Source organism: Rhinolophus sinicus, linkage group LG01, assembly GCF_036562045.2.
Source record: "Rhinolophus sinicus isolate RSC01 linkage group LG01, ASM3656204v1, whole genome shotgun sequence".
Classification (NCBI taxonomy): domain Eukaryota; kingdom Metazoa; phylum Chordata; class Mammalia; order Chiroptera; family Rhinolophidae; genus Rhinolophus; species Rhinolophus sinicus.
The window spans coordinates 192,332,742-192,846,296 of NC_133751.1; the positions used below are offsets into that span (position 1 = coordinate 192,332,742).

Consider the following 513,555-nt stretch of genomic DNA (forward strand, 5'->3'; position numbering starts at 1 on the left):
GGATGAAAAATAAGCACATGAAAAGAAGTTTAACATCATTAGTCATTAGGGAAGTGCAAATTAAAACCACAATGACATACCACTTGTTAAAGTGATTAAATAAGGAGTCCATTAGACGGAGGTAACTCTAGTGAATGGCGGCCTATGTAAGCACACAAAAATCTAAGCCTGTAAATGCATCAAGTTTACAACATTGAAACCTAAGGGCATCCAATCATGTATAGCCAACTAGCCTTTAAGCTACAGTCAATCAATAATTTCCTTACTTTGCTTCACCTTTTCTCTATAAAAGTCTGTCCCCAAGCTCCTGTAAGTGGAGCTCCTAACTGCTTCCACTTTGCTGCTGCCCGATTCAAATCAAGTTTTTCTCAAATAAACTCTTAAAATTTCTAATATGCCTCAGTATATCTTGTGAGATGTTCAACAACTATTAGAATGGCTAAAATTAAAAAGATCGACCATATCAAGTGTTGGTGAGAATATGAAGGAAATGTGATTTCCATAAGCTGCCAATGGTAGTTTCTTAAAAAAATAAATAAGTATACACCTACCATATGATCCAGCCATTCCACTCTTGGGCATTTACACAAGAGAAATAAAAATATATATCCATACAAAGACTTGCATATGAATTTTTTTGGCAGCCTAATTTGTAATAGCCAAAAACTTGAAACAATCCTTCAACAGGTAAATGGATAAAGTGTGGTATATCTATCCAATGGTACACTACTCAGCAACTACAAGGAACGAACCAGTGACATGACCTACAACACAGATGAATCCCAAAATAAGTCTGCTGGATGAAAGAAGCCTGACAAAAGAGTATACATAATGTATTATTCCATCCATATGAAGTTCTAGGAAATGCAAACTAACCCACAGAGATGCAAAGAAGATCAGCGATTGCATGGGGACAAGATCAAGAGAACGACTACAAAGGGCCACAAAGAAACTTTTGGGGATACGGACATGTTCGGACCTTGATGGTGGAGATGGTTTCACAGGTACAGACCTGTGTCAAAACTTGCAAAATTGCACATCTTAAATACATACAGTTTATTATATGTCAAGTATACCTCAATAAAGCTATTTCTAAAAACAGTGTCTGGCAGATAGTGGGCACTCAATAAATATTTGTTGAATTAAAAACAAAAGAAAAAGAAATGGTACAGGAGCAAAGGGTTTCTCACCTGGATATCCTGAGGAATACTGCTGGCCATAAGCCAGCCCCCCAGTGGTCCCAAGGGTCATTCTTTCCCTCTCCACATGCTTTCACAGGGAGCCAGTTGACAGGACTTTCACTCCAAGGCCATTTAATTAATATCCATGAGAAAATGAGAATGTATGTAAATTTCCACCAGTGACCAGAACTGCATCAACTCTTTATTTTGCATAACCCATATAAAAGTTTGCATTTTATTGAGGCATAATACCTTACTAGGCTAAAAATATAGGTTGTTATTCTTTACAATAGAAGCATAAATATAACATAGGCCAAATATGATGTGTGAGTGGGTTGTTTTTCTTAACTACCCTGTACCATGATCTTTCCAGTTTCTACTAATAACCTAATAATGATTTTCAATATATTTTTATTAAACTGCCTTTTCCATTGAGTAGAAGCCCTCAAATGACCACTTCACAGTCTAAATCATGATTCTGTAGCCAATGGCTACCTCATTTATGTTCATATATGTTTAAAGCATTTCCCACTCACGACATGTGTTTCTTATCTCACAAGGATTTTCACAGTACCCCTGTGGGAGTAAGTAGAGTGAACACATTATCCCCTCCTTACAGATGAGAAAACCCAGGCCCCAAACTCAGGAGATCTAGTCAGTATGACACAGCGAGTCCCCAGTTGGAGCTGCAGGCTAGTGGTTCACACGGCCGCCCACGGGGCTGACCAGCAAAGTGAGGGGAAGGAAGCATCGTCTCTAGGCAGTGCCTCACAGAGGCCATTACTTTCACCAGCTCTTTGGAGCCAGGGGTAGCTGTTCTGTGAGGTTGTCCATGGGGAGCCCCAAGACCCAAGCATCCCAAGCACTACCAGCCACAGAGACTGAACCCCCTCTGCCTTTACTCACTCATCAGCTGGGAGAGGATAAGAATCTGATGACAAAAGGGGCCAGAAGATTCCATGGATTTGGAAGCCAAAGTGGATGCCTTTTGTTCAACTTGGCTATGTCCCCAGGGCCAACAGACAGTTTAAATATTAGGTTGGTGCAAAAGTAATTGCGGTTTATAAGGTTTAAACTGAAAAAAACCATGATTACTTATGCACCAACCTAATAAATTTCAGACAGCAACTGTGCTGGGAACCCAAGATCACAGGAAAACACGTACCACCTACATTTCACTGCCTTCAGACCTGCTGCATAGAGCTTGGGGTCCCAGAGATGGGAGACAAAGAGGGGTTGGGCTTCTCCAAGGAGAAAATACAGAGAATGGAGGGTTGATCTCACAGCAAGAGCCCCGGGGATATAATTTCAGCATTACACGCTCTCTCCCCTACAGTAAGACCACAAGCCCAAGAGGTCAGTTAAAATGCCAAAGATAGGATATTGAGTGTCAGACCCCTTATCTCTAAACAGCTTTAAAATCAACCAGTCAGGCACCAGTAGGGATCTGCTGCTCCAGAATTCAAGATGGGAATTCAGGAAGCTGGTGGAGTGTGGCGGTAAAGATCACCAACCATGATGTTAGATAAACCTACTTTCGATCCAGCTCTTCAGCTTCCTAGCTGTGCAACCTCAGGCAAGTTACTTTGCCTCTCTGAGCCTCAGCTTACTCAGAGAATGAAGATAAGAATGCCTACCTCACTAGGTTGTCATGACAATTAAATGGGTTAAGACATACAAAGAACTTAGTAAAGTGAAGGGTACACAGTAAGTGCCCACTAAATAATAGGAACGGAAGAGTCTGGCTATTCGAGGTTTGCTGGACGGGTTCTCCTGGAGGAGGGGGTAGAATGAGGAATCAGGAGACCCGAGGCATGTGGATGCTAAAAGTGGACACAGGAAGCCACCAGATCCTCTATATATCCTTCTTCTGTTGTCTAATTATTGTTCTCATTTGACAGATAATGAAATTGGACTCAGCTGGCTGCATGGCAGGTAACCCCTGCCAAGAGCTCCAGTTTCATCATGGGCTCTGTTCCTGTAGTCTCTCCTCCACTCTTTGTTGAGACTGGGTCCCTTCCCATATGGAAAGCCACAGGGACAAGATGTGCCCTTCCACGAGCCTCTTTCAGCACAGCTCAGAAAACAGCTGACGTGCTAAGGATCACGCCTGGCCTCCCTGCCATAGCACCTGTGGGCAGGTGTTGGTGCTGCACCATGAGACCCTGATGAATGCCACCCTTCACAGGGAGAGCCCCACAAGCCCAGAAGCCCACCCGCCTCGCATTAGAAGCACAAGACACAGACCTTCTGGTCTTCTTTCTACCTATGTGTGTAGCAAGCTACAGCCAGCAGCTCAGTGCTAAATAAGTGCTTGGGATTGGAGTGCAGAAAGATCCACACAGATAAATCATTCAGGCCCTACTTACCCGGAGAACAAACACTGCCCAAGTCACAAGGTTGGCTGCAGCAAGTGTCTTAGAAGCTGAGGCACAGATCAAGTCTCTGGGAGTTCTGAGAAAGGAGTAGAGCCTTCCAGCTGGAAGGCAGGGAGCAGGCATTTGACCCAGGTGGTATTTCTGTGCCCCAGACAGCCAAATCCATGGGGATTTAGCTCCTGACTTTCCCTCATAAGATATGGGAACAGGTGATGAAGGCAGCTGGGAACACTTCTCTGAAGACCTTGAAGGGGAGCCAGAGCTGAAACGTGGGCCCCCCTCCTCAAACTCTGCTCCACCCTTAGGCTCTGAAGATTCCCATGTCACCCTCCCCAACACCTCCCCTTCCCCACACCTAAGAGCTCCTGAATGGCTGGATTTGTTTGCAGAAGGAGTCTCATGCAGAGAGACTCTATGGGAGCCAGCATGACTAGGAGAGAACTCTGAGATCTCATCCCCCTCTGCCCTCAACTCACCATGAGTCCTTGGGCCTGGAGGGAATCTCTCTCTTACCTTAGTCATTCAACTGCACCCCCTTGCTCCCAGCCCTGGGACAAGTGCTGGGGATTCATTTAAAATGTGGGAAGGGATAGAGTACACAAGACTGTATTAGAAGTTCAAACTTTACCCCTTCCTAAAGCCTCTCCTGAATGACTCCAGTTTTCTCAAATCTTCTTTCATTCATTCATTCATTCATTCATTCATTCATTCATTTAATAAATATTTATTATGTCCTAGCTCTCTGCTATACCTATGGTCTCTCTCTCCTTTCAAAGTTTACTGTCTTTACAGCAGTGCTTCTCAAATTGAGGTGGGTTGACCCTCTGCCATAGAAACATGAGTTGGTTGTAAGACAGGTATTTCCAAGTGTTGCTCTCACTCCCACCCCCTACTGCATCAGAATCTCACCAGTAAGTCTGGGACTCCAGACATAAGCAATGGTACACCCTATTCCAACTCCTGAGCAAGAGCATGGGGTCTCTGAGTTCAGAAGGGCCCCATGTTGGGTTTGATGCTCTACTTGTCACCAACTTGAAATTCTGAATAACTGCATGTTTGTGTTTTGTAAGTAAAGCCCAATGGGACACTGGGGTGTGCACCTGAGCATAGCACATATGGTCATTGCACTTGTCCACCATTCTTTGCTTCTCCATTTGCATATAACACTTTCCATTCCTATGAGGATAGAATTCCAGCCGATCCATGGCACATGGCAGTTCAGCAAAACTCAAACTGAGTTCCAGGTAAGCTTGTTGTGTCTATGACTAAGTAACGTGGCAGCTGACAGCTTCGACAAGCTACATTTTCCATTCAAACCCAAACTTACTTTGAACACAGAGAGAAGGAAATGGCTTCTGGGAAACATGAACAACCAAGGCAAGGGGAGGACTGAACAATTCATAAATCTCTTTCCTTTCAGTCTTTCCTTCCTCATCAGTAAGCTGAAGGTGAGGCAGCTGGTAGAATGTGTACACACCAAGAAGTGAAATAAAAAGAGTAGAGTTCATTTTGTGAGAGTTTCCACTATTCATGTGTGAGCTATGAAATACGATTGTGTTGAGGAGACCAAAGATGGCAGAGTAGATAAACACTTTGCCTGTTTCCTTCCATGAGAACATTAAAATTGCAACTAAATTATAGAACAGGCAACCTGGAGAACCATCTGAAGTCTGGCTGAACAGAAGTTTATAACTAAGGATACAAAGAAGAAGCCACATCGAGACTTATAGAAGGAGCAGAGACGTGAAACAGGCTAGTCCCAAACCTCCATGTGGTGGATGAAAATTGTAAGGGATACCTAGACCACATAGGTTATCCCCAGAAGAACAAAGGACCCCAGCCCCACTCCAGGTTTCTCAGCCTGGAGCACTGGTGCCAGAAAGAGTAGCCACCACAACATCTGACTGTGAAAATCAGTGGGGATTTTAGCCATCCAGGGGGGATAAAAGGCTGCGGGAAAACCAGATGTCACTTGAAAGGCCTGCACACAGATTTGCTCACTCACAGGCACTCACCTTGGGCCCTGGCAGAGGGACAGTGACTCGGAGGGTGTCCGAGGCATATGGGGAACAGACTGAGGTGTGTGGCTTTGAGGCCAGGGCTGGAGAACAGTCCTGTTTTCCCTGTGAGGGGTCCTTCTCCCATGCAGCTGGCAGATGGCTGCCATCTTTAATGTGTTGAGCCCTCCTCCTACACTTACAGCCAAATCTGAATCTGATTGGTGGAGTGCGCTCTGGGGCTCTACCCTGCTGACTCACTAGGACCCTGCCCCATACAACTCCCCCAATACCAAAAGCACTTTCTCCATGAGCAGCCAGCCCCACACTCATTGCACTCTTTCTTGGAAAACTATAGGAATAGGTAGACGATGACCGGCCTCGGTATTCTCTAAGATTTTTAGTGAGTCACTCCAGGCTCAGCACTGGCACCAAACCAGAGTCTACATTAACCTGATGACTACAATGCTTCCCACTGTAGTGACTTGCTGAGACGCTGCCTCAACCAACTTGCATACCGCATGAGGCTTTATCAGCAGCTGAACTTTAAGAGAGCTGGCAGGTGGCAGCAGGACTCAGGGTATCCTGGCTTTTTGCACAGCTATCCCAGGCCCACTACTGGTGTCAGCCTTCTAGGTTTGCAGTGTGGTCTCTCCTGTGTGCCTCCAGGTTTAGCACAGGCAGTGAATAACTGCAGACCACTTTGTAGACCCTACCAGGTTGTCCCCGGCTAGTCACAGGCAGTAGATGACCTGGGCCTGCACCAGAGCCCCTCCCAAGAGGCTCCAGAACCAATATACCTGAAGGTTGACTTCAGACCACAGCCGAGCACCACCCAATTAGCCCCACAAGCCACACACACAAAGGGTGGTCTCAACAGGCACAAGAGCCTGCTGGGTCAAATCCCACTCAGCGAGGTGAGCCCCTTGCACAGCAGCCCATTAGCTGTAGATGTGGCCAAACCCCACAGCCAGTCAGCCTGAGGGTCAATCCCACTCACTGATGTGCTAATAGCTACTAAGGCTCAACTATAACAGGAGGGCACACACAACCCACGCAAGGGACACTCCTGGTGCACCCAAAACAAGTGACCGGGGAGACTGTGCCAAGGCCCCACAGGGCACCTACTACATAAGGCTACCCAGCCAAGACTGGGAGACATGGCAGATCTACCTCATACATAGAAACAAACACAGGGAGACAGCCAAAATGAGGAAACAAAGAAATACATCCCAAATAAAAGAACAGGTGAAAACTCCAGAAAAAGAACTAAATGAAATGAAGACAAGCAACCTACCAGAGACAGAGTTCAAAACAATGGTTACAAACAATGGTCAGAAAAGTGAGTATCCTTCAAGAAAGTGAGTATCCTTAGTGAGAACTTCAAGAAAGAGATAGCAAGCATAAAAAAGAACGTAGAAACTATAAAAAAAGAACAAGTCAGAAGTGAAGACTATAATAACGGGAATGTAGAATGAACTAGAAGGAGTCACCAACAGACTAGATGGAGCAGAGGATCAAATCAGTGATTTGGAAGACCAGGTAGCATAAAACACCCAATCCGAACACCAAAAAGAAAAAAGATTGTCTAAAGAGACATTCTAAAAAGAAAAATAAATGTCTAACCACTATGCTGTACCCCTGAAATTAATATAAAATAATATTGAACGTCAACTGTAATTGAAAAAGTTAAAAGGGGAGGGGAAGGTGAAGAGCAATAAGTGGTCCAAATTTCCAGGTATAAAACAAGGAAGTCATAGGGATGTAACATACAGCATGGGGAGTATAGTCAATAATATTGTGATAGCCTAGTAGTGTCAGAGGGTTGCTGGACTTATCATGGTGATCACTTCTTTATATATAAATGTTGAACAACTATGGTGCACACCTTAAACTTATATAATATTGTATGTTAGCAATATTTTTAATAAATATCTTTTTCAAAAAAGAAAGAAAGAGAGAGAGAGAGAGAGAGAGAGAAAGAAAGAAAAATACGATTGTCATTTCAGTGGTTCAAGCGGGTAAATGCTTTAAATTTCATCCAAAATTGGCATTGTATAACATAACAGTAAAATTCATGCTAATAATTTAATTTTATATTGTCATTTCCTTAGAACTACATTATGTAGCAAATTAAAAAACACCTTGAGAGACCATGGGGGAAAGGAGAAAGTTTTATGTTTTAGTAGCTTTAATGACACTTGTTTCCTGCAGTTTGAACAAGGGGCCTGCATTTTCATTTTGCACTGGGGCCTGCAAATTTTGTAGCTAGCCCGGGGCACACCTGTACAGAAGCACAGCAGACGAGTGTTGGTTAACATTCAGCTGGACAACAGCAGTAGAACTTCCTGTGTGCCAGAGTTAGAAGCAGTGGTGTGTTGGGCTCACTCTTATGACCCATACCAGCTCTCATCAGTTGAATGGCATTTCTTCTCAAGTCTACATCTAACAACATAACATCATAGCTTGAAATCTGCCATGGTGGAAGTATTTACACCATGGAAAGGAGCAAATAGTACAGATCAAGGCTTCTTTTCCAGAGAGCTAGTGTTAAACTTTTACTAGCACACTGGCCAGAGGCCAACTAGCTCAACCTTCTCATGATATAGAAACCAAGAGGGACATGATTGTCCAAGGTTTCACAGCCCCTTATGAGGGGCCTGTCATGTTCTCTTCCTGAGGACCTAACATAGAAAAGAATGACCCTGGAGAGTACACTGGGAACTCAGGGCCAGAATCCTGGCAGATATGGAGGCTCTCCTGGGATACTGTAGGGGTTAACTGGGACTGACTGTGTCCTCCCCATGTTGTCCTGTCACCATGCAGGAAGGGTAACCTTTGCTTATAAATGCTGGGTCTCACTCCAGAACAAGCCTCCCAGCCCATAATTACTTTCAGAGCATGCTGTTTCCACTTAGGGAAACCTGAGCTTCCTTCCAAATGACACTGGGCATGACCTAAAATTACATGTTTGCCTTCCGAAATGGACACACAAGTCAAGCCCACTGCCCTGGAGTCACAGCAGACTGAGATGCAAGAGGCACTGGTGGGGAGCTGGCTGAAGCAGGAGAAGCCATGGCACTGGGTAAAACCCAACTGGAAGCAGGGCCTCCTGAGGGTTCAGCTTGCATGCGTCCCGTCTCCACCGATGCCTGGACCCACCCAGGGTATAGCTCTGCAGCTTGGGCCACTGGAGACTAATCAATGTCATACTCTGTCTAAAGCAGGGGTGTCCAAACTTTTTTCAACATTTTTCACCAAGGACCATATGCGGTAAAATACACAAACAGTCGGGCCACTCACTCGAGGTGAAATACGTATTGCCTCACCTGGTTTATTTAAGTAAACTAAATATATTTTTGGCATTTGCTGCAGGCCAATTAAAAATGGGTTGCAGGCCGCAGTTTGGACACCCCTGGCCTAAAGTATTCATTCATTAATGCAAAACACATCTGCCAATCGCCTAGCTGTGGCAGGCATTGGAGATACAATCCCGAATGAAATGTTTATCCTGTCCTTACTGGCTCACACTCTGGTGAGCGAAACAGATGTGAAAGCAAATAATCACAATGTAAAGGAGACTGTGATGTGATCCTTGAGAGAAAGAGGAAACACAGTGTGATTATTTCTGGCCCAGCAGGGAAGGGTGGGGTCCAGGGTGGTGTGACAGAGGAGATGATACTCCATCTTGATATCGAAGGACTGGTAGGATTGAATCCTTGATGGTTTCAAAGTCCTTGCATGAATATAAGCTAATTTGATTTTCATAACCATGCTATCACATATTATAAGAAAGATAGCATTAGCTGTACTTTTGAGAGGTGAAAATTAGGATTCAAGATGATTTGTCCATGACTATATAACTAGGGAAGGAGGGACACGGCTGAAAATAGAATGGGTGGGAAAGGAGGTTAGCCATTAGTTACTATCCAACAGGAAGAGAAACCCATTTCAGAAATCTGTGAGAGAAGGCTGATTCTCATTTCACCCGATCCTAATACAGGGGTGTTTACCATTTTATTCCCACTGGGAGTTATTTCCCCTGACCTCTCCCCTCTCTGGTTTCTCTCTTCTCCACAAATGCTCACCCAGCTTCTGGTCACCAGCAGCACCTGATTCCTGAGTCCCCCTCGGTCGCCACTGTCCCCCATGCCCCACCTTGTCTCCACAAGCCAGCACCAGCATGCATGACAGTGGGGTATGTGGAGCTGGGTCCTGGATAGAGAGTCTGGGGGCTCTTAGAACATAATCTCAGTAGTTTTGTTGGCTCTACCCATGGGTGCTCCCTGTTCCTCTGGGTGCACAGAACCACCTGGAGGATTTGTGAAATGCAGGGTCCCAGGGCCCATATCTGCTGATTCTGGTTTAGTAGTCTATGGTAGGGCTGGGAAATCTATATGATTTTTAAAGTTCCCAAGTTGAAAATGAGAGTGGTACAGGTGTTTCTAATTCTATCTGTTTAAGCAATACCTATAGGTACAAGGGTGTTCACTATAGCATTTTGTATCTTAATTAATATAAAAGGGGGATTTAAACAATTTGCAAAGCTCTCCAGGTAATCTGATGTACCCAGATTTGGGAATTAGTCTTCAAGGATCCTGGGAGTCATTTCATTGGTCATCTCTGTCTTTAAGTACAACTGCCTTTTAGTCAAACCTCAGAGACTGTGGTCCCCTTCCCATCCAGATCTCTGTGGAAGCAGTGGTGATGGCATTCTTTCTCCCAGTGGTCCCCATCATCTCACCTTCCTCCCTGACAGACGGGCCTTCCCAGTGGCTCACCTACCTTTCACCTACTGCACTTGCAATAGTTGTTAACCGACCCTTGACAACAACAAAGAGCTCTTTACCTTTTATACTCCAGGGGGATGTAGAAGCTTGCAGAGTTGAAGGCATACGAGTAACAATAAAGTTTTTAGATAAAAATAATATAGAACTTTGAACTGAGCTTGTTAAGGTGATATAGGAGTGGATGTGGAGGGGAAGAGAGGGAGGTGGGGGATTTCTAATCAAGATGGCAGAGTAGGTAACAACTGTGCTTCAATCCTCTCATGACCGTATCAAAATAACAACTAAACTGCAGAACAATCATCACAGAGAATCACCTTAAGTCTAGCTGAACTGAAGCCCTATAACTAAAGACATACAGAAGAAGCCACCTTAAAACTTATAAAAGGAGCAGAGACATGGAACAGACTGGTCCCACACCCATGTGTGACCATTAAAAGTCGGGAGGGATATCTCAGCTGCAGAGGACCCCCTGAGAAGCAAGGGGTGCCAGCCCATCCATCTCCCCAGACAAGGATTCAACTGTCAGGGAGAGAAGCCCCAATAATTTCTGGTTGTGAAAACCAGCAGAGATTGTGGCTGAGTGAGACAGGGGCAGCTGCAATCCCAGGCATTCCTCTTAAAGGGTCTGTACACGGACTTACTCACTGATGGACTCACTTGCTCTGAGCTCCAGTGCTGGAGCAGCAGCTCGAAAGGCACCCAGGGACATACTGGGAGGAACTGAGTTGTCTGGCTTCAGAGTGAGGGCTGGAGGGGCAGCTTTCTCCCAGCTGGAGGGGCAGCTTTCTCCCAGCTGGAGGAGCTGGAGGTAGCCATTGTTTCTTCGTTGAGCCCTCCCCTTCCTGATATGCAGGGGCTAGTAGCTACCATATTTGAGTCTCCATCAGTCTAGCTAACACCATTCATTCACCCTGATTCCCTGAGACCCCCATCCCACCCAACATTTGGGCACACCCAAGCTGATTCCAGTGGCTTTTCTGTATAAACAGCTTGTCTTGGCTCATGCTGCAGACTTCACTAAAATTTCTCAAAGGTTCACACAACCCAGAAATTCAGTATCTGGCTTTGGCATGTCCTATACATCTTGCTGAGCAGCCCCAAGCCTGGCACTAGTGGCAGCTGGCCTCAGTTCGTGGCTTGGCCTCTCGAGGCACCTCCAAGCCTAGCACAAGTAGCAGCAATCTGTGGATTGCTTTGTGGCTAATGAAAGGTGGCCACAGGGTTGACACACCCATGGCCAGCTTCAGACCAAGCCAGAGGATCACCCAACCGCCTCCAAGGACGACACACCCAAAGGGCAGACTGGGCAGGAACCAGAGCCCTGCTAAAGTGAATCCTGCTCTTTAGGGTCAGCCTCTGCACCACAGCTCCTCCATAGTAGTCACAGCCAATCTTCACAACCAATCAGCCTGAGGATCAATCCCTCCTACTGACATGCAAACAGCAACTAAGACTCAACTACAAAAGGAGGTCACACAAAACAAACCCAAGGGACACTCCTGGAGCACCCGGCTTGGTGACCAGGGAGACTGCACCACTTGGTTCCATTGGACACCTACTACATAAGACCATTCTACTAAGACCGGGAAATATAGTAGTCCTACCTAATACATAGGAATAAACACAGGGAGGCAGCAAAAATGGGGAGACAAAGAAACATGTCCCAAAAACAAGAGCAGAACAAAGCTCCAGAAAAAGAACTAAACAAAATGGAGACAAGCAATCTACCAGATGCAGAGTTCCAAACACTGGTTACATAGATGCTCAATGATCTCAGGGAGAACGTCAACAAAGAGATAAGAAACATAAAAAAAAAGAACATAGAAACCATAAGAAAGAACCAGTCTGAAGTGAAGAATATGATAACTGAAATGAAGAATACATTAGAGGGAATCAACAGTAGATTAGATGAAGCAGAGGATTGAATCATGATTTAGAAAATAAGGTAGCAGAAAACACCCAAACAGAACACCAAAAAGGAAAATTAATCCAAAAGAATGAAGATAGTTTAAGTGGCCTCTAGGACAACATCAAGCATACCAACATTTGCATCATAGGGGTACCAGAAGGAGAAGAGAGAGCGCAAGGGATTGAAAAGCTATTTGAAGAAATAATGATGGAAAACTTCCCTCACCTGGTGAAGGAAATAGACATGTAAGCCCAAGAAGTGCAGAGAGTCCCAAACAGGATGAACCCAAGGAGGCCCACACCTAGACACATTATAATTAAAATGCCAAAGGTTAAAGACAAAGAGAAAATCCTAAAAGCAGCAAGAGTAAAGCAGTTAGTTACCTAAAGGGAGATCCCATAAGATTGCCAGCTGTTTTCTCAACAGAAATTTTGCAGGCAAGAAGGGATTGGCATGAAATAATCAAAGTGGTGTAGAGTAAGACTTACAAAAAGATTACTCTACTCAGCAAAGCTATCATTTAGAATTGAAGGACAGATAAAAAGTTTCCCAGGCAAGAAAAAGCTAAAGGAGTTCATGACCACCAATCCAGTATTACAAGGAATCTTAGAGGGACTTCTTTAAGATGAAAAAAAAAAATCAAAATATGTATAATAAAATGATAACAACTACATATCTATCAACAATTACTTTAAATGCAAATGGATTAAATGCTCCAATCAAAAGATAGCTTGGCTGAATGGATAAGAAAAAAAGACCCTTATATATGCTGCTTATAAGAGACTCACTTCAGTTAGAGGCACACACAGACTGCAAATAAAAAGATGGGCAAAGACATGAAAATGGAAACAAACAAAAAAAGTTTGGGTAGCAATACTTATACCAGAGAAAATAGACTTTAAGCAAAGCTTATGACAACAAACAAAGAAGGACCTAGTCATCCCACTTCTGGGTATTTATCCAAAGAAACCCAAAGTGCTACTTTGAGGGAACATGTGCATCCATCCATAGGTTCATTGCTGTATTGTTTACAATGGTCAAGATGTGGAGGCTTGCCATCTGCTGTGGTATGGATGGACCTGTAGGGCATCGTGCTGAGTGGACTATGTCAAACAGAGAAAAACAGATGCAATGTGATTTTTCTTAAATGTGGAATCCAAAGGAAATAAACAAATAAACAAAACAGAAAAAAACTCATAGATACAAAGAACATATTGATGGTTGCTAGATGGGGAAAGGATTTGGGGGAGGGGGTGAAAAGGGGGAAGGGGTTAAGAAGTACAAATTGGTTGTTACAAAGTAGCCATGGGGATATAAAGTAAAACACTGGGAATATAGTCAATAATGGCAATAACTATGTATAGCATTAGGTGGGTACTAGACTAGTCAGGGGGCTCACCTCTTAAATTACATAAATGTCTAACCACTATGGTGTACACAAGAAATTAATATAAAATAATGTTGAATGTCAACTGTAATTGAAAAATTCAAAACGGAGGGGGAGGTGAAGGGAAATAAGAGGTTCAAGTTTCCAGGTATAAAACAGATAAGCCATGGGGATGTAATGTACAGCATAGGGAATATAGTCAGTGATATTGTGACAGCATGGTACGGTGTCAGATGGTTGCTGGACTTATCATGGTGATCACTTCTTTAGGTGTTAAATAACCATGGTGTACATATGAAACTAATATAATATTTTATGTTAGCTATATTTTAATAAAAATCTTCTTTAAAAAAGAGAGGGAGGAGTAAAAAGGAATAAGAATTCTCCTGACACCTCCACAGTGAGAAGAGACAGGAGGCCAAGTATATTAATTTGCTTGGGCTGAAGGCTAGAAGTCTAAATCCAAGGTGTTGGCAGGGTTGGTTCCTTCTGAGAGCCATGAGAGAAGCATCTATTCCAGGCCTCTCCCCTTCACTTGCAGGAGGCCATCTTCACATCATCTTCTCTCTATGTGTGTCTCTATATCCAAATTCCCCTTTTTATAAGGATAGCAGTCGTGTTGGATTAGGGCTCACCATAATGACCTCACTTTAATGTCATTACCTCTGTAAAGATCCTATTTCTTAATAAGGTCATATTCTGAGTTACTGGGGTTTAGGACTTCAACACATGAAATTGGCGGTGGGGCACACACCGAGCTAAAATCTCCTCTCTTCTCACAACACTCAATGACCCAGCCCGTCTGCCTGTTTCACAGACAGGCAAAACTGAGGCCGAGGCATGGCAGGCTGCCTGTCCACTGGAGCTACAGTGACTCATCAGCCAGAGCCAGAAGCTGACCCAGCAACCCGGACTCCCAACCCGGACTGGTCACCACAGGCTCCTGTAAAGCCAGAAAGCAGAGGCTTCAGAACTGGAATCTGAGTGCATCCAATACCATGTGGTTTGCTCAGAGAGCCTTTATTTACTTTAAAATATAGACGTATAGAGAGCTGCATGCCCTGTAACATATGTGAAACAACCTCGGTTCAGACGATCTGCAAAACCCCAAATTGTCCCCATTAGTTTCCCAGGAACCTCTTTGCTGAGTACAACGGGACCTCAAACCCCACTGCCTGGACAGCCTCCAGTTAGTCATTCCGGTCACTCCGGAGTCTGAAAATCCCTCACAGGAACCCCCTCCCTGCCCTCCCTTGCCACATCCTCAGAAGTCACAAAGTCCACACTCATTTCAAATTCAAAAACATTTCTTTTTCCTTTTTTCACGATCCTGAATTATCTTCTAGATCGCTGGGGGCAATCACATCCCAGGTCTCCCAAGGTGACCTGATGATCCAGGGAAAGGATTTAGACTGGACACTGGAGAAAACGTCCAGATGCAGCCAGCATAGCTCCCACAGCTCTGGTCAGCCTCCGAGCTGGAATTCAGTAGGCTCTTACTATAGCTGTGCTGGAAGGAGATTATTGGCTGGGGCAATTCTGAGCTTATACCTGGTCTTCTCTGTGGTTCCACTGAGTCCCTAAATAATGAACTCAACTTCCGGTGGATGCCCCATGTGGCCATAAAGGCATTAAGATATGTGTGGAGAGGATCAATTCATTCCTCACGGGAAGCCGGACTTCTCAGGGATGGCTGACATAATCGCTGGCGTCTCCAGTCCTTTGTGAGGAACTTTGGAGTATGACACAGTGCTCTACCACAGACAGGGATTCTCGGCTCTCTGGGGTTCACCGTCAAAAACAGACACAGTGGCATAATCTGACTCTTCGACACCAGTGTGTCGGTCATTTTCCTGTGTGCCCCGCTGCGCTCTGCTCTGCAATACAATGCGGAAAACTACAGTTCCCAGACTCCCTTGTCCCCTGACCTGGGAATAACTTTGACATAGAGGCTTGAAAGAAGGCTGAGGTAGAAGGAAGAGAGAGACCATGCTATCTCTGCCCTCTCTGCTCTGGGTAGCATCTCCAGAAATGGCAGCCTCCAACTGCCATCACAGGGGCTGCCCATGGTTTCAGCTTCTGCCAGGTGGCCCTGTTCTGGCTGCCAAGAATGCCACCCCTTTATCCCTCCAGCCCTAGAGGAACTTCCTCTCCCATCTCTGTGTAGCCAATTCCTTGTGTTCAATTCTCCCTATGCAAAATACTCAGAGTGGATTCCGTTTTCTCTCTGGACACTGACTGATAAAGCAAATGACAGAAATCCAATGAAAATCAACCAAGAAAGAGAAGGAATGCATTGCCTCACAGTAGGCGACGGGACAGCAGGCAGGGCAGGGATGCAGCTGGGTCTTAGGAGCAAATGGATCCAGAATTCTCTTATTGCTCATCTCTGCTTCTCCCTGCTGGCCAGCTAGGTTTCCTCCATGTGTCGGGAAAGGCCCCCAGTAGCTCTCAGACTCATATCACCAAGTTCAATGCCAGAGAGAACCATTGGTGCTACTTTTGTCCCAATCAAGATACCAGGTAAGGACTTTTACTGACCTAGCTGGGGACATGTGCCCACCCCATGGCCAAGGCTCTGGGAACTAGTTGCACCACATGTTTGGGGGCACCTGAGAAAATAAGGCCTGAGGTACACCTTGAGTGATCAGGCTTATTGGGAGGCACAGTCTCAAGGCAATAAGAGCAGAGGGAAAGGAAAGTGAGGCAGGGGAGGAAAGGAAGTGAGTTACCAAGTTGTCTGCAGCTTCACAAAAGGCCACGGCCAGCGTCCCATTTCACACAGGATGGCTGGACACAGCTAGGCATAATCATTTTACATAAGAACATCCCATCAGAGGGAGGAAGGGAGAAAACCGTCTTCTGGATCCCTCCTCTCTCCTGTTCTCCCAAGAATGGGGGTCAGATCAGGTCAGGTCCACCACAGCAGGAGTGATGGAGGCCATGGTGAAGCCCAGAACTCAATCCAGGCTTGGGGATGGCTGTCAGTAGCTGTAACTGTGGCTGCAGTATGTGAGGGTCTCTGTGAGCAAGACTTGTGGGCTTTGGAGAGAGGGAAGGCCAGCCAATCTGAGGCCATGCAGGCATTTTAAGGCAATAGGGAGGAGGGGACAGATCCCAAAAGAAGGAAGCACGGTTCCCAGAAGGAAGGGCCCTGCAGGGACAAAGCAATAGGAGTAGGAATAGGAGCTGCCAGGTTGAACAACAAAAGGATGAATCGACACCATTTCTGTTACATACACATAAGGCACAAATAAGAGAGGCATGGGAGGTGCAGAGGCAGGCTCAGAGAGAGGCTCGCTCTTACTCTTTCCACCTGCTCCGTGTCAGATACCATTGCAGGTGACAGATATCTGGTCGGTGCCCATACTTGCAGATCCTGAAGGCAAGCACTGAGCACCTCCTCCCCCTGACCGAGCCATCCTCATGTCCCCACGGGTCTCCTAACTCCTCCTAACTCCTCCCTGCTTTGCAATCTCTGCCTCACATCAGTCTCTTATTTACACAGCAGCCAGAGAGTCCTTTTAAAACCCAAATCAGATCATATTTGTCTTGTCGCCTTCTTCAAACCCCTCCAAAGGCTTTCCATCACACTTCAACCAAAAGCCCTATAGGATCTGGCCTCTAGTCCTACCTACCATTCTCCCCTTCGCTCACCCCCGTTTCAGCCGCATTGGCCATTTTGCTGTTCCTAGAGCCCGTCCAGCAAGTCCCACCTCAGGGCCTTTGCTCCTGCTAACAACCCCTTTCCATGAACCACTCTTCCCCCAGATATTATCTTGGCCTGTGCCCTCACTTCTTTCAGGTCTCTGCTCTGAGTCAGCTCCTCAGAAAGGCCTCTGAGATCACGTGCTTCACACTCTGTCCCCTTAACCTGCTTTACTATTCCTCATACACTTATCACACACTGACATCACAGTGTGTGTGTGTGTGTGTGTGTGTGTGCTTGCGTGCTATGCATTTCTCCTCCTTCTCCTCCCCATTGGAATGCAAGCTCCATGCAGTTGGAGGATTATTAAATTCCCTACTGTGCTAAAACAATGCCTGGCACTACCAGGCTCTCAGTAAATATTTGTGCCATGAATAGATCTGGTGGGGGAGAGATTGATCACCGTGGCATGACGCATGCTAAGACGGATGTAAGAACAAGTGGTCATCATCACGAAAGCCTTGGGTTTGGTTCTCCAGAGGGGTCTGGCGAGTCCCAGGGGCCAACGGCAGCTGGAACCCATCCCGCCTGTGGTTTCCAAAGCATTTCAAGGATGCTAGACGATGCAGATCGGACAGAGACGGCTGACAGAGAGAGGTCAGCCTACCTCTGGCGCAAGGCAGCACAAGGTGAGCACGGTGAAGTTGCTTAGGGCCTGTGCTTAAAACACCGTTTGCTGTCTATTTTAAAAGTGTTAGCCATAGAATGTCAGGGTTGAAGGGGAGATTGAGAATCACCTAGGTCAGTTCTCCCGCACTATAGTAAATGACTTTCTCCAAGTGACACAGTGAGTTGGTGGCCACGCCCGTTTGTCCAGATTTTTAGACACTGTCAGTCTCTCAGTTGCTTAAAGGATTTGGTAGTTGGGACAGTCCTCCTTTCAGACAGAGGTCTCTGAGAAATTGTCACACCAGTTATTGCTAAGGGAAAACAGGGCTCATAAAAAGAAGCTTCATTGTATTTAAATATAGAGCAACAGAGAGATTTGTGAGGAGATTGAAGATTTTCTTACTCTTTAAAAAAAAATAGGTTTTGGGGGTGGCCGCTTAGCTCAGTTGGTTAGAGTGTGGTGCTGGTAGCCCCGGGGTTGCCAGTTTGATCCCTGCATGGGCCACTGTGAGCTGCACCCTCCTTAAAAAAAAAAAAAGGTTTTGTAAACATCACAAGGGCCAGGACCACACTTGTCTGATTCACCATTGCAAATGCCAACCAGGTGCCTGGCAAAGGGGAGTCCTCAGTAACTACAGTTGACTTCATTGGTTTCGTAGACTGGAAAGCAATTCCTTCAGAGAAAAAGAGCCGAACACCAAGTTTGATATTCTCCCCATTTTGCGTTCTCATGGGGGGATGATGCGGAGGCTTAAAATTCAGACTGGCGATGAGCGTGTTAGAATGACAGGCCAAGGGATGTCCCTGATTCCAATAATTCAGTGATGGGTTAAAAAGCAACAAAGTTCACCATTCAGCACTCACGATGTTTTTCTCAATTTAGAGAGTAAGAAGGGTTGGTGTGAAAGTTGGAAGTTATTCGTACTCGGTAGAGTTGGACTTCGGTGAGTCTGTCCCAAGAAACATCCTACTGAAGCTCTAATTATGAAAGTATCGACATTCTCCACCTGTCATCAGAATTAGAGGACAGCTACCTCATCTTACTGAGGAATGGGTCCTTTGGTTAACTTGCTTTTTAAGACTCCAGTTTACTCATAAATGGTTTTAATAAAGAGTTCTGTTTGCTTTCAACATGTGGGAGCCGGTCATGTGTAACAAAGGGCCACCACTGCCATGTTTTCTAATAGCAGCTCACTTCTTTTCAGACAGGACCAAAACCCTTATAAGCTGAGTCAGCAAATCTAAATATATACCCGTCGGTGAGTAGCCCAGTAGAAGCTGGGGACAGTATCACCCTCAGAATCTGCAACACTCGCCCTGAACCATTCTTAATGGCCCTAATCTGCTTTTCCTCTGGCCTTGATGTTCTCCAGTAGACAAGGATGCAAGGGGCAAAGGGAACATGTCAGCCCCAAGCTCAGTGCTTCCTTCTGAACCCATTCTGGGTACCTGCGAGGGCCTCTGTCCGGACTTTCTCCCAAGAGTGGCCCAGACCACTCTGTCAGCACGCACACACCTACGCTTGAGGGGTGGCCAAGCTTGGCCTTGGGGGCCACTGCTTCAGGGCCCAAGCCTGCAAAGCAGGAGGTGGGATCCCAGAACAGCAGTCCCACTTCCACAGGATTCACCCCAGCGGAGGCTTCCACAAATGTGAGCTTCCACCTTCCGCTGACAGAAAAAAGGAATTTCCTGGGAAGCACAGTGAATGGCCGAGGTCACTGCCGTTCAGTCAGCCATTTCCAAAGCAGGAAGAGAAGGAGATGAAATCAAAGAACTTGTCTTTGTAAATCATACAAATGTCTGACCACTGTGCAGTACACCTGAAACTAACATAATACTGAATGTCAACTGTAATTGAAAAAAAGTTTTTTAATCTAAATTTTTTTTAATTAAAAAAATAATCAAGAATTTGTGCTGGGAGAGGGGAGGGGGACTACATAGTCTTTGAGAGAGCCTAAAGGCGTCACTCTCTTTGGTGTGTGGTCGTCTACAAGTCATGGAGGACTTTCAAGAGTTGGGGAAGAGAGTGAGAGAAGAGGGCAGAGGTGGTCCTGGTTTTCTGGAACCTTGGAGCTGGTGGTTGAAGGAGTGGGGTTTAGCTCCTTGTCAGGTGACAGCAGGGGCAGCTGGGCCCAGGGCAGTTCTCAGAGCCCTGGAGTCCCAGACAAGGCTGTCAGGGCCACCATCACTTACAGCAATGGGCCCACTTCTCCATTCAGCTCTGTGTCGAGGGCCCACACTTAGGAGGGGCCCTCAGAAATAGTTTTTAGTTTCTTTAAAAATCATAAGACAAAAATCAATATACAGTAGTACCTCGGTTTACGAACGCATAAATTTTATGGATCTATGGTATCATTAGATAATAAAATTTATGCTAAATTTGCAGTTTTAGGGGTTGATTTGAAAGGTCTGGAATGGATTTATCCATTTTGCATTACTTTCTATAGGGAAACCGTGCCTCGGTTTTTGAACGTTTCAGACTCAACCGGTATTCCGGAACGGATTATGTTTGAAAACTGAGGTTCTACTGTAATACAAATAAATATATAATCATGAATCCAGCTGAATTATATTTTTCTTTATACTAGTGTCGTCATAAAAAAAAAATCTTTCTATGTTTTATGGAGGAAGAGGCCCACGAGGGCAAAGTGCCTCAGGCCTGCACAAATCATACTGGGGCCCCGACGGCAAGAAGCCCTACAGAGTCTGCCGCCCCGTCAGGAGACACTGCTCGGATCTGAGGACGTACTCAGTGCAGGTCAAGTCCAACAAATCTGGGAGCTAGCTATGGCAGACTGAATGAGGGGTGCAGAGCACTTGGCAGTGGCCAGGCACACAGCAAGAAGCATCAGGAACCACTGGGGATTACGGGTAACTATCCACTGGCTCCAAGAAGTGGCTGAGCATGCGATTAGCATCATAGGCTTAGAATCAGACAAATCTAAATTCCAATCACTGCTTTGCATCGCACCAAAGGTGTGACTTTGGGCAAAAACCTCAGTTGCTCAAGCTGATATCCTCAGGGGGCAGATATACTAGCTGCCCAATTCACTGTGATGACCAGCGACGACCACTTCAGGGCCAGGTAAGAGGCAGGTGCCCACCAGGTAAATGAGTGCAGGGGCACCGCCCATCCCAAAATATCTCCCCTTGGTCGGTCCTTCATATCATCAAAGCTGCTATGCAAACTCTTGTTTGTGAAAAGGTAGATGAGAATCTCAAGGACGAAGGAAGACCGTGATCTTAGGGGGAAGTGGTGTAAGAATAGCAATGACACAGCTTCACAGTGCCCATCAGCTCAGCATACAAGGCATAGAAAGCACTGACGGGGTGGGGTGGGGGGGGTCTCTGGAATAATCCAAACAGATGCCCCATCCAGGACTGGAGAGAAAGACAAGAGAAGAAAAGCACGGAGACACCTCTGTCCCCCCACCCCCACACCCTGGGAGAGACAGCTTGTGAAGGCCTCCACTCCAGCAAGTTGGGGGGCCGTAATCTTGTGTAGTCAGCCAGGTAGATTGGTTCATCTCCTTGTTTGCATCAACATGCCCCCCAGAGGTTATTTCATTCATCCCTCTGCCTCCAGGCAGGACTGCTACGTAAGAACCCTCAGGGACACCAGGGGACATTCTTGCTTTTAAGTTCTTTAGAAAAGTGGGACTTTGCAGCCCTTTCCTCTTTCCCTGCACATTTTGGAAACTACAAGTATGTCTCAGAAATTATATCAAAGCCACAGCACTTTCTGGCGATCTGCAAACCCCACGCTGGCCTCTGCCTTCCTTTTCCTTTCCTGCCACTTCCCACTCATCTGACGTGCACCTTCGAGCTCCCACTTACAGAAGACCCTCCTAGCAGGAATTTAATTCACAGAGCCCATTTTTCAAACTTTTTTTTTATAATGACTTTTTTTTTTTTTACATTTTTATGTTAGGGTAAAACTAAAAATCAGCTAAATCAGACCAACAACCTGTCTTTCAAAAAAATTACTTTATTGGACTAAAATCAACCAAATGCTTTATTTTTAATTGCCCAAACCAAACAACATGCGTGGATTCAGGCTCTCAGTTTCGTACCCTTCTCCCAACCAGCTCACCCCTGACTCAGAACACAACGAAAACCAAACAAACAGGAGAGAAAGGGTGGGCAGAACGAGGCTCATTCCTTCTGGGCCAGCTGCCTGATTTCCATTAGACCAAGCCTGAGATGTCTGTGGTCCAGCCACATGGTTGATTATGATTTGGAGGCTGACAGGGCTGCACAGGCTTCCACAGAAGCTAGAACCTTCTCATGGCTGCCCACATGTGGAGGGAAACAGAACGCATTAAAAAAAAAAAAAAAATGTATCATGAGATTAAACCTTCGACCAGCCAGCAACGGGGCTGTGTGTAAAGAACCTTAGAAATGGTTTATTCAAAAGATCCAGCTTTAGAAATCAGTGCATAGGTTTGTAGAGATAAAGTACCTTGACCAGCAGGCAGCAGGGCAGGACTCATCTTAGCCAGGGCTGGAATCCAAGGGGTGCCACCCCCACACACACACCCTAGGCAGTTTCCATTACATCACTTTCTTCCATCACCCCAGCTGAGACCCTAAGCAGCCAAGGGGAAAGTTCTGGGTCTCAACCGGGCTTGCATTTGAAGTATCAAAAATAAGCAGAACCCAGATTGTCTACCCCACCCACCTTCTTCCACTCAACAATAGCTAAATGAGCTCAGCTGAAAGTTTCCAAAGAATTTCACTTTGGGGCCAAGCCCAGAGATGGAAACTTTTAGCCTGGGAAGGGAATTTAGCAGGAAGCAGAGCAAGTGAAAACAGAAGGGTGGAATTAGGAGGTAATGAAAGGGGCATCATAGCTTCCGCACATCCGGCCCGCAAGGTCCGGCACCGTGCCTGGTCCAACCTGCGATTTTCCCCAAGTGGGTCATCCAGCTGTTGATTGCAGGCATGTATATGGTGCCCTGGCAGGTCAGCACTGGCCTTCCTCTCCTAGGGCATGAGTAACAGGGTCTCCGGACTTCGTCCTGTGTCCCTGCCAGCTCACCATCACCCTGTACCCTTTCTTTCAGTCCTGTCACTGAGAGCTCTGAGCTGGGCTTCCTTGGGGGGCTTACCAGGCCTGACTTTAATGTGGGGGGCATTGAGGGCTGAGGAGAGGGTGCCAGGCGGTCTATAGGGCCTCCCAGCGGCCCCCAGGACAACGATCAAAGTCTTTCAGGCAAGAAGCCTGTTAGCATTGGAGTTGAGGAAGCAGGGACAATCTGTGGAGAGATGTCTGGCCCACCCAGGCTGAATTCTTGTGAGGCTTGAGAAGCTGAGGGGCCCAAAAGGGGGCTGGGGTGGGGGGGCTGGCCGAGAAGAGAAAGGGTATAATTCTGAGGCTGAGAGGACTCCTGGATGGGGAGCCCTCTTGGCAGCCTGGGTTTCTGCGGGTCCCACTCGCCTTGGGAACCACAAAGCCAAAATGTAAAGGAATCTATTTTCTAAGGAAAACACATACTTATACATTCTGAGTAATTTCCCGTGGAACTAGGAAAAAATAAACACAACACCCCAAATGGTTTTTCGCTTACAAATGGTTTCAAGCAAAGAGAAGTGGGAGAAGAAAATATAGGGTCGGGGGAAACTCTCCGCTGGTTCCAAACCTCAGAAACAGCCTGGAGGCTTGAGGGGGCTGGAGGGACGAGAGGGACGGGATGCAAGAGAGCCAGGAGTGAGGCCGAGGCGCCCAGACCCAGGGTCCTGCCAGCTCCTCGTCTAAGAACTCCTTGCCCACCCTCAGAGGACTGACGAGTCACATCTCACACATGGAAGGGGATTTGCCAGCTAGAAGGGGCGATCATGGAACCATGTCCCATAAGCTCCGGACTGGGTCCAAGGCCCAAGTACACTGTGGGAGTTAGCCATCCAGTGGATACAGGTGACAGCAGAGGTCACGTGGCCACAGACTGGCTGATGAGGGAAAACCAGGCTGGGAATGGCCCGGGGGCCAGGGAAGGACAGATACCTGCTGGGCTACAGATCCATATAAGCAGCATTCTGAAGAAACTATGAAAGAGGAAAGGAGTGAGTAGAGGACAGTGGAATCATGGACAAATCATTTCACTTTCCTGGGCTGGACAGCCTCTCCTGTAAAACAACGGGTACACGCTTTGATTGCTAACATCCCTTCCATATAATGCCACACTAGACAAGGAGACAATTAGGGGGGAGACTTATGGACTTGGGGGCAAGGGTTTGGGGACCTGGAGCATAGGTACTTGAGAGCCAAGAGAACCTGGAACAGCTAAGAGTCCATTTGCACTGCAAATCAGCCCCAGGGGGGTCACCCTGGTTGGCAGGGGTCCCGGGTTACTCAAAGTTTGGCAGCTCCAGCATTCTGAGCAGCTGGCCTGAATTTGCTCTAGCAGAAGATTCAGACCGTATGGGGGTTTCTAGAACTTTAGGTCCCCAAGGGCCCCATTCTGCCTGGGGACAGCCTGAGAGTTTGCATTCCCAGCAGTGTCCTACCTGCTCCATCCATACAGCACCTCATTGGTGACAAGCCCTCTGGCCTCCCCTACATCATTGGACCCTCACAGCAGCCTGGTGAGGAGGGATGAATCCTCATTATCACTTTACAGATGAGGAAACTGAGGCTCAGACCAGCCACAAGCCTAGCAGAGCCAGGAGTGAGCCCATGTCTCTTGCCTCCTTCCCAGAGGAAACACCATGAGGGTCCATGGATGGGTGTCAATGTCCCCAGTGTGTGACTGGTTGGGGCAAGGGGGCAGGGTACCAAGGGCAGGGACCTTATTTCATCCTCTGCATGTCTCCCAACTCTCTTCCCCAGGGCCCAGGGGAAGGTTCTGGAGGAAAGGAAGCTCAGTGGTAAGAACACTAGACTGGAGCCCAGAGACCTACGTCCAAGGCTACCTGCCCTTGGACAAATCACTTCACTTCCCTGAGCCTCAGTTTCCTCACCTATAAAATTAGGAATTGCACAAGATTAGTAGCCTGCAGTATGTTAGAATCAGATCCTTGCTTTTCCCCAAATGAATTTTACTCTAAACTCCAACCTAAAAACAGAGAAAGCCATTCCAAATGAACCAGACCATAGGCCTGGCAGGGCTAGATGCACAGCAAACCTCCATGCAACCCCAGAGGTCCCTCCGTAGGACTAAACACAACACAGAACACAATTTGAAACCTATTTCATCCTGCTCCACAGGGTCACGAAAGGACAGAGCTTCTCAAAGCCTGATCTGGGCCTCTTCTCTCTTCTTTTGTCTTCCTAAATGCTTGACCACCATTAAAATGCTGTCAACTCTCAAACTGTAATTCCGAGCCACAACAAATGCCTACCTAACACCTACTCTTGTCTGTCTGTATTAGTTGTCTATACATAAAAATTAGCTCAAGACTTAGCAGCTTAAACACAACAAACATTTATTATCTTACAGTTTCTGAGAGTCAGGAATCCAGGAGCAGCATAGCTGGGAGATTCTGGCCCAAGGTCTCTCCTGTGGTGGGAACCAAGATGTCGGCTGGGGTTGGGGTCATCTGAAGGCTCAACTGGGGCTGGTAGACCCAGTTGCAAGATGGTGCACTCACGTGGCTTGTTGGCTGGACACCTCGGTTCCTTGCCATGTAGACATCTCACAATATGACAGTGATTCCACCGTAGTGAGTGAGCCAGAAGAGAGGAACAAGGTGGAAGCCACCATGCTTGTTACAACCTAGTCTTGGAAGTCACACACCATCGTTGTCACCATATACTATTTATTACAAGTAAGTTACTAAATCCAGCCCACAATGAAGGGGAGGGGAATCAAATTTCACCTCTTAAGAAACTCAATATCAGAGAATTTTAAACTCTCTACACTGTCCAGGACTAGACTTACGAACTCCACCCCCAAACTGGTCACATTCAACTGTGCCTATTAGAGTAACTGGTACCCACTAAGTCCACTCTGGAAGCCGGGGACACCTCCGCTCTTATGCTAACACCCCTTCATATCTAATCGAGCACAAGTCTTCTCATGCTCCCCTCCTAACATCTGGCCTCCACAGAGCAGCCAAAGGAGCTTCGCAAAATACATTTTTGATCATGTTCAACACCCACCATCTACCATTACTGCTTCAAAAAGCATCCAGTGTCTTTCAGGATGAAGACAAAGCCTTACTCTGGCCAGCGTGGCCCTGCACAGCCTTGGCCTCTTCCTGCAGCTCCAGTCACCTCTCAGGCAAGGCTCCTCCCTCTGCGTTTTGGAGAGTCCTTGAACGTACGCATCTGCTCACCACAGGGTCTCTGCCATGTGTCCCTCATCGGGAAAACACGTCCTCTCTCACTGTCACCACTGTCACCCCCCTAGACAGAGTCTAACGGTCCTTCCCCTCTGAACTCAAGTGCCGTTTTCCAAGGAAACCCTCCCTGACCTCCGAATTTCCTTCTCACACAGCCCCAGTCTGTGATGACTTGATCAATCGCGCTCTCTCCCACGTGACACTGAAGTCCATGCGTACAGAGACCACACCTGTCTTTACTCACCACTGTTTACACAGCTCCTAAGCCAGTGCCTGGCACAGGGTCGGTTTTCAAAACGTGTTTGTGAAATGAATAACCGGAATGTTCTCTCAGGTATTTGCAGCGAGGGTTCCAAGACCCAGGGACAGGCCAACAGCAAAGGATCCGCCCTCCACAGCTTTCCTCATCCTTCATCACCCACCCTGAAGGCGATGACTCGTCAAGTCGCCCCCTTAGCTGGACCACCCCTCACACCCCGAAGCCTGTATAAGCATAAACAGATACTGGACCCCTCTGGGAGCACCAGAAGGGGGGTTTCCTGCCTCACTCTGAGGCTGGCTGGGGCTCTCCACACCTCTGAGAAATTGATGGATGGGCTTCTTCCATGCCTTTCTTGGATGTCTGGGAAAGGCTCATATTTGCCTGGCTTCCTCAAGGCTAGATTTCCTGGCAAGCCAAACGCCTGGCCTTCTCTTCAACTACCCTCCCTGAAACTGGGGTCAGGAATCATATTCGCTCTCCATTTAGTTTCCTTCTATGCTCAACTTCGGCCATATCCATCTTAAGGACACTTTCTCTCCCATAACTCTTCCACCCAGGTACTTTGACAGGCGGCATAGGATGGCAGAAAGATATTGTCTCATAGGTTTCTGACCAGTATGCTTGTGGTCTTTGGAAGGTCACTTTTTTAATCTGAGAAAATACTTGGACGCCTGCCTGCGTCCTTCCTCCCCATCTTCAGGGACTCCCCCTGCAAGTGCTCAACGTGTTTCTGCAAAGATCTCCAAGTAACTTTTCAGCTCTTTCCCCAGCCCTTCTATGATGCTAGTGACATGCTGTCACAGAGAAAGATCTGCTCATCCCTGGAAAAACTGTGCCATGGTTCCGAGCTGGGCACAGAAATCCGAATCTGGCCCACAAAGAGAAGAGTGCCACTTCTCATATGCCACACAAAGACTCTCAGTTTCTCCCATGACCTCCACAATTGCCCTCTTCAGCCTTTCTCATCCACATAGCTAACTTCTTTATTTTGAATTTCTCCACCCCCATGCCTGTTGCTGGTGTACCCCATATTAAGACCATGTCTGGTTCCTAATGTCTGAGGCTCTGGTGTGACATGACCCCATCTGCAGCACATCCTGTCCCAAGCCCCAGAATGAATCTTAACAGGAAACCAAGAGAGAAAGAGTTGGAGCCCCTCCCCTGAGGACACAGCTCCCTGTGCCCTAACAGCCATCAGCCCTGAGTCCCAGGCCCAGATCTGCCTGCTGGCTTCCCTCTTGCCTCGGACCCATCCTGAGTTTGTCTTCACATCCTGCTTTGAAACCTGCTCCATTGACCAGAATCCTTCTCTCACTCTTGTTCCTGCTCTTTCTCCAAGACCCTGCTGTCAGCTGGCAGACATCCCTGGATTACCGGAACTTCTGAAGGTCATCGGCTCCAGGGCCCCAGGATGTGGGCTGAGTCCACCTGGTGTGATACCTAACTGGCTCCCCTGCTCCTCTGTCCACTCACCTGGACCAACACCTTCTATCACTTGTCTTCCAGCCTGTACCACCTGCCAGCCCAGTCTACCTTCAGTTTCCTCTCTGCTTTCTTACCCCTTGGTTGGCCTCCCTCAGTTTGTTCCCTACAGTGGGATGACCCAAAAATATTCCCCAAAATACACCTCATCAAGCATTTCTAGGATCCCAGAGTAAACTTGGAAGGAACTTTTAGCTCTTGCCCTAAGATACAATGTTCCTTTTCTTATATCTCTATGCTCAAATTATTCATTCAATAAACGTTTTTTTGATTGAGGACCTAATCTGTGCCTGCCTTTATTTTATGCACTGGGGTTGAAGCAATGAACAAAAGAGACAGGAAACTGACCTCATGGGGGTTGCATTCTAGTGAAAGCCTAGCAGGGATGGACTCAAAGTCCAAAGAGAATTGCCTCTGCCCAATCCCAAGGCCTCTCCACTTACCAAGTGGAGTCAACCTTTCTCAGCTGCCATCTTGAATCCCAAAGCATCGAGCCCATTATTGTCTCCTTTCAAGCTCAACTCCTGTTCTAGATTTAGCTCCCCATGGTTTTCCCTTCAGGGGAAGGACAGTGGGGCCCCCTAGGCTTTGCCAATGGCTCCACTGATTGTTTTCTTCCCCTTTCCTGCCAACTCTTCCTCTTCCTGGGTCAGATTCACTTGTCGGTGCTTTCACTCCAGAGGAATGTCCCTCCATCCCCTCTCCAGTAACCTGTCCCCCTTTTGTTGTGTCCCATCAGCATGACTAGCCTGTGATGCCCTCCACAAAGATTCACTCCTCCCCAGACGCTGCTGCTGGACTCCTCAATGACAGGGGAGCCTCGCATTTCCCAGTCCATCGCCAGCCCTCAGCAAAGTTTGGCCTGAGGCCCATGCAAGCATCTCAGGAAACGAAAATCAACTTTCCTGGACCTAGCCCCTGGCTTTCCAGTGAGAGCCCACAGCCTCCTCAAGCCACTGGCATAGGTTCTGGAAAGGACATATGGGATGGTAAACAGGACTGGGTATATCCCAGAGCCTCCAGGTTCCACAGGGCAAAAGCCTAGCCCTTTCCATAGGGATGGACTTATACGTATACTCTCCTCCTGGTTCCCACATGAACATGGTACGTACCTGACCCGTGCCAAGGTATGTCCCTTTGGGACCCCTGACTCCTAGGGCAACTGAGGGCTCTGAGGTGGTAACAAAGGGTTGGGACCTGCAATGCCACATACCATGAGGCTAAGTTCCATTGGCTCTTTACTCCCACACCAGGACCTTTCCTGTATGTCCTGACCCCTCAGAAAGGGAATATCTCCCCCCTGACCCCCCTCCCCCCCCACACACACACACACTCAAAAGGAGAGTCGTCCACCTTCACAAGCCCTGCAACCAGACTGATGCCATCTACTTGGTAAGTGGACAGCTAGGGCCAGCCTTACCAGAGTCTGGACTTTCTTAGGCCCCCACATTATGCCCGGGACCCTCCAGACCCAGTTTTAGAGCATCACTAGCATCTAGCCACCCTCTGTCGGGGGCTGAGATCCCGCGTGGGTAGAGTGGACAGCCTGGGCAGGGGAGGATGGCTCTCCCAGTGAGTCACAAGACAAAGAAGGGCTGCTACAGAAATCGAAGTGGACCTCTGACACGGGTGGCAAACTTCAGCCCTGTGGAAGAAAGACTGTAGAAAGATCAGGTCTTTTCTCACAAAGTTTCTCCTTCCATGGTGAGAAGAGTTTTGAACAAAAGAGCATGGGTTAGTTTTGATGCAAACCAGCTCCAAGCCATAACTCAAGGTAACCCAGAAATAGAACCTAAGGAGAGAATAGTGGCTTTGGGAGACCCGCAGCACTGAGAGGAGAAAGGGAGCAATAAATTCATGACGATCCCACTGACCTTGGGAACCCAGTAAGACTCTCAGTCGAAGCTGCCAGGGCAGCAGGTAAAAGGATTCAGAAGTCACAACTGAAATGATTGTGGCTAGAGCACTGGAGGCACTTTTCAAAGAGGCAGAGAGGGATTTAAGAGAGGAGCGTGTGCAGGTGTCATCTTTCCTGGAGGTCAAAGCCAAAGAGATAATCATCCAAACCAAGGAGGGAGAGACCCCAGCTTCCAGATTCCAGACTGGAGTGGGGCAGGGATGGGACAGGAATCTGAGAGTACTGTCAGTTCTCCCCTCAGCAGAGAAAGTTCTACCACAGAAATTCTAGGAAGGAGTGAGGACCAGCTCAGGAGGAGAGAGGATCCAGCCAGTCACTTAGCTTTTGTCTGTACAGCTTAGGTCATAAGCCTCAGCTGCCCCACCTGCTAGCAAATAGGTCCAGCGATACCTCCCAGAATAGGAGCCATTACACAAAGTGTAGGCAAGTGGAAGGGATCTGGGGGCAGGCTCTAAATGACATCCTTTAACAGGGAGGGGTGGACCGAGACCAACATTCTTCATGCTTCCCCCATTTTTTTTTATCTAGTGGCGTTCCATTGTTAGCTTTCATTTAAAGAAAAGTTACATGGCTAATGCAAATCTCTGGACCCAACGATGCCCACTGACCCTTCCATCTCCGATGTGTGTCATCTCACCTCCTGCATCCCTAAGTCCTGGAAGTAAGAGCTGACCAGCTAAGCTCCTCCAGCGTCATCTCCCCCACCCTGGAGCTGGCTAGCCCTCCCCCTAATATCCTCTTTCGTTGGCTGTCATCACCCCATCTTTGAGTGTTGGTGTAACCTCACAGTCCTGTCAAGTTACTCCAGAGAGACACTGGCTGCTGAGGCTCCTGGGAGCACAAGATGCCCTTGGCACAATCCTGGGGCCGAGTTTAACCTGCTCCCCAGCTGGAGCAGACACCTCTCCTCCCCCATCATGAACCCCAGCAGGCTCTCAGTGTCTAGGGGAGAGGGCCACCCTTCACTTCAGCTGCAAAAATGAGGGGTTTGGATTAGGAATGTTTGCCAGAATATGATCTGAGGAACTCTACTTCCTTTAGATACTCCATGGAAATAGGTTTCTCTGGACAAATAACCCTGGGAAATACTGCCACTGCACCAACCCTCTTGGAGTTTTCAGTTACCCTTAGCATATCAAAGGCTTTGACGATCCTGCAGTGAAGAGGGGTGAAAATCAGCTTAATTTCAGGTGGCTTCCATGCAGGGGTTCTGTTCTAAATGCTTTACTTCAAATCCTTTGGGGAAGGCACTATCATTAACCCCATTTTATAGAAGAGGAAACTGAGGCATGGGTTTTTCAGATAGTAAGTGGCAGAGCTAGGATTTCCATCCGGGCAGTCTGGCTCCAAGTGGGAACTCCTAACCCCCACACACAACACTTAGGCTCTCGGGTGGTACAATTGTGAAGTGGGATAAATGTGGCCACCAGCACAATGCCACCTGGGTCTGCTCTCTTTTCCCCAAACTGGAGGGATTGGGCTTCAGGTCGAAAGTTCTTACAAGTTTCCAAATTCAAACATTCTCTGATCTATCTTATCCTAGTGGCCAGGCTCGGGGATGGGCTGTGTGGGAGGGAAGTTTAGGGACAGGTGGCCATTTCAGCACCTCTCAAATTAGATCTGAGCAGGTGACTGTTTCGTCCTCTTGCTTGTCATGTGGCTCTCACTAAGGCTGCATAGATATGGAGAAAAGACCCAAAAAAGCCCTTTGTAGACAAATGTCCTAGACAGGGAAGGGGATACGGATCCACAAAAGGAGAGAAAAGTTCCACATTTGGGGCTCCCATCAGCCTGCCCCAGTGCTGTCAGCCTCTGCAGCAGATAGTCTGGACTGGAGCCACGCTCCGGGGGTCACGGGAGTGGTTTGAAGAAACACTGGTTGAGGGGAGTGAGCATATTTACGGTAAGTCCAGTCTCCTAGGTGACCAGCCTGGGCTCCCTTCCCTCTTCCAGTTCTGGCCTAGTTCTCCCACCTTACCTAAGACTCAGAGTCCAGAAGTTTGTCCCCTCAGTGGGTGGCAGGGAAATTCCAGTCTCCTGCTTGGGTTTCCTCCTCACCCAAGCCAAGCTGCTCACACAAATCAAGAGGGAGATGAGGATTTAACTTTGTTTCCTCTATGAAGTTTCCTCTCTTACTAGGCAAGGGCATTGCCGTCCTCAACTTGTGGATGAAAACACACATTCAAAGGGGATTCCAGGCTGCCCCAGGCAGGTGTGAGAGCACTTGCTCATGTCACCTTCCTCTTCTCCTTGCAAAATACTACTTTGGTGACAAAATGTATCTCAGCTGAGTCTCCTTAGTAATGGTGGTTCTCGTTCTCTCTCTCTCTCTCTGTCTCTCTCTCTCTCTCGATGTCTCTCTTAATGTCTATGTGTATGTGTCTCTGTCTGTCTCTGTCTCTCTGTTTCTTTCTCTGCCTCTCTCTAATTTAATGGGTCTGTCTCACGGTAAGGCAAGCATCTAATTGTTTTCAGAGGTCCTCCTGGCCATGCTATCTAAAGCTGTGTTTTATAGTCTTAACAAGTGTTTCATGACAAGTGTCCCGGATTCAAACCCAACCTTTGGGAGGCTCTAGGCCAAATAGAGCTGAGCAGAGCCGTGCAGTGGTTACACATGTGGTCTCAGCAGACAGAGGCCTGTACATCCTGCGCGCCCCCCTTTCCTTCTCTGCACCTTTCTGTTCTTAATCTTATAAAATGAAAACGATAATCATGGTACCTGCCTTGTAAGTCTGCTGTGCACATTAAATAAGATACATGGGAAGTCACTGAGGACATGGCACTCAATATTAGCTCTTATCATCCTTTGGATATGAGGCAAAGGGAGGCCACTGGGATCCCCAGGAACATGACAGTACGATCAGCAGACACACCAGCCTTGATGGTCCGGCCTAAAGACTGTGAGGAATGGGGAGAAATTGGAGCAGATAAGAGAGACGTGTGGCCCCATTACCAGGCTGAGGGGACACTCTCTGGGGCAGATCCTCTACCATCCCATTTTGCAGATGAGAAAATTGAGACAAAAGAGCCCACACTGGGACCGTAGGCCCCAAGCCCAAGCCCAGCTTCAGCAAGCCCACTTGGAGTTCAGCAAAAGTCACCAGGGGGTGCTGGCGAGCAGTGACTGGAGAAGGAGGCAGGAGGAGTTGGGAAACAGCCCTCCTCCACCAACCCATTGGGGGAGGGGGTCTCTGCCTGGGTGCCAGGCCTCACCACTGACCAGTCCTGCAATTCCCCAGCTTTGGGTGTTTCCAAATTCTGCCTCTCCCTTTCTCCCTCCCCCTGGAAAGCCATCGCAGGCAGGCCTCTCTTAAGCCTCTGTTTATAAAATTATAAGCTTCCTTTGTCCCCAGCCTCTTCTGGTTACAATAATACTCCCCAGCTCTCTGGAGCTTTCAGGGGCATGGAAAATGTGACTTCAGTCTTCAAGGATTTTCTGATTTAACAAAATGGCATTGGAGAAAGAAAAAGAACATCTCTGTCCATCCTGGGTAGAAAAGGCAGCAGCACTCCTGACTCCCAGCCCAGAATCAGGACCAGAGGTCCCCAGAAGGTCCAGCAGAGACCAGCAAGTAGCCCTCGTTGTCCCCACACTTTGGGTGGACTTGAAGGGGAGCAGGGAGGAAAAGCATCACTGAACAGACGTGTCCAAGACAGGAAATGAACTCAGCCTGCCTTGCCATTCCCTGATTAGACTCATTTATTATTTCTGTGCTTAGTTATTTGCTCAATCAGTCAACTAACTTGCTCTAAGTTCTTTAAGGGAGAGGCTCTGGAGTCAGTCCACCTGGTTGACTACCCTGGCTCTGCCACTTGTAGCTTCTTTACTTTGGGTGGTGGGTGTCACCTCTCCAAGCCTCCATTTTCTCATCTGTGAAATGGAGACAGTACAATACCAACCTCACAAGGCTGTGGCAAGGTCGAATGAGATACACAAAGGGCTTCGAAGCTGGTAAGCACTCCATAAATGGTGGCTATTACTGTCATCCTTCATTCCAGCAAATCTTTGCCCAGTGGGGTACTGACCTCAGTGCCTGCAGTCTGGGAACCAGGCCTTGGAATCTCCTCTCCACGCCCATCGCATTAGGTCTTGAGCGATGGCAAGACGGTGACTGGCTTGTGGCCAAGAAGGAGAAGGGCTCAGGGAGCATTTGCTGTGGACAAGGCTCCATGGGGGAGCAATGGGAAATTCAGAAACAGCAACTACAAATGTGTCCATAATTTCAGGTGTGCGAGAAATGTCATTTCTAAAACTGTCTTTGAATCAAGATAAATCTGTCTCTGAGCCCCCGTCCCATCTGGAGGCAGGAAATTCAATCTCAGTCATTAATGAGACACCCGTCCAACATCTCTCATACAAGTACCATGGGAAGGGGAGCATACGTGGTTACCGGCCACTTGTCTCCCCTGGTTATAGCGGAGACAATGGGTCCAAGGTCACATGGTCCCCAGGAACCCAGGCACTCTGCTGCTTCCTGGCCAACTAATGCCAGAGAAGCCTGGTCCCAGACACATCAGACAGGCCTCCTGGAGGTCCTGCCTGCTCTGGGCACTGCCAGGGGAGAGGGTGCAGGCCCTCAGGGACCTCTCCCTCAAAGGACTTGCTTTTCAAAGAACTCAAGCTTCCAGAATAAAACAAAAGCCAAAAAAGACTGATATCTGTAAGCAATTCCTGCTCTTCATCCTGCAACAACAGCTTCCTGAAGCAGAGGCTCCCACAGAAGCAGCTGTCAACACGGGAGTTGGGGCAATGCAGGGAAAATACAGGAAGAACAACACTGAATCCTCCTTTCTCACAGAGGTGGATGACATGGCCCCACCTCCAAAGAGGTGACTTCCAGGGGACATGACAAGTCCATCCCTCCAAGCCTCTACCCACCCACTAGCAGAAGAGCAGCAAGCCAGTGGTGATATTTCAGGGGTGACAGAAAGGCCTCCAGGAAGCCGGTCAGTCCTCGCCTGGAGTCTTCCGACCGCCTACACGCTCACTGTCCCCTACACGCACATGTCCTGGAAAGGGATCCATTGACTTATCACCGTGACATCGTCAAAATCAGGGTCACAGGCAGAGTAAGTTTTGATCAGGAAGCAGCACTGGTCCAGGAAAGGAACTTGGAATTTTTCAGCACCTACTACATACCTGGTGGTTTCACAAACATCTTTCCTGTTCATCACAATGGCACAAAATGAACACTGTTACTCACTATTGATGGCAAGGAAAGGTCCAGCAAGGAGGAGGGTCAAGGTCACAGAGACATAGTCTGACAGAGCTGAGAGGAGAACACTCGACCAGTATTTAATAACAATAACAACACCACGACTTACGTCACTATTATTACTCCCATTGTACAGGTGAGACTCTGAGGCACAACAATTAATTAACCAGCGAGGATCGGGAAGGCTGACCCTGACGCCTGAGCTCTTCACCCCTTCATTCTTCTCCTCTGGGTGAGAGGCCCTTGATTGGAAAGTCCCAACAGTTCTGAGAATTAGTGGCCAGACCAGATTCCTGCGAATGAGTAGGGAAGCACCATTCCAGGGCACTAGTGCCTTTGTGTGGGACTTACGGACTCAGATTATTTTGAAATAAAATTTTTATTGAAATGAAAATATGAATTTTTTAAAAAATCGATTAAAGCAGTGTTTTGGGAAACAGAAGACAAAACCCCTCCGTTCCTCTTTCTCTCCTCCCCACCCCGGCTCCCGGCCTCATACCAATGGCCTGTAATACTTCATTCTTTGAAATAAACAGAGGGACTTCTAAAGAGATGACCCAATGGTGCTGAGCAGCAAAGGAACACAGACTGTCAGAATGGAAAGACGCCTTCGTTGGACCAGTCGGAAAACTGAGATCCAGGTAACAGGATTGACCTGCCCAATGTCAGACACCAAGGACACACACACGCCAGGCACGCTCTGGCCACGCACGCACTGGCTCTGGCCTGCACAGCCCAAACGTGCCCTCCTGCACGTACACATCACATCACCCTCTCCTGGAGCCCACCCCTCACCCTCCCTGGCAGCCCATTCTGTTCACACGTGGGGAAGGGCTGCCCCCTGGTGGGCATTAGAGCCATTTCAAGATCTGCAGGCCTAGCATCCTGAGGCTCGTATTCCGTCCACCTTCTGAAATAATCCCAAGTCCTGGGGCTAGCATGGAGACTGCTCTGGGAACTGGACTTCCACTGGTGTGGGTCAGGGATCTGAGGACCAGGGCAAGAAACAAAGTAGTGACTTGGTGTGGCAGGTCAGCTTCCCTGGGAGGCTGACTCCAAGGTGGAGATGAGCAAGCAAGAAATTTCATGGGGAGCACTTTAGGGATCATCACCTGTGCCCAGGGATCAGGTGGTGAGAGGGCTGTGGCACAGTCTGTGAAGGCCTCTGACCCGCTGCCCCTGAAGACCAGCTGACCCCGTGGAAGCACTACGCTAGAATGGCTCTTCAGGAACACTACCAGATTAAAGCAAATAAAAACATAGGATGCCCAGTTAAATTTAGATAAACGGTGAATGATTATTTAGTATAACTATGTCCCATGCAAGGTCAGGAGGGTGTCTGGGCCAGAGGGGTGGGAGTTGGGTGGCAGCAGGGAAAGATTTGATTACATAGGGAGAGATGGAACAAATAGGGAATATACTAAGGATAATGGGGACCCAATTGCTTCCAGAGATGGGAGTAGGAAATACGAAAAGACAGAAAACAAGAATAAACCCTGTGGAATTACAGATATTGGTGTGAACTCAGCTTTCAATATATAGAGATATATAAATTAATATGGATGTAACTGTGTATACATGTGTTTGACTATAGATGCAATGTTTGAATAGATGTATGATTGTATAAATGCATATACAGAAGGTGCCAAAAAACAGATTTTAAGAAAGGAAAAAAACTGTATTAAAATTACGTTGATGGCAACCACTTTGAGCACCTCTTGTAATTGCAGAAGTCAAACATGACTTGTATTCATCTTTTGTTGTCAGTATATATTGAGCATTACAATTTTAATACAATGTTTTCCTTTCTTAAAATGTGTATACATTTTTTTGGCACTCCCTGTATATGTACATATATTTTATTTGTTTGAATATTGAGAAAAGGTCAACTGAAGCACCTTAAAATTTTCAAGAGTTTATTTGAGCACACATCAATTCAAATTTGGTGGCAACAAACTGAAAATGGTGAGGAGCACCCCACCAACAGGAGGTGGGGAGAGGTTTTTATACAGCAGATGCAAACACAAAGCAAGGAAACTATTTTATTAGCTACAGTTGCCTTATCTGGGGAAGCCCAGTTGGCTATTTGTGACTGGCTGTTCTTCAGTTTCACTTTCTCAGATATGAGTGGCTAAGACCCTGGCTTAGGTTTTCGTTTGCTTTCATAGGCTACCAAGGCATTACAGCCTCCTCCATCTCATGGCCTCCTCATTTAATTACTCTAACAATGTGCCTCGAGAGAAGGATCCAAGATAGCAGAGTAGATAAATGCTGTGCCTGCCTCACCCTGTGAAAACATCACAATTACAACTAAATTATAGAACAATCATCTGGAGTCTGGCTGAACAGAGTTTTATAACCAAGGATATAAAGAAGATGCCGCACTGACACTGGTAGGAGGGGAGGAGATGCAAAACGGGGCCGGCCCCAAACCTCCGTGTGGTGGATGAAAATTGGGAGACATAGCTTGGCCATGGAGGTTCCCCACAGAAGAGCAAGAAACCTTAGCCTCACACCAGACTCCCCACCCAGGAGTACTGGTGCCAGGAAGAGAAGCCCCCACAACATCTGGCTGTGAAAAACAGTGGGGATTCTGACCATCTGAGTGAGACTGAAGGATGTGGGAAACCCAGCCTTCCTCTTAAAGGGCCCGCGCACAGATCCACTCGCTCTCCCGTACTCACCCTAGGCTCCAGCGGAGAGACAGTGACTTGGGGGCGTCAGAAACAAACGAGGCGCAGAGTGAGGTGTGTGGCCTCAAGGGGAGGCCTGGAGGACATTGGCATTTCCCTGTGTGGGCTCCTCCTCCCATACAGCTTGCAGGTGGGCGCCATCTTTAATGTATTGTGCCCGCCCCTTATGCTTATGGCCAATTCTGAATCTGATTGGTCTGGTGAGCTCCACAGCTCTGCCCTGCTGACTCACTGAGACCCCGGCACACCCAATTTTGTACTGCAGGAGGCTTTATCCGGGCTGAACCACACCAGCGCCAGCAAACTGCTGCAGGTGGCAGCAGGCCTCGGTGTGTCCTAACTTTTTGCAGAGTTACCCCAAAGCCAGTACTGGTAGCAGCCATCCTCAGTTAACAGTGTGGCCTCTTCCACATGTCTCCAGGTCCAACACAGGCAGCGACCAACCATAGATCGCTCCGTACCTCCTACCAGGTAGCTGGCACGTGGTAACAGGCAGTGGCTGACCTGTACATGCTCTGGAGCCCCTCCCAAGAGGCCCCAGAACCAACATACTTAGAGGTTGGCTTCAGACTACAGCAGTGCAGCACCCAATTAGCCCCACGAGTGGCACACACAAAGGGCAGTCTCAACAGGCACCAGAGCCCACTGGGGCAAATTGGGATTCATGTGGTATGAGCCCCAGCACAGCAGCTTATAAGCTGTGCATGGCCAAATGCCACAGCTAATCAGCCTGAGGGTCATTCCTACCCATTGATGTATCAATAGCAATCAGGCTCAAATATAACAGAAGGGCACACACACAAGGGACACTCCTGGAGCACCCAGAACAGGTGACCAGGGAGACTGTGCCAGGACCACACAGGGCACCTACTACATAAGTCCACCTGAGCAAGACTGGGAGACATAGCAGATCCTCCTAATACATAGAAACAGAGAGACAGCCAAAATGAGGGGAAAAGAAATACATCCCAAATGAAAGAACAGGATAAAACTCCAGAAAAATAACCAAACAAGATGGAGGCAAACAACCTACCTATAATTCAAAACATTGATTATAAGGGTGCTCAAGGAACTTAGTGAGAACTTCAACAAAAAGATAGCAAGCACAGAAGAAGACATAGAGGGACCAGCCCAGTGGCTCAGGTGGTTGGAGCACCGTGCTCCTAATGTCGAGGTTGCCGGTTCGATTCCCACATGGGCCAGTGAGCTGCACCCTCTGCAATTAGAATGAAGTCAATGAGCTGCTGCTCAGCTCCCAGATGGCTCAGTTGGTTGGAGTGCATCCTCTCAACCACAAGGTTGCCGGTCCGACTCCTTGACTCTCACAAGGGATGGTGGGCTGCACCCCCTGCAACTAAGATTGAAAGGACAACAACTTGACTTGGAAAAATCCCGGAAGAGCACACTGTTCCCCAATAAAGTCCTGTTCCCCTTCCCCAATTAAAAACAAGACATAGAAACCATAAAAAAATAACCAGTCAGAAGTGAAGAATACAATAACTGAAATGAAGAACGAACTAGAAGGAATCCCCAGCAGACTAGATAAAGCAGAGGGCTGAGTCAACGATTTGAAAGACAAGGTAGCAAAAAACACCCAATTGAAACTGCAAAAGGATAAAATAATTTTTTTTTAATGAGGGTAGTTTGAGACCTGTGGGACAACATCAAGTATAACAACATTCACATCATAGGGATACCAAAAGGGAAAGAGAAAAAGCAAGAGATTGAGAACCTGTTTGAAGAAATAATGACTGAAAACTTCCCTAACCTGACAAAGGAAATAGACATACAAGTCCAAGAAGTGCAGAGAGTCCCAAACAAAATGAACCCAAACTGGCCAAAACCAAGACACATTATAATTATAATGGCAAAGTTTACAGACAAAGAGAGAATCCTAAAAGAAGAGAAAGGCAACTAGTGACTTATAAAGGAACTTCCATAAGATTGTCAGCTGATTTCTCAACAGAAACTTTTCAGGCCAGAAGAGATTGGCAGGAATTATTCAACATGATGAAAACAAAGGATCTACAACCACGATTACTCTACCAAGCAAAGCTATCATTTAGAATCAAAGAACAGATAAAGAGTTTCCCAGACAAGAAAAAGCTAAGGGAGTTCCTCATCACCACGTCAGTATTACAAGGATTCTTAGAGGAACTTCTTAAGAAGGAAAAAACATCAAAAATATGAATAATAAAATTGCAGTCGTTACATATTTATCAACAATTACTTTCAATGTAAGAGGATTAAATGCTTTGATCAAAAATATAGGGTGGCTGAATAGATAAGAAAACAAAGCCCTTCCATATGCTGCCTACAAGTCTCACTTCAGATTGAAGGACACATGTAAACTAATAGTAAAGGGATGGTAAAAGATATTTCACGAAAATGTAAATGGAAAAATAAAAAAATAAAAAGCCTGGGTAGCAATAATTATACCAGACAAAATATACTTTAAAACAAAGACTATAACAAGAGACAAGGAAGGACCTAGTAATCCCACTTCTGGTTATTTTTCTGTAACCCAAAATGCTACTTCAAGGGGATGTGTGCATCCATATGTTTATTGCAGCATTATTTACAATGGCCAAGATGTGGAGGCAGCCTGGGTATCTGTCAATGGATGAATGGATAAAGAGAAGGTGGTACATATATACAATTGAATATTGCTAGGCCATGGAAGGAAATGATTTCTTGTCATCTGTCGTGGCATGGATAGACCTGGGGGATATTGCGCTGAGTTAAGTATGTCAGACAGATAAAAATAGATGCAATGGGATTTTACTTATATGCAGAACCTAAAGAACAAAATAAACAAACAAAACAGAAACACACTCATAGATACAAAGAACATTTTGATGGTTGCCAGATGGGAGGGCAGTTGGGGGTAGATGGAAAATGGGAGGGGATGAAGAAGTACAAATTGGCAGTTACAAAATAGTCATGGGGATGTAGGGTACAGCAGAAGGAATATAGTCAATAATATTATAATAACTATGTATGGTGTCAGATGGGTACTAGATTTATCAGGGTGATAGATGGGAGGGAGGATTGAGGAACAGGGTGAAAAAGGTGAATGGATGAAGAAGTACAAATGGGTAGTTACAAAATAATCATGGGGATGTAAAATAAAGCATAGAGAATATAGTCAATAATATGGTAATAGCTATGTATAGTGCCAGGTGGGTACTAGACTAGTCAGGGGGATCACTTCTGAAATTATACAAATGTTTAACCACTATGCTGTACACCTGAAATTAATACAAAATAATATTGAATGTTAACTGTAATTGGAAATTTTAAAAGGGGGGGAAATGGTGAAGGGGAATAAGAGGTTCAAATTTCCAGGTATGGAGCACATGAGTCATGGGGATGTAATGTACAGCATGGGGAATATTGTCAATAATATTGTGACAGCATAGTACGGTGTCAGATGGTTTCTGGACTTATGGTGATCACTTCTTTAGGTATATTAATGTTAAACAAGTATGGTGTATACCTGAAACTGATATAATATTGTATGTTAGCCATATTTTTTAATAATTAAACAAAAAACAATGTACATCCACTGAGAAGCCTTAGGGATAACAGCAACCCAATAACAATAGCACATACCACAGTTTCTAAATACCATCTGTACTAAAAGAGAAAAAAATCAGAGCTCCTTGCAGAAATGGCTGTTTCTAAGACCACAGCAGAAAAAGTACTGCCCATCACTGAGTGACAGGTTAAAACATCCAACTGCCGTGTAGTGCCTGACATTAAACTTTTGATTGTCAAAACATCCGTTTTAAAGATCCATCTCAAATAAACAGCTGTATGACATAGCTATTAGCTGTCAAAATTAGTTGACGTACAAAGAGCCAGAAAAATGTGACCCATTCTCAAGAGAAAAGACACTCAACTGGAAGTCAACCCTGAGAAGGACCAGATGCTGAAATTATCAGACAAGGACTTTAAAGCACTTATTATAACTTTGCTCAACTGGGTATGTGGACATCTGCTCAAAATAAATTTCAGCAGAGAAATAAAAATAATTAAATAAAGCAAAAAGAAATTTTATCTGAAAAATTCATTATCTAAAATAAAAAATTATTATCATCTGAAAATAGAAAATTCACTAGATGGGCTTGATTGCAGAATGGAGATGACAGAGAACAGAATCAGTGAACTTGAGGAAATCAACCAACTTGAAGAAGGAGGAGGGGCAAGATAGGGAACAAAAAACTGAGTCATGCCATGTGGGACAATTTCAAAAGGTCTAACATACAGGACTAGAATTCCCAAAGGAAAGGAGAGAGAGAATGGAGCAGAAAAACTATTTAAGGAAAAATGCCTGAAAACTCCCCAAATTTGGCGAAAGACATGCATATGTAGATTTAAGAAGCTTAGCAAACACCAAACAGGATAAATTCAAATAAAACCATTCCTCATTACATCATGGTCAACATGCTGAACCCAAGAAAAAGAGAAAATCTTGAAAGTAGCTAGAGAAAAATGAAATCTTACATTTTCATTTGGTTAACAATGTGATCACAGATGCTCAGATATCATAGAGGTCAGAAACTAGGAAATATCATTAAAATGCCAAGAAAATAAAAGCTATCAACCAAGAATTCTAGTTTCAGTGAAGAGAAATTTCAAAACTGAAAACAAAATACATTTTCAGATAAAAGCGAAAAGATTTTATTGACAAAAGACCTGCACCACAAGAAATGCTAAAGTCAATTCTTCTGGTTAAATGGATAACAAAAGAAATTTTGTATGTTTAAGAAAAATGAAGAGCATCACAAAATGTGAATACCTGAGTAAATATAAAGATCAAGTTTTCCTATTCACTTATTTCAAATATATATGAAAAATTCTGCAATCGCCTTGTGGGGCTTACAATGTATGTGGATATAATACATACAACTATAACATAAAGGTGGGTGAGGTTGTACACTGATCTATATAGTTGCAAGTTTTCTATATTTTATGTGAAGTGGTACAATTATAATCTTAAGTGACTGAGAAAAGTCAAGGATCTATTGTAATCCTTAGAGCAATGACAAAAAAAATCAAAAGAGGTATAGGTTAAAAAAATATATATATATATCAACAGATAAATTAAAATAAGTTCAAAAAATTCTTAAGCAATCCAAAAGAAAGCAGAAAAGGAGGAAGAGAGGAACAAAAACAAAGGCAAGATAAACATTAAAAAATACTATTTTATGGTAGACTTAAGTCCAAACATATCAATAATTATATGAAATACCAATGTCCTTCTCTGGTCTGAATATATGTGCCCTGCCTGCCAAAATGTATATGCTGAAATCCTAATGCCCCATGTGATGGTGACAGAAGGTAAGGCCTTTGGGAGGTGATCAGGTCATGCAGGTGGAGCCCTCTTGAATGGGATTCAGGCTCCTGTAAAAGAGACCCTACAGAGCTCCCTTGCCCCTTTCACCATGTGGGGACCCACAGGAAGACAATGGCTATGAACTGAGAAGAGGGACCTCACTGGAATGTGGCCATGTGGATGCCTTGCTCTTGGACTTCCCAGCGTCCAGAGCTGTGAGAAATAAACTTCTGTTGTTTATATGCTACTCAGTCTGTGGAATTTTGCTGTAGCAGCCCAAACAGACGAGGACATGGCCTAAACATTCACAAAGAAAGGCAGAGGTTATAAAAACTGGGTGTTTTTTTAAAAAAAATTTTTTAAACATCACCTAACACACCAGAAATATAAATATAGGGATAAGTTGAAATTAAATTAATGGAAAAGATACACATGCATAACCATAAGAAGGTTGGTGTAGTGATACGAATATCTGATAAAATAGACTTCAAAATAGATTATTACCAAAAATAAAGAAGGTTGTTTTACAATGACAGAAGGATCAATTCACAAAGAAAACACAAGACCATAAGTGAGTATGCACATATCAACAGAGCCTCAAAATACATGAAGCAAAAATTGACAGAATTAAAAGGAGAAATAGACAATTTCATAATTTTAACAGGATATTTTAACACTCCTTTCTCAGCAATTGATGGAATAACTAGACAAAAACATCAGTAGTACCTGTAAAAATAAAGATACTCAAGGATCTGAAAACAGTACGAGTATCAACCATGTTTCCCTGACAGTTACAGAACTCTATACCCAACAACAGCAGAACACACATTTATTTCAAGTGCACATTTATGTTCACCAAGATTGATCATATTCTGAGCATAAAAACAAGTCTCAATAAAATTAAAGAATTGAAATCATACCAAATATTTCTCTAACCACAACTAAATTAAATTAGAAATCAATACTAGTAAGATAACCAGGAAAGAAAAAAAAAAAAAGCACATAAGAAGATTCTTAACACACTCATCAGAATTTTTAAATTAAAAAGACTGACAATACTAAATATCAGCAAGGATGTGGAACAGCTGGAACCCTCATACACTGCTGACAGAAATGTTAAAGATACAGCCACTTCCAAAGATTGTTTGGCAGATTTTTTAAAAGTTACACATGCACCTGCCATATGACCCACCCAGCCCACTCCTAAGTAGTAGGTGGATGCAAAAGTAATTGCGGTTTTTGCAATTATTTTTAACCTTTTCAACCGCACTGACTTTTGCACCAACTTAATATTTACCCAAGAGAAGTGAAAACATACTCATATGTCCACAATAAGAGTTGGACATAAATATTTGCAGCAGCTTTATTCTGAATACCCAAAAAAGTGGAAACAGCCTAAATATATGTTATTTAAGTGAATGGATACACAAAAATCTGGTATATCCATACAAGGGACTATTATTCTCAACTTACAAAATGGAGACTCAAGATACATTTTTATAACTTAGGTAGCAAGAAAGAAAGATGCATTTTACATACAGTTCCAAAATAAACAAAAGAGGAACTAAAGGTAATTAAACTGGTAGAAAGTAGAAGGTGAAGGGAGGAAATTATATGAATTAGTTCTTATCTATAATGGCAGCAAGTGACGCATCGTCTCTAAAACTGATCATGGAGAAACAGGAATATCTCATTGCAGTGGGAATCACAACAAAACAAAACAAAACCACCTTAAAATCAGAACGTTCCTACTAATGGATAATGGGTTTGGGATAAGAAAGGGTGGAGCGAAGCATCAGGGCTGCTTTGCGGGCGTGTGAACTGTGCCGGTGCTCAGGTGCCTGCCCTCAAAAGGGCCCCACGGTTGTGTGAATGTCCTGCTTTCAATGTCATGAGATTCTTGATGAGTTTGTCTTTGAACTTGTGTTTTGTAAGTCAAGTCCAATGGGCCAGTGGAGCAGGCCCATGAGCAGAGACGATGCAGCAATTAGCTTGTCCACTATTCTTTGCTGCTTATACCCATGCAGCTGTTGGCAATGCCCCATGAGCACAGCATCCAGTGAGTACACGATACGTGAGAATTTGGAAGGATGAAAAGTAAGGACAAGGTAAGCATGTTATATCCGTGACTGGGTAGGTAGGGCACTGACAGCTCTGAGAAGCCATGCTTTCCATTGGAACCAGAACTTGCTTTGAACTCAGAAAAAGGCAGTAGTGTTCTAAGAAACACAAACAACCAAGGGACCTATCACATTCTTACCTGTTTGTGTTACTCTCCTGCATTAGCCAATCATTTATGCTGAAAATGATGGCATAGAAGGAAAGAGAGAGATGAAAGCTGAGGCTCTCAGAGGCATCCTTCTTTTCTATTACTGTGTTTTCTAGTTCTGGCTTTTCCATTTGATTTTTCCTAGTTTTCATCTCGATTTTAAAATTCCCATCTGCTCATCTGTGCAACAAGTCAGATGAATCCCAAAAACACATTGCTATATAAAAGTAGCTAAACTCAAAAGGCCACATATCCATTTACAGGGCCGTCTAGAAGAGGCCAAACTATAAAGACAGGAAACAGTTCAGTGGTTGCCAGGTACCAGCGGTGACAGGAGAGAACTTCGGGGTGATGGAAATATTATATATTTTTATTAAAAAGCTCTGGGTGGTGAACACACAATAGGATTTATAGATGATGTAGTACAGAATTGTACACCTGAAATCTATGTAATTTTACTAACAATTGTCACCCCAATAAATTTTTTAAAAATAAATAAAAAATTAATTAATTAAAAGCATATACATTGGTGAAAATTCATAGACCTATAGACCTAAAATGGTGAGTTTTACTATATGCAAATTATATACCAACAAACCCCATTAAAAAAGAAACATAGCAAAATGCCTGCTATTACACATACTCCAGAAGAGCTAAAATTTAAGTAACTGACGATATTAAGGGTGTAAAGATGGAGACCAATGGGTATTCTCTTACATATTGGGTAAAAGTGTAGATTTCTACAGGAATTTTGGAAAATTATGTGACAATATCAACCGAAGTTGAATATATGCATACCCCATGACCCTGCCAATTCATTACTAGGTTTATACCCAAAAATAAATATATAAGAATGAATACCAAGAGACGTACACAAAAAATGTTTGTGGAGCTTTATTCATAACAGCCAAAAACTGGAAACACCACTATATAACTGATAATTCATTGAACTCTGCATGTATGTATATTTATGTGTTGGGTACTTATCCAAATGTATTTTATGCATTTCTGCACTTTAGAAAAACATACTCCCTAGCAATGTTTGCAAGGCCCTTCGTGCTTGGCCCACATATTCATCCAGCTGCACCATGGCCTCTCACCCTCCCAGCCTCTGTACACTCCGTTCCCACTGCCTGCATACTCCTCCATGTGTCCTAGTTTGACACTCTTCATCTGCATGAAAATCTTCAACTTACACTTCAAAACCCAAATCAGAGGTTACCTTCCCTTCATAAGGCTGAATTAGGCACTTCTGTTTTAATTTCTTGTAACACCCTAAGCTTTCGGTCAGTGTTTGTCAACCTTGGCACTAATGACACTTTGGGTTGGATACTTGTTGTTAGGAGCTGTCTTGTATATTCTAGGATGTTTTTTAGCATCCCTGTCCTCTACCAACTAGATGCCAGGAGCATTTCCCCCCTCCCCCCCCGCTCCCCCTCCTCCCAGTTGTGACATTTGTCACTTAGGCAGGCAAAATCACCGCTGGTTGAGAACCACCACTCTAGGGCTTTGGATGGCCAATATATAACACCTTCTTCCCACAGCTGAGTTCAGTAACAGTTGAGAGATTGACCAAAAGTCAGGAAGATGAAAATTGAAACATTCGTAATAGAGCTGACTGGAGATTGTGACTATATACCTGTGGCCACAGGAACTTACTCCTATATCACTCGACGTGAGCCCCTCCGGTCCCAGAGACTAGCAGCGCTGAACAACCTCAGGCCCCTGGCTGCCTGGCATGGAGGAGACTGGAAGCAAACGTCCTGGCTCTCAGGGGGCAGAGAGCAAGCAGAAGGCACTGCACTGCTGACACCATTTCTCCTCCCAAACTCCCCAACCCAATCAACCCCTCCTGACATGAAAAAGACTGAGAGGGCTGAAGAGAAACTGATCCAAGAAGAAATGGCTGCGTCCCTAACATTGTGTTCCTCCAGCCTGGAAATGAACGCATCGTGTCTCCTGTATAGACCGTGGAGGGCGTGGCCCAAGTCCTGCTCAGCTCTGCATCCCGGGTGGCTAGCTCAGAGCTTGGCTCGTGCTAGGAACTCAGCACACATCCTTTTGTTCTTCGCGTCCCTGCCACACCACTGCCACTAACGGAGTGTGCCTGGGACCCCTAAAGCCCCGAGGTAACTCCGGAGCAAACCACACTCACAGCGTTGAACCTTGAAAGTCACTGCCCTGTCTCCCATGCACCCTGCTCCTGGGCATCACTCACAGAGGGAGCCTGACCATCGAAGGCGCTCAAAAGTGTTTCACCACCTGGGACGACATCTGGCTACACTGTACTTTCTCTGGTCCTCCAGTCTTAGCGTCTCAGTACCAACCCCATGGCCACAAGGGGGAGACATCCCCCTTCCAATGTCTCTGTAGCCTCCATCTGCAAAACCAACCCTTGTCCCAGGACCAGGGCAGAGGTAGGAAGGAGGCAGAATGCCGGCTTCCCTCGTCTAAAGGAGGGAGGGAATTCTGGACCAGGTGACTAACCTCACTGGCCACAGCTGAACGTCTGGCTGACTCAGACTCCAAACCGTGCCACTCTGGCTTCTTCCCTCCTTCCCAACATTCCCTGGAGGTTGGTTCTCTCCTACTGAGCCCAGGGGCATCCCCAGCCCCGCCGGAGTCAGGGGAGGTGACCCCACCCTTCAGTGGTGTTTCAGAGCTCTCCCAGCTCTGGGCTGGGCAGGAGGCCCCATATTGGCCCTCAGGCTTCTCCCCACACACTCTGTCTTTGAGAGTGACACTGCTGCCCTCTGTGGTCCTGCTTCCTGTGTCACCTGTGGCCAGGCCCTGGATTCTTCCCAAATGCACCCTGGAGACCATGTCCAGCCTTGTCAGCCCCTTGGTGACTATTCTAGAATTCTCTATCCCTGGATCTTTGGACCGTCCAGACTCTAAGAAGTCAAGTGACTTGTGGAAAGCTCCTTTCCCGCTCTGAGCTCAGCTGCCTTGCTTGCAAAGGGCATGGTGATACAAGATGGCCCCCTGATCTCAAGAGCCCCGAGTCTCCTCCTTAATGCCTGTCCCTGCAGCTTCCCTTCCTCTTGTCTTGCTTTCCTCTGATCTCACAAGGTCTCATGCTTTCTCAGGAGCCTACCCTCAGCAGGGCCTTGCCTCCACCCCAGCTATGCCTTTCTAGATAAGCCCACGGTCTTTAGAAGCAGGTAGACATGGTAGACATCCTTTTGCCAGCTGTTATGAATTGAATTGTCACTTTCTCTGAGCCTTGGTTTGCTTATCTGTGAAATGGGGGTGATAATGACCAACTTATTAGTTTATTGTAAATGAGGTCCTGTGCATATCACACAGGGTCTGGCACATCACATATAGTCAATAATTTTTACTTCCTCCTGTTAACACACACAAGCATCGTGCTAGACAGTCTACATACATAATCACTGATAGTCACATAACTTGGTCTGGTAGGCATTACTACCCCATTTTATAGACAAGGAAACTGAGGCACAGAGAGGCCAAACAACTGGCCTGGGATCATGAGTGGAAACTCAGGCCCAGATCAGAAGCTCTTGAGGCTATTCTGCCTCAATGTTTTACATGCAGGTGAAAGGAGAATTTTTTCTCATCTTTGTTTTCTAGTTGGTTTATCCGTGCTTTGGTCCTGCCTCTGCAGAGACGCCCACCATCACTTCTCTTCAGGGAAAAAAGGACTATTCATTTATTTTTTTTCATTTTCAATTAGATTCAGCTTCTATTTTATAAAAACTAGGGGTCAATTTGGTGAGATCAGAGGCTGGAGAGTCCTCGAGAGAAACATGAATGTTCATTCTCACTCTGTTCGTGGGGCTCATTGACTTGAAAAAAAAGAGGGGAATAAACTAACTAAGCCCGGTGAATACAGATGCCTGTATTCTTGGTCCTCAGACCCAGATCCCCAGGACAGGAACCACTGTTTCCCAACTCCACAGGGGCTGGAACCTTCAGAAATGTGCTCAAATCAGAGGGGAAGACATAATGGTTAGCAGAACAGAACTTCCAGAGGGCCGGGTCATTCTAAAGGGCAAGTGGAACCCTAGGTGAGACACTCACCTGCCCTGCCAGCGTCAGGAAGAGGAATTAACAGCAGGTCCGCTACAGGGGGATGGACAGGTTGGCACTGCAGACCCAGGAAGTAAGAACACAGGGTAGATTATGCCGGGCTGTGAGAAGGCATCCAGAGACTTCATCTGTTCCATAGGCCCACGCTAAAAAAGGGAACACATGGGGGTTTGAGAGGGGAATTCTCTTGACTAGTCCCTAGTGCGCCCGAATATCCTGGCTGCTTGTCCAGTGCCCCTTCCACTGAGCCACACCCTGGGGCCAGGATCTCAATGGCTCCTGCCACCACTGGCCACCTGCAGGTCACTAAGGAGCTCTGGACCAGCTCCAATCCACCAGGAGGAGCAATTGATGATGGGAACGTAGGCCACGGGGTCTCCATTCCGCCACTCCCCTGGAGCTTTTAATAAGCAGTCTGCCTCTAAGTGCCCAATTAACCGTGTCTCACAAGGCCTTGGAAGTTGGCTCAGCCTGCCGCCCACTAGAACCTCTTCCAGGAGGCACGAGTGCCTGCAGTACCCTTGGTGGCCACTGGAGGGAGCCTCAGGCCCGTTCCTGCACTGGGAAGCCTCCCTGGTGCCTACCTAAGACTGGAATGGAAAACTACAGATCACAGAAGCCCAGCCCTGTCTGGACTTCCCAAAGTTCTCCCTTAGATCTCCCCTCCCCAGCCTAGACCATGCCTGTTCTTCCCAGGTTCCCCTTGTCTCCATCCTCCACAAAGACCCACTGCCAGTGGCTGCAGACTGTAGTCTGGTGATTTCCCTGAGCTGGGACCAGGGAAGGCTGCCTGGGAGACAGAAAAAGAGCAGTGAGATGGGAAATGACAAGACAGCAAAAAGGGAAGGAAGAAGGACGAGCAACTGGTTACGGAAAAGTGGAGGAGCTAAACAGGGGGCATGGGGAATGCCTCCTCTGGGCTCCCCCCTGCAGGTCCTAAACACACATCCAGATGAGGCACTGACACCCTCTTCTGGCGTCTGCTCCCGGCCGCCTTGTTTACCAGCCTAACGTCCAATAATCCAGGATTTGGGTTATTAGAGCCTGGGCCACAAGCCCTTGGAGCAGGAAGTGGAGAAGAGGAAGTGGGTGCGATGCTGTAATGTAACACCAGGCACACACAAAGGCTAAGGCTGCAGCTCTCACCTGGTTTTCACCTCTCTTATCTCCACCTGGGATAGAGTTCGGCTGACTTTAGTCCTCTGAAGGAGTGTCATTCAGAGAAGGCTTCTCCCTCCCCAGCTGACACCTGCTGATACTGCCTCAGGAAAGATCCTGGGAGGTTCGGTGTCAGACAGCTTCTTCTGAGAGGCCACCCCAAGGGGGCCTCAGATTTCCAGGGCAAATCACCTTCTTTCCTGGTCTCTGCCCTCCCCATCCCAGTTTTCTGCAGGTGAAACCTAGGCCAATGTGACTACCTGAAAGCAGAGAGCAGAGCTCAGCAGCAGAGGTTGAGGTGGTTAGCAGTCTAGGTTTCTGAAAGAGCTTTCCACACTTGCTGTCTCTCTGCTTCCGGTTCACTCCTGGAACCACCAACTCTACAAACAGGGTACGAAGCCACTTCCTAAATGCTCTACCCTTACCACTCGACTGTCACTTTCTTCCCAAATGAAAAAGCAAGGGTGACCTGCTCATGGTCAAATTCAATGCCCTTCTCCCAGGACTCATTTGACTTGATTCTAAGGGGGTGGCCGGACTGTGGACCAGCCATTTTCTCCTTTTAGAAGCTCTCACTCCCCTTTCCCGCTAAGATACGGGTCCTTCCAGGTTCTCCTTCCTCTCTGAGACCTCCATCATCTTCACAGAACCCTCTTCCTCTACTCCTCTCCTCCCTACACAGCCGTGTTCCCCTGGTCTCATCCACGACCTTCCTCACTCTACAATTCCTTAAGATCAGGAGAAATCTCAACCACAAATGCACAACCATATTCCTGTGCCTCAACTTATTTTCTACGTCACACAACCCTCTCCACGGGTAGCAAAAGCTTTAAGTTGTGTCCAGTACCTGGAGCTTCAGTAGTGCAAAGGCACTGAGCAGCCCCATCTAGACCTCAAGTCTTCTGTCCCCGCAGGTCATTTAGTCTTTGTGGCCCTGTGAGGCTATTCTCTCTGCAGTTTCAGGGCCACACATGGGGCCCAGGGACCTCTGCTCTGCTGCCCCGTCTTTGTCCTCTGTGCTAACGCACAGGACCGTCCTTCTCCTGTGTTTTGTCACATCTATGTGGACCGTGTTGAGAAGCCCATGCAGCCAGCTACCCCAGACCCCAGACCCTTTCTTTTCTCCTTTCTCCAGTCCAGAGAAGAAACTGGACTGTCCCAACTGAAGCCAGATACTCGCCCCAGCCTCCCAAACTGGGAGGAAGTGGGCAGGGTACCCCAACACACAGACACGGCCACTGGGGGCCACCCTTAGTTGTCAGATCCTTACCATGAAAGAAAGTGACCACTGGGCTATGCAGCTACCCCACGTGGTATCTACTATAACTTCCGAATCTTTACCTCCAGCCTGGACCCTTCACTTCTCATTGCCAAGTGAACATTGCCACCTGGCAGTCCTACAGCCACTTTTCTCAACATGTCCCACTCCAACCAACCTTCTGCTCAAACCAACATTTCTCAACTCAGCGTGTTGTCAATGTATGAACAGTTCTCAACTCTTCTCCTTCCATCGCCCCTGTGGCCAGTCAGTGATTGAGCTTTTCCAATCCTGCTTAGCATCCTGAGTGTGGCCCCAGAAAGAAGCAGGGTGTAGACTCTCGCCTCCTTCCTCTGGAGCCACAGGGGACCTCTCCTTCTCCCTGGTGCTGGAGTATGAACCAGCAACTAGCAGTTGCTCCCAATACCCATTCTCTTCTTCCTTTCGTAATAAGTCCCCAGAAATCGGGCCTATCCATGACTGCACCACATAAACGTGACACTTCCCAGCAGCTTAATTGAGGCCATGTGGCCATTTTGGCCATTGCCATTTGAGCAAAACCAGTGTATACAATGTATTGTGTCCTGAAAAAGAAAGGCGTGCCCTTCTCGTCCTCTTTTCCTGCTTTCCACTGATTGGAATGCAGTTGTAATGGCAGGATCTGGTGCAATCACTATGGACCACATACTAAGGATGGCAGAGCAACAAAACTGAAGGACCCAGGCAGGGTTCCTGAACAAGTTTATAAGGACAGCTATAAGCTAGAGCCTTTACTGGAGAGAGAAATAATCTTCTATCACATTTAAGTGTTTGGTAATTTGGGATGTCTGTTGTAGAAGCTGAAGCAGTACCCTAAATGATACAGAACTAAAGAGATTTAAGTCCATTTCTGTTGCATTTTCCAGCTATGGGATCCTGGGGAAACTACTTAATCTTTCTAAGCTTTAGTTTCCTTAGCTGTATAACTATTTCCCAGCGTCATTTTATCAATAAATAAATGAGATGACATTTAATAAAACACCTAATATAACATCTAACACATAGTTGGAGTTCAGTAGATGTTGAAACAGACAGCTCATTCGTCTTTGCAACATGCCAACAAGGTTCTTGATTAAGAACCTTCAAAAACTTCCACTTCCCTTTACAGCAAACTCCAAACCCTTCACGTGAACAAAAAACCCTGCCTAACTCACCCACCCTCTAGCCCATCCTCCACCCCCCACCACAGGCTCCCTTTGGCTCCGCTGACCTTGCAGTTACCTCACTCCTTCCACATACAGTGACAGGAGGGTTCCCACATGCCAGACACTGTGCTGGGGCTTGAGATACAGACCCAGATCCTTGCTCTTGGGGACTTTATAGTCTAGTGAAGGAAGGAGAACATCAAATAAATAATAAATGTAGCCAACATTTATTAAGCACTTACTGTTTGCCAGGTGCAGCCCCAAGCCTTTTATATAGGTATATACTCTCAATTCCTGCAACAATCTCTGAGTTAGGTACCACTGTTACCATCCCACATTTATAGCTGTGGAAACAGAAGCAGAGCAAGGTCAAACAATGTTCTCAAGGTCACACAGCTAGTAAGATGGAGCCCGAATTTCAACCCAGGGAGTCTGATACCACAGCCTGTGCACTTAACCACTACTCTACCTGGCCTTCAAATAAATGTCAAATTACAACTTTACAAAATGCCACCCAAGGGAGATATGTGGGGTTCAGACACGCCCTTCCCCTCCTGCCCCTGGGCCTTGACACATGCTGTTTCCTCTGCCTGAAATACCCTTTCTCCCTTCTTTGCCCAATTCATTTCTGTTCATCCTTTGGACCCTAACATTTGGAAAGTGTCACTTCCTGAGGGACACCTTCTCTGCTCTCCCCAGACCTTCCAGATCCATGACGTATCTTGCTACATGACGTACCTTTCCTCCAGGGCACTTATCACATTGTAGTTACATATTTGCTGATTGAGTCTTCATGTTTCCCCCACTCTCCCTTCCCCACTGCCGTTAGACCTGAAATGATGCAAGAGGAACAAATACACCACTATTTGCTCAGTGCCTCGTACAGTGCCCTCACCTCGTAGGTACTCAATAAATATCTGTTGAATTCATTGATGAACTGATTGACTTACCTCAAGGTAGCCTCAAGGTCTCCACCAGCTCTAAGGCTCCCTGGCAGTGAGGTTTTCTTCATCTCTCCCTGGTGGTCCCCTGCCCTCCTCAAGGACCGCTGCCCCACGTGGCTCCCGCTCCTCATATCCCCAACCAGCCCAAGTCCCCGGAGGGAGGTACCATGGTGCTGCCAGGTCAGAATCTGCTCATGCAGGACGTGGGGCTGGGGGACCGTGGGGAGCTGGCGACCTTACAGACACCCCTAGTTTCCCAGGGCCAATTGGGGAGTCCAAGAATGGGGCAGAGGCTGGGAGGAGGGGCCCAGACCCCGGACATCCTGTCTTGATGACCAGAGATGATCTTTAAACCTCATAAAAGCTGGAGCCATGAAGGCGGCTGTACCACCATCTCCAAGCGCTGTGGTCTGAAGTCAGGAGCCAGCGAGATCAATATCATTCGTGAGGCTTTCAGCTCCAAGTCCTTTCTGCTGCCAAGTCTCCCCAGAGGCCTGAGGAAATAGTGTGGAGGAGGCAAGAGGCACAAGAAAAGGAAAAGAAGTATATGTTCCTTAAGGAACAGCAGTAGACCCAGGGCCATCCTTGGTGCTGCGTGTTGTCAATCCTCATACCAGCCCTCCAGGGTTGTCGGTATGATCCCATTTCACAGATGAAGAAACTGGAGCCCAGAGAGGGAAAAAGCTTTCTCGAGGTCCCGGCAAAGCCAGAACCAAACCCAGCTGTGCCTGGTTCTGAGGCTAGCGCTCTCCAAGGCAGGTCACACATGAGAAGCCTCATATCCCATTGGTCACAGGGCCCAGCCTCATGGAACTCTGGGCTCAGGCAGAAAGAGGGGCCTCTCCTAGGCTGTGCCTGCAGCCATGTCCAGGATGGAGACGAGGAAGGGCCTTCTGCAGGCCTTCTCGCCAACACCTGCAGTCAGGGAGCTCACGCCTCCCAGCATCCCTTTCTATTACCAGCAGCTCTCCATGCCTCTGACTTCCCTATAGCCCTCACCTGTGACAGTGTGCAGCCCAGACAGTGCTGACGCTCGTCCCCAAGAGGCCATGGGACATCGACAACCAGCTGAGCTCTCCCAGGTCCTTCAGGCTCCTTTAGCTCCATCTCACTGGCCCTTTTCCACTGACTCCAGCTTGGCCACGTCCCACGTCCGGCGTGCACCAGGTCCCAGTGGGTCTGGTCTGCAGAACTATTGGGGGTGCTTGCTCCCCTCCTCTGATGGTGGCACCCTGCTAATTAGTGCAGCCAGGAGTTGGCCCAGTGTGAGAGCAGCCCTGCCGTATTGCTGGCCTGATACCCGAGGACTGAGTCAGCCAGAATGTTTGGTGGGAAGGAGGTAGGAAACGAGAGGCCCTCAGGGAGACAGAGCACAGCCTTCAGAGCTGGGTCTCGTGTGTGTGTGTGTGTGTGTGTGTGTGTGTGTGTGTGGTCCTACACCAACTGTCAGTGTTTTTGAAACCAGCCGTATCCTTTCCATATTTTAAACTGCTTAGAAACTGCTGAGACTAATAAGTAGTCATTTTTACCAACTAGTGAGGAAAATCCAGTTCTTTAAAAGAAGAAGGCAAAATTTGATTTCATGCCCATGAGGAGAAACTTCCGAGGCCCTGGAGTTGGATTTTTCCAGGTCCTTCCCTTCCCACCATCGTCTATAGTTCCCAGGTGGCGTGTCCCTTAGAGACTGAGACAGCTCCTCCTTCCTAAAAGGGCTGTGCCGTTGTGATGGGTGGGGCTGAACCCACCTGGGTGCCGACATCTGGACTCTGCTCCTGAGGGGAGAAGACAGCATCCTCCCACCCTGACAGGAGGAACGTGGAGGTCTGGTTGTGAGGACACCCAAGCCAATGCAGAGGGGAGTTCTCCCCCGGCCGTCTCCACTGCATGTGGGCCCGTGGGCAGGTGCACACACAGCCATGGAGGATCCAATCTGAGGAAAGTTGTTCCACAGTCATTCCGAGTCCTGGCTGCGCACAGAAACGCCTGGGGAAAGATGAAAAATCCCAGTGCCTGGCTGGACCTCAGACAGATTCTCTTGGTACCTCGAGGTGGGACCCAGGCTTTGGTACTTTTCAGTCAATTTTGAGACGAAGTGACAGACTCCTTACTTTTAATGCCCAATCATACCCCTCGGTCCCTCCTGCCCTCACCTCAGCAGATATTCCTGTTTCTTCTGAGGTTGGTCTCTATTCATACCCCTTATACATGCTACAGCCAGTGTTCCTGCTTTCCAGGGCCAGGCCTCACCCCTACCTGGCCCCAGCCAACCCGGGGCTGCAGACTCTAGAATCCTGTCAGCAGGGAAGGTGGGCCACCAGATAAGGCCTAGGACCAGGAGTCTCCAGGAGACCCAGACCAAAGCACTCCCAGGCCTCATCTTTCAGGTGATACTGAGGCAAGCCCTGGGCTGAGCACCTCATGGGATACCCACCCGGGCTGCTCTGATTTCAGTGCTTGTGCAGCTTTCCTGGGGGTCTTGCTAACACGCAGGTTCTGATCTACAGATCTGGGGTGGGGAGAAGTGCAGAGGTTCTGCCTTTCTAATAAGCTCCAGGTTGATGCCAACACATACAAAATGAAAAGGTCCCTCGTGTCTTCTGTGTCATGACCGCTCACCTCCCTAACCCAAAGCCCTTTTGCTGCAGCCCCAGTCCATTTCCTACTCAGGGCGCTGGGAGCATAGCTGGCCCCCAGCCTGCCTCACTGTTTTGTCCCCTCAAAGCCAGGCTGGGTCAGCCCAGCTCCCAGGCCCTAGCCTGTCTCTGTCTCTCTGATCCCCTGCCCCAGGCCCAGCCGAGGTGTCCACATCATTCCACAGCTGGGTGGCATCAGAGGGTGACCTCCCCATCACACACCAAGAGCCCTGCTCCACTCCCTGGGAAGCCAGTCAGACTGCCCAGCCCCCAGCCCCGTCTGACCACGGCCATCAGCTTGTTCTCCTGCTTGCCCGTCACACATCAGAGCAAAGCCTGAGAGCAGAGGAAGAGGTGTGAGCTACGGAGGGCGTGGAGTGGAGGTCAGCTCACCTGTTTGTAGCCTGGCTCTGCCACGTCCTAGCTTTATGATTCTGAGCCACCTCTGAGCCTCTGTAAACCTCAGTTTCTGTCTCTAAAATGGGGACAAGGACAGCCCTTATCTCAATGTGTGTGTGTACATGAGAAAATACACATATGTGCTTGACGCAGGCTTGGCCCTTAGCAGGTCTGCCAAATGCCAGCTGTCACCAGTAGTAACGAGCACCAGCTCTGCCAGTTAGAAGCGATGTGACCTCTCACAGCCTCAGTTTCCTCATCTGTCACTCAGGTCTGACACCACCTACTTCATGGGTTTATTGGGAAGATGAGACGTGACAATGTCTAGCACATAGTAGGTGTGCAAGACATGTTCCCCCTCCACTGCAGTCAAGGTCTGTGTTTCCACGTCTTTGTGACCCTTACAGCAGCAGTTTTCAAAGTACAGGCTGGGGACCCTTGGGGGTCACAGAGACCTCTTCAGGGGCTGTGTGAAGTCATATTTTCTTAAAAATACTAAGCTGTTGTCTTTTTCACTCTCATTTTCTCACGAGTGTACAGTGGAGTTTTCCAGAGGTACTTGTGTGATATCCCACCAAAGTGGATGCAGAAGCAGACAGGAGAACCCAGCTGTCTTTTGTTAAGCAAGGCATGAGAGGGGCTTTTTTAAAGTACCAAACGGTGTTACTCTTCTCACCCAATTTTTTGTTTTAGAAAATGTCATTTTTCATTAACATGCTATTCACATGAACATGTAGTGAGTATACTATTGCTGTGGAAGTGAAGTGACAAACATTTTTTCAATGTTCTCAGTTTTAACTTATAAAATGGTAAATATGGAATGATAGAGCCCACACACACAAAAGCTCTTTGGGCTCTTCAGTGATTTTTACGAGTGCAAAGGAGTCAGTCCTGAGACCAAACAGTTTGAGGCCACCCGCGGTTCTCCCTGTGCTGGCAGAATAGAGGTCTCAGCACACGCGTGCTCACATCAGCCCTCCCAGTGGCACTGCAAGCTTGATGGGGAATTGGAGCCATGTCATGTATGTTAGATCTCCCAGGGCACCCTGCACTGTGCCAAGCATGCCTCAAGAGGTGCCACCCTAAACTTTGTCAATTGCAAAGAATTCACCCAGGAGCCCTGGGCCTGGGGACAGGTGGGCTGCACACGTGCCTGCAGATGGGCATCCAGAGATTTTGCCTGGCAGCCTCTATTCCCCTTTGCTCTGGATAAAACCTCACCCCTCCAGGGACTAATCACTGCCCCATTCTCAGTCTCCGTGGTTCAGAATGGGACCCACATCCAGAGAGAGTGGCTGGTTCTGAGTTGGTCACGTGACCCAAGCAGGGTCTGTCAGAGTCAATGAGCCTTCGTCCCAAGTTTCTGTTGAAAATGCTGAGAGAAAAGACCCCTCTTTCTACCGGGGCTGCCACACTTCAGGATGAAAGCCTGGAGCATCCGGTGGTGCCATCACTGACACAGACCTTGCCTGAGAATAAGCCATCGCAAAACCAAGTGATGGAGACAAGTTCCTGAATCGACCACTTGAGGCCCCGAGGCCAGCTGTGCCTGGACTTCTTGGTCATGTGTGCCTTATTAATAAAGTGCCAGTAAGTTCCTTTTTTCCCATAAGCCAATTTGAGCTGAGTTTCTATTCTAGCAGAAACAGTCCAGATGAAAACTCACAGTAATCAGAACCAAGACCCGGAAGGGGAGGGGGGGGTAAGCCACTGGGAGGATCTGGGATGACCATCCAGCAGAGGCAACCCTGCAGCCACATATCTGGAGCCTCTTTGCCCACCAGAGACCTGGCAGACCCCTTTCCAAACAGCACAGTTAGATAACAGCACAACTTTTTCTTTCACTTTATCATTTATAAAGCCATACAATGGATCACCAAGAAACAAAGCAGCTGTACAGGGGCGGGACGGCATCAGTGTACAATACATTCATATCCAGGAGGAGTAGCATACATCAGGGTTTATACAAGGTGGCAGAGGTTATAGGCAGGACGATACAAAATAGAAAGTATATTTCCATCTATATAAATACACAGCCAAGGAATGGGGCGAACGCTGGGTTATTCTGTTTTTCCTGCAAAGGGCCTGGGAGGCAGGGGTGGGGGTGGGGAGTGGTAAGAAATTTCTTACATTTGTTTTGAATGACATGTCAGAGGGAGGAGAGAAATGGGGAAACAGAGCACGCACACACACATGCGCTCCACACACACACACACACACACACACACACACACACCAAACATGGACTCAGGAGAGTCTCAAACTGCTTAACACTGATTCAAAAACAAACTTGGGACATCCCTCTAGAATTATCTTGCTGCTGGTTAGAGACCAGTGTAGGAAATAAACAAAGACCCTCCAACATTTCGGACATCTGAGGACAGAGGAGCCCCCGCACTTGTGGTTAATCCTTCCATCACCAATGGTGAGATTCCACTAGTCGGTGCCCTACAGACGTCGCCTTCTGATTCCTTTCACTGCTGGGTGATACTGAACTTGACGTCCTATTGTCCACCTACTGCAACCCAACCCCTAAGTTCCCTAGAGACACGAGCAAACTACGCACATACATACACCCACACTTGCCCGTGCACACACACATCCTGTGCTACCACTGGCTAGGGACTCCAGTCTCAGGTTTCTGGGGCCTGGCCCTGGATGAAGGGTGCTCCTGGGTGCTGTCTCTGACCTCTCCAAGGATCCCGACTGTGGGGAAATGTAGAGGCCAGAGCAGCCTTTGGACAGGACATTGGCCCACTTGATCTCCCCAGGTCCTGAAGCTGGGAAAAGCCAAAGAAGGGGAGAAGGCCCAGAGGCAGGGTGGTGGTGACCGTCGGAGCACAGGTGTGTTCCATACTCCCTGTATGGCATGACGAGCCTGCCCAGTCTCTACTCATGCCCACCAGAGTGGGACAGAAGAATGCCCAATTCACATCTGTCCTGGGGACCCCTTTACGGAAGGCTCACACTTGTCCAGTCGACTGGCTGAACGGTCACACCGCCGCCAGTCTCTGACGCACCCCGGGAATCCTGAAAACCCAGGGGAGAAGGTATCCTGGCAGTCCACAAGCTTTTGGAGCTGATGCAAGAGAGGCTCCAATGAGGACCAGGGTCAAAAGGCCCCAAACCTAGGCCCCGATATGTCTGTCCTTCAAACACCTGGCCAGGTAAGGGAGCCAGGTAAGGGGGCCAGGACACCATGATCACAGCATCCCAGTCACCCTGGAGGCTGATCGAACAGCTCACTTCCTCCCTATTTCCCCTGCAGGGTCACCTCTCCATCGTGCCCAGGCCCACTCCTCCCCTCTGGTTCCACCTGGGAACAGCCACATGGACCTCACTGGGCATCTCTCCCGGCGGAGTCAGAGGACCTGCCTCCGAGTCCTGGCTGGATGGCGAGGGGCAGGCTGAGCCTGCAGCGGGGGCCTGAGCTTGCCTGGGGCTGCTTCGCTGTGTCACAAGCTGACCATGCCTCTCCCGCTCTTTCTTGCCAACTTCTCCCAGACCCTTTCCCTCCCCGACTCCCCAGCCTATTTTCAAGACCAGACAGCACTCTCCCGCTAACAAACAGATTCAACAATAAACAGCAAAAATGTCCAGGGAAGGGGAGGAGAGAAAAGGACAAACATTTACACATTAATAACAATAATTATTAAAAGTGCTTTCTTTTAAAAGAAATCTTTGGCAAGAATATACTGCAGTGCTGTGGTGTGTGTGTGTGTGTGTATGTGTGTGTGAGAGAGAGAGAGAGAGAGAGCGCGCACGTGGGTGCACAGGCGTAACCCGTGAGACACAGGAGAGCTACAGTGTCTTCCTAACCAGTATCTGACCCAAAGGGGGGGCTACTGTAGAGACTGGGGTGCCCTCCACCATCATTCTTTTGGAAAGGTCCACCTCTAGGAAACTGACTCCTTTCAGAGTGACTCCAGCGAGTGAGTTGATCAGCTTCCCAGCACCTCGTAGGTCCCACTCACAGGGTCACACAGCTCAGGCCTGCGTGGGGTGGGCTGGCCATGCTTGGGAGGTGGGCTGTGGTGGGCAGTGGGAAAGCACGTGAGAAGGCTGACCCTGGGCCTGGGTCTGCCGAATGGTCTGACACTCTACCCGGCCTCCAGTGTGGACAGAACATCCAGACTGGGAGAGAGTCCCTGGGCTGTCCAGTGGGAGATTAGGATATTTACAAAGACAGGGGGTGGAACAGCTCCTATCGGGGAAGAGAGTTGGGGTAAATGGGGACGGTGGAAAGGGAAATCCAGGGCTGTGGCTTGAATACCTCAGAAGGAAGAGCACTTTGGAGGAACCTTGGTCACCAAGCACAAGGTTTCATTCTTTGGGAAGCAGGGCACTGCTCCCTGCTTCTTTAGACATTCTCCTTTCCAACTCCCTGAAACAGAATGTCCACACAGATACAGCTTCTTGGAGGAGAGAAAATACAAAAGACGTACACATTACCCACGTCTGCCACACTCACCCATATCCCCCACTGGCTCGCGGGAGCCGGGCTGAGTGGGCAGCTTCCTTCTCATGGGAGCTGATGGCTGAGCCCTGGGCTTGCCAGAAAATAAGAGGACCAAAGGGGATGGAACATGTGCGCCCCTCCCGCTGAGCCCCAGACAGAGTCTAGGGAAGGCCATGGCCAAGGCCAACATCAGGGCAAGGAGACCCCTGATTGCTCCAAGAATAAAGGCCTCTACATTTCAGCCTTCACTTCTACATATCAAGAGGGATGGGAATTGGTTAATGCCCAGGGAGGCAATAAAGCAATATGGGAAAACAATAAATACTTCTTGTCAATTTACCTATTCTTTTTTTAACCTTTTCTTATATTTTATTAGCTTACAGATTCTGTCAGTATGTCTCACATATATATTATATATATTTATATATCAGTACAACACCTCTCTCTAGGGGACCCCCAGAGGCATAAGTAGCCCCTCAAGAATGGAGTCCTAGTGAATTTTCCATTCCAGCTTAGAGTCCTTGGGTGGAGGTCGGGGTTTCCCAATTGCCCAAATGGACTCTCAGCCCTTTGGCCTGAATGTGTGCCTTCTGCCCTCTGCTCACAGGCAGCTTGGCTCTGCTGGGGAAACCAAGGCAGAAGGAGGAAGAGCAAGGCTTTGGTGTTGTAGGTAGGCCATGTGATGCACAGGTAGCAGCCCCCACAGCTTTGCTAAGCCACCCTGGACAGCCCAGCAAAAGTCAGACCCCACAACACTTGCAAAGGGGAGCGGAAGGACTACAGGTATCTCCCCTGGGCCTCGCTGAGCAGGTTCCCCAGGATGAGCCCACCATGGGGACCCCGCAGGACAGAACAGGGCAGGGCAGAGCACAAAGGCTCAATCCCCAGCACCCAAAAGGACATCATGCAGATAAGCAAGTCTGAGATAAGGCTAGTCTTGGTGCAAAACCCAAGAATGGGCTAAGGGTTGGGAGCTCGCAGGAGTGACCTGCCTACCTCGTGGCTGGGCCACACACCTTGGGGAAGATGCCTGGAGCTCAGCAGCCACCACTGCTGACAGACATCTTCCCCAAGGTGATGGATACCCATTTTTCCATCTCCTTAAATAAATGTCCCCGCCTCCTAGTGGAGGCAGAACAGAGGTGATGCTGCAGGGTGGCCCACCCCACGCTCGCTGGGGTCTTTGTCGAGGAGAAGGGGCTGGCGGCACCTAGGGCCGCTAGAGCGCAGGTGCAGAGACCAAGACAGAGTCTGTTACCCATATTCCTGGATGTTTCTGGGGAAGAGGCTGGTGTCCCCTTCCTGCTGCTGTGTCACCCCACCTCTAACCTTCTTTGGACAGTATGCATGTGTGTGCAAACACATGGGACACAGTCAGGGACACCTGTTTATAATTCTAGCTGAAAGGCAAATGCAGATCACCGAGGATACACACCTCACATACACACCCACACCAACTATACATCGGGGCAGAGTAGGTGCCTCGGGTCTGAGATATATTTAAAAGCAAAAGTTCTGCCACTTGATGTCCCATGCTGGCTCTTTTTGGTTTGGCAATTCACCCTAGAGATGGCCAGAAAAAGATTCTCTCAACTTGGTTTCTCCTTGCAAAGCAGTTGGGCTAGGGAGACAGAGCTTTCCATTTCCCCCCAAAATATGGATCCCCAAGGAGGTCAGTTCTGCCTCCTTTGAGGAATTCCATTCTCTGGGAGGGTGAGGGGGAGCTTAAGTGGACATGGTTGGTTTTGGAGGCTTTGGGGGTTGCACAGTATCCATCTACCCAAAGGAATCCAAGTTCTCCTCCTCTTTCTTTTCCTTTCTTTCTCTCCCTCTCTCCCCCTCCCCTCTGCAATTCACTTCCCTCTCCCCATGTTGCACTTTCTTCTCTCCTTCTCCACAATTGGCCCAAAGTCCTCCTTCTGGATTCAAAGGTGGTCAGGATTCATGGGTCCCTCCCCACAAACCCCATCCCCCCTGCCCTGGCCCTGGGCAAGGGGTGGGTTCATCTCTTCTGGCCGGCACTCAGCATGACCTTGGAGACAAAGTTGACAATGGCAGAGGCAGGCTGGTTGGGATCAAGCTCAGCGAAGAGGTGGCAGGCGTTGTCCGTGGTGCTGCCCTGCTTCCGGGCCACGAAGCCGAAGAGCCTGCAGGGGCAAGAGAGGGTGAGAGGGGTGAGAGGAGGGCAGGAGGGACCCCAGGCCCTGGAGAACTGTCCAGGTGAGCAAGCTTATCCTGAGGCCACCCTCTCTCCGTCTCTCCACATCTCCCTAAGCATGGGGATTGGAGGTGGACTAGAAGAGAGAATCCTGTGTCTCTTCCACTCAAGTCCTAGAGATGACAGGGTCACCTGTTTCAGGGTAGGCAAAAATTCCCCTTTGGGGGGGAGGGGCGGTTTCAGGAGGGGAGAGGAAGAGCTGTAGGCCAATGACAAGACTGGACAGTGAGAGGTGGGAATGAGACTAAAAATAAAATGGGGACATTCCTAGCCAAGCTTCTCTCAGTCTGTCTCAGCCCCACCCCTGCCCAACTGTTCTTACACACAACCCATAAGCAAATGAATAAAATGCTGTCTCCCTGTCAAAGGGCTCAACCACCTCAGACACCAGGAGAAGGTCAGGGAGACAAGAGGACAAGGGGTCACCACCCCCACCATTACATACACACATTTCTCTTGGGCTCCAAAGAATGGGAGGGGGATGGGACTCCACACCTGTTCCCCCAATCCCCACTCCCTGCACCAAGACTACAGTGAGCTGGCATTCACTCTGTGCAAAACAGAGTTAAAAATATGAGAGCAGAGAACAGAATGTAAGCTCGGGTCCCCTCCCAGCCAGTACGTTGCTAATTAGAGCGAGATGGGGAAATCAGGACAGCTGGAGATTCCGATGGAAACCCCTCTCCCTAGGACTGGACCACAACAGCTAAAATTAGCAAAGTTGGGTCCAGCTTTCACACGCATGTGTACACACACACACACACACACACTGGGCTTCCTACAGCTGTTTCAGGGTCTTGGGACAATTGAGCCAGAGGTCTAGGGTAATGGTCGGCCCAAGTAATGGGGAAGCCTGACTCTGTGGACCAACCCCAGAACCCCCTTTCCAGGCTTGCTGGGCTCCTTGGAGCAGTGGAGGGTGCTAAGGCCACAGTGAGGGAGTGGCTCTGAGCTGCCGGCATGATGGCATGCCAACCCTGGCTGCCCAGCTCTGCCAGGATGGAGAGTCTGCCAACCTCGTGGCCTAAACACCACCCACCTCCCTCCCTGATGTTTATTTCAGCTCCAAGCCTTCCAGGGCCAGTTCAACAATAGCCCAGTCCTTTCTCTGCTTAGGGAAGTAGATCCAAGCAAGAGACTTCAGCCCCCAAGGGCAGGGAGGAAGTACTTGCAAGAACATGAGTTAGAACCGCCCTAAATTTGGGGCCTGGGGCATCTCCTGTGCCTCTCCCTAGTCCCAGCCCTAGGCTGAGCTCTCCTGGGCCTCCGCAGGAAGCTCAGCACAAAGCCCACTCCTGAATGAGGAGAATGATTTTCAGGCCTGGGACCAGCCCACTTCTGTCCCTGACCCTTTTCCCCTCATAGGGCCCATGGTGAGTTAGCAGGAGCTTCTTCAAACACAAAGCTCTGGTCTCCTGGTTGGTGGCAGGGACACGGGGACAGGAGAAGGCTGAGGCAAGTGCGAGGCAACTTTGAGATGGCTGGACACCTGGGTCCACCTTTGAGCTGGGCTCTTCATGTGACCTCAGGCCAGGTGAGGTCACCTTCATCCTACATGACCCCTCTGGCCACTCCACTGTCTATCAATCATGCTAGCGACTGGTCAGCCCCATTCATTCTTGACCAAGGCGGCCTCACTGTGCTTCCCTTACTCTCCTCCTCTCTGCCTCAGCCTCTCATTTCTTCATTCAACAAATATTTACCAGCCCCACCCATGCAACAGACATAGTCCTGCCCTCAGGGAGCTTGCACTTTGGTGGCCATGCCTCCACATTCCCTGGAAATAGTCTCTCACCTACCCCCACACCCATTTCTACCTGTTCAAATTGTGTGTCTGTTAATACCCATGTTTAAATATAAGTTCTTTCCCCAAACTTTCCCAAATCTCTCCCCACCTAGATGTGCTCCCCTTTGTGACACCCACAGCCATGAGCTGTACCCCATTGGCATGTCTCATACAGCAGAGAGTTTGGTTTTTTTAACAGTGAAATTTTCTTTTTCTAAAGCAATCTTTAGTGGTTCGAATATATAAACATGACAGCAGTACTTATAGCTATAAGTGTATCGATTCAACGGCACAACACTTGCACATTATAAAGTCAACCAGTGAGAAAAATGAGCCTGTTTGGATGAGGCTGACAGAGTAAAATGTGGAGTTACAGGCCATAGTGGCCTATGTCAGCCTCAGGAGCCAAGTTATTCCTCTAGTTTGTTTTGGTTTCATGATACTGAGAAAAGCCCCAATTCATACTGATACATAACTGCACATCGTAACAGGGCTTTTCCTCCCCTCTTAAGATCCCACTTGCAACCTGAGGGTCCTAGGGCTCCTTGGAACACAGCTTGAAAACTACTGCAGCATGTTGGTGCTGTTTATACGTGTCTCCTATCCGCTGTGCCAATGTCAGGCCTCCCGGGGGCAGAGCCAGCCTCCTGGTCGGTCTGAATCCTCCCAGGGCTGAGTTCCACAGAGGAACTTAGGAAATGCTGAATGGATGGAAGCATCAACCAAAAGGTCCCCGGCCATCCCCAGAATTCAGACCTGAGCTTCCATGTTCTGATGAGGAGGTGTAACCCAGCCACAGTATTCACAGAAGCCCACCGAAAGAGCAAGAACAGGAATCAAGGAAGCCAGGATCGGGGCAGAAGAGATCATTTACACACCCCCTGTCCCACTGCCATTGCCTCCAATAAAACAGCTTTCTGTCCACTTCCTCAGATCCCTGCTGTTCTGGTCCTGGCAGCGGGATGGTGACAAAACTGGAGGCTGGCCGTTAGGTTAGAGGCAGAAGACAAAAGACCTGGCTGCCCACTCAAGCTTTTATCCAAAGCTGCCCTTTGCCTCCCCCTTGGCCCCCGATAACCCCCACCCCAAGGAGCACAGCCAGCTGGGGTGGGCGGAGAAGACACACTTACTTCGCAGGGGCACCTCCCTCTGTTTTTGTCCACCTGTGGAGAGAAAGAGGGCACAGTGTGAACCACTACACCTGTTCCCCAGAGCCCAGCTCCATGCTGGGGAAAGGCAGAGGAGCCCCATTCTGGGGAGGGGGGTGTCACGTAATGAGAACACTGCGGCATGCCTCCCAAGGCGCCTTCCCCAGTATGGAGAAGAGAAACAGATTTCAGGTGAGACACAGCAGAGGGGGTGGAAGGGAGCAGTTGAGCCCCTGGGAGGGTCTCCAAATTTGTTGTGGGAAAAACTCAAAAAGATACCCAACACAATTATTCACACTCACACAGACACAGGCAAGTTGAACCAAAAATACACACACACACACACACACACACACACACACACACACACACTCATGCACACACACCGACGTCAGTGTTCTAGAGCTGGCTGGATGGAAGGTGTCTACAAGAGACTTACTTCCTCTCCTGTGGATCCAGGTCGCAGAACGTGACAGTGCTGAGGGGGTAGTGTCGTCTGAAGAAGAGCCTGTGGCACAGACATCAAATAACCAGAATGAGTAATAAAATGACAGGTCAGGCCCCCTTCCCACCATCTATGGCTGTCACAGATCAACACAGCCTCTCTGTCATGAGCAAGACAGCCTGGGTTGCTCACCTTGGGGACATAAGCAATGCACAGGGGCAGACAGATGTGTCATAGAAACATCTCTCTAACGCGGGACATTAGGAAAAGAAGGAAGAAATTGATGTTGAGGAATGAGAAACAGGGGGACTCTGGAGGAGGAGGGAAGCAGGCTGGGGGAACATGTTAGAGAGAGCATAAGAGCAGGAGCTCTGCTCTAGAAAGCAGGTACTTTTATCAGGTGCATTTGCAGCTGTATACCTAATGCAGGCTTATTTGCAGAAAAATGGAAAATGGGTTGATGGGTAGATGGATGGAGACATGAACGGGAAAAGGGATAAATGGGTGTGGGAGGATAAATGAGGGATGAATGAATGGATGTAGGGAAGGATGGATCAACCGGTGATTGGGTGAGCAAGTGGATGGATGGATGGATGGATGGATGGATGGATGGATGGATGGATGGATGTGTTGATGGAGGATGAATTGGAGATGGATGGGTAGATAGATGCGTGCAAGGGATGAATCAATTGGTAAGTGGGTGTGTAAGTGACAGGATAGATGAGTCACAGGAGGAGAGCCCAATACAGAAGCAGGTAGAGAGGCTTACTTTCTCTGGTTGTCAGTCAGTGTAATTCCCTGGGCAGAAACTTTGAAGTGAACAATGGTGGCAGCTGGTGTGGGGTCAGCAGCCAGTGTCTCAGAAGTGGCTTTGGAGATGGCCTGTGGCCCAGTGAGTGACTCCATGTCCACAGAGTTGACGAAGAGAACGTTGCAGGCTGGAAGAAACCCACCCAAAGAGGCGTCATGGAGGCTGGAGTGGGTGGGGACGATCCCGAGGTCCCCTCTTCAGGGAGAAGGCAACAGATGAATTTCAGGCCAGCCTCAGGCTAAGGCATTTGCACACAGAAATGTGGTAGGCCCACCCAGAGACATGTGGGTCTGGGAGAGATGCCCACCGCCCTGCAGGAGGGAACAGGGCAGACAGGAAGAAAGGCCTGGGTGGGGGTGTGGTGTGCAGGGGCGACTCACCTGCCCCTTGCTTCAGCAAATCAGTGGTGGAGTTGGCAGGTCCCGAGCTATCTTTTGATTGATCTGTAGGGTCTGAGACAAAAATTTAATTCAGTTGGTAATTAAAACTCTAGAGCTGGAAAGAAGCACAAGTCTGGCTGGGCCTAAGGCGAGCTCTGCAAATACTTTGTGCAATGGATATGCTTTTCATATCAGGCCCTGGCAGTTGGCACGTGTGAGTCCTGTTGGAATGTTCACTAATTGCTCTAAGTATTCAGCACACTGGGTGAGAGTGCTGGAGTCCAACAGAGCTGGGTTCAGACCCTCAGCCCAGCAAGTGCCAAGGATCCATAAAACAGAGATGATGACGATAGAAGCCATTTCACTGGGTTTTTGAGATGGTCCATGTACAGTGTGAGCCCAGCACTTGGCAACAAGGAAGTCTTCAAGTGGCAACTGGTGTTGTTCTTGTTTTGCATTGATGTGTCTGTGAACACCAATAAATGCCCTCATGGACGCAACCGCGAATGCAGCATGACCGCAATTTCAATATTAATAAGAACTGAGTATTGTTTACACCAGTGTTTCTCTGTCTTCAGTGGGCAGGCTTGTTAAAACATGGATTGCTGCACCCCCAACCCAGTCTCTAGTTACTGGGACTCGAGAATATTTGCATTCTTAACAAGTTCCCAGGGGCGTTGATGCGGCTGGTCTAGGGAATAGACTTTGAGAACCACTGGTTTATAGAATGTAAATATCAAACAGTAATTGCTGAGTTGCTTTGATACAGTCAACAGAACTATAATTAGTGTCTAAAATTTGCACATAATAATGCTATTTAAGTTGTATTTGAACTTTTAAGGTCCTAAGGGTGGTCAATTATCATTAATAATTCAGTGAATTGAATTGGATACATGGAAATTGTCAAATAATATTGGAGTTTTTCTGTGTGAGCCCCAGGGGCTCTAAGAAAGACTTGGAAGAAAGTCTCAGAGGCACTTCTGCATAGCCTACTTTTGAACAGAGAGGGTAGGCAGAAGGCACCTCAGCTCCCAGTGCCTGGACCTCAAGTTCAGAGCCAAGCATAGTCCCTTCCGGTGGGCCCTGTCTCCTTGCGGGCTAGGGAATAGAAGCCTGGGCCGTGAAGCGTTCCGGGGGCCCATCTGGCATCCTCCAAGGCTGGGACACCCCTCTGAGAGAAGCTGAAAGCTCCTTCACTAGCCCGTGTCTCATTCAAATTCTCACCCTCTAGTCCTGAGGCGCTTGCGTTCCATTCTTATTTCCCATAATCAAAAGGGGGTCTGCTCTTCCCCATCAGCTCAGCGTCCCCTCAGTCAGGGAACACCATCTCAGCCACGTGCACTAGAAACTACAGGGACATCTTACCCTCCCCTCTGCTTCCCACGCCATGCAGAGCCCAGCCACCTCACCTCTAAGAGATCCCTTGAGTGTGTTCTGTTCTCTCCATTCAGACAAGCCTCCCAGTCGGGAGGCCCCCACCCCCATGACCTAAATCTGCCTTCCTCTCCTCCTCCCCTCGGCCCTGCCCACGGATGCCCATCCCATCCAGACACTGGTCCTCCCCAAGACCGTCTCCAACGTCCAGCGCCTCTTCCAAGACGAGGCTTATTCTGAGGATTCAGTCTGAATGTCTTTAAGCCTCCAGAGAATTTCCCAGAACGATCTGGCAAGTCGATTATGTATGTTCCCGGAGTTAAGCTTTTAATAAACTTTTCCTTCTTTTTTTAATAGAAAAAAAGGGAGGGGGAGTCGTTTTGAGTTTCCCCAGATTGGCAAAATAACCCGTGTCCTCCAACCCTGGCCAGTGCTCTGGAGCGGCTGGCAGGGCTGAGACACGCAGGAGGCCAGCTCAAGGGTGCACTTGGAAAGCAAGGGGTGTCGGGTTCCTACCTCGGTTTGGAATGACCAGCTTACAGGGCAGAGCCAATGGCGTGATGGAGTGCTGGTAGACCAGGGCAGACAGAGACCCTGCAGGGCGGGAGAGAGCACGTCAGAGGCAGCATTACTGGCAGCAGACCAAGGGCACCCAGGAAGCCCGCCCACCCCCACACCGCTCGCCACAGTCTTCAGCTTCTTTATTACTCACCCTCATCCCACCAACAAAGCTGAAAATCCACTCCTTCTAGGAGTCATAAGGTTCCCTAACAACTTTACTGTATAAAAAGTTACTCCCAGCATCTCCCTTAAGTCCCTCCAGCTGCCAGGGCCCCTCTCAGGATGGCGCAGCAGAAGACTCAAAGAATCAAGGAATCAAATCCCAGCTTGGATGCTTGTTAGCTTGGGCTAGTCTAACTCTCCTGTAAACCTCAGGTTCCTCATGTGTAAAATGGGATGATGGGACCTACCGTGCAGGACTGTCATGGGAGCAGAAGTGATATAAGGGAACTAGACAGTGACCCTCACATAATAAGTGGTCAATAAACGCAACTGTTGTTATAGTTGTTCAAATTATAACAAGTCTCAGTTGGGTAGGACAACTATAAAAAGGAATTTGGCAGAGTGAAGGAGCCACAGCACAGAGGAAGGGAAGCTCCTGTTCATTTTTTCTGCTGCATCTACAACCAGGGGGGACTGGCAGAAGCTGTGGCAAGGAAACCGGGGACAGGCCTGAGACGGCACAGGCAGACTGCACACAGAGGGGAGGGAGAGCTCACCAAAGTTTGGTTCATTGGGGCAGCCCTTGAGCTTGACTCCTCTGGGGCCGGTCTCTATCAGGAAATGTCTCACCAGCTCATGGGTCATGTCCCCTGGGATGAAGAGAAAGAAATGAGCGTTGGTCACTTTTCTTGGCGTCCTCCCACTGCTTCCCAACACCGCTTTGTAACTTGGCCAGTGAGCGGGAGGGGGAGAGAATGAGAGAAAGGGTCGTAGAGATCATATGGCCAGAACCCTGGAATGGAGAGACCACCACTCCATTCACACCCCTCAAGGAAACAATCACAGAGTCCCAACAACCTGGCGTCCTTATTCTCTGACCCCAACCATTACCAAGCTGAAGCCTGGCCCTGCTGAAGTGTCTAATTTAGCAGGGACCAGCTCCCATGAGAATGAGAGACCTGCCTCGCCCCCAGGTCCTTCCAGAACCTCAGGGTTTTCAGGGACCATACACATCACCGAGCAGACAGTGTCACCTTTTTTATTCTGCTGCATGATGGTTGGAGGTGGAGAAGACACCTTCATGGCCAGCCCGTAGGCTCCTCGGAAGGAGTGACTGTCACGGATGATGAAGGCCCCTGGCTCCTGGTCCTTCAAGAGCGCGATGGCTGAATTGGGAGATGAGGGCAGAAGAGGAAATAAGAAATTGACGGCTCTGTCTTTACTTTAGTCTTTACTTAAGGCTTTTCAAACCTCACTCTTTGCTGGATGAGAGGAGACCTTTTAAACTTAGAATTCAAAAACTCCAAAGGGTCCTCCTATACGAGAGTTGGCAAATGTTTTCTGTAAATGGCCAGGTGTAAATATTTCAGGCTTTACAAGCCAGGTAGTCTCTATTGCAACCCCTCGACTCTGCCATTGCTGCATAAAAGCAGCCTGGATTTAACTGTGGGTCACAGTCACCCATGACCTGTCCTACACCCACACAGACTTTCCTTGGGGACCTGAGGCAGCCCCCATCTTTATCCCCATAACCCAAACTGTTTTTTCTGTTAAATGTGCAAAAATCTCCCACATCATGCAAATAGAAAGCTAAGGTTTCTTATTATGTTGCGTGGGCTTTTAGTTTGCCCAGAAAACAAAGACTTTGCTGCTTTTAAGGATCCTTCAAAGAAGCGTCTACAACCACTGCTTCTGCTCCCCACACTTCACCACAGGGCTTGTTCTTCCTGTCTGACCTTGGTCCCAGCCCTGTCTTTGACCACCACCTACTACTACAAAGAGGAAGGAGTCTGTTTGAGTTCCTTGCCCAGGAAAGACCCAGTGGGCAGCAGCCAGCTGTGACCTCAGATGAACCCCAGTGCCCCCCAGCACTCACCCTGCTCTCTGGAGATCTCAGGCTTGTACCAATACTTGGAAGTGTCCTGGACAAATTTTACTTTAGCCCGGGTCTCAGGGCTGTTGTCTAAAGAAGGAGAAAAAAAAGAAAGTGTTATGGGTTGAATCGTGTCCCCCCAAAAAGATATGCTGGAGTCCTACCCCGTTACCTGTGATTGTGACCTTATTTGGAAGTAGGGTCTTAGCAGATGTAATCAAGGTAAGATGAGGTCATGCTGGATTAGAGTGGGCCCCAATCCAACATGACTGGTGTCCTTATAAGAGGAGAAAAAGAGACATAGAGACACAAGAGGAGAGAGCCATGTGAACATGGAGGCAGAGACTGGAGAGATGCGTCTCCAAGCCAAGGGACACCAAGGGTTTCCAGAAACTACGAGAAGCTAGGAGAAAGGCCTGGAATAGATTCTCCCTCCAAGCCTCCCAGAGGAGCCAACGCTGCCACCACCTTGATTTTAGACTTCTGGCTTCCACTACTGTGAGAGAATAACTTCTATTGTCTTAAGCCACCAAGTTTGTGGTACTTCGTTATGCTGTCCTAGGAAACTAACATACAGTTAGTCTCCTCAAACATTATCAGAGTATTGCCAGCAGGGACCTTGGGCAGCTTTCTCATCCTTCCCTTGTCTCCTGCCAACCATCGTGGGTCACGGAGCTGCTCTCCTGTTGAAGAGCCTGGTACGGCATTCTCACTGAGGCAATGAAAGCCCTACCCATCCCAACTTCCCCTTTCTCTAGAAGATTCAGACTAAACCCGTCTTGCAGTTTCTCCCCCACAGGCTAGGACACTCCACCTCTAGACCCTTTCTCCAGAGACTCAGTTTCCCAACTTTATCATGACAACCTTGAGGACAAGGGCAGAAAGATGCATTTCCATCCACCTCCCCCCCAATCCTCTCCCCATTCCCTACGTGGAAAGCTCGTGTTCTGCATCCTATAGGGAAAAAAAAAAGAATCATCCTGCCCTGGGACAAACAGGGGAAAGGTTGGCCTAGAATTTAGAAGCCGTCTACTGTGTGTCACATACCCCACTTTCTGGAAGATGCCCCCCATCCCAGACCCTTTGCAGACCAGACATGACTTCACAGGACATTAGGTACTTAGAAGGAGCTGAGAGCACCTAGCCCAACCGTTTCACTTTACAAATGAGGAAAGGGAGGTTCAGAGAAGGGGAGTGACCCACACAAGTCACACAGATGATAGTAGAAAGGCTGTTGTAAGACCTCCCCAGGTAAGAAGATGCAGGAGCCAGTTCGGTGCCGACGACACCACGTCCACCTGGCTAGGTTTTAGGACACGTGGCCCTCGCTCTCCAACCTCTTCCTTTATCTTTTGGCAACAAATAAAACAAAAGGGGGGATGGGCGAAAAGGATGAAAGGAACATTCCAATTCCACATGTTTCCTCACTTTACTTGAGAGAGAGGCAGGAGCAGAGGAAGCCTGAGCTAGCGCCGCTGTAAAGCTCAGAGCACAGACCAGACAGGGGTTGGGTTGTACGTCCAGCGCTTAGTCAATTTCAACTTGTCACTTAAACTCTGCTAGGCTTCTGGGATCTGTCCCTGGAGGACAGTGAGGGGGTCGGTCAGCTCCCTTTCCTGGCAGCTGTATGCTGAGGAGGGCCACTGGGCTAGGCAGCTGGACTGTGCAACTGTTGCAAGCTGCCTCTTTCTGCTCTGAAGCCCCAGGCCCCCGCTGGTGCTGGGCCTGTCTAATGAGCTGTCAGAGGCGGCTGCAGCCCCATGTGCCTTCCTGTGTTGATTCCAATGGCTATTTTAAGCGGGGGAGATGGTGGGAAACAGGAAATGTCCCAACTACTAGAAGTTTTGCATCCTCCAAGGAAAGAGGCTGGGAACCAGATGTCTCTGGTGGGCAGCAGGAAGCAAGGGCATGCAAGGTCACTGTAGGTGTCCTGGCTTGGCAGGCTCAGGATAGGACCTGGGAGTGACACACTGAGAATCTGGGCAGCTGGGGTCCAAACCAGGCTGCCTGAAACATTCTCAATCTTCTTCGAATGCCTCCAGGACCCAAAGGCCTCTCTGCACACAGGCAGGTTCCAGGTTAGCTGAGAAGCTGCAGATCGGCTGAGGCCTTGACCCTTGTGTTTGGATAATGAGCCCTCTAAGTGGAAGCAAAGAGACCCAGTTCTGGTGATGAGTGAAAAATTCAGTGTGCAACCTGCACGGGCTTCAAATGAAGCGAGGTCGGTAGAAACTAGACTCCAGTGAAATGCCCAACCCTTGGCCTTGTCCCCTGCTGCCAGATCGACTATTAGTGATATGTGCACATGGGGATCAAAAGGTGGGAACAAAAGGACTGGCCAGAGGTATCGAGGTCCAGGTTTGGAAAGCAGAGTGTCGAGGTTATGCTAAAGCACCACAACCCTCAAGACAGGCAACATGACAAAACTCCAATAAGGCTTTAAGAGCAGTAGTTTTGGGTAGTGTGGGCCTGGATTGGCAGACTGGCTCTGCCATTTATGAATCTAGACAAATGACTGAGCCCTCCAAGCCTCAGTTACAGAGGGCGCGGCTGTGAAGAATGGCATAGTATTTATCTCAGAGCCTGGCACACAGCCTGTGCTTAACACGTGGTAGCGGCTATGAAGGTGATGATACTTGTAACAGGAATGCTATTGGTATTAGTTTCAGCAGCAGCAGCCGCTGTGAGCAGCGTTCACATCCTCATCCCTGCCCCCAGAGCCACCACAACCATAGCACATTTACTTCAAGATGCTTCCAACTCCCATTATACAGATAAGGCAACTGAGGCCCACGGTGATCTGCCAGAGGATGAGAGTGGGCCAGACGGCCTAACGGGCAGATATAATCTGTTAGGAGGGGACACGGAGGTGGAAGGAGAGCCCACCTGGCATGGAGTACTTCGAGAAGTCAGGCAGAGTATGAGAGAAGGACACGGTGCTGCCCCCACTGGGACTGGACATGCCGCTGGCGACAGGCGAGGAGGACACCTTCCCGTTGACAGTGGCGTAGTTGGGGAGGCTGCCTGCTCGGTCTCCCATGGACATCCTCCGTTTCTCCGGCAAGGCCGGCGTTGGGCTCCCTTGCCGGAAGGCTGCTGAATCCGGCGACGGAGAGGTGGTGGGGCTGCTCAGGCCGGGGTAGTAGGCAGGAGACACAGGGAAGGAGGGCGTGGAGGGAGCCTGGTAGCCGGAGGCACTGCTCTGCCGGGACAGCGTGGGTCTCCGGTCCTCAGGGGTGGAGTAGCCGCCATAGGCCACGTGCCGGTCCAAGCTGGGGCTGCCAGGAACCACAGATCCAGACCCTCCCAGGTGACGGCCCAGGCTGGGGCTTCCAGGGCTGGCTATTGTGTTGCCATGGAGACTAGAGGCCAAGTTGCCCTGGGGGGCTCCAGGGTGACGGCCCAGGCTGGGGCTCCCTGGAGTGGTGACTACATTGCCATGGAGACCTGAGGCCTGGTGGGCCCCAGGGTGCTGGCCCCGGCTGGGGCTTCCTGGAGTGGTGGCCACACTGGTATGGAGGCCTGAGGGTTGGTGGGCCCCAGGGTGTCGGCCCAGGCTGGGGCTTCCCGGAGTGGTCGCTGCACTGCTCTGGGGGCTGGAGACCGCGTTACCATGCAAACCAGTTCCTGGTGGGCCCATCGCCTGGCGGTGGCTCAAACTGGGGCTGCCAGGGGCAGCCATGCCGGGGTTGACAGCTCGGCCACCAAAGCCAGGACTCGGGGGAGTGTTGGTGCCCACTGTCCTGTGGCGTGCCTGAGGGCTCCCTGGTACCATGTGGACACCGGCCACAGGGAACTGAGACCGAGCCTGACTTTCGGGGGAGCTGAACTGCTGAAGCGAGTAGTCAGGGCTGCTGTAGCTGCTGCCCACGGTTGGGAGAGGAGAACTCTGGTAGCTTCTCTGAGCCGAAGGGCTGGGCTGGCCCAGACTGCCAGAGCGGAAGCCAGAATCTAGCAAAGGCTGGGTGGGTGTCCGGGGGCCCTGGTCACTGCTCTCTCCTGATGGGAAACTCCCCATTGAAGTGCTGGAGAAAGAAAGGGCAGATTGAGATGTCAGCAAATGGCATTTAATGAAGGATAGGCTTTCGGTGAGTACTCAGACCTCCCTCCCACCACTAATAACAACAATAAGAGCTCCCTTCACACGCACAGGAATACCAGGGTTTTCACATCACCCTGTGGAATCATCAGAAAAGGAAACGAGGCTAGAGACGTTAAGCAATAATCTCAGGACCACACAGCTCATAAAAGACCAGGGTTTCAACCCAGCTGTGTCTGATTCCAAAGCCCCACTGCACTAGGCTGGCTCCTAAACCACAAGTCAGAGCAAGGAGCTCTCTTCTAGCGAAACTGAAGGTGGCTGTCTCTTGTCACCTCCAGTATCACAGAAACTGAACACTGGAGAGAGATCAAACCACCTGGATCCTGTCCCCACCCTAACTCAGTTTCCCCAGGTGTGCCATCATTATCTTTAAATGTTGAGAGTGTCAGAATTCAGCTTTCATTCCTGGGTAGCTCCAAAAAGCAAAGAAAAGTAAGTCTCATGGAAGGAGATTTCAGCTCAGTATAAGGTATACTTTCCAGCCATGGGATCTGGCCACTAATGGAGCAAGCTGCTTTGCATGGTAATGAGACTCCCATCACCAGGAGCATTTAAACAGGGGCTAACTAACCTCGTGACCTGAATGTTGTGGAGGGAATATCTACTGGGAGGTTAGATTAGATGAACTCAGAGGTCTCTTCCAAATCTAAGACTGATAAAATTCAGTTCAGAGGGGACTGTACCTGGGGGAATAGCCACAATCAAAGGTTCTCCTCTGAAGCATAAGTCCATAGGGAAGAACAACACAACGACCTGTGAGTTGGCAAACCTGGTTCTGCTGTTCAAGTTTTCCCATGTAAAAAATGAGGGGGCTGAGTTAGATGACTCTTGATTCTTTCCAGACAAACTTCTATCCCTCGATGACATGGTAGGAGAGACAAAGATTGGCAGAGACCTCACATAAGCAGCAGCTGCAGGGAGGTGGCAGGCTCTGCACCAAGAGCCACTGGGTGGGGTGGGGGTGGGGGGGTCCTCATATAAGACGATGGGCCAAAGCCTGGAGCTGCAGACTGGAAGGAGTCTCAAGGCTGGCCAGCCCCCTGATGGGCTGGGTTGGCTAATGTGAAGTGGGCGGGGGCAGGGTGGGTGGGGGAAGTGGTGGGCAAGAGCCAAGGAGAGGGAGAAGTCAGGGGCCAGGTCAGGACAAAGTCTACCTCACATCCCAGAAGGGGCCAGAGCAGAACAGCCACTTCCTGGTAAGAATAACCTGGTCTCTGAGGAATGGGAATACGTGTCAGGCTGAGCGGGTCAGGGTGGGTGGGGGACCCTGAAATGGACTTCTGAAAGATTAATCCCAGAGGAGAAATGCTAGCTTCCTGAGTCCTGAAAAGAGCCAACACTACAGCAGGAAGAATGTGAGTGAGAAACAGTGGAAAGTTCCTAACGTCAGGGCTCCCTGAGCACCAGCAACGGTGGCTGGGTAGGTGAAGGAGATTCCCCTTCCTTTAGAAGAAGATTGTAGCCTCTTCCCAGAGGCAGATCTCCTGAGAAATGGAGCCGTCTGCCAGTCAGGAGGCTGGGGAGGCGGCAAGGTGCCCTAGGGGCACATGCTCGGCTTGAGGTTTCAGAATTCTTAGAATCCGGACAATAACTGCCTGTGCTCATCCAGCCACCGCCCTGACCTGGGAGGAGCTGCACTGAACGGGCCAGTGTAGGGCACACAGCAAACCCAGCCCAGGCCGGGCCTATGCAAACGCGAAGAGGTGGCTGGGGTGTTTCCAGACCCCTAGGGTCCCAGGCTAGAGAGGGAGTGGACATGGGAGGGGGTGGTCAGCAACAGAGTCTCTCCTCCTGGGGGCGAGTTCCGGCTGGGGCAGGCTGGCCCGGTCTTCTTCCCAGGCCTGAGCTGATCTCAACCTCCCTGTCCTATGTCCTCGTCCCCTCTCACTGTCATTAAGCCCACCCTCTAACCAAAGATCTTCTCAGTGCAACCCAAACATGAAGGCCTTCCTCTTTAGAGCCCTTCCCTGCCCAGTTCTGGGCTTTCCTCTCTGTCTGACCCACTCAGAATGTCAGCCACACATCCAACAAGACCTCCTGCCTCACAGCCCTCAGCGATACTCCTCACCTGCTGCTGGGAGCCCTCAGCAGCACACCCCCAAACACATCCACACCCCCAGCCCTCTGTCCCGGCGCTGCTGTCCTTCAAGAATGCCATTTCCCTCCTGCCTGACCTTTCAACACCCTGCTCTTCCTTCTGGCCTCACCACAAAGACCTCCAGCCCCCAAGAATCTTCCCAGTACCTCGAGGCAGAAATCTCGACCCCTTGCTCTGAGCCCTGAGCACTTTACTTATGCATCTGCTTTGGGCACATCTGACTCATCCTGTGATGAGCACCTTAACCCAGGTCTGGGGGACAGGACAGAGACGTGGGCTCTGAATCAGATGCCTTCCATCTGAATCCTATTTCTGCTACTGTTTAGTTGCAGGACCGTTAGCAAGCTACTTTGCCTCTCTGTGCCTCAGTTTTCTCTTCTGAAAAGTGGGAATAATAATAGTACTTACCTCAGAGAACTGCTGCAAGAATTAAATAAAATAACCATATGAAGCCTTTGGCAAAGTGCCTGATGCATAAAAAGCACTCACTACATAGCGATTATTGCCGTCAGATTTTAAACTTGGTGGGAGGCACTACACCTGATTCACCACCTTCGTACCCCCCAGTCCTTCCAGCACAGTTCTGGATGTTGGAATTGAATTGGGCCTCGGGATTACGGCTCATGCATCCTTGTGCTCCCATGGGATTTGGCACTCAGGGGTACTCTTTCCAGGTGCCCTGGTGAGCTAGTTTTCCAGGGACAGCAATCTGGATGTTATTTCTGCCCATCCACACCCTGGGCAGATCCAAGAGGCCTCACTGACCCAGGCCTGGATTCTCACCCCCTGCCCCTCTGCTGCTCCTCCCCACTTACCTGTCAGCACTGAGGATGGGGCTGCTGGTAGAGAGGGGGCTGGGGGAGACAAAAGAGCCCCCCAGGGTCCCATTCCTCAGGGGTATCTCAGGGCCGTAGGCCTGGGCAGCTGGGGTGCTAAAGTTCTTGGGCTCAGGGTCCTGAGCACGGGGCCCAGCCACTGCTGTCCGCACCACCGACTCGACATAGCTCCGGGGCTCTGGAAGGGGCAAGGAGACAGTGACTGATTGATGGGGTACAGTTTGGACTTCATCCAACCTACCAGGGAACCCACCTCTCCAGAGTCCCAAAAGGCCAGCCAAGCACACAAAGCACATTTCTCCTGGGGCGCCTGCTTACCCATGCCCACCCCTCTTCCCAGCATCTTGGAGATGCTGTGGGAGCCCCCACAGAACCTTGACCCATGGCCTTACTCAGAGAAGCTTCCCAGAAAAGAACCCCAGCTCTGCCTGTGAACACGGACATCACAGAATCTTCCCTCCCAGAGCTAGGGTGCTTATCCATAGCTGGCATCCCCTTTACCTGCTTTGTTTCTTTGAAGACTTTGCCACCCAGCCCCTCAAGCCCTTCTAGGTGTCCCAGGCACCACTGGAGTCTGGGCTGTATAGGAACCCAGCCGGCCTGCGCCTTTCTCAAGACAGTACCTGGGTTCACATCGGCTCTACCGCACACCCAGGATCCAGAAGCAGCCCTGTGCTGGTGAGTCACGCCCAGCCCCTTCATGCCAAGACACACCCACCCCCTTGCCTGACACACTTAGCATTCCTCCCGAGACTGACGCCATTATCCCCACTTCGTGTTCAGAATATCCTAAGAGGAAGGGGGTGGGGGACAGGTGCCAGAAAGGCCATCTTACAGATGAGGACACTGAGGCCCAGAGACTGAAATGACAGGCAGCCCGGCCAGACCTCCTGACTCCCAGCCAGTGCTTGTCCAACTCCCGCACTGAGGCCGGCCCAAAACACTAACTCGATATTGAACAGGGAGAGGCAGCAGGGCGCCCTGGGCTTCTCCAGGGACACGATGAGAGATGGATGACGTTCCTGCCACCTCCAGACCTGGCACCGGTCCTATCTCCCTCGGGAGTGACATAACTGAGTACAGACCCACACTCTGCCTGTAATTAGGGCATCTGCTGAAACAAGCCTGAGAAACTGAAGAGCTGAAGAATCAGTGCAGAGCCTTTGTTGGCCAGGACTGTGCTGGGCCCCCTCCCCTCAGCTCAAAGAAAACCTTCCTTCCTTCGGAAGGCTCCTAATCAGCAGGGTGTCATGGGGCACAGCCTCTCGGGCGTGGTTTCTGAAGTGGCCTCACAACCTGACGTCCTGTACCCAGGCCCAGAGAACTATGGACACAGGGAGAGGATGGTCCTTCAGAATTGGGCCCTTTAGAGAGGTCTGGGGAGTGCGGGGCTAGGGAGAGAGAGGTCTGTGTACAATTCCAGCCAGAGGCTGCCAGTCTGTGTTTTAGTTTCCACACAGAGTTCCCTCCAACCAATAGCGGGAACAATGGATGGGGGTGGGGTAAAGTGTCTGCAAAGAAATAGCTCAGGGTAATACATTCCAGGTATGGGGTACAGGGTGACGTAGCACCAGCCACTTCAGCACCCAAAGCTGGAGCCCACACAGGCAGAGGCCAACAAGGCCTCCTCAAAAGCTCCCTCAGCCAGCCCAGGCCTCCCAGCCACCTCCCAGAAGCCCCAGGCCACTTCCATTCCAAAGGCACTGACTACACCGTGTGTGCCTGAGGGTGTTGGAGGCAGGAGCTACTACGGACATCCTCTGACCTGGGGCAGGCACGCTTTCTTGTAAAGGAGCTGATAGGAAATATATTAGGCTTGGTGGGCCACACAGCCTCTGTCATAACTACTCAATTCTGCGGTTGTAGTGTGAAAGCAGCTATAGACAACAGCATGTCAACAAATGAGCATGTCTGTGTTGCAATAAAACTCTTTGCAACAAATAGGTGGTGGGCCAGATTTGACCAAGTTTGCTGACCCCTGACCTAACCCATCTCCGCAGCCCAGAGAAGGGGAGTGATTTGCCCCAGAACACACAGCCCATCAGCAGTGATAGAGACTAGTCTCCTGATTCTCAATGCTGGCTCTGAGTGGCCTAGAAAGGGGCCACAGCCTCACAGGGGCACCCAGAGCTGACTGCTACCAGGAGGAACCCCAGGCCAGAAGCCAGACAAGAGCCAGCTCCATGGGCTATTAATGACAGAAATAGTAAATAATTATATGAGGACAGTAGGACCACATTACATTGGAGAATGTAAGTATCTTGCCTCAGTCACACAGTAGCAAGTGATGGAGTCGGTCCTGGAACCCAGGTGGTCTGGCCCAGAGCCTGCTCTCTGGCCCGCTGCATATATGGCCAGCTGAAAATCTGGGTACTAATAGTTTCAGTGTGTCTTTAGCCTTGGGAGGTTGGCTTCATGCCCTGAGGTAACCCAGTTTAGCAGAAGGGACCATCAGGTAGGGCCTCACACCCACAGAAATGGTAATGGAGACCCAAGGCCAGAGCCCACACTCCCCATCTATCCCTCAGCACCCAGGGTCACTCTCTCTGAAAACTCCTCTTGGGACCCCGTCTCCCACCCAGAGATGGCAGTGGGATCCCTCCACCCACTGGGCACCTCAGCTCCTTACTAATCTGTATTTAGGCATCTAGCGCAGTGCCTGGCACTTAGTAGGCCCTCGATATGTGTCTGTCCCACAAACTAGCAGATATATGACATTTACGCTCCTGCCCACCCAGACAGAGGTGTATCATTAACTAAGACCTAAGAGACACACACTCATTTTTACTCATTCCCTGGAGTTCCTGTTGACCCCAAAAGTTCAAGCTAAACTCTACATGGATGACCCCTGAAGTCTGAGCTCTTCCCCCATCCACCCAACCCTCCTGATCCAGGCAGAGATAAGTGAAGCCCCTTCACTCAATCTCCGCTCCTCACAAACCCAGAGTAGGAGGGCCCTTTGGCAAATTACTTGATTTTCTGAGTCCATCTCCAGATGTGTTCAAAACCAACCTTTTGGGCCAAAAAAATCCGTTTTCCCAAGTTTTCAGATTCAGATTTCCATATGGAAAATGACTCCTTTTCCTGTCTATTCCTTTCCTCTTTCCTCTCCTCACCGCTTCAGAACAACATACAACTCGTGGGCTCCCCTTCTTTCACTTACTGGAAGAGTAACCAGGGATAGGCTGCTGAATATTTCTGAGACTCAGTTTCCTCATCTATAAAATGGGAATTAGAATACCCACCTGCCCAGACAGGATCAAGTGATAGGGATGGGAAAGTTCCTTTTATTCTTTCTTGCTCATTCCAACTAGTTATTTATAAGCAGCCCCACTGTTGCTGGCCTAGGCCCCAGCCGAGCCTGCTCCTGCCTCTCTCCACCCCTGTCTCCTGCTGTTTTTCTCCTGTCCTCCAATCCTGGAGCAGCTGCACCCAGAGGCCATGAGGTTGGGAAGGGCAGGAGAGGTGGGGCCGGGGAGGGTACTTCATGTAGAACATTCCAGGAGCCGAAACCCATTCCAAGTGGCTGTTGGTGGATGAGAGCAGCTGGAGGCCCAAAAGTGAGCTGGCCCCACCAGGGCACTGTCAGCTTTTCATCCACACCCTGAAGTGCATTTTCTGCCTCCCAGAAGAGGCTCTTTGCCTGGAGAGAAGGGGCCGCCCACTCCAAGTAAATGAAAACATGAGGGGAGAGGTAGGAAGTAAAGAGACCCCCAGACCAGGAACTCAAAAGTTAAGAATTTCAGACCTTGTAGATCAGGCCACATGCCCCTCTCCTCTGAGCTCCCATTGCACCCTGTTCCTAACACACTCAACACTCTCTCTACCTTATGCTGAAATGTCTGTTGGTGTCTCTGTCCTCACTAGACTATCTCATGTGTCGTTATTAGCACAAGACAGGGCACATAGTGGGTGCTCAATAAATCTGCACCACACAGCACTGCTCTAACACAGGTGCTTTAACACACCCATCACCAAGGATCTCAGAGCAGGAAGAATCTCCGGGGAGTGGCATTTCTACTCCCATATCTTCCTTTATGCCAAATCAGTCCCATCTAATCGTCGGACAAACAGAACCTAACCTGAATGTCCCCTGTTCCTGTTCCTCTGGGCAAGAAGTTTCAGTCATTTCTTTCCCTGTGTCACCACTGGGAAGATATTCGTATGTTGACCCCCCCTATGCACTGCCACAGGCTTTCTTCTGCTCCTTCTCGAAGAAGGGTCCCAGTCCCCATAACCAGTGCAGTCACTGCAAAGGGGCGGCCTGCACATGCTGACCCAACGTCGGCTCTCAGCCATGCCCCTGACACGTCGTTTAACATCCCTAAACGTCCTCTCCTCATTGGTGACATGGGGCTCCTACCATCTTCTTCTCAGTGCTTCTGTGACTGTTAAGCAAGACAATGCGTCGCATCGGTGACCCCGCATGGTCCCACCCCTGCCTGCTGAACATCTCACTCTGTACCACACGCCCGCTTGAGCTCCCTCGGTCCAGCCTCCAGCTCCCCTTTGTTCTCAGCCTCACTGACTTTGCAGTTCCTAGAAAAAACATGCTGTTGGCTGCCATCCCAGGACCTTTGCACATGCCCTTGTCCTCGACATGGAAGCCTCTCCTCTCCTCCCAGTTTCACCACATTAATGTCACGCACCCTCACCTCTCACTGCTTCAGCCATCAGGTCTCATAAAACTGCATCCTTTCCCTTCAGAACACTTAGCTCAATAGTTATGTGCTTCTGAACAACCATTGAATTCTGGCTCCTGTTCACGCACATGCTCCGTGAGATTAGGAATCACGGGACCGCATCTCATTATATCCCCAGAGGCTGGCACAGTGCCTGGCACACAGTAGGCACACAAAATATTTATTGACTGCATGAATCAATAAATGACAGAATGAATATAAAGTACTTAGCACGGCGCCTTGAGCAGAGCAGACTCCCCTAAGGTCTCTTTTTCCCCTCACTGAGTAGTTCTGTCTCTGACCATTTTTCCTCACAGACATCTTTTTCTGAATTTCCCATCAAAGCGTTAGCAGGGAAGGCACGCAGAGCTTCAGACGGTCAGCAAAGAATGCGTGCTTTAGTCTGTCTGGGTAGGTGGTGCATGAGTCAGGAAAAATGGGAGCTGGCTGCCCACAGCCCCACTGCCTTCCCCTCACCGGCCACACTCCCCAGGCCAGGACAGCAATTCCTAACCCCCACGCTAGAATCCCAGGGCACAGTGCCCGGACACAGGAGGAGGGCTTTGAAACGGCCATGTGACTGGGAGACAGGAGACCAGTAAGTCCAGTTTTGGCCCTGCTGTCTCCTAACTGTGACCTTGGGCAGATGTCCCCACCCTTACCCCACAACACAACCCCAGCTCCACAGCTGTGAAAATGATGGGTGTGGCAGAGCTGATCCCTGAACCTTCCCCTCCTAACTCTGGGTCTCCAGGGCAGATGTAGGCAAGTCGGGGGCCTCGGGGCCTTGCAGGCTGTCACTCATGAGCGCAATGGGCAGGTCTCAGCTCAGTTCTGCAGATAACAGATACTCACTCCTCTGAAGTGTCACCCCAAAGTGGGAAACGTAACAGCCAGAGCCTGCCAGCCTGTGAGATAATCTAGCTCAGACCTTCCTAGTGGAAAGGCTTTGAGGTCCCACCAGTCTGTTGACGTCAGCAACCACAAGGAGAGTGGGTGGGCATCGGAAACACACAAAAGCTGGCTCCAGCCCCAGCTTCTCCTAGACTCCTGTGCCTGTTGGAAACCAGCAGCCAGGAGCACACGGCAGCTCACCCTGTGCTGGAATCGGTTGCTGGGGGCACCTTGTTTGCAACTCCCAGGCAGCATTATGTGGCTGCCCGAACTCTGGCTAGAAGTGGGCAAAGCCTTATGGAAGTTCTAGCCATCTTACCCGGAGGATGGCACATTCAGAGGGGCAGAGCCTATGCCCGCCTTGGGGTTAGAAAATCAAGGTGGTAAGTGTAAAGAAAAGCGGGAAGTGGGCTTAAGAAAACCAGATTGTTGGAGTCTTTAAAGAAACCAGGCAACATGGAATTAGGGCCCAGGTGACAAGTCAGAACATCTAACACGTCAGAGCGAGAAGGTGCTTCGGCACTCATCTCATCCAAGCCCTTCTGGTGGACATGGCTTGAACTTTACCCAGATGCCACCAAACCACACACAAGCCACACATGCCAGCACCCCTTCTTTTTACCTGATGCTGAGTCATCATTGGAATTCTGTTCCTAATAAGTTAAAGGCTTTCAACCAGATGACATAGCCCCTCTGCTTCATGGTGTACAATGTGGAGTTCATAAGCTGAGACACAGACCTGCTAACTCCTTCAAACTGTCAAAATTATTTGCATGGTGTCCAGATGCATAGGGGTAGGTCCATAGCTTTTCTGAAATCCCCGAAGGCATCTGAGATCCCAGAAAGACAGACTTCTACCACCTGGGCTGATAAGAAACCAGGCAAGGGCTTCAAGAGGTCAATTCATAGCTTTAAGACAGTGGCTCTAAAATAGGGGAGACTGTCCCCCCGGGGAAATTTGCAATGTTGGAGACACTTGGATTGTCATGACTGGGTGGGTGCTACTGGCATGTAGCAGGCAGAGGCCAGGGATGCTTCCAAACATCCTACCATGCACAGGCAGCCCCCACAGCTAAGCACTGTCTTGCCCTAAGTGTCAGTTGTATGGAGGTCTGAGCTCTGAGCTCTGCCTGTGGCGTACATCCAGGAAAAGGAATAATGAGTGCCCTCACCCTCTGAAGGGGCTTGCTGCGCCCCAGGCAGGCTGGTGGAAATGCCACTAGGGGTGGCAGCAGCAAGAGGGGCATTTTGTCAGCAAGGTGGCACCACTAGTGCCTCCACACTAGCTGCGCCTGAACCCACGCTGCGAGCTCCTCCGTCAGGACTCGGGCAGCCTCTGGGGTGACAGCTCCCACCCGGGGGTGGGGAGCAGGCGGCTACGTGCCCGGTCACTTGCGACCTGTCCCCCAGCCAGCCACATCAAGCTCTGTGTGAAAAGCCATTCCCAGAGCTGGACAGCGGGAAGCAACACACAGCAAACCTGCACTTACCTTCCGAAAGCTCTGTCACCTCCTTCCCCTCATCCTCCTCTGAGGGAAGATGAGAAGAGAGGTGGGGAGGAAGGAGAGGCAGGCAAGAGAGGCAGGTGATAAAGAAGAGAGCAAGAGCAAAAAGGAGAGAGAGAGAGGTCAATTAACAGAGATAATTTCTTGAGAGAGAAAATGTGCTGAGAAAAGGGAGGTGAGAAAGCTGGGGTGAGGCCAGGGCAGCGGTGACTCTCCACAAAGCACCCCAGGGTGAGGGATAAGCTCCACCCTGACAAGACCTCAGGCTGCAGGGCAAGGCAGCCCTCAGGGCTCAGTGTGGGGGCCTCACTGTCCGGAGCAGCAGGCTTTGGCCCCCACGGTTCTTTGCGTCCCGGTCACAGCCCCTGCCCCAGGGCTTTTGTGGGCTGTGCCTCAAGCAAGAGTGTGTTCACATGGTGAGGTGAGAGGCAGCTCCCACCCCCTTCTCCCTGGTGACTCAGTGTCCCTGGTCATGCAGACACCTCCTGAGTAGGAGGCTGTGCCCAGTCGTGTGTCCCGTGGGTCACACATGCACGCCATTACACTCCTACCTGGCAGGATCAGTCTTCTGGTGACTAAGGAAAAGAAGCCAAGTTGGCCACCAGAGCCCCAGCCCAGCCCTAAAACCAGAGTCTAGGGAGTAAGTTTTTGGACTCAGCCTGCTTAAAATGGCCACTAAGGGCCCAGGGCCCCCCACTTTCTCCTTCCCTCACAGGAAGGAGAGGAGCTGGGAAATGTGACGAGGACATAGGAGATGTAAACTTGGGGTTCGAGCGTGTGTGGGCATGTGTGCGTGTGTGTGCACGTGTGTGCACATGTGTGTACCTGTGTGTGTATGGAAGTGTCTGAACATAGGCATGGAGGAGCCAGGCTTCTGGCAGAGAGCAGACCAACTCCAAGGACTGAGGCCAGGGCCCTAACGCTCCAAGTCAGAGCACGCTGTGATGGCATTGACCCCACATGTCAACGGGCAGAAAAGCTGCAAAGGGACCTAGCCCCCTCACCCCCAACCTCAGCATGGGCACAAATCCAGGCTGCCACCTTGTTTCTGGGAGGGTCCAGAGAACCTACCACCTCTGGCTTTCTGATTAGGTCCTGAGGTTCCGCCCAGAACCAGGGGTCAGTCCCCTGACCGCCCCACGCCTCCCTCTGGCCTCCTCTACCACCTCCCGCCCAGCCAGAGTCACTCACCACCGGTGGGGTGCAACAGGATGTCCGCTGGGTTGTGGGGTTTCAGGCCCAGAGCAGACAGGGGTGTCTTGGCCAGACCTGGAGGGGAGCGCACTGTGCCAGAAAGAAGAGGGGAGACACAGGGAGTGAGCGTCGGGGTGGGGAGATGTGGGGTGATGAGGAGGGGCAGGATGGAGGGCCCCCAAAAGTGAGGGCATATTAGGGAGGGGTGGGCGCAGGACAGGGAGCCCCAGCCCTGGGGGTGCTGCTGTGGCTCCACTGCATTTTCTTTTCTCCGTGTTTCTCCACATTAGATTAAAGGGTAAAGGGAGACAGGATGTGGGGCCCTCGTCCTGTCTCTTCCCCTCGACCATGATAAATCCTTCCCTCCCCTAGGCCCTTAGTTTCTTTGCTAAGGTCCCCTAACGTGCCATGGTTTGCAACATACATGCAAGCTTCTTTGGCTAGCTATGACTTTCTGTTATTTTCTCTTCCTTCCTCCTCTCACTCCCGCCACACACATATAGTCTTTTGAAACCAGGCACTTAGATGGACTTAGAGGAGAACCAAAGAAAATGAAGCCCCCAGACAGTACCATCCTGTAAAGGGGAGATGGAGGAGAAAGAATCACCAGCAGAACCATGCCAACCCTGAGGCCCCAGGCCAGCCTGCAGCCAAAGATCTTTGACCCCCAGCAAAGTGTGTCCCTTGCAAACCCCAGAAAGATAGAATTTCTCAGTGGGGGGCTCTGTGCCCCCTAAACCTCAGTGTTCTAGAAAAGGGAGAAGCCGATCTCCACAATCCTCAGACTAGAGCACCAACTCCCTGTGCAAATCCCAGCTCCCTCCCAAACCACCCGTCTGGGTTAGAAGTGTCACATAACACACAAGGTCAGAAAGGGCTGTCAGGCTTTGTCCCACTGGCCAAGGACAAGGCTGGACTCTGAGCTGATCTGCAGAGGGGTTGTTATGCCCAGTCACGAGACGTCTCAGTGGCGGCTGCCACGTCTCCTAACACACCTCTGAGGGAAAGTAAAGAAATGAGCTCTGTTTCTCCTATCACAGCCATCTGAAGCCTGCAGAGGCCACAGGCCCTGAGGACATGCAGCCCCATCCCAGTCCGAGGCTGCCTGCCCCACACCAACAGCCTCAGCAGACGAGCTGTGGCCCTCAGCTGTCCAGGACCCTCCCTGGCCCTGCCTCCCTTTTCCAATAGGCAGTGAGACCTAGAGGAAATGAACAAAACACACTATCTCTCAATGCAAGTAATGTATGTAACTTATTCGTGTACATGCAGGTGTGTACATAGGTCCACGGGAATAGGTAGTTATTGTAGGGGTCCAGTGGGTGGTCCTGCACTCCAGCCGCACTCCGTCCTTAGATGCCCAACAGACAAATACAGCAGAGGGGACGACCAGGCATGGGGTAGGTCTAGGCCTGTGTGTCTCTGTCCCTTCCTCTCTCTTTACACATATGCACAGAGGTGTCTTGCCATAGACGCTTACCAAGCACTTATTCATGTTTGTCAGACAAATGAATTTGAACATAATTAACTATGAAAGAATGAGCCCAGCCTCAGAGGCCACTGTCCATGGAATGACCACGATGGCTCTCCAGCCCCCAAGTCCGGGAGGCTTCTCTTGGTTACCCTCGTGTACCTCCAGTTCCCTACTCACTCATGCCCCTAGTCCCCAGGGTCTGGCCCTTTTGCTGAGCAGACGAGGGGGTGGCCCCAAAGCCAGACAAGGCTTTTGCTTCCTGAGAGAATTCCTTACATTTCTCCGCCTCTGTCCTCTCTCTCAGCCCTGTGCATGGATGAAACCTCTGACTTATTCTCCCTGCTGGGGCACCCAGGGCTGGCCAAGGGGAGAGAAAGAAGAATAGAAGCAGAACAAGTGGCAAAACCCAACCCAAGCTCAGCCCACATGGCTTCTGTCCAAAACAGGGTAATGGCCAAGATCCTGGCGATTTGGACCAACAGGGAATCAGAGCAGGTATGAGGGTGAAGGGTAAGACCAGGGAGAGAGATTTCACAGAGTCATAAAAAGCCACAGAGCTGTCTCCTGAGCAGATTGCCGGGGCTTGCACTGTCCAGTATGGCAGCCGAGAGCCACACAGGGGCTTTCGAGCACCTGCAGTGTGGCCAGTCTGAACTGAGAGCTGGAACTGTAACACACTCACCAGATTTCAAAGATTTGGTGTGAAACAAGAACACAAAATATCTCAATATATCATTACATGGTGAAATGATAATATTTTAGAGCTTTGGGGTTAAATAAAACCTATTAAAATTAGTTCACCAGTTTCTTTTTACATTTTTTTAAAAGATTGAAACATAACTCATTACTATGTTTATATTGATTTACCTATTGAAATGATATTTAGGGTTAATAAAAAGAAATCACTAAATTTAATTTCTTCAGTTTCCTGTTAGGTTTTCAATGTGGCTATTAAAAAATTTAAACCACAAACGTGGCTTGTGTTATATTGGCCAGCACTGCTTTAAGGAGAACCCTGGCTTCTAGTCACAACTTCAGCCTCTTGCATGCCCAAGATGGCAGCCAACATGAGTTCTCCTGGTGCAAGGGTCAGGTACTGGTGCCACATTCCTCCTTCAGCAGGCCAGCCAGCCACCAGGGAATGCACGGCCAGCTCCAGCTACGCCGCCCTCACCCGCCTCCCCTCTCACCAGGGCAAATGCATAGCTTAGGCCGAGCCCAGCCAACCCAAACCCAGAGCAACACCAGCCTCTTCCATCTCTACTAACTCGGGCTTCTCAAGGGGAGTCTGAGTCCTTCATAGCCTGGTTCCATTACTGCTTTCCCACAAGGGCCTCCTGCAGCCCCTCTTCATGTCTCTTCTACCACAGAAAGGACCCCTGTCCCACTGCTGTGCTCATCTGGGTCTTTTCTCTGGGTGGAACTACCTCTGCCCTTTGGGGGTTTGCGTCTCCCATGAGCGTTTCAGGGGTGCAGACTAAATGCGCCTGCCTGGAGGCCGAGGACAGGTGAGATGGGGACTCGGTCAGCCCAAGCGTTCTGGGCCTGTGTTTCCTTGATAGAAACTAAAGGAGGTGCCTGGAAGCACACAGAGGGTCGGAAGCAAGAAGGTGAAGGGGTGTCTCTGAGACACACCAGCAAGTCACAAAGGCACACTTTAGGGTAGGGATGTTTTTGTGCGAAGGATGCAAAGACTCTCAACAACTAGGAAAATTCCATACGATGGGAGCCCAGGGGCCCCAGGGGCCCCAGGGGCAGTCAGCCAAGAATCCTAAGACTCGGGCTGCCGCATCCTTAGATGTGTGAGTGTGGACAACAGAAAAAAAGAGAAGTGGGGGAGGCAAAGTGAAGTGAAATGAGCCATTAGGGATGTGAAGGGGCAGATTCTGGCTCTGCCCAACTTGGCCAGCACCGTCCCCACCCCAAACCTGGGATACTTACACAGGCAGGGGTTAAGATAGGGGCCTGAGGGGATTCAGGAGAGCTGGGAGTGGAGCTCTTACCTCCACTGGGCAGTGGGCTGGTCGGGGAGGTTCCCTCCATCTCCTCGAAGGCTTCCTTGTAGCTGTGCAGATGGGGCTGCGGGAGAAGAACAAGGGGAAGAAAAAGTGGCTACACTGGTGGCCATGACTTTGAGAAGGAGGCATTTCCCAGTTAACTAGCCCACGAAGCCCCTCGCCAGCCTGACTACCCACCCCTCCCCAGGTAAAAAGAGGTCAAAGGGAGATCCTGCCCATTCAAGGCCCCAACAACTCCTTGTAGCTGAGAGAACAGAAAGTGGCTATTTTTAAGGCCATGGTCTAGCATGGATGGAAGTCAGTAGAACCTGCCTTGGAAATATTTCAGAATAGCGCCAAAGAGAAGGGACTGGGGGCAGGGAACTCAGGTCCTGGCAGAAGGCAGAAGAAAAAAGATGTCCAAAAGCCATTCATGCCCAGAATGACTCAGACTGGATTTTATCAGATACGGACTATTCGCATCACAATCTTCCAGGGTGCGTGTTTCAAATGCAGATTCCTGGGCCCCATCCCAGAGCTAACATGCTGGAATCTCTGGAGATGGATTTGGGAATCTACATGTTAACAAACTGCCTGGTGATTGTCAGGCATGCTGAAGTTTAAAACCTACTGACTGCCTCAAACCATGGAAATGTCTCAGCAAACATTTGGCATTGAAATTAGATCTGTGGAGAAACCCTATGTCTAGAAAGGGCTTAAAAACCTTTGTCAGTCTATGTGATCCGATTTGGAGTTTAGAGACTGTGGTTCCCAATGTCATACCCAAGATCCTTAACACCCTACTCAAGGGCGCTCTTTAGGAGTCAAGAGGGGATCTCAAGGTCAGTGTTAATGGAAGACATGGGCATAAAAACGATTTAGGGAAGGAAATGGGCTCCAGATTCCACATGCCAGAACCCTAGGGTGAGAACGCAAGGAGAAACAATTACCGGGTTTCCTGGAGTGTCAGTGCCACCCAATTGACCGTCAGGTTCCTGGTGAGTTCAAGTGGGCTCTGCCACCCTCTGTGTCCCCAGGATGCAGCCCAAGGACTCACCTCTTTGGGCCGCCCTCCAGGATTGAGAGCGATGGTGAGAGCCAGCTCTGGGGAGACGCACTGGACAGGGGAACGAACCCCGGGGCTCCGGGGGGATGAGGGTTCTGGAGACTGGTTCTCATACTGTCCATCACTGGCCGCCCGCCTCCGAAGAGGGGTTGGGGGCTCCGCAGGCTGCTTCTCCCGAGCCTTCACTCCTGGGAGGAATGGCAAGGCAGAGAAGGCAATGAGCATATTGTGCGAGAAAAGATCGATCGGGCCTAATTCCCCCCAGAGAAGACAGCGCAAGCTCAGGGGCCATGCTGGAACTGGGCCTGTCTCCCCTCTGCACCTCCCCCCAGCCTCCCTCTGTCCACACCGGGAGTTTCTCTGCAGGGTGGGGGACCTGCTGAGGCTGGGCTGGCCTTCACCAGGAATCTACCCCGCACAGGGTTGGGGCCCAGAGCACAAAGGACTGATACAAGAAACAGATGTCAACTCTTTCCAAGGCCTGGAGGCAGAGGGCCAGAGCTTCCAGGCAAATGAGGGAAGGTGGAGGGAGGAGAGACAGTCTCCAAGGCGACTGATCAACCAACAAGCAACACCAGGCCCATGGGAAGAACTTCTGGAAAGAGCGAATAGTGCATCATCTTACAAATGGTGCCCCCAAGAAGACACAAAGAAACGACTAAGTCTTCTTATAAAGTCCCTGGCCCCAACTGGCCCCTGGAATATTGCTGGCCTTCTCTGGGGTCCCCTACCTTCATCCAGTGTAACTGAGAAACCTTACCAACTTCCCTTATGCTGGCCCCTTAGCTACCACCCGCCCATTTTCTTGCCCCAAACATGGCCCTGGTTCCCTCCCAACAGAACAGCAGGCAAAGAGCTCGAGCTATGTGTTCCATCTGCTTTTCTGTACTTCCTTCCATTCCACAGGCCTGGGGATATTGCTAACCCCACCCTCCTTCCTTCCCACTCCCTCTTCCCACAGCTGGGCCAAGGCACAGAACCCACGGCCTCACTGAGCTGGCTCCAGAATCCTAGAAAAACTTACTCCCCTGGGCCCCAGAGGCCAAGACCCAGCCTGAGGGTGGGCTCCTAACCCTGATTATCTCGTGCCTGGAGATTCTCAGCGCTGCTTTCACCACCACCCAAGAGCGGGTGAGGTGAGAGGAAGTGCCGGGACTTACCAAAGGTCACATGGGACTGGGATCCTGACCTGACCAGCCTCATGCCAGCACACCTGGGAACACTGCCCCATGGCACACGTGCACACACACGCACACATGAACACATCACTGGCCCCTAGAAATGTGCCAGTGCAGCCAAGCAGAAATCGCCCTCATTCAGACTGAATCATCATCTATTATCCACAGTGGGGTCTGCACACCCCAGGAGGCCTCCCAGCTCCCCCCTGGCAAAGCCACTGAGGTTGCCATGAGAAGCACATGCTGGGAAGCCTTCTTAGTTGTCATGAATAGCAGCCACCGGCTGCCAAGTCTAGAGATGGATGGACACCACACACACACACGCACACACACGCACACACGCACACACACACACACACACACACACACACACACACACACACACTCCAAAACACACGCTCATACTCTCCCATAATTAGAGGCCCTGTCTGGAGAGCAGCCGGACTGGCACACATTTACAAATGCAGAAGGTACCCGGGGAGGGGGGTCGGGTGGGGGAGGTTCGAGTCTCCACTTTGGGCTCTTTATTATTCAGAGGCAGCCTGCCTGCCATCTCAACTGAGAAAAAGGAACCCAAATGGAGACCGTAATCTAGACTCACAAACTACTTAAAGCATCTGAGCCCCTCACCTGATAGTGCCCTGATTTTCAGAATAGAAAAAGGGAGGTTGCATAGTCCTAACTGGGGGCCAGATGAAAGATGGGGCACGGATCTGAAAGGGTTGAGCAGCGTGCGGACTCTACAGCAAACCCAGGTCCCCAGCTGTCAGAGAAGCAGCCTGCATCTCCCACTACACCTGTGGGCACCCCTGCCCTTGACCATGCTTCTCCTTCCCACACCGAGCCCCCTTCCCCTCAGGCCTCCTGGGTAGCTCGGTTCAGCATTACTGCCGGTTTTGTTCCTAGCAAAAACATTAGAGAGAAACAGACATAGCCATTGATTTTCTAACAATAATTGTGACAAAGGAGGCTCCTTCGGGAAAGGCTCTTGGGGTTTGCAACTAAGTTCATCCCCAAAGTTAACAGCAAGGCATTAGGGCTGGTCTCAGTTCTGGCTCACCCAGCCCACAGGCTCTGGCTGGCAGGTCCCTGCGCCTTGGCGAGAGTGGTCAGTTGCCCTGAGTGGGATCTGATGTCTGCCCTTGAAAAGTGGGTCTGTTTCCATTTGAGGCCCTGAATCTCCCAGAGGGACAGAAAACATTCTCCCCAGTGCGCCCAAAACACCTTCTATGTTCAGTGCTGCAGATGGTTTCAACACCCAGAGGGGAGTCTGGACAGCTGCTGGAGGGGCTTCCCAATTGTGGAGGATGGGAGTCCCTAGCACAAGGCAGCTGCACATCTGAGAACCATCTCAGCTCCTCAAGTCTCCTCTCCATGGCCACCAGATCGGCACATGGGAGCGTGTTCTGTCCAGAGGCAGGCAGATGGCCAGAATGACGCCCAAAGAGCTAGGGCACTGCTGAAGAGCCTCCCTCTGCAAAAGGGGAAAGACCCCGCATTCCAGTCCCACGGGACAGCCCCACCCACTCCAGAGCGCCCCACAGCACTAGTGACAAGCCAGGGCTTCTCACATTCTTTGAACACAGTGTCTCACTGTTGTCCCCCTTGGCAGGCCCAGATCTGCCCGTCAGTGCCTGGAGAGCCATGTCCCCTCTCTCTTGTCTTTCCCTACGGGAGGGGAGACAGAGCAGGGCGGAGGGGAGAGAAGAGAGCCCCATTGTTCCTCAGCCAAGCTGGGACGTCTGGACACAAGCTGACAGCCAGCGTCAGAGAGAGAACACCCCCCTCACATCCTAGAGACTGATAATAAAAATAGGCCTGCACCCCCACTACCCTCCTCCCTTCCACTACCCTGACCCCAGGCTTTCTCAGTCCTAGGCTCCATCCTCTCGCTCTCAGAGCCTGTGTCTCTGTGTGCTCCATGCTCTCCACACGCAGGCAAACATGCACATATACACATACACTCACTTGCGCACACACACAGCTTTCACCCGACAGCAATGGCGGGAGGGCCATCACCCTCAGAACCTCTACAGTCAGCCCCTTGCCCAGCAGGAGACCGCAGGGCCAGAGGAAACTCATAAAGAAAGGAGGAAAGGGGCATTGGCGGGACTCTGGAAGCTTTAGCTGGGAAGCCTCCAGCCCCAGGAGCATGAGGGGTGGGATGCCCCTAGCAAGGCAGCGCCTTTGGAATGATAATGAGCTAGATGCAGAAGCTCTTTGTCGTCCTGAGGACTGCCCACTCTCTGTGGGCACTGGGCCTGCCCCACAGCCTGCGGGACAGTGGTCACCGCAGCCCAGGGCCTCCACACAGGCTGCCAGACACGAAGAGAAGGGCTCCAGAACAGCCTCATTTTCCGGGGTTCCTCATTCCACCCCCCAGGACGGTGCTGTGTTTCATGGAGCAGTAGGCTCCAAGGCTCCCCAGAAGCAGGCCAGAGCTGAGGCACTGCATCGTCTTCACCACACACACACACACACACATACACACACACTGCAAATTCTGGGGGCTGTAAACCTAACACACATCAATGAACACACTCTGGCAGAGCACAGCCACCCACCACTCCTGGGTCCCCTGGACAAACACCCCTGTGACAGGCTTTCTCCCAGCCTGGCCACCTCCACCCCCACAGACCCAGCTCTTCTTTCCAGCCTTCCCATTTCCAGAAGACTGGATTCCTCAGATCCAGGAGGCAGGGCCGGGTGTCCAACAGCATGCCTGGGGCTCCGGAAGCGAGGCGATCCGGGAGGCCACCTGCTGGGCCAGGGCACCAGAAAGCCACACGGCGATCACACTAGCAGCCCCAGGGCAAGCCATGCCAGCTCCCCTCAGGACAGGCCCACCACCCCAGAACTGCCCCAAACCCAGGCCCAGCTGAACACTGCACTCCCCACCACTGGGCCGAGAAAAAGGTGGAGGGAGAGGACAGGAGGTGGACAGAGCCGTTCTGCTAAAGCCATCTCCCCATTGTCCATGGACGAGGAGAAGGAGGGTCCGGGAAAGCACCAGAGATTGCCATTGGAAGTCAACGGTTCCCACCACTCCTAAGCCTTTCCCCGGAACTGCTCAAGGTCATAGCGTGGGGCGAGCCGAAGCAGCCTCTTCTCCCTGACCTGGACCTCTGGGCTCCGAGGAGCAGGGAAAGGATGAGGTGATACCTTTCCCAGGCTAACAGCCTATGTATGGCCTGTATGTCCCAGAGACCGGGGCAGAGGTGGTAGGCGACATCACCCTCAAATAGAGCAACGTGACCCTTGATGAAGAGTCTGCCATGATGAAACACATCAAGGCACCATGCAAAATACACACAGCAGGGCTGTGATCCTCCATTTTTCACATGGGGAAACTGAGTTCTGGGTAATAACGAGACTTGCCCAGGTCACAGAGGTGGTCACAGGCAGAGTTAGGACCATACCCAGGACCTCTGACTCTGGGCCATGGGTCCTGGAATCAAAAATTAGGGATGAGGTCACAGGAGGTGCTCTGTCCCCGGGGAGTGCTGTACTCAAGTGTACACAGAGCAGCAGGAGCTGGGGCACCACTCTTTGTCTTATGCCCAGTGGCCCATGCAAAGCACAGCCTGGCTCCTGCTGAGGCCCTGGCCCAGCAGCCGTGATGGTCTGGCCAGGGTGGCCGGAGAGCTGGGCTGTCCCAAGCCCTCACTGAGCACTTTATTGCAAAGACCTACGTGTCCACGGGAAACCTGGAAGTTAGTCTAGTTACCTCAGATGCTGTTACCAGCAGGTAAGGCCAAGGCTAGAAGCACCAGTTTGTCCATGCAAAAGTGGGAGCACTAGCTCATGCAGAAGGGGGGGGGGGGAAAGAGGGCGAAGGGAGGAGGGGGCAAGGAGAGAGAAGGGATGCAGTGAGAAAAGGAATGGGGACGGGGCAAGAGAATATGAAAGGGGGAGAAAGAACAGAAGAGGAAGAAGGAGTGAGGAGGAAATGGAAAAATGAGAGGAAGAAAGTGGTCAAAAGTTTAGAAGGAATAGCACATGAAAAAGGAGAGGAAGAGAGAAAAACTGAGCTATAACTCAGGTGAGGGCCAAGGAGCTATAAAGGGGGAAGGGGGGGGAGAGGAACCAACCAGAGAGGGAAGAAGATCGGAGCCGGTGGAGAGGAGGGTGCCGGTAGCTGACACTTTGCCCAATGCCCTGCAGTCTGGCGTTGTACGCTGCCCACCCCACCCCAGGGGAGCCGGCAGGGAGGGGAGGCAAGCAGGAAGGGAAGGGATGACACCAGGCAAGGAAGGCACCACGCCCATGGCACACGTGACAGATGGACATAGGACACACGAAGAACGAAAGGGACGCGGCATTAAACAAGACGAAACAAAACAAAAACAAAGAGAAAAATCAAGATTAGTTGATGTTTGGAGTCTTGGATCTGGCCACACACTGGAGGGAGGTTGGGGAGGGTGTCAGGCAAGAAAAGAGGGCAGATCCAGGGTCTCGCTTCTCCCGAGCGCCAGTGGACCTGCTGCTGTCCGGCAGGACTCCACGTCCCTCTAATTTCTAACCCCAGCGTGGAACCAAGAAGGTGCCAGCCTGGGACTAGATTTCAATCCTGTTGGCCACACGTCATCAGCATGGCCCCACCAGGTCTTCTCTCCTCTCACGGTCACCTGCCTCTCCCTGGATTCAGCCATAACTGCCGGTCTGAGCCCAAGGGTCATGACTCCTTAGCATCCAAGCATCCTTCAGCCCTTTGTTCTTCCATCACACCTACCTTAGTAATCCTCTTCTGTGGGAGCCACTTAGGGTTTTCTACTCCTGCCAAAAGCTGCTGAGTACCACTGAAAAGTCCCTAAAACGAGCCTCCCCAGATGCATTAGAAGGACCTGCTATGTCATTCTTTTATTCACCCTTGCAGACTCCCACGTCACCTTCACACACAGGGGCCTCCCAGCAGCCAGTATCCCCCTGGCCTGGCTTCCAGGGAATGACGCTCTTTTAGCTTTCCTTTACTTTGCTACAGCTCCATATCAGTTTCTTTGCTGGTTCTTCCCGCGTCTGCAACCACTGAATGTGTTTGGATGACACTCCAGGACTCACTCCTGGGACCTTTCCTCTACCTGTGCTCCCCCCCAGGTGACAGCATGCAGTGGCATGCGTTACATGACATCCCCCTAGTGACACCTCCCACATTTCTAAGCTCTAACCTCTCCCCTGAAATTCCGGATTCATATATCCCACCATCTTGGATGTTTTATGTGCCTCTCAAATCTAACATGGCGAAAGTCACACTTCTGATATCCCCTCTAAGCCGGCTCTTCTCACATTTGCACATTTGTACCCATCTCCACAAATAGCAACTCCATCCTTTAGTTGCTCAGGTCAAACACCTTCACTTTTTCTTTCTCTCACATCCATGTCTAGTCTGTCTATAAATCTTGATGGTTCCACCTCCAAAACGTCTGCAATCTGAGCACTTCTCACTATCACCACACATACCGTCCTGGTCCATATCAGCAGCCTCCTAACTGGTCTTCCTCCTTCCATCCAGGCCACATTGATCCTTTTAGAACAAGTCAGATGAAGTCACTCCTCTGCCCAAATCCTTCCCAAGGCTACTCACACCACACCAAGTAAAAGACCAGGTAGATTGTTGCAATCACCTGTAAGGCCCATGTAAGCTGGCCCCCATTCCCATCACCTCTCTGACTTCGTGTCCCCCTATACTCCCCATGTCAGGTATACTCCTGCTTCAGGGCCTTTGCACGTGCTGTTCCACCTGGCACACTCTCTCACTACCCAGAGAAGCCTTCCCTGACCATCCTATGTAAAGTGCAACCATCCACCCACCCTCACTGGCACTTCACTGCTTTATTTTATCTCTATGGCACTTATCACCCATCTGACATGTTATGTATGTATTTGCTTGTTTGTTTATTGTCTATTTCCACCATGAAGGCAAAGATTTTTACCTCTTTGGTTGACCACTGTTTTTCCAGAGCCTAGACTAGCAGATAGCCCAGATTAAGGGCTCGAGCTGAATGATCAGATGGGCCTTGCTCTCATCTCCTATTTCCATGATAGAATGCAAAAACTGGGTTCTCAATTTAAGTTCCCAAAGCTTGACACCAGCATCTCCCTATATCTGTATCTATCCTTTATTATTTCATGAAGAGGTATCTCACTGTCCGGTTGAGCCTAAATTATCCACCTAGGCTCCTCAGCCTATCCCCACTTGCCTCCTTAGAGACTTCATTCTACCAATTTATTTCTCTCTCTCATATCTTTTTCTTCTCCCTCTGCTCTCCATATTCAACCTCTCTCCTTCCCCTAAAAACATCCTTATGGTTCCCATATTTACCAAAAAAAAAAAAAATTTTTTTTCTCAATATCTTGCTACCCTCTTTAGCTACCATCTTCTCTCCTTTTAGCACAAAACCACTCAAAAGAGTAGTTGACATGCCATCTGCACTCCCTCTCCACTCGCTCTTCAATCGCTCAGTCTGGCTTCTGTCACCATCACGCTACTGAAAATATGCCTTTGAGAATCACTGGGACCACCTAATTGGCAAGCCCAATGCATTTTTCTCAATCCTCATGGCCTCTCCACAGTGACGTTGCTAACCCCCCACCTTCCCCCTGGAAACCTTCTCCTATCCTGACTTCTGTGATGACCCACGGTCCTGAGCATTCATTCATAGTCCCCTGTACAGCCTCCATTCCCCTCCTGACTAACTGGCCTAAGTTCTTTTCTCCCCATGCCCTCTGACATAGAGAGCTCATCTATGCCCAAAGCTTTAAACTTCACCTTTGTGAGGATGACCCCAAAATCTATAGCTCCTTCTACTCTTTCAAGCTCCAATTCTGGGTGTTCAATTGCCTTCCATACATCTCCACCTGGAGGCTCCATCATCACCTCAAACTTGACATAGCTAACCCTGAGGTCTTCATCTTACACCAAACTTGCTCTTCCTCCCAATTCCCAGCTTGTTCATGGGACCATCATTCTGCTTCTCTGCATGGAGCCTCAGAACCATCTGTGATGTCCCGCCTCCCTCACCCACTACATCCAATCAGTTTGTAAACACCCACCACGTGCACAGCATCCTCGGCATCCCTCTCTTCTTTTTCATTTCCATGGTCAGCACCCTAATCCAGTCCACGTCACCTAGACTATCTAATAAGCTCCTACATCTCCGGCTCAAAGTCACTCCCATTTAGCATCCTTCCTGCCCACACCCACCAGGTAAATCTTCCTAAGCTACAGCTTGGCATACTCTCCTGACTAAAACACAGAAACGGCTTCCTGCATTGCTGCTAGGTAAGATTTAAGCTCCTTAGTCTGGCATTTAAGGCCAACCCGAGGCAGGTCACAGGCTACCTTTCTTGACTCTCTCACACACAATCTATATGCTCTCAGTCTACTCTATTCTTCAAACATTTGTATGCTTTCCTGTCTTCACGACGAACTCTCTCTGTCTCCAATGACCCCATTCACTTTCAAAATCCTACCCATTGTCCAAGGCTCTGGTTAAAACCTACACTCAATACAGAGCCCCTCTAATCTCTCTAGCTGATAGTAATATCTCCTTTTTCCTCGCAGGACTTTCTGCATACCTCCCTTATTATGAATGACTTCATTTTAAAGTTCCAGTTCTTTTTCCCCCCTTACTAAACTCTAGATTCCTTAAGGATAAGATCCAAATCTTATTTCTAACATGGATCAAAATTTCTCCCTCTAGAGATATCTGAGATCAGTCCAGTCACAGAATCAGGAGGGTAAGATAACTTGACTGGAATCACCAACTCTGACTCTTATTTCTTTTTCTTGTCTTATTGCACTGGCTAGGACATCCAATACAACGTTAAATGGGAGTGGTGATAGCAGGTATCGTTATTTTGTCCCTGGCTATAATAGGGATGTTTCTAATGTTTCACAAGAAAGTATGATGTGTGCTACAGGTTTCTGGTACCTACCCTTTATCAAGTTAAGAAAACTCCCCCTACATTCTCTGTGATCTAAGCTGAAATAAAATATAAGTGGGGGTTGAATCAAAGCGGAATGTACCAGGGAGATGGTACTGAGGTATGAAGGGCAGCCAAGGAGAAAAAGGCAGATCCAAGAGAGAAAAGCCAGGAGAAACGAGATCAAGTTGACAGCCATGAAGGGGCTCTCCCTCATGTTATAGCTTATGTTCCAGCTGCTTGCAGAAGCATGTAGAATGAGCAGAAAGAGGTGGTGCTGGAAGTCTATCCTCCCTGGCTCCTAGACTATTCTGCACATCGATCCTGCCTATATGCCTTTATCTCCATAAGCAATGCAGACACACTGAAGGGCTACTAAAGAAGCTGTGCGAGCAGAACCTGCTGACATAAGAAATACTGTTCATGACAGGACATGGACCAAAGAAGCCCCTTTGTAGCCCTGGAAACCAAATATATCTGTCCCCTCTATACATCTCATCCCTTCTCCTGACTGAGTCACTCGCAGTTGGTGGAGGAGATGGGAGCAGAGATGTGCCAACAATATCACCCCCTTCCTATGGGGAAAGTGACTTCTTGGCAGCCAAAGACTGAGCAGCTATAGGATATGGAGGTTGATAGTCAAGACCGTGGAAGCTAGTAGGAGAAAAAAGGCTGAGGGGAGATGCGCTACAAGATGGACATGCTTCCTGGACCATTCAGGTATGGCTTCCTCTTGAGTAAGCTCCAGGAGAGCTATACAAAAGGGTTTTAGTAAGGGGAGGAAATCCATCCTGCTCCCCAGAGAAAAGGTTCCTGGATCCTGCCTATCATTAGGCTAGAGGGTCACTATTCCTCAGGCCACCACCCAACTCTATAAAATATGAGAGGACCCCATTCCTCTGCCTTCAACAAAACCAAGAAAGAAAGCATCTCTTCTGACAAAGAAGTAGGGGAGCCCAGATGTGGGAGAAAGCAGAAGACAGTAGCCCCATTTGGACCACCCCATGGAGCCTTTCTTTCATGCCTAGGGTTCCTGTGTTTTGATCAAAGGTAAAAACAATGATGTGCTGCTACTCCAGCTCTCCAGGAGCGATTAAGCCCTGATTGCCAGTTTCCATGGTGGAAATACTTCCATTATGACCAATTTCAAGTTACCGATAGTTGGACTGGGGACTGTGCTCTGCTCTGAGGAACAGGAGCAGGACGTCCATGCCCCCAAACCCAGGTCCAGGGCCCAGTCCAACAGCCAGCTGGCCTACCCCCGCCACTTCTCCAAACCAACGTCCATTCTCAGGGAGGGAGTCTCCCTCCCTCCATGCAGCTGGCATGGTGACTCAGCTTCCCCTAAATTTAGGGAAAGGAGTGGAGGGAAAAGTCAGCTGCCCAGACTTTTCTTCTCCGCCCTGAGCTTCCACCACCCTGTTTGCTGAGGACCTTGGCACAACCCCCACCCCCAGCACCAGTCTCTGGGGCACCCCTGCCTGGGCTTTACCTCACAACAAAACAAAACCATAGAATTTCCTGCCCAGTTTGGCTGCCCCAGTGAAATGGTCATAGGCTTAGGCCAGTGGGAAGGAAGGGAACCCTTCCTGTCACTCCCAACATGGCCCTGCACACTCTGCCATTTCTTGCCTTTATTTCCCCATGAAGCTTTTCTGGTTGCTCCACAATATCTCCTCTCTCCAGAAAGACAAGCACATTCATGTTCTGATAGGAAATGAAGCTTCATTCTCAGTGACTGCTTCCCATACAAAGCTGGTCCTAAAGGAAGGACTAACAGGATAGCTGGACAAGAAGGGGGATCTTGGGCTCCCCAGAAACAGAGAAATATCCTCAAAGGACCCAGCAGGGTTGAACACTCAGATGGTTAAACACTCAGATGGAGCTCAAGGGCTTCAGGATACCCTCTGAGGCTTCATTACGCCCCTGGGAAAGCCCAAGAGGGAATTCAAGTCTATAGAGATCTCCTTCCAGCCTTCTCCATGCTTTCCCCCAAAAAACTAAAATCTGAGGACAGAGAGCAGAGCAGGCAGTTGCAGAGAGCATCTCCTCTCTGCCTAGAAAATCTATACTCTAGCCCCAAAGTCACCACCTCTAGGAAGTTTTCCCTGATTATCCCAGGTGGTAAGCCTTGATTTCCCCAGGCTCTGGGGCTTTGGTCCCCATCTCTATTGTATAATAACACACATTGCACTCTGTTGGAATTACGTCTGTGTACCTGTCCCCTCACTAGACTATAAGATCCTTGAGGACAGGAACTTAATGCCTACCTTAGAGCCTAACAGACAATGAATGCAGGAAGAGATGGCTAGTGGGTGGGTTCCTGACAGCCTCTTCTCTAGGCTAAAGCAGTGTCTGCTGAGGTGTGATGGCTGTGCCTACACCTCCCTCCATCAAAACCAACCAAGAACAAAGAGGGAAGATGCTGAGGGAGGGGATATCCAGCACTGATGGTCCCTGAGGTTCTTACCTGCTACCCGGTGGGCCACCAAGCCTTCCAGGTTCAAGGGCTCCTCCTCTGGAGTTCGGGATGGATCTGAAGTCACCTCCTTTGGTGGGAGCTGAGGCTGAGCAGTGAGACCAGGGAGAGAGGCTGGGGGCTGCTGAGGCCCTGGAGGGCTGTGGGGGGTTGGAAGGAAGGCGGGAGAGGAAGAAGAGGAGGCTGGGCTCTTTGGATGGTAACTCTGGTTGGGCCCAGCCAGACACAGCTGATAATCATAAGGTGAGTAAGGCCTGCCAGGAGGGACAGACTCCAGGCGGGCCCGTGGGGCTGCCTCAGGGGTTCCCAAGGAATGCCCCCTGGGGATGTAGCCAGATCGGGACTGGGTCAGTGGATGGGACTGGAAGGACGAGCCGGAGAGGGGCTGGGAGGAGAGTGGGGAAGCCCCTGGCCAGGCCCCTGGGACACTCTGGGATTTGTGCAGAGGGGTGGCGGCCGCAGCCGGCTCCAAATCCAGCATCAGCATGTTGAGCGTTTCGATGGACTGCTCGATCTCCTGCTGGGAGGCTGCCCTTGGGAACTCAGGGAGGCCAGGCAGGGGGGTCTCTGCCAACGGCTGGGGACTAGGCCTGCTGAGCCCGAGACCCTCCAAGTGGGCTCTTTCCTGCTGGCGAGGAGGAGGGCAAGGCTGCTGCTGTTGCTGCTGCTGCTGTTGCTGCTGCCAGGAATTGAGGCCCCTCTGCACAGCCTCCCGGCTGCTTCCCCCACGGGCTGGAGCTGGGGGCAACTGGGGCTCGGTTTCCGGAAAGGACTGAGAGCGGAACATACTGCTGGGGTCATGGCCATAGTGGGAGGCGGTCACTGGCTGTGGCCAGGCTGTGTGGGGGCCCTCCCTCGGGTAGCCAGCTAAAGCTTCCTGTGCGGAGCAGGAGGGCCGCATGGGGGCTGTGTGGCCAGCGTGGGCAGGCACTGCCCGGCTGGCAGACGCGTAAGGGTAGCCCCCGCCATTGACCATAGGTTCCACAGGGTAGGGCTTGTCCAGACCATTGGTCAGTGGGGACAGGGCCTCCGGGTAGCCGCCCTCACTGGTGTTGGTGATCCCGTCCAAGGAGGACAGCGTGCCCATGCTGCCCACACTGTGCCCGTCCTGGTTGGGCAGCTCATCGTCCAGGATGTCTGTCTCCCGCTCCGATGCCAAGGCACTGCCGTTGACGTGAACCTGGGCTGGGACAACATGGCGGCCCGAGGAGGGTGCAGCAGCGCCCCCTGCTGGGCGGGACCGGAGATGCTGGGTGTGGTACATGACTCCTGGCTTCTCTCGCTCTAAGCCGAAGCCACTGAGCAGGCGGTCCAGCTCCCGCTTCTCCTCAGGACTCAGGGCAGCAGGCGCACTGGCGGGCCCAGGGGCAGGCTCATCGGTCTTGTCTGTCTTGGTGGAGGCTGTGGAGTTGCCCGAGTCGCTGCTCACAGAGAGGGTGTGTTCCACATGGTTGGGGGTGGCCGACAGGGCAGGACGCGTGGCACTGACGGCCCCAGTGCTGCCATGCAGGGAGTCCTTCTTCTTCACCTTGGCATACAGGCTCCCGTCCAGTGGCCCCTGGGTATGTCCCACAACCTCTGCAAGGGAGAGAGCAACAGACAGCAGATGTCAGTGGGAAACAGGGACACATTTTATTTTCCTGAGGGAAGGAGTAAGAGCTTCCATTCCCTGGATCCTAAAACCTCCTCTCAGCACCCTGAGATAGAGCTGAGGTGGCAGAAAGGCAAAAAGACTAAAGGACCCCCTACCCCAGGCTTTTGGGCAGAACCCATCCCAACACCCAGCTTCAGAGCCAGGCAACAGAGCCTAAGATTGGGCAGGAGGTCCTGGGGGCCAAGATGTTCCAGTCCAAAGCCTGCCTCTGACATTTCACTAGGTCCTACGAGTGCTGGGCCAAGATGGGGTTCAGCAAAGCCAGCAGGGCCCATGTCAAACGGGACACACTTTTGCTCTGAATGCTGGAGCCCATGGGAACTTTGGAAAGGGGGTTCAGGGGCCGGGGGAAGCTTATTAGAGATCAAGAACAAAAAGCAGAGGTTTACATCAGGGACAGGTGTGCCCTGTGTCATTTTATCTACAGACAGCTCTGAGGGCCGCGTGAGCAATACTTTCTCTGAAAGGAAAAAGTGAGTGCTGGGTGGCTTGAGGCCAAAGGGCTGACTCAGGAACGAAGAACTTCCCCACCCAGAGGAACTCAGTGATTTCACACCCTGTACAGTCAGCAGCCCAGCCCCTAGCCCAACTCACACACACACACACACACACACACACACACACACACAAATCTTGACATAAAGAAGTCCAGAAATACACATGCCAATCAGTAATCCCCCAAATCAAACACCCAGAATTCACCCAAATCAAACGTCCTGGTGCACTCTTGGGGTACACCAGATAGGTGTCCCCAGTCAGAAAGTGTGGATATGAATATGTTAATACAATAATAATAATAATATAATAGTTAACATGCAGCGAGCACCTATTATGCACCAAACCCTTTGCTATGCACTTTACACATATATTATTTCTAATCCTGAGTTAGGGAGTATTATGCCTATTGTAAAGATGGAAAACCTGAAGTTCTGAGAGGTGAAACCATTTATTTGCCGATACATAGCACTTGGTTAAGCTGGGGTTTTAAATCAGAACTAATTTAAGACTTAATTAAAACTAGATTAAAATCAAAACTAATTTAAAATCGGAACTACTCAATCAGAACTTCAAAGAGCACACAATTGTTATTATTCTATGCTGACTCTAATAGCTCACACACATACACACACAATGGAATGAACACATAAAAGGCAGCAATGTCCCAAAATAAATACTTAAAATTTAAAGCCACAAACATTTCAGAAAATACAAGCTCCTACGAGGCCCAAGGATCAGCCCTCAGGCCAGAAGTGGCAGCCTCTAAAAATAAACACTCATACAGAAGCCCACGGCCAAAAACAAGTGATCAGACAACCACAAAACAGGAACATCCTGCTGGGCACACACACACACACAAACCACAGGCCAACCAAATGACATCACCATCGAGCCAGCGCGAGGAGAGATGCCCGACAGGGCACATCGTCCACCCACTCATACCCCGGGGGCTCTGCCCATTCGCTTAACTCTCCAGAACCATCTCTCTGCCCCCAGTTTTCCCTCGGGCTTTGGGACCTCAGCCAGCGGCAGAACCTAAGTGACATTGGGCCAGAATTTTGCCACAGTGGCCCAGAGTTCTCAGAAATGGGGCTGGTCTGAACGGGAAAGGTGCTTTGGCTGAGATAGGCCTGAATCTCCAATAGCCTGCGCCTTACGTCAGGACCCCTGAAGGCTGCTAAGAGGCAGCTGCAGGCATAGCTGCCTCTCCCCACTCACCTATGAGCATCCCTAAAGGGTCGACATTGGCAGATGACAAAGCCTGCCCCTCACACCTGTCCCTCCAAAGAACTAGATGCGTTGGGACACAAAAGAGAAGAGACACCAGCTGACTGTTTCCAGGGGGAAAAAGTATTAAGGACGGGAGCCTCTCATCCACTCAGATTTCTGAGGAGGGTTCTCAGGAGATGGGTCCCTCACACCAGTTAGTGGGAGTCTGAAGAGCTGTCTTTCCTTCTTACCGTGCCTGGAAAGCTGCTGGCCCTGGAGAAAGCAGGCCCATTCCCGGGTCCTGGCCCCACTCGGCAGCCCACATCACGAGATGCCAGAGTTCCTCCCAGGCCGGGGATCTCCTCCATACCCTGCACCCCTAATCTCCCAAGTCCATGCTCATATGGCCTGGGAAGTGGGGAGAGCAGCAAGCAAAGGGTGCAGTGTCCTACAGCCCCCCATTTACACTTACACAGAAGGCGATGAGAAGCACTGGGTGTAAATCTGAGAGTACGCTCTCCTTCTGGGAGAAAGCACCCACTCTGGCACCTCACTTGGGTTCATAAAAGAAAAGCTTTTGGCAAAAGAGCTAAGAAAGCATCCCCAAGGCCAAGAGGGAGAATTCACACTGATCCCCACCACCTGATATCCTAGCCCTTCATTGATTTTAAAAACGTCAATATTAAACTGGTTCTGCAGTGTAATTTAACCCCGCATGGGCAACAGTTAGCAGCAACAGCAGGAATGGTAACTGCCAGGCCACGAAGGATTAGTAAGAAAATCGAAGAAGTGTAAATTGTGTAATTAAATCCTGTTTGCTCAATACAAATGGAAATTCTATTTCTGTCCTCAAAAGAAGAACCCAGCTGCTCCTGACCGCCCAGTGCCGGCCACATGCTCCAGGCTGTTCTGCAACCTTCACTGCTTGGCTTCCTTGGCATATCAAGGGGAGAAAGAGGACACCCAGGCCCATCCCAGGTCTATGCAGCCTGCCTGAGGGTTCTGCTGAAACCCCAGCAAATTGCCAGAACCTGCGGGGCACTACCCCTGCTCCTCCTCTCAGAGTTGAAGGTAAGTGACCCCCTCTGTTAAGTCCCCCCCCCGTTATTCCCTCCCCCTACCTGCTGCCCCCACACCGGTGCACATTCCTTCTCCCCATCTACCACAGCCACATTAAGAGCTATTTACCGGGACCACAAAAAGCCGGAACACAAGGTCTGTTTCAATCTATTAAAGCAGGAAGGACAAAAGAGAGAGGCCGGTAGAGCAAGAAAGAGTGAGATAGAGTGCAGAAGGAAGAGGGGGGCTCAGAGGGGGTGAGGACTCTTGAACCCTGGGCCACCACTAGATCCATCCCGAAGTCCCAGCAGCCTCCAGGGGATGGCCAGTTCAGGTAAAACCATCTCAGGTGAGATGGAGCTGGACACCCAGTGGGAGAGGGGGCGGCGGGTAGACGGAGGAACCTGCCTGTTTGGGGCTGTGGGTACTGGCATGGATGACATTGGAATAGAAGGATAAACTGCAGGGGAAACACAAGTTACAGAGAGGCCAGGGTGGCGAGCTCCCAGGTCCCAAGCCTGGGCCGGCCTGGACGTCCTGTCTCATGGGCTGTCTCCCTGCCCCCTTCTCTAAGGAAGTTGAGAAGCCCACGGTCTCTTCAAGACCCCACTTGCTTTGTCTGCATATGTCTCCTCGCTCTTCCCAGCAGCTGCTCCAAGCCCTGGACTCCACCCTTGACACTGAGTTTGATTGCACCAAGGGGCCCTAATCCAGATGTGCGAGTCATGCTTTTGGAAAGCTCTGAGGAAAATCCCCAGCTGACTTGGAGGCGGACCTGGTCCCCAGGCTTCACAGCACAGACCAGGATGCAGGAAAGGAAAGCTGCATCCAGCCCACACACTTGAAAAAAAAAAAAAAAAGAAAAAGAAAGAAACATGGGATGCTAAGATAATTTCTGTTTAGGGCAGTTGTTTTCTAATTTTGATGGTCATAAGCATCTCCTCTGGGGATTGTTAAAAATGTAGATTCTGGGGTCCTATGTCCAAAGATTTTCACTCATAGGTCTGGGGTGAGGCCAAGAATCAGTACCTTAACTAACTCTCTGTGTTCTGGCGCATACCTAGGAGGGTAACACCTTGACAACCCTGATCCAGATGGCCAGCATGTTGAGCTCTGAGGTTAAGGACCCCCACTTCTGTTTATAACGTCAAGTGTGATGATTTCATTTAATTTAGAGGTCAGGACAGACAGCCCCGCCATGAAGAATAATGGTACAATTTGGTTGACTGCAAGAAAGAAGTCTCCTTTGGCGATGAGGCAACGAGGAGAGACCCCTCCCAGTCCCAACAGCAGGCCTGTTTTGAACAGTGACTGATTTATTAAGGTTTGCAGGATGGGGCCCTTCATGATTAAAAAGTCCTTTGAGTCCACGTCCAGCAGAATAACAATTCATTAAAATACATTACCCAGAGCAGTGATGACCAATCATCGTGGAGGAAAATCAATTCAGTGCCAATAGGAAGAGGCACCGTGCCCACTGCAACAGGCAGTTTGGAGGCAGACAGAGGCCCCGGCAGGGCAGGAGGGAATCCAACTCCTTAAATGTGGGAATAGGGCATCAAAGGCCATGGGTGTCTGCGAGGTAGGTGAACTTTGACAAGCACTGAGTCTTGGCCAAGAGGCAGCCAAGAGAGCAAGTTTTGGACATGCTAATCCTTTCACCACAGACTCTCCCCCAACAATGGAGGGAGCCAGGCTGGGGCTAGAGCTGGGGCTGGTGAGAGGCAACATGGGAGGCAGAGGACGGGGCTGGTTACCAGAGAGGCCACAGGGGTGTGCTTCTAGAGAGGAGACAGAGAGGAGGCGCTCCCTCCTTCCTCACCCCTAAGCCAGACACACCCATTACTCAGAAGGATGGTCTCCATCTTAATGGCCAACTCAGCTTGCATCAACCGCTTAACCACGCAGAGCCTGGACACACAGAGATTCGAATGCATACTTGCAGATTTGCTGAGTGATAGGATATAGGATTCAGGAGTGAAGTACCTTGAGCTAAGCCTGGAACATCCTCCTCTCTCCATTTCAACAGCTCTCATCACCCAGAGTAAAGCCTCATACCCTCCTGCTGGGCACTCCAGACCTTTTATCATCTGGCCCCTGCCTGCCTTTTGACGCTACACCTTCACTATCCTTAATACGCCAAATAACCCACACACACACATTCTACTCTTACTATTTGTATGCTCTTTCCTAATCTGTGCCTCACACATGCTGTTCCCTCTCCTGAAAGGCCCTTTCTCACCCTGCCCCCAGAACCCCTAATCTCCCTACCAAACTTCTTCCTCTTCCTTCAGGCTCACTTTGAACTTCTCTGGGAGGACTCCCTTGGCCTAACCCCTTTCCTACAATCCTCCAGACCGATAAACCTCTTCCGCGTCCCCACTGCCCCTTGTAGATGTAGATGTCTGATCACCCCCTGGACAGTCCCTGTTTCTCTTCCCCACTAAGCTAAGTGCTCCTTGAGCAAAGGTCTGTGTTTCTCTCCCCCCCCCCCCCAGTGCCCAGATGGTTCCATTTACAATGTGGTCTAAGTGAATAGTGCCCCTTGGAGTTCAATGCATAACCAGCCTGGCTATACAGAATGACCCTACAGAGCGCAGTGCCTGGCCCACATTAGGTGTTCCATAAATGCTTCTTGCATTACATTAAATAGCCCAGAAAGTTTCATAGTGTCTTGTCAGCTACTGAGATATTCTTCTTCTATTGCCACCCAGAGAAGTGAAAAATCAGAGGTTCAAGGTGGACCACAAGCTTCTCCCAAAGGGAAGAGAAAAGAGATGCACTGCAGCCAAAATATCATGGAGAAGGGTATTTTACAGAGTTAGTAGCACGGACTGGGCACAGTGAAAGTCCCTATAAACTGGCTGAGCCAGAGCCTACCCCATGGCAGTCCCTACAGATTCCCCAGCCACACGCCACTCCAGTGGACTTTAACTCTCTTATAGGCCAAGGACCCCTTGAGATAGCTGATGAAAGCCTAGATTAATTTCCTTTAAAAAATACACAAACACAAATTTTGCACATAATTTCAGGGGGTTGACGGACACCTCAAAGTCCTTAAATTAAGATGTACACATCTAATAATGCTTCTTCTGGAGAATCCCTCTCTGTCACCCAGGACTTCAGAAGAATGTCAGGATCCATCCAAGAGAAATGGGAGAACAGAAAGGAAAACCTTCCAGCTGGAAGAGCCTGAGAAGGGGCCCAGCCCAGAGCAACCCACTGGGTTTTAACCAGCCCAGGGGAGGTGTGGTGTGAAGGGGGAGTAAAGCTAGAGACAGCTATGGGGAACCTCAGCCCCATGACTCAAGCATGACCTGGGCTTCTCCTGAGACACCCTGGCAATGGCGGCAGGGACCTCCTGTGGCCCAATCTGTGACAGTCCTGGTCTCCACCCATGCGGACCTCCCAACCCACAGCCATGCAGGGACTGAGGCAACCCTTTGTTCCTGCAGCTTGCAGAGAGTTTTAGAACTTCTTTAAATGGGAATGGGCTTCCTGAGAGGCTCTGAAGATTACCAGAATTACGGGTGGAAGAGAAGTCCCAAGTCTCTGAAAAGGAACCACACAGAGGAGTCATGGCCTCTGAGGGGCAAAGAGGGCAGGAGACAGGTGCAGCCCAAGGCACTTGGTTCACAATGGGAAGTGCCCACCAATGCCACACTGACCAGTATGGGCCTCGGGCCCTGTGGGCAGGGACAGATGAGCCCAGGCTTGGCAAACACACCTGTCTTTCTTCCTGTTGAACAGCACTCAGAGGGAACCCACTGTGTTTTCAGAGCGTGGACAGAACAAGATTTTTCTCAGGGCTACTCTCAATCTTTTCACAGGTGGCTCTGTCCCCTGTAGAAGTGACATCGCCAGTGTCACCCACAACCCTGCCTCGGTGGGCCTAGGGAGGGTAAGCGGCAAGTGTCCTACCGCTGGCTACCTCTATCATTCTGCCAAGACCAAGAAACAAAGAGGGAGGCACGAGGACCAATGTCCAAATGGAACGCAGTCTGAATTTCAGCCTGTGGGCCTTGCAGATGGAGCAAGCCAGCACCACTGAAATGGAAATGAAAAACAGAACCCCTCCCACTGGCACCTCCGGGCCCTCTGGGCAACAGAACTAAGATCTGAGAGGGCCCGGGAAGTCAGCTGAGCCAAGAGTATTTTAAAAGCCATGGGATTTTTAAAGCTGAAGTATCTTAAGGGGTCAGTTCATCCACTGCCTACCCCTCATATTACAGGAGGACAGTGAAGATAAGGGGCCTCCCAACCAAGGTGACCCAGCACAGAGGTGCAAAGACTCATCTTCCTGCCTCCAAGTTCAGTGCTCTCCCCTCTTCAAGGTGAAGGTCACTGGAGGAGTCTGGGAGAGGGGGACTCTCCAACCACGGCTGCAAACCTCACAATATAATATACGGGACTTCAGCCAAGCAATGATGATGGATGTGTCCCAGGCCCTGCTCAGGAAGGACCCACAATACTTTACACAGATACCATCTTCTTTGAATTTCTCCAGAGAGCGGGACCTTTATTTCAGACCCAAGGGACCAGGGCCTGGAGGGTGAGTGACCTGCCCAAGTCACCCGACAGCCCACGACCTTGCAGGGCCAGCCTCCTGGCCGTCAGCTCCCATGCCGGGCACTCCAACCAGAGGCTGACACTCCCACTCCCCGCCTCGGCCTGTCCGGGCACCAGATATCACAGACACTCAGGACAGTAAAAATAGCTCTGAGCCCACAACAACTGAAGTCCTTCTCTGCCAGGCCAGGGCGCCCGCCTGGACACTCAGAAATCCCTGGCCAGGGGATGGCAGAGCCGCCAAGAGCCGCGCCAAAGTTGGGAGAAAGCCATGATTGGGAGCCCACAGGAGGCTGGCGGGGGAATGGTCAGTACAGGGGGTGCCACAAAGCTCAAACCACAGAAGTTGGCGGGGGAACGTCCTGAATAAACATCCCGCTAGGAATGTTACAGGGGTGTCCTTGCCTCCACCACGTTCCCTCTGCCCACCCCATTCTCATCCATCATGAACCATTACCCCAAAAGAATGAGGCTAACTGAGACACACTGCCCCCCACAAACTCAGTCACCCCTCAGACCTGAGTTGGCAGCGCTTACATGTCCCAGGGCAGCAAGTCCTGGCAGGAAGCAGCTATGTCCGCTGCGTCCACCTCCACAGGCAGTGCCTGTGGCCACAGCCCAGCACAGCAGCAAGCCCTTTCCCGGTCCACGGCAATCCAGGACACAGAAGCCTCCACCACGCTCTCCCTAGACCCAACAGACAGCCACACAAGGACACACACAGGCAAGAGACAGCTGCCCCGCAGACACTTACCCTCTGGACAGACAGGGAGAAATGGGAGGGGAAAGAACCACTCTGATTTGATCTCTGCTCCTTGTGCCTCAAGTTTCAAATCATTCCTACATGGCTGCAGCTCCCAGTGCTGTCTGTGTCCTACTTGGGCTCACTGGGCTGTCAGGGGTGGGAGGAGCAAGGGCCGCCCGCCTGCCCATGTACACATACCACTCCCTCGCTCTCCTCTCCTCTCTCCTCCTCTCCCCCGCCCCCCCCCCACTCTGCCTCACTCTGGCTTGTAGGAAGCCAGTGGGATAAAACTCTGTCTGTAATTTCAGCCAGCTGGGTCCCCAGGGCTTCACTTATCATCCTGTAGCTATGCAACTCTTGAATGACATCACAGTGGCTTCCCAAGCCCTCCACACGAGTGCGAGTGCGAATCGGCCGGCTCAGCTCCAGCCCCAGCTCCAGCTCCAGCCCCAGCCCCAGCCCCAGCTCCAGCTCCAGCCCCAGCCCCAGCTCCAGCTCCAGCCCCAGCCCCAGCTCCAGCTCCAGCCCCAGCCCAGTTGCAGCCCCAGCCCCAGTCCCAGCCCAGTTCCAGCCCCAGCCCAGCCCCAGCCCAGTTCCAGCCCCAGCCCAGTTCCAGCTCCAGCCCCAGCCCCAGCCCCAGTTCCAGCTCCAGCCCCAGCCCAGTTCCAGCCCCAGCCCAGCTCCAGCCCAGCTCCAACTCCAGCCTCAGCCTAGTTGCAGCCACAGCCACAGCCCAGTTCCAACCCCAGCCCCAGCCCCTGCCCCAGCTCCAGCCTCAGCCCAGCCCCAGCCCCAGCCTAGCTCCAGCCCCAGCCCAGTTCCAGCTCCAGCCCCAGCCCAGCTCCAGCTCCAGCCCCAGCCAAGTTGCAGCCCCAGCTCCAGCCCCAGCCCCAGCTCCAGCCCCAGCCCCAGCCCAGTTCCAGCTCCAGCCCCAGCCCAGCTCCAACTCCAGCCTCAGCCTAGTTGCAGCCCCAGCCCCAGCCCCAGCCCACTTCTAGCCTGCGCCCTAGTTCAGTTACAGCCCCAGCTCAATCCGAGCCCAGTAACTGCCCCAGCCCAGCACAGCCTCAGAAAAGTCCCAGTCCCAGAACAACCCCAAACTGGCCCCAGCTCAGCCCCAGTCCCAAATCCATGGAGGCTCCAGTACCCAGAAGAGAAGAGAGAACTTGGGAGCAAAACAGCAGGGATGCAAGGGAGAGAGAGGAAAGGGCGAGAGATCCTAGGAGGGTATTGAGATTTATTTCCCCAAATTTTTCCACATTTTTTTCCATTCTCAGCAAATGAAAGGCAGAACAGATGACAACAATTTTCCAGCTGCTGAACAATAAGGTGGAAATCTCTTTTTTCCCTCTCTCTCCCCCTCCTCCCCCTCCACAGGGCAGAGTCTAGGAGCCAGGACACTTCCTTGGCTTATAAAAGGCTGGCCTTGGGGGCAGGGGGAACCCCACATGGCCCTTTACTTCCCAGAGGTGGTGGCCATGAGGCCTAAACAGAGAGGCTGGGGTGTCACTCAGGAAGGCCTCGGGGAGAGGGACAGGCGCCCTAAAACGAGATTCTCAGTACAAAGCTTTGGATTCTGGCCCAACAACTTGGACAGTTTTTGAGGCCTGACTTTGGGAAGGGCCAGTGGGCTTCTGGCCCAGCATATTGATCTTCCAGGCCACCTGAGACACCTCCGATTGACCGGCTATTGGTATTTAGTTTGGTCCCATCTGAAAACCATAAATGACAGAGAGAAGAACTTTCAGAGTGCCAGCGATGTTTGCCTTCACCCCCAATCACCCAGGTCTAAAGCAGTCCACTCAGCCAAAACCCACACAAGCTACCCAAAGTCCCCCAGGATACTGGTATGCCCTGAAAAGGGCCAGAAGTCAGTTCCTAGCTGATAACAGGACACCAAATCCCAACTTTTATTTGCAATGTTGTTGGTGACTTATTTGCACATCAATTGAATGTCCCATCCTAACACCCTGAGTTGGTAGGAAAGGGCCTGGGGTTTTCAGCCAGGCCAGCGGGGAGCCTTCAGTGCCTGGTCTGTCTTTGTCAAGGCCCCAGTCAGTATACAATCCCACCCTGCTTCTGAAGCCACCCCACCCTGGTGTCCAGCTGAGCCCCGGGCCCCTTTCACACTGCCAGCACCACTCTCTAGATGCTTCTTTTGGGAAATAAAGAAGGAAAATAAAAGGAAGAACAAAAATGGTACCCAGTGCCCTAGAGGCTGGCTCCTGCACTATCTTAACTGCATCTTCACTGATGAGATGCAAAGGCCCCCACCCAGTGTCAAAAACTTCACAGAAACCGTAAGAATGGGCAGCAGAGAAAGGGGTTCCACGCCTCAGGCTTCACACTGGGGACAGGAGGACTTCCAACTTTCCAAGTGCAGGCTGCGTAGGAACACAGCTGGGACAAACCATTCCTATCATCTATTCAATCATTCTAAGCAGAAACACGAGGAGGAGAAAGGCCCGGGTATCCAGAGTGTCAAGGTTGTCAGATGGGAGAGGGCGGAACTCAGGTGGGGTGCGGGACTGTGTGGAGGATGGAAATGTCCACAGGATCTTCTCCCTTCCTCCCAGCCCAGTGGAAAGGGAAGAAGGCAGCCCAGGAACTCAGAGCTGTAGGGGCAGGGCAGGTGCTGGGCACGACTCACATGGCCCCAGCCTTCCAGGGTCTCCGCACTCCCTCCAGAAGGCAGTGGACACGGCCCAGCTCAGAAGTGTGTTTCCTGAAGGTAGGACAGGAGCCGGAGTGCCAGAGGATTCCTCAGGAAGGGAGCTGTCAGCTCCCAGGCAGATATCCATGTGACACAAGGTTTGGGGGTATATCCACTCACCTCCCTCTTGCCTCTCCCCACTCTTATTGCCTCCTGTGGCATGGATACCATCTTTAGCAGTCCTCACTTGGGAAGGATGGAGGGAGAATGGGGAAGGGGCCCGAGTTGGCTTGGGGAGCCAGGAAGAAGGAGAGAGTAACCAGAATGGGGAAGGCAGGTTAACTATGTGTCTGCACTTTAATGCACGTTCTCTCATTTGCTTCCACAAAGGCCTTTCATGCTAGGTATCATCGTGCCCATCTTCTTGATAAAGAGACTGAGGCTTAAAAGTTGCGGCTTGCTCAAGATCACGTTGGCAGCCTGATCTGAAACTCAAGTTCTTTCTACTTCCCATGGAGGAAGGAGGAACAAAGAAGGAGATGGAGAAGCAAAGGGTAAGAGTCTAGAGCAGGGCTGTCTAAACTTTTTTCAACGTTTTTTACCAAGGGCCATATGCAGTAAAATACACAAACAGCCGGGCCACTCACTCGAGGTGAAGTACGTATTGCCTCACCTGGTTTATTTAAGTAAACTAAATATATTTTTGGAATTTGCTGCGGGCCAATTAACAATAGATTGTGGGCCGCAGTTTTGACACCCTGGTCTAGAGGGTCAGACAGGAAGAAGGCAGTGGAGAGTGATGATAAAAATCCCAATGCTGGTTTGGAACAACTGGCCCAAAAACCGCCATTTTAGTGAGTGCTGTTCCCCATCACAGTGGTCCCCTGGGAATTGCGTGCATGTATCTCAATGATACTTCCAGGACTCATGGCATTTCTGGAAACTCACAGGGAATTGCTTCAGAACTGGTTCACAATTCACACAGTGAACCCATCTCTGCACTTAGGGTCAATCCCCATTCTTAACCCCAAACAGGCCCATTAAGTACCACACAGAAGTACTGGTTACCAAACTGGCCACGTAGTTTTATAATGACAGCTCCCATCACTGCTAGGAGGGGTGTCCTGGGGTGGAGGTCACATGTGGTTCTCTGCATAAGGGTGGGTGTACACAGAGCGCTCTGTGTGGTTCTATGCGTGAGTGGGCAGACGTGTCAGTGTGGGTGGGAGATGTGGGTGGGTCTCTGCTTCCTTTCCCAAGTGGGTCCATCCGTGTGCGTGAGTACAAGGAGGTTCATGGAAGCATCTCCATGGGGGTCTCCTAGGCAACCGTGTGCAAGCTCACACATGTGAGCAGGGTGGGCCTGAGTAGGAAGTCCCTACTGCAGAGGGACAAGCTGGAAGTGACTCTCCTGACCCACAGAAGCTACAACACCATGGGGTGCAGTGCTGGACAGGAGACAGGAGCTAGGGCACCACCCCCAGGCTTCTTTCTATCCTTGTGTCACATGAAGAGTGGCTGCCTGGTTCTTGAAGGTTCTCAAGCAGCATATTGACGGGGTGTGAGGGTGTTGGTGCGGGACTGGGGGAGGGGGAAAAGGAGGCAGGAAGGAAGAAGGAAAGATCTGAGAAGCTTTGAGCTTTCATATCAAAATCTGATCTCACCGCCCCTGGAGAAAGAGAACAAACATCAAAGAACACTTTGCTACTAACAGTTTTTTAAAGCAATCAAAGTAACAGAAGGCAAATGTCTCCAACAAGCACCAGGACATTGACTTGCTGCGAAGATGTAAAGATTGGGTCAGGGATGAGAAAGGCAGTCAGAACTCCTGGCCTCCACCTACCCACAGCTCTGCAGCCACTTCCCAGAACACGGAAGCCCCTGCCTGTGACCAGAACAAACCGCCGGGGGGTCAGAGAGCAGCCCAGCAGGTCTGCCAACTGGGGCACCCCATGTCCCTGCAGGGGAGTCTTGTGGGTGCAAATCATGCTTGGAAGGGGCAGACAAAGGGAGGGGCAGGAAAAAAGGAGTTTGGGGCCAGACACCTGAGTCCCCTTTGCACACAGAACCTGCCTTGTCAGAGCCTCTAGAAGCACCTTGTTCTCCCACGTCCATGTACCATGGTCACTTGCCTCATCTAGACTGATGTGTGGGGTAGAAGGAGCTTCCTCAACCTCAAGAAAATCCTGTAGAGCCACTAGTTCCCCTTTCTCATAGTCCTCAAAGGTGAGACAGTTCAGGACGTAAGACTGCACCCCTCCTGCTGCGGCTGAAACCCACTCTCTCCAACGCTGCTTACACATCCCTAACCTGCCACAGAACAGTGAATAGACCTAGAGAAAGAGTCGTCTGGCAGCGACAGCAGTAGACTGGGTGTCAAGAGGCCAGAGTACTAAGGAGTGACCTTGGATGGACCTCAGTTTACTCCTCTGTGCAATGGGAGAGTGCCACCGGATGACCCCTGACTTCCTGGCCAGCTCGATGCCCAGGGATCCAACTCAGAGAAGATGTTCGACCAGGCACCGTCTGGATCCCAGACGCCCTGAACTCTGCGGGCCCATTTCTCCTCTCCTGCTTGGTCCTGCCTCGGCGGCTCCAGGCTCCAAACATGCCTGAGGCTATTTCTGCAGCAGCCACAGAGCCCTGTGGGGGGGTGGGCCCTAGGACAGAAACGGTGACTTACAGGAAGTCTAGAAATACAATGCCAGGCTGCAGAGGTTCCGAGAGCCGTGCAGGGCAATAATGAGCCTGATTTGTTTTCATCAGTGAAATACCGAAACCCAATCCCTGGAGCAAGCTGACCCAGCAGACGGCGGAGAGCTCCCCACCCAGGGCAGAATGAGCTAGATCACAGCCTCCCAGGTCTCACCACTGGGGCAGGTGATGGGAGGGGACAGAAGGGGACGCCAGGTCTGGCCAGCTGGGCCAATGTGGACCCAGGCCCCTCAGGCTGGCCTCTTCCCACCCTGCCACTGGTTTGCCACGGTCTCCAGGATGCAGGCGCAGCAATGGGAAGCGCGAGGCAGGTGGGCTTTCCAGTGTAACTCAGCCCCTCATTCTCAGGGAACTTAAACTCCAGGCTGCCAGGTCCACATGCCCAGTAGCATGGGGCGGGGGGCAGGAGGGGCAGGGGGGCAGGGGGCAGGGGGCAGGGCTCCTCAGACTCCTGCCCTTGTGAGGCCATGGCCACAAATGGTGGCATCAGCATCCAAGCTCTGCATCTACCTGGCTGTGTAGACACTGGTAGGTTCCTTCACCTCTGTACCTGTTTCCTCCCCTGAGAAATAGGAGCTAGAATACTCAGCTCACAGGAGTCACGAGGAGTAAAGGAACTGATGGATACCTAACAGCAGCATCTCACTTCTGCAGGGTGTGTATAGAAGGGGAAGGTACATTTTCCTCCTGGTCCCAAACCAAATTGCTGTCTTGCAGGGTCCACTAATACAACCCTCATGGAGGCCAATTTGGCACTATCGAAATTATACACACATATATTCTTCCACTAGCAACTCCACTTACAGAAATCGTTCTACAGACAGACTTGCCCAAATGAAAATGTTGCATGTACAGGGCTATTTGGTGCAGCATTTTTGAAAACAGCAAAGACTGGAAACAACCTAAACGTTCGTGTTATTTAAATACAGTTACATAATATGCCATTAGATGAAAAAGCCCAGGGTACAAGCCAAATCCTTACAATCACGACCAGAACGTAAGTGATCTGGTCCCCATTACCTCGGACCTCATCTCCTATTACAACCTCCATGAAAGTCACGCTGGCCCCTTTGCTGCTTCCCAAACATCTCAGGTGGGCTCCTGCCGCAGTACTTTCGCACTGCTATTCCCTCTGCCTCGGATGCTCTGCCTCAGATATTGCTTGCCTGACTCCCTCACCTCCTTCAATGCTTTGCTCACATGTTCCCTCCTCAGTAAAGCCTAGGCTGACCAACATTTTTTTAAAATGTCAGCTCAGCACTCGACACCCCGCCCCACTCTGAATCATCCTTATTCTGCTATTTTTTCCCCAGAATATTTGTCACCTTCTAACATGCTTTCATTTACTTATTATATCTTTTTTTTTTAAATGTTGTCTGCTTACTTCCACTAGAACAGAACCATGATAATAGCAAGGATCTTTGCTTTGTTCACTGTTACATCCTCAGCCGCTAGATTAGTGACTGGCACACAGTAGGCACTCAGTCAATATTTGTTAAATAAATGAGTGACTATTACTGAGGACAGTCCATGTACCAAAGAGCACAGATGATGTGTTTTTTTCCTTTTTCTTCTTCTTCAATAGAGCGGATTCAAGGTTATACCTATAATCACGTCATTCTTACTCTCCTGCATTCTGAAACGTTTTCTCACATGGAAGAGAAAGAAGCAACTTTACCGCTGCTCCAGAAGTCACCATGTCCCACAACCCGGCCATCACAAATGACTGGAGCCAGGGAGGCAGGACCTGTGGAGTCAAGACGCTGGGAGCTGGCCTGGCTCTGCCCCTGTCTAGCTACACGTCCTCTCAAATCTCCCAACTCTGGGCAGAGAGAGTGGCTCATGGGAAAGGAGCCTGACACTCAGATGACGCCAGGGAAAAGGGTCACACATACACCTGGGTCTAAGTGACAGGAAGAAAAAAGGACTTGCGCCAGAGTCCCGGGTTCAAAGTCCAGCCCAACAACTGGGATGGTGAAAAGGTGAACTGACTGACCCTGACACTCAGGCAACATTGTATAAAGTACCACCCAAGGTCAGGTAGTGGCATCAGTAATAGCTAACATTAATTGATGACTCACTACCGTGTTTTCCCGAAAGTAAGACCTAACCAGAAAATAAGCACTAGCATGATTTTTCAGGATGCTCGTAATACAAAATAAGCCCTACCATATTTCCCTGAAAATAAGACCGGGTCTTATATTAACTTTTGCTCCAAAAGACGCAGTAGGGCTTATTTTATATTATAAGCGTCCTGAAAAATCATGCTAGGGCTTCTTTTCCTATTTTCGGGGAAACACAGTATGTAAGAGGCACAGAGCTAAGCACGCACAGATTACCTCACTTAAGTCTCAGCTCTGTGGGAGAGGTACTATCCTTGTCCCCACTTTACAGGTGAGAACACTGAGACGCAGAAAGCCTAAATGATTGCCCAAAGTCAACAGAAGGCAAGAGGAAGAGCTGGGGCTTCATTGAAGGCAGCCTGAGTCCCAAGCCCAGGCTCAATCAGGGGTGCCTCTACCATCTCCCAGGACGTCAGTTTTGTTGCTTCTGAAGTCACTCTAAGACACAGGCGGCCTGTTACTGAAGGTCCGTGAGCTCAGTGCCGCAGGAAGGATTTTAGAAGGTCTCTCGGCAGGGAGAGGGGCATAGAAAGAGATTTATAGGGGGATGAGTCATCCAAGAGTAGCTGGGGACATAGACAGAGAAGAAACATGAAAGGAAAAAGGACCGATCATTCTCCAGATCCCAGATTCATTAAAACCTCTTCCCATAAATGGCTCCAGAACAGTCCGGTGGACAGAAAGCAAGGCCTGGGAGAGTGGACCGAAAGGAAAGGGCTCTGCCACCTAAAAAGAAGTGTACCAGCTAGCAGGCAGAAGTGGGCAAGACACAGATAGGCTCCAGGGACACGATGCTGCCTCTCGAAGGCTAATACAGAGCGGGGCCTGAAAGCCAGGCAAGGACAATCAGTGAAGGGGCTAAACTTTGCCAAAGAGCAAAGCAGCCTCAGCTAGCACCTAGGAGCCAGGTCCAGAGAAACTGCCCTGGAGGGAGAAACAGGGCCAGGGCACAGACTCCAAGGCCAGGAGGAGTGCCTAGGGCCTGACCAGGTCCGCAAGGAATAATCCAGAATAACCCAGAAAGACAACCCTCAGCACTGATGGCTGGGTGCTGTAAGCAACACCCCCACACACATACCCTCTGCCCCCCCCCCAAAGCTGCAGCAGTGTCACCCTGCCCCACCTGGAGCTGCGGAGCTGAGTGGCAGGGTGGAGTCCACACAGACTGAGGTGAGGGAAAGCAACAGGCCGTGCACGTGTGCTCCCTGTGTGCCCAGCACTCAGCCACGTCCATCGGGCAACAAATCCGGGCTCCTTGGACTATCCCACTGCAGGATTTTGTGGCCATCTTTTCCCTTAATCTCCTGCTTCATTCTCCCCTCCTGGGCCCCGTGTCCATGGAGAACAGTCATGTACGGGAACCAGTCAGATTTGATGGCTTTGCTTTCCCACTACTTTCTAGACTTTGAGCAATGCTATTACGCCACTTTTTGATTTGAAAAACAATGCCGTCTTCAATGTCATCTGCCTCCCAGGCCCAGTACAAACGCAGCCCCTCTGCAAAGCCATCCACCTCTGATCATGGCCATTCCCAGAAGCGTCTCCTCTCCTGAGAAGTCCTGACCCTGGGCTGAGATCCTTCCCCATCTGGCTGTGGATGGGAGTGGAGGCTGTGCTCCCCTATCTTGCCGCCCCCCCGCCCCCACCCTTGTCTGCAGACAACTCCAGGGCATGACTTTCCATAGCACCAGGACTAGCACTGTGCCTGCCACCTAGTAGGTGATCTGTATTTGGGTAAAGAAAAGACAGAGAAAGGAATGGAAGGAGGGAGGGGACGATGGGTGAAAGGCAGATTTCACTGGGTAAGAAAAAATATTTGGTGAATGGAGGCTTGAATTTCTTTTCTTGGACATGGCTAGAGGTGGTATCTCGGGGTCTTCCCGGGTCCAGCTAACTTGCACTTGTCTACAGGTCTGGCAGGAAAGGAAGGAGGGAGGGTGTTGGAGGGGGAAAGAGCGAGCGCTTTACTCTTCCCCTGTTTCGAGCTTGATATTTGAGCATGAGGAGAGGGCAGACTGTGCCACTTGGGCCACTGGCCAAGAGCTCTGCGTCCGCTCTGAGTGTAGCTCCGGCCTTCCAACCTCCACCTGATGGCAGAGATTACGGAGGACCAAAGGCACATTCAATCAGGAGGGTATTGGTTTACTGAATGTTCCATGGGCAGACACTACTCCCCAAGCCTGCCAGCCGCCTCGCAGAGCAGGGCCAGCTAAGGGTCCCAGGGCATCAGGACAAACCTCGCCCTGCCTGATGAGGAACAGTGCTAAGCAGGTGGCGGGCAGATGCTGGGTCACTGCTGTCATCTTCTTCACCCACAAGGTCCGGCTGACCTTGCACTTGAATTCTCAGCACTCTGATTGTTCCAGGAGGTCAGGACAGGACTCCCCTCTGGCAGGAGGAGGAGGTACCCAGATCCTCCTCAAGAAGACATTCGATCCCCACCTCTGTCGCTATCTCTATGTAGACCATCCACACTGAGACCCCTCTCCCTTGTTACTCAACACCTCTGCCCCACGGGGCCAAGAAGACAAGGAGCCAACCTCCTTGCCACAGTTGATCCAGCCTCTTACAGTCGGGAAGTTCTATCAGGTTGCTAACTCACACTCCTGCTGTAGCCTAAGCCCTCTGTCCTAAATGACGTGATAGAACAGGGACAGAGCTTTTAGTAGCCGCTTTGAATTTCTCCCTCCCTGCCCTTTTCCCCACCACCCTGAAGTCACAGACCAGAAGGGCTGCCCTCTCTCCCACAGCCAAGTTAGGATTTCCCAACAAAAATCAGTTTGACGCTGAACTCCAGGCTCTCGGCACCGTGCTTAGAAAATCACCCTCTGCTCAGAGACAAGGGGAAGCTGTGTCACTCCAGCATCCTAGGATCCTTTGAGTGAATTACTTGGGCTCATCTGCAGTCTTGCGCTCCCCTCTCTTACTGGTTCCTCCCACATCTTACCCCAAAGTTCAGAAGGTAAAATTGTCAACCTTGTGAATGTATGTCAAGGGCAGGCATTCACCATGGTGCACGGGTGTTCTCCCAAGCCTCACTCCCAATCCAAAGGGTCTACAGTGCCGCTGCCCTCCCTCAGGCTGTCTGGCCCCTGGGGACATGAAGGGACACAGGCTGAGCAGATAGCTGAGGAAGCTGGAGGCAAAACTCCTGGGCTTTTGTGCTGCTCTGCCATCCAGGAAGTTGAAACCAGCCTCCCTTTTTGTGTGATGGGGTAGGTTTTCTACAAGTTCCAGGGCTGGAAAGAGGTCAGACCAAGTAGCCTAAAGCAGTTCAGGCGATAGATGCATAATCTCTGAGATGAAGATCTAGAAACATAGGAAGCAGTGTGGATCCCTGACCTAGCTCCTGGCCCACATGTGGGAGTCTCGCCTCCACTACTTACTCGGGATGTTATCTTGGACAAGGCCCCCAGCGTCTCTGTTATTGCCTCGGTTTGCTCACCTACAAAGTAAGAACTCTGGTTGTAACCAGCTGTTCATATGGAAGCATTCGGGTCTCTGTGTGACACAGGCCCCAAGACAATGAGTGCCACATTCCAAAAGTGGGCTTGCAGAATGAGATGACTGGCATCAAGAAAGTGAAAAGACAACCCACGGAATGGGAGAAAATATTTGCAAATCACATATCTGATAAGGGGACTATTTCCAGAATGTATAAAGAACTTATAACTCAGTCAAAAAAAAAAAAGACAAAAACCCCAATTTAAAAAAATGCAAAAGATGTGAACAGGCGTTTCTCTAAAGAAGATATATAATGACCACTTAACAAAGATTTCAACATCATTAATTCTCAGGGAAATGCAAATCAAAATCACAATCAAATACCACTTTACACCCACTAGAATGGCTAGAATACCAAAAGAAAATTACAAGTGTTGGTAAGGATGTGGAGAAATTGCAATCCTCATACATTGCCTGGGAGGAATGTAAAATGGTACAGCCACTTTGGAAAAGGAATTCGTCAAATAATTAAACACAGAATTACCATATGACCCAGCAATTCTTCTCCAAGATATCTACCCAACAAAAAATGAAAACATAAGTCCATGCAAAACGTTGGACATGCCTGTTCATAGGAGCATTCTTTAAGCATCCCAAAAGCGGACACCATGCAACTATTCATCAACTGATGTAGATATAAACAAAATGTGGTATGGCCATAAATGGGATATTATTCAGCAATAAAAATGAAGTACTGACACATGCTACAGCAGGGAGGAACCCTGAAAACATTACACTAAGTGAAAGGAGGGCCACAAAAAGCCACATACTATATAATTTCATTTACATAAAATATCCATAATAGAAGATCTATGGAAAGTAGATTAGGGCTGGGGTGGGTTGGGGACAGAAATGGGGAGTGACTGCTAATGGGTATGAGGTTTCTTTTGGGGTGGATGAAAATATTCTAGAATGAGCTTATGGTCATGATTGTATAACCCTAAATACACTAAAACCCATCAAATTGCACGCTTTAGACAGGTAAAGTTGTGGTATTAAATATATCAATGTAATATAATTGTATTATATATTAGCTGTTGATTTTGAAATGGCTGAAAACTGTTCTGTGGCTGTAAACTACCCCTACATATATCCATATCAAAGGAATAACAGGGTCAGCAAGTAGGAGTCTCAGAGGAATTTTGGGGACAGTGTTGTTTTGCTGCAAGTATCACCTGCGAGGGGCTTCCCATCATCTCAGGGAGCATCCGCCAGAGCACGGAGAACATGAGAGATAGAGCTGGGCTCAGGCCTGAAAGTCTGAAGGGTGAGAGGCAGGCCAGGGAACAGACAGGCGGCCTCAGCCACCTCAATCCCAGGCTTTGCTGAGGCTAAGAGTGCTTAAGGGCTCCTGTGGACCAAGGGGAGAGAGAGCTGGCTGGGGCTGCCTCACATCCTGTCCAAGAGGGCCACCTGGAGGGCCGAAAGGACTCCAGCAGGCGGAGGCTGGAGGGAGCAAGGGAGGCCTGAGCCGAGGAAGGGTCACGAGCATCTGACAGCTGCCATCACCCACTTGAAGGACATAGTGAGAAAAGACTTATGGGCAGTTGGAGGAAGTGTCTCCAAAACACTCACAAAAGTGCTGCAGGGGAGAAACAGCATTCGACGCCTCCAGAATCTTCCACTGGCAAAAAGCTCAGAAGTCATATCATCTGTGCCTCTGTCTCTACACAGAGTGTACCTGTGCGACCTCACAATAATCCCAGACAGGCAAGAATGTTCTGATCCCGTCCCTCATTTCCTCTCTTCCCGTAAGTCAGGAAAATAGAGAGAAAACCTACTGAAACACACAGGCACACGCACACACACAAACACACACACACACACACACACACACACACACACAGCTGGTAGCCCCGTAGGAGCTGACAAGGGGAAAGCCCTAACCCTGGATAAAGTACCAAGGTCACAGGTACTGGGTATATTTATTACTGACTAAAGGATCTTTTATTACCTGAAAGTGACCAGAAAAGGCAAGGGACTCACCCTAATGTGATTCAGGGGCAGAGGAAGCAGAGGACAGATTTAAAGGGCAGTGGTAGAGAAAATAAAGTGGCTTTATAATCACATCCTACAAGTTCTGCTTGTTCAGCCTAGTAGTTACACAACAGTAGCTACTAGCCATTGTCTTTGTAATCATTATTGTCATTGTTAGGATTTTAGAGCTAGAAGACCCTTTGGAAGCCATCCTCCTCGATTCACTGATAAGGAAACTGAGAACCAGAGAAGGGAAGTAACTTTTCCAAGGTCACACAGCAAATTGGCGCCAGAGGCAAGTCTCCCGACTCCTAAGAGTGGGGCTCCCAGAACAGCCATCTATAGATGGTTCCCAGAGAATAAATGAATCTAGGGGAATGTGAGCTTTTTCTTAAGAAGAGAGGGGCTGTATACATTCAAAATCACATTTCTACCTTCTCTCCTCCAGTACTTTAACAATAATAATGGACACAAATTATTGCCACCAGAGTACACACCAGGCACTCTACTTTTCACATTTCACATACATTACACCTCACTGAATCTTAACAACAATCCTATAAGTAAGTTATTGTTGTACTGACTTTACAGATATAGTATTTGGGCCTCATAGAGGCAAAGTGACTTAACCAAGGAACATAGTTATAAACAACAGAGCTTGGAACCAGATCTTCTGGTTCTAAATCCCAGTCTTACTCCCTATAGTAGAGATTAGTCTGTTCAACATTATTTCAGCTTTCCACTTTCCATGTACAACTTTCCTGCCCCCTTTGAAGTTAGGCATGGATGTGAGACTTGTTTTGAAAAATGACATGTAAACAGAAGGAAAGTGTGTCACATCCAGGCAGAAACAGCATGCAAGTCATAATGTCCTCTACCCACTGCTGTAGCAATGATGGAAGCATCTATGAGATAAAGCCATCACCAGCCTAGAGTAGCTGAGATGCACAGAGATCCCTGCCAACCTACACTAGAAAGGCGGTATAGGCAAGAAATATGCTTTTGCTGGGTTAAGCCACTGAGAATTTGGGGCTGTTTGTTACCCTGCAGAACCAAGCCGCTCCTGAGTGACATGACTACTGAGCTATGCTGCTTCCCACTCCACATTCATGAGTTGGGAAGGTCTGAGCGGGAAGCTCGGCAGGTCCATCTTAGCTTCTCACAAGTTATAAAAAGAAAGTAATTGAGCTCAAAGAAATGGAAAGAATCACTACTCCAATCCCCTCATTTTACAGGAAATAAAGGAGATTTAAAGAAAAAGAGTTACCACGGACACCCAGAATCTAAATATCCTGTCTCCCAGTCCAGGTCTGTCTGTCTCTCCACGTCTCTCACCTGTTTCTCTCTCCTTCTCACTTTCTGCGTGTTTGCTGTGTCTCCCTCCTTCCCTCCCTCTTTCCTCTCTCTCAAAAACATTACAGAGAATTCTTGGACAAGTCCAGCTCGTGAGAAGTCACCACAGACCGGGGACTCCTGGCTGCTGTCAGGAAGGCTGTTTCCCAGCGGAGGCACAAGAATTGGAGGAGGGGGTGAGCATCCTACAGAGCAGGATGTTATCCCCCAAGAAAGGGAAATGCCTCTCTTCATGGATCCCAAGTGTTGAGAAGCTTCGGCACAAAACCAAGCCCCCTTGTCATAGCTGCTGGCTCTAGTGGGTCTGCCCACAGAAACGAAAGAGGCTGACAGGCATCGCGCAGGAGCGGAAACCCAGAAGTGGGGTGGTTACCAGTCCCCCGTGCTATCTTCAGCCAAAACAGGAGACTTGTCCTTTTTTCCCTCCGTTCTTCCTTTTGGCCTTGAGCCAACCACTGCTTTTCCCAGCACTAGCCCCTACTCCCAAATCCTCTCCTGAGGTTGTGACAAACTCTACACAACTCAGTGTCCAAGGAGGTCAGGGAAGGGTGGGAGTGAATGGGTGGGCAGTGAGGCGATTCAAGCCTGGTCACCCTTTGGGCTTCTCGGAGCCGCAAGGCAACCCATAATCCCTTGGTGTGGGACTTGCTTCCGAGAAGGCTTGCCTAGAACACTCTGGAGGAATTTGGAGACAGCTCTGTGCAGCATAGGCAGAAACAGAGCCCCACTCCCACCCACGGGGAGGTAGGATCTGCGCATGGGGCTTCAGAACTCAGGCCAAACAGCTAATGGGGCTTCTGGAGGCTGCGAAACGTGGTGTCAGCCAGAGCACTGAGCTGGCAGGCACCAGACCAAACTGGAGAAAGACAAAGACAGCCCAAGAGGAGGAGGCTGGTGAGGACGAGACCACTCTCCTCTTCACCCACCCTGGGCCTTCTCTTCCTCCCCACTCAGGACCAGGCAACCGATTCTGGGCAACTCAGAAAACTCCTTCCCCGGTGTAATGGGCTGAATTGTGTTCCCCTCCCCCACACCCGGCCCCCCATCCAAAAAAAAAAAAAATTCATATGCTGAAGTCCTAGCCCCTAGTTCCTCAGAATAGGACTATATTTGGAGATAGGGGCTTTAAAGAGGTAAATAAGTTTAAAAAGAGGTCACATGGGGGGGCCCTAATCCAATCTGACTGGTGTCCTCATAAGAAGAGGTAATTAGGACACAGACATGTGCAGAGAGAAGACCAGTGAAGAGACGGGGACAGACTGCTGACGACAAGCCAGGGAGAAAAGCCTCAGAAGAAACCAACACTTTCAACAGCTTGGTCTCAGACTTCCAGCCTCCATAACTGTGATAAAATAAATGTCTGTTGTTTAAGCCACCCAGTCTACAGTACTTTGTGGCGGCAGCCCAAGCTGACTAAGACATCAGGCCGTTGGGTTGACCAGAAGGAATTACTCCCACAGTAAGGAGTCCCTGAGATGGCAGGCACTCCTCTGCCCCCAGCCACCTGTCCCAAGAAAGTTCTTGATAGTGACCTCCCATTTAATTCTTCCCCTTTTTATCACTTCTCCCTCCTTCTGTCCTAAGTGCAGGTGGGCCAAAATGGTCCCCAAGCACCCATGGTCACTGTAGCCTCAGGGCCCCATGCAGAAGCGCTCTCGACCTTTTCTCTCTATTTCTGGTTCTATTTCCTGGGCCTGTCCAAAGTGAAATGGGTTGTCCTTATATGGCATCTGGCTCCCTGTCATCTAAGGGTTTGAGGAGTTGGACAACCACCCTAATGGAGCCACTTAGGGGTGTGGGGGCGCTGAATAAGCTGAGCTCTAATGCAGAGAAAAGGGATATGATGTCAGACACCTAGATTCAAATATCAACTCATCTCACGGCACCGGGCCCCTGCCCACCCTACCACACTTCAGTGTGGTCTTTGGTACAGCAGGAGCTGAGATCATGCAAAAGTGGGTTTCGCACATGGGGACTGCCTCCCCCTTTGGCAGATCCCTTCCCCTCCTGAGCCTCAGTTTCCCCACTGTGGCAGGAGGGCATTAGATGTACATTATTATTGGGCTGGGCAACCCCCGCCTGCGAGATCAACCTACGGACAACAGAAGTCCCCATATGGATCGTTCTTCCTTTGTTTTGCTGCTGAGATTGATCGGGAATGTCCTGAGCACGTGGAAGAACATTCTAAGTGCCGCAATGCCACACACCAGAAACCGGAATTGGGAGTTGGGAGGGTGGGGACGCAGTCAGTGAGGAAGGGGTTAAACACAAAGCAATCATGACACCAAGGGTTAAGTCAGGGTCACCTGGAGGGCTTTCCCAGAGGAAGAGGAGCTGGCTACCCCTCATGCAGGGAGGGAGCAAGGTGGGACCCAGGCCGAAGGTGATTCGTCTTTCCTCTCAAGTGCCTGGCTCAGTGCCCCCACCGGCCCCTCTGAGTCACCTGGTAGGCTCCAGGCAGACCGGCCTGGCCTCTTCTATCCACTCCCCCAGTGAACCTAGAATAGGAGAGGGAGATTGCTTCCAGAAACGGCCTCATGTCACCTTGGACACACTACCCTCTCCCTATTTTGAGAGCCAGCCCCTAGCAGAAGCGTTCCTGAGTGAGCAGCCCCTCGCTCTCGGGATGCGGAGGGAGTCACATTAGGGATGCACTTCAGCTGCTCCCTGCACTGAGGCCCTGCTAGCACCTGCATCGGGCCAGCCCAATCCCTTACCGCTTCCTGGAGCTCCATACACCACCGTCTCTCACGAAGAGAGGCAGGACCAGAGTGATCCTGTCTGTCCAGGGATGACAGGTAGGGGTCAGAGCAGGCAGACACTCACCTAAGCTCAGCGGGGACCCAGGTATCGCCAGATGCCCAGAATAGGCCCCTGGGGACGTCACCAACCCAGAAGGGTTCAGGGGTTAGCACCAGGTTCCACACCCAGATCCTCTCTTAACTACTTAGGCAACCTTGGGCAGGTTACTTAACCGCTCTGTATCCCAGTTCCCCCATTCAGCCATAATAATGGTGCTCACTTCAGAGGGTACCTGCGAGCGTTAGACGGGATGGTGACTATCAAGTGCTTGGCACATGGCAAAGCCAGAGCTGGCGCCCAAGGCCATGGGCTTTCTCAGTAGCCCGTCTGTAGACCCCTGAGCTGCTCCCCCACGATGTGTCGGAGATCCATGGGCAAACACACAGGCAGCCCTGCCACAGCTGCTAATCCCTAAAGGGTGCTCAAAGTGATGTGTAGACTGAATCCCAGTTTTACAGCAGGGTAAACTGAGGCCCCCAAAGGACAGCAGCTTGTGAAAGGATTTGAACCCAGGTAGTTTGGCTCGAGCGGCCACATTCTTACCCTTTATAGGAAACTGCCTCTCATGAAAATTGCTACAGTAACCCAACGGCATGGGTACTATTATTGCCCCAAGTTTGTAGATGAGGAAACTAAGGCCACAGCAAGGCTAAATAATCTGACGAAGGGCATGCAGCCACAGAGGGGAGCGCTGGCATTTGGACCCAGGCAGGTAGGCCTGAAAGCACACGTGTGCACTCATTGCACTGTAGAGCTTTGTTCCAGGACCTCCCAGAGAACAGGCAAGCCACCTTGGGCACCACATACCCCCCAGGGCACCCCCAGCCCTGGGACCATGCCAGGAAACAGCCAAACTCCCTCCTGGGCTCCAGCTTGAGCCATCTTCTGAGCACCCTGGAGTCTTGGGGCTTAGGCGCTCTTACCCCAGCCAGTTTCCAACATGGGGAAACTGAGGCACAGAAATCTGTCCACAACTAGGGAGACAGACAAAGGCCTCCTGATTCCCTCTCTTGATCAAAGAATTAGCCAGAAGAAAATGCTTTTATCTTTGGGCCCCAGAATCTAGAACCTTCTAGAAGTGCCCCCAGCCAGGAGGAAAAGCAGGATGGGAGTAGTGCTCACTGCTCCCGCCCCAGGGCTGGTCCAGACTTGCTTTCCTGTCCCTGTGGGGGACGAAGTCCATTGGCAGCAGAGAGCACAGTGGGACAGGCAGGGTCTGCCCTGGTGAGCACCTCAGTCACACAACCCCCCACCCAGGCCAAGCCAGAGCGGAGAATGGCAGCTGCCTCCCCTGCCATCCCTGCCCACCCTTCAGGCATAGGGCCAGCTTTTCAGCCTGCAGACAGGAGCCCCTCTGTCCCTACAGGACAAGCTGACCTTTAACTGGCCAAAAGGTCCCACTGGCTCCATCCCCTGCCTGCGGGAGCAGATTGGAGGACAGAGGAAGGGGGCCAGAGCCTGCCCCCACCCCCTCCTTCCTCCCTTTCCCTGCCTCTCCCTGTTCTGTCCGCCCCCCTTCCTTCCTTCCCTCCCAGCCGACTGTGTCCCAAACCCTGTCCTTCCCACAGCCATTCCTGCTTCCCCCTTAATTATTTTACCTTTTATTTGCCTGCACTTTACAGTTTACCAAATGTTTTTACATTCATCATCGCATTGAATCCACACCAGGGAGAGATGGGGAGACATTTAAAATTCCTTCAAATTGCCAAGTGTTCTTGTTAAAACTGCAAACATCCCAGAAGATGAACAATTGGGCTGGCAGCCACTGGTACTCAGGACTAATTCATTTCATCCTCTACCTCCTCCTCAGTCACTCAGCACAAGCAGATGGGGTTGGGGTGAGGGGAGAGGTGCTTGGGGGGACAGCCTCTGCAGAGCGGGGAGAGTCCTGGAGGGGTATCTGCGCCCCTGGTGGGCAGGAAGGGCAGGGAACTGGGGCAGGTATGAGCACAAGCCTTCAACTTCGCCATGTTGCACATAAACAAACTGCTCTCAGCAAGCCCTAAATTCTAGCCCAACCACTGCCTTCACCCCACTCCCTCTGAAACCCATCGTTCATTCTGGTGTCTCCAGGGTCAGAGGGAGAATCTTTATGCAAGAAAAAGCCTAAAGGACATTTCAGGGCGGAGTCCACAAATCCAAAACCTTGGAGAGGGAGGCAGGAGGCAGTGTGAGGGAGCCTGGTTCCCCCTAACCCCACTTTGCCAGGGTTCCCTAGACAGCAAAGCCCCACCCCAGAATCAGCTTCATCTGGGAAGAGAAGCCCATAGGCTGGGCATTGGTGTCCTTGAAAGAACACATCCTGAGTCATGGAGGTAAATCAGGAAAGTCTTCTTCGAAGGGGTCTCAGTTATCCCACCTGAAAACTGATGGGGGATGGCCAGTGGTCATGAGAATCCTCCCAATTGCCACATTCTACTGTCCAAGGACCAAATCAGGAAAACAAGCCTGTGGCCAAACCGGAGACAGGGCGTCTGAAGAGTTCCTGGGCTCCAGGCAAGCTCACTTTCGGAAGCCCCGCCCATGTCCCCATCACACATATTCAAATGAACCACATAAATAAACATAACCTATATATAACTCTCAAGAGTTGAACTGAGTTGCAGTTGACCATCTGACATAATGTTAGGTTTTGGAGCTAAATTAAACATGTATTAATTTCAATTCTGTAGCTTTCTTTTCAAATTTTGGAGCCTATCTGTTTGTTTCCAGCTCTCAAATGTTTTCGTTGGCTGTCGATGAAAGCCTGTAGGCCCTAGATGTTGTATCTACATTCCCAGGGCTCTGACCCCAGAGAACTCAGGCAGCGAGCCTAGAGAAATGCAGCAGCGGGTTTAAAAGAAATCAAACAAATGCTGTGTTGGCTGTACAAGGGGGTACCTCAAGGTCCACTCAAGACCACCTCCTCCAAGTAGCCCTCCCAGGCTACTCCCGCCCTCAAGAATCCCTCCCATGCCAAACTCAGAGCACTTGTTGTCCATGGGACTCATGTGGCACCGATGGCACACCGTCCTCTGGCTGTTTAGCTGCATTTTTTAGCCCTGTCTTCATTACGTAACACATTCATGCGTGCCTTATCATCTCCCACTGAACTGTGGGAGCTCTCAGAGGTGCCCTGGACTTCTCCCTCCCCTTTGAACCCAGTACGGTGTCACAGCCAAACAAGACAGCAGAGGCGCTGTGTGCAGGGGCTGTGCAGTGTAGACAGGGGCTGGAAGCCACCGGCCCCACCTACCCTCCATGCCGTCATCTCGATGCCCATTGAAGTTGTCATAGGAATCCCAGCGGATGAGGGGGTCTGAGGTGTTGTAGTCCACTGACACACTCGGCCCGTTCTCCAGGTGTTCCATGCCTGAAAGAGTGGGAAAGGGTGGGAAAACAGTGAGGAGAAAGGAAAAAAAAGATCAACAGCTGGAAAAACAGAGGAAGCCAACAAGATCCCCCCAGCATGTTCCCTAAGGGACTTCTCATTTTCTTGACCCTGGTGGGGCGGAACCAGTGGCTTCAGTTGGACAGAGAAACCAGGGGTCTGGTTTCTTGCATTCTTGAAAAGGCTCATACTAGGTCATAGGGGTAAACCAGGACAGGGCACTGAAGAATGAAGACCTCCCTAAGAAAAAGCTGGGAGACCCTCTGGCTGGGCAACTGTCTCGTTCTCTTCTGTGTCCCAGGGGCCCCTGGGGCAGCGCCGAGAGATAAAAGAGTCTGCACCCAGAGTCAGGGGGAGTGTGGGAGAAACAGGGATCAGGCCTTGACATTGAGAGGACACAAGGTCATCCCAGCCACCCCCCTACTCCCCACTTAGCACGCCCTCCACTCCAGGCAGAAATCTGAGGGGAGAGGCAGACTCTCTCCTACACACCCAGAGAAAGCCCAGGATGAAGACAGCACAAACTGCAAGTCAGACCTACTGGGGTAAGTTGCCTTCCTGACCTGACACTCTTTCTTTAATCTATCCAGAGTCCCTCTGTCTGTAACCTAACTTCATCTCCTGCCATTCTGTTCTCAAATAAGATGGAGAACAACTGGTCTCCACATATAACCAGTCTAAAGGCTTAAAGGCTATTATTAAATTGGCCCTCTCCTCTTCAGGTTGAATCACCTCAGTTCTCAGAAATACTTATCATTTATCCAGCACCTCTGAGTGTCCTCTCAGCCACTCCTTCATCATCCATGGCCCTCAGTCTCTGAATATAATAAGATAATGACCTAATGGGACCAGAACAGTTTATCCAACCCAGCGCCTCTCTGTCTGCTTTTTTATTTTTATTATCCAGAGATTAAGCCAGTGGTTCATGTTTAGCTGGGGGTCCACTATGAAACCCAGATCCTTTACTGTTGGCCTGCCTTTCTATCACGGGTAACTTGACAAGTACAGAGCAGATCAGTGGGGAAATGGTGAAGGAAGGGTAGGGATAGGCCAGGAAAAAGGGTAGGGAGTGAATGATGCGTGGATTCTAACTTGACTTATACCTTGAATTTTCTCTGGTCCATAAGAGAATACAAATTCCACCTTGCCATATTCTGGAAATCGATCATCTGAAAAAGAATGGAAAACAAAAGTGGGCAATCAATTCCCAGAAAGGACTCCATAAAAAGTTTTCTTCTAGAAAAATTTAAAGTGATACACACACACACACACACACACACACACACACACACACACGTTGATAATATAGGAAGATGTATATATAATGAAATTAAGTCTCTGGCCCTCGCTAGCCCCAGTCCTACTTGCCTGAGGTAACCATTGAACCATTTCCATTTCTCGTTCTCCTAGTGGTTACCTCTAAGACTATAGATGATAGCCACAGTTTTTATGCCACTATTTCTAGCTACCTGTGAAGATGAATAATTTGGCTCATTTATACTCCTCTCACCTTCCTTCTTCTTAAATCTGGTATTATTATGATTATTATGATTATTACTGTCGTTCATTCTACTGATTACCTTTGAAACTTTAAATACTATAGTTCAGCCTCTATTTCTTGATCTGTCCACTTTTGATAGTATCCTCTCTGCAGGTAAGTGGAGGAATTTGTGCCTCCCCCTTTCTCCCATCTTTATTGTGTCAGCTATTCCTGTATTTTTCCTTGGTAAGATTGATAACATTTAGAAAATAAAAAATAAAATTAAAAAATGAGGAGAGTTTAAGAGACCCCTAGGACAACATCAAGTGTAACAACACCTGCCTCATAGGGGTACCAGAAGGAAAAGAGACAAAACAAGAGATTGAGAACTTATTTGAATAAATAATGACTGAAACTTTCCTAACCTGGCAAAGAAAATGACAGACAAGCCAAGGAAGTGCACAGAGTCCTAAATAAGATGAACCCAAACAGGCCCACACTAAGACACATTATAATTAAAATGGCAAAAGTTAAAGACAAAGAGGGAATCTTAAAAAGCAGCAAAAGAAAGGCAACTAGTTACTTATAAGGGGGGCTCCCATAAGATTATCAGCTGATTTCTCTACAGAGCCAGAAGGGAATGGCATAAAATATTCAAAGTGAGGCAAATCACGGACCTACAACCAAGATGACTCTGCCCAGCAAAGCTATAATTTAGAATCGAAGGACAGATAAAGAGCTTCCCAGACAAGGAAAAGCTAAAGGAGTTCATCACCACCAAACCAGTAAGTATTATGAGGAATATTAGAGGGACTTCTTTAAGAAGAAGAAAAAAGATAAAAGTTATGAATAATAAAATGCAATAAGTACATATCTATCAACAATTACTTTCAATGTAAATGGATTAAATGCTCCAACAATCAAAAGATACGGTGGCTGAATGGACAGGAAAATAAGACCCTTACATATATTGCCTTACAAGAAACTCACTTCAGGTTGAAATACACACACAGATGGAAAGTAAAGAGATGGAAAAAGATATTTCATGAAGATGGAAACAACAACAACAACAACAAAAAGCTGGTAGCAATAGTTATACCAGACAAAATAGACTTTAAAACAAAGGCTATAACAAGAGATAAAAAAGGATCCAGTAATTCCATTCTGGGTATTTATTTGAGGAAACCCAAAATGCTGCTTCAAGGGGACATGTGAATTCATGTGTTCATTGCAACATTGTTTACAATGGCAGAGATGTGGAGGCAGCCTGGGTGTCTGTCTATGGATGAATGGATAAAGAGGAGGTGGTACATGTATACAATGGAATATTGCTCAGCCATGGGAGGGAGTGGGTTCTTGCCATCTGTGGCGGCATGGATGGACCTGGAGGGTGTTGTGATGAGTGAAATATGTCAGACAGAGAAAGACAGATGCAATGTGATTTCACTTATATGTGGAACAAAATTAACACACAAAACAGAAACACACAGAGGACATTTTGATGGTTGTCAGGTGGGAGAGGAGTTGGGGGTGTAGGCGAAAAAAAGGGAACAGATTAAGTACAAATTGGTTGTTACAAAGTAGTCATGGGGATGTAGGGTGTAGCATAAAGAATATAGTCAATAATATTGTAATAACTATGTATGGTGTCAGATGGGTACTAGATTTATTGGGGTGATAGATGGGAGGGATGTTGGGGGCAGGGTGAAAAAGGTAAAGGGATTAAGAAGTACAAATTGGTTATTACAAAGTAGTCGTGGGGATGTAACATAAAGTATAAGGAATATAGTCAATAATATGGCAATAACTATGTATAGTGCCAGGTGGGTATTAGACTAGTCAGGGGATCACTTCTTAAATTATATAAATATCTAGCAACTACACTGAACACCTACAACTAATATAAAATAATACTAAATGTCAACTGTAATTGAAAAGGGCAGGGTGGGGAAGTGAAGGGGAATAAGAGGTCCAAATTTCCAGGTATAAAACAAATAAGTCATAAGGTGATGGAAGGAGAACTGACTCTGGGTGGTGAACACAGTGTAATATATAGATGACGTATTATAGGATTGTACACTTGAAACCTATAATTTTACTAACCATTGTCACCCAATAAATTTAATTTTTAAAAAAAGAAATTGGCTAACAACAGCAACAAAAAAGTCATGTGATGTACAACATAGGGAATACAGACACTAATATTGTGAGAGCACAGTACGGTGTCCGATGGTTGCTGGACATATGGGGATCACTTCTTTAGGTATATGAATGTTGAATAAGTATGGTGGACACCTAAAATTAATATAATACTGTATGTTAGCTGTATTTTTAATAAAAATATTTTTAAAACCAGATTGATAAAACCTTTATTCTGTTCTGTAATTATAATGGCATCTTCTGCTTTTGCCCTCCTGGCTCTAGTCAAGGGAAAGTACATCACAAGTGCGTCCTTCTCCTACACAAGCCAGACAACACTCCAGGGATCGCGTCCCTCCTTCTCCAAGTCTGAGCCCCATTCTCTGCTCTCTGCCTGAGCTCAGTCTGGACACAGATCGCCATCCACTACTTACAGCAAGTGAAGTTACAGCAGGGACAGTATCCACTCTCTGGGGCACCCATCACCCGTGTGTACGTGTGTCCATCACTGCAGGTGTCATTTCATAGTATCATGTTTGTGTGCCTCGTCCTTTCACAAGACTGGGAGCTCCCTGAGGGTAGGGACTCACCTCTTTCTCTTTGTATCCCCAAAGTTTAGCACATGCCTGGCATATGTAGACACACAAGTGATGCTTGGTGGATGGGTGGGTAAATGGATGGATGGGTGGATGGATGCATGTGGATATGTCCCAGTCCTGAATGTGATGTCGATAAAGCCTCAAATGGAGAGAGGGAAGAAACAAAGGGAGACACCTCCCTGACCACCTCCCCTTCCCTCAGAAAACCATTGCCCCTTCACTGCTGCCATGGCCCCGCCATTACTGCTCTTCTACCCTGTGATCCAATTATCCTTCGCTAGGTCTGCCTCTCCACTCGGTGAGCTCACCTTTGAAGGCATCATCAAGGTCCTCCTTCCCAAAGACAACCCCCAGGTCATGGATGGCGCAGGTGTGGAACTGCACACGGAAGATGACGTCTCGGGCTGGGCTCCGGAACTTCTTGTGGTAGCACTTCAGCTGGGTGGGAAAGTGAGCAGAAGTCATCAGGGACCCGAGGGTGCGAAATCAGATCCCAGGGTGTCTCTTTATCAGCTCTAAGACTGGACCTCCAAGGCTCCCCCAAAACCCAGTGAGGGAGAGGTCACCAACACCAAACAGGATCTCAGAGTTCTCTGGGGAAACTTCCAGAAGAGCAGAGAGTTGGAGGCCCACCTTCTCCTGTGGGGACAAAACTGCCTCCCCAAAATTTCCTGCCCACAGGTCAGAATGGAAAAAGTAGGAGTGGATTTAAATTGATGGAGGAAGGGCTGAAGTTAGAATTAAGGGGGTCAAGGGTCACCAACAGAAAGCCAGGAGGTGACAGCTCCCACTGACAGACATTTCCCTGGAGATGTTCCAGAACAAGAGGTAAGCCCACGGGAAAGGAGGTCCAACTCAAAGGCAGGAGAATGGACATGGAGAATGGAAGGGCTTGCAGGAGCCCTCAGATCCTATGGCCCCCAGGCTGGCAGCCCACCAGGAGTGAGGTCTTGTCTAGAGAGGCAGGACGGGAGCAGGAAGAGAGAAGAAGGATAGAAAAATTAACGGGGAGGAGGGGCTAGCAACAGAGGGGCGGCACTCACCAAGATGTCTCCCTTCAAGAGCAGCCCAGGCTCGATGGTGATGCAAATGCTTGTCTGGCTGTCTCCTTGGACGTTGCTGTGGGGGAGGGAGGGCAGAGGAGAGAAGGGCACTGAGGGGGCGGCAGCGTGCCTTCTCCCTGCTGCCCCTCTGCCAGCTGACTACTGGGAAACCTCACTGACTTCATCCTTCAGCCTCTCCTAGAAGAGGTTCTAGGCAGCCCCACCCCATGCCCCTGCCCCTGGTCCTCGGCCTTGGACTTCCAGCATCCGGGCCTCTCCTTCCCAGGGAATACTTACTAGATGCCAGACGTGTAAACAGGTTGCATGGCCTGGTAGATCCGGAGAAATGGCCGACACCCTGTAAGACAAGGGTGGTGTTGGCTAAGACAGCAGGAACAGTGGGAGGAGGAAAGGGGAGAGGGGAGAGTGAAGGAAGTGGGGGAGAAAGGAAGGAAGGGGAAGTAAAAAAGAGCCGGAGGAAAAGAGAAAGGAGAAATGAAAAGAGAAAGGGGAAGAAATACTAGCTTTTCATTTGAAAGTCGTTAAGTTTACAAGAACATTGCCACATCTAAGATGATCTTCCAGCAGGCACTGCGAGTGTCAAACCCATCTTACAAATGCGTAGACTGGGGCTAAAGAAAGCTCAGGAAGCAGTGCAGTGGAGACTCTAATCCCAGCCCACGTTTTTACCCACCAAGGCTGCTTCTTACGAGAAGGAGATGGAAGACGGGAAGGGGAGGGAAGCTGAGGGCGAGGGCCCGTACCTCCTTTGGACTCGAAGTTGGGGATGCCGTGCATGATCACGTGGTGCAGAAATAAGGGCTTGTTGTTCATCTTGATGGTGCCAGAGAGCAGGCCGCTGAAGTAATGCACGTACCTGGAACAGGGTCGGGGCGGCATCAACAGGGAGGCCTGCGCTGGCGCCATCCCATGTGCTTTTCCCCCAGAACATTGCCCTAGTTGCCCCGCCTAGGCCCCCACCACCACCCTCAGGCCTCAAGGTGGCTGGGGACTCCAGCCCAACACAGTTTTCCCTTGCTGCCTGGAGCCCCAGGTAGGGAGGGCCAGCGCGTCACTTCTAGACCTGGAGCTGGATCAAGCCAAAACTCCCACTTGGTGTTCTCTAGCGCCCCCTGGTGGTCAACATGTGCATCTCCTTCGTGCTTCACTCCAAGCCCAGGAATCTCCCGCTGGACCAAAATTCCTCCCACACATCCCTGATAGGCATCATTTAGCTCTTCACTACTACACTACACAAGGCAGGCTGATCAACTATCAAACATCTCTGACCTCCTTGCACCAAGCTCAAACCAAGCTGACATTTATACTTGCAGGCCTGCACAGCCCCACCAGCCACATGACGCTCCAGAAAATATTAAGAGCATAACTACAGTCCTTCCCTTTTTAATATCACACTGAAATGTACGAAAGTCTCTCTACGTCATTTCACTTGGTGTTGGAAGATAGCTAACTTCTACTAAGTATCTTATCTCAAGGGTCAACATTCCCCAATTCTTTTCAAAAAGATCTTGTTGGAAGAATGGAAGGATTAACCTAGCCCCACTCCTTCTACATGGAGCGGAAAAATTAGGTGCAGAAAGGGTCGTTAGCTTCCCAAAGATACACAGCAAGAACACACAAAGCTGGGAGTGGGTGGGGAGAGAAGGAAAAACGTTTGATTCCAAGGCATCTGCCAGAGCAAGAGGCCAATCCTTCTGACATTGGCTGGTGCTTCCTCCTTTTCTGACTGGCCAGAGGACACCAAGCTGGGTTAGCTGAGCCAATCAGAAAGCACCCGAGACTCTGAGGGAACCAATAGGGGCTCTTTGAGGTGTAAAACCACAACCCACATGACCATGATAATAGTTCCCTACTGTATATTAGCTCCTTGGCCTACCTCCAGGCCTGTGGGCCTCTGTCCCTTAGCTGGGGTGGGGACACCTCGGACAACCCACGCAAGATAATCTGATGGGCAACACCAGCTTCTATTCAGGCCCCTGCCCAGCCCCCAGCCCCATTACTCAAACCGGAAACCTGGAATGGCAGGTTCCTATCAGAACTCTTGATCATGCCAACAGGATGTGTCTGTGTGCTGGGGACAATGAGTCCGGGGGTGTGGTGACAATGAATGGAGGAGCTGCCGGCCAAGCCCCTCCCTCCCTCTCTCCCTGCCCTCTTCTCCTCCAACTGCCCCATTCCTCGCAAGCAACACTGACAAGAAGGCAGGAAAGAGTGGCCATAAATGTAAGGTACACCCAACGGTTGCACTTTCACATTTAGGCACAAACAGAATTACCCACCATAAGCAGAGAAGCGTGCAGATATGAGTTTCAAGGCAGACATAGATAGTGTACGTACACACACACACACACACACACACACACACACACACACCGAGCACTGTGGAATCCCTGAGTAATTCTATTCCTGAGAGGTCGCACTGATCCCCATTCTCAGGTTTTCAGCCTCAGAGAAGTGACTGCTCTGCCCACTCTCTCCAAGATACATTGTGCCATCATAACATCATGCTCCTCTATTTGTATCCCTTATCCTTCAAGGTCAAGGGCCAGACTCATGACCAAGGCCACCAACCATCCATGGAAGCCAGGGACTGAGGAGCAGGGAATTGAGTGATAGTTCTTCCCTCCCTGAGACTTCTTCCTAGGAAAGCTTTCCTTGATCCACAGCTGCTATGGCTGGCAGCCTAGCCAGAATTTTCTGCACATAAAGACATCCGGTTTCTGATCCAGCTGACCCAGCAGCTGGCTACCAGCTGTCTTGTGCTGAATGTAAGGCACTGGGTTACCTGAGGACTCACTCAATTGTACCAGGGCTTCCCGCTGCAATGGCGGAAACAGTCCCCAGTGCTGCCAGCACATTTCTAGCTAGACAAGAAAGGTAGGGTTAAGGGGGTGTGATTTGGGGACCACCCCCACGCCCCCAGTATAGAGTGCCTGGAAAGCCTCAGGACTTACAGCTAGGGGTCCTGCTTGCCTAGTGTCCCAAGGGGCTCAAAAATTCAATGGGACAGTGGCCTCCAAGCCTGTAAACTTGCTCTCCCCTTTGCCTAGACCCTCTACCCCAGACCTTCACTCAAATGCTTCCTCCTCCCTTCTCAGACCTCACCTCACACATGCCCTTCTCAGAAAGGTCAGTCCGTGTGAATCAGCCCCTCATGCCCACTCCCATCACTCTCTCACCCATCATCTTCTGTTTTGGTTTACCCCCTTCAAAGCACTTCTCACTATGTGAAATGACCTTGATGGCTTGTTTCCATGAGTGTCCTCCAGCAGAAGGTGAGCCCCGTGAGACCCTGCCTGAGAGATTCAGCACCATCGTCCCAGCGCATAGCCCAGTGTGACACATCACAGAAAGGTGTGGCAGGCCCACCGCTCTGGCCACACAAGCGGCTGGGCCCAAGTCCCACTCTCAAGTTCTCCACTCTGGGCCTGGATGTCGACCCTTCTGGCTTCCACTTATCTGCAGCCACCCAAGGCCCACCTGGTCCTGATACTACCTATGCCTTTCTGTGGGTCAGATCACTAAACAGCATGAAACCCACAGAGGCAAAACCAGGGGCAGCCCTCAGGACGGTGGATGACACAACCGGGGCACTGCCCTGGCCCAAGTTAAAGGCCCGTGAGTATATTCTAGCTCTGTCACTACTTGCCGTGGACCCTGGCCATGGGCCTGCCCTCCCTAGGCTCGGGCTTCTCTCCTGTACAATGAGGGCGCCCTGGATCGTCCTGTGGTAGCTCGTCATTATTCAGCTTTGGGCTCACATTCATCTCCTCTGAGACGTAGTCCCTGACCACGAGGATTAAAATAGCCCCACACCTCTCCCATCAGCTGTCATCTCCACAGCACGCTTCTTTCTTTCCTGACACTAATCACTATTTGAAATTGTTTTGTTTGTATATTTACTTGTGTCATGTCCATCCTTCTCGATAGAATATCAGCTCACTAAGGGCAAAGGACTTTGTCCTATTCAACTAGATAGCGCCAGTGCTTGGAACACAGCAGAATGCCTAAAAGTTGCCAAATGAATGAATGAGTGTGTCCGTGCCCTGCTTCCTGCCTGGGCTGCTGTGGATGCCAACGAGACCACGTGGTTGAGAGTCCTCAGTAAAATTTTTAATGCTCTCCCAGCAGAAGGTGACTTCTATTGAGAGCGTCTGTGATCGTCCAGGGCAGGCAGCAGTGACATCAGCCTCCTGTAGACTCATCCAAACACTGAAGCAGTCCTGCTGCCAGGACCAAGAATGGCACTGCCTTCTCCTACAAGCCACCTTCTTACACCCAAACCAATGTGTCCCTCACTGCTCTCCAGCACCAGTCTCAGGAGCCAACTGTACTGCCCACCTGTGGGCACATACAGCTACTCATGTGCTGATGTCCCTGAGCTCACACCCCTCCGGGCTGGCACCTGAGTATGCACACTTGGTACATCCCCCCCAGGCACGCTGTTCCATCCCACATGGGTACACAAGGCTAGTCCCCATGCACAGTGAGCACACACACCACATGTGCCCTGGGCTGTGAGCCCAGGAGACCCACCTTCTCTGCGATGGCTGGCCAATGGGCACAATCTTATCCTCATAGAACCGCTTCATGGCAAATCGGTCCAGGGCCTGGTCAGCACTGAGGAGAAGACAAGTGGTCAGAGGAGCCAACTCGCAAACCCAGAGCCCCTTCGCCACCCCAGCCCCCACCCCAGCTTCTCCAGACCTGCAGAGTCCTCCAGCCAACCTGTGCTGTGAAGCTCTCAAGAAAAGAGGGCCCCAGCATCTCTCCATCCTGTGTGCTGCAGTGCTCGGCACGGGAGCTTTGGAGCCAGCCCTAGTTTACCGCTTAGTTACTAGCCCTGCATCTTGGGGCAGCTTCCTTAATCTTTCTGAACCTGATTTTCCTTTTGTGAAAATGAGGGTGATAATTGCTTTCCTCGAAGTGTGTTCTGGCGATCAAGTGAGATAACATCTATAAAGAGCTTGACGCATGTAGGCACATAGTAGGTGCATCGCAAGTGCTCACCTTTAAGTAAAGATTAGGGAGGGTTGGGTTTCTTAAAGTCAAAAAAGTGCTGTCCTACTGACAAGCCCTCCACAGAACATTCTACCTATCTTCAAAGAGCACTCCGAGAAATCCTTTTAAAATGAAGAGAAAAATCACAGAGGTCCCCACTTCTTGACTCTGCAACAACTTCCCATCACTCTTAGAGTAAACCCCAAAGTAGTCCTTCTTACGGCCTCCAAGGCCCCCAGGCTCTGCCACCTTCCAGCTTCCCCTCCGACTGCTCGTCCCCACACTCAGCTCCAAACATGCCAGCCCCTCACACGGCCTTCCCACCCCAGGGCTTCATCCTTCTTCTTCACTATGCCTGGACAGTTCCTTCCCCAGACTTCATATGACTCCGCCTTTCCTGCCCCCCCGCCCACTTAACTGAGTCTCTGCTCAAATATGGCCTCCTCTGACCACATACCACCCCCTCCCACTGTCTTCCTCTAGTCTCCATTCTTTCACAGAACTTACCACCTGCCATTCCTGATGTACCTGTTTACTTAGTTAATGTCCATGAAGACAGGGACCTGGCTTTGCCCACTGCTCGTCCCAGCACCTAGAACAGCCCCTGGCACGGTAGCTATTCAATAACCATTGTCAAATGAATAAACCAATAAATGGATGAATTCCTCTGCCTCTGTGCAAAATGGGATCAGAATAGGACTCATCCACTGCTTGTTTCCTAGTCTTGCTCCAAAACACCTAAGCGGCAAGACAACCCGACTGGCCAGACACAGGGGAATGGATGAGAGAAGGTCTAGATGGTTCTGCTGGACCCAGATCTGATCCAACATTTCTTTCTGACTCCCTGCCTGCTCACCCAGGGAAGCAGAAGGCAGTTTAGCAAAGAAGAGTAGCCCCAAGAAGTTGGCTGTATGGGGTGTCTGTGGATGGGCCTGCTTCCCAAGGCTGTCCCACCCAGACGCTATAATGGGATGCACTCTCCTCTCTCCTGCCCTCTGCCACAGGCGCCTGCCTCTGAGATCTGGACAGGCACCTTCTTCTTTCTGTGGCTCCTTGACCCCACCTTGACCCCAGCACCTATTACCCACTATGTCTTTATCCTCCCGTCCCAAGGAAGGGAGAGGCAATGGGTGGGTCGGGACAGGGGGTTCCTACTGTCAATATTCAGAGGCTGGGAGGTTCAGGGGCCCTCTTACCTGGCCGAAATGTTGCTGTAGTGCATGTAAGCTGCGATGACCACACCTATCCTGCCTCGGTTTCCCTGAAAGAGCCCCAAAACACAAAAGCCTTTATTTCTAAGGCCAGCTTACTGCTCCAGGGCCCATCCAGAAGCCTTGGAGGAAAGGGGGACAGAGGTAGGAGAGAGGGGTATGATCCTAAGGGAGAACAGGATGAGGTAGGGGGATGCAGAAGATGGAAGAGGATGGGGGCTGAGTCTCAAAGAGAAAAAACACAGCTGGTCACCCACTATACTTTAGACACCCACAAGCTGGTAACCCCCACTTCTTGGGGGCACCCCCTGGGACAGAATCGGTCATCCCCCAGAAAAGAGAACACACACACACATAGACTTGCACACTCACACAATCCAATGATACAGGCAGGCGTATATACACTCATTTAGGATATACTCATGCAGACACACACACACAGACACACACACAGAGATACACACACACACACAGGCACACACACAGGCACACACAGACACACAAAGACACACACACACACACACACAAAGACACACACATAGACACCCACACAGAGACACAGACACAGACACACACAGACACACACACACAGACACATACACACACACACACAGACACACACACAGGCACACACGCAGACACACACACACACACACACACACACACACTCCCTGCTGCCCCTGCTCTGACCTTATTGTGCAGAACGACGACGTTGTGGGGGTCTGCGTTGAGCCAAGTGTCCATGGCCTTGCAGACACTGCAGATCTTCTCCAGGGCTGGGGTGTGGAGGTCGGGCCAGCCAAATTCCAGTACCTGCAGCCCAAGGCAAGAGTATGAAGTGGCAGAAGTCCAGACAGTCAGCCAGGGGCGGCAGAGTCAGCACACACCCCAGCGGCCGGACCTTAGCTCCTGCCCTGCCCATCAGCCCAGCTGGGAGGTGGGGTGTGGAGGCAAAGGACACTGACCAGGGCCAAAGACCCTGGGCCTGCGTCTTGGCTCTGCCACTGTCTCACTGTGGGCCTCAGGCCAGACGTGGCCCTTCTCCTAGTCTCATTTGTCATGCGTGCATAAAACAAAAGCTTGGAGATGATGACCCAAGGTCCCTTCCACATAACTCTGACCTCAGAACATGCTGGGGACCCCCACACTTCCCTCAAGCTCTCTTCCCACAGACACCCCCAAGGCCTGCTTGGGGTGCAAGAGGACAGAGCAAAGGGCTCCTGGTTGTTTGTGGCTCTTTTCCAGACCCTGGACACACACATCATTGCTTTTTCAGGCCAGCTCAGAGAAGCATGAAGGGGACAGAGGGCAGATCTGAACAGCAGTCTTTGGGTGCCTCAAAACTTTTCTAAACTCACAGAACTTTACAATAAAAGAGAACTGCTGCTTGGAAGGGCCCAGAGGGCACATCTAATCCAGCCGATCCACTTTCAGAGGCGCAAACTGAGCCCAGAGAAGTCTGTCGACTGCCCAGGGTCACACAGTGTCAGACACCAAAATCCAAAAGCAGGGAGCAGATATCTGTGCAAAGCCCCACACACAGCCACCAGGCAAGCAGGTGAAAGCTGGCACTAAGAAGGTCTACATCAGCTATTCTCTGCCAGTTGAAAGCCAAAATACCTTTCAATAAAAGTGAAAATCTCACAGATCCAGCCACCCCCCAGAGATTCTATGTTCTCCCCAGGGCAGGACGGACCTGGTTGGAAATGACTGTATCATCAAGCTTTGTTTTCTGTAATTTGTATTATGGAAACGATTAATACATTCTTTTCCATTTTCCAAATAGAAGATGGCACTGTAACTTTGAATAGGCTTTGCCAACTATCACAGCACTTTCCCCCAAGATTCTACCATGGGAACCGTGGGGAGAGGAAGCCTAGCTCTCTGTTCTCCTTCTCTCCCAGGCAGGTAGAAGCCCGCACCCCCACCGGACATAGGCTCACCTTAGCGTGGAGCTTCGTGATGTCAGGTCTCCGCTCAGAGAGGTTGAAAAGCTAGGAAGAGGAAAAGGAAGAGATCGTGAGAAGGCTCATGTGTTTCCTCTCTTCTCTGCTGGAAATTCCACCCACACGTGAGCATACGTGGGATCCCATCAAACACACGCACTGACCAACAGAAACTCAACTATTGGTTCTCAGGATAAAGAGGGGGAGAGAGGGAAGTATAGACACTCAGCCACTCCCCTCAGGGAGCAGACATCCTGAACTGAAGATGAGAAGAGAATGGAACCTGTCGCAGGTCCCACATGCCACCCCCAAGGTGGGCATCTCCCCACACTGAATGCAACCCGGTGATGTGAAATGTTAAGTATTTGGCCATCTCTGGTTTCCATTCCACATGCTGACTTTAGAACCTTACCCCATGAAGATGCAATGACTCTGGGATCGCACACCCTCCATCAGAGGGTACAAACAGTCCTGGGCGGGCTCACTCAGACCCTCAACACCCCTCTCCCAGTCGATGCACTCCAACACCTACTCACATCCCATGAGAATCGCCCAATCTCTGGACTTCCTGTCTCCATATCTACCTCACTACCCAGGAAACTCAAAGACTGCTGCATTGTCTCCTGGGGAGAAAAGAAGACCCCATGACCTGGAATGGGCAGGATGGAGGGAGGGTGTCATAGCACAGAGACCCGTGAAATCCTGGACCCCTGAAATCAGGAAGGACCTTAGGTGGCTTCTAGTCCACTCTTGAGCTGCATAATGCAACACAGTTTATTATGTTAACAACAGCTACCATTGGAGTGTCCACACCTGCCAGCCCGTGCTAAGGACTTTAGATCTACTAGCTGCCTTAATTGTCTCAACAATCACAAGAGATGGGTAGTGTTATTAGACCCATTTTACAGATGGGGAACCTAAGGCTTAGTGAGGCTAAGTGGCCAAGATCAGACAGTTAGTAAGAGCAGAGCCAACATTCGAACTCAGGACTTTCTGATGTTTAAAGCCAGTTTCTTAGCAACGCCCGACACAGCTGATGAATGGGCCTCTGTAGTGGGCTGAATAGTGTCCCACAAAAATTCACTTCCACCCGGAACTTCAGAATGTGACCTTATTTGGAATTAGGGCCTTTGCTGATGTAAGTAGTTAAAGATCTGGGGATGAGATCATCCTGGATTTAGGGTGGGTCCTAAATCCGACGACTGGTGTCCTTATAAGAAGATGAGAGGACACACAGATAGTCACAGGAAAGAAGGAAGGCCATGTGATGATGGAGGCAGACACTGGAGTGTGCAGTTATAAACCCAGGGTCACCAAGGATGCCGGGAGACACTGGAAGCTAGGAAGAGGCAAGGCGGGGTGCTCTTGTGTAAGATTCAGAGGAAGCACAGTCTTGCTGACACCTTGATTTGGACTTCTAGCCTCTAGAACTGTGAAAAAATAAATTGTTGCTTTAAGCCACCTAGTTTGTGGGAATTTGTTACAACAGCCCTAGGGACTGAATTTGGCCTCCCACGGCCACCTCTGCTCAAACACTCCAAGGCAGCCCCTCAAGGTTGCACCGTCTGATCCATGGGTCCAGCCCACATGCACCTCCCTATAAAGTGGGCCTGAGACCTCAGCTGGGGCCAGGAGCAGTCCAATCTCCAGGCCAGCTTTTCTGACATTAGAGGAGACCACCAGTGGCCACCTCATCCACATGTGTGAGGTGATTCTCCTGGGCCAGGTACGACCCCGGGACCGGCAACACAAGGTCCCTTAAGATGCACTCTGTCACAGCTCTGCCCCAACACTTCTCCAGGGTGCCGACGGTGCACCCGCTCTGCCACTTCCTCACACTGTGACCTTAGGCAAACACCCCACACCTCTCTGTGCTCTAACAAAACCTGCTTTCTAAGGCTGTCCTGAAGCTTAAATATGTGGAAAGCAGTTGCAACAGGGCCTGGCTTGTAGCAAGTGCTCAATAACATGGGCTCTTATTGTTCTTCTCGCCTCCTGGTCACACGCACACACACGCACACACACAACTTGGTTCCAGATGCTGCATTCTAGCTACAGATACTCCTTATAGCAGAGTCAGGCCGTGAGAGAGGCCAGGGCCAACGGCAGCTGAAGGCAGAGAGACGGGAGAGTTGGCCCAGGGTGAGTGGGCAGGGAGGCCAGCAGCGAGCAGGCAAACAGAAAGGGCAGAGGGGCCCTGGGCAAGCAGACCAGAGGCCAGTCCTCACCAGATAGTTGCCTCCATGTTTGGACTTGAGCATCTGGGCCACCTCGCGGAGGTTGTTTCGGAAGTTCTCCTCGTTAGCTGTGCTGGGGAAAGAGACGGCGATGATCCGCTCCGTGACATATACCAGGTCCAGCTCACAGCTGTCCTCCATGTTCCGGCTCACACTCATGCTTCTGGGGAGACAGGCAGAGAAGGGGGTCTGGATCAGAACCCAGCACCCGCAGGGCGAGGTCCAGATATCTGCACCCCCTGCACACTGTACATGGTCCTCATGGCCAACCCAGGGGGCTTGGCTGCTCCCTGACCCAGAGCGAAGCCTGTGCAGCCATCAAGGCCAGCCTGAAGAGAGCTGGGCAGGGGTTGGCAGGGATCTCGGGCCGCGTCAGAACCAAAGAGTGATGACACCAATCCTAGGTTCCCATCAATCCTGTTGGCACTGCCTTCACCCTCGATCCCAGAAGTCAGCGCCAGGGCGAGAACTAGCCAGGAATCCAGGATCTAGCTCTGCCTCCCCACACACTGTGGCCACCTGGTGTGGCAAAAGTCTCTCAAAGGATCCCGGGACGGCTCCGGAAGAGGAAGGAAAGCCTGGGCTGGGTGCTCTCCAGCATCCTGGAGCTGAGCCTTCTGCTGCCCTCCCCCTGCTCTTGAGCAGTGGAGTGGGCGGGGAGGCCTCTAGGGGGAAGGGGCAGCTCAGGTGACTCGCTCACCTGGACTCCAGGTAAACCAGACCACAGCGCACATTCCAGCCCTCCCCAGAGGCAGGCCGGAGGCAGGCCGACTCCTGCCCTTTGTTCCCTGGCTTTCTCCCCATCTCACAGCTCCCACTGCTGCCAGATCAGCTTTGTGGCAGTGGCCTCCCCTATTTCTAAGGGCCCAGGAAGCAGAGGGCGCAGAGCTTTTGATGCTGCTGCGGTGGCAGGTGGCCCCCAGACAACCCAGCGCCATCTGAGCTCCTCAGAGAGATGGGGAGCCCCCAGGACTGGGCACTGGATGAGAGGAGGTAGAGGCTCACGTATTGACACCTCCGCCCGATTCTCTCCCAGGGGGAGGGTCCAGGGTGCCCACTGGGATGTTGATGGGAAGGGCAAATGGATCTTGAGACAAGGAAATTCCATTCTGAAGCCCACCTGTAGCTTCTAGGGGACCTCACAAGCTCCCCACCCCCACACCCCCTTACCCCATCACCAGCTCACCCTCTCTATCCAAGGTGGGCAACACTCATATTTCATTTTGATAACCTTTCACTATAGCAGGATAAAATTGAGACTGAAGGAGCAGAGAGAGGAATACCACTGGGGTATTTCAAAGCAATAGAGCGGCACTGGGGAGGGGAGCCCAGGACCCCGAGAAGTGGGTCAGAATCCACATCCCCACCAGAGTTAATTCTGAGCCCAACGGTGCAGATGGGGTTTAAAGACAGGGATGCCAGGGGTGACATGAGGCTTCTCCATGGTGGTAATGACAGGACCATCCATGAGTTGCAGTAAGAGCACACACAAATTTGACCTCTGAGCCCCAGCCATTCCTCATCCCTAAGATAAGCTTCTCTCTGCAGCCTTTGGAGGTGGAGCTCCTACCTCAGGCCACTGCCTACCCCATGCAGAACAGCGCCACCACCCAGACAACCTCAGCACTGCACTCTGTACCCACCTATCCCAAGGTGGTTCTCGGCTATAGGGGGAGGAGAGGCTCTTCTAAAGGAACACTCAGATCTGTGGTCAGCTGGCAGCTGGGCCACAATCTGCCAGGGGCTTCATCCACACACCAGGCCTTCTCTGCCCGAGGCCCCATCTTCCTGGAGCCAGATGCTCACTCATCTCAGGAGCCTCAAGGGTGAAGGTGAGGCAGAGAGGGAAGGGCCGAGCCAGAGAACCAGGGAAGCTGGATGCAGGGAAAAGAGTGTCTGTATCACAAGGCACTGAGTCTCCTGTTGTGACCTTTAACAAGTCACCTCACCTCTCAGGCTCAGCTTCTTCATCTGCCAACTAGGAATCAAATACTTACCTTGCAGGGTTATTACAAAGAGTATATGAGAAAAGAATACAGATCAAGGCTGGCTTCAAGGTAGAACTCAAAACATCACCTTTTCCAAGGGGCATCTACTTGCACCCTCTCACTGTGGCTTTCCCGTCTGCCCATTCTCCCTACCACTTGCTTTATGATTTCGGTCTCAGACATCCAAAGGCATGACTTACTGGGCACACCCACAGTGAGCTCACTGCCAATGACCCTACCCCTTGCCCCCCATAGACCAGGCATACCTGATGGGCTTAGGATGGGACTGGACACTCGCGGTGACTCTGGTGGAGCCCTGGGAAAGAGAGAAGCGAAGCAGCATTATGGAGGAGACAAGCAGAGAGCTGTCCATGGGTACAGTCAGGCCCGTGGGCAAACACAGATTCTCTTCTCCCTTCTCTGCCAACATTCCAGCCCAGGCACCCTAACAGCCCAGCAACAAAGCAACCCAAAGCCAAAAGCAGTCGATGCCAACTCCACATGAGTGGGCCAGCATGCGTGCGAGCCCCCAAAGAGACAGACTTTCCTTCCCCCAGCAAGGAAGAAATCCCAAATGCTAAGAATTGCACCACGCCTGGGCTAGTGCCATCTGCACTGAGTACACACTCAATAAAACAGTTACTAAACTGACGGAAACCCATTTCATCTTGATTCACTGGCCGTCATCATAGTAACCCTGAGTGGAAAATATAGCCTGCAAGCATGGAAGAAGGAAAGGTGAGCGATGGCACCCTCTGTCTGACTCTAAACCTTTCTCCTCCTCTCCTTGAAAGCAGCAACACCAAGTCATTCAATCAAAAGTTTAGAGACGACAGCAGCCAGGCAAAACATGTACCAACCAAAAGCAGCGTGAGGCAGCAAATCGTGCTCCCAAGGACCCACCACCCATGGTCTGTTACCCTCTTGCCCACTCCCATTTCCAGGGTTGTCTACTTGCACAAAACTAGGCAAATGGACCCATGTTGTTGACCAAAACATCCCAGGGCACCTGATGGTACAGTGACCAAAGTGTAGGGTCAGAGTCCCACAGCCCCCTGTCGGGCAGCCCGCATTACTTAACGAGTCTGAGCCTCTGTAATGTCATGTGTAAAATGGGGCAATCCATATGGGGTTGGTAGAAGATATAAAGGAATTATGTATATAAGGCACTTACAATTAAAAGGGCAGTTAGAGATATAACCAAACCTCCTACTCTATAGAAAATCAAAACCCTACATCACCTCTACACCAGCTGCCACCCACCCTTTCAGCCCCCTCACACGATGCAGAATCAGATGCCCAACTTCTAGAATCCCGAGCCCAACAGGAGTCCTCTGAGCCCACTGGGCACCTTCCAAACATCCCTGGGCCTCCCGGAAACCAGCCTTTCCCAACCACCAAGTTGCAAGCACCTCTTAGAGGACGCAGGACGGCAATCTGCCAAGAAAAGGAGAAACTGAGGTAACAGTGACTCACCCCCAAGTCCTGATGACCAGCAGGATTCACCCTCAGACTTCGGGCTTGACCACTGGGGCCCCAAGAGGAGGAACCCTCTTCAGCCCTCTCCAGACCCTGCAGTGCCAACAAAGTAGGAGTGGGTGGGCTGGGAGGCCTGGCTCCCAGCTGAGCCCAAAGTCTGGGCAGCCCCGCGAAGAGGACTCTCCATCCAGCCGCCCGTGAGCAGGCTGTGCCCGGAGTCCCCTCAGCCTGGGCTCCCACCCAGCTCCGAACAGCCCAGCCTCGGCGGGCAGCAGGAGGAGGAAACAGCCAAATGGGGCTGTCGGGGCGGAAAAGTTTCTCTGTCTCCACAGCTCTCCTGGCCCTGAGGACTTGGGTTTGCATGAGTCAGGCATGGGGTGGGGGGGACAGGAAGGAGGGGTTGTGTTTGGTTTTCAAGCCCCAAACCAAGCTGTTCCAAAACTACCCACCCAGAGGAACGCAGAAACCCAACACTTCATCCATCTCCATTCCCCTGGTCCCTGACGAGGAGTCACTGAGCCTCCCCAGGCCGTAGGCCCTGCTCCAGGCCCCAGGGCCACCCTGCTATAAATAGCCCTTTGGTTTTCATCTGTTGCTGATCCACAGCCACTTTTGGAGGAGGCCACCACAGCTGCTTCAAACAACTGGAAGCCACAACTGTAGCCAAGGCTTGAGGTGTGGCCAGGACCACAGGTCCAGGCCCAGAGAGCCGCAGGGAGACAATGGGATATTGAGATGGGCCTGGCAAGGGGACTGGGGAGCTGAGGGGCACAGAGGGGACCCTGAAGTTGTCATAGTGCAGGGGTGAGAAGGATGAGCAGGACCGGAGAGCTGGCTCCCGTTTCACCACCCCCCTTCCCAGCGTTACAACACTCCACATTCCTCAGCCTCCCCACCCCAAAAAAGCCAGGGAAGATAAATAAAAACTTGGCCTCGATCGAGTCTGGCCATGCCGCCTCCAGAGGTGATAAGACAAAGTCCAAGCCCGCTCTGTTCCACCAGACCGGCCAGGGAAGGGGAGGCAGAGGAGGAAGCTGCCCTGGACAGTGACCCCACCACAGAGTATGGGGACGAACAGCTGGATGGTCATCCCATGATGAATCACTGGGCTGCCCTCTAACTGACGGGGCTTCCTGTTTTCCGCAAAGTTTGGGGGCATGTGACACTCGCTGGCAGAAAGCAGACATGCACGGGTGACACGTCTGAGTGTTGGTGGACACAGAGCCACAGGGAGAACCAGAAAACCGCAAATGGGCTGGGGGTGGGGTAGGGGTGAGCAAACACAACCGAATGCTCCAAAAAACACAGGTGACCTCACACACAAGGCTAAGCTGGAGACGGCGCCATCCAGCGTGCCTCATCATGCAGGCCTTTTTCAAGAGGGCTTGGAGTCAGTGAAGAGATGTGGTCATCCCTGCCACCCAGCATCGTGCTCATTCCCTCACGCAGTAAACCTTCACTGAGTGCCACCGGCTGCGTGCCTGGCAATGTTCTCGGCACCAGGGACCAGAGGAGGAGAAGTCCCTGACCTCAGAGAGCTTATATTCTATAAAGAAAGGTACTCATCAATGGAGCCCTGTGAGAAGAAGCCCCTTGGTCTCACTGACCCATCTGTAAAATGGGTCCAGCCCAGTCCCATGTGCTTTCACATGATTTACCTGCTCCACTTGGAACCCTTAGGGAAAACTACCAGAGGGCTATGCAAAGAGTACTACAAATGTTTTATTTGAAAAAGAAAAATAAGCTCTCTGTCTGCCTGTAATGTCATTCTTTTTCTCTCGGAGGCTCTCAAAGCCCTTTACCCACATGGTTTTGAACTTCTTTCCAGCCCCTCCCCAGCCGTAGATCAATAAGAAGACTTTTGATCCAACTCCCTGGGCACCAAGAAGAACTCCCCCCTATCATCGTCACAAAAATAGTCTTTCCTTTGCTGAAAGGACACCACAAAAGGAAACTCCACAGCCTCCTCCACACAGGGTCTTACTTCTCTTACTATCAGGAAGTTTCTCCTTGTATCTAACTCTTGCCCTTCCTACTGTAGATTCAGCTAACTCTTTTCGCCTGGTCCTCACTGCTGGTCACCACTCAGGCATTGCTGAGCGCTCAAGGACTATGGCCCTCGGCTCTGTTATCCGCCTTCTCCCCGCCGCTGTACAGCAAAGAGCGGGAAGGCCAGCACTTGGGTGGGGTTGGTTTAGAGCAATGACTGTGTGGGAAGAGTCCTGCCTTCCTTTGAGGCCCACAGACCAAACACAACAGCTCTAAACCAAAAGAAAAGCTGTTTCCTGAACCCCAGTCCCCAGGGGGCACAGTTGAGAGGAGGGTCTGTAAGCAACACCAGGGGGCCATGTCAGGCAGCCAGAGATTGGTGACCGACCTACGTCAGGGGCCCATCCCCATTCCTACACCTCCTCTGGGTCTATGGCCACCCCCTCCACCCCCACACCAGCCCCTCCAGCCACACCCCTTCCTCTCTCCTTCCTGCCCACCAGCCTGGATTTTTCCAAAACAAAGTGCGACACAGCACACCATCCACAAACTCCGCTACACACCAACCCGGCAGAGGAAAATGGCTATTCCTGCCCTGTGAGTCCTGGGCCGCAGGCCAGATACAGGAAAACAGCTCAACAAACAGGCACATTCTCACAACAGCAGGCCCAGGATTTCAATCATGCCGCCACGAAAATGGGTCCCCTCACCTGGGGCAGACTGCAGGAGAGCCTACCGGCTGGCAGGGGACTGACTCCATGACCCAGGATCACCCAACCTGGAATAGGTGTCTGGGAGCCTTAAAAATTGGGTTTCCTCTCTTTTGTAGTACATAGGCCATTCTGGAATCTGCTTAGCCCTTACCCATCCCTGACACACACATATTCATCCTAGATCAACACTTTCTCCTAAAAATAAACCTCCAGTCCCAACTAAATGGCCACCTTTTTCTTCCCCAGGACCAAGAGGACACACCCTCATGTCAAAAAGTTCTTCGTGATGTCTAACTTCACTCTCTCTTACTGCAGGTTTACCTTATAGGATCTGTCTGGCCCAGGCTGGGGTTATGGGAGCAGCAGCTCTAGGACTTGACTAATAAAGAGTGTCCAAACCATTGGCTAAAAGGCTTGGTTCACACAGCATCACCCTGTCCCCAGCCAAGGGTTAGGCATCCTGGGTAACACCAGATCCAAGCAGTGGTCCCAAAAAGAGGTAAAAAAAAAAAAAGGCGTTCATTGAGTCATTGAGCTCTGCCAAGCCTCTGTTTACACATCTACAAAATGGGGCCATAGCATCTGCCATAGGGGATGTCATGGGGATCAAAAAATACCCAGCCCAGCTCCTGGCCCTCAGTCAAAATAACAGTAATAAGAAAAGCTCACATTTACTGAGCATATAGTACATGCTTTGTGTGCATGGAGCCATTTAATCCTCAGCAGTAGGTACACGAAAGATTAATTTCTCCCCTGCACCCAGAAACATCACACGCTTGGAAAACGGCCCCTCCCCAGTGCGGTGCCCCACTCATACCTTGAACAGAGGCTTCCCCACTAGTTTGAGAGGCATGTCCCTGCCCCTCCTGGAGGACACCGTCGTGCAGGGCTGCCCCAGGGCAGTGTGGCAATGGCAGTGGCAGCGGGCTCGCCACAGAAGTGAGGCCGGCCGCCTGCAGGAGCTGCCTCCTGCTGCCCCAGCACCTCCCTCTGGGGCCCTCCCCACCATGGGTCAGGCAGCTGTCAGATGATAGGGCCTCATGCCATCAACAGCTCCCCCTGTGCCAACCGCCAAAACCACTCCCTGTTCCTCTGCAGATCAGAGCGGACAAGGATGGAGAGGCCAGCCGAGGGGCAAATTGTCAGAGAAGACTGGGGAAGAGAGAGCAGGGCCCAGCTCTGTCAGGTGTCTGCCCCGGGGGTGTAAGCGCAAGCCCAGACACACGCATTGCTCACAGCAGGGTTCTGGGAGAGCCCCTCTGCCCTCCTCTGGGATCCTTTCAGTAAAGGAATTTGCTCATTGACTTCCACCAAAAATTGGTGGGAGGAGGAGCACGGTGGGACAGCTTGTCCCACCTTTCAGCTTCCTCCTGAATCAATGGCTCTTAAGCCACACAGACGATTCTGCCATTTTCAAAGACCTCTCTCCAAAGGAGCGGAGCCTGCGGTTCCCCTAGTTCTGATGACTTTCCAAGGGCTCAGGGGTCCCTCTTCATCTCTCCTTAGTCCCTCTTGCTACAGGGTTGCCCATCCTCCTTGCCCTTACCTTGGTGACAAACTCACAGAGCAAAGCGATGGGCAAATGTGCTCTGGATCCAGCTGAGCTGGAGGTCAAGGCCAAGACTGCAGCTCAGTATGGAAGTAGCTGGGGGCTGCTCACCACTGCATCCCCTCCTCCCCTGCTCAGCAACAGAGCTGGGAAACCCCCACGTGCCCTTCTGCAGAGGAGGAAGGGACACCCCACCAACTAAGACAGGAGAGAGTTATCACCCACCCACCACCATTCCCTCTGGGCACCAGGTGCCCAGCCACATCCTTCTCTGCCCCCTTCAAACACTTACGTCTTCCTCAAGGCTTTTCCGTGTGTTTCCACCCCGGAAGGCTCCTTCTCCCTGGAGACAGAAACAAGGCAGTCAGAGAGGGGAGTCAAGGAAAGCAGTCAATAGGCACCAGGTGTTTCACCTGCTGAGTTTAGTAGGGGTGGGGGTGAGGGGGTTGGCAGAAGGGTCTGGAGGGACTTGGTTGTTTGCTTCACTTTTTTTTCCCCACTAAAGGTGCCTCAGAGCTAACCAAACCCTCTTCTGTGTCTCATAACCACTCTTATGGGAGATATTATTATTCCCATTTTGCAAATTAGAAAACTGAGGCACAGATAGGCCCTAGATTTGTCTACAGCCACCCAATTAGAAGTTTGGAGGAGTTAGGATTTCAACCCAAGGCCTCCATCTCCAAGCCCATTATTTCGTGTGGGCCATTGCCAGGAGACACCTCTCAGCTGCAAACCTCGGTTTCCCTACTGCAGGACCCACCCACTTTCTTCCCTTCCTCCTCCATGCAGCCTGGAGGAAATTGCCTCTGCTAAGTCAGAAAGATGTTTGGAAAGATCTGCCTGGCTTCCTCACTTTCTACATATTTAATAAAGAGGCCCACATTTAACCACTGACCTCCCCCTCTCCACTCCCACCCCTGCCTCTCCTGCTCCGTCTGCCTGCCTAGTTCCTCAGCAATCCATTTCTGAACAAAGACTGGTCAGCTGCCCTGCTTGCAAAGTCACCCATGTCCCCACCACTTCCCCCAAGTTCCCCAAATCTACTCCAGAAGGATGTCCCCAAACACAACTGTTCACTTTCCCCAAATGCATCTTCCTCTTTCCAGCCTCCCCAGATTGTTCCCCCCCACCCCCACCCCACTCCGCCTACTGTCACTCACCGTGTCCACTACATTCTTTGGTACACTCTCAGTGTTGATGGGCTGCGGAGAAAGGGAGAAAACAGTGTGAGGAGAAACATCCCTGGATTGGTTCTCTCCGGGGCTGGTGGCCGTGAGGGGCAGCATGCCTCCTGAGGCAGGACATGACGCCAACCCAAGACTCAGACGTCACCTGGTTGTCCCAAGCTTGGGAGACACAGTTTGGAAAATGAAAAACATCCTATAGGTACTAGAAACATCCAGCTTGACAAACCTAACCCAGGCCTCTGCCTCAGTCACCGACCCCTCAAAAAGGAACAAGGAGAAAGTAATAGTCACTCTTGTTCCTCCATGACTGGCATTTTCACTGACACCAGATCATTTATTCACAGGAACCCAGTGAAACAGGTACTTTTATCACTTTTGAGCCCCACTTTACAGATTAGCAAAAGTTAAATGAGTGGCCCAAAGTCGTGGACTGCTAATGGGGACAACATGATTTGAGCCTCACCTTGGGCTCTGCGTTTCTTGCTCTTTGTGTAAAATCGCAGCAGCCAGAGTGAGAGGCCTACCAGAGTCCTAAATCTTCAGTGGACTTTCAAAGCCCCCCACCATTGGCCCCGCCCCTTTGCAGACCTCAATTTTCATGCCCTAAAGCTCTGCTCCATCCAGATCACCCTAGACCCCCTTGCTTACTCCCACATCCAAGCATATGCTTGTGAAACCGTTTCCCCTCTTTTCCTACAAGCTTTCCTCCTCCATGAAGCCCTCCCTGAACACCACAGCAAGGAGAATTCTCTCTCCCACCTGAACTCCAATAAGCCTTGCTGTCTATGCCACTTATCTGGTCCTTAGCATATGAATAAGCTCATCATGGGATCATGTCTTATTCCCCAACTATTGTTTTATTTGTGATTCTTAGCCCACCTGCCTCCAAACCAGATTCAAAGCAACAGTTTTTCAACGCAGTTGCCATATTCCTCATGCCAGGGACTGTGATTTATGGATCGCAGGCCATCAATAAACACCTGTGGACTGATCCTTTCCCTCACCCTGCTGCCACCCTTCCCCTTCCCAGACCAGCAGAAGTGCTTCCTGCTAAAGGCATCCTGAAAAGTGGGCTCCTAGGGCTCCCCCAAAACAGGAGAGAAACCCCATTCTAGGCTACCTCCTGACCACAGACTCTAGGGTTCCGTTTCCAACTCGGCAAAGTGGGTGAAGGGGCCCTTGAGCCACACAGAAGGACACGAGTACGACAGGCAAGGTCATGAAGCAAGCCTTTGGCAAGATAAGCGTGGACCCGGTTAAGACAGAGTGTCTCAAAATAGGTAATGCCTGCCTCAATCCCATCCCCGGGGCCTGAGGAGTGAGCTGTCTGTGTCTGAAGACAGGGGGATGGACAGACTGACCTCTGAAAGGTTCTGGCCCCAGGGGGGACAACTGGGCAAAGACGGGCATGGAGGAAGAAAGTCGGCTAAGCTGAAGGCAATGGCGTTCTTTCTGGAAATGGCCCAGACTTTACCCCGACTGCCTAGAAGACCAGAGGCTGAGGCCAAAACTTCCTTGCAGGGGATGAAACCTCCTGAGTAGTTCAGGGCCAACTCAGTTTGGAATGGATGAAGGAGGACAGCATCCAGGATCGGGGTAGGAGGTGGGGAGGGGCATCAGCCACCCCCCAGCCCCCAGGTCGGCTCACCTGGAGTCTGAGGAGGGCTCTAGAGGAGTACAGATACCACATTTTTCCCCCTCCAAGCGCAGCCCTAATCCTCACCCAGACACTTCCCAGAGCCCCAGCTCCTGAGCTACATGCCACTGGGCAGGGGGCAAATAAGCCCACGAGGAAATGTGGCCCTCTGACCCCCGCCTGCCTCTTCTGGTCTGGGGCTCTGTAACACTCCCGTGGAGAGAGCCCGTGGGCTGGAGAACTGCCTCTTCTCTGGCCCCCGAGGGGAGGAGGAGCCCTCCTGAAGGGCAGATCACAGGGACCTTCCATGCGCACAGTCCACACCACAGAACTGAGATCTGAACCCAGCACCCCCAACTTCAAAGCCTTCACTCTTCACTCTGCTGAACCAGCCTCCCTGGACTGGGTGGGTCAGAAAGGATAGAACTGGGGTGAGATGGAGAAGTTGGGGAGGAAGTGCCTGTCCCAGGCCATTACAGGCCCTGAAGAGCCCTCGTCAGCCTTTTCGGAGGCCTCGAGTCTGACTCCCCACAGAGCAGAGTGTGAGCCAGGGGGCCTTGACCTTGAGTGCGCCTTGGAATCGACTGTGTTGACACACAAATGCTGGCCCTTCCCCAAAGGGTTGATCCAGTAGACCTCGGGCGAGACCCGAGAATGTGCATTTCTAACAGGTTTCCAGGTCAAGGGATAACACTTTGAGAAGCACTGGTCTCAGCAAACAGCATCCGTATCGCTGGGGTCACATCCTCGCTCGCTCTATTGCTAACTGTGTGACCTTAAGCAGGTCACACACGTCGTCCTTTCTGCTCCTCAACAGCACTGCATGGCACTGTGTTGTGAGAATCAAACACATGGCAGCACAAAGCACTTCGAACAGGACCTGGCACTCAGAAGGCTCTCAGTAAATGCTAGCAGTTATCTGTCGTCTCCACCCCATACTCCCCAGGCCCAGCCCCTCCCCAGGCCCACCCTGCCCCACCGTGACCCTCCTGCCCCACCCCTCCCAGGTCTGGCACGAAGCTGACCAGGGAGTCCGAGTCAATATTAGAAACCACAGGCCTCAGCAGTGCAAGAGAAACTTCTCTCCCTGCCAGCAATCATCTGAACACCGTCCCTTTGGCCCCCACCCCTTCCCCAGTGCCAGCTGGAGGCCGGCCACAGGAAGACACTTGCCAGCCATCAGATGCCTTCAACTTACTGGTCGAGATGCTTTCTGAGGAGCTAAAAATTTCCAAAAACCCCTCCTGACCTAAACACCCAGTGTTTTCCTGCAGTGTTTGCAAACACGGCCCAGTATGCATGCTGTGCTCCCCACCCCTCTCCTCTACCCTAGCCCTCCAGGGACTGAAGTCCTGCTTCTCTGTTTTCCCAGGCCCTGCCAGCTCTGGGACAAATGGGAATGAAAAAAGCAAGGGACTGGTAACATGAGGGTGGATCTCTCCTGAGGCCACCCTGCCCCAGGCCCCGCAGGGAGGTCTGGGTATGCTGTAGGAAAGCTCCCAGGCCACCAGAGCTGTGGTGGCAGCCCCAGAGCTGTAAGGGCCAGTAGAGCCCCACTAGGCCTCAGATGTCACCCTACCTTAAGCATGCAGACACACACACACTCACATATACACACACACATTCCCCACACCCATCCTTGTACACCATTCCTCAGAACATCAGCTCTGGGAGGGACTACAGATTCCATCTCCTCCCTCCCCATTTCACAGATGGGGAAACTGAAGCGCAGAGAGGTATGACTCGCCCAGCCTCTCAGAGTGAGGTTCATGGCAGGAGGTTGGCATCAGATCTTGTAGAGCTCACCGCTGAGCTCACCTCGCTGCCCCTCAGCCAGTCCCCAGCCAGCCTGTTGGCAAGGTCAGCTGGGCACTTCAGGGTCCCTGATGGGTCTTCTGTTCCTTCCCCCCTGAGATTCAGCTGCATAAGGACAGAGCAAATGGAGCCCACCCACTGCCCAGTCCCAGGACAAACCTGGATCTTAAGGACCCAGTCTCTCCAAAGCTGACAGCAGCTGACCACAGCCTCACCAGGGGTCTTCCAGAATGTCCTTGCCCCCAAGCAGGACAACTCGAATGCAGCTCAGGCACAGGTGGCAGAGTTTGGACCTGGCGGCACCGGACAGCCAAGCCTTGCTCTTCGTGGATCACTCTGCTCTAAGATCTGAACCCTGGAGTCTGGAGCAAGGCAGGGACTGGGATGAGACGCTACGGGCAGGAAACTCAAGGAAGCATTCATTCTCAATTTGCTGAAAGTGTGCCCACACAATCCTGAGAGCAATGTCTCCTCGTATCTTGCACCCTGGCTGCCTAGTGGCCTGCCTCTTCCTGGCCTTGGCCTAGAGATGCCTTTTCATAATGTTAATGCACTAACAACTCCCCATTAAGTGCTGATGCAGCCCTGGGCACAGCATTCGGCTCTTCACCTTCATGAGCATCTCTCCTCACAAGCACCCTCATAACCAATGTGCTCAACGTCAGCAGTACCCCATTTTACAGGTGAGGAGACTGAGGGTCCGTGAGATTAAATAACTTGCGCAGGATTACACAGCTCGTCGGCAGGTAGGAGAGCTGGTATTTGAACGCTGCTCTTTGCATGCCCTCACGCTCTGTCTCCTCTCCCTGGGGAAGATCTTCATTCAACTTAAATCAACTGCCCTCCTATCGGGAACAAGCTTTCTGTGACTTAAAGACTGACTGCCTCAGGTCCTGAGGAGAAAGAGATGTCTTCAATGCACTTCCATAGGAAGAGGAGGAAATGCACTGCAGTAGGAGAGACTGAGACCAGACATCAGAGAGAACTTCCTGAATGTGAGGGGTTGTAAACCACAGGATGGATAAGGGACGCTGTACATCCTTTTCTCAGTTTGTTTTTCCAAAAAAGGACATGCAACCCCTCCCCATGCCCACCGCCAACTGCGTGGGCCCCAGGAGGAGCCATTCTGCAGAGGTTGGGGTGGCTGGGACGACTGCCTGGAGTTTCACACAGTAGGACATGTTGGTGGCCTGCAGGGAGGGTGGGCTGGGAAAAAATGTATCTGTGGGCAGCTGTTTTGGAGGGAGGAAAAGGCAGAGGGCCATAGAGGATGGGGGGAGGTGCCCAAGCCAGGGGCTGGGGGGAGGGGGGCTGGCGCAGAATGTAGACTCAGCCTCCAGAGGAACATTCCGTCCAGAAATTCCTCACACCCTCCCCCTTTCCACCCCTCCAGCATTCCCCACTCTTGCCCCCTGGGAGGCCTGGAATCCAGGCAGTTTTTCATGCCAAAAAGACCCCGTGACATCACATCTACTGCCATGGCGACGAACTATGAGGTCACGGGCAGCACTGCCTATGAGGAAGGGAAGGGAGCTGGTGGGCAGGGCCATGGGGGCTGGGATGTCCTCAGCCCCAGGACCCAGAGCAAGTTATTCCAGGCTCGCTTGTTCCAAAAATAGAACCCTAAGCAGATGAAGGGAGGGGGCTGAAAGCAAAAAAGAAAGGCAGGGAAGTGCCATTTACTGGGCACTTAGAGGGGGTGTGGCAGGGATGGCACATTATACACCCCATAGCCTGCCTAGGGGGACTATCAACAGATAACAAAAATAACTACAGCAGTGGCAGCAGCAGCAGCAGGAGGAGCACTTTGAACCAAATGAGGAAACTGAGTTTCCGGGGTGGTTGGCTAGCTCCATACAAGCCCAGGTCTACACCGCAAAGCCTGTGTTCACCCCTCACCACATGCTATTTCCCACCATCCTGAGAAGGGGTTGCTGACGGGAGCATGAGAGTCAGGCGCAGGAGGGAGGGCGCAGAGCAGAGGGCTGGGCCTGGCCAGGGTGGGAGGGGAAACCGGCAGCCTGGGTCCCCTGAGTGTTTGGGTGAAGTTGCTGCAGGGGCCACATCCTCTCCCAGGCAGGCAGAGGCCACCAGAGAAAAAGAACAAGCTGGATGTGATTAAATGGAATGTGATGCCTGCTTTTCCCTGCACCCTCCCCCCCGCCCTCCCCCCCCCACACACACACACACACTGGGGAGGGGCCTGGGCAAGCCCACTCCTGTCCTCAGGCCTTCCTCAATTCACCCTGAGGGTCCCAGCATCCAACTCCCGGCGGAGGCTAGGCAACTTCGGACACCCCCACCCCCCAGCTCACACCCACTCACCAGTCTGGCCTCAGCCAGGCTGGGATATTTCTCGCCCCCTCCTGCCAGGCTCCCCACTGGGTCTGTTCTCCTCATCAGCCAGGTTACTGGGAGTCTGCTTCTGTTGTGCCTTCCTCCAGGCCCCTCTGGCTGCCCTTGCCCAAATCCTCTCCACCCCCCCCCCCACGCTGAGCACCTGCACCAGCCTTATTTGGTCTTCCTAGCCCTCCTCCTGGCAGCACCCGCACCAACGAGCCACATCCCACAGCTAACAGCCGACTCCCGGCTCTCAAACCCAGCTTTGGGTCACTTCCCCACTCAAGGACTCATGATGGCTCTCAGTGCTTGGCTCTTCAAGATCAAGTTCTCCAACTTGACTTTTGGACTCCTCTTTTATGTGGCCCCTTCCTCCTGGGGTGGACTCCACTGCGTTTCCCTTTCTCCTCTACCTGCAGCCTCTGCTCACACCTCCTCGCTGCCCACCATGCACGCCATACTCGTTCCCACCTCTGTTTCCACACTCTGGCTGCTCTCACCAGCAGCCCAACCAGAGCCACCAAAGTAAGACAACATTGCCTGCCCTCCCCCCCAACATTGCCTGACCCCCAGCAAGGGCACTGGATTTGGCCCAGCCCCCATTAGGCTTGCTAATTTGTACTAAGGCCCTCCCCCATCTCTGTTTCAGCCCTGCCACTTTCTGGAAGGCCCCTTCTCCTTCTTCCCTCCTCTCTTTCTCTTGCTCAAATTCTAAACTGGACTTGGAGGCAGACTTCCTCCACCATCACAGCACAACTGATTGCTTCCTTCCCTGCACCCTAAGGCTAACTCCGGTCAGAACCCCTGAGTCAGGCACTAATTACTTTCCACAGTATAGCTGTCTCTTTCCCACTGAGCATGGTCCCCTGAGGGCAAGGCTCTTCACGCAACTGGGACCTCTCCCAGTGAGGGGGATACAGGAGGTGGTCAGCACATTCATGGATGCCCTGACGTCCAGGGACCGTGCCCTTTCACAGCCCAGCCTGACAGCAGGACTTCAACGGGCCCTGAGGACGTCCACCCAAAGTCTCCCCAGGGAAGCAACTTTCCATCAGCACCCACTTACTCCTAACAGGGGTTGGCAAGTATGTGCTCCAGTGACGGACAGCAACTCCCCCAGACAGGCCTGTTGGGCCACTTTACGTGTTAGGGAGCTTTCCTTTACACCCAGGTCTCCTGCTCTCTGTAAGAACCTCCACCTACCAGGCTCTGCTTTGGGGAGCAACAGAAAATAAGCCCATTTGTCCTTCAACATGTTCTCACTCCCATTCTGCACCTGCCCCTTATTTTCCTTCTCCAGACTAAGCTGCTCTAGCTACTGCACAAACTGGGATTTCCAACCCCCTCACCACTCTGGGGGTCTTCTTTGGAAGGCAATGCCCAGAGTTGGCTCTCTCCTTTGAAAATCAAGGCTCTCTAGGGCTCTTGTCTCCTGGCATTGCTCCATTTCCCAGAAGCTCCCAAAGATGGCCACCCATGGCCCACCCTGTACTCTAGAATGAAATTCATCAGGGACTGGAGCTCAAACTAACTAAAGTGACCCCTAGCCATTTTCTATGATGGCAGTGCCAGGGTTGAGGGGTTAATTAACATCACAGCCTCTCTTCTTCCATGAGGCAGTATGGTGACTTCTCGCCCAAATCTGACACTAGGACACCTTGGGAAAGTCATTTGAAAACCTCATACCCATTAGGATACCTACTATCACCAACAAAAAAAGAAAGAAGGAAGGAAAGGAAAGGAAGGGAAGGGAGGGAGGGAGGGAGGGAGGAGGGAGGGAGGAGGGAGGGAGGAGGAAGAACGAAAGAAAGAAAGGGAGGAAGGGAGGAAGGGAGGAAGGGAGGAAGGAAAGAAAGAAAGAAAGAAAGAAAGAAAGAAAGAAAGAAAGAAAGAAAGAAAGAAAGAAAGAAAGAAAGAAAGAAAGAAAGAAAGAAGAAAGAAAGAATTTTAGCAAGGATCTAGAAAAATTAGGACCTTGTACACTATTCGTGGGAATATAAAATGATACAGCCACTGTGAGAAACAGTATGGCAGCTCCTCAAAAAAATCAGAAACAGAACTACCATATAATCCAGCATTTCCACTTCCGGGCATAAACTCAAAAGAATTGAAAGTAGAAACTCAAAGATGTAGTTACACACCCATGTTCATAGCAGTATTATTTGCAATAGTTAAATTGTGTAAGTAACCCAGTGACCACTAACAGGTGAACGGATAAGCAAACTGTTATATACACATCCAATGGAATATTACTCAGCCTTAAAAAGGAAGGAAATTCTGACACACGAAGCTTGAGGTTATTATGCTAAGTGAAATAGCCCAGTCACGAGTGACCAAATATTGTACTATCTCACTTATATGAGGTACTCAGAGTCATCAACTTCAGAGATAGAAAGTAGCATGGTGGTTGCCAGGGGGAGCGGGAGAGGAAGTTTAATCAGTACAGAGGTTTTTGTTTTTATAAGAGTTCTAGAGGTGGCGGTGGTGATGGTTGCACAGTGATATGACTGTACTTAATACCACTCACCGTATTCTCAAAAATGGTTAAGACAGTAAATTTATGTTATGCATATTTTACCACAGTAAAAAAATTAATTAGATTTTAAACATCTTGGGGCCTCAGTTTCCTCATCTGAAAAAGAGCAGGATTTGACTAGATAGCATCTAAAGTCCTCTCACTCCTGTGGCTCTAAGCCTGATCCATGCCCACCTGCCTTCTAGAAGGCCTGGCACTCTGGTAGGAAAGGGCCTTGCATGCAGCCCCATCATGAAAAGTGTCTGGCACCAGGTGGGTGCTCAGGAAATGTTTGTTAGTAGAATGGATGGCAGACAGAGGGATGGAGAGACCCTCCCCAAAATCCCAGGCCCACTGGCAAAGAGAACAGCTTGCTAGGTACACTTCTGGCTGGTGCTGTTTAGAAGAAATCCAGAAGACGTCCACCTGGCAACATCAGGTATTTACATTAGCAGCAAGCATAGAGGGTGCCTGGGAAGAAAGCAGAACCAGGATTCCAAAACCCCACTCCTGACCCAGTCCCGGCCCCAGCCATCGCCACATGACTGTGAACCAGTCACCTAGCCTTTCGGAGCCTGTTTGCTCTTCCACACAACGTGCTCCTCCCACCCACCCAGGATGGGTTCACACCTGCCCGGACTTCACACTTCACCACAAGTTACCATGGGCTCCATGGCCCAGTGTCAAGGGAAGGGCTTTGAAAAGTGAGAGTGACGTTTGTCATCATTTGTCATTATTCGTGGGAGGTGCCAGACAGCTGAGTCAAAATCCCAGGTTCCCACTGAGTATCTCTGCGGCCTTAGGCCTCCGGTCCCCTGTGATGCTGGATAATCACAGCAGCTGCCTCACTGCGCTGTTGTGAAGAATACGTGAGTTTTTTTGTGTAAAACTTTCAGAATGAAGGTGGGCAAATAGAAAGTTCCACACAAGGGCTAATTTTTCCTATTGCTCTGATTACTATTATAAGAGAAACCAAGCTGGCATTCCCATTCCCCAGGCACCTCTTCCTCCACAGGCTCCCACCCTGACTTTAGATTCACAAGGACATTTCAAGCCTTCTCCACGGGGCTGGCCTGTCTCTCCTGCCCAGGGCCCCTGGATGCCAGGCTGCATGTGCAGAAAGGTTCAACATCCGGCCGACCTCGGTGGTCACTCCATTTGGCTATCACCCTAGGGAAATTCCTTTTGACTCTTATTTTTCAGAAGTTGAGAAAAGCTGCTTCAGCTCTTTCCAAGAATCAGGAGTGTCCATAGCAAACAAGGCCTCTCCCCTCTCCATCCTGCCCCCACCAGTGGACCCTAGGACCCTTCCACCCAAGGTCTTGGGCTACATCTGTTAAGTAAGATGAAAACATGGGTTGAAGATTAAGCCACTTTGCCCTGGCTGGCCTGGCACAGGCAGGAAAATGTGTTTGGACACTAGGCCAAAATCCTGTGCCCAAGGATGATGGTCTTGATACCAGGGGGGTCGGATTTAAGCAAGATGGGTGAGCTGGGGACATAGAGAAAACATAACACAGACAGACACACACACACACAGTGTGAGGCAAGAGGGAGGGGGCAGGGAAGGCAGAGACCAGCCCCACAGAGGCTGAAGGGTAGGCAGAGAATGGAAAAGGAAGGAAAAATACAGCCCGCCCTTTCCTCCCTCTTGTGAACCTGCTCAGAGCACTTGCCTCACCCGCTGTGAGGAAACAGGTGCTCAGTGCTCTCTGGGGGGAGCCAAACTTTCTCCTGGTTTCCCCTGGGCCACTTTCCCATTCCCCAGGGACAACACAGAGCTCCCAGCTGGAGGCCCCGCCCTCTTAATAGACCCCCATCACCTATCAGCAAGGAATAAGAGCAACAGCAGAGCTGCCCTGTTTATTGAGCCCCTAATCTGCACCAGGCATCCAGCTGAATGCCTTTCTTCCAGACATTCAACGAACATGCATTGAGTACCTACTGTATGCCAGACAGTGGGGATATAGCAATGAACACAAGAGATAAAAATCCCTTGTCATTATGGAGTTTACATGCTGGTGTAAGGGGAGCCTCTTAAACAAGATAAGCAAGTAAGACCATACCATATCAGACAGTGATGCATTCAGGGGGGCCGGGGGGGGGGGGGCCGGAGGGGCGGGGCGGGCGCAAAGAAAAAAAGGAAGGGAGATAGAGTTGCTAAGGGAAGGGAAATGCTGACACTTGAGTAAGACCTGGGGGAGGGAAAGAGTCCTTCAGGTAACTGCTGGGCAGGGCGAGGAGGGAAGTATTCCAGGCAGAGGGAGCAGCAAATACAAAGGTCCTGAGGCAGCATCTTGCCTGGTAATGTTCAAAGACCAGCAAGAGGCCAGGTGGCTGGAGCAGAGTAAGTGAGGGAGAGATCTTCTCGAAGGAGATGAGGTCAGAGAGGAAACCTGTCCTGTAGGGTTGTGCAGTCCAGTGAAAGAACCTGGGGCTTTTATTCCAAGTGAGGTGGGCAGCCATTGGAGGGTTCCGAATCCAGATGAATTCAATGGGTTAATTTGCTCCTTTTAGTCTCTTCACCTTCCAAGGTAGGTCCTATTACTAACTCCCAATCTGCAGAGAGGAAAGTGAGGTCCAGAGATGTTAAGCAATGTGTCCAAGGTCACACGCCCAGGGACAGGAGAACGCGGACGCAGAGGGAGGTGGTCTAACTCCCAGGCGCTTGACCACTGCTGGGGATGGTTCTGAAAAAGCACAATCTGGTGTCACCTCCGTGAAGGACAGGATCCCTGCACAGGTGCGGCATGTCACAGAGATGGCAAGAGTCCATGAAGTCGCTCAGGCAGGAGCCCCTTCTGGTGCTGACTGCAATCCCACCAGCTGGAATGGCAACCTATTCACTTTGCCCCAGTCCCTGACCCTCCTCATGTAAACGAAGCTCATGAGGCTCCGGGCAGCCAGACAGCTGCCTTCTGCCTGGAGATCCCTAAACCCCAAACCCCCCGCGATCCTAGACCAGCCAAGGACATTGTGTTCTCAGGGGCGAAGTGGCACTTGGGTTGGAACGATGAGCTGTCCACTCACCCTGCCTCACCCCTCCTGCCAGCCTTCCAAGGGTGTCCTTCCGAAATCCCAGAGAGATTTGTCACTGGCAGCTCCTAGCCAGGCCTGCACTCCGGCCTCATCCCCGAAGCACCCGGCCCTCACCCCCACTGTTGTCAGATGACCTTCAACTGAGCTCTGTGCGAATAACACCCGACATCTGGAGCAGCACAGCTGGGCAGAGCTGCAGCCCAGAAGGGTTTGAGCCCAGTAAGACAAGGGAGGAAGGGCCCCTGCAAAGAAGGGAAACAGCTCGGCAGGGCCTAGACGGGAGGGCAGAGAGCAGTGGCACTGCTCTGGGTTCATGTGGCATCTAAAAGTCACAAGCACTAACACATTATTTTTTTCCATTAGCGACCCTGAATGGAGGGAATGCGTATCTGCACTGAAAAGACCTTTTGAGCAACTAGTTCAATCCCTGTCTTCGACAGAAAGGGAAACTGAGGCCCACAAAGAGGGCAAAACTGGCCCATTGCCACGTGGCAAATGTGTGTTGGAGGAGAGGAGATCAGGTGGCCTGAATGAGATTCCAGTATCCAGGCTGAGCAGGTCACCACACAGGTGTGAGGACACCTGCAACTGCCTGGGCCCCATGACATCCTTGCCCCCTCCCCCAGAACCCACCCACATGTGTCACCACCAGCCCCTCTGCACCAGCAGATCAGGTTGTGCCCACACGGGCCCTCCAAGATACACCTCCCCACATGCACACGTGCAAACGCACACACCTGCACACATTTCGACCCCTTCCCCTCCAGCCTCCAGGGCCCTGCCTTCCTCCAGTGGTGGGTAGAGAGCAGGAGGGACCTCTGAAGGGTAAGAAGGCAGTGAGAGGGCATGGAGGGAAAGCTCCCAAGATTCCAATTAGCGCAGCTGGGATCAGTCTGGAGCAGACCGCTCTCCACAGCCCACAACTCAAAGGAGCCCGGCCCCCGCCCATGCTTTCCTAGTAGCTAGACTGGGGCAGGAAGGGAAGAGTGGGGTCCTGGAGAGAGAGCAGGAAAGCAGAGTCAGCCAAAAAAACTTGGAAATGGAACAGACCACCTGAATGTGAGCAACTTCCCAGGTAGATGAATTCTGTGGGTCATGCCATCCATCCCCCTGCCTTCAGCGGAAGGGCATCTGACCCTGGACCAGGCGGATGGAAGGAGATGCCATCCCCTGGTCCTGTAAGCCCCAGGACAACAGGCACCTGGCCAGGCCTAAAGGCTGGCCGAGATGCCCTTTTATGGGTTTTTTCCAAGGACTTTAGTCTCCAGATTGAAATCGGAGGCCCTGCAACCCATCAGAAGGGACCTCATGACTCATTTCCCCCCAGTCCGGCTTCAGCTTCGGGATATGGCCCCCTCCTTCCCCTTACCTAATCGCCCAGCACCCTTGGGGGCTACCAGCATGCTTGGGTCTAAAGTAAGCTGCAGCTGGGAACAAAGGAAACAGGGGAGGAGGGGCTGGCAGGGTAGGGAACGGACTGTCACTCACCACTAGTTCATGGTTGGATGGAGGAATGCAGGGGGCAGCCACCTGTGGGAAGAACAGAGAAAGGGCAAGGTTAGCATCTTTCATCCCCACAGAAAACCAGGGCCTCCTGAGATCACTCCACAGCCGCCACCTCCATGCCAGACACCCCGTCCATCAGTTCACACACATTGACACGCTCCAGTTTGCGGGTTATTGGAAGACTATGTGGCGACATGGAAAAGTGCTTAGGCAACAATGCTTGGTGGGGAGGAGGAGCAGCAGGAGGCAAAAATGAAATGTACATCACAATTTTTAAATTCCATTAAAAAAAAAACTCAGACACTCAAAGACCAGCGGGTTAAAAGGTAATAAAAATACGGTGTGTTTTTTCTTTGCTCTATTTCCTAAATTTTCTGCAATCTGGTAAGATTTGTTTAAAACTTTTTAAAAACATGTTTAAGACCTCTAGAAAAGGAAGTCACCTCCTCTGTTCTCCCCAATGCCAAGGTGTCTCACCCAAAGGTCAGAGCTACAGACAGCTGGCAGTTTCCCAAAGCGTGTGGGAAACAGGTTGGTGAAGGGCCCCTGCCAGCTCTTCCAAAGAAAGCTGCCTGCGTCACTAATAAATGTGTAAGGCCTTGAGAGTTGCAAGTACCCTCTATGGGTGGTGAGCTATTATTTTATCATCATCCTCATCTTCCTCTCTAATGTGTGTGTGGGGGGGTGAGGTGGGGGGGCAATTGGGGCCTCCAGACAGACTGAGGGGAGAAGGAGGGAGGGCTGGATTGCTCCCTACCCTAAGATAACATCCCTCAGCCAAGCCGGGCAGCCAAACCTCTACCCTGACAATTAGCAGCAGCCTTTATCAGAGACTCAATGTGTTCCTTTTTTCTAGCTGGGACACGTTTTTCTTGGAGCTCATACCTCAATCTTGGCTCCAATTCCTGACCCGAGTACCAGGCAAGGGCCCACAGAGGGACAAAGGGGGAGGCTCTCCCTGGGGCATAAGGGTATCTGGGCACAAGCCATGGATGACCAAAGAGGGAGTGGCTGCCTCCCGGGACAGTGGGCAACCGTGCCCCAGCCACCACCCCAGTGGAGCAGTGATGGGACAGCCCATAGCCCTGGCTGGAGGTGGCCATTGCCAGAGGCCACCCACAGCCAGGCCCTCCTTTCCACCCGGCCCCTTCTGTCCTCTGACCAGCCCAAAGGACCCCCTGGCTTGACACACCAGCCCAGAAGGGACAACTCCCGCGTGACAATGTGCCCTAAGTTCTGGAAGGGGGAGAGGCTGGGAGTTAGAATGTCTGGCTCTTGACCCACTCATGCTACAGGCTCCCTGTCCGCCCACTCTCCAGCCAAGAGGCCTGAGTTGTCTCAATGTCTATTGCCCTGTACTCAACATGATTCCAGGACTGGTGGGATAATCACATACAAGGCCAAAAAGAAAATCAAGAATATCTAACACTTCCTGAATATGTACTATAGGACAGGCATTGGCATCAGTGCTTTACCCCTGGTAACAACCCAATAAGGTAGGTACTGTTATCCTCCAGCTGAGGTGCAAGGCACGCAGTGAGGTGAAACGACTTGCCCAAGCTCACACAGTGTATCAGTGACCAGGGGTAGGGTGCAGGGTGCCAGGAGAAGAGATGGGCAGGAAGGGAAGGTCCCAGCGGTGGCTGTGGCCTGCAGGGCTGCCTGCCTGCCTTGCCCACCAGACAAGGGCTCAGCCACAGGGGACATGGCTCTCCCCACCAGGCATCTCCAGGGCAGGAGTCCTTAATCTAACAGCGGCCTCTTCTCTCTCTCTTCTTAGCCCACGGCCCCAGACCTCACTCTGGAGCTTGTAGGTTTCAACGTCCTGGGGCCAGGCTCCCAATGTCTCTTCTCTCCACTCCTGCTATCACCCGTGGGCCCCACAGACTCTGAGTGGGAGCAGGCGCAATCCACAGGACAGTGCCCTGCTCTGCTCCTTTCTTCGTTACACAGGGTGGGTTTCCTCTCTCCATTTGGGACTAGGGTTGTGAAAGTTGGGGGGGGGGGTTACAAATACATTTGAGGCACAGGCAAAATGAACAGGTGTCCTCAGAGACTCAGAGACAGGCTCAGGAAGCCCTCTCTCCCAGCACCACCCTAAGGCAGTGGAAAGAATGGGGGCCCAGGCGTCCCGACCCCAGGTCCCTTCCCTAACCCCGAGACGGTGATACCCCATAAGGACTCAGATCTGAAGGACAGCTATGGACCCCCAGCCAGAGGACCTGATGCCAGGGTGCCCCCAGTGGCCTCCACTACCTGGCACCCACAGCTACGTATTCCAGGCCCACCAGCCAGCCAGCCCACTAACTTTGTTGTGTGTTTCCATGTTTCTTGTCTCTCTCTCTCTCTCTCTCTCTCTCTCTCTCTCTCTCTCTCTCTCTCTCTTCCACCACCCCCCAACTCTGCCCCGCCCCTCTCTCTTTTTAAGCAGAGAAATGTTTCCTTAAAAGGCTCTCTCCTTCCCTCCGGCACCCTGGCCCCTGGCCACCCTCTCAGGAGCCTGGAATGTGCCAGGGAGAGCCAGGGCCCCCTGCCACTTTGTGGCCCATGCCCTATGGCCCCACACTCCTGGTGTCAGCAGTGACCACTCCCACTGCCCTTTGGGGACCCAAGCTAGGGGGCAGACTCCAGAGTATCTGCAGGAGTCCTCGGTGCCAGTCCTCACATCCATTCCTGTCCCCAGGGCTGGCAGTACAGGACTACAGGGCTCATACCCAGGAACTCAGCCTCAGGTGACCCTCCTCCGCGAGTGTACCGCCAACGACCCATATACACACTGAGGGCCAATCAGGCATGATGCACTCCACTCCTCAGTTTATATTAACCTTTTTGCCTCAGTCGCCTCATCCACAAAATGGGCAGCTCAGGGTTGTTGGGAGAATTTCCACTCCAAAATAATCTAACAACAATGGGAAAAAAAAGGCAGCACAGAAAATACTCCCATCACACTTGCTATATGCCAGGCACTGTTCTTCAGTTCACACTTTGGGTAAATTAACTCTAATTCTCCCAACAACCCTGAGCCGCCCATTTTGTGGATGAGGCGACTGAGGCACAGAGAGGTTAATAAACTTAGGAGCCAGGATGCAAACCCAGCAGTCTGGCTCCAGACAGAAACATGTTCCTGCCCTCTATGCTGACTCTCCTGTAAGCACTAGTTTCCACAGAACTATGCGCAACAGGGACAGAAAGCTTATGGAGTGCAGGTATGCGTCTGTCATTGTCCAGAGCCCTTTCCTCGGACTCACGTGATCCTAATAAACAATGTAGGGAGTAGATACTGTTATTATTCCCGTTTCACAGATGAAGAAACTAAGGCACAGAAAGGGTAACGATTTGCCCGAGCCCACTGCAGCAGAGCAGTCTGTCTCCAGAGCCCGCGAGGTGAAGAGCTGGGGGGTGCAGCTGGGAGGTGAGTATTACCAGGCCCAGACGAGGGCCGATGCCTGGTATTCATCAGCCCCCACTCATTAGTATTTTCTGAACTTCAAAGGTCTCTGGGCACAATGCCAACAACAGGGCACACCCTTGGAGCTCATTCCCACCCCAGGACATGAGGATCTAAAATACCAGAATGCAGCCAGCCCAGGCAGAGAGCTCACTGCATGACCTGGCCCCTACCCTCCTCTCTACCGGCATTTTCTACCCACCCTCCTTTGTCCAGGACCCACAGCCACACAAAAGGGGTGGGCTCCTCTCAGTCCTTCAAACACCTAGCTTTGTTCTTCCTCAGGGCCTCTGCATACGCTGTTCCCTCTGCCTGAGATACTCTTAGCCCAGCTGTGAGCATAGCTGGGTCTTTCCCATCCTTCTGGCTTTGGCTTAAATGTCACTACCCCAGAGAGTCCCTCCCTGACTCTTAAATTACATACACACACACTCACACATACACACATGCACACTCACACAAATGTATTATTTTCTCTCCTATACCCACATCTTTTCCTTCACAGACCTAATTACAATTTGTAATTATAGATGTGTTTGGTTTTTTTGTCTATAATCTGTTCCCCCCTCTAGAAAACTAGTGCCACGAGGCAGGGAGCATCATACTAGTCCCAGCACACAGTAGGTGCACACTAAATATTTGTGGAAAGAATGAAAGTGACTCAAGGCCTGAGGATGGAAGACATCTGTAATAACCACTAGGGGTAAAAAATCACTGCCAGTTGTTCCGCACCTACTATCCTCCAGGCAGGGGGGATATTCCTGCCATATGCGTGATCTCTCTGAGACCCTCCAATCTGCAGGTTCAATAATATTGCTCCCATTTTACAGATGAAGAAACAGAGGCTCGAAGAGGTCATGACACTTGCCCCGGGTCAGTCAGCTGGGAAGAGGCGAGCTGCAGGTGAAATCTTGGTCTATGGTCTCCAGGCACTGCTCTTGGCAGAGCAAGAGAAAACCCAGGCACTCGCCCAGCACCCCTCCCATCAACTCACTGCCATGCAAGTGACAGGACCTGGTCCCCAGCTGGGTGAGACTCCCATCCTCAGGTCTCAGCCTTGGTTTCGTAAAACCCCAGACTCCTAGACTTGTCTGGCCCTCCCCACACCCGTGTCCTTCTGGCCGCTGGAGCTGGAGAGGACGGCCTTGCCCTCAGACAAAACTAGAACCACTTGAGTCTCCGAATCCAGCATTGCATACCATCCTGAGCAGAAAAGTTCTCTTTTTCCCCCTAATTCTTGCTAGTCCTTTTTTTTTTTAATGGTGGTAAGATATACATAATATAAAATTGACCATTTAAACCATTTCTGAGTGTACAATTCAGTGGCATTAAGGACATTCAGTGTTGTACAATCATCGCCACTATCCACATCCAGAATGTTTTCATCTTCCCAAACAGAAACCCCATGTCCATTAAACAATAACTCCCCATTCCCTTCTCCCCCAGCCCTTGGTCCCTCGAAGGTACTTTGTGTCGCTATGAATTTGACTACTCTATATACCTCATGTAAGAGGAATCATACAACATTTGCTTTTTTATGTCTGGCTTCTTTCACTTTGTGTTATGGGCTGAATTGTATCTCCCAAAATTCACACGTTGAAGTCCTAACCCCCAGCACCTCAGAATATGACTGTATTTAGAGACAGGGCCTTTAAAGAGGTAAACAAGTTTAAAAGGAGGTCACACAGGTGGGCCCTAATCCAATCTGACTGGTGTCCTCATAAAAGAGGTGAGGACCCACAGAGAGACACCAGGGAAGCAGACACAGAGGGACCGCCATGTGAGGACACAGCAAGGAGGCAGCCGTCTGCAAGCCAAGGAGAGAGGCCTCGGAGGAAACCAAACCTGTCAGCACCTTGGTCTGAGACCTCCAGGCTTCAGCTCTGTGAGAAAACACATTTCTGTTGTGGACGCCACCCAGTCTGTGGTACGTGATCATGGCCATCCTAGCAAACTAATCCTTAGCGTAATGTTTTCAAGATTCATTCATGTTATTGCATGTATCAGAGTCGCCTTCCTCTTTCAAACCGAATACAGTTCCACTGCATGCGCATACCACACTGTGTTTATCCATCCATCCGTCCGCCGACACTTGGGTTGTTTCCAGACTTCTTGTTGACATCCCTGCCCCAACAACTCCAAGCACCCACCTCGAACGCCACCAAAAGGTGCATGGAAGAGAAGGAAACTGGCATTTGGAGAGCACCTACTGTGCATCACTGAGCTGGGTGTTTTATCTACATTATTTTTTTTTTAATATTCTTGACAAGTTTTTGAGGTAAATAGGCTCAGAGAAGTTAAGCAACTTACCCAATGGCAAAAGGAGACGTGGCAGTTGCTAAAATGTTTTCAACACTCACTGTTGCCAGCACAGTATATATTATCCCTTCACTCTTCATGACCCCCCTGAGGTAGGTCATTTATCTCATCTTACAGGAGCTCAGGCAATGGTACCATTGAGACTGCCTGCCAGAGCCACGAGATGCCTAAGTAAGTAAACCCCAAGCCCAGGAGCCCAGGTTCATCCTGTGCGATTCGAGATGGCACAGCTACCAAGGGATAGTGCCAGGACTGCCACTTGGGTCTGCCTGACCCACTTTTCCCAGCATGCCACCTGCCTCCTCAGCTGGACGAGGCACACACTGGGGCAGATGTGCCAGGAGCTATGACAGCACAGAGAGCACTTGGGGGAACCCAGGAAGACTCCATGGAGGAGGGGGCACCTGAGTGAGGCCTCCAGGACGCATTGCTTTCGTTTATCTACTGTATGGCTCACCCGCTCCCCTTGTAAGCCCCGTGAGGGCGAGAAGCACATCAGTCATTTTCGTCGAGAACCCCTGACGCCTTGCTCAGAGCCTGGTGTAAGTAGGTATGAGGATAAGGCTTTGAAAGGTGGAGACTGAGAGGGCATTGCCAGTGGAGATAATCCCAGGCACAAGACATGGAGGTAGGAACGTTTCACGTGTCCAAAGAACCCCTTTTGGCTGTGGCACAGAGTGGGCTAAGGGAAGGAAGACAGAGCCCTAAAGGGCATCTTGAAGGAGATAAAGAAAGAAGCCGGGCCGCAAACTCTTTCCCAGATGGACCATGGGACACTGAATGCCCAGCAAAGGAATTCACTTTCCCTGCTGGCACTGAAGAACCACTGAAGGTGCCTGAGTAGGAGAGTGACTTGGGGGGAGGTGAAGGTGGGGCGCTTATAAGGCAAGAACATGTGCAGTAACACTCACAGTCATGAGGGGAAGGAGAAAGAGGGGAGGCAGAGCCCCAAAGCTCAGAGACAAGGGGCTGTCCAGCGCCCTGAAACCTAGGTGCTTTCATCTCCACCCCAACAAAACATACATCTGGGCAGACCCCCCCCCCCCAGCCTCTACGCTCCTGCCCCCACCCTGGGGCAGAGGAGGGTACCACTCCCCCACTCCCGGGGTGGGGAGTCCCGGACTTCGCTTCCTGCCCTTCACAGAGCGGTCCATGCTGCCCACAGCTCTGCCTGCTCACACTCTGGGCCACACTCAGGGAACTGTGACCAGGACACAGCCATCTTCTGAGCCCTGGTCATTGAGGTGACACCAGGGGTGTCAGGAATAATACAGACAATGACCCCAGAGGAATTCAGCCCGCACTGCCCCAGGACAGAGGAAAGAAACACCCGTCATCTGTGGACAATCCATCACCTCAGAGTTCACATTACGGGTCCACTGGGCCCCAGTGAAGAAAGCCCCAGCAGCCTCTGTGAGCTAGGCAAGTGCAGGGGGGGTGGGCCAGACAGGGGACCAGGGGTGGGCTTGGGAGCCAGGTGGGAGGCGAGTTTGCACCCTTCAGGACTGGAAGGCACTCAGCAGTCCGGCAGCTACAAAGGGGTATCATCCAGAGGGAGGCGGAGGGGGCAAGGCCAAAGCCAGGGGCCCACGGGGCAGAACCCCAGCCTGGCTCAAGACGCTGGCCTCCCAGGTGGTGTCAGGCTCTGGGCAGGGGGTCCTGGGAAGGAAGCCACCACTGTCCTGGCTCCACTTCCTCCCTCGGCCTGTGCCCTCCCTTCCAGGCTGCGTATTCACCGGAGCTCAGAGCTCGCTCTCCGCCTGCTTGGCTGTTTCCTTCCCTTATATAGAGTTCTATTCGGAATCAGGAAAGGAAGTGCATCGAGTTCCTGGAGGCAAGAAGGGGCCTGTTCCCAGGGACACCTCGAGCTGGGGAGGGGGGGGAGGGGCAGAAGCATGTCCCAGCCCAGAGTCCCCTCCAGAGCTAGGGACCCAGCTGGGGGCAGAAAGGGGGCCCAGCCCTTCCCCAAACCCAGCAAGGCTCCAACTCAGAACCAGGAGTAGATGAGACACAGAGGAGTCCCAGAGGACGAACTTGGGCACTGCACCCAGGACCCCAGCCCCTCCCCCTCCCTGAAATCCCCCCTGGGCCACAGGCCTCTTGGACCACTGACCCAATCAACCTGCTCCCCAAACTCCTGCAGCCCCCTTCTCCCCATTCCTCCCTCTTGTCTGGGACCCTCCTCTCAAGCCCCACTCACTGGCCGCTCCAGCCTACTGCCAGCCCCTAGATCCCGCGACACACTCAACACTAGGCTCTCCAGGCAGGAAGTTTCTCTGCAGGCAAACACCTCTGACTCTAGCCACACCCACACACAGCAGCCCTGACCCATGCAGCCCAACCCTACACAAGGGGAGAGCTGAGTGTACCCACCCCTCTTGAGCCAGGAGGAATGTGGTGTTTCAGAGCCACCTTCAGCCAGAAGGTCCTGGCAACAGCAGAGGGGGTGGGGTGGGCTTAGCAGAGCAGGCTACGGAATCAGTGGGCCACACCTACTGAAGATAGTCCCCTTCAGAGCCCTTCTGGCAGATGTCATTAGACAGCTCCCAGATCGGCCCACGCTGGAGGCCTAGCTGGTTATAAAACATCTCTGAAGATTTGCCTGCCCGCAAACACAAACTGAGATCCCAAGGGCCCAGCTCAGGAGTGACACCCACACACCCAGAATCAGTGAGGCCAGATCTGTTCCAGTGAAACCCTAGTGAGCAGGAGAATCAGAGAGGGGGAGTTCAGCAAGCTTGTACCAAATGCCAGGTCCTGGCATTTGTAAGTGAGGAGTCTGAGAGGGGCCCGGCAATAGCCACAAGACAAGGTTGGGGCTCATGAGGCCACAGGGAAGCACCAGCAGGGGCGAGAAGGCCCGGCTGGGACCAGGGCTTGACACGGGTCCACGTCCAGGAGTCACAGCCCCACCCCCACCATGCCGCCTCCTGGGTGCCCCCGGCTCAGCCTCTGACAACCACCCCACTCCCCCACCTCTGGCCACCCAAGGTTGTTAAGCTATTATAGAAACCAGAGTGTCCGCCTTGACTCCTCCTTCCCCCACCCCACAAAGCCTGGACAATGTCTCTGCCCAAATATCTCTCCCAGGCCCCCTCACCCCCGGTCCCCTTAATCATGGCAATTATTGCAATGCTTCCTAACATACGTCTCCTTGCCCTCAGCCCTGCCCCTCTAATCTAGTCTGCGCTCCGCAGCCAGGGAACTGTTTCTAAAATGCAAATCCAGTCATGTCACTCCTTTGCCTGAAGTCCTCCATGGCTCCTAGCTCCATAGGATAAAGTCCAGATGCCCTAATATGGTCCTCATGGCCCTGAGGGACCTGGCTGTGGCTCTCCTTTCAGTCCCATTCCTCACCTCTCTGTCTCAAAGCCCTTGCTCCAGCCAGAGAAAACCACAATCAAGTTCGCTTTCATTCCCTATTGTATACTCTGAGGTTGGGGCTATCAGCCCATTTTACAGATAAGGAGATGAGACCCAAGGTCACACAACTGGTAAGTAATGGAACAGGTTTCCACTCTGGTGGCACTGCCAGCCTCAGCTCTGCCCAGGGCCACATCAGCTTGCCAAATTGGGTGCTACAGAAAGAGTTTCATGAAGGGTATGGCCTCTGAGGTGGGTGGGTGGGAAGATGTCAAGGGTAAGAGAACAGAGAGGCCCAGGACGCACACAGCAAAATGGAGAAAGCGGGTCAGAAAGGCAATTTATGGCCATACTGTGCATGGCCTGGAGGCCCAGGCTGAGACAAACGCCCAGGGCCCGGGAGGAGCCCAGTGTCACCAGAGCCAGCGAGAGAAGGCTTGGGCGAGGAGCAGGCCTGGAAGCCAGGAGGCCAGCCTGGAGTAGTCAGCTACCACCAAAGAGAGACATGAAAAGGCTCTAAGCTGGGGCCAGGAGCAGAGACAAGAGGTTACTGAAAGAGCTTCAGGGAATACAAGAAGAAGGCAGAGAAGCCAGACAACACTGCGGGGTCCAGCCTGCAGAACTCAGAGGAAGCAGGGCCTTTGTCATACAAGTGGACAGGCAGTTCGACATGTAGACTTCAGAACTGCCTTCTCCTGAGATCCAAAGAACAGGGGAAACTCCAGCCCTTCTTCCTGCCTGGAGAAGGGCCATTGATTCTGAAGCTGGGGGCTGGGTGACATGACCTCCAGCACAGACAGCATAGCTTCTAGGAAGTTCCTAAAAGGATCTGGTCAAAGAAAGGACTGTGGTCTGTGGTGAAGGTTCTAGTGGGAGAAGGGGCAGGGGGAAGTGACCAGCATGGGAAAAGAGAGCATGCATTCACTCAACACCACCAAGTGTGGGGCCCTTGGTGCCAGGGTCCCAGCTAAGCAGCGACATGGATAAGAACAGCCTGGCCCAGGAGGGGCACGTGCAGCTCAGTGGAGGAGGTAGGCATATAAACAGAGAATTCTAAACGAGCTCAGTGACTGCTGTAATGGAGGTATGAAGAGGGCTAATATTTCACTGGGATTCAAGTCCATCTGTTTTTCCAAAACTTACACCCAGAGGGAGAACGCACACCACACCCTCCTCACTCCCCACTAGAATTTCTGTCCCTAGCTTAGAACCATAAGAGACAAAAGTCTTTGGCCCTAAGCTGTGCTATGACAGTAAAGCAAGAAGGATGCATAGGGGAAAAAAATCTAAGCGCCAGGAGGAAACCCACGAAGGCAAAGGGCTTGGAAGCTGCTGCAGGGGGGGGTGGGGGGTCAGGGGAAAATTGCTGAGCTAGGCCCCCAGATGGAGAATTCCAGGGCTGGGGGCCACATTCAACCCCACATGGATATAAGCGGGTCCCCTTGCCTTTTTAAAACGGTCCAGAGTCTGCGCACCAGCCAAAACAACGGCCTACAGGCCTCTCCCTTCCCACATGCTGTTGCTATGCAAACTGCAGGTGTTCACTGCCCTGTTTCCGGATCTCAAAAATGCCATTGCTGTCTGAGGCACCATCGATGGGCTAACAGCTTTTGAGGGTGAAAAAATGCTACCTGAAATGTACACTTCAATTTTAAGATGCATTCCAATTTCAGAAACATTAAAATGTGAAGAAAAAAAAAAAAAGACATCTCAGAGTTGAAGAAACATCTTAAATTTGTCTGTTCTTCAGGCTCCCCACACTGCCATCACTGCCCTATGCTGCTGACCATCAGAAGTCCTTCCCAATGTCTACCTACCTCCTTTTTAAAGATATAAGGTTGGCCAAAAGAGAGAACAGGGTGAAAAACAAACCCAACCTCATCTTACCCAGGAGAAAATTCCACATCCTCAAGCCGCATCTGTGGTCTTTATGTTCCCTGGACCCCTAAAGGTCATTTTGTCTCATCACTTGACTCCATACGTCTCTGAATCTAACCAAAACCAGGCAGCTGGGAGCAGGTTCAATCCTGAAAGCTCTTAACGCCTTCTGTTTGTAGAGCCTCACTTCCAAATTCCCAAACTCACCGAGAGGCCATGAGTTTCCAACCAAAGGGCGAAAGGCAAGATAGAAGAAGCACTGCACTGGGAGTCAGGCATGGGCTCAAATACCAGTTTGCCACAGACCAGCTATTGGGACCTTATTGAACCTGCCCAAGTCTCAGTTTTCTCATCTATAAAATGGGGGTAAGCAGACCTACTTTGAAGAGTGGTTGGAGGACTAAATCAAGTTGACTGAGAAGACACAGATCAAAACTCCTGGAGCATAGCACACGCTTAGTAAACATTCGTTCCCTTCTGTTTGAGCCGGATGTTCTCATTGCCCTTCCCTGTGCATCACTGTCCTCAGTAATAGAGTAGTAAATTGCATGGTACATACTAAGTGCCAGGCTCCGTTCTAAGCATTTCATGCATCTCAACTGATCTAATCCTCACTTCAACCCTATGAGGTAGGTTCTGTTCTTAGGCCCACTTGAAAGAAGAAGAAACTGAGGAACAATAACAGAATAAGTAGTTGATTTCTAAGGTCCCATCTACTGTTAAGTCAGAGCTTGGAACAGAATAATACAAAACAAAAGATTCCCATCAGAAAAAAATCCACCTTTTTTTCCCTGAGCTTTTTACAATGGCCTAAACTTCAGTTATCTGAAAATTCACTCATGTAGAAAACTCCTGGGCCCCAGATGGCAGCGACAGGAGGAGTGAGTGTAATCGTTCCACACAATTAGCACAAGTCAAGGGCCGGTGTTCTGGAAGCCCATCTGCTCTGATGGACTGTACCAGGAGCCCCGGAAGCAGGAGGTGCCCAGGGCAGAGCAGCCCAGATCCACGCTGCGCCTTTAACTCCATCTGTGGCCCTGTCGCAGGAAGTCCCCTCTCACTCCCAATTAGCCAGCAGCAGAGACTTGAAGCAAAGCCAGCACTGAGGGCCAGCGGAGGCCTGGCTGTCACCGGCATTGTTCAGCTCCAGCTGACGTATATCCACCCCACTGCAATGTTTCCTTGTTCCCCCAGAGGACCTCTGAGATGCATGCATCTGAAACCAGGTCTGCAGGAAAGGGGGGTGGAGGGAGGGGCAGTGGAAGACCTGGCTTTATCTGGCTCTGAAAACACAGGCAGATTTTAAACGGGAAGGAGAGAGCGCACATCAGCTGCAGACACAGTGACCCAGAGACACTGCCAAGGTGCACACACGCAGCTCAGACACCCCAAGGCACAGCAGCAGGGCCACTGCCAGGTCCAGATGCAAAGTCACTGCCTGGTGTTTCTGGCCCCACCCCAAGCAGAGCTACACTGGCAGAAATACAGCAGCACCGCCAACACACCCACTGGCGAGGGCAGTCTGCGTGGCTCTGAGCACAGCGGATTTCAGGAAGCCCCAGTTGGGGAGCAGACAGAGGGGTGCAGGGGGAGAGCATGAACCAGCAGAGGTGGGGGGGTGAGCCTGGAAGCTCCCCCAGATCTCCAAGGGTGTTCTTTCAAAGTGCCCACAGGAGCTTGCCCACCCACTGTAGCTGGCCAGCAAGGAACAAATTCCCCTTGGACTCGCCCTTCCCACCTGAGTCCTGCCCATCCTTCTGGAAGAGCAGGTGAGGGGTAAGGCATGTGAATAGAAGCTGGGTAGCAGGTGTCAGACACGGGAGGGCAAGTGTACAAACCACGGGGGGGATCTCATAGTGGATAAACATCCTGAAAACGATAGGACGCAGTCCTGGAACAGGAAGGTTAGGGGTGGAGGTGGTGCGAATGGTCAAACAGTGTAGAGCTTGTGGGACAACTGTAGTATTTGAATACCTACTATGTACTGTATCCTTCAGACACCGTGTCCCATATAATCCTTTCAACAATATGTGCAACAGACAATACTCCCTTTTTCCATGAGGCCACAGAAACTCAGCAAGAAACAGTAAGTTGTCCAAGATCACACAGCTATGAGCGGCTCAGCTAGGACTCACATCCAGGACAGCCAGACTGCAAACTCTACACTCCTTCAGGCAAGCAAGTCATCTGGGGGCTTAGAAGACGAGATAGGAAGCTACGGGACAAGGTGGCTGAGGAGGTACAGATGGTGGGAGAAGCTGATGCAGAGAGGCACAGAGAGGCAGAGGGGGCAGGGGGCGTGGGTGTGGGGCTGGACCCCCTGTTCCTAAGAAGGGCAGGGACCGTGCAGGAGCTCAGGCTGCCGTGACTCAGTGGCTGGGCCTCCGGGGAACATTTCCGGAGCCCCAGACAGCTCTGCTCAGTCTAGGAGCCACCTGCCCAGCAGAGACACGGAGCCATTACTCACAACTGTTACTCACGCTCCTCTGCACCCCCGCCGCCCAGCACATTGCTTGCTCCCACTCTGTTCCCTGAGGGTGGCCAAGGGGGAGCCAGCAGATGTGCCCGGTTTCCTCCCTCGCTTCGCTAACTCCAATCCTGCCAGCGCATCCCCACCTGAGTCATTGGGACAGAGACCCAGAGACTGGCCAACTCAACCCTGACAGCTGTTATCCCGAACTCTGTTGCAAGGAACGGAGCTGCCTAGAGGAGTGGTCACTGGGCAAAGAACCTTCGGATCCCAGAGCATTGCAGCTGGCTTCCCAGCAGATGCCTACAGGCCCTCCAGGGCCCCCACCTCCAGGCTGGATGGCTCCTCCAATGGTCCCAAGAGCAGGAACCTCTGTTCAGAAAGATCGTCTACGGACTTGCAGAAATTCAGCGCTAGTTCGAAAGACAGGACTCTCCCAACTCATGTCACCAATGAGGAAACTGAAACCCAGAAAGGAGAAGTGATTTGCCTAAGGTCACACAGTGCCAAAGCGGGACTAGAAACAGGCCGCCTGACTCTCCTGCCACCAATCTCTCCACTGCACTGCCTAGCCCCTGTCCCCTGCCCTGAATCAGGGCAGGCTCTGAAGTGTACCCTCACACCCTCCTGTTACAAAACAACTGCTAATCCCACAACACTAGAGACGGGAGATCTGAAGGCAATACGGAGAGGGTGGGAAGGGGGTGCAGCCAGACAGCGCTTAGTGCAGGCAATCACTTTCTAACAGTGAAAGGGCATCAGAAACAGTCTGCCCGGGAGGCAGGCACACGGACCACAGGCCTTCTGGAGGCCCTGGAGCTAAAAGGCCAGGTCCTCTGGCAAGAGATGTTGGGAGGGATTCCTGGCCTCCTCTCTGCTCACCTCTCCTGCCCCCAGCTGGCCCCTGCTCTCCCAGGGCTCCAGCCTGGAATCCAGGCCTGGCTGCTGCCTCTGCTCCCACGCTCAGCTCAGCTCAGCTCAGCTCAGCTGGCCACAGCAGAGGCAGCCCCATGTGTGCTGGTGGAGGCAGCTCAGAAGGCATCTCCAGAGGAGGCTCATCTATCTGTTGCGCCCCCCACCCCCTTCTAGCAGCTGCACTCATCCCTGCCATGAAGTCCCTGCCCCACTCTCTCCCCCTGCACCCACAATAGTAAGAACAATAACAGTAATAATAACCAAGGGTCACACGGCACACCCTGCATGCGGGACTCAGTCCTCCTGGTTTCCCACATTTTACCAAAGCAACTGAAGCACAGCCGGTTAGGTAAGTGGTCCACAGTCACACAGCCTGCGAGAGGTGGGTCAGGATTCACACCCACACAGTGTGGCTGCAGAGTCCATGATCTTGGCCGCCACGCCACAGTACCTCAGGACAGGACCTTGGGGCATGAAGTTAAAGCTCCTGAAATCCCCGCTTAGCTCCTGAAATCCCCGCTTCTCACCCACACAGTCACTGAGCGCCTGCAGCAGGCCAGGTACCCGGCTTTCGTGACATTCAGCATTCCTCTGGCCTCTGCACAGGCAGCCCTGCACAGATGCTCACCTTGTACAGTCAGGCGAGGCACCCACAGCCTCTGCGCAGGCAGGCTCCTGCACCCTGGCTAGGGGACACTCCTGTTCATTCATTCATTTAACCAATAGTGAGGGCTTACTGTATGCCAGGCAGATGGCAACGGATGGCCCCAAAAGGAGTCTTTTGCTTCCTTAGAAATACGAGCTGCCTGTGGTCTACCTACTCTCCCACCTGCTACAGTCTGTCTATTCCAGTCTTGTGGGAAGCCTTGCCAAGGAGGGCTCTTTTCTGGCCTGAAAGATCTCCTGGGAAGGAAATTTCAGTGCTTCCTCAGTCTCCTGATCCAGGAGGGGAGGACAGCATCTGCGAAGGAAGCCCAGAGAAGTGAGGTGACTCAGAGGAGGATTTCCCATCCCCAGGGGCTTAGGAATTCGAACATGGGACTCCAGGGGACTTGGCTTATGGCTTGTCCCCAGGTTTCCTTGGGGGCAGCACAGCCTTCACAGCTGCCTAAATCACCCTCCTAAATAACAAGCTCGTCAAGTTTCTCCTATGTTAAAGCTCTCTGCTGCTTCCCTCTTTAACTTAGCCTGGAAAATTCCCCATGGCCAGACCCCAAGCTATACCTCCAGGCTCTCTCCAAAGCCATCTTTTCCACCCACACCACTTCTTGTAAGCTTGCCCTCTGCCAGGTACTGAGCTGAACACGTCACAGAGTCTCATTTCATCCCCATCACCACTGAATGAGGTGGAATATTAAGCCCATTTTACAGATGCACACACCACGGTTCAGCCCAAGGTCACACCGTTAGCAAGCTTGGGAGGGAAACCCAAGCCTGTCTGACTGTAAGATCCATCCTTACATGTGTGCCACTGTGCCTTTGTACATACCTTCCCCTGTGCCTGAAGAGGTCTTTATCCCTTTTCCCTCCAGCAGAACTCCTTCTCAACCTTCAAAACCCTCCTCAAATGGCAACCTCCTCTCTGAAGCTTTCGCCACTCCACCAGCTTATGTGCACTGCTTTCTGCTTGACACCCCCTCTGCACTTACCCTCTGTCTCCCACTTCTCTCCCACTAGACCACGTCTCCCGGGCTTTTCCAACCCCATACTCCTAGTTCCTTGCCTGGCAGAGGGTCAATGTCTAAAAAGGCTTTTAAGTGAACAATCAGGGTATCCATGTGACCAGCCGGACTCAGCCACTGTCACACAGCCTCCACAGTAGGTGCACAGGCCACGGAGCTAACCCAGACAGCTCCTGGGTAGGGGCTTCGCCCATGCCCACCCCACTTCCTGGCCTGATGGCCCCTCTCTGCTTAACCAGCTGGGCTGTTTCTGGGAGTCTTAGCCGGTGATTAGGGCCCTAATCAGCAGGACTTCCTGCCAGCCACTGCCAGAGGTGGGGGCGGGGCGGGAGGAAAGCAAGGTCAATCCAAGGTGAAGTTCGGAGCCTGGGACCAGGGAAGCTCCTGCAGGGAGATGGACTCAACAGACTCTTCCAGCCCAGAACCTCTCCAGCCCTTTGTCTTACAGGTAATGACACCGAGGCCCAGAGAAAAAAGGGACTAATTCAGAGCCCAGGGACACAGAAGGAGCACTGCTCCCCCCTGCCCTGGGCCACAGGGACCCCAGGGCAGACACACTCTCTTACACTTCCCTTGAAGCCCTCTGCCCCCACCCCCACACCAAGCCCAGTGCTGAACCCACAGACTGACTGCTCCCAATAAAGGGTTATTGGGAGACCAGTGGATTGCTCGGGTCAGTCAAGGTCAGGGGTCAAAGGTGAGCCCCTCCTCTAGAAGAACAATTGCCTAGAAAGGGGGCAGAGGTGAGCAGGAGCTAAGGGAAAGCAACACAGGGCAGGGCTGAGTCCAGGAACCCTCTCCCCAGCTGTCATCATCATCAACCCAAGTCCATTCTTTGTCTGAGAAAAGGCGTAATGCCTTTTGCAGCTGCACCTGGGAGGGGGGTCCAGAAGTGGCGCTCACCCCAACCCAGAGCAAACCCAGGCTCCCCGGGTGGGAACCAGGCCTAGGTGGACTGTGGCGCTTAGCAGGCCTGGAGGGCCCATCCTTGTTCATGAGGCAAGTCAGGGGCACCAGAAAGCAGAAGCCGTCAGACAGAGCAGAGGCCTGAGGATGGAGAGGGAGTGTGGCCAGAACCCCTGCCTCATGGATTCAAAGCTCCCAGCGAAATGGCATGCAGGAAAAGTTGGGCGTGGTTCCCCACCCCCACCTCCTACCAATAAGGAGATGCAGAGTAGACTTCAGAGAGACCTAGAGAGTACTCAGAGCAGTTATCTGAGGAACCCGCTTTAAAATATAGATGCCACCCCTATGGGTGCAGCCCAAGGTCAAGAGCAGCCTGCCCAGATGCCAGGCGTGGTCCTTGCCAGGCCTGGGAGTCTCCTATCCAGTGACTCTCAGCAAGGGATGGGACAGGAGCCAAGAAGGGGAGCTCAGACTGGCTTATAATAATGCATCGTGTTTACAGTGATGGCAACTTTCTCAGAGTCCTCCATAAACATAGATTTGCATCAGCTCCCTGGACAGACAAGGCCTCTGGAGGTCCCCTTAGCTCCCTGCCTGCCCCCTGCAATCAGAGAGAGAGAGAGAGATCTATTCTGGACTCTGATTGCTAGGACCCCTTGAGGGAACACGATGCCACCATCTCCTCCATTCTCTGGTCCCATAATGCTCTTGTCTTACGGATGGAACAACCATGATAAGAGAGAAAAGGGCCAACCCAGAGTCAGGCTCCTGGAAGAACACCATCACCACCATCATCACCCATAATAATAATAATTACTAACATTTATTGAGCACTTACTATGTTCTAGGTACTGTTTAAAGTATTTTAAATAAACTGATTCATTGAGCCTCACAACCACACCATGAAGCAGGTACTCTCATTATCCCACTTTACAGCTGAGGAAACCAAGGCTCCGAGAGGTTCGGTCACTTGCCAAGGCCACACAGTTTGTCAATAGGGTCATCCTGAGTTGAACCCCAGCAGTCTGGTTCCAGAGTCACATTTTCTGCCTCACTCTAGATCTCTCATTGAACACAGCCCTGTTTCCAGTTCTAGCCAATCCTCCCCATGATTTGTCTGAAAGCCTCAGCCTTTGCCCCTCCGCAGCCAGTCCATTCTTGCTGAGCAGCCCTCTGCCAGGCCTAGCAAGGAGCTCCAGGGAGGCAAAAGGCACAGGCCTGCCCTCCAGGAGCTTGTAATCCAGCTAAACACAGGAAGCTTGCAAAGACCCGGAAAACTGAGGGGTCCCACATTCTCTGCTGGAGAAGGCCTAGGAAGGTTACTGGGGGACCCGGATGTAAAACTGGGACCCCCACCCATAGTGAAGAAAGAACAGGAGTGCACTCAGGCACTGCTGGAACCCCTCATTCCCCATTAGTTCCCCAGGACCCCGCCCTTCTGGACCAATCCCTCCTACCTCCCGGAACACGGCCTGAGCTACAGTCCTCCAGCCCTAAAAAGGCAGGGATTACAGAACCCAGACTAGCCCTAGAGGAGGCAGTGCCAAGGCCTGGCTCAAGCGCACCACCCCCACCCCACACAAGCTCCAACTCCAGGGAGACCAGCCACACTCCCTGAGGGAGACCAAGGTATGGCGTGGAGAAGTAGGAAGGTGGCCCAGGTCACCACACTGGATAGAGGCAGGCCATGGACCCAGCTGCACCTCCTGAGGCCTCCCCCCTCAGTGATGGGAAAACGCTTCAGGCGATTTGAGAGGAGGAAGGAGGGAAGGGCCGTGCCTGTGTGACCATGCATAATGGAGGAGGCACCCAGGGAGCTGGGCATGGCCCACAAGGCTGGCAGCCCTACTGCCTCCATTGCCCTGGTTCCAGCTCACTGGTGCCCACGACTCTGCATGCCTAACAGCTCTGACAGCTAAGAGCCCGGGCCTTGGGGGTACAGTGCTGGGGACAAAAGCCCTGGTTCCAGTCTCCCAAAACCACTCTCTCCGTCCACCAGGGCCATACACATTTCCAATTTGTTTTTCTCAGAGTCCAGTAACTGGGAGGGCTTTCCTGCCTGACTCATCTGCTTCTTCCAATACACATCCTTCAGCTGGGCCTCAGTTTCCTTTTCTGGGGCGAAAGAGACTTATGGCCCCAGAAATTCACCAAGAAGCCAGAACTGCCCGCAGCTGAGAATGTTGGCCAGCCACCCCAGCTCTGTCCCTGACTTCTCTGAGCTCCAGGGCACACTTAACATCGCGCAGTCCTGCCCCCACACCCAGCCCTCTCTCTTTGGGTCTCTGTCGGACTAGAAGGAAGAGCGTCCTAATTAAGCAGCCTCATCCAGTCGTTGGCTCAAGACAAGGGACTGAAGTTAGACACTGGAAAGGAATTCCTCCTCAGTAGAAGCCAGAAGAGCCAGCACTGTGCAAGGGGCTGCCCTGACTGGAGGCATGGAGTGGGCTGGGGTGACTTCAGACCCTACTTCTTCACTCTCTGTCACGGGGCATCAGCAGGGGAGGGGCTGGAGGGAGAGGCAGTCTGGGACAGGGAGCCCGTGTGGGCCCTGAGTCCACCCCAGACGTCCACCTTGGCTCTCCCATCATGGGGTGCCCAAGCCCCCCACGGTTTGGTGTTCAGAAATCTTTAATGGCACCCTCTCCTGCATCTCCTCTCACGGCTCACCCCAGAAAACAGGTCTGGGGGGCGGGTAGGGGAGTGAGGTGACCTGTGCCTCCCACTCTCCTCCTGAGAGGCCCTGGAGAACACAGCCGTGGCGCATACCCCCCACTGCTCGGTACACAGACCACTTCAAGCTACCCTGAAAACCCTGCATTATTTACAAATTTGGAAACTGAGGCTCAGATAAGAGTTGCCCCTGGGTTTTTCTGCATCTCAGATCTTGGCACTGCTCCTCTGCCGACCATCTCCAGGCCCCATTTTGGGGAGGGGCGAGACAAAAATTGAGGCAGAAACTGAAGGTCTACCAATGACCTGTTTAAAAACAAGACACTTTTGTATTAAAATTGCTTACAGTACCCAATATTTTGTACTTCCTGATTTTCTTCTCATCCATTATCTTATACGTAACATGTTACTCTGGGATATGATTGCATTTCAGGTAGTTCAATGCATTGTTTAAGTCAAAATGTCTTAATGGATAAATTATGAAGCTTATTAATAGATTTCTCTTCTTATTTAAAATGGGGCGGGAGAGGGTAGGGGCTCAAGCTGCCCAACCTAAAAGCAACCCTCCCTTCCTCCTTCTGGCACACTGGCCCCAGTTAGCCCCTCCAGGATCTAACTTCAGAGAAGGGGTGGGGGTGGAGGCCGTGTTGCTTCTGTCTCCTCTGGTCCCCACCGTGACACAGCCCACAGGTCTGCTCCAGACCTTGTGGGGTTAACCAGCAGGGCAAGGCATGGAACAGGCCCAAAGGAATAGGAAGAAAACTCAGAATCTTTTCAGGAAGCAGCTGGGGCAGACCCAGTGGGTGGCTGAGCAATGGGTGTGAGGGCAGAGGTCAGACTCTCTATTCCCCAAATATTGGCAGGGAAGAGGAGGCCCCTGCCCTTTGAGGTCCTCTTCTGTGCCCACGCCCAGGCCAGAGGCTACGGCCCTTCTGCTCCCCTATTCTGGGTGTCAGAGAATTTCCCAACTCCAAGAATCCCAGGACCTCAGCATCCCAAGAGACCTACAAGTTCATCTCTTCTAACCACATCCCAGCTCAGGAATCCTTCCGAGCTGTTGTCCAGCCTCTGTCTGAACTCTCCCCCACAAGACGGGAAGCTCACTACCTTACAAGGCAGCCCATTCTCTCAAACTGCCAGGCTTGTTAGAAAGCCCTTCCTTAAACTCAAGCCAAGCTTCCTTCGCCAAACACAAATCCATCCTGCCCCTGTGCTTCCTGCTCCTACCTCAGGAGAAACAGGGCACTGAGAGCTCCCAAACTCCACGGCTTCAGTCATCGTCCATCAGTGATGAGAAGATGGTCACCAAACAGTAACCTCATGTCTGAATTCAGCTGCACCCACCCTCCAGCTCCCCTCCATCTGAACACCGGTTCCCTGTGTTTAAAAATCTGGGCACCACAGCCTCCATGGGAGATTCTGAACTGGGACTTTGAGGGAAGCAAAGTATGAAAAAGTACGGGATGAGGGACTGGGAAGGAAAGCCAGAAGGGTTCAAAGCCAGCGGTTTGGAAGCAGAGGTTCCCAGGTTGCCTCCTCCACCACCCAAGAATTCTCTGCTCCAGATCAAAGTCCTGGGTCCCAGCTCCGCTGTCGTGTTAGACAAGCAGAGACCCTCCCAGGCCCCAGCCGTCCACAGGCAGCACAGTCAAGGCCAACCCCAAGTGGGATCCCAGCACTGGTGCCGTTTGAAGCTTCCCCCCAGAGGGGTCACGGGCAGCGGGTCGCTCAGCTGTAGCAAGCTCTGAGGTCCTGGGGGAGAACAAAGGTGGGGAGGGGGGAGACAGGAGCAGCCACCAGTTGGCAGAGGTAGGAACAACTTAAGGCCAAGTCAGAGCCACTGTGGTCCCCACCCCACCCATGCAGCTTCAGGAAGGGGCCAGGCAGAGACATGAGGAAAGAGAATGCTCCCTCCGCACCCTCCTGACCCTCCTGGCTTGGTTCTGCCACATGGAAGAGGCACTGGGGCTTCCAGAAGACGCCCCTATCCACAAAGACTCTGGAAACCTAGCTCTAGTTTCCCCTTCTGCCCTGCACTCTCCTGCCCAGCACCCACCCTGTCCTCTAACCCCAACCCACCCCTGTAGAGAGCACTGCTTGGGAACACAGCAGGCTTCTCCTGGTCACCCCTTGGTCACCCCCCTCCCAGTTTCCTCTTCTAGGACAGTGGCCAGCCTGAAAACATCTGGGCAGGCAGTTCTGGGCCTGGTCCTGAATTGGGGGTGGGGGTTGGGGGGACAGACACTGACATTATCTCTGCATGGATTCTCCAGCTTGGGAAGGGGTGGCAGGCAGGGCATCAGAGGGTCAGGGGTGGGGGGAGAGGAAAGACGGGGGTGGAAGGCAGCTGCGTGTGTCTGTTCATTAACCACCTGGATTAGCTATTTCTGCCCAGGGGGGTGAGGAAGGAGTAAGATGCTGGTTGGGGGAGGGCAGCAGGGGGCACTCATGCCAGGCTGTGCCCATGGGCAAGGGAGCACGGACACAAGCTGAGGGGAGTGCTTTTAACTCCAACCTTTCCAGGCCTGCCAGACCCTCCCTTGCAGCTGTGACCAACTCGTGGGAGGTAAGACACGGGAGCAAGGAGAACCCCAAGGAGGAGAAAGATGCTCAGTAATCGCTCCAGTGGGTAGCAGGGAAAGAAATAAAAAGGAAAAAGTGTCCACGCTTCTCATGGGCCTCTCCCCCAGGCATCCCTGTGACAGGCAGGCAGGTGGGCAAGAGAATGCTGGTGAATAAACGCTCCCAACATCCCCACTTCCTTGGGAGATGTGTCCCTCCCCACTCACCCCCACCGGCCTGGGTCTTGGACACTAGCAACTTCCCCAGCAAACAAAACTCCTCTCACTGGCATCTCTCACAGCGTGGACACAGCACCCTGGACATCTCTGCCCAAACCTCAGACACATCTGCGGGGAAGACGGACAGGATGGCCAGAGGGGCTAGCCTAGCCACAGACATGTGACCAGACAGGCTGGCTTCCTCCTCCCCTAATGAATGCCCTGATCGGTGGTCCTGACAGCATCAGGAGAGCAGCCCCACAGCACGTACACACCCCACACTCACCTTTCCGGCAGGGGAGCCCCTGGTTGGGATGGGTGTCTAGGCTCACGAGACAGGCGGTGGGCAGTGAGTGATAGGGCAGCAGCTGTGGCTGGCAAGAAGCTGGATGCCAAGAGGAGGGCGTGAGTGAGCCTTGTGTCCAGGTGGGGAGCGGGCGCAGGGAGCAGAGCTGGCCCCAGGGCCACTGCTGGGAGCAACTGAGCAAGGGCGCTGCTCGCCCGCCCGGTTCCCTCCCCCGGCGGCAGGCGGGCAAGTGCGCACCGCCTTCTTCCCGGAGCCGGAGCCGGCCAGCAGCGCCTGCCACCGCCTCCTTTAACCCCTGCGGCTCTCACGCCCAACTCCAGCCAGGCTGGCAGTGGCCGGGCACTGAACCTGGGGCGGGGCATGGCAACAAGTGTGGCCTCCCCTCTCTGTCAGCCACTGGTCCAGCAGCTTTCTTGGGGACCCTCAGGAAGGGGCCAGAGAGCTTGGGGGTGGGGGAGCACAGATAGTGAAGGGGGGCAGGACGCCATGGAAGAGACAGCTGCAGAGAAACGGCCGAAGGGCCCCTGGGTGGGGAATGATATTTGGTAAGTTGGTGATCATAATAATGAAAATAATAAACAGAACTCCCAACTTTTGTCTAGCACCCTGCGTTATGCTGTTTCCAACTCATTTGATGACTCCAGACCTAGAATCTCCCTTCTGAACCTGCTTTGTCCTTACCTGTCAAATACAAGATAACAATCTCAGCCTTTTTCTCTGGGCTGAGTTAGGGTATTTGTGACTGTGTATGCAAAAGTGATTGGAACTGAACTCTAGTTACTAAAATACATGCTTCAACCTTCTTTGAAATGCATCAAAAAATAAGATAAATTGATGGATGGAGAAACAGAAATGGGAGAAAGCAAATATGCCAAAGTGTTCAGTATGGAATTTAGGGCGTTTACCATAAAGCCTTTCAACTTTTCTACATGTACAAAATGGTTTTATAATGTAAAATATTAGAGGAAATGAGATTTGAAAAGTTTGGAGGGCCGTATAAACGATAAACGTGAAGCACACAGGATTATTTTGAGGGGAAGGGAAAAGTCATTTGCTGCACACCGATTACATGCCAGGATCTTAAAACATTTCCCTCTCACTGAATCTTGGAATCACCCTGTTATTTTAGCTGCAGAAAGTGACCTTGGTGCAGTCAGGTGACTTGTCCAAGACAACACAGGATGGTATAGAGCGGGAGCTGGGACCTGACAAACTGGTTCCCAAGCCAAGCTCCTCACCAGCCAGCCCTCCAGAGATTGAAAGGCCCTTCCATCCCCATCCCGGCCACCTTCATATGAGGTCCTGGGCCAGTGACCCCCATCTCTGGGCCTCGGTTTCCCCTGCTGGATCATGAGTTTGGAGCCAAAGGTCTTCAAGATCTCTTCCAGTTCTAATACCCACTAATTTTATTAATTAAACCCTCCCCCAAGTTTCCAAAGAACAAAGTGACAGGGGAGGCCCCAGAGGGACAAACAGCCTCAGGAAAGATTTGGGGGCATCTAGGATGAGTGTCACAGGACAGATAATCGGCACATCAGAGAGCCGCTCCTGAACTCATCAGCGACAGCGAAACCCTCAAGGATGGGTGGGAAAGGGGCACCTTCTCAGGACCTTCTGTGGGGAGGATGGACATAGAGCTGTCATTGCACCCACCCCCTGCCTCCAGAGCAAAATGACCTCCTCCCTTCCCAGGTGGGAACAGTCTGGGTTCCCAGAGTCCCAAATTCCAGCATCTCAGGACCCACCAGCCTTGACAGCAGCCTCAGTCTGTGAGTGGGTGGGTACTGCCAGAGATGGAAGAGACGAGGCCCCACAGAACTGCCTCCCAGGCTGTTGGACTAAGTAGGGAAACCTGACCCAGGCCCTCTCTGGCCCCAACTCAAGGGCAAAGGTGTCTCCTGACAGCTTAATCCTGCCTAACACACATGCCCTGCAGACCAAGGGCGCTGGTAGGCTTGGATCAGCCTTGTCAGGGGAGGGAAGCGAGAGGACTCCATGTCAGCAATCTAGGCTCTTCTAGAAGTGGGGGGGGTCCGCTATAAAAATGGAACACACCCCCTCAGGTCGCAGCACAAGTGCCATGCTCCCCATCCCTTCCTTCCAGCACGCACCCACTATCATCCTGCTTTACATCAAATAATCCTTGCCCCGCCCCCCGCCTCCCACCCCCACCCCTCCACCCCCGCACCTATCTTTACAGCAGAACATTCGAGGCCCTCTTGATACAGCCTTGCCTCTTCAACCTTCTCATCGCAGGTTTCCCTCTTCTCCCCATCAGCATTCAGGGCTCAATTCAAAAGCCACAGTCTCCACAGACGCTGCTCCAGCCACACCGTTTGGGAGGCACAGGCCCCTCCTCTGAACAGCCAAGGCTCTTGCTCCTACACTAATGCCAAGACGTACATTTGTTGGGTGCACTCCTGTATCTCCCATTAGTCGAACAAAGATTTATTCATCTTTTCCTTCCCCTTTCCTACTTTGTCAAGCGCCTATCACCAGGTCGACACACAGACTCTCAATAAAGGTGGAATGAATCAATGGATGATGAAGAGATGGATTGGATGGGTGATTGGTTCAAAACTGAATAAAAGGGCACTTAATGCTTAACTCTGAACAAGGCTATACCACGATAATTGTTGGCAGACTTTTATCTTCAAAACTATATGATCGCAGACAGAAAAACTGACTGTGCTACGACATGGGGACCATTAGACAGATCTAAGGTGTCCCGGGCACATCCCACCCTCCCCAGGTCTATGGCAGATCCAGGTAGATCTGAGAGACACCTCCTCCAGCTGCTCTCAAGGAGTCTTTGGTGGCGAAACACTCCACCCGCCCCCACCCCAACAACACCTGCTCTTTCCCCGCACCTGGGCAGAGAACCATGGATTCAGCAACTCTCTAGAAACCACACACACAGGAAGTCACGGAGCTAGAGGATTTCAAAGAGGAGCAGCCTTCCCCTTTATTTCCAAGAGCTGTCCCACAACCCACCATCCACCCCCGGCTTTCCCCAGTGTCAGTCCTATCTCAGTCACACACACACACACACACACACACACACACACACACACACACACACACACGGAGAACTGCTTTGTGCAGAAGCCTGCTCAGCCCCTTTTCTCTCCCCTCCCCACCCCTCCTCCTCCTCCTAGCCAATGAAGACTCAGAATTCCCAGGGTTTCCCATCTCCCATCCCCCCAGTCCCGTCCCCACCTCCAGAGCCAGCCCAAACCTCTTTCCCTCCTCCCTCCATCCCCCCCATCCCCATGTGCAGCACTGCACATCTGGTTCCAGTTGTGGTTGGTCCTTTCAGGGGTAGGCCTGGGGGTTTCTCATAAAACTCAATAACACCAGTGTTGCAGCCCAGCAGAGCTGGGGGATGGGAAGGCAGGAGGCCTACGGGGGCATAGGGAGAGACGCCGGCAGCAAAGAGGCAAGAAGACACACAGAACCCAGAAAGGAGCAGGGCCGTGCCTGGCCTCGAATGAGTGGTCAATGGATACTTGTTAGTGGATGACAGAAGCTGGAGAAACAGAGGGCAGGAACACCAGGAGGAGAGAGAGTGGGACAAAGAGGGAATCAGAAACAGAGACCCAGAAGGAGGAAAGACACAGAGCTGGGTGGGGGTGCTGGTGGCTGTGGAGCCACAGAGAGGCCATTGAGAAAAGCAAAGAAAATGAATTGTGTATGTTGGGGCCAGGTGCTGAGTTAGGCACTTCCATTGGGAGCAGAGGGGATAAGACAGAAAGACAGAGGGACACAGAGAGACAGAGAAGAAAGGACAAAGATAAAGTCAGGAGAAAGAGGGCAAAAGAGTGTTGAATCCAGATTTCCCTAGCCACTCAGCCCCACCAGGGAAGGGACTGGGAGCCAACCCAGAGCTGCTCTCATTTCTCCCTTCATTTTATTTTAGTCAATATTTAAGCGCCTACCCTGCACCAAACCTTTCCCCATGTGTGTTTCCTCACAGGCCCTAATTAAAACCTGGGACATGGCTATAAGGCTACGATTCTTATCCCAGTCTTAGAAATGGGCTCAGAACAGTAAGCGATTTACCCAAAATTACAGAGCAGCTGATAAAAAGGACAGAATTTGAATCCATGTCTTCCGACTCAAGGCTGTGTCACCACATAACACAATGGGGAATGCGGGGCCCCAGTGCTCCCTTTGGAGGGCATCATATCATGTGACACCCCCCCCAACTCTCTCTCTCTCAGCCAGATTCCCAGGTTCTTACAGCACTAAGGGGAAGCTCCTCTGAGCTGGGCTAAGAGCTGACCACAAACTCAGCATCCTCCTAGAATGCAGGAGGGGAGTGGTCTCCAGGGGAGCTGCAGGAGCTACCCCCTCTAGCGCCCTTGGCCTCCACTGTCTTCTTCCCTCCCCACCACAGAGAGGGCAAGGCCACATGCCCAGGTCCCAAGGGGAGAGACCCTGGGCTTCAGAATCCTGCTGAACCCCACACACAGATGGCTGGGAGCCAGGCCCTGGGGGTCACACTAGGCATTTGGTCAACGTCTGTGCATTTGGGTTGCACCCTCCCACTTCTGACCACTACCTCCCCTCCACCTCTGCAGCGATAGATGAGTTTGGGCTATGCCCCAGGGAGCTTTCATCTCAGGGTCACACTCTAGGACCCTGCCCTCACCAGGGCTCCCCCATAGCAGACTACAGAAGCTGTACTCCACCATGCTGCCCCACAAAGCCCCTCTCCCTCCCGTCCTTGCTGAGGCCCTACAGGTTCCACAGCCCAGGTCACTTTGCTTTCTGTTCATCATTCCTAACACTCAGGCCAGACTGGGGTTGGAGCAGGGGCATCTCCTCTTCCTCACCTGTGTCCCTACCTACATCTCATTTGCATACATTCCCATCATCTCTCAAAGTGCAGAAATCGGCACAGCCTCAGGCCCTTTGCCACACGCTCCCCCAGGGAGAGAGAAGTGCCAGCCTGCCACATTCCAGCTTCCTACTCTCAGATTTGCACCCTAGTCTGAGGGCAAAGGATCAGAGGACAGAGAAAGCATGGGGGAAATGGCCTGCCAAAAACTGTCCCCAAGACACCCATCAACAGCCGCTCCCTCCTCTGGGCCTGCCTCAGTTTCCAGGCAGAATTCCTCTCAGGTCAACCCCAGCAACGATCACTAGCTTCAGCCTGGATCTTTTCAGGGACCCCACAATGCTCTCTCACAGAGCTACATCCACCAGCCTAACCCCAATATTGAGGTTTCTGGACTGGACAGTTGGGGAATCCCCCAGACCTAGATTATCTAGAATTCAGGAAGGTGTTGGCAGGATCTGTGATGAAATGCTTGAAGACGAGATAGAAAGTCAAGTGGATTCCTCGCCAGCAAGCCCAGGGGTGTTGATTAATAGATCAATGTCAACTTTCTGACTTGCCAAAGGGCTCTGTCCTCTGCCCTGGCTTGTCCAGCATACTTATCAGTAACGTAGGTGAAGAGTTAGAACGGAAGCTTAGCAAGTACACAAATTTTTCAAAAAGCAGGAGGGAAAGCTAAGATGCTGAAGTGAATTAAATGCAAAACTGACTTTATAAACAGGCCAAAATTAGCAAGGGAACATTTCTCTTGGGATAAAGTCCTGAACTAAAGTTCAAAAGTCATTTTTAAAAAAAAAAAAGAATAAATAATAGTTCATGTAGGGAAAGCACTAAGATTTAGGGAAAACAGAAATTTATTCCAGCTACAGTAGGATATGGCTGCCCCCAAAAGGCAAATGCACTTTGGGTTTCATTAACGGAGATATAGAACCCAGACCAAAGGAGGTGAGAGTTCTATTTTACTCCATGCTGCTCAGACACCATCAAAAAAGTTGAGTTCTCCTGTATTCTATAAACCAAAGAGCATCTAGAAGAGGACAGCAGTAAACCGTCAATAAATATTTGTGGAATAAAAGCACAAGGAAGGTTAAAGAAATTGTGTCCAACTTTTATTTCAGATGATAAAGAAAGGAGACAATAGGCATCATCAAATACTTGAAAAACTTTTAGAGAAAGTGAGCTAGAGCAAACTCCACTGCCGCATACACCTCCCTGTCTCTTTGCCCCTTCATCTGTGAATTCCTTGAAACCTGGGACCATTTCCCGTTTACCTCTGAATGTCCAAGAGGCAGACACAGCCAGAGGGTGAGCACCTGCTAATGGTAGCACAGCATCCTGACAAGGCCAGGCCTGCAGCGCTGATCCGTCAGGAGCATGCTGACCCCGTACGAGAGCTGACCGTTAGGCTGCCAGGCAGGAAGAGGTAAGGAGCCAGGCTGGTGGCTAAACTTTTGGCTCGCACATACCATCCCAGGCTGACTGGTGTGCTGCTCAACTGGCCTCCCATCCCCCAAAACTCCCCCTTTGCCACTGCCCAGTAGCCCTGCGGGGACTGGCCCAAGACAGGCACCCTTGCCCAAAGTCCGGACTTCCCATGGGCCTGGCTCCTGCCAAAACTTGGGCTCCTCTCCATCCTCTCTCATCACCTGCACGGCCTTCTCGCAGCTCCTCACTCTTTAGTGCACCTCCTTCCTTTTCCCTCACCCGCTCAACCTACCCCTCAGCTCACCAGTCCTCCTTAACAACCAACTTCACTCTTCCTATGTTCCTCTTATGACTCTTTCTTCTTACCCTGTGCTCTGTGGCAATGGCTGCCGAAAATTTCACCCCCACCCTACTCTCACCCTCTCCCCATATATATTTTTTTTAATTCTTTAGCACTTTTAGGCTTGGAGAGAGCTGGAGACTTCCGTCCTGAAGACTTAGATTCCACCCCTAGAGATAGTCATAATAATCGTTTTGTTCCACCTCGAAATGAGTTGCCATCCCTCCCGGGGTATGAGGATCACAGAAACTTGGCCCCATCCTACCAAAGCCCAGGAGTGGAGAGGAGAGAGTCCAGGCTTTAGAGTTGCCTACCACGTCTAAAGCCTGAACACCCTATTCACTGGCTGTGTGACCTCAGGGAAGTTACTTAACCACTCTGAGCACTGAGTGCAGAGTCTGGCATAGAGCAGCCCTCCATGCTCCCCCCACATCCTCCTCCTTCACAGAAGCCATCACCATCCTAAACTCCGAGTCACGATTTCTCTCCTTCCTGTATACTCTTTGGCCCTGTTTAATAAACACTTGAGTTTACTGAGTGCTTCCCATGTACCAGGCACTGTTCTTAGAGCTTTGTGGGTATTAACTCACGTTAATCCTTCTAACAACCCTCTGGGTAGTAATCATTATTCATCCCATTTTGCAGATGAGAAAACTGAAGTTCAGAGATACCACCTATGACTGTCACTACTCTTCTAACTGAAGAGGCAGCATTGGGTCAGGGCCTTGCTACTCCACACCACGTACAATGCAGGGCTTCCTCGGGCCTGACAGACACTCCGCCAGCCCTGCTTGCACGCATCAGGCCCTCAGAGCTCCCGCCCACACCCAAGCAGCTCCCATCCCTAAACGGAAACTTGCTTCCTGTGGCTCCTGGTTTTGCCTCAAAAAGCAAATCCCTTCGACGCTGTATTCAGAAATCTCTCTCTCGCACACGTACAATCGCTCACAATCTCCCAGAGTAGTCCCTTCACAGGCTGGACAGTCCCAGCTCTTTCACAATTTCTGGATCTTTCCCCATTCCAGGTGCTTAGCTGTTTCTCTGGTTCTGATGCTTTTCCACTTGGCCCCTGTGTGTTCATTCATTCACCCATTCACTCAACAAATGCTGTTGGAACGCCTGCCGTGGGTCAGGCCCTATGCCCGGCCCAGGGGTGGAACACAAGCAAAGCCCAAGGGAGTGCCTGCCCTCAAGGAGCACTTGGTCCAGAAGAGGAGAGACACTGAACAAACAAAAGCACAAACACATCACACAAAGAGCACAAAGCGACATGAAGGGAAAGAACCAAATGCCAGAGCAAGGAAGCGCTGAGCTCCTAAGAGCTAATGAGCACTTCTCTCATGCCAGGCCCCGTCAGAAAGTCCGTACATGCATTCGCTCACTCACTCCTCGCTGCAGCACTGGGAGTAGCTGTTATTCTAACCCTGCTTTTGTACAGCGGAGGAAGCTCCCACATGAGAGGTGAAGTCACTTGCCCAAAGTCAATAATAAGACAGCAAAGCACTGGTGATAAGACTGAACCCCAGTCTGTATTCTCAACCGTTATGCTCTGTTATCTCTAAGAGGTTCAAAGAGAGTTCCTTCAACTCAGTTCCCAAATGAATGAGCCCCACACGCATGCCAGTGGCAGCCTGACCATGTAGACGGCAGTGGCCCACGCTGGCATGACCTGGACCCCATACTGTGCTTTTATCTGTGTCCCTAATGCTGTGTGGTCCTCATCAAGATGGCGGTCACCTTAACTCCAGGCTCCTTGGCTCGTTCACCCACTTGATGTCACCTTCAGACCTTTTAGCCTTTACCCTGGTTGGCTTCAGGGTAACTGGAAGGACTGTCAAAAGATGTGAATGGGGCCAGTGGCCAGCCACTCCTAGCAGGGCCTGTTTGAGACATGGCTCCATGATGGACCAGGAAGCGGGCAAGCGAGGCTCCAAACTCTGGGAAACAATCGCCCCAGGCTCTACCCAGGCCACCCAACTGGGACTCACAAAACGTTGACAAGAATTTAGACTTGACCGGCCAACTCCTCTCCTTGTAGCGTAGTGGAAACTAAAGACTAAGGAAGACAAGCAGAGCACCCCAATGTCATCACAGGGAGGAGCTCAGGGGCGTCAACCCTAGAACGTGTCCAGTTCCCAGCCAGCTCTCAGGCCTCTGCATCACACTAGCCCCCAGGAGAGCCAGTGCTGGTGTCACCCGTGTGGGGAGCGAAGCAGGAACTTGTCCACTCAACCACAAGGAGGGAAAGGGCATCTCCGGCGTTGGGTGATGAGGGACCCACAGGGCGGCTTGGGCTCCAAATGCAGCAGTTTTGCTCCTGAAAGACGATCAGCACAGAGGCTGGGATGGGCAGGGGCCACAGCTGGAGCCCCTCCCTCTGGGTGCTCCTCCCCAGGGACCCCAGGGTGACTATTTTCCTAGGAACATTGTGTTCAGGCGGTGAGTCTTGGCTCAAACACCCTACACTGGCAGAGCTCCAGCTGCCTGTTTAATAATGTACAGCCCATCGACCATTAACAGCAGATTCCAACAACAATAAAAAAAGTTTGGTGGTTGTTTTTGTTGTTGTTGTTGTTTTTCCTTCTTCCTGGTAGTTGGTGGTGGTTCTGAAAAACGAGTCCTCTCTGGCTGGCGTCCAAGGCAAACACAGCCTGCCCAGGATTATCCTGGCAGATCCCACCTGCCTCTGCCCACCCCCGCTCCACCATGCCCAGGCGCCAAAGAGCCCGCTCCCACCTCCACACTCCGGGCGATGCCCTGGGCCTGCTACCCCAGGAGCAGCAGCAGCCATGCTGGCACCTGGGAGTTCCAGGCAGGCCTAGAAGGATGTGGGATGTGCTGGCCCGGGCAGAGGGAGGGCAGGCGGGGGCCCAGCTCCAAATGGGCCGGATGCTTCCTAGGAATTCCACTCCTGTCTGGCTAGAGCTGGGAGCAGGTGAAGCTGGGGTAGCCCGAGCAGGCAAGAGGACGTAAGTCCCCAGCAGGATGGCCAGCAATCCTGGGCAGCACCGGGCAAGGCAGTGACAGGCTGAGCCCCACTCCATCGGAGAGTCAGGATTCAGGGAAGGATGGAGGAGCTCCAAAGCAGAAGTCTCATCGGAGGGGAGTTAAGACAAGGAGAAGAAACTCCTGGAAGAAGCTGCATGATGAACAGATAGGTCCTGGGCTGTCTGTGGCAGCGGGCCTAGGGGAGAAAGCCTGCCATACGCTCCTTACCTCTCCAGCCTGGCAAGGAACTGCCAGAAATATGAGCAAGGGAGTGCAGCATGGTGGCAAGAGCTGCCAGGAGCCAGGGGGTTGGGTCCTTATAGCTCCACCTGGCTCCCTGGTGACCCTGGACTCATCTTGTGCCCTCGCATCACCATGCCATGAGAGGAATTAGCTGGGGGTAACCCCATCCTGCCTGGGGATCCTGGCCAGAGAGGAACCGCCAAGGCCAGATGCAAGGCCGACAGAGGGGTCCATAATCATGATGACGACGCTGATGCATTATCATTTATCAAGTTCTTAGTATGTTCCAGGCACTGGATTTCTTTTCCTCCCAATTCTGCTAGGCAGGTACTGCAGTTAGCACCATCACACAGAGGAGGCAACTGAGGCTTGTAGAGGTTAAGTCACTTGCCCAAGGTCACAAGGCTAGTGAATGATGGAAGCAGGACTTAACCCCAGGGCTCTGAAACATGCTACCTTGGAGATTCCAGTCAAGGGGAGAGGTCCACACCCCAAAGGCTGAGACCCCAGCAGCCTTTCTTATCTGCCCTGCACATCTGCCTGCTGTCCCCTTCTCCCCCATCCAGCCTTCCAGCCTCTCGGCATGTCCTGGCAGGGTCATCAGCCTCCCATGGGTCCTTTATTTCCCTCCCACTCCCTAGGCCCCCTTGGAGCTTCCTGCTCCCCCCAGTCGGAGCACACACAGTCATGGGTACTAACACTTACTCATACACATTCATGCACACGTGCGTGCACAGGTACCCATGCACTATACACAAGCACGTGCACTTACACTCATGCACACACACGTACACACACACACATCTGCTCCCACAGGGATAGAAATATGTGTACAGATACACACGCACACTCTTTGCACATACACTCCCATGCTCCAAAGCCCCCGAAGATCTACACTAACACATACACTTATCCCCACACAGGCACATGGCCACACACATTTACACATGGATCCATGCACACTCACACACACACACTCCCATGCATGCACATGTGCGTGTGCACACACACATAGGAACACACGTGAGCTCCAGCCACAGGAGGTTTAATGCAGACAACCACGGGTGGTCTGGGCAGGCAGAGCTGGACAGGTGTCTGCCTTGCTACCCTGGTGGTTATTGCAAAGGCAAGAACGCTGCTGGCTAATAATACCGAAGTGCATTCCTGGTCTGAGATAAGCGGCCCCAAGCATCCTCGGCACGTTCCGGCCTCAGTGTCTCACCCCTGTGGATTCCACCCACCCGCAGCGCCATCCAGGAGGAGCCCCAGACACTGGCGCCGCCAGCACAGACACCTTGGCCAGGGGCCTGCCATGCTCCCCTCTATTCTGTCTCTCCTCTCCAGGAACCCAGGCCTGCTGTGAGCCTCAGTTTCCCCTCAGAGACATCCACACAGGAAAGACAGGAGTTCTATACTCATGCTGAGAAGTGGGCTAAAGTACAAGTTGTCCTGCCTGCATTCCAGTCCCTCCAGGCGGGGCAAACTCACATCACATGTAGCCTCTGGTACTAACACACCGCCAGTGCAGAGCCCGGAATGGGGAGAAGGGAAGCTAGGGGAGCCCTTCTACTACGGGGTGCTTCAGCACCTCATCTCACCCTCCTCTCCACAACCTAATGACATCATTGTTATGGCCGCTGTTTGGCAGGTGAGGGGACTGAGCAGCACTAAAGAAGGGCTAGGAAGTCCGAGACCCAGAGTCTGAACCCAGGTCTTCCGACTCCTAAGCAAGAGCTCTTTCCAGGACCTTGACTATCTCCCCTCCTGGCTGACTCTTAGAATCAACCTATTTTCAGTACCACCGGGTAGGTCAGGGACATCACAGATTGTTTTTCTCAGGGAAAAACTCATGCTCATTACAGGCTCAGGAACGGGGGCTCTGCATCACACACACACACACACACACACACACACACACACAGGCACAAAGGGGTCAGGCATTCGGGGGTTATCCTAGGGTACCTACAGTTGCCTCAAGGAGGGAGGGATGTCCTGGGAACAAAGGACAGAGAGCAAGAGCCCTTCAAACCCCCGAGTCCCAAAGAGTTTGGAGGACACTTGGGCTGTGAAGACAGAGAAAGGGGTGCCCTATCCATAGAGTCAAGAGGGAAGGGTCTTTTGATTGTAGGGCTGAGTGGTTGGGATGAAGGGCTGGGACTTGGGGAATGACACAGGACCCCAAGGATGACACACACATACAGAGTCCTGAGGGACACAGACGGGAGGGAGTAACACGGACACAGAAAGAAGTCAGACAGAAAAGAAAGCAAAGAGAGACACAATGGTAGAACCTGAGATACTAAAGGCAAAAGGCAGCAGGAAGAAATGTGGTCGCACACAGAGGCAAGGGGCTGGAAAGTTCTGCTGGATTTTGTGATCCCAGGCAGCCCTTATTTCAGTCTCTTCCGCACACTGTATGTAGCCCAACCAACGTTCTAGGGCCACAGTTCTAAAGTCTGTGTACACACACACACACACACGCACGCACGCACGCACGCACGCAGACACACACACGCACAGACACACACACACACCCCTAACTCTCAAGTGTCCCTAACGGCAACTCAGTGAATAAGGTCAAGAGCTGTTGCAGGCATTGCTCACATGAGAACAATGAGGCCCAGGGAAGGGCTGGGGCGTACCCAAACGTGCCCAGGAGCTCAGGGAGACAGCCAGAAAGAGGGCTCAAGTATCTCCTTCCCTTTGCTTGCCCAGGAGGCAACCCCACCAGCCAGCAGAGCTGAGGCATGAGACTTCAGAAGAAAGCAAGGGGAGGAGAGAAAGGACACAGGCCCTGGGGACTCTGGGGCATGACTTTCCCAGCCCCAAGGGGATAGGATCAGAGCAGGGTCCCACGCTGGAGGCCAGCAGCCGGGCTCAGAGAGGGCAGGACCTTGGCTGGCAATGAAAGCAGAAGGTACAGGGCCACAGTGGTGAGGATGGCTGCAAGAGGGGGTGTGTTTCCATGAAGGCTTGGCCACCCCAGCCAGCAGCCCAGTAAGGCAGTCCAGCCATGCTTCCCAGAGCCGCGCGTGACCCCTCAGCACTGCCCGCTGGCCCCCACTCTGAACAAGGCAGGCAGCCTTACATGGACGTCTCAGGGACACGGTATTCATTAGCTGAGACATCAAGAAAGACAGGCGCATAAGCTTCCCCCTCCCCTCCCAACGTCACCCCAAGTGCCCTTCTCTCCCCACTGTCTCTCCGTTCAGAGCTCCCCTCCTTCCTGGAGACAGCACAATGGTAATGGCAGGCCAAGGCCAGACAGGGGAAGCTGGGAAGGGAAGGCTACTGGGCTCCAGATTTCACATCTGGCTGGACAGAGACCCCAGCTGGGAGCCTGGAGGGAAACCTGTGCTGCAGGGAAAGATGAAAGGGAGCGGAGAGGGGTGGGACTACGAAAAACGCTATCCCATATCATCAGTTGATTGGTGAAAAGACAGAGACAGTGATATATGTAGACACGTGATTATAGTAGAACTAGAAAGGCTAGGGCATAGTTTCCAAATTCATCTGCTTGATTCAGACCAACCAACTAAAACAAGACATTTTTGAGAGAATCAAGGAAAATTGAACACAGACTAGGTATTAGCTGCTCGTAAGAAATTATTATTAATTATGTTGACTGTGATAACGGTATTACGGTAATGTTAAAGTTAAAAGTCCTTATCTATTAATGATACATACTGAAGTATTTACAGTGAAATGATATAATGTCTGGGATTGGCTTTAAAAACACACTGGCAAAAGAAAAAAAAAGGCTGGAGGGGGAGTGAGGGAGGACAGATGAATCAAAAACAGCAAAAAGTTGCTGGTTGTTGAAGTGGGGGGTGGGTGCAAAGGAGTGCAATATACTAGCTTTGCTACTTCTGTGTGTTTCAAATCTACCGTAATAAAGAATTGAGCAACAACAAAAAAAAGAGGAGAGGTTCAGCTGGTCCACGTTTCCTAAAGTGTGGTATATCAGAGGACTTTAGTTGGAAAACATGGCTCAAATTGTTTATTTTAATATTTTGGTATTTAGGAAGGAATTAAGAATATATAAGTGTAGACTAAGCCCATAAACTCTATCATTAGAATGAGTAAAAGGCTCAAAAAGCAAGTTATGTTTTTTTAAACTGAAGTCATAGCGTAGGATGGTGATGACTGATACAGTAAAATGAGAAAGAAGATGCCTGACAGCAATTGAGAAACCGACAGGCTGGCCCAACTCCGCCTGCATGGAAGCTGACACACTGTCCCACCAAGGGTGTCATTCACCCACTGCCCAAATCGTCATCTGCATCCTGAATATGCAGGTGTGCAGCCACCCTGACACATCAGCCAATGAGGATGGGCCGGGCTGTGACAGGTGGACAGCTGGGATGGCGAGGGATGCTGGTGAGGAGCAATGGTGGCTTGCTGCTGCTTCCCAAGGACAGCTCTGGCCCAGCTCTGTGCTTCCATTGTCTCCAATCCCCCACAGCCCTCCAAGGTAGACATTATCATGCCCATTCTACAGACAGGGAAACTGACTCAGAGAGGAAAGGTGACCTCTCAAGGTCCCAAGGCCGGTGGGTTACAGAGCCAGGATTTGAACCCACATCTCTCTGACAACCAAACCAGTTGCATCTCGAAGGCAGGCAGGTAACCAGCCCAGTAGGAGCATAAGGCCCAGAAGAGAGCTAAAGCATTGAAAGAGGTGGGAAGGAAGATAATATGATCTACGAGAAGGAGAGGAAGGAGAAGGCGGGGAGGGCCTAGGCTACACAACAGGTTTGGGGTGTCTGGACAGTTGTTACACAAACGTGGCAGAAAGAAAGGGAAAGACTGCAGCAAGGTGAATGGAGGTTAGATCACTAGGGCACCTGGAATGTAGAACTGCAAGGCTGTGGGCCTCGGTCAACATTGCAAAATATCACACTTCACGGGGCGGCCGGATGGCTCAGTTGGTTAGAGCGCGGTCTCTCAACAAAAAGGTTGCCGGTTCAATTCCCACATGGGATGGTGGGCTGTGCCCCCTGCAACTAAAGATTGAAAATAGCGACTGGACTTGGAGCTGAGCTGTGCCCTCCACAACTAGATTGAAGGATAATGACTGAAGCTGATGGGCCCTGGAGAAACACACTGTTCCTCAATATTCCCCAATAAAAATTTAAAAAGTCACACTTCTGAGCTTTGGGCTGGAATCATACCAACTCAGTATGGGAATGTTAAGTTAATGTAAGTTATTCCATGCCTCCTGAAAGTTCTATTTGGTAGTCAAATGTGTTTGATTAATACAAACAGGGAGATGAGTGTAATTTCTCAAAATGTGAGGTTCATGGGGGAAATATTAATAAAAGAATCCTTTTACTGTCCATCAGAGCCTGAAATAGGCCTGGAGAGGGAGGGGGTTAGTGCCCTGGAGAGGACTGTCTGTTTACCCAGGTTTCTGACTTCTAGGAAAGTGGGTGGGAAAATGATGAGAGACACAAACCTTCCTCTACCAAGCTCTCAGCATCCTGGAGATCCCCACCCATTTTCCTGGCAGCTGAGAGGCCCCAAGGAAGCCCAGGCCCTAAGCAGTCTTGCCTCCCATTCTTGCATCTTCTCTCAGGACCAGGGTCCCGTGTTGAAGACCAGGGTTAAGGGACCCTAATGCATTTGGGGAAAGGAGGGGTTTAGAAGGGGTGTTGGATGTTTAGCGGCACAGAAGTTCTGGCTCCACACATTTATTAGCTGTGTGAGGTTGGGCGAGCAGCTTGACCTCTCTGAGGCTCGGTTCCCCTCCTCACCACCTCCCCTCCCTGCCCATGCTAAAACTGGAATAATAATAATAGCAACTTCTTCACAAGGCTGTTTTGAGAATTCACTGACATGATCCATGTAATATACTTAGCATGGAAGCTGGTGCCTAATTGCTTAATAAATAGTAACCACCATTATCATCATCATCATTATTATTATTATTATCATTATTAACAATCTTATTTAAGATCCATAGTTGGGCTCTTTGGTATTCAAGGCTCTGATGAGACTGGATCAAGGAAGCTGCAGGGTGGGCAGCAGCCGGCAAGACAAAGGAGGCCAACAGGGGTGAGTGGCAGCAGCCCAATCGCATCCTCTCCAGGAATGCAGTGCCGGCGGCTGGGGGGTGGGGGGCGAGGGGAGATGCCTCGCTGCTGAGGTCAGGCCCTATTCAGAGCTGGCAGGGTATTTATCATCCTCACTAGTGAGGGGAGGTGGGGGAGGTGGGGGAGGTGGGGAAGGAGGGAGATGGGGAGGGGGAGAAGGAGAAGCAGCTGCAGAGGGCAGTGGGAGGGCTGCCCGTAGGGGAGGGACCCACTCCTGTGCTGGGGTCCTGGGAGACCCCCCCAGCCTTCCACTAAACCTCAGTGAGTAGGGGCAGGAGTGCCAGCTTTGCACGAAGGAGACCCCCACTCATTGCCCTAGCCAGGACCAGGACATTGTGCATCATTTCCAAAACTCTTCACAGCAGCCCAGCAAGCTAGATGTTATTTTCATTATCCCCGTCTTACAGATGAGGAAACCGAGGCTGGGGCTGGTCAAGCTCACTACCCAAGGATGCTCACGGACACCAGCACCATCTCCTGCGTCTTGTCACCGCACAGAGCCTGGGCTCACAGAGGTGGATGCAGGGGTGGCGTGAGAACAGATGTGGTCTTCAGGGGGCACAGTTGGCCAGTGCTGTTTCTCCCCAGGTCAGCGCAAGGCAGGCTGGGACTCCAGGATTCACCTGGCAGCGCAGCTCATCTTCCTGCCCCTAGAGACACACATACCACCAGTGCAGGAAGGCTCAGCCCTCTCCTTGCCACACACAGCCACTTCTATTCTTGAGATCAAAGGCTCCCAGCTGCTCCTTCCATCCCCTGGGGCCCCTTCCCTGGCTCCCTACTCCCAGAAGGCAGCCCCTCAGAACTGACCCAACTCCCTCCAGCTGTGTTTTCAACCTGTTCCCTCCTAGATTGTCCTCCACAAGAACGAGAAAATAATCTGGTTACCCTCGGTGATTATGTCTGGTACCCACTCGTCTACTGAAGGTAGAACCACCCTGGGCCTCAGTTTACCCACATGGAAAGGAGGAGGACAGGTGACACACAGGGAGGTAGGAGGAATGCCAAGGCCCCCTCAGCAGGAGAGACCTTTGGGGCTATAGCTGAGGTTTTCCTCTTGCATGACGGCCGCTTACTCCCTAGTTTCCACCTCTCCTTCTCCAATTCTGGAAAAGTAGGGCCTCTCACCTCCGTACCCCCAGCAGCCTAAAAACTTCAGGAACCCTGCCCAGTTAGAGAGCCTTGCTCAGCAGCTGTGACCCCCTGGCAGGGCTGTGGTGGGTGGATAACTGGGATGGAGGGTGAAAATGGTGAGTAAAACAATGGGATCTTTTGGCCCGTTTTATGCTCTGATGGAATTAAAAGGATAAAATCAGTCCCAAAGTGTCTCCCTGCATCTCCAATTATTCTCTACCTGTCCTCACAATATGTTTCTCTCTCTCTCTGTCTCTCTCTCTCTGTCTCTCTCTCTCTCTCTCTCTCTCTCTCTCTCTCTCTCACACACACACACACACACACACACACACACGCAGGCACATGCGCCCACAGCCACAATTCCTGCCTGGGCTCTGTGGTTAACCCACTCTGGTCTCTGATTACCCTCTTCCAAACTGATCAGATCAGAGAGAGGAACTGCCGCTGCGAACACCACCTTCTGGGAGGGGTACCCCAACTGTGTCCCCAGAGGTTGGCTACTAGCCCTGGTAGGTACCTGTAGGCAAGCCCTGTGGAGGGGGTGTTCCCACTCAGGCTTCCAAGGCAGGCATTTGAAATCCTTCTTCTGATTCCCCCTGACCTCCCCGGAACAATAATGATTCTCCCACTTTATAGGTGAAAGGAGCGATTTGCCCACGTTCTCAGAGAGGACAGGAATCAAAGGTCAAATCTGGAAATTAAAGAGGCCTGGCTCAGAATGGTTACTTCCATCCCAAACAAGCCGGATGGGACCCCTGCTTTCTCCATCCACCCACCCATGTTGACATGTGGAAAGCTAAATGACTTTCACGCTTCCGATAGAATGGGAGTGTGTAAGTGTTAGTTTTCTGTGTCAACTTGGCTAGAATACAGTGCCCACGACTTAATCAAACACTAATCTAGGTGTTGCGTGGAGGTATTTTGTAGATGTGGTTAATAGCTACAATCAGTTGACCTTAAAGTAAATTACTCTCCATAATGTCGGTGGGCCTTATCCAGTCAGTTGAAGAGCAAAAAGGTGAGGTTTCCTGGAGTAGAAATTCTGTCTCAAGACTGCAACACCAAGTCCTACCTGAGTTGCCAGCCTGCCAGCCTCCCCTACAGATTTCAGACTTTCCAGTCCCCTATTGGGTCTGCGTCTCTGGGGAACTCTAATAGGGAGCAAATAAAAGAGGTCAAAAACCATTGACCCAACCAACTTAAAGAAACTCCCTCTCAATGGCCATAGCTGAGTCAATCTGATCCAATAAAAAGAATGATGACATTGGATTATCACCAATAAAATAATGTACATATCCAGGTTCTACAGTGACATAAATAAAAAAGTGAATAAATAAATGAATGAGGAATAAGGGAAAATTCTGTACAGCAGAATTCCAATTAATAAATGTAGAAGGAATGATAGAAATAGAAAACCAAATAAACCCAAATTCAAAAGAACTGATCAGTACTCTTCAGAAGTGCCAAAGTCACAAGAGACCAAAAAAAAAAAAAAAAAGTGTTGCAATGGAAATGCCGGCCAAATTCTACTAAGATCTGTAGATTAGTTACTAGAATCAGATCAATGTTAATTTCCTGGTTTCGATAATTGCGCAATGGTTCTGTAAAGATGTCAACATTAGGGGAAACCGATCTAAGGGTACATGGAAATTCTTTGTGCCATTTTTGCATACTTTCTGTAAGTCTAAAATCATTTCAAAAAAAGAAAAATTAAGTGGGTCCCAAAGAAGACATAGATTATGGGGTCAGAATGAGAGCCAGAGGACAGGTCAGAATTAAATCCTTAGAAGGGAAAAGGGATTCAGCCTGGGAAGGTCCCTCTGGTGTATCAGGTAATCAGACCACACAAGGGCTACTCAGATGAAGAAGGCAGAAGAGGAAGAATGTAGACTTCTCAGAAGTATAAATAAACAGACCTGACCTAGGGACAAGGTGACACAGGTGGAATACATGGGTATTCCAGCTCTAGGACCATCACCTGGGGACAGCCAGATTCAGCATTCAATGATAATAATAACCATGATGCCACCACCACAGCCCCCGGTGTCACAAATCACCGGCTACCATGCACCAGGAGCTGGAAGCACTCTCCATGTCTAGCTAATTTAATGCTCACCACAACCCTGCAGGAAGGTCTTTGTGACCCCAGTTTATAGATGAGGAAATTGAGAATCGGGGCACTTCAGAAAATGGCCCCAGATTATTCAGCTGTAAGCAGGGGAAGCAGGAAACAAATCCAGTTCTGATTCCTGAGCTCCCAAATCTTAGAACAAAAGAAACGCTGACTGCCCCCAGTCCAACCTCCCCCGCCACAGTGCAAGATGGCTGCTGACAGCTCACCATCTCACAAACAGCCTGGTCCAGCGGGGACTGTTCTAATTGTCTTCCCTGGAGGTGCACGGGGGCTTAGTAATGCAGAACTTCCTCCACATAAGCCGACTGACTACAGCCTCAGTCCTGGGACCCCATTCGCAGGGGAACGAAGATAAAAATTGCTGGTATTTATCTATTGGTCTAAACACTTCATACGTATTCAGTCATTTAATTCTCACAATAACTTTATGAGGCAGGGACTCTTTATGACTCTTACAGATCAGAAACCCAAGTCACAAAAAGGCTGAGCACCTTGCCTGATTACAGAGAGAGTGAGTGTTGAAAAAGAAAAGTCAGACATGGATGGGGGCGGTCTATAACCACACCACCTCTGGTCCCACTCTCCCCTGGAGGCTCTCCCAGAATCTGAGTTCAATTCCCGGGTCCACCACCATCCCGGCTGTGTGAGCACAATGCTCAACCATCTCCGCCCTTTCCTCCTCTGTGCCCTACGGGATTATGTGAATGCCTATCTTTTAGTGTTATTGTAAGGGTTAGATTAAATGGGTCCTGTCTGTGCAAGGATAGAGGATCTTTGTAAACCAGGCACTAATGGTAACATTCAAGCCAGTGTGATTTTTCTGAGTGCAGGAGAGGGCACTGGAGTTTTCCTGCTGTTCCTCCAATCACGTATGACCCACGAGTGACCTTCCTCCTCTGCTTCCTGAACAGAACCCGGTTTGATCCCAGACACCTCTGGACACCCTCGCTTGGGTGCCCTGGCCCAGCAGATGGAAACTGGCCAGGGGGTTAATCTGTGACTTGCTCTGTGCTTCGCTATGCCCCAGGACACACACACCCTCTCCTCCTAATGGTCCCCCACTAACATCCCACCCCGCCTGCTGGCTGCAGGGGACAATGGGCCAAGTCACTCATCAGCCAGGGGCCAGAATGCGCAGAGAGAGGGAGGGTGGCCTCATAGGTCCTGGGCAGAGCAGAGAGGAGGATACAGGGGCCAGCAGGTGACCACAGGGGGCCAGCAAGGGACTTCAGTGGAAGAATCAATGTGGGGGACGGGGTTAAGGGAGTGTGGGCCACGGTCATTCTTGTGGAGCTGGCCAGGCCTGCTGGCTGATAGATTTCTGGGGCACTTAGCTGTCTGTTATCCTTGGGTTTCAGAATAATAGAATTAAGAGTTATCATCTATTGAGAAAGCCAGTCACACACAAGGATTCCACTTATATTTTCTCTAATTCTCACAGCAACCTTGCAAGGTTGGCTGTCATCAATGTCACCATTTTTATACCCATGAGGAAACCATATTTTGGAGGTTGAGTGACTTGTCTGATATAACACAGCTCAGGTAAATGGCAGAGTCAAGATCCACTTGAGCCCAAGGCCAGAGGGGTTCCACCTCTACCAGGCCCCATCTCAGGACATCTAGGGTCTGGAAACAGTTCTAAGTCAGTGGCTTGGAGGCTAAGACTGAGTTGTGGCCTCCAGGAGTGAATGCTGGGTTCTCAGGCAGCATCTCAGGGTCCCCCTCAGGACCAGCAGCTTCTCTCAGGCAAAGGCTGGTGCCTGTAGGGGCAGGGGGCTGCAAGTCCTAGCTGCCAGGCTCACCATGCCCCACGAGAGGGAAGCCCACCTCTCCTCACTCCTCCTGTTTAGTTGACTCCAGCGGGCGCTGCAAACTCCCAAGCTAAAAGCTAAAAGCAGTCAGGGAGGCTAGTGTGGGCCAGGGCTCCAGGAGTCACCGCCTCCCCTCCCAGGCCACTGACAGGGCTCCTGATCTACACTGGCTCTCTGCCCTCCTTGCACCCCAGACACTAGCCCTCACCAGATCCCTCACACTCAGTGGGAAACCACTGGCCTTTGTTCCCCTCCGCATATTTCACCACGTGTCCTCTTTCTACAGGATCCCTGGCTTTCCCTCTCCTTTCTCCCCCTCTGGCTCCATTTCTCCATCTCCCATGTGCCCTTCTCTCCCTGCTCGGGGTTCCCACCCTCCTCCTTACTAACTTGTCCAGTCTCTCAGATGAAGCAAACCACCCCTCCATGTGATGTTTACACAGCCCCAGAGTCAGAACCGCTGAAAAATATGAGACCTTTTGGGAGCTACATTCCAGGAAAATGAGAAGCCAGTCACAGCTCAGTGTCACTTTCTCCCCCAACCTTGCCCCCTTGCTGCAATAGGGAGCAGGGTGTGTGTGTGTGTGTGTGTGTGTGTGTGTGTGTGTGTGCTTATAACACACTCCAAGCCTACCTATTAACCCCTGAAGGTCCTACATTCTATTACCTCAGAGAGAACTTTAAGAAGATTGGGGGCAGGGGGAGTGGTTATTACAACTTCTTGCAAATTTTTATAGAGCAGAGAGAAAATGGCTTCCAACTCAAGACTGACCTCATCCTGGAGCCCCACCCCAGAAGAACCAGGAGAACAGAGGCCAGAGGAACCAGGGGCTTCTGGGCCCTGGACCCAGTGGAGTTGAGGAGGCAAACACATGCTACTCAAGTGCTGTCAGAAACCCCAGCATCAGAATCACTGGGAGTGTTAAATAATAATGCAAGTGACTGGGGCCAAGCCCAGATCCACTGAAGCAAAGTTGAGGGTGGCAGGGATATACTTACTGGGCTCACCAGGTGAGACTGAAGCCCACTGACAGGTGATGCAAAGGAATGATGATTCATGGCTCTTCCCCTTAGAAAGCAGAAAACGAGCCATAGCAGCAGAAAATAGAGCACCTAAAGTGGAAAAGGCAGGTCCTCTGCTATAGTGAGAACCCACTAGGCTTTACAGCCAAGCACTCAGATCTGAGCTGGAACCCCAGGTTCACTCCCTGCTAGCTGCAAGACTGGTGCAAGGCGTTTCATCTCGGTTTTCTCATTTGACAGTGCGGCCAATTACATCTGCTTTATGTGTGAGACGAGTATCAAGTAGTCACCATGAGGAGGACACTCAATAAACAGTGGCTATAAACAAAGCAATGACAATGGAAAATGCTGTAAGAGTAAGAGAGAAAGTAGGTTCTTTGAAAAGGTCAACAAAGTTGACAAACCTTTAGCTAGACTGAACGAGAAAAAAAGAGAGAAGACTCAGTTACTAGACTCAGAAATGAAAGAGCGGACATTACTACTGACCTTACAGAAATCAAAAGAATTTTGAAATAATACTACGGTATGAACAATTGTATGTCAATAAATTAGATAAGTCAGATGAAATGGACAAATCCATAAAAAGATACCAAGTACCAAAACTGACTCAAGAAGAAATAAAAAATCTGAATAGACCTATAACAAACACAGAGATTGAATTAGCAATCAAAAAAATACCCACAGGGCTGGCCCGGTGGCTCAGGCATTTGGAGCTCCATGCTCCTAACTCCAAAGGCTGCCAGTTCGATTCCCACATGGGCCACTGGGCTCTCAACCACAAGGTTGCCGATTCAACTCCTCGTGTCCCGCAAGGGATGGTGGGCTCCGCCCCCTGCAACTAAGATTGAACACGGCACCTTGAGCTGAGCTGCCACTGGACTCCCGGATGGCTCAGTTGGTTGGAGCAAGTCCTCTCAACCACAAGGTTGCCAGTTCAATTCCTCAACTCCCGCAAGAGATGGTGGGCTGTGCCCCCTGCAACTAGCAACGGCAACTGGACCTGGAGCTGAGCTGCGCCCTCCACAACTAAGATTGAAAGGACAACAACTTGAAGCTGAACGGCACCCTCCACAACTAAGATTGAAAGGACAACAACTTGACTTGGAAAAAAGTCCTGGAAGTACACACTGTTCCCCAATAAAGTACTGTTCCCTTTCCCCAATAAAATCTTTATAAAAAAAAGATCAGTTGTATTTCTATACACTGGCAATGAAGAATTTAAAATGAAATTAAGAAAAATATTCCATTTAAAATAGTATCAAAAACAAAATACTTATGAATAGATTGAACAAAAAAAATTCAAAACCTATCATACTCTGAAAGCTACAAAACAGTGTTAAAATTATAGAAGATCTAAATAAATGGAAAGACATCCTATACTCATGGGTCAGAGGACTCAACATTGTTAAAATGACAATACTCCCCAAACTGACCTACAGATTCAATTTAACCCCCATTAGAATCCCAGCTGGCTGCTCTGTAGAAATTGATAGGCTGATCCTAAAACTAATATGGAAACTCAAGGGGATGCAGAATAGCCAAGAAATCTTGAAAAAGAAAAACAAAGTTGGAAGATACGTTTCCCAATTTCAAAACTTACTACAAAGCAACAGTAATTAAAATAGTGTGGTATTGGTGTCAGGATAGACATATATATCAATGGAATAGAATTAAGAGTCTGGAAATAAACCCTCACATCTATGGTCAAGTGATTTTTGACAAGGTTGCCAGGATCATACAGTGGAGAAAGAATAGTCTTTTCAACAAATGGTTCTGGGACAATTGGATAGGCAAGTGCAAAAGGATGCAGTTGGGCCCTTACCTCCTACCATACATAAAAATTAACTCAAAAGTGGATGAAAGACGTAACTGTAAGAGCCAAAACTATAAAACTCTTAGAAGAAAGCATAGAGGTAAATCTTCGTGACCTTGGATTTGGAAATGGATTCTTAGATATGACACCAAAAGCAGAAGTCATAGAAGAAAAAACAGATAAATTTCACTTGATCAAAATTTTAAAACTTTCATGCTACAAAGTGAAAAGACAATCCACAGAATGGGAAAAAAAATACCTCAAATCATATATCTGACAAGGGACTTGTATCCTCAACATTTACAGAACTCTTAAAAACTCAGTAATAAAAAGGCAACCTAATTTTTTAAATGGGCAAAGAATCTGAATAGAAATTTCTCCAAAAGAGATACACAAGTGACCAGTAAGCACATGAAAAGATGCTCAACATCGTTAGCCATCAGGCAAATCAAATCAAAAACCACAATGAGATACCACTTCATATCCACTAGGATGGCTATAATCAAAAAGTCAGATAAGTGTTGAGGAGGATGTGGAGAAATGAGAACCTTCATACATTGCTGGTGAGAATGTAAAATGGTACGGCTTTGTTATGGGTTGTGTCGCCCAGAAAAGATATGTCAAAGTCTTGCTCTCCAGTACCTCAGAATGTGACCTTATTAGAAAGTTGAGGTGATCAAATTAAAATGAGGTCATGATGGTGGACCTTAATCCAATATGACTGGCATCCTTATAGAAATTTCGAGACACAAAGACAGACAGACACAGAGGGAAGATGATGTGAAGATACACAGGGAAAATACCATGTGAAGACAGAGAATTGGAGTGATCCATCTTTAACCCAAGAAACTCCAAGGATTTCCAGCAAACCACCAGAAGCTAGAAAGAGGCAAAGAAGGATTCCCCTACAGTTTTCAGAGAGCATGACCTGCCCATACCTTGATTTGGGATTTTTAGCCTCCGGAACTGTGAGATAATAAATTTCCGTTATTTTAAGTCACCCAGATTGTGGTACTTTGTTACAACAGACCTAGAAAACTAATATAAACTATGCTGAAAACAGTTTGGCATTTCCTCAAAAAGTTAAACATAGAGTTAGCATGTGACCCAGCAATTCCACTCATAGGTATATACCCAAAAGAAGTGAAAACGTATGTCCACACAAAACTTGTACATGCATATCCATGGCAGCATTATTCATATTAACCAAAAGATGGAAACAATTCAATTGTCCATCAACTGATGAATGGATAAACAAGACGTGGTGTACTCATGCAGTGGAATATTAGTCAGCCATAAAATGGATGTACCTTGAAAACATTATGCTAAGTGAAAGAGCCAGTCATAAAGACAATACATTTTATTATTCCATTTATATGAAATCTCCAGAATAGGGAAATATGCAGAGACAGAAGACAGATGAGTGGTTGCTTAGGGCCGTAGAAGGAGTCAGGGGATGGTTAGAGGGACTGAGGAGTGATAGCTACAGTGAACGGGGTTTCCTTTCAAGGTGATGACAATATTCTAATATTGATTGACAATGGTTGCACAACACTGAATGTACAAAAAAAAATCGTTGAATTGTACACTTTAAATGGGTGAGTTGTATGGTATGTAAATTATACCTCAACAAAGTTGTTACAAAAAAAAATAAAGAGTGAGAGCGGCCGTTGGCCCCAGAAAGCACCATGACGCACTTGGAACTGTGCTCGGTGCTGACCACGGCAGAAAGGACAGAGATGGGTCTTCAGAAGTGGTAGACCAGCATTTCTCAGATGTGGCTGCAGAGACTCATCTGAGAAGCTTTCATTTAAATCAACTTTATTGAGATATAATGTACATCCAATCCATGCATCCCTTTGAAGCACGTAGTCAAATGAGTTTGACAAATGTTAAAATGTGCATAACCGGGGTGGCCGGTTGGCTCTGTGGTTGGAGCGCAGTGCTCATAACACCAAGGTCGCCAGTTCGATTCCCACATGGGCCAGTGAGCTGCGCCCTCCTAGATTGAAAAAACGACCACTTGACATGGAGTTGATGGGTCCTGGAAAAACACACTGTTCCCCAATATTCCTCAATAAAAAATTTTTTTAAATATGCATAACTACCACCACAATCAAGATAAAAAACATTTCTCTCACCTAAAAAAAGTTCCCTCACATCCTTTTGCAGTCAGTCTTCCCACCACCCCCAGTTCCAGGAAACTCCTAGTCTGCATTTTGTCACGATAGTTTTGCCTTGTTGAGAATTTCATAAAAATGGAATCACCCGGTACATACATCTTCTTTTGCATCTGGCTTCTTTCGCTCAGCACAATGTTTCAGATATTCATCCAGATGCTATGCATAACAATAGTTCATTTCTTTTTATTGCTGAGTGGTATTCGACTGGACCATTATATCAGAATTTGTCCATCCACGTGTTATGGAATATTCCAGTTTCTCCAGTTTGGGCTACTGTGAATGAAGCTGTTATGACTATTTATGCACAAGTCTTTTTGTGGCCACGTTTCTATTTCTCTTAGGTAAATACCTAGAAGTGGAATTGCTGGGTCACCTGGCAAGGGTATGTATAACTTTTACAGAACGGTCAGACTGTTTTCTGGAACGGTTCTACCATTTGACACTCCCACCACTGGTTGCTACTTCTTAAAATCCCAATGCCTGGGTCAGGCCCCAAACCAATTAAATCAGAATCTCTGGGGACTAGGACCCAGACATAAGTATTTTTAAAGCACCCAGGTGATTCTAATGTACAGACCAGGTCTGACAGGCTGCTACAGATATCAGGAGCCCTGAGGCAAGCAAACAAGCAAAAGACACATTATATTCGCCTGCACAATTTCCTCACTCTTCCTTGATAATGGAGAGAGAGAAGAGAAGCAAAACATACGCAAGTCTCCAGCCTTGACACCAGTACCCTCAGCAAGCTTTGTTGGTCTCACAAATTCTCCCCACCTTTTATAAGTTAGGAGAAGGCAGGAGAAATACAAAATAATAAATATTAGCAACTTTTGACCACTTAATTTTGAGCTTGGTATTCTAGCTGGTTTGTCATTCTCAGTGCTCACAAGAATCCTACAAGATAAGTCCTACTATAATTACCCCATGTTACACATGCGGAAACTGGGGCTCAGAAAGGTGAAGTAACTTGCCCAAGGTCACACAGCCAGTTATTGACATAGTCAGGATTTAAACTCAACATTCTGTCTCCAAGGCCAAAGAGCTTCCACATGCCACTGGTCTCAGAGCAGTTGATGAGTCCCGGGGCCATGAACCTCCCCCAACACAGCTATTCTTAGTAGCAGGAGAATACAACAAGCCTCCAACACAACTGTGAAGGAAGGCTGCAGGTGTGTTTATGAGAGAGCAGGAAAGGTGATGTGTAATGTGACTGAAAGGTGGGGGTTAATTATGGGATTTCCTTTCCTTTCAAGCTTAAAGAATGGGATTTAAACCCCTTGGTACGGGGGAGACCAAGTTATCGCTGCAGCCTCCCCACTCCCTTCACCTGTTGCTTAGGACAGGGGGGTGCAGAGTCTGGGAAGAGGGTAGGTGAGAAATTGCTGCCCAGAGGCTGAGGGATGCCTGGTCAAAAATTCATGCCTGGTCCTTTCATTTAACTCTTACCTGACCGGGGATGGACAATCGGCATTTTGCTGGAAGGAGCTGCTCTTGTCAGCTGGGACTAGTCTTTCACAACAAGGGGGCAAATCAGGAGTTAAAAAAGCATTTCTCAAAAACGTATCTGGGGATTAGAGGAAACAGTGTGGGCTATGCAGGTACTCTGTATTACCTTTTGCAACTTCTCTGTAAATCGACTCTAAAATTAAAAATCTCCTTAAAATCATAAATACATGACTAAATAAACTGTACCGACTGGAGGTTGTGGAATCATAGTGGGTGAGCGAAGAGAAAAGTCAAAGAGAAGAAAATCTACTGTGTATATACACACTGTGCATAAAAGTGGAAGACAAATCCTGGACCATTCATTTTAAATCCCCAACAGGAGAGAAATAATTGGGGCCAGATAAGAACCCCTATGTGACATAAGGGTGGGAACTAAGGGAGGCTTAGAATTTGCTTCCTTCAGGAGATTTAGGAGGAGAGCGGGGGAGCAGGGTGCCTGAACCAGCCTCTTTTCTCTATTCATCCGTTTCTCTTGCTCGCTCACATTCTCTATTCCTTTCTCACCTGTTCCCCACCCATTTATCCCAGGACAGTGCCAGAATTGTGCAGAAGGCCACTGTGCCCAGATGCCCTCATCCAAGGTGGTTACCCTCCCTGTACCTCAATTTCGGATCTATAAAATGGGGTTACCATGAGCCTTGCCCACCTCACAGAACTGAGAAAGTCAGTGGAAACATTTTGTGTATTACCAAGTTCCGTGTAGACACAGGTGATTCAATATTCAGAGCAGGTCTATTCATAACAGCCCAAAACTGGAAATAGCCCAAATGGCAATCAACAGTGGAATGGATAAATAAATTGTGGTTGATTCAACACAGGGAATACAACATAGCAATAAAAAAGAATGAACCACTGCAACCCTCAAGAACACAGATGAGATGAGCCTCCCGGACCTAATGTTGAGTGAAATAAGCCAGACGCAAGAGTAAACATCCTGTACGATTCAAGTTATATGAAATTCAAAAGGAGGTAAAATGAATCTCTGACGGTACAAGTAAGAATAGCAATTACTTTGGGGGATGTTGACTTTGAGGGGAGTACATGGGCTGCTTCTGGAGTGCTGGAAAAGTTCTAGATTTTCATCTGGTTCATATATATGTACTAATTTATCAATTTGTGTTCTTGATAGTGTGTGAGTTAGACCCCAACTAGAAAATGTAAATGACTAGAATTACTATTTGGAGCATACCTGTGTCAGGAGATAAAGGGCTTTTGGGAGGGGAATTAAAAAATGGTTTCACTGTTCCTTCTTTCCTGCTCTCATTTGCTCCCTGCCCCAGCCTCTCCCTAAATAGGAAACTCATGTTTTTCAACATTCCTTTATACCTTTCCTTCACTCCTTCATTGGAACCCCTACAATGGGCCAGGCACTCTTAGAAGCTGAGGATGCACTACACCTATCTACCCTTATTTGTGCAATAAACATGTATTTAACATCTACTCCGAGCTGAGAACTGAGGCCTCTCCTCTACCAACACTGAGCATTTTCTCTCAAGCAGGCAAGTGGCAAGGAACTGGGCACAGAATACCTGGGCTCCTTTCCAGTCTTCGTTTGTGGTTCCAAAAAAGGAGAAAGGTGCCATATGCAAATTAGTGCCATAGGCCATATAGTGCCGATTGCACTATATGCCAATGTGCAATTAATCCTCTACAACCCAACTCACATAGCTGGAGGGCAGCAGAGGTAGAGTTTAAACCCAGGTATACCTGATTTCCAACTCTGTGGCCTCCCGGGAGCCAGGTCAGCATAGCTCTCTCTGGGCATCGATGGCCATCAGCCTCCAAGATGGTGCCCATTGATTCTTGCCTCAGGTATTTATGCCCTCATATAGGCCCCTCCCACACTCAGTGGGGATGACCTGTGTAACCAATAGAATATTGTAGAAATAACAGTGTTTGTCTTCCAAGGCTAGTATATAAAAGGGATTGTGGCTTTCGCCTTGCTCCTTCTTGAATCACCCACTCTGAGGAAGCCAGCTGCCATGTCAGGAGGACACTCAAGCAGCCCTATGGAGAAGTCCATGTGGCAAGAAACTGAGACCTCCTGACCACAGCCAGCCCCAACTTGCCTGCCGCACGAGTGAACCACTTTGGAAGCAGATCCTCTAGCCCCAGTCAAGCCTTCAGGTGACTGCAGCACAGCCGACATCTTGACGGCTACTCCTTGAGAGACTCCAGGCCAGAATCCCCAGCTAAGGCCCTCCCAAATTTCTGACCCACAGAAACTGTATGAGATAATAAATGTGTGTTGCTGCTTTAAGTTATTAAATTTGGGGGTACTTTGTTACATTGTATTGCTACGTATAAATATTACAGCCCCTCTCCGAGCCATGGGTTCATGCTGCAGGAATAGTCTGGAAGGTGGGAACTGAAGGCATCCAGAACCAGCCACTTACTGGAGGGGTGTCCAGAGTAGAATGAATTTTAAGAGGATAGGAGAGGAATCAACCTCCGCAAGAAATCCCCAGTGTGTGGGAGAACTGTGAAATAAGAGACCAAGCAAAGCAGAAATCCTGGCACCTCCTTCCTAGAAATTTCTCACACACTTCATCCATCTCAGTCCAGTAAATGGAACCACGTGCACCCCGTCACTCTGGCCAAGAACCTAGGAGTCATCCTTGAGCCCATTCTCTTTCTCACACCCAACATCCCATCCGTCAGCCAGGCTCTGGGCTCTACCCCAGAATGCATCCCAGACCTGGCCCTTTCTCACAACCTTTCCTGTAAGTGCCACAGACGAATCCACCAGCCTGTCTCACCTGGGCAACATCAGTGGCATCTTGGCCCATCTCCCAGTCCCTGCTCAAGGCCAGAGTGGCCTTCTCAGAGTAGAGATCAGATCGTGTCTTTCGTACTCAAAAACCCTCCAGGGCTCACAACTCTCCAGCATGCGGCCTTCTTTCAAGCCTGAAAAGCTCCTATCACCTCAGGGCCTTTGCATTTGCTCTTTTCATCTCTCAGATCATCATGTAACATCAGTTGGGTCTCATCTTACACAATACTTCCTCTGAGAAGTTTTCCTAGGCCACCAGGGCCTAATCCCTCTCTAACCCACTGCTCTAACTCATTTCCTTACGTGACATATTTGCCTATTTGTTGCCTGTCTCCCCTACTAGAATGTCAGCCCCATGAGGCCAAAGGCCTTGTGTGTGTTATGCACCTAGAACAGTGTCTGGCACATGGAAAATGCTCAGTAAACATTTGTTTAATGAGTCCTGTCTCAAGGTAGGGGGATGGTTGAGGGGACCTTCAAGTTGACCTGGTTATAAAACCCAGAGAACAGAGCTCTGCTGTGTGCTCTGGGGCTCACACTGCCCTTCCCAGCAAGAGGAAAAGGCAGAGCAAGAGTAAGAGTTGCTGTGGTTTATGGGAAGACTTGCCAGCTGGGTGGGGCTCACACCACCAATGGGTCCCATTTCCTATAGAGGAAAATGTTATAGCAAGCCCCATCTGTCTGCCCGGCCACTGCCCTGCCAGTCCACCACTCCCCTCCTGGTTGGCCTTGGCTGGGTACAGCATATTCCTGCAGCCTGGTGTATCCTGAGCCCCCAGCATATGCCAGAATTGCCAGGCAGTCACACCCCCAGAAGTCACCTTTAGCATCCCTGTTTCCAGAGAGGAGGCAGCTATACAAAGGCCACCTTCTGTCCCACCACTTGGGGTCTCTGGTTCCCCCCATTGGCCCTACTCAACCCTTCACTGCCAGAACGTTCACCCCTTTATTCCATCTAACTGTATCTACTACTGCAAGAAAGGAAGGCAAAGGGGCAGGGGCAGGTGAGGATCAAGAAATGTCAGCTGGTAGGCAAGGAGAGAGACTCAAAAGGAAGCACAAAGACCCAGGGACAGAAATAAGTGAGGAACTACACTGTGAGATCTTAGGAAAGTCATTCAAACTTTGGGTGCCTTGGCTTCCATATTTGTAAAACAACAGGATTTTTCAGCCCATTTTATGCTCTGATGGAATTAAAAGAATAAAATCAGATAATGTGCTGAAGTGCTTTCTAAGGCCTGGGGCACTGTACAAATGTTCGTTGTTATTAAGAGAAACAGGTGCAGGAAGGAAGGTTGGGAGGGGGTGGACTGGGGAGAAGCAAGAACACTGCAAGGTTCTGGGGTGAAGGATGGAAAAAGTCTGCTCTGGATGAAGAGAACAATGAGGGAGTTGGAGGGAAAAGCAGAAACTCATTCTCCACTTGGAGACAAAACAGCTGAGGGAGTCAGAAAAGTAGAAGACAACGCGAGGGCAGGCTGTACAGATGTGCCCACTGCGAGCCAGGCCCCTTCCCCCTGCACTAGGAAAGCACTCCAACCTGGAGTTTACAGGTGGGGAGATGCCCCCAGCAAGGCTGTGTACTTTGCTTGAGCAAGGTCACCCAGCAGGAAATGGATTCCCTTGTAGACCTGCCTGCTCCATCAGCACCCTTCGAGGTAACATTTGGCCCTTGGAACGACCAATTGATAACAATCAATTGCTATGTTTCTGAGCACCTACCATGCATCAGGCACTTCCCATACATTATCCCAACTCATCCTCATAATAATGTTTTCCTAGTCCCATATCCTTGAGGATGAGACGGAGGCTCAGAGAGGTTACATGACTTGCCCAAGGCCACCCAGCAAGTAGAGCATGAGATGCACCAGATCCAGGGGCTCAAAGGCTCAATGCTCCTTTTTGAAGCATCCTCCCTCCTCTTTGCATTCACTGAACTCCTTCCTGGAAAGATCAAGTGTTAACAGCAAAAGTAGGAGTGAGAGGGCAGGAGGGATAAAAGCAATAATAGGGACAGTGCAGAGATTGGCTGCATATGAAAGGTGAAAGCCAAGCATTTTCACCTCCAGAGAGTTAAGCCCATCTGACAGAATAATTTCCTTCCCAAATAATCCTTCATAATCCATCCCCCGCCCTTACTCCAAGAAGCCACCACCAGCTGATCCATCACTCCTCTGTCCTGGCCTGAAAAGATGCAGCATGGGTCCAGCCAGCCTGGCCAACCAGGACCCAACAATCCCTCTGGTCTTCTTGCCTCAGTTTTCCTCTCCCACCAAGACCAGCCAGGAAACACTGATGGGGAACCTGAGGACCAAAGTGGGACCTAGCCAATAAAGAGAGTAGGATGGCAGTTCAGGAGGTTCCCCGCGGAGCGTGACCTTGACTTTGGAATCTTTAGTCCCTAATCCACACTTGCCCTCCTATCCCCTCTGTGTCCTGGTCCTGTGGCTGTGGCCCCATCCCGACTTTTTCTAAACTGCACAAATCGGGCCAACCAGGGCTCTGTGCGGCCCGCAGGATAATTGAACTGCATCCCCCTCCCCCTCCTACCCCCACCCCTTGAAAACTAGGGGAAATACCTTCAAAGGCCCCTCTCTCGGAGATCGTCCCCGCCAGCCACCTCCAGAAGACATCGAAACTTTGAGCCGTGCTCCCCAGCCCATCCCCCGTTGCTCCCTCACCCTGCCCCCCGGCCCTCGCCTTCACCTTGACCTGAGGCCGATCTACGGCCGAAGCTTTGCATAAACAAAGAGAGGAGGAGGGGACGACCCGGGCACTGCCCCCGCCCCTCCGGCGCGCCCCCACACACACTCCAGTCCCACGACCCCAAGCCCGTCTCGTCCCCAAGCCCCCACCCCCCTCAAGGGCCAGCTGGCCCGCGGCCCCTTACCTTGGCCTGGCATTTCCGATGACAGGAGAAGCTGCAGACTGCAAGAGGGCGAGACACAGAAAGAAAGTTTAGCCGCGAGGTATGAAATGGAAACTCCGGCGAAATCTCCTCCCACCCCGCCCGCAATCGCGCTTGGGAGGGAAGGAGGGACGCAGAGAGGAGGGGGCGGAGGGGGCGGCTGCCGCAACTCCCCGGGGCCTGCGGGGCGGGAACGACGGGGATTGCGGACCCAGAGCCGGGCATGCACTGAGCCCCCATTGCCAGCGCCCCTCCAGCTGGCTGGGGACGGTGGGAGGAGCAGGGGAGAGAAGGGGACTGTGTCCCCACACTGGATCCTTGCCAGGGGCCGAGGTGGCCCGACCCAGGCCCCACTTCAGCCGCTCCAAGGAATAAGGGGGGCTTTCTCCCCTTACACACACAACAGGCAGGCAGCTGCCACCTGGGAGTCACCATCATACTCACTGTCCCCCAGAGAGAGACGCACAGACCCATTTCATAGTCCAGCAGAGAATCATGCACACACACACACACACATTTACACCCAGACACACACACAGACACTCACTCATAACCACTTACACTCATACACTCAGCCATACACACATATAGCCTCACACATGCACACCCATGCCCAAGGAGAAACCTCTGACGGGGGCACCAACACACACACAGTTTCATGGGAGACCCTTAGAGTGCAGCCTGACACAGACATGTGGACAGATGTTCATACAGATTCACAAACTGCACATGCATGGCTTGAAACACACACACACACACACACACACACACACTCACAGGACTTGCTACTCCCTCCCACTACCAGAAGCTGGAATCAAATTTCCTAAGGGGTCCCCACAGCCTGGAATGTCCTAGCCCTGCACGCCCCACCCTCAGGGCCCTCCACCTAAGGACTTGGTGGTCCCCTCCCACCCACCAGGTCCCATAGATGGGGTGAGGGGTGCTAGAGCTGAGTTCCTGCACGGAGTAGGCCTTGTTGGCTCCCCAGGGCCTGCAGAGGTGTGTGGGTTGGGAGCACTGGGAAAGGGGGACACTCTAAGGCTTCTGGTTTGTGGGAATGGGGGTTGGGGAGAAGCTGGGAGGCATACTGGGTGGAGTCTGGGATGTGACCTTGGCCACTGGCCCTAGCCTGGGACCTTGTTCTTCCAGAACCTAGTCCTGGCCCCAGCTCAGTCCTGTGACTCAGCTGGTGCTGAACAAGGCTTTCCTGACCCCACCAGCCAGCCAGCCAGCCAGCCAGCCCAGCTCAGGGACTTCTCCACCCCTGGCCACTCCACCCCCAGTTACCAGGACATACCCACCCCTGGCCACCCAAGTCAAATCATGCCCATCTGGCTAGGCTCTCTGTTTCTCTCTCTCCCCCACCCCCACTACCCCAGGTGGCAGCTCCCCTCCAGAAGGTGTTTCCACTCTGACAGCCGCAGCCTCCCCAGCCCCACCCCCATGCCTTCTTTTCTGGCCTTGGAATGTGGAATTCAGAAAGCCTCGGGCCATGTGGCCTGAGCTTGGAAGGCCCTTCCAGCCAGGCAGGTCCCCCACTAAGCCACTGCCTCCAGACAGAGGGACCATTCCCCTTCCTCTGCTAATCAAACCCCAGGCCTTCCAGAATAAGTCCTGGGCTCTCACTGTTCCCTAGCTTCTTGAAGAAGAAACGAAGGCTGTCTCTATCACCAGAGCGCACACTTTCCACCACAACTTTGGTTCCTACCGTTGTAGACTCCTTCAAGATCTCTCTCTCTCTCTCTCTCTCTCTCTCACGCACACACGCACGCGTGCACACACACACACTACATAGTGCCAGGTACACAGTAGAGGCTTAATAAATGTTGGCTGAGTTGGACATGACTGAAGATCTCTCTGGGAGTGTATGTGCACCCCCATTTAATCATGCCCACCACACTCTTTTTCGGAGCCACACCCTCCCCCCAGCATCTTATATCCAACCACAACAGCATCCCTGTGTCTGCTCCGGCCTCCCAACCCGTCTAGACACTAAAAGGACAATGGGAGCCAGGACTCCATCTCCCTCCAGCATCATACTTCATACTTCTGACAGTTCCCAATGCACTAAGCGCTTTCCTACGTCCAGGCGCTTGCACTTGCTGTTCTGGTTGCCTGGAAAGCTCTCCCTCCCCTCAGCTCTCCACTGTTCACTGAGTCAAATCTTTCCTCTACTTCCGGAATCCCCTGAAAGCCATCTCCTCAAAGAGGCTTTGCCTGACCATCCACATTACAGTAGGCTCCCCCATTATTCTTTCTCAGCAGCGCCCTGATAATTTCCTTCTTATCTGAAGTCATCTGGGGTAATTCTTGCTCACGTACGTATAGTATATCTCCTCACACCAGACTCATGAGGGCAGGGAGCATGCCTGTCTTACTGACACAATCTCCCTAGTAGCTAGAACAGTGTCTGCTCCAGGCCCACAGCACCAAACAGCATCTTTGTGCAAATGAGATAAAGTCCCACCCTCTGGGCAGACCAGCTCCATGGACACACAGCTGAGTACAGTGTCTTTGTGGGAACAGCAAGAAAGTTTCTCCAGGTGGACTCCACGTACCTGGGTACATGGCTTGGTGAGAAAAGCATGGGCTGATTCCAGAGCTCTCTTGAGGAGGCACCTTTGGCAGTGAAGGGCCTGCATGACCACACAGTGCAGCCCTGCCTGTCACACAGTGGGCAGGCACTCACTGGGCACTTGCAGGAGAATGAGGTGAGTGCTCCCTGCATGCTGGAATGCAGAGCTTGTCCTTGAAAGCTCTTCAGTGGGAATGAAGGAAGACCTCCTTCAGCCCCCAGCCCAGAAGACAGAAGCTCAGCAAACTGAACTCAAGTGGCAGACGCAGACAAGCCCAGGAGGATAGGTTTTTGCACCTTCAGAAGCACCTGGCCCCAGACCCCAATATGCCCTCTTGCCTTGGGTCCCCTCCAGGGAGGCTGCCTTTACTACCTTAGTCACCTTTCTCAGGTCTTCTCCCACAGGACAGTATTTCCTACTCTCTAATGTGAGTCTTCCTGCTGTAATTTGGAACGTGGCCACGCCATTCTGCTGGCTTCTTATTCCCCAGATCAGTGGCACATTCAAATGTGTTACAGAAAGGGAAATTGTAGCAGCCAGCCTCCAGGGTGGCCCTGGTATTTCTCACCTCCTGGTATACACACCCTTCTGTAGTCCCCTCCCATGGTGAATCAGGCTGGTTTATGTACCCAGTCAGATATTGTAGAAATGATGGTGTGTGATTTCTGAGGCTAAGTCATCAAAGGCATTGTGGCTTCAGCCTTGGTCTCTTGGATCACTCCCTCTGGAAGAAGCCAGTTACCATGTCATGAGGACACTCAAGCAGCCCTATGGGGAGGGCCATGTGGTGAACAGCTGAGGCATCCTGCCACCAGCCAGCACCAATTCAGCTGGCACATGACAAAGCCCCCTGGAAGTGGATGCCCCAGCTGCAGTCAGGACCTCAGATGACTGCAGCCCTGGCTGACATCTCGACTGCAACTTCATGGGCACCCAGCGTCCAGCCCCCCCACCCCAAGTCACTGATGAATCCCTGACATACAGAAACTAAGTGAAATAATAATTTTGTATTTACTTTAAACTGCTAAGTTTTGTGATAATTTGTTGTGCAGCTACAGATAACTAATACAAAACCAGGACACGGGATCCCTCAGAAAGCAAGAAGCCCAAAGGGAACTGAGACAGGAGCCCGTCTCCCGGGTCCTTCCTGGCTCCCTGGGTACATGCATGCTCCTCTCTGTAACTCCTTCTTTCCTTTCCTCACCCTACCAAGCAATTAGTCATCCATCATGGCCCAGAAAGTAACTCCAATGACACTGTTGAATCTCAACCTTCCTCCCCAGCCTGCCACCACTGCACCACTTCAGACCAAGGGTCCTTCCACCGGCCTCGGCCCCTTCAATCCACAGTCACAGACCATTCTCAAGGGCAAACTGCTCACATCACCCCCTGCTTAGAAAACTCTGTCCAGCTCCCCAGTCTACTTATAAGGCCCTGCATAGCCTGGTCTTGCCTCCACCTCCAGCTGCTACCCCAAAGATATCTATTCTTACCACACCAAACTCTCCAAACAGACTTTGAGTCTGCAAGGAGCAGGTCTAGAATGATGAACTCATAAACATCCTTCAAGGCCCAATTCAAAATGCCCCTCTCTGAATAATCAGGCATTCCAAAATGGTCCCTCCCTTCTCTGTGCTCCCAGACTCTTCAGGTCACACCCCTTGGAAAGTTCTTGTCCCCTGAGAGGACTTTATGATGTGTTCTCCCTCATATCCAACTGTTTCTCTAAGGCAGAAAGGGAGGTCCTGTCCAACTTTGCAGCTTTGTATCCTGCCCCTTCCCCTAGCTCAGGGTCTGACATACAGGTGGGGCTCAATAAATGTGCAATAAATTCAAACTGGAATGATTCTCCCTAGCCTAAACCCCTCGGACCAGGGCTGACATTCCGGGACAACAGAACACACAGCAGTGAGGGTGGATGAGCCCTCCTGTTCAGCCCCAGCCCTGCTGGGAGTGGGCAAGGAGCGCCCGTGGTCAGTGCTTCCTGACAGTTTCAGTACAAACACACTTATGCTCAAGCCTGGTGAGGGGTTGGGGAAACTGAGTTCATTGATTCTTCATCCACTCACCCATGGGTCCTGCTCTCCATCTACCCACTAACCTCCTGCATGAAGGCCCGCACTCACAGCTCGGATGCTGGTCGCGCACTGGCTCTGTGACCTGGGCAGGTTACTTAACCACTGTGAGCCTTCATTTCCTCATCCACACAATGGGGGGCATAATAGCATCTACCTCACTGGGTTGTGGTGAGAATTAAACGAGTTAATATACGCGGTTGGCTCAGTCTGCTCTCTGTACTGGTTTGCAACTAGCTGCAGGATCTTCAGCGTCTTCGTCATGTTGTTATTTCACGGAAGAGCCCCCATCTCCTCGGCAGGAGACCTGGGTTCCAGTCCTGGCTGCTGTCTCATAGCTGTGTGACATGAAGTAACTCACGCCCCCTCTCTGTGTCTCAGACTCCAGCTCAGCAAAGAAGGCAGTGCACTGGCACCTTCAGGGTGGCAGGGCTTGCATCTGTGTCTTTATTAGCTGTCTCAATGTTGAAAACACAAAGACTTATGTTCTTAGTTGGGAGGCCTTTCCAACTAAGAAAGAGCAGCTCTCTCCAGGTCGCTGGGGTTCCCACCACGCCCTGCTGTCTCTCACTCATTTGCCTGCATTTCCCCTGAAGGCCCTTGCGTTTCTGACCCCTGGAATAGATGCTCTCCACACCCTCTTCCAGCTGTGAGGGCCTGTGCTAACCCCAGCCAGTCTCTCCATCAGTCACCACCTCCTTCTTCCTCCCTGCAAGCAAGAAATGGGGAGAAACCCAGGTTCTACCCGGAAAACATCCAAAACGCTGTTGAGGAAACCCCAGCCCTTGGCTGACAGGGATGCCCACTGCACAAGGTACCACTTCTCATTGGGGGGAAGCAAAGGCAGGAATGTCCCAGCCTCCCTCTTCCTGGCGTCCCTCAGATGCCTGAGTCCTCCCAGACACACATCTCAGGATTAACCCCAGGTGAGCAGACCATGGCTTCCCTCAGCTCCCATGGAAGGCAGTGGCCTCTTAAGCCGATGACCCTGCAAAATAAAGCCCTCTTGGAGTGACCTTGTCAAACTTAGAGCCCCACCTCCACCCACAGGTGTCAACACTGCCTCCACACAGTGGGGTCCAGCCAGTGGCTTGAGAGGAGCAGACAGCCCCATAGTGGGGAGGGGTCCATATGTTACCTGCAGGTTGGAGAACTGCACCCCCACCGTCAGCCCTGATCTGGCTCCTGCCTCACTAGGCTCCGCATACTCAGTCCTGGAGTGGCTTCCTGCCTCTCGGGAACACAGGAAGCCAACATTGTTGAGATCTAAATGGCCTTTTCCTCCTGGCCTCGAGTCAGAAAATGAGCACAGAGCCTCGGCGTGCACCTGACCCCGGAGATAAAGGGCCACACGCCCAGCCGGCCTCAGCTCCTTCCCTGGCTGGCAGAGAGACTGGCACAGCCATCCACCTGCCCACCTGGCCTCATGGCCCTGTCCTGCCCTACTTATCTTCATAGCCTGGCCTGGAGGTATATGATGGTTTATATAGTGTCAATTTGGCTAGGCCATGGCACCCGAACATTTGTTCAACATTATTCTAGATGTTTCTGTGAAGGGTTTGTTTGTTTGTTTGTTTGTTTGTTTGTTTGTTTGTTTGTTTGGATAAAATTAACATTCAAATCAGTAGACACTAAATAAAGCCATTGCCTTCCATAATGTGGGTGGGCCTCATCCAATCAGTTGATGTCCTGAATAGAACAAAGCAAGAGGGAATCCTGCTAGCAGACTGATCTTGGACTTGAACTGCCACTCTTCCCAGGGTCTCCAGCCTGAAGGCCCACCCTGCAGATTTTGGATTTGCCAAACCTCCACAATCACATGAGCCAATTCCTTATAATAAATATCTCTCCATCCATACATCTTGTTGGTTCTGTTTCTCTGGAGAACGCTGACTATTACAAGGTGTCGTGGGGTGGTCAGGGGAGTGGGCATCGTGTGGCTTACAGTTGGAGCAAGAAGAAACCTTTAGATCATGCCATCCGGTAGTTTTCAAACTTTCATGTTCATAGCCACGCAGATGGATTCTTGTGTGGAATCTCAGTGATATTGGTTAATATTTATTGAATGCTTGCTATGTGCCAGGTTCTGTTCTGAGCACTTTATGTCTATTATCTCATTTAATCTCCACAGTAACCTGAGAAGGAGGTTTGCTGTATGTCCCACTTTAAAAGTGAAGTAACCAAGGCTCAGAGAGGTGACGCAATCTACCTAAGTTTGCATAGTAAGGGGCAGAGCTGGGATTTGAATCCAGGACATCTGAGCCACCATCATGCCTCTTCATATATTTAACTCCTAAAACCAGAACTGCTTTGATGGAAGGGGCAGGGGTTCAAGGTCTCAGCGCCTTAAGCCTTCCCTTGGATTTCCCCCTTTTTCCTACCTTCTTAGGCCCCTAAAGCACCTCCAAAGAACTTTACAACTCCTTTGGAACATGCTTTAGGACCTCTGATCTCGTCCAACCCCTCCTTTAGAGAAATGTGAAAGCCTGGCCCAGAGAGGCTGCGTCTCACCCAAGATCACCCAGTAAGGCAAGACTAGAACTCAGGGTCTTCCTACCTTACGAGGCTTTTGTGAGGACTCCAAGGAGGTCCTCAGACATGAGGGAGAAGCTGGGAATCCCAGGGAAGTAACACAGAAGAAATAGCTCCTGAAATAAGGTTTCTCCAAATCTAACTAGTAAGGGCTTCTGGGTAGGTTTGTCCCATGAAGGGCTAGATTGTCTTCCCAGGTGCATCTCATTCTAGGGAAACTACAAATAATTGTTCCCACCTTCCAGGCTGACCAGAGGCATCGAGAAGGGAAACAGTCTAAGTCTGGGCTCCAATCCAGGCCCAGATATCAGCCTTTGGGCTCTTGAGCTGGCATATTGGTCTCTTCCCTTGGGTTTCAGCCTAGCTGGAGGCTAGGATCCTTGGGCAAAGCACTAGACTCCCTACAGCAATGCCCCAGGGACATGTGGGAAACACTGAGGAACTCCTACCCATCCCTCAAAACCCAACCTCTCTATGCCTTCCCTCTGAAGCCTGACAGGAAAATATCCGCTACGTCAGAGACAGCTGTTCATACACACGTCTGTATCAGGTTTGCCACCGTGTTCTGTGATTGTCTGGTGGCATGTCTATCCTCCCAGGTCAGGGGCTAGCTCTGGGCCCCAGTACCCGGCATAGCATCCACCCCACAGGGGGCTCAGTTCATGACTATCAGATGGATGCTCATGTGCATACAGGAGATGCAGTGACAGCCTACATTGGGAGAGATCTCTAACCTTTACAGATGCCACCAAGGAAATTTTCCAGGCCCTCCCACTCTATGGGCCTCCGTGAGCATCCCCAATCCGGTCCCTTATCTAGAGATGAGGAAACTGAGGCCCGAGAGGTGAAGTGATTTGTCTGAGGTCACACAGCCTGGGAGCAGCAAGACCAAACAGAGGCTGGGCCACTGACAGAGGCCCTAGGTATCTCCTCTCATCCTTCGCTATCTCCCTCACAGGAAGCCTTAGCCCTTCACACAAGCACTCATTTACAGCCTCACAGAGAACCTCCATGTTCCTCACAATAACCGCCTGTGAGGCATAGGACAGGGTTTGTTATTAACCCCATGGTACACGGGAGGAAACAGGCTCCGTGAGGTGGAGGACCGGCCGTGTTCTCACGGTGACCTCTCGTCTGTATGCGTCACACGTATGCCCACGTATCCCGCCACCTCAGCTCGTGTCTGCTTTGTTTCTCTTGGAGTCCTCAGAACCAGGACTAGTCCTTAGGTTCTTTGACTCCCTTTCCTGCCCCCATCTTCCACCCCACCCCCCTTCAGCCATATTACATTAAACAGTGAAATGCAGGAGGGCGGGGAGTGGAAGAACCATGGAAGCTATAGAGCAGGGCAGCCAGAGGCAACGGGATGAATGCCTAAGTCTAGATCTACCCTGTTTCCCCGAAAATAAGACCTACCGGACAATCAGTTCTAATGCATCTTTTGGAGGAAAAATTAATATAAGACCCAGTATGATATGACGTGATATGATATGATATGATATGATATGATATGATATGATATGATATGATATGATATATTATATATATAAGACCTGGTCTTATATTACAGTAAAATAAGACCAGGTCTTATATTATTTTTTGTTCCAAAAGATGCATTAGAGCTGATTGTCTGGCTAGGTCTTATTTTGGTGGCAACATAGTAGGAAAGTGTCCACACTGCCCCCAGTCTGCAGCAGAAGTTCCCTCAGCATTGCATCCCGTGGAGACTGAATTCAGAGGCTTGACGTTCCATACACACCACACCACCCATCACCTCCAGCCACTAGTTCAGAGGGTTACTGGGTTGTAACCCAAGACTTGAAGACTGGAAGAAGAACCAGTGAAAACAGCAAACTCTTTGGGTTGAGCTTGGTGAATAAAACATGGCCTGGATTTTAGTCCACAATTGCCCCCTCAGCCAGGGCACAACCCGTACAACCATACCTGCATCTCTGGATGGATGGATGGATGGATGGATGGATGGATGGATGGATGGATGGATGGATGGATGGATGGATGGATGGATGGATGGATGGATGGATGGATAAGCGGGTCTATCCATCACATGCCATGACGATTTCCTGGTTCCTGGTTCTGTGTTTTCCTGGCCAAACACATAGTTGGCCCACACTTGCATCTCCCACAGTAAGCCCAGTGGCCCCAACCCTTCCCACAGGCCCGGTGACTCCAACCCTCTTACTGAGGATGCATATGTGGCCTGTGAAACTGTGGGCTTTCCTCTCTTGCTGGGCTGGCGCCTGGTTCTTCCATGGCCCAGTCCTGACACCTGGTGGTGCCTCTGGAGTGTGGCCCTGGCTTTCTTCCCTCTTCTCACTAACACCCAGAACTGCCAAACCAGCCTGGCAGCTCACTGGCCACCTGCCCTCCACTCTGGTTCACACCAGCAGAGCCAGGCTCCAAACCAGGTAAAACCAGGGTCATCCCTGCTCACCTTGGGAGCCTTCCATTCACATGGGGTCAAATCCCTCCTCAACCCAGGCCCTCAAGCCTCGTCAACTAGGGAGCATAGGACCACAGACTACCTCTGAACGTAAGGCCAGAGATGTGCCCAAGGTCACACAGTTAGTGTACTGGGACTTCCTTCTACCCCACCCCTTGCTGCCTCCTTTGAGAGCAGCAGTGGGGGTCACTGAGGTGAAGGGAAGTGACACTAGGGAAGGAAGGAAGGAACTGGGGGGAGGTTCAGTGGCTAACTTGAGCAGATTCTCTGGGCAGTGTGGGGTGGGGTGTGGCGATGCAAGCAAAATGCAAAGGCCTCAGCAATTCCTTCCGGACTTCTACCCTAAATCACCACCTGACCCAGCCAGACCTGTTAGGAGGAGGGTGACACCATGCGGCTGATTTCAGTATTGCAAAAGTTCCTGTTGGCCTCCTAAACTCAGCCCTTCAGTTAGGAACCGTAACCTTCTCCCTGCCCTTTGCTATAGCAGGCTTTGCCTGGAATACCTTCCACATGCACGTTCCATCCACCCATCCACCCTCCAACATCCAGCTGAAATGCCTCATCTAGAAGCCTTCCCTCCCAGAGAGAACACATACCTTGAAAACCCCACTCTAACCCAGCCAGCTGTGTGCCTTGGCAAGAGACTTACCTACTCTGAGCCTCAGTTTTCTCCTCTGGATGGAAAAACAGGATGACACCAGCCCTCCTGGCTGCCATGAGCATTACATGAAATCATGCATGCAAACGCTCTAATATTAAGTGCTTTAATAAGTGTTTACTAGGCTGTGCTGCCCAGCTTCCCAGCCCACCTAGGACTCTGGCACAGAGGGAAGGAAGAAGAGGAGAGTCCAGGTGGAATAAAGGCTCCAGGGCAGGAAGGAGGCCAGCCCCTTTGGCATACCTGACATAATTGGCATTTCGGGAGCTGTACAAGGTGCAGCTGGTTTGAGTATGGACTTGGGGGACAGAGGGGATTGAGGGGATAGATCAGAGAGCTGGCAAGGGGTGGGTCCCACCAGGCCTTGCAGCCGCGGGAAGGGGTCTCTGTTTTGTCTCCCGGTATTGGGGGTCCCAAGATTTTACTGGGGAACTGACATTACTAGATCTACATTGAGTCCTGCTGGAAGCGGGCATAGAGCGTGGATTGGTGAGTGTGGGTCAGGAAAAAAGAGGCAGAGGGGCTGCAGTCAGTCGTCCGGGTGACAGATGTGGCAGCCTGAATTGGCTGCAGAGAAGTTCAGTGACTCAAGTTGTATGGGGAACCCTAGCAATTGATGGGAGATAGGGATGACATCTGATGTGGCAAATGGGTGGGTAATAGTGTCAGTCACTGAGACGGGGTGCAGGGACCTCCTGCTCATCTCACTGTGTGATCTGGGACAAGACACTGACTTCTCTGGCAGCCAAACCCCAGGCCGTTCCAGGAGCATGAGAACAGTGATTGAAAAAGCCTAGCAGCCAACAGGCCCTCCCCAAGTCTGACGTGAGGCCTCTTAAACTCACCCGTAAGCTGCCATCAGGGGAGGACTGTGGCATGGCATCTTTGCAGTCCTGCCTGTGCCAGGCACATGCCACCCACACACCTGCCACACACCATTCACATGCCTCCACATACAATCCATACACCTTCCGCAGGCCATCTGTATGTTATCTACATATCTCCTTCATGCCATCTGCGTCATGCACACACAGGCTACATGGCATCTCCATGTCACCCCTCACTTGCCATGTGCCCCCCACACACACACACACCAGGCTTGCCATCTGCTGTGCTCAGCATCCCCTCTCAGATGAGCACCGAGCACCAGGTCAGGACCCCAAGAAAGACATTGGCAGAGCTGAGTCCTACCCTGACCTGGCCCCAGGTTATCTCATTCCCATGAAGACATGCTCCCACCCCCGTGCCCCGACCAGCTGCTCACCTTTGCAGGTGCAACCCTCCCGGGTAATGACCTGCCGGCAGATGCCACAGGGCTTCACCTTCTTGAAGGTCTTCACCTTAAAGTGGTGAGTCTTGGGGGCCTCCAGGTCCTCGGGCTGCGGAACAAGAGGCACAGTGATCAGGCCTGGGCAGAAGGCCGGGGTCCCAGGGAAGGAGTGGGGGGTCCTGGGGGAGACATAGGCAAGGACTAGGGAAGAGGAGAGGGGAGAGCCCCTTCAGGTGTGAAAAGTCGAGCCTATTTCTGGGAGGAGGTGCCCAGGGAAAGAGAAAGTTGTGGGTGCAACTCAGACTTCTAGCCTTAGGTTTGGTCAGCATACTGGGGATCACGGGCCTCTCCATGTTTTGTAATCAGATTTTTTCTTTGTATTTATTTTATTAGCAAAATGTACTCACTTTAAACGTATTGTTCGATACAATTTTACACACGCGTGCCCCATGTAACCACACCCCAGAAGACTCCCTCAGGGCCGTCCCAGTCAATTTTCTCTCGGTAAATACTACTGCGACTTCTACCACCAAAGATTCGTTTCGCCAGAGTTTTAAACTTCATAGGAATGGCACCGTACAGTGCGTACTCGTGCCTGGCTTCTTTCACTCAGCACTGTTCTGTGAGATTCATCCAAGTGGCCACACAGAGCAGCAGCTCCTTCCTCTTCACTGCTGGGTGGCGTTCCGTCGGCGGTTGGTAGTCCTCAATATTTTACCCATGTTCCCAGAACGCCACGTCTCTCAGTTCTCTCTCTCACCCTCACTACACACCTTGCACCAGCCAAGAAGCCTTCTTCCATCTTCATTTTTGTTTTCTGTTCTTTGCATTAGGAAAATATGGATATGTTAAATATCCTTTTTAAAACTACGCCACCACACACATGAGATGAGAGGCAGCCCAAGCCTTCTCTGTGTCTGACCTGCGGTGAGCTCCTAGGTCAGTCCCCACCCCACCGCTACCACGGGCCTCAGTTTCTCCCTTCAGACATCTCGAGGAGGGACACCACACCCCTTGAGCTCTAACAGTCTGTCCCTTGTCACCACGTATGGGAACACACGCTAGGCACAAAGCCCGGTACCCATGCTCCTTCAGATCACGCCCCTCCCACCTGCAGCCCCCAGCCCAGGCACAGGCGGGGGAGCGCCCCTATTCAGGGGACTTCCCAGAGAAGTCATCCCCTTGCCTGCAGGCACTATCCCTTTCCAAGGCGCCTCACCCTGGTGTCTAATCTGATTCATTTCCCTGCTGCAGCAGCAGGGGCCAGCAGAATACAGACACTGGCAGCTCCCTCTTTCCCCTTCTCCCAGACACAGAGTTTTCTGACACTGTCCGTACACACAAGGATACACACAGAGACAAGATCTCGCAGACCTACAGTTCTGGGGAGAGGGCTCTCCCCTTCCAAGTCCCCTTACTGCACCCTGCTTTAGAACCTCCCAGCTCTGGGGCAGCGGCGGGGCCGTGGACAGGGAGGGTAGACTTGTGTGTTCAGAGCAGGAAAAGTAACAGTGTCCCACAAACCCAGCATGTCCCGGACTCCTATCTGAAGACACTATATTTGTGAGTCCTGGAAAAAAAAGAGACTGAGCCATGAGAGACACAGAGAAAACAAAATACAGATAAAATGAGAGAGAGAGAGAAAGCCAGAGACAAAGAGGCAAAGAAATAGAGAGAGGCTGAGCCGAGAGGGGGAGGGGTCAGGGGTGGTGGGGAAGAGAGGGGAGAGAGGAAAGACAGAGACAAAACGAGCATGAACAGAGACAGAGAGACAGATGGAGAGAGTAGGCAGAGAAAGACAGAGAAAAGCCAAGCCACAGAAAGTCAGACAGAGAGGGGGAAAAGACCAAGATAAAGGCAGAAACAAAGAAAGACAGAGGCCAACAAGCTTACACAGAGAATGTGGGAGATTAGATAGAAATACACAGAGACTATAAAGGGAACCCGAGAATCAAAGGGGGACAGACAGACAAAAGGACACAGGAGCCAGCTTGAAGGGGCCCCCAAAGGCTCAATCTGGGAAGATCTGAGCATCAAAACACATAATGACAGGAATGGCTTAAATGAGCCCATTCTGATACGTGAAATAAGTGAATAAACTGAAATCTGAGGAACAGAATATTTACAAGCCTCAAAGCACCTCCCCACATCATACTTGTAAATCACCAAGGGGAAAAAAGTAATTTTTCCTGGCAGACTCCACGTTAATCAGGTGACCAAAGTTAACCAGTAATGGGATGAACGGAAATCGTGGGCCATGGAAGGGATACACTAAAAACAGAATATCACTCCTGCGACATTTTTGCCAGACAGACACAAGCTGCATCTAAGCATGAGGGAACATCAGACCAACCCAAATTGAAGGACAACCTACCAATTAAATGGCTTGGAATCTTCAAAAGTGACAAGGTCACACGAAAGTCAAGGAATGATGGAGGAGATTTCCAGACAGAAGGAGACTGAAGGGACATGACAGCCAAATGCAGTGGTTGATTCTGAACTGAATTCTTTCCATGCCCATCCATGCAGGACATCGTTGGCCATAAGGACGTAACTGGCCACATTTCAGTGGGGAAAGAGGATGAGATGGTAGTCACGTATCAGTGTCAATTTCCTGACTTGGATGGCTATGTTGGGTTAGGTAGGAGAAAGTTCTTGTAGGAAAATCAGGAAAGTATTTAGGAATGGTGGGTATCACGTCAGCAACTTACTCTCAAATAGCTCAGTGAAAAAGTTATTGGCACTGTATTTGCAACTTTTCAGAAGTTTGATATTGTCTCAAAACTCAAAGAGACAGGCAGACAGATAGAGATAGTGGGGAGGCAGGAGGGAGCAGAGACAAAGCAGAGGTGGAAGAGAGAGCAGAGGGTGATGGAGCCGGGAATGGGTGCCAGGAATAGGCGCCAGGAGCCCAGCAGTGCCCCCTGGTGGCTAGGCCAGGAAGCCCGGCCTGGGTTCTAATATTCCAGAGAGCTGGGTTTTAGGAGCAGTGCTTCCAGCTTCTTCTGGGGGTGACATGAGGGTGGGGTTAGGCCACTGCCCAGCTCTGAACCTCACTCAGTGTCCCCCATGCCACAATAAGGGGCAGGTCCCTTCCATTCTGAGGTCTCACCCTGCTGGTGATCCCATCTCAGCCCTTGGCTGGCAGCCTTCCGGATAATCTCGGTCACATATATTCCAGGAAGGGGGCCCAGCCCAATGTCAACTGCAGCAGCCCTGGCCTTGAGTGGGAGGAGGTGCCGGGAGGGGACTTGGGGTTCAATTTAAGGCCTGGCTGGAGAAGCAGGCAGGAAGCCCTACAGCACATTCATTCCAGTCCTGTTCTGGAACACCCAAGCCCACTTCTCCCTGTAAGTCAGGCAGAACTCCCTCTTCCAGCTTACACCCCAGACTTCTCTGCCTATACCCCAAAGCCAGCCCTTCCCCCAAAGCCTCCTCCCCAAAGCATATTTGGGGCAGGGGGATCTCACGAAAGGTCTTGGCTGCCCAGTGAACAGATGGGGAACAGGCGGAGCCTTCCAGACTGACAAGCAAACACCCAAGCTTTTCCCCTCAGCCCTGGGTTGCCTGCCCATAAAATCTGAGCTTATAAAATCTCTCCTTGCATGGGCTTGGAGAACAGAAACAGGGTTTAAGCTACACTCTCTGGCCTCGTTCACAGCCTCTCTAAGCACTGGGATGGGAGTCTAGAGACCTACCGTGCTTCCCCGCAAATAAGACCTAGCCGGACAATCAACTCTAATGCATCTTTTGGAGATAATTTAATATAAGACCCGGTCTTATTTTACTATAAGACTGGGTCTATATAATATAATATAATATAATATAATATAATACCAGATCTTATGTTAATTTTTGCTCCAAAACATGCATTAGAGCTGATGGTCCGGCTAGGTCTTATTTTTGGGGAAACATGGTAGTTTCTAGGCTGGCATCATTGAGAACATCAGTGACCTTCTCTAGGCCTCACAGTCCCCAAATGAAAAATGAGGGGTTTGGACAACACAGTCTGAGGGCAGACAGAGCAGGGGAAACAGGGGGCCAATTTGAGATGGAGGAATTGGGGGAGCTAGGGGTGGGACATGCTGATGGTTACAGAGAGCAGGATGCCCAATGAGACATCATCCCTCCAAGAGAGGCTGGGGAACACTGGTGGCAGTGAGGAGACCAGCTCAGCCACCCCCAGGCAAGAGGCCCAGGCTGTGACCTTGACCTCGCTGGCGTTGATTTCCCTGGCTATAGAAGGGGTATCTGATGATCTTGCTGAGTCGCCCACACATGTCTGAAGGGCTCCAGGATAATGGAGGAGAGTCTAAGCTGGGTGAGCCTCTTATCTTCGAATATCTGAAGGAGCTATCGTTGTAAGCAGAGACTGGACATAATCTATGAAGTTATTGGAGGCAAAACAAAGCCCAGTGTGCAGAAGCTACAAGGACACATGATTAGACTCAAGGAGGAAAAAGAACTTCCCAATAATCATGTTAAAATCAGAACGAAAACAGGGGTCTGGTACCTACTCTGCCCTCGCCCACGGCTACTCTGCAGGTACAGGTAGAGGGTGTGAATGAGCCCAGAAAGTGCAAAGCTCCCTTGTTACGACAATGACTATCATTTTCCTAACAAGTGGCAGATAGCTTCACAAAGCACTCCCCAGCCCCTTCCTCGCTGTATTGGCTCCTAACGGACCTGGGGGAACTCAGAGACAGAAGAGGCACTGCCACAGCCAGAGCTGCGTGATCTCTCCAATGCCCATCTCCCTCCAGAGCTAGAGCCCAGACCAGGGAAGTGGTCCCAGCTCAGAAGTCATCCTTCCCCACCCTCCAAGCCCAGAGCCCTGGCCCTGTGACAGGCCCACTCAGCATCAGAGGGCTTTCCTGGCCCTCAGGGGGATCCTCTCCCTCCCAGCCTCCACTCAGCCAAGCCTGCCTGCCAGATGCTCGTCCCAGCCAGAGGGGTGTGGCACATCTGGCTTGAACAGCCTTGGCGGGAGTCCTTGGCCCTGGGATGGAGAAGGCTGTTTGTTGGTTCCTCCCTGCCCCATGGGGGCGCACAGTTCGGTGGGGTTGGAGGAGGGGTTGGTGATGGAGGGGATGATAACCCGAGGGGTTCTTTAGCTCATGAGAAGTTCCTCCTCCCCCAAGGAACTTCCCGAGCCCTGCCCTAACTAGGCTCCCTGTGCCAATACCACCAGCCCTGGATGACGTGGCAAGAGGACAGGAGACTGTGAGTTAGTGAGCCTCGGGAAAGAGAGTCACCAAAACACAGGCCTAGGACAGAAGTGGAGTGCCAGCTCCACCCTCTCCCTGCCTCCTGGCCCTCCACCCTCTGTGTCTCCTTGTCTTGGGTTGAGACATCAGGACCTGGCTGGTATCAGCCATCGTTTCTATGGGAAAGACTTGCCTCCCAAAGGAGCTGCAGCCTGGCCTCTAGGGGTCCCTGGGGCGCCTCAAATGCAAGCTTCTCCCAACCCCACCTGACCTTCACATACACACCAAAGTTCCTTACCCCCCCACACACAATCCCCTAGCCAGCTAATATCCTGACCATGTTCTTAGTCACCCCGGGTGGAAAACTCTGAATCACTCTCAACTCCTCCCTGCCCTCCACCCTCCAAGCCAACCAGTTGCCAGACTCTGAATTTTGCTTCCTAAACATTCTCTCGGCCCTCTTGTGCCTTTTGATTCCATTGCCTATTGGAGGCCTTGTCACTTCTGCCTATGGCTATTGCAACAGACTCCAGGGTCCCCCCAACACTGGCCCCTCCTCCCCACACAGCCTCTAAGGAGCACAACTCTACGGGGTCACTGATATCCTTACTCACCCCAAAACGTTCCCATGCCTTCCAAGATAGAACCTGCATTCCCTAAAGCCAGCAAGGAAAGCAGCCTTGGTCCATACCCAGCCCACCCTGCCATCTCAATCCCCATGTCCCACTCCCCAGCTCCCTGCCCTTCACCCACCTCTGAGCCTCTGCTCTGCTGTTCCCTAATCGCAGAATGCCCTTCCTTCCCTCTCAGCTTGTCAAGTTTCTAGTCATTCTTGAAGGCCTCATTCAAACTTTATCCCCTCGGGAAGATCTTTCCAGATACACCACCACCACCACCACCTCTGTCAGAATCAGCCTCCCCACCGCTGCCTTCTTGTTTTGTTGTGATAAGTTAAAAGCTCTGGAAAAGATGAACTCTCATATGCCCTTTGCCTCATTCACCAGTTGTTAATGTTTTGCCACTTTTACCTGCTCTCTCTTTCTGTCTCATTCCCTGCCTAACCTCAATATTACCCTCACACTCGGGAAATTCACTGTTATCTAACATTCAGTTCACATTCTAATTTCCCCCTTTTGTCCCAATAGCATCCATTACACCTGGGTCTTTATTTTGGTTTTTATTTTGGACTCCAGATCCATTCAAGATCCTGTATTACATTTAGTTGCTGGGTTTCTTTCACCTGCTTTAATCCAGACAGAGCACGCCACCTTTGGACGTTTTTGAATAGTCAAGGCTGTTTTGCAGAATGTTCCTCGGTTTAGAGGGTGGTTTCCTCATGATTCAGGCTAAGTGCCCCCAGGTATCCCTGCCTTTCCTCACTTGTGCTTTCTTGGTGCCCTGTCACAGCACTCTGACTTGCCCCTGTTCCCCGACTTAGCTAAGTGACTCTGGGCAAGTTGCTAAAAAAACCCCGTCTGCCTCACTTTAGTAATCTATTAAATGGGCTAATAATAGTAACCCTCATAGGGTGTTGTGAGGATCAAAGAGATGATGCCTCAAAAGCAGTTGGAACAGCGCCTGACACACAGCAAATGCTCCCTAGCCGCGGCCTGTGTTTCGTGGGATCGTTCATTCCTTGCCCAGCAGGCGGCACATGTCTGCAATGCTCCATGTCTCCCGTGGCCCAGCCTAGCGTCATTCCCAAAACAAGTCTGAAGGAAAGAATCAAACGGAGCTTTTGCCACGTGTACCCTAGTGTAATTACACCCCGCTCCCACTGACCTGCCCTCAGGGGAGAGAACACTAGGTCACCCCTTGCTGGCATCACCTGGCTGAGGAGAAAGCTCTTTGACTAGGAGTAACCCTGGATTTCCACAGGAGGGCAGAGGACAAACAGCAGCATTCACCGAGGCCCTCCCCAGGTGACAAAGGAGCACACAGAGCCTTGGGGAGCCCAGGATTCCACCTGGTGACCCTCAGCCCCTGACTCAGTTCCTGAGCTGGATGACCTCTCCCCATCGGCCAGCTGTCTCTCTGCCCACCCCCCTTTGGCTCCTTCATAAACCATGTCCCAAACTTGCTGAGCATCAAGTCCCAAGTCCCTTTTTGTGCCCAAAAGTGAAATCATCTCCTGGAGTGGGAGGGCTCAGCGAGTGACTAGTCTGAGCTCCATCATGGGCCTGGCGCCATAGTGAGAGGCTGGCTCTGATCCCTCACTGACGCCTCACGATGTCCTCCCATGAGCCTGAGGAACTTGCTCTGGGACACACAGGCAGGGCAGGATGGAGCAAAGATTCCAATCCGCGTCTGTCAGAGGCAGGACACCAAGTCCCTAACCACGGAATGACGGCCACTTCCCACAGGTCAACAGTCGGAGTCTGGCCATCTCGAGACTTGACAGGCACAGTGTCAGTGTCCCCCTGTCCAAAGGCCATCTGGTGGCCAGCTCAGCCTGTCATTACGTCCTCATTTATTGTCACTCCCTACACTTGGGTTTCTAATTTCTCAGCTTCATCTTTGAATCCGGTTTCAAGTTCACCTCCCAAGAGGTCTTTACTGATACCTCTCCTCCCCCCAAATCCAGGTTCGGTCCTCCCTTAAATGCCCCCACAAGTCCCCTCTTGATAACACCCATCTATGCATAACCATCAGCTTGACTTCTGCAGGCTTCTTGAAGAAACTCCATAATCATTTGTGAGGTAACTGGACAGTCTATGGGTGGGTGCTTAGATGCCCAATGACTGCACGGTTTCTTTGTCACAGTGCTTCCCCAACAATCCCGTCCACCCCGAGTTCTGATGCCCCAGCCCATACCCTCCCTCTTTCCAGGAGCACTAAACCCAGCATCCATGTGGCCTTGAGCAGGCCACTTTCCTTCTGTGGGGCCCCTTCACCAGGGATGGAAACTGGAATGAGTGATCCCTGCCTTTCCTACCTCATAGAACTAGAATGAGGTGCAAATGAAATTGTGCAAGTCAGAGAAATATATGCAGGTAAGGTACACAGAGGCTAAATAATTTCCCCCAACCACACAGCTAGTAAGTGGCAGAGCCAGGATTTGTGCCCAGGCAGGCTCACTGCAGCCAGCACTCTGACTGCTGTGCATGCTGCCTTCAGCAGAAGGCCTCCTGACCCGGCCTTCACCTCAGTCTGACCACCCCATTCGCCCTGGCCGCATATGCTCTACTCTGTAGTATTCCCAGAATGGACAGCCCTGGATGGGGAGGCAGGAGACCAGGGTTCTAGTTCTGATGCTGACATACTGTGTAGCCTTAAACACATGCATCATATAATAAGAGCTATCATGTCTTGAGCTCTCACTGTGTGAGAGACACCATTCTAAATGTATACGTGCATTAGCTCACTTAAAACCTAACAACCTATAGGTAGGTGGGGAAAACGAAGCACAGAGATGTGAAGCTACTTGCCTAAGGTCACACAGCTACCAAATGGCGTGGCCAGGATGAAACCCAGGCACCGCACTCCCGGCCAGCATGCTACATTTCCTCTGAAACTGCAAAAAAACAGTTCAGTATTTCTCGCTGATTTTGTGCCTCAAAGTCATTTTGAAAAACTTTGCAAAAGTAGGTTTTGAAGTCAGATCCTGGTGAGTATCATGCAGCCCAGCCTAATGCCCACACCCACCATTAGGAGGCCCGTGTGGGCACAGCCCTCACAGATGAACAAAACTCCAGAGAGAGCAAGTTCAGGACCGAGGGCTCAGAGTGGGGTTGACATGCCACCCCAGTCATCTGAGGGCTCATAAGGACCCTTCTGACAGAAATGTGTGCTTAGCCCTGGAAGGACACCAGCTCAGGAAAGAGAACACTTCATTGTCTACAGCTGGAAGTGGCCGCAGAGAAAAATATCCAAGTTTCTGTGAGGTCCAGAAAAGTCCAGTGACGAGTCCGAGGCTACACATCTTGTTGAGTGCCGGGCCCGGGCTGTACTTAGGCCCAGTCCTGCCTGGTGGCTCTCTCACCCCCCACCCTAATAAGCCCCTTCAGAGTTCCGGGCAACAAACTTAGCCCCTCTGGACAGAAGAGGCTGCAGCTCTAACTCCATCAGCACATCAGAAAGTCTTGATAAACAGGCACGTAATTATTTTCTAAATAAGCCATTCTTAAATATGTAATAGCAAATAGGGGCATTTGCTGAGCAAATCAAGTTATGCATAATATATCGCTCTGCTCCTCAGCTAATAAAGTGATTTTTATTTCTAGAGCTTGTTAAAACTATGTACTGCAGATATATTACTTCTTGGATAAACTGTCTGTAGCTGTCCCTGTGCAGGGACATGTGCACACACAGGCACGTATGCACTCACACTAGGGCACGAGTCCTATCTCTTCCAGACTGTGCCTCAGTTTACCGCTCTGAGGCCACAGACCCACCTAGTTCTTAGCCAGAGAGCAACTGGGCAGAATCCCTGGGCAGTCAGGAGCTTCAGAGGTAGGACCCTGTCTCAGGGAGCCCCTCCCCCTACATAAGATCTGGGATACGGGAGATCTTGTGAGCCAAGCAGCAGATTTCAGAGTGGGGGAGGGACCAGCATTTACTGAGCACCTACTGTATGCCTGGGTATCTGGTCTTTTGACATACATTATCTCTGTCCTCACCCCAGCCATACAAGATGTGTACTATTCTCCCCACTTTACAGATCAGGAAACTGAGCCTTAAGAAAGTAACTGTTGCACACAAGTCTGCCCATCTGGTAAATGATGGAACTAGGATTTGAGCCTAGCCTTGTCTGGGGTCAAAGTCCACGGATTTCCTGCCACCAGGTTCCTCTGAAGGCAGAAGCAGCTCTCTTGCCAAGGTCTCCGGGGCCTCCATTCCCCCTTTCCATAGTTGGTGCCATCTACCCCTTCACTTCCTGCCACAAACATACAACCCAGCCCCACCAAGACCCACCCAGAAGGGAGGAAGTTTGCTGGTACAACTGTCTCGGGCAACCAGAGGGAGAGGACAAGAACCTTGACGGGGTCAGGTGTCCAGTCCACACTGCGCCCACTATTGAGTCCACATTCCCCCACACTCTGGCCCACCCTGGCAGTGGGCATCGAGGCGCCACTCCTCTGCCCGGCCCACTCCCACCAGTCTCTTCCCATTCCCACAGACAAGTGCCTGATCAGCTGTCCCACAGAGCTGGGGAGGGACAGGGGCTGGGACAGCACTAGGAGAGAGGGCAGGAAAAGGTGCGAGGGGAGGGCTTAGAGCGGCCCAAAGGGGTAGCACCCACACTTGCCCTTGGTCCCCAGCACCCTGTCTTACCCTTAGAGACGGCAGGACTATCACTATGGCACTCATGCCAACCTCCTGGCAACTCCCCTTCATTGTCCTCATTTCACCCCTGGGGAAACTGAGGCTCACCGAGGTGAAGTACTTCTCCCATGAGCCGTCAGCAGAAGGATGAAACCCAGGCACCGCACTCCCGGCCAGCACCCATAGCAGCACATCATCCCTGGAAGTCTAACTGCCATCCTTCCCACAGCAGGGCTCCCTCACTGCCCATGCTCGGCATAGGCCACAGGCCTTCCAGCGCCTGTTGGAGGGAGCCTGAAGGGCCTGGAGAGGTGCACTTGGTCCAGGCACCTCTATTACAGGTGGCGGCACCAGGCCAGCGAACCCCTGACGCGTCCTCTGTGCAGGATGCTCCAGGCATCTTCACGCTGCTATTCAGAACCATCCCCACACCCGAGTCCCACACGCCACCCAAACCCCCTCACTCCAGCCCCACCCCCACCTTTCCCTTCTCTGCCCAAACGACACCTGACTGCCCAAGTCTGATCTCCCACCGCTGTCGTCAGCCTGGGCTTGCCTGGGCAGAGAGAGGTCCCCCCAGGACTGGTGAGAACAGGGAAAGGGGCAGGAAAGGCCACATCTGGATCCCAGGCCTGAAGCCCGCTCCCCCCAGCCAGCCATCACTCTCTCGGAGACCAACACTAACCTCAGCCAGGGATGACTTCCTCGCCCTCCTGACCTCTGTGCATGCCTTTTCCCCCGACAGCCGCTCCAGCCCCAGCCCCCACCGTCCTGCAGCAGTCAGCTCTCTCTCAGCCCCTCTCTGTCCCTATTGGGCTCGAGACTTTTACCCCTCACCATGTGGCCCCCAGACCCTGCCTGCCCACCCCTCAGGCACCCTCACCCTAACACATACCTTCCTGAACCTGGGAACAAGAAGGGAGAAAGAGGAGGCCCTGGATGGGGCTTGGAGGAGAGGATGGCAGCGAGTGGAAGCTGAAAGTGGGTCTAGAAGGGATAAAAGTGATGGAGAAGAGCAGAATTCTCCCCCAGCACGGCTTTTTGCATTTTCTAGGTCAATATTCCCTGTTCCCCAGACCCCTACCACTGCCCTTCCCTTAACCTCTTGGTATGGGGGTGCGGGGTGGGAGCAGGAGAGGCTCCAAAAAGAAACAAACTTCCTGATGGCTACCTTCCACTTATAGCTTCTGGACTCAACCGGGGGCGGGAGTGAGAGGGGGGATGCACTAACGGGTAGAATCAGGGATTGGGCCCTGCTGATGGGGAGGGACACAGCCTGAGGGTCTTCTCAGGTCTGTCTGTCCGTCCACCCATCAGAGGAAGAGAGGCTCCCTGCCTTCACCACCAACGCTCCCCCAAGCACAGACTCTCAGCCTAAGGGGGTGGGGGTGGGGGAGTGTGCACCATCCTAGCTAAAGTAGCCAGACCTACCCAGAGCATGCAGGACAGACAGATCCATGTCATCTTTGGTGGGTCCTAAACTCAGGCCAGTCCGGGGCCTGCAAACGGCACTCCCGAGCTCACAGCCCTCACGAGCAAGCAGAAGAAAGCTCTGCGTCCCAGGCTGCTGCTCCTGCGTAGCCAGCATCTGCCGGGCCTCTGGCCCTGCCTGCCTCCAGCTCCCCCTCCTTCTCTTCCTCCTCCCCCACTCCACCCCCTTGTCCCAGCCTCCTGTCTCCTCCCTCCTTCCAGGCTCCACTGGTGACTTAGTGGGGCAGAAGCCCTGCTTTGCAGGGGGTATAAAGAGATAGGGCAGAGGGACAGCTACTAGAGACAGGGCCCCCCACCCTGCACCCCCAACCCCAGACACACAACCCCTGTGAGCCACTAAAGCTTCTCCTGCCTTCTGATCTGAGGTTGGCAGGCCTGGAGTCTGCTCTCCTCACTGTAGACCCCCGCCCCCAAACCACTGATGAATGGACCGACAAACGCAGGACAGCACAATCTGCATACCCTGGGGTTCCTTGGCCCCGTCCCATCTCCAAGTACACATGCAATCCCTCCAGCCTTTGGAACACAGTCCTTTGCACACACTCAGCGACAGGCCTTAATACAAGAGAAACCAGGCCTGAGACTGCCGGAGAATAGCCCAGCCCCCAGGCTATGCATTTCATTCCAACTTTTTTATACTTCTTCTTTCCCTTCTTTCTTTTCTCCAAACATCTGTCCCAGCCCTTCCTGCCCTTCCTAAAGGGAGCCCCGCTCCAGGCTCCCGCGAGAGTCTGTTTTTCTTGACTGTACCCTGGGCCAACATTTGGTTTGCATTTCCCCACTTCCTCCTCTGCCTCCCCCTCCCCCTCCCCGGGCCCAGTGTTCACCTCCCACCATTCTCAGCACTATGTCCCCCAGCCCACCAGCCCTCCCCTCCCTTTTCCCCTGCCTTAGCCCAGGGGCAATAGCCAGGGTCTAGAGGGTGGGAAGAATTGGGGTGCAGGATCCAAATGTCTTCCCAGGGAGCACTGCAGGGAAATCCAGCAAAATCTGCCCAGGGCCTCACTGTCTTTCTTGATCCCCTCCACACACATTTCTCCACAAAACTTCCCTCTTGGAGCTCTGGCCAGGCTGGACCAAGTGAGGGTGGGTGGAGCTGGTGAATCACCAGCTCTGCTTTTTGGAGCTTTCCAGGGGAAGGAAAGAGGATTCAGCCCCACCCCCTTCGGTAGACACACATTCAAGGACACGGTGCAACTCACATAAACACACACAATGCCCAGGACAGGGCCCCACCCAGGGTAGGCACTCTGAGACCATTTTCTTAGATTGAGTAACTTGGCAAGAAAGTCCTCTTGTTTGAGCTACTACGCACACACATGAGTGTTCTGTACGTGCCCTGGGACACATGTACAAAGGGTTACATATATCCTGCCTCTCCCCCACTCACCCAGGAGCATGCCCTCGTCACTCTCTGCCAGCACCACACACAGTGTAACCCCAGGGTTCAATCTCTACAACCTGCCTCTCCCCTCAGCTGGACCTGCCCAGCCAGGTGTGCTGGCTCCAAGCCCACAGTCCAGCCAAGATATCTACCTGGGAAGCCCCAGAGTGAGAGAAAAACATTCACACTTCATCTGGGAAAAGGCTGCAAACTGTGGTTAGTGCACCGAACAAGGGACGGACACTATTGCTGGGTGGCTGAGAAATCAGGAGGAACGGAAGCCAGGTGCCTCATTCTGGACCTTCCTGGAGCAGGTGCCTGAGAGAAGAGGCTTGGTTCTGATAAAGGAGATAGGGTGAGAAATCAGGGTATCTTCTCACACTTACATCTCTCCAAGTCCTTCTGCGGAGCTATGGGGCTAAACAGGTTCTGCCCTGCATCCCCCGCCAAAATCATAATGTCCCTCAGTATGCCCTCCCAAGTCTGCAGAGGCTCTACTGACCGTTTAGCCAACACTGAAATGGACCGATGTTCCCTGTGTAGCTGACCCTGCAGCCCCCACTGGGGATGTCCATAGGCAGACACTCTCACAAACCCTCCCTCCCTCCCCTGGCTGGAGCACAGGGCAAGCAAGGAGGAGCGATTTTCAGGAGGCCTCTCTAAGAGCCCCTGAGCCCACGTCCCCAGCCACCATCACCAGCCCTGCTAGCCTCCCAACAACTTTGAGGGCTCAGCCTGCCAAGCCCTGCCATCCCAGTGTCCACACCACCATCTCCCACGGCCTACCCCTCCAGCCTATTTCCGCTAGTGTCACTGGAAGATGTGTCTCCTGCAGCTATTTGGCAGTTCTGAGAAATCACCTTACAGCTTCCCAGAAATGATTGAAAACAAGACTGAAGACCAAGTCACAGTGACACCAACTTGTCTGGCCTTCCACGCAGCCCATGGGGGCCCTACAGCCCCAGGCCAGCTCACTCCCTCGTCCCCTCAGTTGGTACTGAAAATGGGAGTAGAGGACCCTAGTGTTTATTTCAGCCACGGGTGCCTCTCACTTATGTAATGACCCTGCTTCACACTAGTTACCCGTTATACATCCTCCCCCACCCACAGATGGGGAGAGTTCCTTGGCAAGGACATGCCCTGTGTTTCACATCCCCAGACCCTACCATTCACAGGTGCCAGATGTACTTGAAGAAGGAATGAATCAATCTATCAATCAATGGATCCTAACTTATTTTCCTACTCTTACCATCTATTCCCCTCCCAAACTTTCCACTCTGGTCCTCCTGAAAGGGCCTTGGGCATACCTGGCTTGCACACCTTTGCGCATGCCTGTAATATAACCCCATCTTCAGCACCACCTCTTCCTGCCACCCCCTTGCCTCTGAGGTCTCTCAGGCTGCAGACTCTTCAGAGGCCAGAATGGGATTGCTCATCCTGGGGTCCCCATCCTCTGCCTGCACCAGGGTCTCACACGCAGCAGACATCAGGTAGAGGCAGGGGGGCTGGCTGGGATTTCTGGGCTGGGATCCCAAAAGCCTCAGAACCTGCCACCATCCTGTGCCATGCTCTCCCACTGTCCTGGCCGTTTCTATAGCAGGTTTGTGTCTAATTCCGCTCTCCCCTCTGCATGCAGAGCCCTTCTTGCTCTCCACCCACCACCCTCCAACCCCCGGCTCAGCAGGCAGCTATAGAAATAGTCAGGACTGTGGGTTCTGAGGCCGGCACTTGACCTGGAGGCCGGTTGAGCTGAGGCAGAGGGAAATGTGAGTGAGGGCAGGAATGAAGCTGACAGGCCTTATAAGCCCCTCTCCTGGCCTCAGTTTCCTCACCTGCAAGATGATCAAGCTGCTGGGCTCTAAGGTCCCTTCCAGCTCCAACTTCTGGAACGCCACAGATTTCCCAGGCCAAGGCCCTAGCACCTGCCCGTCCATTCTTCCCATCCTGTGACACTTTCCCATCAAAACTTCTTCTTGTTGTCCAGCCCATTCCCTATTGTGGTACTGAGCCTTTCCTCTGCCACCCCTGGTCACAGAATCCAAAGGTCACAGAAAATCAGAGCTGGAAAGACTTTCAGGCTCAGATACAGGTCACCGTCAGGGTCCTGTCAGAGCCTTCAGCGGCCCCAAGGAAGTTAAATGAGAGGGGCAAGCAAGGGACCCATGGGGACCTGGAGAGGGCAGGCCCAGCTAAAGGGCAGCCACTGTGACGTCAGGGGGAAGAGCCCATGCCATCAGATCTTTTGATCTTCCAAGAGAAGCCCCAAATCTGTATTATCATATAAAATCTCTTATACAAAATAGGGGAAAAAATGCTAAGTTTTAAATGTTTGCTTTTTCATTTTTTAAACCATTCTGCCAGCCAAATGAAACACATCTGCCAGGAGAATTCGCCCGTTAGGGTACCGCTAACCTTATCCAGGCCCTTGTCTCACAGAGGATAAGACTGAAGTAGAGGGAGGGGTGTGACTTGCCTGAGGTCACAGAGCTGGTCAGGAGCAAAGTCCCAGGAAGGGGTCAGCTGCCCAGGCCCAGGTCTGGCTGGGGAGGGTGGGATGAAGCTTAGGGGAGAACACTCAGATGGACCCCAAAGTTAGCGCTGCCGCATGGATAAAGATGAGACCCACTGGCTCCTTTGTGGCTCTAGATTTTTTCCTAAGCACCTGCTGTCTAGTAGTGACTGGCCCAGCGTCATGCCCTCAGCTTTCTCCTTTCGACCCTGCAGCCCTGCCTTCCTCTCTGTGGCCACACACACCCAAGCCTTCCTCCCAGCTCATCCCAGGGGCCTCCCATCAAATACGGGCGTTTAGAGCTGGCTCTAGGAATCCTCTCCCAACAGCATGGGACACAGGAATCTGACACCAAAGTGCTCAGCAACTGGATCTCTACCCTTTTGTCCACCTCAGACTCTGCTGCTCTGCCCCCTGCCCCAGGAAAGATCAGTATTAACTAACCAGGCACTCGATTGTGGTATTGCATATCAGACTCCTACCAGCTCTCATTTCACAGATGCAGAAGCTGAGGCACAGAGAGGTTCAGCTACTTGCTCAGAGTCACACAGCTAGTATGTGCGAGAATGGAGTCCAGGGCATCTGATTCCACATCTCGCAAGGATCAAGAATTTTTCTGCTAGTGACTGTAACAATACAGCCAGCCAGGGACTAGGACTTATGGTCCCATATTGTGGCGATGTGTTAGCTATCCTCCCCACACCTTATCCAAGGACTGGCACTGCGGCTCCAGGAAGGAGTCAGCTGCCTGGGCCCTGGTCTGGCTTGAGTCAGGGGATGAGAGCAGGGGAGAAACATCCAGAGGGACACCAAGGACAGTGCTGCCACATGGGTCAGGATGAGACTGGCTCCCTAGTGACTCTAGAAAAGCCAACAAGAAGAGGAAAGCTGCAGTTCTGGCAAGATCTGGGGCCCAGGATTCGGGTGAGGACAGGGTCTGGCCCCCGCTGCTCATAGGGCCTCCTTTCAGGTCAGCCTAGTCACCTCACCCTGTTCTCCACCTCCATGCACACTCAGCCTTTGGGTCCCGGAGGCCTAGCAGAGCCTCCATGCACTGCTGCGCAGGAAGTTCACTGCACAAGGATCAGCCAAGAGGTGAGCGGACACTGAAGTCCCGTGCATACTCCACTCACCAAGTCTGGAATGAGGGGCACCCTAAAGTGCACCAAGGCACCCTATGTGTAGGGGAGGTCCTGCCCCTTATTCCCATGCCCACAACCCCTCCAGTAAGAGACTGAGGTGGTCCGCTTGCATTCCAGAAATCTGGATGCTCCCTGAGAGGGAAGGTGAGGCTCCAACCAGGCCCTGTCTGAGCCTCAGTTTCCCCAGCTGACACAGGAAGGAGCATCATTCCTATTTCGTTCCCCTACCTCCTCTCCACCAACACCCTGGCTGGGGACAGTGTCTGGGCCCAATCCCAACAATTTTTAATAAAATCCTTCCCAGAACCCAACTCAGTGATCTTGATCTCTTCCCCAGCTCTAATTTCCTGTCTGACTCAAGTCCCTTAAAGGCAGGAGGGAGGCAGCTGCAGCTGCTCATCCAGCCCCTCATCCCCAACCCCCAGCTCAAATCCTGGGCAAGGATGAGGTTAGCTCACCCTCTACCTCTGCAAATGAGGAGGGGGAATTGCTACGTGGCCGGGGGTCCCACTGACCTGGTCCTGGCTGGTCATTTCTTGCTGCTGGTTGCTTTTTCTCAACTCTGAAAGCCTGGACCCCGCAGAATCTGAACTCAGAGCCCATTGGGATGTGGATGGGGCTCCAGACCTGCGGTCCACAGCGGCAGCGCTGCCTCCCAGCCAATCCTGGGGGACGATGCATTTTGCTAGAAGATTTCCAAGCATACCTTGGGTGACTGGAGCCTGCTGGCACCTTTCCCCACTGCGGAGTGCCAGACAGGGAAACTGAGGCCCAGAGGCAGCACCTGGGAGGAGGAACTGAACATACAAGCTTCTATGGGGTAGAAGGATCCTTCCTATCCAAATGACGGGAAGAATGGATATTGGGAGAAATCCCTTCCTCCCCGTTACCCCAACTCTGGCTCCTGAAGATCCATCAGGAGGATGAGCCTCACTGGAAGACACAATAATAACAACGATAATATCTCTTATTTTTATTGAACACCGACCATGGAGTAGGCACTTTGGTAAACACTTTAAATATGTTTAATCCTCATAGCAACCCAATGCGGTAGGTAGGGTTTTCTTTGTTTTTTGGATTGTGTTTTTTTTAATCCCCATTCTACACCAGAGAAAACTAAGGTACTGGCAGATGAAGTAACTTGCCCAAGATCCACAGCTAGTTAAGTGATGGAGCCAAAACTCAAAGCCAGGCAGGCTCACTCTACCTCTGTCACTGTTAACCAGAGAGGAGTACTGAGTCCCCTCCCCCCTGTCACAGGGGCCCCTCTGGTTCCCCAATGGAATGGAGAGTGGATCAGAAAGCCAGGCTCCGATCACAGGACCCCCCAGTCCCTCACAGAGGCTTCTGGAGGTTTGAGGTCATGCTCCCATCAGGGGTTCTCCTTGTCCCTCAGGGGAGAATTTAAGGTTGCATGCAGTTTTTCCAGCACCCCACTCTTTGGGCCAGCTATGTGCGCACCTCTGCCCTTTCCCCACCCTTTCCTACATACACACCCTGAAGGCACCGCCAAGGATCTTCTCTCTGAGGCTCCCAGGGAGAAAGATGCTCACCGAGCAACCCCAACCCCAGCCCTGCAGATCCTACCAGACCCCTCCTCCCCCACTAACCCAGCCCCCATCTTCTCGGGATCCAGTTCCCTGGTCCGTCCATCCTCCTGAATGGATAGGAAATCCCTCCTGACGCGCACCAGCCCTTTAGGCCCCATTTCCATCGCAGTCTGTTACTACCCAGCCTTAACTCAGGGTCCCCCGAGCTCAGAGGGGAAAAAAGAGACATTTCCAGGAACTTGCCCTCCCTTCCCACAGAAACTTGGGAAGGATGCTTAAAACCCCCAGAAACGTTCTTCCTGTACAAAATCTCCGCCTTCCCACAGATTCTGGTACTATCCTTCAGACTTCTGACCCAAACCCGGGGTTGTGCGCTGGAAGGGCGGACACTCCCCCCTTGTGCATCCGTGCAGCATGGGCGGGGGCTCCCAGGAGTCCCCAAACTCTCATAAGAACCAGACTGATAACAGTCAGGATGGTGCGTCCCTGGGGGTAAGAAGGTGATAAATCAAAAGCTAAGAAGACTGAGGGAGGGAAATGCCCATTGGGCAGGGGTGGGGCAGGTGCCAGGTAAGGCTGACGGTGCTTACCTGGCTGCGGAGGCAGAAGCGCAGGGGCAGGAGGCAAGAGAAGAGGTACTTGCCCCATCGGATCACACAGGAGAAGCACCAGCTCAGCCGAGTCATGCTGACCCCCGGGGTGGGTGCCTCCAGCGCCGGGAGCTGGGGAAGACCAGCTGCTCTGGGCGCGGAGTTGGGATCGGGACTTGGGGTGAGGAGGAAGCCCAGAGCCCTGCCCCCGGGGGTGCCGGATTCTCAGCCCCGCAGGAGCGAACGTGTCCTGCCCCCTCTAGCGGGAGGACAGCGGCAGGGGCCCCGCGACAAGGCCCCGACGTGCCTCCATCTCTCCCGAAGCCGCTGCGGGAGGTGCTTCCACCCTCGGGGATTTCCTCTGCTGCTCCCACTATCCTCCCCTCCGCGTGACAGCCTCTGGGCTGCCAGCTTCCCAGGCGGGGTGGGGGGCAGGTGCAGGTACCCCGACAACTTCGGAGGCTCGGGGAGGCGCGCAGGAGAGGCGGGTCGGGACAGGGCAGAGGCGGTGCCAGGCGCCAGGCGTCCACCTGCGGGGACGCAGCAGCCGTGGGAGCCTGGACAGCGGTGGCGGCAGCATTGTGCTCTAAGCTGCAGTGAGTGTGTGAGCGTGCGTGTGTGGATTCCCTCCAGACCTCACTTCAATTCCCATATTGCTCTCCAGAGCATAATGTGATTAACTTAAAACGGAAGGCACCAGCTTCCAGGACTACAGCAGAAAGGACCATGGATGGACCCAGGCGTGCAGATGGGGACGCTGACTACAACCTGGCCAGCTGTCCCAACTCACCCCCAAGCCCTGACCCTAGCCACACCCCTACTCTTCTGCCTGAAGCTCTCTCCAGCCACCTCCAGGAGTGGGGGAACTTGGAGTATCCCCAATACCCCCACAGGTTGGAAGGAGCCCTGCCTCAGAGGCTGAACCAGTTCAGATGGCTGAGAGCTGGACAAGTCACCTCCAGCTACGTGTAGCCTCCCGCTCTGGTTCAAGGTGCTTCCCATCTTTACTTTCTGTCCTGCTCCATGTCAGCTAGGTGGCCCCGAACCCTTCTCTGCCTCCGATGTGCTCAGATGATGTGAACAGAGCATTGGGCCTCACAGGAATATTGTTTGGAGTCTCCATAGTGCAACCCTGGAACTAAGGAGAGGGAAAAAGAGAGAGGAGGGGAAGAGGTGCTGGATTCTGATGGGAAGGAGAGAGAAATAAAGACACAGAGACACAAAGGCAGAGAGACACAGGCAGGAGACCCACTGACAGAACACGGAGAGGTGGAGAGGCAGCCGTGAGCTTTACCCCTGGTTCTGTTGCTGCAGAGAAACTGGGAGGGCAGCCAGCCAGCCAAGCCCAGAGAGAAAAGGGGCGGGACAGCTAGCTGCCAGGGCCTCTTCCGCAGCAACAGGCCACAGAGCAGCCAGCCAGGAGCCCCTCCCCTACGCCCCCCACTGCCTGCACTCCTGGGCCTGGGCTTCCCTGGGCACCATGTCAGGGCCATTTTTCCTGGCAATGTGTCTCCCTGGCCCTTTCCTTGGGGGGGGATGGGGACACAGAGACAGCATGCATGTAGCCAGAGGACCTGGGAGTTTCTCAGCTAGCTGACCCCTGCCCCAGGCCCCCCGACCCCAGCAGATTTCCCAGGCCTTGGCCCAGCCCCACTTTAACTTCCCACCATGACACAAGGCCGTGGGATACAGCACTTTGGGGGGGATTAGTTAGGAACACCGTGAAGGAGAAGGAAGAGATCCCTGCTAGTGTGTAGCTAGAAGAAAGATAGATATTAGGGCCCTCACTCAGCCCCTAACAATCCCTAAACAAGGGGGACCACCAGACACACACACACACACACACACACACACACACACACACACACACCCCAGGAAGGCTCTTGGATGACACGGGGGTGGGGGGGGTCATCAAATAAGTAAATGGAGTAGAGTCTAGAATCTAGATCCTCGTTACTTAAACTTGTGGATTGTGGATTATTGAAGTGAGCCCATCCCCAAAGAGGAGGAAGGCCCCGTTTGCTGGCCTGGAAGTGAGCCCGTCGCTAGCCCTGCCTTTGTTCATGCCCATGATTGCCAACAAAGCACCTGGCACTACTGTTCCAGGCTGGCAAAGGGTCCTTCCTTCTCTTTGGGGGGCCCGCCATCTCCTCAGCCTCCCCACTCTGGCACCAGAGGAAATGGATAAGCTGTGAGACTGAGGAAATGGGATTTACTCTATGGCAAGTAGAACAGTTTAATGGAAAGGAATCACTTGTTGAATTTTTCAAATAGGAGGAAAGTTCTTCTGATAGAATTGGTTGAAGTGTGTCCACTGCCTAAACTAAGAGAACAGGACAAGATGATTTTCTTAAGAGGATTCTTAAAGCCTTCTCAGCACTTTGGGCACAAAAGGTACACATCAAACACAGAAGGGAGGAAGGGACAGTGGGAAGAAAGAGAAGGAAGGGATAGTTAGATCCAGCCCTTTCCAACAAGCAGCTGCTGATGAAAAGGGTTCAGAAGGGCAGAGAGTCCCTTATTTCTATCCACTGCCCAGCTGAAGGTGTCCGTAAGCCCTCCAGAGAAGAAGGGAAGAGTCAGCAGCTGACAGGGACATGACATCTGGAACTTCTCCCAGCCTCTGGCCCCACCGTGCCCCACATAGAGTCATGCTAGGTGTCTCAGCTCCTGAAGAGCAATGTAATCCTGCCCCACGTGCACAGCGCTGCCCAGGACACAGACGTGTGTCCTTGGGAGTTTGGTGTCCCAGGGGAAATCACAGGTCCTCTGTGAACCCTGAGGATCCCCACAATCTCCTGGGAGGTTGTAGCAAGGACCCCTTTGCTTCCTCTTTCACCCAAACTCCTATGTTTTGTGGGGGTTGGGAAGGGTCCAACCCCAAAAGATCACCTCTCACTCTCAATCCCTTTCTGGCTCAGAATGCTCAAAGCACCAGAAACTATATCCGGCCCTGGCACGTTCTCTAGAAGTCTCCCCTCCCTCCCATCTCTCCTTCGAGCCCCCAAGCCCAGGGACAGAGATCCAAGGCTCCATAAAATTAACCAGACTCGAATGCTCAGACACAGGGGACCACGTATTAGAGGACAAAGCCTGGAGCGAATGAGGGACCAGGACGAGCCAGGCAGGGTCTGGTCCATCAAATGGGTCTCATATCAGACCCCAGCCACTCGCCGGCTTGCATGTGGGTACCCGACAATAGCCCCCACCGCCTCATCTCTTCCTCCCCAGTGAAGCTTTAGAAAAGCTGGCCACCATTCTTGAAGGGTTAACTGATCCTCAGGGGACTCTTTGTCCTCCTGCCCTGTCTAGGCTCCCTCGGACCCCAGGACTGTCTCCCAGCTCTGCCACACCCTGAAAGCCAGCTCTTTCTCCCTCTGCCTCCTCTCCTCAGCCAAAGTCCAGACTGGAAATGGGCTGTGCTGTGGCTCTGGCCAGGGCTTAAAGGGGGAAGAATTTCTTCTCCACACTCCACTCTTGTTCAGGAAGCCCGGAGACCCAGATTCTGAGAGCAGGCCAGGAGGAGATTCCAGAGTATAGAGCCAGGTGGGATGGAGCCCACGCTCACAGAGAGGGGTCTGCTCTGGGCTTCTCCCCAAGTTTTCCCTGGGTCAGGGCCCGGAGGGCCCTCTTTTCCCCGGAGAAACAGGAGAAGAACAGGAAACTTCCCAGAGGCAGCCAGTGAAGGTGTCAGGAAAATAAGAGGGCAGGTCACAGCCGCCAGCCCCCAGGGGACAGGCCACAGGAGGACGGCCCACTCAACTCAGGGTAGGTACAGAGCCTCTTCTGTCCCAGGCCCCCAGGGCCACCATGCCCTCGGCTGGTTTTGTCTGCGGGGGGACAAAGGCAGCTCCTGTTAGGGGAGAATGGCTTGGGCATCTGATCAGAGGCTCCGGGTCTCGCTTTCACACCCAGAGAGAGATGCACAGAGGCCACTCCCCAGGGACCTCCCAGCCTTTCTCCTCCATCAGATGGAGACAGCTCCAGCAGACCAGCTTTCCAGGAGCTTTCTCACAACCGGAGTTAGTTTCACCACCTCCCAGCCACAGCGATTCCACCTGAGGCCCCCAGGGGGCTCTCACTTGGGTCTCACCCTCCAGGCTAGGTTCCCCAAGGCCTCAGCACCTCCATCAGGGACGGAATTGACCAGCGCACTCAGCGTTAAACTGCCTAACCATATACAAAGTCCAGAACTCACACACGGCCCCCAAGTTCTCTCTCCATGCAACAGAATAGGGGTCGCTGCAGAGCTGGAGTCCCATCTCATACGGGTTCCAATGTCACCTCCTAGGTTCCCACCTCTCTGACCCCGCCATTAAAATCCTGCCTTGACCTCCAGCCCCCAAACTCCGTGTGACCTCAGCATGCGCACTTCTTCATAGCACTTAACACTGTCTCTTGTTGATAGATTGCTCACCTTTTCACTGCCTCGCCACTCCCAGAGGACTTGGTCTGCCCTTCACTGTTTCACACCCCCGGCACTCAGCAGTGCTTGGCACGTGACTGATAAACATGAGTTACTTGGTAGATTGGCTGGTTGGTTATGTAAATAAAAGAGAGAGAGAGAGAGAGAGAGAGAGAGAGAGAGGGAGGGAGGGAGGAAGGAAGGAAGGAAGGAAGGAAGGAAGGAAGGAAGGAAGGAAGGCCATTCCTGCTTCCAAATCCACTGGGTCCCTCCCCCAGCCCTGGATTACAGACCAGTGAGAATGTCATTTTTGTCTCTATGCGTCTCTATTCCACCTGCCCCTGAGGAGGGGCTCCATTTCCCTATTCTGAAATAGCTCCCAGATATCCAGTATCGGTCCCAACTAGACTTGAAAGAGACCAAATGCTTTTCTCTGCCCCACACCCCAACACATACATAATTCACACCTGAGGATGCTGAGGCCAAGAGAGGTAAAGTAACTTGCCAGGGGTCACACAGCTAGAAAGTGGCAGTGCCAGCACTAGATCGAAGCCCCCCATTCCTGGTCCATTGCTTTTCCGTAGCATAACATTGCAGAGGGAGGAGGAGAGGAGGAATTGAAGAGAAGAAGCGGAGAAGAAGTGCAGGAAATGCTTCTCCTCTTACAGACGTCCCAAGGTCAGTCCGTAAGTTCTCTTTCTCTCCTTCACCACCACTAACCCAGGTCTCTGACCCTCGACAAGCAGGAAGTTCCTCTTGATACCTAGCCTCCATCCCCACTTTCAAATTCCAGACCATTTCCCCTTGTCTTGCCTGGGAAGGAGACCTTAGTCACTCTCTCCTGCACAATAAATGCCTTCAGACACTTGCAGCTCACTATTCAAGCCCCATCCCATTCCCACCCCCACCCCTCTCTATTCTGCAGTCTGAAAATCCCGGGTCCTCTGGGCCCCTTTCCAAATGATTTCCATCACCACCCAGCAGCTGACATGATAAACGGTGGGTGGGGGAGGGGGAGGGGGAGGGACAGACCCGGAATGATGGTGGGTATTGATCCACTGGGGAGCCTGAGGCCTGAGGCCTGGGCTCCCTCCCAGGGCAGGCCAAGCATCTGGGGATGGAAAAGTAAGAACAGGGGCCCTGAGGTCAGCCTGGCCATCTCTCTGCCCCTAGGGTATTTGCTGCAGGGCCCAGCATGGAGACTGCAGACCTGGGAGCTGGGCCGCTGGGTCTGAGCCCAGGCTCCTGCAATGAGATTAAAGCAGGGACTGTCTAATTGATTCTGATGGGACTGGGAGAGGGAGTGAGATGAATGGAGAGTAGAGAAGAGGAAGAAGGAGGGGAGGTGGCAGGGAGGAAAGGGGAGGTCCCAATATGGGAAGCCCAATTGCATCAGAACTAGCTAATGCAATTACAATTCCTCCCAGCCCCACCCATTCCCACACAGCCCCTTCCCCATCCTGGGAAACCCACTGACTGGTCTGCCCCAGAATTGGATCCAGAGGGTGGCTGGGTGCGGGAGGCACAGAAAGAGAGGAGCTGGGTTAAAGCCCCCAATCTTAGGAACCAAGATGACACAGAAAGGCAAAGATAGTGACAGCAACTGGCAGACAGCTAGAGACATCAGGAGACAGGGGCGAATGGAGGCAGATATAGACAGACAAGCAGATCCCTGCCTACCCCGATCCTCTACCTGACAACCTCCCTCCATCACACTCAGTGGCACCCCTCACCCCTCTCCAGCCAGGTCATCTCAATGGACTCCTTTCCTGGTCTCTGCAGAGTGAGGAAATGAGAGTCCGGGAAATGGAACCCCGGGACCCTCCAGCCCCCCACTCAGCCCAGGACCCTCCAAAGACTGGGGAAGTAAGAGAAAGCGGGTGTGAGTGGAGAGGAGGGAGTGAAAGAGAAGGGCAGGAGGTGAGAGGCAAGATAAAGAGACGGGGAAGAGGTGGAAGGCTCTGACCACCTAACAGAGAGCAGCAGTGACGGGCCAGCGTGGGCAAGGGGGGAGAGGAAAGGAATCAATGAAAGGAGGAAAAGCAGAGTGCTGCCAGCCAGCCAGGGAAACCAAGGCATGACACAAGGTGACATGGCCTCTTCCCAGGCTCCAGAAGCACGCAGAGCCTGGGGCTCCCGGGGGCTCCTACCAGGGCCCAGTTTCTGGCACTTCATATTCTCACACTGACTAGAAGCTTCAGGGCAAAGCAAGGCAGGCCCAGTCCCAGACAGACCAGAGAGAAGGAGGTTCCCGATGCAGCCTCCCTTGGGCAGCCCAGCCCCATCCCAGCCCAGAGGATGGATGAGCAGAGTCATGAAGCCATGGCGGGTAAGGAGTGAGACCCAAGGATAGGAGGCAACACCCCACTAAGCCTGGGGCATCGCCCTCTGGAAGCCCAAGTGTCATCTGGGAAATGGGTACTGCATTTGCCTTTCTTCCCTCCCAGTGCAGTTGAGAGCATGCCAGGAAAAAACATATGGGAAATGTCACCTCCTTTGTCCCCCCTCTCAGCTCCCAAAGAGAAGGAGCCAGATACAAAGCCAGCAGAGACCAGGGCCTGAATCCTGGCCCTGGTACTTAGGAGCTATGTGACCTTGAAGAGATCATTGCTGTCTTCTGAGCCTGTTTCCTCTTCTGTAAAATAGAGACGAGGATCCTAATCTCATGGGGTTGTTGTGAGGATTAAATTAAATGTGAAAATGCCTAGCACCAGACCTGCAACCCCTCCTGGGTCTGTTGGCTGCACACTGCCCACCCCACCTCCACCAGACACAGGCTGTCCGCCAGAACCCTCAGCAAGAGCACCCTGTCTGGAACACACAGTTCACACCGCCATCCGGGGAATGGACACCCAAGGAAGAGGAGCCAGAAGTCCCAGCAGGATGAAGCCAAAATAACATTGGTAGGAGATGTTGAAAGCAGGCCAGAGGAGAGGTAGAATAGGGGCATGAAAGCCAAGAAGAGGCTGTAATGCAAGAAGAGAGAGGAATTGAAGGATGCCTGTCAAGCACAGAAGACAGAAGAGGAAGCATAGCAGTGAGTTCCTGAATTCCCACCCCACACTGAAGACAAATATGAGGAAATGAGTCATGACTGAAGCAGGAAATACTCAAGTTAGACAAAGGCTGAACTTCCAGTGAGGCACCAGAGTGCCAGAGAGGCCCCTGTACTCACCCTGCCATTCCCCCACTCTTCTCTAAACCCTAAATGAGGTTTGAGTCCTCAACTTTCCGTGACTCAACATAAAACCTCAGTATTAGAAGCCCCTGCTCATCCTAGCAGGAAAATAGGCCAGCCCCGCTCTCCTCACGCAGCCCCCTCAGCCCAGCACCCTCTATACAGATTCTCTTGCAGAAACCAAAAGCCATTCCTACATCCATGGCCATCTTAGGTCCTGGGGTAGAGAAGCGCTTCCCATCCAGACATCCCTTCCTCTTCCTCCACCAGCCCTGGTTCTGTCCAGCCCCAGATTGTCCCCTTCCTTTCGGTTTCTGTCTCTGAGTGTGGGGGCGGGAAGGCAGAGTGAAGGGCGCACAGGCAGAGGACAGGGGTGCGGTGTGGTGGGAGTTGTGAAGCCGCTGAGGGAGGACAGGATGGAGCCCTCTTTTAAAAAGGCGGATGGAACGCCATTATTGTTACTGAAAGTTTGGAAGAAAGGACTGGCACTTGGTTAGAAAAGTGGCTCATTTTGTTTAAGGGGCCAAAGAAAGGAGGTAAAATTGGGTCTGGAAATAGAGGAATTGTATACAATATACACATACATACACACTCCTAACACACATGCCCCCACAGGACGAGGGGACTGTCGGGGAGGATACAGTCCAGGGCTGGGACCCTGTAGACGAGGCGTAGGGAACCAGGACAGGAAAGAATGGAAGGGGATAGAGCTGAGTACCCTCAGAAAGAGAAAAGGAGGTGCGAAAGAAACTTTGGCCATTTTGAACCTCAGCTGACATGCAAACCTGATACAAAAGAATATGCAAATGAGGGTTGACAGGGAATTCTTGGTCTATGTCATGCTTGACTGTAAGGACCAGTCAGTGTGGGGCTGCCCTGCAGGTAAGAATCACCCCCATCCTCCTCCTCAAGCCTGCGTCTCCCTGGAGGATACCCCCCTCTCCCTCCAGCTTCATGGAGCCTCTCCCCACCTTTGGTCTTTTTCTGGGCCCCCAGAGCTCCTCATATCTCTGCACCTCATGCCCCAAATTTCCTCCTCTGCAAGGGGGTCCCTTAGCCCCGCAGAAGGGGAACCCTGCCTCCCATAGAGAGCTTTCTGTTGATGAAAAGAGGAAAGGAGGCAGCAAAAGGGAGTTCAATGCATAATCATGGGGGCCGGTCAGGCGCCCTCTGCCTGGGTCACACAGGGTCCCTTCCAGCCTTAAAATTCTTCCAGGACGGAAAGGCTACAGCCTCCCAGATTATCCTGTTCTCTGGCTTCACAGCCCTGGCTGGCTGGTAAATGCTTCCTAATGTCTGACCTGTTGCTATTTTCAAGCTAGCTTCACACCTCACTGTCCCATCAATGTCACCAAGGCCATACCTAAGACAGCTGATCTAGGAGGAAGAGAGAGGAGTGGCCCTTGCATCTGGGCCCCAGAAATGGCTGCATCTTCCAGCTCTCCTCAGCAGCTGTAGTTTTCCTGCCTGTCAACCTTGCTCTTCTGCCGATGACGGAGGCCCAGGCCCAGAGAAGTGGATACTTCCGCTGACACCGGCCAACTGAACACACACGTTTACTTTTGCTCCTTCTTGAAACCCCTCTAAAACAACAGTAAAGGTTTTTTGTTTTTTTAAAGTGATAATCATCACAGCAGAACCACTGCAATGGTCGAACACTAAAATCCTTCTGGTCCAGTGGGTAAATAGCTATTGCACGCCCACCCTCCCAAAACTCTAGCCCCTCTCCTGGATCTCAAAGGGCTAATTCCTGGCCCAGAAGAGGCCTCAGGCCCCGCTCCAGCCTCCCAGTGCAGTCCCTAGGATCTCTTGTTAAATATTTTGATTATAACCCCTGACAACAGTATCAAAATTCTGGGAGCTGGAGAGCAGATAGCTGAGTGGGAACCGTGAGCCCAAGAAAGCTGAACCCTGAGCTGGCTGCAGGAAAAACCAAGAAGCCGCCAGTTTCTTCAGCACAGAACTCCCAAAGGCTCAAGATTGGTGGTGTCAGATACCTTTGGGGGTGGGGGATGAATGTGAACCTAAACCAGGAAGATGGATAGAGCAATAAAGAAGTGGTTAGATTTCTAGATTCTGACCCCAGCAGAAGACGAGCAGGTTTATTCCAGGAAAGGATAAAACAGCAGGCCCTGGCCTGGGGGCCACTGGGCACAGTTGAGGTTGAGCGTATTACTAGGGAAGAGGGGTTTAAGTGAGTGTTTACTGAGTATGAGGCAGCCAGGCTTGTCCCTCCCCCCGGGCAGTGGAGTAGAAACTTCTCTGGGATCTGACAAGCCCAAGAGGAGAGAGACCCAAAGACACTGACAGCAGAGTCCCCAATGCGGCAGCCTAGCCAGAATCCCTAGCGCCAGGCCCTCCATGGGTCCATTCCTAACATCTGAGCAAACAAAACTCCCTTTCGTGTCCACTTGAAATATAAGCCGAAAACCAAGCCTGCCAGGCATCTGAAGAAAGCCTAGCAGGGAAGCCATAGAGATGAAAAGCAACCTGGAAAAAGCAGGTAGGATGAAGGGAGAAAACTTCAAGATAAACAGGTATTAATATTTTCCGAGAGCGATCAGAGAAGAAAGTACACTCATGAAACAAGAACGTGAGGTAATTAAAAAGGAGCGAGAGAAGATTCAGCAAACACACACACAAAAAGCTCTTGGGAACTGTAAAGCATGGAGGCCAGCCTGACACCCGAGCTAAGCGCCCAGCCCACACGTGCCTCTTCACCCACTCTGCACACTCTGGCAGAAGACCAGGCTCTCTTCTCGTCACCTTAGCTCCCCAGAATCCATGCTGGGAGCAACATGGAGACCAGAGAGGAAATGGAGACCCAGGCACAGGGACGAATCCAATGGGCCAGGAAGAGACAGATGGTCCAGGGCTTGGGGCTGAAAAGGGACAGAGGGTGCCAGCTTAGTGAGCTTATGGACGGTCCCCCTGGAGTCCTGTCAACAACTGGCCCAGCAGAGAGGTGCCTAGCAGTAGCCCCAGAAACCAAAAGCCCCATCTTATAGGTAGGAAAGCTGATGCTCAAAGAGGTTGAGTCTAAAGCGAAAGAGGCACAGAGCTGGCAAAGAGAACTCCTGTGTTAACCCAACCTGCGTGCAGCAAAACCAGCTAAAACTGAAATGTCTGTGCCTCCAGTCTGAGAGGCTGGACTTGGGTTCAGTTCAAGACCATTGACACTTACCAACTAGGAATCCTGGGTTGATCCTAGCTAGATCCTCAGCTCACCTCTCTCTCTGCCCACGTGTCAGCCACCAGCACCAGTAAGTCCCTCCCAGGTGTCTCTGGGGTGCATGGCACTCCAACCAGACTTCTGGCTATGTCTGGGTGATGGGGAGGCCCCAGCGCCCAAGCAGAGTATGTCCCCCAAGCAGACCATAAGGGACCTCTGAGTTGGACCCTGCCTCTGCCCCAGTCTGCCCTGAAAGCACAGCAAGCATGGATCTATTTTTAGCCAGGCCCCAGCAGGCAGCCAGCCACCCAGTGTTATTCTAGACTGTGGGGTCATCAGACTTGCCAGGGTAAAGGGGAGCCATGGCTGAGGCTTAGGAAATAGCACCCCTGGGATACAACCCTCAAATAGCATCCTCATTGAGGGTTGGGCAGGAAAAGCAGGGCCCAGGGCAGGCAGTCAGGGCCCCAGAGGACTGAGGTCGGGGCAGAAGCCAAGAAAAGTCTAGAATACTAGCATGGCAGTGGGTGATGGGGCCTCCCTGGAACTGACATCAAGGGACAGGGAGGGGTGCCTCCCTGGTCTCCCATCAGTGAAAGCGGCAGTGCCAAGGAAGGCAGATGCCAGGGTAAGGATGAGGGATAGACACGGAGAGAGAGAAACAAAGACAGAATGATGGAAAGAATCAGAGAGAGAGAGAGGTGGTGAGGGGTGACAGCACCCACTCCTGGGGCCAGAAAGTCAATGACTTAGCCCCCTCCGCCATGCACTCAAAGGCACCCAGTCTCCTTTTTCTCACCAGGGCCTCTCAGCCTTGGTGTAACAGCCCCAAGATTGCTCTGCATCCCTGAATCCCTTCCAGATTCCTCCCTGCCCCCAAGTTACGTAGAAATGACACCAAGCTGGGACATGGACGCTCGCACACACACACACATATATACACATGCACACACACGGCCTCCTGGGAAGAGAAGTGACAATGGCGAGGGGCGCGGGGTGTCCCTTTGTCCTCTGCCCAGCCTTGGGAGCTCAAACCCACACAAAGAGCTTCACAGAGGGCTTCTGGCTCCCAGAGGGGGAGGTAAATGGGGGGAGGAGAGAAGGGGGAGAAGGGAGACCTCAGAGCAGGAATGCCCAGTTAGTGGGTCTGGGAAGCAAAATGGGGGCTGTTCTCACAGGCACAGAGGCTGCCAAAGACCTTAGAGGGAAGGGGAAGCAGGGGATGGGGGATGGGACTCAGGACTCAGGGGATAGGGAGAAAGGCAGGGCCAGAAGTGGCTTCCAGGAGGCAGTCAGAAATGCCAACTTGCTGAAGGCAATTTAGAGAGAGGTAGCTGGGTTTCCAGTGCCTGGCCCGAGCAAGGGGGCAGCAGGCCTAACCCCACGCGATCCCTAAAGAGGGTGGCTGCCACAGACCCCCCTACCCATTCCCCACACTGCCTCAGGTCTGACTTGGAGAAGAGTGGGTACCATCAGGGCTGAGGTCCAGGCCAGGATTGAGGAGGGGGTGGTCCCAGGAGAACTGACTGTCCAAGCAAGGCAATGATTTCCTATTCCCAAGGGACCATTGAGAACAAGAGGAACCCCTCTCTTTGAGGTATTGTTGGGAAGGGGGTATTGTCTTGCTCAGTGGAAGGAGAACAGGTAAGAGGCCAAGAGTAGTAAGCCAGGAATCCTAAGAGCTTGTTCACGTCCCACTCTGCACTAACAGTGGTGAGACTGTGGACAAGTCATCTCCCTGGGCCCCAACCTTCCCATCTGCAAAATAGGGTGACAACGGCTGCTCCCATTACATCATATCAGGGCTGTTGTGAGCATCCTGTGAGGCCCTTTTTAAGGGCACTATTGTCATTACTGCTAAGTGACCTCCCAGAGACCCCAAGCTCAGGGTTCTCTCCCATTCCTGCCCTCGCTTTCTGAGAGGGGCTCAGAGTTGAAGCCCTTGGCCAAGTCCTAAGTAAAGGGGTCAAACAGATGGCCTCAATGTCCCCTTCCTGGTGGAGAAGGACACTGATGCTTATTGGAAGCCTACTACGTGCCTTACATATGTTAGCCCACTTAATCCCCTCGCTAACTCTGCAAGGTAGGTGTTATCATTCCCACTTTTCAGATGAGTAAAATGAGGTTTGCAAAGTTAGTCAGTGCCAGAGCTGAGATCTGAGGCCAGACCCACCCAACCCCTGGGTCCACGCTTTTCCACCACAAATCTTCCCTCATTTTGTTGCCATGATGCTATAAGTTCATCTGTCCCCACCCCTCACCCCAATCCCTGAACCCCAGAGCAGGGCTCTCAGAATGGCCACCTTCCCCCACACTCATCTCCAGATGACCTCAGGATTCAGGGCTCCAGACTGCAAAGGGTGACAAAAGAGGGAAAAGAGATGCTAAGAAAATAGAGTGGACAGCTCAAACCGCACTGCCTGCCCACTGCCTCCCAGAGCTTGGCAGAGACTGTGAAGCTGGCTCTTCCTAACAGCCTGGGAGGTGGGCTCTATTCTCCCCATTTTACAGGTGAGGAAGCTGAGGCTCAGAGACACTATGTAGTTTGCCCAGGGCACCGAGCTAGGAAGCAGAGCAAGGACTCATCCAGTTGCGTATCCCCAAGTCACGGCTCCCTCCACTGCCAGTCTTCCTCTCTAAGCCGAAGCCTGGGGAGGAGCGGTGTTGAGTCACATAGGGAGCCCAGAGGTCTCGCAGCAGAATGTGGGAGACCGACAGAGAACCCCCCCCCCCCACACACACACACACACACAACACTACCTCCAACACACACCCCCTGCTGCTTTGCAGCAATTCCATTAAGAAACAAGGGAATAAATTAGCCCTGCTTAGCATATTGAGTGGCTGGAGTTCAAGAGGCCATGTGGATGGCTCTAACAACTCAATGCAGTCTGCCTGCCCTGCAGTGGCAGGGAGCTCATTGGGTCAATGGAGGGGGGACAGTCTGGCCAGGCTGGGCCCGGTCTGACCTCCCACAGATAGCCTCAGCTCGGTGCCCAGAAACACTCGCTTCTGCTCCAACTTCATTAGCCTAATGGTGTCGCATGCAGCTTGGCATCCGCTCTCTGCACCTCTGCCCCACACTCCAGCCAACCCCAGAGAACACCCAAGGTTAGTGTCAGGGGTAGCGTCAGGCTGCCCTTCCTCCCCCAGGATGAACTTTGAGGTGAATACTAATAGGTGTGGGGTGGGAAGCAGAGACCAGCACAAGGAAGTTTCCTGAATGCCTCTTCCCCAGATCCTCACTGGCCCAGTGCACCTGTGCCTCAGTTTCCCTCTCATTGCTGAGGCACCCCAAGCAGGAAGGAAAGATGGGGAGGGGAACAGAGAGCAGTGTCAGAAGCCAGGTGGAGTCAGCCCTCTGCGCCAAGCAGGACCACACCGTTATGACGACTAGGGCAGAGGATATGAATTCAACAGCCAGGAAGTAGCCTGAAGCCAGGCCCTGAGGGAGGAGGCCTGGCAGCCAGGCCAAGCAGGCCCAGGCCTGAAAGGGAGCATGACAGCCTGGGGCCCAGGCTGCTGTCTCCTGCCAGACCCTTGAATCACCCCCTCTGCCCCTCAACCCACCTCAGACCCCCAGGATGGAAAGCCCTGTCTTCGGTGTCCCAGGACCCTGTGGCAGCCAGGAGAATGTCCCTCTAAGACCTTCTGTTGCGGGGAGCAGGACTGACCGAGGCCCCACCTGTGCACTTTCCAATTCATTACTGTGCTTGCTGGGGCCATGCCTCCCAGAGCTGCTCCCCGCCTTTGGCAAAGGCAGACCCGGTCCTGGGAGACATTAGACTTGTCGGTCAACTTTGGTTCATGGATTCCCTTTGCCCAACTCTCCTTAGAGTGCACGGAGGTCTAGAACCCTTCTGTCCAATGCTCGCTCCCTCTGTCTCCTTCAGTCAGGGTCAGGTTTACATCGTTGTCTGAAGCCTCTCCCAGCCTTGCCCAGCTCCTTCCTTCCACTCAGGCATTCTCCCTAATAAAATCTTTACACATTTAATCCTATCTTGTTCCTCCGAGGACTCAGTCTAATACAATCACTCAATAACCATAACAATGGCAACAAGCGACCCTTTATTCAATGCTATCCATATGCCCCACACTGTTCTACAGGTTTTTAAGGGCAGCAGGTTTTTAAGACACAGAGACGATATGAAATATGTTCAGCAAAGCACAGCCCTGAGGTGGCAAAGCCTGAATTGAACTTAGTTTAACTCCGAAGGTCACTGGTATAACCACTAGTCCATCTTGCTTCCTCTATAAGAGAGATGCCATCCATCCCTGCCTCCTGCCTTTTGGGGGAAGAAAGAGGGTGGAAAGGGGACTTGAAACTCCTGAGGAATGGGCAAGACAGACTCACAGGAAGAAACAGAGATAGAGCATAGAGAGATTTAAAGAGAGAAAGAAGGCGGAAATGAGACATAGGAAACCAGGAGGAGAGCCAGCTCTGGCCCCCAAAGAATCCTGATCCTACAAGCAGGAGCGCCTCCCCTCCCCAGGGCAGGGAAGGGCTGAGCTATTGGACCAAAGGACGCAGAAGGGGAAGGAGAATGTGGCCCTTGAGCACTTTCCAACTCCACCCACGTCTTGCTGTCCTTGGCCAACCACCCCAAATTCGCCCCCCTCGGGCATGTGACGAGGGTGTGCCAGAGGTGCCAGCCAAGGAACTCCGTAGTCAGCCTCCTCGCAGCACCATGTCCCAGGAATCTCGCTCCCTACCCACCCCCTCCATTCCCCAACCTCCAACCCTTCCAGGGCAAGGCCAACAGATCTAGCCCGGGTCTCAGGGTCCCAACAAAGCCAGGCCTGTCCCCTGCCCAGCCTCCGTGGGAGTGACGTCTGGGCCAGGCAGCAGGTGAAACTGAGCCAAAGGGACATGGCAGAGAGCCAGCCGCACCTCCCCAGGTGAGTTCTCCGCTTAACTCCTAGCCTGCCAGGCCTGAGTTCCTGGGGCTGCTGTTTAGGGGATGAAGGGGTTGATGGCAGCGCAGTCAGGAACAAGGGAGCTCCCCGGGGGTCCCCTACACACAGGCACACGCACATCCCCATTTGGTCCAGTCATGTGAAGAAAACTTATCAGCTGGCTCCAGTCACCCCACACCCACCCGTCATCCATTCTCTACCCTGTGCCAAGGATAGTTTAAAATACAGACTCCCCCTGCTGATTGAGCCTTCCAGGAGCTCTCTATGGCCTGCTTAAGTCTAAAGTCCAAACTCTTTAGCTTAGCATTCAAGCCCCTTCCCATGGTGACTCACCTCTTTCCCAGCTTCTGATCCAGCCTCTTCCCTCCCACCCTATACTCCAGCTCCCTGAGGAGCACCACACACTTTCACACCCCTGGGCCTGACTAAAATGGCCTTGCCTCCCCCTCAGGGTCAGTGAACTCCTACTCACCTGCAGGACACAATTCAAAATGTCACTTCCTCCAGGAAAGCTTTCCAGATTGCCCCAGGCAGAACAGGCCACTCCTTGCTCTAGAATCAGGTGACAGCTTGTACAGGCCTTCCTGCACATTGTCTCGGGATGGTGTGTTTGGATGTCACAACAGAGGGTGAGAACTTACTCGGAAAAACCAAGTGTGTGTGCATGGCACTTGGCAGCGGGTGGGTGAGAGAGAGGGAAGGATGAAGAGTGGGTCAGTAAAAGAGAAGATGGTGGGTAGATGGAGGAACGGATGGGTGGAAAGGCAGATGGAATGAGAGGTGAGCAGACCAATGAGAATTGAGAAGCTTCCACTGGGTGCAGAACCACCACGTTACACGGGACATTTGGGTCCCTTTGCCAGAGGCTCTGAGGACTGGGTCTAACGCCCACCTGACCACTCTTGACAACTGTGGTTTCAGCCGTGGCAGGAGGAAGGGGGCAAAATGGGGTTGGATGGGGACACCCAGAAGTTCCTGAAAAGGCAGGAAGGTCAAGAAGAGCGGAGCAGAGGCGAAAGCTGGCGCTGAGGCCAGAAGACAACCCCGGCTGGCCTCCTTGTGACTGCCGCCCATGGCCAGCCCCAGCTGGCCACCAGGGTCTTATCTCCCTTCCCACTCTCTTCAAGCCTCGAAAAGACCTTCTGTCAGTGGGCCTCCTCCGACTTGGCAGACATTCTTATTTGACCTCCAACCATGCCTGAGCTTGACCCAGGTGGTCTCCTCCTAGCTCCCATCCCCACATCCTTGCCTCCCCACAACTCGTTGCCCAGAGAAGCTCGAGCCCAGGTGGAGTCCCAAGGTCAAGAAATCCTCCTCCTCTTATGCCGGGCCTCCACCTGGGTTCCCTCTCCTTCTCTGGGGTCTACCTGCCCCATTCTCACCATTCATCCAACATCCATTGGCAACCCTGATTGAGCATCTATATGCTGCATGCCCTTTACTAAGTTCCTGGGATACTAAGTTCACTAAAACTTGGCTCTGGCCTGAAAACACTGGATGACAGACTTTCTGCAGAGAAAGACTTGTGAACAGATATCACCAGAAACACCCCAATACTCTCTTTTCCTTCGCCGGAAAGGAAGCCTAAAGCTGAGGTCCTTCCATTTCTCGCTGGGGTGGGTTGGAGACCCAGTTTCATGCTCTGGACTCTATGGCTACTCAGGCGGGGAGAGGAAGGGGCTGGCCAGAAGCAGCAGGGCAGGGGTTTCTTAGGGGAAGGGAGTCAGCTCAGGCATCAGAGCTGGGACAATCAGCAAGGGGACCTCAAACCTCAGCATCACCTGGGTCCCCTTTGCTCCCCACCGCTCACCTTCTCTGCAAATGGCAGCCTCTGCTTCCCATTCACAGGACACTGCCCCTCCAGGGGCTGCCTTAGCTTGCCTGCCCTTGGCACCATGTTCTGTCCTAGCGCCAGGGGCCTTTGGCGAATTCATACATCAAACACAGGGAGGCAGTGGCTGGCTTCCTGCTCTTTGGGAAAGAGGGTAGGACCAGAGGGCGTGGCTCGATCCGCAGCCTGACACCCTCCTGACCCCAGAGAGTGGGTAAGGCTGAGAGAGGTGGGCAGCTGACCCCACCCACCCCTACTCCAACTCAGCCTCTATAACTTCTTCCTCCTTCCCCTCCTACACTTGAGCCCCGAATGGGGGGTGGGGGTGGGCAAAATGTGGAGAGTCACTACAAAAGGACATATTAGGGTATTAAAGATTCTTCTCCCTTTCCCCAGGATGTTTCTTGTCCCCCTTACCAAGATGACTGTATAGAATGATTCCTGATTCTTGAGATGCTTGGGCCTTCCAATGACACCCATCAAAATGGGGGATGAATCTACCCAACAGAAATTAGAACACAGGACCACCAAAGACATGCACGAAAATGTTCAGAGCAGCGCTATTTGCAATAGCCCCAAACTGGAAAGCACCCCAACGCCTGCCAGTGGCAGAATTGATAAATAAATTGTGTATCTTCACATGGTGGACCACTATCCAGCCATGAGAGGGAACGATTTACAACCGCACATGAGGAGATGAATGCAATTCACAACCACAATGTTGAGCAAAAGAAGTCAGGCACAAAATAACACACGTGACGTGATCCATTTATAAGACGTTCTACACTACAGGCAAATCTATGCTGGCAGAAGTTGGGATAGGGATAACCCTGACTGTAAGGGGACAGGAAGGAAGACTTCTGGGTGCAGGCAAGGTTCGATTTCTTGACTGAGTGCTGGGTACAAGGGTATGTCCAGTTTGTGCGCTTTTCTGTATTTATGAAATACTTCACTAAACCCAGATGGAGAGATGCGTGATGAAGCCTTATCAGCTACCACCTTTGTAAGGTGTCGGGAGTCGCTTTTGCCTCTCCCTCCAACTCCTCTCACACCCCCTCCCAGTCCTACCCCTTCTCCCCCTGAATAAGTCTTGGCTTCACCCCCCACGGAGCCCTCCCTATGGCCCACCACCTCTCTCACCCAAACCACCAGCATCACCTCCCCCAGGTCTCCTTGCTTTTCCTCTCACCCTCCCAGTCCATACACTGATCGCATGGCTGTCAGGGCTCATGGGGAGGAGGAGCAGCCAGAGAAAGCCTTTATAAAGCTCCCCACTCTTCTCCATCTCAGGACCTTCAAGTGTGCTTTTCCCACCACCTACAATGCTTGTCCTTGCACTTTGGAGCTTTGCTTGAAAGCCACTTCCTCTACCTCCCAATCTAAATCCGATCCCTCTGGTATTTCCCCTGACACCCTTCACTTCGCCTCCATAGCTCTGTTTCCAATAATGCCTGTATTTGTGCAATCACTCGTTTGCACTCTGTTCTGTCTCTCCCACTGGATTGCCACCTCCTCTGCAGGCAAGAACAGGGGGTGTCTGCTTTCCTGCTCCATCCCCAGCTCCTAACTCAGTGCCTGGCTTAAGGCAGGTGCTCAAAAAAGCTTGTTAACTGAGAGACTACATCTGAATTGTTCCCACCACAAAAAAGAAATGATAATGTGACATAACAAAAGTGTTAGCTAACACTACGGTAGTAATCATACTTCAATATATAAATGTACCCAATCAACATCTTGTACACCTTAAACTTATACGACGTTATGTGTCCATTATGTCTCTGTAAAAATAAAATTTTAAAAATATGTAAACTTACAATGAAATAAATTCTATTCAAAACTGAGATAATAAATGAAAACTGAAAACTCAAAAAAAAAAATCTTGTTGAATAAATAAATGGCCAGGCCCATCTGTCTTACAGGCAGCCTTTGCGGAAGAGAAAACTGGCCACTGGGAACAAAACTCCCACTTGTCTGGGGTCAGGACACCTGGGCTGTGGGCCTGGCTCTGCCACCCACTTCTTACGTGGCCTTAGGCAGTCATTTCCCTCCTTTGGACCTCAGTGTGCTCAACTGTGACATGCAGGGGTTTTAGGGATCAGGACCATGGGTGGGCTTGAGGGGTTATATGACGTGTGTGTTTATACAGTGGCTGCGTGTGTGTGTGCGTGTGCGTGTGCGGGCAGCCATAGCTTTCATCAGATCCTCAGAGGGATCCGTGACCTCACAAGGTTCAGAACCAGTAAGATCCTTTTCAGCTCTGGGAGGGTCTATGATTATATATAACTAGACTGAGAGAAAGAGGAAGTGATCCAACCATAGCAGAGGGCAATCGATTGAACCCCAGAACTCCCATGACAGATGTGGGACCCCACAACAGGCTGCAGGACCTGGCCTCTGCAGGACAGGGCTCTGGGCTATTGGGCAGAGGCCAGATGAATTGACTGAGGGACTGGCTTTCAGAAAGAGGAGGCAGAAGCAGCCTGGAGTCTCCACCCCTCTGCTCCCTCCACCATCTGACAAGCACCCACTCGTCTTGGGATACAGCAGAGAGTGAGGAGGCGAGCCTGGCACCTGGCGATGCCCTCCAGGCCCCTTGGCGCACAGGTCAGAGAAGGTTTGGCGGGAATGCTCAGGAGGGGTGCCAAGCCCCACCTTCCCTTCTCCCAAGTCTGGCAGGCTGGCATGTGGGGCCAAAGGAGGCTCAGTGTGTACAGCAATCATGAGACCCTGAGGATACCACCTGAGGGGTGCCAGGCCACAACTCCAGGCCCCAATGATCCAGAGCTGGGGTTCAGAGGCCTGGAAGCCAAGGTGGGCATCCCTTCTCAGAGAAAAGAGGAGGAGCGGGCCACAAATTCTGGCCAGGGGAGGAGAGTGGTGTGGGAAATGGAGCCTGAGGTGAGAAAGCAGGCCAGCAGAGAGAGGATGTCAGTGTGGTCTGTGCAGAGGACAGTCTGCTTAGAGGGACAAGTGGGGGCAGCATGCATGGGGGAAGAGGGCAGTATGGCCAGGTGGGGAGGGGGCTGCCCAGAGGGAGAGCAGGAGAGAGGTTAGGGGTGGGGACAGGTGACATGAGCACAGCCTGTGACCCAAGGAGAGGAGCTTGGCCTGCAGAATAGGGATGGGGGTAGGGGGAGGAGGGGAACAGTCTGTGGCAGGAGTGGTGGCATGTCCATGGCAGGGCTGACAGTGGGCGTGCCCTGGCTGGGAGCCCAGATACCAGAGTAGCTTCTAAGCCCTGACTCCTGAGGGGGGCTGACAGCCCAAGAGATGTTTATCCACCACAAGAACTTGGTAAAATGCCTCCGCTAGCGAGGTGATAGACAGCCTGGTTACTCTTTCCTGGGTCACTAAAGTCTCCTGAGACTTGCAAGATGAACAGGGAGTCTGGCGAAGGAGAGAGCAGCCAACAGCACCCCCGCTGGAGCCAGAGCCAGCGCACAGTGGGCACAGGCTGGGGCTGGCACTGAGTGTCGTCCTGCAGAAAAAGCAGGGAGTGAGTCATGGGTGAGTGCCAGGCTCTCTCCAGAGGCCGCTTAGAAACCAGCTCATCCGAATGCAGACAGACACTCGTCCCCATCCGTATCCCTGTGGCTGTCACACACCCACGCCCTGTCCCTTCCCCCTCCTTCTCCTCTCTCCTTGATTTCCCACCTTCAGTGACCCGCTCCTTCCTCCATCTCAGCTGACACTCTGGCCCTCAGGTGGCCCATGTGGCACCTACCCCACAGTTGGCTGCCTGGGGCGTGGAGAAGGTAGGGAGACAAGGAATCCAGGAGACTCCCCAACAGACAAAGTCAAGTCAAGAAGGGTCTGAGAGACAGCTAAGGGAGGCGACTGTGAACTCCCCCTGAAACCTTTGAGGACAGTTCATGAGGCTTGAAGGCAGGGGAGGAAACCAGATAACTTCTGGAGCGGCCATAGGTCTGGGGGTTTCTACCATGCCACCTTCCTGCTCTGGACTCTCTGCCCCTTTGCCAGGACTGAAAAGCAGCAATCTGGGAGGACCAACCAACACGCCCAGGCTTCACCCCACCCAGCTCCACCCTCCCACCCAGGGCCCTAAGCTAGGCTCAGGGCTTCATCAGAGTCCTACCTGGGCCACCAGCCACGGCAAGGGCTCAGTCAACAAGTACGCCCCAGACCCCAAGCTTGTCCCTCACCATGGTCTGTCACCGTGGTGATGACCTGGGCTAGAACTTAGGAAGGATGAAGAGTTTCATTTATAGTAAGTACAGCCTTATGCCTGGCACTGTGAAGTACACCCAAGAATATGCCATAATTCATGCCCTGAGGGACATTCAGTCAAGTGGGGCAGAGGGATCACTTCGGACACACACACACACACACACACACACACACACTCTCACAGACACACTCACACACACACACACTCACATACACACATACTCACACAAACACTTACACATACACACACACACTCACACACTTGGATTCACTGGCGCCCCCAGTGGAGAGGGAGAAAGCGTCAGGGATGGGGCCACAGGTACATTTTGAGGCTCCCTAACACTGTGTGCCCGGATGGACAGATACAAGACACCAGTATAATCCATACCCCACACAGCAAACAAATCTTAGCAGGCTGCAGCTTTCATAGCCCCCAACCAGGTAAGTAGGCTGGGATTCTGCTGGGAGCCTAGAACAAGGTTATGCAGCCCCGAGTGACCTCAAATATCTCCTGTTCCTCCTCCTGGGAGAAATCCAGTGCCCATATCTGTACCAGGCCTGGTGCTTTCTGGACAGACACCTCACCCAGAACAAACACCTGCCTCCCAGCATGGGCCTATCTCCACCCCTCTGGGTCAGTTTCCCACTTGCAAGGCTCCAAGACTTACCCAGAACAGAGAATGCAGGAGCAAGGATCCAACTGCCCCCACCATTCTCAGGTCAGTCCTTGCTCTGGTGGGGTCCCCCCGCCTCAGAAGACCCCCTCCCTCCCGGCTACAGAGCCCTAGTCAGGGACACAACAGCCACAGCTCTGGGAGGAGCACACAGTAAACTCTTGGACCAGCTCAGGGGAAATTAACACTTTCACTGCCTTTCCCAGCACTCCCAGTTCTGCCCCTCTTGGGTGGCTCCTAAACCTCACCTGAACTATTCGCCCATTTAAGGGTCAGGTCCTATATCAGTCTCCTCCCAACAGCACAAGAGAGGCAGGTGAGACCTCTCAGCCTAACTCTGTGCCTTCACCAGGTCCTAGTTCAACCTGCCCCCCTGGGGCAGCCTGCCCTTGCTGCCCACCTCCCAATCACTGACGGGTACTTTCCTGGAGTGGCTCCTTACCTGTCTCAGGTGAGCTGGGCTCTGCCTGCCACCCTCTCCCCACACCCATTCCCTCAGCGCCCTACCTGAAGCAGGAGCCGCTTGCTTTCGGCGCGGGCTGAAGCCCCGGGTTCCCAGCCCTGGGCCCACGCCGGGGACGGGGGACTCCCGGGGGGCTGGGGACTGCAGGGGGGCCCGGGTTCCAGCGCCTCGCAACACACCAAGCTCACCGTGCAGCCCATCCGGCCGGGCGCCCGGCGGGCCGGGACCGGGGCGAGGGGCGGGGACGCGGGCGCCCCGGGAGCTGGCCCGCCCCCAGCCCAGGGCGCCTGGGACGTCTGGAGGGGGGTGGCAATGCCCCCAGCCCGTCCCCTCCCGGAGCCTTCTCTGGCGGCACTGCCAGGAAGCAGGGGGAGTGAGGGCCCGGCAAGGGGCGGTGACAAGGGCGCCCTGACGCAGCCAGTGACAGCGGGAGACCCGAGGGCGGGGGGCGCGGGGAGGGGTGGCGGTGGGGTCCCGGGGACCGGGGCGGCGGACTGGCTGAGTCTGGGAGAGCGAGAAAGAGACCGACGGAGCGAGGGAAGAGACAGGAAGCAGATACGGGGAGATAATGAGGGAGAGACGGGGAGACGGGGACGCGGGGGACAGAGACGGGGGATGGAGTCTCTGCACCAGGGGAGACCAAGTCCGGGAGAGGGAGACAGGCTGGGAGTCGCGCGGGCGGGCAGAGCCCGGCGTGCCAGGGCTTCTGCACAGGCACTTCCTAGAGTTTGTGAAAACTGTAGTCCTTTGGGGTAACTGCTCCTCTGTTCTCTGCCCCCGGGACTAGCCCGTGGGGCTCCCGAGCCTAGAAAAAATGAGAAGCAGGTGATGGAAAGTCTCCAGCCTCAAGGAGGCAGAGCACAGCCAGGGTGGAAGGGCCACAGCCCACCTGAGCAACGCACCTGCAGGGCTCCTGGATACAGCAGCGGTCACTTCCCTCCTTTTCGGGGTGAGCATCAGGGATGAGGATGGCACTGGTGACCAGCCCTCATGGGGTAGTCTACCCGCAGAAGCCTGAGGTAGGCAGGGGGAGGGAGACCCGTGAGGGGACCCGTGTCCTCCCCTCCCCACCTTCATCACACACTAACCAAGAGACAGTAAAAACTGGCCGAGTATCAGATGGGGCAGCATCCCAGCCTCTTTGTGCCACCTGGTGGCAATAAGGAAGAAAGACAAGAGCAAGTGGCTGTGATGAGAAGGGAAGGAAACCTTCACAGCAGAGATTGCCGCTATCTGCTTCCTGCCCACGTGAAGCCGTGAGGCCTTATTTGGCCAACAAGTGAATCTACCCCATGTCACCCATTCTGCCCTGGTGCCCTTGACCTTCCCTCTGCCACTCCTCCCCTGCAGTCTTCTGTTCCTTCCCCTCTGAGCAGGGCTTCCCCCGCAGGGTGCTGGGCTGGGCCCGCCTGAGTCACCTTCCAGGCGGCAAACTCTGGGAAGGCTGTGCAGAGCTCATCGTCACAAGTGGTGGACTCTCAGGCGGCCGTGCCCGCTCTCCATGCCCCAACCAGCCAGGTCTTTCTAGGTGAGTAGAGGAAGACTCCAGGGTCTGGGGGAGGCTGGAGAAGGGAAGTGATGCCAGGAGCAAGGGGCCAAAGAATTTGGATGGATACGAGGGACAGGCAGAGATGCATATAGGTATTCATGGATTTCATAGACATTCTGGGCTGGAAGGGACTTCAGAGACCCTAAGTCTAAACGCTTCATCTACAGATGGGGAAACTGAAGCCCCAGAAAGATGAATGATGTGCCCAAGGTCACACGGTGAGTTGCAGGACCAGGATGGAGACCCAGGCCCCTTGAGTCCCAGTTCAGTGTTCCCTGAACGCCGTACCCCACCCACCCTCCCTTACTTACCCTCATTTCCCACTCCTGTCCCCTCTACTGTGCCCCACGGCTTCTTCATTCCTACCCACTCCCAAAACCACAGCCTGGGAGGCAGGACACATAGGTTTCTCACCCCAAACCCGGTCTTCACTCCAGGATCTCAGAATAAGCCCACTGGCCCTCAGGGAATCACAATATTCCTCTGAGCCCCAGGACCCATTGCAGGGAGAGCAAGCTGAGATTCAACTGGCAGAGAATGGCAGGATTCAAACCAGGTGCCCTGTTCCCCACACACACCAGCATTTGCGCTCAGTCCCAGCTCCAGGGCCTGCCTGGCTTCTGCCTCCCTCTCCCCAAAGGACACTCATTTTCCACTCAGCTGAGGCCTGGAAAGGATGAGAATGTGTATCTCAAGGCTGATGACTGCTCTGGCAAGGCTCCCCGTGGGGAAGAGGGTGATGTTCCCTCAGCCCAGTGTCCACATGGCATGAGCACTGACAGGGCCACTCACGCCAAGTCAGGGCCAAGAGCACAGGCACACAGACCTGAGTTCAAATTCTAGTTTCAGAACTTAGTGCTTTGTGACTTTGGATAAGAGACTTACCCTCTCTGAGCCCCTTTTCCACCTTGTATAAAAGGGAGTTAATAATCTCCTAAGGTTGTTGTGGGGACTGAATGAGACAAAGATGCCAGGCACCCAGGGACGGCTCCATAAGTGGGGGCCACAGCATCATCTTCCCACACTGGCCTGCAATGAAGAGCTGGGCTTTTTTTCCCACCAGTTAGCTCACTGTGACCCTAGAGACACTGCATTCTTTCTCTAGGCTCTGACTCTTCCTTCACATCAGGAAAGAATTGGGCAGCTGAACCCACAGGCTCCTTCTCCTAGGCTGACCTTCCAGAGCCACGAAAAATCACATCATTTTCAAATACTCATGGCAGAGGAGAGGGCTGCCCTCAAGGTCACCAGGGACCTGAAAAGTGAGTGTGCCCTCAGAGATTTTCTGGGACTGAACTGGGGGAGAAGTGAGGGGTCTTGGGAGCCTCTTCCTCAGAGCCCTCACTCCCTGATGTCTGATGTCCACCATCTTCCCCACAGCTGCTGTCTCTGCCATCCTCCAGGGCTACAGGGACGGGCAGTCAGTGACAGATGCCAGCGCTGAGCTGCACAGACTCTGTGGCTGCCTGGAACTGCTGCTACAAGTGGGGCCCTGCCCGCCTCTCCCCTTCCCACCTCTCCCGTCCCCTCTCTCCCTTTCCCTCTCTCCCCTCCCCTCTCTCCAGGCCCAGATAGCCAGGAGGGCTTTCCCAGATACTGAGGGAAAAGCCATGACCTCCCTTTGCTCCCATGCACTGCCTCAGGCCCCTCCACCCGCAAGTCCTCCCTGCCTTCTAACCTCACTCATGGAGGCTGCCATGGTAGCCTGGGAGGTGAGGGGAGGCAAGGCTGAGGTGGGGGGGCTGGAGGCAGCCACCCTGCTCGGAAGAGTAATGTTTCAGAGGCACAGATGTCCGAGAGCTGGCCCTCCTTGCTGCTGGTGAGAGCCCCGATCAGCTTTTACTGAGCACTTACTATGTGCCAGGCTAAGCCTTTATATGCCCACCCTATTTAATTCTCATTCTAACCCCCTGAGGTGTTTGATGACCTGCTCACCCCCCACATACATAAACACATCCTTCCTACTTCTCTGATTGTGTGTGTGTCCGTGTGTGGGTGTGAGGTTTATGTGTGCGTGGAATGTGTATGTGGTGTGCATATGTGAGTCTCCTGCCAGTCTGCCCTCCATCTGCTGCCCCCCGCCACACTGGCCTCCAGGAAGCACATCAGGAAAGCCCATACAGGTGCTTTGCACTTGTTATCCTCTCTGCCTGGAATGTTCATCCGCCAGATATTTGAATAGTAGACTTTCTCATTTCCTTCACATCCAGACTTGAATAGTACCTCCTCAGCGAGGCCTTCTCTAGCCACCCTAATCTAAATGTTTAAGACACACACATCACACATACCCCGCATATACACACTACACACACATCACACATGTGTGCACACACCATACTTTCTATTCCCTTTCTCTAGTTTATTTTTCTCCTTAGCAGTCAGCACTATCTCACGTAGTATATGTTTTACGTACTCAGTTTGTTCATTGCCTGTCAGCCCTACTAAGATGTAAGCCATGAGGTCAGTGTGTTCATTGCTGTAGCCCCAGGACTTAGAAATGGGCCTGGCACATAGTAAGTAAGTTCTCAGTAAGTATTTCTGAAATGAATGAGAACACTGAAGTCTCAGAGAGGCCAAGCAGCCGGTCCTGGTCACACAGCCAGCAAGGGCAGAGCGAGGCCCTGCAGCCAGGTCTGTCTGTACCAGCCCTTTCCCCTTCACCACATGCCCGCTCAGCATGCTGGAACACTGGGTGGGTACTAGGCGGAAGCATTTCTATGCTTTCTTTCCCATTTCTTGTTCCCAGTTTGAACAGAAAGAACAGAAGAGCTTCCTGGGGTCTCGGAAGGACTACTGGGACTTCCTCTGCTCTGCCCTGCGGCGGCAGCGGGGGAACACAGAGCCAGCTCGCTTCGTCCACTCGCAGGGCAAGGTACCCAGGCTGGTCTCAGCACAATCGGGCCCTGTCACCAGGACTTTGACAGGGGTGGCTTCGGGGCTGGGAGACACAGGCCTGCCCGAGGCCCCTTTCTCACCCATCCCAGCTCCACCTACCATAGACCCTCTTGCCAGGTCCTCATCTCCCAGTAGCCCTGTCCTCAGCACCCCTCCAGCCACCCCCTTTCCTCCCATAGCCCCAATCCCATGACACCCTTTGTCATCTACCAGCGGTTCCCGTCATCTCTCTCTCTGGGCTGGCCGAGTTCCCTCTGTTCTAACCCCCCCCCCAACTTTGCCCCCGTGCACTCTGCAGTTGAAGACCCCTCTGGGAAAAGGCCGAGCCTTCATCCGCTTCTGCCTAGCCCACGGACAGCTGGCCGAGTACCTACAGCTCTGCCTGCTGAACCCAGAGCTCACCAGGTGAGGCTGCTGGGACATGCTCCTACTCACACCATCGGAGCCTACTATCCCTTCTTCGTGAAAGATCCCTCTTTACCCCCAGAAGGATGGTTTAACATCAAGGATGACTAAAATGAGAGTCATGAATGGAAAGTCAAGGAAGAAAGGGCAGAAGGGAAGTTAGAACCCCAGTCTTGGTGCCATCATGATGCGTAGGCCTCCTGCTCTCCAAGGGCCACAACCTTGCCTGGGGAACCGTCCCATTATGGTGTCAGTGGAGGTGGATTCTCTGAAGTCAGGAATGGCAACAGCAGCAGGGCCAAAGGCCAAGGGTGCTGATCTGTTCACACAGGGAATGGTATGGCCCACGGAGCCCTCTGGTGTGCCCCGAACTCCGGGAAGACATCCTGGACTCTCTCTATGCTCTCAATGGGGTAGCCTTCGACTTGGACCTGCAGAGGCCAGACCTGGATGGGGCCTGGCCCATGTTCTCAGAGTGAGTGGGGGCAGCGTGGAGAGAAGCCTCTTCTCGTGCCTGCTGTCAGTGCCGCCACCCATCCCAAGCCAGCCCCAAGCTCTCAGCCTCCAGCCCCATCCATTTCTCCCACCTTTCTTGCTCTGTGAGCCCCTGATTCTCACCTCCTTAGCCTTCTGTTTTCCCAGCGTAACCTCATGATATCCCATGATGCTGCATAGAATGCATATTCACGAAAGAGTGGTTGGGTGGCTGGGGTTGAGGGTTAGAAGGATTAATGGATGGTGGGATGTTGGGATGGAATGGATGGATGAATGGAAGGGATGTATGGATGGATGGGGGGGGGATGAATGAGTGAGCGTGGGAGGGCGGGAAGGTGGCAAAGGAGGTAGGATGAAGAGGTGGTTGGAAAGACGGGATATCCTGCGTCTGAAGACCAAGACCACTGCTGGAGAGAGGCCCGGGGTCCCCATGACCCTTTCACTTTCAGGTCCCACTGCTCTAATCCCAGCCGGACCCCAGGAAGAAGACCCAGAAAGACCAAAGATTCCCCAAAGGAGGTGCTTCTGCCCCACCTTCCCTCTGAGTTGTCTCTTCTCCATCTCTGCTGGGACCCCCCAGGTTGAGCAGTAACTAAGCCCTAACCCAAATGGACTGAGTGAGAGGCCCGTGTGTGGACCTGGGGACTGGGTAGCCACAGAAGTGAAGGCTCATACCCCTAAGGTGGTGGGGATATCAGGGAGAGAAAAGGACAGCTGACGCCACCTGCAGGAGCCAGCGGGGCTCAGAGGAGCAGGAGGTGATGGGGAGGGTGACCTAAAGCTTGTAGGAAACAGACCAGGGAAACAACCTCTGCTGGACAATTTGCAAACTCAATTCAGTTCAGGGAGCCATTGAAGAGTGAGATCACCTGGTTCAAATCCCGGCTCCATCCCTTAAAAACCACTGTCCTTGGGCATGTTACTTGTCATGCCCCACAGGGAGGCTGTGAGGATGCATTGAGACAGACCATGTGTACCGCCACATGCTCAGTAAGCAGGAGCTTGCAGTACCATTATCCCACGCGCTCACTTTGCACCCCCACCAGCTTCCAGGCACCAAGTACAGATACTATGAGGACTCAGTCTCTGACCTAAAAGAGTTCCAGGTCTGTTCAGGGAGACAGACCCTAAAGGAACGCGTTGCAACATGGCATGTAAAGTGCAGTGACACAGACATGCAGAGAGGAACGCTTCTTGGCACAGGTGACCCTTAGCTGGCTGTCAGTCTATCAAAGCTTTTACCACAACCTGACAAGACAGATATTATTATTCCCATTTTACAGACAAGAAAACACAAAGAAGTCAAGTTCAGGGGGAAGGGAAGAACTGAGGGGAAACCAGATCCACGCAGAAGAGAGAAGTGAAGGAGTGAGAAAGTGAGGCTAGAAGTGAGGGAGGAGAGGGCACTGAGAAGCACTGCTGCTCCCCGACCAGATCAAAGTTGGGGCCTCGGATCAGATGACTTGAGGTGTTAACATTCAGATTCCTGGGCCTTACCCCAGATCTGCTGAATCAGTACTTCCAGCGGGAGGACCCAGGAATCCATATATTTAGCAAGCCCGTGTCGCATTAGGCCTGTGGCCTCTCCCATGCACCAGGTCGGTGAATTGGTACAGAGAGGGATGGTGATGGGCTTGGGGACTTCTCTGCAGATCTCAACAGTAGATGCGTACCCCAAAGGAGTCCAACCGGAGGAGCCGCACACCGGCCTGCGAGACGCACCAGGGGAGGAGGGATTGGCTGGACTCCGCAGGTCATGGCAACACAGGCATCTTCCTCCCTTTTTGGAAAAGAAGCGAGAAGATCCCAGGAGCCTCAGGACCCCCCAGAGCGTGTGGCAACCGGAGGGGGAAGAGCCGCAACAAGACAAGGAGATGGGCGCCCCAAGGATGGGGATCAGCCTGGAGAACTCAACAGCCAGCGTTGAGGGGCCGGGGGAGGGAGCCAGGTGTGCTCAGAGGAAGGTGGTCGGGACAGAGGGTGAGGGCAGAGGGTTTCTGCTGAGTGCAGAGGGTCAGAGAAAAACAAAGGGGAGTCACGAAGCGGAAGCAGAGTGGGGTCAGGTCCAGAGGCTGTGGGTCTCCAGCCCTAGAGAGACAGGCAGGTACAGAGAACAGACAGGTACAGAGACAATAGAGGATGCAATGTCAGGCAGCAGGTGGGAGAGGAAAGTGCCTAGCATTCCAGGGGAGCCCCAGGTCCTTCAGGGCCTGGGAACAAAGGAAGGTTCCATCACAGAGAAGCCACAAGAGCAAACAGGAATGACTGGTGTGACCAGGAGGGAGGAGGAAGCAGAGGTGGCCCTGCAGGATACGGTCAAGGTGAGAGCAGTTGAGTTCTGTACCTCTCTGTTCTCCCCTCTCTCAACTGGCCCACAGACAGGCATCTTCATGGTATCCTGGGGACCATTCCAACTCACAGATGAATATTTATTAGGCAGCACAGGATTATTATTTGGGGATATCTTTTGAAAGCTCTGCATTCCTCAGTGAACCACAGTCCCCACCTCTCCTTATTGCCTCACACCAGGCCCACGTTATTCATCAATACTACCTGCCGAGCCCTTGTATGCACTTGAGTTTGAGTTCCCTTCCCAATAGTTCTTCGGGGAAGTTACTCGTTCTCAGTTTCCATAGCCCTTGTTATTAGCAGGTTTCTCCCCAATATCTGAGTGCTGCTGTTGCAGACCCCACCTAGTTGTTCTGTTGTAGATGCTTCTCCTGGAGGTCACCCAGGATTGTTTTCAAGCCTTCTTCAGCCTCCTCCCTAGCCAGAGTCTTCATGTCCTTGAGCTTTGTAACTTCTATCCTTCAATAAAAGAAGAAATGGTGGATCCAGGCTCATGCAGGGGCAGAGCCAGGCATCACCTATCCCAGCACTGTCCCTGGTCCTGGCCTGAAGTCTCATGGGAATGTTTGCCAGGTCAGTCCCTGGACTGGGGTCTCTGCCCTCCTTCTTCAGCTTTCCTTTCCCTTCCTTCTCCCCTTTCCTCCCCCAGAGCCTCAGACATAAGCTCCAGAAGACCAAGGAGCAGGCCCAGCGCCAGGGGCAGCTGCTACAGGAGCAGGAGGGGGAGTTGAAGGCACTGCAGGAGCAGCTCCGCAGGTAACCTTGGCAACCATGAGCACACAGGGGCCTGAGAGCAGGGTGGCTGGAGGGGCCGGAAGCGCTCCCTGACTCCTGCTGGCATTCAAGGTCGGCAAGCGTCTTCTGAGCACCTCCTGTACACCAGGCCCTGAGCAGGGCACCCCTTGAGGATGCTGAGGCATGTCGGGCATTGTTCCTGCCCTCAAGGGCTCCCACCTTCCCCTCCCATCCCTTCCCTCCCCCTTGCCAGCCCCCTCCTTCATTGGCCTCTCCAGTAACCCCCAGGAGAGATCTGTGCCTTCTGTCCTTCCCTTCCCTCCCACACTCATCTCTGCCCCTTCCTGCTGCCTCTTCTGAGCTGCTCCGCTCTGTTTGCAGTCCACTCTCCCTGCCCCACCACACTCCTGCCCTGCTAACTCTTTCAGTTTCCGTCTGCTCCTCTGTCTGTCTCTCATTTTCCTGTTCCTGGTTGCACAACCTCTTTCACTCTCTTGATAATCATCATCATAGTTATCATTTACTGAGCACTTACAACATCCCTGGCACTGTTCTAGGTGCTTCCTTAGATAGGTTCTCCAAGAACCCCTATTTTATAGATGAGCAAACTAAGGCTCAAAGATGCTACACAATTCACCCAACATCTGAGTAGAAGAGCTGAGATCCAAACCCTCGCAGCTTACTCTGAAACCAGTGGGACGAAACATTACCCCTCAGGCAATATTTTGAGTGTCTGTATCTCAGTCTCTTTCTCTCTCCCCCTCAGCATCTCTCACCAGCATCTCTCCCCATCAGCATATTCATCTTCCCATCATCACTTTAACCTCAAGAGCACACTGTTTTGTCTACGTTTCCTCCCCAGTCTCTCAGTGCCTCAGTTTCTCTTTCATAATTTATTTTTAATATATCTCCACCATGCCAAGATGTTCTTTGGTTTGATTCAGTCTCATTGTGTCTCTGCCCCTTGGTGTCTGTGCAACTCAGTCTGCCCGTCTGCCTCTGTCTCTCCTACATGGCTGACCCCTGCCCCGGGGCCCGGAGGGCACCAGGCCAACCCCCAACAAAGCCTGGTTAGCTGTGATTCAGACTGAATCATAGGACAGTCTACTGACTGTCTGCTTAACAGACTGAGAGAGGCCAGGGGTCCAGAAACCAACCTTTAAAAGCCCCCGGGTCTCCTCCCCCTGGACACTCAGCTGACCCCAGCAGTGTGGTCAGCAAAGATTCCCATGATTCAGGCCCTAAGTGAGTGCAGGGACCTCGCCCCCACCCCCAAGGGCTTTCTCTAGGGATCAAGACAGCCTGGAGGGAGCAGCTGGGAGGCTCCAGGGAGATACCCAGTCCCAGCCTACTCCCTGCAGCTGGAGATCCCCGTCTCACAGATTGCCATCCTGCCACCTGTCATCCTGTCCATCATTCATTCATTCCACAAATACTCAGAGAGCCCACTCTGTGCTAGGGCTGTTCTATGTGCCAGAAATCATCTCCTGAGCAAAACACAAAACTCCCACCCTTGTGGAGAGTACATTCTAGTAGGGGAGACAGTCAATAATGTGATAAGCAAGTAAAATACATAGAATGTCAGATTGTGATAAGTTCTAAGCAGAAAAAGTAAAGCAGGGAAAGAGAACAAGAAGTGTCAGGGCGTGATATCATATAAGGTTGCATGGTCAGGGAAGACCCTGAAAAGGTGATGTTTGAGTAAAGACCTGGAGGAAGCGAGGCACGAGCCATTTGGAGATGTGGTAGAAGAATGCTCCGGGGGAGGGAACAGCAAGAGAAAGCCCTGAGGTGAGTAGGAATGGGCATGGCAGGTTCTAGGAACATCCGGGAGGCCATTATGTCCCCAGTGGAGTGAAGGAAGGAGAGGATGTAGAAAACATTTGTCAAGAGGGTAAAGGGAACCAGGTCCCAGAGACCCTAGTAGGTCATCAAAAGGACCTTGGCTTTAAGTCAGAGTGAGATGAGAACCATTGAGAGTTCTGAGCAGAGAAAAGGGACATGACGTGACTGTTTGTTTTAACGTTAAAAATGTTTGCTTTTTTAAACATTTCAATGGTTTTTAGTGGATTCACAAAGTTGTACATCGATCACCACAATCAATTCTAGAACATTGCATCACCCCAAAGAAAAACCCTGTACCTGTTAGCAGTTACTGCCCAATTCCTCCCAACTTCCCCAGCGTAGGAAGCCCCTAGTCTGCTTTCTGTCTCTAGATGTGCCTATCCTGGACTGACCTGTGTTTTCAAGGGCTCACGCCCGCTGCTCTGTAAAACTAGTCTGTGGGGAAGCAAAGGTGGAAGCAGGGAGACCAATGAAGTAGCCACCCCACCACGCAGGGGACGGGGACGGTCCCTCAGACCGCACTGGAGGCCATGGACGTGCAGAGAGGCTGATCCCTCTGGACCAACTGTGAGTTCGGGCTTCCTGAGAAATTGGACAAGGGGTCTGAGAGAAAGACAGAAGTCAAGAACGACCCCGAGTTTTCTGGCCTGGAAAGCTTGAGTCACCACTAACCCTCTGCTGTGGCAGAGCAGGTTTGTGGGAAATGCTCAGGAGTTGAGTTTTGAGCATGTTAAGTTTGAGACACCTGTTAGACACTCAAGAGGAGCCACTGGGCAGGCAGTTGAGTGTGGAGTTCAGGAGAGAGGCATGGGCTGGGGGGCCTACTGGGGAGTCACTGAAATGCTGATGGTGAGTAACAAGCTCTTAAGGCTGGGAGAGTATACTCCCAGCGTCAGGGAACTTAGGACCTGGCTCTTGCGTAAAGGGGTCATGGGCATCCAACTGGTGACAGGTACCTCACCACCAGCAAACAGAAGTGCCGCGGGGCCCATTTAGTCAGTCAACAATATTTGTTGTGCCTCTACTATGCCATGGGGGGCCAGGGGAGAGGGGGGATGGACAGCAGTGCACGGAACAGGCAATGTCTGCTTTCACAGATCTGGAAGATAGACAATAGATCAACAAATGGAAATATTGGTATCAGGTAGTCATAAGCCCTGGAGAAAAATCAATCCAGGAAAGGGGAGAGAGAGTGACACAGGAGAGTCTTCTAGATTTAGAATCAGGGAAGCCCTCTCTGAGGAGGTGACATTTGAGCAGAAACCCCAACCAGGCAGATATCTTTGAAGAGTGGTCCAGACAGAGAACCGACAGATGCAAAGGCCCAGGAGAAGTGCTCTTGAGGACCAGCCTGCCATGTGGCTGCAGCAAAGGGAGAGCAGTCTAAGCAGGAGCTCTCATGGTCTGACTCATGTTTTAAAAGATTACTCTGGTTGTGCTATGGAGAACAGACTGAGAGAGGGCAGGGGTACAGAGCCCCAGGCTGGATGCATAGGTAGGACACAGCAGACCATTCATTCCACAGGGCCCAGAGCAGATCAGCCCCGGCTGTGAAAATACGCTTGGAACTGAGCTTTGGGACTGCCAACACCCACTTGCCAGCTTTCTGGCTGTGGGGTTCTGGGAAAACAGCCTTCCCTCTCTGACCTGAGGGCCCTGATTTGCAAAAGGAGGTGGTTGGATCTCTAAAGTTCCTCCTTCCAACTCAGATGCTCTGTGAGACCTTCTTCCCATGCAGGTGGGTTTCCTCTGCCCTCTGGGTAATACGTCAGTACAAAAGGGATTAGGACAGGTACAGATGGAAGAGGTCCTCAGATGGGGAACTAGGGAGATGTCAGCCCCACCCCCTCCCTCCTTGGGTGGCAGCACTGAGCTCCTTTGAGGCACGCCGGGTGCTGTGAGGCTCCATTCCTTGCTCCCACCTACTGCCCTCTCAGCACTGGTGCCACAAACCACTGGTGGTCAGGACCCAGTATGGATGCAAGTGTGGGGAGGCAAAAAGAGATTACAGCTGTACAAACCTGCATCCGGGTCTCTGCTCCCTCCACGTGTCAAACGGTGTGACCCTGGGCAAGAGTTATTCCCTCCCTGAAGCTCCATTTTCTTTCCTATAAAATCATTATAGTTCCTGTCCCCATAAATTTGTGAAAATTAAATGAAACGAGACTATTAAAGCACTAAGCTAAGTGCCTGTCACATAGTAGGTGCTCAATAGACTTTAATTCCTTCCTTGTCCCCTCCTACACGAAGAGTGTCTGTCACCCCCTACTTGAAATACCTCATTGGCTTCCCCTTACTTGCACTGAGATTCAAGTCTACTTCTCCGGGGGCCACTGATCAGGCCCTGTCTACCTCCCGCCTCCTCTCCGGCCTCTCCCACCCCTGCCACTCATGGTATTCTAACTTCACTAGCTTTCTTTCAGTTCCTCGAATAAGCCAAGTTCTTTCCAACTTGCAGACCTTGGCAGGTGCCCTTCTCTGGCTGTACATGGCTGACTTCTCATCTTTTAGATCTGCTCCAACGCCACCTTGTCTAAGAAGCCTTCCTGAGTGCTCTCTCAAGTCTCTGTCTCAGCTCCTCATTTATCGCTGTCACATACTGAGCTTAATTATTTTATTGGTCTATCGCTACATTTTATTGTGGGGTTTTTTTTAATTCTTTTTTTTTTATTAGTTTCAGGTGCACAAGACAAAGTGCTACTTAGACATTTATCATTTATATCCCTCACACTGTGTGAACCCTCCTCCCCCCACCCACATTTTATTGTTTTGACCAGTGCCCCAAACATGCTATAAGCTCCACCAGGAGCCATAGGCATTGCTCCATTTCTTGCACACAGTAGGTGCTTAATAAATATTTCCTCCCACCACAAAGCATAGTGTTCACCTTAAGGCCTGTACTGGCCACACCAGAGGCCTTGGGATCACTGGGCAAGTAAACTGGCCCAGAAAAATGAAATCAGCAGCTGAGAAATGAGGAGGCTGAAGGCTAGAATGGTCATTAGAAGTCAAAACATGGCCCTGACCCAATGCCTCAGCACAAAAACACTCTTTCTTAAGGCTGGCCTTTTGGGAATTCCAGTGGCTATCTGTTGTTGGTTTGATGTCATGGCCCACGCAGTTTTCTTCCCTACAGCATGCTACATGGCAGCGTTTTAAAAATTAATAATTCCTCTCATTGTCAAGCCTCTCACAAGCTTCTTCCTTCCCCTAAACACACGCAAGCCCAGGATCCTGAGCACGCACGTGCACACACATCCAGAGGTCACGGGACGTGCATCACCATCGCAACACCCTCCCTTCGGAGCAAAGGTGTAAGAGGCTGGGACCTTTTCACTTCCAGTCCAGTAGACATCTTGGAGCCTTGTAGGAAGCCACTAAAGACCAAAGAAGGGGCAAGAATGGAGCTGAGGAGATTCCAAGGCCAAAACTGAAACAGCCATTTAAGAAAGCCATATGCTTATTATTACTGTTTTGTAATTGAAAAGACAATGTAACATAATTTTTCAAAATATTTTAAAGCCAAAAAATTAGCCCATATCCTACGCCATTTACCCACCTTCCCCAAGCACCACAGTGGTTTTCATGGGCACAGCCTGTCCAGCCTGGATTCCCAGACACCCACCTTCCCCCAGACAGCTGCCATGACTGTGAGCGTGCCTTTCAAGAAATTTATATTTTAAAATGGAAATATTTTTTAAAAGAAAACAAATGGAAATGTTGGGTCGTCTCCTCTAAAGGAATACACAAGACTAGGCCCTGTTTTCATTTCTCCGAACAGTTAGTGAGGGATCAGCCAATAGGTGTCGGTCAACACAGTGCTATTTTATGTGTGGTGTTGTGTGTATGTGTGTGGGGGGTGTTGCGTGTTGTGTTGAGAGTGTATGTGTTGTGTGTGGTGTGTGTGGTGTTTCGTCAGTATATGTGGTAGGTGGTATATGTGTTGGGTGATATGTAGTGTGTGGTGTATGTTGTGTTGTGTGTGTGGCATGTGTCTGATGTTTGTGTGGTATGTATGGTGTCTTGTGAGTGTGTGTGTGGCATGTGGTGTGTACGATGTGCTTTGAATGTGTGTGTGGTGTGTGTGCTGTATTGTGAGTGTATATGGTGTATGGCATGTGTGTATGTATAGTGTGGTATGTGTGGGCAGAGTGTGGTGTGTGTGTTGTATGTGTTGCGTTGTGAATGTGTATGTAGTGTGGCATGTGCGGTATGTTTGTGTGTGTGTGTGTATGTGTAGCTTGTGGTGTGTGTGTGTGTCTGTGTGTGTGTGTGTGTGTGTGTGTGTACGTATGTATTTCAGCTGCAGGGGGCACCATCAGCCTCCCACAAGGGCTCTTTGTCAGGCAGAAACCCAGCCTAGCTCAGTCAAATGCTGAGCCTTTTTTCCTCTCTTCTTTCTGTGCCCAGGTGTCAGGAAGAGAGGGCCCAGCTGCAGGCAGAGCTGGAGCAGAAGCAACAGGAGACTGAAAGGAGGGACGCCATGTATGAGAAGGAGCTTGGAGGGCAGCGGGACCTGGTCCATGCCATGAAGAGGAGGGTGCTGGAGCTGATTCAGTAAGGTTGGGGACAATAGGTGCAGAAGGGGGGATGGTGTGGGATGTGAGGCTGGGGAATGAACATTCTGCTCCACTAACAACTAGCACACAGGTTTCAGGACCTTTTAGACATATTAACTCTGTTTCTTCTTTTAGCCACCCCCTGCCATTATCCCCATTTGACAAACGAGGAAACTGAGGGTCAGAGAGGCTGACTTGGCCACCAAGTACACACAGCATATAAATTGCATAAAGCCCTCTGACTCTAAGGCATGCCCCCACCCAACCCACGCCCACATACATACACACTTACCAAGCTTAAGAGAAGGGAAAGGAGCTAATGCTTGAGAAGGAACTGGGAGAAGCGGGAGGTTAACCAAGAGGTAATCGCAAGAACTACACTTGCCTGCCTACTGGACTTCCTCAGACCAGGGGGTCTCTGGGCCCGTCTTGAGTCAGCTGTCCTAGGTTCCAGAGGCTGAGCTCACCAAGCTCACTGAGGGGTGGAGGAGATGTGAGAAGCCTGGTTTCTGTTCTTCAGTTTAGTGGGAACATAATTCACAGATATGTGTTATCCTTTACACAATTCAAGAAGTAAGAGACCACTGGACTCAGGTTCCATTATAATTGGAAGGTTGCTGTGGGATCATCTAAGAGTAAATCCTCTTGCACAAAATCCAAGTGATATTAAAGATGAGAAAAGAGAGAGATCAACCTGACAAGAACACACAAAAAATTTAAGGAATGATCTCCTCCAAGAAATTGTTAACTGGGAGGAACGGAGACATAAAAAAGTTAGCTATATATCTTACAAAAGAATTTAAGGTAGCTAACAATTATATATATATATATAATAATTATACACATATATATTTGTATATATAGAGAGAGACAGACAGACAGACAGAGAGACAGAGAGACAGAGAGATAATATATATAATGTATATATGATTATTAAAAAAATAGAAGATTTTATGGAAGACAAAAAATATATACCCTGAAGAGTTAGGATTAGGGTTAAAACTAAGCTCTGAGCATCGTGGCATCAGGGTCAAAAAGGAAAACACAGAAAGTTGCCTAAATTTCACTGTCCATTCAAAGGAAACATACCAGTTCATCAGGAGAGACAAATGTTTTTCTTAGAGCTAAAGAAATTCATTCCAAGGTCCCAAACTATATAACATAATATCCCTTGCAAAGCATATCGGAAGATATGGCCCTAAGCAAAAAATGAAAGAAAAATAATAGCCACAGAGGTTGATTTCTGCATCAAGTTGGTAGACTGACCACAAAGCATTTATTCTCCATTCTGAGATGTGACTAAAATGATTTTAAAAGAATAAAACTTACAACAGAGAGAAAGGTGGAGGAGCCAACCACAGATGAGAGATATCCGCTAATTTCCAGAAGCCAGAAAATGGATAGAGAAGTGGATACTGGATTGAGCCCAAGTGAGAACTTCAGGGCTCAGAGATGCCAGGAACAAAGATGGCAAATGTGAGATGAGGAGCAGAAATCACGAAAATCAACTGATGAAGTCAGTAGAAAATGCAGTGTACACCCCCAGCTTTCTGCTTGCTCCCCAACTGCAGAACATCCCACAGTGAGGGGCTTATCTCCCAGGCAAAGAATTAAAAGGTCCTCATGGAGAGATACATAGATGTTCCAAATAAAAGAGCAGTGCGTGCCAGCATTTGAGAGTCTGGTGTGGCAGATAGCTAGCTCCCTGCCTTATCACTCTTAAAGGGAAGCCACAAGTCAAACACCCTGTGCACTACTTGGAGCTCCAGCAGCTTTTATCACCTCTTTCTTAGACATGAAATGGCCACCAAGGATCCCCACACATTTGAGGAGAGTCTAGAACATGAAGGGGAGAGACAAAGATATATAAAAAAAAGGAAGATCCATCTCCCATGAAACAAAATGTTGTGAAAAGCAACGTCAAAAGATAAACATTATTGGAAATTAAAAATATTGCTGAAAAAATGTTAAATGAACTAGGATTGGTAAAGAATGATGAAGTAATCTCTCAGAAAGTAGAATAAAAAGCACAGCGAGATGGAAGGCATAATTAGAGATATAAAGAATCAATCCAGGAATCCCAGTATCTTCTTGAACTGACAGGAATTCCAAAAAAGGACAGAATAAAATGGAGAAGATTATCAGATAAAAACATGAGAAACTTTCCCAGCTCTGATGGACACAGTTCTTCAGATTTAAAGATTTCAGTGAATGACAAGCACAATAAGTGAAAAGGGGAAAAACCTCACATCTGAATACATCATTGTGAAATTTCTAGAACAAAGACAAGGGAACTATCCTAAATGGTCCTTTCAAAAGAAGTAGAACCCAACAAATGCTAAGAATCAATGATGTAATACTTTCAAGTTCTGGGGAAAGCTGAGTTTTGCCCTAGAATTCTATGGCCAGCCAAACTATGAAGCAAGTGGGGAAGGTGATGGAGGAAAGACATTTTTTCAGACGGACAGGTTACAGAAAATTTACCTCCCACACAGCCTTTCTTAAGAAGTTAATTAAGGATGTGTCCCAGAAAAACAAGGAAGTTAAGCCAAAAAAAAGGAGAAGATGTGGAATTCAGGAAACAGTAGCTCTAGCCCAAGGAAGACGTGGGAATTCCCAGGATGCCAAGTGGGAGGCAAGGCCAGGAAGCAGTGAGTTCAGGCTGTAACAGAAGTATTGAGGGCTCAGGAGAAACATCTCTGGGGAGAAAGAGAATCAATAAAACACCTGATATGATGAAGAATTGGGGTGGGGGGATAAGTAGGCTATGTTAAAGTCATGCAAGGAACAAAGGAAGGCAACTAGACAGTCTTACCAAAAAAAAAAATTTCCAAGAAGGGAAACACAGTTCTGCTTGAAGCAATATGCTTATATATTGTCTAATAATGTAAATACTATTCATTGATTTTTTTCAATGTTAGACTCAACCTAAAGACAAAGCACAGAAAACAATTACAATTAATGAACAAACATCAGTGCTACCACCTGAATAACACTAAGTATATAACACAGTCCAATAGAATTTTCTGTGAAGATGGAAATGTTCTATATTTGTCCTGTCCAATATGGTAGCTACTAGTCAGATGTAGCAATTGAGTACTTCAAATGTGACTGGTGCAACTGAGGGATGGAAGTTTTCACTTTACTTAACTTTAATTAAGTTACATACACATTGAAATAGCCACATATGGCTAGTGGCTACCCTATTGGGTGCTGCAGGAATCTATGACAAGGTAGGGGAAAGAGAAGAGGTGAAGAGAAGGGATGCTGGTGTCATCATATTACAGAATGGCAGACATAAGTCTCTACCTGTAGTTAATAGAATGAATGAGAAATAAATGTGTGAGTATATTCTGTAAAAGTCCAGTAGTTACCAATAGAGGAACCAAAAATAGGGATATAACTACATCAGGAGGAGGGAAAAAGACCTCGTGGAAATGGTCATAAATGACATAACTCCTTTGACATCAAGGCAAGGAGCGCCATAGAAGATGTTCTCTATTGATAAATCAAGGAGAGAATATGAGCATGTTACTTAAATATAGAGCATGTTACTTAAATATAGAAGTACTCTCAGGAGAAAAAGCGAAAACATGTAAGAAGTGATTTGCCACTGAGAATGGGAAGGAGTGGGAAGGGTATCTATTGCCTTCTGATATAGGTCCTTCTATACTGTTCGGTTTTTAAATCATGGGTATGTATCATTTCGATAAAAATTTAAAACAACCCACCTCCCTAAACATCCTTTAAAAAAACACAGTGAAGATAGTTGTGTAGGGGCATAAACACACATAACTCCAAGGCAGTTTGTACTGAGTGGCAAATGAGAGATAATAAGCATTGTAATAGGCGTCTGGAGCATGAAAACCCAGGGGGCCTCTCCCATCAGGGAGCACTCCTTAGAGTAGGTAAGAGATGAGCCTGTTCTTAAATAGTAGATCAAGATTATTTTGGGCAAGTGGGACCTGGGTGTCACCATCCATCTTCTCAGAAAGACTGGACACTCACTGATCTCTCTTATGTGTGTGTCTCTCTCACTGTCTCTTTCTCTCTCTCTCTCTCTCTCTCTCTCTCTCTCTCTCTCTCTCTCTCTCCCCTCCTCCCCTTCTCTCTCTGTGTGTGTGTGTGTGTGTGTGTGTGTGTGTGTGTGTGTGTGTGTTTCCACCTCCATGCTCCCATTAGAGAAAAGGATAACCTGTGGCAGAAGGTCCAGCATCTCTCTTCCGTGGCCCCTGGATGCTGTGTCAGCTGTAGCAAGCTCTTTGGCCGGCTGTCTCGGCGTTACCCATGCAGGTAATTGGTATGACACAGAATCCTTCCTCTGGGACAACCCAGTTTCCACCAGCCCATAGCCCTCTGCTCACTCCAGGAAAGGGAGGGACACAGAAACTGGGCATTTATGAAAGGCCACTTAAAGCTGGCCACTCATGTTACCCAGAGCTTAGCAGAGACATGAATAAGAGCAGTGAAGAGTGATCAGACAGGAATGGTGTCTGACGATGGGATGGTGTAACCCTTCTTAGAATAAACTGATTCATGGTCTTCTCATCTGGGAAGAGATTTCCTGTACAGAGGAAGATGCTCCCCTCATCTTCCTCTGGGAACATGGTGGCAGGACAAGCAGGAGGAGAGAGGAAAGTGGGCCATCAGGAGAACCTGCCATTTGGACTTAAGGACCCTGGAGGGCTGTGGCATCGGGACAACCTTTAGGAAAGTGAGGCCTCCTGACACAGACTCAGAGCCATTCTGCTGGGAGATGAGAAACAGACAGATGGAGCAGAGGTTCGAACCCCATGACCCTCTGTCCTGTACACACCCATGTGCACTCCCCACTCTTTCAACCTCTGCTCCCAGGTTCTGTGGAGGCTTGGTCTGCCATGCCTGCTCTGTGGATTATAAGAAGCGAGAGCGCTGCTGCCCACTCTGTGCCCAGAAAAGAGAAGCCCAGGGCATCTGACCAAGACCCACCCAAGACTGGCTAGCCCATCTCACCCTTCCCTCGGCCCTTCCCAGACCTCTGGTCTGACCAGGCCGACCTTCTAGAACTCGGTGACTTAAGGCGGACAGCACTTGTATGGCCAGACTGTGGTGCGGAGAGTCGAAGGGCCTAGGCTGGCAGTCAGGAGACAGGTGTGAGCCTTCATCTACAACTGATGAGCTGAGCGACTTTGGCAAAGCCCTCAGCTCCTCAGTCTTTTTCTGTAACATGAGGGAGTCGGGCGCCATCCACTCTAAAGTCCCTTCAGGCTCAGAAAGCCCTTGACCAAAAATAAGGTCCAGTGGTCCTGACATTTCTCCTCCATACTCCCTCCTCCCCCAGCCCCCACTTCAAGACACTGCACAGATAGCATCTTCCGGTGCTTTCTGCCTAGAGTCTGTTTCAGGGTCAGTTTTTGTTGTTTTTCAACAGCTTTCTTAAGGTACTATTAACATATAATACAATTCACATAAATTGTACAATGTGATGAGTTTTGACTTTAATTTACATCCATGAAACTATCACCATATTCCAAATAATGAACAAACACATCCATCAGCCCCAGAGTTTCCTCGTGCCCTTTGTAATCTCTCCCTCCCCCTCCCCTGTTCCCCCCTCCCCTGTCCTCATCCCCAGGCAATGACTTGCTTGCTTTCTGTCATTAGAGACAGGTTTGCATTTTCTAGAGTGTTATATAAATGGAATCATACCATCTGTACTCTTTATTGTCTGCCTGCTTTCATTCAGCATATTTATTAATATTTTGAGATTCATCCATGTTGTTGTATATATCCATAGTTCCTTTTCACTGTTGAGTAATATTCCACTGCATGGATATACCACAATTTGTTCCCACAATCACCTGTTGCCAGACATTTGGGTTGTTTCTAATTTGAGGCTATTACAACTAAGTTTGCTATAACCATCCGTGTACAAATCCTTGTGTAGACATATTCCTGTATTTCTCTTCGGTTAATACCTACAATGAAATAGCCAGGTCATGTGGCAGGTGTGTGTTTAAGAAACTGCCGAGTTATTTCCCACAGAGGCTATACATTGTACCCTCCTGCCAGCAGCGTGTGGGAGCCCCAGTTGCTCCCCAGCACATCGGGGTTTGGTGGGCAGGAGAGGAGGCACGGACATGGGACTTGGGCCTCTTCGTCCTTCCCTTCCAACCACTGTGGTGAATTGATCGTCCCAGGTGGTGAACACCTGGAGGGAGGGGCGGAGCCTAAGTGACTCTCTGTGTAGTGCTGACTCAGCTAGACTTTAATCAAGACAGTTGATATGGACTCACGGAGCTCCATGGTACAAGATTATATCTTCTGATGGCCCAAGAAGTCTTTTGCAAATTACATGTTACTGACTGGGCACTCAGCTGTGGTGTTTCTCAGAATACTGTTTCTGAAGGAGTGTGGGCCCCTCTCTATGACAAGGCAATTAGCCTACCTGGGCTCCAGGGCAGCCTACGGCCCAAGACAGGCATACACATCGTCCCCGGGCCTCACACAGATGACCAGAGTGTCTACAGAAGTTGAGCAACCCTGTGGCTCTGACCGGAGCCTGGAGACCGCCTGTTGGGGTCAGGGCCGCCCAGAGTTGCATCTCATTACCAGCACATGGAGCAAGAATTTTGCAACACCAGTTCCTGCCCTGGAGAGTCAGTGAGAACTTCTCCTTAGAAAAGTCAGCAACAAGGTTGGGGTGGGGGGCAGCAGGGAATGGAAGGAGGGGGTGCAGAGCTCGGGCTCCCAGCGCAATCAGGGCAAAAGAATCATCCCTACCCTAAAGGGCAGCAGTCCCTTCCTGGAGGTCAGACTTGCTCAGATGCCTTTATTAGGGCAGGGTTCTTACTATAGCAGAAAACATCTTATTCTAGTCGGAACTCCAGCGTGGAGTTAAGAACTCCTGATGCACTGATGGGGGAGAGGGGCCTAAGAAGTCTATTTTCAAAGCAGAAGCAAGATGCTCCTGGACAAGAACTCATAAGAAGGAAATCAGGGGCCAAGAATGGAAGAGCTTGGCCTTGTCCCCCTATTTGGGAGGGATGGAAGGGCATTGCTGGGGACCAGCCTCTAGCTCAATGCTACTCCCCAAAGTGCCCCTACCAAGTCCAATAGAGAGCATAAGACTTCCACAAAGACAATGGAACAGCTCCTTAGACCCAGGGACCCTCTAGCAGAAGGTTTCCCAAGGGTCACCATAGACTTCCCCAGAGTATTGCACTGCCAGAGTGCAGCAGTGACTCCAGGGCACATATCTAGCACAGCAGTATCCAGAGAAGTACATGAGAGATGCCCCCAAATTCCTGGGGAGCACTTCACAGGGAGATGAAGCACATGGGTCTGAGCCAGTGAAATCTGGGTTATTGCTATTGATGTGACTTCATTGAGCTTACAGGCTGGGGGTACCCTGGGAGATTTGGGCAACATAATTATTTCTTTAATTAGATGTCATTTGAATGCTCCAATGTCCATCAGTTTCCCCACTTTGTCAACTCATTCAGTGCTCAAAAAAATTATATTAAACACTTAGGATATACCAAACACCGATTGGTCTGGTGATACAGAGGTTACACACACACACACACACACACACACACACACACACGATGCCTGCTTTTATGAACTTCACAGTTAGGAGGAGGAAGCAGCCAAACAAGTCATGACAGAGTAAGGCCAGGGGTGCAGAGAGTACGGATGGCAGTCCCTGGAGCTGACCACTGGGCTGAATTTAAAAGGAAAGGGGGGAGTTGGCCAGACCCAGAGGGTAAGAAAGAGTGCACCAGGGGAAAGGGAAATGCATGTCAGGCCCTGAGGAGGAACCAGGACAGCTCCTTGGGGGAAGTACACATGGTTCCCTGTGGCTGAAGTTGAGGGTTCAAGGGGGTGTGGCCTGAAATGAGACAGGAGAAATACAGGGGGTGGGGGAGTCAGACACAGGGGCACCAGGTACATGAATTAGGATTTTGACTCTGCCTGAAGAGTAACGGGGTCCTTGCAAGAGGAAAAAAGTGTGATCATATTCACACGTTAAGGAGATTGTTCTGGTAGCAGAGTGGAGGATGAATTGAGGGGGAAAAGACTTGAGGCAGAGAGCCTCTAGGAGAACAGTGGTAGTCACAGCAGCAACAGCCAACAGTGCCAAGCACCATTCCAAGTGCTTCATACGAGGCCTGACAACTAAGTTCGCGAACTTGTTGCAACGCTGTTGCTAACTTTTCTTGATATCAGAGGGATTATTCATTATGAATTTGTAACAAATGGACAAACAGTTAACCAAGTTTACTATTTCGAAGTGCTGAAAAGGCTGCATGGAAAAGTTAGACGACCTGAACTTTTCGCCAACAATTCATGGCTCTGGCATCACGACAATGCACCAGCTCACACGGCTCTGTCTGTGAGGGAGTTTTTAGCCAGGAAACAAATAACTGTATTGGAACACCCTCCCTACTCACCTGATCTGGCTCCCAGTGACTTCTTTCTTTACCCGAAGATAATGGAAATGTTGAAAGGAAGACATTTGATGACATTCAGGACATCAAGGGTAATACGATGACAGCTCTGATGGCCATTACAGAAAAAGTTCCAAAATTGTTTTGAACGGTGGCCTAGGCACAGGTGTCGGTGCAAAGCTTCCCAGGCGGAGTACTTGGAAGGCGACCGTAGTGCTATTCAACAATGAGGTGGGTAGCACTTTTTCTAGGATAAGTTCACTAACTTAATTGTCCAACCTCGTATGTATAGACTTATTTAATCCACATGACAACCCTATGCAATAGGGGTCCTCATTGTCCTCATTTTAGAGATGATGAAAGTGAGATCCAGTGAGATTAAATAACTTGCCCAAGGTCTACAACCAGTAAGTGACATGGCGAGGACCCTAACTCAGACAGCCCAGCTCTGGAATCCACAGCTATCACCTGACGATTGCAGCAGCTCAGGCGAGAGACAGTGAAGTGTTGCCTAACACTGTCAAGAGCAATATTAATCTTAAAAAAAAAAAAAAGTAATATTAAGGAGAGAGCCTCTGTAGAGAGGAAGAGAGAGGGAAGTGTGAGGGGCGTGGCTGTCTTCAGCTTGAGCAGATGAAGAGATGAGAGGACTCTCAGGAGGAGAAGCATGTGTATCAGGGAATTCCGGGAGACCGGTTTTGTACACGTTGAGTTTGCAGCATCTGTGGAACCTCAGGGGAGAGTTCAGAAGGTAAGTGCATGTAAGAGTATGAGCTTAGGAGAGAACTTAGAAGTTGGAAACTATAGGTGTGAGAAACACTGGCGTATTGGATGGTAGCTGCAGCCAAGGAAGGAGCTGGGCCGGCCAGGGAGAGCAGGTAGAGGAGAGAACCAAGGCAGAACCCCTGCAAAATCTATATTTGAAGAATGAATTGAGAGCTAAAGCAACAAACGAGACCAAGAGAGGTTCAGGAGAAAGAGGAAAACGGGGTCAGTAGGATGAAGTGATGCAGAGATCCACTAAGATAAGACTTGAACAGTAACTATTTCACCATAAATAAAGTTTAAAAACAAGCAGCAGGCTGAGAAACAATAGTATGAGTAGAGAGGGTAACAGGTCCTTTTATAAATTATGATGGGAGAGTAAACTGGCACAGTCTTTTTGAAAGTCAATGTCGTCATCTTTATAAAAATTTAAACGTGCACAGATATGACCCAGGAAAATTATACTTAAGCTACAGAAACATTCATACAAATTCCCGAAGACCTCCATCCAAAGAAAGTCATAGCAAGAACCTAAATATTCATCTATAAGGTAATTATCAAATAAATCATGATACATACACACACTGTTGACCATTATGTCGTTATTGAAAAGAATGAGCTGGGCCTACATGTACTGACGTGGAATAGGTCCATGATACTTTATTAAGGTACACAAAATATACCTAGTTAAATATCTTTTACATTAAGGAAAGAAGGAAGGAAACATGTTTGTGCACACATTGGAAAAAGTCTAGGGAGAAAAAAACAAATGTGGGTGAACAGAGAGAGGCATGGAAGGGAATCTTTCAAGTTTTACTTTATGTTTTTGCATCACCAATATTCTCTACAATACACATCCGTGTTTTGTTTGTTTGTTTGTTTTTTTAAGGAGAGCGCAGCTCACAGTGGCTCATGTGGGGATCGAACCGGCAACCTTGGTGTTATGAGCACCACGCTCTAACCAACTGAGCTAACCGGGAACCCCTGCATGCTTTAGTTTTATAATATTAAGACAGTTTTCTTTAAGGAAAGGGTTGATTAGATTTAGTAACCCAGAGGTTACTGGTAACCCTGGCAAAAGCTGTCTCAGCAGAGTGATGGGAAGGAAGCTAGTTGCAGTGGGTTGAGCAGTGAACAAAAGGTGGCAAAGTGGAGACAGCTGCTTTTTCGAGAAGTTTGCTTATGAGCGAGAGGGCACTGTGGAGCAGTAGCTAAAGGGAAACCTAAAACAAAGGAAGGAAGAGAAAGCCGTAAGCAGGTTCAGGGGCTGAGGTAGAAGAAGGTGGTTGAAGGGCAAAAGGGTGGGGAGACAGGAATCTCAAGGCTATTAAGAGGCAGTGAGTCCCACAGCCAGGTGCAGGAATTCACCAGAAAGAGGAAGGACCCTTCTCACACTGACCCTACAAAGAAGGAAGAAAGTTCAGGCAAGTCTGTCAGATGGGGGTTGGGGTTGCCAGCATCTTCCTTTTAAAAATGCTCAGAGACAGAGATGGACTAGGAAAACCTCCACCTTCAGACTGGCAGGCGCCTCCATAAGCCATTAGACAAGGTGTGAAAATCTCCAGCGCTGACACAGAACCATCCGGTGGAGCGTTGGCCTGGAGTCAGAGTCCCAGGACAGGCCTTACTGTTCCTTTCTCTGTGTGAACACCTCCCCTGGTGGGCCTTTCAGATTTCCTCCTTGGCAACCCTGGGTCAGAAGTTTCCCCATAAAACCTGCTTCACTTTTTTCCTGTCCAACAGCCCTGACTGCTACCAAGCCCTGAGTCACGGAGTTATCAGAGGCCACTCCAATAACAACAGCAGCTGTAGCAGCAACAGCAGACAAGTGAGCTGTTCAGTCTTAGGATTGATGGGGACACATTTCTGATGGAAGGGACTTGGAAACTTCAGTCTGAGTCCCCTGAGAACTGAGACGACAAATTGCAGACCCTTAGAGCTAAAGATAACTAAATCTTCACCTAGACAGCACAATACCAAAGAACTTGCTGCAATAAGGGAAATATTCTATATATGCACTATCCAAAATGGCAGCCTCTAGTCACGTGTGGCTATTGAGCCCTTGAAGTGTAGCTGATATGACTTAGGAACTAAATTTTTTTTGTTTTAACTAATTTAAATGTAAGGAGCCACATGTGGCTAGTAGCTATCATACTGGACAGTACAGATCCAGAACAATCTTCTCATTTTCCAACGAACCACATCAAGGCTCAGAGACAAATGACTTGTTCAAGCTCACCCAAATTAACTTCAGAATCAGGATTGGAAGCTGGTTTTTTATTCACCCTGCCGTTGACATGCTCAGTGGAAAGGAAATCAACCTAGTGAAAATCAAGAAGCAGGCCAGTTGAGAAATGTCAAATCTGGGCTCTCCTTTCTACGCCTTTTGTACTCAGTAGTCTGGGACAAAGAGATCAGGTAAAAGAATGTCTTAAAAACTGCTTAAAACCCAGTTCATCTGCGTCACTCTAGGTAAATTGCTTAACTCCCAGAGTCTTAGTTTCCTCATTCAGAAAGTGTGTATTTCACAGGGGTTGTTGTGAAGCGTAAAGGACACAGATTTTGAAGAAGGTTTTTTCCCGGAAGCTAAACCTTGTAGGCACTCAGCAGTCCAGCCAGTGTGACTATCGCTATCTAGCTCAGAACGAATTAAGATGTACGTTGAAGTCAGCCTGGACAGCAGACCCACTGCTTTCCATTGCTTGGGGATGTCGTGGGAGAGACAGCGTGCTTGCTGTCAGCTGATAAACTATTTCAGTAATAATGCTCGTGACAATAAATGCTAACGTCGTGCTTCCTATGTGTCTTAAGGGCTTTGTGGGTAATCCCTCATTTCATCCTCAGCACAATCTGATGAGCTGGATTCTATCATGGGCCTCATTTTACAGATGAGTAAACTGAGACTCAGAAAGGAAAGGTCGCTTGCCCAGAGTTGCTCAGCTAACAAAGTTCTTAGCCGCTGCTCTCATCTACCTCTCTCCATGTGTAATGAGCCTCTGTCTGGTCTTAGCACCTGGCCAGGAGTCATTGCATTCTTTTCCAACAAGGGAAAGAGAGAGGGAACAAAGAATGTTTGCTAAACAGTGAGACTCAGAGGTTCTTCCCTTGGGGTAGTTAACTTAGGTGAATTTGTGACAAGCTTCGAGTGGTCAGTGGGAGGCATGGAGCGAGAGGCTAGGGTAAGGAGCGGTGGGAAGGATTGAGGTGAGGGCTTAGGAGGGAGTAGTGAATTTGTGTTCACTTCTCCGCTGTAAGTATCCTTTTGATTGCCATCAATAGCAAATGCGACAGAATATACTCGTAGTGTCACTCAACACTATTTTCAAAAATGTGTTTGGACTTGAGTGGGATTTTAACTTTTACCAAAAGGCTTTCTTTCCTAACTAGATGGTCTTGGTTCCAAATGTCGTAGCTATGGCAGACGCAATCCCAGGGTACAAGCCAAGAAAGAAGGGCAATGTCCTAAGGGGGGGCTCATGGTCAAAGCAGATGGATCCGGAGTGGGGCGAAAGACAAAGTGAGTTGGAATTGGGCTCCCATTTGGGGTGGACATGGAGAAGGAATCTGTGAGGCTTTAAGGATTCCCAGGGTGGATGGGGTAGAGACAAGAAGCATTAGATCGAGGGAAGAAAGCACCAGACTCTCCAGAAGCTTAACTGCCATCCGTGTTTGAGCTGTTCCCCTCTGAGACATCAAAGATATTGAAGAAAGGCAGTGCTGGGAAGGAGCCGCAGCGAAGCCCGGGGCAGCTGAAGTGTGGGGGGTCAGACAGGGGAACGAGCCTGGGGCCGCTGAGATGGAGGCAAAGTTAAGAGAAACCTGTGTGGTCCTGGGCAAACCACTTCCTTTCTGTGGGCCTCAGTTTCCTCATCTGTGAACCAGAAAGATTGGCTAGAAAACACCAAAGGTCCTTTCCCAGTATGAACCCTACCAGCCCATAAAATATCTAGTGATCAAAGAGCTGACCTGGGAATTAATTATTCTAGATATGGGGAGCATCCTGCACCCTCAAGGGCTCCACCCCAAAATTGAGTAATCTAATCCACTGCTCACTTCCTCTTGGGTTCTCACTACTGCCGCCCTTGCAGTCAGACACATCCGATCTCCTGAAGGTGTCCTACAGGTGAAAAGCCCAGAATCCAGGTAAGTCTTGGGATACCCACCCCTCCCACCATTCAGAATGTCTCTGTTCCCTGTTCCCCTTGACACTAGCCTCCATTTATTCCAGGCATCTATCCCCAACCTTGGTGGGCCTCACCCACACCCCTCAATCCCTTCATTTTCTCTCTTTAGAGCTCTCTATCCCCAAAGGGAGAGCTTCTGCCCCTCTTCCTTATATATCTCTTCAACAACCACTTAGGGCAATTCATTGCCCACCCATTTCCCTTCCAGACTCAGCCAGCTCTCCCTGCTTTGGCCAGGATTGGTCCTGAAGAAGTACCAGACACTATTGAGTCCCTCCTCCCATATATTAAATGCAAACGTGTATGGATGATACTTGTAGAGAGAAAAATATACTGGAATTATATTAAAATGACTGATTTCTCTGTTGTTACCGTGTTTCCCTGAAAATAAAACCGGGTCTTATATTAATTTTTGCTTCAAAAGACGCATTAGGGCTTATGTCCGGGGAATGTCATCCTAAAAAATCATGTTAGGGCTTATTTTCCGGTTAGGTCTTATTTTGGGGGAAACACGGTATTACAAAGATTGCCTTAAATATTTGGGATCCTGTAAACACCCTCGTTCTATAGCATTTTCATGAAATAAATTAGAATCGTGCCATCTATAGAGTTTCTGAACTACTACAGTATTAGTCATGAGGGGCTGGCAATTTCACTCGATGAGGGAATCTCCTGCGGGTCACTCAGAACATGGCTGGGTAGTCACTAGGGGTCAGCCAGTTCAAGGGCATTTGGTTTATCATTCTTGCAAGGGCTGTTTCTTTAATTCTGGGCTTAAGGAATAGCAAAGAAAGCAATGTACCGCACATCACACAATGGGAGTGAACTAAACTATATACACATTGACTTAACGATATCTCAAGAATTTAGTTTACAAAAATAATGAATGAGGTGTGATTCTTTCTTTTTTTTTTTTTTTTTGGTTGTCAAATAATCCTCATAGTTCTTAACTAGCTGGGCATTCCACCCCAATTCCACCCCAGCCCTGTTGATATCATCTATTATGGCATGAGGGTAGCAGCCATTAATGTGGCAGCTCAAGCCTGGGCAGTCCCCAGAATCTCTTTAATGGTTCCAGAGAGTTTTCCAGCTAAAGATCAGTACCACATCTGTCAGGCAATGTTGACGATCTCAGCAAAAGTGATATTTCCACCGTGCTTAATGTTTTTCTGTTTCCTTCTGTCTCTTGGCGGTTCCTCAAGGGCTTTGATGATCAGGGCAGAGGCAGAGGTACCACCTCAATCTGGGCCTGTCTCTTCTGAACGGTCAGTTTCACTGTGACCCTCAGACCCTTCCAATCATCTGTTGCCTTGGTGATGTCACCACCAAACTTTTTTGGAGACAGACCCAGGGGGCTGATCTTGGGGGCCGGGGCAGACGTGGCACGACTTCCCCACCAGTACACCTCTTGTACAGGAGACTTTGATCTCATTGGGGTAGAATTTAGGCTGCATGGTAGAGGTGGCTGGTGTCGAATGAAGCTGGATTTGGGATGAATGAAGAAAGTTGCACTTTGGCCTCCTCCAAGAAAGCTCAGAGTGTGATGTTTAAAGAAGCAAGTCTGTAGACTGAAACTAGCATGCAGAGCCATGCACACCTGGTTGGAATTTTGGCTGCAACACTTCTAGGCTCTGTTGACCAGAGGCTAGTTTCTGAGCCCTGCTGTGCCTGTCCTGTCACTAGTAAACAGGGGCTTAATCACATCTATTTGCAATGATTGAGAGAGAACATGTATGTACGAGGCACAAAGCAGCTCTCAGAGGTGTCGTGTCCTTCCCTTAGTTTTCACCTTTAACTGCTACAACATCCTCTTAGAGACTGGTTAAAAAACAAACAACAGAACATGCAGTGGCTGGAGGTTGTTGCTCTGACCTGCTTCTCTTTTCTGAGTTCTCTACTTCTGTCCTGACTTGCCGGGGAGGAGAGTTCACCCACACCACTGCAGCCTGGATTATCCAGAATGAGGGCTTATCTGTGAAACACACTTGCTTGCTTCCTGCTGCCTCTTATCAGAGGGTAGTTTCTGCGGCTGCCCCAGCCCTGCCTGAGCAGAAATGTGGGGTTCTCCTCTCTAGGGGCACAAGCTCTCTGCACCCATCAATGATTGCATCCTCTCTCAAAGGCGGGTCTTCTCTTAGGTCATTTGTTCCCTTAAGAGTATCTCTGATCATCTGCCCCCAGAAGTGACCCACCCTTGACCTCGTAACTTCATTGGAGAATAACCCTGGGCCTCTGAGCAAACTTGCTCTTGACCATGGAACTATAGAACCAATGATTTCTTGCAGCTCTTGCCAGCAACACGGGCCAAGCCAGCTGTGCTATCTGCCTCTCCCATTACCGCCCTATCACCCCGGCTGACAGAGCCCCATCCTCTTCATCACATCTTTCTAAGTTCACGGACTGATCCAATCTACTCTATCTGTGGTCTCCATGTGCTGAGAAGGCAACTTATCTGGCCCCATCACTCAGGGCAGAGAATAATACCTTCTCAGGAAAGTGAAGACTAATAATTTCATCACTCTAGGAAAAAGGGCATTAGTTTTCCAGTTCCTCTTAACCCCACTCAGCTTTCTTTGCTATATATGATTGACAGACTTTCTTCTGCTAAAGAGAAAAGCTTCCTAGGACCTTTGTTGTTGTTTCTGTTATGAATGTTGTTTTAGTATTTGTATTTGCTTTGCAAGCCTATACCCTTTGGTTAATCTTTTTTATTTTAATTGCGATATAATTCACACAACATAAAAGTCACCCATTTACAGTGTACAACTCAGTAATTTTTAGTATATGCACAAAGTTTTACAACCATCACCACTATCAAATTCCATCATCCCAAAAAGAAGCCCTGCACCCATTAACCTTCTGCCTGGCCCCCTAGCCCCTGGCAACCACTAATCTACTTTCTGTCTCTACCAATTTGCCTATTCTGGATGTTTCCCATACATGGAATCATACAGTATAAAGCCTTTTGTGTCTGGCTTTTTTCACTTAGAATAATGTTTTCAAGGTTTATCCATGTCATAGAGTGTATCAGTACTTCCTTCCTTTTTATGGTTGAATAACACTCCATAGTGTGTGTATACCACCACTTGTTTATCCATTTATCAGTTGATGAACAGTTGAATTGTGTCTAGTTTTTGGTTATTGTGCTACTATGAACACTCATGCACAAGTTTTTGCAAGGACATACGTTTTCAGTTCTTTTGAGTATGTATCTAGGAGTGGAATTGCTGGGTCATACGGTAACTCTACGTTTCACTTTTTGAACAACTGCCAAACTGTTTTCCACAGCGGCTATACTATTTAACACTCCCACCAGCAATGTATGAGGAGTTCAATTTCTCTAGCACCTCTTCAGCAGCGTCATTGTCCATCTTTGTTTATTATGATCGTCCTAGTGACTGGGAAGTAATTCCTGAGACTTTTACTTTGTGTTTTTCTCTTTAACACTGGGTTCCATTTGGAGGTGGGTGATAGACTTGCATATGGTCACAGGACGCTCATACCTTATCACAAAGAAATGGCATGATGGCCATATATTTTGTGGTTCAAAAGGAAGCGAATTCGGTAGCTGGTTTACTTTAGTCTATTTCCTCTTTGAAAACTGGGACAATCTTTCAGAGTGCCTGCAGCTTCTCTCCAGAAGCAGGTTCTCCACTAACCCCGTAACAAGGACAGAATCGACAGAGATGGGTTTACCTGGTGGTGCTGGCAAGGCAGGGATGGATGAAGGCATACACTGGTAGGACAGGAAGGGTCCCCACCAGGACTGGGAAGCCACCAGGCCAAGGGGAGTGTGCCTCCCCTGCCTTCTCTGCTTCTTGCTGCCCCTCCTCCTTAATCTGGGAGCAGCTTGGTTGTCTCTGCCCCACTACGTGGCACAATATGACTGTCTAGAGCTCCCAAGATAATCTGTTACATTCCCGCCCACTTGGGGAATCAGTCAGCCAACTCCCTGCTTATGCCTTTTAATGTGTTTTTTCAAACCACACAAATCCTCCAGAGCAGGCCTCCCGCATCCCAAAAGAACAACATGGGGCCATGCTAACTTAGTAAACTTTATTCTAGTTTGAGCTTTCTGAAACTCTATGCCACTATTGCTCAAACTATTTTTCCGGAACACTTCTTTTAAATAACTTACAGAAATTTGACAAAGGGATTCTTCTCTCAGCTTTATAGTTAAACCTTGATTTTTTATTTGGGGTCCAACCCAATTGGATTGCCTGTTTAATCCCCCAGATTGAGAAACTGAATGGCACCTCATGTGTCTGATATTAAAATCAGCCTCAGCAGTCAGGGTTGCTCACCATTGAGGCATCCAAGACAATGTGTTCTGTAAGGATTATCTGAAGGGAGTTTCCACAATGTTTGGGTGATGGCGACGTCATGAAAAGGGCTGAGAACCTCTCTCTGACTTTGAAGGGAACTGTGCTCTTTGTGTGAAATGCACAATTTATCATTAAACATGTCTCATAATGTTAGATCTCCTGCTATTTCCTGAAGTGACAATTACTTCCATCTAATATACAAGCCAATGCAAAGAATTGTATCCTAGGTTCATGGGCAGAGGGCCTGGAATCTGGGAGACTTTATTGAACAATAATGCTCATCTCCCTTTCTAGGCCACAAATATGGGTCACTTAAATATGGAAGACTTTGACTGGGATAATTACAACTGGGATGATCTCGACTTTAATTACAGTTCCATGACTGACTTGCCCCCTGCTCTATCAGACTCTGCCCCATGCCGTCCACAATCTCTGGATATCAACAGGTATGCTGTGGTCATCATCTATGCGCTGGTCTTCCTGCTGAGCCTGCTGGGAAACTCCCTGGTGATGCTGGTCATCTTGTACAGTCGGGTCAGCCGCTCGGTCACTGATGTCTACCTGCTGAACCTGGCCATGGCCGACCTGCTCTTCGCCCTGACCTTGCCTATCTGGGCTGCCTCCAAGGCAAAGGGCTGGGTCTTTGGCACAGCCCTGTGCAAGGTGGTCTCGCTCCTGAAGGAAGTCAATTTCTACAGTGGAATTCTACTCCTGGCCTGTATCAGTGTGGACCGCTACCTGGCCATTGTCCACGCCACACGCACACTGACGCAGAAGCGGCACTGGGTCAAGTTCATATGCATAGGCATCTGGGCCCTATCGTTGATCCTGTCCCTGCCCCTCTTTGTGTTTCGCAGGGCCTATCAACCACCTGATTCCAGCCCAGTCTGCTACGAGGACCTGGGCGCCAATACAACAAAATGGCGCATGGTGATGCGGGTCTTGCCGCAGACCTTTGGCTTCCTCCTGCCTCTGCTGATCATGCTGTTCTGCTATGGCTTCACACTGCGCACGCTGTTTCAGGCCCACATGGGGCAGAAGCACCGGGCCATGCGGGTCATCTTTGCTGTCGTGCTCGTCTTCCTGCTCTGCTGGCTGCCCCACAACCTGGTCCTGATGGCAGACACCCTCATGAGGTTGGGGGTGATCAAGGAGACCTGTGACCGCCGAAACGACATTGGCCACGCCCTGGAAGCCACCGAGATTCTGGGCTTCTTACACAGCTGCCTCAATCCCTTCATCTACGCCTTCATTGGCCAGAAATTTCGCCATGGACTCCTCAAGATCATGGCCATCCATGGCCTGGTCAGCAAGGAGTTCTTGGCCAAGGAAGCCAGGCCTTCTTTTGTTGGCTCTTCTTCAGGGAACACTTCTACTACCCTCTAAGACCCCTGCGCTTGTCGCAGCCCCTCAGGGATGCTCCCTTCTCATCAGCACCCAAGCCTCATGACACTGGCTATTCACAGTCTCTGAGCTGTGCCAAGGAGGCCCTCCATTGAGGTTACAGGAAGTTGCTGAGGCCACATCCTTACCAGGCCCTCGCTGTATGGTTTAGAAAGCCTGCCCTGGCGCCCCGCCCCTTACTGTAATACCATGTCAACTGCGAAAGCTCTGTCCATTCTTCCACGGAGCCCGTAGCATTCTGTCTTGTGAGACATTTCAAAGACAGCTTTTTAAGTAACTACAAATAGCTCCCACCATTGGGAGCCAACACCGTAGTTGCTTCCCCAACTCTCCCTTTGTCTGCTAGCAAAATCTACTTCCCTTGACAGAGGCTGAAAATGACATACTCACTTTCTAAGATTCCCTTAAGCTAGGAGTGGCCATATCATCCAGTTCTGACTAATGAGATTTACGGGCAAGAGTGTGCTGGTAAATACTCTCCTAGGGAATAAAGCCCTGATTTGTAGCATTCATCAAGTTCCATGGTATAAATAAATGCTCCCACCATGGCAATTTCAAGGGTGTTGGGGTTTAGCAACCAGCTCAAAAAATTCTACAATATGTAATAATCTGCCTTCACAAGCAGTTACAAGATGAATCTGCTGGCGCCAGAGGCCTTTGGGAAATATTCCTGGTTAAAAAGAGAGAGACACCCACCCACACATCTTTGGAGCTTGCCTTTGAGGATGGTTATAAGATAAGATATATGGTGGTGAGGCAGCAATTTTGTGACAATGAGGGGAAAAGCCTAACACCTTAGGCTGATGGAGCCAAAGGATAAAAAGAACCTAAGAGTAAAGAGACAAGAAATAAACCTAAGCATAAGTGGTCAAATGATTTTCAAGAAGGGTGCCAAGTCTATTCAGTGGAGAAAGTATGGTCTTTAGATAGCCACCTGCAAAAGAATGACATTGGTCCTTTACCTTACACTATAAACAAAAATTAACTCAAAATGGACTGAAGACCTGAATATAAGTAATAAAACTATAAAACTCTTAGAGAAAAACATAGGGGGAATGCTTCACGATATTGTATTTGGCAATGATTTCTTCGATATGACACCAAAAGCACAGGCAACAGAAGAAAACATAGATAAATTGGACTTCACTAAAGTTAAAACTTTTGTGCATCAAGGGACACTATCAACAGAGTAAAAAGGCAAACCACAGAATGGGAGAAAACATTTGCAAATCATATGTCTCATAAGAGGTTAATTCCAGAATATATAAAGAATTCCTACAACTCAAAAACAAAATAAAAGCTGTATTCAAAAATGGGCAAAGGATTTGGAGAATAGCCATTTCTCCAAAGAACATACAAATAGCCTATCACTAATAATTTGGAAAATGCAAATCAAAACCACAATGAAGTACCATGTCATACCCATCAGGATGACCATTATTAAAACAAAGAGCAAGTACTGGCGAGGATAGGAAGACACTGGAATCCTTAAGAAATGCTAGTGAGAATGCAAGATGGTGCAGCCTCTGTGGGAAGCACTATGGAGGTTCCTTAAAAAATTGAACATTGAATTACTATGTGATCCAGCCAATTCCACTGCTGAGTTAGAGCCAAAAGATCTAAAAGCAGGGACTCAGATAGATATTTGTATACTAATGTTCGTAGCAGCATTATTCACAATAGCCAAAAGGAAGAAACAACCCAAACGTCCATCAACAAATGAATGGATAAACCAAATGTGGTATATACATACAATGGAAGATTATTCAGTCTTAAAAAGGAATGAAATTCTGATATATGCTACAACATGGAGAAACCTTGAAAACATTATGCTAAGTGAAATAAGCCACATACAAGTACTATATGACACCACTAATAGGAGGTACCTAGAATAGTCAAATTGATGGAGATAGAAAGTAAAATAGTGGTCACTAGGAATGGGGTGGGGGAAATGGGGAGTTATTGTTTAAAGGGTACAGAATTCAGTTTGGGATGATGAAAAGATTCTGGAGATGGATAGTGGGGATACTTATACAACAATGTAAGTATACTTAATGCCATTAAACTGTACACTTTGGTAAAATGGTAAATTTCATGTTATGTATATTTTACCACAATTAAAAATAAACCCTACAGGAAAACTTTTAACAACTGAACCAACCCTGGAACCACCTATCTATAACGTCTTGTTAAGTGAGATAAATAAATATCTTTTTTTATACAAATCTCTTTTAGTTGGGTATTTCATTCCTCGCAACAAAAAGCATCTAAACCGCTACAGAGAGGCTAGGCAAGGTGAGCACAGGTCCCTGATGGGAGTCTTAAGAATAAACAAATCCCTTGGCTGTGTATTAGGTACATAGGAAGAAGGACTGAAAGAGAGATGGAGGCTAGCCTTCCTACCTCCTTCCTCCCAGCGCAAGCTTCCTGCTGCTAAACACATATTATGGAAGGAAATGCATCCCAGGACCATCTGGTTCTTCTGCTGTCCTCGAGTGAAACAGTAGCCAAGAGTGTCAAGGGTGGGACTTCGAAGGGTCTAATAAGTCCAGCCGATCACTTGGATGGGGTAAGAGGAAGGCAGAGAGCTCTCCTGGGCTCAACCAGCAAGTCCCACTTTGCATTTCCTTTTACTCTCTCCTGTCTCCCACCCAACATACGCATGCGCGCACGCTTGCATACACACACACGCACACACACACGCTCACACACACACACACACACACCCATCATTCAGGGTTTGACAAAAGGAATCCCCAGAATGGGGAAATGATTCCTAATATGTCACCCAGACAAAGCACTTACTCCTTCAACAGCATTTAATGACTGTTCCAGGGATATATCACAGCAGTCAAATCAGACAGAGCCTCACCTGGCGGAGCTCTTGGTCATAGGCCTTGCCTCTGAAGGGTCTTTGACAGGTCCTCTGGCTCTGAGCAGCCTGCTAAGGAAGGAAGGAAGCAAGTCACCAAACCCTCCCGTGGTAACAACTACCTGACTATTAGTCAAGGAGATGACAGCTATGGCTCTTAAAAGAGGCCTTTTGGGGCAGGTAGAGCAAACCTCTGAGCTGGAGATGCCCAGGGGACAGGTAACTACCGCTCCTAATTTATCAAAGCAATTTCCTTTTGCATTCAGCAAACAGGATTAATTCAGCAACAATAATCCCATGTTCTGAGCTCATTCTATGCCAGGTACTGTGCTAAGCTCAGGATCAAGTATGACGGGGTTGCTCTGGCTGAGCCTTCAGAAGAGCTTCTGATTCAGAGGGAGGGAAAGGCAGGGGAACGTGTATTTGCCAAACACCAAAGTTGCCAGAGGGACCAGTGTGTTCTGACTGAGCAAGGCCGACCAGCCAGTCGGCTCCCTAAGATGACTGTCAGCGGGAAGAGGCCAAACCAAGCTTCACTCTGGTTCAGCAACTCTGCCCTTTCCTCCTCCAACAAGGGCTAGAGGAAACATGGCTCTCCAAGGAAAATAAGAGGCTACAATAAGCCCAGAAACAATGAGGCAGAGACAGAGTTGCACTTACTCAAATATGAATGTTGTTAACCTATCTCTGTCTCTGTCTCTGTCTCTGTCTCTCTCTCTCTCTCTCTCTCTCTCTCTCACACACACACACACACACACACACACACACACTTGGCACAAATAATCTCCCAACCCAGCCAGCCCTAGGATAGGGCAAATCTAGAGCCTGCCTCCTTTGGTCATTGATTTCTTTCCTCCCTCCGATGTTTCCAGGCCTGAGTCCCTCTGTGTCAGGACCCAGCGCCTTTCTGCCTAGATCTGCCTGCTCAGTCTGAGCAGGGCCCTCTTGCTTCCAGAGATGTGTTCCTCTATTTACATTAACATCATCTTGTCTTTTTTCTCTGTCCCTTGAGTCTTCCTCCACCAAAATCCCTCCCCAGTCTCTGGAGGATGGGCTCCCTGTGTTCATGAAATCGGAACAGCCTCTGGTCTCTCTTGGTGATATGAAGAAGTATCCCAGTTTGCACATCACATTGAACTATGTGCAGACCCAAATGGAGAACCACACCAGATGTAATAGCAGAACCAGAGAGACCTAGAGATCCCCCGAGCCACCCCTTTCAATATAAAATGAGGAAACTAAGGCCTGAGCAAAGCAACTTTACCAAAATCTCGTGGCTGCATAGTAGTAGAGCTGGAATAAAAATTCCTAGTTCAGTTCATTTTTTGGATATTTTGCTTTTTTAACAGTGACATTTCAGGCACCTGACAAATAGATGGGAAAGTATATGCCATATAAACTTCTGGGAGCATTCCACTGACACAGGTGAGCCCAGCCTACTTCTTTGGTGCCAAGACTCCTCTGTGCCTGGTACTGGGGTTGCTGGGGGTCTCAATCATCTTAGAGAAGTAAAGGCCAGCTGAGGTTAGGGGCACAGACTTGCAGGTTCAGATGGGGTTACCTTCCTCTGAGCTGGCAAGCAGGACAGTTAAAGAGAAAATCAGAGCCCGACACAAAGTTCAAAGACAAGCAGAACTAAACCCTCGATTGAAGACACATGCTGTATCAGGCCAGGTTCAATGAGAAAACCAGGACCATGGAGAGAAGGGACTTGTTATAAGGATCTGACGGTATGCAATTGTGGGAGCTGGTTCAATAGTCTAGGTCAGACTGTCGTCTTGGCTTCTGGTGCTGGGACCTGAAAGTGGCCGACAGACAAACAAGAAGGAAAGATGCACAGGAAGTGGAAAGGGAAGAGCGAGGACAGGCTGAAACCTGCACACGGACTGAAACCTGCGTTGGTCCCTCGTGGCCTCCAAGTTCAACATGGGGATGGCCCGCTGGAGAAGTTGGTGCCCTGAATCATGAAGGTAGGCACACACCTGGCTCAGGAGTGGGAGGCGCTGCTGACCCAGCCGCTGCCCCTCACCAACAAGAGGAACCAGCAGAGAAGCAACAGAGCGGAGCAATGACTGGTGCCTTGCCCTGACCTTCCAGAGCATAAAAAGCAGGCAGCTGCGGCTCCACTTCCGCCTTCCAAATCTCACACAAATGTCTCTTCTGGCCAACACTAACCTGAAACTATGCAAGGAAAGGAGTTTGGGGACACATAGTTGTGGCTTAACTAAATTGACTGAGCCCAAGTCTTTCACACATAAATGTGGACTCTAAAGAAAAGGGATGGTTGCCATAAAAAATTGGATAATGTTCATTTAAGGTTTCAATCACCAGGGAGAAGCACATTGGGACTTTTGAGGATGCTGATAATATTCTCTTTCTTTACCTAGATCACAGATACCTGGAATTTGTTGTATCGTTACTTCTTTAAGTTATAAACATGAGTTTTCTACAATCTGTAGAATGTATATTATTCACAATAAAATGCTTTTTTAATCATTAAAATAAAGGAAAAAATATGAAGAAAGTTATTAGAAGAAAGAACAAAGGGATGATTCTGGTCATTTTGAGGAGCCCCTGGAGGAAGACTTCTTCATCCTATAGTTTGGGGGTCAGAGTTCACCAGATTCGAAGATGATCGTATCATCCACTACTGGCAAGACAGTAAATAAGTCCAACTTTCAGAGAAGACAATCTGATCGTCTCGGTTTTAGTACACCCACCCTCTGGTCCAGGAATCCATCAGTCATGCAGGGTCTCTAGTCCTGCTCCCCACACAAGAACACAGGATATGGTGAGGCCACGGACCCATAGATAGGGGAGTCATACCACTACAGTCTCACTGGCGGCTGGGTTGGAGACGCACGAAGCAAGAGCCACACAATCCGCAACCTGCCGTCTGCTTCTCTGCCAACCAATCCCCCTTGTTAACTGCAATCCATACTTTCTAGCGTAGCCACGGCAGTTATATTAGTGGCCAATGGCTAACTGGTTACAGCTGACGGCCAACTAGTTAAAGCTCATAGCCATCTATTACCCGAGCCAGCACCTTTCCACGTGAGGCCGAGAGCCTGGAAACTGCTCTCTGGGGCTCTGTCCCCACACCATCCTGTAGAAATACACATATAGGTGGACACATGTACAGGATATTCATGGCAGCATTATTTATAAAGCTCAAAGCTTAGAAACAACCTAAATGTTCATCAAATAGGTTAACTACGAAGGTGCCCTCACCCATGGAACACATGGAATGCAGTGGTGTAAACAAGGTTAAAACCTGATGCTACGTGGAGGAAGCAGAGCAGAAGACCACATATTGTATGATTCCATTGACAGAAAATGCCAAAATAAAAAAAAGGCAACTATACAGAGAAAGCAGCTGAGTGGTTACTTGGGGCTGGGAGTGACTGCAAAAAAGAATAAGGGAATCCAAGTAGAGCGAGCAGGCTGAGTTGTTGTGTGGGCACATCCGAGACCAGTAGCACATCCAGCGTGGCTGGCCAACTGCCTGAAGAGCAGATTGCAGAATGCAAAGAACCTTTTTCACTATTTGACAAGGATGGTGATGGAACTATAACAACAAAGGAATTGGGAAATGTAATGAGGTCTCTTGAGCAGAATTCCACAGAAGCCGAGTTGTAAGACATGATAAATGAAATGGATGCTGATGGTAACGGCCCAATTGACTTTCTGGAATTTCTGACAATGATGGCAAGAAAAATGAAAGACACGGACAGTGAAGAAGAAATCAGAGAAGCATTCCGTGTGTTTGACAAGGATGGCAATGGCTCTATTAGTGCAGCAGAGCTTCGCCACGTGATGACAAACCTTGGAGAGAAGTTAACAGTTGAAGACGTTCATGAAATGATCAGGGAAGCAGACCTTGATGGTGATGGGCAAGTAAACTATGAAAAGTTTGTACAAATGATGACAGCAAAGGGAAGACATTGTACAGAATGTGTGACATTTCTTGTACAAAATTGTTTATTTGCCTCTTCTTTGTTTGTAACTTATCTGTAAAAGGCTTTCCCCTACTGTCAAAAAAAATTGCATGTACAGTAATTAGGACTTCATTCCTCCATGTTTTCTTCCCTTATCTTACTGTCATTGTCTTGAAACCTTATTTTAGAAAACTGATGAAGTAACATGTTGCATGTGGCTTCCCCTGGCTATATCTAAGCCCTCCTGCACATCTAAGCTTAGATGGAGTCGGTCAAATGAGGGACCATCTGGGTTATGCCTTTCTTTATGTACTTTTCTTTAGGAACTGTCAGTATGTTGTTGTTGAAGTGTCGAGTTGCAACTCTGCGTGGACCATGGACAATCAACAATATGTACTTAAAAGTTGCACTATTACAAAACGGGTGTATTATCCAGGTACACTCATGCACTGTTTTTTTGTACTACTGGTCGTGTGCCAGAAACATTTTCTTTTACTGTTACTTGCTTTTCAAACTTTGTTTAGCTGCTTAAAATCTGCTTATGGCACAATTTGCCTCAAATCCATTCCAAGCTGTATATTTGTTTACCAATAAAAAAAATTTACCCAATTTTACCAAAAAAGAAAAAAAGGAGGAGGGTGTTTTTCAGGGGCCACAGAAATATTCTAAATTTGGATTGTGGTAATAATTGTACAACTCTGTAAATTTACTAAAAATCATTGGATCGTATACTTAAAACAGATGAATTTATAGTAGATATATTATACCCCCATAAAGCTGTTAAAAAAGAATCTTTTTTAAAAATGAGGTCATTATATGAATGTACATGGAAAACTCTTCAAGAAATAATCTTGAGTGAAAAGGGAAGTAGAACAGCATGTGTAGTAAATGGCATATCTATTTGTGTAAAGCACATTATAATATATATGGATTTATAAGTGTTCAGAAAAATTTCTGGGAGGATATACACCAATCAAGCTGTTAAAAGGAGCTGTTGTTAACAATTCTATTGTTAAAGAGAAAAATTGGAGGGTAGGGTAACATTCATGATTAATTCATACAGTTTTGCATGGTTTCAATTTATGTGGTTGGGGTGGGCTTCTTCTAAAAATGACGGCTCTGAAGCCTGGTATCTGTGGAGGGAACCTGCCAGGCCGGCACAGATATAGACTTCCTTCCAGAGAGGGAAGCTGGGCTTTGTGGGTACACCCGTTTCTATGCCTTTATATTTTCTCATGGAACAGAATTAGTGTTTTTTTAACCTCATTTCCTGGTAAAGTTGCTTTTGTAAAATATCACCTTAGACTCAAATGAGTGAAGAAGCAGTAAGCATTGAAGAGCTTGGAGCAGTATTTCTAAAAGTGCTCCACGTTCAAATGGGCTCCTTCCTTAAAATGCAGCTTTATAGACAACCCCTAAGTAGATCAGGGTCCCTGGGGGAACAGACGGCATTCTGGAGCTGGGCAAGGAGAGTTTCATCAAACTCATGAGAACTGGATAAAGGGACCTTTAACAAAAGTGTAGGAAAGCTATGGAGAAAGTAATGAGCAATGGTGCAGTACCCCAAGGCCAGGAACAGTTGGGATCTATGAGTCTCCCTAGGCCTAAGGAGTGAGATAACCATTATGGGAGCCCGGAGAGAAAGCTATATGATGAGGGCTGCCTGACAGGAGCCAACCTCAGCAACCATCAGGAGAAGAGCTGGAGAAATAAATGTCCTGATTTGAAGCTTCTGCCCAGCACCAACATCCTATCAGGGTTCCCATTGGCTGAGCTCAGGAACCAGAGGACAGGGGCGGTCCATAGCAGTCGGCATCCCAGGACATAGAGCAGAAAAACATAGAGAGTGGGTCTGAAAGAACTAATGGAAGGTCTCTAACTCACCACCCCAATTTAAGATTAAAGGGAGGGTCCCAGTTCTATTAAATCTGAATAGCTGAGAGTGTGTCCTGGGAATCTGGAGCCTCAGATGAGTCTGATCAAGACTCAAGTTTAAAACCCAGAATAAATGGTGGCAGAGCTGCCCAAACTGCAGCTGAGAAACGCCCTGTTAGAATTAAACTAACTGATTCCCTTACTGGTATCTATCCTACTTCCGCTCTCTCTCCATATACACATATGCTCCCTGTCTCTAAGGCCCCCCCAACTCCTGCTGATCCCTAGCCAACAGCAAGGTGGCCTTGCATTGGAGCCTCCTCCTGACCATTCCATATGCCCAAGGTAGAGCAGAAGTGGGGTGCGGAGGGGATGTGGGGAGGAGCAGCAATTACTGCCCCAACTCAAGGCCCCTCCCCAAGCAGCTTCAGAGACAGACACAAGGCACCTTCCCAGAGAAGACAGACATGCCACCGATTTCTTCACAGTGCCTTGCAAAGTCTAATGTCAGACATGGGGGACCATAAACAGCAGGGCCAGCTTCCTATCAAAGCTGGCTCTGCACCAAGCCAACCGAGAGGTGGAGTCAAACCCTTGATTCCCACAAGATGGTCTGCCCCGTGTTTTTCCTCTATTCCATTTCAGTAATAATATCAGCTAGCCTTTCTAGAGGACTTTTTAAGATGTCCACCCTTAAGCTGAGGGATCTACTGCACACTAGACTGCACGGCACTTTGGACACCTCGGCTGTGTACTGCCTAACTCCACTCCTGCTCAAGTGCATAAGCGTGACTCCCAGGGAGCATCTGAAATGCTCACGGGTCTCTGTATCATAGTAGCTCCCAGGGATCAGGGTCAGGGTTGCACAAAAACCCTCTGTTTATGAAAAGATTCTGCTAATTCAGCTGAGTACATGTACCTATGTGTGGTATTCACATTGTACTCTATGAAAATGGAACCCCGTGGGGCTGTGCAGTGTCACATCTGCCCACCTATGAGTGGAGGCCCTGAACTGTCTTACCTAAATCTGGACTGGGTGGAAGAGAGCTTCAAAGACCCACTTCTAGACTAACCTCCCCGTTTGACAGGTGAGCAACTTGAGGCTCAGAGCAGGTGGACATCTGCCAAAAGGTCTTGAACTACAAGTGACAGAAGCAGCGCCGGACACTGAGCTCCAGTTTCCCTATTCATTACTCTCTTCACTACATAAGGCAGCGTCTTCCCAAGTGGCTGGAGACTTACCCATATAAGACTAACATCAAGACTCATAAGATTGTGCCCATGACCTTTTTCTTCCAGTAACTGTAGATAAAGATGTAGGGGGAAAGAAAACCCAAAAATAGAGACCCAGAGGACAATACGAAAGTTATTCCCTCATTTATTCATTTATTTCCATCTATCACATTAAGTAGGCGAACACTTGGAACTGGTTTAGTGGGGAACACTGACATGAGGAGAACTTCTTGCAAGAAATTTTAATGCCAAGAAGCCTACAACCATACAGAAGTTTTGTTTATTTGTTTGTTTTACATGTTTAACAGCTTTATTGATGTGTAATTGACATACAAAAACCTGCAGGTGTGTAATATACACAATTTGATGAGTTTGGACATATGAACACACCCATGACACCATCACAATAATCAAGATAATAAACATATCCATCACCTCCAAAAGTTTCCTTGTGACCCTTTGTGTTTTTGTTTTATAGGTTTTTGCTTTTTGTAATAAGAACACTTAACATGGGATCTACTGTCTTCACAAATTTTTAAGTGCACAATACCCTATTCTTAATTATAGGCACTCTACTATTCTGCAGATCTCTACAACTTACTCATTTTTGAAATACATTTTTATATAGCCGGTGAGAAAAGGTTAATTTTTTTTTTCAAGGTAAGTTGTTGTCCTTTCAATCGTAATTGTGGAGGGTGCTGTTCAGCTTCAAGTTGTTGTCCTTTCAGTCTTAGTTGTGGAGGGCGCAGCTCAGCTCCAGGTCCAGTCGCCGTTTTCTAGTTGCAGGGGGCACAGCCCACCATCCCTCGCGGGACTCGAGGAGTTGAATCGGCAGCCTTGTGGTTGAGAGCCCACTGGCCCATGTGGGAATCAAACCGGCAGCCTTTGGAGTTAGGAGCACGGAGCTCCAACCGCCTGAGCCACCAAGCCGGCCCAAGGTTAAATTTTTTGACTGTACCAATATTACAGTGAGAAAATGGGGAAATTGAAATTCTAAATATGACTTTTGTAGGGCACAGAGAGATTTTTTACCTAAAAACATAAAGGATGTGCTAAAAGAAAAACTCTCCAAAAGCACTGTGAAACAGGCATAATTTAATAGCAACCATTAACACGTAAGTATTGGAAGAAAGGCACCAAACAGTACCTTGAGGTGGTTTAGTAGAGCGATGGAGGGTGTAGACCTTGGGGCCAGATCCCTGCATGCACACACCAATTCTGGTTAAAGTCTTGTGCCTCAGTTTCCTCCTCCTTAAAATGAGTTGGTTGTAGAACCACCTTCATAGGATAGGTTTAAGGATTAGAGGAGTTAGTTCATACACCTAAAGCACTTAGCCCAGTAATAGAGCATGGTAAGTTCTCAATAAATGTTAGCTATTAATATTTATTTAAATCTTTCATTTCATTCTAACTTCATGGATGTAGTGATTTGGGCTAAATTTATGCATAGCAATTTTGATATGAAGTTCAAATGAGTTCCTAGCTATAGTTTTAACACAAAATGTACACAACCACCATTAACTTGCCTGTCGTGTAAAGATGGTAATGTTTCTAAAACCTGATCTGTTCTGCTTATATTCATTGATTTATACCAGCTAATAAGTCGGAGTAGGCAGTTTCCATCTAGGAAGTCACAACCCTGTAAACTTGCAGAAAACTAATCTTAAAATACACAGCTACCTGAGAGTTGATACTCTTGGGACTCTGATGAACAGTGAGGAACGTGCTGCCATTAGAATAAACCAACTATGTTATTTTCTCTTTTCCTATTATATGCCTGAATCCTGTCCACAAAAAAACATACCTGTACGTGGTAGGTGGAGACTACTGGGCTGTTCCGTTTATTCATTTAAAAGTTGAATATATCCGCATTTTAGACCTGGCTATTCCCCTGACTCTAGAGAAAAAGAGGTGAACAGGTTCAATGTCTACCCTCAGGGTGTAATGGAGAGGCAGACAGGAAATCAATGGACAAAACCCACACATGATAAGCATGAGAGTCACGGTTATGCAACGGTTTTATGGGAACACATGGAGGGACTCATAACTCAGCCTGAGGAGGCTTTTAAGAAGGTATAATTCATGAGCTAATTCTTGGGGAATTAATAGAATTTAGCCGTATGGCAGCACAGGAAAGGCATCCAGTGAAAGGGAACAGTATGTGCGAAGGCTCAGCAATGAGGGTTTAGAGACTTCTGTGGGGGTATCACGCAAGCCTTAACTTCTCCAACCTACGTGTGTTCTACCTGAAGCTACCCTCCTTGCCAAAACTAGGCCAGCCAGAGTTTCTTTCCTGAAAATAGGAGAAGAGGATATTACCTGGGTTTTTCAATTGATTGGGTGATGTAAACTCATGGAGTAGCTGTGGGCAGAAAGAAGCTGAGAAAGCTGGTGTGGCCAGAAAAGGAAGTGAAATAGAGCTAGTAAATGAAGTCGAGGCGAAGAATCAATGGCCTCCAAAGAGAGAGCTCAAGAAAGAAGCCATCTGCTTCTCCTGGTTCTGGTCCCTCTTGGAATCTCATGACCCCTGGGGTCCATCAGATACCCCATGGATCCTTCTACTAAATTTCCTCTAGGCCTTGACCTCTTTAAAGCAGGTTTCTGTTACTTACAACTGAAGAAACCTAGACAACGGCAGATAGCATGATGCATTAGGGGAAATTCAAGGAATCCAGCTCGGCCAAAGCAAAGGCCATACCAGATGGGGGGGATGAGATTGACAGGCCTTGGCCAATAGGCAAGGCCAAACTTCAGAGGGCCCTGAATGTTTCGCTAAAAGGTTGGAACTTTACTAATGCCATCAGATTGCTTCCTGAGTGGTCCGTGAATGGACTTAAAGGGGTAGAGGCTCAAGGCAGGAGTCCAGTTAGGAGGTTATAGCAGAAATGGTGAGGGTCTTGGCAAAGTAATGACACAGGGGATAGAGATAAGGAGATGAGTTTAAGAGATCTTTAAGGGCAAACCAACAGGACTTGGCTATCAACTGGACAGGTCGGGGCAGTGAGGAAGAGGGAAAGAACCAAAAAGGATTTTTCAACCCATAGCTTGGACAAATGGCTTGAAGGAAGCAGGTTTTAGACAGAAGACATTGGCTTTAATTTTGGATTTAAAAATTAAAGGATACAAGCAGGCATGTCAATGTGTATTGGGAAATATAGCTCTGGAAGTCCAAGAAAAATGGCTAGCCTAGAAACACATTTTTAGAGATCATTCTCACCGAGATGGGCAATCATTAAAGCCACAACAGTAGTTAACGTCACCCAGGGAAAGTGGATACCGTGTTTCCCTGGAAATAAGACCTAGCCAGACAATCAGCTCTAATGCATCTTTTGGAGCAAAACGTAATATAAGACCCGGTCTTATATTATATTATAAGACTCAGTCTTACATTATAGTAAAATAAGACCAGGTCTTATAATAATTTTTGCTCCAAAGACGCATTAGAGCTGATTGTTTGGCTAGGTCTTATTTTCGGGGAAACACGGTAACAGGGTCAGAAAAGGTCAGAAAAGGGGGGAGAATAGCATTAAAAGGACTGAAAGAGGAATACAAGCCTTCCGAAGAGACTGAAAAGAAGGCAAAGATGCAGGAGGAAAGCAGGAGCCCAGGGAAACCAGATCTTTCAGAAGGAGGAAGTGTGGCGTGTGGGGAAATGTCTCCTTCACTCCTGGTGAGAGCAGAAATCTGACCACTTATTTCCTGGTTGAGCCTTGTCTTTGTTTACAACCTGTGCATGTACACCCAATGAGCAAGCTGGGGTTCAGCATCTCTGAGAACCTCTCTGGGACCCTCTACTGACCTGCCTTTTGGGGCCTCCTTGACAAGCTAGCCCTCACTCCCCTGTTGATTCCAGCCTGGCCACCTGGAACGAAACACGGCCAATTTCTCTGAGTATATTTCTTGCATTACTAGATCTCCCAGCTTTTTCATTTTTGCTCTCAGCCCCATCTCCTAATACTCAAGTAAGAGTCCACAGGCCAGAGCCCATGAGCCAGGCTGGTCTTAATCACAGTGCCCACTCCCCTTGCCCCCAACTCTAAGTCATTGCCTTCCACAAACCCGCGGGCTTTACTCTTTCCCATAGGTATGAGCTTGTTCCCTAAAGGACACTTGACCCTTTATTCTTTTCAGGTGTGCCCAGACTTATGCAAACCCTTAAGCGGGCCCAGGTCATGTTCCAATGGAAACTGCTAAATGTCACTCATCTCTCTCCCCTTGAGTAGTATGACTCAGACCTTAGCTGCAAAGTGAAGCAGAGAAATACTGTGTTTCCCCAAAAATAAGACTGGGTCTTATATTAAGGTTTGCTCTAAAAGATGCATTAGGGCTTATGTTCAGGGGATGTCCTCCTGAAAAATCATGCTAGGGCTTATTTTCCAGTGAGGTCTCATTTTCAGGGAAACACGGTAGGACCATAGTTGACAGGGATGTGGGCTCAAGGGAGGGTTATTATAAGATGAGAACTTGTATGCTAATGGGAACGATCCAGAAGAAGAGAGAAAAAATGGATAGTGCAGGAACAAGAATGAAGATCATTGATCCCCTTTCCATGCTGTGTTTTCATCTCAGAGCAGCCCCCATCCCTTTGAAAGTGATATCACAACTCTCCTATTAGCTCCCTGACCTTGTGACGTCATGCAGGATGCACTGCCATTAAAGTTAGAAGATTTGGGGTTATTTGCCAGTTCCTCAACTGACTCACCTTTCTGAGACTCTCTGCTATATAACATTGTCTCCCATTTATCAAGGCCCTCGTCTATTCTAACAGCCTGGCACACAGTACCTTGAACCTTGACAAGCTTCTAATGCTATCGTCTCTTCAAAGAGACAGGGGTTCTGAGAAATTAAGTTACTTCCTCAAGATCATACAAGTCATGGTGGACCAAGACCTAGCCTGACTCAAAGCCCCCATGGCTCTCACTCCCCCACAGTGCTACTCCATGTATCGTGAGCAGTTGAGAATTCACACTCTGAAAGCAGTTAGTCCTTGATGTAACTCCAATTTTGCCACATATCTGCTTCTGTGTGACCTTGGGCAAGGTACTGATCTCCTTGGCTTTATATTCGTCATCCGTAAAATGGGGATAATAATAATTCCTACCATAAGGTCTTGGTGAGCACGAAATGAAATCATTCATGCAAAAAGTGCTTTTCACAGTGCCTGGCACATACTAGGTCTTCAATTATCAGTAGATGCATCTGTGAGTGCAGAGTTAAGCCGATGTGTTGGATTGTGGCATCCAAGTTTGTTCATGACCTTGAAGGCTTAGAAAGAGAGGATCTTCTGTGCCAAAGAACAATTTCAGAAACCCATTCTCATTCTAGCCTTAGTGACTGAAAGAAAAGTATTCCCCTCACTTGGGGGTATTTATCCATTTTCCAAGGGCCCTGCTTACCCTCAAAGATATGAACTACTGACAGATGAAGTAGGAAGGTATTAGAGGGGGAAGGAGGAGAAAGGAAGAAGGAGAAGACGGGGGAAAGGAGGGAGACCTCTCAGGAACTCCTCATGTTAGATCTGATCAATAGCTGTCTGGAACACACCTAATTACTAATAATAATGATCTGGGCAAAGGCAGAACTTTCATATGAAGTTCACACAGAGCTATAGTCCTATTGGTACATCTTAGTAGATTGTTAGATTTAGAGCATCTTCTCTTACAACTGGAGCTTACTTAACCAAACCTCATTTCATGGAAGAGGAAACAGATTCTGAAGGTTTAAGTGAATATTTAAGGTCACACTGCTACCAAGTCTTTCTTTTCTTCCTCTTTTATTTAATCAGGAGCATTTTTCCAAATCTTCAGATTCAGCTTGTGGGGCACTAGGAACCCCAGATAGATCTCTTTGTTCTGGTCTCCCTAATGTTACAGGAAATTTCATAAACTCTTCACATACCTACAATCCATAAGTTCCTTTGTCCCCTAAGTTTCATTTCTATAATACCTGCTCTTGTTTTAAGGGTCTAGCACAAAATTAGGTGCATAGTAGGCATTTGATACATAATCAATTAACTGGCTATTTGAGTCTTATTAGCACATGTTTTCTAAAACGTCTTGGCGAAGGTGCACAGGGCATAGTCCATGCTGAGTATCAGCAGGATCCCGGCGAAGAGGAGTGCCCAGGGATGCTTGCCAAGTGGGGAAACCTGCACTGCATGGCATCTAAGCCTCACTTGTTTAGTCTCCCTCCATCCTCAACGTTTTCAAAGTTGGAGCAAAGCCAGCTCTTTCAGGAAGACAGCCTTGTTTACAATATGGGAACAAAGAGAGGTACGGATGTGGCCTCATAGGTTTCTGTTGGGCAATATGATTTCTTCCCATGTCGAGAAGTGACTAGATTTCTTCAGAGGTACCTCCCACTTACTTTCTATATCTTACTTCTCTTGCCACATTGATTTGAACTCGCTAAAATAAGGGGGTGCTAACAGTATAAAGGTTACTAGAGGGGAAGAGGAGTGGGGGAGGATGAAAAGGATAAAAGGGGTCAAATACCGGGGGTACCAAAAAAAGGTATACAAGTGGACACTTTGGTCAACATTGCTCAAGCAGTAGTTTAGCGTAATCATAAGAGTCTGGATGCTGATGGTAACCACTTTGAGCACCTCTTGTAATTGCAGAAGTAAAACGTGACTAGTATTCATCTTTTGAGTATTACAATTTTAATAGTTTTTTCTTTCCTTTCTTAAAATGTGTACACATTTTTTTGGCACCCTCAGTATATGGTGATGGAGGGAGACCAGATTTTAAGTGGAGAGTACACAAGGCAATATACAGATGATGTACGATAGACTTGTACAGTTGAGACTTATGCAAGGTCATTAATCAATGTTACCCCAATAAATTTAATTTAAAAAAGAAGGGGGTGCTAAGTCTAGGATGACGTGCAGTCACTCACCTCCAACACACACATACACACTGTGAGTTAACTAGAAATATGGTCAATGTATCCTCCAGGTTAACATTTAAAATTCACTGGGAGAAAGTTTTAACCGTGCTTATCTTTAAGGAAAGGAAATACAGAATGGAAAGGGAAATTGTTCTTTATCTTACATGCTATTTGAATTTTTATTGATATCCTGTCATGATGGTGGCCTGAAAAAGTATGGGAAGCAGCAACAACAATACACATACACACACACACACACACACACACACACACACACACACACCCTACAAAGAAATGTCAGATAACATATATTTTTAATTTTTAAACAAAAATATCTAAGATCAAAAACAGAGAGAGAGAGAGAGAGAGAGAGAGAGAGACAGACAGACAGACAGACAGACAGACAGACAGAGATATCTCTAAGGGCCATAAATGAAAAGGGAACTTAGAAATACATGGACTTCTCAGGGAGTAGGCGTTGAAGCCACAGGAACCCAGAAGGATACTAGAACCAGTCTAGGATGGGGATAGTAATATCAATGGGTCTACAGATCCCATGCACAGCAGATAACTAGAAGTGGATTTCCGGCAAAAAGCCAGGAACATGGAAGGAGCTGGCCCACCCTTGATTGAGGATAGAAAAACACTTTCCAGCTTTGAGACATAACACAAAGTGAGCTGCCTGCCCTAGACCATAAGAGAAAGAGGGCCACCTGAGCAGCAGTTCAAAATCCCAAGACTAAGTAGCAAATAGTAAAGTCCCAAATCCACCCTTTGGAATTGTGTGGAAACACAGGACCAATAAATAACAACAGTAACAAAAAAATGTTCTGAACCATGTGACTCAGTAGGGCCCAGCAAGGACATCCAGGACACTGCCTCGTGCAGACTTCTTCACAATCCAAGATACATGTAAGACCCCCATGAAAAATACTCTTCAATAGATGAGCTCACAGTCAAATACTACAAGCTACAAACACTACAATCAATAGCCAGCTGACATACAAATGGGAGAATTCACACTTGAGGAACTAAAAACAATAGAGCAATCTGAATGTGACTTTAAAATAAGTATGTTTTTTAAATCCAGAGGACTTTTGTATCAAAAATGGAAGATTGGAGGAATGTTTTTACCTCTTGTCCCTCTCAAAACCCATTGAAAATGACACTAAAGTTATTTTTAAGGCATAATCCCACAAGCTAGAAGAACAAAGAAACGTGAGAGAAAATAAAAGGTAAGAGATTTGTTTAATGAAAGTCAGAAAGTAAATGTAAAGCGGTAACTTAGTTATCAGACCAGAACAAAAGACACAAAAAAATTAAGGAAGCTAAAGAAATCTTCACAAAAATCGTATCGTCAGAAAGATGAGAGGAAATGCTGTATCCATGAGGCAAGAAAAAGGTGCTATAAAAGGGAACAATTGAAGAACAGAAAAAGAAAAAAAACAGCCTATGGGAAATTTAAAATAAAATAGCAGAAATTTTAAAGTTCAGTGTAAAGTCTGGGAGATAAAGTTGAGGGTTACTTCATGGATAGTGGGAAGATGAAGATATTGAAAACTAGGCAGAAAGTGATAAAAATACTACAGAATCAATCTTGGGAGTCAACACCCCAAAATAAAAAGAATCCTAGAAAAAGAGAATAGGGGAAATGAAGGATATAAACGTATCAAAGAAATAATACAAGAAAATTTCACAGAACCTGAGTTTCTAGGTTAAAAGAATTCACCAGGTGCCCAGCAAAATGAATGAGGGGGGAAAAAACCCACCAAGACACATCACTATGCATTCTAAAACTAAAAAGATAAAGAGAATGTCCTATAAAGGTTCTAAGAGAAAATTCAGTCACACACAATAGATCAAGAATTAGTATAACACCAGAAATCCAGCAAGCCTAAAAGCTAGAAGAAATTAAGAGCCCGCAAAATTCTGAAGGAAAATGAATTCCAACCTAGAATTCAGTACTCAGCCAAAATACCAGTCAAGTGTCAGAGTAGAATAAAGGCTTTGGAAATTCAAGTTCTCAAAGATGTTTTTTCTTATATGTACTTCCTCAGCAAAATCCAGTAATCCAGCAAAATAAGGGGGTAAACTAAAAGAATGATAGCTAACATTTATACAGTGTTGACTGTATGCTAGGCATTCTTCTCAATGTCGTGTGTGTGTGTGTGTGTGTGTGTGTGTGTGTGTGTGTGTATACTCACTTAATTTAATCCTCAGAGGAATTAGCAGAGCATTATTATTATTATCCACATTCTGCAAAGTGGTAAAGGGGGGTTAAGTAATCTGCCCTTTGATACAAAGCCTGGAAGCAATAGTCTGGCTCCAGAGCCCAGGCCTTTAAAGAAAGAGGAAGATTTAACACCCATTCATGGAAGGAACTTCCTCAATCTGATAAAGAACCTCTATGAAAAATCTTTAGCTTACATCATATTTAACAGAGAAAGATTGAGTGCTTTACCCCAAAACTGATAACAGGATAAGGATGCCTACTCTCGCCACTTCTATTAGGCATGGTACCGGAGGTTCTAGACAGTGAAATAAGACAAGAAAAATAAATAATAGGCATAAAGAAAAGGAAGAAATAAAACTGCCTTTGTTCTTAGATGGTGTGATTGTATACATATAAAATCCAAAAGAATCTTTAAAAATAAAACTACTAAAACTAATAACTGAATTTACTAAGATCCCAGAATACAAGGTCAATATATATAACTCAATTATATGTCTATATAAGAATAAGAAAAAAAGTGGAAAATAATTTTTTTCTAAATACCATTTTTAATAGCATCCAAATAACCATAAAATAAATACTTAGGGATAAATTTAACAAAATATGTACAAAATCTGTATACTAGAAACCAGGAAACATTTCTAAGATAAATTAAGAAATATCTAAATAATTGAAGAAAGATACCATGCTCATGAATTGGGAGACTCAATATCGTTGAGGTGTCAATTTTCTCCAAATTGCTCTATAGGGTCAACATAACGCAAAACAAGATTACAGTAGGCTATTTCGTAGAAATTGACAAGCCAATTTTAAAGTTTATCTGGAAATGTAGTTAAAGTAATTTAGAAAAAGGGAGCAGGCCTGGAGAGTAACCTGTCCAGATTGCCACAGGACAATGAAGGGCTCCAGGAGAGAGGTCTTCACAACCCGACACACATGAATGTATTAAGGAAAACATTTAGGACTGGTGCAATGAAAAACACATGGAAAAAATCCTATTGTTAAATCGAGAGAAAACAAAACTTGTACAAAGAAAAGAAATGTAGATTTTGTACCCAACTGTGAATGATTTTTTACATAATCATTATAACAAAAACACTGAATGTTGATTTAACCAAAAAGTGTGGTATCTGTGTCCTGGGAGAGTGAGGGCGTGGCAGTATTGTTTGCTGAACAAAGGTAAAAGCAGGAGTCTGGAGAGTGTTAAATCCTCAGAAGCCAAAATAGAAAGTCAATAGATGATTATCTAAAACTGGGGAGAAAACCAAAAGTCAGCAAAATAAGCATGATATTTAGAAATATGCAGACAATTATCAGATGAAACAGCTATGAGAATTGAAAGTTGTTGCTTTTTCCTGTAGCAAGCAGGTTAGAAGGGCTGCTGCTGCGTTTCATTGTAAGTTATATTTATAAAACTAAACAATTTACATGAAATACTTTTATTTAAAAAAATAATAATTTTTAGAAAGTCCGAGTTAACATATTCTGTTTATTTTTATTTATTTTTATTTTTTTATATAATTTTATTGGTTTCAGGTGCACCAGACAAAGCAATACTTAGACATTTATCATTTATATCCCTCACACTGTGTGAACCCCCCTCCCCCATCCACTACCCCTCTGACATCGCACACAGCCATTACATTTCCACTGTCTCTATTCCTAATGCTGTACTCCGCTTCCTGTAATATTTTTATTTTTTTAATGATTTAATTCATTGCTAACCTCAAGGTTGGAAGAAGGTTACTGAGTTTAAAAAAACAGAACACCAAAATGGACAAAAGCCATGGTGCCGAGAGCTCAGCTCTTAGCCACTTGTAGCTTTCTGGGTCAAACCCAGAGATCTTTGGCCCCTTCGACCTCTGTGTGGAGACAGCAAAAGGCTGTACTCCATCACGATTTCTTGGTTAGTGGGCATCTCTGGGAAGACCCATCTCTGGGAAGACCCTTAGACCAAAGAGGAGATGGTCATTTTATTTCATATGAACCCATGAGACTTTTCAGACTCTGGAAGGCCCTAATTAAAATGCAAGCTGCTGGGAAAGAGAAGATCTTAAATCCCTACCGGGTAAAATCCAGGTTATTAATTAATATTTTTGTTGGAACTAGTGAGAATGGGCCACTGGACAGAGAGCAAGGGACGCCGAGGGGGCTGTGGTTAGTCAGAAGGGAGCTAGTATACAGGAAAATAGTGTATTTCAACACAATTACTTGGAGGCTGCAACATTTTAACCAAGCCTACAAAACAAATTTTCAGTTTTTTAAATTAGCAAGCATTGTACAGAACATACATTCACATCCTAACTCCTGTCCTCAAACCTATCCTCGATGTTCACCCCACCTCTAACCCCAATCCTATCTGTCTGACAGTGGGGCAGAAGTGTAATGGCCACCATAATGAGAAGGTATCTTAAGACCAAAAAACAATGCAGGCAACGCCATAGAATTTATTATCGGGTAATTTACTTACAGGGATGTAGGGTCGGAGCAGACAGATGACCCAGCAATCTGCACAGATTATTCTCCACTGACAGACTCCTGTTACAGAATTTTTTTAATAGTATAACTCAGGTACTAATGATTGACAAGACAAAGGGACAAAGAATGCCGTACTCACCAGAGGTTATACCTCTTGGTGGTCTTGTGATACATGATTGTTTACTATCGATACTATCACCACTTTAATATTTATCTCAGGTGTCATGACATTCCGGCCCTCCTAACAAAAATATTTATAGCTACACAATGTAACTTTAAGGAACAAAGATAATAATGCTTGCTAAAGATGGTAAGGTCGGTTAAAGGTCACAGCATGAAAACTTAAAGATGGAAGACATCCAGGACACCGAGATGGAGATAGTTTTGTTCACATTGACATCTAGACACCGTCCCTAACTCTCTGCCACCTCTGAATACCCCCACATCCCACCCCCAGTCCTCTCCTAAGATCCCCAATCTCATCCTCACCCTGACATTGAGCTCCTCCCTGAGGTGAACCCTCTCCCTGACCTTGACTAGATATCTAAACCTTACCCTATTTAGTGATTGAAACACCAGTCTTTGATATTTTAATACACCATGTTGCTTCAGTACCAATATCCTGGCATTTTTACAGCTCCAAAATCGAAATCATTTATGTCTTTTACTATAACCAGAGAATTACACACTGTATTAAAATGTCTAATCAAACAGTGGTGCACTTTGTTTGATGAGAGGACTGACTCTATCCCTCTCCTGTTTAAAACACTTCCAAGTTATTTTATTGTTGTTTGATTCTCACTTCCCAGGTTACTAAGAAGGTCAAGCATCTTTTCAGCTGTATATTGGTCATTCATATTTCCCCAGACCCAATATGGATCCTTATTAACTTGCTGAAGCCACTAATGGGGTTGTCTTTGGGACAGCATAGGATGGAGGAAGATGGGCATTGAGGGATAAAATAGGGGAGGTGGGGAGGGGTCTTAGGGACAGGGGAAGAAAGTGATGTCCACAGGCCCAGTTCCCAGCCTTCTTCCCTGGGTTCTACATTCTTCTGTCTTCTCTCCCTAATCAGATACATCTCTTATGGCTTGAGCCCCTAACTCCTTCCTCACCAACCTCTTTGGAGAGTCTCAAGCTGCACAGACAGAGGCACCTCCATCCTGGCCCCTGGGAATCCATCTTAGACAAGGCTCCAGTGAGGGTGGTAGCCCTACCAGTAATGGCTTTTTGTTCCAGTCACTAACTGGACTAACTAGCAGTGGCTACTGTTATAGCCACTAACCTACCCCAGCCATTCATTCTATTTCTGGCACCCATCCCTGAGACTCACCACTCCCTCACATTCATCCCATTCCTAAGTTTCCCGGTACCCCGCCCCCGCTCCCGTATCTGGTCCTAACCCCATCTTGAACCTCCCCAAATCTCACTCACCCCATTGTCAGCCTCTCCCTCTTTCTAGATCTCTCCCTATTCCTGACAGTACTCCTTCTCTGACCCGCCACCGTATCCCAGGCTGCCATTCTGTCCCTGATTCCTGCTCCACCACATCTGACTCAACCTCAACCCCTGCTCCCAATCCCAAATGTGATCTACGTCCCATTCCTGAACCTCACTCCACTTCCAACCGCAAACCAAATGAAGCTTTTCCCTTATGTTTTCTTCTAAGAGTGTTATAGTTTTAGCTGTTATATTTAGGTCTTCAATCCATTCTGAGTTAATTTTTGTATATGGTATAAGGTAAGGGATCAATTTCATTTCTGTGCATGTGGATTTCTAGTTTTCTCAGCACCATTTGTTGAAAGACTAGCCTTTCCCCACTGAATAGTCTTAACACCCTTGTTGAAAATCATTTGACCACTTATGCTTAGGTTTATTTCTGGGCTCTTTATTCTTAGGTTCTTTTTATTCTTCGGCTCCACCAGTCTAAGCATACTAGGCTTTTTCCCCTCATTGCCACAAAATTGCTGTCTTAGCAACACTATCATATCCTATAACCATATTCAAAGGCAAGATCCAAACATGTGTGGGTTGGTGTCTCTCTTTTTTAACCAGGAATATTTCCCAGGAGTCCTCTGGCCCCAGCAGATTCCTCTTTTTTTTTTTCCGAAGATTTTATTGGGGGAAGGGGAACAGGATTTTATTGGGAGACAGTGTGTAATTCCAGGACTTTTTTCCAAATCAAGTTGTTGTCCTTTCAATCTTAGTTGTGGAGGGCGCAGCTCAGCACCAGGTCCAGTAGCCTACGTTAGTTGCAGGGGGCATAGCCTACCATCCCTTGCGGGAGTCAAGCCAGCAACCTTGTGGTTGAGAGGACGTGCTCCAACCAACTGAGCCATCTGGGAGCTCAGCGGCAGCTCAGCTCAAGGTACCGTGTTCTATCTTAGTTGCAGGGGGCGCAGCCCACCATCCCTTGCGGGAGTTGAGGAATCGAACTGGCAACCTTGTGGTTGAGAGTCCATTGGCCCATGTGGGAATCGAACCAGCAGCCTTTGGAGTTAGGAGCACGGAGCTCCAACCACTTGAGCTACCGGGCCAGCCCAGCAGATTCCTCTTAAGCAATGGTGTACTGAAGCCAAATCATACCAGCCTGTGAAAGTAGATTATTACATTTTCTAGAGTTTTGTAAGCTGGTTGCTAAACCCCATCACCCTTGAAATTGCAATAATGGGAGAATTTATACCATGAAAGTTGGTGAATGCTACAAATCAGGACTTTTTTCCATAGGAGAATGGTTTATCAGCACATTCTTGCCCGTAAATTTCATTAGTCAGAACTGGATGATATGGCCACTCCTAGCTTAAGGGAATCTTAGAAAGTGAGTATCTGTCATTTTCAGCCTCTGTCAAGGGAAGTAGATTTTGCTAGCAGACAAAGGGAGAGTTGGGGAAGCAACTATGGTGTTGGCTCCCAATGGTGGGAGCTATTTGTAGTTACTTAAAAAGCTGTCTTTGAAATGTCTCACAAGACAGAATGCTACGGGCTCCGTGGAAGAATGGACAGAGCTTTCGCAGTTGACATGGTATTACAGTAAGGGGCGGGGCGCCAGGGCAGGCTTTCTAAACCATACAGCGAGGGCCTGGTAAGGATGTGGCCTCAGCAACTTCCTGTAACCTCAATGGAGGGCCTCCTTGACACAGTTCAGAGACTGTGAACAGCCAGTGTCATGAGGCTTGGGTGCTGATGAGAAGGGAGCATCCCTGAGGGGCTGCGACAAGCACAGCGGTCTTAGAGGGTAGCAGAAGTGTTCCTTGAAGAAGAGCCAGCAAAGGAAGGCCTGGCTTCCTTGGCCAAGAACTCCTTGCTGACCAGGCCATGGATGGCCATGATCTTGAGGAGTCCATGGCGAAATTTCTGGCCAATGAAGGCGTAGATGAGCGGATTGAGGCAGCTGTGTAAGAAGCCCAGAATCTCGGTGGCTTCCAGGGCACGGCCAATGTCGTTTCGGCGGTCACAGGTCTCCTTGATCACCCCCAACCTCATGAGGGTGTCTGCCACCAGGACCAGGTTGTGGGGAAGCCAGCAGAGCAGGAAGACGAGCACGACAGCAAAGATGACCCGCATGGCCCGGTGCTTCTGCCCCATGTGGGCCTGAAACAGCGTGCGCAGTGTGAAGCCATAGCAGAACAGCATGATCAGCAGAGGCAGGAGGAAGCCAAAGGTCTGCGGCAAGATCCGCATCACCATGCGCCATTTTGTTGTATTGGCGCCCAGGTCCTCGTAGCAGACTGGGCTGGAACCAGGTGGTTGATGGGCCCTGCGAAACACAAAGAGGGGCAGGGACAGGATCAACGATAGGGCCCAGATGCCTATGCATATGAACTTGACCCAGTGCCGCTTCTGCGTCAGTGTGCGTGTGGCGTGGACAATGGCCAGGTAGCGGTCCACACTGATACAGGCCAGGAGTAGAATTCCACTGTAGAAATTGACTTCCTTCAGGAGCGAGACCACCTTGCACAGGGATGTGCCAAAGACCCAGCCCTTTGCCTTGGAGGCAGCCCAGATAGGCAAGGTCAGGGCGAAGAGCAGGTCGGCCATGGCCAGGTTCAGCAGGTAGACGTCAGTGACCGAGCGGCTGACCCGACTGTACAAGATGACCAGCATCACCAGGGAGTTTCCCAGCAGGCTCAGCAGGAAGACCAGGGCATAGATGATGATCACAGCATACTTGTTGATTGTATCAGTGTCCGTTCGACAGGGGCTATAATTGTTTTCTGTGGGTGGCAGGCCAGTGAAATTTTCAAACTCACTGCCATACATCATATAAAAATCAGTCTCATTCCATACATTTTCCACAAAGATAGTCATGGTTTGATCTAGTTGAAAGATTAGGATAGAAATGTGATTTAGTAACTCAGATTCAAGTCATTCTCATCCTGGATGTGAGAACAGTTACTGGGCTATCTGTTGCTTCTCTGTTGGTTTGGCAACTGGAGATCCCTTCCTTTACTTCCATCTTGGACTTTTTAGAGGCTGGCTTTATCTGGAAGTGTGTCAACCTTCCACAACTTCGAGGCCTGGCTTCAGCATGGGATAAAGTTAACTACAGGGGAAAGACCTTGGCCATTGGTTCGCCCTATAACTGCCTCAACTCTACCTACAAATTCACCTCTGTCCTCTCATTAGCCTTCTCCATCCTCAGCCATGTCTGTGCATTCAGATGGGAGGACCAGATGGGAGGACACTCAGATGGGAGGCCAATGTTAAGCAAAATGGAAGGAGGCAAACCTATTCCCAGATGTCCCCTTCTGTTTTATTTCTCCTCCTATGTCCTTTCTGATTCTGTTTAACCTTCTTAAAATCTACCAAGGGAAGGAAATGATAACAGTGAATTGCATTAAAGTGTATTTTAAGTCTTCTCTCTAAAGAAGCAATAAATGTTTTGGTCCACTGTCTAAAGAGAGTGCGAGCTTTTGAGAGAAGTCCCCATCTTGGCCCCTGAAATCACCTCCTAAATAGCCACAGAACCATTCAGTAGTTTTCAAATATCCTTTTAAATTGTGAAACACTTTGCTGAAGCAAAACCTTCCCAGGAGTCCAATACGTAAAACAGATAAAGCCTCATCTGCTGGGGAGGGAAGGTGCCCTTCTCCCTCTACCCAGACAGCTGCTAAGGAGGTTGCCCCCAAATGCTCAGGACTGGCCAGAGAACAATCTGAAAACCTTTGGAAAGTTACCAAGACTGGAAATACGGGTACCTTGTATCCAGTCCTTATTCTATCCTGATTCTATCATTAATAAGTTGTGTGACCTTGAGAGGGTCCTTTTACTGCTATATGTTTCAGTTTTCTCATCTGCAAATTGAGGGAGGCAGAGTAGATAACCCATGGATTGCTTTCAGGCCTGAGGTTCTATAATAAGTTCATTCAGATCCACACATTTTAATTATGTTCTCTCCGTGCCAGTATTGCATTTTCACAGAAGATAAACTCTTAGGGCAAAGCAGTAAACATGAAATTGGGGAGATATAGCCTCTTCCTTGCAAAAGGGAGAGGTGTAAAAGGCGGAGGTAAAAGGCCGTGGCCTCCTTGTCACCAACTACAGCCATCTATGAGGTCAGAATTGAACACCCGGTCACAAGAGAGGAGGCAGGAAGCCAACTGAGCAGAAATCTTCAGGTCCTAGAGATATGGATACATTTTCTAACATACAGTCAAACCAAGTTTCCCTACCCCAAAGGAAGGCCTAGCCAACAGAGGTGGTTTCCTACCTGAGGCACCAGCCAGGTGTGTCCAACTGTAAGAGCCGGGAGCTCAGAGAAGAGAATGACTTAACAGTGAGAAGGAACTTGATGAATAAAGAGAAGGAAGCCACGTCACAGCCTCCTCTTTGAGCCCTGCCCACGTCTACATTTCGAAACAGATGAAGTCAAGAGATCGCAGCCCTGTCACAGACTCTCAGGGTCCATATGTCCAAGCAGGGGTACCAGGCATGAAGATGGTGACTATTTTTATTCTCTTCCTTTTTTCGTATTTATTTTCATCGGTTTATCTCTTAAATTCCCTAGTAGACCACCTTTGCAAGCTCCCAACTTTCCTGACATGAATAAAGGGGAAAGGATTTGGCTTTTTACAGTAGAGATTTCAGAAGGAGTTCACTGGAAGAAGGCCTTGCTGGAGTCCCCCACTTAGGAGGAACTTGGGGGCAATCTGATGGGAAGGAGGTGGAAGACTGTACCTGAGCTATGTTAGGACAAAAAGCACCCAACTTTTACTTATATGAAAGGCTTCTTTGGGGTGGCCTGGGGCTGTTGGAGATATGGAGGGAGAATTAACCCCTCTCCACTGCCAGCTGCTCCTTTGCACAACCACTGCCAACAAGTGGTTGATGACAATGGCCCAGAGGCTGGGGGCATGGGCTGGACAGCAGGGAGACCATTGGAGCTGGAGCAATTAGTGAACAGAGAAGGTAGGACTCGTGTCATTCTTTTCCTCTCTCAGTATGGAAGGATGGATTCTCTGGGAACCTGCCTTGGCTCCCCCCAGCAGCTAATGTCTGCCCCTTGGCTTTAACCCTCTGGCACTTTAATCACTTCTTCATGATAACATGAACCCTACTGTACTGCAATGATGTGTTTACATCAGCCTTCCCCACTAGTCTGTGGACTGTTAGAGAGCAGGGACCCTGTCCGAATCATCTTTATCCTCTGCAGGGAATAGAGTAAGTGCTCAATTAATGGTTTTGCAGTAAATGACACTTAGACATATCTCCTACGATTCATGGATCGTGGATCACCACCATGATTCAGAGTGCCTGTGACGGCAGGCACACAGAGTGCCTGAAAGCTTCACTTCCATACAGCCAGGCTAGTTGGCTGGATGTTCTTTCCCAAACATCATCTATTGTTTAAAGTTAGCACCAATCTGTTCATTGTAAATTATGCCCCTTCCATAAATGCCAAATTTATCATGCTAATGGTACCTACAATTCTGCGCCTGGAAGCATATTTTTTAAGCTAAGTCATGCCTTCCTCTGGGTTCTCTTATCATTTATAAATAGTAGCAGGAAGTGTAGGAGACCACTGCCTGGGGCTCCCCATGCTTTGCTTGTACTGCTGTTGGACAATTGTGATCTGATGCTTAAACTAGAAAGGACTTGAAGATGGGGGAGTCCCTGAAGGGAGTGAACATGCCCCCTATTAATCATTTAGGAAAAGGTAGCTCCTGGGGCAGAAAATAGTGGGGACACAGGAGAAAACAGACTTTACGTGGCCTGGACTGCAAAACGCCTGTGCGTGCTCAAGTGCAAGATGAGACTACAGGGAAAGAGCGTGTTTGCCACAAGGGGGCAGCAGTCACTAGATGGGAAGTCCTTGCAAGGGACTAGGGCAAGAGCAGCCATATCTGGTATCTGTTTTTAAGCTCCTCTTACATATAATTCCCTTCTGCTCTTCCTAAGCCCTCAATCAAGTCATTCAGCACTCCAGTCTATTTAGACTAATGACTGACTTATTAGGGAAGGATATGGTCCAACTTCAAGCCTGAGGAGTAAATGGGGGAGCAGCCCTTATGGAGAACCATAGGGGTGGCAACTGTGGTAGTTTAGGTCTCCAGAGGGAAAATGATCTGGAGGTCAAGAGTTGAAAGAACCTTTCCCTTCATGGTAGGAAAGAGCATTTCACTGAGTGGGGGAAAGGCACGTATACATGAGCATGGAATAAAATTTTACCCATTTGAAAACATTCCAGCAAGTCTGCCCACCAACATATCTTCCATACTTCACTTCCCACTTGCAACTGCTCCCTCCTAATGTTCCTAATGGGAAAGCATTTTTTCATTCTGTGCAGAACATCCAGTGCCACAAAATATTGTTGTGACATGTGCAGCCTGAATGCCAATCTGCTGGCAAAATGCAGAGGCTTCTTCTTGCCACTCTGTTTTAAAAATGGCAACTTCTATGCAAGACCATGTGAACAGCACAATATGGCTGTTTAAGTATTTCTCTTTTGTCTCTGTGTCAACTTTGTGCCTCTGTGTCAACTCTGTGTCTGATGTCTGCATCAGCACCGCCTCACATGCCTGCAGAAGAATCCACTTAAACCTGGGGACCAAAGTGAAGGCAAAGGAAGGGAAGGAGAGGATTCACCTGTCTCCCCAGTGATCATCCCCATTGCCACAGTGACAGGTTCAAGGGCAAGTATGTGACCTAAGATGATCTACTCAGAGCCAAGTTCAGGATGGTTATTTGATGACAGTGGAAAAGCAACTATGTAGTCTTGTGGCTGCTGGACTCCATTTTGTTACCGTAAATGGCAAACCAATCCAAGGACAAAAACTAACACACAGAGGAAGCAGAGCTGAGAGAATCACAGAGAAATAGAGCCAGAGTCCTGAACAAATCATGCCCAGAGGTCATCTTCTCCCTGTACTTTTCAGTTGCATGAGTCAATAAATTCTCTTTATTGCTAAGATGTATTCAAATAGAGTTTTCTATTACCCACAACCAAAATTATGCCCAAGTAAGAGAGTTCTGGAAACCAAAAGTGATCTAGGATGAGGGAAGAGGGGAAGAATGTCAATGCATCACGAGGTCCAGGTTGTGACGGTCAGGATAATAGCTGGACTTAACAGGTATAACCTGGGCACGTGCAGACCTCCTAGCCCTGATTGCCAAGCTCTGGTGGAAGCCAGAAAGGAACCTTGAGAAGTGAGCACATAAGAACTCATCTCAGAACACTCTCCTGACTGAATTCAGAAATCCTCATGAAGGACCCAGAAATTTCTGCTTTGGAGTCAAACAGACCATGATGTAGACAGGGGCCCTCATTTACTAGTCTATGATCTTGGACAAGTTTGTTGTCCTAGCCATAGAAATGGGGATAATAAAACTTGCCTCGTGGAGCCGTCATAATGATGAAATGGGATAAGAGCACGGGTTTTAGAACCAAACCACCTCCATGCAAATCCCAGCTCTGTCCCTGGCCAGTTGTGTGCCCATGGGAAGCTTACTCTCCCTGGGCCTCAGTTTTCTCATCTGTAACATGAGAACAAAAGTAGCACCTAGCTCATAGGATTGGTGTGAGGATGAGTGAATTAACACGTGTAAAGTGTTTAGCACAGTGTCTCACAGATAATCAATGTTCTTAACTGCCTTTATACAAACCCATGAACCTGTTGGAGGAATGTGTACCAAACACATTAAACAATGCAGACCCTGACCCTGAAATTCCACTTAATGTGAGGGAAGGAAACAACATAGAAAGAAAGAAAGCAAGGAAGAACGAAGTTAATCACAGGATTGTTTATAATAATAAAATTAGGTAATAATTTCAGGGTCCTTCAAAAAACTTTTATACCAATTACAGTAGATCTAGAAAATGGAACACTATGCTTCTGTTTTGATCACTGTATCCCAAGTGCCTAGGAGGCATGTTAGCAATTAGGGTGCAATAAATAGTTGAAGAAAGGAAAGAAGGATGGATTATGTACCTAGAGATTGGGAGACCCACAAGTGACTTGCCTTCTGTTTATCTTGCCTCTGGTCTCTGAGAAATAACACTGGAGAGAAAGCTGACTCTACTATGACTGTAAGAAATAACTTAGTAAAACATAAGGCCCCTCGCTACCAGTATACACCTGAGATCAAGCCAAGGAAGACAATACAATCTACTCCTGGTGGCCAGGGGCTGTAGTTGTAAGATCAGTCCAGGAGAGGGCAGCGTTATCTTCAAATCAAACCAAACAACTGGAGAGGGGCAGTGAAATCATCAGGTGAAAATACCCTCTACCACATAGAAGTTGGGTTAGGCAGTCGATATTTAGCACCTAACACCACACTTTAAGGTTTGCAAACCTTTTCCATTCTCCACTTAAACTCCTTCCAGGTTAGAAGTTAGCAAGTACCAGGGTATGAGTGTAGGTTGAGACGAGCAGTTGATCACCCATGCATGTCACTCAACTAGTTACTGGCTTCAAGCACTTAATAGCCCTGTCCTCATGGTCATCCCCCTTTGCCAGCTCACAGACCCTTCCTCCAGACCAACGTGAACACACTGTCAAACAGCACATCTGGCTACTCTCAGCAAAGCAGTTAAAAGGTATATGTCAGCAATTGAAAATCTTTTCCATTTTCTTATAGCTCATTTTTTGGTCCTCCATCATTTAGTCAGCTTGGGCTGCCATCACAAAATACCACGGACTTGGTGACTTAAACAACAGATATTTATTTCTCACAGTTCTGGCGGCTGGAAGTCTGAGATCAGGGTACGGCCAAGCCCTGGTAGTGAGGGTTCTCTTCTGGTTGCAGACAACTGCCTTCTGTGCAACCGTGTCTTCACACGATGTAAAGTCACTAATATCATCATGGAGTCCCACCTTATGACTTCATCTTAACCAAATTGCCTCCCAAAGTTCCCACCTTTAAATACCACGACAGTGGGGGTTAGGGTTTCAACATATGAATTTTGAGGAGACACATTCAGTCAGTAAAAGCACCACATCACAATTTCAGTAGAATGAGTTCCTTCCTCTCTTACATATTCATGAGGCAAGGTTCTAGCAAGTTCTAACTAACTTCTGTTTTTAATGCAGGCTTGCTTATTTTCTCTTAACATACAGCCAAATGCACTGAGGTCTACTTTACGTGGCCCAACCAGCTACCAATATAACCAGCATTCTGTCTGACAGATATGGCTGCCAAAGTAGTATGCAGTAAAAATGGCTGCAGTAAAATAAACTGTACAAATGGTTCGCTGCGGGTGGACGGGTTGGAGATGGGAACTGGGCAGATGGGAGAAAGAAGACTTTTCATTAATAGCTTGTAATATTTTTTTATTTTTGAAACATGTGAAGTGATTCCCATTACAAATTTTAAGTGTAAAATATAATCTAAAAATGTTAAAAACTAATAACGTAAAGCCAGCGGTGGGAAGGTTGTGGTGCTGCCGAGCACCCTCCTTTAAGCTCTTTGCATCTGCATTTGTATGTCTTCTGGCTGCTCTGTCTCAACTTTCCCCCAGAGAGCCAAAGAGGCCTTCAGCCAATTCCAGGAAGCATCTTGTTAGGCCCGGGCTTAGAGACCTGTTATTTCTCTAGTTCCCTCCACTTCAGACCCTTGACTCCAAATCAGCTCACCCTGAACTCTCTTGATCTTTGTCTCTTTCTTGTCATTGGTCTGTCTAGCTGCCTACACTCTCAGCCCCTCCGCTACAATCCAGGATATCCTGGCTTCTCCTCACCTCCCACTTGGTCCTCTCTGCCTGTACTGTTTCCAGTTACAATTCAAGGTAGCTCCGTGGATGTGCTCCCCCACTCTCCTAAACACCAAAGAGAGCTCAGCCCTTGGTTTTATTCCTGCCCTGGCAGTGAATTATCATTGATTTGCATTGACTATCGAAACCTACCTACATGCCTTGGGAACATCTCCATTTTCTTTCATTTAAAATAAGGCCATTGATTTACATTGATATACACAGATCCAGCTTCATGCTGAAATTACTTCCAATGTCATAGAGGCAATTCGCCTTCAGGTGAATTTCTTTGGCCGCATAGGATTGGTTTCGTTGTTTGTTCATTTAAATTAGAATTGGTTCTCAACTTTTAAAAAATTAGACTTTTTCATATAAAAAAAATCAGGGTTTCTATGGCCAATTCTAAAATGTGCAAGACCTGGCAATACAGAGTCCATGGCAAAAATCAACTAAAGTTGGTACAGAGAAGAGATCCAAGAAATAGAGCCACATTCACACGATCATTCAATTTTCAACAGAAGGGCCAAAGCCATCAGAGGAGGAAAGGAAAGTTTTACCTCCAAAATGGTGCTGGAACAACTGGACATGGGAAAAATACAAACCTTGATCATATGCAAACATTATTTTGCGATGAATCATAGGCCTAAACGTAAAAGCTAAGACTGCAAAGCTTTTAAAGGAAAACATGAATATCTTCACAACTTAGGGGAAATCAAAAAGTTCCTTAGACAAATCAAAAAGTGCAATAACCATTGAAAAATTTTTTGATAAATTAGACTTCATTAAAATAAAAAATTTCTGATCTTCTGGTCAAGATGGCAGAGTAGATAAATGTTGTGCTTACCTTTCTCTCTCGACCACATCAAAATTACAAATAAACTACAAAATAACCATCATTGAGAATCGTCTGAAGTCTTGCTAAACCAAACTCTTACCTCTAAGGACATATAGAAGAATCCACTTTGAGACCAATAGGAGGGGTAGAGACACGGAACAGGCTGGTCCCACACCCGCATGCGGAGGTCTCCCCGGGAGGAGCAAGGGGTCCCAGTGCTGCACCAGGCTCCCCAGCCCAGAGTTCCGGTGCTGGGGAGAGAAGTCCCCATAATTTCTGGTTATGAAAACCAGCAGAGATGGTGGCTGAATGGGACAGAGGGCTGCTACAACCCGGGGCACTCCTCTTAGAGGGCCCGTGCATGGACTTACTTGCTGATGGACTCACTCACTCTGAGCTCCAGCGCTGGGCAGGAGCTCTAAAGGCGAAAGGGACATACAGGGAGAAACTGAGTTGTCTGACTCTAGGGTGAGGGTTGGAGGGGCAGCTTTCTCCCAGATGGAGGAGATGGTGGAAACCATTGTTTCTTTGTTGAGCCCTCCCCAGTCCCGGTGTGCAGACTCAGGCTACCGCTGTTATATCTAAGTCTTCATCAACATGACTAATGCCGTTCATTTGCCCAGCCCTGGTGATTCTGAGACCACACCCCACTCAACTTTCAGGCCCCCCCCAAACTGATTCCAGTGCTCCAAACTCCCTGCCTTGTCTTGTGCTGCAGACTTTCCTAAAGTCTCTCAAAGGTTCACAAAACCCAAACAAGAAGCACCTGACTTCAGCATGTCCTGTACCTCTGGGTGAGCAGCTCTAAGCCTGGTACTAGCAGCAGCCAGCCTTAATTCACATCTTGGCCTCTCAAGGCACCTCTTAGCACAGCACAGCGGCAGCCATCTGCAGATTGCAGGTGGTTCTGGGCAGGGCACAGGCTGCAGCTGAACTTGACCTACAGCAGGGCCCCTTCCAGGAGACCCCAGGGCTGGCACACCCAGTGACCAACTTCAAACCGAGCTGGAACATCACCCAGCCTCCTCCAAGGACGATACACACGAAGGGCAGACTGGGTAGGTACCAGAGCCCTGCTAAAGTGAATCCTGCTCTGTAGGGTCAGCCCATGCACAGCAGCTCCTCTACTATAGTCACAGCCAGTCCTCACAACCAACAAGCCCAGGGTCAATCCCTCCCATTGATATACAAACAGCAACCAAGATTCAACTATAACAGGAGGACACACAGAACCCACACAAGGGAAAAACCTGGAGCATCCAGCTCTAGTGACCAGGGAGACTGCACCACTGGGTCCCACAGGACACCTACTACATAAGGCCACTGTACTGAGACCGGGAGACATAGAAGCTCTACTTAATATATAGAAACAAACACAGGGAGGAAGCCAAAATGAGGAGACAAAGAAATATGTCCCAAATAAAAGAACAGAACAAAGTTCCAGAAAAAGAACTAAATAAAATGGAAATAAGCAACTTACTAGTTGCAGAGTTCAAAACACTGGTTATAAGGATGTTCAATGATCTCAGGGAGAACTACAACAGAGAGATAGGAAACATAAAAATGGAGATAGAAAACATAAAAAAGAACCAGTCAGAAATAAAGAATACAATAACTGAAATGAAGAATATATTAAAGGGAATCAATAGTAGATTAGATGAAGCAGAGGATCGAATCAGTGATATGATCAGGAGATAAGGTAGCAAAAAACACCCAAACAGAACAGCAAAAAACAAAACCAAAAATGAGGACAATTTAAGGGGCCTCTGGGACAATATCAAGCTAACCAACATTTGCATCATAAGGGTACCAGAAGAAGAAGAGAGAGTGCAAGAGATTGAAAACCTATTTGAAGAAATAATGATGGAAAACTTCCCTAAACCGGTGAAGGAAATGGATATTCAAGCCCAGGAAGTGCAGAGAGTCCCAAACAAGATGAACCCAAACAGGCCCATACCAAGACACATCATAATTAAAAAGCCAAAGGTTAAAGATAAAGAGCAAATTTTAAAAGCAGCAAGAGAAAAGCAGTTAGTTACCTATAAGGGAGCTCCCAAAAGACTGTCAGCTGATTTCTCAACAAAAACTTTGCAGGTCAGAAGGGATTGGCAGGAAATATTCCAAGTGATGAAAAGCGAAAATCTACAACCAAGATTACTCTACCCAGCAAAGCTATCATCTAGAATTGATAAAAAGCTTCCCAGACAAGAAAAACCTAGAGTTCATTACCACCAAACCAGTATTACAAGGCATCTTACAGGGACTTCTGTAAGATGAAAAATAAAAAAGATAAAAAATATGAATAATAAAATGGCAACTACACATCCATCACCAAATACTTTAAATGTAAATGGATTAAATGCACCAATCAAAAGACATGGGGTAACTGAATGAATAAGAAAACAATGCCCATACATATGCTGCCTACAAGACACACTCCAGATCAAGACACACACAGACTGAAAGTAAAGGGATATAAAAAGTTATTTCATAAAAATGAAAACAAACTAACAAAAAAGTTGGGGTAGCAATACTTATACCAGAAAAAAATAGACTTTAAAATAAAGGCTATAACAGGAGACAAAGAAGGATCCAGTAATCCCACTTCTGGGTGTTTATCCAAAGAAACCCAAAATGCTACTTTGAGGGGACGTGTTCATCTGTATGTTCATTGCAGCATTATTTACAATAGCCAAGATATGAAGGCAACCTGGGTGTCACTGAATGGATGAATGGATAAAGAAGAGGTGGTACATATATACAATGGAATATTCGTCAGCCATTAGAAAGCATGAAATTTTGCCATCTGTGATAACATGGATGGTCCTAGAGGGTATTGTGCTGAGCATAGTAAGTCAGACAGCAAAAGACAAATGTCATATGATTTCACTTACAAGAGGAATCTAAAGAACAAAATAAACAAACAAAACAGAAACAAATTCATAGATACAGAGAACATTTAATGTTTGCCAGATGGGAGGAGGGTTGGAGGTGAGTGTAAGAAGGGGAACGGATTAAAAAGTACAAACTGGTTGTTACACAGTAATCATGGGGATGTAGGGTATAATATAAGGAATATAGTCAATAATATTATAATAACTACATATGGTGTCAGATGGGTACTAGAATTATCAGGGTGACAGAGGGGAGAGGGGCTGGTGGCAGGGTGAAATAGGTGAAGGGATTAAAAAATACAAATTGGAAGTTACAAAATAGTCAACGGGATGTAAAGTAAAGCATAGGGAATGTAGTCAATAATATGGTAGTGTCTATGTATAGCACCAGGTGAGTACCAGACTAGTTAGGGGGATCACTTCTTAAATTATATAAATGTCTAACCACTATGCTGTACACCTGATGTAATGTACAGCATAGGGAATATAGTCAATAATATTGTGACAGTGTGGTACCATGTCAGGTGGTTGCTATACTTATCATGGTGATAAATTATTTAGGCATGTAAATGTTGAATAACTAAATGTTGAATAACTAAATGTTGAATAACTTGAAACTGATATTGTATGTTAGCTACATTTTTAATAAAAACATTTTTTAAAAAGACAAAGATCTATAAACAAATATTCATCTCTAGTTAATACTGTCCATACTGATGTATTTAGGGAGATGTCTGCTATTGTGCAATTTACTTTGAAACATGTCAAAAAAGCAAAATGGATTAATGGGTAACGTGATGTAAAATTCTTTCAACTTTGCTGTGTGTTTGAGATTTTTCATAATAAAATGTTGGGGAGGGAGATTAGCTGGCACTCAGTCTTGGCCAACTCCTTTAAACAGGGTATACACCCTCCAGTTTGCCACACACACACCCTTATTGCCTCATGCCCACACTGCTTCATTCATTTCCATTACCTACACCTCTCAGTACAGGGATCTTTTATCCTAGACACATATGGCATATCCAAATGGTTGTTCAATAAATCTCTGGAAGAGGCAGAATAGCATCGTAGCAGTCCTACCACTTACCAGTTTTGTGATCTTGGGCAAATTAATTCACCCGTGAGCCTCAGTTTCCTCATCTGTAAGACGAAGTAAAATGATGAATGCAGTTTTCTAGCACACAGTGGGCACCAGACAAATGTTGACTATTATTTCATAGTTTAATATATTGACTTTGTAAATGTAAACGAGTAAAGTGATGACTGATTTTCACAGTAAGAAACTCTCTAGAGTTTAGATTCACAGGGGGGAAAAGCGGGAACACTATTTTCCTGGAAATTGCCATATTTGCTTGCACTAAAGTTCCTCTCACACAAGAAAAGCTGTATTTATCTAACAGATATTTAACAAGCACCTACCACTACAAATACCACCTGTACTGTTGACTAATCACTGTCTCTGCCACAGAGAATTCAGTGGGGTAACTGAAATAATAAACATATGTTCAAGTTCCAGGGGTGGCAAGGAAAGCTTCAGGGAAGAAAGGACACTTGAGTTGGGTCTTGCAGGATGGAGGGGACTTTTCCAAGTAGATTTAGGGAAGGAGGGCTGTCCGGGCAGAAAGGACAGGATATGCAAAGGCACTGAACAATAAAAAAGCAACGGGATCCAGAAATTTGACAAATATTTTGTATTATTAGGGAAGACAAGAGATGAGACTGGAGAGGGAGATAGTGCCCAAATCATGCCGTTTGTCATGTTACAGAGTCCGGGTTTTATGCTACAGATAAAAAGCTAGTGACACATTTTAGGAAGATATTTCTACAGTAGATAGGGCTAAACTGACAGGAGAGAGACCTGATGCAGGGTGACCAGCTAGATACCAGTGTTGCCTGTTGCTTAGAAGAATTGCCTGGGACACTTGTTTAGCATACAGCTTCCAGGGCCCCACCCCAGGCCTACGGAATCAGAGTCTGGGATAGGGTCTGGGATTCTAGATGATTAACAAGCACCCCAAGTTTTCCAACCAACTGGTAAATCACCGAGTCCAGGAGATGGCGGCCACCATCTGAAAGGGAATGAAGGACTGAACAGAGGCATTCAGAGAAGGGGAGAGGGGGCATGTTACAGCGTGATTTAGAAGAAAGAATCTACATAATATGGCAAGGCGTTGCACATGTGGGTGATGACTTCCTGGCGTGACTATGTAGATAGCTGTATCATTTACCAATATAGGGAGTGCAGGACAAAGGTCAAATGTAGGGAAAGGAGATAATAACTTCTGCTTGACCGGGATGAATCAACGTCTGCAGAGCCAGCACTGTCTCAATGTTGGTAAGAGCCATGGCTGGCTGAGGTCACCCCAGGAGAGAACATGGCGTGAGAAGTGAGGAGGGCCATAACTCCCAAATGTACTGATTTTCTCCTCTGCTTCTCACACAAATCTGTAACTTGAATGTCTCACATCTTCCAACCATGTTAAATTGTAATCAAGACAATAAATTACATGCATAAAGTTTGGAAATAGACAAGCAGAAAACTAAACATTCCCTAGGTCTCTGAAACCCAGATGCACGACAGAGTCAAGCCGCCTCCTGACTTTTGACATAACCCAGGGACAGAGCTGATGGGTGACATTGACAGGCCCCAGAGGAAACTCCATCTCTCGTGTATTTATTCCTTTTGTCCTCTTGATGCTATTTAAGAAATAAACACTTCCTCTTTAAAGATGGTCCTCCTAAAAATACAGAGATGGCATAAAGAATGTCCTAGTTGTCAGAAAACCTGGGTTAGAGTCACATGAAGTTGGGTGACTTAACCACTTAGAACCTCTTTTTCCTCTTGTATAAAATAAGGGTAATAATTGCTATAAAGAACAAATGAAAAAACACATTTTAAAATGTGTCCAAAACTCTGCTCAGGTCTATAAAGAATAAAACCCCACCCCCACTAGCTCAAGTCAAAGGATAATTTATGGAAGTGATACAACAGGCAATCTCACCAGCTCGCAAGAACAGGAAATGAAGTACAGTTTGTCATTTAGAGATCAAAGCTGAAAGCCTGATATTACTCCCCTGCAATATTCTCTTTGGGGCCATATGTCCTGCCATCTTGGCTTCTCCCTGCTGGTCCACACGTTTCCACATGGCACACACTGCAATTGTCTCTTCACTACCCATTCCCCTTCCTTCCTCACTAAGAGGATCTCAGTTTGATGAGGCTGGTCTAAGCCAAGTGTGACAATCTGTTATCCACTCTTCCTGCCTCCCTTACACTGAGCAGTGGCCATGTATATGTTTCTGGCAAATGAGGCTTAAGAAGAAGAATTCTGCGAACTCTAGGAAAGCTCTTGCTTTACCTGACAAAAAGGAAAGATGCTTCTTGGGGGCACCTCTTCCATTTTCTTCTTTCAGTTGTGATAGCCAGAGCTGCAGCAGCCATCATGGGACCGTGATTTTCCTCATGGCCAAAAGAATCCCAATGAGGTCTCTCACTCTTGGATGTCATTGAGCCCTCTAGCCAACATTAGTGGATATCCTGCATAAAATAACAAAACCAGAAGAAGAAAAAAACCCTCACCCCTATGTTTTTAAGTCACTATGAGTTAGGTTTTTATTCCTTGAAGCTGCAATTACTCTTAACTGATAATATTATTATTTCATTTTACCAAATGTCAATCATCCTCAAACCATCAGTAGCATCTCTGCCATGGCTACTCAAGTAAAATGTTCTTCTTTAAACTGATTCACTTTCATTAATTTAAATACCTACCTTAGTCTTGTGGCTCCCATGTGTGAGTTTTTTCTAATACCCATAAAAACAAATACGTAACAATTAAAACAGATTTCCAAATTGGTGAACACATCCACCTGCCAGGAGGGTGGTCCATCCCAACTCCACAAAGAAGTCTCTAAGCTCAGGACCCTTCCAGGCTGTGTCTGTGCATCTGATTGTTCATTTGTACCTTCTATAATAACCTGATAAATGTATAAAAAAATAACAATTTTAATGTTCTAATAAAATGAAAGCAGATTTACCAGATATTAGCCCAAGTCATCTCAACGATGATGAAGGAGGAGGGTGGGGGGGAAGAAAGAGAAGAAGGTTAAATGGTCTCATTTCAAAACTAAGATTTCTGTGTACCTGGGGATAAAACCATAAGGGATTATTGGACAGTCCTTTCTGTCTGACCAGATCAAGCTGCATAGCCAGAGAAAAACCAGGAACCCCAGGCCAGCTGATATTACTGGTATAGCAGACGCTGGAAGCGCCTTCATATGCTCCTCAGCACTTTGCTATGTCCATCTCCCAACAATGTCAATCTAGTGTTCATTCAATTGTAAAGTAATATTTCAAGTCAGTAGGAGAAAAATGGGTTAGTCAACACATGCTTTTAGGAAAATTATTGGGAGGGAAATTATATCCCTAATTCACTACACACACACACACACACACACACACATACACACACACAATTCAGATGGATTGAAGGCTTAAATATAAAAGACTCAAGCCATAAATTATGGTACCTCATATAATAGACTGTCATGCATCAGTTAGAAAATGCCGAAGTCAATCTATAAGTACTAACAAGGAAATACTTAACCACTGTTCAGTGAAAAAGCAGGTTATAAATAACATACAGAATGATAACATTTATGTTAAATATGGTGTGTCTCCATATGAATATATGAGTGTAAATGCATTAAAGAGTCCAAAAGGAGTGACCTTAATCAGATAATAGTGATTACTTCTAAAGAAGTGACTAGAATGTAATCATATATTGCCGATCTAATTAAAAATAAGCAGAGAAGCTTATTAGGCAATGTTAATGGAAAAAGATTAAGCTACAAAGTAATAGAGAAAACATAGAAGAATTTTTAAATAATTTTGATAACAATCTGCTTTCTTAGTACTATGCCAATGACAAAAACCATAAAGGAAAAGATTGAGAAATTTGACATGAAAATGTAAAAACTCTAATATGGCAAAGCAAACCAACACCACAGCTAAGACAAGTCACAAAATAGAAAAACATGATAAAGAGTAATACTATTAAACGATGGATTATTTAGAAATAAATAAGAAAATTACAAGCCAAATAGAAAATGAGTAAAAGGCATAAAGAAGCACTCCATAAAAGAAGACATGCAAATGACCAAAATTCATATTCAAATGTTCAACCTCAGTAATAATTACAGATAAGCAAATTAAAATGAGATGTCATTTTTCCTTTAGATTGACAGGATTAGAAAGGTTTATAATAGCCAGTTGTTGGCAAGAGTGTGGGGAAACAAGCACCCTTACATACTGTTGATGGAAGCCTAAATTGGCACAGTCTTCTGTAGGGCAATTTGGAGATAGGTATCAAATTTTGCAATGTGCATATGTGTTGCCCTCCTCTTTGAATTTAAGAAAATAATGATGCAGGTGTGCAAAATTGTATGAATGAGAATGGTCATTGTATTCAAAAATTGGAAGAAATCTAAATGCTCATCAAAGGGTTTTTGTTCAATAAATGTATGGGACTCGGAGGTGTCATGGAGACCTGGCAGGTGTTACAACAGATAAGAAATCTTCACATATTGACACAAAGGATACAATATGAAAGTGGGAAAAACAGCTCATAATTCCATGTATAAGGTGATCCTCTTGTTAAATATGTAACCTACTGGCAAGGCTGAAGCTCACCATTAACAAGTCTTATCTCTTGTTAGAATTCCTTATAGAATTTCAAGGAAAATATTCTATATTCTTTCAATTTTTTACAAGCATCATGTGTTACTTGTATGGTAACTAAAGTCAATAAGCACTTCATTTTTTAAAATTAAGGAAGAAATGTATTATTTATGCTGTCCTTTAAAGAATTTCTGCACATATTCTTTCATGCAATAAATATTAACAGTTTATTATGTGGAAGGTGGTGTCTCAGGGATTGAGGTGGACACAAACGACAATCAGACCTGAGCCCAGGGAACCTCCCTCTACTTCCTGACACCGAACCAATACCATTGCTGGACCCACCCCGTACCTCCCACTTTTGCTCCTGCCCCAGTGGAGATGCTGCCCCTGGGCCACCCCAAAGCCAATCTTGTGCCCTAGAGTCCATCTCCCCCCTATTTTCTCAGAAGCCTCACGCTATTATCATCGTTGCTTTATCTTCAATTTCTCATCTCTTACAGCCCACGTGTGGGCAATGAAAATTGTTCAAGTCTCTTCCATCCTAATGAAAGGGAGGGAGGGAGGAAATTAGTTCTGGACAAAATTATTCTGGAGGAGGGAGAAGGAAGGGGACAGGAGGAGAGAAGGGCGAGGAAAGAGACGTCTTTAGCATATTCTCCATTCTTAACATTCTTAAAGAAATATGCTAGCTTGACTATAATAAAAACATAATAAAGACAGCAGTATAAAGGCAAGACCGTGAGAGGCAGAGAAGGTGCTCTCTCTCCCTTTGACCAAGAGGGCCGACCTAGTTCTGTGTACCTTTGCACCTGCTTTGGACTGCCCTCTCTTGATTTTAGAACCTGGATGATCTCGATGGTGAATGGATCATCTTTCCAGTTATCACTCGATTCCTCCTCCCCTACAGCCAGACTTCTAGAAAGAATTATCCGCTTGCCCTCCCTTTTCTCACCTCCTGTCTACTCAGCCCCTTGAGTTGGCCACTGAGCCCCACCACTCGACCAAAACCAGTTCTCCCCATGGACATCTCTCTGTCCTGTCTCAACTTCTCAGCAGCATTCAGCACCACACTCGTGTCTATCCTTCCATGGTATCCTTTGCCAGTGTTTCCTCTCCAGCCTGCCCTCAAGATGTTGGGGCTCCCAGCGCTCAGTCCTGAGACGCTTGCCCTCCTTTTTGTACCTGCTTTCCGAGACAGCCTCACCCAGGACAATGCATTAATCACTGTACAAACACCAATGACCTCCAGGAAATCTCTGCCTTATCACTATCTCCCCTTGGATGTCTCACAGATCTCATTCATTCATTCATTCTATCGAGCACCTACTATGTGTCAGGAACTACACTAGGTACAGGATAAAGAGCACAGAATAGGCATGTTTGATACTCTTGAGGAGCTTAACTTGTCTTGTCAACTGAGTTCAAGATATTCCCCCAACCAACATGCTCCTTCATGTTCTCTCAAGAAAGAGCACAATTACCACCCATTCTGTTCAAGCCAGAAATCTGAACCTTACGACTGACATTTTGCTTTCCCTTATCCTACCTGTGGTGGTCATACTCTAAAGTGATCCCCCGCCCCTGACTCCAGTGAGTCATGCCCTTGTACAATCCCTCCCCTTGAGGCAGAATCTGTGACTTGCTTCTAATCAGTAGCATATGGAGTCTGGTGACACCCTGAGCGGAGGACCCAGTCAAGCTGTACCTGAACTCCTGACCCACAGAAACCAAAAGATAATAAATGGGAGCTATTTTAGGTTGGTAAGCTTGTAGTAATCTGTTTCTCAGCTTAGAAAACTAATGCAGTACCTATCGAATCCATCACCAGAGGTTTTTGATTCTTCACTGAAATAATTTTCAAAAATATCCAATTCTCAGCATCTGCACTACTCCACCTCAAGCAAACTGTCACCATCTCCTACTCAGGCAAATAGACTAGCCTCCTGATCTGCTCTGTCACATTTGCCTCTCCTATCAGAACAGGGCCAAAACATGACAGTTTCCTTCGCAAGCAAACAATTTGGCATTCCTTCAACTCAACATTTATTCAGCAGAGATGTGGAGAAATTGTCTATTAATAAAAGTGGTGTGATTCTTTTTATGCCAAAATGAGAGGCTTAATACATGTAATCTTCCAAAGCAGACTAACTTTTGGGAGGCATATTAAACCACGTAAAATTTAAATAACAAAATAAATCACTAATTTCCTGTAAATAGCACAACCCATTACATTATTCATATTCAGACTTTCAGCTGACTACACTTAATGACAGTTCTTGGCTGATTCATCTCAGATTTGGAGATTCAGCTTATGCGTCTATCACAAGTTTTTAATCTGGGTGAAGGGCAGTTTATCTATTTTTCCTTTATTTGCTTGTGTTTTAGTGTCAAGTCTAAGAATTCATCGCCAAATCTGAGGTTATGAAAATTTCACTCATGTTTTCTTCTAACAGTTGTGTCATTTTAGCATTAATATTTAGGTGGTTGATTCAATTTAAATTATTTTTTGTACTGGAATGAGGTAAGGGTACAACTTCATTTTTTTGCATATGGTTTTCTAATTGTCCCAGCACAATTTGTTGAGAAGATATTCTTCTTTCTCCCATTGGGTGGTCTTGGCACTCTTGTCAAAAATCACTTGGCCATAGATATTGGGTTTATTGCTGGACTCTCAGTTCTATCCCACTGGTCTGTATATGTCTGTCTTTACACCAGTACCACACTTTTTATTGCTGCAGCTTTGTAATAACTTTTGAATTCAGAAAGTGTGAATCTTCCCATTTTGTTTGTCTTTTAAAATATCATTTTGACTATTTGGGGTCTCTTGCAGTTCTCTACAAACTTAAGGATCAGCTTTTCCATTTCTGCAACAACAACAAAAAGTCAGCCACTGGAATTTTGATAAGGATTGCATAGAATCTGTAGATTGCTTTGGGGAATATTGCGCCATCTTAACAAGATTCACATTTTCTATATGTCTTATATCTTTTTTGTTTTTTATCTCCTCCAATATTGCCTACTCTTGCATTTGATTGATTTTTCTAGTGTATAATTTTGATTCCTTACTCATTTCTTTTTCCAAACTTTTTTTTCAGTTATTATCTTAGTGGTTACCATTAGGATTAAAATTAACATCCTAAATTTATAAAAATCTAATTTGAATTTATACCAACTTACTTCAATAGCATACATTAACTCTGTTCCTAACCCTCTCCATCCACCTTTATGTTGTTATTGTCGCAAATGACATCTTTATATATTGTGTGCCCATTAACATACATTTATAATTATTGTTTTATGCATTTGGCTTGCAAATCATATAGAAAACAGAGGATTTACATTTAAAAATACAATAATACTAGCTTTTAAGTTTATGTATGTAGTTACATCTACCAGTGATCTTTATTTCTTCATAATACTTCATGTTACCATCTAGTGTCCTTTCATTTCAGCTTGAAGGACTCCTGTTAGCATTTCTTGTATGGTAGGTCTACTAGCAATGAACTCCATTAGTTTTTGTTTATCTGGGAACGTCTTAATTTCTGCTTCACTTTTGAACGATAGTTTTTCTGGATATAGAATTCTTAGTTGATAGAATTTATTTCCCTAGCACTTTAAAGATATCATCCCACTGCCTTCTGGCATCTATGGTTTCTGATGAGAAATCAACTGTTAATCTTATTAAGGATCCCTTGTAAATTATGAGCCACTTCTCTCTTGCTACTTTCAAGATTTTCTCTTTGTGTTTAGCTTTCAACAGTTTGATTATAATGTATCTCAGTATAGATCTTTGAGTTTATTCTGCTTTGAGTTATTTGAGCTTACTGGATGTGTATATTCATGTCTTTACATCAAATTTGGGGAGTTTATGACCATCATTTCTTCAAATATTTTTTCTACCCCTTTCTCTCTTTTCCTTTTTGGAGTCCCATAATGTGTGTGTTGATGTGCTTTATGCTGTTCTATATGTCCCTTAGGCTCTGTTCATTTTTCTTCATTCTTTTTTCTTTCTGTTCTTCAAACTAGGTAATTTTAATTTGCCTTATATCCAAGTTCATTGATTATTTCTTCTGTCTACTTGAATCTGCTGATGAACCCCTCTTATATTTCACAGGTCCAGAATTTCTATCTAGTTCTTACTTTTTTAAAAAAGATTCTTTTATTGGGGTAAGGGGAACAAGACTTTATTGGGGAACAGTGTGTACTTCCAGGATTTTTTCCAAGTCAAGTTGTTGTTCTTTCAAGTTGTAGTCATAGTTGTAATCGTAGTTGTGGAGAGCACAGCTCAGCTCCAGGTCCAGTTGCCATTGCTTGTTGCAGGGGGTGCAGCCCACCATCCCTTGCAGGAGTCGAGGAATTGAACCAGCAACCTTGTGGTTGAGAGCCCACTGGCCCATGTGCGAATCGAACCGGCAGCCTTCAGAGTTAGGAGCACGGAGCTCCAACCGCCTGAGCCACTGTGCCGGCCCTCTAGTTCCTACTTTCAATTTCTACATCTTTATTGCCATTCTATACTTGTTCATACATCATTCATACATGGTTATTTCTCTGTGGTTTCCTTCATCTCCTTGGGTATATTTAAGATAGTTTATTGAGTATTTTTCCAGTAAGTCCAATGTTTAGGTTTCTTTGGGGGTGTTTTCTATCAATTTCTTCCTTTAAAAAAAAAACAAAAAACTGTGAATGGGCCATACTTATCTGTCTCTTTGTATACATTATAGTTCCTAATGTGAATTGGGCAATTTGAATGTCCAAGTTTTAACCCTGGAAATCAGATCCTAAACACACACACACACACACACACAGAATATTGTTATTGTTTGATGAAAATGCCCATCGTTCATTTAATGTCTTTTCCAAACTATTTTTGCAAAGACTATATTCTTTGTTGTGTGTGGTCACTGATGTCTCATTTTGTTATATCTGTGGTCAGCCAGTAACCTGACAGAGATTTCATTAAATCGCTGTCCAAAAGGAAAGAAAAGAATGGAAAGGAAAGGAAAAATAAAAGGGGTGTTCTGTCCCTTTAAATTCCCTTAACTGACACCACTGGGTAAGCCACTTCAGTGCAGTCTATGGGGTTAAAACAATAGCCAGCCTCTGTGCCCGCCCATTAGCAAACTGCCAGGCAGATCAAAACAAACAACCCTGACTTTGGAGAACAATGTTCATATTGCCCACCGTTGCAAGCCACATCAGAGATGTGAACAGCCATCCGCATGACTGTCTACTGCACAGATAGGAGATGGTAGCTGCTACATGAAACACTGAGATTTACCAAAAGTCACCGGTATCTTTATTCATCAAGCACTTCCTGAATGCTGCAAGTGTTCAACTAGACTCCAGAGTTCCAAATAGTTGATTCTGATAGTTCTTGCAAGATCAACAGTTATTGCAGTTAAAATACTGATTCCTGGGGGCGGCCGGATGGCTCAGTTGGTTAGAGCACGAGCTCTGAACAACAGGGTTGCTGGTTCGATTCCCACATGGGCCAGTGAGCTCTGCCCTCCACAACTAGATTGAAGATTGCCAATTCAATTCCCGCATGGGATGGTGGGCTGTGCTCCCTGCAACTAAGATTGAAAACAGTGACTGGACTTGGAGCTGAGCTGCATGCTCCACAACTAGACTGAAGGACAACGACTTGGAGCTGATGGGCCCTGGAGAAGCACACTGTTCCCCAATTAAAAAAAAATTAAAAAGACAAATACTGATTCCTGGAGCTTCCTATTTCACTATCTTCCATGACATCAATCCCCCACACACCATGTTAGTCTTGATTCCACAGGAAACAAATGGGATGCTCAAGATAGGACAATTCGAAGAGGGTGTATTTACAAAGGACTACAGACATGTGCCACATACTAACGACGTTTCAGTCAACGATTGACCACATATAGTGCAGTGGTCATATAATGGAGTATATGTGGTCCATTATAATGACGTTGAAAAATTCCTATCACCTAGTAACATCATAGCTGTCATAACATAGCACAACATTACTCACGTGTTTGTGGCAATGCTGTTGCAAACAAACCTACTGCATTGCCCGTCATATAAAATGTACACATACAATTATGTAAAGTATATAATACTTGATAATAAACAATCATGTTACTGGTTTATGTATTTACTGTACTATATATTTTATCATTATTTTAGAGTATACTCTTTCTATTTCTGAAAAAAAAGTTTGCTGTAAAACAGCATGTTACACCAGCAGCACACTGATACATCGCATGCTTACCTTGTCTCTTGATTGCATTTTCTTCTCTTGTGCTTCATTTAATCTCATGTTATTTTACACAGTAAAATGCTATACAGGCTTGTAGCCCAGGGGCAACAGGCTATACCATATAGTCTAGATGTGTAGTAGGCTATACTATCTAGGTTTGTGTAAATGCACTCTATGATGTTTGCACAAAAAATGAAATTGCCAAATGCTGCATTTCTCAGAATGTATCCCTATTGCTAAGTGGCACGTGACTGTATTTACAAAAGTGTGGATGTAAGGGAACCACAAGAGAGAATGCGGTAATCCAGTACTAAGAGCAGCCATGCTGATACCACACCTAGGCCCTAAGAGTTGAAGGGAAGGGGTGGTTACCAGGACTTGGAATGAAGAAAAGAGTTTTGCTGAGGTGGCCACTTTGAGAGAAGCAGTGACATTTGGTTGAGGGACAGCCAGCCTGAGGTAGCAACCTCACAAGGAAGAGGAAGCAGGGGATTAATTACTCTGATCTGTGTGTGTGTGTGTGTGTGTGTGTGTCTTTCTCTTTCTGTCTCTCTCTCTCTCTCTCTCTCTGTTTCTCTCTCTTTCATCTATCTGTCTATCTATCTATCTATCTATCTATCTATCTATCCATCCCTCCTTCCCGCCTTCCCTCCCTCCCTCCCTCCTCCCCTTCCTCTTCCGGTTGGGACTTCTTATTAGCCGACCAAAGCCCAAGTGCAAGGGGCCCAACTGATGTGGGTATGGAGAGAGGTGAAGAGTAGATCCTGGGGACCAAATGGATGCTAGCCAGACATCCCCTCAATCCCAAGATGACTCCCAGCCTCTATCTTTAAAACTGAAAACAGAAAATTTCTCGCTGTTTGAGAACAGTTACTTTCCCTACTTTGGCCATCAAGGTTCAGCGGGATGAAGGTTCAGTCAGGAAGCTGTTTTCATTATTTTTAAAGGTCCAGGTTTTTGTACTCTGATGTTATCACACTTGAAACTAAACTACAAAACTATCCTGCTCAGTAACAGATACAAGTGTTGCACAGTGGTCAAGAGCATGGCATTTGGAGTCTGAATCCCAGCACAATAACCAGCCACATACACATTCTTCAGCCTCGCAGCACCTCACTTTCATCATCTACAAAATGAACTAATAGTAGTGCCTACTTCTCAGAGCTGTCACAGGGATTCAATGAGATGATACATGTAAAGCTATTAAAACAGCACTAGCACCGAATAAATACTAAACCTCAATAAATATTAGCTCGTAATGTCTCCAGCCAGCCATCTCTCAGCACTTCTCCCTTCCAGCTCTACCCACAATGTACTAATCTGCTTTCACTTTCTGCAAGATGTCATGTTATCTGGCCTCTGAGCCTTCATGCATGCCTCTCTATCTGCCTAATTCTTATTTTATAAACAATCAAATGTTTTTTAATATCAATTCATTTCAAAGGCTAACAATACCAAGTGCTAGCAAGGACAGTGAGCAATGAGAACCCTCATAAGTTGCTAGTGGACACATAAATTGGTACAACTAATTTGGAGACCAATTTGGCAACATTTAGCAAAGCTGAAGATGTCTATAGCCCACATCTCAGCAGTTACACTCCTAAAAACTTGCCTTATAGACCCTTCACACCTGTACACAGGAAATATGTATAAGAAAGTTCAAAGGAGAATTGCTTATAATAGCAAAAATACTAGAAAGAACTTTAATGTTCTTCAACAGGAGAATAAATGAACACTGAAAATCATAATGCATAATAATATGATGGAATGCTACGTCACAGTTAAAATAGCTACAAGTAATTACATGGGTGAATCTCAAAAATGTACTGTTGACTAAAAGAAACAAGTTTCAAAAGAGATTACAGTATGATACTATTACCAAAAAGCTTAAAATCGTGAAAAATATGCTATACATTGTTTACATATGGATACATGCATATGTAGTAAAAGTGTAAAAATATACTTGGGAAGGATAAACACCAAATGCATAGTGATAGCTACATTTGTGGGTGCAGGGAGGGAGATGAAGGAGAGAAGGAATGAAATTGGGTAGGGTTCACAGGAAGCTTCAACTATTTTTTTAAAGCTCTGAAGCAAGTTTAACATAAAATGTTAAGATTCAAGAAAGCTGGGGGTGAATACAAAAATATTTATTTATTCCATTTGTTATAAGTTTAAATAAACCAAATGCAAAATTTAAAAAAAAAATTGGTTGAAAATCTGTTCTAGGTCCTCAAGCAGTCAAGTGATTGTCCCCTTTCCCATCCAACCTATCCCACTTCCACCCTTTCCTTCATCTCCACCACCATTTCTATAGAAATCCATTTTCTATAGATTTTAGCCCAGTGGAAGGTAGTAGGGGTGGGGGGTACAGGGCTGATAATGGCATTAAGTGGAAGTCAGCTGTGACCCAAAGCATCTTCCCTGCTCCCATACACTCCAGGAATGTTTATAAGCTTGGCTAGGAACACTCACAGCCAAGCTTACAAACCCCAAACACAACTGGAAGATTCTTCTCTGGAGAAGAGACCTCCCAATATTGACATTCATGGGCCCCCAATGAAATCCAGCACCTCACTGGTGCATCTTACAGGGAAGTCCATTAATACAGTGCTCCTCACAACATAATGTGCATTGTGACCATGTTAAAACGCAGGAAATGGGCAAAACCAGATTGAAACAAGAGGAAGGAAGATCCTGGGATGAAGATTCCACAGAAAAAGTGGAACTTAAGTATTTGAGTATATGGAAAATATTGCTAGATTCTTTGACAGTCTTAGAGTACTTGTGGTGGTTGAGGGGCAGCCAACTGTGGATATATAGAAAATTGACAAGTGAGAGAAAAAAGGCAATTATTAACTCCAAGAAAAAATGAAGGGCTGTATAAGCTAGAAGGCATAGTTGTAGTACACTTCTTGGCTTATTGGTAAATAATATTCACCTATGTAATAATTTAAATGATGATTATTGGTTTAACCAACAATTGTTACATAACTATGTCAAGGGGTGAACAGAAGTGATAGAGCCACGTTCTTATCTATTACCGCAGGAAGTCAGCAGATAATCAAAATTAACAAATCAAGAATTAGTCATATAAACATTTATTTAGATATATGGATCTAATCAAATGAATATGTAGAAGGGTTGAGGATAAGTCAGTGAACTGACTTTTTTCATTACAAGCCTTTAGTATAGGTATATATTTTTTAAATACATATATGCATTATTTTAGTTCAATAAATGTTAGCATATAATTTGGGGGCATCTGCAATTTGTTGAAATTTATCCATGGCTGGTAAACAAGGAAATCTGTTTTAAAGGGCTGTCTGGGCCTTGATGACAGGGGCCAGTTTTTCGTTCATTTTGTTGTTCATATTGCTCCCCTCCCCACCTCCAAGACCACTTAGCAGAAAATATATCATTGCATGGAGAAGGGACTTAACTAAGTTTGTGAGATTCACCCTGGAGGAGGAAAAATACAAAACAAGGCACACACAGGCAGAAGGTGCAGATATAGCACAAAAATGAGTTCAGATTCTTGCTGATGAGTAAGAAGGTATATGTGGCAGAGGTACTGGAAGGTGAGGGTTTCAAAGACAAAGATAATCATGTTCCAGCACCCGGAGGCAGCCCCCAGGCACAGAAATGGAGGAATGACAGGAACCCAGGGAGGCCCATCCAAGTTGCCCTTTCACCTTGATGACTTCTCAGTCCTTTCCTTCACTGCCTTTTAAACAATTTGTAGTTATACCATTGAGAGTATATTTATTGTCTGTTTCCTTTACCAGACTCTAAGCCCCACTAGGGCAGGACCTAGTCTATTTCATTCACCACTGTATCCCCAGCACAGAACAGGAGCCCACTAAATATGCGTTGGAGAAGTGCGTGATGATGACGCTGGACAGTCATTAGTGTGGCATGAGGAAGGGGCACCTCCAACGAACAAGACGAGAGCAAAGAAGCCGGCTGGGAGATGAGAAGAGCAAGGTACTTGGGGGGTGGGGGAGGGGGTCTCTGAAATGACAAGACCGGAAGGGTGGAGCTTGACCTCTGGGACGAGCGAGCGGGAGGGAGGGGCTGGACAGTAAGGCAGGCCTTGGGAGACTACAACCGGCGGGGAGACATACTTGCAGAGACTGGATCCGAGTGGGTCTGTGAGAAACTGGAGGCGGGGTGGCGGTATTACGCGTGCGCAGACGCAGCCTCCGTCCCCCCCGGTGCGCGCGCCTGCGTGCGCGCGCACAAGGGATTGGAGCGGAAATGGAGTCGCGGGGCCGCGCGTCCGGGCGGCGAGCGGAAGTGGGTGTGAGAGCGGAAGTGGCCGGCTGGAGCCGGGGGCTGGGCGGGGACCGGGCTTGTCGGTGAGGCGGCAGCGGCGGCGGCGGCTTGGCAGGCGGGTTCAGGCTTCTGGGGCCAGGTGGGTCGGGTGGGTGGGTGTCTCCACAGTCGGTGCGTGCGCGGGCAGCGCGCGCGTCTCCCCCATCGCCGTATCCCGCTCCCTCCCCGCTTCTCCCCTAACCTCCTACCCCACCCAGCCCCCCTCCTCAGGGGGCAGCAGGACATCTCCCTCCGTCCTTCTCTCCCTTACCCACCCTCACCCGCCCTTGTTTCTCCTTCCCCTGCCCGGGGCAGCCGCCGCCATGATCCTGCTGGAGGTGAACAACCGCATCATCGAGGAGACGCTCGCACTCAAGTTCGAGAACGCGGCCGCCGGGTGAGCGCGCGCCCGGGGCCGGAGGGCGGCGGGGGAGGCAAAGTTGACCCCCGCTAATCCCAGTGTCGTTGAGCACCCCCCAGACGTGAGAGAGATGGGGAACCTGGCCGGGTGTGGGGACTGCCCCAGCGGAGTAGACGTGGGAGGCGATTGGGCGCGGTGGGGTGAGGGGCAGAGATGCGTGGGGAGAGGCTCAGAGGAGGGATGCGGAAGCAGTGAGTGGACTGGAGTGCGCGTGCTAAAGGGCAGGAGACCTGTGGGACGCGGGTGCAGCTTGGGCTGGGACTCTCGCAGGAGGATCCCACTGCCCTTTGGAGCGAGCAGGGGACCACTTCCCTTCGTATTCCCCGTCATTGTTCCGAACCCGAAGAGAGCCCGTTTGGATTGGGTTGGAAGGAGTTTTCCAGGAATTCCTAGGGCTGGAGGAGGGTAGAAGAAGCAGGCCCAGACCATCATCAGCCTTCTCGCTCCCTACCCCCAGCTCCTCATTTAAAGGAGCAGGAAGGAAGACTGAAAGTAGACCCACTCTTGCAGCCAGAAAAACGCGATGTCTGTAGTTTCTCTTCCCTGGATCCTACTGAGAGACACTGGCCATTTCGTTACACATTTCTCAAGCAAAGCTGATAGTCTCCCCATCCACACCCCTTCCTTATCTCTGTTCTGAGATACTCGTTCACTTTTCCCCACCCACTGGCCTTTATCTGGTTATCGTTTACATTCATATACCAGACCCCTGGTCAGATTTCTCCTTTGGTAATCCTGGCCCAGGTACACACTTGAAAGCCTTCAGAGTCTATAAAGGTCTCAGATAACCTTTTTTATCATTGGCCTTTTTAAAGGTGGGCTTAGGACAGATTTCAAGGCACCCTTTTCTATCAAAACACAAGAATCGGTAGAGGACAACCTCCTCCCTCAAAGCTGCTTTGCTTTTAAAACATGAGCCAAGGAGTTGCTTTTAGCTTCTTATTTTTGGTGCTTGGGGCCAGTCCCTGTGCCTCATTTCCCCATCTGTGATGATGGGGCTTCACATCTTGGTTGCACAGTTGAGGAAATAAGTGCAAACTGTTTCTGGTGAACTGGGAACTAGGCAGGAGAGGATTGGAGGAGGGGAACTGCTAAGTGGTCATATGAACTTGTGGCTTGGAGGCATTAAAATACTTCTAACCCATTGTTTAAATTGAATATATTGTGTTCCTCCTATCTCTTATAAATCCACAGATTTTATCTGTAAAACAAAGCACAACTTTCCTTGAAGTGAGCAGTAGCTATTGTTTCCTGCCAGGGGCTGCAGTAGCTTATATTTTAAGCTAACTTGCTTCTTGTATCCAGCCTCACTTACCAGTTCCTTTGCATTTTAAATGTTCAAGCGAATCAGCTCAGAGTCTTATTTTGGGTGATTACTGTGTACTTTTTTGAGCACTGCAGCACATAGGAGGAAGTTAAATTGACTTCTGCATTTTCACAGCTGATCTTAAGTGCATTCTCAAGTCCAGACTAGTAAAGAATGAGACCTGGGTGGTTATAAGCTGATCCACCAGATAAATGCCTGCATTTTCAAGTCGAAGCCTGCCTTATAGGAGTCCATTTACATCTATTTGTGTTAATAACTTGATTCCCAAATGTAACCTATTATTCAAAACTTCAGCTCTTTTCGTTTAAAAAATTACTGTTAAAAAGAGCTACTAACCATTTCAGTGGAATTAAAGTAGGCACTCAAGTCTGGAAGGCGTAAGTTAGAACTACTAGGCCATTTCTAACAAAGTATATTTTGTAGCAGTGTTGGGTATTGGGGCAGAGCAGCAAGTTCTGGCTCTTACTCTGGCCCATTTCCCATTCAGATATGACTTTAAATAAGTAGGCTCAAAACATATTCTGCTGAAAAGCACTTTGAATGTCTTTGAATAGAGACCATGATATCCTGCCTAAGAGGTAGGGCTTTCCTGGAACCTAGCAGAAGCCAGCTTCCAAACCCGAGTGTTAATTTTCAGGCATCCCAGTAAGATGAGGCGACCGTGACGTACATACGTATTTTTCAAGGTGCATGCCTGGGGCAGAACTTCCAGCAAAGGATGACTAGTGTGATCATCATAAACATTTATGAGATTCTACCAGTGCTTACCAGGCAGCAACAGAAAAGGGAGCCTTTCTGAGAGAGCCTGTTGGCCAGGTTACAGTGGAGCTAATGGGTGAGATGTGTGGGGGTAGAGATCAGAAAAAGATATTAAGGAAAGGGAGTAGCTTGGAGGAGAAACCATGGAGATTTGAAAGGCTTTGCCTGTGTGGAAACCTGCAGGGAGAGGTCAACTCCACCCTGCTTTACTGGTCTCATAGCAAACCAGTTGGGGAAATTACGGTTCAGAGCAGCCCTTTTCAGAGTGAATCTTCCAACTCTGATGTCCTATAGGATAGGACATGTAGCCAGTAGCTACATGTGGCCAGTTAAGTTTAAGAATTCATTAAAGTGAAATGAAAATTAAGTTCCTCAGTCAGTTTTAGTGCTTAGTTGCAACACGTGGCTAGTAGCTGTCGTGTTTGGCAAGCGCACATGTAGAACGTTTGTATTGCAGCAAGTTCTAATGGACTGCACTCTTCCGGCTACTGAAAATGTAAGCATGAGATAGTCTTAAAAACATTTCTGTGGTATATACTTCAGAGCACAGTTGTAGTACCTTTCCTTTCAAGGTTGATCTTTTCTTTCTTTAAATGCTGCCTCAGAGCATCCTGTTGGATCTTCGTGCCTGTGACATCCTACTAAACGTCTGAACTTCCTTTGGGTAGAGCAATTGTGTCATCTAACCTGTGTAAGGAAACATTTGGTCATGATAACCTTTTAACTTGGAGGCAGTTCTGACAAAGTCTAAGATTCATTCCAAACAAATTGCTTTTTATTTTTTCCCACCACACTCTTGGGAGAACAGCTTATTGGAATGATTCATACATAATGTCCTCACAAAATTGGTAATTATTGGTAAGTCGTCTTCCCAACAGCCTACACACGAAGAGAATGTGACTGATTTAAAAGCTCAACTTTTTTTTTTTTTTTTTGGCTCAGCTATACTCAACACTGCAAATAATCTCATGTGCAGATCTTGTCAACAGCTTTTCCTTTTCATGTAGGGAGTCTTACCTAGACCCCCAATTAAAGCAGAAGTAATCTGGCATATTAATTTAATTTTTTTGTTACTGTATATACACCAAGAACCTTTTCAGCCTCACAAGCTAAGCCTGTCACTTAGCTAGAGTCTGGAGTCCAAGATTGAGGAAATGCTGTCAGATGCAAATTGCTGCTGATTTTAAGTGTGTGTCGCTCCTTGCTACAGCTGTGCAAATTGTGGAGCGCTGTGGTTCTGTGAGGGGGAGTGAAGCTCAGAGAGCCAGCAGTGCCAGTTGGGGTGGGCGAGGACTGGGAGAGGCGAGATTTGAGAAAGGAATAAATTAAATCTTGCTGATACCTTGTTCTCATTCCCAAATATGCTACATATGTCCTCAGAGAGACAGACTGGTTTGAAGTGACTTGGAATTAGGACATTGTTTAAGCATTTAGAAGAACTGGAATGTAGTGGTTGATGTGCTAAGAGGATCTGGATGGTCTTTTTACAGGTCAGTATAGATACACACTGCTCCCTGGCCTCTGGCCTCTGTGGGACTGCTTTGGGAATGAAGCCCCAGAGCTACATTCCACAGAACTGATGGCTGCTTCGGGGCAGGGTCTATGATTTTAGTCATCTTTGTGTCCCAGCATCCTCACTGTGTGTGTGTGTGTGTAGGTAGGTAGGTAGGTAGATAGATATAGTACCTCCAAGTTAAAAGGTTATCATGACCAAATGTATTCTTGAACAGTTTACATGACAGAACTGCTCTACCCAAAGGAAGTTTAGACTATTTGTGTGTGTGTGTGTGTGTGTGTGTGTGTATTCAGCTCAGTAAATGTTTTCTTGAAGGATGAAGTCCGAATGGTTCTTAGTTTCTTGGAGCTTATCACTTTCCTGACATTGTGTGGACCGCCTTTTAGATCATCTTTACATATTTTGAGATATGCTTCAGCAGAGAGGAAGACCACATCTTAATGTGATCCATTTTTGTAGGCCTTGCTGGGAGCCTTATAGGGGACTTGAAGGAGCGTGATCAAACACCTTTATGGTGAGACAGTGAGCAGAATCCAGTAATTCCTCTAATTCAGCTCATGAAAAGGATAACTGAAGAAAGAACATAAATGCCCAAATGGGGAATTAGATGCAGTTGGGAGTAAAAGCTCCAAAATCCTTAATGAGAAAAGAAAATTGGGTAATACAGTTGCTGGGAGTTCTTTATTGACTGATTAGTGACATTCTAGAAGCTTCCTTAGGAAAAAAATGATAGAAGAAATTTTTTTCTGAAGGATTTTGAGAAAAACTCTTAAAACCCCTCTGAAAAATTTACTATGTTTCACTGTCCGGTGCTGTCCAGTCAGTAACGCTAAGAACTTACCCAGCTGGCTCCTTCTAGGATTCCAGACATTGCAACATAGTCTGGCTCTAATGGGGGTTCTGTTCCTCCTTGTACAGCTGACGGGCTGCTGATTCTGGGAATCACCACAATCCCAACCTCTCCCAACTATGGCTTCTAAGTCTGTTCTCCTCTGACATCACCTAGAAGAAAAACTAATTTATTGATCATTTATGAACTGGGCATTTTGTTAATAAGCTTTAACATGGCTTCATTTGATTTCAAATGTTCCCATGTGATATAGAGCAGTTCCCATTTACAGTTGAGAAAACTAGAGCTCTTGGGAGTTGTGGGAGAGGAGACATGTATTAAGCATTGTGCAGGCAGCCAGCACTGGTGACTCCTTACCTTATTTAAGATATGTCACACACAGAGCAAGATCATATTTGTACATTTGGGTAAATGGTCTGGCCTCAAGGTCCTGCCACCGGGCTGCTCTAGGCGCGGTGGGGTCGTTATCTCAGCATATCTGTAACTTAGTCAAAAGACACTGGTTGGGAAACTTTGCTGTACACATATCATCTCAGAGGGTCTAGAAAGGGAACCTGAGCCTCAGCGACATTTGAGTAACATTGCCTGTGGTTGCACTGCCAGTGACAGAACTTGAGTTGAACAGTCAACTCTGAAGGACTTGCTTTTTCTGTAATTAAACTCACCCCTACTCTCTGGAACGTTAGCAGATGGTAGAATAGAAAATAACCATTTATCTTTTGGGCCTGTTAAGTGGTATACTCTCCGCCAGACTAATCTTACTTACTCCCCTCTAGCTCCATGATTTTAAACCACAAAAATAAATAACACCTGGTTTGGGGATTGAGACAAGATCCTGCCATGGGATATTTCACACTCCATACAGTTTCCTTGTTGGAGTGCAGAGTTCTCGGACCTCTGACTCCCAGATGACTTCTCAAGAAGACTCCTTTGGCCTGATGCTCTCTCTGCAGCCCATCTCTGTCTTCTGCAACCTTTCGTGAAGCCATAAATAGTAAACTAAAATATTAATGGCAGTGATTTGACAAATATTCTCAAGTCAGGCAGCAAACCACTTAGTACAGATCTTAGCGACTTCTCCCACTGGGGATTTGTGCTCAGGGAACTTTATGGCCTACAGAAACTCAAAATTTCAGAGTCAGAATGTTTATAGCTTGGAACCCTAAGGTGATTTATTTATAGCTGATTTTTCTCAGTCTGTCGGTGAAGTGGGAGCGTAAGAAACTCATTCTTTCATTGGCTGCCTTAAAACCTAAAGGTTAAAAAAAAAAACCACCACCACCTACTAAGTGATGCAATGTGGACTTTTATAAACCTCTAGACTGACTCTTTGGCAGAGCCAGACTTACCCGGGAAAATACGCTTCATGCTTCCTCCCATTGTACACTTCTCAGTATCTCATTCAAATGGGCCATAGATTCATGTTCGCACTTCTTCCTTCTTTGCTCTTGTTTTCTAGAAGTGAGGAATGGTTGTTGGCCATTCATTGCCTTTGTTTCCTGGCTATGGTTTCAAATGAAAGATCAGAAGCAATTTAAATTTTCATCCAGTTTTCTTTTTTAATCATATTCTGAACTCAGCTTCTTCATAAAGCCACTAGATGCTTCCATTCTTACACCCAAAGTACTTTTCCTCAGTCACATACGGATGGCCTTGAAGAAGCAGGATGGAACTTTGTTTGTGATTTGTATGGGTTGATTTTTTTTCAACAGGGGTAATATGCTCAATAGAAGCCAATTTCCTTGAAAGGTATTGTTTAGCCTCTACCGCAGCTTTTTTTAATAGCCATAAAAAACGTCATATATTCTGTTATTTCCCAGCAACCCTGGAGGGCAGGTCAGTCTTGGTTTCTTGTGTAGGTGAGAGAACAGGTAGTGTAAAAGATACGTACTTGATTTTGAGGCTTGCATGAGTTAGGCAAGAATAAATGTGAAAATATGTCTATCTTGTCTGCTGGCCCACAAAACAAAGTGGAATCATTCGAGTTAGTAGCTAGCAGATTAAACAGTAGAATCATTTGTTTCCTACCATTGGGCTTTGAGAAGTGGAGAGAGCATGTAAAGTAGCTTTTCACTGGGGGTTGATTGACCATTATTGTTTATAGCTAGGATGTGTTATCATGCTTTCTAGGTAATAACTCAGCAGCATTTATCAAATACAAGTCCATGTACCAGGCTAAGCTGGCAATGGTACAGAAAGTATTAGGCTGTCATTGCCTTCCAGTATAGGTCCTTTTGGTCTGTTCTCTTATTTCATCTTGAGCAGTTCTACGAGGTAGGTACGACCATTTGTGTTCTCCAATTTATACATGAGGAGGTCAGAAAATCAAGGCGTATAGTTGTTAATTTGTCTGAAAACAGATCCTGATGCAAAAGCTAAAGTTGGAAAATAGGTGTCTTGACTGTTCTCAGTAGTTTCAATGTTCTGTGCTACACTTTCTGTTGAAGTACAGCCTGGAATTTCAAAACAAAATTAGGGTAGAACCAGACAAAGATGGCTTCATGAAGGACAGTGGTGAGTGCTTTGATGACATGAAGGGAAACGCGGAAAGATGTGTAGGAAGACTTACAGATTGTCTTTGAAATGGAATAGAACCTTCTGTTTTGTTTCATGACCTGAAATCATCCTGACTTGAATTAAAACCATCCTACATTCTGTTCAGCATTTTTCCTGCTGAATGTACTACCTCCAATACTACTGTCCTGTGGGGGAGACATCAACTAAAGGAGAGTATGTGGTGGTTCACGTATGCAAATGTGTATATCGTGGTCGTAAGGAATTCTGAGTTGGCGGTGAGCACCACCACAACAGCAGCTGGAAAACAAAAGCGCTATCTGTCCTGCTTCCTGTTTTTATCCTCTACCTTAAGTAAGTCCAAAGGTTCAGGTGCATGAAAAAACGAGTTGTGTGCTTGGGTATGCATGAGATTGATGCAGAGTGGTTTGATCTTAAATAAAGCTCAGGAGCCTTTGTAAGTTCCCTTGAAGGCAAGCAGCAATACAGTTAACTGAGGGACTTTTGTTTGTTTTTTGCAGAAATAAACCAGAAGCAGTAGAAGTAACATTTGCAGGTAAGTGTCTTTATCTCAGCCTTATAAGAGAAAGCACAATGTGAAAAATAGAAAACAAAACTGTTCCTAAAATAAGCTTTGACATTTGGAGTACTATCCCTTGATTGTCATGTCTTTTTGAGGTTTTTACAGTTAGATGATTATTTGAGGTCTTTATTTTAGATGGATTTAGTGAATTATGTAAAGTTAACCTGCTAACATCTTAGAATTTTGGGTTTAATTTTGTGGTACAAAATCACGTTTTTTTAATTTGGAAATCATGAGTTACTATCTTCAAGTAGCCACCATCTCTGTTTGCCTAGCACTAGACTGAGTGGGGAAACACGAAAATGCTAGAGACCTGTTCAGAGAGGCAGAGACAGATGTTACTGCTTCCTGTCCCCTGTAAAGAATTGGGTGTTCATAGTACTCACTTGCTGTATGAACTTTGAGTTGAGACAACCACCCTCTCTATAAGATGATCTTGGACGGAAGACTTTGCAGCTCCGAAGTGTTGTGACTTAGAGGCAGGCGCCGTCCCCATTTCCTCCCTAACTAGCAACGCCAGATCTCCCTGAAGTGGTGACACTCAGTACCTTGTTTCAGGAACTCACAGGGTAAGTGCTCTGTGTAGTGCAGCAAGGTACAAGCCAAAAACAGAGGAAGCCTATAGATTAGAAGAAACTTAAGAACAGAGAAACAAATGCACTGTGTAGGCCTTGTTTGGATCTGAATTCAAATAAGGCAACAGTATTTTTAAAAAAATTTTTTGAGACAGTATTTGAACACTTGAGTGGATATTTGATGTTGAGAAACTGTTAAAAAAAATTTAAGCATAACTGTGGTATTGCGGCTCCATATTTTTAAGAAGTCTTCTTTATCTTCTAGAGATACACTCTAAAATATTTATGGGTGAAATGGTGCGATGTCTGGGATTTGCTTCAGACTAAATCATGGAAGAAGTGTGTCTAAATGAAACAAGGCTGGCCATGTGTTGATAATTGTTGAAGCCACATAATGGGAATAGGAGTTCATTATACTGTTCTTTTTACTTTTATACATGTTTAAAATGCATCACAGTGAAAGTTTTTTTTTAAAGTTCTTTCAGCACCAAGCTGTGATAAGGTAAGAATAGCTGTGTAATTTGAGAAAAGAGCAAAGAGATAGGTACTCGACGGGCTTCCGCTGACTTCCCACATGGATTTAAAATAAAGGCTGTTTACTCGTATGCCTTCTTACAAGGGGGACTTCCTTGTGGCCTGCAACAGGTGGCCTGCAACAGGCAGGCAAGCACTTTAAATATTATTTCCTATGTCCAGGTTAAGCAGTCTTATTTGCTTTCCTTACAGATTTTGATGGGGTCCTCTATCATATTTCAAATCCTAATGGAGACAAAACAAAAGTGATGGTCAGTATTTCTTTGAAATTCTACAAGGAACTTCAGGCACATGGTGCTGATGAGGTAAGTTCTACGTCATTTTCCTTGAGACTGTTGTTTCCACTCAGAGCAGATCCATGGCATTGACTCACCCTCACTGGTACCAGCCACTGAATAGCTTGCTCACCTGACCAGGGGCTCCTGACTCCATTTCTCATGATGATGAAAAGAAGGGTATTTCCCAGAGAAGGTTTGGGCTCTTGCTTGTTTTTGACTCTCAAGAAATAAAGATATTCCCTAACCATTGAAAACAAAAACAGCTTTAGTTCTCAAAAAATGCAGCAAAGAATACTCTTCTTGACCAATACAAAAATAGCTGTCACAAGAATGAGATGGGTTCTGTTCTGTTTCTGTAACATTGTCAAGCAGGTGTATAAATTCTGGCCTGTTTAAAGTTTACAGTCTTAATTTCTCGTTCTGAAAATTAAAACAAATCTTCTTTTTCAATTTAATGTTCTTTACAGCTTGCTTCTTTACGTGTCCCTTCTTCCCAGGGGACGTCCATGCATTATGAAACTTGATGGCCATGCCTTATTCACTGACTTCTTTCAATAGCTAAAGTAGCAGGTTTGGTTCCTGTTGAACTGTATTTGCTCTGGGGAGAGCCATTTATGGAAGAAAGAAAATGCTGTTGTGCACCAGTGCACACACGTTGTGGTTGGGTCTCGGAGCAGGAAGTATGACTCAGTTCCTGAATCAGTTTTCAAATATCTTTTAGTTTTAACAAACTAGGTTCTCCTTAATCTGGTGAATGAAGATACAACTGCTGCTATCTCCTTTCCGATTAAGAGTCGTAGATTTTGATTATTGAAAATTTATGTAATGAAAAGGCTGCAAAAGAATATAATCAAAATCTCGATTGATTTTCTGGTTTAAAAACTAAAATTGTGTGTTAATCAAACAATACCAAGAGTCAGAGGTAGTCACTTCTCTTTGTTGTTCATATGCAATTGATTTACATCGTAAATTCAAGGGAAGAGTCAAAACCTTATCTGATTTTCCTCAAGTTCAAGGGAATAAGAAACACTTAGAGCATTTGTATTCAGGGTTATTTACCTGAAAAAGAAAAGCTTCAGGAGAAAGACCTAATCATATAAAGCATATGAAAGATTATAGTACGTAAAAAATAGTGACTAATTCTTTCTTCTCTTTACCAGATAAAGAGTAAGAAGAAACAAATGGCTATTAAGGTGGCCCTGCTTTAGATTAACTATAAAATAACTATCTGAAAAGAATTGTTAAACAATTATTCAATTGTTTAACAGTAAACAATAATTCAATTATTCAGCAGCCAAATTGTGTAATCATTCTCCTTAGGCAGTCCTCTCTCTTTAAAGATCTCGGTGCAGTAACAATAATCCTTGGAAGGGAAAGAAAGTGTTCGGCTAGATTTCTCCTTTCAAGTCTGCTTTCCTTACAATAGAACTCCAAAACACATTGCTATTCTTGCAGCTACCACAAGGGTCCAAGAACCAACCGCACCCACTCACGTGGGTGGAGTAAGTAACACTGACAGGGTTGGAGCAGAGTACACAGTAAATGGCTCCCTGCGTTGGTTAAACAGTGACCAGCCTGGGGTAACCACAGGAAGCTTGTTACTTTGTCGCAGGCCCTTTTTCAAGGCACAAAGCCTCTGCTGCTGGGGTAAAAAGGTCTGATGGCGTGATTGATAGGTTGCCTCCACGCATCTCCTAGTGTCAGGTTGGAAGAGTGGGCGCAAATGGAAAAATGAATCATGGTTAAAAGTGCAAGTGAAGTAAACCGAAGCATTGGCTGGTTTGGCCAAGGGGAGGAAGCAGAGGAGTTGAACGTGGTATAAATTTGGCTCTTAAGAACCTCTTAGATCTCAGAATATTAACTTAGTAAGCTTGGAATTAAACTAAATCTTAGGGGCTGTGGTTTCTCCCACATCTGCTTCCCTCTTCTTCCAAGCACCGATGGTGCACACAGTACAGAATTGTAGCTCAGAGGTAGAATGCCAGGTAAAGTTCTTATGGGATGTACCTGTTACTTTTTTTCCCCAAAACTCTTTAGGAGAAGTGGTACATGGGACACCTGAAGGTCACATCTCTCTGTGCCACCAACAAACTCCATGACCTTAAACCTCTCCCTTCAGTTCCTCACGGTGGCTAAGAGATACCTCACAGTGGCTATATGGTCACCAAATAGGAACTATATGTGGCATTATTTATCTTTTGCCTTCATACAAACAAATGTAATCGCTGCTTCATTCTTTGAAGTCCACTCTATTGCCCGAGTTTTGCAGATAATTTCTTCCAGCTAAAGGTTAAATAAATATGTGGAATATTAAAGAATACTTAAGAAGGTTAAATAAATATGTGGAATATTGAAGAATACTTAAGAATGGGGTGTGGAGAACCTCATCATGTGATAATTTTTTCAAATTATGCAGAAAATATAATATAATTGTTGATGGTCTTTTAAAAATAGAGAGTACATTGAAAATAAGATTGGAAGGAAGATGTTGATACTCATTGACATCTGTTGACTGAATGTCCCCGTATGTGGGTGTCTGGGCACTGGGCCCACAGCAGTGGACCAGGCAGACTGCCTGCTCGCGTGGGTCTCCACTCCCATGCTGCCTGTTCTCAGTGGTTTTCTCTGGCTAATGGGATTCTCTAAAACGTGGATATTTAACTCTGAACAATTAAAACAAAAGTTTTTGCTTTTGTTCACTTTTAATTTGGTCATAGATTAAGTACCCTTTTTTTTTGGTATCCCAGAAAATAGAAGAGGCTCATTAGTGTGTCTGTGGTGACATACTGTTAGAAATTGGATGCCTAGAGACAAAACTGTGTTATACTCCCAAGGTTGTTTAGTAGATTGGCCTCAGTTTTACCTTCTTATGGAATAGTGCTGACACCTTACAAGTTTGTAATGAGGGTTTTGCCTCTTAAACAAATACCAAAAAGCTTAGTAAATTCTAGTGGCTTTAATATTTTTTTCTGTCTCCAAATAGCTGCCTTTCTACTGCTTAATGTGTCCCATGTAACATTTAAGTCAGAAGTATTCCTATCAATATAAAAAGTTTGTTTCTTAAACCATGTCAGCCTAGGAGCAGTTTCCACCAGGTGCAGTCACACTAGCACAGAAAAAACATAGGAAAGTATAAAAAGGTTTTCTCATTTACTCCAAAAAGCTGGAAGGTAGCCAGCAATACGTATTGGGTATTGTGAAAAGGACATTGAGAGAGTATAATCTTCTGTGGACCCACCAGCATAAATAACTGGCTAAGATTTGGTCTTTTGCCTTTAAAAAGCTGGTGATGAGCAAAATAATTTTAAAGCATACAAAATAAGTAGGCTAACTGGAATCAGTTCCCAGCAATTCTGGTTTTATCTCTTCTTTCACCTGGGTTAGTGGTTTGGCCTGTACTTAGTTGATAATTGACGTCACATAGGATGATCTAGAAGGATTTGACATCCAGAAGCTCTCTTGAAAACACAGACGATTATGTGCAGTGTGTGATCTGGAGAACATGGAAAGGGTGTGACCTGAAAGAGTAAAGGATGAGTCTTGATTGAAAGACAGATGCTAGACTAACCTCTTGGGTGTAATCCTAGTTCTGTGAGTGACTTGCTTGGTAGCTCACATAAATCATCTTTCCCCCTCTGTATCCCATTTCCCATCCACCAAATGAAAGGAAGAATGCTGGCTTAGGAGAAGCTTGGCACACACCGTGCTTTAAAAATCATGAACTTGTCATGGCCTTTGGATTAACATACTTGTTTTTGTGTTTTCCAGTTATTAAAGAGAGTGTACGGGAGTTTCTTGGTAAATCCAGAATCAGGTATGTAGTGATGTGTGCGTCACTGTGGAATGAGACCTGTCCTGTTTGTACTCTGTTGTGGTGTTTTTTGTTCTGGTTTTTTGCCACAGGATTTTGTTTAAATATTATTCATTTTACAAATATTTCTGTATGAACCCAGTTCCCACTTTAACTCTCTCCATAAAAAAATTTAAAAAAAAACAAAACAACTTTTAAGGGGCTTTGCATTGCCCAGTAGTGGTACACAGTGTTGTGTACAGAATTGATGTGCGTTTTTAACATTTACTTAAAGGAGCCAATTGACGTTTCCCTAATCTTTCAGCTAAAGAGCCACCTTTGCTTGTGGTGATTGAAATGCCTTTTGAGAAGACTAAGCAAACATTGATTTCCACCTCTAGCTCCTAGTAACACCTTTTCCTGTACACTACACATTTGGAGAAGGAAAAGGAATATTCGCGGCTATTCTCATATCTTCAAGTAACAAACATTTTAACCTCTTCTTTAATGTATTCTTTTAATAAATCACTGCCTCCTTTGTGGCCAGAGGAATTAAAAAGCACCTTGGCCATCCTTGATTACAATAGCTATTGTATACTGCTTTAAAGGAAATTTAAAATGAAAAAACTGAACAATATTTTCATCCTTGTGGTTAAGCAATAGTCACAAATTCTGGAGCATTTAGCTGGACCCCATAGTCAGTAAGACTGTTTGGGCATCATATTTATTACTCAGATATTGTTGCTCTGGTACCTTGATTAGCACATTGTTTTAAGGAAGGTGTGTCTGTCACTTTCTTTTAACAGCCCCTACTTTTGCCAGCTTATTTCCTCACCTGACCTTGTTTTTCCTCGCATTTTTACTTGTCACTGCCTCACCACTCCCATTAGATATTAGGTTGGTGCAAAAGTAATTCTGGTTTAAAAGGTTAAAACTAATTGCAAAAACCGCAATTATTTTTGCACCAGCCTAATAGAATACCTTGTCTTCTGTATGCTGCTCTGGAATCAAAATATCAAATACAGAAAGGTGCCTTTGGAATATAACTTGCTACTAAGAGTATTTGTTAATCGGTGTTTTTTACTGCGACCCATACAGAGTACTGAAAAGTGTTAATCCCCAAATTGATGGTACCAGTGTATCACAGAAATAAAAACCAAAAGGTAAATAACACTATAGGCTTTAAGAAGAATCAAGGAATTTCAGAAAGGAACAGAACTAGAAGAGAAAAATCATATAGGAACTCTGGGACAAGCGTGTCACTGGTCAGACCCTAAAATCTAACAGAACAACCGGAGTATACCAGAGCGCTTATGTTTCTGTCCCTGGGCCTTCTCTTCCACTTCCTGCTAAAGCATAGACTGCAAGATTGCAGGCCTGTGTTCATACAAATACAAAACGTGTGAAAGTAGTCTCTCTTCTTTTTCTGTGGATATATGTAGGCAACTTTGGAAAAAACAGCAGGCCTTAGTAGGTTTTTACTTTTCTTCGTGCTCACTGTGTTCTTTTCGTTCTATCAGGAGTCTTACTTAAAGTCTGACTTTAGCTGTAGTTTTATGTAGTTTGTTTTATTTGGCTTCTTAAAACTAGCAAACCTCAACTTTAAATATTTCCCTTTTTAATCTAATCTTGTAGTCTACTTGCTTATCTGGTTTTCAGGTCCCCAAAATGGAATGATGGTTGATAGTTAATATTGGAGGGCCAAAAATGTGCTAAGTACTGTCTAGAACAGAGATTTAGATGTTTTAGCCCATGCTCTCAGTGAGAATAGATGCAACAAAAAACACAGACCTCAGGAAGCTCTTGGGAAAAAAATCTAATAGTAGCAAAGTACTGTATAAAGGTTTAAGATATTTGGCAATGTGAAATCCATACAGTTCTGGTAACAGAATTCCCATCAGTTGCCTAGACTATGAAATGATCCTTGGTGATACACAGATATTCTTGCAAAATCATCCATAGACTTTTGGCACATATTAATCGTTTCATTATATAACCAAGTATCCCGGCCTTGTTTGCTAGAATTTGTACTCAGTGTACTGTAAGGAGGCAGAACAGTGTAGTGGTCAGCAGACTTGGATTTGAGTCCTATTCTGCCCCATTTATTGATGACCCGCTGTGTTCCAGACACCTTTAAATACTGTACATTCTCTAATTCTCCTAATAGTCTCCTGACTCCTTTTTAACAGACTCAGGAATTGTAGAGGTTAGGTGATGTCCAGGGTCACAAAATGGCAAGGCCAGGATTTGGACCCAGTTCTGTTCAACTCTAAAGTAGAGTTGCCGCTACCTCTCTGTTTTGCTGCATTTGGCATGATATTTTGCTTTTTTGAACCTCTTTTTCCCTTTAAAATGAGAATAACTACATCTGACCTGTCTACTTCAAAGAATTCTTACGGAGATCAAATGAAGTAAAATATTTTCAAACACTTGGAAAATTTTACAGTGTATACAAATGAAAGCTACTGGGAGGGAGATATATAGATATATATGGATATACATCAGATATATATATATTTCATTCTAGATTTTTCCATAGCCTGCTTCCCTCCACAAAGTTTGCAGTGGCACAAAGGGGGTATATTTTAATATCAAAAAGCTACCCAGCTACTGACCATGTTGGCACTTGGTACATTAAACCATCAGAGAAAAATATATAACTCATAGCTTAATAGCATATACAGCCCCCTTCACAACTCTGTCTGGAACACTAAATTTCTAATCAAAGTTCTCAGGGTATGATGTAATTTCTTATTTATAATCAGTCATCTTCAATATTGATTCATATTTTTGCATAACATTTGTTAATTAGTTACATAGTATATTTATAGTGATGTTACAAGAATTAAGATTTCATTTCACCTCATTTGTCCTATGAGGTAGATGGAAATGGACAACTTCTACCAGGGTTAAGAGTATGATCACTGAGACAAAATAAAATGTCATTAGAACTTGAAAAGTTTTGTGTGTTTTTTTGTTTTGTTTTTTTTTTTAATGTAACTGCTGGATGTTTTTTCCCCTCCAGGATACAATGTGTCTTTGCTATACGACCTTGAAAATCTGCCGGCATCCAAGGATTCCATTGTGCATCAGGCTGGCATGTTGAAACGAAATTGTTTTGCCTCTGTCTTTGAGAAATACTTTCAGTTCCAAGAAGAGGGCAAGGAAGGAGAGAACAGGGCAGTTATCCATTATAGGGATGATGAGACCATGTGAGTATAGAATTTGGTCCTGAAGCCTGGGTTTGGCTGTCACATGCGCTTACATGCAGTGAGGTCGGACCTGAGACTCTATTGTGTGAACCCCCCGAAGTTGCTCATAAATTCTTTAATGGGTGGCGAAGGCCACTTCTCCTAGTCTCCAGATATTGAAAGTTGGCAAAAGATGAAAAGAGAATCCAGTGCTTTTCATTAAGGCACCACTCTTCTGAGTCCCCATCAGTAATATAGTCCAGACAATCGGGCGGCAGAGGGTGCCCGTAGGTTCTGTGTTGTGGCAACTCTTGGATCATCTCCACACTATGAATCTCATAGTATATAAAGAAATATAATTTTTGAAGTGAACTTCTGAGAATCTCTAACTCGATTTCATGTCATACCATACAGACAAAGTCAGTAACATCTACGTTGGATGGTTTCCATCTCCTGCCTCTCTTAGGTCATGCATTTATTAGACGGACTTCGTTGGCCAGAGCTACTGAGTCTCACTTGACACCCCTTGTTTTATAAATTAAGAGACTTATGACTTGCCCCTCCCACTTCACTTGTAGGTCAAGTTCTTAAGAAAACCCCATTCTGATTGTGCACTTACGCTCATGGGTTTTGTTCCCCTCAGGTATGTTGAGTCTAAAAAGGACAGAGTCACGGTAGTCTTCAGCACGGTGTTTAAGGATGACGACGATGTGGTCATTGGAAAGGTGTTCATGCAGGTATGGAGCAGACATCTTGGGGGGGAACCATGGTGTGGTGATTTCGACCTTGGCACCAAAACCCACCGTAGCATACAAAAGACCCGGCTGTTCTTTCGATGCTGGAACTCGTTGAAGATTTGATTGAACAGCCCCTACCAAACTCACTGAATGTTTTCTTTTTCTTTGTGGCTTTAGCCTCTTGCAGGACTGAACTAGAGGGTGATTTGAGTACTAAACATACTAACAGTATGACTGACTATTAAACCTCCTTCTCCATGGAGTCTTTGATTTAAAGCTTGGTCACATTTCCTACTCTTCTTGTGTTCCTCAGATTTCTAACAAGGTTTGTTCTTGATTTGGCTCAGTCCTAAAGTCTTTTCAGAATGGAGTCTATAGAAAATTCTTCAAGAGTAGATAACTGCATTAATGGGGTAGAGCTGTTGAACTGGTAGTGAAGACAGTGAATAGGCCTGGGTTTGACCAAGGTCGCCATGGACTCCCTCCCTCAGAAGAAGTTCATCTCTGAAGAGCAAAGCGATGGTGTAGCGGGACGTTCTGCAATCGGGTTTCGCTGCGGTTGGATTCAGGTTTGACATGGCACACTCATTGTAGCTTTGTCATGCTCTCTGCTAACCAATTGCTGGCTCCAGGACATGAGAGCTTGTTGGTAAAGTGGTATCCAGGCTGGTTTCTTCTGAGATGGCTCAGCATTTAAAATCTAATACAATGGTTAAATTTTCAAAAAACTTTTGTGCATTCATTCTGTTCCTTGGCAGGGTGATGAGGTGTAAGAATTCTGCAACAGAATCTTTTTTGCCAGTTAGAGTTGAAAGAGAGTTGTGCTTAATCTAGTGAGGATACTTTATGTGTAGGATTTCTAAGTGGCTAGGGAAATCTTCAGAAGTGGTCCTCAATTTGATCCCTTTCTCATGGCTTTCTGTGTTTAGGCTAATTAATCAGAAACTCAAATCATTTTGGAGTCCCTATGCAGAAAAATTGGAATACTGACACTTCCAGCATTTGAGAGTACTAAACTTGATGAAAGTGTGCGTGTGTGTATACATAGAGGTATAGATACATATCTCATATCTCGAGTCCTAAATGTAAGCCTCTAGACAGGCATTTCGTGTGTTTTTCTGCAGAATTGATGGGAATTAAATGCAGTAGCTCAGAAATTGGTATAAATCCAGACTGACGAACTAATTTTAAAAGCGATGAAGTATATATTTAGATTTGGCTGTTTTTTTCACCAATCTTGTTCCATTTTAGTCCACGTGACATCTTAGCTTATTTTTATACTTTAAACAGATCTTATCTTGGAGAGTGTACTGGAGATTTGTTTCCTAGGAGAATTTTGTATATTCTTTTTTTGCGTATGAATGTAAACTCCTCCCTCAAAGTCCATGTGGTAGGGGACTTGTCTAAAAGGGAAAACGAGGTTTCTAGATTTTTGCACTGACAGTATCTCCAGTTAGACTAGCCTGGCACGATGCAGGCACATACGGTGTCTGGGAATGTGAAAAGGCTGTGCTCAGAAAGCCATCTGCCCTGCCTGCCTCTCCAAATTCAGAAATGGGTAATTTATTTGAAATGACCATAGAAACCTGGACTTATTTTTGCTGGGGTTTTGCCCCAAAATAAATCATCTGAGCATTTTCCTGGGCCTAGTTATTTTCAATTTCTGGGAGAAAGGAGAACAGTGGGTGCCTTCCTCGCACAGAATGTTGTGCAACATTGTTTGAGGTCCCTTGTGGTCACTAGTCTGCTTGCTATGGGCCTTTGTGGGTTTTCCCATGCCAGCATGCACTTCCAGCCTGGTCAGAACACGATTCCTGCTTTTGTCATTTGGCAGACAGACTCTGAGGGATGCTTACTGCTTTAGAAAAAAGACAGGGAGTTTCTATTCCCCACTCACAGACGGCCTAGGGTTTCGCTTTGGTGTATTATCGTGGTAAGTACACAAGCTGAGCACTAGAGGAAGTCTGGTAGATGTCAGCATTTCAATGCTCATTCCATGAGAAGCAGTAAGAACAACACTTTTGGAGATTTGAGTATGGTAAACTAGAATTTTTCCATATTATTAGATCTTAAAATCAGTCCAGTAACTAAAAAAACTTCAGTGAAAACCACTGGTTTCTGCATGTTCGGGGTTAGTTTTTAAATGTTAAAGAGAGAAACAAGGACATGAGATTGGCTAAAGGAGAATCCCAAATTAGAAGTACTACATATTGTTAACCAAGTCTTAAATGTATTATTTTCCATATACAGAACTGATGAAGTGCTAGTAAGTCACCACAGGTGTACAAATACCCCCTCTGGTTGTCACTGCCACATGTACAAGACATGGGTACAGGATACAAGCAATCTGCCTCTTAGGCATTTGCAAAGATGTTATTTTGAAGACCGTTGCTACCTGTGTGCATATGCGGTTATAGCTACAGGATATTTTCCTGAATTGGGAACAGAGTCAGAGTAATTTTGGTAGAGATTGCCAAGCTCGCCTCCATAGAGGTGGTACCGTTTTCCCTCCCGCCAAGAATGTATGAGAGGGCCCATTTCCCCACAGTGTGTTGTCAAACTTGGATTTCTGCCAATCCAATAGGTTAAAAATGGTATCTGTGTTCTCTTATGAGTGGGGTCAAACATATTTTTCTATGTTGAAGGCTGTTTTTCTTTTCCTGTGAGATGTCTCTTTATGTCCTTTATCTGTTTTTCTACTGGATTATTGATCTTCTCATTTTCTTTATATACTAGGGAGATTAGCTGTCTGATAAAGAGTTGCAAGTTTTTTTCCAGTTTGTTGTTAGACTTTGTGGGATTCCCCCCCATGTAGAAGAAATTTATTTTCACATAGTTCATCTTTACTTTTATGGCTTCTAGATAGATTTTGAGTCATAGTTAAAAACTTTCCCTACTTCAAAGTTATAAAGAAATTTACCTGTATTATTTTCCTAGAATTTTTACAGTTTAATTTTACATATCTCTTTATTAACGGTTTGGAGTTTCTCCTGGTATATGGCATGAAAGATGGACCCATCCATCCATCCATGACTACCCCCTGGTCCTAGGAGCAGTTATTTAAAAGCCTGTGTTTATACTACTACTGATTTAAGATGCTACCTGTGTAGTATACTAAATTTCTGTAGGTATTTGGATTCATGCTGAACTTCTATGATAAATTATGCTTTGATGGAAGAGAGAAATTGTATTGTGATGCTCAGGACATTGAGAGGGAGAAAAAAGAGGCAGTGCTGCTGCTACATATGCAACAAAGACACATGAAGCTATTTGGGGGTTGAGGGGGGTTGGTTTCTAAGTGTTATTTAAGAGAGAGAAACAAAGACATGAGATTGGCGAAAGGACAGTCCCAAATTAGAAGTACTATATATTTTTAACCAAGTCATAAATTATTATTTTCCATATGTAGAACTGATGAAATGGTAGTAAGTCACCACAGGTTTACAAATACCCCGTCCGGTTGTGACTGCCACATGTATAAGTGAATTGGAGCCTTCAAGAAACAAACTGAAGACAAGAAAACGCTAACAGACAGTTATTATCTGTTCTGTTTTCTCCCCTGGGGCTGAAGCGGAAAATCAATAGAAGTTAGAAAACCTCCCAACCCCTTTGCAAAATGAAAGTTGTTTTCTAGAGATGGGCAATTTCATAAACTTTTCTTTAGGAATTTCCATTTTGAATGATTTTGCCTCCTTCCCTGCCTCCAAATATTTTTCCTTTGGCGAAGAAAACTCAAAAGGGGGTTAACCTAACCCAGCTGTGTTAATTCGTTTTCCACCAACCTTTAGAAGCCAGCTCAGGAGGCAGGGCAGTGGAGCCGGCAGGATCCCAGGCTGGGCATTCTTGGGTGTTATCCTTCCTTTGCCACTAATTAGCTGAGGGCTTGCTGATCAGTGTGTGCTCGTCCTACCTGCAAATAGAAACATAGTCCCTGCTCCTTCCTCTACAGTGTGATGACGCTAAGTCAGCGAGGGTAGAAGCGCTTGCTTTCATTCAGCAAGCCATGTGCTAGACAGCCTCTTTGACGGCCAGAGGAATAGCTGCAGAGACAAATAAAGCAGAATCCTTGGCTTGAGGAATTCAACCTGGTAGGGAAGCCAGCTGCATTAATAAATAGTGCAGTATCATAGGGGAGGTTTATAGAAAAGACATGAGAACGCCACCGAGAGAGCAGCCAGCTGGAGATGGCATCATAAAAGAGGTCGTGATGGAGCAGCAGTAGAAGAGCACTGTAGGCCAAGCGCTGTTGAAACATGCTTCTCGTGCTCATAAAACTCAGGCCTTGGAAAGCCCTTGGTTCCATCCCTCTGCCATCACTCAGTGAATTTGAATCATCTGGTCTTAGTGGCATTGCTGGAAAATCTAGTTCTGTTCTTGGAGATCTCGGTTGAGATGGTGATGCTTTGTATCACTTTATCTATTTGCACAGAAATGGATGGCTTGGAAAAGGTGAGGTTTGGAGATTTGAACAGAGAAGGAATGGCTGTTTTTCACATCCTCAGTCATTTTGCTGTAGTTTGATGAGGATGGGTACATTTTATGCAGAATGGTGGTTGTGTAGTCGAGGGCCATTCAAGAGCCAGAATTCAAATCAGACTTTCATGTCTCATGTCACGTGGTCCCCTTTTCTTAGTGAACAGTAAGACAACTCAGCTTCTTTACCTTTGTTGTCTTCTGCCCCCAAGAAGGGCTTACATTTGGTCTAAAGTTGTGATTGATGAGTTCTAAACAGTAACAGGATCTAAGATATTTCAGTGAAACAAGACTTGTGCAAGTGTCCAGAGCCCAGAGAAAGAGTGGTATTCATGAAACGAAGAAGTGGAGATGAGGGTGAGGGGAGTGATGAAAAATTGGTCGCTCGTCGGGGCTTCATATGCAAAGATAAAAGGAGTTAAGACTTCATCTGGAAGCCTTAACCAGGCTAAGGCTTGGGTTCCATTCACCCTGGAATTTTAAAGATTTCCTGACAAATACCACCTCTTCCACATTGAATCAAAAGAAACTGATAAGCTGTAGTCCTTATCCTAAATGTAATCTGTTGTTCCCAGAGCTTTGAAACCCGTTGTTTGTTTAGTCTCAGATGTAATTTTATCACCCATGAAATTCCAAAACAAGAGAAGAGGAAGAGGATTAACAGTGCTGTCATCACGTTTTGAATATCGGGTTTAAGTAATTTCTCCTTTGTGAATCTGAAGTGCATTAGGTGTAGTTGATTTTGAGCCATCTGAGAGTTAATGGACTACGAAGGTTACACCCCATAGCATAAGTCGCCATTCATCTTACACCAGATTCTCTCTGGTTGCTTTTTGTTTTATCGTGGCAGGAGTTCAAAGAAGGCCGCAGAGCCAGCCACACAGCCCCACAGGTCCTCTTCAGCCACAGGGAGCCTCCTCTGGAGCTGAAGGACACTGACGCTGCTGTGGGCGACAACATCGGCTACATTACCTTTGGTGAGCGCCTGGGGTTGCGCGTTCTCTGCGCTGTGCTGCGTTCACGCTGCAGACCGCCTAAGCCTGGATGGATCTGTGCGACAGTGTGTAGTGGGGCAGACGCGGGCAGACCAAATCATTCCTCCTGTCATTGCCGTGACAGTGGCAGGGCTGTCACAGACGCTCATTACAGCTCATGTGCTATTCTTGTACAGTAATCACCTCCCTGCTTTCCTGTTTTTCTTGAATCCTAAGGGAAAAGGGCAGCGTCTCATGCCAGATGTTGGGGATCAGGACCACATTAAGCATTGCTAAGCAGCTGGGTGGGAATTCTCTGTCATTTGGCGTTTCTTGGTTTTTTGCTTATTAAACGAGCTCCAGCCATGATTCACTTATTCCACTTTCCTACTGAAGAAATTCAAGTCTTCCCGTCTTACAGTTTCAGCCTAGTGAGCTGGCTCATCGCTAGAGCCGATAGTTTGGGATAACAGCGCCTTCACACTCTACCCGATGCCACTCAGACGTCTCCTTTTACGAAGTTTTATTTAATTCACCGCAATGCTAAAGGTGTGCGTACCGGTGTATTGGTACAGTGAGTTGATTCACCCTATTTCATTCGATCTAAGCTACATAATTTTTTTCCACATTACCATCTTTGAAGTTAGGATACAGCTTACAATGGTGGCATGTCACAGTTTAATTGGCAACATATCTCTTTATGGCACAAAAACTGATGGTAAACTTCCAGTTATTAGCGTCTTAGATTCTGTGCAATGTAGTTATCTCCTATCCTGGTGTTCACTTCTTTTCAGGGCAAATTGACACAGGGGTCCCACCCACCCTTTCATAGGAGGCATTTCTTCTCATTTTAGCAAAACTTCACACTTGGAGGATTTTGCTGATGGTGAGGCCACTGAGTAGAGTAGGTGCAGAAAATAGAGAGGATTCAAGAAGCCAAAGGGGAGGAGGTACAGGTCTGCCCAGGAGCAGAGGGCTGAGTGCCTGCACAGGTCTTCAGGGGGTCGGTGCTGCGGGAGGGGCTTTTCTCAGCCTCCAGCCAAAGCCTGTCCTGTTCTCATCAAGAGAGTTCAGGTCTTTATGCCTTAGTGTTTGGTTTTCACCACAGATTTACAGGGTCTTCTCTGGAATCTAGTTTTCTCTGAAGGCTTATTCTATGTTAGCACCGAGGGCCTAGGACAGGCAGGCTTTGTTTCCTAAACACGTTAGAAAACTAAAGTGTTTTCTCCAAAGTTACCCAGATAGCAGTGTCACCTTCCAAAGAGACTGCTGCCCTGCAGAGGCAGGAGCTAGTGGGCGTGTGGCAGGCAGGGAGTTGATTTCAGAATGCACAGCTGCAGAGTCCAGACCTGGGATGAATGCCCAGGACCGAGCCCTTTCCTTGGGGAGACTGGGGTTTCTACCATGAGCTCCCTTTTTCTCAGCCTGCTCCGTTTGCCTCACTAGTACCTGCCCTCGTTGTGGTATCTATCCCTTCATCGTCTGAAGGAGAAAACCCTGACATAGCCTGGGCGTAATGAATGGAGTGGATTATACTTAAGCGGGGAGATGGGAGCTGCGTGTGGGCTGCTGTTCTTTCCGCCCTGTGGCACTGGTGTGACGCTGACACCGTGTTTGTGCCCCCACCCTCAGTGCTGTTCCCTCGCCACACCAACGCCAGTGCTCGAGACAATACCATCAACCTGATCCACACGTTCCGGGACTACCTGCACTACCACATCAAGTGCTCCAAGGTGAGCGCGCGCCGCCGCGTCGCAGCCCTGGACTCCGGGCCGCCTCCTCCAGCGCTGCCCACGTGCACAGGAGTCCTGTAGTCCAGGCTTGCTGTGAACTCTGAGGACGTGGCTCTGGAGGTTTCGAGAAATGATCTCTCTCCACTTCACGACCACCACCCCCACCCCCACGCCCCACAGAGAGATGAATGTGTTTGTCTCCAGAAAGGGTCACCCTCCTGCTTCCCCTTGAGGCTCTGGGTCAGTCCCAGGGTGTATGTTCCCACACCTTCCCGACGACTTCTAGTGAAAGCAAAGCTGGCTTTCTAGAACGGGACTCTGCTTCAGTACTCATTGTGTTTGTCCCCAGGCCTATATTCACACACGTATGCGGGCAAAAACATCCGACTTCCTCAAGGTGCTGAACCGCGCACGCCCGGATGCCGAGAAGAAAGAAATGAAAACAATCACGTGAGTAGCGCAGGCGCATAGCAGGACCCCTTCCTCTCCTGAGCGCACTGAGTAGGAAATAGCAGGTGTTCGTGGCCTGGCCCTGCGGGTGTCTGCGCAGTAGCTGTATGTGAGGCAGCAGGGTCAGCCTGTACCTACCTGACAGACTAAAGGTGGAATGCACAGGTTTGCACTTCTGAGTGGGCGGGGCTGGGTTTCCTTGTTTCCCTGAGTGGCAGCTAGGAAAAAACAAAGGGACCTTTCTACCCAGATAAACTGTGTTCTCTCTGGGCCGAGTTGAGATGAGTCTTGTCCTTTTCAAGGTCTTCCTGGAGAGACAGTAATTTGCTTAACGACGTTTAGTTGAGTCAATAGGCCTGGAAACCCCCGCCCGTCCCCCAGTGTTATTTTTCCTGGTCTGCTGCTCAGCAGGAATTTTGCATGGAGGGAAAGTTGTCTCTGTCAGGGGTGGCAGTGATGAGTGTTGGTTCTGAGTGCCTAGCACCTCGGGATTTTGGGCTTTGTACAAGGTTCCAGATTGTGGTTTCCCTTCTGATTTAGTTTAGGTTGTCCTCTTCTCAAGGTAGTAGGTGCTTATTTGCTGTCTTTTGTGCCCGTTGAATAAAAGTCTTGATGTGAACTTAGCCCCACCCTCGCACCCCTTACAGCCAGTGTATTTGCCAACGCCTGGTCCTCTTGCAAGTAACGTTTGGCTGATGTGTGCATGAGGCTTTTAGCTCTCCCCTGGCACTGAGGGGCCTCTTCTCCTGCCACTTGACTGGATGAGAGAGAGGTCTGCCTCGTGCGTACCTGAGCATAGGATTTCCAATCTCCAAAGCATAAGACATTGATACAGATCAGTTCAAGTCACCCCTGACTCCTTTAGGCAAAAACTTTAGACGCTGCCCATCTCTCATTAGGAAATTGGTACCAGAGGCCTTTCTCTGTACTAGCTCTGTGCCTACTGCCCAGAGCCTAAGGAGTGGTATGCAGACTTTAGCTACCGTGTTTCCCTGAAAATAAGCCCCAGTTAAGATCGTCAGCCAGACGGATGCATTTAGTACGTTATGACAATGTTCCAGAAGAAGATGACATGACTGTATTTGAATAAATGGAGATTGTTGTACATGAAAAAAATAAGACATCCCCTGAAAATGAGCCCTACTGGAGCAAAAATTAATATAAGACCTGGTGTTATTTTCAGGGAAGCACGGTAGACTCTCTGCTTAGAGAGTTGTCCAGATGCCAGGCAACAAAAGTGGCAGCAACATTCCCTCTGCTCTGCAGCTTCGTGGCCTCTCCTAAAATGGGGGGGAAAACAATAACGGTGGGGAGGCAGGAGAGGGTATATGTGCTGAGACACACATGTTCTCGCCCTTCCAGAACCTTGCCTTCATCCTGGAGTTTACAAGTTCCTCTTTCCCTGCTTGCTTTCCACAGGAATGCTTTTCTCACCAGGTACCACCTTGGTGACAATGAGTGTGAGACAACCAATTTTGTGCCACTTTCAGGGCCCAGTGGAGAGAGGGCAGTTCAGTAGAGGCCTGGGAGGTAAACCAGCAGCGAGGGACAGCAAAAGGAAGCTTGACCTGGCCAGCCTGTCACACCAAACACTGGGCATCGTAAATAGATAGACATGGGGCTGCTTACATCACCATCAGTCCCGTAACTGCTTGTCCGTTCAGGAGATAAGCCCACCCGCCAGCCACTGCCCAGTGTCTCCCGTAGGCTTTCTCCCCCACTTTATTACACAGCCAACGGGTAGTCTTAGAGGTCACTGCAAAGCAAGTGCAGTTGTCTGCAGGGCGGGAGCAGCATCCTGTCCTGTTGGGGGAACTGGGAGAGGATGAGTCCTTGAAATGAATAAACTGGCTATAAACCTCCTTCCTGGGGCTTAAAAGAGCAGCTTTGCCTTTTCCTGTCCCGTAACCTCTCCTTGGGAGAAGTGGGCCCCAGAATGGAGGAGGAGGCAAACAACTGCATCCATCCTGAAAACCAGACCATGTTACTACCTGGGGCTAGGAGTTAACCGGCTCAGCTGGGTAGGAGAAGCCAGGACACCCCCACATACACACAGTCCCCGGTAGAACAGAGCAGGAGAGTCTGCAGAACTTTGAACAGCACACCATAGGTGTCGGGCCTGTTGTGAGAAGTGGCCCTGGATTAGAAGCCAATCATCAGTCGTACCCACAGTGCTCGGCCAGAACTGAACACTCAAGAAACGAGCTGTTTCTTGAGGATGGGGGGAATAAAATATGGTTTTACTTTGCAATGGGTGAGACATTCAGAGCAGGAAAAACTTAGCCCCCATATTTTTGCCCTAATTTCCCATAGTTCTCAGCTCTCACTTCCAGGCCGCCTTACCAAATACCCTCTGTCTTTGAGAACCATCCCAAAGCTGGCCTTTCTGGGGAAACACTGGGTGGTCCGGGATGCCATGACTCAGGAGCCTAAAGCCAGCAGGCGCTCGTTAACACAAAGCGTAGCTGAGGGATGCTTCTTTGAATATCCTGCCCCATGGTGAAAGATTTAAGGAATGGCTGTCTGCTAGCCCGAAAAGGTACAAGCTGTGTAGAAGTAGCCTGAACTCGACTAAGAAGAGGGTTGAGCCCAGTCCGAAATGCAGGTAGACCTAGGCCATCCAGAAATTGTGGGTACATGATTCTCCTGTCTATTTGGTACTTTTCACGTCTTCGTGGGCTTAGCATAGGTATCTTCTTGTACCCCAAAGTAGTCACTAGGAAAAAACAGCTGATGGAACCTTACTGTTCCATCAGTAAGCTGGGTCTTAGCCCGTGCCTAGAGTTCCTGCATACCTCTGCCTAAGGAACCTTTCCACCTCGTGTTCCGTGTCTCTTTGGGATCCCATTCCTAGTCCGGGAATATGGGATGGAAGGTAAGGTGAGCCCCAAACTAGCCTTCATACTTACTCTCTGCTTTTGAAGGGGGAAGACGTTTTCATCCCGCTAACTCTTGGGAACACGAAGAGGAAGCGGCTGACAACTGAAGGCTGGAACACTTGCTACTGGATAATCGTAGCTTTTAAGGTTGCACCTCTTCAGGTTCTTAAGGGATTCTCCATTTTGGTTCCATTTTGTACACGTTTGGAAAAGAATCTGCAGAAACGAGCTGTGCTTGCAAGGACTTCATAGTTCCCAAGAATTAAAGAAAAAAAATCCACTTGATCAACTTAATTCCTTTTCTTTATCTTCCCTCCCTCACTCCCCTTCCCTTCTACCCTCCTCCCAAGCTGTTTCGCTTTGCAATATGTTACTGGTAATGAGTTGCAGGATAATGCAATCTTAACTTGTTTTCTCCTAAGTATTTGAGTTCAAAACTCCTGTATCTAAAGAAATACGGTTGGGGTCATTAATAAAGAAAATCTTTCTATCTTACATGAGGATTTGCTGGGTTTCTGGACTGTGAGTCCAAGAGAGGAGGAGGGACATGGGTGAACCTGCAAACCTGGGCTGGAACCCTTGGGTTCAGGAGCCCCTCAGCCTTCCCTTAGAGGAGAGAATGGCTAGCTGGTGAGCTCTCGATTGGCATTTCTGAGTAAACTTGAACATGTTTATTGTAAAGCTTGGTTACTAAGTCTGTTACTAAGGCTGTGGGCAAGAAGCTCCCGGGACAGTAACAGGCACATTCAAGCATCTCTGGCTTACTCATTCCTAATGAATAATGGAGAGCATTCCCAGTGCGTTCCAGGCTGTGTGTGGCTCTGCAGGACATTGACAGGTATTTAGATGCGGCTCGGATGCAAACTAAGTGGCCAGTTTCTTTCTCACACAACAGCCTAAAAGACTAGCACACCACAAAATTCGCTTTGGGAGAGTCGAGCCTGGCAAAATAGGCTGTCCCCTGGCAGGACACGGATCTCTAAAATAAAATTAGTTCAGAAAGTTTGCTTGGTAAAGAATTACCAGGAGAACTTTAGGCACACCTGAAATGGTCTGAGGGCCATCTGAATGGTTTCTGCCTTTTGTTATTTGTCTTCATCTAGTGTCCACACTGGTTTGAGAGGCTCATTAATCGTGAAATCTCCTGACTGTATCACAACCAGTACTTTTATTTCCTTAACTGTTCTGAGATAATTATAGATTCACATAGAGTTGTAAGAAATAATACGAGAGATCCAGTATGACATTCACCCGTAGCCCTGATGGTAACATCTTACATGACTAGGATAACCAGGAAACTGACATTGTCACAGTCCTGGCCTGTCTCAGGTTTTACTAGTTTTACATGGACTCATTTGTGTGTGTATTATGTATTTCTATGCGTTTTTATCACGTGTAGCTTTGTCACCAGCAGTTTTAAAAAACAGTATCGTATAGACTAGGTCAGTCAGAGTGCATCATACCTATTAAAGTATTGACTTTCAAATATGTTTTAGTTACATACACACATCATGGCTGGATTATAAAAATGTCCCTTTCTTGTGGGTCACGATCAAGAAGTTTGAAAGTTGCAGGTCATTCAGTCATCCAGACTTCATTTAAACAAGCCCTTGAAAAGCCCAGGATGCAGTTACATGCTCATCCCCTCAACAAATGTGCCCTGGCGAGTGCTGTCCCCTTGGTGGGGCTGACTCTGGCCCCCAGTTGGAAAGAGTGTGCCATGCCGAGTCTGCCCAGTGTTTCCCTGCGACGTGGCCCTTTCTCACCTACTTGTGGCAGGCGGAAAACCTGGCTAAATTAGATACACTGAGAGATGGTGACATGCATGTATTTTGTACCCCATGAGCTATTAAAGGGGTTTTCAGGAGTAATTTTGAAGCATTTTTTGTTGTCCTCCTGACTTGAGAACATAACGCCTTAGTAAGCTGGAACTCACTGTACTCTTGCCAGTAGTGGGAATCACATTTCTGAGAAGTGCTGTGGATGGCAAGGACAGTGTTGCTTAGAAATGACGGAGTTAGGCGGAGAAAGAGGCATTGAATATTTTTTATAGCAATAAATCCTACAGAAGTGTCAATTCCAAGACTATACGAGGTCAGACAATTTAAGTTTGCGAACTCATCCTAGAAAAAGTGCTATACACCTCATTGCTGAATATCACTACGGTCACCTTCGAAGTACTCCCCTTGGGAAGCTATGCACCAACACCAGTGCCTAGTTCACCCCTCAAAGCAATTTTGGAACTTTCTGGAATGGCCATCAGAGCTGTCGTCATATTACCCTTGATGTCCTGAATGTCATCAAAATGTCTTCCTTTCAATATTTCCTTTATCTTTGGGTAAAGAAAGAAGTCATTGGGGGCCAGATCAGGTGAGTAGGGAGGGTGTTCCAATACAGTTTTTTGTTTACTGGCTAAAAACTCCCTCACAGACAGTGCCATGTGAGCTGGTACATTGTCGTGATGCAAGAGCCAGGAATTGGTGAAAAGTTCAGGTCGTTTTCATCTAACTTTTTCACGCAGCCTTTTCAGCACTTCCAAATAGTAGAATTGGTTAACTGTGCAGTTGGTACAAATTCATAATGAAGAATCCCTGTGATACCAACAAAGGTTGGCAACAAGTTCGCAAACTTCATTGTCAGACCTCAGTATGTTGGCATAAAAAATCCATGCTTTTGGAAAAACCCCTCTCCAGACTCGCTCCTTTGTTTTCACCTGTTTGCAGGACACACGTGTTAGCGTGGCTGTGGTCTCAAGACCCTCCCTCTTTTTGTGGACAAAGGCCCACTGTAATGTCAGCCAAGGCCCGCAGGCCTACGGGAGGAGGGAGGTCTCAGGATGAGGGTCAGCCCACGCCCCGGGAAAAAGGGAAGCTAGTCTCAGTCACTGCTCATCGGCTCACCTGCCTGAGGGTCCACATCTGGCAAGTGTAAGTGACCTTGGGTATAAGCTGTAGAGGTGGAAACGATGTCGTGAAGATAGACGTGGTTAGAATCCAAGTTGCACTGTACAATAGTGTGTGACTGAGCAACTTGCTTAATCCGCACCTTTGATGGCCTCACCTTCAGTTGGATAGAACACCGTCTATCTCGGCTTTATAAAAGGAAGAGAACCGATAAGTGCCTATCGCATCACAGGCATTTATAATGCCTATAATTATACTTGATAATGCTATCTAACAAGCCTCAGTTCCGTTCCTATTCACTTGAGGGGATCAGAAGTGGCAGGACTGTTAAGGAAGAGAGAGAAGTCCAATGTAAGCCAAGGTCACTCTGTCTTGGGGTTTTCCAGGTCCTCCCAAGAGAGTTGCACTTTTCCCTGCATGAGTCGCCGTTCAACTGCACTGGGGGTGAGGAGGGTGTTGGTGGGAATCTCCTTGCCTGGATCAAGTAGGACCTGAGCATGCTAAGAACTAGGAGCTTGGCAGGAAAGGAAATAAGATGGACAGGAAGTTGAAATCAGGAAAAGAAGGAATGCTGTCTGCTACATAGGCTCCCTTACGGGGAGGTGTTACTTAGCAGTTGCCGTATTCCCTTCAGTTTCATTTCAAGTTGGCCTGATGGACCTTCCTCCCAAAAGCTACAGGGGCCTGAGACCTAAGCTTGGCTCTACTCAGGGGGCTATTTCTAATTCAAGCATTTCTTCCCTCTTCTGGGTATTGCTAGAAGCACTGCAATTTCGGTGGCTCCTCGGGAGACCTGGAGAATCGGGCTATTGAACCCTAACAGGAGGACCAAGATTTCTTCTACCCTGTAGCTGACTTAGGGCTTCCTGAAGCCAGGATCCTGGCCAATCTCAGTCACAAGATTGTGTCCAGAACCCTTCAGAGGCGCCTAAGGACTCACGGCTCTTGCTTACAGGGAGTGAAGCGTAGAACAGCTCAAAGAGGCCGAGCAGGATCCAGGATGCCCCAGTGCCCCGTTGCCTCCACTCATCTAGTTGGTACCTCCAGCTTCCACATACCACCCGCAGACCCCAAGGGTCAGCAGAGAGAAATTCCTATCTCCAAGAGAATGGAATGGACGAAGGAATCCTGTAAGGGTTCCCAGCCAGAGTCCAGGCACCATGATACAGACAACGGGGCTAGGGTTGGGGCAGTAGGACCTGCAGTCACTGAATGGAGCATCTGCAAACAGCCTGCACCAGGGCCCTCCTGTGGGCGAAGGGGAAAAGGACGGGTGAGGCAGTCCCAGGGATTGATCGGGGAGCAGAGAGGAACTTGGTGATCCAGTAAGTAAGAAACAGCTGGGCAAGCAAGGGATGGAACCCAGGCTTCCCAGCTCCCGCCGCCTAAGTTGTCCCCCTTCACACGTCATCCCACACACAGTGTTTAGACAGAGCAGTGAAGAAGAAACACAGACATCCTGGATCCTGCAGGGAGGAGGCCCGGGCTGGGAACAGAAGGAGGTCTGTTTATTCCTGGCAGTCGGATATCTGAGGGGCCCCACACCAGACTCTGGGGTGAACTCTCCCAGAGCCTCTGACTTCTGCCCGACGGATAGCGTGGGGCTGAGGACCTCCTGCTGGAACCAGTGTCCTCTGCACACCAGCTCCCTTGAGGATAGGTTTGAGGCTGGATGCTTTCCTCTTCCCACTTTTTGTCCCAACAGAAGTCCTGCCTCTCCAGGACCCCTGACCGCTGTGCCTCCATCCAGCCCGTCAGCTCAGGCCTCCCCCAAAGAGCCCAGAAGTCCCCTTGCTCCGTCCACTTGTACTCAAACGAGGAAGTCTTCCCTAATATCTCACCCCCAGCTTTCTTGCTGCAGTTTTAGCCTTTTCCCTCCCGGTTCAGGTCTTCAGGGAGTGTAACTGGCTTTTCTCCCTCACCCCAAAGCCACTCTTTATATGGAAATGGGGGCACCACACCTCTTGCTTCTTAGCCCTGAAAGTGCCATTCCTCTCTACAGTTAGGCACTGCATGAAGACGTTTTGGTCAATGAAGGACTGCATATATAGGACAGTGGTCCCATAAGATCATCGTAGAACTGGAAAATTCCTATTGCCTAGTGATTTTGTAGTGCAATGCATTACACAAATAACCATTGTGTTACAATTGCCTGCAGTATTCAGTACAGTAACATGCTGTGCAGGTTGGTAACCTAGGAGCTGTAAGGGAACAGAATTTGTCACCCCAAAATATGTCTCTGGCATAAGGATTATTTTAGGCTGGTAAATTTTAAGAAACCGGCAGACTTTCAAGAAGCTCTGAAAACCAAGTAGTAGTTCTTACCCTTTGTAAAATACATGGTACATTTGTGAGGGTGTCTCCCTCACTGTACCAGGAAGACGGGGATGACCTTATCTCTAGAAACTTAATGCAGAAGACCACAACTTAAATCTGCATAACAACCTTTCCCTTGTTGGCTATACTTTCCCCCACACACACACCCCCAACATCTTTTGTCTTAGGCTGAAGATGGTATTTAGGTGATGACTTCAGCCATTTTGATGAGTTTCTACTCACTTTTCCTGGGTCTCTCCCAGGTATACATGTTATCAAACTTTTGTTTGTTGTTTGTTTTTCTATTCATTTGTATTATGACAGGGATGTCTCAGCCAAGAACCCAGAAGGGTAGAGGAAAAAATACTTTTCCACCCCTACAGAGCTTTAGGTTGTACCATATAGCCTAGGGTAGCTATACCATCTAGGTTAGTATAAGTACATTCTGTGATGTTCCCACAACAAAGAAATCGCCTAACGATGCATGTCTTAGAAGGCATCCCTGGTTAAGTGGCACATGACTGTATCTAGTTTCCTCAGTTTCCCTGTGGAGCAAGTGTCATTCCCCTCTTGCTTTTCATAGGCTCTCTATCTGCCTTTCTCAAGGGAATTCTTTCTCAGCGCAGACAGGTGGCTGGCGGGAAGGACCATGCAGAGAAGGGCAGAACTCCTATTCATGTGAATAACTGCTAACTTTGCATATGTGCCAAGCACTGAGCTCAGTCTTTGTCACACATTATTCATTTCATTTAGTCTCAAAATAGGTGAGTACAATGTGAGCCCCGTTTTACTGGATGAGGAAACTAAGGCAAGAGGACTTGAGTTATTTGCCCAAATTCACAAGCAAAAAAAATATTTTCCCAGCCAGGATTCTATAGAATTAATCCTGGCCAGGCTTTCTGATTCCCAAACTGGCTCATGCCTCTTCATCATGGAGGAGTCATTTGTTGAGCCCCTCTCCTCCCCATTAAGTGTCAGGCACTGGGATATATGCAGTTACAGATGTTATACTGTGATATTCCCCACACCCCTGAGAGTGATTTTCCTTGTTCCCATTTTACAAGTGGGAAAATTGAGGACCAGAGGTAGCTTGCCCAAGATGACACCTCCAGAGCCATTTGTACCTTGTAGCCCAGAATTTGACTCAGAATAATTGAGGAAAGTGGAATGACTCCCAATTCTGGAAGGCAAGTTTGGCTTTATAAGCTGGAAGTTCTATCAGGCAATAGGATGGGGGGCAGTGAAGATCCTCAGGCCCCAAACACCCCCACCACTGACACCCTCACACACACTCCTCTTTCACAGACGGGCAGAATTATAGAGCTGGATGTGCTATCAGCTGGCTGGCCACTCGGGTATGAGGCTCATAAAATGTAAATGTATTTGCTGGGGTAGGAAGTGGAGAAGGTAGTCAAAATCATTCATTAACTGGAATGCATTTCGCAGATAAGCTAGTCAGTAGCAGGCGAGAGGTCTCCAAGCTGGGAGGCCTGAAGTAGAGGCTCTTCACCTAAATGGCAAGTGCTAGCCGGTGGCTGGAAACGGGGAACACTAGTACAGCAGGAGAGGAAGGAAGGCCTCCCAGTTGCTACAGCGCAGGGTGTGCCACGTCCCACCCCCAGAGGCGGGGCCAGACTGAGCCCCACCAGCCTCAGCTCCATCCCTCCACAACCCAAGTCTGGGCAGAGCCGTGGCTGCCCAGAACCCAGGGCCCTGCTTGCTTCCGGAGTGGAGGCACCATGCTCCCCCCTCCCAGGACGTCGAATATCTCCAGAAGTCCTGCAGGGCTGGCTGCAGCAGCTCCCTGATGCTCAGAGGAAGACCCAGGCTGGGCAAGCAACACCTGTCTCTCTCCAGCAGCCATGTGAGTAGCTGCGCGCCCCCACTTCCCCCACCCCTTGCCTCAGCTGCACCTGGAGACCTCTGCCCCAGACCTGGAAGAAGCCACAGCACCTCACCCCAAGCCACCAGGGCCACAGGGGTGTGCAGTGTGTGGGTCCCACTGCCCACATACCCCTGGGAACTCACCCCTGGGGGCCTGGCCCTGCCCTTCTTGCTGCTCTGGTTGCAGTGGGGTGGCTTTGGTCCAGGGGAGGATTGGGGCTCCAGCCCAGGATCCAGAGGCCAGGTTGGAAGTAACGGACCCTGATATCTTTGGACGAAAGGGAACAGAAACCGGAGGGCTGCTGAGAAGGAAAGATGTCCTGAGTGGAGGTCACTAGGGGAGATTGAAGAGGAAGAACCAGGAGAGGGGGAGGGAGTGCAGCAGCTGGGAGGTCCCGCTTGGGCAGCCTGGGGAGAACTGAATAGAAGGGGCAGCTTCTCCTGAGCTCAGAGTGGCTGTGGGCCCTCCGATCCTCCCACCTGGGAGAGGGGGCAGGTAGAAATCTTCCCTTTATTGACTTTAATCCTAGCAACAGAAGCTGCTCCCCTGTTGACAGAAGCAGGAGTTAAGGCAGGGCCCAGGACCACTCCTGGTTCCCTGATGTGGCAGTGGGGCCAGAGCGCTGGAGGACTGGGGACAGGGAGTCAAGGGAAGGAAAGGACAGGGACAGATCAGAGCCACAGAGTGGCCCGGCCCTGTCCAGCAGCTCCTCTTCCCTCTCCTCAGGTCAGCGTCAGCCCGGGCAGCAGGTAGTGGGGGGCGGGCAGCATCTTCCTTGCCGATGGCATCTCCACATGCACAGCCAATCTTCCCCCCTCCCCCTCCCAGCAACTCCTCTCCCTCCTCCAGGTCCCCCGAAGGGCCCTGTTGCTAGTGTGATGCGGATGAGTCAAGCATATGGGCTGGAAGTCCTACCGGAGGCTGCTCACCGAGCAGTAACCAACTGGCTACAAGGGCAATGGGGGGAGGGGGTCCAAGGGACAGGGCACCCCGCTTGCTGCCATTGCCCTGGCCTCCTCACTCACGTGAGTGCTCAGCGAGCCCCGCTTCTTCCTCACTCCTGCCCACACCCCCAATCCTTAATGCTCTGGTGCCAACCAAGCTGTGAGCATCTGAAGACAGGGACCCCTCTCCCTCTTAGCACCCACTCCTAGCACCTGGTCCCAACCCTGGCCCAAAGGAGGCTCTCAGCTTTGGAGGCCTCACCAGGGGAAACAGGGATGGACAAGATGCTTTGGGGCTGGGTGGATCCGCCTTTTAGTCTGAACAGATGCATAAACACAGCTGCCCAGAGGGGACCAGGCAGATAACAAAAATGGGCAAAGTGGCCTGGTGGGGACCTGTCCGAAGGCGGCCACTGCTCTGCTGCAGCTGGTTGCTGCCATGCAGGACATACATGTGGCCGCACCTGATTTCTTAAGCCAAAAATAGGTACTTTTAAAAAAACGTTAATTGCTATTAATTGAAAAAACATTGTATATCAGCAGACAGGACATGGCCTACAGGACTTTGGTCTGCAGCCTCTGGATTAATGTGCAGCCCCACCCTAACTGGTCTCCCCGTCTTGCGTCCAGGCATGCCGGCCGTTGCTTCAGGCCTCCCCTGTGCCCAGGCCCAAGATGACACCCAACAGCACCAGGGATGTGCCCAGTGCCGTTCCCGTGGGGGCCTTAGGGCTCTCCCTGGTCCTGGCAAGCCTCATCGTCATGGCCAACCTGCTCCTGGCCCTGGGCATCGCCGGGGACCGCCACCTGCGCAGCCCGCCTGCTGGCTGCTTCTTCCTGAGCCTGCTGCTGGCGGGGCTGCTCACCGGGCTGGCCCTGCCTGCGCTGCCAGGCCTCTGGAGCCAGAGCCACCGAGGCTACTGGTCCTGTCTCTTCCTCTACTTGGCTCCCAACTTCTCCTTCCTCTCCCTGCTCGCCAACCTGTTGCTGGTGCACGCGGAGCGCTACATGGCGGTGCTGCGGCCCCTCCGCGCCCGTGGGAGCACTCGGCTGGCCCTGCTCCTCACCTGGGCTGGCCCCCTGCTCTTTGCCAGCCTGCCCGCCCTGGGGTGGAACCACTGGGCCCCTGGTGCCAACTGCAGCTCCCAGGCTGTCTTTCCAGCCCCTTACCTCTACCTCGAAGTCTACGGGCTGCTGCTGCCTGCCGTGGGTGCTGCCGCCCTTCTCTCTGCCCGCGTGTTGGTCACCGCCCACCGCCAGCTGCAGGACATCCGCCGGCTGGAGCGGGCAGTGTGCCGAGGGGCACCCTCGGCTCTGGCCCGGACCCTCACCTGGAGGCAAGCGCGGGCACAGGCTGGAGCCACATTGCTCTTTGGGTTGTGCTGGGGGCCCTACGTGGCCACGCTGCTCCTCTCGGTCCTGGCCTACGAGCAGCGCCCACCCCTGGGGGCTGGAACTCTGTTGGCCCTCATCTCCCTGGGCAGTGCCAGTGCCGCGGCCGTGCCTGTGGCCATGGGGCTGGGTGATCAGCGTTACACGGCTCCCTGGAGGGCAGCTGCGCGAAGGTGGCTCCGCGCACTGCGGGGAAGAGCCCCCCAGGCCGGTCCTGGCCCCAGCACTGCCTACTGCACCAGCACCCAAAGCAGCGTGGACCTGGACTTGAACTAGGGCCAGGGCCTCCGCACACTCCTGCGAGAAGCGGCCACTGTCACAGCCAACAAGCCCGTCTCCACTTGTCCCCACACCTCTGTATCAAAGACCCTGCCTCTCTTTTACCCCAGCCTAGCCGAATAAAGCCCTTCGGGGCCAGGTTATTGGTGTCTCATTCCGTGTCACAGAGAGGCAGAGACAGGTGAACAGCTGTGGAAAGAACCTAAAGCCAGATGGGTTATCAAGGGAGATTCCAACCCTGGACAGGACGGTCATTGTAGGTGGGGACGTACCACCCGCAGAGAGGGTGAGCTGAGAGCTGGAAATCCAGCAGATGGGGGGCGACGGGGGGATCACCCTCACATGCCCGTTTCCTCCTCAGGTCCAGCCACCACAAAATCCACACAGACACTGTCTCTGGGAAGTATATTTTATTTACATTTTTAAAATCTGTAACTAATCTCTCTTCCTCCTTTCCACCCCCAGAGACTTGGGAAGGGAAAGAACGGGCACTTCAAAGACCTACTCCCCACATACAAGTATGCACCCCATGACTCACACCAGCAAAGGAAAGTGAAAGAGAAAGGTCTGAACCTCCCTCTCAGGGATGGGCCAGGTCTGGGTGAGGGGGGAGGGGCCGAGGGGTGGGTCTCTTAAGAGAAGAAAGGGACAGAAGGGGCAAGTCAGTGTGAAGGGGTTGGAAAGTAGCCTGAGGCCCCTCCCCTCCTCTTGTACCCTCCTGCCTCTGCTAGTGAGGGGTCTCCCTTCATCCCAACACCAGACGCAAAGCAGAGGCTGCAGCCACTAGCGGTCAGGTCTCTGGACACAAAATACTTTTGCTTTGTGGTCTCCTGATGTGGTCACCACCAGGGAGGCGTCTCTGTAGACAGAAAGCATGGGTCAAAGGAAATGGTCAAAGCCCATCACCAGGGGCCCCCCCAGGCGCCTCCTCCTGCATATCAAGTCTAGACAGCTAGTGCCTGGCACTAAGCTGACACACCCATGTCGAGTAAACACACTTGAAGCCAGCAACCAGCGAGGGGCTGAGAGGAGAGCCACAGCTTGAGGGGAGTCCTTCCAGCCCCTCAGCCCCAGGACTGACCCGGGAGACCAGGGTAGGTCATTGTGAACCGGAAGCCACGACTCGCTCAGGCTTCCCAGCACCCCTGCCTCACCGGCTGCGACCAAGCCGTGGGTCCTAGCTTCCCTCGGGAATGCCCTCCCATACCCCCAGGTCCCCGTGTCCCCCCACGTGCTATTCCCACCTTCTAAATACAGAGACCCCAGCCCTTGCCCACTTCACTTACTTGCTGAGGGCGAAGTCCAAAATCTCGGCTGTGTGGCCCCTGTAGTCAGTCAGCAGGCGGCCGGTCCGAGCGTCCCAGAGGCGCACGATGCCATCCAGGCTGCACGTGTAAACCACGGCAGTGCCTGCCTCCCACAGCAGCTGCACGATGCCCGACTGCACCAGGATGCAACAGGCAGAGCAGAGGTCAGGGGCAGGAGAGCTGAGGCATCTACTCCCAACTATCATGGAGGGAAGGAGGGGGAGAAGGGAGGGGAGGGGAGGGAGGGGAGGGGAGGAGAGGGGAGAAAGGGGTGGGGAGGGGAGGGGAGGGGAGGACGGGCCATCGAGAAGGACCAAACAGAAGCCAGGTCTAGGGCAGATGCTCCTAGAGGTTGGGGCTTCCGCACAGTCATGGCCGTGGCTTGAGACTGCCTGTACCTGGTGCTGACACTGGTGCCTGAGGGTCTGCGTAGACAGGTCATAGATGGCCAAGGTCCCATCCAGGTAGCCAACAGCTGCCAGAGGCATCCTGGGTAGAAAAGAGCACCACAAAGATCACGGAGGGACCTGGGCTCACATGCCCTCATTCCTTCCTGCTCCCCCAAGCCCCCTTCACCCCGTCCTTCCTGTCTCCAGGCTGAGGCCTGGGCTCACACTCACACGCTGCAGAAACCCAAGGACTCCACTGAGTTGGACTCGCTCTCCTCCCCTTCTCCCAGGCTGGGCTGGGAGGCCACAGTCTCAGGCCTGAAGACACCTACCACCTGGGAGCCAGAGGAAATGGTCAGAGAAGGGCCTGGAAACTTGGTCCTCTAATACAGAAAGAAGGCAGTGGGGCAGGGAGGTCGAGTGAAGAAAGAAGACAAGGGAAGGAGAGGAAGCAGAAAGCGGAGGGCTCCACAGCTCAGCTCCAGGTCTCACTCACCTTGCCGGTAGTGGCACTGACCAACTTGGCCTGGCAATCCACGGAGCCAGTTAGGACCAGGCTGCCATCCTGGTTGGTGGCAACACAGGTCAGAGGGCCCTGGTGACCCTCCGTCCCTAGGATGGAGCAGGGGGATAAGTGACACTTCATCCTGCCCCTGATCTCAGCCCCTTCCTTACAAAGGCCCAGGGTAACACTCGCCCCCGTTACCTTTTAGTACATGGATAGGGTTTCCCTGCTTCAGGTCCCAAATCCTGATGGTGCCATCTTCATAGCCAACCACAGCTCTCTTCCCTAAAGGGCCAGAAGCACAGATGAAGAGAGGACAGATAGCACACTCAGACACACCCAGCGAGGGAATGGAGAGGGCAAGAAAGTGAGGGGACACTGCCCCAAGGACCAGCTGAGGAGACCACTTCAGGGTGGGAAAGGGGGAGCTGTCTGCTCGGGGACCTAGGATGTCAGTGCTGAGAGCAGGCTCGGAGATTTCCAGCTGTGGCCCTGGAGGGAGCCTAAGAGACATGGCACGCCGCATCCAACCTCTGCACTCGAGAAAGCACTCAGGGATGCTCACGGGAGCTGCTCTCACCATCAGGGAGGACTCGGCCACAGGTGGCTGGGCAGCTGGGGCCCTGGAAGGTCTTGCAGTCACCATTCGGGACCTTCCACATCCAGGTGTTGCCATCGGCGGTGCCCGCAAGTAGGACAGGTGCCCGAGGGTGCCACTCCATCCACTGAACAGAGAGGAAAGGTCAGCAGGGAGGCCCGTCACCCCATCTCACCTAGGAACCTGCCTCATGAGCCCTACCAAGCTTTCCTTGCTTTTGAATCAGTGGGGACACTCTAGGTGACAGGCACAGATATTGGTGCTACACCTTGAGAGTGCACTGGCTCAGAGGTAGCTGGTCTGATAAAGATGGGACTAGACCCCCAAGCACTCACCCCGGACCCAAGACCCCTCCAGAATTGAATTCCACTCTGATGATCTCACCTCCAGATCTCCTGCTTCAAAGGACCAGACCTCCTCCTTGGTGTCTACCTGCCACACTTTCAAGAGGCCACTCATGTCCCCTGTGGCCACTAGGGTAGAGTCATGGCTGAAACCAGCACAAGTCACAGAGTCCTTATGGCCTTCAAGGAAAAGTGGGCAGAAAAAGAACATCAGGGCCCCTAGTGAGGGGGACACATGACCCAGGTTATTTGGCCCCTAAAAAGACCAGCTGGGAAAAAAAGGGCAGGCCCTAGCTGAACAGGTAACCAAACTCACTGCCGCTGCAGGAACTCACACACCCAGGTCTTCCCAGGGGAGACAGTGCTGCCCCCAACTCAACCACACGTAGCTCTGGCCTATGTCTTCCCCTTCTGTCCACTCCACACCTCTGCCTGGAATACCCACATGCTTCCCTCTTCCCAAATACCCCGACGCCAGCCTGTGTCGCCGCCTCAGGCCTTTCCCACACTCCCTTCCCAATTAGTGCCTCACTCCCCTACGTCCATGACAGACGATATTATTCTGTTTTGGGGTCCTCAGGCCCAGCACAGAGCTGGCAACACAGGGATCGATACATGGCTGTTGGCTGCACACCCGCTGCAGGCCAGCCCTGAGGACTTCCAAAGGGACACGACCTCACCTGGCCCCCTCACCTGCGCACTCAAAGAGCAGCTCCCCATCGCTGAGCCTCCACACGAACGCTTTGTCATCTTCACCCCCTGTCACTGCCAAGGTGTTGGTCTTGGGGTCCAGGCTCACACAAAACACAGATGCTGTCCCAAGAGATATTCCATGAGTAAGGAGATGGGGCTCCCACCTAGGTTTCAGTCCTTTGGGACCTGCAGGAAGCCCACCCCCTTGCACCCAAGGCAACATGTCTTTCCTCCTGGGAAAGAAGGGTGCATTCAAGTTCTTCTAAGTTTCAAGCATCAGGTTGTTGGAGAAGTCCCTCCCCAAGCCTGCCAAGCTCCAAGTCCTTCTCGGGGCAGATCTCCCTACAGTGCTGCGCCCTTCACCAGCCCGCACTAATGCTGTGGACAGGAGGAGGGTGCGTGTGCAGCGCTACCGCTCTCAGCCGGGGATGCCACCAGGCTGGGTACAAACAGGGAGGGGAGCAGCATGGTACTGGTTTCTTATGAAGAGCTAACTTTTGAGGATTATAGCAAATACGCTCCAAAGGGTACTGTTACATCTCATTTACACCAAGGTAACGTTTTAAAAGAAAACTAATTACAATTGTCACCCCAGTAAACTTTAACTAAAAAAAGAAAACTAAGGTCCAGAGAAGTTGATAAAAATCATAAATTGGTAAGTAGCAGTGATAGGATTTGAACCTATGTTTTTCAACGGACTCGAGGAGCCAAGCTCTGCTCCATTCCATCATACCGCCCCCTACCTGCGAGCTCCTCCAGGGCAAGGCCAGCATTTTCCCATCTCTGGGTCCCTCCTAACGCTGTGTACACAGCGGATGTGCGATGCTCAAACCTGGCTTCATGATGGGTCTCCTCAGAGACCTACCTGAGTGCAAGGCAAAGGTGACCTCGCTATCATCTGGGCCCTCCATGCTGCCGACCACCCCTTCCTGGGGTTCCAGAACCCAGCCCTCCTCGTTGCCCTCTTCCTCTTCTTCCTCTTCCTCAAAGTCGACGTCTTCCATCTCTTGGGCTAGATCATCTGCTTTGGGGAGAGGGATAAAAGATGGGGCTCAGCAGGCGGTAAGAGGGATGGAGAGAAGTGTGGGGAGGCCTGGCGCTGGGGTGGGTCAAGTGGCAAGAGAGTAGGTGAGGTCAAATTAGACGAAGCGGGGGCATAGGAGGGGTCTGAGAAACTGAGGGTGACCAGAGACTGTGGAAAAGGAGGACCGAGGGGATGATGGGAAGGGGGTGTGTGAGGGGACGGGCCAAAGGAGGCGTCAGGGGAACCCCCACCCCGGCCAGGCCTGAGAACTAAGTGTGGGGGTGGGGGTGAGGGGCAGGGCGAAGGAGGTCGGTAGGAATGACCGGTGGGGTGTGCAGGGGAGGGGGGAGAAGCAGGGGTCAGAGGCCAGGGGTGAACGCCTCCTGTCCCATGGCCTGAGGACCAGCAATGCTCACCCGGGTCCGGCGGACCGGGATCCAGTTCTACCACCTCGATAATCTCTTCATCACCATGGAAGCTTAGGGTCTCCAGTGGGGGGGTGTCAGCAGCAGCCCCGCTTTCCGATTCGGACTCCATGCGGCGCAAGCGGCCGATCCACTTCTCTGGGCCCAAACGCCTCCCAGAGTCAGCTCTGCGCGACGACGCGGAACTCGAGCCCCTCCTCCCGGGAAGGAAGTAGGCGTAGGCGACTCCCCCAGCAAGAAGAGCGACGGCCGCTCGGCCAGTAGGGAAAAGGGATGGCTAGGTTAACCACCAATCATAGGGCAGAGTTGGGAGACAGGGACAAGGCGTGGCGGGAAGAACCCAAACTCCGCCCGACCTGACTCCGCCCCCGACAGGAGAGAAACAAGCGAGCGTGCGCGCCTCCGGATCTCCTGAGTAGTTCTCGCCGGTTCCCTCCGCGGGCTTCTGGAAGATGTAGTTTCTGGTCTGTAGGCGGGACGGAAGGAGCGGGGGAGGCCCCTTACGCAAACTACAATTCCCGACGGGGAGCGCGGTAAAGGGGGGTGGGATCTGAACATGGCGGCGGTGGTAGCTGCTACGGCGCTGAAGGGCCGGGGGGCGAGAAATGCCCGCGTCCTCCGGGGTAAGGAGAGGGGCCCCGGGGGAGGTCAGTACTTTAGGGGATCCCTTTTTGTTCAGCATCCCGCCCGGCGATAGCAGGAGGTTAGGGCTGTCGAGTGCTGCTCGCACCTCTCTACAGGATCTTAAAGAATCTGGGGGCTAAAAGATGGTCTCTAGAGGTCACCCAGTCCATCCCTCTGCCTTCGGGTTACACAGCACCTCTGGGGTCTTGCTGCGAGAGGGAGCCCCAAGGAAGCCTTTTAGACTCCCGCGCTCCAGGTGTTTTCACACTCACCGCAGTGCAGAGGGAAGAGCCCTGAGCTTTTGGAGGCTTGGGTTCTAGCCCCGGATAATTAGCAGTTTGACCTTGGGAGAAGCAGTTCGTCTTTCCGGGCTTCAGTTTCCTTTTCTATAAAACGAGGGGACGGAGTAGACCACCTTTAAGCTCCCTCCCCGTGTTAACTTCTGCGTTTGAAAACATTTTCTCGGGTTTCCTTAATACGTCTCATGTGAGTCCCACTGCAGTCCTTCCCATCCTGTCTTCCGAGGAGATAAAGAACAGCGAGGCTTGCTCTCCTGGCACCAGGATTATGAGCCCACAATGACGTAGAAGTGGCTTCCAAAAGTGTCACCTCGATGGCGATTTTCCAAACGTTTCCCTTTGAAATCTCCCTGGCACTTGTTACACCAAACTGCAGTCACTTCCCTTCCTCAGATCTCAGCCACTCCTCCCCAGGCTTTCTTCTCATTGCCTTACTGACCTTCGTTATCTCCATCCACAGGGATTCTCTCTGGAGCCACAGCTAACAAAGCTTCTCAGAACAGAACTCGGGCACTGCAAAGCCACAGCTCCCCGGAGTGCAAGGAAGAGCCTGAGCCCCTGTCTCCTGAACTGGAATACATTCCCAGAAAGAGGGGCAAGAATCCCATGAAAGCAGTGGGACTAGCCTGGTGAGTTTTAAAGTAACCCTTTGCCCACCGATGAGGAGTGGGGCCAGGGGAGGGCAGGACCCAGAAACTTCTCTAAGTTTCAGGTGGTGAACTGAATCCAAGGTTGTGGGGACAGAATTGCTGGGTGCAAGGACTGGACTCTCAGAGGAATGGGGCAGGGGAGGTGGGAAAGTGTGTGCAATTGGAGAGACAGTGGGTTTTCTGTGGAGGTAAGCTGAGCTAATTGGATTTAAATTTGGGTCCCTGGCGTCATCCTCTCCTGGGAGCTTGACGTGAGACCCAATTGAGGTCTCACATAAAAGGTGTTCAGTATATCATCATTTGGATCCAACTCTGACTTTAATACATATTACTGATCAATATTAAAGGTAAAGGAGGGGGAATTAACCTTTTTCTTCAGCACCTTAGGTGTGCCAGGACTTTACAGTGTAATGTTTTAGTCTTTCTGATAAATATCACATCCCCATTTCACAGATGAGAGAACTGAGGCTCAGAGCTGGGATTCTCACCAGGTCTTGTGACTCCATGCCCTTTTCCCCACACTAAGGTGCCTCCTAAGTAGCGGTTACTCAGATTAAGAAGGGGAGTCTGGGAGAGAGATTGGGGCAGTTTAGGCAGAGGGAACTTTTGCCAAGAATTGGAGAGGGAGAGGATGGGCCGTCTGGAGAATCATGCACAGGCTGTGCAGCAGAATTGCAGGGCTCATGTTGAAAGGTGTCAGGCTACAGGTGAAAGGAATGAAGAAGTGGGCAGAGACCCAACCACACTGGGCCTTTTGTGCCATGCCTAGGAGTTTGGACTTGTCCAGGAAGTGATGGAGAGCTGTTACGGAGTTTTAAGCAGGGCAGCCGCAGGATCTGAATTTCATGGGGCCCTCCAGCCGCCAGCGCGAACGCTGATAGACACAAGAGGTATTGCAGTGTTCATGAGCTCAATGAAGTTGGAATGAGATTCCCCGCAGCTCTTCTGGCTCAGGCGTGGCCCCTCCCCAAACCCCGTGCACATCTCCCCACCCCTAGGGCCATCGGCTTCCCCTGTGGTATCCTTCTCTTCATCCTCACCAAGCGGGAAGTGGACAAGAACCGTTTGAAGCAGATGAAGGCTCGGCAGAACATGCGGGCATCCAACACGGGCGAGTATGAGAGCCAGAGGTTCAGGGCCTCCTCCCATCATGCCCCGTCTCCTGAAGCTGGGTCCGGGGTGCAGACCTGAGGAACACTGCAGCCCTCCCCTAGACTGTATTGACTGGCCTCCAGGCTGTGAAGTCCTTTGGGTTTGGCTGCAATTCTGGTCCTTGCCTCTGAGGTCCACCAGGGGGCGCATGAAGCCCAGGCTGCTGCCAGCCCTCATCCTTCCCCTACCCTCCCCTCCAGCCTGAGAAACCAGCCAAAGGCAAATAAAGTTATTGAGTGTTTGAGTGGAAAGGCACCCGGACTGGGTTTGTCAGTCCCTTGGGACGGGAGCGGCAGAGGGCGGGGTTGGTTACTCCCGTGTGCTGCCTTTCATTGACGCATTCAGTGTACTGGGCTTGATGGTTGAGGAAACCACAGAGACTTAAGCAACAAGCCTAGGCTCAGACCCTGGGGACCAAGCCTCAGAGTTGCTGGCCAGGAGGGTGGGGTGTCTCTCAGCTTTGAACAAATAATAAGAATCAAAGAGGGCATTGAGGGTGTGGAAGAAAAAAAACACTACTCATGGCTGAGTCCAAATAGACTCAACCTCTCTGGGCCTCAGTTTACTTGTTTGTAAGAGGTTTTGGACTAGTGATTTCTAAGGCAAGGGGTTTTAAGCATGAACCTGCAGTCCATCTCTCCCACCCCAACTGTGAAAGGGTGTGTACACATACAGCTGTGTGGGGAGGAGGTTTTGTAAAGTGTCCATGATGCAGAGAGGTCACGTGCTGCTGCTCTAAGCAGTCCCTGCCAGACCCAGTGATGCAGGTGGAGCTTTCACCAGCCTGTTGCATCGTCACCAGGAAGCACTGCGGCATAGTATTTAGTTATCTTAGAAAAGGTGGAAGATAGCAAGCCAGAATGCAAAGGTTGGAAGTGGACGCTGTGGGGAGAGCCAAACTGGTACTCCCTGAGCTGACACCTTAAAGTGAAGCAAACCAGAGCCAAACAGGGTTTTAACTTCTAAACATAAAACTTTATTACATTTCTAGTTACATCCTTTTGTGTGATATACTCAGGACTGAGGACTTACTAGGGAGTCCTAATTATACCCTTGGGCTGACTTGGTTTCCTCCCCACCCGATAGAGCGACCCCTCTCCCTCTTCCCCCTTCCAGCTTAAGGCACTTAGAGCCACAAGAAAGCAGTAGCTGGCTGGAGAAATGGGGTTCCAGTATAAAATTCACCAGTAAGTGTTAAGAACAAACAGAGAGGAAGTCTCCTTCCTCTCAGGGCCCTCCCCAAGGTTAGCAGAAGAACACCAAAGCTTCCATGGGTTCCATAGTAGGCTTCCATCTCTCAGACCACGCAGGGGACCTCAAGGCATTTTCCCTGCCTCTAGCCCAATCTCTTCATCCTGGTTACTTCCTGGATCTAACCACCCCGTCTCCTGACCTGTGCCCCTCACTTTCTGCTTTGAGCAGCCTGAGCACAGGAAGCAAGAGATCCCTCTGACCAGTGATCCCAGAAGCCCCCAGGAGGCCCTAGGCAGTTTTGGAGAATGGGGCCCAGATAGCCGTGGACCTGCTGTCTCTGCTGCTGCCACCACCAGAGGAAGCCCAGGGTAGATGCAGCTCAGTATTGGCCTGTGCTTGACTTTGCTTGCTCTTCTCCCCACCCCCCCACCCGGATAAACAGTATATACGTGCCATCAAAAGAAGAGGGGTTGAATCTAGGGGTACCCATGGGCACAGATCTCTTCAATCTTCCTGAGCCAGGAAGCGCCAAGGTTTGCCAAAGGAATACAGGGTAATGGCTTAGGAGTCCCGGAGGCTGGGGACAGAGCTCTCCAGCTCTGGTGGAGGAAATGGCTCCGGCTCCCTAGCCCAGAGTCTACGGCAGAGGTGGGAGGGAAAACCTCATCACCTTGAGGTCGCTTCTGCCTCCTTCCCTTTTAGCTGTAGACTAGGCTCTTTTCATCCCTGCCCCCGCTGGCCCCAGCTGTTAAGAATTTGGAGCCACATAGCGGGTGGAGGTAGAAGGCACATCTTCGGCCTAGTACCTGCTAAGTCCACCATAGGCAAGAGTTAGTCCCCAGTTCCTCCAGCCTCACCAGGTGGCACTTGCACATCCATAGCCAGAGGCCACCCACGCCAGGACAGAAAGGAAACTGAGGGGAAGGATAGGGGTCTGGGGCCCAGACCCTGATCACAGGGCCCAGCCCTCAGGGTGGAGCAGAACTGGGGGTGCTCCTTAATCGCGACTCCCCACCAGCTGCAGCACGAAGGTGAAGATGTAGACGATGTCTGTATATATCTGCAGGGCGCCCGTGATGTAGTCCTCCGGGCTGATGGTGTGCTTCCGGTTCCCCAGGACCAGCTGCGTGTCATAGGCCAGGAACTGCAGGGGCGGGAAGGCCGAGTGAGGACCGCGGGCACAGGGCCCAAGCTCATTTCCCATCAGCAGATCTGTCCCCAGAGCCTGTGCCATGCAGTGTGCTTAGGGGACACGACACGTGGTCTCTACCCTCAAGAAGTTCACAGGCCAGAAAGGGAGAGACACACCCCGTCTACAGTATAGCCTGCTGAGTGTTCTGGAGCAGGTGGCGTGAGCAAGAGAAGGCGGAAATGCCCAGATAAGCAGAGGACCCTCTTGACAGTGGGGCGATGGAAGGGTAGTTGTGACCGCACTCCCTGCCCCCCAAGCAGCCTAAATTCATGCTCCATCCATTCAGCTCCTCTTCTCCACCCTCAGCTCCCCTTCCCAGAGGGAGTAGGGCCTTACTCACCAAGGTGAAGCAAATGGCCCCCAGAGCAGCATAGACCATATGGACCCAATAAATCTGGGGAGAGGGAACAGGGATGGTGTTAGAAATCTTAGCAAAGCATGCACCAAGGCAGGCCCTCAGGACCAGCTTCCCCCAGGATTCTGGCATCCAAGTGGGGAGATCCAGGAAGCTACCTGCATGAAAGGACTAGCTCTGCCTTCCAGATCCTGGAGAATGGTAACATACTGGGCAGAGAAAACAGGCCATCCTCCAATGGCCACAGAAAAATAATTTCCAAAGTGAGTTAAGCTACAGAGGTGTCTACTATACTTCTGGAACAAAGAAGGTGGTGGAATTACAGCTCTGGGCAGGGCGGACCCCGGCATGTACTGGTTGAAGAGCCCATCACCTTTCCCCCCAGCCATGGTCCACCTTCAGGAGAGTGGATCTTGCAGCCCAGCCTGGGAGGGACAGATTAAAGAAGAGGGCTAGGACGGAACACCAGCCACTCTGATGAAATCAGAATCAGACGGCACCCCAAGGGCATCCCTGCTGTCCAGAGGGCACGGCCAGCCCTTCTGTTCATATGCTTCCGCTTCCAGCACTGTTCTCCCCTCCCCGCCATGAGGCTCTGCTCAGCCTAAGGCCTCATGCTCTCCCCAGCCAACTAGGATGAAAGAGGAGTTGGATGTGATTCCTAAGGTCCCTTCCACCCAGCCGTCTGCCTCCTGGCTCCTAGTCTCAGTGGTGAGAGCTCACCTCCTACTTTCACAGGAATTCTGTGACACTGTCCAAGGTCTCAGGCTCCTAGGGCCTTCTGTCGCTAAAGAGGGTACTATCCGCTAATCCAAAGGTGGGGCCTCGGCACTGGTGCCTTTGCTGGCCAGTCGAGAGGTTCTGGAAGTCAGAGCCTGCCCGGAGGCGTGTGGGCCTGCTACATTCGTTATACAGAAGGTCTCTGAGCACTGGGTTCACTGAACCCTGCTCTCCTGGGACACTTACATATTTGAAGGCCAGCACAATGGCACTGACAATCCCAGTCACCATCATCACAATTCCCAGGACACAGAAGAGGCCTGTGCATGAGGTGAAGTCCACCTGCCAGGAAGGAGAAAGGTGGCACCTGTCAGATGAATGCCACAACTAGCCCCACCAGACCGGCCCTGCCTCCCCAAACCAGGGAGCCCCAGTGCTGCCCCCTGGGGGACACGGAGTGATCGTGACATTCTAAGGGCAGACACAGGAAGCAGTCTTGGTGTAGCTATGAAGGGAAGGGGATTAGAGTATCGAAGGGAAAGCCCATGTAGAGGTCTGGCCCTCCCAGGCCCACTCAAGTGCCGAGCCTTAAGGGCCAGGTCTGTACAAGAGAGGGGGGTGGGATGGCCTCACCTTGGTCTGGAAGCAGAAGATGGTGACGGAAATGGACACCACAGCAGTGATGATCATTGCAATGATGACGGCTTTGGTTCCATAAAAGCTGAGGGAAGGGGTTAAGAGAGGCCAAGGCATAAGCCACGTCTGACTGACTTTGAAACCACCACTTCTGGAAGCATCCCGCCCAGAATCCCCCCTGCAGGTGACTGCCCGCCCAGGGCTGCCCTACTGCCCCGTAACACACACTTCCCAAGGTCATGGGAGTTTGTCCCTGAATGTACCTGGAAATGGCGCCAGTCATATAGCCCATGGCAAGCGTCTAAGGGAAGGAGAGACAAGAGTGAAACACTTAAGAGGGGAATGGCCATGGTGGGGCGCTACAACTGGGGGTGAATGTGACTGAGGAGGAAAGAGGCAGCCCCTGAGACCGAGGCAGGGGTCAGGATTAGGTGGGCGAGAGAGCCAGAGGCAGCTTCTACAGCAGCGTTCCCTTCCCTTCCCTGAGACCACCCTCCCTCACACCCTCTCCACTACCCCCTCCACCCTTCTAGACTTACAAAGACGGTCAGCAGGATGATGTTCCATGGGAAACGGCGTCTGAAGGGAAAGAAACCACGAGTAAGGGACGTGGGGCCAGCCAGGTATCAGACTCCTCTAGCAGAAGGAAGTTCTTGGCTTGTGTGCCTAGAGATTAGGCCTTGACGTGGGGGAGGGGAGGCTGGCTTGGCCTTTGGTACCTGCTCAGGTGTTCTATGCAGGGACAACATGGGGCAATAGGACAGACCGGGGCTATGGAGCCACAAAGACCTGGATTCGTTTGCAGCTCTCACCCTATCTGTGTGACTGTGAGAAAGTTACTCAGCCTCTCTGAGCCTTGGGTTCTTCCTATTTTTTAAATGGTTAAAATGCTACATATCTTGCAGGGTTGCTTTAGGAATAATAACTACCGATTAACTAGATCCCACACAGGCTGAAAATGCTGTCATCTCATTACTGCTTATAAGTGTCCATTCAGCTGCGCTAAGCAATCCCCTTTCTTTCGAAACTATTTGACCCCACTCCTGCCCCCTGCCATCCCTTCTCCCTGTCTAAGATTCTGGGACTCACCTGGGGCCCTCGCAGCAGGCAAGGGTCAAGTAGGTAGCCAGGAAGACAGCACTGGGGAGAAAGAGACAGGAAATAGTCCGCAGGCCCAATGTGCTTCTTGGCCCCCTGGCCCGGCCTGGCAGCACTCACGGGCCCACAGAGCTGTCTGCAAGTCTAAGGGGCAGCTACCCAGCAGGACAAGACCACCTCAGCCAAGGGCACTGAGAACCTCTGTAACGGGATTTGGCCAGGAAGAGGGTGAGGTGACTGCAGCAGATAGGCTAACAGAACGTGGGGACCATTTAGCTGTCTGCGTGCTGCCACCAGTTCCCCACCCGTACTCTTAGGGCTCTGTGCTGCTGTTACTCCTCACTGGGTGGCACACACCCACACTTCCCAAATCGGGTGGCAACCTGGAGGGCCCCTCTCAGAAAGCCTGTGATCCCTGCCCGTCCTCTCGGCGCCCAGCAGGGAAGGTGCGGACACTCACTAGGAAGCGTAGTAGACAGCCTGGTTTCTCCTCACAAACTCCCCGACGGGCTGCCTGTGGAGCAGGGGGGACAAGGGAGGAGTCACAGCCATCCCCCCCACTCCCCCACACACCCAACTCTGCTTGCCCTCCCCACCCCAGCCCTGGCAGGTGCCCCAGCCGCGGGCCCAGGACCCCAGAGCGGGTGACGGGCAGGGAGGCTGAGAGACTCACACAAAGGTGAAGATGGCGATGATGGCCACTGTGATGAGCAGCTGGATGGAGATGATGGTGTAAACCTGAAACACAGCCGCGTCACCACCACCCCTGGCCCTTCCCCAGGCAGCAGCCAGCCCCCCCACCCACCCCCTCATCACCCTGCTCCTCCCACCCCTGGCCCCTCCCCAGGCAGCAGCCAGCCCCAAGACCATGAGGCCCCAAAGGTCCTACACCGTCACCCTTCTCCTGTCACCTTCTCCTCCGCTGTCTGTCAATGGTCAGGAGGGGCTCCTTCTCCATTTGGAAGAACCTACTCTTTGTTTCCACTGAGAGGCCAGGCCCAGCGCGGAGCCTGGCTCAGTACTATAACCTTACGGCTGACCCACCCGCCTCCCTGTCTGACATCCAGCCTCAGTTTACTGCTTACTTCCCCTGCCTCACGGAACGGCCACGTGTGGCCTCCACATTTGTAGCAGTTCAGGCTGCCATCTGCCAGGTATCTACACTGAGCAGGGCACTGTGCAGACATGAGCTGAGGGGTGGGGGGGCTACAAACTAGCGTGATCATTTCTGGCTTTGAGTTGTTTACAGTCGAACACAAGAAAGAAGTTTGGGGAGGGCAGAATACTTTGCGGAGCCTGCTGAGATTTTCCAGGATTGAATCTGTCCCCTACCCCAAACCAGGTCATGGAAAGAGGAGCAAAAGGTTAGGGAACGGGAGTCAGAACAGCACGGGGCTAGGGAGCGAGAACCTGGAAGGCAGCAGCACATTCCTATGGGAATGAGTACCCTGGGGCTGATAGGGCCCCTCACACCCCCGTTCCCACAGCCCGAGGGGCCCAGGCACCCCACCCCCCAGCCTGGGTCTCACCTTTCGGATGAAGCTGTGTCGGACTTTCACGTCATCCCACTCTCCATGCCCGAAGTTGTCACTCACTGCTCTCTCCTCCCCGTCATAGCCTGGGCCTGGGGACAGATCACATATGACCAACTGGGAACCTGGAACATGGGGCCTCAATCCCAAAGCCTCTGGGACGTTATCGCAAAGTCTCAGGTATCTTCAGCCAAAAGACAAGTGTTATAACTTTAACTCCTTGCCCAAGCCAGGTCCTCTCGATGCCCGAAGTGAGGCAGAGCTGGCCTGGGCAACACACGGAGTCATGTGCCCCGTCACAAAGGAGCTTCGGTTAAAGCCATCCCATCAGCATGCACGCACTGAGGGTAGGGGTGCCCAGCCCACACCCGGGGGCTCTGGGGCCTCCGCCAGCAGGGCTCAGTCCGGTGAGGAAGCCAGGCAGGTGCAGAGCTTGGAGCATCAGCCAGAGGAGCTGGGCTGAGGTCGGAGCAGGGGACTCAGGGATGGAAGGAGGAAAAGGCAGAAACACAGCATGTGTGTGGAGGGCGGAGAAGATGTACAGACCATGATGTACGCCAGGCCAACATGAGGACTCAGGGAAAACAGACATGTTGGGTACATGGTCAGAGGACGAGGCCGGACCTGAGCTTAGAGCAGAGCAGATGAGCGTGGCCGCGCTCCAGGGCTCCAGGCTGCAGGGCCTCAAGACATTCCTTGAATGCCTCCTTGGGAACTGCTTTCTCATCTCATCTCATTTCTGACCAAACAGAGCGTGTACTTGCCGTGGCGTTCACCAAACATCCAAATGACTTGTGGATGTTTGTAAAAAGCAGATGTTACCTTAAAGGATGAGGATTTGTCAGCCCCGAGTTAAAAGGAAAAAAAGGGGTTTAGGTTCCAAAGGCAGAGAGCGTCGGAGTGGCTGGCAGCTGCCTGCGTAGCAAGGGCCTCTAAGGTAACCACTGCGAAGTAACGAATTACTCCATTCAGCCACTTTCTCCTGTGACGTGTAAGTTCTGGGGTGTGTTATGGACTCAGTCTCCCTGCGGAATAAAGGCGCCAGCAGGTGGTCCAGGGGGGCTAGGTGCTGAGGGGAGAAGTGGGGGGTAACAGGAAATGGAGAGATGAAAAAAGGAAGGAAAGGAGGTGGCCTCAGGTACTGCAAGTGTTCCTCTCTCCCCTCCCCCCCCAGGCCACCCCCCATCCCACCCCCCACCAGCCACCCTTCAGGGACTCACCGTAGTTCATGGGCATTGGATGGACGGGGGGCATAGGCTGTGGGTAGCCACCAGGATGACCGAAGCCAGGCTGTGGGTAGGCAGGGTAGGCAGGGTACCCACCAGGCAGGACAGACGGCTGCCCATAGCCCCCCTGGGGAGGAGGGCCAGGGTACAGGGGGTTGCGGTCCTCATATGGAGGTGGGGCGCTGGGGTTGGACATGGCCACTCAAGGGCTGAGGGGAGACCCCAGTTGCCGGGACCTGAAATGGGAGATAAGACAAGCAGTCATGAGTGCCCACGCCCAGCTTACTCAGTCTGAGTCCAGGCTGCCTCCGTGGAAGGGGACCCTCTATTTTCTCTCAATCATGGTGTGTCCTTCTCTGCCCACAGCCATCCTCCCCATCCCCACTGCGCCCCCTGCCCCTCGCCTTCACACCAGCTTTCGGTCCAAAGCTCTCCTCACCCACCATCGGAAAGGGGGGCATGATGCAGTGCAGGAGCCCAGAGGGGTCACGGCATCAGTGGGTGAGAGACCAGGCGCAGGGGCCTGGGAACGCCCCTGCGCTCATTTAAGAAAGACTTCTAGTGACCAGGGAAGAAGCCTGATGGCCCAGCAAAGCCTGGTGAGTCCCCGAGCCAGCTGGGACCAGCCCCCATGGCAGCCCGCAGGAGCGGCAGGCCTGGGAGGAGCCAAGGCCCAGAGTTGGGGGTAGGGGAGGCGGCGAGGACAAGCTCTCCCTGGAGCTGGAGGCACCAGGCCCGGAGGGGGAGGGCTGAAGGACCTGGCAAGCTGAGTCAGAGGACGCCTGAATCCTAGGGGAGTGGGTGCGCGGGGCTGGCCGCCAGGGCTGGGAGGCCACACAAAACGCTGCCTGAGACGGGACTTTCTGGTTCCTTTAAATAACAGCCTAGGAGTGTCACACCTATTGCTGCCACTGCTCTCTTCATGGCCTTGCAGGGAGTGGGTCGTGCTCGCAGGGCCCTAACGCCCCCTGGGAGGGCACACGTGTTTTGAACCCCGGGTTATCTGGTATCTGTGACTCCTGCCCGGTCCCCCCAGGGGCAGTGGCTCGCAGGGAAGACAGAGCACTGAGGATTCAGGCCATGAGGTCCAGTCAGTACCTTTCCTGCGGTAGGAAGAGCCCCACAGCAGGGACATCTGGGGGACAAGGAAGAGGACAGGAAAGCTAGAAGGGACCTCCAGGTTTTACGGCCCCCAAATGCTCAATTCAGATGAGGGAACCAAGGCCCAGAACAGTGAAGCGATTCCCCAGGATCACAGAACTAGAAGCAGAATCAAGGCCTTCAGCGTCCTGGGTAAGTGTGCCCTGTATTGTGCGGGTTCTGTGTGCCCCTCATGCCGTGCAAGTGTCCTCTGGGCCTGGTGTTCCTCTCTGAGGTGGCGGAGATGGGGGCTTAGGGAGAGCTAAGGAGATCCTCGGAAGGCCCCTATTAGGGACAAGCCCTGACAGAGTCTGGGCCCCTTGACAGGGCCACCGGCTCTCCCTAGAGCATCTCCCAAGGGGCAGACCTTTAGGGTCCCACGGGGAGGAAGCACCCCCAAATCCAGGTCAGCAGACAGCCTCAGAGCCTCTGCTGGAAAAAAGGAAGAACCCGCTTGTCTTTAGGACACACTGCACAGTTCAGGGATCAGATAAAGGATTGTCTTATCTCTTCCCTCTTACACAACTGGGATAATTCAGAGGGGAAGGTGGCAGGGAGGGGCGGGGAGGAGGGATTGAATAACAGGCCAGGTCTCTAAATGGGTTATTCTGAGGAAAGCTGTTCTCCATCTTCCCAGAGCAAACGGACCAGAACAGCAAGAACGTGTCAGGTCAGAAATAAGAAAATCGGCCCTGACAGTGAGGGTGTAACACAGCAAACGAGGGGTCGTGGTGAAGGCTGCAGTGACCTAAGGAAACGGGGTAAAGAGGACCCGGGAAAACTGAAAACTGAGTGTTGTGAGTTTAAGAAACAGACATTTTTTCTGAAAATGTTTCAGGTTTATGGAAGGGTAGGAAAATATTCATAAGTAGTTACAATATGTAAATCTCCTTAACAGACTTTTAAAAAAGGAAGAAAGAATAAAAAATAGTCTCTTTCTCTGAGGCAAGAGGGTCCTTCTCCCCGTACCCCTCTAGCCACCCCCTCCAAAAAACCCCTTTTAACTCCACCAAGAGAAGGGTGGCCTGTTTGCAGGAAGAGGGATGTGCAGGTGACCTCTGGAGTCAGGTTACCTGTCATTATTACCATCATCTCAGCACCCCAGACCCATTTGACGGCCACCGTCCAGTTGGTGGTGGTTAACACTGGTTAACAGGCTGAACACGGCCCAAGAAAGTCCCTGTGGTCAGAAGCTCCAGCTGAGTCACTAAACAGTGTCACCAGGGCCCGGTCCTATTGCCTCCATGGGATGCGCCTCTGAAATGGGCTGAGTGGACCAGGTGATCTCTGAGCTCATTTCCAGCTCTTAACAGACTGGGATCCTGGGACTTATGCCTGCCTCTTGCCTGGCCAGCCAGCTGCCCCTCCTTCCCTCCTTCCTCGAAGCCAAGCCAGAAAAACAGGTCCCTCCTCCCTCCCCAGACCCAAGAGGAAATCAGGGAGAGCAACCCCAGCCTTAGATGGGCCACTGGGACTCCAGGGTTCCGGTCTAGTGCAGCAGGCTGCTGACTCACAAGGACTCCCTCTTCCCCCCCCCCCCCCCACCGTTGCCTCTTTTGGTTTCAGAGGGATTCACCAGTAGATCTGGCAACACAGAAGGTCACAGCCCAGTTCTCTGGTGCCTCAGCGACCAAGCCATGCTCACCAGAGACTGGCACTGACCATTTCACTTCACTATACCTCAGTTTCTCCACCTGGAAAATGGGTTTCACACTATAATAGTGCCCTCCAGAGTGGTAAAAATTAAATGAGAAAATACACAGAGAGCACTTACAACCGTGTCTGACCCTTGATAAACAGTTGACTACTTTTAGTTATTCTTTCATTAAATACGCACAATAGCCCAACAAAGTACATAATGTTGCTATTCCTATTTACAAATGCAGAAACAGTGACTTAGAAGAATGCAATCACTTGCCCACGGTTACTTAGCTAGAGTGCGAGGAAGGCAAGCAAGACGTGAGCGCCAAGACTGACCCCAAAGCCCCTGCTCTTAAACCCCGCTCAGATCCCTCTTTCGGAACCCTGTCATCGCTTCTCACGGCTTCCCGTCTAAGACACTGTAATGACAAGGCGAGGCTTACACAGCAAGCGGATGCTGAACCATTCAGCCCCCTCCATGACACACCCCACCCCCACCCCCCCACCCCGTTCCCAAACTCTGTGCTACCGCCAGAACAGGGCTGCCAGAGAGAGATTCTTAAATGTAAGAGCTGAAAGGAAACTTGATCAGTTAAGGCCAGTCAACCCCCGGCTTTACCAACCAGAGAGCCACAGTGCAGGGAGGCAGAGTGACCTGTCGTTGGTCACAAAGCTGGGCCTGGGCCGGGACTACATCCCAGATCTCTGGTGTAAAGGCCTGGGCACAGGAGACGGAGAGTGTCCAGGCAGTCAGGGGAGTGGCTGAGCTCGGCCACACTCACCTCTGAGCAATGCCAGACGGGCCGGAGCCTCGGGCCCAGGGCTGCCAGCGTTGGCAGCTTCTACGCCTGCTCCCTGGCTGCTGCCCGACCTACGTGACGGCCACGGCCACTTCCTCCTCCTCAAGGCCTCGGCTAGGAATGAGATTTGGGGATGGCCTCTGCCTAGGTTGTAGGGAAAGGGGGAAGTGGTCAGTGTTTACTTTCGGCTGTGACTAAAGGTGGGAGCTGGAGAAGAATGAAGAGTCAAAAGGGGAGGAGGAGAAAGGAGGGAAAGGATCCAGAGGATGATTCATGACCAAAGACCAGAAACCAGGAATCAGGTCATCTAGGCTCGGCTGGTAGCTACTGGGGGGGCTCACAGTCTCTAGGGGCTGAAAAGGACCTTTAAGGTTCCCCACTGGAAGCTGGAATTTTCCTAAAACACAGTGGGCATTCAGCTTCTACTGGACACACTCCAGTGACAGGGAGCAAGGCAGCTGAATCACTAGCACTTTCTTCTTCACAAGGCCTGCTGTGAAGACATGCAGGCCTGCCCGTCCCTGCCACATTACAGATCCAAGTTTGCTTCTGTGTCTCACGGCCTCGGTCCCTCATCAGGAAGGAGCCAGAACCTCTCCTTTCTCCGGCAGGACCCCCAGACACAGCCATCACAGGAGCAGAAGTGGGTGTGCTCCAATGCAAGGCTGGCTGTCCATCAAGGTTTTCAGATGCAGCCGTGAGGAAGCATCTCCTTCCCCTGGGAGGGCGGCCAGCGTGCTCCCAGCTCCCAGCGGCTGGGGTCCCGGCTCAGGCTCCCCTGGGTGCGTCTGAAGGGTTAAGACTCTGGAATCTGCAGAAAGTCCTGAGCTTCTGGGGTTACAGCAAGAGGGTGTGTGTATTGGCGGGAGGGGCGGAAAGAAGCAGCTGACTGGGCCAGGCAGCATGCCCTCCTCCCTGCCAGGAATGGATGCCCAGAGTCAGAATGGAAAGAATAGCTCAGCGTGTGCATCTCAGGAAACTCCACCCAGCAGGCATAGGAGTGCAGCCCCTGGCCCTCTGTGACGGGGTCTCTGACGACAGTCTCTTTACCTCCCTCTTCCTTTACCTTCCCCAACTCCCCCCGTTGTCCCCTCCCCACCAAGAAAACATTTCACCCTCCTACCCCAGACATAGCCACCAGGGCAGAGGATTAAAAAGATATACCCAGGTGTGTCTGGGCAAGTCACCAGGCCTGACACACATGGACCGAGGGGCCCAGAATCAACATACCCTTCTGTCCACCTGGCCCCTGGGATTAATAGGATGACACTGAGCAGATCTAAAAATTGAAACGTCAGAGCTGGAATGGACTCTAGAAATCATCCAGTCACGTGACAGACAAGGAAACCCCAGAGCCAAGCAAGTTCCTGCCCCAGCCCATGACAAGCCCTCTGGGTCATGGGTTTGGAACTTCATTCCCAGCCCTGCCCACTGTCTGAGAACTCCAAGAAACAGAAGCAAGCACACACACCACCGAGGCGGAGCCAGAACACACCACCCATTCCTCCCGTTCTCTGTGCCCTCCTGCTCAGAAACAGATAAGACTGCCAGCCCGTGACTTCCCGCCCAGTCCCCGGTCACTGGCCAGGGCGGCCTGTCTCCAACCAAACACTGACAGGGATGGCTCCCGTGTCCAAGGAAGGGGAGGCCGCCCTGGAGAGCAGGGAGGACCCAGGCAGCCACAGCTCCTGCACCCCCCTCTTGGGGGCAGAACTGGACCTCAATGTGTGTCATCCAGAGACCCAGGCCAGTCGGTAGTCAGAGTGGCCTGGGACTGCAGATAAGGAAAAAGGGAGCCACTAAGCAGGCAGGGAAGGAAGAGAGCCACTTACCAGGGACTAAGGCACACAGGAGCGTCTCAATGGCCTTGTGAGATTATGAGATACATGTTCTCATCCCCGTTCTAGATGACAAAACTGAAACTCAGGGAAAAACCGATCTAAGGGACCACAGCAGGAGAACAGCAGAGATGGGTTTGAACCCAGGTCTCATGTCTGATTTTAAAGTTCACATCCTTTGCTTTTACACCTCCCTGGAGCAGAAGCCCCTGAGACACCCCCACCCGTGTGGACTAGGCCAGCACTCAGGGTGACCGAGGTAGAAAGACCTTTGCTGTTGCTAATCGGTCCCTTTCCCTGGTGGAACGTCAGTCTAGGCCGGGGCCCTGGGTTAGGGGGCAGGGAGCTTGTTCTTGTCCTGGCCCTGGTCCCAGCGCCACTGTATGAGTCAGGGAGGCCACTTCACCTCCCTGGACTCAGTTTCCTCAGCCATAAATGAGTCCACGGAACCAAAAGATCAAGTCCATGCCAACTCCACAGGAGGCTTCAGGGCAGAATGACCTACTTCCTAAGGAATCTACATTGAAGTCACGTTTACAGGGCTGGAGGACCGTCCACAGAGGCAGAGGCCTGTGGCATGCTCTGGGCATGGGAGTGGCCATAACTCCCTCTCCTCCCAAACTGCCCCCCTCTTGTCCTCTGGACCCTGTGGCCAGCATCTCCGAGGGGCTCACTCACCCCAGACCCTCCAGAGAAACAGTAGCACTAGAAAAGAAAATGAGGCGCCGCCTCCCCTTCCACTGGGTTCAAGTTCTAACTGTACCACCAACTAGTTGTGAGAATCCAGGCAGATGACCTCCCTTGGTCTCCTTTTCCCCCAAATCAGCCCACATGGGGGAGAGGGGGAAGGGTCCGTCACCGGAACCAGAGAGCAGAGAGCTAGAATCACCAAGCCAGACATTTCCTGACCGCTCGAAAGCCCACTGCCCCCAGGAGATGGGAATGGATGAGCTCTGAAAACAGATCAGTCTGAAAAATAATCCATATCCCCTTTTGGAAATTCACAAGGCACGATGGCATATGAGGCCTCTGAGAAGGCCTGCAGTGAGCAATCCTGCTCAACTTTAACCCAGCGTCCTTTCAAACTTCCTTAAGCCTGAAACATTTTATCAAAGCACACCCAATTAATCTCTTGTGGGCTACTAACCAGGCCACCTTTTTTTAAACATAGACCCAACCCTAAAGATGATTCATGCCCTAACTTCTCAAATCTTTATTTTTAATTGAGGATAACTGAAATATAACATTATATTAGTTTCAGGTGTACCACATAATGATTCGCGATATTTGTATACACTGCAAAATGATCGCCACACTTAAGTCTAGTTACCATCCGTCACCATACAAAGTTACAAATTATTTTTCTTGTGACAAGAACTTTTAAGATTTACTGTCTTAGCAACTTTCAAGTATGCTCTATCTTATTATTGACTATTATCTTATTATTGACCAACCTCTCATGTCTTAAAAGCCCCTGTCCTTACACCCAGCCCCTCAGAGTAGTCACATTACATACCAGTTATGCCCCCTCACTGCCAGGAGAGTCAGCTCAATGCCAGGATCTGCTCCAAGGGTCCTTCCTCTTCTCCCCCTCCCCTGCAGCTGCTGTTATAATCTCCTTACTGCCAAGGGCTGGGTGACATCTCCAGCTAGCACTGAACCAGGAAGCTGGCACCCTCTGACATTAGCTTCATGTGATAGGAGGAAACACAAATCATTACAAAAATAAGGACTCATTCTTATCTTTCTACCTGACCGTACGGTACGTTGAGTACTTCTGGATATCATTTCTACTTCAAACCAGACCTAGGTTTTGGCCTAGAATTCCAGAATCTTAGGGTTGGAAGATTGTATCAAGTCCATCCCTCCATGGCGTTTCCAACAGACTACGCCAGAATGCCTACTTCAGGGCTTTATGGTTACGTAGCAGAGGCCTTCTTCCCAGAGAGCTGTATCAGCTTCCACTCTCTGGCCCTCCCAGGGCAGCCCTCTAAAAACACACAAGTGTGTGTCCCTTCTCTGAGGTTTCAGCTCTTTCTGAAGGGCCCTGGGTAAGAAGTTTGGGGGACGGAAGTGCTCTGAGGTGGGTGTATTCCCATGGGAGGAGGCTGAGCTGAGGTGGCTATTACCTCAGCTCATGACAGGAGGTTCTCCCCGTATTTAAGGTATAACCCCATCATTACCTCTCTGATGTGCCCATTTTTACAAGTGAGGCCCTGAGATGGTGCCACAAGAAGACAGAGGAAGCCAGGGCCCTCGACACTGTGTGGTCCCACCCCTTTTTTCCTGAGTTACAAATTGGGTCTCTGGGTCCTCATGACTGTAGAGACTGGGAGAGCAGACCAGTGAGAAGGAAGCATGGCTTCCCCTTGTCCTAGCAAAGCAGCCCCAGGGAAGCACCTGGCTCCCCATGCCAGCACTGGCCAGACCAAAGGCGCCAGCTTTGAAACCAAAGCTCACCAGCGAGATGAATATTTCAGAGCCCCAGAGAACTGGACACCTGAGGGACCTTCCATGACATGTGGATCTGACCCCGGCTCCCAGGCCTACCATCACTTGTCCCATGGAGGCCACAGTGGGCCCAGGGAGGACAGACACCCCCTTACCACCCACCCCACCCACCGCCCCGCCCAGACGACAAGAAGTGATGGCGCACACACAAGATCAGGGCTAAGCCTCCCAGCATTCTTCCTCTGCTTGCTCCCCCACTGTCCCCTGGCTGCTCCCCCCGTCTCCACTGGTGTACCCCTTTTCCTTTCCCCATTCTCCAGGCCCAAGGAGGCCAGGAGGAGGACGGTACTTCCCCTGTAGCTTTCGGAACCCAGACTGAGGGCGGACGCAGGAAGCAGGCAAGCTGAGGCAAAGTCACAGCGACAGAGGCGGCTACTTTCCTACGCGGGGGGAGTGGAGGAAGGCTGCTCGCTGCTTCTGCCCTGCCCCGACCTAGGGCTCCGTATTCCCCTCCGCACTCGAATATTCCTTCACCTGTCTACACCAGGCTGGCACCCGGGAGTGCAGGGCCGACCAGAGGAGGGGGCTGGGCCCTCCCTCCCACCCGCTGAGGGCCCATGAGAGCCCTCACTCTACGCACAGCTGGCCACCCCGGGACTGGCCCTGTGGACACGCCCTGCGACAGACACGCGCCAGAAAGAGGGGCACATGACACCCTCAGACCCTGGCACCCTCGCCCGGTGCCCACAACCAGCCGCTCGACTCCCAAGGATAAAGAGGCGACACTCGTCCGCCCCGGGGGCACAGGGCAAGCGAAACTCCAACCGAGAGGGCGATGGATCCCCGTTCTAGCACCAGCTCCCGGGCCGGCAGCGGGCCCGGCCCGCCGCACACTCCGAGAAAGTTTTGGACCCCGCCCCAGCGCCGCCCCAGCCCCAGCTTGGTCCCCGCCGACCCCGGCCCCAGGCCCCTGGCTTGCCTGGCCGTTGTAGAAGGTGCGCTCCCGGCCTCCAGGCGTCGCGAGTCCGGAACCGTGCGCAGGCCTGGGCTGGGGCTGGGGCTCCGCGCCCCGCCCCGTCGCGCCGTTCCTGTGGGGCGGGGCCTCGGGGCGCCGCCAGGGGGCGCTGGGGTCCGCCCAGGTCCCAGCCGCGTCTGCCCTGAGGCCCCAACGAATTACTACTAGTATTTTCGGATTTAAAGGGCATATGTGACCATTGATGAAAACAGAAAACACACAAATACAGGAAGAAAAGCACTTCTTTCCACCCCCTCCTGACTCCCAGCGGGAAGCGCTTGCTTTTGGTGCTTCTTTGCCTTTACGTATCTTGTTTTTCTAAAGTGGAGTCATTGTATGATAAGTTTTATTGCTTTTCCTTAATATATTATCATGAACATTTTCTTGTCACTAAATATTATTCAAAAGCACAATTTTAATGCCTCGAGGTATTCATCCCATTGCTATGCTGATTTAATAAATCAATTTCCTACTGGATGATTTTCAAATTGTTTCCCATTTTTTCATTATTAGGCATAAGTCCAAGATGAACATCCTTCACAATTCTATGCTTTTAAGCTAAATGCCTTTTTTAAGTTTCAAATTTCAAACATCCAAACGTAGAGGTGAAACTTAGAATTGCTGTCCTGGGGGCTAGGACATTTCCTGCTTGAAGCTGCTTCAATCGGGAAAGCAGCTATAAATCAGAAGCCCTGAAACGAGGTGTGGATTACTACTATCAGTGCACAACTTGCGCTGGGGGCTTTGAACCCATCGTCTCAACTGTCACAGCCGCAAACGGAAGAAGGCAATAGCAGTTCCAGCTTAGAGATGAGGAAATGGGTTCTGGGAAGTTTTGAAACATTGCCCAGTTTGTATAGTGCCAAAGTCCATGTTTTTTCCATTACACCAAGGCTGCTGCTGGTAGATGAACAGCTTTATTTAAGGTGCTTATCTCGTGCTAATAGCTACAGGTCAACACTACTACTAAATGTCTTTCACAGCCTGTTGATGCTTTTCCATTTTGAATGGACAAGGATTCTCTTGACTAAACAACATTAGAAATGAACACAGCTAGACACCCAAGACAACCTGAGCACTTCCTGACTCCAAACCCATCACTAAGCGCTTTTCCTGACGTTATCTCCTGTGGCCCGTCCAGCTCTTTATGAGAGTAAGACTTAGGAAGGAGGAGTCCTTGGATTTACTGGAAGATCATTTGCATACTAAGTATAAGTGAAAGCAATGTGCTTACTAGTAAGCATAGTAAGCAAGTAAGCAAAGTTGCCACTTAGGTTGTGTATTTCAGAGCAATCAAAACAAATGTTTTTAAAATTGCCTCCCCCCACCACTCACACACACACACACACACTGACACACTGTATGTTTATTCATATAGATAGATATAATGTAAGTCCACCATGATGGTGGACATCATGGCAGGCTAACTGCCTCAGCCACCCCAACACTTCAATGTAAGTTCAGTTCCTAGGGGCAGAAGGCCTCATGTTAGGAAGTCCCCTTCCAAAGCGTGAGACCACAGCAAGAACTTGAGGGGCAAGTACAGCTCTGCTCAATTTCAGTCTCCCCCTTGATCACGGAATAGAGTCCAGGGTGAATTTCCAAGCCTTGCAGAATCTGGCCAGGTCTCCTGATGTCTCTTAATGCTCTCTACACTTGAGCCCCTTCTCCAGAAAGTGCTTTCCCCTTTCTAGAACTGCAAGAGTGGCCTCCAAAGAGATTCGTTTTCCAGCCAGCAATCACATCTGCCCCCTGGGAAAGTGGAATGTGGGGACACACACAGACAAGCCCCACACAAGCCTTGCTGCACGAGCTTTCTCCTGAGCCCATTTTTCTGATCATGGAATCAAGATTATAATCCTAAAAAGAATCTAAAACACCGACCCAGAGTGACAGTTTACAATAGGCATTCGATAAATGCGTCTCCTTCTCTTGACCTCTTTTTATCACTGTGTTGATGTAAGAAACGTCCAAACTTGTAGAGAATTTTTATGAGTTTATTTGAGCTAAACTGACGACAATTGCTGGGAGGCAAAATCTCAATGGATTGAGAAAATGCTCCAGATAATGCTGGGTTTGCAGCTTATTTTATACATTAGAATAAAAGGAGAAGACATAGGAAGGTTACCTGAAATCTATTGGTGATAGATTAAGGGAGTGGGAGAAAGCAAAGCGGGGGACTCTCTGGGATTGGATAAAAAGTAAAACGGAGAGACACTTCTTTTACAATAGTCAGTGTAGGATAGTTAACATTTACAGCCCAGGTAGATGCTATGGGGGGAGAACAAGATAACAATGAAGGGTTCTGTGGTCTGTGCTGTGGTGGTGGTTGTGCCCTGAGGGGTCTGGAAAAGGAGATTACTCTAAATTTTAAAGGTATGTTATCTTAGATGCAAAAAGGCAATAGACAGTCTCACTTAAGGGAAAGATTGACTTCTGTCAAAGAAGCTACAGCCCTAGGACGTGACTACCCACCATGACCCACTTTCAGTTAGGAATTTTTATGTTCCGACCATCCTATGTGGTTATTTTCGGTCTCTGAGTTTGTAAGGCCCACCGTGCCTGCCTCCCCTGAGCTTGTCAGGTTTGGTATGTGGTCCTTTTTTCGTCCACAACTGAATAAAAGGAACAAGGGCCTTATCTGTAAGAGTCTTAGCAGATTGTTAACTAAGCTTCTCCTGTGTGCCAAGCAGCAGGAATTTCTGGTTCTAAAGGTGACAACACTGAAAGCCACAGACCCTGTCCTCAAGAAACTCGCCTAAGGGTAACAGACCAGATAATTACAATGTTGTCGGTTTGACAAGTGCTGGGGTCAAGAAGTGTTCATTTGGTTCTGTGGGATCTCAGAGGACCAAGCTCCTAACCCAGCATGGGGTGGGTGTGTTTTATGAAAGGATCTTCAGGGGCAGTAACCTGATTCGAGTGTTCTTCGGTGTTTAGGAATCAACCTCACCACTGGAGGGACAGGGAAGTTTCTCCAGGTAGAGGGAGCAGCATCTGAAGCAAAGGGCTTAGGGCCTGTTGTCCCAGCAATCTAGGATTGGGCGGGTGGACTGGGGTGGGAGTGGTAAGAAATGGGACTGGGCAAAGAGGCAGGGGCCAGGAATTGAGACTTTTACCCCAAGAGCAATGGGGAGACAATATGAGACTGTCAACAGGCCATCTAGCGGGAGGCTGGGAGGATAAGGTGAGGCTTGGCAGGGATGCTGGCACACGCTTGCCAGCTTCAGCAAATAAAGATGCAGGACAATCATGTCAACATAAGAAATGTTCAAACCTGTAGAGAAGTTCTATAAGAGTTTACTCGAGCCAAATTGGCAACAAATGCCAGGGAACAAGATCTCAAATGCTATGGAGAACAGTTTGCAGCTTCTTCTATGCATTTGAAATTAAGGAGGGGACATAAGAAAGGTTGGAGAAACCAAGGCAGGAATTGGATTACAGGATAGTGAACAAGATTACGTGCTCTCTTGAGGGTTAATACCCCCTTCAAGGGGTATTACCTCTGGTATTGCAAAATTGTGTTAACCTACATGGACAGCAATAATGGACAGAGCTGGCTTAAAACCTCCCACTAAAGAAGTGACATACCTGGGGTGTGACTCCCCACCATGACCTGCCCCGTTTGGAATTTATAATCAGGAGGGAATACTTATACTATAAAAGTATTTGTTGCTTATCTGAAGTTTAGATGTAACTGGGTGTCTTGTATTTTTCTGGCAACCCTGCCCTGGGAGGAAAGTGGGGGTAATGAAAGGGATCCGGCTGATGTTTATTCTAGGGATGAAGTAGCCAAAATTCAGTGATTGATGAGAGAAGATGGATGGAGATTGGAAGGGTGGGTCCCTGGAGTGGTTCCCCTGAGCCCAGGTGAAAGAGGGAGTAGGTGGGAAAACGTAACTGAATTGGTGGACCCAGACAACTTTCTCTGCTGCCAGGCTGACGGCAGCCCTAGGGCCCCACTAATCACCCTACAAATTCCTCCTGCAGTGTGCCCGATTACTGAGCGCTCAGAATTACCCCGCCCAAGAGAGGTCTTTTGTTTATCACTAACTTTCTCTAAGAAGTTGTCTTTTTTCAGAGCACTTTGTATTGACTGAATTGCAGCCTTTAACCCAGCCTGGGGTAAACATGGCTCTTTCTCCTCCCACTAGAGAGCAAGGACAAAGTCTCATTCATCCCTAGGCCCCAGCACAGCCCTGCCCCGGCTGTTGAATTGAGAGAACTCTGATGTTCTAAATTGCAACCAGCACAAGGCTCTCAGGCACTAGTGACAGATATTGGGGGTGAAGGGGAGTTAGAGCTTTTTCCCCCTAAAAATTAGCCTTATTATCCATACACATTAGTTTACGGATAATAAACTTTCATCAACAAATAGAGAGTAGAAAGAATCATGTATTTGGATGTCCCAGGCGTGAGGATTCATCCTAGCTTTGCCACTGAATGGCCATGAGCCCGAGGCCCATCTCTTTATCTGTAGTCACGTGCCACATAAAGATGTTTTGATGTTTTGGTTAAGGATGGACCGTGTATGCTGTGGTCCCATAAGATTAGAATGGAGCTGGAAAGTCCTACTGCCTAGTGACGTACTTTCCTAACGTCGTGCAATGCATGACTCACATGTTTGTGGTGATGCCAGTGTAAACAAACCTACTGCTGCCTGTCGTATAAAGTAGAGCACAGACACGTCTGTGCTATATAACACTTGACAATGATAGTGGATAACTATGCTACTGGTTTACGTATTTACTACGTGTGGGGACAGAGCCAGGAGCGCAGTTTCCAGGCTCTTGGCCTCATGTGGAAAGGTGCTGGCTCAGGTAGTAAATGGCCATCAACTGTGATTGGATGGCCATCAGCTGTGGCTAGTTGGCCGTCAGCTGTAACCAGTGAGCCATTGGCCACTAATATAACTGTTGTGGCTATGCTAGCAGAAAATGGGGGCTAGCAAGAAGATGGTGGCTGAGCCTGCAAGCAGCGCAGTGAGGGTTGCGAACAGTGTGGCTCCTGCCTCCTGTGTCTCCAACCCAGCTGCCAGTGAGACTATAGTGGTATGACTCCCCTATCTATGACTCTGTGAGTGTTCCTTTTTGGCCTCACCCTATCCTGCGTTCTTATGTGGGGAGCAGGACAGGAGACCCCGCATGACACCCTGCATGACACTATGCTATTCTTTTTATCACTATTTTAGAGTAGATTGTAAAACAGTATGTGGTGCTAGGCTGGCAGCCGGCTCATCCATCTCGTGCTTGCCGAGTGTCTTGAATGCATCATTTTCTCTTGTCCTTGATTTATCTCGTGTTTTCTTGTACAGTGACATGCTGCATAGGCTTGTAGCCTAGGAGCAGTAGGCAGGCTATACCATCTATATTTATGTAAGCGCGCTCTGTGATGTTCACACCATGATGGAATCACTGACACAGTTTCTCAGATCGTATCCCAGTCATTAAGCGGTGCATGACTGCTAATGGGTCCAATCGTACTGCTCTTCCCTCTACGTCCTATGACTTTTGAATCCTCAGATGAAATCATCTATGTGCAAAACACTGAAAATGGCATGAGGGGATTTCGTTCATGACTCTACCCAGCTAGATAGAACTGGAAGTGGGTTGGACAAGAGCTCCTCCTTCCTGCAAGAAAGTGCTGCCCTTTGGGGAAGGCTGGGCCAGGAACCGGCTTTACAGCTACAGAGCTGCAACTGGGGTGCAGAGAGATGCTTTCTGGTCTCCCCTGACCATCAGAATCACCTGAAGGGCGTTTGAAAACTTGGAGATTCTCGCAGGGATACTTCTTTCTAGACCCCTGAGTCAGAATCTTCAGAGGAGACTAAAACAAATGCCCCCAAGTGAATCTGATTATCAGCCAGCTTTGGTGCTAGATAGACAGGGGTTCTGTTGAAATCACTTTAGTGGCTGTGTGACGTTGGGTACATTACTTAACTTCTCTGAGCCTTGGTATCCTTTTCAAATGGGAGGTAATATAGTGTGGTAGAGATTTAAAATAGCAGTTTTCAAAAGCTTGGGACATAGTAAAAACTGTCAATTATTATTGTTGGTGGTGAGCTAGAAGCCTAGCGATTGAGTGATGAACACAACCTCAGTTTGGTCCGCGGTGTGGTTGCATGTGGAAGGCTGAACAGGACCTGGATGGATGCATTTGCTGTCGCTCAGGAGGCCCAGGTCCCAGCTGTGTGCCCTCATACCTGGCCTTCTGCTGCCATGGACTTGGCCTCCTAGTCCTCCCGACCTGTTAGGGGAGTCCCAGCGTGTGCAGCTACCTCCTGGACAAGAAGCCCTTTGTCCTATTTCACTTGCATTTGTCTAACAACTCCATTAAAAAAAAAACAACGAGCCAGCACCCATTTCTTCTTACCTTATTCCCAGCCCAAGATAATGGCTGCGTTAGAACCTCTCACTACCAATAACTGTACCCGCTCCATTGTCTCAATTTCAAGCACCCCTCACTCTCACCACCATCTGCCTCTCCAGCCCAACAACCCTGATTCCAACAACTCCATGTTGATCCACACCAGGGTTGACAATCTATGCATCTTACGCCCTTTTCTTTGTCCCTCTCAGCCTCCTTTCCCTCCTTAACCAGCTTAGGCCCCTCATTAGAATCACTCCTCACTCTTTGCCCCTCTCTGCCTACGGTACTCAGGAGGCAAAACCCCAGCTCTGCACCCACATAACTAAAAGGGAGGAGAAAAACATCTAAGGTGCTGACTGATCTCACTTTCAGCTCAGGAAGACTTAGGTTTTCCTGGTCCATTCCTATTAACATTCCCATCCTAGATAATGACTCTGCACTTTCTCCAATCTTTGCAAAACTCTAACACCTTCTTCACAGCCTTACTCTCAACCTTGACCTTTGTTCCTAAGTCACTGAGCAAAGAAAAGCAATCAGAGAACTGCCACCCGTATCTCCACTTGGCTATCTAATTGGCAACTGCTTCTCAAACTTTAATGTGCAAATAAGTCACATGAGGATCTTGTTAAAACGCAGATTCTGATTTAGTGGGGTAGGGGTAGGCCTGAGATTCTGCATTGCTAATGAGCTCCAGGTAAGGCTGCTGCTGTGTAGACCACACTCTGACTGGCAAGGTCAAAGGCATCTCTACCTTAATATGTCCAACGCTTAACTCCTAATCTACATCCCCATCCCCACCGCAGCCTGAATGAGGATTCTAGCAGCTTCTTCCATCTCCATCAAGGATGCAAGACATACAGGAGGAGCTGGAAGGAGGAATATCAGAAGGGTCTCCAGCTTTGCAAGTGCTGTCCGATAGAAATATGATGTGAGCCACATAAGTCATTTAAATTTTCCAGAAGCCACATTTAAAAAAGTAAAAAGAAACAGGTGAAAATAATTTTAACAATATATTTAACCCAATACAGTTAAAATATTATTTAATCAGCATAAAAATTAGTGGGATTTTGTTTTTCATGCTAGGCTCTTTGAAATATGGTATGTAGTTTACACTCACAGTACATCTGGATTTGGATGTTAACTTTTCATCAGAAATAGTGGATATTTATTTGGATTTTATAAAAAGTACAGTTGAAAAAGTAAATTCACATACCTGGGTTGTATATGGGAATCAAACATATTTGAGTATTTTCCAGTAACTGAAACAGTATACATTTGATTTTTATATTTAAATTTTAATGAATTAAAATTAAGTAAATTTAAAATTCAATTTCTCAGCTATACGACCTACATTTCAAGTACTATTCAATAGCCACACATGGGTGGTGGATACCATATTGGACAGCTCAGACCTCTAGCAGTTATGCTATGGTCATCAATGGGGGAAAACTATAACGGTCTGTGCCACAATTCATCGCGGACCCCACCGCCCAGAGGCCTGACCTAGGTAGGGCCTGCACTCAGTACTTTTTACTGAAATGAATTTATTCCCAAATCAAAACTCACTTCTACAAAAAATCAGTTCCCAAACATGAACACTAGGGGGCAGGATCTGGCTATCATCACTTGGCAAGAAAATGGGAACTAACAATTTTCGAGACGGGTGGAAGATCATTCAGCGCAGTGTTTTTCATACTGCTGGACCCATAAGTAAAATCAATTAAGTGGATCACAGAAACATTTTTAAAAATAGATTAGAAAAAAATGAGAATGTAAGCACTACAGTCGCCCTCCGTAGCCTTAGTCCTCAGGTGCTGCGTTTGGGGACTCAACCACTGCAGATTGAAAACATTCAGAAAAAAATGTTACGTTGTTGCTGTCCTGTCGTGTGTAGGTAGGCCTACGTTGGTTGCGTCTGTACTGAACATGTACAGACCTTTTTTTCTTATTCCCTCAACAATACAGTGTAACACCTATTTACATAGCATTTACATTGTATTAGGTATTATAAGCAATCTAGAGATGATTTAGAGTATGCAGGGGGATGTGTGTGTTATACGTATGGGAATACTACGCGGTTTAATGTAAGGGACTTGAGCATCCAGACTTTGGTATGGGGGGTGTGTCCTGGAACCAATCCCCCGTGGGTACCAAGGGAATGACTGTATTACTGTTTTGTGTAACTTTGTTTTAGTTTTCTTTGTATATGTATTGCATATGGGTCTTGATGAAAATATCTTTCTTTTCGTGAGTCATGGTCAAAAAAGTTTGAAAATCACTCTCATCTCCCTTACCTGCCATTAAAGAAACCAAACCCATAAGGTGATAGCGTTGAAGCTAGGAAACAGATACATGAAAGCTCGTTATCCTGTTTTCTCCTCTTTGTTTAGATGTTTTCAATTCTCCATAATAAAAAAATAATTTAAAGATAAACTGAGCTCAGAGCAGTAAAATGGCAACTCACAGGCTCACAGGAGAGGCAGAGCCAGGACTCAAACCCAATCCTTTAATATTAATTCAGCAAGTATTTCTGAGGGGCTGACTATGCGCTGGGCAGTGCTAAGCAGTGCGGAGACAGGAGTGGATAAAACAAGTACAGCTGCTGCCGTCTTGGAGCTCGCCGTCCAGTGGGGGAAGCAGACATTAGCAACTAACCTCACAAGTAAATATATCATTACAAGTGGTGATACCTTCACTGAAGGAACACAGACTCGGTGCCATAAGAGAGCAGCACATGGGGACCTCGTTTAGGTGGAGAGGCCGAGGCAGCTGCTCTGAAAAGGTGACATCCAAGAGTAGCCTGAGTCAGAAAGGCAATGCGTGTGTGTATATGGGATGTGTGTGCATGAGTGTGTGTGTGCATGAGTGTGTGTGTGTGTGTATGTGTGCACACACGTGCAGTGGCAGCCATGCTATGACCATTCTCCACTGAAGGAACAAGCTGCATGAAGGTGGTGGAGACGACGTGAAAGCTGAAAGAGCTTGGGTTGTTCTGGAAACTCCCAGGAGACCAGTGTGGCTGGGAAGTGACCACTGGGGTGTGGCCTAAGAGGAGACTGGGGAGATGGGCAGGGGCCAGGTCTGTGGGACTTCTGGGGCTTCATTAAGGATTTTGGATTTTATCCTCTAGGGAAGCCATTAAATGATTATGAGCAGGAGAAGAACGTGATTTGGGACGCATTTTAAGAAAATCCCCTGGCTCTGAGTGGAGGATGGGTTGGGGGAGGCCATTTTGGAGCTGTCGCACTCATCAGGTGAAATGTGGTGGCTAGCCTCCACCTCTGGAGTCAGTCCGCTCCCCACCCACAGCCACCCCAAACCCACATATCTTCTTGAGCCTTGTTGGGCTGACTATCTTCCATTTGCCTCCCCATATCCATCCACCCTTCTCCACCGTGCTCAGAGCTGGCCAGTGTGGGCACATTGAGGGGCTCTTGGTCCTCCAGCTTCAGCTGGGTTTGGCCAATGGCGAGCTCCACAGGAGAGGAGTAAAGGAGCCAGTGGGGTTGGCATATTTGATCTTCTCCCTTCCTGAAGGGTCACCAAGGACTGGCTCATCCCTCAACCGAAGGTGACAGCTCTAGTCGGGTGGCCCTATCCGCACAGCTCTGTCCCCCAAGTTTCATAACCGTTCCCTCCCCTCACCTGTCGGACCTAGAGGTGGTTGACAGAGAAGCACTGTCAGTAGCCCTGGGGAACCGCACTGCCCCTCGTGTTTCCTATACCTTGCCCGTGGCCGGGTAGCGTAGTCCTGTCATAAAGCTGTCCTCTAGCTACCAGTTCGAGTGTGTCCTCTGTTTCCTGGCAGACTTCCTACCCTGCCTGGCAACACAGTATCAGCGGAAAGAGCCTAGACTTTGGGGTCAGGTAAAACCAGGACTGAATTCTGGCTCTGTCACTTATGAGCTCTATGCTGGAGTATATCAGTTAGCCCCCCCCAAGCCTCAGTTGTTCATCTCTAACACGGGGCACCATTACCTTCCTTACAGAGTTAAGACAAGGAAATAACAGATGCAAAGGCTTGGTGCAGGCCTAGCGCACAGTAGACCGTCATACGTGCTTGTTCCGTTCTTCCTTCCCCCGCAACTGAGCAAACACTTATTATTCTACATGGGTCAAGCAGAGTCTAGGCACAGGGGTGAGGAAAGACCAAGGCGTACAGGGCACCGCGTCTACCTGCAGAGAAGTCACAGTACTGTAAAGGAGACACGGTGTCTCCTCCTGCCCCATTCCCCCATCATGCAAAGCAGAAAGGAGTGAGGGTTACTTTTCAAACCGTCTTTTTTTTTTTTCACTTCTATTTGGCAGGCATTTTTCCAAGGTCTGCAGATGGAGTAGTGACCAGCATTGTAAAGAGCTGTGGTGATCAGAAAGGGGTTGAAAGAGGAGGTGGAATTTAATTTTCGCTTTAAAGGATGAAAAGGTCTGGCATATCAGTCTCCCTGGGGACTGAACTCACCTCCTCCCTTCCTCGGAAAGCTTGCAGAACTCCCCAGACTGGGAGCAGCCGGGCCTCAGTGAGTTACTCCTGGGAGGGATTTAGATCACCTCAGGTGCGCTGGGGCAGAAGGTGGCTTGAGAAGTATGCCCTGAAGGATTTCCCCAGATATGGTGGGGCAGGGGTTGGAGGGGAGCAAAAATCCCAGGATAGTGACCAGTACAGGCCGACTGGAAGGGGGGCACGTGAGGGCACTGGGAGCATAAAACACTAGAAAACTGGGTTTAGACTGCATTGTTAAATCAACCAAATGTAAATTTAATTGTGTAGACACTGGCTTTGAACAGGGGGCAGACGTAATTCGGTCCTGAGCTTCCAAAGGCTTTGTCTAATAACTATGTAAGATGGCTGGGGGCTGGAGCTGCCTGCAATGGACCAGGTGTTAGGACTCAAAGCCCTAAATTTGGGTGACAGCAATAGGAGGGTAAAGATCACGCCCTCAGCATTTACCCATAAAATATCTATTGGAGTACCTACAAGGAGCAGACATTGATGTTGCAAGAATAGTACAAGATACAATAACATCCATGAGCATTTAATGAGTAACAGTAATGAATGGGGCACTGCGTCTTTTACTTGGCTAATCATAGTTAATCCTCAGAATAGCTTCATGCAGGTTATCAGTCCCTTTTGCAGAGAGACTGAGACTCCCTATTTCTGCCCCACCACTGGAAATGACAGGGATGAAGGTGGGCATTTAGACTTAGAACTCAAGAGGAAGGCAACGTTAGACACTTCTCATTGGGAGTAATGAGTTATATATCAAGTGATAGCTGAAGTCAGGGGAAGCAGTGAATGTAATGTGGGAAGAGGAAAGGGCCCTGTAATGAACTCTGCGGAGTCTGGACATGTGAGTGACAGCAGCAGCAGGGGCAGCTTGTAAGGGACGTGAGAGGAGAACCAGAAGAGACCGTGACAGGGAAGGTGAAGAAAGAAGAAGCCTCTGCCCAGAGGTTGAGTGACAAGGACTGACAGTGACAAATGGGTTTGCGGTGCAAGGGGTCAGAACCAAGTTAGGATGGAAGGGTGTGTGGGCAGGAGCTCAGCTGAGTGGCCTGAGACTGGGTGGGAAATGAGCGGTAGAGGCAGCAAAGAGGACGACTTTCTTTGTTTTAATAAAATAACATTTTTGATTAAAATAGTAATATATTTTCATTATAGAAGTTCAGAAAATATTTGTAAGTAGATTTTTTAAAAAGTGATACTCTAGGTGGCTGGTTAGCTCAGTTGGTGAGAGCGTGGTACTTATAATGCCAAAGTTGCCGGTTCAATCCCCGCTTGGGCCACTGTGAGCTGTGCCCTCCTTAAAATAATTTTTTTTTTTTTTTTAAAGTGATACTCTATGAGCCCATCAAAGATCATTGCTGATGGCATTTCAGGTTTTTTCTATGAATTTTTGTTTACAGCAACCATGTCAATTATACAAAATGTATACAGTTTCGTATCCTATTTTTCCCCCCGCTTTACAATTAAAATGTAAAATTTACCCACAATACTAGTTTGAGTGCTTTTGGCTGTGGGTATCAAAAAACGTAACCAGAAGTGGCTTAAGCAATAAGGACAATTTTGATGTTATATAATGAGAAGTTCAAGGGCAGGGTCATCTAGACTGTTTAATTCAGGGGCTCGGTTATGTCTTCAAGGACACTGGTTCCATCTCACTTGCTCTGCCATCTTCAGTGCATTGGAATATCTTCTTGAGGTGTTCCCTCATAGTCATAAAATGGCTGCTGTAGTTCCAGGCATCACAGGCAGATGACAACATCCTGGAGCAAGAAAAGAACATGGTTCTAATGTGTTCCTTTTCAACAACTAGGGGGCCTCCAGCCTTCCTATCTCATAGCTGTGCAACCTGGAGCGATGGCTTGATCTCTAAGTGCCTCAATGTTCTTATCTGTACAATGGGAATTATAACCATAGTTGATTCATAGGACTCTTGTGAGAGATGAGAGTTAATTTGTGTAAAGCATTTACAACAGTGCTTGGCACATGATTTATGCTATATAAATATTTGCTATTATTATCTCATGGGAAGAATTATGTCATATTTCTGGGTCAAACCAATCACTTGGCTGGGCAATGAATGCCCTAGTTAGCTTGGACCAATCGAGACCCACCCACCAGTGCTGGGGAGGGTCTCACTTAGAAGCTATGGCAGTCCATAGGAAAGCCGACAAAATAGGGGTTAACAAGGATAAAAAGAAGAGTAGAGATTAATAAACCAACAAGATCTGCCTCATTTGGTTTTTTTTAAACCTTTATCAACATATGAACACAATTCTATTTGTGTGTATTCTGTTTTGTTTTGTTTTTTTACTTTTTATTTTGAAGGTATTTGACTTGCAAAATATTTGCAAAAAAGTACAAGGAGGTCCCCTACACCTGCCACCTAGCTTCTCCAAATTCACATCTTACTTACCATGTTTACCCAAAAATAAAACTGGGTCTTATGTTAAGTTTTGCTCCAAAAGACGCATTAGGACTTTTGTTCAGGGGATGTCCTCCTGAAAAATCATGCTAGGGCTTATTTTCCGGTTAGGTCTTATTTTCAGGGAAACACGGTAGCTACAGTATCGTATCAAAAACAGGACATTAACATTGCTTCAATTCTGATAACCTCTCCACAGTCTTTATTCAAATTTTGCCAATTGTCCCCCTAGCATCCTTTTCTGGTCCAGGTTCTAATCCAGGATCGCACATTGCCTTGGGTTCTAATTATAAACATTTAAAAACCGCATAGATGTTCACAGAACCTAATTCTTCGTTTATTTCCGGACCCTTCAGCTGTTTACACAGTCTCACCATTGTGTACATTTCAAATGATAGCTTTTGGGGGTGGATCTTTTAGGGAGATCTCTAAAACAGAATTACTGAGTCAAAAGATATGAACACTTTTAAAGCCTTGATGCATATTGGGAATTGTTGTCTAGAAAATTGTACCAATGATACCACCACAAACAAAATACCCATCTTCCCATATGTTTAAAAACCTCCAGGATTTTATTAGTGTTTAATCTTTGCTATTTTGATAGATGAAAATCATCTCATTGTTTAGCTTGCATTTTCTTGATTTTTTTTTTTAAGGTTTAACATTTTTTTCACAAAAATTAGCCATTTATCCCTTTACTATTTGGGGTCTTTGCGTTTTCTGTTATTTTAGTATATGTGCTGCCGAAGCGAGCACCGTTTTCTGTTATTTAAGAAGGTCTTTATATGTTAAGTAGATTGACTCTTTGGCAAATTTGAGGTAAACATTTTCCACAATTTTTTGGCTTTTCCTTTTGTTCATGTTCTTTTTTTTTTAACATATAGAAGATTTAAAAATTTTGAAGTAGCCAAAAGAGTAATTCTGTCCCTTGTTCGGTCATCAGTTGCCTTTTGTCTGAGTTTAAGAGTAATAGGTACCTATTAAAGAAAATTAGGAAAACATTTTTACTGCTTTTAGCCTGAGAAAGTCTTCCACTATCAGAGATTGGACATGTATTTAATTTCCTTCTAATATTGTAAGGTTTAATTTTATGTCCTTAACACTTTAATTCACGTGGACTTTATTTTGGCGTACTCTGGGAAGCACAGGTCTAGATTGCTCTTTCCCAAATAGCTAATCAGTTATCCAAGCACCATGTCTTTCCCACACCATTAATAACTAATCTTTCTACTTCCCACTGTCTCCGTCAGCTATTGTTGCAATAATGCTGTGTAACAAGCAAATCCAACACTAAAAAGCATACAACAACAAGCATGTCTTTCTCTCTCATGCATCTGTGGGCAGGCTGAGTTTCAGCTGATCTAGGCTGGGCTCTGCTGGGCGAGGCTGGCTTCCAGGTGGGGTCAAGTCAGCTCCATGTGTCTTTCATCCTTAGACCAGCAACTAACTAAGGGGTGTTCTCGTGGTGAAAGGTACAGGCACAGAGACCAACTTCAACTACAATAGCACATTTAAGGCCTCTGCTTGTATCATGTCTGCTAACATTCCATTGGCCAAAGTAATCACAAACCCAAGGCCAACCTCAACGGCATGGGGAAATACATTTCACCTCCATGGAAATGGTGCATGAGCATATGGTAAAGGGTTTGTTTACAGGGAGAGACCAAGAATTGAGAACCAAAATGCAATCTACCACACCCACAGAGGCAGACTTTCAGGAAACTAGGCTATGTTAAGATAAAGGCAAGACAGAAGACAGAATCTACAAAGGGACCCAAGTTCAAGGGAAGTTTTTAAGGCAGGGAGATACTCAAGTTACTTATTGGGTGAAGAAAAGTGGTGGCCAGGAGAAACACTGCTTGAAGGTATGAGCAAGAGGGGCTATAGCACTTCCTCTAAAAATTCATATGTAAGTAGCAAAATTGTAGAGGGGTGGGTGGGCACAGAACTTATTTCCTCTAAGAAGGATATCAACTGAAAGCAGAGGAATAGGAGCTGGGCCTAAGGTTTCCAAAAAAAACAACTGTGGATAATGAGAGGAGACCTCAGCCAAGTAAAAGTACTGCCAAGCACTGATGTCGGGGGTCCCAGTAAGGCCTGAACTGTAGCAGCCCTGACTCAAGTGGGACAGTTGTGGATTGTCAGGTTGGTATAGGCAGGTCTGGAGGTTAGCAGGCAAAGGTTGGAGGGACAAGGAAATGTGGAAGCTGAGAGCTGGTGCGTGGTTCAAGGGACTGAACTTGAGTTCTCACAAGGAGGGAAGCCATGTGTCATGCAGGGAGTCAGGCAGGGTCTCTGCTCCCGCTCCCCGCATAAGACCACAGGACATGGTGAGGCCAAAAAGGAAAACCCACGGAGCTATAGATAGGGGAGTCATACCACTATATTTTCGCTGGCGGCTGGGTTGGAGACACGAAGGAGCCACAGAACCGCAATCCACACTCCACTGCACTCCACGCTTGCTACCTGCAATCCGCCGTGCTAACCGCAATCCGCTCTTGCTAACTCAGCCACCGTCTTCTTACTAGCCCCCATTTTCTGCTAGCTTAGCCACGGCAGTTATATTAGTGTCCAATGGCTCACTGGTTACAGCTGACAGCCAACTGGCCACAGCTGATGGCCATCCAGTCACAGTTGATTGCCATTTACTACTCGAGTGAGCACCTTTCCACGTGAGGCAGAGAGCCTGGAAACTGCACTCCTGGCTCTGTCCCCACACCAGGTTATCATAGCCACTTCTGCAGTTGGCTAACTTTTCAAAACGGAACTAACTTCTCCACCCTGGTCCAACAAGATGTGTCTTTTTTCCAACATTCAAACGGTTCCAACCATCTCAGTTTTTTCATGATTGTGTTATTGTCATCATCGTCATCGTCATCGTCGTCATCATCACTATGGTTCCCTGAATGCCAGCCAAGCACCAGGCATCAAGCTTGAGCTATGATGCAAAGATGAAGGCAGGCTCTCAATCCTAAGGGGAGCTCCCAGGCCATTTGGGAAGGCAGGATTCAGACACCAGGGACACACAGGCTGCAATGGCAAGTGGATAAGGAGCAGACTCAAGAATCACCCCCCCGCCCCCTGGAAACCTGGAAGGAGGCTTGCTCTTTGTGAAGCTCGAAAACCACCACGTCACAGGCCAGAACTGCACGATAACCAGTCACCTGACCAAGGTTATTAATGGGCCTCTCCCTAAGAGAGTCGCAGAGGCAAACCTTAGTCTTGGTAATATCCCCGCAAGCTACTCAGAGCAGGAGGTTGTGGACAGACCCCGAGTGTATGGACCCTCAGACTTGGCTCTCCTGCAGCCTTCCGTAGTGCTATGAAATATAGGCAGCCACCAGGCTTGTTCTGACTCCCTGTTCATGAGCGGCCCTCCTGAGTCAAAGAACTGAGGAAAGATAGTTCCAAGTGGAGAGAGCATGAGCAAAGTCCTGAGGAGGGGATGAGCTTGGCACATTTGAGGAATAGTGTGGCTGGTTCATGGTGACAAGGAGCAAAAATGGCATCTGATGAGGTGGAAGACAGGCTTGGTCCCACCAAGCAGCGGCCCAGCTTGGAGTGAGACATTCCAAAGAATAGTTGTGACTATTTAGAATGTGTCAGACACTGGTGATTCAAAGATGAAAAAATTAAATCACAGTCCTTACTCTAAAGGAAGACAATAATTCCAGACTCTGGACTCTCAGGTAGACATGAAAACAAGAAAAATATAGCATGGTGGGGGTGTTGCATTGAATGATCAAAGTGTTGTACTGTATGTACAAGACCTAGAATTGCCCAAGGGGGGGACATACTTGGGCCCATGCTGGGATGGAAATGTTTAAGAAAAGCTTTCTCAAAGAGAGCACATCTGATCTGAGTCTTTGGGGGAACAGAGGGTGAATGGCACTGCAGAAGGCACAGCATGTGCAAAGTCATGAGGGTGTGAAACACTGTCACAGGTTCAAAGGAAATACAAGTCATTCGGTATTATAAGGTACAAAGTGCAGAAGGGGGTGAATAATGAGGCATCAGTCTGGCGGGCACAGAAGATTCTCTGGGGACAGAGGTGAAACTAAAGCAGATTTGGAGCAGATGTTGGAAGTCTTCCAGAACAGTGCAGGGGAGGGAGGATGGCTTCCTGAGCCTGCATGAGTCCCCTAAGACACCCATCCTCACTTCTTATCCCCAGCTCTGGCTTGGCTCCAAGTATTTCATAAAATGCATCTTAGATTCGTATCTATAAACTCATCAATGTGTGTGTGGCTTGAGATTAGAATTCAGCCATCTCCGTATTCTCTGCTGGCTCATGTCTGAGCCTGTGATTCCTGTTTCAGATGACACAGACTGTTTTAATTTCTCAGTACAATGCCTGGCACAGTCTTCCCTGCAGAAAGGTGTGTTCACAATGACTTTTGATGAGGCATAATTCTTCCCTTTGCATATATAGACAGAGACTTAGAGACATATGAACTCCCTTGGCCTACAAGGACCTTCTGCAAATTAGTTTGTCTGTCTTCTTCCCCCCACCCCCCATGCCTCCTCTGTAGCACACACAGGTGGGAAACTAATGGCAGGCATTTAATTCCGTTCTGACACTTTTTTTTTATTAGTTTCAGGTATACAAAGCAACATACTAGTAAGATATTTACACCGCTCACAAAGTGATACCTCCCTGCCATCTACTACCCCTCTTACACCTTACGTAACTGTTGCAATTGATATTTATTGAGAGACTTTTATGTGCCAGGCACCTAGAAGAAGCTGAATTGTGGGAGAGGAGACAAGGAGGGAGCAGGCCATAGGCTCTGGCTCTCAAGATGTATCCACATAAGAGAAACTTCATGTCTGGGTTTCTGAATGAAACCCAGGATTAGGTGTTGGGATTACAATTCAGTTTGGGGATAATTTAATGCATCTGTTGGGTTTTTGGGGGATGGGGATGGGGTGGGGAATGAGGCACAAGGATCCTATACTTCCATACTCTCCACTCTGGGGATTTAGATCCACCTATCTAATCAGAGTACATCAGAGGCAGAGAGAAAATGTGTGATTTCGGGGCCAGGTTCTTTCAGGTCAGAGCACAGGTCACCGGGAAGAAGACGAGCACCACCTCACCTGTTTCCTTCAAACCATCTCCCAGTGGGAGAGAGAGCTAGCTTGACTGCTTGCAGCATTTGCTTCTCTTTCTGTGCTGGGTCAGGACTAGAGTTGGAGCCAGGAGCTCCGCCCTAGCTCCCCTTTGCCCAAACTTGTAGATGTCACCACACCTGTCCTTACATCTATTTCCCTCCCACCAACCTTGACAACTTCTGGAAGCCATCTGGAAGGCAGAAGCAGGGATTGGATGGTGGGTAGTGATGTGGAAATCCCACTACGCTTGGGAGTCAAACGTTTTGGTCCTAATTCTGTCTCTGCCACCCATTGCTGCATAACCTTGGTAGTCACTTCCTCAGAGCCTCGGTGGCCTCTTATCCTTCAGGGTGTGGCTTACATGTCACCTGCTCAAGGAACTCTTCCCCCATCTAAATTGGTCCTCTGCCCTCTATATCATTGCCCCCGATCACACATATATGTATGTATGCATATATAACATGTACATATGTGTGTATAAATATACATACACAATTATGTTTATTTGCTTATTTGGTTGGTTTCTCTGCTGGATTCTAGATTGTAGGCTCCAAGAATGCTGAGACGTGTCTTTGACGCTTGCATCTTCAGAGCCCATTACAGAGCCTAGCACATAGGAGGACACTGAAAAGTGATACAGTGAATGAATAAATGAATGAATGGCCGCTGACTCACACGATCTCTCAGGTTCCTTCCAGCTGAAAAAGTTTGTCTAAGGTTTCCCGCCAAGAGGACCATTCCAGGGCCTCTCCCAGAGACCCCTAGAGGGGAAAGGTGGGAGGGTTTGGGGGTTGGACACAAGTCTTGGTCGCCCTGCAGAACGCGGGAGATTGTAGACAGGGATTAGCGCAGGTCGATGGCCCGCTGGGTCCCCGCCTCCTGGCCCAGCGAGGGCGGGGCCAGGCCTCCTCTCCGGTGGCATTCGTGGAGTGAGCAGGGCCGCGGGAGGCGAGGGGGCGGATTCGAACGCGAGTCAATGGCAGGGCGGGGCCATAACGCCCCCAACAGCCCCCAGCCTGCGGGCGCAGGGGGCGGTGCCCCAAACTCGGTTTTCCAGCGTGGGGGCCTGGGCCGTGCCATTGCCTAGCAACGCCCCGCCCCGCCCCCCCACGGGCCGCTGCGGGCGCCTGCCCCCAGCATGGCCTGGCAAAGCTGGCCGGCGGCGTTCCTGTGGGTCGCCAGCTGCGGGCTGCTGCTCCTTGTGCTCGCCTTGCTCCTGAGCCCCCGCAGCTGCCGAGCGCGGCGGACCCTCCGCGGCCTATTCATGGCGCGCAGCAAGCGGCTGCTGTTCCGAATCGGGTTAGTGCCGGGCTCCGACGCGATGCGGGGCTTGGAAGGCGGGCACGCTGGGAAAGGGGACTGAGAGGCGGCGGTGGGGGAGGTTTGGGGGTCAGCACCGGGTAAGGACTGGAGTATCCAGGTCCAGAGAAGAGCGGTCGGAGAGGCGGGCCGGAGAAACCACTGACGGGGGGAAGAGAAGGGGCTGGGGTGGGGGTGTTGGAAAATTGGTGGGCTGGGAAAGGAGGATTGGAGGGGCAGGCGAGGGTCGCCAGAAATGGGACGGGAGAAGATATCTGGAGAAAAGAGCTGGATGAGGGACCGGAGACAAGGGAGCTGGGAAAGGAGGCTAGCTGCAGTGTCCCGGTGGAGAAGGTCCCGGAGGGCAGGTGCAGGAGAGACGGAATGCTGCAGACCGTCTAAGTGTCATTTGAAGCTGCCACCTCCTTCCACGTGTCCCCGTTCCTCTCCCCATCGCCCACCTCCCCACTACACCATGGAAGCTCCTCTGTCCCAAGTGAGAGTCCCAACCCTGGTGACCAGTCTGTCCCCTTCCTATCTCGGCTTGCGTGTGAAGCTATGAAATCTGACCCTACTCACGCTGCTTGACTTATTGAGGTTCACTGACCTCCAAGGACTTTTTCCTGTCCAGCCCCCCTTCCCTCCAATCCGCATTCTTCCCTCCCCCCTTCTTCTGCCCCGTCCTGGGCCCGGCAAGGGCAGGTCACTAGCTCTGTTCTACACGGAGACACTGAGAGGCAGGGAAGGAGCCCCAAGAAGGCTCCCTAGGGCCCCTGTCCCCTTCCCATTCCCAGCAGAGCCGGGAGGCAGGACCTCAAGCCCCAATTGAAGGACAGTGGTGTTGGGCATGGGAACTGTGGGGGCCCTGGCCACAGGCCAGGTTCGGGGGAGGACCTCAGCTTGGGAATTTCCTGAGCTTCTGAGAAGACATTGTACAATTCACCCCTCCTCCCCAGACCTCCCCAGATATTCCAGAAGCTTCAGCCCTAGGATTTACTTCACATACAGTCTAAGAAGTAGAGAGATATAAGGGCCTAGAGGGGGAAAAGTGGAAAAACATGGGGGGGGAGCGAGTCTTGTGTATGTGCCTTTTGGGGCAGTCACATCTCTAAAAGACCAAACATTGGTCACGTTTTAGATAATGTTCCAACCAACTCACCACTGCTCTGCAAGTAGCATTAAAATAATGAGATTTATAAGCGTTTAAAATACCTTCATATTTGTGATTAAAAAAACCATTTCTCCTCACTAAATTTCTGGGAATTTTACTTCTCTGTGTGGGGGAGGATTTTAAAACCGACTTCTAGCTTTCAAAATTGGTAACGTTGAAGTCATATAAACGGCCTGAAGAAGTAGGAAATAGAAGTTTCCACAAGGAACTAGAATCAGAAGTCCCGAGATCAGAATTCCCAAGTTCACCATCTCAGAATCCTGAGGGTTTGGGCATTCCTAGAACATGGGATCTGGGAGTTTCCCAATCCCCAAACTTGGAATTCTCAGAGCGCTTCTTTGGAATTCAGTATTCCTGTGGGCTTTCCTGTGTCTGCATTTCAAGTTTGCCTTGGAATCCACTCCCCAAATTTGTAGAACAGAAGGGTGTGCCTGGAGTCAGAGTTCCAGAACCTGCCCCTCCATGGTCTGGGAAACAATCAGTCCAGTCCCTTGGGGGAGGTACAGGGGGTGTCAGCAGGAAACAGGCTAGGGGAAATAGGCAGGTGTTGATGCTGTGGGGGTGCCTCCAGGAAGGATGGAGAGGGAGGGAGTGGGATGGGACAGGACATGATGGGGAGGGGCAGAGGGCATGGGCACACCGCACCCTAAACGTGTGCCTGCGAAGACCACAAATAGAGGAATCTATTGGGGGCTAGACAGCAGACAGTGGAAATAGTAACGCCTGAGAGCAGAGCGATGGTTAATGTTATCATTAATGACAATAATCACTGGTGTTTGACGATTTTATAAAAGGCTTTCCTCAAACATAACCACAGTTGTCTTGGGATGGGGAAAACTGAGCACAGTGGAGGGTGGATCTGGGCTAACCTGAGGTAGACACATGTATTTGGGACTCTGCCGGGCCTGGGAGACAGTGTGTGTAGTAGTTAAGCACATAACTTGAGGGGTCAGATAAATCTGCTTTTGAATCCTATTAATAGCTTTATTGCTTAATAGCCATGTAACCTTAGACAAATAACTCAGCCTCTCTGTGCCTCAGTTATTTGCATCTGTAAAATGGGCATAGTGATAGTGCCTACCTCCTAGGGCTCCTGTGAGGATAAAATTAAATTGTGCATCTACATGCACAAGGTCGGGCTCATAGTAAGTGCTCAACAGATGTTAGCAAATGCTCATTCTGTATCATGGGGATGGGTGGGGGAGGTACTTGGCACCTGCAGGTTCTTTCTGGAGCTTCCTTACATACTTGTACTGTCTTCCAAGCCCATCTTGCCCACCCAGCCATCAGGAAATCCCGCATCCCTTTATTCATTCAGTGAACCCCAGCTGCCCTGGGTCAGGATTGTGGGATCGAAGATGTGAGCAGAGACTGGTGGCTATTCTCAAGGAGTCAGGGGCAGGAGCCTGTGAACCGGGACCCAATCTATGGCAGGAGTCAGGGCGTGCAAGTTCCTCGGGAGTGACAGGGTACGCCTGAGAAGGCTGGGATCAGGAATGTCGGCTCTCCCATGTGTGCCCCCACCCCACCCCCACCTCATGCCTCAGTTTCCCTTTTGTCCCTTTGCCTTCTCAGCAGTAGTTGACGGGAGTTTGAAGAACAGGGCCCTGAGCAGAGCGTCTGTCTGAAGAGCAGGGATGAATGGGGAACGAGACTGGGCTCGTGCAGGGCTGGGAACGTCTGCAGAGCTGAGAAAGTGGATGGCGCCGGCCTTTGGGGCTGGACAGTTTTAGCTGATAAAGCCCTCACTCCCTTCTTGACCAAGCCCCCTCTCCGTTTCTGGGCATAGAGGATCTTTCTTCACCCTCCTGACCCAAGTAAAACCAACGGTTCCTGAGACAAACCTTGGTTGCCCCACTTCTGCAAGAGGAAGCCCCTTCTCTGGGGCCAGTGAGGCCCACTGGCTTGACTTCAATGGGTGGCAAGAGTCCTGAGCTGAGGGCCCTTGGGTGCATGACCCACCTGCTTGTGGCCTGAATTAAGTCTGGGTAGAGGCAGTGGCCTGGGCCATCCACAACACAGCCTGTAGGAGGGAAGCAGGGTCCTTTTCCTTTCTATATGCTCTTGGGACCTTGGAGAGCTGCAGCCCCACCATCCATAGTGGCCCCTCTGCTCTCCCCTGACTCAGCTTCCCCTCTGCTGCCGGGTTAGTCTCCAAACCATGGCTCTGGGTGGGTGGCCCTTCCCCTAAGCCACACTACCTACAAAATGAAGTCCACAACCCTCACCCAGGCCTTTGGAACCCTCCCACACCCCCTCCAGATCTGCCCAATTCTTTCTCCAGGCTTTGTCTGAGAGCCTGTCAGGCCTTCCTTCCTCTGTACATCTCTACCTGTCAAATTTAGTTGCACCCTGAAAGCTCACCTTCAAAATATATCCCAAATCTGAACACTCATCCCCACCTCCACTGCTCTCACCCTGGGCCTAGCCACCGTCATCTCACATCTGGCCTCCTAAAGGGACTCTTTCCTTTGGCCTTGTATCTCCAACCAGAATGACACTGTTACACTTTAATTCAGAAACGGATCAGTCCTCTGCTCAGACCCTGGCTCCAGGCCTTCCTCACGTGTTCCGCCCTTCACCTTGCTCCTTCTGCCTGGGTCACCCAGACCCCTGTCCTCTTCCTCAGATACTCCCAGGCAGCCTCACTTCCGAGCCCTTCTGCTGTTGATGTCTCTCACTAGAACCTTCTCTGAGGTGGCCACATGGTTTGTTGCCTCCCCTCCTTCAGGCCTCTGCTCAAATTTCATCTGATTAGAGAGGCCTGCCCTGACTACTCCATATAAAACTAGCAACACCCCCACCGCTGCACCCTCTACTGCCGCTACCCGGCTTTATTATTCTCCATAGTACGCGTCACCGTATGTGCACAGGTCTGATTCCCCCCACACCCGACACTTGACTCCACAGGCCTGGCCCAGGGAGCAGGACTGGATCAAGAGGGCCTGGGATGAGGGTGGATGGGGGGAGCCAAACCAAACAGACCAAAACCCAGGGGCTTTGGATGGACAGGTGGCCTGGGATTGTGGGTAGACAGAACTAGTCCAGGCCTCCCGGCCAGGACTGAGATACCATGGGCAGGCCACCGGCAGTGACGGTGCCCCTGGCCCTCCCCAAGCGCCCTCAGCAGCAGCTCCTGCCCCCTCTGGGAAAGACGGGCAAAATCTGGAGAGGGCTTCAAGTTCTGTGGAAAGCTGTAGCTGGGATGAGCATGGAGACGGTGGTCACGGGCCCCTTGACCTCCTGGGCTGGCCTGTGTTTTGACCACGTGCAGCACTGCCCCTCTCCTGGGCATGGGGAAGTAACCACCCAGCCCATCCCCCAGGCCTGCTGGCAGCGTCAGAAAAGGCTCACCCTTTTTAGCTGTCTCATTATCTTCTTCAGTTTCTTCCGTTTGGAGAACACACAAAACCTTGAACTGCTCTCTTTGTCCCTGAGGGATCTTGGAGCAGGTCCTCGCTCCCCAGAACTCTGTGCCCTGGTGGCCCTCGGAGTCCCTCAGCCCTAAGATAGCCATTTCCGGGTTTGGTTTCATAAAGAATGCCCCGAGGCTGGTCAGATGCAAAGCCTTCATTGTATTTTCTTGTTTGTTCCTGCACTAGGTATTCATAGGTCTGATTTCCCCACTGAACTCCCACAGGCCTGGCTCAGGAAGCAGGACTGGATCAAGAGGGCCTGGGATTGGGGTGAGGGAGAGTGGGGGAAGCCAAAAGAAAGAAACCCAAACCAAACGAAACCCAGGGGCCTGGGCCCTGGGGAGCATGAGAGGAGAAGCCCAAAGCACCCCTTAACCAGAGGCCTCACCTACCTGGCTTGCCTGTTGGGTTCTGGTGGAGTCTGGGGCCCCATCAGGATTGGGGTCATTTAGGGAGTACCAGAGGGAGGGAGGGGTGACCGTGGCAATAGGGGCTTTCTAGGTCATTCTGTTGGATGCAGAGCCCCCCTTTATGCTGCTCCCCTTCTGCCCCAGGCTGGCCTGAGGCTGGGGCACAGGGGCTAGTTGGAACAGACACTTGAAAGCTCTCAGGCCTCTCTCTGGGCTGCCCAGGATGGTGAGACTGCCCTTTAGGGAAGAGGGAAAGAAGGGCATCATTGTATGTTCTCCACTGTGTGCCAGAGGGAAGAGGTTAGTGGGGTGGCGCTGTGTCTCACTGCCCCCAGATGTCCCACCAGCCTCCCCTGGGGCTGGAGGTTCTGACTCAGATATCAGAGAAGCCACGCTCTGGTTCAGTGAGGCGAGGAGCGAAAGGTGCACCCGTGACCTCTCACTGGGGTGCTTGGCGGTGTGTCTGCATCCTGAACCCCTCAGGAAGGGCCCCTCAGAACAGCTGCAGGGCTCGACCCAATCCCCAGCCTGACCCTGCACAGTGGTTTTTCTGTCTCCCACTGGGTCCCAGAGGACCAATTAGGAAACTTTTTGGTGAGGTGACTGTGGGTATTTCCAGGCCCCAGAAACGCTGAATTAGAATCTAGGAAGGGGGCCAAATGAGGCAAAGGGCAGAATTTTCCTGTTTAACCAGCACCCCGGGATCATTGCGATGCAGGCGGCCCCAGGCCTAGATCCCAGACTTCTGGTCGTGCCGGGGATCCCGGGGCAGAGAGTTTGAGTCCCATACCTGGCCCTGGGTGCCCTTGTCATCTTGTGAGTCACGTGAGCTTGTGGGGCTTTGCTTGCTTCCAGCAACAGAAGAAAGGAAGCTGGGCCCATTCCATGGGGCAGTGCCTTCCCAGCGGGGTGGGGGCTAGGAGGTAGGAAAGGTCCTTCCCAGCGGGGTGGGGCCTAGGAGGTAGGAAAGGTCCTTCCCAGTGGGGTGGGGGCTAGGAAGTAGGAAAGGTCCTTCCCAGTGAGGTGGGGGGCTAGGAGATAGGAAAGGTCCTTCCCAGTGGGGTGGGGGCTAGGAGATAGGAAAGGTCCTTCCCAGTGGGGTGGGGGTCTGGGAGATAGGAAAGGTCCTTCCCAGCGGGATGGGGCCTAGGAGGTAGGAAAGGTCCTTCCCAGCGACTCCTTCACCTTCACATTTTCCCAGCTAGGGTCTGTCATTCCTTTGAATTTTTGAGTTTACTTGAGCCAAACAGATCTCAATGCTCCTGAGGGTCTGTTATTCTTTTTTCCTAAATTGTCTTCTGCATTTGGCTCAGATGCTCCCCAGGGAACCATCAACCCATTTATATGTCCGGGATTAGGAATCACACACAGATTTGAAAGGGACCTCCGGGATCCAGGTCAGGGTGCCTTATCCCGAGGTTCATGGGGTCTCTTAACACTGCCGTTATGGCAAAATGCTGCATATGTAATGAGGTGGTCCCGGGAGAGGAGTCACAGCATTCACCTGATTCTCAAAGCGGTCGGTGTGTCAAAGAGGCCCAAACTAGCACCCCAGGAGCCCCAGAGTCCCGGTCCTGGGCTGTGTGTCTGGTCACTGTAACCCCGCTGGTGTATCATTTTTCTCAGCAAACAACCTCAAAGGAGTTGGGTCTGCCCCAAAATAGTTCCGGCCCATTCATCTCATCTTAGCCCCTCATTTGGGGTTGGGAGTATGGATTCCCTGGTCAGGCTGCCAGGGTGAATTTCTGCCCTGCCACCCACTGCTCTGTGGTCCTGAGCAAATCCCTTCCCTCTTCTCTGGGCTCCACTGTCCTCCCTCCCTGGTCTGTAAAGTGGAAGAAATGACACCTGCCTCTGGGTTGTTTGGAGGATGATGGGAGGTAATTGATAGGCATTTAGCTTAAGGCTGCTCACAAGTGGGGTCTAGGAATGCTTGGAAAAGGTTGCTGTTATTAAAGATAAGCCAGTGAGCTTTGGACACGTGCCCTACCCTGGGTGGGCAGAGCCAGGACTGTGGACCTGTCTGCAGACCCCCAGTCTCATGCTCCCTCAGTTCCTCCACTTCAGGGGCTCTGAGTCTGGGGAAGTTGGGATTTTGTGCCCCAGTGGCGCAACCCCACTCATGCCCTTGGGGCTGGGTGCTTAGCAGAGTATACTTTTTTCTTAGGTGTATGGGTGCAGCAGGGAGAGAGAGGAACTTGGAAGCAGTGGGTGAGGAGGGGAGAGGAGAGCAGGGGCAGAGGTGGCTGTTATTCTACTTGGGCTCTGGACACTCCCGCTGGGCTTCACAGGGTCCACAGCCTGGCATGGGGTCAGTTGCAGGGGTTGCCGAGTGACAGTCCACTTTCTGTGCCTGGTAGCTTTCACACCTGCATGCCTGGCCCTCCCTGGCTTTTTCTGATCACGAAACATTTGGTGAGTACAGCTTCTGTGCTGTGCCCGTGCAGGGAGCCACTGGGAGCAGGCCGGGTCTCCAGCCGGGTCGTCTGCCCGCTGCGTGGTCCTGATTAGCGCGCTGGCAGAAGTCGATAAGGCCCTGCCTTGGAGGGGCTCTCAGAGACTCACCCCTCCTCGTGGAGGGGTGGGGAGAGACTGAGTGCTCCATATGGAGCAGGGGAAGGAGACTTCCTGCTGGGGTAATGGGGAGATGGGCCTTTGAGTTGATCCCTGAAGGAGGCTTAGGATTCCAGTAAGTAGAGAAGACCTGGAGGGTGTTCTAGGCCAGAAACCTGCAGGAGGATGGTAGTTTTGAAATTTTAATAAGTTATTGCAGGCATTCAAAAGAGAGTAGATTACAATCTCTGCACCACCCAGCTCAGGAAAATATTACAGACTCTGTGAAGCCCCTGTGCCCACCTGTCTGGCCCACCTCCTCCCTGCCCCTGAGGAGACCCTGCATGACCCCCTTTCCCTTAGCTGCCTTGATTCTTTTACTGATATACATATGTCTGTGTCCCTAAACAATGTAGATGATAGTTTTGCATGCTTTGGCATGTTAAATAAATATTGTGAGATTGTTTTCCCTGCAGCATGTCTGTTAGCTTGATGTTATGTTTGAGCTTTGTGCATGCTGAGACCTGGTGGTCTAGATCATTCGTTTTCCTGGCTGTGTAGTTTCCCATGGTCTAAATATGTCACTGCTTATTTGTGCTGTTGGTGGACATTCGGGGGTTTTCCTTGCTCACTCTCAAGAGCACAGGGTCTTCGCCGCGCCATGCAGAGGGGAGGACGGGGAAGACTTGCTTCCGTCCCAGGTCAGAGGGCCTGACTGGGAGTCACACATTCTCCTGTCAGCAGCAGGGAGCCGCTGAAGGCTTTTGAGCAGGAGGGGGGCTCAGTCAACAGCAATGCTTTGGGAACTTAAATTTTTGCCAGCGGCTCACCGTTTGGATTGAAGGCAGAGAGCTGGGGAAAGGAGGCTGTCGTAAGGGTCAATTTAAGAGCTTCTAGGGCCTGTTCCTGGGTGAGCCCAGGTCGTGGGGGGGGGGGGGGTAGAAGGCAAACGTGAGAGGGATGCTGCTTAGGTCACATATGCCAGGGAACGGGTTAAATCAGAGCTCAAGCCGTGTAACTGGGAGGATGACAGGGCCTTTCCCAGAAAGAGAGGCGGCAGGCGGAACAGCTGACACGCATGGTTTTGGACCTCGGTGATTGTGACACTGCCAGTGTGCAGGCAGATGAAGGAGGAGCCAGAGCTCAGGGACTTGAGGGTCGTGCGGAAGCCACTGTGAGGGAAGGCCTGGGCCCGAGAGCCTGGAGCGAGTATCCCAGTGTCAGTAGGTCCTCAGGCCCCTCCCTCCCTCCATAGCCTCACATCTACTTTCCCCTGCTCTGAACTGTGATCCAGATGTTAGACTCACCAGGACCACCCCATCCCTCTCCCCAAAGCCAGCGGAGCACAGGTCTGGCGTCCATCCCCAACTTTCTCCATCTCCCACACCCCCTCTAGGCTAAGCCCTGGTCATCTCTGCTACCTAGGGACTCAGTTTCCCCTGCCACCTTCCACTCTACTGCCTTTCACTGCACCCTCTAAGAGCAGCCAAGTGAGCTCTTTAAAAGCCGCCAGCAATTTTCCACCCCCCACTCCATGGCCTGGCCCCTGCCCACCTTGCTGACCTCTGGTGCTCTCTGCCCCTCTGGCCCTGCCCAGGGCTCCTGGAAACTCCCAGAGCATGTCCACTCCTGCCTGCCCCTGGGACTTGGTGCTGCACCCCCCAGACATCAGCACTGCTAGCTTCCTCTTATCTTTCCATTCCCAGCTCAAAGTTTGTCCTCAGAGAAGAGGCCTTCCCTGACCACACTGCCCACAGTAGGACCTCTTCCCTTCCTCCTACGCCCCTCCATCAGCAGCTGTAGTGAGCTGCTTGTCTGTTGATAGGTCTGTCTTCCGGTTTGGGCTGGTGGCCCCTCCAGTCATCACGCTGCTACACCCAGCTGCCTTGTTCTCTGGGGTCTGCACCCTTTCCGGCATGTGCAGTAAATATTTGCTGGATAAAGCAAATGGAAGAGAGGGGCCTTGTTTACTGCAGCTTCTTAGCGCACAGCCCCTGCTCTAGTGGATCTTGGCCTTCATTGGTGGACAAAGTACATGTAATGAACATCCAAGAAGAGAAGACAGGGAGCATTTATCAGCTCCCCCACCCCCCGGATGTGGCCAGCCATGCGCTAGCAGCTGCGAGGGGCACCTAGCTAAATGTGGGAAGGAAACAACAGTTGCTCAGCACTTTCCACTGCCAGGCCCTTGACTAAGTATTACCATTTGTTATCTTGTTTTATGTCGCGTAGTCTGCACACAGACCCGCAGGGGTAAGTCCTGGTATCACCATTTTATAGATGAGAAATCTGACCTGAGTCCAAAGATTGGCCCAAGCTCTCAGGGATAGGAGGGGCCCAGTCATGACTGGAACCCAGAGCTTTCCATTAGCAGAGGTCCTGGACTTTCCATAAGCCTCAGTAGGAAGAAATGAAGTCTGGAGCAGGACTCCAGGCATGGATGCAACGTGGTGTCGGGGCACAGAGGAAAGGGTGATTTAAAAAATTTGTTTATTTATTCTTTTTTATCGTTTCATTTTGAAGTCATTTCAGACCTGCAAAAATAGTACACAGAATTCCCATATACCCCTCACCCAGCGTTCCCAAATATTAACATCTTTCATAACCACGGGACTGTTATCAAAAGCAAGAAATTAACATCAATGCAAATTATTAATGACTCTCCAGACTTTGCTGGAATTTCACCAATGGTCCCACTATCGTTCTGGTCTAGAATCCAACCCAGAATATTAGGTTGTTCCAACCAATCCCCTCTGGTTGGCATCTCTATCGTGCCAACTCTTTGTTATCTCGACAGCACAGCAGAGAATCAGCAACTCCCACCAGCTCGCTCCCTCTCTCCCTTGGGGGCTCTGCACCTCCCTTTTGTCCAGTTCTTGATGAGCTCTCCCCAGAGTCTCACATGACCTGTCCCCTTACTTCTTGGAAAGTCACCTCCAGAGAGGCCTTCCTTGACCACAATATCTCATAGCAGCTCCTGTCATTATCCTCTGTCCTTTGGCTGCGTTTTGTTTTGTCATCTTTACTTGCAATATGTTTACTGTCCTGTCTGCCCCACTAGACTATAACCTGCAAGAGGGTGCTGACTCTGCCTTACTCACTGTGTGCCCAGAGCTGGCTGATAGCAAGGCCTCACTAAATATCACTGAATGAATGGAAGTATGAGGTGGCTGAAACTGATATAAAAAATGGACATAAAGACACAAAGGATGGCAAAACCCCTCCATAGTGTGTTGAAATTCCCGATCGGTACAAATGCATGGGCACACAAAGCGGGGGGTTGCAATGATTAAACTTCAGTTAAATCATTTCTACCAAATTGTCGTGGAAACCTGCTTGGTTTGGATCCCAGAGCCGTCTCCCCTGTATCCCACCTCCCCACCCCAACATAGACACAGTAAATCCCTATGTAGATTTAGGGTCTGTCATCTACCCCTCCCTCACCTTGCTTTTTCTGTCTCCAGTTTGATCAGGCAGAATCCCTCTGCCCTTTCTGACTGACTTGCTGTGTAACCCTAAGCATCAACTGCCCCATCCCTACCCCTGCCTCACTTTCCCTTCTGAGAGCTCAGGGCCTGAGACAGCTCCTTTCCAATGCTGACAGGGTTAGCTACATACTTTGTAGGGCCCAACGTAAAATGAAAGTTTGAGCGTCTTGTTCAAAAATGTGCCACTCAAGGCAGCCGGTTGGCTCAGTTGGTTCAAGCACAGTGCTCATAACACCAACATCGCTGGTTCGATTCCCACATGGGCCAGTTGTTTCAATAAATTGAAAACAACGACTTGATTTAGAGCTGATGGGTCCTGGAAAAATATACTGTTCCCCGATATTCCCCAATAAAAATTAAAAAAAAAAATAGTGCCACGCAAGGTACTAAAATATAAAGCTTTTCCTTTCTTCTACGGTCTCTCTTTTGACTTGCCGTGATGTTTTAAATTTGATATTTAATGTCATTCCAAGTAAAGAAAAATTAAAAATCTAAATTATTAGCATGAATTTTGCCATTTTTACATTGTGCAATGCCAGTTTTAAATGCAAATGTATAAGACCATTTGACTCATATGGAATCACTGAAACTACATTAATTCACATTTCTTAGCTTGTACAGGGATATGTGTCTTGTTCTTACCAGAGCCCTGAAAAGACTGCACAAAACTACCTCAATTGTTTTTATTTCACGTCTTGACACACTCGCATTCTAGCAGCTCTCTCTACCTTCACACTTTACCTTCAGCTTACTGATGAGCAAGGAAGGACTGACAGGAAGAGGACAGATGGGCCACCCCCTTTCCCTTTCCTTCTGTAGCATCATTTGCAGCATAGGTGGTCTGATCGTACAGGGAAGTAACATGAGTAAGAAAGGACGTGGTAGGGTACCTTGGTCGTTTGTGTTTCTTAGAACACCCCTGCTTTCTTTATGCCTTTGAAGCAAATTCTTGTTTGAACTGAAGGTGTGGCCCCGCAGGCCAGTCAGTGCCCCCCTTACTCAGTCGTAGGTGGATACTCTCCTTGTATCCTTGGAGTCTTGTTGAATTCCCACACATGGGAGGTCCACCAGAATTCTGTGCTCATGGTGGCATTGCGAGCATGGTTTGTGTATGGGGTGGTAAGGAACAGGACATTACACGTACTGCCAGAGTGCACGTTCTATTGTCCCGTCAGACTTCACTTACAAGACACAGGTCAAAGGTAAAATCATTAAGGATTTCAAGATGGCAACAGCAGAGCATTAAACCAAGCATGGGGCCCTGTGAGACCACACAGGTCACATCCCTGTGAAGCTGGCCCTGCCTGCTGGCATTTTGTACTTGGAGGTCTCTGTCACTCACAAGTCCCCTCCATTCTTTTTGCAGCCTTTTCACTGTGTAGCCAGGGGATGACCTGGAGTGACCTGAGGAGGGGGGAGTGCAGTCAGCCCATCTAGCCTCACTTCTCCTAGCTGCTTCCACTGAACAGCCCAGTAGAACTTTCTGGTTTCCCCCGAACAAGCCCTGCTGTCTGCTATTATAGTTTCCTATTATCGGTTCCCCTACCACAATGGTTCTCAAAGTTGTGGTCCCTGGGGCACCTGTGCTTGTTAGAAATGCAAATCCCCAGGCCCCCACCCCAGACCTGCTGAGTCAGGTGGGGCCAAGGAGTCTGGTTCAACATTCTCCGGCATATTGTGGGGTACCACTGCTCGTCCTGAAATATATTCTCACCTAATTCAGCTTCCTGATTCCTCTACCCCTTTTACCAAATAAACCCCTCACCCTCCTGCAGTCTTTTCTGTGAATGCCTCACCTTGCCCCTGATGGGCTATGAACTGGGGGGTTTGTCTGTCTCCTCCAGCTTGTCCTGAGTACTGAGCAGGGCACACAGTACGCATACAGTATGTGATGGTACCCTCAGGGGTGGCCAAGGGAGTGGATACCTGCGGCCTGGTCATGACAGAGGGTCCAGGGCATGGGGGCTGAGCACAGACATCCCGCCCTGCAGGTACAGCCTGTACACCCGCACCTGGCTTGGGTACCTCTTCTACCGCCAGCAGCTGCGCAGGGCTCGGAATCGCTACCCCAAAGGCCACTCCAGAACCCAGCCCCGCCTCTTCAACGGTGAGCTCTGGCTCCCCTGGCCAGCATCAGCCCCAGCTGTGCCCACCCCCCTCCCTGCCTGCTCCCTGTCACATGCCCCCTACTGCTGGGCTCCCTGCCTGTCAGCCCGCCCACAGCCCGTCTCTGTCCCCCAGGAGTGAAGGTGCTCCCCATCCCCGTTCTCTCGGACAACTACAGCTACCTCATCATCGACACCCAGGCCCGGCTGGCTGTGGCTGTGGACCCTTCCGACCCTCAGGCCGTGCAGGTGAGAGGAGGGGTACCTGGGGTCACCTTGGAGACTGGCAGCTTCCCCTCACTAGAGAGGGGCTGGCCCTGCTGCCTCTGCCAATGGGGTGTGCCCCCTCCACATGCACTCATGCAGACCCCGACAAGCACATAGAGAGCCCCGCAGCCACAGCCTTGGGGAGGGTCGGTGTCCAGGGCATGGCTAGAGGAAGGGGGTGGGCAGCAGTGGGGGCACCAGAGCCAGAGAGAGAATGATGCTGACCCGAGACCATGGGTCTAGTGGGTTTCCTGTCTCTCACTCTCTGTGGCCCCCTTTCTGACCCTCTTCTCTCCTCACCTCTGTCTGTCAGTATCGGGGACTCTCCGTCTTTTCCTCCCACTTTTTATTTCTGTGCGTGCATATGTCTGTGTGTCTGCCCCCTCTACAAGTCTCCCTCTCCCCCTCCTGCACCTTCCTGCCTCCCATGTACCCATGCTGGGTCTCGGCTCTCCCCACTCTCTCCAGCCATCTACGCCCACCCCCTTCTCATTCTCTGGCTGCATCCCCTCCCTTTTTCTCTCCCTCCCACTTTTCCTTTCCTCTCCTCTCCACCCAGCACCCCCACCCGTGTGTGTGTCTGTCTCCTGCATCCTGTTCCTGTCTCAGACCTCCTCTCTCCCCCAGGCTTCTATTGAAAAGGAGGGCGTCACCTTGGTTGCCATTCTCTGCACCCACAAGCACTGGTAAGGGGCTGGGGTGGGGGGTCTGGATGCAGATGCTTTTCCCTGGCTGACCCTTACCCCTGCTGGGCTTGCCAGGACAGGCTGGGCTGGGGGTCAAGAAGTCAGGATGTGGGACAGCACTTTCATGGAATATTGGGGCACCGCAGAGAGGGAAGGGAAGGAGCGAGTCTGCCACTGTGCCACTTAGGCCCCTGAAGCCCCAGAAGAGGGCAGGGTAGGGCAGGCATTTATCTTTTATTTCATGAGCATGTATTAGATGCCTACTGTGTACTGAACATGGACAAACCTTATGATCTCTTCCCTTAAGGAGATTATAGTCTAACAGGGGAGACAGCTCTGCATGAAAGTATCCAATGACTAACGATGACAACTATGGCACTTGGCATAGGGTATAGTAGGTGGGGGGCACCAGGTGGGGCATAATCAGATCCACTTGGAGGATTAGAGGCTGATGACCCTTGGGCTGAGAAAGTCCATAAAGATCAGCTGGCATTGGCCAGGTGATGGGGAGGAGGGGTGGCAAGTTGTGGGGACAACATTGTGGGCAGAGGAACAGTTTGAGCAAAGGCCTAAAGGTGTGGACAGCTTGGCTCAGCCTAGAAGCCAGGGGCCCCAGGGCTCAAAGGCCTGGAGATGCCATAGGGAAGAGGGAGGCGAGGAAGCCTGGTGCAGTTGTGCCTCAAAGCCCCTGCCCGTCTCTGCCATCCTACAGGGACCACAGTGGAGGGAACCGTGACCTCTGCCGGCGACACCAGGACTGCCGGGTATACGGGAGCTCTCAGGACAGCATCCCCCACCTTACCCAGTAAGTCCCTGACCCAGGAGGTGGGGTGGCCCTTCCCTGGGCCCTTTCCCTCACCCTCTATCCTTCAGTTGAGTATTTCAGGGGTATCGGCAGTTGAATCTTGGCCGATGCCCTTCGTGGCCCTTAGAGAGCAGATTGCAGCCTATTTGAAAACTGGCACTGCTCACCCCTCACTGATCCAGCCCCCAAAACAGGAAGAGCGGAGATGTGAAGCCCTGCACAATGGCGCTTTCTGTCTGGTGTGGAAGCCCTGACTCCTGTGAATCACCCAGCGCCTGGGGCCGAGGGTTGGGTGGGAGCGGCATGGCATGAGCTCTAATACCTTCTCTCCCTATTGTCTTGCTCCTCAGTCCCCTGTGTCATCAAGAAGTGGTTAGCGTGGGACGGCTTCAGATCCGGGCTCTGGCCACCCCTGGCCACACGCAAGGCCATCTGGTCTACCTGCTGGACGGGGAGCCCTACAAGGGTCCCTCCTGCCTCTTCTCAGGGGACCTGCTCTTCCTCTCCGGCTGTGGTGAGTTTCCCCAAAGAGCAGAGGGAGGAGGGGGGACAGAAGGGAGGAAGAGAGGCCAGGGCAGGGGCCCAAGGACAGCCACGGTGCCATGCAGTGCAATAAAGTATTGATTTCAGCACAAATGTTGTCTCAGCAGTTACTCCAATTTAGGGTAACAGTTACTATGTTACCCCATTTAAAAAAAAATACCCTCACAACTTCCCACAGGGGATGGACAGGATGAGGCGATGCCTGTAACTGAGTACAGACCTTGCAGGGCATTTGTTTCCACTGGGTGGAGCCTGGTTCTCTGATACAGTGACTGGGGTCTAGGTTACAACAACTTGAGAGCCCTGAGTGAGAGGATGACGCTATGGTTGTGGGATCACAAATCCCAGGCTGTAGCGAGTGCCAAAGGGCAGCACAGGCCATGAAGGGAGTGCTATGTGGGAAAGAGCAACCCGACATGCCTGCGCTTGGGGTCGTGAGTGCGCAGCCTGAAGGCTTGGCAGCCCCTTTCCATCCACGTGTCAGTACGTGCGAAGGAGGCCTCAGGCGGGCTTGGTTGGGGGTGAATATTGGCCCAGCTCCCAGTGGGAAGGAAGGTGTAGATGCCCAGGAGGTGGGCGTGTCGGGCACGGTTGAGGGCAGGTAGCCAGCCCAAGCTGGTGCCCACCCTGCTTTGGTACCTTATACCAGGCTGTGTTTTCCTTGTACCCCTGACTCCACCAGGACGGACTTTTGAGGGCACCGCAGAGACCATGCTGAGCTCGCTGGACACTGTGCTGGGGCTGGGGGACGACACTCTGCTGTGGCCGGGTGAGGTGCCCCCACTTCTCCTCCAGGGCCCTCACCCCTATAGGGTCCCCAGAGTCCCAGTTCCTGGCCCAGAGGTGACACAGCTCCACCTCTGGAGGTTGCAGGAGCCCACTCGAACAGTGAGGGCAGAACTCTCTTCTTTTTGGGGCACTGACTCTGGGAAGCCTCTGCTTAGCCAGAGCCTAGAATGGAAGAGAGCGTTTGCTTCTCAGGGAGAAGTCAGTACATCCGGCCTGCGTGTATCCATTGCATGCATCCACGTCCATATGGACTTGCACTGCATGTCTCTAGTTTCTAAAACAGTCACTAGTATCTCAGTTAAGCCTCGGAGCAGAACTTCACCCATTCATGCTTTCTGGAGCCCCTAACATGTACCAGGCTCTGTTGCAGGGACACATCCTTACTCTAGTGGCATTATTGTTTTCTCCGCTTGCCAAAGGAAACTGTGGCTCAGAGAGGGGCCGTGACTTGACCGAGGTCACACGGGCAGAGGCATAGTCGGGCTAGAATGCAGGGCTCCAGGCTCCAGGTCTGGTGGATTCCCCTTGAACTGCTTCTGCCTCTTCACTCATGGCTGACTCGTGCCCACCTTTGGAGAAGCAGCTCCGTGAGACTGGGGTGTTCCTGGAAGTGCTACCCCTCCGCCCTGATTGTCAGTCCCCACAGGCCTGGGGGCAGGGAGGACGTTTTCTGACCACACACCAATCTCTCTCTGCCCGCATGGCCGTCCCTAGGTCATGAGTACGCCGAAGAGAACCTGGGCTTTGCAGGCGTGGTGGAACCGGAAAATCTGGCCCGGGAGAGGAAGATGCAGTGGGTGCAGAGGCAGCGGATGGAGCGCAGGAGCACGGTGCGGGGCTGGGGTCCAGAGCGGCAGGGCGGGCACCCCACCCAGGGGTGAAGTCAGGAAATCCGGTCTGCGTGTCTCCATTGCATGCACCCACGTGCTCAGACATGTTTGTTTCATGGCCTTTGAGTGAGAACTCCTGGACCATGGGACAGGGCGGGGGGCAGGGAGGCTTCCCTTGTTGGGCCCATTTTCCAGATTCTCCCCACCAAACCCAGGTGCCTTTCGTCCCCCAGTGCCCATCCACCCTGGGAGAGGAGCGCTCCTACAACCCATTCCTGAGGACCCACTGCTTGGTGCTGCAGGAGGCTCTGGGGCCAGGCCTAGGCCCCACAGAGGACGATGACTACGCCCGGGCTCAGCTCCTGGAGAAGCTCCGCCGGCTGAAGGACCTGCACAAGAGCAAGTGACACCCACGCCGGCCCACCTCAGCCCACCCCTGTGGTGGGGAGGCCACCCATCGCCCGCATACACCATCCCTCCCTTTGCTACCACCATCGCTTCCATCAGTGCTCATGGTGGGCATCGTTCCCGACACGGTGCAGGAGGAGAGGAGGGACACAGCAAGGAGACCTGGAGGCCACGAGGAATGGGGCTGCTCCTAGGCTGGGAGACTCCCGGGGGTGAGGCGGAGCTATCCAGGGTAACACCAAAGGAGGGTCCCCTCCTCCCTTCCCCTGTTCCTGTGATGGCAGTGAGGACATGGCAGCTGCTATTCACCTCTCCCTCAGGAGGCCTCGCTCTCAGTGTGGCCCCTGAACCCAGGGCAGCAAGAGCCATGAACAGATTGAATCCATCTTTCCCCTGCTCCCATTCAGGGTTAGGAAAGAAACTCAGTCCCCCAAAGTGGTCTGAAGGGAGGTGCCTTGGGAAAGTGGTCACTGAAAGGGGCACCTGGTTTACTGAGACACTGCCCCTCCTCCCCCAGTCTCCCCGCCCTGCCCCGCCCCCACAACAGAGCCATTTCTGAGAAACATGAAAGGGCTGGAAGTCTGACTGTCTGGCCAGTCTCTGCCTCAGTGACTCCCCCACAGCCTGGAAGAGGGAGGGTCCTGGTTGCCAAGGAAACCTTGACTTCAGACTGAGGAGACAGCTGAGACTTCTGGGACTGCAGCCCAACCGTCATGTATGTCATGCAGGCTCCCTGCACAGCTGGCCTGGTCCTGCCTGCTGGCCTCTGCCCCTGCCCTGGGCCAACAGGGCCCCACACTCCCAGGGGAGAGAGAGCCATTGTCTGCCAGGCCACTGTGGTTTTCTCATTATGGCCCATATTCTTAGGAACTTCTGCCCTTCTCTGACTCTTGCTTTAGCCTCAACCCCTTTCGTCATTAATGACGTTCATCTGGCCCCTTGCAGTTTGCCAAGAACATTTGATCCTTGGTCCCATCCTGGCTGTGGGAAGGGGGTCTGTGCAGCAGAGTTCAGAAATCAGAAGCCTGAGAGCAGAGAGCTCTCAAGTGGGTGGCAGTTTCCAGGACCCCAGACCTGGGCCCTTCCCCTCTGCTCAGTCCTCCCTCAGCTCAGCTTCTCCTCTGGTCTTGGGTCCAGGTCCCGTTGGGGCCAAAGCAAGGAACCCTATGGTTCTCGAGCAGGCGTACCTTGGGTCAGCCAGGAGCCTTCTCTTTCTTCAAAGAGAAGCTTTCCTTCAGGCTCTGCTCACCTCTGGTGAACCTCCGAGGTACTCCCTGCGCTCTGTTTCCCCTCATCATCTGCCTCTGCCCCCCTCTCCAGCCACGGCCTCTGGTACCAACTCTAGCAATACTTCCAGAATAGTTAGAGTTCCCCGCCCCCTAAGACATGCAGTTTCTTGCCTCTGTGCCTTCGCTCATGCTGTTTCTTTGGACTGGAATGCCTTTCCCCTGCTCCTCTTGCCTTGTCTGCCTGGCAAACACCTGTTCATCACAATCCCCCTCAAAAGCCCCCTCCTCCAGGAAGACTTCCCCCCAGGCTACCTCTGCTCTTTGTAAATGCTTCTCTTTGGCACTTGTCACACTGTATTTTACTTGTTTACATGTTTGTTTCCCCTTCCAGACTGTGAACCCTTCAGGGCATGGACTGTATCTTATGCATCTCTGTATTTCTGCGCCTAGCACGGTGCCTGGCACACAGTAGGCGCTCAATAAATGTTGAATGAATGAATGATTTAACCAAGCCTTGATCACTCAGTGGGCTTGTCTTTATTGCTGGTTCCGTTTTCTTGTCTGGGTTACAGGTCTGCCAGCTTGGAGTTACTGCACCCCAAGAGCTTTGGCCAGAAACAACTGTATAACTATGTCCTCCCATGGCTTGTGTGCATTTGTTCAGGGTTTACAATGTGCTTACCTCAGTGTTTTCCAAAGCTTGAGATGCAGAGGTGTACCCTGGCCACAGGGGAGATGGTTTTACATGGTCACAGCACAGCAGTGAATGTGCTTCAAGGGCAAGGCCGTGACGTCAGCCTCTCTTTAACGCCTCTCTAACAAACTAAGAGCCAGACTCCACTAGCTGGAGACTAACAACATCGTGTTGTTTTCATTGTATTTATCTTTGGGGTCAATATTTGTGACAAATGACAGCACTTTTCAATTCATAACTAATTAAATATATTTATTGAAATAGGGAAATAAGAAATAAAGGTAGCTTTTTCCTTTTGCCTCATTGCACCTGAGAGAGCAAGATGGGGCACCAGCAGCGCTACTGGAACCATCTGAGAAAATTCAACCAAGGTTCTTATTCTTGCCATGTCTGCTGAAACTGGCAAAGCCTGATCCCAATATGTGCCACCAGTGTTTCTGCGCAAAGGATATAGGCTTCATTAAGTTGGACTAAGTGAACTTCCTTGAATGGGTCATTTAATATGTCTACCTTACTGCAGAAACAATGCTAGCTAGCTCTTTATACATAAAATTTTTAAAAGACTTAAAAAAAAAAAAAAAAGAAGTAAAGGTGACCCTCAGCTATCGCAGAAGTCTTAAAGTTGGCTCTGGTATGGCTGAAGGCTGAAGCACTGACTTAGCTCCACATTTCCTTGGAGCCAGTGGAATACATGGTTTTCCGTCCCCTGGCCATACTTCCGCCTCCTTCTCAGGCACTCCTCACCTCAAGTCAGGGAACTTGACATTGGCCCTGACTGTCTTGGATCAGGGCTACACCTGAGGCAAGGGTGGGAAAGGGGCCGTGGTCCTCACCTACCTGGAGATGGGTGGCTAACTGTGCTCTGTGATTGTCTCTGGGTCGCTGCTGTCTTGAATGGGCAAGCCCCAGGGACAAGTCACTCTGGATATGCCCAGCTTTGAGGGGCGTTTGGTGATGGTTCTCTAAAGCTGGTGACACATTTTCCAAGGGCGTTGGGTGACCCTCCCACTGGGGCATCTGTCCTGAAAGAGGGCATATGCTTCTCCCAGAGCTGGCACTGACCAGCAACAACCAGGCCTCCTGTTCCTTGCTTGTAGGACAGCAGATGTCATTAGCCTTAGAGACCTGGGTTCCAGTTCTGTCACTCTGGGCCCAGTTCTATCACTCAAGCAAGTCACTTCCCTGCCCTCAATTTATTCATCTTCCAATGGAGAAGACAATCTTGAATAAGTCAGAACGCTTTCAGGTGCAAGTGACAAACAGAAGTTCAAACCAAAAGGGAAATTTATCAGCTCATGAAATTGAGAAGTTTGGAATTCTGTCACGGTGACTTTAGGCATGAAGATGAACAGGATGCCCGTCATTTAGCTCTGCTGTCTTCCATATCGGTGTCAGGCTTTCTCCTACAGTGGAAAGATACTCCTAGAAGTTCCAAGCTACTAGTTCATCCAACCTAGCAGAACCTCCCATAATCCCAGAGAGTGAGTTTCACTGGCCCAGCTTAGGTCATGTGCCCAACCCTGAACCAATCATAGGGGTTAGGTAAATGGACCTCTCTGACTGGCCAGATTAGGTCACGTGACCACACCTGCAAGGGCAATGTCAGACTCAACTAAAACACAGTGCACTAGGAGTGGGGAAAGGGCCCTCTAAAGGAAAAGGGGGTCCAATACCAGAAATGATACAAGGCAATAAAATCATACACCTTCACTAACAATTCCACTTACTGGAGGCTATTAAGAGTCAGATGAAAAAAAGTATATGAAGTCACTTTGGAAAATGCTACATCAGGTTTCTAGTGTTATAATTAATTATGGAGAAGAAATGCAGACAGACATATGGCCTCCAACGTGTAATTTTAATATGTAATTTAAAAAATAACCAGCAAGCAGTTCATTTTTTCTATTGTTTTCCTGAATCACAGGCTGTCTCTCCGGAGGTACAACAGGAGAAAGGGAGTGTGGGGCAGCCTTAGGCATCCCATGGCGAACAGAGAATAAGGGAAGTTGCAGACGTGAACATGTAGACTGAAGAGGCCTGTGTGTATATGTGTGTGTGGCGGGGGAGGCCTTGGCCACAGGTGGAGCCTTCGAAAATGGGTAGGAACCTGCTGGTCATAACCCTGGTCAGTAAACCCTAGGCTCCAGCAAAGTCTGGACAGGGTGGTAGAAAGAAAAAGGACTTGGAGTTGGACTGGTCTGGAAACGAATATAGGGTCTGCCTCTGTCCGAGGGTAACACCAGACAGGTGACTCATATCCCGGGGCTCATTCTGAAGTGGCTGGGAGAACTGAAGAAGACCCACAGTGCTATGCAGTGAATAGCAGCCTCTCCCTCCTCTTACTGTTATTAATGACCTTAGGGTTTGTCTGTCAGAGGCAATAGAACAAAGTGGTTAAAACATGGACTTTGGAACCAGCCCGTCTGGGTCAGAGTCCACCTATTCCACTTATTAACTGGGTAAACTTGGGCACGTTACTTAACCTTTCTGTGCCTCAATTTCTCATCTGTCCAATGGGGATGATACTAGCACCGCCTTAGAAGCTGATTGTGAGGAATAGATGAGTGACTACTTGCAGAGCTGGGCACATTGAGAGCCCCCTCTACGTTGGTGGTGGTTGTTCAGTAGATGCCCACCCCAGCAGCTGAACGGGTACAGGCTGTCCGAGTCACAGGCTCAGAGAGGCCAACCTGCCCAACACAGCCGCATAGCTAGCATGTCAACCCACGCTAGAGTGTCCTCCCACTGGCCCTAATGAGAGGACAATAACAAACGTCTTTGACAGGGCTGGCCGGTTGGCTCAATTGGTTAGAGCACCGAGCTCATAACACCAGGGTTGCCAGTTTGATCCCCACATGGGCCACTGTGAGCTGCGCCCTCTGCAACAAGATTGAAACAACTACTTGACTTGGAGCTGACGGGACCTGGAACAACTCACTTAAAATAAATAAATAAAAGTTTAAAAAACAAATGACCTTGATAGATCTCTTCCAGAGGATTAATAAACAGACAAACTGATGTTGATCCTGCTGTGAGCTACTTTGCCAAATTGCTTTCTTCCCCAGCAGCTGGCAGGAAATAGCCAGCACCAAGGGGGAGGAAGTGGGGGAGGGATGTGTATGTGAGAGAGCTGAGAACACCAGCTAATGAGGATGGGCAGGTAGGATCCTAGGCACCTAGAGGGGCCTGACCAAGGAGAGGGGAGGGAGAGCTCCGAAGGGAGATGGGCAGGGGACAATAGGTGGGGGAACTACAAGGGCACCCCTTAAAGTGCATTTAGACCACAATTTGCTTATTTTTATTTTGAACGTTGTCCTAATAATCAAAAAGATGTTGTCAAACTTGATGTAATTTACATATGAAAGCAATAGGGTTTGCTTTTTTTAGATTTTATTTAAATGCTTTATTTTTTATTAACAACTTTATTGAGATAATTTGCATAACACAAAATTCACCCTTTTAAAGTGTCTAATTCAATGGGTTTTAGTACATGCACAGTTTTGCGACCATCACCGCCGTCTAATTTTAGAACATTTTCAACATCCAGGAAAGAAACCCTGTGCCCGTTTGATGTCACTCCCTGTCTCCATGCCCCTACTGCACCCCCACACTGGGCAACCACTGATTTCTTTCCGTCTCTAGATTTGCCTATTCTGAACGTGTCGTATAAATAGAATCATGCAATATGTGGTCTTTTGTTACTGGACATGTCATATAAATAGAAGCATGCAATATGTGGTCGTGACTGGCTTCTTTCACTCAACATGTTTTCAAGGTTCATTCACATTGTAGCATGTGTCAGTACTTTATTCCTTTATTCCTTCTAATAATATTCCATTGTATTTGTATACCACATTTTGCTTACCCATTTGTCAGTTGATGGATAGTTGGGTTGTTTTCACTTTTCGGCTATTATACATAATAGTGCTGTGAATATCTGTGTACGAGTTTTTGTGTACTTAGATATTTTCAGTTCTCTTGGGTATGTACCTAGGAGTCATATAGTAACTCCACGTTTAACTTTTTGAGGAACTAACAAACTGCTTTCCAAAGCAGTGGTGAAGTTTCCTAATGTTACTGGTGGCTCACATGCAGAGGAAGGCTTGTTCCTCAGAATTCACTTTGGCTTTTAAAAATTAATACTCAATTTCTTAGTTAAAATGTTTTAATTTTTAAAACATTTCAAAAACTTTAAAATTCAACTTATAGTCATGTCATTCTTCTTTTTTTTTAGTCATATCATTCTAATCATAAATCTACTGAATATTAATAACTTCTAAGGGGGCTTTGATTACTAATTGGTCCTTTTTTTAAAGTTAAAACCTCTTTCAGCAGCTTATATTGCCCTTATTCTTTCTATACACTGGGGGTGTCAAAAATGTGTCCCCATGACTTGTATTCATCTTTTGTTATTGGTATATATTGAGTATTACAATTTTAATACAGTGTTTTCCTTTCTTAAAATGTGTGTACATTTTTTTGGCAGCCTCTGTATATGTAGATTACTGTATTTCCTTTTGTAAAGCAATTGATTGCTATATGTTAATTATATCTCAGAAAAGCTGGAAAAAAAATAAGAAAGAAGAATTCAATTCTCTTAAAAAAATTTTTTTTAATTGGGGAATATTGGGGGACACTGTGTTTCTTCAGGGCCCATCAGCTCCAAGTCATTGTCCTTCAAACTAGTTGTGGAGGGCACAGCTCAGCTCCAAGTCCAGCCACCGTTTGTTGTTGAGCGCTAGTGCTCTAAGTGGCTGCTCTAACCCACTGAGCCATCCACTGCCCCTCTGGAAGCTCAGCTGCAGCTCGTTGTCTTCAGGCTGATTGGGGAGGGCGCAGTTCTCTGGCCCATGTGGGAATCGAACCGGCAACCCTGTTGTTAAGAGCTAGTGCTCTAACCAACTGAGCTATCTGGCTGCCCCCAAAATTTTTTTAAATAAAACAATTGACTGACAGACCAGCCTCCCAAGTGCTTTTATTGCAATCTAATAAGTAAACATATAAATATAGTACATTTGAAAGTTTTTTAAAAATGTTTTTACAATCACAGTGATAATTTAACTTCAAAGAACAGTCTAAATCAACTATGCAATTGCCTCATTTAAATTAGAATCTCCAGGGCTATCTCTTAAGCACCCTACCATGCCAAATTATTTTAAACATTTCAAGAACTTGAAATACCAAATATGCACCATGTAACACAAAAAATAGTAACACTGTTTGTTTCTCTTAAAGCTATTCTACACGTAATTCTAAATCGTCCTGAAGTTGATAGATAGTTACCTAGTAGGAAGCTATTTGAAGATTACCTTCCCAAGTAAATGGCAGGGGGTGGCGACGCGGGGGACACAGAACTCCTTAGGTGACTTGATGAGGCTTCATGTCAAGATTTGCCTTTTATTTATTTAATTTTAAACTACAGTTGACATACAATATTATATTCGTTTCAAGTGAAAACATAGTGATTAGCTATTTATATACCTTATAAAGTGATCACCTCGATACATCAGTACCCATCTGTCACCGGACATAGTTATTACAATATTATTGACTCCGTTCCTTATGCTGTACTTTCCATTCCCGTGGCTTATTATACAACTGGCAGTTTGTACTTCTTAATACCCTTCACCTTTTTCACCCATCCCCTCACCTCCTGCCAATGTTTTTCTTTTCTGGGACCGTAACTATCAGTCTGAGCCCCTTTTTATAGCCACTATGACACAGACTCTAACACTTATAAGGTGGGGCTCACAGAGCCCACAACCTGGGGTTTGCGTACAGCATAATTCAATTTTCAAGCTTTTGTCTCTAATTACTACCCATGTTATGGTACCACTTGTTTGGGTTCAATGTATCATCTGTTTATTGCTTCATTTTTCTCTGAATTCTGTCTTACTCTGGAGCCAGACTTCCTTGGGTTGAGTCCTAGCTCTGCCAGTTACTCGCTGTGTGACCTTGGGAAGACATTTAACCTCTCGGTGCCTCAGTTTTCTTAGCCATAAAACGGAGGGGAAAAGTACCTGCTCACAGGGTTATTCTGAACACTGAGCTATGTGTGTGAGGCCCTATGGAACAGTGCCTGGCCTATGGTTGGCAGGGTCATGAGTTTGTTGTGATTGTCGCTCTGATCTCCATCACTGTTACATGTCAGGGCTCCAACGTGTAGTGCTGTTCACACAGCATCTAGTTGGGTTCTGTGCATGTGAGGCCATGTCTGATTCAGAGCCACAACTTCTAAGGTAATTCTTTTTTTAAAAATATAATTTTATTAGTTTCAGGTGCACAAGACAAAGCAAAACTTAGACGTTTATCATTTATATCCCTCACACTGTGTGAACCCCCCTCCCCCCATCCACTATCCCTCTGACATCACACAGAGCCATTACATTTCCACTGTCTCTATTCCTAATGCTGTACTCCGCTTCCTGTAACCGTATACATACATATATACATATATATACATATATATACATATATATATATATATATAATATATATATATATATATATATATATATATTTATAGTTGGCATTCATTATTGTTCAGCTTCAGGTGTACCATGCAGAGACCAGGCATCTACATCATCCCTGAGGTGGTCTCCCAAATGGGACACATGTCCATCGGATACCCTACAAAATCTTTACATTATTGATTATGTTCCCCAAATTAATTTTCAAAACCCCGTGGCCATCTTGTGGTTACCGACTATTTTCTAAATCTCTCACCTTCCCCCTTATCCCCACCCCCCTGCCCCTGTAGCAACCCTCAGTTTTTCCTCTATGTCTCCAAAACTGTTTCTGATTAGTTCATTCACTTATTCTTTTCTTTAGATTCTGCATATAAGTGAGATCATATGGTATTTGTCTTTCTCTGACTTATTTCACTTAACATAATGTTCTCTAGGTCCATCCATGTTGTTGCAAATGGTAAGATTTCTTTCTTCTTTATGGCTGCGTAATACTCCATTGTATAAATATACCACAGTTTCTTAATCCAGTCATCTACTGATGGGCATTTCGGTTGTTTCCATGTCTTGGCTATTGTGTATAGTGCTGCAATAAACACAGGAGTGCATAAAGATTTTTGAATTGGAGTTTTGAATTTCCCCGGATAGATACCTAGGAGTGGGATTGCTGGATCATTAGGTAGCTCCGTTTTCAGATTTTTGAGATACCTCCATACTGTTTTCCATAGTGGCTACACCAATCCGCATTCCCACCAACAGTGCACAAGAGTTCTCTTTTCTCCACATCCGCGCCACCACTTGTTGTTTGTTGATTTATTGATGATAGCCATTTTGACTGGGGTGAGGTGGTATCTCATTGTGGTTTTTATTTGCATTTCTCTGATGGTTAGTGAGGTTGAGCATTTCTTCATATGTCTGTTTGCCATCTGTATGTCCTTTTTAGAAAAATGTCTCTTCATGTCCTCTGCCCATTTTTTAATTGGGTTGTTTGTTTTTTTGGAGTTGAGTTGAGTGAGTTTTTTATAAATTTGTGATATTAACCCCTTATCAGATATATCATTGGCAAATATCTTTTCCCATTCAGTAGGATCCCTTTTTGTTTTATTGATGATTTCCTTTGCTGTGAAAAAGCTTTTTAGTTTGATGTAATCCCACATGTTTATTTTTTCTCTTACTTCCCTTGCGCGAGGGGATATATCAGTAAAAATCTCACTCCGGGTAATGTGTGTGAAGTTTCTAAGGTAATTCTAATGACCCATGTCATCCCCTGCCTTTTAAGAACGTCAAATGCTCCCTCTGCTGGACAATACCTCTGGCTAACACATAGTTCCTACCATTTCCTCTAAGGTCTGGGTATTTAGTGAAATGGATTGATGGCCCTTTAAGAGTTGGTAGCTAGCACCCCGTTACCATGGAGACAGCTGGATACAGACTCTGTAGCAGACAGCAGGCAGCATGTCCTCTAAAGTTCAATCCACAGGTAGGAAGAGGGCTGCTGGTGCTAGAAAGGGGAGGGCCATCTTCTCCCTCACAATCCACCCTGGGGCTGCCTTGGCGGATTATGTTCTTGGAACCCCTGTCCTACCCATTTCCTTCTCCCCAAGGTCTGCCATCTTGTCCTCTCCTCCCCATGTAGGCCCCAGAGCCAAGGACCACCAGGCCTCAGCCCCAGAGAGTCTGCCACCCCCAGAGGCCAATGCTGAAGCCATTCACTTCCTCAACTCCCTCAGTGAGCCTGGGCTATGGGTGTGTGGTGGGGGCCAGGGCACACGTCTGGAGAGGACCGAAGAGAGAAGGCCCAGACCTGGCCCTGTCTCTCTCAGCCTTGATTCTCCTGGGACTCAGAAAGGGTTGATATTTGTTGATATTTTTCAAAGGAAGACCCCAGGGCCATGGGGTGGTGGGAGTGCGCCTTCACCTGCTGGCTGCTGGAGAGGCCAGTGGAGGGGAGGCAGGGGCTGCCTAGAAGACGTGGATGGGGAGGGGGTGGGACACTGGAGGCCAGGGGTCAGAGAGTTGAGGCCTAAGAGCTGGGCTTTCTCTGTCCCCACGGAACCCTCACCCTAGGGCAGGAGGAGCTACAGATGCTGTTTTTCTCCGAGACTCTGGCCATGGTCTCCAACACAGGGGAGCCTCAGGGAGAGCTGACCATTGACGTGCAGAGAGGGAATCACAAAGACGTCTCGGGTGACCTGTTGCATTGCCCCCTCGTGCATGCCTACAGCAAAGGCTTCATGGACAAGACGCTCTGTGGAAACTCTCTCCTGGGTAGAGTCCCTGCTGCCTGACGCCCTTCACCACATCCTTCCTCTACTGCCTCCACCCCATCCCAGGACCTTTACTCAGGACCAACCCTTGGACTTCCTCTTGGGACCAGAATGAGGCACAGAGGGTGTGTGGGAGGTGGGGGGTGACAGGGACGTTAATCACAGCTACAGACTCAAGACTAGAGCACCGCTTAGTTTTTCCTGTAGCCACACAATACCCAAATCCTCCAGCCTGAGCCACCACGCTCCTCTCCTGCAATCCTCAACCCTGTCTCCTGTGACAGAACTCTTCCCCTCCCTCCACCTCAGGCTATCTCTCATGGAACTTGGAGATCAAGGAACAACATAGTCAGGAGTTCATCAAGGTACCTCCTGGGGCCTCCAACCTTGACCCTAATCCAGGCTGACAGAATAGAGACCCTGGAGGGAGGGGTGAGAGGAAAGGGGAACTCAGTGAACTGTCACCCTACCTTTTTCTCCAGTTACCCTGAGATTCTCCCACCACACACAACTTGGAAACCAGTCCATCCAGGGGACTGGAGATCAGCAGCTTGCTTCTGATGACCTTCTCCTAATCTACAAAGGCTCGGTCCCGCCCCTGCCTCTGGACCCCTTCTAGGCTGAGAGCCTAGCAGCTTCCTGGTCAGCCCATGCGGGCTGACCTTTCCCAGAGCCTGGCCTTTTCCAAGGGCCTGTCACCACTTCACTTCCAAATTCTCCCGCTCTGTGCCCCTCACAACCAGCCCCAGCCACTTCATTAACTTCTGGAATGTGACCGGTTTACACATTGGAAGCTACTCTTGCCTAACGACCTCCCCACAGAAACCATAATCTGACTTCTATTCCTGGGCTTTATTACATGTGGAAAGTTTTCTATCCAAAACTCCTCTTGGTTTTCTCATTTATGAAGAAGAATGGATAAGGTGATCTGTGGGGAGTCCTGTTCTTATACAATCTGGTTAGTCCCTGATTCTCCTGTCCATGTTCTGGTCCTTAGTTTCACATCCTCCCCATGGAACGGAAGGTGAGTTTGCTAAAGCAGGCGGACCAGCTGGCCATGACCAGAAGGATCAAGGAGGGTGAGGTGAGTGGGAGCCATCCTCCACATCCTCTTGAAACCAGGAGCAGGGGCCAGATTATGTCAGGCTGGGAGCCTGGAGTGGGGACTCAGCGAGGACCCCACGCCCAACACCTGGCTTGTCTACCCTCTCTGCCCCTTCCCAGCGCAACATTCCTAACCCAGATTTGTCCTGAACAGGAAGTGAAGACCGAAGTGACGTTTTTCCCCTGGCACTCAGTTGCGGGCTTCATCTCCGAATCTGCCAACCTACTGTTGCTGAGGGTGATGGCCTGGCGGCGGATGGTGCCCAGTGATGCCCGCTTCCTGGCCTTGGACACGGAGGGCAAACTCTGCTATTCCACCTACGTGAGGGGTCTCCCCAGGCAGGGGACTTGACCTGGGGGCAAACTAGAAGGGGCATGGCGAACACTGAAGTGGGAGAAGAGACAGCTGTGGAGTGGAAGAGGGGGTGGGATGGGGATAAAACTGGGGCCAGGGGGTGGGATTTCCAAAGGCAGGAGAACGCAAGACTGTATTTGTTCGAGAGAAGATCAAGTGTGGGGCAGGTGGAGTGAGTGAGAGGGACAAAAGGTGTGAACAGTTGAGGGAAGCAACAGTTTTTGCACAAAAGTCAGTCCAAGAGAAATAAACATCATGGGGGGCTGCTTTTAAAGACATATATTTAACATCAGGCAATGCAATATCTCCAAGTGCGCTTAAATATTCTTTTACTATGGCTAAACCCTGGTAAGGGTGTTTCTTCTTTATAAATTTTATTTTGTCTAATTTTTCATAATCAACATACGTAGGACTTCCTGCAATATGTGATTTTAAAGCTGCTCCTCTGAACACACACTTTGCGGGCAGATTTGACTAACTTTGTAAATGACCTTCTAGTCTTCTCTCTCAGAAACCTGACAAACAGCAAGTGTTTGACACAAACAGGCACATGCCATTTCCCCCCACTTTCTTTGAAACATGTGTCTTATGTTAGCATTCCCCCCCAACAGCTGCATGGGCCTGAAGTGACCACAAATCTCAGTCTAGTCCCACTCCCCAGAGCCTCCCTGCCCCCCACCACTCCAATAGCCCATGCCCCTCCCTACTCACACCTGATTGGTTAATCCTCATCCCTGTAACAGAATCTACCATCTAGAAGCACTTGGTGATGGAGAGGGGATAGGGAGGGGTTGGGATAGGATCCGGCTATTTATGAAAGGACCCTTAACTCAAATCTTGTAGTAACTGAGTGTCTGGAGAACCAAGCGTTGCTTATCACTGGTGAACAAGGAATGAAGCTGCAAGACGGAGAGAAGGGCCAGGGTGAGATTTGGGGGGAGACCCTGGTAGGCATCCATCTCACCTCCTTCCCTCCATTTTGGCTGCTGCCAGCAAGCCCTGGGCTCCCAGACCATCCAGGTGGACCATCAGCAGGTGGAAGTGTTCATCGTGGAACAGACTGTACACTCCGAGGAGGGCATCCCCATGTCCTGCCAGTTCTACCTGCTGCCTGATGGGTGAGCTACTGACCCGGGGCCAAGGGGGGCAGCGTTGAGCACAAGCCTGGGTGCTCGGCGATGGAGGCTGCTGGGGCCAAGGACGAGTACCGCTTCTGGGGACACCACCAAGAAGAGTTGCTGTTGAGATCTAAGTGCCCCTGCTTTACCCACCTCATTCATCCTTTCTTCATTTGTTCATTCTCCTGATTCTCACCGTGCCTCCCAAACCTCACCAAAGAGCCCTAAATGGCTGAGGACTTTCACTCCACCTCCACGGGGCCTAAAGCAGCTGCCATGGGTGTTGGGTGTCACTTTGAAAAACGCCAAGGTTTGAACAACTCAACATACAATGAAAATCAACATGCTGGGTGGGAGAAGCATTCTGGCACCCTGCCCAGCTGTCACCAGCAAAGCACAGGCACCAAACCATGAGAAAATTCAGGAGTGGGGGAAGAATTTGCCTTTTGACACTTCCAAAGAAGTATTGACATAGTCACTACACCGGAAAAAAGTAATCAGAATGTCCTTAGCCTTCCTTGCTTCATAACTTAGCTGTTTCTATTTTGCGTGTCACATATAGCAGGAGGGTCATGAATTTTTCAGTGCTTATATCTCTCAAGGTCCCAGTCCAGCCCTGGCACACTGCGTGCATCTCTAGGGGTGGGACCAGTACCCACCTTGAAAAGCAGGGGCTGTTATCTGGGGATCTAGAAATGAACTTGACCTGGAAACTCAAAGACAAGTGGGGGATTGGCAGGGATACAGAAGTAAAGCGAAGCCCCCAGGACAGCTCTCAAGGGAGTGGGTATAGACACACCTTCTCCTGTGTTGCTCTCCAGGCACCTGGCCAAGAGAGTCCAGGTGGGCTTCCCCGGCTGCTGCGTGGTCACCAAGATGCCCATCATTAGGGAGGAGGGTGAGTGAAGCCTCTGGCTGGTGGAGAGTGAAGGGGAAACCTGGGCGCAGGGGCTGGATTGAGTGTCATGGTTGGGTTCCTGGCCAGAGGTCATCACATGGAGAAGCTTTGCCTTCCAGCCAGACTTCATGACAATTAGGGGAGGATCATTTTGCTGGAACCCCCTTCCAGAAACTCTACCCATATGGGCAGAACCCTGGGGTTTTACCTGAGCCTGCAGTTTGGGTGTTCTTGGGCACCCTGTGCATCCAAGAAAGGTTCTGGGGTGGGGGTACACATCCTTCCTCCCTCCCACCCAGATGAGATTGAGCCTCGCCCGGTGTTTGAGAAGAAGCCCCTGATGTGGGAGGAGGACATGGAGCTATACTCGAGGTTCCTGGATCGGAAGGTGAAGAGAGGCTGCAGCCCGGGGTCCCATTCTCACCCCCTTCCCCGCCCACCAACATAAATTCCACCAATACTGATCACTCTTCGTGCCCGGTTGCAATGCACAGCCCAGGAGGCTGCGAGGTCTCAATGTCCCTAATCGCTCCTTGGAGCGAAGTAGGGCGCTTCCCAGGGCGCGGGGGTCGTGGGTCTGGCTCAGGCTCCGTCCCCGCCAGGAGCAGCTGCGCCTCAGCCACACCAGGTACCTGCAGCAGCATCCGGAGGCCAAAGCGATCGTCTCCGACTTCCTGCTCTTCCTGCTGCTGCGCCAGCCGGCCGACGTGGTCACCTTCGCCGCCGAGCACTTCGGCCCCTTCGCGTTGAGCTGGCCGCCCACCCCTGGCTTGCGCTCCTCCAACCGGCCCAGCCCCTTCGGCTTGCTGGACCCGGAGTTCCTCTAGGCCCGGAGCGCGGCTGGACTTGGGCCCCGCGGGCGGGTACTGGGCAGGAAGCCGGCGCCGCCCGGCTGGGACGCGGGCGGGACGCACCCGGGACGCGCACCTTCTGAGCTGCGGTTTCGTCTTGGCTAAGAATAGAAACCACGAAGAGCGTTAAACGAGCGATTTTCAGCCTTTCTTCCTAAACGCTATTATCATCATTATCCCCGTTTTACAGATAAGAAAATAGAGACACAGAAAGATTAAGTAACTCGCAGAGTTAGCACGTGCGAAGCAGGATTCAAACCTGGAGGTTGGATTCCAAAACCCACCCTCTTGGTCACTAGGTTAGCAGGGGTGGAAGGGTGGGGCTTCTTGGCACCCAGATCTTTCTGGGTACCACTTAGCATGACTGCGCGATCCCCCCCACCCCAAAGAAAAAGAGAAGATGACGTGCGGGGAGGGGGTGATGGGGAAGGGATTTGGACCATCACTGGCTTTGCTCATCTCCTCCCAAGTCTCCCAAACTCTCCCTCCCCTGATATTCTCCCTCTCCCAAACATTCCCACTGATATGCAGGAACCCCCAAACTGCGGGCAGAGTCCCCATTTGCCGGCTCCGGGAGAAAAAAGGACGGACAGGTCACCACCGCCTCCTTTAAGCGCCTTGCTTCATGTCAGCCTGTGCAGGGGCTTGTTTCTGCCCAGTGCTGGCTGCTGCTCAGTAGCAAATATCAGGCAAACTGCCCCGAGGCAGCTGGCAGTGAGGATGCAGGATCCACCATCTGTCAAGTCATTCACGGGACCTGCTATTTCGAGAGGAGGGACTCAGAGAAGCTTTGCACTCTGGGGAATAATATGAGCCAATATCAACAAGGCTGGGGTGAGGGGTGGTCCATGACCCAGGAATCAGGGAAGGCAGGCTTCATGGAGAACTGTAGCTTGAGTTGAGCCTTAAAGAATTTTTAATAATATATTTTATTGTCCCCTACCCTTATTTCAAAAGAAATATTAACACATGTTCATCAGAGAAAAATTAAAAAGGGGTGGTAACCCAAAGGAAAAAAGTGAATTCACCTCAATTCCCCTGCCTAGAGGCAGCTGTTCTTAACATATTAGCAAACAGTCTTTCTCTCTACTCTTTTTTCTATGCATAAAGGGGGCTGGTGTTTCTTCAGCATTTACTCTGTCAAGCGCTTTTTTTTTTTTAAAGATTTTATTGGGGAAGGGGAACAGGACTTTATTGGGGAACAGTGTGTACTTCCAGGGCTTTTTCCAAGTCAAGTTGTCATATCAGTCTTAGTTGTGGAGGGTGCAGCTCAGCTCCAGGTCCAGTTGCCTGTTTGTTAGTTGCAGGGGGCTTAGCCCACCGTTCCCTGCGGGAGTGAACTGGCAACCTTGTAGTTGAGCGCCCGTGCTCCAACCAACTGAGCCATCTGGCACTGGCCCATGTGGAGATCGAACCAGCAGCCTTCAGTGTTAGGAGCATGGAGCTCCAACTGCCTGAGCCTCTGGGACGGCCCAAGCACTTTTATATAGAATGTTTGATCTGGTCTACGGCTCCAAGGGACGTTATTTATTTTAACAAAAGTAAAATCATATAGTAATAGATGCTCATTAACCAGTAATTGCATACTTAATTACATTCTTGAAAAGTTTCAAACATTAGATAACATACAGATAAAGCTGGAATCTCCCTAGATTCCCACCCCAATCTCCTCGTGTTTTGTAACTTTTTTTTTTTTAAGGTATAACTCACTGGCTCTGTTTCATTTAACAATATATTTTGAAAATATTTCCCTATCATTACACAGTCTTCTATTTTGCATGGCTTTGCCATAACGTAACCAATCTCTATCCCTTCCTCCCTTTTTATTTATTTATTTAGTTTTCTATCATAAACAATGTTACGTTGAACTTCCTTGTAGCTAAATCGTTGCATACATCAACATTTATTTCCTTAAGGATATATTCTGAGAAGTGCAGTCATCAAATCGACATTTAGGCTTTTGTTTGTTTTAACATATACCAAACAGGAGGCCAACTAGGCCAGAGCACAAGAGGGCAAGAGAGGCTGGTGATGAGGGTGCTCAGTCATTGTGAGGCAGGCAGGGCTGGACCACAGAAGGCCCTCGCTTGTTCTTTTACTCTGTGGAGAACTGAAACTGAATCTGACCCAGCCCAGTGCACCCAGAATATGCATGCAGAGATCCCAAGATCCCCCTGAGCCCCTGATATTCTGTAGCAGTGGGAGAGAGGGGAGGGCCTTCCTCTGCTGAGCTGTCTTTCATCAAGTGACTTGGGAAGGAGTCCAGCCACTTCCCTGCCAGATCTGTGACACTCATGTCAAAACTGGTTTGTTTTTAGATCACAACATTTGTCCCTGGAACTTCTATGACCCCCTCCTCTTGCTTAGTAATACCAAGATATATATTTCTCTGAACAAAGAAAAAACAAATGTTGGGCACTTCTGAAGAGCCGGGGACTAGGCTAGGATGTGGGACTGCTAGGGGGGCATCAGGGTTGGGTTCTGCTGCATGGCACACAGACTAGAAGAGACGAGACGTCATTCAAGGATCCCATGGATAAATGTAGACCATGGAAAGTGCTAACAAGGAAATGCATACATGCAATTTAGAGTGTTTAATGCTGACTTGATCTAGTGTGGGAGCCCAGGGAAGCAGAGGGAAATGAATCATAATAAAAGAGCAAGCCCTATGTAGCACTTACTATTCTAATCCCTTGACACATGATAATTCATATGATTCTCACAACACCCCTATCTGGCGGGTTCTATTATTATACCCATTTTACAGAGGAGAGAAAGGTTAAGGTCAAGGCGCACACCTGGTTAATGGCAGAGCCAGGATTTGGACCCAGGGAGTCTGGCTCAGGTCCATGTATGAATCCACTCTGACAAACAGATCAATTGCCAGAACAGAGAAGAGAGATCTTCCTGCTTTAGATACATCCAGAGTAGGCTTGACTGTATACTGTCTTTTCCTTTCCCCAGGCTCCCAGAAACTGTTCCACTCCCTATTGCATTGTCACTGACAGCAGCTTCACTGCTGTGAGTTGCCTAAGTAGACAGGGAGGGCACTGTGCTGAGGGAGCACACAGCCTGGCCCTGGAGAGATCCAGGAAGGCTGCTTGGAGGAAGTCACACCAGACCTGAGTCCTGAAGGAAGGCAAAGGGTGTGGAGGATGTTTGAAGCAGAAGCAGCATAGGCAAAGTCCTGGAGGTGAGAAGGCACGAGCAGTGAATGTCTGCGCAAAGGCAAGCGGGTTCAGGACGAGATGATGAGGGATCTGGGAACCCAAGTAAAGCGTTGCCAGAATCTGGGACACTGAGAGACCCTGGAGGTGAGTTAGGCAAATGCCTGAATGCGTTTTTTTCCCTCCCACAAGAAGCCAGAATGAGAACAGATAACCAAAGAACAATGCCACAGATAGGTGAAGTCTTACAAGAAGAATCTCACATTTTGACATTTTATGACAAAATGGAAAACCAGGGCTGGGAAGGCCCTTGGAAGTTACAGACATGGCCTTATGAATCTTGGTCATGCTCCTCACTTTAATAATCCTTTGGTTAAATCTGCTGTTTCTCCAAAACCAGAATTTGTGACAAAACCCATTCTTGTTCATTGGGTGGTTTCCCTTTTTGTTTTATGATACTCATAAATTGTCCTCTGCTATTTAACCATCACAAATGTCCCATGTTTGAGCTACACTAAATCCAAAGTCTTTGGGGACAAGTCTGAGAATGAAACTGTCGCGAGCATCAGGGTTTATAACAGAAAATGCATTTGGAGTTCTGAAGAACTGACAGTGACCAACGACACCCTAGACCCAATTTACAAAAGCAGCTAACGGTACAGAGATAGATGCATACAAGTATATAGTGAGCCTCATACAAATTCTTTGAGGTAAGGATTTTATCCCACTTTACAGGCGAGGAAACTGAGGGCCTAAGAAACTTGCCTAAGTCATAGCACTGGTCAGTAAGCTTCAGACTCAGGCCATTTGACTCCAGAGGCTCTGGTAGGGAGGTTTTTAAGGCAATTTTTATTGAGGTATAATATCATTCAATAAGACACAGTCTTTCCCTCCATTTTAAAAATTCAGATAATTGCAGATTTGCACGTACTTGTAAGAAATAATTCACTTTCCCGCTCACTTTCCTCCAATGGTACCATCTTGGGAAACTATACAATATTACAATCATGATTTTTTTCCACTTTTTTGGGTGGTAAACTATACATAAAAGTTACCCTTTTAACCATTTTTAGTTGTATAATTTAGTGGCATTAAGTATATTCACATTGGTGTGCAACCATCGCCACTATCCATTTCCAGAACATTTTTATCATCCTAGAAAAAAACTCTGTATCCATTAAACAGTAACTCCCTTTTCCCCCTTTCCCCCAGCTCCTGGCATCTATCATTCTACTTTTTGTCTCTATATATTTGCCTACTCTAGGTACCTTATACAAGTGGAATCATACATTTTTTTGTCTTTTTATGTCTGGCTTATTTCACTTAGCATGTTTTCAAGGTTCATCCATATTATTGCATGCATCAGATTTCATTCCTTTTTAAGGCTGAATAATATTCCATTGTTTGCATATACCACAGTTTGTTTATTCATTTGTTGATGGACATTTGGGTTGTTTCCGCCTTTTGGCTGTTGTGAAAAATGTTATGAATGTGGGTATACACGTATCTGTTTGAATCCGTGTTTTCAATACATGCAAGATATAGACATTGAAACAATCCACTGATCTTTTTCAGATTTCCCCAGTTTTACTTGATCTCGTGTGTGTGTGTGTGTGTGTGTGTGTGCGTGTGTGTGTGTATTAAGTTCTGTACAATTTTGTCAGATGGGTGGGTTTGTGTATCTACTACCACAGTAAAGATACTGAACAGTTTCAACACCACAAGGACCTTCAAGTTGCCCTTTCATAATCACACCCACCTCCTCTGCCCCCCCCACCTCACCCATCTCTACCCACTGGCAACCACTGATTCGACCTTCATTTCCAAAACTTTGTCATTGCAAAATGTTATATAAATGGAACGCTTTGCGATTGACTCTTTTCACTCAGCATAATTTCCTGGAGATTCATTCAAGTTGATTGTGTGGGTCAATAGTTTGTTCCTTTTGTTGCTGAGTAGTAATCTGTGGTTTGTATTGTAGTCAGTTTAACCATTCTCCTATGGAAGGACAATAGGGGTTGTTTCCAGAGCTGGCTATTATGAATAAAGCTGCTATAAACATCCATATACAAGTTTTTGTGTGAATGTAAGGTTTAATTTCTCTGGGATAAAAGTCCAGGAGTATGTTTACGGTATGGATAGCCCATGGTTTGCTCAATCACCTATTGAAAGACAATCTGGATTGTTTCCAGTTTGAGCCATTATGAATAAAGCTGCTATAAAAATTCATGGACAGATTTTTGTGGGAACATAAATCATCATTTATCTGGGAAAAATGCCCAGGAATGTAGTTGCTGGATCACATAGTAGTTGCATCTTCAGTTTTTTAGGAAATTCCCAAACTGTTTCCAGGGTAGCTATACCGTTTCACATTCCCATCAGCAACACATGCGTGATCTAGTTTCTCCACATGCTCTCCTACTTTGGGTGTTGTGACTATTTTTTTATTTTGGTTATTCTGCTAGGGACGTCGCTAAATCTCATTATGATTCTAATTTGCATTTCCCTAACGGCTAATGGTGCTGAACGACTTTTCATGTATTTCTCTCCTATCTCGACATCCTGTTTGGTGAAATGTCTGTTCATGGTTTTTGCCCATTTCTAATTGAATTGTTTGTTTTTTACTGCTGAGTTTTAAGAGATTTTTCTATTTCTAGGTACTGGTCCTTTGTCAGATAAGTGGTTTGCAGATATTTTCTCTGAGTCTTTAGCTTGTCTTTTCATCTTCTTAACAGTGTCCTGCACAGAGCAAAAGTTTTTAATTTTGATGAGGTTCAATTTATCAATCTTTCCCTTTATGGGTGCTTTTGGTGTCAATTCTAACAAGTCTTTGTGTAGCACTAGATCCTAAGGATTTTCTCTGCTTTTTTCCTAAAAGTTTTATATTTACATTTAGGTCTATGATCCATTTTGAGTGAATTGGGCTTCATGAAATTTCACCCCATGCATGCAGGGTTCAATACCAGCAACAGCTCCAGGTTCAAGGGGACGGCTGTGTAGCTTCCTGCTGTCTGATACTCTGCCCAAAAGCCTTGCTCTTAGCCATTACATTATATTACCTCTCCCATAAGTTAGAGGTTGTGCAGGGTAGAGGTCAGTCATCAATCAAAGACACTGAGTTCCTAACTATAGATAAGGCCCCCCAAGAATGCAAAGAGGATAACATCTGTGTTAGGATTCTCCAGAGAAACAGAACCAATAGAAAATTAGAGGGAAGATAGATGATAGATAGATAGATGATAGATAGATAGATAGATAGATAGATAGATAGATAGATAGATAGATAGATCAAGAACTGGCTGACATGAGTATAGAGGCTGAGAAGTTCAAACACCTGCAAGCTGGAGACTCAGGAGAGCTGATAGTGTAAATTCCAGTCAAAGCCAAGTCTGAAGGCAGGAGAAGACCAATATCCCAGTTCAAAGACAGTTGGGCAGAGAGAGAGAGAGAGAGAGAGAGAGAGAGAGAGAGAGAGAGAGAGAGAGAGAGAGAGAGAGAGAGAAAATTGTCCCTTACTCAGCCTTTTGTTCTATTCAGGTCTCCATTTGGTTGACTAAGACTCACCCACCTGCGGAAGGGCAATCTTTACTTGTCTGCCAATCCAAATGTTAATCTCCTCCAAAAACACCCTTACAGACACATTCAGAATGTTTGACCCAATATCCAGTCACCTGGTGGCCCAGGCAAGCTGACACATAAAATTAACTATCACAACAACCTACCCCAGCCATCCCCACATGAGCCCAAGGTAGTGATCGGGAAATGTGTGCAAACCTAGAGGTCAAGTTTGATGATGGGCCTTTGAGCAATAGGATTGCACAGTGACAAACCATGATACTGCTCCCTGACCCATCACTCACCCCTTCCCTCCACCCGCTTTCCACTCCCTCCAGGCTCTCCCATCAATGAGGAGTCAGGGAATTGGCTGCCTCCCCCACCCTGGCTTTGGCTAAGAGTGTCCCTGGTTAGAGGGTGCCACCGATTTGGGGCTTAGCAGAAACTGCTGCCTCTGGCTGAAGGCCTCTCCCTTCACAGCTGCTCTGGGGGAGCCTGAGAACCTGCCCTGATTTTCTCTGAGTTTTGAGGTATCAGATTTTGGAATTGGAAACCCCATAACAATTCAGGTTTTGAATCTTCTTGTCTGAAAAGGAAGGCTACAGGGGAGAGGACATGGGGATGTGGGGAGGAGAACACCCTGAGGAAGGGAAGTGGGGAGAGTACAGGAGCTGGCAAGGAGGAGAAACTGGGAGCTGGAAGGGTCTTGCCCACCATTTTTTCAGAGGTTACAGAATAATAAGTAGAATCCAGCCATAGGAATATTTTGTTTAGATTAAACATATTTGTTTTTGACCCTAGTGTTCAAAAAGCATATGCTGCTTAAAATTCCAAAATTTCCAGCATCTTTGACAAATCAGAAAATATGGTGACAGTGGGCCCACAGGACAATTAGCTGGAACTCCGTAGGCACTGCCCTCTTCAGACGCAGTATATGACCTCTGTTTTTCTCCACTGGCCCCCACTCTCTACTGTCCCCCAACACTGAGGTTCAGCATCATTTGTCATTTAACACTGAGCTGGCACTGTTTTTCTTATTCCCAACCTGTTTCATAGTTTATCTTTCCTGCCTGGACTCCTTGGGCATCTAACATTTTAACCTCTTAGCTAGTCTGAACCCTTCATTTAACAGAAGAAACCAGCTCAGAGAGAGGACACAATCTGGTGACAATCTCAAGTGAATCAGTGGCAGAAGCTGGACCAGGATCCCAGTGCCCCTTCCTTCTGAGGATGTCCTCGGCCTGAATTTTGAATACATGTCCCTTTGGTAGTATCCAGAAGGTCTTTTCCTCTGAGGCACTCAACGGGAATCTGAAGGCTGGGTAGCCACCAGGACTCCCTCCTCTCTTTAGCCCAACCAGTGGTCATGGGACTCCAGACTGAAGAGGTGAAGGGTCTAACTACTTGTGTAAGGGGGCTGTCAAGTGATCCAGATGTGAACGCCCAAATTAGCAGGAAGTATCTTGAAATCAGAGCTAAATTGAGAGGCATAGAACATGGGGTTCCTGGAAGGGGGTCAGAGGTACTGTGGGGGTCAGGCCAGAAAAGGAACGAAAGTCCACACTCTGCCAACCAGACCTTTCCGCCAGAGCTGGCCACTTCTGCCTTTGGAAAGTGTTTCACAATGTCCCGTGTGTGTGAGGACAGCCGAGCTCAGCTGAAGATGGGTAAGAGGGTGTGGGCTCACACACTGACATCCAGAGAGGAGACATGGTCTGAGAGGCTGCCCAGATACCGCGCGTACACAGAGTGCCTGACTTGCTATGATCATGGCAGGTGAGTAGCCGCCTCCAGGGATGGGGAGCGGGGAGAGTCAGAGCGACAAATGAAGCCTTTGGTCTCCCCATGGGAGTCCTGGTCTAGACCACAATTCTGGACACGAGCCTGGGGTTGGGCCCTTTGCATCCCCAAGGACAGAGCGTCCCTTTGTCTGATCTCTGTGTATTTGAAGCCCTGGAGCTTCCTCAGCTGCTGGAGGAGGCAAGGGTGAGGCAAGGGGCATACATGTTGGTGCCAATTAGCCCTCCTCAGAGCCCAGTGTCCCTCTCCACGTTCTCTGTGGCAAGAGAGATCTGGATTTGGGGATTCTCTGCACACACATGGAAGGAGAGACATTCTGAAGGCTCTACTTCCCACATATCTTCTGGGACATTTGGTCAAGGGGTGAAGGTGATGGACCCAAGATGGGAGTCAAGGGTTCCTATTCAGTTGGGCCTTGATTTCTCTACTTTCCCAGGAGGAAGTGGGGGAAGAACACAAATGACTTTAGCCCTGGGCCACCAGAAAGAAGCAGGTCACTCACCATGCCTCATGGGGCCTTTTGCAGGTGACAGTGGCCCCCAAAGTCCAAGCAGGCCCACGTATGGCTCCATCTCCAGCTCATCCAGTGCAGAGACACAGCAAGCACCTCCTGGAGCGACCTACCTGAGTGAGAAGGTCCCCATCCCGGACACAGAACCGGTGGGAATGCTGGAAACTTCCTGGGCTCTTTCTGGATTGATAGGATCGTATGGGATCTCAGGGACTGGGGGAGGATGGTCGTCTGAAGACCACGGCAAGTCCCTTCCAGCTCTGACACAGTGCAATGCCCTTTTCCTGCTTCTGTCCCCAGAGTTTATCATTTCTAAAAATTATCAAGTGGCTTTCTGGATGAATTTTGGCCTTCGTATGAACGGAAAGGGACTTGGGGTAAATTCAGGTTGGCGCCTCAAGGATTTGTTGTATCATAAAAGGAAAGAACCTGGACAAGGGCATCGGGAGAAGTGAAGAAGGCTGCAGGCTGGCTTCTAGGCTGCTTCTAGGGCGAGGCTGTCACCCTGCATTTTCAGCATCTTTAGCAGATTCCAGGCTGCCATGCCTAGCCCTGGAATGGCTCACATCAGCTCAGTGAACTCCAGAGAGGAGGGCCTGTGGTCTGACAAGGGGCTGGGGAGGGAGGAGCTGGACCAACAAGGCTTGACCCCAGGAAAGCCTTCCTTGGGGCTCTGAGGATCTAGAGTCAGGGCCCGCACGGGGCAGGCTGATCAGGTGTAGACAGGCTGCCGAATGAGATGGATCTATAGAGCTGAGGGCCCTCACTCAGTGAATCCTATTGGCTCCTCCCAGTCCATGCCTTCCATTAACCCAGCTCCAGAAATAGGGAATGGAGGGTAAGGCTGGCCAGCCTGGCTGATGAGCCCCTTGGGCCAAAGCCAGCTGTTACAGCTCCTGTACTAAGGACCCCCATCCCCCACTCCCACCTGCAGGGCACGTTCAGCCTGCGGAAGCTGTGGGCCTTCACGGGGCCCGGTTTTCTCATGAGCATCGCTTTCCTGGACCCAGGAAACATCGAGTCGGATCTGCAGGCTGGCGCTGTGGCTGGATTCAAAGTGATTTTGTCTGGACACTGTGGGGAGGGGGATGACCGGACTACGTGGGTGGAGACCCCAGCTTGCCGCATTTCCCCAGAGAGGCATGCATGGCTGGTGTTCCTGAGAGAAGATGTTAAGTTTAAATGGGCCAGAAAAGGACCCCCAGGGCAGCCCCGACAGAGCGCAGGGTGTATGGGAGTGTGGGGAAGGTTCGTCTTTTTGCTCCATCTCCCCTACCCTCTCCAAGGAGTGTCCTTGGCTAGAGGTTGCCACCGATTTGGGGCTCTGCCTTTGGCTGAAGCCCTCTCCTTTCACAGCTGCTCTGGGTGCTGCTGTGGGCCACGGTATTGGGCTTGCTCTGCCAGCGACTTGCTGCCCGGCTGGGCGTGGTGACAGGGAAGGACTTGAGCGAGATCTGCCATCTCTATTATCCCAAGGTGAGCTTGGTGGGCCTGGACAGGAAACACCCACAGGCCCCAAACCCAAAACAGCAATTTACAGCTTCCATGATCAAATAAATACATCATCTCAAGTAGGGTGTCACAAGTCCATTTGATAGATGAGAAGACTGAGGCTCAAACTAATAGCACACAGATTGAGGCATGTTAGACATGCCATGTTCATTTTATAGAAGGGGCAATTGAAACCTGGAGAAGGTCTGCCCTGGGAAAACCAAGGCAAAAAATAGGTAGGCATCAGCTCAGGATGGTCATTGACCGGGGTGTGGGGGTGACACTGGGGGCTTGGCTGTTGTCGGTGTCCAAGCAGGAAAACCGAAATCCTGCCATTAGGTATTTCAAAGGTATTTAATACAGGGATGTAGATGCAAAGATGTTGGAAGGGCTGGAGGAGCAAGGGAAAGAGGTGTTACCAAGAGGTCAGAAAGCTGCCGGGCAGGAGCCAAGGAGCCATCATTTTCTGTGGAGCTTCTGGGAGCACTGCCCCCCCCCTGCTGAAATGGCCACCAGTGCTGCTGGAGTCCAGCTTGCCTGGTGCTTTTGCTGATGCCACTGCCGGAAACACCAGCAGAAGCAGGGGAAAAATAATTTCTCCCTGCCTTTTAATCTCCCGTGTTTCGTGCTAAATCTAATTGGAAACCAGCTGGCAAGGCTGTCTTGCAAGTGTAGTTTGCAGGCTTCCAGCCCAACAGTACAGTGCTGAGTACGGAAGGTAAGTGTAGGTCTGAGCCAAACAACTGGCCCAGCCTTGATGAAGGTTGCCTCCTCCCCAGGTGCCCCGCACCCTAGTCTGGCTGACCATCGAGCTCGCCATCGTGGGCTCGGACATGCAAGAGGTCATCGGCACAGCCATAGCCTTCAGTCTGCTCTCGGCTGGACGGTACTGCCCCAGGGGCCCCAGGACTTCAGTCCAGTGCTGGGAACCAATGCTACTTCTTCCCCAGGCCTTGTACTTCCCTGAGTCCATTTCTGACTCAGAGGGTCCCCTCTGACTCAGAGCTGTTGCCCAATTTGTCAGATGGGGAAACAGAGACCCAAACATTATTTGTCTAAAGTCACACAGATGGCAGTGATGATGCTTTCAGGGCTGTAACCCCAAGCTGCCTACCACGCTGGTCCCCCACCCAACCTGGTCCTTCCTCTCATGTTCTGTGCCATTCTCCATCCTAGCACACTCCCACTGCCCTCTGGGGCCACTTGGGTCTCTACTCCCAGGACCCCAGATTCTACAGCCTTCAGGCCTGAGGGTGGGAATTTCAGACCCCTGGACCAGGCTGGGCTGACCCAGGCCACTCTGGTTTCAGAATCCCTCTCTGGGGTGGCGTCCTCATCACCATCGTGGACACTTTCTTCTTCCTCTTCCTCGATAACTACGGTGGGTGTGCCCCTCATCTCAGAGGGGACTGTCCTGTGGGGTGGGCAAGTGACTGCAGGAGCTGGCTGACCATCTGGGTTGTTCTGGGGAAGGGTTCTGGGCAGAGCTTCCTCACTCTGGCTGTGTGGCCTTCTTCAAGTTACACAGACTTCTGTTTCTTCACCTAGAACATGGGGAAAAGAATAGCACAGACGTCATAGGGCTGTGGTGAGGATTCACTGAGTGCGTGGAACGAAGTGCTCAAGATTTCGCCATTAATAATTGCCGATGTTACAATATTTTTGTGGGTTTTTGTTGTTGTTCTGCCCCTTTGCTTTTTCCTTAGGGTTGCGGAAACTGGAAGCCTTTTTTGGATTCCTTATTACCATTATGGCCGTGACCTTCGGCTATGAGGTGGGAAGCCAGAGGTGCAACCCTCCCCCCCCAAAGGCCACCCCTCTCTATGCCCCCAGCAGAGTTTGAGGGGCCAGGGTCGAGGGTTGAGGACCATGGGGGTAAGAATAACTGCGCAGGGGTGGGGTTTGGGCTGACAAGTCTCCTCCCCCACAGTACGTAGTGGCGCGTCCAGCTCAGGGAGCACTTCTTAAAGGTCTGTTCCTGCCCTCGTGCCCCGGCTGTGGCCAGCCAGAGCTGTTGCAGGCTGTGGGAATCGTTGGCGCCATCATCATGCCCCACAACATCTACCTGCATTCGTCCCTGGTCAAGGTGAGGGGGCGGGGCAGGGATGGAGAGATGCTTGCTCCCTTCTGAGTCACACTGGCCCTGCCTCCTGCCTGGAGCCCCGCCCCTTTGGCTCCTGGCCTCATGATTTTAAGCTGGAAGTGAATCATTCTCTATTTGTTCAATATTTTAATAATTGAGCATGTACTGTGTGCTGGGATCTGGGGGTCAATGATGAAAAGACAGACAAGTCCTCTACCTTCCTCGAACTTGCATTTTAGCGAGGGAGACAAACCATGAGCAAGTAAACAAAGGAAAGAACTACGGATTGTGCAAGGCGCTCTGAAGGAAACGAAACAGAGAAGTGTGGTAGAGAATGACCTGGAGGGAGCTACTTTAGGAAAGGTAGCCAGGAGCGGTCTTTCTAAGGAGGCTACCTTTGAGACAAGAAGGAGGGGAAGGAAGATCAGGGGAGAGCACCGTCTAAGCAGAGGGAATGGCAAGTGCAAAGGCCCTGAGGAGAAACAGCTGGGCTTGTAGGAAGGGAGTCAGCTGACCTGGGCCTGTCCCAGATGCCATAGGGGGCTTTAGAAAGAACTGACGTTTGGGGAATGAGAGTGGAGAATTTTGGGGTGGCTCTGAGAGACTTTGGTTCCTCCCCCTGCCTTTGACATTTATAGTCTCGAGAGATAGACCGGACTCGCCGGGGGGACGTTCGAGAAGCCAACCTGTACTTCCTGGTTGAGGCCACCATTGCCCTGTCTGTCTCCTTCTTCATCAACCTCTTTGTCGTGGCTGTCTTTGGGCAAGCCTTCTACCAGCAAACCAACCAGGACGCGGTGAGACACACCTCCCCACGCTGTAGCACGCCCCATGCACAGGTGCCCTGCAGGCTTTGTGGGGGACTCCAGGCAATGCAGCTAAGCCCTTTGAGTCTACGCCCTACACTTTAGGCACTGGTGGGGGGAGGGGTCTGTGACCCTGGCCTCTGGCTGGGATGCTCCTCCTCACCCCACTGGGGAGACACAGCTCCCCCCAGGCAGGATCTTAGAAGGTCAGGGACTGAAAGGCACACATGTCCAAAGGAGGGACCTGGAAGGAAGGAGCCGAGTTGGAGGACTCAGCATTCCAGCTGCAAACCGCAGGGAGGGAGTTCTGGGAGGAGTGGGTACCTGGGCATGAGTGTGGAGTGGTAACATGCACAGTCATTTTCTTCTCTGAGTCTTCTCTCCTCATAATCTTCATTAGCAGATAAACCGTCATTAATACAGCAAGTATTTACTGAGCATTTCTTATGTATCAGGCAGTGTCCTAGACCCTGGGGATACACATGACTGCTCCATTGCAGCTTAAATTCAGAGGGCAGCGAGCAGACAGGAAACGAATCAACAAATCAGTACAAAAGGGAAGAATGTGGACAATGTTGTGAAGGAAATAAAGGGGGTGATGAAACATCATTGGGGGTGTGATGAGGGAGGGGCTAGTTAGCCATGGCAGTCAGAAGCGGCCTCCTGCTTGGAGGAGGCGACATTGGAGCTGACTCTGAAAGAGGAGCCAGCAAGCTCCTCCCTGGCACTCTGGGATTTGGGGGCTGTGCCTGTCTCTCGTGCTGAGTGGGTCTCTGTCATGAGGCTCTAATAACGGCTAGCCAGTGTTGGGAGCTCACACTGGTCAGACTCGCCCGCTGTGCCAACAGTTTGCCCCTGCTGCCCACAGTTCAACGTCTGTGCCAACAGCAGCCTCCACAAGTACGCCAAGATCTTCCCCATGAACAACCAAACAGTGGACGTAGACATTTACCAAGGGGTAAGTGCGGAGCACCCGCAGGCTTGGAAGGGTTCGATCCAGCAAGGCTCCTCGCCAAGCTCCTCGCCAAGCTCACCTCAGGGGCGGAGCCTGCGCGAGGGGCGGAGCCACCGGTCTGACCGCGCTGTTCCCTCCAGGGCGTGATCCTGGGCTGCCTCTTCGGTCCTGCAGCCCTCTACATTTGGGCGGTGGGTCTCCTGGCGGCCGGGCAGAGCTCCACCATGACCGGCACCTACGCGGGACAGTTTGTGATGGAGGTGGATGGGCCAGGGAGGGCCAGGGGGTCCGAGGTCAACAAGCACACTACTGGGGGCTCAGACGCGGGCCTCCTTGATCCTTAAACAGCCCAGATCCTAAAGCAGCCATTATAAGCCCCACTTTACATATGACAAAACAGATTCAGAGGTGAGGCGACTGGCCCGAGGTTTCAGACCCAGGACTAACAGGAGCCCTTTCCCTAAAACTCTTTAGTCTTCAGCAATCAGTTGTGGTAGGGGAACCCCCTAAACCATCCTCTCTTTACCAACTAGGGACAGAGCTAACCCCCATTTCAGAGATGGAAAAACAGAGTTCCCCTAGGCATGAGATAGGCTGCGGGATGACAGACGTCCCTCCTCTGGAATCCCCAGTTCTGCGCCCCGCCACTAAGGTGCCCCCCCACTAAGGTGCCCACCCTCCACTCCAGGGCTTCCTGAAGCTGCGGTGGTCACGCTTCACCCGAGTCCTCCTCACTCGCTCCTGCGCCATCCTGCCCACTGTGCTCGTGGCTGTCTTCAGGGACCTCAGAGACCTGTCAGTCCTCAATGACCTGCTTAACGTGCTGCAGAGCCTGCTGGTGAGGGCCTCTCTATCATCTGCCCCTGCGGAGTTCAACAGGAATCACAGCAATTCCCTATATTGAGCCGACCCCCCTCCCAGGCACAACCTAAACACACCTTGCCAGCGAGGCTCACATAATCCTCACAGGCAGCCCGGGGCTAGGAACCACCATTATCACCATTTTGCAGATTGGAAAACTGATGCACAGTTAAGTGACCAGTGGCAGCTCTGGCATTAGGTGGAGAAACTGAAGCTGGGAGTGGTTAAAAGACTTGCCCATGGGCACAGAGCCTGGCAGAGGATGATGAGAGCTCCGGTCCCCTCCTCGTTGTACTCTGAGTTAGGGATCCTCAGCCCCGTCCTCTCACTTCTCCCTAGCTTCCCTTCGCTGTGCTGCCCACACTCACCTTCACCAGCATGCCCACCCTCATGCAGGAGTTTGCCAATGGCTGGTGAGTACTGCCTCTCCCAGGCACTGGACTTGCATTACTGCATCTGATCCTCACAACCACCCAGAGGTAGGAATTACCATTATTATCCCCATTATCCAGATAAGCTCAGAGAGGTTAAGGAACTTGTCCAAGGTCACACAGCTAGCAAGTGGGTAGCCAGGACGGGAATCAGGGTGGGGGCTGTTTCTAGAGCCTTGATCAGTTCACCCTCACCTCAGACTCTGCTCTTGCCAAAACCCATCAGGGTGGAATCTGGAGGGACCAGGAGGCAGAAGTGGGTGAGGGTCTGCTCCAGGTCCCATAGCCCAGAGAAGTTGGCTTTGTGTGCTACTCTCCCCACCCCTGCTCCAGACTGGCTGTGGGCACAGGAGCGGAGATGCAGCCAGCCCTGAGCTTCCCTCCTGTCCCCCAGGCTGAGCAAGGCCATCACTTCCTCCATCATGGCACTGGTCTGTGCCATCAACCTCTACTTTGTGGTCAGCTACCTGCCGGGCCTCCACCACCCCGCCTACTTTGGGCTTGTAGCCCTTCTGGCCGCAGCCTACCTAGGCCTCACTACCTACCTGGTAATGTAGGGTCAGTGGATGCCTTGGGGATGGGGAGGCAAGGAGAGGAGGCACACGATTGGGGGGGGGATGGACTGGGGCTTCCCCAGAGGTCTTGTTTTCTCCCCACTCATGATGGCCCCTCCCTCAGGTCTGGACCTGTTTCATCGCCCACGGAGCCACTCTGCTGATCCACAGCTCCCACCGACACTTCTTGTATGGGGTTCCTGAAGAGAAGCAGAAGGGGGAGCCCTCAAGATGAACTCCCACCCAGGCCTGACTAGGCTGTGAAATGAGTGGGGCAGACTGGACTTCTGGTCATAAGGGTGGGGGCTGTGGAGGCAGAGCAGATGGAGTGGGCGTTTTGGAAGCAGGTCAACCTGAGTTCCATAGAGACCTGCTGTTTCCTAGTTTAGACAAGTGATTAAGTTCCAGGTCTCAGTGTCTTCATCTGTGAAATGGGACACCAACCTCGCAATGGATGTAAAGTGCTTTAACACAGTGCCTGGCACTCGGACTTAAAAAAAAAAAATCATCCCCAAAGTACTTATTGAGCATCTGTGGGAGTCACCTGACTGACCTAGTTGGGGGCAGGACACAGGCTTCAAATAGCATTTAAAATAGAGCTGATAAATGCTAAACAAGGCTAGTTTGCTTCTCGCCCAAAAGAGCAGGGGGAACGGAAACAGGGAAAGCACGAAATCCCTGAACTATCCAGGAGAGCACCCTACTCCGTCTCCTCCTCTTGCTGTCTCCCTTCTATTCTCGCTGGGGTAGTCTCAGCATTTTTGTTCCACCAGCAACCCTTTTTCCAGGTAGTATAACCGAGGCGCGGTTCTCCCTCGTTCAGGCGCCAGGTCGTAAGGAACCCAAGAGTCTGTGCCTCGGAAGTCCAATTCATTTGCCATCTCCCCAGGGAACCTGGCGGCTGGGACTCCCACGCCGCGCCGTTAACTCTCCCTGGGCGCTGACTCCCAGCTCCCCTTAGGGGCAGGGACGGTCCCGGGCGCCTGCACTCCCCGCGTCGGCCTCACCCAACCCGGCCAAAGAGGAGAAGGCGGGTACTCGGTGGGGGTAGGAGGAGCTGTGTGGGTGGGGAACCCCCTCTGCTGCTGGGAGCAGCCCGGCTATCCTTCGCCTCATGCAGGGGCTGCACTTTACAGACGCTCCCTGGGCTGTTTCTAGGCTCCCCCAAGTCCTTCCTCCGGCCTCTTCCCGTCGCTCCCACCCCAGCCCCAGAGCTGCGGAGAGCGGCGATAAGGAGGGGTCGCCGGACTTGTCCCCTGGATTGAGCCCGGAGCGGGCGCTGTGCTTGGAAGCACCCCCGATTTCCCGGGGATCCGGCGGGGCAAGCTCCGCGCTCAGGACGGGGCGCTTGTTTATGAGAAGAATTTCCTCTTTCTTAAAAGGGCAACAACGGCAGTGGGGCCCTCAGGGAGGGACGGAACGGAATGGGACGGCTCTGGCTCAGTCAGAGCAACAGTGGCAGAGGTTACCTGGGCAAGAAGGCTGTTCAATAATCCCCTTACCCGGACTTGGCCCTGGAGAAGATGTGGGCCCACGCCAGCTGAAGGAGGGGGTGGGTAGAGGTCCGATAGTGGAGAAAGGCATCTCCTAGCCTCTTCTTCAGCTTCTTGGAGGTGCCTCCAACTGTACCCACTGCACACCCCTCTGGTCAGTTCTAAACGTAGGTACTAAATGGGCACCAGCCCTGTGTTAGACGTGGGGGAGGGAGGCAAAGTTCTAAATTAAAGACGTCCGCTCTCAAGAAGTGTGTGTGTGTTGGGGGACGAGGGGTGACGGGACAGCCAAGTAAATAACAAATCACTATGTATAGTAGGATGGAGAATCACTGATGTGTGTGTGTGTGTCGGGCACACCTGGGAAGAGTGAGGCTAGGGCCAGAGAAAGGAATTCCTGGACAGATTTTGAAAGCTGAATAAGCAAGAGGGGGACAGAAGCATGACAAGAGGGGGAGGGGGTGTAGGTGCGCAGAGTAGTGCAATTTGTGGGGAGCTCTTAGATCTTCTGGAGCAGGAAGGCCACCCCAGAGGAATGGGCAGTCTGGCCATATGAATAGTTAAGCCTGGGACTTAGGGCTTGGGGGCAAGGACGACGGGGGGGGGGGGGGGGGAACCACAGGAACCGGTAAGGAGCTACCCTGGGCCTGGGTGAGGGGTTAGAAATAGGTCAGGCCAAGGTCAGTCATTTCAAGGTAAAGGGAGGCCACTAAAAAAGTGCTGCCCACCCCCCCTCCATACCCATAGCAGCTCTGGTCCTCCCATTCCCCAGGCTCAGATCTAACTTGAGTGGGTGGGAGTGGCTTGGCATCTTGACCAGGCAGGAGCCTGCCCAGGGCGCCCTGCCTTTCAAGGCACCCCACTCCATTTTACCAACCCCATTTGGCAGATGGGTTAGCTGCGTGCTGGATGGGGAAAACCCTTGTCCACGGTGCCAGACAGAACCAGGTGTTTCCCCATTCACAGTCCCCATGACTCTGTTCCTCCTGGGGTACAAACCCATGAAACGGGTAAGAATAGACATTGTAGGTGACTCCAGCAGCTGGCGTAGAGGACAGCAATGGGTGTGGACTCCCCTGCCCCGCAGTGAGGAAACCCGAAGAACCCTCCCAACCCTACAGAACATTTCCACCAACGCCTCAGTCCCCACAGTCGCCGACCCTGCAAGGCAGGGGCCTTTCTGACTCACTCCGCAACCACCCGCCCAGACTCCCAAAACGAGGGTGCACCCTGGCAGTGCCTGGGAGCCTGGGAGGAAAGCAGGTCTCCCAGGGGAAGAGGCTGCGCCAGCAAAGGCTTGGAGGGGGCAATAGGGGTGGAAGACGAAGGGAATTGCGAGTGGGGGAGGGGCGCAGCGGCCCTGCCCCCGCGTCAGCTCCTCTGACCGTCAAGGGGACAGCCAGTCAGGTTTCTGTCCTCACGGAGGAAGAAAAGGAGGGGCGGGAAGGCGAGTCGCCCTGCTCAGGCCAGGGCTTCATTCGGTCTTCGCCACATTTCCTTTTGGGGTCAATGCGGAATGGGCCTCGGAGATAAAACGGAGTCCTCCCCACATCCTCGGGGCCTGCCCAAGGGAAGGGGCTCCGCCTGGTGGCCAGAATCCCGCCTCTGCCTCACTTTAGGGCTGGGTCAAGTCACTTCACTTCTGGGAGCTCAGTTTCCTTATCTGTAAAATGGAGTAAGAAAGGGGTCGTTCCTAGAAGTAAATGAGATGAGGGGGCGTAGCCAGTGCGGGACCCAGACCAAGCACTCGCTACACGTTAGCGATTACGATTAAATGCAATAAGGGCGGTCTTGAGGGCGCCGTGAGAGCAGGAGGGGTACCGTGGGGGTCCAGTCTGGGGGTGGGGGGAGAGTCACAGCCCAGGATCACCTCCTCCGTTCTCCTGTCGTTGCACGCAGAGCTGGCGCGCCTTCAGGCAGCCGCCGCTCTCCTCTGGCCCTGGACCCCGCGCGGGGCCTCCCCTACCCCGATCCCCCTCCGATGGTCTAGGAGGATTTGAGCCGCGCTTGCACCCGGCGGCTGGACCCAATAGGACGCACCCGCCCCGGCCCCGAGGCCCGCGGGGGAAGGAAATGCTGAGGCGTGTTTGTCAAGGCTTGGCGTTATTATTTTTTAAATTGTGAACACAAAATAGTAACGACGAATGAAAGGAATTTCATAAACGGAAAAAAATAAAAACAAAAAACTCCACCCGTAGCCCTCACGGCGCATAACTTGGAAGTTTCCCTCGTGAAGAGTCCGTGTGCACACGGCCCCAGCGCCGGCCAGGGTGTGTCTGCAAGGACCTGGGTGGAACCGGTGTTTAAAAGCCTCCAAAGAATAGATGTCTGAGGCCCCCACGGTCGGCACTGGGTCCGCAGGGATTAAGAGCCTACTGTGTGCGGGTGCCATCACACACACGCACACCACCCCCAATAATCACAGAGTGGCCGACGTGGGAGCAGAGGAAGGGGGTCTGGGAAGGCTTCTTGGAGACTAGCATTTCATCGAGGTCTGTGGGATTTGGCTTCGCGAAAGGGGAGGAAAGGGAGGAAGCGCATTCCAGGCAGAGGGAGCATCACGGACGAAGGCGCCTCCTGGGGGAAACGCTAGGTGGCTGGCGTGGGCGCCAGGTGGGGCAGTTGGGAGAGGTCAGCAGGGGTCATCCCGGGGCAGGAAGTTGGAATTTTCACGGCCTACAAATACAGGTCACCTGGTCCTGAGATTGCGGTGAGTGATTCTGGTCAATAGCATAACTGTGTGGATCTACACAGATGTTCGAGGGAGCAAAGAACCACCGCTCGCTCAAGACACACTGCGAGGTGGCTCCTGTGACCATCGGAGAAAAGGTCCGTTTTATAGACCAGATAGCGTTATCCCCATTTCCCAGATGAGAAAACTGAGAAGAAACTTGTCCCGGATCCTCGGAATGCGCAGAGGTGGAGCCGAGCGGACCTCTGGCACGCCCCGGCGTGGGCGCTCCCAGCGGGTGGGGCAGGCTCTGACCCTCCACGCTGGGCGGCCTGGAACGTTGGGCCGGGTGTAGGTCCTGCCACGCAACCGCAGAAGCTCCCCGCAGGCTGACGGCAGGAAGGGAGGCGACGTCCCCTTGAGAACCGCGGGAACACCGGCGGGCCCGCCTCCCCGCCAGCCGAGCCGCGCCTGCCCCAGAAGTGATGAAAGCAGCGGCGGAGTCCAGGTCACACCGAAGCCGTTGCCCTTTTAAGGGGGAGCCTTGAAACGGCGCCCGGGTTCCATGTTTGCATCCGCCTCGCCGGGAGGAAACTCCATGTTGTAACAAAGTTTCCTCCGCGCCCCCTCCCTCCCCCTCCCCCTTAGAACCTGGCTCCCCTCCCCTCTGAAGCTTGCGGGGATCCCTCCCTCCCACCCTTCCCCTCCCCCCCGCGCCCCGATTCCGGCCCGAGCCGGGGGGGAGGCCGGGCGCCGGGGCCAGACTCCGGCCGGCGCGCAGTGCGCCGGCCCCATGGACAGCTCGGCCGTCATTACTCAGATCAGCAAGGAAGAGGCACGGGGCCCGCTACGGGGCAAAGGTAGAAGGGCCGCGCGGAGGGGGCCACAGTCGGGGCCCCGCGGGAGGGGAGGAGGAGGGGGTCGGGACCCCACCCCAACCCCCGGGCAGCCGTCGCAGCCTTCCCGGGCGCCCGCTTTGGCGGGACTCGGAACTCCCCACCTGAGAGGGAGCGGGGAGAGAGTTTGAACTTGGGGAGGCTCAGAGACGCGGGGCGGGGCCTGGAGCCTCTTGGGTGCTCCGGTCTATTCGAGGTGGGGAAACTGAGGCAGAGGTAAAAAGGGGGCTCCTTCCGGGTCTCGCAGGCTGGCAGTGCGCGATGCCGGATAGTCGCGCTCCCCACCCGCCCCCCGATTGGCGCCAGTGAGGCTGAGAGATGGGGAGGGGGTTGAAGAGGGCGCCTTCAGGCCACCCGCTGAGACCCCGCCCCTCTCCCCCCTCCCCCGGGCTGCAGTCTGGTTGGGTCGCGGGAGGGGGCGCCGAGGTGACAGCAGGCTGGGGAGGGTTGGAAGGATCTCCCGCCAACACAGCCACGATCCCCACAAACTTCCGCGTCAGACGTGGAGGCGCTAAGTCCCTCAGGAGCATAGACAGGGGCAACTACTTCTAAAAGTATCCAGCGCGCCCGCGGGGAGACTCGTGCTTTGGGCAGGGCACGAGGCGGCCTGGCTGCAGGCCAAGGGGCACAGGGCCTGTGCATACACGCACCGACCCGGGAAGCCGTGCCTCGGGCTGGCGGGCTTGGGCTGGAAGTCTGCCCCTCCCTGTCCTGGTGTTGATTTCAGAGGCTAGAAGTCCCTCCAGGTCTGCCCACCTCTGGTCTGGGTCTAGCTCCTCCCGGGAACCGGGGGGTCGGGGGCTAGGTGGAGAGGGGGCATGTTCAATCAGCTGACTTATTCCCCGCTCTAGGTTGGAGGTCTGGGCCGGGCAGGGGCTGAGGAGGCGGGTCGGCGGATGGCCGCTGGACACTGGCCCCAGGTCCACCCTTGCCTCTCAGTCCAGCCTCAGTGAGGACTTTGGACTCATGGGGGTGGAGAGTATGAAAAGAGAGCGGGAATGGGTCCCAGGGCCACAGGCCCCAGTCCTCCTGAGCCCGACTGAGCAGGGTCTGCTCAAGTAAGGTGGGAGTCTGGAAGCTCCCCCAGTGGGGCTGATCCCTTAGCAGTGATGGAGGCTGGGAGGAAAAGAGAAAGCACTCTTGGTACTCTCTCCAGCCAGCGCACTCCCTAATAGGGGTACCTCTGTACCCACCCTAGAATGGCTTGTGGGAAGCAGAGGGGTGGCCTGGAGCTACCTGAGTGTGTCTCCCTTCATGAAGGGGGCATGGCCAGACCCTCACATTCTAGGGGTTGGCACCTGGGCACATACGCACGCCCCCACCTTGGGCCTCCCTACTTCAGGTGACCAGAAGTCAGCTGCTTCTCAGAAGCCCCGGAGCCGGGGAATCCTCCACTCGCTTTTCTGCTGCGTCTGCCGGGACGATGGGGAGCCCCTGCCCACCCACAGTGGGGCACCTTTGCTCGTGGAGGAAAATGGAGCTGTCCCCAAGGTGCGTGGTGGCTAGGTGGGGGCTGCAGGAGCACCCGAGTTCAGCCCAGAGAGGATTTAGGGGAAAGGGCTTCTCATGGCCTGCCTGTAAGCCCTGGGAGGTCTGGAGGAGGGTGGAGCCCTCTCAGGTCCTCCCATCTTGGCCCCAGAAAGTTCTGAGGCTGCCACCTGGGGGAGGGCCCCTCAGCCACCGGAATTCTGAATTTCCCCATCATAGATGGAAGCCGTTCTCTGCCTTGGTTTCCCATGTGGGGAAGTGAGGCCTAGAGAGCCAGGGGTCCTGCCCCAGGCTCCAGACTTGGCAGAGGCAAAGTGGGGTAGGGGGTGGTCTCTTCCCATGTCCTTGTGGCTCCCAGGTAGAGGACTAGGGGAGGGAAGACCTGTGTAGTAGAAATGATGGGTGTGAGAGAGGAGCCCCAGCCAGCCCCGCCCATCCCCACAGCAGACCCCAGTCCAGTACCTGCTCCCCGAGGCCAAGGCCCAGGACTCAGACAAGATCTGCGTGGTCATCGACCTGGACGAGACCCTGGTGCACAGCTCCTTCAAGGTGGGCCCTGCCTGGCAGCCCCCAGCCGGGGGGTGCTGAGGGGGCTTGCCCTGGCCTAGGAGGGCAGTCTCTGTGGGCTTCGCCCCAACTCCAGCCGCTCTTTCCCCCCCCTCACAGCCAGTGAACAATGCTGACTTCATCATCCCTGTGGAGATCGATGGGGTGGTCCACCAGGTGAGGGGCTGGGTATTGGGGGGGAGGTGGTGGGCTTGGCATTTGCCATTGAAACCCCAGGCTCCTCCCAGCAATCCTGAGAGTCCCATATAGGTCTTAGATGTGGAATATCTGAGGCAGAGAGAGAGAGAGAGAGATGCCTGAAGTCATACAGACCCTCAGGGACTTAACTCCAAGGCCTGCAGGGAGTGGGGTTCTCCTTGGCACCCCCTTGCCCCACCTTGCCCGGGACCCAGTTCAAGTAATTCAGGATAGGTTGTGTGCCATCCAGCCTGTTCTCCATTACTTGGCTCGGGGGCCGGTGCCCTGCAGCCTTGGGGTGAGGGGGCTGCCCGCAGGCTCCCCCGTTTGGCTGAGGCCTCGGTGGGGCAAGAGCCTGGGAATTAGTGATTCCCCGAAGCCTGGAGTCGGAGCTTCGTTTTTATCCTCTTCGGGGAGGGTGGTAGTTTCTCCAGCAGCAGTTGGGTAACTCATCAAGTGGGTGCCTCACAGGGCTTGGGAACAGCCTGTCCCCTGTGCTCCCTCTGCCTCCTCTGCCAGCTCCCTCCCAGCCCTCAGCTACCCCAGCACCCCCAGCCTGTAGGCCAGCAGTCCCCTCACTGGCCCACCCCCCAGGTGTATGTGCTGAAGCGGCCCCACGTGGATGAGTTCCTTCAGCGAATGGGTGAGCTCTTCGAGTGCGTGCTGTTCACCGCCAGCCTCGCCAAGGTGAGTCCGCCATCCTCTGAAGGGTTTCTGGGACAACCCTGCTCTCCCCTCCGCCTCCAGCATGTGACCTCTGGGCAGTGATCTCGGGGGCTCCCTGGGCCCCAGATGACTCACCTCCTACCTGCAGTATGCAGACCCAGTCGCTGACCTGCTGGACAAGTGGGGGGCCTTCCGGGCACGGCTGTTTCGTGAGTCATGCGTCTTCCACCGAGGGAACTACGTGAAGGACCTGAGCAGGCTGGGCCGTGACCTTCGTCGGGTGCTCATTGTGGACAACTCGCCTGCCTCCTATGTTTTCCATCCGGACAACGCTGTGAGTGCCTCACGGGACGGGGCTAAGACCAAAGACAGGAGTCAGTCTGTTTGGGCCGCCTTGGTCCCCTGTTCCCAAGCTGGGCATTGTCCCTGGCCTGGTGCCCTCCTATTCCTCTCTCTTCCCTCTCCTCATTAACCTGTGCCCACTCACTTCAGACTTTATCTATCATTCGGTCCCTTCTGCCTGTGTGTAGAGGGCTAGGGTCCCCGCGGGGCATTGCAGCAGTTGCAAGTTTTCAAGCTGCCAGTTGTAACAAGTTAGTGGGTCACAGAAATAATTTAGCGGGTCCTAGTTGGGATTTTTTAAACAATGAAACAGAATAGGCAATATCGGAGTGCTTTACACACAGTAAAGTATCATTTCGTAAAAAACTTGCTTTGTTATATACGTACATGTGACTTCCTGGGGGCTGCTGTCAAAATGTTTGCAAACTGGGGAAGGGGCTTCCAGGAGGTGGCCCACCACGCAGTGGGTGCTCAGGGCTGGCCTGGATACTCTGTGCCCAGGGCACCTGCCCCCCTCACCACCCTCCACTTATCTGCCCAGGTACCAGTGGCCTCATGGTTTGACAACATGAGTGACACGGAGCTCCACGACCTCCTGCCCTTCTTCGAGCAGCTTAGCCGCGTGGATGACGTGTACTCAGTGCTCAGGCAGCCACGGCCTGGCAGCTAGTGAGGCGCCCTGGGGCCAGGACCTGCCCCTGACCACAGCTACACCCTTCATTCGTGGACTCCTCCTTAAGAAAACCCAGCAGCCTCGGCCACCTCAGCACCATGGGGAAGTGGGCAGCAAAGGGGGCAGCAGGCTGCACCAAGGACAATGAGACCTGGGTCCCTGTGTCAGTGCCTTAGAACCTCCTCCCTCTTCTAGGGGGACCTGTTGGGACCTGCGTGCTGCTCCCCCTTTCTCTTTCTCTCTCTGTGCTGCCATGTTTCTCTGCTGCCAAATTGGGCCCCTTGGCCCTTTCCAGTTCTGCTTGGGGGAGGGGAGGGGTTCCTGCTGCTCCATGCCTTGGGCCCCCAGCCTGAGAACGGTGGACACAAAGTGCCTTCTATAGAGCCCTCTTCCCCCTCTGGTTTTCCCTGAGCAAGATAGGGCCAGCTGTGACCTGGAACAGTCTCCAGGCTGCTGGTGGGGGAAGAACCAGGCTCCCCACCTCCTCCCTAGGGACTGGGACAGCTTCCACCTTCACTGCCTAGAAATTGTGGGCAGGAGGGGAGAAGATCTGTTACCACTTGTGAAGGGAGCAGGGGTCTGTTCTTCAGGACCCAGAGTCCAGTTTTTCTGGACTCATCAGCAATTGAGGGCTGCTCCCTGTATCACCCATGCCCTGACCCCTCACATCAGCCTTGACCACCCAAGGCCCTGGGGCTTGGCTCCTCCAGCTCTGAGTGTGGGGGCATAGGTAGGACCCCTTTGTGGTGCCATATAAATATGTATATGTGTATATAGATTTTTAGGGGAAGGGGAGAGGGAAGGGTCAGGGTAGAGACAACCCTCCCTCACCCCTTTCTTGGGCCCATAAATTCGGGGGGAGGGAGGGAAAGGATTTTTACATTTTTTAAACTGCAATTTTCTGAATGAAGCAAGCTGGCCAAAGGGGACCCAGGCCCTGTCCTCTGTCCCTCACACCCGTCTTGTTTCATTCATTCATTCAAATCACATTTATTGAGCACCTTCTGTGCCCAGCCTTTGCTAGGGCTACCAGCTGTGTGTGTGTGGGGGGCTCTCTATACCACCTAACTGGTGCCTCCCCCACCCAACCCATACTTCACCGGTGCCTTTAGGGGATCTGTAGGAGGTGGGACCCTTGTGGGGCTTGGGGGTCTTCCTACCAAGCTGCCCCCTTCCCCTGTGCCAACCCACCCTCTACAGCCCCCTGACTAATCCCCTGCTGGCTGGGGACAACTCCCAGGACATCCTGCCTTCCAGCCCTGCCTCCTTTACTTGGAACCCCTCCCCCAAATGCTGGGTCTGGAGGTCAAGGCCTTGGGCTCTCCCCAGGGCCTAATGGTTAAGGGGACCCACATACCAGTGCCAACGGGGGTATCAAATGGAGACGTCATTGTCCCTCCTCCCCCAGAGAGCTGGGGGGTGGGAAGGAGGGTATGCAGGGTCTGAATTGGGTGACCCTCCCATTTAAGTGCCTTCTCTGTGATGGAGAGCCCCTCAGTGTGATAAGAACTAAAGAGAAAGCCAGACCCCTATCCTGCCTCTGTGATTATTGGTGGGGCAGAGAAGTGGGGAGTGATTGTGTGTCACATGAAGCCACGCCCCACTTCAGCAAAGCCTTTGGAGGCAGTGGGGTGGTCCTGGAGAAAGGGCTGCCTTAGGTCCCTGGGGCTTCAAGTGTGAAAGTGCAAGATTAAGCGCACTGCTTTGAATGCTCTGAGTACTATTTAATTTTCCAACTTCTCTCGGCCTCAGTCATCAGAGCTGCACAATGGAGATCGGTCCTCTTTGCAGAATTGATTCAATGCCTGCACTTTGAGAACTGGATAAGATTAACTCTAAAGCTAAGCTGAAATGCATCCTTAGGGGAGGCCCCTGGAAGGTATTTAGAGACAGGAGGGGTGTGGTTTCTGTTCCAGAGTGGAGGGGAGGGGCTCTTGAGGCACCAGTAGGTGGAGGTCGGGAGCGGGGCGAGTTACTGCGAAGCCAAGTTCAACTCCAAACGGAAGAACTTTGAACGGGCTTGACGTGGGCCGCCCTGGCGGTGTTGCAGGAAGAGCTGGCAGGCTGAGGCGTCAGGGACTCTGGGGCGACTGGGTGGGGACGGGTGCTTGGTCCCGTTCCCCTCCGTGCTCCCTCCCCCTATCCGCCCCACTGGCCGCACCCTTGCATGAGCCTCCGGCCCACTTCCTGCCCCCGCCCCTTCGGCTCAGGCAGCACTTCCTTTGCAAAACTGGGCAGCCCCAGGCCCTGGCAGGAAGTGCCCTCTTGGCCCGCCCCGCCCTCCCCTGCTTCCCACGGTGGCCACCAGAGGCCACTCCATCCTCGCGGACGCCGGGACGCCTCAGCGCTGGCCCTCTCCGGCCTGCCCTTTCCCCAACCCCTGAGGCTGTCATCATTCAACCCTCTCCCAGGAGTGGACAGCTTCTGCGCTCCCCTCCCCCCACTATCCCACCATCCCCTTCACGGGAGAAGGGAGATCTGCCCCTTCCAAAAGTTGTTTCCTGTTCCCCAGCCCCACCTCTCCTACCCCTCCTACACCGCCATCACCTTGTGAATCCAGCCTCAAGCCTGCCTCCTGGTGCCCCTGACGCTGATTTGTCCCCCAAGTCCCTTGAGGGTGATCTGCAGTGCATATGATACCACCCCCTCTCCATTCCCTTAACCCCCCCCCCTCCGACTTTTCCCTGGTAGAAAGCCTGGGAAGCACCCACCTGGGAAGAACACCCGCAGTACTCGTGCTCAGTTCCATCAGCTCCAGTCTGAGCAGGAGCCTGCCAGCCTTTGGCAGGGTTACTACCCAGTCCTGCCTGGCTCTCCCTTTATTCTCCTCCTCAGGGTCCTGCTGGATTTCCTGCTCTCTATGCAAAGTGGTCCCCAGATTTGCATCCCAGAAGCCCACACAGGCCAGGGAGTCACCAGGGCTCCCGACTTTGAATACGACTGACCGCAGTCAGCCTTTCCTCACCACCACCACCCACACACACTTCACCCACATAAACTTCAACACAACCACATGTATCTGCTTCCTGTGTGCCAGGCATGGTGCCAGGACCGGGGACACCCCATGACTAGGCTATGCCTCTGCTCTCAAGGAACTCACACCCTAGTGTGGAGTGAGACAGCTGAACAGACTCTCTAAAACCTGAAATGCTGCAAATGTAGTGCGAGAGAGAACATGGAAAGCCAGAGCAACAGGGGACACCTCACCCCTCCTGGGGTGGCCATGGGGTTGGGGGGGGAGCGGTTGGAAAATGCATCCTAAGGGAGTGAGGCTCAAGAGTTTGAGGAGGAACGATTCAGGTGAAGGTGGCCTGCGTGAGGAGGTACACCGGAAAGGAAACCAAAGCGCCAGGGGCCTGCCACGTTAGGGAGTGTGGGAAATGACAATTTTGGAATTGTACACAGAGGGGGAGGGTGGGAAATGACGCTGCAGAAGGCAGGAGGGGCAAGACAATGCATATCTATAGGCAAACAAAGGAAGTGGCCTTTTTTTTTTTTTTATTAAATTTATTGGGGTGATAATTGTTAGTAAAATTACATAGATTTCAGGTGTACAATTCTGTATTACATCATCTATAAATCCCATTGTGTGTTCATCACCCAGAGTCAGTTCTCCTTCCATCACCATATATTCGATCCCCCTTACCCTCATCTCCCACCCCCCACCCCCCACCCCCCTTACCCTCTGGCAACCACCAAACCATTGTCTGTGTGGAAGTGGCCTTTTTTTCTTGCAAGCAGTGGGTGCCTTTGAGGGACAGTGAACAGGAGAGGGGCGTATGGCAGCTGCACATTGGAAGCTAAATCAGGGGTACGGGATGGGAGACCATGGGGCATGGAGGATGAAGACTTGAACCAGGGCAGAGGCAGAGTGAAGAGAGAAGAAGGAAGAAGGGACGGATGTGAGATAGGAGGTGAACTTGCCAGGAAGCTGTGGCTGGTTGGCTCTGGAGACAAAGGTGGATAGGAAGGAGGAAGGCTTTGGAGATGACCGCTGTGAAATGTGTCTCACTGAGCCTGGTATGGGACAGATATTAACTATTTGTCTGTTACACACACACACACACACACACACACACACACACACACACACACACACACAGTAGAAGGAACGGGCCTGATAATGCTGCGGGAGTGTAAACTGGTGCAACCTCTTTGGAGAGTGATTTGACAATATCTATCAAAATATTTTTTAAATGCAGACACCCTTTGATCCAGCAATTCCACTCTTAGAAATTTATGCTGTAGATAAAATGCATATACATATAACCTTGTATGTATCTGGGTATTCAGAACATCCTGGTTTGTAATAGCAAAACATTGGAAATAACTTGTGTCCATCAATAAGGGACTAGTTAGATAAATCTTGCTCTATCTATGCCACAGAACCATGCAGTCATGAAAAACAATGAGGTAGAACTATCCAAGCAAACAAATATAGGATATTCTCTAAGATAGACCAGTAAAGGAAACAAAGCAAGATTCATAATAATGGTGATGGTACATTACCACTAAGGAGAAATATAAAAATAAATACAAATGTACTTTTGTGTACTCCAGAAGGGTAACGACAAAAGGGAAGTGGCGTTAATCCTGGGCAGGAGGGCTGGGGAACTAGGTGGGAGCCATCTAAGACGGGAAGGACATCTTTTTATTATACATCTGTTTGTATTTTGAATGATTTTACCAGGTACTTTTATTAATTTTTAAAATAATAAAAATCCGTTTAAAATTAAAAACACATAGTCAACTCTCTAAATGAAATACCAAAATAGAAATCATAAATTCCATTTCTTTCCTTGGAACAGCCATTGCATGCCTACTCTGTACCAGGCACTCGGGTACAGCAGAGAGCTAAACAGTCACTGTGGGGAAAAACAGACGTTAAAAAAGCAATTACAAAATGAATATTACATAAGGAGGAGAAGAAGGTGGAAAATAAAGAATTAAAAATTTTTGTACTGCCAGTGCCAAACTATCACCCCAAGATGACTTCCGATTGCCAAGGAGGGAATGTGCCTTTACAGTAGGAATATCTGGCAGAAACCAAGGAAGCAAACTTCGTATCACTCATGCTGGGACAACTTGACATCACATACCTCCTGATGCAAAGCGGTGTGAAGCACGCAGCACCACTTGTCCAGGATACTTCTGGTGTGGTCCGCAGACCAGATGGGCTCATCAGCCTCACCTGGAGCTTGTTAGTAATGCAGACCCTCAGGCCCCACCCCAGACCTATTGAATCAGATTCCGCATTTTAAAAAGATTCCCAGGTGATTCTTACGCTATTGCAGTTTGAGAAGCACTGGCCTTTTCCAAGCGTTCTTGAAAAAAATGGTTTAACCAGGACTCATCAAGCCTTTAGAGGAATTTCGATTCGTGGGAAATACAGGAGGACGAGGAACAAACTAAATAATATACAAAGAAAGACTTAGATTGTGTGAACATTCTATGAGACAATTGTCCTTGACTCAGGTCAGTCAATGTCATTGGGAAAAAAGCTGAGGGATTGTTTTAGATTTAACAAATACTGAAGAGATATAACAATCAAAGGAAAAGCATGCCTTTGATTTGATCATGAATCAATAAAAACAGCTGTTAAAGTCTTTGTGAGGACAATTGGAGAAATTTGACCATGGACTGGTAGAAGATGATATCAGAAATAATTTGTATTTGGTTCGTGCAAAAGTAATTGCGGTTTTTGCAATTATTTTTAACCTCTTAAACCGCAATTACTTTTGCACCCACCTACTAATATTCCCAGGTGAAAATCACATTGGAGAATGTCCTCTTTCTTAGAGATGTCCTCTTTCTTAGGAGATGCATGATAAACTAAATATTTTGGACTGAATATTCTATCTGCCACTTACTTCCAAATATATACCGGGGGTGCCAAAAAAATGCATACAAGTGGACACTTTGGTCAATGTTGCTCAAGTAGTAATTCGCTGTAATCAGAAGTGTCTGGATGCTGATGGTAACCACTCTTGTAATTGCAGAAGTCAAATGTGACTTGTATTCATGTTTTGTTATTGGTGTATATTGAGTATTACAATTTTAATACAATTTTCCTTTCTTAAAATGTGTATACATTTTTTTTGGCATCCTCTGTGTATATACATATATGGCAGATGTTAATTCTTAAGTCCATGGGTGTTTATTATTATACTGTTGTACTATTATTTATACTTTTCTATGTTTGACATTTATCATAATAAAGAAATTGGAAACAATTTTTAAAAACGTAAGTTCTCCCCAAAAATTCTGAGGCTAAATTAAAAGGCAAGCAACAAAATGGAGCAGAGTATCCTATCAATGACAGGCACGTTAGCAATCTTAGTACATTAAACACAGAAACAACTCAACAAATTTATTAAAAATTTCACAAAAGAAGACAGAGCGAATGAATATGTTTTAAAATGGTTTATCCCACTGGTAATCAAAGAAATAGAAATTAACACACGATGATTTTCTTTTTGACATTCAACTTGACAGAGATTTTCTTAAAAGCTGGAGCCCAGGCTTGGGAAGAACGTGGAGAAGCAGGCAGCCTCCTGTCCTGAATGTGGGACTG

At 49.8% G+C, this 513,555-nt stretch overlaps 11 protein-coding genes, 2 long non-coding RNA genes and 2 pseudogenes across 61 annotated transcripts; 11 read left to right on the forward strand and 4 right to left on the reverse strand.

Annotated features, from left to right (window-relative positions):
• Positions 1-58,886: 58,886 nt before the first annotated feature.
• TNS1 (tensin 1) lies at positions 58,887-281,173 on the reverse strand. Of its 27 annotated transcripts, none has more exons than XM_019717740.2 (38): positions 280,911-281,173; positions 238,895-239,009; positions 227,308-227,345; positions 171,348-171,389; positions 158,488-158,529; positions 157,620-157,670; positions 153,074-153,169; positions 151,864-151,913; positions 149,601-149,772; positions 147,370-147,420; positions 146,117-146,239; positions 145,412-145,476; positions 143,751-143,834; positions 139,958-140,070; positions 139,491-139,551; positions 139,194-139,269; positions 138,459-138,588; positions 135,036-135,101; positions 133,798-133,914; positions 103,693-105,279; positions 97,391-97,477; positions 95,938-96,057; positions 92,113-92,309; positions 91,062-91,137; positions 87,582-87,674; positions 86,942-86,965; positions 86,376-86,414; positions 79,289-79,487; positions 75,160-76,298; positions 72,277-72,363; positions 71,435-71,566; positions 70,958-71,050; positions 70,194-70,271; positions 68,304-68,375; positions 67,882-68,050; positions 67,107-67,175; positions 66,650-66,682; positions 58,887-63,662 (listed from the first exon to the last, which is right to left on the reverse strand). In XM_019717740.2, exons 1-38 carry the CDS (start codon positions 281,064-281,066, stop codon positions 63,518-63,520), a joined length of 6,087 nt encoding a protein of 2,028 aa, XP_019573299.2. In that variant the 5' UTR covers positions 281,067-281,173; the 3' UTR covers positions 58,887-63,517. The 27 variants fall into 27 exon arrangements, with proteins under 27 accessions (XP_019573299.2, XP_074169101.1, XP_074169120.1 ...); XM_074313000.1 differs by lacking the exon at positions 280,911-281,173 and adding an exon at positions 258,039-258,149; XM_074313019.1 differs by lacking the exon at positions 280,911-281,173 and adding an exon at positions 250,804-250,931.
• On the forward strand, positions 273,139-277,344 carry LOC141568247 (uncharacterized). Its single transcript, XR_012491337.1, has 2 exons — positions 273,139-273,692; positions 275,938-277,344. It is a non-coding gene; the product is annotated as an uncharacterized LOC141568247 (long non-coding RNA).
• On the forward strand, positions 280,334-301,592 carry RUFY4 (RUN and FYVE domain containing 4). Of its 5 annotated transcripts, XM_074313105.1 has the most exons (16): positions 280,334-280,448; positions 280,756-280,854; positions 281,654-281,815; positions 282,257-282,394; positions 282,583-282,633; positions 283,521-283,677; positions 283,796-283,899; positions 285,162-285,287; positions 285,609-285,715; positions 286,047-286,190; positions 286,660-286,729; positions 287,863-288,531; positions 289,209-289,315; positions 295,550-295,696; positions 299,881-299,991; positions 300,553-301,592. In XM_074313105.1, the coding sequence occupies exons 6-16, from the start codon at positions 283,632-283,634 to the stop codon at positions 300,653-300,655; spliced, it is 1,734 nt and encodes a 577-aa protein (XP_074169206.1). In that variant the 5' UTR covers positions 280,334-280,448; positions 280,756-280,854; positions 281,654-281,815; positions 282,257-282,394; positions 282,583-282,633; positions 283,521-283,631; the 3' UTR covers positions 300,656-301,592. The 5 variants fall into 5 exon arrangements, with proteins under 5 accessions (XP_074169206.1, XP_074169197.1, XP_074169214.1 ...); XM_074313096.1 differs by lacking the exon at positions 281,654-281,815; XM_074313113.1 differs by lacking the exons at positions 281,654-281,815; positions 282,583-282,633.
• Positions 301,593-304,232: 2,640 nt separating this feature from the next.
• Positions 304,233-317,033, forward strand: LOC109438114 (C-X-C chemokine receptor type 2). Of its 4 annotated transcripts, none has more exons than XR_002136340.2 (3): positions 304,735-304,881; positions 308,984-309,038; positions 313,699-317,033. It is a non-coding gene; the product is annotated as a C-X-C chemokine receptor type 2 (long non-coding RNA). The 4 variants fall into 4 exon arrangements; XR_012489714.1 differs by having other exon boundaries at positions 304,736-304,881; positions 308,882-309,038; XR_012489715.1 differs by lacking the exons at positions 304,735-304,881; positions 308,984-309,038 and adding an exon at positions 304,233-304,361.
• A 63-nt stretch (positions 317,034-317,096) lies between these two features.
• Positions 317,097-322,168, forward strand: LOC141567234 (neo-calmodulin pseudogene; annotated as a pseudogene).
• A 16,252-nt stretch (positions 322,169-338,420) lies between these two features.
• On the reverse strand, positions 338,421-367,379 carry CXCR1 (C-X-C motif chemokine receptor 1). Of its 4 annotated transcripts, XM_074313171.1 has the most exons (4): positions 367,291-367,379; positions 354,605-354,783; positions 352,333-352,385; positions 338,421-340,641 (listed from the first exon to the last, which is right to left on the reverse strand). In XM_074313171.1, the coding sequence occupies exon 4, from the start codon at positions 340,631-340,633 to the stop codon at positions 339,554-339,556; it is 1,080 nt and encodes a 359-aa protein (XP_074169272.1). In that variant the 5' UTR covers positions 340,634-340,641; positions 352,333-352,385; positions 354,605-354,783; positions 367,291-367,379; the 3' UTR covers positions 338,421-339,553. The 4 variants fall into 4 exon arrangements, with proteins under 4 accessions (XP_074169272.1, XP_019597335.2, XP_074169280.1 ...); XM_019741776.2 differs by lacking the exon at positions 352,333-352,385; XM_074313179.1 differs by lacking the exons at positions 354,605-354,783; positions 367,291-367,379 and adding an exon at positions 353,474-353,726.
• A 57-nt stretch (positions 367,380-367,436) lies between these two features.
• ARPC2 (actin related protein 2/3 complex subunit 2) lies at positions 367,437-395,559 on the forward strand. Of its 2 annotated transcripts, none has more exons than XM_074313188.1 (11): positions 367,437-367,580; positions 367,796-367,877; positions 375,389-375,423; positions 376,752-376,864; positions 380,606-380,651; positions 383,653-383,839; positions 384,462-384,555; positions 389,879-390,005; positions 391,635-391,735; positions 392,085-392,185; positions 395,110-395,559. In XM_074313188.1, exons 2-11 carry the CDS (start codon positions 367,804-367,806, stop codon positions 395,132-395,134), a joined length of 903 nt encoding a protein of 300 aa, XP_074169289.1. In that variant the 5' UTR covers positions 367,437-367,580; positions 367,796-367,803; the 3' UTR covers positions 395,135-395,559. The 2 variants fall into 2 exon arrangements, with proteins under 2 accessions (XP_074169289.1, XP_074169294.1); XM_074313193.1 differs by having other exon boundaries at positions 367,476-367,524.
• A 151-nt stretch (positions 395,560-395,710) lies between these two features.
• Positions 395,711-404,920, forward strand: GPBAR1 (G protein-coupled bile acid receptor 1). The gene is made up of 2 exons (XM_019741783.2): positions 395,711-402,147; positions 403,743-404,920. The coding sequence occupies exons 1-2, from the start codon at positions 402,091-402,093 to the stop codon at positions 404,778-404,780; spliced, it is 1,095 nt and encodes a 364-aa protein (XP_019597342.2). The 5' UTR covers positions 395,711-402,090; the 3' UTR covers positions 404,781-404,920.
• Positions 404,921-405,178: 258 nt separating this feature from the next.
• Positions 405,179-410,269, reverse strand: AAMP (angio associated migratory cell protein). Of its 2 annotated transcripts, none has more exons than XM_019741774.2 (11): positions 410,060-410,269; positions 409,485-409,643; positions 408,620-408,739; positions 407,967-408,106; positions 407,565-407,709; positions 407,186-407,269; positions 406,976-407,091; positions 406,711-406,814; positions 406,489-406,579; positions 406,070-406,224; positions 405,179-405,642 (listed from the first exon to the last, which is right to left on the reverse strand). In XM_019741774.2, the coding sequence occupies exons 1-11, from the start codon at positions 410,178-410,180 to the stop codon at positions 405,567-405,569; spliced, it is 1,311 nt and encodes a 436-aa protein (XP_019597333.1). In that variant the 5' UTR covers positions 410,181-410,269; the 3' UTR covers positions 405,179-405,566. The 2 variants fall into 2 exon arrangements, with proteins under 2 accessions (XP_019597333.1, XP_019597334.1); XM_019741775.2 differs by having other exon boundaries at positions 409,485-409,640; positions 410,060-410,268.
• Positions 410,270-410,550: 281 nt separating this feature from the next.
• PNKD (PNKD metallo-beta-lactamase domain containing) lies at positions 410,551-468,551 on the forward strand. 3 transcript variants are annotated; one of them, XM_019741779.2, is made up of 10 exons: positions 410,551-410,691; positions 411,452-411,620; positions 462,370-462,485; positions 462,620-462,732; positions 463,378-463,436; positions 464,149-464,241; positions 464,592-464,755; positions 465,467-465,553; positions 466,288-466,403; positions 466,637-468,551. In XM_019741779.2, the coding sequence occupies exons 1-10, from the start codon at positions 410,625-410,627 to the stop codon at positions 466,808-466,810; spliced, it is 1,158 nt and encodes a 385-aa protein (XP_019597338.1). In that variant the 5' UTR covers positions 410,551-410,624; the 3' UTR covers positions 466,811-468,551. The 3 variants fall into 3 exon arrangements, with proteins under 3 accessions (XP_019597338.1, XP_019597341.1, XP_019597340.1); XM_019741781.2 differs by lacking the exons at positions 410,551-410,691; positions 411,452-411,620 and adding an exon at positions 448,931-449,340; XM_019741782.2 differs by lacking the exons at positions 462,370-462,485; positions 462,620-462,732; positions 463,378-463,436; ... (3 more) ...; positions 466,288-466,403; positions 466,637-468,551 and adding an exon at positions 412,640-413,048.
• On the reverse strand, positions 413,747-429,722 carry TMBIM1 (transmembrane BAX inhibitor motif containing 1). Of its 3 annotated transcripts, none has more exons than XM_074313229.1 (12): positions 429,596-429,722; positions 420,741-420,982; positions 419,518-419,612; positions 418,662-418,726; positions 418,449-418,502; positions 417,980-418,030; positions 417,430-417,469; positions 417,154-417,191; positions 416,888-416,975; positions 416,501-416,596; positions 415,520-415,573; positions 413,747-415,131 (listed from the first exon to the last, which is right to left on the reverse strand). In XM_074313229.1, the coding sequence occupies exons 2-12, from the start codon at positions 420,940-420,942 to the stop codon at positions 414,985-414,987; spliced, it is 930 nt and encodes a 309-aa protein (XP_074169330.1). In that variant the 5' UTR covers positions 420,943-420,982; positions 429,596-429,722; the 3' UTR covers positions 413,747-414,984. The 3 variants fall into 3 exon arrangements, with proteins under 3 accessions (XP_074169330.1, XP_074169336.1, XP_074169342.1); XM_074313235.1 differs by lacking the exon at positions 429,596-429,722 and adding an exon at positions 427,682-427,817; XM_074313241.1 differs by lacking the exon at positions 429,596-429,722 and adding an exon at positions 424,310-424,471.
• Positions 468,552-469,056: 505 nt separating the features above from the next.
• Positions 469,057-471,871, forward strand: LOC109452656 (small ribosomal subunit protein uS14; annotated as a pseudogene).
• Positions 471,872-476,546: 4,675 nt separating this feature from the next.
• CATIP (ciliogenesis associated TTC17 interacting protein) lies at positions 476,547-481,928 on the forward strand. Of its 2 annotated transcripts, XM_019741868.2 has the most exons (10): positions 476,547-476,681; positions 476,838-476,930; positions 477,269-477,469; positions 477,778-477,833; positions 478,466-478,552; positions 478,727-478,894; positions 479,921-480,045; positions 480,867-480,943; positions 481,243-481,331; positions 481,546-481,928. In XM_019741868.2, exons 1-10 carry the CDS (start codon positions 476,657-476,659, stop codon positions 481,768-481,770), a joined length of 1,146 nt encoding a protein of 381 aa, XP_019597427.2. In that variant the 5' UTR covers positions 476,547-476,656; the 3' UTR covers positions 481,771-481,928. The 2 variants fall into 2 exon arrangements, with proteins under 2 accessions (XP_019597427.2, XP_019597422.2); XM_019741863.2 differs by having other exon boundaries at positions 478,466-478,894.
• Positions 481,929-490,148: 8,220 nt separating this feature from the next.
• SLC11A1 (solute carrier family 11 member 1) lies at positions 490,149-499,752 on the forward strand. Of its 3 annotated transcripts, none has more exons than XM_019741843.2 (15): positions 490,149-490,292; positions 490,843-490,976; positions 491,762-491,884; positions 492,184-492,303; positions 493,098-493,204; positions 493,629-493,699; positions 494,025-494,092; positions 494,249-494,404; positions 495,040-495,198; positions 496,076-496,165; positions 496,303-496,422; positions 496,851-497,000; positions 497,363-497,436; positions 497,849-498,002; positions 498,133-499,752. In XM_019741843.2, exons 1-15 carry the CDS (start codon positions 490,280-490,282, stop codon positions 498,241-498,243), a joined length of 1,650 nt encoding a protein of 549 aa, XP_019597402.2. In that variant the 5' UTR covers positions 490,149-490,279; the 3' UTR covers positions 498,244-499,752. The 3 variants fall into 3 exon arrangements, with proteins under 3 accessions (XP_019597402.2, XP_074169363.1, XP_074169351.1); XM_074313250.1 differs by having other exon boundaries at positions 490,160-490,292; positions 490,753-490,976; XM_074313262.1 differs by lacking the exon at positions 497,363-497,436 and having other exon boundaries at positions 490,158-490,292; positions 490,753-490,976.
• Positions 499,753-501,837: 2,085 nt separating this feature from the next.
• Positions 501,838-508,513, forward strand: CTDSP1 (CTD small phosphatase 1). Of its 4 annotated transcripts, none has more exons than XM_074313270.1 (7): positions 501,838-503,032; positions 504,411-504,559; positions 505,001-505,105; positions 505,223-505,279; positions 505,820-505,987; positions 506,115-506,300; positions 506,850-508,513. In XM_074313270.1, the coding sequence occupies exons 1-7, from the start codon at positions 502,966-502,968 to the stop codon at positions 506,976-506,978; spliced, it is 861 nt and encodes a 286-aa protein (XP_074169371.1). In that variant the 5' UTR covers positions 501,838-502,965; the 3' UTR covers positions 506,979-508,513. The 4 variants fall into 4 exon arrangements, with proteins under 4 accessions (XP_074169371.1, XP_074169378.1, XP_019597406.1 ...); XM_074313277.1 differs by having other exon boundaries at positions 501,842-503,032; positions 505,004-505,105; XM_019741847.2 differs by having other exon boundaries at positions 501,855-503,032; positions 505,895-505,987.
• The last annotated feature ends 5,042 nt before the right edge of the window (positions 508,514-513,555 follow it).

Bases quoted from the DNA above. Each gene is read 5' to 3' on its own strand.
- CTDSP1 (XM_074313270.1), top strand. From the start codon at position 502,966: ATGGACAGCTCGGCCGTCATTACTCAGATCAGCAAGGAAGAGGCACGG. The intron at 505,280-505,819 runs GTGAGGGGCTGG...CTCCTCTGCCAG, and splicing joins TCGATGGGGTGGTCCACCAG to CTCCCTCCCAGCCCTCAGCT. The intron at 505,988-506,114 runs GTGAGTCCGCCA...TCCTACCTGCAG, and splicing joins TCACCGCCAGCCTCGCCAAG to TATGCAGACCCAGTCGCTGA.
- SLC11A1 (XM_074313250.1), top strand. The intron at 490,977-491,761 runs GTGGGAATGCTG...TCCCACCTGCAG, and splicing joins CCATCCCGGACACAGAACCG to GGCACGTTCAGCCTGCGGAA. The intron at 494,405-495,039 runs GTGAGGGGGCGG...TGACATTTATAG, and splicing joins TGCATTCGTCCCTGGTCAAG to TCTCGAGAGATAGACCGGAC.
- TMBIM1 (XM_074313229.1), bottom strand. From the start codon at position 420,942: ATGTCCAACCCCAGCGCCCCACCTCCATATGAGGACCGCAACCCCCTG. The intron at 419,613-420,740 runs GTGAGTCCCTGA...ATCTGTCCCCAG, and splicing joins TCCAATGCCCATGAACTACG to GCCCAGGCTATGACGGGGAG. The intron at 415,574-416,500 runs GTAAGTGTCCCA...CCCTCTCCCCAG, and splicing joins TTGTGCTGGCCTTCAAATAT to ATTTATTGGGTCCATATGGT.
- CXCR1 (XM_019741776.2), bottom strand. From the start codon at position 340,633: ATGACTATCTTTGTGGAAAATGTATGGAATGAGACTGATTTTTATATG.
- TNS1 (XM_019717740.2), bottom strand. From the start codon at position 281,066: ATGGGCTGCACGGTGAGCTTGGTGTGTTGCGAGGCGCTGGAACCCGGG. The intron at 96,058-97,390 runs GTTGGTTCCTCT...CTGGCCCAGCAG, and splicing joins CCGATCTTCTTCCCTCTCTG to GTGGCCTCCCGGATCGCCTC. The intron at 86,966-87,581 runs GTGAGTGACTCT...TCTTTTCCTTAG, and splicing joins CCTGTTGCACCCCACCGGTG to TCACCAGAAGACTGATCCTG.
- CATIP (XM_019741863.2), top strand. From the start codon at position 476,657: ATGTCCTCTAAAGTTCAATCCACAG. The intron at 476,682-476,837 runs GTAGGAAGAGGG...CTCCCCATGTAG, and splicing joins CTCTAAAGTTCAATCCACAG to GCCCCAGAGCCAAGGACCAC. The intron at 478,895-479,920 runs GTGAGGGGTCTC...GGCTGCTGCCAG, and splicing joins AACTCTGCTATTCCACCTAC to CAAGCCCTGGGCTCCCAGAC.
- PNKD (XM_019741779.2), top strand. From the start codon at position 410,625: ATGGCGGCGGTGGTAGCTGCTACGGCGCTGAAGGGCCGGGGGGCGAGA. The intron at 462,733-463,377 runs GTGAGAGGAGGG...TCTCTCCCCCAG, and splicing joins CCGACCCTCAGGCCGTGCAG to GCTTCTATTGAAAAGGAGGG. The intron at 464,242-464,591 runs GTAAGTCCCTGA...CTTGCTCCTCAG, and splicing joins AGCATCCCCCACCTTACCCA to TCCCCTGTGTCATCAAGAAG.
- ARPC2 (XM_074313188.1), top strand. From the start codon at position 367,804: ATGATCCTGCTGGAGGTGAACAACCGCATCATCGAGGAGACGCTCGCA. The intron at 367,878-375,388 runs GTGAGCGCGCGC...TGTTTTTTGCAG, and splicing joins TTCGAGAACGCGGCCGCCGG to AAATAAACCAGAAGCAGTAG. The intron at 384,556-389,878 runs GTATGGAGCAGA...TTATCGTGGCAG, and splicing joins TTGGAAAGGTGTTCATGCAG to GAGTTCAAAGAAGGCCGCAG.
- RUFY4 (XM_074313105.1), top strand. From the start codon at position 283,632: ATGGCAGAGGAGAGGGCTGCCCTCAAGGTCACCAGGGACCTGAAAA. The intron at 285,716-286,046 runs GTGAGGCTGCTG...CTGTTCACACAG, and splicing joins CTGAACCCAGAGCTCACCAG to GGAATGGTATGGCCCACGGA. The intron at 286,730-287,862 runs GTGCTTCTGCCC...ACTTCTCTGCAG, and splicing joins CCAAAGATTCCCCAAAGGAG to ATCTCAACAGTAGATGCGTA.
- AAMP (XM_019741774.2), bottom strand. From the start codon at position 410,180: ATGGAGTCCGAATCGGAAAGCGGGGCTGCTGCTGACACCCCCCCACTG. The intron at 408,740-409,484 runs GTAGGTCTCTGA...CTCTTGGGACAG, and splicing joins CACCTTTGCCTTGCACTCAG to CATCTGTGTTTTGTGTGAGC. The intron at 406,580-406,710 runs GTGAGTGTGAGC...TTTTCTACCCAG, and splicing joins TCCTTGGGTTTCTGCAGCGT to GATGCCTCTGGCAGCTGTTG.
- GPBAR1 (XM_019741783.2), top strand. From the start codon at position 402,091: ATGCTCAGAGGAAGACCCAGGCTGGGCAAGCAACACCTGTCTCTCTCC. The intron at 402,148-403,742 runs GTGAGTAGCTGC...TCTTGCGTCCAG, and splicing joins TGTCTCTCTCCAGCAGCCAT to GCATGCCGGCCGTTGCTTCA.